The following is a 576,716-nucleotide window of genomic DNA, read 5'->3' as shown; positions in this document are numbered from 1 at the left end:
GCCGCCTCGCCGATGAGACACCCACTCCCGTACGTGATCTACCTCATGAGAACCTGACTCGTGTCTGATAATCAGTAGCCGACCCCGCTACTGAAAGGATTACATTCAAGAATTATATTAAAAGACGTTGACACATTTGTAAGGCTTACGCGAAGGCTCTCAAGCTGTCAACCATGACCCCCCTATCTGTGTGCACCTGTCCAAGCGATCAACACGCTGTGGGATTCAAGGGGTTGTGTAGCGCAATATATAGCTTCTCCAACCCAATTGTCAACCTCACCTTCGAGCGGCGAATCCCGTTTCACTAACAGACGAGGCTCTGGCGACCCCAAGCTCCTCATGGAACTTGGGGGTGGGGAGGGAGGAATGGCCTGAAGGTTCAATGTGGCCATATAAATCGTTGCCGAGATGGTCGGGCCAGCACCTTAATGGTGCTGTGTTACCGGAGCGTATCGGATCTGTATCCGACAAAGGACCATCACATCGATAACACTCCCCAAAGCCTTCGGGGAGTAACCTAATCGCTACAACAACAACAACAACATCAACACGCTGTGAATGAGGACAGCTGTTATAAAATATGAATTTTGTGGTAGCCCCACTTTCGGGGAACCACGTTGGGCGCCATTCTCATTGTTACCCCCCAATTCTGGAAGTGCGGTATTAATCACCTTGTGATGGAAGAATAAGGTCTGATGACAAGCTGGGTACGCTTGCATTGGCTTAGCTCGCCGGATAGGGGGGTTCTCAAATCATCAGTGACGTTGACCTAAACCGCAGAAACAATAAGAAAAAAATACGTACCCGTGTGCTGTTGCTGTTGCTTCCCCCTTTTGTACGTCCTCCTCCACAACATGCCATCGCCGTCTTCGCAGTTCCCCTCCATAAACTCAAGGCCGGCCCTTCTGCTTCATTACTCACCCTACCGATGCCAACCAAAGCTTGAATCGGTTGACCCAACACTTACCTCTGTACCTGTGTCCATCTGTCTAACCCTGAAAGGTCACCCCATAACCCCCATTCATCACACGTCTTGTTATCTTTAGCAATTCATTTAATGTGACATTTCATCTTAAATCTTATTATAATATTAACGATAAATCTTCATGAGTGCCCGCGCACTTACTTGTACTTATTTCACTTGTCTATATTGGGTTATTCAACCCACTACTAGCTAATACTATATTCTAATTTTCAGCTCAATTCGAACGGGAACATCCCCCACCCTAATGTTCATGCGCGTACACATATATCCAAAACATGGATGTAAACATACATCTAAATATGTAAATATATGATCAATAAATCTTAATATACTCAACGGCACGTTTGTATTCATGTAAGAATATTAGTGGTAACAATCTTACTAATGTTATTGTGAGCATTTCACTTCATACAAATCTACATTTACGAATCTACGTGCATACATATGTATCTATTATGACGACAGCCAAATCTCCTCAGGTCAATATATACATAAATGTGCATATATGCTCGTGTGTACATGACTGCAATGTCTGTGATTAATTCCCAATTTACTTTCCAAGATTGGTTTCCTAAACACATGTCCCTATGTGCTAATGAACACGAGCACGCGTCTATGTTTATTCGATAATGAAATTACATTGAAAAGAGACTGTTCCTCCTGATCCAACTCAAAGCATCACAAGACAGAATCGCTCCGCTGTAATCAATATTAGATCAACGCGAATCCAATAAAATATGATGGGAAATGCAGATTGCTGTTTGCGACTGCAGTGTGATTTCAACCACGATTAACTAATAGTGCTATGGTTCGGTCTTGTCGCTTTGAGTTGCATCAGAATGCCGAACATGTCTGTTGTTTTAGCAGCGAGCGATTCCATCCTACAAATATAAGTGCGCATGCATCGTAAGCGCTGCAAAGAAAAATTTTGGTCGATATTAACCTACATATGCACTTGGCACGCGGCGGAATGGTGAAGGTTACTTGTCGCTACTCAACTCTCACCATCCTTTAGTAAACTAACCACTCTACCAGCTCACTGCCGTTGCCTCACGCTGACAAACGATTATACATGAAAGCATAAACATCACTACTACAATCCTATACTTAACAACTATGCCTACATATACGCTCAATTGTGATATTCAGCGCTTCTCTCTATCGCTCTCTGATGATAACGTGGACGCTCAAGCGTGTAGGCTCTTCATGCCAACCGAATTTCTATGTGTTCTCTTTCCATGTCAGTAACGACTTTGTGCGCACCCCCAAGCACAATTATTGTTATATTATTCTATTCTACACACACGTACTTATCTTTTCACAACAATAGGATATGGAAATGTTTCGCTCACTCTGTCTCTGCTCCAAACCTGTTTCACTATTTTTGCAGGCAATGCCGCCAGTAACCTGAGTGTGTTTTGCTGCTCCTATACCGCATGGATTCTTTGCTTGCCTCTCCACTTTTGTAGGAGTATGCTTCAATTACCCAACACGTGAACTCCGTACAATTGAGAGTATTTGTGGTGCTCAAACTTCTGCAGCCTGCTTCCCGTGCTGCGCCAATGGTTCTGCAGCGCCGCGCTGTTGTGCCAACAAAATGTGCACACGTACTAGCCGGTCCTTTAACGGCCTCTAGCCGCTAATGTTGGTGCGCTCTCGTGGACGCTGCGCTTGAAGAAACTTGCTCGTTATTGCCGTGTTCTGGCTGCTTTTGGAGTGAACGCTTATTATTGAGCACTTATTCGATGTTCGCGCGGACATTGGCGCGTGCTCACCCAGCTTTTAATTTTGATGTTGCTCAATAAGATTGCTAGCTCTAATGCAAAATTGTATATTTTAAACATGTTTCTAGCAAGGAAAGCCACAATCGTCGGAATTCTTACCTGGATGTTTTCCGATAAGTTTTTTTTCCCAGCTTTATGTTTAATCCCATGTGATGAAAAAGCCGGATGCAGGAAAAACGGCAAATTGGCTGCGTTGGCCACTTACCCTAGTTTGACGTTAAGCAAGGTTGCCTGATTTGTCAACCACGCATGGTTGGTCGTTAGCTCGCTTTGCTAAAGCCCAGGTCACATCTTCCGTAACAAACCTTTCTCTATCGTTTTCTATCGTGTTAATTAATTCTTTATATTCCTTCGATTCGAACTCAACTGTGTCCATATTTGCTATTGGGGATTCTGTGATCTCTGCTATACAACGCGAGAGCGTATCGGCGCTATATTGTCTACACCTTTACGGTGTTCTATTTCAAAATTAAAAGCTTTTAGTTGTAATGACCACCTAGCAAGTCTGCCGTTTAAATCTTTTAAAGACATTAGGCATATAAGGCTAACGTGGTCAGTCACTATCGTAAAGGGCATTAAATCGATATATGGTCGAAATCTCTTGACGGCCATCACCGCCGCAAGGCATTCCTTCTCCGTTGTACTATATTTTCTTTGACATTCGTTGAACTTTTGTGAAAAGTATGCGATTGGCTTTCCTGCATCATCACTTTCTTTTTGATAGAGTACTGCCCCCAGACCATAATCAGATGCATCGCATTGTATGAAAAATCTTTTTGAAAAAATAGGGTGTTTGAGAACCGGAACACTTGTGAGTGCTTTCTTCAAACTATTGAATGCTTCCACTGCTTCTTCAGACATTTCGAACTTTCTCCCCTTCTTCAACAAATCTGTCAAAGGTGCTGCCATTGTGGCGAAATCTTTTATAAATCTCCTATACCATCCTGCAGTTCCGAGAAAACTGCGCACCTGTTTTACCGTTTTCGGAACAGGGATTTCCTGTATTGCTTTGATCTTTTCAGGATCTGTTTTTAACATCCCGCCTCCTACTATATAACCTAAATATGGCAATTCCTTGAAACAAAATTTCGATTTTTTTAACCCAATTGTAAGATTCGCATCTCGTAAGCAGATGACGACTTCCTGTAAAATCCGAAGATGAGAGTCAAAATCAGGGGCGATGATTAGTAGATCATCCAAATAGATAAAAAAGTTTGACTTTAGCCTCTGAGGAATGACACAGTGCATTAGACGACATAGTCTTTGGGCTGCAATGCATAATCCAAACGGCATTGTAACGAATTGGTAGAGTGGGCGACCAGGCACGGTGAAAGCAGTGTAGGGTTTACTAGCTTCGTCTAGCTCGATCTCCCAAAATGCATATTTTAGATCAACGCTACTTATAAAGTGTGTGTTGTCAATGTGACTAAGTATACCCTCTATATTTTGTGAAGGGTATGCATCTTTTACCGTGACGGCGTTGAGTTTGCGCGCATCTAAACAGAAGCGATTCTTCCCTGGCTTTCTTACCACTGTTGTTCGGTTGCTCCAAGGACTCTCACTCTCCTCTATTACGCCGAAATCCAACATTTTGTCGACCTCCTCATATACGATGGCTTGCATTTCCGGCGAAAGAGGATAATGTCGCTCCTTAATAGGTACTGCTTCATCGACCAATTTTATCGTATGTTTTTCCAAGCTTGTTCGCTCCAACCCGTGCTCTTCATATGTTTTAAATCCCTTTACTACTTTTTCTAAACGTTCTTTCTGCTCTGGCGTTAAACAGAGTAAAACGCGACGTTCGTTCCTGTTTTCTTCAGACCCCATCTCTTGCACTATTTTTGTTAAATCGATTTCATCTACGGTAATAGCTCCAGGTGTCAAATCAAACGCCCTCCAAAAGTCGATCCCGAGGTTGATATTTTGCTCGAGATATGGGCATAAAAATGTGATTTTGTGTTGTACTGTATTGAACCTTACCGGTAAAGTTATTTTGCCTAAGACATTATGTCTGTGGCCGCCTGCAGTTTTGACAGACGACACATACCGTTCAATAGGAACTCCTAATTCTTCTGCAAACTCCCGACAGCCACGGCCCAGAATGCTGTCGGAGGCGCCAGTATCTACTAAGGTGCGTGTTTGTATGCCCATTATATCTATATCCGCATACACATGCGGGTCTGTGGTACTTATTTTCTTAATAGATGCCACTACCTTCTGTCGGAGTTTTTTCCTCTTTTTAAATCGTTCCCTTACCTTCTGAAATTTACGCGAAACTGCCCGACGTCCCATAATAACGCTTTCTGCAAAAATTCTCTCCCGAGTTTCAAGGTATTCTCTAAGTCGCCCTTCATGGGATATCGTACTTTCCTTCCTGGTGTTTGATGTGCTTCTGGTTTGTGGGTTTTTCTTAAAAATGCACATGTCAGTAGTAACTTCGGATTCAATGTCCGGTTCGGTATTTCTTGATGCGTCTACTTTGACGGGGTTTGTGTAGAGCGCGATTCCCTCTTCACAATCGCGTTCCTCGAAGCGTTTCCCGCTGAGTTACATGTTGGACATTTAGGGGTAATAACATCGTGTTTTCCACATTTGTAACAAAAAATGCGTCGCTGATGCGACATACATTAAGTGAAAAAGTGGCCGTCAGCGCCACAATTCCAGCACGAAACGTTTCTACGAACGCCTGCCTGCTTGTTTGAAGCCTGATGGCGTATTTCCTCCACGATGACATGACCCTCATCACCGGGAGTGAAACGCTCATCACCTTCAGATTGATAAATTTCGTTTACTTGTTGTGTGCGTGCCGTAAAACACTCAACGGCGTGCGGTCCCGGCGCGGGAAGAATCGCTCGACCTCCATGCATTCCATTCTAATTTGGTCTAGGGAATATGCCGAAATAGGGTAACCCATTTTAGCTGACGACTCGCGCAAGTTCCCTTTTACTAATCGTACTATCTCATATTCGGGTATTGGATTTTTAAGTCGCGATCGTAAAATACCAACTGCGTGGAAATACTCGTCGATATTTTCCCCCGGCCTTTGCTTCCTCTCTGTCATTTCCTTAAGGATCTCAAAATCTGTACGTTGTGATGAAAATTGCCGTAGCAGGGCGAGCTGCAAAGTCGGCCAATCGACTCTGCCGTGCGACTTTATATAAAGCCAGTACCACTCGCGTGCTTCGCTGCTCAGCAATCGATGGAAATTGCGTATTATTTCACCCCATGTACACCCATATTGATCTTTATTCTAATCGAAACATAAAATCTTCGACCGGCATCTCGCCGCGGTGCCCTTTAAAACTTATTCCCCATTTTTCTACCTTGCTCTCAGGCCTGGCAATTTCTCTATTCCTTAGCCCCGACGCATCTTGGCGTCCTGCAGAGATAGCTGCAAATACTCCTTCCTCGACAATTTGGGGTTGACGAACTGGTGGTGGGTTATGGCGCGTGTAGGCTGCTGCACTGATCATGTGGTGATTGTTGTTTCTATTACCGTTGCCATTAATTATGTCGGCATTCGTAGCTAAATCGAGGGAACGCCTAGAATTACGAGATTCAATACCCGAATTGTGTTTTCGTCGTTTATTATTTCGATTCCGCGTATAATAATTTCCCCTAAAGGCTCGAACGCTGCCTCTGTATTTGGATCTGCCCTAGTTAACTCCGGTAAACTACGGCGAATTTCGGTTATAATCGCTTGCTTCGCCTCAACCATTAATTCTTTTAAAATTGGTGCTAATTCATCCCTAAGCCCACGAGGGTTACTTACAGAAGCGCGATTTGGCTCAACAGTATTGGTAGCAGTAGGTTGTGGGAAATTCAAGTCAGACGGTGGAGCTGGTAATGGTTGCGATTGCTCTTTCGGCGCTTTCGAAATCGTACCGGTGTTCTTCTTTGGCTCTGTTGAAAGGTTATTAGTATTCGCTTGCCTATTCTCTACGCCTGCGGCCGCGGCTGTGCTACCGCCTCCGAATCGATCAGAAAGATCTATAAAGGTAGTGTCATGGGAGTTCGCCATACTGGAAGATTTTAGCTTATTTATTTGTATAGTCTTGTATCGGGTGTTGTAAGGTTCGAAGCGACCCATACGATTCGTGTTTTAACCCTCTCCCAGAGTCTATTTTGAACTTTGTTCCGCAAAAAAAAAAAGAGGCAATTCAAATCTGATCGCAAAATTGTTTTCAAAAAAAATGTTTATAACAAAAAAAAATGTATAATTTAAATTCGCTCGTTTTCGAAAATCAATTTCAAATATTTAATTTCAATGTTTCCTCAAAGAAAATTATTTATAATTTAAATTCAATTGATATTAGGCAAATAAACTACATACAGAGTGTATGTGCCTACATGGTGATCAAAAGGAATATAAACAAAAAGGCAACTCTTAGAGACCAATTGTACAGCGAACAACGGGACATTCATATGGCTTAGCAGCTAAAAGGCTTGCACTGATATGAATGTTGGGGATTCGAGTTCAACGCTCAGCTACCGAAAAGCTAGTTGATGAAGAAGTGAAATTCAGAAACATGTCCTAGTAACCATCGCCGTTTGTAAACTTACAATTTTTCTGTAATATCATTTACAAAAACCATTGTATAAAGCAATATGAGCAAAGCTCGCTAATTAAATACATATGATCATATTTAAATTCAATATCAAAATATTTGACTTCAACTTGTTTTCAAAAGAAAATATTAATAATTTAAAATTTCACATATATAGGTTTGGGGGGGGGGCGTACATATGACGTTCAGGCCTATCACAAAAAAAAATTTTGATGCTAATAGTCATTGGAGCAAACTCTTGCGTTCTTACGAGGGTGTATGCACTTCAGTATTTCAAAAAAAAAAAAATTAATATGTGGATATGTTTCAAAATTTGTATACCTTATGCAACACAAGCTTTATGTAGATAATCTACCGCTTGAGGTCATAATGTATAAATTCCAAAATTTTAGAGCAACTTATTAACAAAACAAACTTAATAAGGACTTCCCTTTTATCTGAAGCTATAAAAAAAAAGATTGATTGTATTGTAATGAATCAAAAAGAAGAAAAAATTTTAGAAATTAGAAAGATGCAAATAGCCGGCCACCCTAATGCGGCTATGCCATCTATGGGCTATTGCTAGAGTCCGCCATCTGCTTCCAACTCCTGTCTTGGTGTAATTAAATTTTCGGATCAAACACCATTGATAAGTCACGGAGACAGGGTGTTGGTCGCATCCGGCAGGACCCGTTTAACCCGATGCTTGTATACGCCAAAATATATATGTATATTTTAATGATTGAAATGTATTTGTATTTGATAAATGAGTATTAGCAATTTTATGTCGACTGATGTTATTATCGGAAGTTAAATTTACTCATTGGTGGGCGCCAATTTCAATCAGCGGCGCTGCTGTAAAATCCTCACGATTACATTTCTTTTGATCACTTTATGTATATGGTATTTACAAAAAATGTCCTGTGGTTGGGCGCTATAATAAATGTAGCGGCCCCGCTGTATGCTTTCGCTTGGGCGCCATAACTCCTTTATTTCTTTTTGTAATTTAATTTTTTCTTCCCTATCTGTACTCAAATTTATTTTTTCGTATAGTTTTGCTATAGGTCTCCTATGGTTAACCTGTTTTTCTCCTCTTTTTCTTTTTAGTTTGACTGGCTTTGGGACTTAAGATTCCTCAATTTTTTAAACTCTATTTCTCTTCCTGTATTCCTCGATTGTCAGTGGCTTAGGGCCTTGTTTGACTTTCTCGGGTTTTTCGTTTTTACTGTCTTGTAAATCTAAACTTAATTTAATCAATTTATTAAAAATTTGGTCAAACTGATTTTAACTTTGTATGTCCTCTTCGGGGAACATGACTCAATAATTAGTAAAAAAGTTTTTACAGCAAAAAATTGAATTGTTGCTTGTCAATAGGCAGCCGTTAGGTTGCCGGAATATTGTTAGTCTTACCTACTTAAAAATAATTATTATTTTTTTTATGCTTCAAACCGCCTCTTTTAATTATTCCAATTCGTATGCATCGCATTGGCCTTTCTGGATGGCTATGGTCGTAGATTTGTGTTTAGCACCAACTTCCCTTACTGTGATTCCTTTTGTATACCAATTCGTTATATATGATGCCTTTGGCTGGAATATTGCTGCTGCTATTCTCAAACCGTCTTTCTTAAATATTATTCCACTTCGCATGCTTCGCATTGGACATTTCTGACTGGCTAAGTACGTAGATTTGCGTTTTTGTACCAACTTCCTTTGCTGTGATTCGTTACTGTTGCTCGCACTGTTCCGTTTACTTTTATTCATGAATAATCCACCAGTAATTACAAAAAAAAAAAAAACTATTGTTCAATGTCTTTTCTTTATAGTGTTTAGGCTGAATAATCAGCCAGTTTTATCCTTGTTATTGAACTTAGGCTGAATAGTCAGCCAACAGAATCATTAGCAGGATCGCCATATAGTATGGAAAAGTAAAACTATTGTTTTCGGTTTGGTGTCAAAACAATTATTGTCCTTATTTGGGAAATTACCTTATTATTTATACAAAATTATTCTAACCAATTATTATGAGTTACCTGCATACATATTTACATTATTACATATGTACTTACATACTAATGCCCGTATTATGTATGTCACCGTAAATGTTTGCGTCGCATTCACTCACATTCGCTTTCACCCAGAATTCGTATTTTATAACTTCTTACGTATTCGCGTTTGCCCTCTTACGTAGTCACTACGTATTCACTGAGACTGTCAAACCCAATACGTAGCCAGTATAGCCACTTATTACTTTTGTTATTTCGGAAAATTTTGCAGTGCAATTTTTTCGGGATGACATCGTTTCAACAAGCTGGCAATATTACAGCGAAACACCAGAAAATTGTAAAAAAAGAAAACAGTGTAAATTGCAATATTGATCGTCTGATTATTAATGTTTTTAAAACCAGTTGCTTGTTTATTTTAAATTGCGATTGAATTTTGTATGTTTATTTATTTATCTTTTTCTCAAGCTTCCCTAGTCGTTGCAGTTATTAACGCTACATTGTTTGTAACGTTGACTTGTTCTTTCTCATAATATAAAAGCTGAAATTTTTTACGAAAAACAAAATATCTGGTAAAAGTCCAAAACAAGGGTCGACTGCTAATACGCGCCCAAAAATATAGAGAGAGGTGTCAAAAGACGCGTATTGACGTCGACAACAAGAAACCCGAAGGCGGAAAATATAAATTGTATCTCTATCCGTAGATATTTGCAGTTGAAGTTGGCAATTTTATGTGGTTGTTGTAATGTTGTGCACTGAAAAAAATTTTGTGTAAAAAGGGATTTTGCAGCGCACCCCATTGGTGGGTCGGCCAGAGTAATTTTTTATAAGCGCGGCCGAAGACCTCCAACGCAAAAAGGTGTTCTGCGCAAAAATACTATGGATGCCAACCCCGGTTTCGGAGGGACCCGGGTCATTTTTCGGTTTTTTGTTAATAAATTTTGAACGAGTTAATATTTATATTTTCGTTTGACACCTATCACGATATTTTTCGCCGCGTATTAGTAGTCGACCCCTGTTCTAGAGTATTACCAAATTTCTAAATTTTATTTCAATATTTTGTGTTCGGATTTTACTTTAACCTGTTACAGTACCCAGATCGAAGTTTAGCTAGAGTGACGCGCATTTCCCTAGGGATATTGAGTTCCTCCTCTGTTAGTTCTGGGAATTTTTCTTTGAGTACCGGATTTGTCGGGCAATTCCTTGCATAGAGGTCCGACTCTTGTTTGTGAGTATCACGATCTTTTTGTGCTTTTTTGCTTCATACGGGTGTGTTCTCAGGCGCTATATTTCCTCATAATGTTTACGGAGATTACCCCTTAAGCCCCTGGGCGGTGTAGCCTCATCAATCAGATGTCTGTTGGGATGCCCAGGTTTCTGGGTATTCAACAGAAACTAGTTGGTTAGCATTTCATTTCATTGTTGTTGTAGCGATAAAGAAACTCCCCGAAAGTTTCGGGGATTGTTATCGATGTTGATGGTCCTCTACCGGATATATATCCGGTATGTTCCGGTAACAAGTACCATTAAGGAACAAGCTCGACCATCTCGGGAACGATTTAATATGACCACATTGAACCTTCTAGGCCATACCACCAATAAATTTTTCTGAAGGACTTTTATTACAGAAGGAATAACAGTTTGGGTCCCTGGCTAGAATTTTTATAGGTTTCGCTTTTTTTTATTCCTGTAAAATTTAACGAAATATGCATCCACATTAAACGAAGCTCTAAATATAACCTTTATCGGCTGTCTATGGAATATTTCAATAGTTTTTCTCACGAAATGTTAAGATTCTTCAGTTTTTACTCAAAAATAATAAAAAAAATCGACAATAAAAAAGCGAAGTGAATGAAGTAAACGCGACCCAGAAGCAAGTGAATATTTTGACAGCAAAAATGAGTGTTCGTGACACTTTTCGTCGCTAAATAATACGAAAAAACGTAAGACAATCACCTGCAGTCATCGATATTCACCGAGAGTCACTGAAGTGAATGAATGCTCTTATATGGTTTCAGTTGGGTGAAAGTGACTCCTCGCGTCTCTTTGCGTTATACATAATAACGCCGTAAGTGTACAAGATATAAAGTACATATATTCGGCGTGGTGGGAAATGCGTAGTAAGCAAAATCGGAATAGAGTATGAGAAATGCAGGTTAAGCGTGTGGCTAGTCGTGGCAATAAATTGTGTGTGAGGAATTTAAAATAGAAGAAGCCTTAAGCGGGAGTCATTGGTTCCGTATGTCGTATCGCTGTAGTCGTATCCCTAACGTAATCAGCTGTTTATCGTTACGACGGTAAACCAAAAAGCTGGAGACATTGGTGCTTTATCGGTAACCGTATCGGTAACCTTATAACAGCTGATTCGAGCCATCTTATGAGAATCAACGCAATCGATTATTGGTGCCGCTAAGGTCGTAACCGTATCGTAGCCAACCAATTGGGTTTTGGTTTACCGTCGTAACTATAAACAGCTGATTACGTTAGGGATACGACTACAGCGATACGACAAACGGCACCAATGTCTCCATCTAAAACCAATTGGTTGGCTACGATACGGTTACGACCTTAGCGGCACCAATAATCGATTGCATTGATTGTCATAAGGTTGGTCGAATCAGCTGTTATAAGGTTACCGATAAAGCACCAATGTCTGCAGCTTTAAGTTACGAGACGTAGACGTAGACTGTATGTATGTACAAAATGGATGAATATGTATGTAACTGTCAATGCGTCTCAAGAAAAACGAAAATATGTGTTTGTTCACATGACTGAATGAATGAATGCTATAGCTTCAAAATTTTAAATAAATAAAAAAATTCCTTAAACATTTTTTCATACATTAAAAGTAAATAGCAAATAAGTTTAATTGATTAATAGTGTTCCTCTTCTTTTATTTTTTTTTTTTAATATTTAATTTTGAACCAAAATGAAATCCTCTTTTCATGAGAAAGTACAGTCTTCTTTAGGCGTTATAAATCTCAATGATCTCATTCCAGAGAAAATGGACATTTTATTACCTGGTAGATCCCGTGGGCTACATTTAGAAATGGTGTTTAATACGCTAACAACAATTTCCCCTACCATTGTGAAGTCTTTCAGATGATACTTTAAAGCAGTTTACATTTATCGATTTTCCAATCAATTTCAGAAAATTGAATGGTGTAAACGTGCATGCGATAATTGCAAGCAACATAGTTGGTAGGCAACCTACTTTTGCATCAATTCAATTTCTGATTTCGTCCCACCCTGCATTTTTTACATTTGGACATTCGTAAACACAATTTCATTTATCGAATCCAAACTAATGCCATTTTTCAAAATTTCGATCTAAGTTCTCTATAATAGAATTTAAAAATTTAAAAATTTGGATTTAATCTTTGTTTTGCTTCTTTAAAAAATCTTTCGCAAAAATTATTATTTTCCACATTTAAAGCTTGTGAATCGCCATACCCATATTGTGTATGTATGCATTACAAGGCGCAATTTCTGTTGTATCATATAAGTAATTGGATCAGTTTTCCCAAGGTCGCATAAAATCTTTGGCATGCACTTCTTTGCCTTGTTTTTATAAACATCCCAGCAATGCTGCCCCTGGAGAACTTTTCACACTTTATCCTTGGCATTGAGTGACGTGGCAGCCTTTACTACATTTGCCGCTGAAGCCATAGAACGATTTGTTCCTCCGTTTGCCACAGTAACCCGAAACCTTACAAATTTTCTTCTAAATTTTATTTAAAATTTAATTTTGTTATTTCCTTTGTAGTGAAATTTCATTATTTCAAATAATTTTCAAAAAAATCGATCAATGTAAACGGATGATTATAAAACTGAGAAATGTCAATAGAAGCGTGAAAATTTGTTAAATATTTATTAAATTATTAAGGAAGTGTGCCAGTACTGCGGATGGATGTAAAATAGACTGTCAAAATTAATTAAAAACAAGAAATTTTTTGTATGTTTGTTTAATGGTGTGTTCAGTTTATACTTATATTTAAGAATTTATGAGCTTAACACGGGCTTATAATAATTTAATTTCAATTATTATGTTTTCTAAGAGAAACTGAAAAGAAAGTAACATTTACTGGCATATTGCGATGGAACCATTTCGAAAACCGCCAACGTAATCATCATTAGGCAATTTTGTAATGTTATCAAAGGTTTCACCGGGATTCGAAATTTTTTGTTTGCAAACTGTGTACATCTTCGACAGAGAGATAATTGGAGGTAAAAAGCTTAGAAGTATAAAAGGTGAGATTCCTTATATTTCGGTAGATTTTTAATGCTTAAGAAATAAGCACGTCTAATCTTTTTGTCTCGGACGGGAAGTATCCTCTCATCTTTATTGTGCAGTCTAGCCAACCTTAACACTACATATTTGCGATACCAATATTAACACCATGGTACAGTTAACAGATAAAAGCATCTGAGTTGCATTTTACATGTTATTTCATTCGAGGCTGGTGATAGATTGTCAAACTTTGTTTATGTTAACATTTTTTGTTTATTTACAATTTTTGTGAAAATTTAATATTTCGCAGTTTTTTAAAACATTTTACAAATTAATACAATAGAATTTCTTTTTACATGGAAATAAGTTTTAGTCTCATGAAAACATTTTGTGTGGAAGCTCCAATTTGATTAAACAAACAAATCCGAAGCAATGACTAAAACAAGGAAGAATTCACTGCTGCTTACCATGTACGCAAATCTTTATAATTGGAATTAACCGATTTTGAGGATAATACTGCATTTGCTGCGCATCATTTGGAGCAACTACGTCGTTATAGTTGTTGTAGCGATAAGTACACTCCCCGAAGGCCTTGGGGAGTGTTATTGATTTTGATGGTGCTTTGCCGGATGCAGATCCAGTAAGTTCCGGCAACATGCATCATAAAGATACTATCCCGAACATCTCGAGAACGATTTTGTATGACAACATGAAACCTTCTAGGCCATAACGCCGTCCCACCCCTAGATCTATCAGGAGTTCGGGGTCGCCAGGGCCTCGGCTGTTAATGAAACAGGATTCGCCAAGGGTAGGTGAGGTTGACAATTGGGTTGGAGAAGCTATATATTGCGTAGAGCAAACCCTCACAGCCCCTTGAATCTCGGGCAACTACGTCGTTTGCCTACTGCGTATTATTATATCGGTTTCTACGTGTACAAGGAGAATAAAGAACCCTTTGTTGCGTCACGAGCAGCGGTGGTTCCTAACGCGTGATCATTAATTACATATATCTCGTCTTCTCTTAAAAGAAACTTTCAGACTTTTTTTTAAACACTCTCCATATTTTCATTGTTATGAATGCAGGCCAAAAGTCAGAGGAAAAATAATTGAAAGGAAAACATACCCTGCTACATAATTAGCTTGAATTTTTATTAATATTCATACTACATGCATATTATACATATGTATCTATTTTTGATACATTAAAATACATCAAACAATATTTAAAAGGTCGTTCATTTAACAGATGTATATGTATATATATATATATATATATATATATATATGTATACTAAAATAATTAAATGATTAGTTTTTTAAAAAGTCATCCCTAAAATATTAAAAAACAAAAAACATTAAGCGTTTACATAATCTTCCTACATGCTTCATGTTAACCCTCCTTGGCCGGATATAGATCCGGTAACAAGCACCATTTAGGTACTAGCCCAACAAGAACGATTAATATGACCACATTAAACCTTCTAGGCCACTCAGACTCCCTACCCATAGTCCTCTGAAGCTATAAATCTTTGTATTGCGTTTATCAACGCCTTGAATACCTTTTTGAGTTGATCGCTGGTTTGATCTGCGTATGAGATATGAGGTATTCTTCTATCTCATCACACCTTTCCTCTGTAAACAATTTGGGGCCGCCATATTCTTCTCAAGGTTGATGATTGGGTTGTGGAAGCCATAAATTGCGCTTTCAATCCCTTGAAGGACTTGTGCTACATAACCCTTTGGCCCTTTTCTCATTAAATGTCATCCTTGAAGCACCGGTACGACTATACAATGGCCATAGAGACTTTGAGTCGTCGCAATCATGTCTGTTCGTCTCTACCAAAATAACTACAGGTGCTTAGTATGCATATAAACAGATTAAGCAGGTTTCAGCTCTGAAGTGCTAACCATCCCAACTTTTGAACATTCGCTTTCTGTAAATACTCATAACTTTTCAATTAAAAATTTTAACGTATTATCGAAGCATAATTCAATCACAATAGGTTTGCTCGGCTGACAAATATTTTGACAATTGCAGCCTTTTTCCTCCCAAATCGAGTTGATATCCGTTAACTGTGTTGTTTCTTTGCGATTTTTCGAAAAATATTAGTAGTAGAAATAGGAAGCAAATAAATTACAAATATCCGATAAGTACTGAACTGTATAATTCCTTAGAACAATTTTTTTAATTTTATGATGAACTAGACATTGTTCTGCCCTAAATTTGGCCTATCTGCATTTTTTAATAAGCTTTTTCCGTCTAACTCTGCCCTCCCCCACCCCTCTTCACTTTTTCCTGATCCTTTTATTCACTCCTCCTTCCGTCTTTTTCGCTTCATCTATCTCCATATTCGTCTCATTCTATTTCTTTCTCAGTATCCTTCTACTTCTCTCTTTTCTCTTCTCTCACCTTCTCATTCTTCTTCATCCCTTATTGCGTGTCCCAGAGGGTGGTATGTATTTTGTTCCAGTCCCAGTCCCAGTCCCTCTCCGGGTCTCAGTCCCGGTCCTAGTTCTAATCCCAGTCCGTCTCTGGTTAACTTCCCGGAAAAAAGGATCGTAAATACTAATATAGGCAAATTTAAATACCAAATTTTAAAATTTTGAATTTTTTCTAAAAAAATAAAATCTTAACTCAAGAATGGCTAAACCGATTTGGGATTTCAAAATCAACTAACCATCATCTCTCCTTTCTGTATCTTTCCAAAAATTTCATGGCAATCTTTCTATCCGTTCTCGAGTTATGGAGTGACAATCAATATGTACACTTCTTTTTATATATATGATGATTTATTAACCATGGCATAATCTATTAGTGTGGCTGAACATACATAGGTAATTTTATGAAAAGTGAGGACGCCAAGAAATCGTGTACTTTCGTAAACCTATGAATATACGAAACCTAAACTAATTTAAAATTCATCGTTCAACGGCAAAAACTCGACTAGTTAATCGATTCACGTAAAATGTAATTAGTAAATAATGGGATGCCATAAAGAAATGTAATCATTGAGCGTGTTACCTTATTCATATGTTCGGAACATTCGGAATTTGGGAGTGTCAAATCTCCGTCATCATTGGAGAACAAACCTGTAGTAATTGCATTATGTTATCGAAGTATGTATCAGCAAGTTGCGTCCTGTCCTTTCACACCGGCAATAACTTCAAGTACTTGGCTATGAAAATTTCACATATTATTTGTAAGATTTAAAGTAGCTACTTAACAAACTCACCTAGTTTGACATGGTTCACAAGGTCCATCCACTAAAGTATCTCTTTTTCTTGACCGCTTCAAACCATTTAAGCCAATGGAAAGTGTATCGTTTGTATTAACTTTGCCCGCATCTTCTATAGTACCATCAAAACACTACACCAACCCCACAATTCAAAAGCATATCCCGATTACGTTAAAGTATTTCAATAAAATCTCTATGCGCATTGCGACAATGTAGAAATAGTGGCAAGCGAAATTCGGCAGCCAAACTTAATAGTTTCTCGAAATATGCTTTTTGTGTTTCATTATCGCAGAAATGCAATATATTGTGGCGAATTTTCACATCACTAAATAAAGGCACAACACCAAAAACATTAAAGCAAGCTACATAAACACATTAATCATCTAGTATTTTGGGGTATTTCGGTCAATTTTAATACTTTGTTGTTAGGCTATTTGACCTGTTGTGGGTTTCCAGTAGGAAATAAAAAGGTGGTGATTAATATGTGAAAAATACAATAACCGTGTTTTTTAACACGCGTATATCCGTTTACGCTTAAACTTTATATGGACTGCTAAGCGACAAGCTTTAAATACACCTCTGAAATTTCTGCGCATAAATTTTGTCCTACTAAATTTCTATACGCATTATACTCAGATGTAACTGAAAAATGTGTTTATGTTTCACCCTCTACACTAATTCTATGTATTCTATGTGCGTCCACACTTCATTGCAACTGATTCAGCTATATGTTTTACCCTATGACCATCGGAGCGTTGTGTCTCCGCTTTTCGGTACACCCTGTTGCTGTAGCTAGTTGTTTAACCACAACCGCTAGATGGGTCTCCTAAGCATTATCTAAGCGAAGATAGGCATTTTTTTTCACGCGCAAACGAAACGTATACGCGTGTAAAAAAAAAACACGGCTAATATAAAGAACGCGTTTGATTTAAAAGAGAGGCTTCGTGGCATTAGTGTCGCCGAAGTTTTAGTGTCTTTTGATGTCATATCCCTTTTTACTAACATTCCACCTTATCTCGCTATCAACATTATTATGAAAAATGGGAGAAAATACAAAACAACAACTATTTCATGTGTAACAGCAAAATATATACCCAAATGTTTGTAATGCCCATGGGCAACCCCCTCTCCCCAACCATAGCAGATATAATTATGGATGATTTACTCGAGAACTCTTTCGCAACATTAAAGCAACAACAGAATACGAAAATAAAATTTCTGGTCAAATATGTACACGACATATTGGCAATCGTCACCCGCAACGATTTCGAACTAATTTTAAATACGCTCAACAGCTACCACAACAAGTTACAATTCACCTTGGAAGTAGATCAAAACAACAGCATCCCCTCTCTTGACGTCAAGATCCACAAAAATAATGGATCTCTTGTATTCGATTGGTATACCAAACCTTCTTACGGATGATCAATTTCCTTTCATCGCAGCCCTTTAAATATAAATTAAACACATCGAGAAATTTTGTAAACAAAGTTCTGTCTATAAGCCACGAACAATTTCACAATGCCAATATCGGAAAAATATATCAAATATTAAGAAACAACAACTACCCACATAACGTGATACAAAGTCTTATACAGCAAAAACACTAAGAACTGAAACGAAACATACCAAAGCACCAACATCGGAAACAACAAATTCAACCAAACAATACTACAGTGTTACATATATCCCCAAACTTACGGAAACTGTTCGCAAAAGCATGAATATTAAGCCGAACATTACAATAGCACACAAATCCAACTGCACCCTTTCCAGCATATTTACAAACACAAAGAGCCCCATCGAGACCCTACAACAAAATAATGTGTGGTATGAAATCAGTTGCATGGGAAATAAAAAAGTCAACGAAAATTGCAACCGGGTATATATTGGAACCACAAAACGAAAGTGAGCAGAGGGCATTAAACGCCATCGGTACAACGGTAGTACTTGGGGAACCAGGCGTACCAATTATTGGTGCAGAGGTACGGCTTTACTCCCATAAAATGTATATGTATAAAAAACTAACATTCTTCCTTGATTTTTTTGGACTGAAATGGTAATTACATGCGACCCTCTCAGTCCACCGGTTCAGTTCCATGAACCCTTTATTGAGACCCCGTCCCCATCATCTGACCCTTTTAGTCCACCGGGTGAAGTAGAGAGATGTTTTCTAAGATGATGGAAAGTATTCAACAAAGAAATGAAGCGGAACAACTATTTCGGCAAGAGTCAGTGAACTGCATGACAGAGTTTTGCGCTGCCAAGAACAACATGGCCAATGCAGTATTGTCTCTTACGCCATCCCAAATCAACAACTAGGGATGAAGTGAAATGGATTGACGGTAATAAAACTGAAACGAAAATACCAACCGGCCACACCAATACGTACAAAATAGAAAATTATGTTCTTCGTAAAATACTATGTGTACAGTGCCGAAAATAAATATTGGCACACCTTATTTTTGCCATTTTGACTAATTTCTTCCTCAGTAAAATTATTTTGAATAATTTTGTCAAAAACTATATATTAAGATTCATTGCAAAAACTATAAACTTTGTTTAAAAAATGTTTGCAAAATTCCCCAAATTTTTTGGGTATGCAGTTTTGTAACCCATTAAATTCTAGTATAATAAGACACAAAAAAATTAAATGGGCTGCAAAACTACATACTCCAAAAAATTCTGAAAATTCTGAGAAAACAATTGTTTTTGTTTTTATCGGCCTATTGATAAATGATTCAAGGTTCGATTCGAGCTGAAGGCCAGAACAATAATTTTTTTCTAATGATAATTATTGTTATTTTTTAATTTTTCTAAATTTGAAAAATTGTATTTTGTTTTTGGAATAGTAAGTAGAAAATTTTTCAGACAACCTGCCATAGCTGCGCAAATAGATCCATTTCAAAGGGTGCTAAGCCTTCATCATCAGTATGATTTAGGCATGCTGCGCTAACCATTTAGCTATACAGCGGTGGTTTGTTTGACTGGCAAATTTGCTACTTCTATTCCTTTTTACCAATTATTTATTCAGTGTTGCGCCATCTGGTGCAAATCACTGATAATGCTGCATTTTTGTTTATTGTCAATTACTTTGTTTGACATTCCCAAGTGCTCATGGTTTATTTACAATTCTTTTTGTTTTTATCGGTTTATTGATAAATGATTCAAGGTTCGATTCGAGCTCAAGGCCAGAACAATAATTTTTTCTAATGATAATTATTGTTATTTTTTAATTTTTGTAAATTTGAAAAATTGTAAAAACAATTGTTAATAAACCATGAGCACTTGGGAATGTCAAACAAAGTAATTGACAATAAACAAAAATCCAGCATTATCAGTGATTTGCACCAGATGGCGCAACACTGAATAAATATAGTTGGTAAAAAGGAATAGAAGTAGCAAATTTGCCAGTCAAACAAACCACCGCTGTATAGCTAAATGGTTAGCGCAGCATGCCTAAAGCGTACTGATGATGAAGGCTTAGCACCCTTCGAAATGGATCTATCTGCGCAGCTATGGAAGGTTGTCTGAAAAATTTTCTACTTACTAATCCAAAAACAAAATACAATTTTTCAAATTTAGAAAAATTAAAAAATAACAATAATTATCACTAGGAAAAAATTATTGTTCTGGCCTTGAGCTCGAATCGAACCTTGAATCATTTATCAATAGGCCGATTAAAACAAAAACTATTGTTAATAAACCATGAGCACTTGGGAATGTCAAACAAAGTAATTGACAATAAACTAAAATCCAGCTTTTTCAGTGATTACCCTTCGAAATGGATCTATCTGCGCAGCTATGGCAGGTTTTCTGACAAATTTTCTACTTACTATTCCAAAAACAAAATACAATTTTTCAAATTTAGAAAAATTAAAAAATAACAATAATTATTTTTAGAAAAAAATTATTGTTCTGGCCTTGAGCTCGAATCGAACCTTGAATTCTGAGAAAAAAGTTTAAGAAAGTCTGAGAAAAAAGTTTGGCAAACATTTTCACAACAAAGTTTATAGTTTTTGTATTGAACCTTAATACATAGTTTTTAAAAAAATTATTTAAAATAATTTTACTGAAGAAGAAATTAGTGAAAATTGCAAAAATAAGGTGTGCCAATATTTATTTTTGGTAATTACTTTTGTTAAATCACCAAAAATTACTTCTTTTTAAATAATTTCGCAAAATTGTTTATGAAAATGTACCTGAAAATACAATACAAGTAGATTTGTAGCTCATTGAATTCTAGTACAATAAAATACTATTCTTACGCCGCTAACCAAATTACCTGAAGCTTAAATTTTTTATTTATTTATTATTTAATTTATTGTATTTATTTATAATGTATTTTTACATACATTTTCATAAAAAAATAGCGAAATATTCAAGCGAATTAGATTTTCGTGATATGCTGTATGTTACGAATAAAATAATTTTCAATTTTGTACTTAATCACATGAGCACTCTTGCACATGCATATTAAATATAAACTGCTTAGTACCTCTTATTATTATTATTTTTTTTTTAATGATCGTAAGGCTTGAAGCCATTTCTGTTTTTATACGTAATATTTCTATACGCCATTACATAATTATAAGGTCACTCGTATTTTTTTAATTTTGCTTATACTTCCGTTTCAATTTTCATTTTTGTCTTAATTAATTTCAAGTTAATATCCGTGTAAATTTACGCCCAAAATGTTTTTTAAATTGAAAAAAAAATATCGAGCGTAGATTTATACGGCTATTAACTTGCAATTAATTTAGGCAAAAATGAAAATTGAAACGGAAGTACACTCAAGAAAAAAGTATCACTATCATTTTAATACACGATGTGCAAAAATGAAACTATAAACGGTATCATTTTCGTGGTATCAATGCAACGATAAATATTATAAAAAGTATAATTGAAAGTATCAATTTTGTATCTTGACTATTGATTTGCCCATGGAAAATATTTGTTTCGCCCTTAAAATGTATCAAAATGATAACTGTATAAATTTCCTAGTTTCATAACATTTATTACTAGATGGATTATAAAACGCATTACATTTGTATGTAGTCTATTAACTTGACAAATACAAGTATCAAACTAATATTTCGAAAATGTCAATAATATAAGATCATTGATGACAAAAAAAAGATAAGAAAAAATTGCACATTGATGCCTAGATGATAACTTTTTTTGAGTGTATAAACAAAATTACAACATGTCAATACGGGTATACATATATTGATAGTACAATATACTTGCAGTGTTTTGAATTCGAAGTTAAAGCGAGACGCCTACATCAAATTTTGAGTTTGTACTACATTCAATATTGGAAGCGACTGTCAGTTTTTTAAATCAGCGGATTCATATAAGCGTAGAACAGCCTTGTAAAGCTTATAAACAATATAAAGTGTGTAAACTTCTATGAAGTGACTTTTATAAGTTGAAATGAATCCCCTGAATATTTTTTTATTTATTTAGGTGTTTTTGATATCATATGTATGCAATTTTTTTTCATCAAGGATTTTTTAAAAACTGTCATTTTATATACCGGTTGTGAATTTGTTATTGTATTGTTTTCTATTTCTGTACTTTGATAATGGGGATTATACTATGTGCTTTTTAGCAATATAAAAGAAGTATTACATACATCTACGCTCAAAATAATAGTAGATGAATCCGGTGTTTCTTTTATCAAAATAAAATGTTTAAAGGCTTGAAGCCATTTGTTTTCTTTATGTAGTTAAGATATTACTATTGAATTGAAATAAACTGTTGAGTTTTTGTTGAGCTTTAGGCCAATATTTTGAAACAAAAACTTAGTTAAGTTTTATATTCTAATTTTATTCGGTCAATATTTCGGCTTCAGTGTGAGACCATCTTCGGAACCTGGATAAGCAATAAGACAATTAAAACAATAAGTTAATAATATAATATTTATTTATTATATAATATAGTATGTATCAAAAATGGATTTGAAATGTTTAAACTTTAAAGCTATGAATAATAAAGCTGTTTTCAAAAACATTTAATTTTAGCGTCCCCGATATGGTCGCCAAGCCTATAGACTACTCACTGGAAGAAGCTACAGGCCTGCCAAAATACTGCCCTCAGAACCACCACGGGTTGTCTTCTTATGTCCTAAGAACACCATCTACATTATGAGACGAGAATACTCCCCATTAGGGAGAGAACTTAAATCCTAACCAAACAGTTCCTGTTGAATGCCCAGAAACCTGGGCACACCAACAGACATCTGATTGATTAGCCTGTACCGCCCAGGGGCTTAAGGAGTCATCTCCGTAGGCATTATGAGGAAATACGGCACCTGAGAACACAGCCGTATGAAGCTAAAACACAAGCAGGTCCTTAGTGAACTTCTCAAACAGGCATCGGACCTCTATGCCAGAAATTGCCTGGTGAATCCTGTACTCAAAAAACAATACCCAAAACTAGCAGAGAGGAACGCACTCTCCCTAGGGAAACGCGAGTCACTCCAGCTCAACTTCCATTTGGATACTGTAACAAGTTAAACTCTTACATATCTAGAATCAACCCCGACATAGAAAACATATATATGCACATTACAAGTGTCCCCACATGACACCAACCATCTCTTTAACTGTATTGGGGAAGCAGCGCCTCTAACACTCCTCTCATTATGGTTCACCATTGTTGAAACAGCAAGTTTCCTTGGAATTACGTTAGTGGATATTGATGAAAATTTGTGATCGGTCGCGCCTATTGGATGGGGCGAAGCACTGCTACAACAACAACAGCTTATTACCCAAAATAATGCAGGAACAACCAAGTAAGCCCCTTCCAACCTTTGATTCGGGAAGGTGGTATAATGGTTGGAAGATGGAAGTGGTTCCAAACCTCTAAAGGCAAGGCACGAAAGCGCGGTTTGAGGTGAGATCTCAACGGTACGAAAAGTTAAAGTATGGTTACCATGTGTGATGAAGTCGGAGGATAAGCTGCGACCTCTGCAGATTCACAATCCAAATATACCGGCATAGGATGGGAAGGCAGTTACTGTATCTCGGCCTGCGGAGGAAGGTCAGTTCTACATCTTCCAAATAAACAATCAGGTGGAGGATACATTGTAAACAGCTTGGAGATATGTCCTGGTGTACAGGCAAAATTTACATGCGACTGAGGAAAAGAAGTCCCTAGAAGTGGGCGAAGTCGAAAAAGACCTCAAAAGCCTTAGAGAAAAGGGACAGGTGGCGGACGTCACCACGAAGGTGTTAGAAGAGGACCTACAGCCAAATAGCACTGAGAGTTCCACAGAGGAACGCCCAGCACAACATTTATGACCCTGGAAAAGAAGTCACGAGGAAAACAATCGTAGTTTGCAAGAAGTGGGAGAGGCTGAAGAGGGCCTCGAAAGCCCTAAAACAAAAGGGCAAGAGGAGGACGAAGACGTCGCGACAAAGGTGTTGGAGAGGGACAAACAGCCCCTATGGTGCTGCGAGTCTAACTTATACACCTCCAACACAGTAAAGTGGCTTCGAATGAACTCTGCCTAACCCTTGAGCAGGCTTCGTTTGACGTGGCGCTGATCCAGAAGCCGTGACTTTCATAGGGAGAATAGGTTTCTTGGCTCAGCACGCGCGGATTTGGCGTTTACTATACGCAAACGGAAGGAAGGGTGCGAGCTACAGTCATTGAGTCGTTGAGCAAGAGCATAATCAGGCATTTTGCTACATGGCCCATATTGCGGAGGCTCCAGCGGTGGAGTGCAAGAGGTTAAGGGCGCAAAGGGCAGTTGGGCATAGGAACGGATGCAAATGCGCACCAGAATGCGTTGGGAGGAGGAAATACGAATGAGAGAGGCGAATCTCTATTTTGTTACATCCTGCAAGCCAATTTGCAGATAGTTAACAGGGGAAGTGTCCCTACATATTGTAACGAATTTTGCGAAATTCCTTATTATTTTGCAGCTTCTGTTAACTTTAGATCTCTGAACTGTCGAATAAGTAACTCAAATATTCAGTGGAACAAAATTTTCTTTATTTAGACTACTTTGGGAGTAGTACTTCACAATTATCGCGCACTTCACTAAAGAGTGTTAAAATCCCACTGATCGATTATCGCTTGTACCGCGCTGTTTTTATACTATCAGTAAGACTTGTTCACCTATTTCTCTTAATGTCTAGTTTTTTCACGAACATGCCTTGCATCTCATATTTGGTGTGAGTAACAGCTTCTGCTCTTAGCTGATGATAACGTGATATGTTATTGTTTCTCTTTCTTCTTTGCTCTTATATGCTGACTACATTTGGTTATGTGAAATAATCTCTTTGTTTCAAGCTGCTGGTGTGTGTGAAATATTCTTCGTTGCCTTTTATGTATGTAAATGGCTTACAGTCGTTGTGTTTATTTACAAACAGCATATTGATGTTAGAAATGCTAATATTCGCCACACTGATCTCCACCTAAGTCTGATCGTCCCGATGAGACAAATTTTTCGATCTAAACGGTGACAGCCTTTCCAAATCAACAACCTTCATTTTTTTCGTGGTTTGTTAATGGTTTGTATGCGGTAAACAACATCGTTGATCCGACATACAACTTTGTATAGGCCGCGATTGCTAGTAGGTAATATACCTGCTACATCGATGGCGATCCTTTCAAATGGTGCACCTGGAATATATTGCTTCATCTGGCCCTGACCGGGTTTTGGACCCTTTTACTCTGCTGCAAACGTCGCAGTTGGCAATCCACTCAGTGACCGACTGACGGCAACAAACCCAGTAAAATCTTTGCATTTTCGTGATTCCAAGATGAGCTACACTTTGACCGTCATGCAGGTCACTGAGAACATCAGGAATCCTCTTCCTTGGAACAACTACGAATTTTCTCTTACATTGACCATCCTCACGCTCCTATATTCGATGCAGACAACCGGATATCAATTGAAAACTGTTCCACTGTGCCCAATATAATTTCGAAATAGGACTCTCTTCTGGTATCTCTTTTCTCTTTGGTCTTTCGTTTCGTTCGAGCCCTTGCATAACATGTCACAGATCTGTATCTGACCTCCTTAGTTGTTGCATGTCCCATTCATCCGTACATGTTATAGTCTTCAGTCGGATATCTATGATGTCTTCCTTAGCCTCAGCTTTAGGATAGTGTTTGCATTCCAAATTACCTGGTCTTTGTGACATTGCATCAGCATCCGTATGGGTACTACCTTTTCGATGCTGACTGGAGAAGTCGTAGCTTTGTAGTCGCTCGATCCACCGTGCCAATTGACCTTTTGGATTACGGTACTGCAGGATCCATTTCAACGCTGCGTGGTCTGTCCTGATGCGGAATCGCTGCCCGTAGAGGTACTTGTGGAAATGTTTAATGCACTCTACCAATGCCAGCAGCTCTCTCCGTGTAACGCAATAGTTTCTCTCTGGTTTTCCAATTGATCGGCAGTAATAGGCAACTACTTTCTCCTGTTCATCGAACAGCTGTGACAAAACGCATCCTAAAGCATACCCACTCGCATCCGTATCTAGAATAAACGTTGCTCCTGGAATCGGATATGCCAACATTGGGGCAGTGTACAAACGCTATTTCATTGTTTGAAAAGCCACTTCTTGCTCCTTCTTCCATTCAAAAGTTTTATTTCTCTTTGTAAGCTCATGGAGGCATGGTAGAAATCGGCGGCAAAATGTGCAAGCCCAAGGAAACTTCTTCCTTTATGCAGGTTCAGTGATCTTAGCCAATCCTTTACAGCTTCTATCTATTCATTCGCAGTGCAGATGCCGTCCGTCGTTACCTTGTGACCTAAATAACATACTTCCTTTTCAAACAGTGGACACTTTTTGGGACCTAGTTTCAGACCAGCACCAGCTATTCTTTGGAAAACCTCCTCCAAGTCCTTAACATGTTCTTTCTCAATACGATGATATCGTCTAGGTACAACAAGCATGTTTTCCAATGTAGTCCTTTGAGTACCTGATCCATAAGTCCTTCAAAATAGCCGGTGCATTACATAGTCTAAGGGGCATTACTGTAAACTGCCAAAGACCATTTCTGACGCTGAAGGCAGTTTTTTGCTTGTCTTCTTGCTTCGCCTCCACTTGCCAATAGCCACTTTTCAAGTCCAGTGTGGAAAACCATTTTGTACCAGATAGGAAGTCCAGAGCGTCGGCAATTCTTGGCAATGGGTAGCTATCCTAGTCCACGCAAAACCTTATTTTTCCATCCTTTTTCCTCACAAGTACCACCGGTGAGCTACATGGAATATCTGATGGTTCGATTACGCCACTGTCGCTCATTTGTTGTGTGATTTGACTTCCCGTTTGGCCAGTGGAACACTACGAGGAGCTTGACGGATCAGCCTCGCATCTCCAATGACAATCTGATGCTTCACAAGGTTGGTACGGAAGTAAATAGTTTAAAAAGTGATACTTTTCGAATGGACCGTCAATATACATATTCCTACACAAACTCTCAATATTTACCAAACGGCGAGTGAACTTTTTAGCTCAGAGTTAACCTGATATGGGGGTTTAAACTCATACATTTTTGAAACAGTTTTTAAATTAACTCTGAGCAAAAACAATAACTTGCCGTTCTGCAAGTAGGCCTAAGTGTTATTCTTTAATTTGATTTTTAATTTATTTAACTCCCCGGCTGCGCGGTACACGTGCATTTGAAACAAATTCTTTATAACTCGACTATTTACAACAATCTGTTGCGAAAAGTGTTTGATAACCGAACAATCTTACCTCCAAAACAAGACCTTTTTTCCTGATAAATCCGCTACTACATAAACAAAAAAGAAACATTTGTTTGCCCTAAGGTCCGATACTATTCGTTCCAGTTTTTTATTTCCTAATTTACCTATCAAAAATCGCTCAATCACTAAAATATGACAGAAGAAAATCAAGTCATCGTCGATCTTCTTTGACTTGATGTTTGTTTTATTTGCCGAGGTCTTATTTCGTCGATCTGTCCTGCTGTAAATCGTATCGCCTTCTTTGTAGTTGATAATATTTCGATTTTTATTATGGTATCTTAAAAGCTGGTGCTGCTTCTGTTGTTTCACGAATGTCAGGATATTTTTCGCGATTAAAAACACGTCCTCAGGTTTATATCCTGTACTTGACTGAATAGTTTTGTTGTATTAGCGAACTGCGTTGCATAATTCGTCAGCGGGAGCTGTTTTATTCTCTGCAACTAAAGTTTGACAGAGTTCGATAAGTGTGCTATGTAACCGTTCAACTTGAGCGTTTGATGTTGAATGATGTACAGCGTGACGGAGTGCGTTATTTGTTGTCTACTGTATACTGGTTTGGCATATTTCCTATTAATATGCTCTCGTTATCGGTCATAAGATAATTTGCTTTGGAACAGACCTTTGCGCGAACTTCCTCAATATACTCGTGGCAATGTAATTTATTTTATAGTTTTCGAATAAAACATTATTTCGAGTATCTATCTATTGAACTGAGATACATACTAGCTGCGTTTTTTTTACATCTATAGACGTTTACGCTTAAACTTTATATGGACTGCTAAGCACCAAATTTTATCTACTCTTCTGAAATTTCTGCTCATAAAATTAGTGCTACTAAATTTCAATACGCATTATACTCAAATGCAAGTGAACTATGTGTCGATGTTTCACCTCTACACTAATTATATGTATCACCTTTAAAAATGGTGTGTGTCCACTATTCATCGCAACCGATTCAGCTAAATATAGTGTGTGCAGTGTTGGTACACGTAGGGAAAATTCCCTATTCGTGGGGGTTTTAGTAGGAAAAAAAATACCGTGGGGAATAAAAGACAGATTTTTATATATTTGGTAAATGTAGGGATTTTTCGGCAAAATGAAGCAAAACGTGCAAATATATTTGTCTGTTTACATATTAAATTTGTTTTGCCCGAAACACAAATACGTTTATTTGGCAACTTTCTATTAAAAAATATGGTTAAGTGGCATTATAATAACAACTCCTACTTTACGTTATTATTGGCAACACTGTAATCAGCTGATTCAATGAAAACACAATTTTTCAAGCAAACGTTCGATTCGTATATTTCGTTTGGCGCCTTTCGCTGCTGATTTTATAAAGGTACATTTAAAGAAAAATTAAAAGCATTGGTATTTATTTTCCATATTAATTTTGAACCGAAATGAGGTCTTCAGAAGAATCAAACAAAAGTTTTGAAAAGAGCAAAAATTATCGCAAGCAAAGGTTTACCAATAAGTGGCTCCAAGACGAGAAGTTTAAGGGTTGGTTAGAAGCTGTGGCTGGGGAGGAGTTCAAAAGCAAATGTTTTGCCTGCAACAAAATTTTAAATTGCAGCAAGTCGGATTTGTTGAGACACGCCGAAACGAAATCGCACCAGAATAATGTAAAGGCTATAGCCAAATAAAGCAATTTGAATAATTAAAAAAAAAACACGTTGAATAGAGAAAGGGAAAAAGATAAAAAGAATTTTGAAATACGACTGAGTATGTTTTTTGCTGAACACAACGTAGCATTGACAGTGGTGGATCACCTTATTCCTCTTTTAAAAGAAATAGTGCCGGATTCTGAAATTATAAAAAATGTTGACCTTGGGAGGAAAATGTGTACTAGCATACTAAAAAATTTAATAGCAAAAGAAGAAAAAAACAACTTGGTAAATAAATTAAAAACAAAAATGTTGTCCGTAATGATCGACGAGAGCACAGATATCGGGCTCAATAAGAATATGTGCATCCTGGCCAGGTTTTACGACGAAGAAAAAGGACGAGTCGTAGTTAAGCTGTTGGATCTTCTACCATTAGGAACTGATTGCACTGCTGATGCTCTATACAAAGCTTTTAAGGAATTAATTTTAACTCTTGGGATTCCATTTAATAACATAATTGGTAAATAAAACCTAATATCCATACGTATGAATATACATCTTAAAGTAGTTTTATTACGTGTATATTTTAGGCATGTGCAGTGATGGCGCAAGTGTTATGGTCGGAAAATGTAACTCATTCGCTTCCAGATTGCATTACACTTATTATTTCTATGTCTGTACATGTGCATACATAAAACGCAATATTTTGTTTGTATATAGAAATAATATATATAATTTTTTTTTTTTAATAATTGCATTTTTAATTAAACATTTTTGGGTTTGTTTTCGGAAATAGCTGAAAAAATAGCAGGGAATTTCATAGGGGAAATTTTAAAGCGCGTAGGGAAAAATGGGGATCTTTTTGTAGTCAAGTAGAGATTTGCCAAAAAATTATGTACCATCACTGGGTGTGTGTCCATTATTCATCGCAACCGATTCAGCTATTTTTATACACAGACATACAACGAAGGTTTTGTGCCTCGGATTTACGGTACAACATGTTGTGTAGCTAGTTGCCGCTAGATGGGTCTCCTAAGCATTAGGGGGACTCATGAAAGCATATAAACTTATAAGGTGTAAAATTATATCCATTTACACACGCGGTTATATGAACACACCTAGTAATACTCTTGATAAACTTGATTGTTTATCAGCTGTATTATTGCCAAACAAAATTTTTTTGATTGTTATACAAATAAAAAAATGCCAAGATTAAGTGAAAAATTAAAACTAAAACCCCTTTACTTGCTGATGTTGGAGATTTCTGATGAAAATACCTGCTGTAATGTCTGCAAGGTTGCATTCCTTTGAGTTTACCGCGTTTACACAATAGGGGGACTCATGTAACCTTATAAATGCCTTATAAAGTGTGCAAACGTATAAATTTATCTAGTGCGTAAACGAGCTGTCAAATTTTGTATGAAAAATCATTTACACAATTTGTATAAATTTACGCGCACATTTCATTGTGTAAACGCGGTAAACTCAAAAGAATGCAACCTTGCAGACATTACAGCAGGCATTTTCATCAGAAATCTCCAACATCAGCAAGTAAAGACGTTTTAGTTTTAATTTTTCACTTAATCTTGGCATTTTTGAATTTGTATAACAATCAAAAAAAATTTGTTTGGCAATAATACAGCTGATAAACAATCAAGTTTATCAAGAATTTTACTAGGTGCGTTCATATAACAGTGTGTGTAAATGGATATAATTTTACACCTTATAAGTTTATATGCTTTCATGAGTCCCCCTAATGAAATGTGCGCGTAAATTTATACAAATTTGGGGGACTCATGTAACCGAATAAATGCCTTATAAAGTGTGTAAACCTATAAATTTATCTAGTGCGTAAACGAGCTGTCAAATTTTGTATGAAAAATCATTTACACAATTTGTATAAATTTACGCGCACATTTCATTGTGTAAACGCGGTAAACTCAAAGGAATGCAACCTTTTCATCAGAAATCTCCAACATCAGCAAGTAAAGGCGTTTTAGTTTTGATTTTTCACTTAATCTTGGCATTTTTTAGTTTGTATAACAATCAAAAAAATTTTGTTTGGCAATAATACAGCTGATAAACAATTAAGTTTATCAAGGGTATTACTAGGTGCGTTCATATAACAGCGTGTGTAAATGGATATAATTTTACACCTTATAAGTTTATATGCTTTCATGAGTCCCCCTATTGTGTAAATGATTTTTCATACAAAATTTGACAGCTCGTTTACGCACCAGATAAATTTATACGTGTACCCACTTTATAAGGCATTTATACGGTTACATGAGTCCCCCTATTATCTAAGTGACGATAAGCATTTTTTTACGCGTAAAAGTAGACGTATATAAGTACGTGTAAAAAAAATACGGCTTTGTTGTTCGTATGAAATATGTCCATTTGTATATATTCCCCTACTTTTGTTGGTATTGGTGTTATTCCTATAGAAAGTCTGTTCGGTTGACGTTCGTATTTATGTACCAGGCATATTTATTTATTTATTTATTTATTTATTTATTTATTTATTATTTAAAGTCGACGACAAACTATGGTCGACTGCATAGTATAAAAGATATATAAATATACAACGCAAAAGATAAAATTTAAGATATATCGAGATTTTAACAATGTTATATTACAAACAAAGAAATATTAATGAACATTGCTATTTAATTTCAGAATATAATAATAATAAGAAATATTAGCAGAAATAAGATCTTATGCCAAAATCTTATACTGGCGGAATGCATCAGATTCCGCTCAGCATGATTTCGGAATGCAGTGGATTCCAATCTCCCTGTTGGAATGCAACAAGATTCCAATCAGCATGTCATGGGAATCCGGCAGTGCTAAGAGTAGTGTAATGAGGATACGCCATCACAAGGCATAAACAAGTAACATGACCTGTGTTGTTGGAATGCACCAGATTCCAATCAGCTCGATGCCTGACCCATAAGATTATACTGCCGGAATGCATACGATTCCGGTCAGTGACTCATGAAAAAGCATGTTTTTTACGTTGTTGGAATGCACCAGATTCCAATCAACACAGTATTGTCTTGTTCCTTCTTAATGATACATGTTGATAAATGTTCCTCCATCCTTAAGCGAGATAGTTCCTATTTTTTATGGAAGGAATAAAATGCCGGCAAATTAAATTAGTTTGTATCTCTTAAATTAGATAGGCAAGTATTGCATTACGTATAGTGGCAAAAGTACATTCAAGACTGATGCAGCTATACAAGTCATTGTAGTGCGCGCACCAGATAAGAAGAGGATTATTTTTAGCAAAGTTTCGTCGACAAAGGGGTAAATAGAAAGGAACGTAGTGTCTGGATACTCTAGGGGGAACCGCAAAAAACAAGCGGCTGAGGAGGTCCGCAGAATCAATTTCTCCAATAACGAGCTTATGGATGAACAATACCCCAGTAATATTCTCCGATTTTCCAGAGTGGTAAGTTAATAAGAAGAAGTCTACTTCTATATGGAGGAAGGTGGAGACTTGAGTCCCAAATAAGGCCGCGCAATGCACATTGCTTTTCGCATGTATTTGTCTCCGCACTGTACATTTTTTTTAGGTTTGGCTAGTAGTAGTTTAAAAGTACCTCTTGAGCCTTGTTTTTGTAATTTCTGTGAACTCTTCTGTGAGTTTGAATAACAATCCCTTTTTGTCTATCGATATTTGTAATATCAGTAAGGAGTGTTTGTGCTTATCCAAACGTACAATTTGGAAATGCACGAATAATACCTTTCTAAAGTGAAATATTTCTTCATTTTCTACCCTTAAAGTGTTTGTAACGTTTATTCTGACTACCTCTTTCAACTTGTTGCATACAATTTGTGAATCGTTGTAATATATCAAGCGTCTAAAATGGTCGGCAAATATTGTCTGAGATATGGTTTCTTTCTCTTCATTAGTTTTTATAACAATTATTTGGTTTTTGAACGAGTTGAATGGCTGTTTCACTTTTTTCATTATTTCCGTTGGTGAGCTTTGTGCGGAATGGGCTGAGCAATCCGTTGAGGTGTTTATTTGTTGTCGAGAAGGTCCATGTGCTACAACATTTGGATGACAAGGTTTTTAAACTAATTTTGCTCCGCATTCCTCTAATAAATTTCTCCATCTTTTTAATTTACTATTTGGATTTTTTTCCGATATAGAATAAATTAATGATTGTTGGTCTGTATAAATTGTCAAATCGGCTCCGTATAAGTAATTTCGTAATTTTTGTAGTGCCCATTCTATTGCTAAAAGTTCTTTTTCATTGGTACTTTAACTTTGTTCGGTATCGCTAAGAATTATGGAAATAAAAGCGATGGGTTTTCCACTTTGGGCAAGCACAGCTCCTATAGCGAAATTGCGTCATTGGAACGTTATTTCCCTGCAAAAATTGTGTGACCAAAAACGCGCACAGTCACACGAATTTTTGACAGGGGTAACGATTTGGAATGAAAAATTCTCCAAATGAAATAGCATGCTGACAAATTTTGCTTTCCCACAATGTATTGTGCTCTCTCGCACCTATTATTTTCATAGGGATAGCAAAATGCGTCATTTTTGCGTGGCAGCACAGCTTTGTAATGTCATCAATAAAATATATACATATATATGTGCATGTTGCTACAAAAGCTCGATTGATTTAATAAAACATTTATAATATCTAAAAACAATGTAAAAATGAAATGTGAAATATACAAAAATGCAATTTAAGTTTATCGTTGCCAATTTATATAGATATGTATGTGGATTAAGGTTTTGAAAGATGTGTAAATTGTAATTTAAAGTGCTATAGAAATTTGCTAACTTTGCAAGCTTTAACAACAAATAAATTTTTAATTATAAGTTTGTGCACTTTAAAATATATATATCGGGAGAACTCCCTCTTTCATTTGATACCAAGTTTTACCTCGAACTCGGGGGGTGCTATTCTAAAATTTTCCCAAAGTCTTTAATATACAATGATTTTTGCTGTTTATTTCGACAACTATTTTTGATTTGATTTTTGTGCTCATCGAAAGAATTCACAATTATATAGCACCATGCCGCGAATTATGATAAAATGTGGTGTGTGGAGAAACACTGAGGTAAGCATTTGACGCGACTGGTTACTCTTGGCCGTGTATTAACTAAATTGATAACTTTCAGAATGAAATCCTCAAAGCAGCTGTAATGAAATATGGCAATAACCAGTGGTCACGTATTGCATCACTGCTGCACCGCAAATCTGCCAAGCAATGTAAGGCACGCTGGTACGAATGGCTTGATCCTAGCATAAAGAAGACAGAATGGTCACGGGAGGAGGATGAAAAGCTTTTGCATTTGGCCAAATTAATGCCAACACAATGGCGTACAATTGCTCCGATTATTGGACGCACGGCGGCACAATGTTTAGAACGTTATGAATATTTACTGTAAGTTATGCAGAGAAGTGCAAATAACATCATTTTTTTATATTTATGTATATATTTTACTTTGATCAATAAAGTGATCAAGCACAACGTAAGGAAGATGGAGAGGGTGGCGGTGATGATCCGTGTAAGCTGAAACCAGGAGAAGTTGATCCAAATCCCGAGACGAAGCCTGCACATCCCGATCCCAAAGATATGGATGAAGTTGGTATGCAAATTAAAAAATTTTGTTTCGCTGTAATTTAAAATATTTAAATGTAAATAGAACTGGAAATGCTGTCTGAGGCACGTGCTCGTCTTGCCAATACACAGGGCAAAAAAGCAAAGCGTAAAGCACGCGAAAAACAATTGGAAGAAGTACGTCGATTGGCCGCACTGCAAAAGCGTAGAGAATTGCGTGCTGCCGGTATTGGTAGTGGTAATCGCAGACGTGTTAAAGGCATCGACTACAATGCAGAGATACCATTTGAAAAGCGACCCGCTATTGGTTTCTATGACACCTCAGAAGAAAATGTTGAAAAACTAGAACCAGACTTTAATAAAATGCGCCAACAGGACCTGGATGATGAACTGCGTTCAGAGAAAGAAGAACGCGAACGCAAGAAAGATAAACAAAAGCTCAAGCAACGTAAAGAAAATGATATGCCCCTAGCTATGTTGCAAAATTTAGAACCCGATAGAAAGCGCTCCAAACTGGTGTTACCGCAACCACAAATATCCGATCGCGAGTTGCAGCAAGTGGTCAAATTGGGACGTGCTAGTGAAATAGCTAAAGAAGTGGCAGGGAAAAGTGGTGTTGAAACAACAGATGCGCTGTTAGCCGATTACTCTATTACACCACAAGTTGCAGCAACTCCACGTACACCTGCACCTTTCACCGATCGCATAATGCAGGAAGCACAGAATATGATGGCGCTTACACATGTGGAAACACCGTTGAAGGGTGGCGTTAACACGTCATTACATGAATCAGATTTTTCAGGAGTGTTACCTAAGGTGCAATCAATTGCTATACCTAACACTGTTATTGCCACACCATTTATGTGAGTATACATTCATAAGTTTTATTGTTTATTTTTTTCTGCGCGCATTTAGTTTTGATCCCAAACCGGACCCACCCAGGGTAATTTTTTATAAGCGCGGCCGAAGGCCGCCATCGCAGAAAGGTGTTCTATTCAAAAAAAAAAACTATGGATAGAGCCCCATTTTTCGGACCCTATCTGTGTCATTTTACGGTTTTTTGTAAATAGCTTTCGACATAAATAAAATGTTTGATTTCCGCTGTCGGATTCTTAAAACGGAGGTCGAGACGCGTCTTTTCATACTACCTTTGATAATTTTTGATTAAAATTAAGTGGTGCACCGATTTGTAAAACGTTACCGAATATTTTTGCGACAAGGCAAGCCATGTAAGAGGCAACTTAAATCCACAGGACAAAAGCTCGAGAGATTTAAAAAAAATCCTTCGTTCGGTAGTCAGGCTAGTGCCAGATTGTACCGGATTCATAACCAACAAAGAACTACCAACGTCCGTAATACTCCCAAAAATGTTCCATAGTTGTTGTTATTGTTGTTGTAGCAGTGAACTTTCCATAGTTGTTCTTACCGTTAAAACAACCAACAATTCTGAAAGTACGTATTTCCCTTTTTCCCCAATGCTAGGTGAAAAACTATATGTCATAATTTTATTGCTAATATATGAAGTAATCCTCTGGTATACACGAAGAATCTCGTGCGCGTGTTCCAATTAGTTTGGGTGAATTAACAATTACTGCAAAAATTTCTGAATACCTATTTCAGAAGTCCAATATCCTCAAACAAGCGACGAATATTAAGAAACTTAGGAAAAATAATTGTGTTTTTATTCACTAAGCAAACTTTTACTAATCCCCTCATACATAAATAAAAATTGCTTATTTTTTAAGCCGTTCCATTTTCGCAGACTTCAGAAAGTTATCTGGTCTCCTACTGGCTATGATGGTGCACACACTAACGGTCTCATTGTAGGCGGTTGCGAAGGTGGTCATGTTATGATTTATTCAGCTGCTAAAATGCTCGGCAACGTAGAAGGTCTCATAGCAAGTCAAGATAAGCATACCGGTCCTGTCAGCGGTCTTGATGTTAATCCTTTTCAAACAAACTTGTTAGCTTCGTGTGCCTCTGAATCTGAAATATTTATATGGGATCTCAACAATACCACAACACACATGAATCCGGGAACTAAAACACAACCACTCGAGGATGTACAAAATGCTGCCTGGAATCGTCAGGTACTACACATATTGGCATCGGTCTTTAGCTCACGTTGTGTTATTTGGGATTTACGTAAAAGCGAACAAATTATTAAACTCTCCGATACACAATCTCGTGTACGTTGGTATGCCATACAATGGCATCCGGATGTGGCCACACAAGTTTGGCTAGCTTCAGAAGATGATCAAGCGCCTGTGGTACAATTATGGGATTTACGTTATGCCACTGCGCCTGCAAAAACGATGCAAATACATCAACGTGGTGTTTTGGGTATGTCATGGTGCCCGAGTGATGTTGATTTAATGGTATCTTGTGGTAAAGATAATCACATTTATTGTTGGAATCCAAATACAGAAATACCTGAGGGCGAAATACTTTCTGCAGTAGCAACAACGGGTACATGGTATTCTAATGTGCAGTGGTGTCCACGCAATCCTGCCCTGGTCGCAAGCTCTAGCCTTGATGGTAATGTTTCTATTTATTCTCTATTTGGTGGCACCCAACAGCAAGTACAAACATCGAACAAGATAGCAGATTCATTTCCTGGTATGGATCAAATAGCTCAAGCACCCATACCACAACAATCGACACAAATAGTATATCACGATTTAAAACGTGCACCCAAATGGATTAAAAGACCATGTGGCGTGTCTTTCGGGGTATGCTAATATTGTAAAATACTTATAGAATGCACATCTAAGTTTTTATATTTGTTTCAATGACAGTTTGGTGGTAAATTGGTATACTTTAATGGCAAATCGAAGCAAGTGGTGGCCGAACCAGATTTGGTGCAACGCGCTAACGCATTGGAACGCTCGCTCGCTGATGCAAATTATATTGATTACTGTCGCGAACGAGCCGATCAAACGCATGATCAGAATGGACGCTATTTATGGTATTTTATAAAAGCAAATTTCGAATCCAAAGGAGGAAATGTTGAATTTACTCGTTAATGATAGTCTTATGTAAACCTGTATGTATGTTAGTGGCGTATTAAAAGTGTTAATTTTGTTATTTAGGTTTCAATAAGGAAGATATCGATAATAAATTTGCAATATTTGTTAAAGATAATGAAAAACCAAAAAGCGAGGTCGATCAAATGACAAATCTTTTGGCTAATCTAACGCATGTAAGTGAAATTAATTAAAACGAAATTCGTTGAAATGAAGTTTTAGGATTTGTGGAAATACACATATTGGCCTATAACTTAAACGATATGCTTACATACTATATATGCACACATTTTAAGGGTCGAATTCGTATTATAATTATTTGTATTTATATACAACCCTCTAACTTTATTACAAATACTTCTACAGCAGTTCGCTACAGAATGCCACTTCCAAAATATTTTCCTCATCTATCAACACTAGTTTACTGTGTGCTCAATTCTTCTCATCTTAATTTGGTCCAGTGTTCTGACATATTTTGTTCAAGTAGCAACATTTATGTTAAAATTATTATCTGTTCAAAAATTAATCTCAAGTTTTTCCAAACTTATTTAAATTTTATATATGTATTCTTTTTGTAGTGGACTCAGTTCTGAATCCAACATCAAGTGCGTCCGCAAAACCCCCGAATTATTTGCACTACGATCTTTGTAGGTAATTCTTTGTTATATTTATATTTTAATTACTTGTCCTTTGAATCGCAATTAATGTATTAAACATTTTTAGCAACCGATTGATAATAGCACAATATTCGATGGCATTGCGGAAAATCACAAACAGCAGCATCTCCATAATGAAAATTCCGCACAATCAACAAAACCATTTGATATTCCTAAAGGAGAACGTCAGTAGAAATAATTTCTGTATATTGTATTTAAAATTGGTTTAATTATATCTTTACAGATCCCGAAAGTCTCATCACTGAGGCCATTCTCACTGGAAATTTTGAAGCTGCCGTCGAACTCTGCTACGAATCGCAACGCATTCCAGAGGCTTAATTTATCGCCTCCACAGCTGGCATTGATTTTCTTACCAAAATACATAACCGTTACTTACAAAAACATCAAAATAGCTATGCCAGGTTATAAGCGCCTTAATTACACGTGATTGGTTAGATATTGTCAATCGTTGTACTATATAATCATGGAAAGAAGCTTTAGTAGCCGCACTCAATCATAATGATCGTAAAGTGGTTGATATTTGTGAACGTTTAGGTGATCGGATATTGCAAGAGCGCTCGCAAAGCATTGAATATACCCGTCATGCCATGTTATGTTATGTGTGTGCGGGTAGTATTGACAAATTGGTCACCGCTTGGCATCAACTAAAAGCGTTGGAGCATCAAAATAACAATTACAAGCCCAATACTGTTGAGTTGCAAGAATTGGCGGAAATTATGATGTTAATGAGTAAGTCGCTACAACAGCAAGGCATTGCTTTGGAATTAAATGGTCACTTTGCCGATTTTATAAAAGAGTATGGTGGTGTATTAGTGTCACAAGGTGCGCTCACAGCCGCCTTAGCTTATATATTTGGATTGGGTTCGGGTACTAATGAAGAAAATATGGAATTGGTGGAATTACGCGAACGCATATATAATGCGGTAAATTATAGAAAAAGAATCAATGGTTACTAATGGCCGTCTGTCGTATCATTCAAGACAGCAGCAGCAAACACAAAACACGTTGCTCTTTTTCACACGATTTACCCCAAACACAACACGGCGGTTATGGGACTATGAATAGCGCCAGCCAGTTTGGTAGTACACCAACTGGTAACTGGAATGCTACAGGTATGCCAGCAGCACCTGGCGGTACCGCACCTTTAACACAACAGCCAACAGTTCAACATTTTTAAATCCATCTGCAACACCGGTGCAGACACCAGTTACAGCAGCCAAACCACCACTTTCAGGCGTTGCTATGCCCGGACATATCTCAAATGAAACATTTTCCACACAGCCACCACGACCGGCTAGTAATGCCAGTTCGCAGGGTGGTGGTATTTGCTTGACCCATCTGTTACTTCTGCTGGGCCCATGGGTAGTTATGGTGCAGGTGGCGGTTATCAACCAATGGCGCCAGCGCCAATGGCCGCTACAACCACAGTGCCCACTTTTAATGCAACTCCATTTAATGCACCGTTTGTGCCAACAGCAACGCAGTGAAATCCCATGCAACCTGCTGTGCCCATTGGTTTAGCTGGCAGCAATAACTACACTGGTGGTATGCCGGCAGATTCTGGTAATCAACAACAAGCGTTGTCTCCACCGCCGCCACCAGGGCAGAACTTGCAGCGCAACCCAACACCGCCTCCAGGCTGGAATGATCCACCAGCATTGAAGTCATCACGTGCCGTAAGTTGAGAAATATGTAGTTTGTAATACATATAAAAATATGAAAGAAAATTTTGCAGTTAATAATAAATAAATAAATGTACGCGATAACCTCCGATGAGATTTTAGGCTAAGCTTATCTTCCAATTTGCGTCGTGCTCCTTTAAATTTTTCCTACAAATTGGCAGAGAAGTTTTCACTAAGATTCTTTTCATGGCAGCAATACACTCGTAGTGCTTGCCAAATCACTGCCGAGAGGCGACCCCGCTTAGAAAGACTTTCTTCTAATGGAATAAACTTGTTTCTAAAGTGTTTATGTTTTCCGGGGCGTAAACCCATGATCTTCGGTGTGGTAGGCGAAGAGCGCTACCACCACACCACGACGGCCGCCGGGCAATCTAATATCTATCTGAAATTTTTTTTTTAATATTATTTTAATATTCGATAAACCATGAAATATACTGTAAACGGATTTTTTCATTTAAAATCCATTGAATATCAAAGCAGGTATAACTGACAGCTGAAATCAGCATCATCTCATGTCTACAAATTTGATAGATGATTTCGGTTTTCTAAATCTAAGCTAAGGTAAAAAAAAAACCACCAAATGAATATAGCTCACAGATAGAGATAATTAACTCTTATGTACATTGAGCAAATAATATAACACTGTATTTCGGCAACTTATTTTTTATAATTGTGATCTGTCCAGGACCTGCTCACTAATTAGTGACCTTTTTTTGGAGATGTGTGAAGTTTACTAAATAGCAAATTGTCTCAAAATTCATTCTCACCTCAAAGTGTCTCTAATAGTGATTAGAGACAGCTTACTTACTCAGATGTAAATTAACAGATATTCTTGGTATCTGGGGTATAATATAATTTTGCCAAATTGTTGTGCTGGGAAAATAAATACAAATACAATAACCGTATATACTAGTTTTTGTATGTCAAGACGTAGGGCTAAGTTTATGGGCTCACCATGGCCAGAGCATTCCCACATTAAATCACTCAAGCCAAGTGAACTGCTAAAATTCATCAAGGAAGTTGGCTTAGATGAGGTGCTGTGAAGAAGATGAGTGCACAAAAGACCAATTGTCGCAGTGCAATCCTCAATTAAATTATCTATCTATCGGTAATATCAAAGTCAGATCATAAAAGTTTCCGAACTTTACACGTATCTTTATCAAAATTTTATTCATTTTACGCTGGCAGAAAATTATTAATCACGAAAGGGATCCAAGTTTGCTCTTGAGGGCACCGCCACAATTCACCTTTGAGTTTTTTAACTCAAAAAGAGGTTATACGAGTGAATTCTCTACACAAAATTGCTGGCAGGTATCGAATGCATGCATATATGTTCCCCGTTTTTTTACTTGCAATGAGTTAGCGTTTTGCCTGCTGGCATAAATTAAGCGTTTAATTTTCCCTATAACTAGGAACTAACAGTTTTTATCTTGATTTTTAATATATGTAACTATACCAGCATGCCACGTATGCATTTCATCTGCCAAATTAAAAAAATAAAAAACTCACCTTCTTACCAAGCAGCCCAAAAAGCCGGATCCTGCACCCGCTTCCGCACCCATAACTCATCCCCTCTTTGGCGTTGATCCAAATCAAAATCAAAATGTTTATACTGATCAATATGGACAATATTGTAGTATCCTTTTTTATTATTTATATTTTTATTAAGAATATTCACATATAAAGAGTATAACTTCTTGAAGGTAAAAATTGAATCCAACTGAAAATTTTTGAAAATTAAAATATCAAAATTGAAAATTAAAATATTGATGGAACATATTAAAATACAAATTTCAAAGTAACTTAAACACAAAGTTAAATAAAAATAAGAACCCTACATTACGTACAATAAATATTTAAAATATCACATTCTTTTTTGTTTAAAAATTGATGTTTAGTTAAATCCTCCTGGCAGTGATCGCCAATTGCAGTATCCTTTTTTATTATTTATACTCTTTATATGTGAATATTCTTAATAAAAATATAAATAATAAAAAAGGATACTACAATTGGCGATCCTGCCAGGAGGATTTAACGAAACATCAATTTTTAAACAAAAAAGAATGTGATATTTTAAATTTTTATGCGTACAATAAATATTTAAAAGATGACATTCTTTTTTGTTTAAAAATTGATGTTTAGTTAAATCCTCCTGGCAGGATCGCCAATTGTAGTATCCTTTTTTATTATTTATATTTTTATTAAGAATATTCACATATAAAGAGTATAACTTCTTGAAGGTAAAAATTGAATCCAACTGAAAATTTTTGAAAATTAAAATATCAAAATTGAAAATTAAAATATTGATGGAACATATTAAAATACAAATTTCAAAGTAACTTAAACACAAAGTTAAATAAAAATAAAAAATAAAATAAATAAATGTAAGGCGCGATAACCTCCGAAGAGATCTAAGGCCGAGCTTCTCTTCCAATTTGCGTCGTGCTCCTCTTGATTTTTCCCTACAAATTGGACGGACGGGACCTACATGTTTTATGCCGACTCCGAACGGCATCTGCAAGGCAGATGAGTTTTCACTGAGAGCTTTTCATGGCAGAAATACAATCGGAGCGCTTGCCAGACACTGCCGAGGGGCGACCCCGCTTAGAAAAATTTTCTTCTAATTGAAAAATCTTATTTCTAAAATTTTTGATGTTGCTTTGCCCGGGAGTTGAACTCAGGGCATACGGTGTGATAGGCGGAGCACAAATATCAGGTAAAATGCAACTAACGACAAGTATATAAGAAAGTATAGGTAACCTTTTCGGTGTTATTTTATTGCTTTTTCAGCCACCACCACCTACCGCCAACAGTAATATGTCAATCCAAACGCAAACTACAGCACCGGTAAATTACTATAATCCAAATATGCAGCAAAATAACAACGTAACAACACAGCAATTTCCACAACAAATGAACTTCCAAACTTCAGCTATATCACAGCAGTCGCAGCAACAACAGTCATGGAATACGCAACCACCAAATGTTGGTTAAACAGAGCAGCCTGCACCAGTGCAAAGACAACAAGAGCCACCTAAAGAGAAGCCACCACTACCAGAGGAGTACATTTATCTACAAACTGTGCTGGAAGAGTTAAAGAGTCAATGTTTGACTGTTACCGCTGATCCGGTATGTATTGCCAATTATTCTGAATTGTTGTTGTTGTTGTAGCAGTGCTTCGCCCCATCCAATAGGTGCGACCGATCACAAATTGTCATCAATATCCTCTAACGGGAGTCCAAAGAAACTTGCAGTTTCCACATTACAATTAAAGAGATGGTTGGTGTCATGTGTGGACACATTGCAAGCGGGCATACATTTTGTATGTCGGGTTTGATTCTGGATAGGTAAGAGTTTAACCTGTTACAGTATCCAGATCGAAGTTGAGCTAGAGTGACTCGCTTTTCCCTGGGGAGTATGCGGTCCTCTTCCGCAAGTTTTAGGTACTGTTCTTTGAGTACTGGATTCACCGGGCAATTCCTAGCATAAAGGTCCGACGCCTGTTTGTGGAGTTCACTGAGGACCTGCTTGTGTTTTTTTGCTTCATACGGCTGAGTTCTCAGGTGCCGTATTTCCTCATAATGCTTACGGAGATGACTCCTTAAGCCCCAAAGCGGTGTTGGATCATCAATCAGAGGTCTGTTGGGATGCCCAGGTTTCAGGGTATTCTACAGAAACTGTTCGGTTAGCATTTCATTTCTTTCCCTTATTGGGAGTTTTCTCGGTTCATTGTGTAGGTGGTGTTTCGAGGACATAAGAAGGCAGCATTTTGGCAGGCCTGTATTTTCTTCCAGTGAGTGACCTTTAGGCTTGGAGACCATATCGGAGACGCGTACCATGCAAACGTCTATTTATATTTACCCAAAGTACTGCCGATTTATCGAATTATATTAAATATTTGTTACAGCTCTGGGTTTTCCTTACAATTGCTAGTGCATGCTCTCCAAAATGTAGATCATGATCGAAAGTCACACCCAAGATTTTAGGGTGTAAGACAGTCGGTAGGGTAATGTCATATGGTCGACATTTGGCGCGGCCATGTTTTAAATAAGGTCACCGATGATTTGGTTGGTGACAATATCAGGTTTCGCGAGGCGACAAAACTCGTCTTTGGGGAGATAGCTGTTTATTTTATTACAAAGCTCATCGATGTAGGAAACAATAGCATAGGCGTAGAAGCAAAAGTGACTCCTGGTGGAAGAGGTAGCTATTGATATCTAGAAGTTAAACAGAAGTTTGAATATGAGTTTTTTTTTAAGTTATTGCAAAAAAAGCGTTGAGGATTTTTAATATCTTACCAGGTACCTTCGTACATGTTTCTAAGAATGAAAAATAAAACCTATTCAAACTCAATTTTCACCAGGACAAAGCCGCTGAGACTTCGCTATACTTTAACATACAATACTTGGTCGAGCGTTTCTTCAATAGCTCTCTAGATGTGATGGTGACAGCAGAGAAGCCCAACTGTTTACAAATGTTACACTAAAAAAAGAATCAAAATATCTGCCATTGCGTGTACGGCTCAAATACCCACAGTATATGAATGAATCGAACGCACCTAATTATCTGCCTAACGGATAGTATACATATTCATCAAATCGAAAATATTGCACCAAACGAACTGGGTCTGAATACTGAAACAGTACACATATTCAAAATCGATGAGAAGGGTGTGATGATGGTATAGGGTGAGTTGTTGAATACCATACGAAAACCACTTTAACCCATCCATATATTTGCATTACAGCTAAAGCTTTACAAACAGCAAAAATTGCTGGCGCCAAGCAATTGGAAAAAGCAGTGAAGCATTCATCCCACTGTACGGATGGTACAAAGTTAGAAACTGCTGTTGTAACTGCGGCCACAGACACAACGGTCATCTCTACATCCCCGAGTAGCGGCTCGTCCGACTATCTATCGAAGACAGTATAATCATTGTTGTGGAATCGCATTTACAGTGGAAGCAGTAAGGAAGGCGGTCGGCATGATGTGTTGGTGCACAGTGGCTAGTCATTGTCGGCTGGGGCGGGTCCTTGCCAACCTTACTGTTCCTGCGCCATAAACTGAAAAAAAGTTCCTATCATGCCTATTAAAACTAGCTGTCAAAAAGCGCAGAGACTACTCAAAACGCCTATAATTCAAAATAAAACAACATCCGCCCGAACCGGATGTCACGGACAGACCGTTAACATTCAAAAAAATTCAAATTCAAAAAAAACTCAAAAAAATCTAACGCAAAAAAAAATTTACCGAACCGGACATGGCCGGTTACTAACTCTGAAAATCAAAAAAAAAAATACTGAAAATAAATACAAAAGGGTATAAACAAAAAGGGCCGAATATAACTTGGGGGCGCCGCGGGTGTTGTTGCGACGCCCGGTGCTTATACCCACCCTCACAATCCATGGCCACCGACGCACCTAATCTTTCGGTGGCCCCTTTACCTGTATGCCTACCTAGTGCCTTCTAAATAACGTAGACGCCAGCATTCCCATTTAGATTACAAAATTTATTCACAAGTCATTATTAAGACAGAGGTATACTAGAAATACACAAATGTTGAAATATTTTCTATTATTTATAAGTTACCCTAACTACTGATTTTACATTTTGGTGCTTTACGCACTTTTATTAAAGGAAAAGAAAAAAATCTCAAAATAATTAAATAAAATTGAAAAATTTCCTCAAAATTGCTGGTATGTATAAATATGCAAAAGGCTCCAAAGAAATAAAATACCATATCAGAAGTTTAGGTTAACTACCGAACGCAAAACTATTAGAGCCAAAAAAAAAATTTACTTTGAATTCCTTTCTTTTCTTTTCCTAACCTGTTCTTAGTTATTTAGTTTAAGTTTAGCTAGTTGTTTTACCCTTTCCAATTGCTATTCATTTATAATTGCCTTTTGGTTTTGTTAATAATTCATTTTATTTATGAGGTTTTATCTTATTTTATTTTATTGATTTATTGTATTTATTTACGTATTAAGGTATTTATTGTCTTATTTATTTACTCTATTTATTTATTTCGCTTTAACTGATTTTAATGTAGTTTTATTCTAATTTACTTTAACCTGATTTTATTTTAAATTATATTCGTTATTTCGTTTATATACGCGCGCTGATTTTAGGTTTATAATTTATTTCCTTTTTCTTTTATATGTATGTATATATATATGCATTTCGTTTGCTCATATACTAGTAGACATACTTATATTCTATATTTCTTAAATTTATGTATAGGTAGGTATGTCTTATAATATACTATTTCCGTGTATTAATAAAGTCATTTTAGTATCTGTTGTAAAGTTAGCATATTTTTAACTTTATCTTCTTTATTTAGTTGTGTTCTTTTAATAATTTGTTACCGCTTTTGAATATATATATAATAATATAGTTAGATTTACAACAAATTCAACTCCTACGCACCTTTTTTATTTTTGTATGTATGTTTGTATATTTTAATTACGTTACGCCTTCACTTATTGATTTCTGAACTTATTTGATCTAATGCAAATTGATGCAATTGATTTAACTCAAATTTCCGTAAATACTTATTTACTCTGGTTGTTGTATGTTATCTTTATATATGCATATTAGTTGCATTTGCTACTATATATGTATGTATGTATGTATAGATTTTTGTTTGCTTACATTTGCACACTTAAACGCTAGAATATTGTTTTCGAACTGTCGCTATACTTGTGCTTTTGCTTTGCCATTTCATTGTACAATTATGCATGTTTATGCTATATACTACACATTTTCTTACTGCTCCTCCTATTCCTGCTCCCTACAGTTGTATGTATTATATATTAATGTAATTACTAGCATTATTTAATTAGATTGTGCTCAATTAAGTTAAGTATAATTTTCTTCTTTTTGCCAACTTCTAAGCTTTCTAATTCAAAAATTCCATTTTCTGTTTATTATTATTACTTGTGTTTTGGAACGAACTCACCCAAGTCAGGTTGCAGGCCATTGGTGTTGGCTCTGCCGTTGTCGCTGTCGTTGCAGGTTGGTGTTGGTACTGTTCGTGGTTGTTGCGCTCTGGTCCGAGGTGATGAAATGAACCTGGTGGCAATATAACTTCGTGTTGACCTTTACGATCTCGATGACTTGGTGCTAATTTTGGGCGTTCGTGGTGTTACGCTGCCGCGTACTGCTGCCGTTTCTTAACTGTCCTTATGTTACTACGAAAAACAATTGCGTGGTTGCGGTTGACTAAGATTGGTCCTTTGGTGTGGATTAGTTGCTTTGCTTTATATACGTGTGTTTTTATGCTTGGTGACGATGATTTGATACTGTCACCGGAGACTGATCATTTCAAGTAATTTTAATAAAACTTTGCAGATTTAAACAAAGCCAGGTGTTGAGCGTGCAATCGTCAGAATGTTTTATAGGTATAAGTATGTAACTTTTTCACAAAATTTGGATGGACATCCCCACAGTAATAATGTATGTTTGTTAAGGTTTATCACACAACGATTAAGCTATTTTATTAAATTGCTCCACTTTCAGTCCAAACAGAAGTCAATGATCAATGAAATTCTATACATTAGTTCCTTTCAAATAACCATAATACGTAATTCTTCCAACTGCAATTCCAGTCCGGTTATAGCATTTATTGTACACCGATGAGAATAAACTGTCTGTATGCGCTTCGCGTTCAACCGTCCCTTTTGTTGCTTTTTCTTCAAATACCTTTCAACGAATTTATCGAAATTGTAGTAATAGTATTTTTAAAATAATACTTCCATTATTTTTATAATTTTGCGCCCGAATTGTAATAAAATCTGTAATTTTCTTTTTTTTTGGAGTTTTTCTCGTTTTTTTTCCTCCGTGTGTATCGGGCGGAAACTCATGGTAGTCAGCAAAAATTTTCTTAGTGATGGCCGGTCTGTCTGTTCCCTTCCTTTCGATATTTTTCTTTTTTTATCGCCACTTTCACCACATCGCTAGGTGTGTTCGCGTGAACACGCTCCCAAGGGGATCATGGCCGTAGACCGCAGCAGCAGACCATAACAGACCTGCTTCGCTTTGAAGACCTGACGATGAAGCGAACAGGAAACCGGATCCTCTGTGGGAAGCTACTGCCAGGGATCTCCGACGACAAGCAACGTGGGGCACGACTCACCCCTGAGATAAGAGTCTCAAAGTCCTACTACGAAGCTAGCCGGGCAACATAGGTCTATCAAAAAAAAATTAAGTCAAGTTGGGAATAATTTCTGTTTCCTAGTTATAAGGGCTTTGCGGCAATTAGACATTTGTTATGGAGAACTCGTCAAAACTCCGAAAGATGATTCCTAGAGGTTATCGCTCCCACCGGAATGCAAAACAAAAAAAAAGGTGTAGACATTTTGATCTGGAGAACTCGTCCAAACTCCGAAAGGCTAGTCCGACCTAAGCGTGGACTGCCAGGGTGTTCACGGTCCTCGGTGAGTACGCGTGTGAACATCCTATGAGGTCAGTGCTCGGGGAGAATACTGGGCGAGATGTCCCCGACCGCCAAAACGCCCAGACAAAAAAAGGTCCAATTGGTGGGTATATATAAAAAAAAAATCAAATTGTAATTTAGCAAGGAGACGTTTGCTGGTTCATTGTGGACGAATGTTCGAAGCGTGAAAGCGACCTATCAATTTCCCGTTTAGGTCCTCGAGATCATACAATGCGTTGCCTATTTTTCGAAGCACGCGACACTTCAGGTATTTGGGTAGGAATTTGGCATTAATGCCCTGTTTAAAATTACTTAAGGCAAAGTTTCTCCGAAAAACTTCCTGACCTTCCTTATAGTTGACGTGTCTAGAGCGCTTGTTATAGGTGGTTACTCCCCTATCTTTGGCCTGATCTAAATTTCTGCGGATCTGCTCACGAATATTAGTCAACTTGTCAGCTCGGCTTACTACCGTAACCTGGTCTTCTCGAAGGCTGCCGAGTTTCCCTAAAATGTTGTACGTTGAGGCATGCTGGACCATGTTTTGGCCATATAATGCAAAGTATGGAGAACACTGAATCGCCGTATGAAAATCACTTCTCAAAACTGATAAAATTTCGGGTATATGCTTATCCCAATTAGTGTGGTCAGGTTTATCCTTCAGGAAAATCCTAATCTTAGAAACAATTTCTCTATTGACGCGTTCGGATGCGTTCGCTTGGGGAGAATATAGCCCCGTCCTCACGTGCGTCACCCCGTAATTTACTAAAAATTGGTTCATTTCCTTCGAGACAAACTGTTTACCATTGTCACTGTGAATAAACTCAGGGACCCCTACAGCCGGAAAAATTTCTGACGCGAAGTAATTTATAACGTTAACAGTGGTAGCTCTCTGCATGGGCTTTAGCCAAACGTATTTTGAAAAATGGTCTAGTACTATGAAAAGAAATTGATTTCGCCGTTTAGATCTCGGATACGGCCCTAGAAAGTCGCAATACAACCGCTGAAATGGCCTTTCGGATTCAAAGGTACTCCCTATAGGTGGTCTCGACTGCTGATTGGTGGGTTTTACCGTTTTGCAGGTGTCACAACGCTGGACGTAGTCCCTGACGTCCTTAGCCTGCTGCGGCCAGAAGTACTTCTGCCTAACACGTTCTAAGGTTTTCTGCCATCCGCCATGGTAACTCCGGTTAGCGTCATGTGCTAATCTCACTGCTTCCTCAGTCAGCCCTTTTGGCAACCATAAACGCCACAGCGAGTCTTCTTCCCCTTCCATCCCCTTACGAAACTTAACTCTTTTGAAAATTACACCGTCCACCACTCGTAAATCCGGAAGTGATTCCTCGTTTTCGGTGACGGTCCGAATTAAGTCTAAATACTCATTGCTGGTAAATTCGGGAGAGACTAAGTCTATTTCTCCGGGTGTGGTAGTGAAAGTTAACTCGTCAACGTCAAAACGCGACAGCGCGTCTGGTACTACATTCAGGGTGCCCTTACGATGTTCCATTTTAAAATCGTATCTTTGCAGTAAGAGTGACCATCTCGCCAACCTCCCGCTCAAGTCTTTTTGTGTCATCAACCACTTGAGACTGGAGTGGTCCGTAATAATCCGAAAAGGTAATCCTTCGACATATGGTCGGAAACGCTTCACGCTAATTATGGCTGCAAGACATTCCAGCTCGGTTACTGTATAATTGCGTTGAGCATTATTCAGCTTTTTCGATACGAACGCGATTGGATGCTCAGCGCCCTCATCATCGACCTGGAACAACACTCCGCCAACACCTATTTTGGAAGCGTCGCATTTTATTACGAACTCTTTGGAAAAGTCTGGTTGGGCCAAGACAGGCGCCGAACTCAAGGCTACTTTTAGTTTTTCGAATGCCTCTATAGCTTCAGGAGTAAGCTTGAACGGGCCTGCTGACTTGCGGAGACAGTCGGTCAAGGGACCTGCCAAGTCAGCAAAATTGGTAATAAACGCTCGGTACCAATTCGCCATGCCCACAAACCTACGCACTTGCCGAGGGGATTTAGGGATCGGGAAGTTTTGTATTGCTTCTACTTTTCCCGGATCCACTTTCAGACACCCGCTGCCTATCAGGTACCCTAAATAGCGTATTTCTTTCTGACAAAATTTACTTTTTTCCACGTTTATTGTCAGACCTGCGTCTCTCAAACATTTGGCCACTTCCGGTAGCAATTCCAGGTGGTCTTCAAAGTTAGTACTACACACCATCAGATCGTCCAGGTAGACAAAGACGTTCTGTCGCAGCCGCGAAGGGATTGCCTTGTCCATCAGCCTACTCATGGTCTGCGGTCCATTGCACAGACCAAATGGCATCACCCTGAAGTGGTACAGAGGCCTCCCCGGAACTGCGAATGCTGTTTTTTCCTTAGAGGACTCTGTCAATTTGATCTGGAAGAACGCGTCTTTCAGATCAATGCCACTAATAAAATGCGTGTCCTTGAGTCTGCTCAATAAGCCGTTGATATGAGGTAGGGGGTACGAATCCTTCTTAGTCACCGTGTTGACCTTTCTCGAATCTATGCACAGCCTGACTTTGCCTGGTTTCCGGACCAGTACTACAGGACTACACCACGGGGAGTTGGATTCTTCTATAACTCCTAATTCGAGTAACCTGTCTAGTTCTCTAAAAGCTTCGGCTTGCCTCGGTGGCGAAAGAGGGAAGTGTTTGCTTTTTATAGGTACAGCATCACCGGTGTCGATGTGATGCTCCACTAATTTCGTTTGCCCTAGGCCTAATTTTTCGTACGAAGGAAACGTCTCGATGACCTTTTGCAATTCTAATTTTTGCGTTGGCGACAATTCGTGCAGGTTAAGTTCTTCTTCCTTCTCAAGTCTAACCTCTAAACACTCTACGCTTGGGAATATTTCGGGAGCTAACGCAAATGCTCTCCAAAAATCTACCCCGAAGTATGCTTCTTGGAGCAATGAGGGAACAAGGTAAAAACGGATAATCTTTGTGGTATTTTTAAAAGTGACCGGCAGAGATACTGAGCCTAAAATTTTTTGCTTGTTGCCGCCCGCGGTATATACGAACGCATGTAAGGGCTGATATTCGAAGCCATTATCCTTTAGGAATTCTAATCCATTTTTCCCTAAGATGAAGACGTTGGCTCCCGAGTCCAACAACCCTACAAGAAAACTATTTTTAACTCTAGCCTTTACTAAAGGTCTTTCGTCCTCTGTAAGCGTTAACGTGGTGGCTTGCAGCAGTCTACGCTCCTGTACTCTCTTGTGGTATCTCTTCCTACACTTCAAAATATTTTCCGATACCGGGTAGTGTTCAAAAATGGTATGTCTTATGTGTTCGTACCTAAGTTCCCTTTCTTCTAGGTCTGGTGAAAGTTGCGTTTGGCAAGCGACATCCCTATGCTGGCGTCGCAGAATTCTAATCGGCTCGCTCTTCGCGGATGAAGACGTTTGACTCTCGGCTTCAGAACTGTCTGTACTGTCAGGGTAAGTTATTATTACTTTTGCGGGCTCTTCTGCCAGGGTACTACTGCACCTCGGAAGCTCACCACCTCCATGCAGAGATTTGCCCTCTGATTCAGCGCACGGGACGACGCCTCGAGCACTGGCTGATGTGGGAGCTATGAAGCCGAACGAGGTTCCCCCGCCTTCTCGCTCGGGTACTGGTTTCCCTGCCTGCGATGGTCCCTAGGGCATTTGGGAGTAAATACACCCTTATACCCACATTTAAAGCAAAATGGATTCCTAATGGGTTCCTCGCAATATATATAGGAGTGGCCCATTCCTTGGCAATTCCAGCATTGAATTCCCGAGTAGTCTGGTCTTCTGCTGCGTCTATATTCCAGCGCCTCTATCTGTGGATCTATCTCGCCGTTCTCGCCTTCTATCGTCATGTCCGGGGTTGTCACGCGTGCCTCGCTTACATGCCGTCCTGAGTAAATGGCTCCCAGCAGCTTGCTCTCTTTCAGCACTTGTTCACCTCTGCGTGCTACATCGCGTAGATCATGGAGGTTCCTTACGTCCGCATTAAAAAGCATTAGCTTAAGGCTACTGTTGACGTTCCTTTTTATTATGTCAATCAGTAGAAGCTCTGACATTGGCTCCCTTAAGCGCGCGTTCAAGGAGATTATGTCCGCGTGAAACACGTCATAACACTCACTTGCCTTTTGCTTCCGCATGGAGATCTCCATCATGATCTCGTGGTCCGTTTTCAAAGTGCCAAACTCTCTTTTTAACGAGTAGCACAAAAAGGCATAAGTCGCATTTGGGTTTTGTTTGGTAAATAGCCAGTACCATTCTTCGGCTCGTCCAGAAAGGAACAAGTGGAAACTGGCCATTATTTGTTCATCCGGGCATTGTGTGCGCTCACACAAGGTGTTTAGTTTAAATAGAAAATCGGCTACGCTGCCAGTGCCGTCGAACGCGATTTTCCACTCCTGCGGTTTGACTGCTATATTGCTTGGAGTCGGGTACATTGGCGGTACTCCCGATGGCAATGGGTTACGGTCCATCCTACTTGCGTTCCTGTGTTGCTGGTTTGCTTGCTGCGTGGATTCGAGAGCGGCGTTGAGCTGGGCCATGTTGGCTCTAATTGAGCCCATCTCTCTCCGCATTTCCTCCTGCGAAGCCTGAAACAGTTGGTGTAGCACGTCCACCCACGAGCCTCCACGGTTGGCTTCGTCCTGCATTCCTAAGATCCGATCGCTTGTAGCGTCTCCGAAATTTCCTATGTCCTGGTTTGGGGGTAAGGCACCAGCTCCTTCGGGTGCGTAGATCGCCGCATTGGGCATTAGCCCCGAGATATCGTGCACGTTCACCTGACTGGTGCTTACGGGTATGTCCAGTTTTTCGCGAGGGCCATTCAGGTCCGAGCCCACGTTTAATAACGCGGGGTCTCCGTATTGTCCGCCCACTGGGGTGTGCACCACCAAGGGACGCCTGGCCTGAGAGAAGGCCCCTCTATTTATACTACCGCCCCGGTTCTGGTTTCTCCGGGGATTCCCTGCACTCCCAAACGGAGTATTCCGGCCCGGATGCCCGAATGACTGGTCGCGCGACATGTTCAGGGGGGAAAAAAAAATTGGTCAAGCAAAAAAACTTATGCCCGTAAGGCGCTTAAAAAAAAATTATATGAAAAAAAAATTGAGCGCGAATAATTACTGCTATTTCTCTATTTCTGCTTGATAGTCAAAAACCGCAAAAAAAAATTTTCAGTTAAATATGTCTTAATAACTCATGGGAATGCTGACATCCCCTTCCGAAGGCACTCGGGATACAGGCAAAACAAAAAAAAATTACATAAATCCGTTCATACTTGTCCCTAGTGCTCCCAACCGCAGTGCGAGGGGGTCTTAAGGCCCCCCTCCGAGACTGGTTGGGGTCACTAGGGTCACTCCAGGCACACACGGGTCGGTCTCAACACGCCCAGCCGCAACGCAGGGGCAGTCTCCAGGGGGCTTGCCCCTGGGACTGGTTGGGGGTGTTGAGGCCGCCCGTCCATTCTCACTGGACACCCCTCCTGCCTCCGCCGCACTGCCTCATCGGGTGAAAATAAAAAAAAATCCCGGAGACTGACGTGAAGTCCCGTGACCCCTTTGGCCACTGCCCCCGATGACCAGCCCGGACAACCTGATCCGTCCAACCATCCCACCGCAACGTAGGTGGCAGCTTCCGTGGCTGCTCACTCGGACTGGTGGGATGGTCAACTTCACAGGTTGACCCGACTGACCCTCGCGGCCAGCGCCTCAGGCGCCACGTTGGGCGCCATCTGTTATGGCGCCCTCAGCAACTGTCATCGCGACAGTGCCTCGGACGCCAGATCGTTGGGCGCCATCTGTTATGGAATCGCATTTACAGTGGAAGCAGTAAGGAAGGCGGTCGGCATGATGTGTTGGTGCACAGTGGCTAGTCATTGTCGGCTGGGGCGGGTCCTTGCCAACCTTACTGTTCCTGCGCCATAAACTGAAAAAAAGTTCCTATCATGCCTATTAAAACTAGCTGTCAAAAAGCGCAGAGACTACTCAAAACGCCTATAATTCAAAATAAAACAACATCCGCCCGAACCGGATGTCACGGACAGACCGTTAACATTCAAAAAATTCAAATTCAAAAAAAACTCAAAAAAATCTAACGCAAAAAAAAATTTACCGAACCGGACATGGCCGGTTACTAACTCTGAAAATCAAAAAAAAAATACTGAAAATAAATACAAAAGGGTATAAACAAAAAGGGCCGAATATAACTTGGGGGCGCCGCGGGTGTTGTTGCGACGCCCGGTGCTTATACCCACCCTCACAATCCATGGCCACCGACGCACCTAATCTTTCGGTGGCCCCTTTACCTGTATGCCTACCTAGTGCCTTCTAAATAACGTAGACGCCAGCATTCCCATTTAGATTACAAAATTTATTCACAAGTCATTATTAAGACAGAGGTATACTAGAAATACACAAATGTTGAAATATTTTCTATTATTTATAAGTTACCCTAACTACTGATTTTACATTTTGGTGCTTTACGCACTTTTATTAAAGGAAAAGAAAAAAATCTCAAAATAATTAAATAAAATTGAAAAATTTCCTCAAAATTGCTGGTATGTATAAATATGCAAAAGGCTCCAAAGAAATAAAATACCATATCAGAAGTTTAGGTTAACTACCGAACGCAAAACTATTAGAGCCCAGGGATGCACCTTAACGTTAAGCTAATCGTTTATCAAAAAATTTCCACCGTTTCCGTTGAAACACTTCGAAATATTATCGATAAAGAAATTATCAAGATAAATTGTATCTCGTTTTTAACCGAAACGAAAAGCTTTCGTTAACGTTAAAAACGTTAACGAAAACTTGATACTTTATGTTTGAATTATGCTGGCAATGCTATAGCCATGGTGAAGCCGTAAGGTGGCAACAACGAGCGCACATACACACACAAACTCTATGTAATTTGTTTGTGTAATTCGTTGGTGGTAATGTCAAAAATACTCTGAGAAATGTTCGTACTGTCAAAATTCATGAGAAAAGTTGCAATCAGCTTGGATAATGCTTTCACCTTTAATGACTCCGCCATCAATCAGCTTTGCCAGCATAGTTTGAAATTAATAATCAACATAAACGGTTTGATTTCGTTTTGATATGGCAGAAAACGAAACGAAATCATTTCGTTAATTTGACGATCTTAACGTTAATAAACGAAACGAAATGACTTCGTTTCGTTTATTAACGTTGATTATCGTAACGAAATGATATCGTTTCGTTGGTTAAGCATGCCTGTTAGAGCCAAAAAAAAATTTACTTTGAATTCCTTTCTTTTCTTTTCCTAACCTGTTCTTAGTTATTTAGTTTAAGTTTAGCTAGTTGTTTTACCCTTTCCAATTGCTATTCATTTATAATTGCCTTTTGGTTTTGTTAATAATTCATTTTATTTATGAGGTTTTATCTTATTTTATTTTATTGATTTATTGTATTTATTTACGTATTAAGGTATTTATTGTCTTATTTATTTACTCTATTTATTTATTTCGCTTTAACTGATTTTAATGTAGTTTTATTCTAATTTACTTTAACCTGATTTTATTTTAAATTATATTCGTTATTTCGTTTATATACGCGCGCTGATTTTAGGTTTATAATTTATTTCCTTTTTCTTTTATATGTATGTATATATATATGCATTTCGTTTGCTCATATACTAGTAGACATACTTATATTCTATATTTCTTAAATTTATGTATAGGTAGGTATGTCTTATAATATACTATTTCCGTGTATTAATAAAGTCATTTTAGTATCTGTTGTAAAGTTAGCATATTTTTAACTTTATCTTCTTTATTTAGTTGTGTTCTTTTAATAATTTGTTACCGCTTTTGAATATATATATAATAATATAGTTAGATTTACAACAAATTCAACTCCTACGCACCTTTTTTATTTTTGTATGTATGTTTGTATATTTTAATTACGTTACGCCTTCACTTATTGATTTCTGAACTTATTTGATCTAATGCAAATTGATGCAATTGATTTAACTCAAATTTCCGTAAATACTTATTTACTCTGGTTGTTGTATGTTATCTTTATATATGCATATTAGTTGCATTTGCTACTATATATGTATGTATGTATGTATAGATTTTTGTTTGCTTACATTTGCACACTTAAACGCTAGAATATTGTTTTCGAACTGTCGCTATACTTGTGCTTTTGCTTTGCCATTTCATTGTACAATTATGCATGTTTATGCTATATACTACACATTTTCTTACTGCTCCTCCTATTCCTGCTCCCTACAGTTGTATGTATTATATATTAATGTAATTACTAGCATTATTTAATTAGATTGTGTTCAATTAAGTTAAGTATAATTTTCTTCTTTTTGCCAACTTCTAAGCTTTCTAATTCAAAAATTCCATTTTCTGTTTATTATTATTACTTGTGTTTTGGAACGAACTCACCCAAGTCAGGTTGCAGGCCATTGGTGTTGGCTCTGCCGTTGTCGCTGTCGTTGCAGGTTGGTGTTGGTACTGTTCGTGGTTGTTGCGCTCTGGTCCGAGGTGATGAAATGAACCTGGTGGCAATATTACTTCGTGTTGACCTTTACGATCTCGATGACTTGGTGCTAATTTTGGGCGTTCGTGGTGTTACGCTGCCGCGTACTGCTGCCGTTTCTTAACTGTCCTTATGTTACTACGAAAAACAATTGCGTGGTTGCGGTTGACTAAGATTGGTCCTTTGGTGTGGATTAGTTGCTTTGCTTTATATACGTGTGTTTTTATGCTTGGTGACGATGATTTGATACTGTCACCGGAGACTGATCATTTCAAGTAATTTTAATAAAACTTTGCAGATGTAAACAAAGCCAGGTGTTGAGCGTGCAATCGTCAGAATGTTTTATAGGTATAAGTATGTAACTTTTTCACAAAATTTGGATGGACATCCTCACAGTAATAATGTATGTTTGTTAAGGTTTATCACACAACGATTAAGCTATTTTATTAAGTTGCTCCACTTTCAGTCCAAACAGAAGTCAATGATCAATGAAATTCTATACATTAGTTCCTTCCAAATAACCATAATACGTAATTCTTCCAACTGCAATTCCAGTCATTTTATAGCATTTATTGTACACCGATGAGAATAAACTGTCTGTATGCGCTTCGCGTTCAACCGTCCCTTTTGTTGCTTTTTCTTCAAATACCTTTCAACGAATTTATCGAAATTGTAGTAATAGTATTTTTAAAATAATACTTCCATTATTTTTAAAATTTTGCGCCCGAATTGTAATAAAATCTGTAATTTTCTTTTTTTTTGGAGTTTTTCTCGTTTTTTTTCCTCCGTGTAGTGATGGCTCGATATTTCGCTATTGGTGATTGCATCGCCGCTATTGACAAATCGCTAATAGCTATAGCTATTGCAATCCAAATATATCAGTGATTGGCTATTTTCCTTCATTCGATTCTTTTGAATGACAATCACCTCTGGCAGAATATCGCCAATAGCTATTATAGCGATTGGCGATTTTCCTTCAGCATGAAATTCTAATACTAATAGCAGCGATGCAATCATCGATAGTGAGATATCGTTCATCATTGCTCATCTGTGTGCTTTACTTTGCGAAACAGCGAAAGGAACAAAGCAAACTTGTGCAACAACTAGAACGACGACATTGTGAAGTCGGCTAGAAAAGCAGCCACGTGGTTTGGGTAATTTTTACAGACAAGCGAAAGATCGAACTCAAAAATAATCAACGCAAAGATCAAAGAGACCGCAAGGCACAACTCATTCAAGAGCAATTATCGAAGTGCAGAGGTATATAGAAGAAACTGTAATTGCACGAAAAGCTGATCCTTTTTATGGTGGCAGAAAAACAATTACAAGTATCCCAATCTATCTCCTATAGCTCGCGAAAAGTTGGGGTGTTTAGGAACATCGGTTCCCTGTGAAAGACTTTTTTCTCAAGCCGGCCTTATTTTAAGCGAGAGAAGAATGCGCTTAGATGATGAAAAGGCTAAAATGCTTATCTTTTTAAACGCCAATCATAAAATATAAAATTCGTTATATTTTGATTTTTTATTTAAGTATTTATAATAAAATAATTAATATTTGTCAAAATATTAAACAAGCAATATAAGTTAATTTTAAAACTTTAATTTCATGAAATGTATAAAAGAAATGGAATGACTGAATTTTTTTGTTTTTAATTACACTATGTGACGCCAAATAGACATGGGTCTTTAGACTTGGCCTAAGATTGATTGCCTGTGTTATTCATAAGTTCATACTTCTAGGCAGTAGCCGTTAACAGTTTTATAAAATTTGTGTTTTTGATGGTAAAATAAAACAATTATAGAAACATATATCACTCGTCTTATTGTAAACAGATTAACTCAAAATTTAAGGTTTTTGGGAGAATGCAATTCAAGATTTGTCATATGGTTTGTATATGGTTGAATTTTCCGGCTAATTTCTAGGGAACTGCAGTGGGTGGCTAATTTTCTGCTAAAGAATATTTTTTATAATAGTTTGAAGAATTTGCTATATTTTTCCTCTGTATTTTTCATTAAAAATTGATTCACTTTACTGTACAAATTTATGCAGCCAAATACAACTTTCAGAATAAATTCATACGGAGTATTTCTGAATACATCGGTGTAGTATAATATAGTAAATAAATCATGTTTTTATGGTGTTACATATACAGATTTATTTCGGGTTGATTCATCTTACATTTAAAAATCAAAGCATTTTCAATTAACAAAATTTATAAAACAAAGATGCATATACATTTATTTCAGCTAGTTTCATCTCATTGAGTGTAATACGAGTCTGAACATATTGTCGTCAGCCAGTTAATAATATATATAATAACATCTCAGAAAATTAGAATTTCACATTACATTAGTTTACAATTAAAGGTACATACTTTTTTCTTTTTATTCCAATTTTGGTTCATATATTCTAATAAAATTTAATTTAGTATAAATTAATGTATAACATTCAATCTACTCTGGTAAAAAGACTTAAACATTCATTTTTTATATACAAGTATACAAATAATTGCAGATTCGCTTATTAAAGATAAATTAAAACGATCGCCATAGCTGTAAAAAATAGTCATAGCTATAAAAAATAGCCATACCTATATTCACTGATAGCTCAAAATCGCTCTTCTGTATGGAATCGCTTGTTGAAATAAAGCGATCGCTATAGCTATAAAAAATAGCCGATATTCAAAAATAGCCATATCTATTTTCACTGATAGCTCAAAATCGCCATATCGTCCATCACTACCTCCGTGTGTATCGGGCGGAAACTCATGGTAGTCAGCAAAAATTTTCTTAGTGATGGCCGGTCTGTCTGTTCCCTTCCTTTCGATATTTTTCTTTTTTTATCGCCACTTTCACCACATCGCTAGGTGTGTTCGCGTGAACACGCTCCCAAGGGGATCATGGCCGTAGACCGCAGCAGCAGACCGTAACATCATATCTTTTGCCAACACAGGTTAGCGATGTGCTTGCACAGGAAAAGATTTCAATTGGAAAACAAAAACCACTTAAGAGAGTTTATTTATTATTAAAGTACTTACTTTTCTTTATATAAACAGTACTAATTTAAGTTGCAATTTCATGTAATAATAAGGGATGTCGTGATACGATTGCTGTCAGAACTAGATTTGAAACCAATCAATACTCCTGCTAAGGGTTGCAGAATTATTGCTCCAATGATTAGATTTAGAACAGTAATAAGTCTGACTCAATTACTAGTCGTACATTTTTAAGTTCCTCAATTACGACAGCAATCGGATTCCACGACACCTTTGAATATTCTTGATCTGAAAAAAGAGTAAACCTAATCTGAATTTCTACTAAGCTTTAAGTTGTAGATTATTCAAATAATTGAAGTTTTTTCTAAAGCTTAATACTATTTTTTTGCTCGCTTAGAAATGATTTCAATTGGAAAACAAAAACCAATTAAGCGAGTTTATTTATTATTAAAGTACTTCTTTTTTATATGTACTGTATTAATATAAGTTCCAATTTCATGTACATATATAATAATATTGAAAATAATAAGTATTGAAATTCAATTTTTTTGGTTCATATTTAATTCATATGGCTGCTCCAGTTAAAGTAAATCTGCAGGTAAAATTCACGTTATATGGCGGTTATATAAATAGTAAAACCGCAGTAAAATTGATTGTCAAATGACTCAAAAATGTAGAGTGAAATGACGGAGAATATGACCGCCATTTGATGAGCATTGTGAGTGAGCAGCACAGTACTATGCTCACATCCTATAGGTGAGAGCGGAATGCACGATCACATTAATAGGAACGAAACGGAAAATTTGGTCACAAAACCTAATCCGCCCATGCAAATGTGATTATGAATATAACCGCTGGGAAAAGTTACAATGGCCGTAAAATAGCTAGTCAAATGACGTGGAGCGCTTTTGCAGGGTTATGACCACACCTCGTGTTCCAATGGTACATGAACCAGTGGACAGAGATTTAACAAGCAAATGCAACAACAATGAGAACCATATGGATAGATATCCGTCTCCGCTATTCGGATCAACCCGTTTTATAGCGAGTTACCCTGCAAAAATTGTTGGATTACGTGTTCCATTTTCTTCACGTTGGAGTACTCTAACAATACTCCTTTGCAATGCGTTTGCGGACCACCATCAGGCGATCATTGCTCGTTTTTCACCGATCGTGGTCACGACACGATGGCGATCAAACAGAGTTGCCAAGAATAAAATATTGCATAAAAATAACTGATAATAAAATTTTACTATGGCAACTCTGATAAAATGCGTACTGGTTTTATGTATACATACTATAGTACAGAGAAATATTAGTTTCTTTAGTCACGCAAATGCTAAATAACATAAGAATATTCGTAGTAAAAAATATAAAAGTTGTATTGCCCCTCTTCATTTTCATTTTAAATAAAATTCCCTCCGGTAATTCTTTCCGACACAATTCCTCTTTAGTACTTTGGCATATGATCCTCTGTGGGTGCTCCATGGAGTACAACAGTGAAAGTACTTTGGAAAGTACGCTCACGTATGTACTCTATGGAATACTCACAAACAAAGCGAGAGTGGGATCACCTACTCCTCTCCTATGACATCGCAATGTTAATTGGAGCACATTTTTTGTATGAATACAGATTAGTTTTGGAACACTCCTATACTCCAAAAGGAGTATTCCTTACATTATTTATGGAGTACTCGCGTTTTTTGAAGGGTATTTCCCACTGCCGCGAGTCTTCAATAATTGCCGCTGGATAGATCTCCTAAAAATTATCGAAGTGATGATTAGCGGTGTCTTTTTACCCGCAAATGTAGATGCATCAAAACAAACACGACTAGTATACCGGTTTTTGTGTGAGTTTAAACTACAGTTAAAGTTGACACTTTGGCCGCTTAATCTGACCTCCCCTTCAAAAAACGCGAGTACTCCATAAATAATGTAAGGAATACTCCTTTGGGAGTATAGGAGTATTCCAAAATTAATCTGTATTCATACAAAAAATGTGCTCCAATTAACATTGTGATGTCCTAGGAGAGGAGTAAGTGATCCCACTCTTGCTTTGCTTGTGAGTATTCCATCGAGTACATACGTGAGAGTACTTTCACTGTTGTACTCCATGGAGCACCCACAGAGGATCATATGCCAAAGTACTAAAGAGGAATTGTGTCGGAAAGAATTATCGGAGTGAATTTAATTTAAAATGAAGGTAAATGAAGAGGGGCAATACAACTTTTATATTTTTACTACGAATATTCTTATGTTATTTAGCATTTGTGTGAATAAAGAAACTAATATTTCTCTATACTATAGTATGTATGCATAAAACCAGTGCGCGGTTGCATTTTATCAGAGTTGCCATAGTAAAATTTTATTATCAGTTATTTTTATGCAATATTTTACTTTTGGCAACTCTGTTCGATCGTCATCGTGTCGTGATCACAGTCGATGAAAAACGAGCAATGATCGGCTGATGGTGGTCTGCAAACGCGTTGGAAAGGAGTATTGTTAGAGTACTCCAACATGAAGAAAATGGAAAACGTAATCCAACAATTTTTGCAGGGTCGTGAACCATATGGATCACATTGTTGGTGCATTTGCATGTTAAATCTGAATCCGTATCTGGTTCATGTAACATAGGAACACTAGGTGAGATGTCCTACAAGGCAGGTACCCGTTACCTAACCGATTACTTAATCGTCACCAATAACTTGGTCACCAACAGCCCTACAAGACAGGTACCCGTTACCTAATCGATTACTTAATTGTTACCAATAACTTGGTCACCAATTATCGCCTTAATGACTTTTACATTGCTGTCGTGAAAAAGGTAACGCATGCGCTCTCTCAAAATAGTGTACGTGGGACTCGCTTTCTCGCTCTTGCCTATTGTGTTTTCTACATTCCTTCTCGCTCAATGTTATTTACATTTTTAAGTTACTTTATTAGGTATGTTTTCGGTATCGCTAACCAAAACATATGCAACAACAACAACACGGGTAACTGGCCTATCGGTTACCCGTACCGGTTACCTTCTGTCAATTCGCTTTTTATATGAATGAAACGCGTCCCTTTTGTTTAGATAATATTTAATTAAGAATTAATTATGTATACAATGGGTTTTACAAATAATTTCCTTAATTTTCTAGTAAACCTTACATATGTGCATATTTATATGTACAAACTACATATGTAAAGACATAAACTCATTCGTAGTCGTGCCCTTTCTGAAACCATTTTGAGTTTCGAAGCTCACACTGATGGTGCTCAATTTTTCCTGCGCGGGTGGTGTTGTTAGTATCAGTTTGCATAGCTATGAGTGTTGTAGATATAATACCGGAATATATGCAGCCCCATTTCGTGCTATCAAAGTCGATTGCAGGTGATGTTGAGCCTTTGAACTTGACTCTTTCCCATAATATGCGTGGTAGGGCCTTATATGTGATACTAAAAAGGCCGAGGGACAGTTGTCGCAGTTTTCTTGTAGTTTGAGCAAATGTACGTTCTTCTTACAGCCACAGCTGCAATATTGCTATGCCCACATCGTCAAATCGAATTACCTAGAATGAAAAAGAAACGAATATCAGTAAGGATAGATAATAAGTTTTTAATATAACCGGAAGTGCTTAATAAATACAAGATACTCAAGGGGATTTCAGATAACCAGAATCAGGACCTGTAAAGTAAATTCAAGTGAACCTCCACCATGCCAAGGCATCTTCCGGTAGCGGGGGTACCCGAAGATTATAACAAGGGATAATTGATAGATGTTGGGGTAATAGATAGTAAATTAGGCGTGCTACAAAAACAAAAACGAATAAATGCAGATTATTGTTTAATCCATTATGCGAAGTTCTTTGAATGGATGTGCAAATTGCAACGGGCAAAGTACTGCTATAACTGCTTTCCCCGAGTAACCCGGGAACGAATTGATATGACTACGTCTATTCTTCTTTAGCAGCAGTGCCGAGCACCAATTCCCTTTTGGACAGGAAAGTAAACGTTTGGTTGTCTGCAAGTTTATCATATGCCAGTACAGAACATACTCGTTCGCTGGATCTGAGCAGTACATCTAATTTTCCCAGATTTTCTGGGCTCAGCGAGGGTATCCTCCTGAATGGTGCATGTGTACCCTGCTGCCTTGCCTGGCCGCTCACCCAACAACACCAGGCACGACGTAACTTGCCTTGCGACACCCAAAGTGCACTCACGCTTCTCATGTCTCCAGCGGGTTAGTGGGCTTAGAGTATACACGTGGTAGCTATGCCTGTCGTAAGAGGCGACTAAAATACCAAATTGATTCAAGGGGTTTTGTAGCGCAATCCTTTTAATGGGTTGCCAGCGCAATATATAGCCTCTCCAAACCAATTGTCAACGTCACCTACCCGTGGCGAATCCTGTTTCTTTAACAGCCGAGGCTCTGGCGACCTCATGTTCCTTATGGATCTACATTTGAAGGCGCTTAGTTAGCTGACATCGCTTACTTAACCGGTAGATTCTAAAGTAAAAACCAAAACACAAAATATAGGTTAGGTTGAAATGGCCGGTTCATGAGGATCTCACATAGACTGAATGAGTCCGTAGTGTTACCAGAAGTTTGTTTTAACGACCAAGCTGAAAACCCTATCAAGAACCAGGACCTATGTTATAAAAAAACTCAATCCTCTTGACAAATACTAGAAGCTTCCTAGGACTTAAGCCACTTGCTGCTTCTAGTTCTGACAGCTTTATCACTCCTAATAGCTGGAGCCTTAGCCTGGCAAGCGCAGGGCACGATATTTCTCAGGGGGCCCGGTATTTCTCGGGGGGCCTGCGATTTAGAGGTACTAAGACATTTTTTTAATTCAGGAGAGTCTTTAGTTGTTCCATGTGGAAATTTTAAGCCGAATTTCAAAAGCAACGAATATTGATAATGATTTTTTACCTGGTCCCTCGAACTGTGAGGAGACAATAAAAACATCAAACAAAAATATATGTTTACATGAATCCGAAATCGTAAAGTTTTCGTGGTAACACTGATGAAGGTTCATCTTCAAAAAGCCTTCCAACAATACCACCAACTCTGTATCAAAGTCTAGATTATTTAAACGACTTCGATATCGGTACCGTGAATAATGAATTTTTGCGATCTGAAGAAGTCAACGAAATAATTCGTCGAGGTCATCAAAAGTGCCCTGCTATTTTTCCACGTGATTGTCATGACGAGGCATTTCCTACCTCGTTGTTAAACAGAATCTTGCCAAATGGAGAGAAAGTGGAGCGTCACTGGTTGGTGTGGAGTGCCAGTAGCAATGCTTTTTATTGCCTACCATGTCGTTTGTTAAGCGCCAATACTTTAAATCGACCCAAAATTTGTTGTCCTGGCGAATATTCGAAATTCCAGGTATGGAAGAAGCTATACGCTAAACTGTCATCACACGAAAATACTGAAGATCACATTAAATGTTATATTCAATGGCGATCTCTACAAAACCTAATTCGAAAGGAGGCTACAATTGATACACTTATCAATGACCAGCTAGTCACTGAAACTCAAAAGTGGAAAGAAATTTTATATAGAATTTTGGACACTATTTTTTTTTTTCAAAAAGCGAAAGGATGGAAATTTTTTGGGCATCTAAGATCTCATAAGCCATTATGATCCGATACTTAGAGATCATTTGGAGAAAGTTAGGATTTCACAATAGCAGCACAAACGTTTACAAGTTCACTATCTTTCCCCAGACATTCAGAACGAGTTTATAGAAATTTGTGCAAAGCATGTGAGGGAAACTATATTAGATCAAGGCAAGAAAGCTAAGTATTTTGCTATTATCGTTGATGCTATGCTTGATGTTAGTCACGTTGACTGCGTTCATTTTGCGCTCAGTCCATTTCAATTCGAAAGCAACAAATTTACAATTCCAGAACAGATTTTGGCTTTCGTGAATTGTAACCAAAAAACTGCTCAGAAAATAGCTGATCTAATTTGCCATACATTATTGAAGATTGTCGTGCACAAGGGTACGATAACGGCGCCAATATGAAAGGAGCTTACAACGGAGCACTACGTCACGTTCTCGACAAAAACTCGAATGCTGATTACTCGCCTTATGCAACCCGCAGCTATGATAGCGTTTTCTTTTCTGGATAAAGTGTTACGCAAGCGTTGTTGTTCTATTCTAAAAAACAGGCAACGCCTTTACGGGGTATTTCGTTCTTTTGTGAAAATTCTTGCCTGCTCGCAACGCAAAAGCGTTACACTTTTACCCTGTATAAAATGGCGGTGTGGCAGTGCAACTTTGCGAAACTCTCAATTCGCTCTTAAGTTCCACATATACTCTGTTAATATGAGTGAATTTGGTGAGTTGAAATGTTCTTTGTATGCACTATAAATGTTGAATATTTTCTGGGGTAGGAGTAACTCTATTGTTGTTGTTGTTGTAGCGATAAGGTTGCTCCCCGGAGGCTTTGAGGAGTATTATCGATGTGATGGTCCTTTGCCGGATACAGATCCGGTACGCTCCGGTACCACAGCACCATTAAGGTGCTAGCCCGACCATCTCGGAAACGATTTATGTGACCACATTAAACCTTCAGGCCACCCCTCCCTCCCCATCCCAAATTCCATGAGGAGCTTGGTGTCGCCATAGCCGTGTCTGTTAGTGAAACAGGATTCGCCGCGGATAGGTGAGATTGACAATTAGATTTGGGGAAGCTATATATTGCGCTGGCAACCTGCAGGGTTGCGCTACAAAGCCCCTGGAATCTGATATTTTAGTCCCCTCTTACGCATACGACAGGCATACGGCGATGTTACCGGCATTCTCAATTACATCAACAAGTTCGAATGTATCTTGCTGTCCTCAATTTGGTTCAAAACCCTACCATTAATGAAAGAAGTGTGGTCCTCCAAGCGAGAGACGCCACCACAGATGTTGAGGTCCGACATCTAGATGCCTTATTAGCTGATTTGAAGTTGATCAGGAACCAATGGGAAACAATTTTAAACGAATGCAAAACAGTTGCTATTCAATTGAACATCTCGCCAAAGTTTCCGGACATTCGAAAGAGAAAACCCAAAAGGCGTTCTGAAGATAATTTAAATGAGATGATTACGGATGATTCAGAGTCTGATTTCAAAAACAATACATTCTTGGTGATCGTTGATTCGGTAATCACTGGCATTACTGAACGATTTGCAGCTATGAGAAATTTGAACGAAAAGTTTTCCTTTTTGTGGCAATTTAAGACATGGATGAAACTACGGTTCGGGCGAGCGCAGCAAAATTTGTCGAAAAATACAAGTCGGATATTTCTCAAAGCTTAGAATGTGAAATTGTTCACTTGAAACACATTTACGAAGCAAATTTTGATAAAGGTCTGTCACCATTGGAATTGCTAAATGCCGTCTATTTTCAAAATATGTATACAATTTTCCCCCAAATTTTGTATTGGTATACGTACCTTTTGCACTTTACCTGTCACTGTATCTAGTGCAGAACGTTCCTTCAGCGTCCTTTCAAGAATGAAAGACTTTCATAGATCGTGTTCATCTAAAGAGCGAGTTTTAGGACTTGCCACGCTTTGTGTTGCATCCGTTTTGGCAAGACAGTTAAATTTTGATATTATTATAAAAAATTTTGTAGCGAAAAAAGCAAGTAAAGCCACTCTTTGATATCCGAACATTCTATATTGAATAACTAAAATTTATAATCATCATTAAATTTATCAGAAATGTATGAAAATGTTACCAAATAACTAGAAAAGATTATTTGAAATAATATGTGGCTGTTAAAAGAGAATTTTATTTCTACGTTACAATAAAATAAAACAAATAATAAATATTCTGTGTTAATTTTATTGTCAGCTCTTAGCCAAAAATCATTTAGTTGATGTGGCAAACATTTTTTTTTTTATGTAATCCATCAATAATGATTTATGAATGAAACGTCATTAATTCACGTTAATCAAATGTATTAGTGGATTTTTTATAGGGGGCCCGTAAATTTTTAGTCCCGGGCCCGGAGTTTCTCTCTACGGCCCTGGTTCTAAGACGCCAGAGGGGATTGAAGCCAGAGTCTCCGGACCCAGAGCCAAAATATCAGTACCTCTAAAAGCACATACGAGCAGCTTTCAAGCGGAAGTATTCGCCATACGTTGGTGCGCTAAGCTGAACCTTCAGCGCTGATACTCCAATGAAACAATTGCCATACTCATTCAGACAGTCAGGCCCCACTAAAGGCAATTGTGGCGTTCGAAATAAAGTCAGCACTGGTCCTTGGGTGCACAACGTAGTACTGCTGCACTGGGTCCCAGGCCACAGGGGAGTACAGGGTAATGAGCAAGCGGACTCTAGTGTTTCGTTTGTTGCGTCCCTCCCACAAATTATCATCCTCCCAGCAGATCCATGCAGCGGGTCTGCGCCATACTCTCCTCCTCCGGGAAGGTATCGAACCCAATACGTGCCCTTCTCCTGACCCTGGTCATGAGAAATGGTTTTGCTGCGTTTGCCGGAAAAGAATCTTTTTAGGACGGTCATACTCTTGTCAGTGTGTCACGTGCAAGGGATGGTTGCATCGGACAGGTTGCTCTGGGCTTGATCCCAAAACCCGACGTCCTCGTAACTTTTACAAATCTTTTATGGCTTTTTTTTTTTCACGCCCTTATTACATTAAGAGAAAATACGGCACCTGAGAACACAGCCGTATGAAGCTGAAAAACACAAGCAGGTCCTGAGTGAACTCCACAAACAGGCGTCGGACCTCTATGCCAGGAATTGCCCGGTGAATCCTGTACTCAAAGAAAAAAACTAGCAGAGTAGGAACGCACTCTCCCTAAGGAAACGGGAGTCACTCTAGCCCAACTTCGATCTGGATACTGTAACAGGTTAAACTCTTACCTATCCAGAATCAACCCCGACATACAAAACATATGTCCTGCTTATAATGTGTCCCCACATGACACCAACCATCTCTTTAGCTGTATTGTGGAATCAACGCCTCTAAAACTCCTCTCATTATGGTCCACCCCTGTTGAAACTTTCTGTTTCCTTGGACTCCCGTTAGAGGACATTGATGACAATTTGTGATCTGTAGCACCTATTGGATGGGGCGAAGCACTGCTACAACAAGCCTGCTCTTGGACAACCCGGAAAGAGAGGCAGGAACTGCATGACCCATCGATCCCGAGCCGTTCCTGTCAGTTGGCTCACAGGGGCATTTATTAGGAGAAGGGGGGGGGGGGGGGGGGGGGAGAAGAACACTGGAGCAATGCGCCAGGTTTGAGACAATCTAAGTTACTGTTAGGAAGTTATAGCACAAGTCGCTACAGGGCAATAATAGACCTATCGAAAGATAACCGAAGAATCCCAAGAGATATTCTTACAGGGCATTATAGACTGAGCAGCCGTATGCAGAAAGTGGGCATACTATCGAATAACACATGCCGATTTTGTGATCGATCAGCAGACGGCGGACCATATCCTCCAAGAATACGAAGCAATCTCAAAAAGTAGGGCTAAGGTTATGGGCTCACCATGGCCAGTGCATTCCCACATTTAATCCCTCAAGCCAAGAACTCTGCTAGGGTTCATCAAAGAAGTCGGCTACGATGAGGTGCTGTGAAGGAGATGTGCAAGTCACTGTGCAACCCTCAATAAATTATCTATCTACGTTCCGGTAACAAGCACCATTGAGGTACTAACCCGACCATCTCCGGAACTATTGATATGACTACATTGAACCTTCTAGGGATTGAATATTAATAATGAACGCAATGCAAAAGTCTGCTAAAATTTACCATTCTCCATGGAATGCTACATATATAACTTCCCACGTTTTGAATCAGTAATGAAAAGAGCAAAATTTACTAAAATTTTAACTGGTTGTGGGTAAGGTGTTGATGTCCTCTCTTAACGCAATGTAATGGCAACGGCGACGCAGGGAAAATAATAAAAATCCTATAAATCTACTGATCATAATTAATTAATCTCTCCCTTTCTATGCAGTTGTATGCATACATACATATGGGTTTTGTTCTCCAAGCGCTATTTAAAGAAATCAATTGGTATTTACATGAACTCTTTGGTATTTGCCTTCTTCAGTTGATTATCAACAAAAGCATGACAAATTATCACTAACAAATTCATACATGTTGTTTATATATTTAATATGGTAGGCAATTTACTTACCCTTTCTGGTGCGATGATCCTGGACAATCGGGCCTGACTAGACGAGATTTATTTTGCTTTAACATAGCGTGCTTAACGCGAACCATATCATGTTAGGGCACAATTTCGATTATGCAACCAATCAAAGAAATGTCGTGCTTGTAATACTGCTATGATAGCAGCAGCAGCTCCCGGTGGCGGCACATAAACAACAGTTGCATGCGTATCAGTTGCATTCTTTGCCTCGGCTACCTATTCAATTTTAATTCACATTACATTATCTACTATTGCAATTTTTAATCAATACAAATCAATATAAATTACCGAAGCAAATACTGGCAAACCAAGATGCGTAGTTCCACCCTTTTTTGGGAAAATACATAAAACCAATTTTTTACCGTATTCTAAAGCATGTTGGTTGTGGAAAGTACCTTGTTTACCGGTAAATCCTTGGCAAATGAACGTGAATCTGCATTTAATTGTTGGTTTCTTGTTGTTTTGGCATATCCTGAGCTGAATCGCACCCCGGCAGAGATGATATATATTAGAATAATAAAACATTTTTTTATTATTTAAAAATACACATACGTATGAATGAAAAGTAGAGAGTAAATAATGTTGCTTTGGTTGTAGCGATGAGGACATCCCCCGGGAGCGATTTAGTATGACCACCTGAAACCTTCTAGACCATCCCGTCGATTCTATACAACTTTCAGATTCTAAAAACGGATCTCGACACGCGTCTTTTGATATCACCTTTGTTTAGGTTGTGCACTGTCTTGAAAACGTTACCTTTTTTGGTTTTGGAAATCGAATCTTCCAATTCCAATTGGTGGTAAGAGGACTTGGCTGCCTCTAGTTAATGCGCCAGGTTAATTTAGAAGTGCCTAAACAGCTAACACACGTCACACCTAAAAGCCCGTAGCTCAAGCACTTTTTTAGTTTTTTAGTTTAATTACCACAATTATAGTTTTTCATCGTTTTAAAATGTTCCCGGAATAATTAATAAATTGTCGTATTAAGATGACGCTGTCATTTCGATGACAGCAAGAAACGTCGATGTGTTAGTGGAGAGCGAAAAAAGCTTTGAATGTGTGGGTGAACTAGTTACCTCCGTCTTGTAGGGAGGCATGCTTAACCAACGAACCGATATCATTTCGTTACGATTATTAACGTTAATAAACGAAACAAAGTCATTTCGTTTCGTTTATTAACGTTAAGAACGTCAAATTAACGAAATGATTTTGTTTCGTTTTGTGCCATAACAAAACAAAATCAAATCGTTTATGTTGATTATTAATTTCAAAGTATGCTGGCAAAGCTGATTGATGGCGGAGTCATTAAAGGTGAAAGCATTAGCCAAGCTGATTGCAACTTTTCTCATGAATTTTGACAGTACGAACATTTCTCAGAGAATTTTTGACATTACCACCATCGAATTACACAAACAAATTACATGGAGTTTGTGTGTATGTGCGCTCGCTGTTACCACCTTACGGCTTCACCATGGCTATAGCATTGCCAGCATAATTCAAACATAAAGTATCACGTTTTTGTTAACGTTTTTAACGTTAACGAAAGCTTTTCGTTTCGGTTAAAAACGAGATACAATTTATCTTGATAATTTCTTTATCGATAATATTTCGAAGTGTTTTAACGGAAACGGTGGAAATTTTTTGATAAACGATTAGCTTAACGTTAAGTTGCATCCCTGGTCACCAATTATCGTCTTAATGACTTTAATATTGCTGTCGTGAAAAAGGTAACGCACGCGCTCTCTCAAAATAGTGTCCGTGCGACTCGCTTTCTCGCTCTTACCTATTGTGTTTTCGACATTCCTTCTCGCTCTATGTTATTTACATTTTTAAGTTAGGCAAGGTGCACACGAGGCTACGCGTCATAGACGCGTACAAGATATTTCACATAGCTACAATTTCTCTACGCCTTAAGATCTGCACACGAAGCAAACAATTATTGAAAAAAATAAAAAATTTAATTTCTTCAGCTATATCCGTCCCCGAAACCAAAGGAAAATAGGTATTAAACGTTGTTTGCATCCCCGTGCCTTTGTGAATTATGAAAGACAATTTTATACCACCGCGGACTAGAGAAAAGGGTGATTTCTAGTTTCGAACACTTTTTAGCCTTTTAAACGCTTCAACAATGTCTAGCCACGCTGTTGTGGTATTTAATACTCTTTTTCGCTTTGGTAATATACCTTTCACGCACTTTTGTTAACTAAAGTAACATTTTTTAACCAATTACACAAATTTGCATACAAAAAAATGTAAACAAACATCTTGTTCTTCCTTTTTTTCAAGCGTACGTACGTTCAGCGACCAACATTGCTGTACGCTTGGCTACACGAGAATTTCATGATTTGTCGCTTTCATGCAGCTGACGCCTCGTATGCAGCTCTCCATTCAAATACATGTGTTCGGCATCAAAGCGTACAAATTTCGACTGCAGCGTCTATGACGCGTAGCCTCGTGTGCACCTTGCCTTACCAAAACATATGCAACAACAACAACACGGGTAACTGGCCTATCGTTTACCCGTACCGGTTACCTTCTGTCAAATCGCTTTTTGGATGACCCTGCAAAAATTGTTGGATTACGTGTTCCATTTTCTTCATGTTGGAGTACTCTAACAATACTCCTTAGCAATGCGTTTGCCGATCACCATCAGCCGATCATAGCTCGTTTTTTAACGACAGAGATCACGACACGATGATGATCGAACAGAGTTGTAAATGTAAAGTAAAATATTGCATGCAAATAACTAATAATAAAATTTTACTTTGGGTACTCTGATAAAATGCAACAGCGCACTGGTTATATGTATACATACTATAGTATAGAAATATTAGTTTCTTTATTCACGCAAATGCTAAATAACATAAGAATACTCGTAGTATAAAATATAAAAGTTGTATTGCCCCTCTTCATTTACTTTCATTTTAAATTAAATTCACGTCGATAATTCTTTCCGACACAATTCTTCTTTAGTACTTTGGCATATGTCCTCTGTGGGTGCTCCATGGATTACTACACTGAAAGTACTTTGGAAAGTACTCTCACGTATGTACTCTATGGAATACTCACAAACAAAGCGAGAGTGGGATCACCTACTCCTCTCCTAGGACATCGCAATGTTAATTGGAGCACATTTTTTGTATGAATACAGATTTATAGTCGTGCCATTTTTGAAACCTTTTTTCGAAGCTCAGAGTGATGCTGCTCAATTTTCCCTGCGCTGGTGGTGTCATTCAACATCAGTTTGCAGAGAGTTTTGTAGGTATAATACCGGCGATGTTGAGCCTTTGGTCTTGACCCTTTCCCATAATATACTTGTTAGGGTCTTAAGCTGAAACCAGGAGAAGTTGATCCAAATCCCGAGACGAAGCCTGCACATCCCGATCCCAAAGATATGGATGAAGATGGTATGCAAATTAAAAATTTTTTTTTCGCTGTAATTTAAAATATTTAAATGTAAATAGAACTGGAAATGCTGTCTGAGGCACGTGCTCGTCTTGCCAATACACAGGGCAAAAAAGCAAAGCGTAAAGCACGCGAAAAACAATTGGAAGAAGTACGTCGATTGGCCGCACTGCAAAAGCGTAGAGAATTGCGTGCTGCCGGTATTGGTAGTGGTAATCGCAGACGTGTTAAAGGCATCGACTACAGTGCAGAGATACCATTTGAAAAGCGACCCGCTATTGGTTTCTATGACACCTCAGAAGAAAATGTTGAAAAACTAGAACCAGACTTTAATAAAATGCGCCAACAGCACCTGGATGATGAACTGCGTTCAGAGAAAGAAGAACGCGAACGCAAGAAAGATAAACAAAAGCTCAAGCAACGTAAAGAAAATGATATGCCCCTAGCTATGTTGCAAAATTTAGAACCCGATAGAAAGCGCTCCACCGCAACCACAAATATCCGATCGCGAGTTGCAGCAAGTGGTCAAATTGGGACGTGCTAGTGAAATAGCTAAAGAAGTGGCAGGGAAAAGTGGTGTTGAAACAACAGATGCGCTGTTAGCCGATTACTCTATTACACCACAAGTTGCAGCAACTCCACGTACACCTGCACCTTTCACCGATCGCATAATGCAGGAAGCACAGAATATGTTGGCGCTTACACATGTGGAAACACCGTTGAAGGGTGGCGTTAACACGTCATTACATGAATCAGATTTTTCAGGAGTGTTACCTAAGGTGCAATCAATTGCTATACCTAACACTGTTATTGCCACACCATTTAGGTGAGTATACATTCATAAGTTTTATTGTTTATTTTTTTCTGCGCGCATTTAGTTTTGATCCCAAACCGGACCCACCCAGGGTAATTTTTTATAAGCGCGGCCGAAGGCCGCCATCGCAGAAAGGTGTTCTATTCAAAAAAAAAACTATGGATAGAGCCCCATTTTTCGGACCCTCTCTGTGTCATTTTACGGTTTTTTGTAAATAGCTTTCGACATAAATAAAATGTTTGATTTCCGCTGTCGGATTCTTAAAACGGAGGTCGAGACGCGTCTTTTCATACTACCTTTGATAATTTTTGATTAAAATTAAGTGGTGCACCGATTTGTAAAACGTTACCGAATATTTTTGCGACAAGGCAAGCCATGTAAGATGCAACTTAAATCCACAGAACAAAAGCTCGAGAGATTTAAAAAAAATCCTTCGTTCGGTAGTCAGGCTAGTGCCAGATTGTACCGGATTCATAACCAACAAAGAACTACCAACGTCCGTAATACTCCCAAAAATTTTCCATAGTTGTTGTTATTGTTGTTGTAGCAGTGAACTTTCCATAGTTGTTCTTACCGTTAAAACAACCAACAATTCTGAAAGTACGTATTTCCCTTTTTCCCCAATGCTAGGTGAAAAACTATGTCATAATTTTATTGCTAATATATGAAGTAATCCTCTGGTATACACGAAGAATCTCGTGCGCGTGTTCCAATTAGTTTGGGTGAATTAACAATTACTGCAAAAATTTCTGAATACCTATTTCAGAAGTCCAGTATCCTCAAACAAGCGACGAATATTAAGAAACTTAGGAAAAATAATTGTGTTTTTATTCACTAAGCAAACTTTTACTAATCCCCTCATACATAAATAAAAATTGCTTATTTTTTAAGCCGTTCCATTTTCGCAGACTTCAGAAAGTTATCTGGTCTCCTACTGGCTATGATGGTGCACACACTAACGGTCTCATTGTAGGCGGTTGCGAAGGTGGTCATGTTATGATTTATTCAGCTGCTAAAATGCTCGGCAACGTAGAAGGTCTCATAGCAAGTCAAGATAAGCATACCGGTCCTGTCAGCGGTCTTGATGTTAATCCTTTTCAAACAAACTTGTTAGCTTCGTGTGCCTCTGAATCTGAAATATTTATATGGGATCTCAACAATACCACAACACACATGAATCCGGGAACTAAAACACAACCACTCGAGGATGTACAAAATGCTGCCTGGAATCGTCAGGTACTACACATATTGGCATCGGTCTTTAGCTCACGTTGTGTTATTTGGGATTTACGTAAAAGCGAACAAATTAGTAAACTCTCCGATACACAATCTCGTGTACGTTGGCATGCCATACAATGGCACCCGGATGTGGCCACACAAGTTTGGCTAGCTTCAGAAGATGATCAAGCGCCTGCGGTATAATTATGGGATATACGTTATGCCACTGCGCCTGCAAAAACGACGCAAATACATCAACGTGGTGTTTTGGGTATGTCATGGTGCCCGAGTGATGTTGATTTAATGGTATCTTGTGGTAAAGATAATCACATTTATTGTTGGAATCCAAATACAGAAATACCTGAGGGCGAAATACTTTCTGAAGTAGCAACAACGGGTACATGGTATTCTAATGTGCAGTGGTGTCCACGCAATCCTACCCTGGTCGCAAGCTCTAGCCTTGATGGTAATGTTTCTATTTATTCTCTATTTGGTGGCACCCAACACCAAGTACAAACATCGAACAAGATAGCAGATTCATTTCCTGGTATGGATCAAAAGCTCAAGCACCCATACCACAACAATCGACACAAATAGTATATCACGATTTAAAACGTGCACCCAAATGGATTAAAAGACCATGTGGCGTGTCTTTCGGGGTATGCTAATATTGTAAAATACTTATAGAATGCACATCTAAGTTTTTATATTTGTTTCAATGACAGTTTGGTGGTAAATTGGTATACTTTAATGGCAAATCGAAGCAGGTGCAGGTGTCGCAAGTGGTGACCGAACCAGATTTGGTGCAACGCGCTAACGCATTGGAACGCTCGCTCGCTGATGCAAATTATATTGATTACTGTCGCGAACGAGCCGATCAAACGCATGATCAGAATGGACGCTATTTATGGTATTTTATAAAAGCAAATTTCGAATCCAAAGGAGGAAATGTTGAATTTACTCGTTAATGATAGTCTTATGTAAACATGTATGTATGTTAGTGGCGTATTAAAAGTGTTAATTTTGTTATTTAGGTTTCAATAAGGAAGATATCGATAATAAATTTGCAATATTTGTTAAAGATGATGAAAAACCAAAAAGCGAGGTCGATCAAATGACAAATCTTTTGGCTAATCTAACGCATGTAAGTGAAATTAATTAAAACGAAATTCGTTGAAATGAAGTTTTAGGATTTGTGGAAATACACATATTGGCCTATAACTTAAACGATATGCTTACATACTATATATGCACACATTTTAAGGGTCGAATTCGTATTATAATTATTTGTATTTATATACAACCCTCTAACTTTATTACAAATACTTCTACAGCAGTTCGCTACAGAATGCCACTTCCAAAATATTTTCCTCATCTATCAACACTAGTTTACTGTGTGCTCAATTCTTCTCATCTTAATTTGGTCCAGTGTTCTGACATATTTTGTTCAAGTAGCAACATTTATGTTAAAATTATTATCTGTTCAAAAATTAATCTCAAGTTTTTCCAAACTTATTTAAATTTTATATATGTATTCTTTTTGTAGTGGACTCAGTTCTGAATCCAACATCAAGTGCGTCCGCAAAACCCCCGAATTATTTGCACTACGATCTTTGTAGGTAATTCTTTGTTATATTTATATTTTAATTACTTGTCCTTTGAATCGCAATTAATGTATTAAACATTTTTAGCAACCGATTGATAATAGCACAATATTCGATGGCATTGCGGAAAATCACAAACAGCAGCATCTCCATAATGAAAATTCCGCACAATCAACAAAACCATTTGATATTCCTAAAGGAGAACGTCAGTAGAAATAATTTCTGTATATTGTATTTAAAATTGGTTTAATTATATCTTTACAGATCCCGACAGTCTCATCACTGAGGCCATTCTCACTGGAAATTTTGAAGCTGCCGTCGAACTCTGCTACGAATCGCAACGCATTCCAGAGGCTTAATTTATCGCCTCCACAGCTGGCATTGATTTTCTTACCAAAATACATAACCGTTACTTACAAAAACAGCAAAATGAGCTATGCCAGGTTATAAGCGCCTTAATTACACGTGATTGGTTAGATATTGTCAATCGTTGTACTATATAATCATGGAAAGAAGCTTTAGTAGCCGCACTCAATCATAATGATCGTAAAGTGGTTGATATTTGTGAACGTTTAGGTGATCGGATATTGCAAGAGCGCTCGCAAAGCATTGAATATACCCGTCATGCCATGTTATGTTATGTGTGTGCGGGTAGTATTGACAAATTGGTCACCGCTTGGCATCAACTAAAAGCGTTGGAGCATCAAAATAACAATTACAAGCCCAATACTGTTGAGTTGCAAGAATTGGCGGAAATTATGATGTTAATGAGTAAGTCGCTACAACAGCAAGGCATTGCTTTGGAATTAAATGGTCACTTTGCCGATTTTATAAAAGAGTATGGTGGTGTATTAGTGTCACAAGGTGCGCTCACAGCCGCCTTAGCTTATATATTTGGATTGGGTTCGGGTAATAATGAAGAAAATATGGAATTGGTGGAATTACGCGAACGCATATATAATGCGGTAAATTATAGAAAAGAATCAATGGTTACTAATGGCCGTCTGTCGTATCATTCAAGACAGCAGCAGCAAACACAAAACACGTTGCTCTTTTTCACACGATTTACCCCAAACACAACACGGCGATTATGGGACTATGAATAGCGCCAGCCAGTTTGGTAGTACACCAACTGGTAACTGGAATGCTACAGGTATGCCAGCAGCACCTGGCGGTACCGCACCTTTAACACAACAGCCAACAGTTCAACATTTTTAAATCCATCTGCAACACCGGTGCAGACACCAGTTACAGCAGCCAAACCACCACTTTCAGGCGTTGCTATGCCCGGACATATCTCAAATGAAACATTTTCCACACAGCCACCACGACCGGCTAGTAATGCCAGTTCGCAGGGTGGTGGTATTTGCTTGACCCATCTGTTACTTCTGCTGGGCCCATGGGTAGTTATGGTGCAGGTGGCGGTTATCAACCAATGGCGCCAGCGCCAATGGCCGCTACAACCACAGTGCCCACTTTTAATGCAACTCCATTTAATGCACCGTTTGTGCCAACAGCAACGCAGTGAAATCCCATGCAACCTGCTGTGCCCATTGGTTTAGCTGGCAGCAATAACTACACTGGTGGTATGCCGGCAGATTCTGGTAATCAACAACAAGCGTTGTCTCCACCGCCGCCACCAGGGCAGAACTTGCAGCGCAACCCAACACCGCCTCCAGGCTGGAATGATCCACCAGCATTGAAGTCATCACGTGCCGTAAGTTGAGAAATATGTAGTTTGTAATACATATAAAAATATGAAAGAAAATTTTGCAGTTAATAATAAATAAATAAATGTACGCGATAACCTCCGATGAGATTTTAGGCTAAGCTTATCTTCCAATTTGCGTCGTGCTCCTTTAAATTTTTCCTACAAATTGGCAGAGAAGTTTTCACTAAGATTCTTTTCATGGCAGCAATACACTCGTAGTGCTTGCCAAATCACTGCCGAGAGGCGACCCCGCTTAGAAAGACTTTCTTCTAATGGAATAAACTTGTTTCTAAAGTGTTTATGTTTTCCGGGTCGTGAACCCATGATCTTCGGTGTGGTAGGCGAAGAACGCTACCACCACACCACGACGGCCGCCGGGCAATCTAATATCTATCTGAAATTTTTTTTTTTAATATTATTTTAATATTCGATAAACCATGAAATATACTGTAAACGGATTTTTTCATTTAAAATCCATTGAATATCAAAGCAGGTATAACTGACAGCTGAAATCAGCATCATCTCATGTCTACAAATTTGATAGATGATTTCGGTTTTCTAAATCTAAGCTAGGGTAAAAAAAAACACCACCAAATGAATATAGCTCACAGATAGAGATAATTAACTCTTATGTACATTGAGCAAATAATATAACACTGTATTTCGGCAACTTATTTTTTATAATTGTGATCTGTCCAGGACCTGCTCACTAATTACTGACCTATTTTTTGAGATGTGTGAAGTTTACTAAATAGCAAATTGTCTCAAAATATATTCTCACCTCAAAGTGTCTCTAATAGTGATTAGAGGCAGCTTACTTACTCAGATGTAAATTAACAGATATTCTTGGTATCTGGGGTATAATATAATTTTGCCAAACTGTTGTGCTGGGAAAATAAATACAAATACAATAACCGTATATACTAGTTTTTGTATGTCAAGACGTAGGGCTAAGTTTATGGGCTCACCATGGCCAGAGCATTCCCACATTAAATCACTCAAGCCAAGTGAACTGCTAAAATTCATCAAGGAAGTTGGCTTAGATGAGGTGCTGTGAAGAAGATGAGTGCACAAAAGACCAATTGTCGCAGTGCAATCCTCAATTAAATTATCTATCTATCGGTAATATCAAAGTCAGATCATAAAAGTTTCCGAACTTTACACGTATCTTTATCAAAATTTTATTCATTTTACGCTGGCAGAAAATTATTAATCACGAAAGGGATCCAAGTTTGCTCTTGAGGGCACCGCCACAATTCACCTTTGAGTTTTTTAACTCAAAAAGAGGTTATACGAGTGAATTCTCTACACAAAATTGCTGGCAGGTATCGAATGCATGCATATATGTTCCCCGTTTTTTTACTTGCAATGAGTTAGCGTTTTGCCTGCTGGCATAAATTAAGCGTTTAATTTTCCCTATAACTAGGAACTAACAGTTTTTATCTTGATTTTTAATATATGTAACTATACCAGCATGCCACGTATGCATTTCATCTGCCAAATTAAAAAAATTAAAAACTCACCTTCTTACCAAGCAGCCCAAAAAGCCGGATCCTGCACCCGCTTCCGCACCCATAACTCATCCCCTCTTTGGCGTTGATCCATATCAAAATGTTTATACTGATCAATATGGACAATATTGTAGTATCCTTTTTTATTATTTATATTTTTATTAAGAATATTCACATATAAAGAGTATAACTTCTTGAAGGTAAAAATTGAATCCAACTGAAAATTTTTGAAAATTAAAATATCAAAATTGAAAATTAAAATATTGATGGAACATATTAAAATACAAATTTCAAAGTAACTTAAACACAAAGTTAAATAAAAATAAGAACCCTACATTACGTACAATAAATATTTAAAATATCACATTCTTTTTTGTTTAAAAATTGATGTTTAGTTAAATCCTCCTGGCAGTGATCGCCAATTGTAGTATCCTTATTTATTATTTATACTCTTTATATGTGAATATTCTTAATAAAAATATAAATAATAAAAAAGGATACTACAATTGGCGATCCTGCCAGGAGGATTTAACGAAACATCAATTTTTAAACAAAAAAGAATGTGATATTTTAAATTTTTATGCGTACAATAAATATTTAAAAGATCACATTCTTTTTTGTTTAAAAATTGATGTTTAGTTAAATCCTCCTGGCAGGATCGCCAATTGTAGTATCCTTTTTTATTATTTATATTTTTATTAAGAATATTCACATATAAAGAGTATAACTTCTTGAAGGTAAAAATTGAATCCAACTGAAAATTTTTGAAAATTAAAATATCAAAATTGAAAACTAAAATATTGATGGAACATATTAAAATACAAATTTCAAAGTAACTTAAACACAAAGTTAAATAAAAATAAGAACCCTACAAATATCAGGTAAAATGCAACTAACGACAAGTATATAAGAGAATTTGTAGGTAACCTTTTCGGTGTTATTTTATTGCTTTTTCAGCCACCACCACCTACCGCCAACAGTAATATGTCAATCCAAACGCAAACTACAGCACCGGTAAATTACTATAATCCAAATATGCAGCAAAATAACAACGTAACAACACAGCAATTTCCACAACAAATGAACTTCCAAACTTCAGCTATATCACAGCAGTCGCAGCAACAACAGTCATGGAATACGCAACCACCAAATGTTGGTTAAACAGAGCAGCCTGCACCAGTGCAAAGACAACAAGAGCCACCTAAAGAGAAGCCACCACTACCAGAGGAGTACATTTATCTACAAACTGTGCTGGAAGAGTTAAAGAGTCAATGTTTGACTGTTACCGCTGATCCGGTATGTATTGCCAATTATTCTGAATTGTTGTTGTTGTTGTAGCAGTGCTTCGCCCCATCCAATAGGTGCGACCGATCACAAATTGTCATCAATATCCTCTAACGGGAGTCCAAAGAAACTTGCAGTTTCCACATTACAATTAAAGAGATGGTTGGTGTCATGTGTGGACACATTGCAAGCGGGCATACATTTTGTATGTCGGGTTTGATTCTGGATAGGTAAGAGTTTAACCTGTTACAGTATCCAGATCGAAGTTGAGCTAGAGTGACTCGCTTTTCCCTGGGGAGTATGCGGTCCTCTTCCGCAAGTTTTAGGTACTGTTCTTTGAGTACTGGATTCACCGGGCAATTCCTAGCATAAAGGTCCGACGCCTGTTTGTGGAGTTCACTGAGGACCTGCTTGTGTTTTTTTGCTTCATACGGCTGAGTTCTCAGGTGCCGTATTTCCTCATAATGCTTACGGAGATGACTCCTTAAGCCCCAAAGCGGTGTTGGATCATCAATCAGAGGTCTGTTGGGATGCCCAGGTTTCAGGGTATTCTACAGAAACTGTTCGGTTAGCATTTCATTTCTTTCCCTTATTAGGAGTTTTCTCGGTTCATTGTGTAGGTGGTGTTCCGAGGACATAAGAAGGCAGCATTTTGGCAGGCCTGTATTTTCTTCCAGTGAGTGACCTTTAGGCTTGGAGACCATATCGGAGACGCGTACCATGCAAACGTCTATTTATATTTACCCAAAGTACTGCCGATTTATCGAATTATATTAAATATTTGTTACAGCTCTGGGTTTTCCTTACAATTTCTAGTGCATGCTCTCCAAAATGTAGATCATGATCGAAAGTCACACCCAAGATTTTAGGGTGTAAGACAGTCGGTAGGGTAATGTCATATGGTCGACATTTGGCGCGGCCATGTTTTAAATAAGGTCACCGATGATTTGGTTGGTGACAATATCAGGTTTCGCGAGGCGACAAAACTCGTCTTTGGGGAGATAGCTGTTTATTTTATTACAAAGCTCATCGATGTAGGAAACAATAGCATAGGCGTAGAAGCAAAAGTGACTCCTGGTGGAAGAGGTAGCTATTGATATCTAGAAGTTAAACAGAAGTTTGAATATGAGTTTTTTTTTAAGTTATTGCAAAAAAAGCGTTGAGGATTTTTAATATCTTACCAGGTACCTTCGTACATGTTTCTAAGACTGAAAAATAAAACCTATTCAAACTCAATTTTCACCAGGACAAAGCCGCTGAGACTTCGCTATACTTTAACATACAATACTTGGTCGAGCGTTTCTTCAATAGCTCTCTAGATGTGATGGTGACAGCAGAGAAGCCCAAATGTTTACAAATGTTACACTAAAAAAAGAATCAAAATATCTGCCATTGCGTGTACGGCTCAAATACCCACAGTATATGAATGAATCGAACGCACCTAATTATCTGCCTAACGGATAGTATACATATTCATCAAATCGAAAATATTGCACCAAACGAACTGGGTCTGAATACTGAAACAGTACACATATTCAAAATCGATGAGAAGGGTGTGATGATGGTATAGGGTGAGTTGTTGAATACCATACGAAAACCACTTTAACCCATCCATATATTTGCATTACAGCTAAAGCTTTACAAACAGCAAAAATTGCTGGCGCCAAGCAATTGGAAAAAGCAGTGAAGCATTCATCCCACTGTACGGATGGTGCAAAGTTAGAAACTGCTGTTGTAACTGCGGCCACAGACACAACGGTCATCTCTACATCCCCGAGTAGCGGCTCGTCCGACTATCTATCGAAGACAGTATAATCATATCTTTTGCCAACACAGGTTAGCGATGTGCTTGCACAGGAAAAGATTTCAATTGGAAAACAAAAACCACTTAAGAGAGTTTATTTATTATTAAAGTACTTACTTTTCTTTATATAAACAGTACTAATTTAAGTTGTAATTTCATGTAATAATAAGGGATGTCGTGATACGATTGCTGTCAGAACTAGATTTGAAACCAATCAATACTCCTGCTAAGGGTTGCAGAATTATTGCTTCAATGATTAGATTTAGAACAGTAATAAGTCTGACTCAATTACTAGTCGTACATTTTTAAGTTCCTCAATTACGACAGCAATCGGATTCCACGACACCTTTGAATATTCTTGATCTGAAAAAAGAGTAAACCTAATCTGAATTTCTACTAAGCTTTAAGTTGTAGATTATTCAAATAATTGGAGTTTTTTCTAAAGCTTAATACTATTTTTTTGCTCGCTTAGAAATGATTTCAATTGGAAAACAAAAACCAATTAAGCGAGTTTATTTATTATTAAAGTACTTCTTTTTTATATGTACTGTATTAATATAAGTTCCAATTTCATGTACATATATAATAATATTGAAAATAATAAGTATTGAAATTCAATTTTTTTGGTTCATATTTAATTCATATGGCTGCTCCAGTTAAAGTAAATCTGCAGGTAAAATTCACGTTATATGGCGGTTATATAAATAGTAAAACCGCAGTAAAATTGATTGTCAAATGACTCAAAAATGTAGAGTGAAATGACGGAGAATATGACCGCCATTTGATGAGCATTGTGAGTGAGCAGCACAGTACTATGCTCACATCCTATAGGTGAGAGCGGAATGCACGATCACATTAATAGGAACGAAACGGAAAATTTGGTCACAAAACCTAATCCGCCCATGCAAATGTGATTATGAATATAACCGCTGGGAAAAGTCACAATGGCCGTAAAATGGCTAGTCAAATGACGTGGAGCGCTTTTGCAGGGTTATGACCACACCTCGTGTTCCAATGGTACATGAACCAGAGGACAGAGATTTAACAAGCAAATGCAACAACAATGAGAACCATATGGATAGATATCCGTCTCCGCTATTCGGATCAACCCGTTTTATAGCGAGTTACCCTGCAAAAATTGTTGGATTACGTGTTCCATTTTCTTCACGTTGGAGTACTCTAACAATACTCCTTTGCAATGCGTTTGCGGACCACCATCAGGCGATCATTGCTCGTTTTTCACCGATCGTGGTCACGACACGATGGCGATCAAACAGAGTTGCCAAAAATAAAATATTGCATAAAAATAACTGATAATAAAATTTTACTATGGCAACTCTGATAAAATGCGTACTGGTTTTATGTATACATACTATAGTACAGAGAAATATTAGTTTCTTTAGTCACGCAAATGCTAAATAACATAAGAATATTCGTAGTAAAAAATATAAAAGTTGTATTGCCCCTCTTCATTTTCATTTTAAATTAAATTCCCTCCGGTAATTCTTTCCGACACAATTCCTCTTTAGTACTTTGGCATATGATCCTCTGTGGGTGCTCCATAGAGTACAACAGTGAAAGTACTTTGGAAAGTACGCTCACGTATGTACTCTATGGAATACTCACAAACCAAGCGAGAGTGGGATCACCTACTCCTCTCCTATGACATCGCAATGTTAATTGGAGCACATTTTTTGCATGAATACAGATTAGTTTTGGAACACTCCTATACTCCAAAAGGAGTATTCCTTACATTATTTATGGAGTACTCGCGTTTTTTGAAGGGTATTTCCCACTGCCGCGAGTCTTCAATAATTGCCGCTGGATAGATCTCCTAAAAATTATCGAAGTGATGATTAGCGGTGTCTTTTTACCCGCAAATGTAGATGCATCAAAACAAACACGACTAGTATACCGGTTTTTGTGTGAGTTTAAACTACAGTTAAAGTTGACACTTTGGCCGCTTAATCTGACCTCCCCTTCAAAAAACGCGAGTACTCCATAAATAATGTAAGGAATACTCCTTTGGGAGTATAGGAGTATTCCAAAGTTAATCTGTATTCATACAAAAAATGTGCTCCAATTAACATTGTGATGTCCTAGGAGAGGAGTAAGTGATCCCACTCTTGCTTTGCTTGTGAGTATTCCATCGAGTACATACGTGAGAGTACTTTCCAAAGTACTTTCACTGTAGTACTCCATGGAGCACCCACAGAGGATCATATGCCAAAGTACTAAAGAGGAATTGTGTCGGAAAGAATTATCGGAGTGAATTTAATTTAAAATGAAGGTAAATGAAGAGGGGCAATACAACTTTTATATTTTTACTACGAATATTCTTATGTTATTTAGCATTTGTGTGAATAAAGAAACTAATATTTCTCTATACTATAGTATGTATGCATAAAACCAGTGCGCGGTTGCATTTTATCAGAGTTGCCATAGTAAAATTTTATTATCAGTTATTTGTATGCAATATTTTACTTTTGGCAACTCTGTTCGATCGTCATCGTGTCGTGATCACAGTCGTTGAAAAACGAGCAATGATCGGCTGATGGTGGTCTGCAAACGCGTTGGAAAGGAGTATTGTTAGAGTACTCCAACATGAAGAAAATGGAAAATGTAATCCAACAATTTTTGCAGGGTCGTGAACCATATGGATCACATTGTTGGTGCATTTGCATGTTAAATCTGAATCCGTATCTGGTTCATGTACCATAGGAACACTAGGTGAGATGTCCTACAAGGCAGGTACCCGTTACCTAACCGACTACTTAATCGTCACCAATAACTTGGTCACCAACAGCCCTACAAGACAGGTACCCGTTACCTAATCGATTACTTAATCGTTACCAATAACTTGGTCACCAATTATCGCCTTAATGACTTTTACATTGCTGTCGTGAAAAAGGTAACGCATGCGCTCTCTCAAAATAGTGTACGTGGGACTCGCTTTCTCGCTCTTGCCTATTGTGTTTTCTACATTCCTTCTCGCTCAATGTTATTTACATTTTTAAGTTACTTTATTAGGTATGTTTTCGGTATCGCTAACCAAAACATATGCAACAACAACAACACGGGTAACTGGCCTATCGGTTACCCGTACCGGTTACCTTCTGTCAATTCGCTTTTTATATGAATGAAACGCGTCCCTTTTGTTTAGATAATATTTAATTAAGAATTAATTATGTATACAATGGGTTTTACAAATAATTTCCTTAATTTTCTAGTAAACCTTACATATGTGCATATTTATATGTACAAACTACATATGTAAAGACATAAACTCATTCGTAGTCGTGCCCTTTCTGAAACCATTTTGAGTTTCGAAGCTCACACTGATGGTGCTCAATTTTTCCTGCGCGGGTGGTGTTGTTAGTATCAGTTTGCATAGCTATGAGTGTTGTAGATATAATACCGGAATATATGCAGCCCCATTTCGTGCTATCAAAGTCGATTGCAGGTGATGTTGAGCCTTTGAACTTGACTCTTTCCCATAATATGCGTGGTAGGGCCTTATATGTGATACTAAAAAGGCCGAGGGACAGTTGTCGCAGTTTTCTTGTAGTTTGAGCAAATGTACGTTCTTCTTACAGCCACAGCTGGAATATTGCTATGCCCACATCGTCAAATCGAATTACCTAGAATAAAAAGAAACGAATATCAGTAAGGATAGATAATAAGTTTTTAATATAACCGGAAGTGCTTAATAAATACAAGATACTCAAGGGGATTTCAGATAACCAGAATCAGGTCCTGTAAAGTAAATTCAAGTGAACCTCCACCATGCCAAGGCATCTTCCGGTAGCGGGGGTACCCGAAGATTATAACAAGGGATAATTGATAGATGTTGGGGTAATAGATAGTAAATTAGGCGTGCTACAAAAACAAAAACGAATAAATGCAGATGATTGTTTAATCCATTATGCGAAGTTCTTTGAATGGATGTGCAAATTGCAACGGGCAAAGTACTGCTATAACTGCTTTCCCCGAGTAACCCGGGAACGAATTGATATGACTACGTCTATTCTTCTTTAGCAGCAGTGCCGAGCACCAATTCCCTTTTGGACAGGAAAGTAAACGTTTGGTTGTCTGCAAGTTTATCATATGCCAGTACAGAACATACTCGTTCGCTGGATCTGAGCAGTACATCTAATTTTCCCAGATTTTCTGGGCTCAGCGAGGGTATCCTCCTGAATGGTGCATGTGTACCCTGCTGCCTTGCCTGGCCGCTCACCCAACAACACCAGGCACGACGTAACTTGCCTTGCGACACCCAAAGTGCACTCACGCTTCTCATGTCTCCAGCGGGTTAGTGGGCTTAGAGTATACACGTGGTAGCTATGCCTGTCGTAAGAGGCGACTAAAATACCAAATTGATTCAAAGGGTTTTGTAGCGCAATCCTTTTAATGGGTTGCCAGCGCAATATATAGCCTCTCCAAACCAATTGTCAACGTCACCTACCCGTGGCGAATCCTGTTTCTTTAACAGCCGAGGCTCTGGCGACCTCATGTTCCTTATGGATCTACATTTGAAGGCGCTTAGTTAGCTGACATCGCTTACTTAACCGGTAGATTCTAAAGTAAAAACCAAAACACAAAATATAGGTTAGGTTGAAATGGCCGGTTCATGAGGATCTCACATAGACTGAATGAGTCCGTAGTGTTACCAAAAGTTTGTTTTAACGACCAAGCTGAAAACCCTATCAAGAACCAGGACCTATGTTATAAAAAAACTCAATCCTCTTGACAAATACTAGAAGCTTCCTAGGACTTAAGCCACTTGCTGCTTCTAGTTCTGACAGCTTTATCACTCCTAATAGCTGGAGCCTTAGCCTGGCAAGCGCAGGGCACGATATTTCTCAGGGGGCCCGGTATTTCTCGGGGGGCCTGCGATTTAGAGGTACTAAGACATTTTTTTAATTCAGGAGAGTCTTTAGTTGTTCCATGTGGAAATTTTAAGCCGAATTTCAAAAGCAACGAATATTGATAATGATTTTTTACCTGGTCCCTCGAACAGTGAGGAGACAATAAAAACATCAAACAAAAATATATGTTTACATGAATCCGAAATCGTAAAGTTTTCGTGGTAACACTGATGAAGGTTCATCTTCAAAAAGCCTTCCAACAATACCACCAACTCTGTATCAAAGTCTAGATTATTTAAACGACTTCGATATCGGTACCGTGAATAATGAATTTTTGCGATCTGAAGAAGTCAACGAAATAATTCGTCGAGGTCATCAAAAGTGCCCTGCTATTTTTCCACGTGATTGTCATGACGAGGCATTTCCTACCTCGTTGTTAAACAGAATCTTGCCAAATGGAGAGAAAGTGGAGCGTCACTGGTTGGTGTGGAGTGCCAGTAGCAATGCTTTTTATTGCCTACCATGTCGTTTGTTAAGCGCCAATACTTTAAATCGACCCAAAATTTGTTGTCCTGGCGAATATTCGAAATTCCAGGTATGGAAGAAGCTATACGCTAAACTGTCATCACACGAAAATACTGAAGATCACATTAAATGTTATATTCAATGGCGATCTCTACAAAACCTAATTCGAAAGGAGGCTACAATTGATACACTTATCAATGACCAGCTAATCACTGAAACTCAAAAGTGGAAAGAAATTTTATATAGAATTTTGGACACTATTTTTTTTTTTCAAAAAGCGAAAGGATGGAAATTTTTTGGGCATCTAAGATCTCATAAGCCATTATGATCCGATACTTAGAGATCATTTGGAGAAAGTTAGGATTTCACAATAGCAGCACAAACGTTTACAAGTTCACTATCTTTCCCCAGACATTCAGAACGAGTTTATAGAAATTTGTGCAAAGCATGTGAGGGAAACTATATTAGATCAAGGCAAGAAAGCTAAGTATTTTGCTATTATCGTTGATGCTATGCTTGATGCTAGTCACGTTGACTGCGTTCATTTTGCGCTCAGTCCATTTCAATTCGAAAGCAACAAATTTACAATTCCAGAACAGATTTTGGCTTTCGTGAATTGTAACCAAAAAACTGCTCAGAAAATAGCTGATCTAATTTGCCATACATTATTGAAGATTGTCGTGCACAAGGGTACGATAACGGCGCCAATATGAAAGGAGCTTACAACGGAGCACTACGTCACATTCTCGACAAAAACTCGAATGCTGATTACTCGCCTTATGCAACCCGCAGCTATGATAGCGTTTTCTTTTCTGGATAAAGTGTTACGCAAGCGTTGTTGTTCTATTCTAAAAAACAGGCAACGCCTTTACGGGGTATTTCGTTCTTTTGTGAAAATTCTTGCCTGCTCGCAACGCAAAAGCGTTACACTTTTACCCTGTATAAAATGGCGGTGTGGCAGTGCAACTTTGCGAAACTCTCAATTCGCTCTTAAGTTCCACATATACTCTGTTAATATGAGTGAATTTGGTGAGTTGAAATGTTCTTTGTATGCACTATAAATGTTGAATATTTTCTGGGGTAGGAGTAACTCTATTGTTGTTGTTGTTGTAGCGATAAGGTTGCTCCCCGGAGGCTTTGAGGAGTATTATCGATGTGATGGTCCTTTGCCGGATACAGATCCGGTACGCTCCGGTACCACAGCACCATTAAGGTGCTAGCCCGACCATCTCGGAAACGATTTATGTGACCACATTAAACCTTCAGGCCACCCCTCCCTCCCCATCCCAAATTCCATGAGGAGCTTGGTGTCGCCAGAGCCGTGTCTGTTAGTGAAACAGGATTCGCCGCGGATAGGTGAGATTGACAATTAGGTTTGGGGAAGCTATATATTGCGCTGGCAACCTGCAGGGTTGCGCTACAAAGCCCCTGGAATCTGATATTTTAGTCCCCTCTTACGCATACGACAGGCATACGGCGATGTTACCGGCATTCTCAATTACATCAACAAGTTCGAATGTATCTTGCTGTCCTCAATTTGGTTCAAAACCCTACCATTAATGAAAGAAGTGTGGTCCTCCAAGCGAGAGACGCCACCACAGATGTTGAGGTCCGACATCTAGATGCCTTATTAGCTGATTTGAAGTTGATCAGGAACCAATGGGAAACAATTTTAAACGAATGCAAAACAGTTGCTATTCAATTGAACATCTCGCCAAAGTTTCCGGACATTCGAAAGAGAAAACCCAAAAGGCGTTCTGAAGATAATTTAAATGAGATGATTACGGATGATTCAGAGTCTGATTTCAAAAACAATACATTCTTGGTGATCGTTGATTCGGTAATCACTGGCATTACTGAACGATTTGCAGCTATGAGAAATTTGAACGAAAAGTTTTCCTTTTTGTGGCAATTTAAGACATGGATGAAACTACGGTTCGGGCGAGCGCAGCAAAATTTGTCGAAAAATACAAGTCGGATATTTCTCAAAGCTTAGAATGTGAAATTGTTCACTTGAAACACATTTACGAAGCAAATTTTGATAAAGGTCTGTCACCATTGGAATTGCTAAATGCCGTCTATTTTCAAAATATGTATACAATTTTCCCCCAAATTTTGTATTGGTATACGTACCTTTTGCACTTTACCTGTCACTGTATCTAGTGCAGAACGTTCCTTCAGCGTCCTTTCAAGAATGAAAGACTTTCATAGATCGTGTTCATCTAAAGAGCGAGTTTTAGGACTTGCCACGCTTTGTGTTGCATCCGTTTTGGCAAGACAGTTAAATTTTGATATTATTATAAAAAATTTTGTAGCGAAAAAAGCAAGTAAAGCCACTCTTTGATATCCGAACATTCTATATTGAATAACTAAAATTTATAATCATCATTAAATTTATCAGAAATGTATGAAAATGTTACCAAATAACTAGAAAAGATTATTTGAAATAATATGTGGCTGTTAAAAGAGAATTTTATTTCTACGTTACAATAAAATAAAACAAATAATAAATATTCTGTGTTAATTTTATTGTCAGCTCTTAGCCAAAAATCATTTAGTTGATGTGGCAAACATTTTTTTTTTTATGTAATCCATCAATAATGATTTATGAATGAAACGTCATTAATTCACGTTAATCAAATGTATTAGTGGATTTTTTATAGGGGGCCCGTAAATTTTTAGTCCCGGGCCCGGAGTTTCTCTCTACGGCCCTGGTTCTAAGACGCCAGAGGGGATTGAAGCCAGAGTCTCCGGACCCAGAGCCAAAATATCAGTACCTCTAAAAGCACATACGAGCAGCTTTCAAGCGGAAGTATTCGCCATACGTTGGTGCGCTAAGCTGAACCTTCAGCGCTGATACTCCAATGAAACAATTGCCATACTCATTCAGACAGTCAGGCCCCACTAAAGGCAATTGTGGCGTTCGAAATAAAGTCAGCACTGGTCCTTGGGTGCACAACGTAGTACTGCTGCACTGGGTCCCAGGCCACAGGGGAGTACAGGGTAATGAGCAAGCGGACTCTAGTGTTTCGTTTGTTGCGTCCCTCCCACAAATTATCATCCTCCCAGCAGATCCATGCAGCGGGTCTGCGCCATACTCTCCTCCTCCGGGAAGGTATCGAACCCAATACGTGCCCTTCTCCTGACCCCGGTCATGAGAAATGGTTTTGCTGCGTTTGCCGGAAAAGAATCTTTTTAGGACGGTCATACTCTTGTCAGTGTGTCACGTGCAAGGGATGGTTGCATCGGACAGGTTGCTCTGGGCTTGATCCCAAAACCCGACGTCCTCGTAACTTTTACAAATCTTTTATGGCTTTTTTTTGTTCACGCCCTTATTACATTAAGAGAAAATACGGCACCTGAGAACACAGCCGTATGAAGCTGAAAAACACAAGCAGGTCCTGAGTGAACTCCACAAACAGGCGTCGGACCTCTATGCCAGGAATTGCCCGGTGAATCCTGTACTCAAAGAAAAAAACTAGCAGAGTAGGAACGCACTATCCCTAAGGAAACGGGAGTCACTCTAGCCCAACTTCGATCTGGATACTGTAACAGGTTAAACTCTTACCTATCCAGAATCAACCCCGACATACAAAACATATGTCCTGCTTATAATGTGTCCCCACATGACACCAACCATCTCTTTAGCTGTATTGTGGAATCAACGCCTCTAAAACTCCTCTCATTATGGTCCACCCCTGTTGAAACTTTCTGTTTCCTTGGACTCCCGTTAGAGGACATTGATGACAATTTGTGATCTGTAGCACCTATTGGATGGGGCGAAGCACTGCTACAACAAGCCTGCTCTTGGACAACCCGGAAAGAGAGGCAGGAACTGCATGACCCATCGATCCCGAGCCGTTCCTGTCAGTTGGCTCACAGGGGCATTTATTAGGAGAAGTGGGGGGGGGGGGGGGGAGAGAAGAACACTGGAGCAATGCGCCAGGTTTGAGACAATCTAAGTTACTGTTAGGAAGTTATAGCACAAGTCGCTACAGGGCAATAATAGACCTATCGAAAGATAACCGAAGAATCCCAAGAGATATTCTTACAGGGCATTATAGACTGAGCAGCCGTATGCAGAAAGTGGGCATACTATCGAATAACACATGCCGATTTTGTGATCGATCAGCAGACGGCGGACCATATCCTCCAAGAATACGAAGCAATCTCAAAACGTAGGGCTAAGGTTATGGGCTCACCATGGCCAGTGCATTCCCACATTTAATCCCTCAAGCCAAGAACTCTGCTAGGGTTCATCAAAGAAGTCGGCTACGATGAAGTGCTGTGAAGGAGATGTGCAAGTCACTGTGCAACCCTCAATAAATTATCTATCTACGTTCCGGTAACAAGCACCATTGAGGTACTAACCCGACCATCTCCGGACCTATTGATATGACTACATTGAACCTTCTAGGGATTGAATATTAATAATGAACGCAATGCGAAAGTCTGCTAAAATTTACCATTCTCCATGGAATGCTACATATATAACTTCCCACGTTTTGAATCAGTAATGAAAAGAGCAAAATTTACTAAAATTTTAACTGGTTGTGGGTAAGGTGTTGATGTCCTCTCTTAACGCAATGTAATGGCAACGGCGACGCAGGGAAAATAATAAAAATCCTATAAATCTACTGATCATAATTAATTAATCTCTCCCTTTCTATGCAGTTGTATGCATACATACATATGGGTTTTGTTCTCCAAGCGCTATTTAAAGAAATCAATTGGTATTTACATGAACTCTTTGGTATTTGCCTTCTTCAGTTGATTATCAACAAAAGCATGACAAATTATCACTAACAAATTCATACATGTTGTTTATATATTTAATATGGTAGGCAATTTACTTACCCTTTCTGGTGCGATGATCCTGGACAATCGGGCCTGACTAGACGAGATTTATTTTGCTTTAACATAGCGTGCTTAACGCGAACCATATCATGTTAGGGCACAATTTCGATTATGCAACCAATCAAAGAAATGTCGTGCTTGTAATACTGCTATGATAGCAGCAGCAGCTCCCGGTGGCGGCACATAAACAACAGTTGCATGCGTATCAGTTGCATTCTTTGCCTCGGCTACCTATTCAATTTTAATTCACATTACATTATCTACTATTGCAATTTTTAATCAATACAAATCAATATAAATTACCGAAGCAAATACTGGCAAACCAAGATGCGTAGTTCCACCCTTTTTTGGGAAAATACATAAAACCAATTTTTTACCGTATTCTAAAGCATGTTGGTTGTGGAAAGTACTTTGTTTACCGGTAAATCCTTGGCAAATGAACGTGAATCTGCATTTAATTGTAGGTTTCTTGTTGTTTTGGCATATCCTGAGCTGAATCGCACCCCGGCAGAGATGATATATATTAGAATAATATAACATTTTTTTATTATTTAAAAATACACATACGTATGAATGAAAAGTAGAGAGTAAATAATGTTGCTTTGGTTGTAGCGATGAGGACATCCCCCGGGAGCGATTTAGTATGACCACCTGAAACCTTCTAGGCCATCCCGTCGATTCTATACAACTTTCAGATTCTAAAAACGGATCTCGACACGCGTCTTTTGATATCACCTTTGTTTAGGTTGTGCACTGTCTTGAAAACTTTACCTTTTTTGGTTTTGGAAATCGAATCTTCCAATTCCAATTGGTGGTAAGAGGACTTGGCTGCCTCTAGTTAATGCGCCAGGTTAATTTAGAAGTGCCTAAACAGCTAACACACGTCACACCTAAAAGCCCGTAGCTCAAGCACTTTTTTAGTTTTTTAGTTTAATTACCACAATTATAGTTTTTCATCGTTTTAAAATGTTCCCGGAATAATTAATAAATTGTCGTATTAAGATGACGCTGTCATTTCGATGACAGCAAGAAACGTCGATGTGTTAGTGGAGAGCGAAAAAAGCTTTGAATGTGTGGGTGAACTAGTTACCTCCGTCTTGTAGGGAGGCATGCTTAACCAACGAACCGATATCATTTCGTTACGATTATTAACGTTAATAAACGAAACAAAGTCATTTCGTTTCGTTTATTAACGTTAAGAACGTCAAATTAACGAAATGATTTTGTTTCGTTTTGTGCCATAACAAAACGAAATCAAATCGTTTATGTTGATTATTAATTTCAAAGTATGCTGGCAAAGCTGATTGATGGCGGAGTCATTAAAGGTGAAAGCATTAGCCAAGCTGATTGCAACTTTTCTCATGAATTTTGACAGTACGAACATTTCTCAGAGAATTTTTGACATTACCACCATCGAATTACACAAACAAATTACATGGAGTTTGTGTGTATGTGCGCTCGCTGTTACCACCTTACGGCTTCACCATGGCTATAGCATTGCCAGCACAATTCAAACATAAATTATCACGTTTTTGTTAACGTTTTTAACGTTAACGAAAGCTTTTCGTTTCGGTTAAAAACGAGATACAATTTATCTTGATAATTTCTTTATCGATAATATTTCGAAGTGTTTTAACGGAAACGGTGGAAATTTTTTGATAAACGATTAGCTTAACGTTAAGTTGCATCCCTGGTCACCAATTATCGTCTTAATGACTTTAACATTGCTGTCGTGAAAAAGGTAACGCACGCGCTCTCTCAAAATAGTGTCCGTGCGACTCGCTTTCTCGCTCTTACCTATTGTGTTTTCGACATTCCTTCTCGCTCTATGTTATTTACATTTTTAAGTTAGGCAAGGTGCACACGAGGCTACGCGTCATAGACGCGTACAAGATATTTCACATAGCTACAATTTCTCTACGCCTTAAGATCTGCACACGAAGCAAACAATTATTGAAAAAATAAAAAATTTAATTTCTTCAGCTATATCCGTCCCCGAAACCAAAGGAAAATAGGTATTAAACGTTGTTTGCATCCCCGTGCCTTTGTGAATTATGAAAGACAATTTTATACCACCGCGGACTAGAGAAAAGGGTGATTTCTAGTTTCGAACACTTTTTAGCCTTTTAAACGCTTCAACAATGTCTAGCCACGCTGTTGTGGTATTTAATACTCTTTTTCGCTTTGGTAATATACCTTTCACGCACTTTTGTTAACTAAAGTAACATTTTTTAACCAATTACACAAATTTGCATACAAAAAAATGTAAACAAACATCTTGTTCTTCCTTTTTTTCAAGCGTACGTACGTTCAGCGACCAACATTGCTGTACGCTTGGCTACACGAGAATTTCATGATTTGTCGCTTTCATGCAGCTGACGCCTCGTATGCAGCTCTCCATTCAAATACATGTGTTCGGCATAAAAGCGTACAAATTTCGACTGCAGCGTCTATGACGCGTGGCCTCGTGTGCACCTTGCCTTACCAAAACATATGCAACAACAACACGGGTAACTGGCCTATCGGTTACCCGTACCGGTTACCTTCTGTCAAATCGCTTTTTGGATGACCCTGCAAAAATTGTTGGATTACGTGTTCCATTTTCTTCATGTTGGAGTACTCTAACAATACTCCTTAGCATTGCGTTTGCGGATCACCATCAGCCGATCATAGCTCGTTTTTTAACGACAGAGATCACGACACGATGATGATCGAACAGAGTTGTAAATGTAAAGTAAAATATTGCATGCAAATAACTAATAATAAAATTTTACTTTGGGTACTCTGATAAAATGCAACAGCGCACTGGTTATATGTATACATACTATAGTATAGAAATATTAGTTACTTTATTCACGCAAATGCTAAATAACATAAGAATACTCGTAGTATAAAATATAAAAGTTGTATTGCCCCTCTTCATTTACTTTCATTTTAAATTAAATTCACGTCGATAATTCTTTCCGACACAATTCTTCTTTAGTACTTTGGCATATGTCCTCTGTGGGTGCTCCATGGATTACTACACTGAAAGTACTTTGGAAAGTACTCTCACGTATGTACTCTATGGAATACTCACAAACAAAGCGAGAGTGGGATCACCTACTCCTCTCCTAGGACATCGCAATGTTAATTGGAGCACATTTTTTGTATGAATACAGATTTATAGTCGTGCCATTTTTGAAACCTTTTTTCGAAGCTCAGAGTGATGCTGCTCAATTTTCCCTGCGCTGGTGGTGTCATTCAACATCAGTTTGCAGAGAGTTTTGTAGGTATAATACCGGCGATGTTGAGCCTTTGGTCTTGACCCTTTCCCATAATATACTTGTTAGGGTCTTATATGTGGTACTAAAAAATCTGATGGATAGTTGTCGCAGTTTTCGTGTAATTTGAGCAAATGTATGTTCTTCCTACAGCCACAGCTTGAATATTTGGAATATTGGTATGCGCACATCGTCAAAATCAAATTAACTAGAATGAGAAAGAAACTAATATCAGGATAGATTAAAAGTTTTTAATATACATATGTAACCCCAAAAGTTTTCTATAAATACGGCTCCACAATTAGGTATTTGCTGAGAGGCCAATGGCACAAGGTACTCAAGGAGATTTCAGATAACCAGAATCAGGGGTACCCGAAGATACTTCACTATTGCATTTATAGAGAACATAAAATTATAACAAGGGATAATTGATTGATGTTACGAAGTAAATTAGACGTGCTATAAAAACAAATATTCTTCTTAGCAGCAGGGTTGAGCACCAGTTCCGTGTTGGACATGAAAATAAACGTGTGATTGTCTCCAAGTTGATCATATGCTAGTACAGAATATACTTGTTTGATGCACCACCGAAAGGGTTCATGGGCTGCTAGCGCAATTTATAGCTTATCTTTTCTGTTTCTTTAGTAGACCAGGCTCTGGCGACCCCAGGTTCCTGATGGAACTAGGGGGTGGTCGGGATGGCCAAGAAAGTTCAATGTGGCCATGTTAAATCGCTCTAGAGATGATCGGGATTGCTTCTAAATGGTCCTTGTTAATGGAACGGACCAGATCTATATCTGGCAAAGGATTATCAACATCGATAAAACTTGAACCTTCTATATTATCCCACCATTACCATTACCATTATATCCCGTCTCCCATTACCACCATCGGCAAAGAGGTTGAAAAAACCATCAAACTTGCTAACCATCTAAAAAATATTGGCCAAAGGGGATCCAGTTGTTGTTGTTCAGGACTGTTGTTGTGGTGCTGGTCTACCTTCCGATATTAAAAGTCGTTGATTATTGTAATCTCCACGTAGTTAGTTACTCCCACGACTACGCCCGCATCTAGTGCCACGATTACTCAAATCAGCGAGTTGTAACTATTACATTTGAAACGCTCATTACCACATACAAAGCAATTGGCCAGCCGTTTGTGTGCTACGCGTCCCCTATATGGTCGCCAAGCCTAAAAACTACCCACTGGAAGAATCTACAGGACTGCCAAAATACTGCGCTCAGAACTGCCACGGGCTGTCTTCTTATGTCCCCAGAACACCATCTACATAATGAGGCGAGAATACTCCCCATCAGGGAGAGAAATGAGATGCTAACCAAACAGTTCCTGTTGAATACCCAGAAACCTGGGCATCCCAAAAGACATCTGATTGATGAGCCAACACCGCCTAGGGACTTAAGGAGTCATCTCCGCAAGCATTTTGAGGAAATACGGCACCTGAGAACTCAGTCATATGAAGCAAAAAAACACAAGCAGGTCCTTGGTGAACTCCACAAACAGGCGTCGGACCTTTATGCTGGGAATTGCCCGGTGAATCCAGTACTCAGGGAACAGTACCCAAAACTTGCGGAAGAGGAACGCATACTCCCCAGGGAAACGCGAGTCAGTCTGGCTCAACTTCGTTCTGGATAATGTAACAGGTTAAACTCTTACATATCCAGAATCAACCCCGACATACCAAATGTATGCCCCGCTTGCAATGTGTCCCCACATGACACCAACCATCTCTTTAATTGTAATGTGGAACCAACGCGTCTAACACCCCTTTCATTATGGTCCACCCCTGTCGAAACAGCAAGTTTCCTTGGACTCCCGTTAGAGGATAAAAAAAATAAATGTAAGGCGCGATAACCTCCGAAGAGATCTAAGGCCGAGCTTCTCTTCCAATTTGCGTCGTGCTCCTCTTGATTTTCCCTACAAATCGGCCGGACGGGACCTACATGTTTTATGCCGACTCCGAACGGCATCTGCAAGGCAGATGAGTTTTCACTGAGAGCTTTTCATGGCAGAAATACACCCGGAGTGCTTGCCAAACACTGCCGAGGGGCGACCCCGCTTAGAAAAATTTTCTTCTAATTGAAAAATCTTATTTCTAAAATTTTGATGTTGCTTTGCCCGGGAGTTGAACCCAGGGCATACGGTGTGATAGGCGGAGCACGCTACCATCACACCACGGTGGCCGCCCATTAGAGGATATTGATGACAATTTGTGATCGGTCGCAGCTATTAGGTGGGGCGAAACATTGCTACAACAACAACAACAAGGCGCTTAAGTTACATTTTTCAAGCGGAGAGCCACAAGTCAGTGCGCTGAGCTAAACCTTCAGCGCGTATACTCCAATAAACCAATTGTCAAACTCAGTCAGACAGTCAGGCCCCACTAAAACCAATTGCAGCGTTCGAAATAAATTCAGCACTGGTCTTTGAGTGCATAGAAAAGCTGAATCAATTAGGAGCACACAACGTAGTAATGTTGCCCTGGGTCCCAGGCCATAGGGGAACAGAGGGTAAGGAGCAGGCGGACAACCTGGACAGAGAGGCAGCAACTGCACGACCCATCGATTCCGGGCCGTTCCTACCTGTTGGCTCACATGTGTATTTATTAGTAGAAGAGAGGGAAAGAGAAAAGAACACTGGCGCAATACTGTTAGGAGGAGATAGCACAGGTCGTTACAGGGAAAAAATAGGCCTCTCGAAGGAAAACGAAAGAATCCTAACAGTTATTTTACAGGACATTGTAGAACTGAACGTATGCAGAAACTGGGCATACTATCGAATAGTGCATGCTGAATTTGTGATCCATATCCTCCTGGAATGCGACGCAATCTCAAGACATAGGGCTAAGTTTATGGGCCCACCATGGCCAGATCATTTCCACATTCAATCCCTCAAGCCAAGAGAACTTCTAGGGTCCATCAAGGAAGTAGGCTTGGATGAGGTACTGTTAAGGGGATGAGGGCTTAATAGACGAGTTGTTGTTGTTGTTGTAAAGTGCAAATTGCCAAAATGTAGTAAAAAATCATAAAATTTTTGTTTACACAGCTATAACTCATAAACGGAATAATGGATTTGAAAAACTCTACCTTTCTGTAAAACTTTGAAATATTTACCTTCGTTCTGCATCAAAAAAAATACTTGATTATTTTCTTATATCAGCCAAATTGTTTAAACAAAAGTAACATTTTTACAAAAAAAATTCGTGTGTGTGATTGTTCGGTGTCAACTGTGCGAGCAAATTACTTTTGAGTGAAGCATGATGTGACACATACGTATATACATATCATTCGCTGCGTTATTTAACTTCGGGAGTACATTTATATGTATGGATGTATGTATGTATTTTCATATCATATCAGCTTGACATATTTATGCGTTGTTGCCAAGTTAATGCAACATAAATGGTTAAGAATGCATACATCTCTTGAAAAATACTCTTTCGTTAAAAATATTGAACATTTCCTTAAAATTCTTAAACAAAAGTTTAATTTGTCGGTATTTTTGCATGTATAACTATCACTTTCACTATCAGTACATAGTATAAAACAAAGTCGCTTTTTCTGTCCCTATGTCCCTTTGAATGCTTAAACCTTTAAAACTACGCAACGGATTTTGGTGCGCCCTTTTTTTAATAGATAGAGTGATTGAAGGGGAAGGTTTGTATGTACAATAACATCCATTAAATAGTGGGGAAATACTGTTATTTTTGAAGTTTCTAATGTGATGTAAGTATAAATATAACTCAAGACCGGATGAACAGATTTAGCAGAAAATTGGTGGAGGGGTAGCTTAGAACCAGGAGACAGACATAGGATACTTTTTATCCCGTTCTGGCTAGGGTCTTGAGATCAAAACGTGGACCTGGGTAATCTTGGGATATGTTTGTACAATATGGGTATCAAATGGAAGCTGTTTATGAGTACTTTGATACGGGGTATTTTTCGTACCCGTAGGTGACTAGGGTCTCGAGATATAGGCCAAAACGTGGACCAGGGTAACACTAGAATGAGTTTTTACATTATGGATATCAAATTGAAGCTGTTGATGTGTGCTTTAGTACAGAGTAAATTTTATACCGCTGGGTGACTAGGGTCTCGAGATATAGGCCAAAACGTGGACCCGGATACCCCTAGAATGTGTGTGTAATATGGATATCAAATGAAAGCTGTTGCTGAGAGCTTTAAAGTAATTTTCATTGTGATATTCAATTTAGTCGCATCAACCTAGCAAAACTGATAAATATGCATGCGAAGCCGAAATAAAAACATAATACCAACATACCTTTTTACATACGTCCTATTCGATTTGCCTGAAATTTGGTATATAAATTTGCCTATACATGTTAGTATTTACGATCTTTTTTTCCGGGAAGTAGACCAGAGCCGGGCTGGGAATGGGATTAGGACTAGGACTGGGACTGAGACTCGGAATGGGACTGGAACAAAATGCATACCACCCTCTGGGACTGACAATAAGGGATTAAGAAGAGTGGGAAAAACTTGAGAGAAGGGAAAAGAGGGAAGGAGAAGGAGACTAGATAGAGAAGAGATAGGGTGAGACGAAGATAGAGATAGATGAAGCGAAAAAGACGGAGGGAGGAGTGAATAAAAGGATAAAGAAAAAGTGAAGAGGGGTGAGGGCAGAGTTAGACGGAAAAAGCTTATTAAAATGTATGCAGATAGATCAAATTTAGGGCAGAACAACGTCCGACGGGTCTGCTTTGTCATTACAATGTTAGAATTTGCGGCGATTATAAGATCACCATAAACCCAAACCCAGAAATTATTCGTATATTTTGCTTTACGCAGCTTAGGCTTCTCTGAACCCATTCCGACTTATGAAGCTAGATGCGTATTGATTAATTTAAAGTCACTGCAGAAAAGGAGACTAATTTTGTCGCTGTCGTTTATTTTTGACGTTTTTCGCGGTGCGACTGACTGCCCAATGCTTCTTGAGAGGATTTTCATCAACATTCCTGTCAGAGCGCTTAGGAACTCTGAATTCTTCAATGTTCGTCTTTTAAAAGCTCTTTATGCAATCAATGCTCCAATTACTAGAACCTTGATTGAGTTTAATAGAATTTTAAATTATTTGGAAATAGAATTTTCTTGCTCAAAAGAGCGCTTTTTAAGTACAATAAACCCTTTTTATAAGTAAGCCATTTATTTATACTAGTAATTTGCCTACTGTTACCAGATATTTGTACTTAGCCTGTAAGATTTTGTATTCTAATTGGCTTAATAAATAAATACTAAATACTGAGGAAAGCTGTGCTTGAGGAACTACATCAAGCATATTTTGGTACATCAAAAATGAAAACACTGGAACGTAGCTACATTTGGTGGCCTGGGTTAGATGCGGATGTTAAAAACATCACTCTAAACTGTAGCTCATGCCAACAAAATCGGAAAAATCATAGCAAAATTTCAACACACGTTTGGGATCCACCATCAAGTGTCTTTGAAAGAGTTCACATCGATTTTGCAGGACCGTTTATGGGGAAGTATTTCTTCATTCTGGTAGACGCATACAGCAAATGGCCACAAATACATATTTTTTATTTATTTATTTATTATTTAAAGTCGACGACAAACTATGGTCGACTGCATAATATAAAAGATATATAAATATACAACTCAAAAGATAAAATTTAAGATATATCTAGATTTCAACAATGTTATATTACAAACAAAGATATATTAATGATCATTACTCTTTAATTTCAGAATATAATAACAATAAGAAATATGAGCATAAATAAGATCTTATACCGAAATCTTATACTGGCGGAATGCATCAGATTCCGCTCAGCATGATTTCGGAATGCAGTGGATTCCAATCTTCCTGTTGGAATGCAACAAGATTCCAATCAGCATGTCATGGGAATCCGGCCGTTAAAAGTGTAGTGTAATGAGGATACTCCATCACAAGGCATAAAAAAGTAACATGACCTGTGTTGTTGGAATGCACCGGATTCCAATCAGCTCGATGCCTGACCCATAAGATTATACTGCCGGAATGCATACGATTCCGGTCAGTGACTCATGAAAAAGCATGTGTTTTACGTTGTTGGAATGCACCAGATTCCAATCAACACAGTACTGTCTTGTTCCTTCTTAATGATACATGTTGATAAATGTTCCTCCATCCTTAAACGAGATAGTTCCTGTTTTTTATGGAAGAAATAAAATGCCGGCAAATTAAATTAGCTTGTATCTCTTAAATTAGATAGGCAAGTATTGCATTACGTATAGTGGCAAAAGTACATTCAAGACTGATACAGCTATACAAGTCATTGTAGTACGCGCACCAGATAAGAAGAGGATTATTTTTAGCAAAGTTTCGTCGACAAAGGGGTAAATAGAAAGGAACGTAGTGTGTAGGGGGAACCGCAAAAAACAAGCGGCTGAGAAGGTCCGCAGAATCAATTTCTCCAATAATGAGCTTATGGATGAACAATACCCCCAGTAATATTCTCCGATTTTCCAGAGTGGGTAAGTTAATAAGAAGAAGTCTACTTCTCTATGGAGGAAGGTGGAGACTTGAGTCCCAATTAAGGCCGCGCAATGCAAATATCAAAAATTGCTTTTGGACTGACTCAAGACGCTTTATATGCTTTTGAGAAACAGGGGACCAAACGCATGAGCAATACTCAAGTATTGGACGAAGCAGCGATGTCTAAAGAACCTTAGTGAGGTACGGATCATCGAACTCTTTAGCCCATCTTTTAACAAATCCAAGTAAACTCAACGCTTTGTTGGCAATAGATGAAATATGCATGTTAAAATTCAATTTCGGATCAAAAAGGACACCTAGATCATTTGCAATAGATATACGCTCCAAAGGCGTACCATCTATTACATAAGGTTTCAATGATGCTGGCTTCACTCGGTGAAATGTCATATGCTTACATTTAGAGCAATTTAAAGCTAGTAAATTTGTTGTGCACCAACATTGGAACGAGTCCAAGTCGGCCTGAAGAAGATCCAAGGAACTCAAATCGGCAGCACAGTAAGTGTAGCAAAGTTTTACATCATCCGCATACATTATAGTATGGGAATATAATATTGTCTGTGGCAAGTCATTAATGAAAAGGGCAAAAGCAAAGGGACAAGATGACTTCCCTGGGGTACGCCGGAGGAAACTCCGAACGATTCCGACAGATTGCACTTGAACAGGACTTTTTGGGTCCGGTTAGAAAGATAGCTTTTCAGCCACATTAATAGGTGAAACGGAAAGCCCAGTAAATCAAGCTTATGAATAAGTAACTCATGGTTGACGGTATCAAATGCTTTGCTGAAGTGCGTGTAGATGACATCCGTTTGCTTGTTCGCTAAAAATATAATGAATAATATCACAAAACAGTCGACAATCAAAGTTTGCCGCCAAATTTTCGCAACGTTTGGAATTCCAAAAGTATTAGTCAGCGACAACGGGACACAACTCACGTCGAATGAGTTTAGGCAATTTTTGCGAAGCAATGGTATTACACATAAATGAAGTGCACCATTTCATCCGGCGACAAACGGACAGGCCGAAAGGTATGTGCAGACGCTGAAAGATAAGCTCAAAGCTATGCACAGCAGTAAGAAAGACATAGACACAAAATTGGCACAAAGTTTAATGTGTTACCGTCGAATGTTAAATACACCCACGGGCGTATCATCAGCACAGCGAATATTTAACAGGCAGATTCGTTCAAGATTGGATTTGCTATTGCCAGCAGCACAAGAAGACCGAGAAAAACAAATTAAACCGGCGAGTCGGAAGTTGTACGAAGGGGAACGTGTATCATTGCGAGATTACTACGATAAAAAGTATCAATTCGGTCGTATTCTCAGAGAACTTGGGGAATTGCACTACAACGTCCTCTTGGATGATGGCAGAATATGGAAACGACACATCAACCAAATTCATCGAATCGGCGACAGTATTCCCGAACACAGAAATGATCATTGTGGTGAGCTACCAGATGAAGAAATCGCAGCTCAAAGACCATCGTTTTCACCCACGGCTCAAGACACCAATACTCAAGCTGAGGTAGAAGAACCAGCGACATCGTCAGAAAATGGAAGTACTACTGAGGAGCAGATAGTATCGGAGCCCAGACGGTCACAACGCCGGCGCGTTCCAAAACAACGTCTAACGTACGATGAAAATTTTCAGCCCTACGAAGAATAGACAAACTGAAAACTACATTCATCTCAACGTAATTTCGAAGTTTCTTCTCTGAGGGGGGAAAGTTGTAATAAATACACCAACATACTAGCCTTAAGCGCCAAATACACGACACGAACATTTCCGCGAACATTCCGCAATCTTGTTCGCAGCTTTGGCCATACACCATACGAACTTTTGGCCGAACATTAGTTCTCTTTCAGACAGCGATGAATACGGGCAACAATTGTGCTGCAGCAATATTTCTCGCTGTGGCAATTAAGCGTAAAAAAAATTTATACGTTTCAATAAATTCACTCAGAAATTTTTTGTTGTCCATTTTACTTTTCCGCGCACGTCTGTTCCGTTCAGAAATTACTACGATTATGAGCTATTTCGCCATACACGCACGAACAGTTCGCGCAAATGTTCGCCAAAAATTAAAATATTTTGATTTTTGGCGAACATTTGCGCGAACTGGCAAACACCACCATACACGACAGAAAAGGTCGCAGAAACATGACATAATGGTAATGTTCGCGGAAATGTTCGTGTCGTGTATTTGTCGCTTTAAGTATTAAACTCGATACTATTAATAAGCATAATAATCGATACTAGTATTGAACTGTTATCTCTATTATTGAAGCAAACCCTTCAAAAACGCGAGTACTCCATAAATAATGTAAGGAATAATCCTTTGGGAGTATAGGACTGCTCCAAATCTAATCTGTATTCATACAAAAAATATGCTCCAATTAAAATTGCGATGTCCTAGGAGAGGAGTAGGTGATCCCACCCTCTCTTTGTTTGTGAGTATTCTATAGAGTACATACGTAAGAGTACATTCCAAAGTACTTTCACTGTAGTGCTCCATGGAGCACCCACAGACGTTCATATGCCAAAGTACTAAAGAGGAATTTGGTCGGAAAGAATTATCGGAGTGAATGTAATTTAAAATGAAAGTTAATGAAGAGGGGAAATACAACTTTTATATTTTATACTACGAATATTCTTATGTTATTTAGCATTTGCGTAAATAAAGAAACTAATATTTCTCTATACTATATAGTATGTATACATAAAACCAGTGCCCGGTTGCATTTTATCAGAGTTGCCATAGTAAAATTTTATTATCAGTTATTTGTATGCAATATTTTACTTTTGGCAACTCTGTTCGATCGTCATCGTGTCGTGATCACGGTCGTTAAAAAACGAGCAATGATCGGCTGATGGTGGTCCGCAAACGCATTGCAAAGGAGTATTGTTAGAGTACTCCAACATGAATAAAATGGAACACGTAATCCAACAATTTTATGCAGGGTGATTCTACAGCATTACAACAGTTGAACTGGCCGGTCCGCGAGGACCTCACATAGACTGAATGAGTCCGTAGTGTTACCAGAAGTTTGTATCAAAAACCAGGACCTATGTTATAAAATAACTCCGTCCTCTTAGCAAATACTGGACGCTTCCTAGGATTTAAGACACTTGTTGCTTCTAGATCTGACAGCTGTGTCACTCCTAATAGCTGGAACCTTAAGGGCCCATTACTGATACTTAGAATAGACTTGACTTGGCTTGAGAACTGTCACTTACAGTTCTGTTAAATGACATTGCATGTTACTGATTACTCAAAACTTAGCAACACTTAACTTGACTTAGAAGTCTGTTGAATTTTGATTTTCTATGTAAGTTTTAAGTGACGTTTACATTTTGAGATGCCATTTGTTTGTTTCCATTTCATTTTAACATTTTGTCATACAAATTGACATTTATTTAAAAATAAATTTCACCATTTGGAGGGTGGGGCCGTGTGTAGAAGTCCACGAAAGTGGGGAAAGCTTCTGACCGCCATTCACCTGGGAATGGCCAGAGCGATTATTTTGCATGTGGTTCAACAGCTCACTACTGCCGGTCGCTTGCGGACAAGTATCCTCTGGGTAGCCGCTAAACATCCGTTTAGCGGTGAGCTAATGTGAGAAGGCGACAAACTGCCTAGGCCACTCTGACATAATCGGCTTAAGGGCTAGCCGGGGGAGATCTCATCGGCAGCGTCTGTACACCTCTAGGTGCGGCTGCAAGCGGGCGTCTGTCTTGGAGCAAGCGGCTCGCTATATAAACGTGCCAAGTAATATTTTCACCCCCGCTGAGCGGATTGTGCGCTGGGCTTGGGACCCGCCACGTAAAACCATACTCCAATGAAATATAACAACAAGCCTCGGATAAATACACTCTCTATTGATGACGACCATGGCAAACGTTTGAAGGACAATGAATTGAGGGCATGCACCTGGAACATCCGCTCCCTGAATGGGATTGGTGCAGATGCCCGGCTGGTTGATGTCCTCGGCAAAATCTGACATCACCGCCATCCAAGAAATGCGTTGGACGAAGCAAGGAAGAAAGAAGATCAAAAATTGTGACATATATTGGAGTGGCTATACGAATAAGCGCAGTTTCGGTGTCGGATTCGTGGTGGGAGAGAGACTTTGTCGCCAAGTACTGGCGTTCACGCCTGTGGACGAGCGTCTCGCCGCTATCCGAATAAAAGCAAATTTTTTTAATATATCATTCATCTGCGCCCATGCGCCGACAGAGGACAAAGACGATGAGGTGAAAGAAACTTTTTATGAACAATTAGAACGCACATTCGAGCGCTGCCCCCGTCATGATATAAAAGTCGTGCTTGGCTACTTTAACGCCAGGTTGGGCAAAGAAGGCGTTTTTGGCCCTACAGTCGGAAAGTTCAGCCTACACAATGAAACTTCTCCTAACGGACTGAGGCTGATTGACTTTGCCGGTGCTCGAAACATGGTCATATCCAGCACGAGGTTCATGCATAAAAAGATACATCAAGCTACATGGCTGTCTCCTGATCGAAATACTCGAAATCAGATCGATCACGTTGTGATAGACGGACGGCATGCCTCCAGTGTTTTAGATGCGGGCACGATCCAAGGACCTAACATCGACTCGGACCATTATCTCGTTGCAGCCAAATACGCACCCGCCTCAACGCGGCTAAAACCAAGGAAAAAAACACAAGGAAAGCTAGACGTCAAAAAGCTTCAATCACAACAGACTGCCAATGATTTCGCAACTCTACTCTCACACCTGCTCTCTGAGAGCACAACTCGTCCTGAAGGAATACAGGAGCAGTGGGAACATATCTCCAAAGCACTTCGTACTGCCGCCGAGGAAAAAATTGGTTACCGGCGGCCACGAAAATACAACTGGTACGATGAAGAATGCCGCGTTGCAACCGAAAGAAAAGACGCTGCCTACAGGGCTACGTTAAAAGCGAGCGCGACAAGAGGAGTGTGTGAACGCTATCGTGAGTTGAAAAGGGAAGCGAGACGCCTTTTCAGGAAGAAAAAAGCAGAAGCAGAAAGGCGTGAGTGCGAGGAGCTTGAGCTGCTAGCCACCAGGAATAACGCCCGAAAATTCTACCAAAAAATACGGCGACAGACGGAAGGTTTTAAGACCGGGGCAAACTCCTGTAGGAATGAAAACGGCGACCTTGTAACTGATGTCCAGAGAGTGCTTAGATTATGGAGGGAATACTTCTCTGCTCTCCTAAGTGGAGGCAGCAATTCACCGTGCAGAGATGAAGAACCCGATCCCGCAGTCGATGATGATGGAATATATGTCCCCCGCCCGATTATGACGAAGTTAGAATAGCAATAACCAGATTGAAAAACAACGAGGCAGTGGGCGCTGATGGATTGCCTGCGGAGCTATTCATGCATGCAGCAGCTTTTTAGCAAAATATGGGCGGACGAAAGCATGCCCGACGGTTGGAATCTAAGTGTTCTTTGCCCAGTCCACAAGAAGGGGGATACTTCAAAATGCACCACAATACCTTCTTAATATCGCATATAAGGTCCTTTCAAGTGTATTGTGCGAAAGATTGAAGCCCACCATGAACCGGCTGATTGGACCCTATCAGTGCGGCTTCAGACCTGGTAAATCTACCATCGACCAGATTTTCACAATGCGCCAAATCTTGGAAAAAAACCGTGAAAAAAGAATCGACACACATCACCTCTTCATCGACTTTAAAGCCGCCTTCGACAGCACGAAAAGGAGCTGCCTATATGCCGCTATGTCTGAATTTGGTTTCCCCACAAAACTTATACGGCTGTGCAAAATGACGTTGAGCAACACCATCAGCTCAGTCAGAATTGGGAAGGACCTCTCCGAGCCGTTCGAAACTAAACTAGGTTTCAGACAGGGTGACCCCCTATCGTGCGATTTCTTTAATTTGATGCTGGAGAAAATTATACTAGCTGCAGAACTTAACCGCACTGGAACAATATACTATAAAAGCGTGCAATTACTGGCATATGCTGATGACATTGATATCATCGGCCTAAACACCCGCGCTGTTAGTTCTGCTTACTCCAAACTGGAAAAAGAAGCGGTAAAGATGGGTTTGATGGTGAATGAGGACAAACCGAAGTACCTGCTGTCATCGAGCAAAGAGTCAGCGCATATGCGCCTTGGCAACCACGCTACTGTTGGCAGCCATAATTTCGAAATAGTAAAAGACTTCGTTTATTTGGGCACCAGCATCAACACTAGCAACAACATCAGCACTGAAATCCAGCGAAGAATCAATCTTGCCAATAAATGCTACTTTGGACTAGGTAGGCAATTGAAAAGTAAAGTCCTCTATCGACGAACGAAAATCATACTCTACAAGTCACTTATCGTACCCGTCCTGCTATATGGGACAGAAGCATGGACCATGACAACAGCAGATGAAGCGGCTTTGGGAGTGTTCGAGAGAACAGTTCTTCGAAAGATTTATGGACCTGTACGCGTTGGCGATGGCGAGTACCGAAGAAGATTTAATGATGAGCTGTACGAGCTATACGCAGACATCAACATAGTCCAGCAAATTAAAACGCAGCGGCTGCGATGGCTAGGCCATGTTATGCGAATGAAAGATGATGCTCCGGCCAAGAAAGTGTTTCTATCGGAACCCGCCTATGGAAGCAGAGGAAGAGGGCGGCCCCCACTCCGTTGGAAGGACCAGGTGGAAACCGATTTAAACTCCCTTGGTGTGACCAATTGGCGCCGGTTGGCGGAGCGAAGGAGCGACTGGCGCGCCTTGTTGGACCGTCATAACCGTTTAGACGGTTAAACGCTAATTAAGTAAGTAAGAAGTAAGTAAATTTCACCGCTGATTATGATGCCAGATTGTATGCGCCAAGTGGAGTATAATCGTGGCTAAGTTGCCAAGTTTACGCCAAGTCAAGTCAAGTCTATGCTAAGTACCAGTAATTGGGGCTTTATCCTGGCAAGCGCAGGGGCGAAAGAACGTGCTCGATCGCTTCATCCTCCAACCCGCACACATCTGCTATCACTGGCCAAGCCTAATTTAAAGACATGTGACGCCAGAAGACAATGTCCAGTCAGAATACCCGTCATGAGTCTACAGTAATCTCTTTTTAATGATGGAAGCAACTTTATTAGTCTAAGGTTGTAAGAGCTACACATAATCATCATGTGCACCTCTCGCCTTCGCTCAATCTCGCCCAGTAAAATTGGGACGTCTACGGAGCAAGCTTCAAGGGATGCGCCCTTTTTAGATAGTTCATCCGCTTTTTCATTCCCATATGCCCTGAGACCCAATATAGATGCATACATCTCCATGTCCCGATTCTCTCCAGAGACTGCTTACACTCTAACACGCATTCAGATGCTGTGCTATGCGAGATTATTGCCTTAACTGCTGCTTGACTGTCAATATAAAAGTTAACACGGTTGCAGTTTAAGCTATTCTCTTCCAGTATTTCTACTGCTTTGGTTACGGCTAATATTTCCGCTTGGAAAACGCGAAAGTAATCCGGCAGCCTGTAGGATCTGTTTATTTCCGGATCAGCACAGATACCGCAGACCCCACTCCTTCCACTACTTTGGAAACATCTGTGTACACATGTATCGCCTCGTCCGCCATTTGAGCACCCTTGCGTCAACCGTCCACCTCTATTGTGGCCTTAATATCTCCCTCGAAGGGCAGATTGGATTCGGACGCTTAATTTAGATGTAAAAACACGCGGTTGATAAAGTTAGAAGGCGGGCCAATAGATGCGCTTATAAACATTAATACAGCGCGTCCCTAGTTACTATCATCTCCAAAGAGGTCGGGCTAAACCATCTTAAGCAGTGGGCCCAGACGGCATAGTCATGATGATGCTTAAAAACCTAGGTAAAGAGGGATTTAAATATCTAGCACATATCTTCAACCTGTCCCTTTCCACCTTTGTCATCCCCGAAAAATGGAAAATGGGCAAGGTGGTCCCGCTACTAAAGCCAGGGAAATCAGGTAACATAGGAGATTCTTATCGTCCGATATCACTCCTATCGCTGCATACGAGGCGTCAGCTGCATGAAAGCGACAAAGCATGCAATTTTCGTGTAGCTAAGCGTACGTACGCTCAGCGGCCAACATTGCTGTACGCTTAGCTACACGAAAATTTCATGCTTTGGCGCTTTCATGCAGCTGACGCCTCGTATGCAGCTCTCCATTCAAATACATGTGTTCGGCATCAAAGCGTAAAAATTTCGCCTGGAGCGTCTGACGCGTAGCCTCGTGTGCACTTTGCCTAACGGGAGTCCAAGGAAACTTGCTGTTTAAAAAGGGGCGGGCCATAATGAGAGAGGTATTAAACGTTGGTTTCACAGTACAGTTAAACAGATGGTTGGTGTCACGTGGGGACACATTGCAAGCAGGACATATGTTTTGTATGTCGGGGTTGTTTCTGGATAGGTAAGAGTTTAACCTGTTACAGTACCCAGGTCGAAGTTGAGCTAGAAGGACGCGCGTTTCCCTAGAGAGAGTGCGCTCGTAGTCTCCTAGTTTTGGGTATTGTTCTTTGAGTACAGGATCCACCGGGCAATTCCTGGCATAGAGGTCCGACGCCTGTTTATGGATTTCACTGAAGACCTGCTTGTGCTTTTTAGCTTCATACGGCTGTGTTCTCAGATGCCGTATTTCCTCATAATGCTTACGGAGATGACCCCTTAAGCCCCTGGGCGGTGTAAGCTCATCAATCAGATGTCTATTTGGATTGCCAAGGTTTCTGGGTATTCGACAGAAACTGTTTGGTTAGCATTTGATTTCTCTCCCTAATGGGGAGTAATCTCGCCTCATTATGTGGATGGTGTTCTGGGGACATAAGAATACAACCAGTATCGGTTCTGAGGGCGGTATTTTGGCAGGTCTGCAGCTTTTCCCAGTGAGTAGTCTTTAGACTTGGCGATTATATCGGGGACGCGTAGCATGCACTCGGCTTGCCAATTGCTTTGTAAGTGGTAATGGGCGTTTCTTTATCTTTATCCCAGATGCTGCCAGCAAAAGATTTTAGGATTTTATTGCGGCTCTGGACTTTCGGTACAATTGCGGCTGCATGCTCACCAAAAGGTAGATCCTTATCGAACGTCACGAAAGTCGGTCGCGTGGTGCCATTGACGCGGATGTTCAAAATGTTCGACATTTGGGACGTCCATGTTGTAAATAAGGTCGCCGATGATTTAGTCGGTGACAATGTCTGGTTTCGCGAGGCGAAGAAAGTGGAGAGATCAGGGAGATAGTTGTTTATTTTATTACAAAGCTCATAGATCTGTGGGCCTGTGCCTGTGGCCATTATAGTGCAGTCATCGGCGTAGGAAACCATAGTTCCTCCTTCTGGTGGTGAAGGTAGCTTTGATATGTAGAACTTAAACAAAAGTGGGGATAGGACACCATCCTGTGACACCTCTTGTTTAATTCTCCTTGGTATGGATGTTGCGTTCCTGAATTGCACCGATGCTTGCCGACCTGACAGATAATTTGCAGTCCACCTTTTAAGACTTGGGGGAAGGGGAGACCCTTCCGGGTCTTGCAGTAACGTGCCATGGTTGACCGTATCAAAAGCTTTTGACAGGTCTAACGCAATGAGTACTGCCCTATGGTGGGGGCTTTGATTTAATCCGCAATTTATCTGAGTACTTGTCGTTGGCCTGGATGAGCAAATTTAACGTTCCACACCTTCCAAATAATAAGCAATATGTTTATTAATAAGACAGTATATTCTTTAGAATTCAAATATAGCTTGTTGTGCGTTGTGCAGCGAGTTGTGTGTGTGTGTGTGTGATTATTTTGCTGTTTTTCCTCGGTTTGCTGGCCAACGACTGAATCGTGTTTCAGGAAGCAAAACGGAACAACGCGCTTAATGGCAAATTAATACATGGAATTCAATTTCACAGTTAAAGTACATATGTATATGTACATACAAATTCATTCCAGTTTAGTACATGTGGAATATGATGAGTAGGCAATAAAGATAAAGAAGTAAACAAATGAAATCAAATACAAATATGAAAATGTGCCTTATGGGGTTTAGGCGTTCTGCGACTTTCCCACCCCCGTAAATTAATCCGATTCACCAACAACTACATGCAGAATGGCCAATTTGGACACAGCTCTCCGCTTCACTCCTTGAACAGTTCGCACGTCAACTTGACGAATTTCACCATCTTGGGCAGGGTAAATTTCCTCCACTACACACCGACACCATTATCTTCGCGGAACGTTGGGATCGCATAGGAGTACTAGATCTCCCTTTTTTACTGGCTGCGTACGTTGGCACCACTTTTTCCGACGTGTTAAAGTAGGGAGGTACTCCGCTATCCAGCGTTTCCAAAAATTATCACGAATTTGCCGAGCAATACGCCATTGTTGGCGGATAGCGAGTGTATCAGTTACGACTTCGGATGAGCCTGGTGTTTGTGCAGTATTAGCCGATCCCAATAAGAAGCCATTTGGTGTTAACGGCTGTTCCTGTTTCGCGTCAATTGGCAAATGTGTAAGAGAACGGTAGTCGACGTTATTCTCGGCCTCAATCAAAAAACAATTAAATGTATGTTCCCTCGGCTTGACTTCTTTGATCGTCTGTTGTAATACCCTCTTTATGGACCGCACCATGCGTTCCCATGCTCCTCCTTCGGCTGGATTAAGCGGCGAATTGAAGATCCACTCGATGCCACGTTTTGACAATTCGTCCTGTATTTGGGTGCAGTCGAACACTTCGTCAAAACGCTTGGCGTCGTTGTTGGTTCCGACGAAGTTTTTTCCGTTATCAGATCTCAGGCGTTTTGGCACACCTCGGCGATTTATGAAGTTTCGGATGCAAGAGTCCGTGCTGAGGTCGTGGTCTACCTCCAAGTGCACTGCACGTATGGTAAGGCATGTGAACAGAGCCACCCATCTTTTCTCTGTACTGCGTCGCACCGTTACGTATACAGGACCGAAATAATCGAGGCCCGTGTATGTGAACGGTCTTACGTATGGTGTCAACCTGTCAATGGTGAGTGGTCCCATGAGTGGTGGAACTGGTATAGCCTTGCGAAGGCGGCACACTGGACAGCTGGCTATAACGCTGCGTAGAAGGCTTCGTAGGCATGGTACCCAAAATAAACGACGTTTGGAACATATTGTTGCTTCGGTATTTTGATGACCCATAAGTTTGTGGTGATACAATGTTACTAGTAGGGGTGTCTCACGTCCATTGGCAACCAGCTAGCAGCATCTATGCACCCACGTACACGCAGAGTTCCTTCTTCATCAAGATACGGCGATAGTTTTTGCAAAGAGCTTTGGCGTGATATACTTTGCACTGTGCTTATTTGTTGTATTTCGGCGTTGAAGGACTCATTTTGGACGTAACGAATAGAAGGCATATTGCTGTTTCCAAATCACTGGCTGTCAATCCGTAGCAACTACTTAAGATTTCAACTTGGCGTCGGCATATTTTAGTAAACGAGATTACCCAGGCTGTAGTTCTTATCAACCTGTTGAGAGATGAGAAGCGATTAAAATTTATAAAGTCATAACTTACGATGTTTAAAGCATATTGCGGTCGTAATTCTTCATTGCAGTCATCCAGATCAGTGGGAAGAACTTCTTCAGAAGGCCTGGTGTTTTCTGACTGACGCAAAAATGCATAATACCTGGACCCAACGGCTGGTTGGGCAAACGCAACTTTGTTGTTGATGCGTGTAGCTTCATCGGCGATATTTTCGGTTGTAGGTATCCACTCCCAATCGGATACTTTAGTGGCGGCTAAAATTTCTGCCATTCTGTGTTATACGAATGGCTTGTATCTGCGGTGCTTGCTTGGTATCTAATTCACGACGGACTTTGAATCACTACAGAGGACGTACTTGTCGATGGCTACGTTGTGCTCCTCCCTCACCCATTGCATAAGTCGTGTTGGGGGCTTCAGTGGTGCGCACTTGGACTTAGCGCAGACGAAGGTGACTTCGATTTCTCCACGAGCATTTGTGGACCGCCAATAGGCAAAAGCGGCAAATGCGTTTTCGCTGGCGTCCGCGAAAATGTGCAATTGTAGCTCTTCTGGCTTACCTCAATGGAAATAGTACTGAGGAATGGCATATTTGGTGACTGATGGCAATTGATTACGCCACTTTTCCCACAACTCGGATACATAGCCGGGCAACGGCTCATCCCAGCTGGCCTCTTGTCACCACGCCTCGCGCATAAGGAGTTTCGCGTCGATGACAAAGTGCGTAATAAATCCCAGTGGGACGAACACCAACATGACCACACTTAGGAGCTCCCTCTTAGTAGGGCGTCGTTCACCTGCAAATACGGCTTCACTGACGTTATGGAATTTCAGGGTAAAGTTGAAGCAAATCTATATTTGGCTGCCAGTATAGGCCAAGTACTTTTTCCAGCCTTATACCTTCTTTGTTAACAAGAGATTTTGTGACGTCGACTCCACCCAATGCGGTGATAACCCCCGAGGAACTAGACGTAAAGTTACGGAGTTCGAAGCCGGCATCCATGTGAATGGACTTCACTTGGTTGGCAACTGTGATAGCTTCTTCTGACGTGTCGAAGCAGTCCACGAAATCGTCGATATAATGATGATCCAAAATGGCTTTTACTGCACGGGCTGTGCATGGGTTTTCACTTTGGTGCTAAAGGACGTTTCGTGTTTTAATGTAATGTGCGATGCAGGGCGAGCAGGCAGCTCCGAATGTCATCACGCACATCTCATATGTATCTGGTTGTCGTTCGCCTTCACCATCCCTCCACAGAAATCTCTGTGCTTTTCTATCTTCTGGGCGTATCAGCACCTGGTGAAATATCTCCTTTATATTACCGCATACGCCCACTGCTCCTTTTCACAGAAGTGAAAGAGGATTGACGGCAAAGGCCTGTATTCCTGGGGACCTTTCAATAAATAGCGATTCAATGAAACACCTTTGATCTCGGCTGCGGCGTCGAAACCTATTCGTAGTTTATTCTGGTTCGTCATGGAAAGTGCGGTAAGTACCAGGTGAATGGCGTTATGGAGTCCACATCACGCTGTTAAAGTTTACGAGCATAACCTTTTTCGACATAAGATGAAATCATCAGCTTGTATGCGGCAGCAAAGCTGGTGTCACCATTCATCTATTTCTCTACACTCGCTAATCTTTTGAGTGTCATATCGTAGCTGTCTGGCAGATGCACGTTGTCTTCTTTCCATAACAGTCCAGTTTCGAATCTTGGACCGATACGGCGGGTCGCCGCTTCCAACATGGTTCTGGCATGGACGTCCAAACCTTAATCCACATACATATCTTCATAAATTGGCAACGATAAACTTAAATTGTATTTTTGTATATTTCACATTTAATTTTTGCATTGTTTTTACTTATTAAAAATGCTTTTATTAAAGCAATCGCGCTTTTGTAGCAACATGTACATTTATATATATATATATTAGCCGTGTTTTTAACACGCGTATATCCGTTTACGCTTAAGACTGCTAAGAGACAAGTTTTTTTGTCGCTTATGAAATAGTAGAATATAAAATCAGTACTTCCAAGTTTCAATAAGTAGTTTTTATCGACTTTTTTAGTCTGTTTTACCATCCCTAATTAAAAAACAAAATGTCATCAGGAGAAATGTAAGTATTTTTGTGTAAATATTATAAAAAATTCTAAATAATTCATATTTACTAAATTTTTTCAGAAAAGAATCAAGGAAACGTTGGACGAGGGAGGAGACGCTTCTTTTGTTGCAGTACTATAGTGCCCGAAAGGACGAGTTTAAGCATAGCAGGAAAAAGAAGTATGCTTACGTGAACGTGTTGAAAGATATGTTTGCACGAGGCTTTTTGGTATGTTTATTTTACTAAATTTTGTATTCAAGAGGTTGATTATGTTTTATATTGATTTTGCAGGATACCACTGTAAAAATAAAGGCGTTGGAGGCGAAGATGCGCACGCTTTTGATCGCTTCTACAATCACCTTCAGGTGTTGTATGACTGTGATATTTATCACAAGTATTGAAGTGTAAGTGTGACATACGTACAAGTTGATTACTAATATATTTAAGCAAATGAATTTGATTCAATGTATTTCAGCATTTTTCAGGTGCTTCACAACACGTTAGGCTCACGCTATCCCAAGTTTCTACAACAGATGCACTGAGTACACAAAAGCGTAAATACCACGATCGAAAAAATAATTGCGTCTTCGTAAGATTTCTGAAACTTCATATAAATTTTCTTAAAGAAAAATTCAAGTAGGAGGTCGGAAGTCTTAAGCTGAAGCAATTGATCAATTTTTATTAAGATGGAAATGAATTTTAAAATAAAAAAAAAAAAACAATGAATTTAAAATGTGATAAGCAATGAATTTAAAAACTTAGTGGTAGTCTATTTATTTCGAAGGGCTAAGAGTAAATTAAGTATTAAAAAAATAATCGTTAGTATTTTAGGCAAGTAAGCGAATTTATAAACTGAATTATGTGATGAATGTGTGTAAAGATGTATGTTAATTTAAAATGATTGAATTGAGGAATTTAATTTTGTGATACTTATACAAATATATTTTGAATTTGATAATTTACTTTTGTTACAAAAAACAAGACTATATATAGACTACTGAGTGGAATACCTCGACTGCTAGTTCGAAAACGTCCTGTTTAAGAATTTGTTTGGAAGATGCTATGCTTCTGAAATAGGGCGCTTTGGAACTGGCAGCCGATGTATTCCACTCAGCAGTCGATATACTAATAAATAAATGTATATACATGAAGTCAGCAAATTTAAATGAATTATATGAATTAATTTAAATTTTTGTCAATCGTGTAACACAGTACCTGTTTTAAGACAGCATACAAAACAGTTAATTTAATAAAGTATACAAGTTTAATTTTTTTTCTGTTATAGTATTCAGCGTTGTATCAATGTTACCGGGGCCATTGGGAAACCATTCTATTTTGCGATAGGTCGTTTTTGGGCCTTAATACCAAGATCTATCAGCTAAAAATGACTACATTAGGAATGGTATTTTCGAATGAAGTTAAAGACAATTGTGGATAGGGTAGATGTGTTTGTTCAATATTACAGCTTTTGTTTCTAGATGGCGACCGCATCGGAAATTCGCCAGGCCTGCTTTTGAATCCGTAATAGGGAATATCCTACCCTGACGTTAATATTTTCTGTCTCCCTCCATCACACTAATGTCTTCTTACCCTTTTCCTTTCTAAGTTTGCCTCTGTTTCTACTGTTGCCCTTACCATCTACCTCTACCTTTAATCTCGACCCCAGTTTAGGCCAATACCTCCGGAGCAGAATAAGATATTGAAATAAAAACCATCATTTGTTCATATCTTTCGTTTGAAACCCATATCGTTAAAACAAAACAAAAATCCTTGGTGGAACCTCTGGTTTGTATAAAGCTTTCTATCTCCAGAGCAGAGCAAGGGTATATAAACCCTCGCTGTATGGTCTCCGGGGTCCATATTTAGGTAGATATCGCCAGGCCCTGGTTCAGTATTTTCTGAAGGAGTTGTTCCAGTAAAACCATGACACGAGATTATTATATATAATAAATACATTTTAATTCTGATTTTCAATCATACATTAAGCCAGCAATTTATATTATTTATGGCATTCAAAGGATTTTAGTGTAGTAAGGAAGTCTCATGTTGGGACTTTTGTTCTCTAAAACTCCAGGCAGTGGAATAATTGTGTCCTTAGCGATTAGCTTATATTCGATTCCTGGATGAACTTTCCTTCGAGATTCCCTACAAGGATATTTATTGCTTTCATCATATCCTTGTCGCTTCAACGTACTGGTAGGGGATATACGTATTGAATTATAACTATTGTTACGGTGATGCCGTAATAGAAAAAAAAACTTATTAAAATAACAATATTGTAATGAGTGGTAGTTTTGACTTTAGGGCACTGTTAACTTTGTCGTCTTCAACATCAATAAAAACAAGGAAGGACGGGACATACCTTTCATGAACGGAGCTGAACTAAGAAAGGGAATGTTTAGATAAAAATTAAATTAAAAAGTAGGTAATTTGTGTGAGAATACAAAGTTTCACGTTTATTGTGGTCTGCATGACATAGCTATGAATCACTTATCTGAACAACATATGACGTATACGTAAGTATTTGATGAAATTTTAAACTTGTAGCTTTTAAAATGGGGCAGAAATGACGAAAAGCTTCTTATCTGAACCATCGGTTTGTATGGGGCATAGACTATATCACCATCACAGGACGGTTCTCGCGCCACTTGACTTGTCAAAAGCTTTTGACACAGTCAAACACAGCACGCTACTCCAAGACATACATATATATTAGGCTCACACATGCCCCCTTTCTAAACAGATGGACTGCTAATTATCTGAATGGTTAGCAAGCGTCGGTTCAATTTAGGGACGAAATATCAAAGCTAAGGAAAATTAAAAAGAGGGTTGTTGTTGTTGTAGAGATAGGGTTGCTCCCCGAAGGGTTTGTGGAGTGTTATCGATGTGATGGTCCATTGCCGGATACAGATTCGGTACGCTCCGGTAACACAGCACCATGGAGGTGCTAGCCCGATCATCTCGGGAACGATTTATGTGGCCACGTTAAACCATCAGGCCATCCCTCCCTCCCCACCCTAAGTTCCATGAGGAGCTTGGGGTCGCCAGAGCCTCGTCTGTTAGTGAAACAGGAATCGCCGCGGGTAGGTGAGGTTGACAATTGGGTTTGGAGAAGCTATATATTGCGCTGGAAACCTGAAGGGTTGCGCTGTACAGCCCCTTGAATCTGGTATTTTAGTCGCCTCTTACGACAGGCATACCTACCGCGGGTATATTCTGACCCCCTGGGGGTCCCGCTGGGAGATGTTGTTGTTGTTGTTGTAGCAATGCTCGCCCCACCTAATAGCCGCGGCCGATCACAAATTGTCATCAATATCCTCTAACGGGAGTCCAAGGAAACTTGCCGTTTCAACAGGGGTGGACCAAAAGGAAAGGGGTGTTAGAGGCGTTGGTTCCACATTACAATTAAAGAGATGGTTGGTGTCATGTGGGGACACATTGCAAGCGGGGCATACATTTTGTATGTCGGGGTTGATTCTGGATAGGTAAGAGTTTAACCTGTTACAGTATCCAGAACGAAGTTGAGCAAGAGTGACACGCGTTTCCCTGGGGAGTATGCGTTCCTCTTCTGCGAGTTCTGGATATTTTTCTTCAAGTACTGGATTCACCGGGCAATTCCCGACATAAAGGTCCGACGCCTGTCTATGGAGTTCACCAAGGACCTGCTTGTGTTTTTTCGCTTCATACGGCTGGGTTCTCAGGTGCCGTATTTCCTCAAAATGCTTACGGAGATGACTCCTTAGGCCCCTAGGAGGTGCTGGTTCGTCAATCAGATGTCTGTTGGGATGCCCAGGTTTCTGGGTATTCAACAGAAACTGTTTGGTCAGCATCTCATTTCTCTCCCTGATGGGGAGTATTCTCGCCTCATTATGCAGATCGTGTTGTGGGGACATAAGAAGACAGCCCGTGGCGATTCTGAGAGCAGTATTTTGGCAGGCCTGTAGTTTCTTCCAGTGGGGGATCCCACAGGATGGTGTTCAATCCCCACCTAATCTCATTTCTACATATCAAGGTTCCCTTCCCACCAGAAGGAGTTACAATCATTTCCTATGCCGGCGACTTCACGATTATGGCAATGGGACCTGGCCCTTCAATGGATGAATTAGTTTCTGAGGTAGATCTCCTCGATCTTTCTAGTTTCGATCAGGATCTACATTTTGGTGAGCATGCAGCCGTAATTGTAACGAAAATACAGAGCCGCAATAAAACGTCAAATACCTTGCTGGTAGTACTTGGGGAAAATACAAAGAAACGCTCATTACCATATACAAAGCAATTGGACAGCCGATTGCATGCTACGCGTCCCCTATATGGTCGCCAAGCCTAAAAACTACTCACTGGAAGAAGCTACAGGCCTGCCAAAATACTGCTCTCAGAACCGCAACGGGCTGTCTTCTTATGTCCCCAGAACACCATCTACATAATGAGGCGAGAATACTCCCCATTAGAGAGAGAAATGAAATGCTAACCAAGTAAATCCAGAAACCTGGGAATCCCAACAGACATCTGATTGATGAGCCTACGCCGCCAAGGGGCTTAAGGAGGCATCTCCGTAAGCACTTTGAGGAAATACGGCACCTGAGAACTCAGCCGTATGAAACAAAAAAACACAAGCAGGTCCTTGGTGAACTCCACAAACAGGCGTCGGACCTTTATGCCAGGAATTGCCCGGTGAATCCAGTACCCAAAGAACAGTACCCAAAACTTGCGGAAGAGGAACGCATACTCCCCAGGGAAACACGAGTCACTCTTGCTCAACTTCGTTCTGGATACTGTAACAGGCTAAACTTTCAACTATCCAGAATCAACCCCGACATACAAAATGTATGCCCCGCTTGCAATGTGTCCCCACATGAAACCAACCATCTTTTTAATTGTAATTTGGAACCAACGCCTCTAGCACCCTTTTCATTATGGTCCACGCCTGTTGAAACAGCAAGTTTCCTTGGACTCACGTTAGAGGATATTGATGACAATTTGTGATCGGTCACATCTATCGGATGCGGTGAAGCACTGCTACAACAACAACAACAGAGGCAGCAACTGCATCACCCATCGATCCCGAGGCGTTCCTGCCAGTTGGCTTACAGGGGCATTTATTAGTAGAAGGGAGGGAAAAGAGAGAACACTAGAGCAATACGTCAGGTTTCAGAAAATCTAAGATACTGTTTGGAGTTTATAGCACAAGTCGCTACAGGGCAATAATAGACCTGTCGCAAGATAACCTAAGAATCCCAAGAGCTGTTCTTACAGGGCATTATAGACTGAACAGCCGTATGCAGAACCTGGGCATACTATCGAATAACACATGCCGATTTTGTAATCGATCAGCAAACAGCCATATCCTCCAAGAATGCGACGCAATATCAAGACGTAGGGGTGAGTTCATGGGCTCACCATGGCCAGAGTATTCCCAGATTTAATCCCTCAAGCCAAGAACACTGCTAGGGTCCATCAAGGAAGTCGACTAGGATGAGGTGCTGTGAAGCGCTTCCCAAGGTAGTCGGTTCTATGTACCGGAGCGACTCGGGATTTTTCCCGACCAAGGACTGTCATTTCAGTGTAACCCCATTTAATTTGTTTCGTCCCTCCCACAAATTGTCATCCTCCCAGCAGCTCCTTGCAGCAGGACTGCTCCATATTCTCTTGCTCCGGGAAGGTATCGAATCCAATCCGGGTCCGTCTCCTGACCCCGGTCCTGAGAAATGGTTTTGCTGCATCTGCCGGAAAAGAATCTTTTCAGGACGGTCATACTCTGTTCAGTGTGTCTCGTGTAAGGGATGGTTGCATCGGACAGGTTGTTCTGGGCTTGATCCCAAAACCCGACGTCCACGTAACTTTTATAAATCTTTTGTGGCTCCTTGCTGTTCATGCCCAAGGGCGCCTCGTAGTCTACGTCTAAGCGCCCCCCCATTACCTTCCAGCAGCCCCGCTGCTCAGCAAGCCACAACAAGTACCCGCTGCTGCTCGCGCCTTACGGCGCTAACAACTCAAACAGCTGCTACCACTCATAACTACAATCTTCGTAGTAGAGTCGGAAGCAATGCTGAGCAACAGCCCCTGCCCCCGTCTTCTCCCCCCCCCCCCCTCTTTTCCGGCAGCAATCGTGTAGGTCAGGGAACCAGACTCTTAGTCCCTACCTCCGTTTGCACCGTTTGCCAGCACAGAATATATATGTTTGCGACATCCGCCCAATGCAGCTCCTGCCTTGGGTGGTGCCACTTTCCTAGATGTTCTGGTCTCCGCGACGGCAACCCCTCGACGGGTTTCATCGCGCCATGTTGCCAGGTCGCAAACCCAAATCATCCGGGTACCCCAATGCTTGCCCAAGGACGCCCAGTCCCAGGGCCACAACAGCAATTGCGTCCTGGCCTTCCTCAACCCAGGCGTAGTCACCCGTCACTTACCCCCAGAGTGGCGACGTCTCCCCTCATGCCCTTCAGAATTCTGCAGTTAAACTGTAATGGACTAACTGGGAAGATTACGGAGATAGTCAATTTCATGAAGCGGCACAACATCCGCATTGCTGCGATTCAAGAGACTAAACTCACAGCACGATCTGCATTGCAGACCTGCTCTGGGTATAATGTCCACAGAAAAGATCGCGAGAGCGGAAATGGAGGCGGCCTCGGGTTTATAATACACCACTCTGTGCAATATCACATATTTGATCCTGGCATCGACCGCAGGGACAACGTCTTAGAACGTCAAGGCCTATCTGTCCGGTCAGGCGATGCAAACCTAGAAATCATCAACATCTACATCCCCCTGCCACCTGTTGCCCCGGTGGATACCGCCCTAATATCAGAGCCTTACTCACTGGAATCGCATTATTTTAGGCGACTTCAATGCCCATCATGATCTATGGCATTCAAATTTGCGGGCGGACAGTAGGGGCGAGATGTTGGCGGATAAAATAGAAGAAACGACGTTCTGCACAATAAACGGAGACGCCCCCACACGTATGGTAGGAAGCTGTCACAGTTCGCCAGATATCTCAATCGTGAGCGCAGAACTCGTAAACTGCGTCAACTGGCAGCCGATGGTATCATTGGCATCCGACCACCTGCCTATACTTGTTTCGCTCGAGCGTACCGCCGACTTCATCGTCACCGAAAAACGCACTTTCATAAACTTTAAAAAAGGAAAGTGGGAAGAATATAAATCCTTTACAGACAACCTCTTTGCTGCCCTCCCTATCCCGACTGATGCCCGCCAAGGGGAGCGTGCCTTCCGCAAGGTCATTGAATCCGCCTCGGCACGTTTCATTCCCGCCGGGGGAATTCCCGAAATCCGGCCCCACTTCCCGGCGGAGGCCGCAAACTTAGCGAGAGAACGTGACCTTATAAGGCAGCTTGATCCAGGCGACCCCCAAATAAGGGATATAAACCAACGCATCAGATTGCTTGTGGATGAACACAAGCGGGCGAAATGGGAGGAGCACCTAAGAGGTTGTAACCTCTCTACCGGTGTGGGTAAACTTTGGTCCACCGTAAAGTCCCTATCGAATCCGACTAAGCACAAAGACAAAGTTTCCATCGCCTTTGGCGACAAAGTGCTGTCGGATGCGAAAAAATGCGCGAGCGCTTTCTGCCGACAATATATAATGCATTCTACGGTCGACAAAGTTAGACGGAGGGCCAACAGACACGCACATAAACACAAATTCAGCGCGTCACCAATCACCATCACCGCTAAAGAGGTTGAGGACGCCATTGGTCGCGCTAAACCATCCAAAGCAGTGGGCCCAGACGGCATAGCCATGCCGATGCTTAAAAGCCTAGAGAAAGAGGGTTTCAAATATTTAGCGCAGGTCTTCAACCTGTCTCTTTCCACCTTTGTCATACCCGAGAAATGGAGAATGGCCAAGGTGGTCCCGCTACTAAAGCCTGGTAAACCAGCTAACATAGGAGAGTCGTATCGTCCGATATCTCTCCTATCGCCAGTAGCAAAGACGCTCGAAGCCATTTTGCTCCCTTATTTCCAAGCAAATTTGCAACTAGCCTCCCATCAGCATGGCTTCAGAAAACTCCATAGCACTACCTCCGCGCTAAATGCCATCAGCACCCAGATAAATTGCGGTTTAAATCAAAACCCCCACCATAGAACAGTACTCGTAGCGCTAGACCTATCAAAAGCTTTTGATACGGTCAACCATGGCTCGTTACTGCAAGACCTGGAATGGTCTACCCTTCCCCCATGTCTTAAAAGGTGGACCGCAAATTATCTGGGTGGTCGGCAGGCATCGGTGCTATTTAGAAACGAAACATCAAAGCCAAGGAGAATTAAACAAGGGGTGCCACAGGGTGGTGTCCTATCCCCACTTTTGTTTAATTTCTACATATCTAAGCTACCTTCACCACCGGAAGGAGTCACAATCGTTTCCTACGCCGATGACTGCACAGTAATGGCCACAGGCCCAGGCCCACAGATCGATGAGCTATGCAATAAAATAAACGGCTCCCTCCCTGATCTCTCCAGTTTTTTCGCCTCGCGAAACCTGGCATTATCACCGACTAAATCTTCCGCGACCTTATTTACAACATGGACGTCCCAAATGTCGACCATTTTGAACATCCACGTCGATGGCTCTACGCTGCCGACTGTCCTACACCCCAAAATCTTGGGTGTGACGTTTGATCAGGATCTACATTTTGGTGAGCACGCAGCCGCAATTGTTCCGAGAATTCAGAGCCGTAACAAAATCCTCAAATCCCTTGCTGGCAGTACCTGGGGAAAAGATAAAGAAACGCTCATGACTACATACAAAGCAATTAGCCAGCCGTTTGTGAAAAAATGTGAAAAACGGTAAAACGGTACGGTTGTGTTTATTTCTGCTCCTTGAATTTTACATTTTAAAATGGTAAAACTATATTCAAATACTTTTTAAGAATAAATAATGTGTGAGACAGAGACTCAAAAAGCGGAAGCAGAAGTTGGTTTCAAGAATATTATACCAAATAAAGTTTGATTTTTTAAATTTAATATATTTGCGAGAAAGTGACTCTAAATAAAGAAAGCAAAACGCATACACTTACAAAGTTTGATACATATATATACATATATTCATTCTGTATAAAAAATGGAGAGTAAATGCGACAAGTGCAAAAGTACAATACGTGGAGAAGTGTCAAAAATTCGTTGCGAAGGGGTATGTGGGAGATATTATCATTTAGCACCAAAATGCTCTGGCATAGACCAATACAGTGTTAATAAATTAGACGAATGTGAAATGCTTAGATTTATGTGTAATGATTGTGTGCAGTATGTGCATAACGTAGATGACATTCTAAAAGACATGCAGATGGTAGTGAGCAAAAATGGCAAACAACTATCTGAGTACAGGAATGAATTTGATAATGCTCTCAAGAAACATGAAAAAGAAATAAAGCAAGTTTTAAAAGCAGTGGAAGTTGCATTTAGCGACAGAATTAAGGCAATGCAAAAAGCGCAAGAATCATGCGAAAAGAGTGTTGTAGAAGTAAACAAAATACGGGAAATTGCTGAAGGCTTCAAGCGAAGCAGCGAGCAGGTCTGTGATGAGTTGAAAACAAACAAGGATGACAATAAGAAAATGATTGAAGAAATAAGTAAAGAGAATAAAAAAATGTGCAATGAAATAAAGAAAAATGTTAATAGTGTTGAAGCCAAAGTGTCATACGCAGCGATAACAAAAAATGATGGACAAAAAAAAGAAGTGTTACCAGACATTAGAAAGAATCATCCCCTAATTGTCAAGCCGAATAAAAAGCAAAATATAGAAATAACCAAAACTGACCTAAACTCGAAAGTTGATCCTAAAGGGCTGCAAATAACTAATATAGTAGCAAGGCAAAGCGGAGTTGTTATTGTTGAAAGCGAAAATGACCATGAGCGTGACAAAATAAAAAATGCCATTGAGAACAATCTGGGAAATAACTATGAGGTTAAGATTCCCAAAAAAGTGAAACCAGCAGTCATGGTGACTGGTATAAATTTTAAATATAGCGACGAGGAACTGGTGCAAAGAATTAAACGACAAAACATTTGTTTAAGTGAAACGGACATCAAAATTGTTAAGCAATATGAAGTGAAAAAGAACGCGAAAAACTATTATAATGCTGTGATAGAAATGAATGTTGAAGCGTTCACAAATGTACTAGCTGGAGAGAGGCTTAATGTAGGTTGGGAACGTTGCCGAATATATGATGCAGTGCAGGTATTGTGTTGTTTTAAATGCAAAGGCTTCAATCACAAAGCGGCTGACTGCAAGGAAAAGGAAGTATGCACAAAATGCTTGGGTGAGCATAAACATACACAATGCATAAAGGATGCAGTAAACAAGTGCATTAACTGCATACGAGCAAACAAGGAGCTGAATCTAGGACTTGACGAAAACCATGATACTCTGGATAGAACTTGTCCCGTATACCAACAAAAACTAGATGCAAGGAAAAGGAAAGTTGTTTATTAGCAACCAAAGAAAATCCTTACAGCAGCGCAAAAGTCAAAATATTATTTAAATCGAGATAGCAATATATACAACTTGGAATGCATTTATCTTAATATTAGTAGTATCATAGCTAATAAAATCGAGCTGGAACGTCTTATTGAAATAAGAAGACCAAGTATTGTGTTATGTACGGAAACGTGTACAACAGAACATATCTTGGATTCTGAACTTAGTATTCCGACATACAAATGCATTCGTTGCGACTCTCAAAGTAGGCACACTGGCGGTGTTGTCATGTATGTGAATGAAAATATACAATTTAGCATAGTTTGTAATAAAGCTATCAACATGAATGTGTGGTGCATTATTGTAAAAATAAACAAATGCGCGTTAAAATGGAAAATCGGTGTACTATATCACTCACCAAGTAGCAGTGACTCCACCTTTATTACTTATCTAAATGAAATCATCACTGAACATCTCAAGGAGGCGGATAATAATTTAATAATTGGAGATTTTAATATCAATGTAAATGTATCGTCAACATACTCAAACCAGCTAACAAGTTTATTTGCACAAATGGCAATGATACAAAGGATAAACTTCGACACAAGGATAACAGAGTACTCGTCTACAAGAATTGATTTGCTATTCAGTAACAATGATAAAGTTAAAGCAGTAAATATAGGTGAACATCGCATTTCTGACCATGAGACAATCCACTTCGAAGTGCCAACAACAAAGCTTTGTAAAATGAGAAGGTATGCTACTGGTACATGTTGGGAGTACTATAGTGCTGAAAATCTTTTAACTTTGCTACGAACATGCGATTTCAGCTTTATGTCAATTTCCGGAGTAGAAACTAAAACTAAAGCCCTAAACGAAGTTGTAACTGTGGCTATGCAAGCACTGACTTATATAAAGAGGACCCAAATACAGATAAGAAATAAGTGGTACGACCGAGAATTAACAAACCTGCATAAAAGAAAAATCGAATCTTATAAAACTGCTCGAAATACTGGATTTTGGGACGAATATAACGTCATTAAGAAAATATATAAAAGAACCATAATTTATAAAAAAAAGAAATACATGGAAGATAGAGTAAATCATAACAATGGCGATATGAAACGTATGTGGAAGTGTCTAAAAGACCTCGTCGAGCTTAATGATGTTAAAAAACATATCACTAAAATTGTAATTAACGGTGAATGCCTGGAAAATGAATATGATATAGCTAATGCCCTAAATAACTTTTTTATACAAAGTATTGTTGAAATTAATGATAGCATCGAAGAAATTGTAAATGGGGATGAAATAAGCGCAAATCATAGTAATCCATTTGAAACATTTAAATTTACTGACATTGTAGTGGACGATATTATTATTATCACAAAATCACTTAAAAACAAATATGGCGGCGACAAGCTTTTATCGGAGGGTGTCGTTAAAGATGCCATGACATATACTGCTAATTTCTACAAAGACATAATTAACGAATCCTTAAACAGCGGTATTGTACCTAGTTACTGGAAAATTTCAACAATAATACCTGTTGAAAAAGTAAAAAATACAATGAAACCTGAGGAACTACGTCCAATTAACACGTTACCTACAGATGAAAAAATTATGGAGACAGTGGTGAAGGATCAACTTGTGGCATACTTAGAGAAGCACAATGTGATTATCCCAGAACAATCGGGATTCAGGAAGAGCCATTCTTGTGAAACAGCGTTGAATATGGTAATTGCAGATTGGAAAGAAGACATGGCGGACAAAAAATTTACGGTGTCTGTCTTCTTGGATTTAAAACGGGCTTTTGAAACTGTCGATAGATCTGAGCTATTGGACGTTATGTTTAAAATTGGTATAAGAGGAAAGGCTTTGGAATGGTTCCGGAGTTATTTGGGTGACAGAAAACAGAGAACGATAATTGGAAAGGAGGTTTCATCAGTGGTGGATGTTAACATTGGTTTACCACAAGGCTCGGTCTTGGCGCCAATATTGTTTACATTGTATATCAATGATATCAAAAGATGCTTAAAATATTGTAAAATACGACTATTTGCGGATGATGCATTGCTTATCATAAGTGAAAAATATGCAGAATGTGCCATGCTGAAAGTACAAGAAGACCTGGACTCGCTATACAAATGGTTATGCCTTAGAAAACTGAAATTAAATGTCGAAAAAACTAAGTTCATGATATTTTGTAAAAACACCAATATCATAAGTAACAATAGTTTAAATAATATTACGCTGAAGGTAAAAAACATGGAAATCCAAAGAGTAGACAAAATTAAGTATTTAGGAGTTTTGATTGATGATAATCTAAATTTTGGAGAGCATGTAACTTATCTGGAAAGGAAAATTGCACAGAAAATAGGCTTCATGTATAGAACATGTAAACATATCAGTCAAAGTCATAAAATATTGGTATATCGTTCAATTATTGAACCACACTTTATTTATTGTCCTACTATTCTGCTATTAAGTAATGATATATATATTAAGAAACTTCAAATACAGCAAAACAAGGCAATGCGATTTATTTTAAAATGTCCTCCAAGAACGCCAAAAATTGTAATGCTCAATAGATTAAACTGGCTTAGTATTAAACAGTCAGTTAGTTATTTCACATTGAAATTTATACACCAACTTAGGTTAGGAATGTTACCGAATTACCTGAGTAGTAAAATACATTATAATCATGAAATCCACAATTATGGAACAAGAAATTGCAATAATATAAGACTGCCTAGAATAAGAACTGAGTTCGCCAAAAGGTCTCTTGAATATTTAGGGTATAAAATGTATAATGAGTTACCTTCTGATTTGAAAGACTGTGAAAATATTAGTAAGTTCAAAGAAAAATTGTTTTTATATTGTACGTCACTAAATGTGACATGAGTAGTTATGTTTAATTTCTTATTTTAACCTAAACTAGGTCTTAAAGACCGTAATAATAAATAAATAAAAAATAAAATAATAAATAAACACCTTTGGTGAGGCAAACAATCAAAGAAATTTCTGCTTCTAATGCTTCTAGGATAGCAGCAGCAGCTCCCGGTGGCGGCACATAAATAACAGTTGCATGCGGATCAGTTGCCTTTCTTGCTTCAGCTACCTATTCAATTTAATTCACATTACATTATCTACAATTCAATTTTTAATCAATACAAATATAAATTACCGAAGCAAATACTGGCAAACCAAGATGCGTAGTTCCACCCTTTTTTGTGGAAATACATCCAACCAGTTTGGTACCGCATTCCAAAGCATGGTGGTTGTAGAAAGTATCTTGTTTACAGGTAAATCCTTGGCAAATGAAACGTGAATCTGCACTTAATTATAGGTTTCCTCTTATTTTGGCATATTCAGAACTGAATCGCACCCCGGCAGAGATGTTATCTATTAAATTAATATAACACTTTTTTTATTCTTTAAAAATGCACATACGTATGAATGTAAAGCCAAAGAGTATATATTTGTTAAGAGGCGTCACTCGATACTTTTGTTGTTGCCAAAGCAAATTACTCGATGTTTTCTCAAGGTAGTCGTTGGTTTTTTTTGCCAGATGTATTTATAAAAACGCCTTCTATACATTTTCGTGCGGTATTTGTGTTTATTTTATTGATTGTATTAAATTAATTAATTAATTCTCTTTCCAAAAATCGTAATTATGCAAAGTCACTTTACCGCATAAATATATAGGATTCAATTAAAAAAAACTAAACAAAACTTCCTTGAGAATCACATTCGACATGACAGGGTTGCTTTGGCAACAACAAAGTATCGAGTGACGCCTCTTAACAAATATATACTCTTTGGTAAAGCAGAAAATAAAAAATGTTGTTTTTGTTGTACCGATGACACTCCCCGTTATGGACTTTGTTGGTCCTTTGCCGGATGCAGATCGGGTACGTTCCGGGAACAAGCACCATTAAAGTACTAGCCCGACCAAAGAGTATATATTTGTTAAGAGGCGTCACTCGATACTTTTGTTGTTGCCAAAGCAAATTACTCGATGTTTTCTCAAGGTAGTCGTTGGTTTTTTTTGCCAGATGTATTTATAAAAACGCCTTCTATACATTTTCGTGCGGTATTTGTGTTTATTTTATTGATTGTATTAAATTAATTAATTAATTCTCTTTCCAAAAATCGTAATTATGCAAAGTCACTTTACCGCATAAATATATAGGATTCAATTAAAAAAAACTAAACAAAACTTCCTTGAGAATCACATTCGACATGACAGGGTTGCTTTGGCAACAACAAAGTATCGAGTGACGCCTCTTAACAAATATATACTCTTTGGCCCGACCATCTCGGGAGCGATTTAGTATGACCACATGAAACCTTCTAGGCCATCCCGTTGATTCTATATAACTTAATATTATTTTGGGCGAAAGCCGCCAACGCAGAAAGTGTTCTGTCATTTAGAAGTGCCTAAACAAAGCACAAGAATTTTTCCTTTTTACACACCAGGTTAAGCGGGAGCTTGTAAGAATTTTATTAACATCTCAGTAATTATATTTTTTCTGCGTTTTAAAGTTTACCGGAATAATTAATGAACTGTCATAAATTAGAGTTGGGTCGTTTCGTTCTGAACTTGTTCAATTGAACGGGTCTCTCAACTGAACAAGTGAACTAGATCTTCGATTTCGGTTCTATTTGTTCTTTTAGTTCATTTGTTCTTTTAGTTCATTTTATCTAATGTTATTCTTTCTCTCTTCTCGTTCGCGAACATTGTAAATTCATACATACGTACGCAGAAATTCACAATGAGCACGAATTTGGATGATGCCACTTACACTAAAGATATGTGTGGTCATCTTTGTGTGTGGCCCTGCTACAACAATATATGTATGGACTATTTATGAAAAACATCTTTTGTAAGAGACAAATTATTACATTTATTAAACTTGAAAAGTTCATTTTTACAATTTGTGTCTGTACTCTTTCAATTTCCTGGATCTTCCGAAATTTGTAACTTTTTTGAAGTTAATAATACACAAATATATTAACTTATTTATTCATAACACATTTAAATATACCTACACAAAGCATTGCTGCATACACACCCCCATTGTAAATTTTACCAAGTAGCGCAACTAACAGCTGATCGGCGAAAATTCGCACATTCACACGCACAGTTCTCGACTCAGTTTCAAAACAAAACTTTAGATTATTTAATTCAAATTTTAAAGTGAGATAATCCTTACAAATTTATGCATACAGAATATATATGGCGTTTTTGTTGTTATTAAAATAATAGTTTTATTTATATTAAAGCTTTTATCATTTTTTTTTTAACTTTGAAAAATCTCCGAACACCATTCCTTCATTATATGACATTCGACTGCCTAGTCCACTGCCTTCCACTCTATTCGCAACATAACCTCTACTTAAGCTGCCAAACTATATAGTAAACAATGCACACCCCCATCTATACTTGTTGGCTTTTTCCGCGGGTGCAAGCAGCAGTGAACAAATTTGCTTGAAAAAAGAGAACAGATGAACAAAAAGAACAACTTGTTCGTTCATCAGAAAAAGAACGAAAGATTCGAATCTCTGAAATGAACGAAAAAGCACAACTCTATCATAAATAAACCAAAAAAAATATGTATACGTATACAGTTCTGCCAGGTTTTTGTGGCATTTTGACATTTGCGGGGCAGCGCTGGCAAATATTTTATATGGCTATGCGCAACTGTCGATGGCCGTTTTGTTTACCCGTAAACGTAAACGTATATACGCGTGTTAAAAGACACGGCTATTATTGACGACTTTACATAGCTGTGCTGCCACATAAACAAAAAAAAAACAAATATAAATATTACCTTACAACCTTTCAGTTAATAAAGAAAAAGGAAAATATATATTTTTACTACTCACTTTGAAAAGTTGAAACACCTTTCCGCCTAGGCGGCCTTCGGCCGAGCTTATAAAAAATAACCCTGGGCTACGCCATGCCAAGTCCGGATGTGTGGTATAACCGCGGCTACCGCCACGGTGATGTTTTCTGTGTAGTACACCCTTCTGGGTTAGGGGATCAGAATATACCCGCGGTAGGTATGCCTGTCGTAAGAGGCGACTAAAATACCAGATTCAAGGGGCTGTGTAGCGTAACCCTTCAGGTTGCCAGCGCAATATATAGCTTCTCCAAACCCAATTGTCAACCTCACCTATCCGCGGCGAATCCTGTTTCACTAACAGACGAGGCTCTGGCGACCCCAAGCTCCTCATGGAACTTGGGGGTAGGGAGGGAGGGAATGGCCTGAAGGTTTAATGTGGCCACATAAATCGTTCCCGAGATGGTCGGGCTAGCACCTTAATGGTGCTATGGTACCGGAGCATACCGGTTTTGTATCCGGCAAAGGACCATCACATCGATAACACTCCCCAAAGCCTTCGGGTAGTAACCTTATCGCTACAACAACAACAAAAACAAGGCCGCCTATGCAGAAAGGTGTTCTACGCAGAATTACTGTGCATGGCGCAGCCGGTGTTGGATCGGCTAACATAACAATAAACATAAGAGGTATAAGGTAATATCAGCTCGTTCACGAATGCAAAAAAGAGCTTTTTCAAATTTTTGTAAATAAAGACTAGAAAAGTTAAAGATATATATACATCAGATGAAAGGTATTTTTATAAGTTATTTTTCGATTCTACACTTGTTCCGTTTTTTAGATGTGGCAGCACAGATTTGTAATGTCATATAATATATATACGTATACACATATAAAAGTTGTATAGAAATTTGCAAACTTTAACAGCAAATAACTTTTAAATTATAAGTTTGCGCACTTTAATATATATATTTGTGATCGGGAGAACTCCCTCTTTCATTTGATACCAAGTTAAACCCCGAACTCGGGGGGTGCTAAACTAAATCGCTGCCAGAATGTTTTCATTTGTATATTTTGCAATCAAAACAAACGAGAGCGGAAATAACTGATAGGCTAACTGCAGTTTAATCCTACCATATCGTCGGTGTAAGCTCAGCTTAATCTTCAGAAAAACTGCATAATAAGTTAAAGCGCTGTTTAACTGACAACCTAATTTCAACTTGCACTGAAAACCTACCCTTAGATTTTTTGTACGGGGTTATTGGGGCAGCATTGCTGAACTAATTTCTTGTGCGCCTTCTTGTCAGAAAATAACATACATGATAATAATAAATACTTGGTAGCTCTGTTCTCTTTGTTTATATTCTATTAAGTGGTGTTGGCTTCGTAAAATCAGCTGTACATAATAACAAATTTTTTCAAACGTATATTGATTATGCATATATAGTTATATATATTTAAAGATTACCGATTTAAGTCGCAAATGATTTGGGGGATTGTGTAACTAGTTTAGGCGCCAGTAAACCTTTTTTAACAAAATCGATGGGTGAGTTAAATCGTTTTTTTCGTAATATATATAATGAAAAATTATAAGAGAACCCATACCACTAGTGGGCAATGACGAATAAATAAATTTAAGGTAAAAGTCTAGTTGAGGGGTCGACTGCTAATACGTTACCAAAAATATCGACAGAGGTGTCAAAAGACGCGTATTAATCTCGAGAACAATAATCCGAAGGCGGAAAAGAAAAATTTTATCTCTGTCCGGAGATATTTGCAGTTAAGTTGGCGATTTTCATGTGGTTTTTATTGTGTTGTACCCACAAAAAAAATTTGCATCACGGTGGCGGTAGCCAAAATATCGAGAGTGGTGTCAAACGACGCGTCTTGACATCAGTATTAATAATCCAAAGGCGGAAAATAAAAATTTTAACGCGTTCAAAAGATATTAACGAAAACCCGAAAAAAGACCCGCGGGTACCTCCGAAACCGGGGGTCGGATCCAAAGTATTTTTGGGCAGAACACCTTTCTGTGTTGGCGGCCTTCAGCCGCGCTTATAAAAAATAACCCTGGGCTATGCCATGCCAAGTCCGGGTGTGTGGTATAACCGTGGCTACCGCCACGGTGATGCACAATTTTTTTTTGTGGGTACAAACACAACAACAACCACATGGAAATCGCCAACTTCAACTGCAAATATCTCCCGACAGAGACTAGACTATTACCTAATAGTGCAGTTTACGGTACCCACCCAAATTTGGGCCAAAATTTTCGAGGGAGGTACAAAAGACGCGTATTCACGTCTAGATCAAGAATCCGAAAGCGGAAGTTAACTTTTTTACCCGTTCAAAAGATATTAACGAAAATCCGAAAGAAGACCCGCGGGTCCCTCCGAAACCGGGGGTGGGATCCATAGTATTTTTGCGCAGAACACCTTTCTGCGTTGGCGGCCTTCGGCCGCGCTTATAAAAAATAACCCTGAGCTACGCCATGCCAAGTCTGGGTGTGTGGTATAACCGTGGCTACCGCCACGGTGATGCACAATTTTTTTTATGGGTACAAACACAACAACAACCACATTAAAATCGCCAACTTCAACTGCAAATATCTCCGGATTATTGTTCTCGAAATTAATACGCGTCTTTTGATCTTCACCCGAAAATCTTGGCCCAACTTTAGGGTGGGGCCCCTAAACTGCACTACCCTGCAAAAATCGTTGGATCATGTTGTCCACTGGAGTACTTACCATTATACTCCACTGTAATGCAGCAATGGACCAACTCATGTATCTACACGAACATATTGTAAGCCGATCATTGCTCGTTTTTAACGATTGTAATCACTACACGATGTTTATTGGACTGTGGGTACTCTACTTACTCTGATGTAATGCGGACCTGGAGTATATGGTCCAGTCCTAGGACATCGCAATGTTAATTGGACCATATTTTTTGTATGAGTTGTGGTTAATTTTGGAGCACTCGGTTGGTCCATAGCGAGTACGCCATACATGCATGCATGGAGTACTCGCGATTTTTGCAGGGTACTACCAAAATTTTAACTCGTTCAAAAGATATTGACGAAAAACCGAAAGAAGACCCGCAGGTCCCTCCGAAACCGGGGGTGGAATCCATAGTATTTTTGCGCAGAACACCTTTCTACGTTGGCAGCCTTCGGCCACGCTTATAAAAAATAACCCTGGGCTACGCCATGCCAAGTCCGGGTGATGCACAATTTTTTTTTGGTGGGTACCAACACAACAACAACCACATGAAAATCGCCAACTTCAACCTTCGGTAACCTCTCAATATTTTTCGTAGCGTATTAGCAGTCGACCCCTCAACTAGACTATTACCTTATTTTTATAAGCGCGGCCGAAGGCCGCCAACGGCGAAAGGTGTTCTGCTCAAAAATACTATGGATGGCACCCCCGGTTTCGGAGGTACCCGCTGGTCTTTTTTCGGTATTTCGTTAATATCTTTTGAACGAGTTAACATTTTTAATTTCCCTCTTCGGCTTATTAATACTGATGTCAAGACGCGTTTGACACCTCTCTCGATATTTTTGGTAGCGTCGACCCCTCAACTAGACTATTACCTCTATTTGCGGTTCGGTAATTCTTTACTTTAGTTCTACAACTGCTCCGCTTTCGAAGTCGTGGTTCAGTGTTCATATCGCGTCCTTTGACACCTCTCGCGATATTTTTGGATGAGTTTGGATGAGTAGTTCAAGTTGGCAATTTTCAAATGGTTGTTGTGCACTGAAAAAAATGTTTGTACAAAAGGATGTTGTTGTTGTTGTAGCAATGCTCGCCCCACCTAATAGCCGCGACCGATCACAGATTGTCATCAATATTCTCTAACGGGAGTCCAAGGAAACTTGCCGTTTCAACAGGGGTGGACCATAGGGAAAGGGGTGTTTGAGGCGTTGGTTCCACATTACAATGGAAGAGATGGTTGGTGTGGGATTCAAGGGGTTGTGTAGCGCAATATATAGCTTCTCCAACCCAATTGTCAACCTCACCTTCGAGCGGCGAATCCCGTTTCACTAACAGACGAGGCTCTGGCGACCCCAAGCTCTTCATGGAACTTGGGGTGGGGAGGGAGGGATGGCCTGAAGGTTCAATGTGGCCATATAAATCGTTCCCGAGATGGTCGGGTCAGCACCTTAATGGTGCTGTGTTACCGGAGCGTATCGGATCTGTATCCGACAAAGGACCACCACATCGATAACACTCCCCAAAGCCTTCGGGGAGTAACCTAATCGCTATAACAACAACAACAACAGATGGTTGGTGTCATGTGGGGACACATTGCAAGCGGGGCATACATTTTGTATGTCGGGGTTGATTCTGGATAGGTAAGAGTTTAACCTGTTACAGTATCCAGAACGAAGTTGAGCAAGAGTGACACGCGTTTCCCTGGGGAGTATGCGTTCCTTTCCGCGAGTTTTGGATAATTTTCGTTAAGTACTGGATTCACCGGGCAATTCCCGGCATAAAGGTCCGACGCCTGTTTATGGAGCTCACCAAGGGCCTGCTTGTGTTTTTTCACTTCATACGGCTGTGTTCTCAGGTGCCGTATTTCCTCAAAATGCTTACGGAGATGACTCCTTAAGCCCCTAGACGGTGCTGGTTCATCAATCAGATGTCTGTTGGGATGCCCAGGTTTCTGGGTATTCAACAGGAACTGTTTGGTCAGCATCTCATTTCTCTCCCTGATGGGGAGTATTCTCGCCTCATTATGCAGATGGTGTTCTGGGGACATAAGAAGACAGCCCGTGGCGATTCTGAGAGCAGTATTTTGGCAGGCCTGTAGTTTCTTCCAGTGGGTGATTTTTAGGCTTGGCGACCATATGGGTGACGCATAGCACGTAATCGGCTGGCTAATTGCTTTGTATGTAGTCATGAGCGTTTCTTTATCTTTTCCCCAAGTACTGCCAGCGCGGGATTTAAGGATTTTGTTACGGCTCTGAATTCTCGGAACAATTGCGGCTGCGTGCTCACCAAAATGTAGATCCTGATCAAACGTCACAATCAGGATTTTGGGGTGTAGGACAGTCGGTAGCGTAGTGCCATCGACGTGGATGTTCAAAATGGTCGACATTTGGGACGTCCATGTTGTAAATAAGGTGGCGGAAGATTTAGTCGGTGATAATGCCAGGTTTCGCGAGGCGAAAAAACTGGAGAGATCAGGGAGGTAGCCGTTTATTTTGTTGCATAGCGCATCGACCTTAGGGCCTGGGCCTGTGGCCATTATTGTGCAGTCATCGGCGTAGGAAACGATTGTGACTCCTTCCGGTTGTTGTTGTTGTTGTTAAACAAAAGTGGGGATAGGACACCACCCTGTGGCACCCCTTGTTTAATTCTCCTTGGTTTTGATGTTTCGTTTCTAAATTGCACCGATGCCTGCTGACCACCCAGATAATTTGCGGTCCACCTTTTAAGACATGGGGGAAGGGTAGACCCTTCCAGGTCTTGCAGTAACGAGCCATGGTTGACCGTATCAAAAGCTTTTGATAGGTCTAGCGCTACGAGTACTGTTCTATGGTGGGGGTATTGATTTAAACCGCAATTTATCTGGGTGCTAATGGCATTTAGCGCGGTGGTAGTGCTATGGAGTATTCTGAAGCCATGCTGATGAGGGGCTAGCTGCAAATTTGCTTGGAAATAAGGGAGCAAAATGGCTTCAAGCGTCTTTGCCACTGGCGATAGGAGAGATATCGGACGATACGACCCACCTATGTTAGCTGGTTTCCCAGGCTTTAGTAGCGGGACCACCTTGGCCATTTTCTATTTCTCAGGTATGACAAAGGTGGAAAGAGACAGGTTGAAGACATGCGCTAAATATTTGAAACCCTCTTTCCCTAGGTTTTTAAGCATCGGCATGGCTATGCCGTCTGGGCCCACTGCTTTGGATGGTTTAGCGCGACCAATGGCGTCCTCAACCCTTCTAGCGGTGATGGTAATTGGTGACGCGCTGAATTTGTGTTTATGTGCGTGTCTATTGGCTCTCCGTCTATCTTTGTCGACCGTAGGATGCATTATATATTGTCGGCAGAAAGCGCTCGCGCATTTTTTCGCGTCCGACAGCACTTTGTCGCCAAAGGCGATGGAAACTTTGTCTTTGTGCTTAGTCGGATTCGATTAGGACTTTACGGTGGACCAAGGTTTACCCACACTGGTAGAGAGGTTACAACCTCGTAGGTGCTCCTCCCATTTCGCCCGCTTGTGTTCATCCACAAGCAATCTGATGCGTTGGTTTATATCCCTTATTTGGGGGTCGCCTGGATCAAGCTGTCTTATAAGGCAGGCATGCTTAACGAACGAAACGATATCATTTCGTTACGATAATCAACGTTAATAAACGAAACGAAGTCATTTCGTTTCTTTTATTAACGTTAAGAACGACAAATTAACGTTAATTTGACGATCTTAACGTTAATAAACGAAACGAAGTGACTTCGTTTCGTTTATTAGCGTTGATTATCGTAACGAAATGATATCGTTTCGTTCGTTAAGCATGCCTGTTATAAGGTCACGTTCTCTCGCTAAGTTTGCGGCCTCCGCCGGCAAGTGGGACCGGATTTCGGGAATTCTCCCGGCGGAAATGAGATGTGCCGAGGCGGATTCAATGACCTTGCGGAAGGCACAACAACAACAACCTTGCGGAAGGCACGCTCCCCTTGGAGGGCATCAGTCGGGATAGGGAGGGCAGCAAAGCGGTTGTCTGTAAAGGATTTATATTCTTCCCACTTTCCTTTTTTGAAGTTTATGAAAGTGCGTCCCTCAGTGACGATTTAGTCGGCGGTACGCTCAAGCGAAGTAAGTATGGGCAGGTGGTCGGATGCCAATGTTACCATCGGCTGCCAGTTGACGCAGTTTACGAGTTCTGCGCTCACGATTGAGATATCTGGCGAGCTGTGACAGCTTCCTACCATACGTGTGGGGGCGTCTCCGTTTATTGTGCAGAACGTCGTTTCTTCTATTTGATCTGCCAACATCTCACCCCTACTGTCCGCCCGCAAGTTTCAATGCCATAGATCATGATGGGCATTGAAATCGCCTAAGATAATGCGATTGTTGCCAGTGAGTAAGGCCCTGATATTAGGGCGGTATCCACTGGGGCAACAGGTGGCAGGAGGGATGTAGATGTTAATGATTTCTAAGTTTGCATCGCCTGACCGGACAGATAGGCCTTGACGTTCTAAGACATTGTCCCTGTGGTCGATGCCAGGATCAAATATATAATATTGCACAGAGTGGTGTATGATAAACGCGAGACCGCCTCCATTTCCGCTCTCGCGGTCTTTCCTGTGGACATTATACCCAGAGCAGGTCTGCAATGCAGATCTTGCTGTGAGTTTAGTCTGTTGAATCGCAGCAATGAGGATGTTGTGCCGCTTCATGAAATCGACTATCTCCGTAATCTTCCCAGTTAGTCCATTACAGTTTAACTGCAGAATTCTGAAGGGCATAAGGGGAGACCCCGCCACTCTGGGGGTTAATGACGGGTGACTACGCCTGGGTTGTGGAAGGCCAGGACGCAATTGCTGTTGTGGGCCTGGGACTGGGCGTCCTTGGGCAAGCATTGGGGTACCCCGATGATTTGGGTTTGCGACCTGGCAACATGGCGCGATGAAACCCGTCGGGGGGTTGCCTTCGCGGAGACCAGAACATCTAGGAACGTGGCACCACCCAAGGCAGGAGCTGCATTGGGCGGATGTCGCAAACCTATATATTCTGTGCTGGCAGACGGTGCAAACGGAGGTAGGGACTAAGAGTCTGTTTCCCTGACCTGCACGATTGCTGCCGGAAAAGAGGGGGGGGGGGGGGGGGGGGGGAGAAGACGGGGGCAGGGGCTGATGCTCAGCATTGCTACCAACTCTACTACGAAGGTAGTAGTTATGAGTGGTATCAGCTGTTTGAGTTGTTGGCGCCGTGGGGCGCGAGCAGCAGCGGGTACTTGTGGCTTGCTGAGCAGCGGGGCTGCTGGGAGGTTGTGAGGGGGCGCTTAGGCGTAGAGTATGGGACGCCCTTGGGCGTGAACAGCAAGGAGCCACAAAAGATTTATAAAAGTTACGTGGACGTCGGGTTTTGGGATCAAGCCCAGAACCAGCTGTCCGATGCAACCATCCCTTGCACGAGACACACTGAACAGAGTATGACCGTCCTAAAAAGATTCTTTTCCGGCAGATGCAGCAAAACCATTTCTCAGGACCGGGGTCAGGAGACGGACCCGGATTGGATTCGATGCCTTCCCGGAGTAAGAGAATATGGAGCAGTCCTGCTGCAAGGAGCTGCTGGGAGGATGACAATTTGTGGGAGGGACGAAACATTAGATGGCGTCACACTGAAATGACAGTCCTTGGTCGGGAAAAATCCCGAGTCGCTCCGGTACATAGAACCGACTGCCTTGGGAAGCGTGTACAAAAGGATCTTGGGTAATTGTTTACTTTATGGTACAACTGCTAAAACTCGTCGGGAGAGGTGTGAAAAGACGCGCTTTGGACCCAGGATCACGGATCCGAAAGCGGAAATTGAAAATTTTATTTCTTTTCGGAGATATTTGCAAACAAAATTGAAAATTTTCATGTGGTTGTTGTAATTTTGATGATTTTGTCGTACCCACAAGAAAAACTGGGAAAAAGTGTTTTGCGCGGATATAGATTTTGTCTCCAAACCGGTGTTGTACCCACCCAGGGTAATTTTTTATAAGCGCGCCCGAAGGCCAAAACTAGGAGACTACGAACGCACTCTCCCTAGGGAAACGCGCGTCACTCTAGCTCAACTTCGATCTGGGTACTGTAACATGTTAAACTCTTACCTATCCAGAAACAACCCCGACATACAAAACATTTGTCCTGCTTGCAATGTGTCCCCACATGACACCAACCATCTGTTTAACTGTATTGTGGTTTTGATTTCAATGCCCATCACGATCTATGGCATTCAAACTTGCAGGCAGGCAGTAGGAGTGAGATGTTGGCGGATCAAATAGAAGAAACGACGTTCTGCACAATAAACGGAGACGCCCCCAAACGTATGGTATGAAGCTGTCACAGTTCGCCGGATATATCAATCGTGAGCGCAGGACTCTTAAACTGCGTCAACTGGCAGCCGATGGTAACATTGGCATCCGACCACCTGCCTATACTTATTTCACTCAAGCGTACCGCTGACTTTATCGTCACAGAAAAACGCACTTTCATAATCTTTAAAAAAAGAAAGTGGTACGAATACAAATCCTTTACAGACAACCGCTTTGCTGCCCTCCCTATCCCGACTGATGCTCGCCAAGGGGAACGTGCTTTCCGCAAGGTCATTGAATCTGCCTAGGCTCGCTTCATTCCCGCCGGTAGAACTCCCGAAATTCGGCCTCACTTTCCGAACAGCTTGATCGCGGCGACCCCCAAATAAGGGATATAAACCAATGCATCAGATTGCTTGTGGATGGACACAAGCGGGCGAAATGGGAGGAGAACCTAAGCGGTTGTAACCTCTCTGCCGGTGTAGGTAAGCTTTGGTCCACCGTAAAGTCCCTATCGAATCCGTTTAAGCACAATCACAAAATTTCCATCGCCTTTGGCGGAAGAGACATGTAAACTTATTAGTAAGAAATATAAGTTGAAAGTTTATAGATCCATCATAGAACCGCACTTCTTATATTGCCCTACAATATTCTTTATTGCCAATGAAACACAAGTAGACAGGTTACAAATTATGCAAAACAAAGCAATGAGATTTATATTGAAAGTGAGGTACGACACTTCCATAAAGAGTATGCTTGATGCACTAAACTGGTTGAGTGTGAACAGTCAATATTTTTCCATAGTATGAAATTAGTATTTTATATTTTAACGAACCCCGTTATTCGGGTTTATAGTTGGGGTATAACTCAGCGAATGGGTTCGCCTATACAATAAAATATGTTAGTTAACGTTATAAAACGATGATTTATTTCAATCAATAATAAAATCTATATACATATATATATAAGTATGTGGTTATAATACGTTTAGTCACCGAGTGTTTTACACGCCTCGGTGGTATGCCTGGTGAATATACGTAATCGGTGAGCGTTTCACACAACTCACCGGATCCCTAGTAAAATACGTAATCGGTGAGCGTTTTACACAACTCACCGGATCCCTAGTAAAATACGTAGTCGTCGAGCGTTTTACACGACTCGGCGGTATACCTGGCATAAACAGCTGAAGTTTGACACCACCAGCTGCGATAAAAGCTTTCATATCCTATATATAATTTAACATGTATTATAATTATATATGTTTTAAAATGTATGTATGATTGTACAAAGTATATTTAATTCAAAATGTATGTACATATATGTATAAGTGAAATCATTTCATGCCATATACTATATATAAATTATTATAATTTAGTTTATAATTTTAATATGCAATTGTATTATCTATAATGAAAAATCAAAATTTGTGGAGGCCCATAAAGCCTGTAATTTTGGGGTCTTCACATCCCTCCCTTACTTCCGGCTCGTGATTGTTACCTGGCCGCCACTGTTGATCCATCGTATGGAAGCTGTAAATTTTGTCCAAAACCATCTATACATAGCCCGAACCGTGTTGGTATTTCCTTTTTTAAATTTCCAAAGGTTTCCCATTTCGCAAAATTTCGTATGTCTATGTGTATTAGGGTGGGCCAAAAAAAAATCGATTTTCGTTTTTTTCAAAGGGTACACAGATTTTCGAATTCCTGACCATAAATGGAGTATGAGTTTTTTATGTTAATGGGAAAGCGTGCCTCAACGACGTTTTTTGTTTTCGTGAAAATCTTTTACATAAATGAATATATCTTCTCACCCAAATATCGTACAGTCAACTTTTACCCCAGTTTTTGCAGGGAATTGAACGCTCTACAAAAGAGGTCTTATAAATTTTTTTCATTAATTTGACCATTACAAAGTTCTTCGAGGTCGAAAATTGACTAATTTCTGAAACCCATAAGGTTTTGTTAAAAGTTGTGTAGCTCAAAAACAGCAAAATATTATGTAACGAATTTTATATATTTAAATGGAAAATTTCACGGTCTACAAAAAAGGTAAAATGCATTTTTTTTTCATTTACCAAACCATAAAAAGATATTCACGGTTAACTACTGAACATTTAAAATCGGCATTAAAATTGCAGAATTTGGATGTTAACATTTTGTAGTTGCCTACATTGCTGCCCATATGTGGTTTGCAAAAACAACAAGAACCGAAAATAACCAGTTTTGCAAGTGTCCTAGAGAAGATTTAATGTATTTACGCCTGCCTGAGATTCTTTACGAATACATAAATGTGCCACCGCACATGCATACATTCATACACGTACCTAACGCTCGTTAATAGCGATTCAAGTAGATCTTCTTAAATAAAGGATTAGGTAGTTAACAGGTAGCTCCATCTTTTCTTTTCATTTTACTCAACACAATTGAAAATATACATATGTATGCCACAGAACTCATGCATATTGAGTGTATTTTGTGATAAAATTATTCATTTCAGAAAAAATAAGTTTTTGTTAAGTAAATTTTATATTTTATTTATTAAAACCATTATACGAAATTTCATTTCTTAATACAGTATTAATACCTAAATATTAAATTGAAAAACATTATTTCTAAGCCCTTAGTTATAAAAATCTTGTTTTATTGCAGTCAGGATATTTTGCTCGATGTTCTTTAACAACTTGCATTAAACATTGAAATTGTTCTTCGTTTTTTGTCAAGCATTGATTGTATTCTGATACCAAAGCCACTCCACGCTCTGCTACGTCTTTTACAGCTTTTAATTGACTAAAGTATTCTTGATTTTCCTTATAACTGTCATCCGAAGGCCATGCTTCAACGTCAACATCAAGGAAATCAGATGGCAGGTTAAAGATTTCAAACAGTTTTTTGGATTTCAGCGACGCAAAGTCACTCAAATCCTTTTGCATTATAGAATTTATGCGGTTTTGATCGATCTCAAATCTTTTAGCTTTGGAATTCGTACCAACTCGATTTTTTACAGCTTCGCCACTTGTAATAACATCGAACAATTCTTCTCTCTATATTTTGACGTTTGGTAGTAGGAATACCATATTTTTTCCAAAGCTCTATAACCTGAGCTGCTGCATTTTTAGCACTTTTTGAGACAGAAGCTTTAAGATTATTTAACTGGAAAAAAATACGCACATAACTTCTTTCATGGTTGGCAATTTCAGCTCGAGAATTTTCGGCATTGGGATGCCTATTAAAGTAATTTCGTTATTCATCTTATACGGTTAACAGATTGATAACGACTACTTACTTAAGATTTTTTTTTTTTAAATATGAGGTGCAACTATTTTCTTTTGTGTTGTATAAAGTGAAAAGAAATGCTGTAGCTACCTGCTAGTGGGCTAAAAGATTTAAATATATACCTAATCCTTTCTTTAAATGACCTTTTTGAATCACTGTTAACAAGCGTTAGGTACGTGTATGAATGTATGCATGTGCGGTGGCACATTTATGTATTCGTAAAGAATCTCAGGCAGGCGTAAATAGATTATAATATTAAATACATTAAATCTTCTCTAGGACACTTGCAAACTGGTTATTTTAGGTTCTTGTTGTGTTTGCAAACCAGATATGGGCAGCAATGTAGGCAACTAGAAAATGTTAACATCCAAATTCTGCAATTTTAATGCCGATTTTAAATGTTCAGTTGTTAACCGTGAATATCTTTTTTATGGTTTGGTAAATGAAAAAAATGCATTTTACCTTTTTTGTAGACCGTGAAATTTCCCATTCAAATATCTAAAATTCGTTACTTAACATTTTGCTGTTTTTGAGCTACACAACTTTTAACAAAACCTTATGGGTTTCAGAAATTAGTCAATTTTCGACCTCGAAGAACTTTGTAATGGTCAAATTAATTAAAAAAATGTATAAGACCTTTTTTGTAGAGCGTTCAATTCCCTGCAAAAACTGTGGTAAAAGTTGGCTGTACGATATTTGGGTGAGAAGATATATTCATTTACATAAAAGCTTTTCACGAAAACAAAAAACGTCGATGAGGCACGCTTTCCCATTAACATAAAAAACTCATATTTGGTCATTATACTCAATTTATGGTCAGGAATTCGAAAATCTGTGTACCCTTTGAAAAAAACGAAAATCGATTTTTTTGGCCCACCCTAATGTGTATGAATGTGCGTGTGAGTTTGCTAATTTCTTACTTGTTGTTGTTGTCACCAAATAATTATTCCTTCTTAAGTTACGTTGACCTTTATTGTTGTACTACTGTAGCTTTAATACCTTGCAAATCTTATGTTAGTTGCTGTCGGTATCCTCGTGTGTTTGCCCTTTCTTGTATTGCTTGTGTTTGTTGTTGTTGTACCACTGTATCTTTTCATTTCGTGCTTGCTTGCGTTGTTGTTGTACCACGTAGCTGTGATATTTTCTATTACTTTTGTTAGTTACTGTTGGTATGCGCGTGCATTTGCCCTTTATTGTATTGCTTGTGTTTGTTGTTGTTGTACCACTGCATTTATATTTCGTGTTTGCACGTGTTGTTTGTTGTTGTACCATTGCATTTCTTTGTTCCTTGTTATTGTTAGTCGGCTGTGATTTGTTTGGGGATGCTGTTTGTGGTAGACGGAGTAGATAAGCGTTGTTTTGGCGTGTACCAAATTAGGGTTGCCGAAAAATTTTTTACCGGTAATATAAATGTGATGGTTACTATTATTGTGATTATTACTATGATCATAAATAGTGCTATTATGATTATTAGAGCATTATTATTAAAACTAATAATAATATTATAGAAAATAAAATTAATGTAATTGTAATAATTATTAGGGCAATGATTGAAATTTATGAAACTTGTTCATATTGTGATTTACCGTCGTGCTACGCCTTCCTTTGTAGTTTTCGGTGATTTTACTCTTCGGTTGTGTTTGCAAAGATGTAGATGGGCATCTGTGGAGGGTTTTGTTGCGCTTTCGCTTCTCCCGTTGATTAACTTGTTTTCGTAAAATGGTTAAACGTTTCGACGATGACTGGCGAAATAAAATTCGTGATTCTATGGGGCCCGCTGAATTTTAGTGCTAGTTTGGCCGCAAAGTTGTCTGTTGCCTTTGACAGATGGTGTTCCTTTAACAAAACTCTGTCTCCTATCGCCGGATTCCATTTTCTTCTCCGCAAATTATAATGTCGTGCCTGTTCTGCCGACGCACGTTGCTGGTTTCTCCGTACCATTTGAACTATCTCCTTCATTTTCGCTACTTTTTCAGTTGCCGTTGTTGTGGCCTCGTCTGTGCCAAATGTTCGCTCGTCGTATAGGGCGTTAGGGATCCGTGGCTCTCGTCCTTGTACCAAGAATGCCGGGCTGTACCCTGTTGCCTCGCACACACTCGAATTTAGTGCTAGCATTATCTCTGATAATAACTCGTCCCAGTTGCGTTGTTCTTTTCCCGTGAATTGTGCCAACATCCGTTTGATGTTACGGTTTGCCCTCTCCGTTGGGTTCTCTTGTGGTGTATAGGGTGCTGTTAATTGGTGCTTTACTCCATAGTCCTGAAGGAGTCTCTTGAATTGTCTGCTCGTGAACCGGGCGCCGTTGTCTGTAATGACCTTCGGAACTCCAAATCGTGATAATATACGCTCTCTAAATGCTTTGATGAGGCTATCCGCTGTTGCCTTACGTAATGGTACGATCTCTACCCACTTGGTGAAACGATCTAGAAATACTAGAACCATGGTATTGCCGTGCTTTGAACGTGGTAATGGTCCAACGAAATCTGCGCTCACCGTTGCCCACGGTTCTTCTGGAATTTGGGTTAACATTTTCCCCACTGCTTTCTGTTGATTAGGCTTGTAAATTTGACAGGTTGGGCATTGTTGTACATACCGTTTTATGTCGCGAAACATTCCTGGCCAGTAGTACCTAGTGGCTGCTCGAGCTATAGTCTTCCGGATACCCATGTGTCCGGCGCTTGGACTGTCGTGCACTTCCTGTAATACTTTACCGCGTTGTGGTTTCGCTACACATAGCTTCCACGGGATCGCGTCTTGATCGTCGGTCTGAACTGCTATGTGCCGATATAACTCACCGTTTTCAATTACATAGTCTGGAAACTTCTCCGGGTTTCCTTTAACTTCCTCCTTCCTTTTTTCAAGCCATTTACACGATGTTTCGTTTTCGTGTTCCAGTCTGTTGAGTTGTGCGTCTTGCGGCTGTCGTGACAGTACATCCGCTACTACGTGTAGCTTACCTTTCCTGTACTGTACATCGAACGAGTATTGTTGTAACTCCAACGCCCATCTCGCAATACGTCCCGAAGGACTTTCGATGGCGTTCAACCATTTCAATGATAAGTGGTCCGTAATTACCGTGAATTCGTAGCCCTCCAGATATGGTCGCATTTTGCGTATAGCCCATACAATGGCTAAGCACTCTTTCTCCGTGGGTGAATAATTAATTTCTGCTTTGTTGAGGCGGCGGCTAGCGTACGCGATTACTCGCTCTCCGTCGTCTAGCTCCTGTGTGAGGACTGCTCCTAGTCCAAAATCGCTCGCGTCTGTTTGTAAAGTGAATCTTCGTGTAAAACCTGGGCACGCCAGTACTGGTGCTTCGGTGAGTGAATACTTCAGTGTCTGAAATTCTGTTTCTTGTGTTTCGGTCCATTTCCATCTGTTACCCTTTTTTAACATGGTTGTCAGCAGATGCGATGAAAACTCTGGTACGAATCGCCGGTACCAAGATGCTATACCTAAAAATCGTCTTAATTCTCTTACGTTTGTTGGTGATTGCAATTTCTTAATCGCTGCTACTTTATCTGGGTCCGTTTGTATACCCTTTTCGTATACGACATGTCCCAGATACTTCAGTTGCTTCTTGAAAAATTCGCACTTTTCGGCGTTGATTCTTAAATTTGGTTTTCGTAGGCGTTTAAACACTTCCGTTAGATGTTTAATATGCTCCTCTAGCGTTGAACTTGTAATTATGCAGCCCAATTCTAAACGAAAATTCCTTGCGAGTTTTTTCCCTTCTCCCATTCCTCGTATTCTAAATAAAAATTCCTTGTGAGTTTTTTCACTTCTCCCTTTCCTCGTATTCTGAACAATGTTCGAAAAAGCGGAAACCCGTTATGGGATAAAAGTAGGTATTATGAATGTGAGGGAGAGGGAGAATTCTCTGCCATTTCATAGGAGTTTTTTCACTAGTTAAATTAAAGGGAATGTATAAAAATAGTTAAACGAAATTGGTTCTTTTAAGAAAGAACACTTATTTGTACAAATTTGTGCTAAAATATGTATTTACATTCTACCACAATATTCTCACTGTTAATACAACAACAACCACAATATTCTTTATTTTAAGTCGAAAAGTATATCATAAGCAACGGAAGAGCTCTTCGTATATTTGATGCAGCCATCCAGAAATTGCGCAAGGATTTTTAAGAAGGCTTAAATAGATTTTGGCATATGATGAAAGACTAATTCAACTCGACTTGGCCGCCAGAAAATAGTTTTGCTGAACAAAAGCAGGCAACTCCGGCGGATTTGTGTTATCCCGCCGTCTTCTTCTACTTATGCTCCTCTGTTGATGTTGCTGTGGCACCAATTCATTACTCATTTCAGTGAATACCACATGAAATTCAATACTATGCATTGTTTATATTTTATTTCTTAATTTCAAACAAATTCGCAACAATAATTAAACTTTTCTATTTTTTAAACAAAATAAGAAATGCGCAACGAAATTTCAATTGACAAAACAGCTGACTTCGAAAATTCGAAATTCCTATTCCCCAATTATTCTTCTCCCTGGGAGAAAAGAATTGGAGGAATTTTTCCGCGGGATTAAAAAAATCCGCGAGAACAAAATTCCGCGAGAATATTTATAATTGGTGTGATGATGTCATCTAGGTATGCGAATGCGTTCGGTTCTAATTCGGGGCCGATTACTTGATCTAATGCCCGTTGAAATGTTGCGGGTGCTGAATGAAGCCCAAATGGCATCACGCGCCATTGAAACAGCCCACGTCCAGGTACAGTAAACGCCGTATATTGCTTACTTCCTTCCTCCATAGGGATCTGCCAGTAGCCGTTTTTCAGATCCAGGCTACTAATGTACTTCGCGTTTCTTAGCCGGTCTACTATGTGTTGGATCTGCGGTAGTGGGTATGCATCGGGGACTGAGCGTGCGTTGAGCTGGCGATAGTCTATACATAACCTCCACTTACCATTCTTCTTCCTTACGAGTATGATCGGTGCACTATGCGTGCTTCGCGATGGCTCGATGCACCCCTTCTCCAATAGCTCGTTTATCTCCATATTAATGGTTTCCTGCATCTTCGGGTTCCGTGGAAAGCATCTTTGTTTTATCGGCCGACCATCACGCATGATTATTTTATGCTCCGCGATATTTGAGGTACCAGTCATATTTTCGAAGCTAAGAATCTGTTCGTCTAGGAAATCCTTAACTCTTGTGGTGTTTTCAGATGGGCTTTGTTGGTCCGTAGTTAGTCCTTCCGTATCGTTTACATCGGGCTCGCCTGCCTCAGTTATTGTCCTGCACATAACCGTGTCTTTGATTGCCTCTTCTGCTTGTAGCGTTACCGTGTGACTGCCGAAACTTAATGATGTGTTTGCCCTGGCAAGTATGCCCATGCCGATGACAACTTCTTCTATTAGCCCTGGAAGACCGAGTATTTCGCTGTTGTACTTCTCTTTCTCGATCTCTACGTCTGCCACCATTGCTTCTCTTATCGTGCTGACTCTACCATCGCCCAATACCACTCGGCTTCGTACCTGTTTCAAAATCGCCTTACCTAACCTCCTCGAACATGTCTCACTCATAAAACTCCTTGTCGCTCCTGTATCTACGGTTGCTGTTACTTTGCAGCCATTTATCTTTACGTCGGCCAGAATACGCCCTCCTGTTTGCTTCAAAATAGTTAAACCTCCCGAATTTGTACTGCTGGAGACCCCACCCCTCTGGTCTGATCGAGTCTCCGGTCGTTTCCCGATGATGCGCGGCAACAATTTTTTGTGAGAATGTCGAACCGACCACATTCCCAACAAAAGTCTCGACGTTCATTGCGGCACGCATAGGCACGATATTCACACCATCGCCTGCACGCGGTCCTGGGATTCGTATACGGTTGTCTTGTTGGTGGATTGCTTCGCTGTGTATTGCCATTGCCAATCCTGCTACTTGGCTCTACATCTGGTAATTCTTGTATGAAAAAATGCCAGTCATCTGGACGCCTTGCTGGAAGTGCTCTTGCCACTACTCTCTGTGCATATCTGCCATTCGTGATATTTTCGAAGTCCTCTGCCAGACTCACAAAAGCCTTCGAGCGTCTGAAATTCAGTTCGCTTTATATAAAATTGATACTCACTGCGGCAGTTTCGGTATATTCTTTGCAGTCTTTGTTCCTCGGTGAGGTTAGCGTGCCTCATGAGGTTCTGTAGTTCCAAAACGTAATCCTTGAACGACTCTCGTAGTCGTTGTGTTCGCTGACGTATCTCGTCTTCCAGCCTTTCAAAGAATGATGCGCTCAAGAAGAAGCGTAAAAAGTCGTGTTTAAAACTGTTCCATTCGCTCCAGTGACGATTATTGTTCCGCAGCCATACCAGGGTTCGGTCCTTGAATAATTCTGGTAGCGCTCGCGGGAGTGAATTAAGGTCCACTTCATATCCCTCCGCCAGCTCTTCTACTCTCTCGACGAAACTCAGTGGGTCACTTTTGCCATCGTACTTAATTCCCCATTTTCGTGCTCGGTCCATTACGCAGACGGTAGACGGAGGTTGGGTCAGTTGTCCTGCAAATTGATATGACATATTAGGTATCGTAGGTATGCATACGCTTTCAATGTTGTTGACCGGGGTCGCTGGTCGACTTCCGGAAGCGGTTCCACTGTTTCCTTGACCTTCTTGATTGGTGGTTAATGTTGTTTTGGAATGCTTTGTTTCCAACTCTGCGAAACGTGTTTCGTAGCTCGGATTTTGGTTAACAAATTGGGCGAAATCCTTCCTCAACTCATCGACGGTTCCGCTGTTGTTGAATCCAAACTCGGCCGCGTATGTCAAAAGATCTTCCTTCTTTAGGTAATAAATCCAATTTACCTTGACCATGTTGTCTTGTTATATGTTTCCGATGAAATAAAATATATGTCCCCTTATATGTAAAGGGTCCCTGCTCGGGCGCCAATTGTAACGAACCCCGTTAGTCGGGTTTATAGCTGGGGTATAACTCAGCGAATGGGTTCGCCTATACAATAAAAGATGTTAGTTAATGTTATAAAACGATGATTTATTTCAATCAATAATAAAATATATATACATATATATATACGTATGCGGTTATAATACTGTAAATTTGTTTTTTGGTTTCGGGTTTACAGTCCAATGAATCAGAAAAACGCCTTTTTTATTTTCTCGCCAACGTTTCGACCTTTTATTTTGGTCTTCTTCAGGGCTCAAAACAACTGGACAAGGAAGAACGCAGTAATTTTGAGCCCTGAAGAAGACCAAAATAAAAGGTCGAAACGTTGGCGAGAAAATAAAAAAGGCGTTTTTCTGATTCATTGGACTGTAAACCCGAAACCAAAAACAAATTTACAATAAATAAAGAAAACAGTCGGTAGTACAAAAATAAAAAATGTGGTTATAATACGTTTAGTCACCGAGTGTTTTACACGCCTCGGTGGTATGCCTGGTGAATATACGTAATCGGTGAGCGTTTCACACAACTCACCGGATCCCTAGTAGAATACGTAATCGGTGAGCGTTTCACACAACTCACCGGATCCCTAGTAAAATACGTAGTCGTCGAGCGTTTTACACGACTCGGCGGTATACCTAGCATAAACAGCTGAAGTTTGACACCACCAGCTGCTCCGTAGTGGATGTTTAACACAGCCCACTATATAGCTCACTCTACGACTTCTAAGCCAAGAGTGCCTTGTTCATGAATTTGCCGCTCCTTTTATACCATTTTTGAGTCGGCTTTCGTTGATTTACAATAAAAGTTCTTATAACTAAGCTAAGATTACTAAATATATATTTGTACGCATGTGTGTTCGCTATCGTTTGACAATTCCATTTCTCCTTGTTCGCTTATACATAAGTATGTATGCTTGTGCATAATTATGTGTTCTCTCTTACACTCTGCGATAAAAGCTTCATATCCTATATATAATTTAATATGTATTATAATTATATATGTTTTAAAATGTGTGTATGATTGTACAAAGTATATTTAATTCAAAATGTATGTACATATATGTATAAGTGAATTCATTTCATGCCATATATATATAAATTATTATAACTCAGTTTATAACTTTAATATGCAATTGTATTATCTATAATGAAAAATCAAAATTTGTGGAGCCCCCGAAAGCCTGTGATTTTAGGGTCTTCACAATATTAAGCATGGTAAATTACCAGCCTACATAAGTGAAAAACTTGTTTATGTGAATGAAACCTATTCTTACATAATCAGGGAAAATAATAATTTTAGATTACCCTTCTCAAAACAGAAATGGACAAGCAAAATATATTTTACAAAGGCCTGAAATGTTTTAATGAACTACCTAATCTTGTTAAAAATTGTGAAAACTTAAACACCTTCAAAAAAAGTTTATTAGAATATTGCAAAACCCTTCCAATAAGATAAAATATTTTGTATCTGTATTTCATGTTACTGATCCTTGACCGCACATGGCAATCCAAATAGACACAGAGGAACCTTATGCATCAGGCCAAATACATATATCGCTCACAATCAAATTGGGAAAGAATTCCTGAAAATATTGTCCCAGACAAACAGTTGGAGTGTTCATGTGAATCACGTATAATCCTACAACAATGACATATTATATTTAATTATATTTACAAAAAAGCTGGTACAGGGAGGGTTGGAAACACGTCCTTTCCAACCGTCCGATAAGAGTGGTTCATTCTGCTGAGCTGCCTTTTGGGTTGACCGGAATCAAATGCATTCCGACAGCATAAATAATAAAACTGTGTAATCATACGTCTTGGAGTAGGGCAGGATTGAGAACACGTCCTTCCAACCTCCCAATGAGATGACTCTAAGACTCGCCCGTTGGGACCACCAGTTCCCGTGCTGATCGGAATCTCATGCATTCCGACACCCCAAACGCTAGAAATCCTATTATTATTAAAATGTATTTATAATTTGTAGTAATCTAAGTTTTAGGCTTAAAACGTCGTAATAATAAATAAATAATAATAATAATAAAGTGTTGTCGGATGCATAATGCATTCTACGGTCGACAAAGATAGACGGAGGGACAACAGACACGCACATAAACATAAATCCAGCGCATTTCCAATTACCATCACCGCCAAAGAGGTTGAGGATGCCATCGGTCATGCTAAACCATTCAAAGCAGTGGGCCCAGATGGAATTGCCATGCCGATGCTTAAAAGCCTAGGGAAAGAGGATTTCAAATATTTAGCGCATGCCTTCAACCTGTCTCTTTCCACCTTCGTCATTCCCGAAAAATGGAAAATGGCCAAGGTGGTCCCGCTTTTAAAGCCTGGGAAACCAGCTAACTTAGGAGAGTCATATCGCCCGATATCTCTCCTATCGCCAGTAGCCAAGACGCTTGAAGCCATTTTGCTCCCCTACTTCAAAGCAAATTTGCAGCTAGCCTCTCATCAGCATGGCTTCAGAAAACTCCATAGCACCACCACCGCGCTAAATGCCATTAGTACCCAGATAAATTGCGGTTTAAATCAAAACCCTCACAATAGAACAGTACTCGTTGCGCTAGACCTATCGAAAGCTTTTGATACGGTGTACCATGGCACGTTACTGCAAGACCTGGAAGGGTCTTCCCTTCCCCCATGTCTTAAAAGGTGGACCGCAAATTATCTGGGTGGTCTGCAGGCATCGGTGCAATTTAGAAACGAAACATCAAAACCAGGAAGAATTAAACAAGGGGTGCCACAGGGTGGTGTCCTATCCCCACTATTGTTTAACTTCTACACATCAAAGCTACCTTCGCCACCAGAAGGAGTTACTATCGTTTCCTACGCCGGTGACTGCACAATAATGGCCACAGGCCCACGCCCACAGATCGATGAGCTTTGAACAGAATAAACGGCTACCTCACTGATCTCTCCAATTTTTTCGCCTCGCGAAACCTTGCATTATCACCGACTAAACCCTCCACGACCTTATTTACAACACAGACGTCCCAAATTTCGACCATTTTAAACATCCACGTCGATGGCACTACGCTGCCGACTGTCCCATACCCCAAAATTTTGGGTGTGACGTTTGATCAGGATCTACATTTGAGCATGCAGCCGCAATTGTACTGAAAATCCAGAGCCGTAATAAAATCCTCAAATCTCCGACACCCCAAACGCTAGAAATCCTATTATTATTAAAATGTATTTATAATTTGTAATAATCTAAGTTTTAGGCTTAAAACGCCGTAATAATAAATAAATAATAATAATAATAAAGTGTTGTCGGATGCATAATGCATTCTACGGTCGACAAAGATAGACGGAGGGACAACAGACACGCACATAAACATAAATCCAGCGCGTTTCCAATTACCATCACCGCCAAAGAGGTTGAGGATGCCATCGGTCATGCTAAACCATTCAAAGCAGAGGGCCCAGATGGAATTGCCATGCCGATGCTTAAAAGCCTAGGGAAAGACGGTTTCAAATATTTAGCGCATGCTTTCAACCTGTCTCTTTCCACCTTCGTCATTCCCGAAAAATGGCCAAGGTGGTCCCGCTTTTAAAGCCTGGGAAACCAGCTAACTTAGGAAAGTCATATCGCCCGATATCTCTCCTATCGCCAGTAGCCAAGACGCTTGAAGCCATTTTGCTCCCCTACTTCAAAGCAAATTTGCACCCCTACTTCAAAGCAAATTTGCAGCTAGCCTCTCATCAGCATGGCTTCAGAAAACTCCATAGCACCACCACCGCGCTAAATGCCATTAGCACCCAGATAAACTGCGGTTTAAATCAAAATCCCCACCATAGAACAGTACTCGTTGCGCTAGACCTATCGAAAGCTTTTGATACGGTGTACCATGGCACGTTACTGCAAGACATGGAAGGGTCTTCCCTTCCCCCATGTCTTAAAAGGTGGACCGCAAATTATCTGGGTGGTCTGCAGGCATCGGTGCAATTTAGAAAGGAAACATCAAAACCAAGAAGAACTAAAAAAGGGGTGTCCTATCCCCACTATTGTTTAACTTCTACATATCAAAGCTACCTTCGCCACCAGAAGGAGTTACTATCGTTTCCTACGCCGGTGACTGCACAATAATGGCCACAGGCTCACGCCCACAGATCGATGAGCTTTGAACAGAATAAACGGCTACCTCACTGATCTCTCCAGTTTTTTCGCCTCGCGAAACCTGGCATTATCATCGACTAAATCCTCCACGACCTTATTTAGAACTCGGACGTCCCAAATTTCGACCATTTTAAACATCCACGTCGATGGCACTACGCTGCCGACTGTCCCATACCCCAAAATTTTGGGTGTGACGTTTGATCAGGATCTAAATTTGAGCATGCAGCCGCAATTGTACCGAAAATCCAGAGCCGTAATAAAATCCTCAAATCTCTTGCTGGCAGTACTTTGGGAAAAGACAAAGAAACGCTCATTACCACTTACAAAGCAATTGGCCAGCCGATTGCATGCTACGCGTCCCCTATATGGTCGGCCAGCCTAAAAACTACACACTGGAAGAAGCTACAGGCCTGCCAAAATACTGCTCTTAGAACCGCCACGGGTTGTCTTTTTATGTCCCCAGAACACCATCTACATAATGAGGCGAGAATACTCCCCATCAGGGAGAGAAATGAGATGCTAACCAAACAGTTCCTGTTGAACACCCATAAACCTGGGCATACCAACAGACATCTGCTTGATGAGCCAACACCGTCCAGGGGCTTTAGGAGTTGTTGTTGTTGTAGCGATAAGGTTTATCCCCGAAGGCTTTGGGTAGTGTTATCGATGTGATGGTCCTTTGCCGGATACAGATCCGGTACGCTCCGGTAACAGCCACATTAAGGTGCTAGCCCGACCATCTCGGGAACGATTTATATGACCACATTAAACCTTCAGGCCATTCCTCCCTCCCCACCCCCAAGTTCCATGAGGAGCTTGGGGTCGCCAGAGCCTCGTCTATTAGTGAAACAGGATTCGCCGCGGATAGGTGAGGTTGACTATTGGGTTTGGAGAAGCTGTATATTGCGCTGGCAACCTGAAAGGGTTGCGCTACACAGCCCCTTGAATCTGGCATTTTAGTCGCCTCTTACGACAGGCATACCTACCGCGGATATATTCTGACCCCCTAACCCGCTGGGGGTGGGCTTAAGGATTCATCTCCGTAAGCATTATGAGGAAATACGCCACCTGAGAACTCAGCCGTATGAAGCAAAAAAACACAAGCAGGTCCTCAGTGAACTCCGCAAACAGGCGTCGGACCTTTATGCCAGGAATTGCCCGGTGAGTCCACTACTCAAAGAACAGCACCCAAAACTTGCGGAAGAGGAACGCACCGCCCCAGGGAAACGCGAGTCACTCTAGCTCAACTTCGATCTGGATACTGTAACAGGTTAAACTCTTACCTATCCAGAATCAACCCAGACATACAAATTGTATGCCCTACTTGGAATGTGTCCCCACATGACACCAACCATCTCTTTAATTGTAATGTGGAACCAACGATTTTAACACCCCTCACATTATGGTCCACCTCTGTTGAAACAGCAAGTTTCCTTGGACTGCCGTTAGAGGATATTGATGACAATTTGTGATCGGTCGCACCTATTGGGTGGGGCGAAGCACTGCTACAACAACAACAACAACAGTACTTGTAATAATGAGTCACTAAATGAACTAAATAGAATGAGAAATCCTAGGCAATTAAATAAAGACTAAACAATTTAAAATAAAATAATTAAAAAAAATGTTTTAAGTTAAACGGTTTTATTGAAAACAATACTTACATTTATAATTCCGGTTTATTTATAATAATAATGCCAAGGTTGGGTTTTTTTTATGTATATCCGTTCACATTCAGTGCTCTATTCTCAATCAATCTTTTTTTTTTTTCGTGTCTCCATCATTGCCATATTTTCACATTTTTTTTAGACATCTTTCTTATAATAAGTTACCGATGTTTTCCTACAGAGGGCTGCGTCAGCTAAGCAAGAATACAAGCGAGCACCTGATTGGCTGATCGCCAGATTCTTGCCTAAAAGACAGCGCTGCCATACTTATATTTTTCACATAACACCTTCTGTTCGTGCAACCGATCTGACTGTTAGATGGCGTTGGCTGCAATCCATCCAGTGACTATTAGGGCTCGCACACAATTATTACTAACGACGAGTGTCAGTACCTTCATTTCTGATGGATTACAGCTTCGGCCAATCTGACACTATAATCGACCACGATTATTAAGTAACTTATTTCTATTTGTAACTATAAGCTAAATTGTTCTTACTTAAAATAAACACAATATACTTGAAATACATGGAGTGTCGCCTAAACGGGAGTTGAGTGGCATTCAGATGCATCGGCAGACCACATTCTAATGCGCGATGCTTCTATAATACCATCATAGGGTAACTGGGTTAACTGGCAATTTTCTATGTCTCTTATTACGTATCGGTCATGTGGTAATACCTTATGAATTACGTATGGGCCTCTATATTTTGGTATAAACTTTTTATTAGAACCGGCCGATGTATCTACATTACGTATGACAACAAAGTCACCGACACTGTATGACTCAGGAGGCTTGGTGCGATTGGAAAAGTATTTTGAGTTATATTCTTGTGACTTTTCTATAGCAGCTAAGGCAGACGCACGGGTAGCCTCAAGGTCACGAGGCGCACTGTAATGGTTTTTATCCTCTAGGTGTTCTGTCAATTCATCGATTATCGCTCCTCTCTGTTCCACACCGAACAGCAACATACTTGGTGCGTAACCAGTGGTGGAGTGTATGGTATTATTAAGACCGTATTCTACTTGACCTAACTTGGCTGACCAGTTGGCATGGTTAATCGGCTCGGAGATTTTACTCAACATGGCCTTGATTATTCTATTCACCCTTTCTACCTGTCCGTTTGCTTGTGGGGAAGCCGTGGCTACTTTCACGTGACATATGTTGTTTTTTAACAAATACGCGTCGAATTCGAGAGAAGTGAAACAAGAGCCGCGGTCAGATATCAGCCTCTTGGGTCTGCTGTAATAACTGAAGTATTTGTCTAGGGAAGCTATAACTTCTTTCGTACTCGTTGAATTTACTGGATACAAACGAACGAACTTCGTGAATGCATCAACAACCACTAAAATATATTTGCGCTTCGAGTTAATGGAGGGCAGAGGGCCAAAGTGATCGACATGTATGGTGTCGAATGGTATCGGTATTTTAGCAATGCTATGCATATTTCGCTTGTTCACGCGGGCTGGGGCTGAGTACATGATGCATTTAATGCGATTTCGAACAAAGTTTTCTACTTTATCTTTCATCTTGGGTAGCCAATCGCACGTCTTATCGACGCCTAAGTGACCAATTTTCTCATGAACCAGTCTAATAATGTTATTCTCCATCTCATTCGGGACGTACAACTGTAGCCTCCCCTCCCCCTCTTTCCTAAAGACGAGACCGTCTACTAATTCAAAGTTCGGCACGGGACCTGTCTCTAGCTTTTCTCGTAATTGTTTTATGTTATTGTCGCGGTATTGTGTCGCTTGGATGTGAAAATCTGCTTCGTCAGCATCCGCGGCGAAGACCATTTCGCAAAGTTTTGTTATTCCCGCAGGCTTCTTGTCGATAGTAGTGACGATTGATTCGGATTTTTCGGCAGTTCCGGCTTCAGGGCAGCGGCTAAGCGCATCAACGTGTCCCTTGTTAACTCCACCTCTGTGTTGAATTGTATAGTTATAATTTTCAAGCTCTAGAGCCCATCAGGCTATCCGCGGGTTAAGTTGTTTTTTACTTAAAGTCATCGTAAGGGAGTTGCAATCTGTGATTATCTTGAACGGAATTCCTTCCAAATAAACTCTAAACCGGCGTAGAGCGTATATGATGGACAGGGTTTCCAGTTCGAAGCTGTGGTATCTTGCTTCCGCGGGTGAGGTGGCTTTTGAAAATTACATAATCGGGTGCAAGCGACAGTCCGTTTGTCTTTGGAGTATGACCGAACCGAAACCTGCTGAACTTGCATCGCAGTGCAACTCAGTTTGTTTCTTCGGATCGTATATTGCAAGCACTGGGGCGGACGACAGTTTTATTTTAAGTTCCTTAAAGGCTCGTAAACAGTCTTCTGACAGTTGGAATTTCACACCATCTCGTGTCAGTTTTTGTAATGGTCCAGCTATTTTAGCAAAATTCGGCATAAACCTTCTGAAGTATGAGAAGAGGCCTAAGCAGGTCTTAAGTTCTTTACAATTTTTCGGGAGCCTATATTTTTTGATTGCTTCTATATGGGCATCGCTGGGGCGAATGCCATCCGAACTGACTGAATAGCCTAAATATTCGAGAGTACTAAACCCGAACATACATTTATTTAGCCTAAGTTCTAAATTCGTTTCCTTGATTCTTCTAAGTACTTTGACGAGGATCTTAACGTGGGTTTGGAATTCTACCGTGGCTACAATTAAATCATCCATATATATCATTATCGATCCATCGTCAACCAAATCTTTGAAAATGTTGTGGACATATCGCTGGAATACAGCGGGGGCGTTTTTTAACCCAAACGGCATACGCATATATTCAAATTGACCGTAAGGCGTTACAAAAGATGTATATTTAATGGAATCTGGGGCCATTTTAACATGGAAGAACCCGTTTTTTAGGTCTAGTGTTGAGAAAAATTTTTTTCCGCCTAGATAGTCGAGGCAGTCTTCGATCAAGGGGAGCGGGAAATTGTCCCGAACTGTTAATTTATTCAGCGGTCGGTAATCAACACATTTACGAATTTCGCCATTCTTTTTTTTTACTAATACAACCGCAGAGGCATATGGTGAATCGCTTGGCCTAATGATACTCTTTTCCAATAATTCATCCGTTATCTTTCTAAGTTCAGCTTTTTCATAATGAGAAAGTCGCCTTGGCAACGCATGGAATGGTTTATCCTCAACTAGCCTTATTTTCATCTCGTAATCATACGGTTTAGATTCGATATTTCTTGGCCTCAAATAGTTATCTTCTAAGGTCTTTCTCAATACATCAGTACTATTTTCTTCTAATTCTTGATTTATATTAATTTCAGATATGCAGGCGGCCTGTTTATTAAAAATATTCTCACTAAAATTTTGATCAAGTGGGCATAACCCATCGCTGCAAGCCTCATGAGACACTACGTTTATTTCTTCGAGCTCAACATCTACCCGTATACTGCTATTTGGTACAGAGATTTGTAATTCTGAATGCCTCTTTTCACCCTTAAGACTAGGTATATTATTCAAGTTAAGCGCACAGAAATAAGAAGTGTTATCTGGCATATCATTATTTTCTTGTTTTGTATGTTTAATTGTCGCATCACCTAATAAGCATAAGCAAATATGAAATCTTTTTAAAAAATCTCTGCCTAAAATTAGAGGAATCTCCATAGTGTCATCAGGCACCACATTTAAAACAAATTCATCTATTTTATTTTTAAATTTTATTTCGCATTTAATTTTTCCAAAAATCATTAATTTGTTATTTCCCAATCCTCGATATTTTGACTGCTTGGCGACTCCGCTCACATCAAATGGCACGGCGGACTTGCGAACAAAGCTAGTTGGACTGCCAGTATCAAAGAGAGACAAACAATCCATAAATCTTTTGCACTTAACTTGTTTTGTTACATAGGCGACACTTACCATATTCATAGATCCTAACATTCGGTAGCAACGTTCTTCATCCCCATCTTCAGTGTCGGTCCCGACTGCAGCAACGGTTTTCTTCAAGTTTAGTACCTTTTTTGAGTTAGTACAACTGCGGTGGTCATGGCCCATCGTCCAGCAACGGAAACAACTTCCCACCGGCCTTTTTTCGTATGGACATTTGCTCTGAAAGTGTCCCATATGGGTGCAATTGAAGCAGCGTATTTCTGCTGCATCAGTTTCATCGTTCTTTGGCGTATTTGGTTTTGATGACATCGGTTTTTGAACGTTGTCGTATATAGATGGGCGAGATGAGCGACGACGCTCGTATAGGTCAAGCGATTGTTTGAATTCTTTCATCGTCCTTGCGTTTATTAGGATATATATTTCCGGGGACCTGTCTTGGAGGCCATCAACTATAAAGTTGATCAGTTCAAATTCGTCGACATAGTCACAACGAGCAGCGATGTTTTCCATTTCCAACACATATCGGCGAATGCTGCTTTTTTTTATCCCATTTATGAGTGGCCAACGCTTTGTATACTTCGTGACGGCTCACCACCCGACCAAATTCTCTAACCAAAAGCGATTTTAAATCTTCGTAATTTAGAACGTCTCTATACAGTAAAAGTTTAGCGTCACCGCAAAGAGAATTGCACAAGCAAGTGTACTTAAAAATGTCGTCTGCATTTACCATCTGCATGACTATCAAAATTGCGAAGAAAGTCGTGCACGCTATATGTTTTATTTTCACCGTCAAATTTTGTGATGGTATGTTCGATGTCCCGAAAAGTTAAACGATTTGGGATTTGTAGCCTACCGTTACCAATGGGGGTGTCGTTTCACGTTTTAAGTCCGCAACGGATTTTTCCAACGTCAGGATTTCTTTTTCCTTTCTTAGGATTTCTATCCTTTTGTTCAGTTCATCTTTTATATGTTGTGGACTGTTAGGCATTTCCCCGTATAATATGCCTGCAGCTTCTTCAGTGAACTCGGTTGTGGTATTGGCCATAGTGGCAGCGGTGGAGATGGCGTCGGTATTGGCAATGATAGCGGCGGTGGTGATGGCGTCGGTAGTGGCAGTGGCAGCGGTGGTAGTAGCAGTGGCAGCGGTGGTAGTAATGGCGGCGGTTTCAGCGTCGGGAATGGCGATGACAGCGGCGGTGGTGATGGCGTCTGTAGTGACAGGGACATCGGTGACAGCGGCATCGGTTACGGCAGCATCAGCAGTGCCGGAAGCACCAGAAATAATAACATCATTGGTAATGTTTTGGTTATCCGCGGAAAATGAATCATTTGTATTAATAGCTGAAGGAACGCGTACTGCAATATTGGTGGAAGGGATTTGGCCAGTCCCAACCACGTTTTTTTAACAATTTCCGCAACTGCGTTGTTGTAGCTGCTTGTGGAAATTCCACCCCAGCATCAGCCAAGATATTGGCCATTTCCTCACGAATGTTTATTTTTCAATTGTTTTTGTGGTACGTAAGTTCTTTTTTTCACACCTGAGCTATAATTCCGGTTTATTTGTAATAATAATGCCAAGGTTGGGTTTTTTTTATGTATATCCGTTCACATTCAGTGCTCTATTCTCAATCAATCTTCTTTTTTTTCGTGTCTCCATCATTGCCATATTTACACATTTTTTTTTAGACATCTTTCTTATAATAAGTTACCGATGTTTTCCTACAGAGGGCTGCGTCAGCTTAGCAAGAATCAAAGCGAGCACCTGATTGGCTGATCGCCAGATTCTTGCCTAAAAGACAGCGCTGCCATACTTATATTTTTCACATTACACCTTCTGTTCGTGCAACCGATATGACTGTTAGATGGCGTTGGCTGCAATCCATCAAGTGACTATTAGGGCTGGCACACAATTATTACTAACGACGAGTGTCAGTACCTTCATTTCTGATGGATTACACATTAAGTAATAATAATACTAAAAGGTAGAAAATAATTAGGTAAGTCCGAGGTACTAGTAACCACACTCCTCATCAATCTAGGGCGTTGATCAGACAATTGAATAAAAGCGCTGGGCGCGTGAAATTTCTAAAAATGTGAGGCGTAGCATCACCTGATTAAGGTTTAGTTGGTCTTACTTATGACTCAATGTGAGGCGTAGCATCACCTGATTCAGGTTCAGTTGGTCTTACTTATTTAGAAATTTGACGCGTCCAACGCTTTTATATAATTGTCTTATCAACGCCCTAGATTGATGAGGAGTTTGGTTACTAGTACCTAGGATCTATCTAATTATTTTATACCTTTTAGTATTATTATTACTTAGTGTAAGTATTGTTTTAAATAAAACTGTTTAACTTAAAATTTCTTTTCAATTATTTTATTTCATCATATTAACCTATCAGAACAGCACTAAAATACGTCAGGCGACAAATGACGCCCATCTACTGCAGGGTATTTATTAATTTGCATACATGTATACAGATATATTTTTATATTTGTATCATACATATGCACATATGTATATTTCATAATGTACAATCGGTTTTTAGACTAGGAATGGACATGTGACTAAATAAATATTCAATATGGATTCCACCCACCCGCACACGAACTTGCCGATGGTCCTCAGATATGTACCTACTTCCAGTAGAGATAGCAACGTGAATTTTTGGTCACGTCTTAACAAATATGTGAGAATTATTTTTTCATAAAATTGGTGCGGGTGATACCTTCATACCGACCCACAAACACCCACGTTCACCGCATGTATATACATGCGCGATAGTTCGCATTGGTAAGATGTGTCTATCACAAATACAATGTTTAATAGGATTAAATGAAGAAATTAAGGTTATTAAAAGATCTTGTATACATAACAATAACAAAACAACAAACACACACAAAAGTTTACATTTGCATATCGTCGACTGTATGTTTCGTGTTCTTGCCTAGCTTTAATCAAGTCAGAAGCGTTATTACGAATTTGTACCAAGTCTCGGTCCTCATCCGGAGATATTTTTCTTTGGAAAAATTCGGTGAATTCGTCTATTATTACACCTCTCTTCTCGACACCGAGAAGAAGTCGACTTGGTGTATCCTGACAAGTGCTATGTTTTGAGTTATTTATGGCATATTCCACCTCAAGTAGCTTTTTTGTCCAGTCGTCATGGCTCACTTCGTCAGTCAGTTTACCTAGCATAGCCTTTAATACTTTAATTCACTCTCTCCACTTGTCCGTTGCTTGTGGAGAGCAGACAGCAACTTTTATATGACCTATATTTTGCTTTAATAAGAAAGCACCAAACTCTAAGGAGGTAAAGCAGGTTCCCCTATCACTAATAATTCTTTTCGGTCTACTATAGCAGCTAAAGTATTTTTCTAAAACGGCAATGACCTCTCGAGTAATTGTAGAATTGGTGGGATAGAATGATTTTGTTAGTTGGGCCAAACTCTTTGTAAAATGTTTGCTGGGTAGGAGCTGCTTCGGTCGATAGATTAATAAGCAAAAAACCAAGAGTTTTCACTTTTTCCCTCTATGCATTTCGGCGCTTTCGCGTCATCATCAGGAATGTCTACATTTGTTTTAAAAAACAGAAACATGAAAACACAAAATGAAATGTAAGAATACAGGACAATCATTAGACAAAATTTAACATTTAGAACTTTACTCACATTAATTTGATAAATTTGATACATTTATTTTAAAAAACAGAAACATGAAAACACAATGAAATGTAAGAATACAGGACAATCATTAGACATAAAATTTAACATTTAGAACTTTACTCACATTAATTTGATAAATTTTTTAATTACAAAAACATCACAGATTAACGTTAAACATATTGTTATTATATTATTATTTGTTTACATGTTTAATCACAGCTGTGTAAGCGCTATTTGTGTTGTCCACGTCTTCTTTAAAATTCATTACGTTTGTGAGTTGCTGTTGAATCCGGAGACCTTCAAGTGGCATCCATCTTTTTTCTCTTCTCTCAACATCCAAAATCCTAGCGTTCGCAAAATCAGCTGTATGTTCGTTTTAATAATAATAATACCCAACGGATTAAACCCTCCAAAGCCCGCCCGACCGGCGCGAGGGGCGCATCCGCATGACGCACGGATTTGTTATTGCCGAGTTGTTGATAGGCGGAGGTTTGTTAAGCGTTGAGATCTAAAACTGCTCAGCTACAGAATAAAAATCATCAGCTGAGTACTATACATAACAGTTAGAAATTACATAGAAATTATACATATATATACTACATTGTTAAATAAGTGAACATTTTTAATTTATTTGATTTTTTTTTTTTTTTGTGTTAAGAGTTAAGATAGGATAAGACAGTTTTCTTTATGGTAAAAAGTGAATCCGTTATATCAAATGAATTAGAATGAGTGTTAAAATCATGACACAAACACCGAAAAGATTCATTTAATTCGAAATTAGTTCTACACTGCCTCAAAAGAAGAGGTTTGTAATGTCTTGACACCCGTGATGGGACGTTGAAATTTACTTCGTTCAAAAGAATTGGACTAGAAATCAGTCCATTCAGGAGTTTAGCCATAAATATAACGCCTAGCATTTCTCTACGACTTGCAAGAGTTGGAAGATTGATAAGCTTTAACCGACTAGTATAAGGTGGAAGATTATACGCAGAGTCCCACTGAAAATTCCTTAAAGAGAAAAGTAGAAATTGCTTTTGTATTGATTCAAGTCTATCTGCATGAACTCGATATTGTGGATTCCAGACTATTGATCCATATTCTAGTATCGGTCTAACTAAGGTGATGAAAAGGGCTTTAGTTACATAAGGGTCACTAAATTCTTTGGACCACCGTTTCACGTATGAAAGAACACCTCTAGCCTTATTGACAGTAGCATTAATATGAAGGTTGAAACTAAGTTTAGCATCTATCGTGACTCCCAAGTCCTCAAAATAGTTTACTGATAGAAGACAAAAATTATTAATTACGTAAGAGGCTGCTGGCAAAGATCTTCGAGATAGGCACATGAATTTGCATTTATTGAGGTTCAGCGGCATTGAATTTACGTTGCACCAAGTAACTAGGCAGTTTAAATCCCCTTGAAGCAAGGGACGTTCTTCGATAGACGCATAAGACCTAAAAAGTTTTACATCATCAGCATACATTAAGATTTTGGAATATTTTATAGTGGTACAGATATCATTAATAAATAGCAAGAACAGAATTGGACCAAGGTGGCTGCCTTGTGGGACGCCAGAGGGAACATCGATGACATTTGAAAAAGTATTTTTAAAAATAACTTTTTGCGTTCGACCGCAGAGATACGACGAGATCCACTGTGTGAGACCAGGTTGGAAGCCAAGCCGATCCAGCTTGTAGATAAGTAAGGAGTGGGATACTTTGTCAAATGCTTTACTGAAATCAGTATAAATAACATCTGTGTGAAGATTTTCTCTAAATCCCTTAGAAACATGAGTTGTGAATTCAAGTAGATTAGTAATGGTAGATTTGCCTTTACAGAATCCGTGTTGCGGTTCTGCAATCAAAGTAGAAATGGAAAATGTTAGCTGATTGGTAACGATAGCTTCAAACAACTTTGGGATGGCCGACAACTTTGCTATTCCTCGATAGTTCTCTACACACGACCTACTACCACTTTTGTGAAGGGGTATGAGAAAAGATTCCTTCCAAGCAGAAGGAAAGACTCCACTTTTTAGGGACATATTGAATAAATCAGTTAGTGGCTGATAAATGTGCTCAGCGCATTTTTTAAGAAAACAAGTGGGAATTAAATCAGGACCGTACTTGTAAGATTCTTTCAAAGACGTTAAATATGAAAAAACTTCATCCGGATATATTTCTGGAATATTAATGGTGTTAAGTGAGTTAAGCTGAAATGGATATTCATTTGAAAAAGTATTAAATTCATTGGAATAGTTGGACTTGATTTTCGATCAGGTGTTGAGAAAGCTGTTGTTGTTTTGTTGTTTTTCACGTCCGTTTGATGTTCATATAGTCTCGATACTAATGCCCTTTTGTTGTGCCTATGTAACACTTATTGCAGCTATTGTTGTTGTTGCCTTTGCATTGGATTTCGTAGACTACGTTGCTTTGCTGTTCCTTGTCTATTCTGTCTTTTGTTTTTGTATTGTGCGGTTTATAGGCAAAATTTATGTCATTTTTCATGATTTTTCTTAGCGCTTGATTGCCGGTTAGGCCAGGCACATCTGTAACGCCAATGTATTTTTTGTTGGTATTTGCTTCGGTTAGCTCATTTGCAATAGTAGGGTGGCAAATTTTTTCCGTAGTATTATTTAGTAGATTTTCTATTAACTTATTGGGGTAGTTATTTTTAAATAGAATACTTCTTATTTTCTTCAGTGAATTCATTATCGCTTAGAAGGTATATTTTTCTTATTAGGCTGGTTGCCGTGTTTATTTTTTGTTTCCATGGGTGATTTGAATGGAAATTAATAATTGTACCCGACGATACTATCTTTGCATACCAGTTAAGAATCAAGTTCTTATTTCTTCGATGTATTTCCACGTCTAGGAAGGCAATTTTGTTGTTTTGTTCTATTTCCTTTGTAAATTGTATTTTGGTATGATGTGCGTTAAAAATTGTCAATATGTTTTCCACGTCTTTGGTTTTTACAATAGCGAATATGTCATCTACATATTTGGCTATGTATTTCACATATATATCTCTATTTTTTAATTCAGCGAGGCTGTCGTCCAAAATTTTATCCAGTACGATATCTGCAATGGTTGGAGATAGTGGGTTGCCCATTGACATTCCGTAAATTTGTTGATATAAAGTTTTATTGTATGTGAAATAAATATTATCATGCAAGCAGAAATCAAGTATCGCCTGGAATTGTTTCTTATCTAGTTTCGTAAATTTCTCCAACTTATCCCATTTTTGCATTATAATACGTATTGCGAAATGTATTGGTATTGTAACGAATTTAGTGCACTCCTGCTTATTTGCAACCATCTACTAACGTTCGAATCACTAAACTGTTGAATAAATAACTCCACTATTCAATAATGTAAAATGGCCTTTATTAGACTACAGTCGGGCCTCGATTATCCGTGATGGTCGGGACCAAAAGCATTACGGATAATCGATTTTCACGGTTAATGGAATAACAATTTTGATTATATGAGCTTAACACCGGGTTATAATAATTGAATTTCAATTCTTATTTTTTCTAAGAGAAACTGAAAAGAAGGAAACATTTACTGGAATATTGCGATGGAACCATTTCGAAAACCGCCAACGTAATCATCATTCGAAATGGGTCCATCGCAATATGCCAGTAAATGTTTCCTTCTTTTCAGTTTCTGTTAGAAAAAATAATAATTGAAATTCAATTATTATAAGCCGGTGTTAAGCTCATGAATTCTTAAATATAAGTATAAACTAAACACACCATTAAAAAAACATACATAAATTTTGATTATAGTTTTTTTTTTAATATTTTTATTATTTAACAAGTGAACATTGGTACATTTACATATTTACATTAAAAAAAATTAATTCAAGAAAATTATGTACATTTTTATATTAAATACAATGTATGTATACATGAAATTTTCCACTGAAAACATGAGGCAAAAAAATGACTTCAAGCAAAAAAAGAATAAAATTTCTTAAAAAAAATCTTGTAATGTTGTTCTTTTATAAGTTTTTCTTGTATGCGATAAACTTGAATTTTATCCTGGTATGTAATTCCGGGACAACCAGGGCTATCCAGGAAATTCAGCAATGTGCTTGATGCCTCTATCGCTTCTTTTAAAGTGGTTTCTGAAATAATTACATCGTCCTCTTCAGTGTCTTCCAATCCATTGTCTCGCTCAGGTTCATCTGAGTTACTGTTTGCCATGCTTATAATTTCTTCATCTGACAAAACAGCAAATTGGGAGGCATTTTCAGCACATTTCAGCCATGTATCTATATCCTCTGTGGTAAAGTCATCCGTAATATTGATCATTTGTGCCACATTCACGTGCGTATTCGATATGTCCATACCTATCACAAAAATCAATGAATTTTTGCATGAAAATATTTTATAAAATTATAAAAATATGCCTACGCACCTTCATTATCTGGGAATAACAAATTATTCCAAGCGTTCTTCAAAACTTCAGAAGTAACAGCGTCCCAAGCATTATCAATGGACCACAGGGCTTTCTTTATATTAAATTCTTTCTAAAAATCTTCTCTATTATTTGACGAGACTAGTTTTTGCACTATAGTTTTACGATAATGGCATTTAAAACTCCATATTACACCCTGATCCATCGGTTGGATCAAGGCCGTACAATTCGGTGGCAAATATTTTACAATAACGTTTAGCCTTAAAATCGTGAACGTCTGGATGTACCGGGCAGTTGTCCAATAACAGAAGGATTTTGCTGTCATCCGTAAGACCGATTTTCTTAAGATGCTCTTTTACCTCTGGCACAAAGTTTTTGGTAAACCATTCTAAAAATATTGTTTGCGTTACCCATGCTTTTGAATTGGCCTTATAAATTACGGGAAGGTCGTATACATTTTTTTGGGCTCTTGGACGAGCACTTTTACCAATAACTAAAGCTTTGCACTTGTGTGTACCAGCAGCATTAGCGCAAACTGAAGTGGTTAGTCTTTTGACACCTTATGTCCATCTATGAATCTTTCATTATGACAAACAAAACTGCTTTCGGGCAAACACTTCCAAAAAAGGCCTGTCTCGTCCGCATTATAAATTTGCTCACTGGTAAGATTTTCCGTTAATATCAATTCATTTAATTGTTCTACAAACATTGTGACACTTACATAGTCTGCTGAAGATTTTTCTCCTTCAGCATGAAGTCTTTTTATTCCATGTCTATTCTTAAAATTTTGCAACCACCCGTTGGAGTATTCACACTCAGAATCAATGTTTAGATTTTGTGGTATATTTTAGCATTTTCTCTTATCATCAGTCCTGTAATTGGAGTGCCTTTAAAACGCTCTTGTCTGAACCATTCGTAAAGTGCCAAATCTACTTTTGGTTCTTCAGCTGTTTTTAAAGTTTTTCGGTTACGAAATCCAACCACCGAATCACTCTCTGCACAAAACTTTAAAAGCTTGTCTTTGCTTTTTAAAGTGTCATAAACGGTCTGCATCCAAACTTCGTATTTTTGAGCTATCATTTTAACACTCACATTACTTTTCAAATGCTCGTTAATTTTATCTTCAATATTTAAAACGTTTCTTTTTCTTTTTACCACTGGTAACAGTGCCATACTAAATATATTTAGATCTAACCACTCGCACTTCTCAAATTTCAAAATTAAACTACAATAATAACTTGTAAATGCTTCTGGCTCATCGTCAAACAAGGGAATTCCCCGTTTTCATGTTTATTATACATACATATGTACATATTCACCTACAGTGACGTGCTATTAACACAAACACAATTTTCGCTGCCATCACGGATAATAGAGGTAATCACGGTTAATCGAAGTAAACAATTTGAAAACACTGCAATGAAAAAAAAATAGACTGATCTTTGGCCATCACGGTTAATCGGGGTTACCGGTTAACCGGATCACGGATAATCGAGGCCCGACTGTACTTGAAAATAACACTTATACTTCGCAACAAGTGATAGCTTGCTTAAATCAAACTGATTTTCGCGCCTTAACTGTTGCTGCTTTTATACTGTTTGATTTCCTCGTTGACATATTTCTAGGCGCTCCTATTTCTAGAATTTACTAGATAGTTATCAGCTATAAAATTACCAGCTATAACTACGTTTATAGCTTCTCATATGCGCGTGTATATGTGAGTGATACTTGCACAAATTATTGCCTACTTTTGGGAGTATCTCAGATATATGCATGTGTTTGTGTGTTGCTCTCCGCTGTTTGTGTTAACATATGTATAGACATAATGATTGATTTATTGATATGCATACAAGTCACTGCTTAGTATTGGCTTAGAGATGATATTATCCCTTAGTGTTGCTAATATTCGTCACACTGCCGTTCACCTAAGTCTGATCGTCCCGATCAGACAAATCTCTCTATCTAAACGCTGCCAGCCTTTCAAATGAACCGCTTTCATTTTGGTTGGTGGTTTGCCAATGGTTTGTATGCGGAACACTACATCGTTGATCCGTTTTACAACTTTGTATGGGCCTTCCCAATTACACTGCAATTTCGGGGACAAACCTTTTTTTCTTTGTGGGTTGTATAACAGCACCAAATCTCCTTCCTGAAACCCTTCCGAATTAATTGCTTTATCGTATCTGGCTTTCATCTTGTCACTCATAATCTTTGCGTGTTGCCTTACCAGATCGTGTATCTCTCTCAGCTCTTCTTCCAAGACACTAGTGGTTTTCTTGACATTTCTCTCCGCATCGGCATCTATCCCAAACTTCAAATCAGCTGGCAGTCGAAAGTCATTGCCAAAAATTACTTTTGCGGAAGTTTGGCCCGTTGTCTCATGCACTGCCGATCGGTAAGAATAATGATATGTGTGTATCCCACTCCTTATGGTACTTGTCTACTACTTTCTTTAAATGCTCCTCCAATGTTCTATTGAAACGTTCCACCATACCACCGGACTGAGGATGCAATGCAGTTGTCCGTGTTTTTCGAATGCCCAACTTCTTACACATTTCTTGGAACAGAGCTGATTAAAAATTCCTGCCTTGGTCAGAATGTAACTCAGAATGTACACCATACCTTGCAACCCAATCGTTTGTAACTACTTCTGCTACTGTTTCCGCTTATTGGTTTGGGATTGGGTATACCTCTGGCCATTTACTGAAATAATCCATAACCACCAGTACGTATTTGTTTCCGCGGTTGCTAGTAGGAAATGGACCTGCGACATCCATGGCGATCCTTTCAAATGGTGCACCTGAAATATACTGCTTCCTCTGGCCATGACTTCGTGTTTTGGGCCCCTTCGCTCTGCTGCAAACCTCGCAGTTGGCAATCCACTCGGTGCCCGACTGGCGGCAACCAACCCAATAGAATCTCTGCTTAATCTTCTCAAGCGTCTTCGTGATTCCAAGATGACCTCCACTTGGACCATTATGCAGCTCGCTGAGCACGTCAGGAATCCTCTCTCTGGGAACAACTTCTTCAGTTTCTTCTTGCATTGACCATCCTCAATCTCCCATACTCGATGCAATCAACCGGATATCAATTTTAAACTTTTCCACTGTGCCCAATATGACTTCGCAATGGGACTCTCTGCTGACATCTCCTCTCTGTTTGGCCTTTCGTTTCGTTCGAGCCCTTGCATAACATGTGACAGATCTGTATCTTATAGCTGACACTTTCTTAGTTGTTCCTTCTCCCATTCATCCGTACACGTTATAGTCATTAGCCGGACATCTATAATGTCTTCTTTAGCATCGGCCTTTGAACAGTGCTTGCATTCCAAACTACATGGTCTTCGTGACATTGCATCAGCATTTCCATGGGTACTACCTTTTCGATGCTCAATGGAAAAGTCATAGCTTTGTAGTCGCTCGATCCACCGTGCCAATTGTCCTTCCGGATTGCGGAACTGCAGAAGCCATCTTAACGCTGCGTGATCTGTCCTGACGCGGAATCGCTGGCCGTAGAGGTATTTGTGAAAATGTTTAATGCACTTTACAAATGCCAACAGCTCTTTCCGTGTAACGCAATAGTTCCTCTATGGTTTTCCAATCGAACGGCTATAATATGCAACTACCTTCTCCTGTCCATCGACCAGTTGTGATAAAACTTTTCCTATAGCATATCCACTCGCATCTGTATCTAGAATAAATGTTGCTCCTGGAATCGGATATGTCAACTTTGGGGCAGTGCACAAACGCTCCTTCTATGTTTGGAAAGCCACTTCTTGCTCCTTCTTCCATTTAAAAGCGTTAGTTTTTCTTGTAAGCTCATGGAGGCTATGGGATACGCTGGAAAAGTTTGGTACAAATCGGCGTTAATATGTGCACAGCCCAAGGAAACTTCTTAATTCATGCAAGTTCTGTGGTCTTGGCCAATCCTTTACTGCCTCTATTTTTTCATTCGCTGTACAGATACCTTCCTTCTGTCGTTACCTTGTGACCCAAATAATTTACTTCCTTTTTAAACAGCGAACACTTTTTGGGACTTAGTTTCAGACCAGCGCCAGTTATTCTCAGGAAAACTTCCTCCAAGTTCCTAAGATGTTCATCAAAGTTCTTGCCTAATACGATGATGTCGTCCAGGTACACCAAGCATGTTTTCCAATGTAGTCCTTTCAGTACCTGGTCCATGAGTCTCTTAAAAGTAGCTGGTGCATTACAAAGTCCAAAAGGCATCACTGTAAATTGCCAAATACCATCACCGACACTGAAGGCTGTTTTCCTTTATCTTTCTCCTTCACCTCAACTTGCCAGTAGCCGATTTTCAAGTCCAGTGTGGAAAACTATTTCATACTAGATAGCGAGTCCAGAGTATCGTCAATTCTTGGCAATGGGTAGCTATCCTTTTTCGTGACGTCGTCCAACTTACGGCAGTCCACGCAAAACCTCATTTTCCCATCCTTCTTCTTCACAAGTACTACCGGTGAGCTCCATGGACTAGCGGATAGTTCGATGACGCCGCTGTCGCTCATTTCTTGTACGATTTGACTCACAACTTCCCGCTTCGCCAGTGGAACACTACGAGGAGCTTGACGTATCGGGCTCTCGTCTCCAGTGTCAATTTGATGTTTCACAACATTGGTGCGACCTGGTTTGGAACCATCCTGGTCAAATATGTTTGCGTACTTTAGGAGCAGTTGCTTTGCCTTACCCTGATAATCTTGATCTAGTCCCTCCGTCCATGCCGTGATGTCATTAGAAAGATCAGTCTTGCGAGTTGAAACGTGTTCCTGGAGCTGTTCACAGTTAATAACTATTTCAGCCTCTTGACATCTTCCCAATATAGCTCCTTTTGTCAGTTTGAGTGGTGACTTGAACTCATTGAGTACTCTTACCGGAAAACGTCCATCCTGTTTTGTCATAGCCAGGGTTTTTCCTACAAGTATGTTCGGTGTTGATTTGTTTGCTGCCTCGACAACCCACAATTCGGTTGTCCCACAACATCCATCAACCTTTGCCCAGATGACTGCTTCGGATTTTGGTGGTACACCTATCCCCCGATTTACACGGAAGATCGGTTGCAGACAAAACCGTGAAAAGTGAAATCTTCGTTTTCCTATACAAAAACCGTGTAAAGCGAAAAAACTACCCAATTCAGTCATTTATTTAAATAAAACAAAACTAAAACATCTTAATGAAGGTTCACGAAAAGATAATTCAATCGATAACTTACCAGTTCAAACCAAAAAACCTCGCAATAATAGTAAAAATTATGGCTTTTTGTTCAAATTTTCATCAAACGATTTTCCTTCCACATGAACTACATATGAACTCTGCGTTTGGTTATGTACATACATACATATTCACAATAAGGGGAATCCATCAATATTGCAATCAGTGTTGCCAAGGGGACTCAAAAAGGTTTTTAATGATTTGTGAATCTTCGAAGTTTTTCAAAATTTGCTGATTTATGAAGCGTGTAAAAGCGAAATCGTGTAAAACAAGTACCGTGTGAATCGGGGGATAGGTGTATTTGCTGACTCTCTTCCACCAGCACTCATTTACTGCTGTAGCCTCTCTCGTAGCCGAAATTAAGTATTGTAAGTAAGTATAGTATTGTAAGTGGCACATCGATGTTCTTATATCGCATCGTCTTGCTTTGCATATCGATCTTGATGCCTTGGTCGATTAAGAAGTCCACTCCAATTATGATTTCATCAACAATCTCTGCCACTATAAAATTGTGTAGTACCGTGACGTTCCCAATTGCTACTTCTCCAATTACCTGGGTCTCCTCTCCCGTGGCTGTACGTAATCTTGCTGTTGTTGTTGTTGTTATAGCGGTGCTTCGCCCCACTTAACAGCCGCGACCGATCACAAATTGTCATCAATATCCTCTAACGGGAGTCCAAGGAAACTTGCTGTTTCAACAGGGGTGGACCATAATGAAAGGGGTGTTAGAGGCGTTGGTTCCACATTACAATTAAAGAGATGGTTGGCGTCATGTGGGGACACATTGCAAGCAGGGCATACATTTTGTATGTCGGGGTTGATTCTGGATAGGTAAGAGTTTAACCTGTTACAGTATCCAGAACGAAGTTGAGCAAGAGTGACACGCGTTTCCCTGGCGAGTATGCGTTCCTCTTCCACAAGTTTTGGGTACTTTTCTTTGAGTACTGGATTCACCGGGCAATTCCCGGCATAAAGGTCCGACGCCTGTTTGTGGAGTTCACCAAGGACCTGCTTGTGTTTTTTTGCTTCATACGGCTGGGTTCTCAGGTGCCGTATTTCCTTAAAATGCTTACGGAGATGACTCCATAAGCCCTTAGGCGGTGCTGGCTCATTAATCAGATGTCTGTTTGGATGCCCAGGTTTCTGGGTATTCAACAGGAACTGTTTGGTTAGCATCTCATTTCTCTCTCTGCTGGGGAGTATTCTCGCCTCAATATGTAGATGGTGTTCTGGGGACATAAGCATACAGCCCGTGGCGATTCTGAGAGCAGTATTTTGGCAGGCCTGTAGCTTCTTCCAGTGGGTAATTTTTAGGCTTGGCGACCATATGGGTGACGCGTAGCACGTAAACGGCTGGCCAATTGCTTTGTATGTAGTAATGAGCGTTTCTTTATCTGTTCCCCAGGTACTGCCAGCAAGGGATTTGAGGATTTTATTACGGCCGTGGATTTTCGGAACAATTGCGGCTGCGTGCTCACCAAAATGTAGATCCTGATCAAACGTCACACCCAAGATTTTGGGGTGGGTGTAGGACAGTCAGTAGCGTAGTGCCATTGACGTGGATGTTCAAAATGGTCGACATTTGGGACGTCCATGTTGTAAATAAGGTCGGGGAAGATTTAGTCGGTGATAATGCCAGGTTTCGCGAGGCGAAAAAACTGGAGAGATCAGGGAGGTAGCAGAGCTCATCGATCTGTGGGCCTGGGCCTGTGGCCATTATTGTGCAGTCATCGGCGTATGAAACGATAGTGACTCCTGGGGGTAAGGTAGCTTAGATATGCAGAAATTAAACAAAAGTGGGGATAGGACACCACCCTGTGGCACACTTTATTCAATTCTTCTTGGTTTTGATGTTTCGTTTCTAAATTGCACCGATCCCTGCCGACCATGCAGATAATTTGCGGTCCACCTTTTAAGACATGGGGGAAGGGTAGACCCTTCCAGGTCTTGCAGTAACGTGCCATGGTTGACCGTATCAAAAGCTTTTGATAGGTCTAGCGCTACGAGTACTGTTCTATGGTGGGGTTTTGATTTAAACCGCAATTTATCTGGGTGCTGATGGCATTTAGCGTGGTGGTGGTGCTATGGAGTGTTCTGAAGCCATGCTGATGACAGGCTAGCTGCAAATTTGCTTGGAAGTAGGGCAGCAAAATGGCTTCAGGCGTCTTTGCTACTGGCGATAGGAGAGATATCGGACGATAAGACTCCTATGTTAGCTGGTTTCCCAGGCTTTAGTAGCGGGACCACCTTGGCCATTTTCCATTTTTCAGGTATGACAAAGGTGGAAAGAGACAGGTTGAAGGCATGTGCTAAGTATTTGAAACCCTCTTTCCCTAGGCTTTTAAGCATCGGCATGGTTATGCCGTCTGGGCCTACTGCTTTGGATGGTTTAGCGTGACCAATGGCATCTTCAACCTCTCTGGCGGGGATGGTAATTGGTGACGCGCTGAATTTATGTTTATGTGCGTGTCTGTTGGCCCTCCGTCTATCTTTGTCGACCGTAGAATGTATTACATATTGACGGCAGAAAGCGCTCGCGCATTTTTTCGAATCCGACAGCACTTTATCGCCGAAGGCGATGGAAACTTTGTCATTGTGCTTAGACGGATTCGATAGGGACTTTAGCGTGGATCAAAGTTTACCCACACCGGCAGAGAGGTTACAACCTCTTAGGTGCTCCTCCCATTTCGCCCGCTTGTCTTCATCCACAAGCAATCTGATGCGTTGGTTTATATCCCTTATTTGGGGGTCGCCTGGGTCGAGCTGTCTTATAAGGTCACGTTCTCTCGCTAAATTTGCGGCCTCCGCCGGGAAGTGGGGCCGAATTTCGGGAATTCTTCCGGCGGGAATGAAACGTGCCGAGGCGGATTCAATGACCTTGCGGAAAGCACGCTCCCCTTGGTGTGCATCAGTCGGGATAGGGAGGGCAGCAAAGAGGTTGTCTGTAAAAGATTTGTATTCGTCCCACTTTCCTTTTTTAAAGTTTATGAAAGTGCGTTTTTCTGTAACGATGAAGTCGGCGGTACGCTCGAACGAAATAAGTATAGACAGGTGGTCGGATGCCAATGTTACCATCGGCTGCCAGTTGACGCAGTGTACGAGTTCTGCGCTCACGATTGAGATATCCGGCGAACTGCGACAGCTTCCTACCATACGTGTGGGGGCGTATCCGTTTATTGTGCAGAACGCCGTTTCTTCTATTTGATCCGCCAACATCTCACCCCTACTGTCCGCCCGCAAGTTTGAATGCCATAGATCGTGATGGGCATTAAAGTCGCCTAAGATAATGCGATTGTTGCCAGTGAGTAAGGCGCTAATATTAGGGCGGTATCCACTGGGGCAACAGGTGGCAGGAAGGATATAGATGTTGATGATTTCTAGGTTTGCATCGTCTGACCGGACAGATAGGCATTGACGTTCTAAGACATTGTCCCTGCGGTCTATGCCAGGATCAAATATATGATATTGCACAGAGTGGTGTATGATAAACGCGAGGCAGCCTCCATTTCCGCTCATGCGATCTTTTCTGTGGACATTATACGCAGAACATGTTTGCAGTGCAGATCTTGCTGTGAGTTTAGTCTCTTGAATCGCAGCAATGCGGATGTTGTGCCGTTTCATGAAATCGACTATCTCCGTGATCTTCCCAGCTAGTCCATTACAGTTTAACTGCAGAATTCTGAAGTGCATAGGGGGAGACGTCGCCACTGTGGGAGTAAGTGACGGGTGACTACGCCTGGGTTGAGGAAGGCCAGGACGCAACTGCTGCTGTGGCCCTAGGACTGGGCGTCCTGGGGCAAGCATTGGGGTACCCGGTAGATTGGGGTTTGTGACCTGGCAGCATGGCGCAATGAAACCCGTCGGGGGGGTTGCCGTCGCGGAAACCAGAACATCTAGGAAAGTGGCACCGCCCAAGGCAGGAGCTGCATTGGGCGGATGTCGCAAACATATATATTCTGTGCAAACGGGGTTAGGGACTAAGAGTCTGTTTTCCTGACCTACACGATTGCTAGCGGAAAAGAGGGGAGAGAAGACGGGGACAGGGGCTGATGCTCATCATTGCTACCGACTCTACTACGGAGATAGTAGTTATGAGTGGTAGCAGCTGTTTGAGTTGTTGGCGCCGCGGGGCGCGAGCAGCAGCGGGTACTAGTTGTGGCTTGCTGAGCAGTTGGGCTGCTGAAAGGTAGTGGGGGCGCTAAGGCGTAGACTACGGGACGCCCTTGGACGTGAACAGCAAGGAGCCACAAAAGATTTATAAAAGTTACGTGGACGTCAGGTTTTGGGATCAAGCCCAGAACAACCTGTCCGATGCAACCATCCCTTACACGAGACACACTGAACAGAGTATGACCGTCCTAAAAAGATTCTTTTCCGGCAGATGCAGCAAAACCATTTCTCAGGACCGGGGTCAGGAGACGGACCCTGATTGGATTCTATACCTTCCCGGAGCATGAGAATATGGAGCAGTCCCGCTGCAAGGAGCTGCTGGGAGGAACGCAACAAATTAAATGGGGTTACACTGAAATGACAGTCCTTGGTCGGGAAAAATCCCGAGTCGCTCCGGTACATAGAACCATCTGCCTTGGGAAGCGACGTAATCTTGCTCAAGCAATGGTCTTATCTTCTTGTTGACTAAATCTGATCGAATGATGGAATGGGATGCACCCGTATTTACAGTCAGTAAACGTTCCTTTCCAGTTCAAACCAAAAAGACTCGCAATAATAGTAAAAATTATGACTTTTTGTTCAAATTTTCATCAAACGATTTTCCTTCCACATGAACTACATATGAACTCTGCGTTTGGTTATGTACATACATACATATTCACAATAAGGAGAATCCCTCAATATTGCAATCAGTGTTGCCAAGGGGACTCAAAAAGGTTTTTAATGATTTGTGAATATTCGAAGTTTTTCAAATTTTGCTGATTTATGAACCGTGTAAAAGCGAAATCGTGTAAAACAAGTACCGTGTAAATCGGGGGATAGGTGTATTTGCTGACTCTCTTCCACCAGCACTCATGTACTGCTGTAGCCTCTCTCGTAACCGAAATTAAGTATTGTAAGTAAGTATAGTATTGTAAGTGGCACATCCATGTTCTTATATCGCATCGTCTTGCTTTGCATATCGATCTTGATGCCTTGGTCGATTAAGAAGTCCACTCCAATTATGATTTCATCAACAATCTCTGCCACTATAAAATTGTGTAGTACCGTGTCGTTCCCAATTGCTACTTCACATGCTACTTCTCCAATTACCTGGGTGTCCTCTCCCGTGGCTGTACGTAATCTTGTTGTTTTTATTGTTGTTATAGCAGTGCTTCGCCCCACCTAACAGCCGCGAGCGATCACAAAATGTCATTAATATCCTCTAACGGGAGTCCAAGGAAACTTGCTGTTTCAACAGGGGTGGAGCATAATGAAAGGGGTGTTAGAGACGTTGGTTCCACATTATAATTAAAGAGATGGTTGGAGACCATATGGGTGACGCGTAGCACGTAAACGGCTGGCCAATTGCTTTGTATGTAGTAATGAGCGTTTCTTTATATTTTCCCCAGGTACTGCCAGCAAGGGATTTGAGGATTTTATTACGGCTCTGGATTTTCGGAACATTTGCGGCTGCGTGCTCACCAAAATGTATATCCTGATCAAACGTCACACCCAAGATTTTGGGGTGTAGGACAGTCAGTAGCGTAGTGCCATCGACGTGGATGTTCAAAATGGTCGACATTTGGGACGTCCATGTTGTGAATAAGGTCGGGGAAGATTTAGTCGGTGATAATGCCAGGTTTCGCGAGGCGAAAAAACTGGAGAGATCAGGGAGGTATCCGTTTATTCTGTTGCAGAGCTCATCGATCTGTGGGCCTGGGCCTGTGGCCATTATTGTGCAGTCATCGGCGTATGAAACGATAGTGACCCCTGGTGGTGAAGGTAGCTTAGATATGTAGAAATTAAACAAAAGTGGGGATAGGACACCACCCTGTGGCACCCCTTATTCAATTCTTCTTGGTTTTGATGTTTCGTTTCTAAATTGCACCGATGCCTGCCGACCACCCAGATAATTTGCGGTCCACCTTTTAAGACATGGGGGAAGGGTAGACCCTTCCAGGTCTTGCAGTAACGTGCCATGGTTGACCGTATCAAAAGCTTTTGATAGGTCTAGCGCTACGAGTACTGTTCTATGGTGGGGGTTTTGATTTAAACTTTGCTACTGGCGGTAGGAGAGATATCGGACGATACGACTCTCCTATGTTAGCTGGTTTCCCAGGCTTTAGTAGCGGGACCACCCTGGCCATTTTCCATTTTTCAGGTATGACAAAGGTGGAAAGAGACAGGTTGAAGACATGTGCTAAGTGTTTGAAACCCTCTTTCCCTAGGCTTTTAAGCATCGGCATGGCTATGCCGTCTGGGCCCACTGCTTTGGATGGTTTAGCGTGACCAATGGCATCTTCAACCTCTCTGGCGGAGATGGTAATTGGTGACGCGCTGAATTTATGTTTATGTGCGTGTCTGTTGGCCCTCCGTGTATTTTTTTCGACCGTAGAACGCATCGCCTGTGTCGATCTGTCTTATAAGGTTACGTTCTCTCGCTAAATTTGCGGTCTCCGCCGGGAAGTGGGCCGAATTTCGGGAATTCTTCCGGCGGGAATGAAACGTGCCGAGACGTATTCAATGACCTTGCGAAAAGCACGCTCCCCTTGGCGGGAATCAGTCGGGATAGGGAGGGCAGCAAAGAGGTTGTCTGTAAAAGATTTGTATTCGTCCCACTTTTTCTTTTTTAAAGTTTATGAAAGTGTGTTTTTCTGTAACGATGAAGTCGGCGGTACGCTCGAACGAAATAAGTATAGGCAGGTGGTCGGATGCCAATGTTACCATCGGCTGCCAGTTGACGCAGTTTATGAGTTCTGCGCTCACGATTGAGATATCCGGCGAACTGTGACAGCTTCCTACCATACGTGTGGGGGTGTCTCCGTTTATTGTGCAGAACGTCGTTTCTTCTATTTGATCCGCCAACATCTCACCCCTACTGTCCGCCCGCAAGTTTGAATGCCATAGATCGTGATGGGCATTAAAGTCGCCTAAGATAATGCGATTGTTGCCAGTGAGTAAGGCGGTAATATTAGGGCGGTATCCACTGGGACAACAGGTGGCAGGAGGGATATAGATGTTGATGATTTCTAGGTTTGCATCGTCTGACCGGACAGATAGGCCTTGACGTTCTAAGACATTGTCCCTGCGGTCTATGCCAGGATCAAATATATGATATTGCACAGAGTGGTGTATGATAAACGCGAGGCCGCCTCCATTTCCGCTCATGCGATCTTTTCTGTGGAAATTATACCCAGAACAGGTTTGCAGTGCAGATCTTGCTGTGAGTTTAGTCTCTTGAATCGCAGCAATGCGGATGTTGTGCCGCTTTATGAAATCGACTATCTCCGTGATCTTCCCAGTTAGTCCATTACAGTTTAACTGCAGAATTCTGAAGAGCATAGGGGGAGACGTCGCCACTCTGGGAGTAAGTGACGGGTGACTACGCCTGGGTTGAGGAAGGCCAGGTGGCCCTGGGACTGGGCGTCCTTGGGCAAGCATTGGGTACCCGGTATATTGGGGTTTGCGACCTGGCAACATGGCGCAATGAAACCCGTCGGGGGGGTTGCCGTCGCGGAGACCAGAACATCTAGGAAAGTGGCGCAAACATATATATTCTGTGCTGGCAAACTGTGCAAACGGGGTTAGGGACTAAGAGTCTGTTTTCCTGACCTACAAGATTGCTACCGGAAAAGAGGGGGGAGAAGACGGGGGCAGGGGATGATGCTCAGCATTGCTACCGACTCTACTACGGAGATAGTAGTTATGAGTGGTAGCAGCTGTTTGAGTTGTTGGCGCCGCGGGGCGCGAGCAGCAGCGGGTACTAGTTGTGGCTTGCTGAGCAGTTGGGCTGCTGGAAGGTAGTGGGGGGGGGGGGGGGAGCGCTAAGGCGTAGACTACGGGACGCCCTTGGACGTGAACAGCAAGGAGCCACAAAAGATTTATAAAAGTTACGTGGACGTCGGGTTTTGGGATTAAGCCCAGAACAACCTGTCCGATGCAACCATCCCTTACACGAGACACACTGAACAGAGTATGACCGTCCTAAAAAGATTCTTTTCCGGCAGATGCAGCAAAACCATTTATCAGGACCGGGGTCAGGAGACGGACCCTGATTGGATTCGATACCTTCCCGGAGCAAGAGAATATGGAGCAGTCCCGCTGCAAGGAGCTGCTGGGAGGATGACAATTTGTGGGAGGAACGCAACAAATTAAATGGGGTTACACTGAAATGACAGTCCTTGGTCGGGAAAAATCCCGAGTCGCTCCGGCACATAGAACCATCTGCCTTGGGAAGCGACGTAATCTTGCTCAAGCAATGGTGTTGTTGTTGTTGTTGTAGCGATTAGGTTACTCCCCGAAGGCTTTGGGGAGTGTTATCGATGTGATGGTCCTTTGTCGGATACAGATCCGATACGCTCCGGTAACACAGCACCATTAAGGTGCTGGCCCGACCATCTCGGGAACGATTTATATGGCCACATTGAACCTTCAGGCCATCCCTCCCTCCCCACCCCCAAGTTCCATGAGGAGTTTGGGGTCGTCAGAGCCTCGTCTGTTAGTGAAACGGGATTCGCCGCTCGAAGGTGAGGTTGACAATTGGGTTGGAGAAGCTATATATTGCGCTACACAACCCCTTGAATCCCCTCAAGCAATGGTCTTATCTTCTTGTTGACTAAATCTGATCGAATGATGGAATGGGATGCACCCGTATCTACAGTCAGTAAACGTCCCTTTCCATCCACATGTCCTCCGACAGTAAGGTTGCTTAACCTTCCTCCAATTTGCGAGATAAAGGGCATTCAATTGAGAGCCAGCTGTCGCCCCTTTGGAGATTTGCTCATCTCCTTCAGCTCTGCGTTTACGGCCACCCACATTGCTGGAACTGTTAGGATTGGTACTGCAATAACGTGCAATTTGCCCTGGCTTTCCACATTTAAAGCATTTGACGGCACCATCGTTTTTCTGCTGCGTTCCTTTTAATGCTTCCAAAATTGTGTCTACCCAGTCTGGCCTTTCCACTTCCACGCGATGAGCTTTGTATGTGGGCGTACTCAAAAGTGACGCTGTGTCCTGAGTCAGTGCATGGGATACAGTTTCTGCGAATGTGGGTTTTGGGTTTGTATATGTCGCTCGCTTCGTTTCTATGTCCCGTATGCCATTTATAAAACTCTGGATTTTTACCCTCTCGGTGTACTCCACTGGTGCGTCCGCATTTGCAAATGAGCCAACCTTTCAACATCCGAAGAAAACTCTTGCAAAGTCTCATTAGCTTTTTGGTAACGGTTTTGCAATTCTATTTGATATATCTGTTTCCTGTGTTCGCTTCTGTACCTTCGTTCTACAGCAGCCATCAATGCGTCATAACTGTTCCGTTCGTACTCTGGAATAGTCTGTAAGATTTCGGCAGCTGGTCCTTTCAATGATACGAAGAGTGCAGCAACTTTATCTTCAGCATTCCAGTTGTTCACTGTTGCGGTCTTCTCAAATTGTAGCTTAAAGACCTGGAAAGGAACAGAACCGTCAAAGGATGGTGTTTTTACCTTTGGATTACTCGTTGAAACTGCTGGGCGATTTAGTTGCAACTGCTCGATACGTCCTCTCAAAGCATCAACCTCGGCCTCGATTTTTTCTTCAAACTGTAAAATTTTTGTATCCTGGCCCTCCATATTCGATGATACCCTTATCTCCTGTGCCTCCAGCTGCGAGGATATGGGGGCCTCCTGTGCTTTCAACTGCTCAGCCAACATATATGTCTTCTGTTCTTCCAGTTGAGATGACATTTGTCTTTCCTGGGCTTCAATCTTGGATGTTATACGTGTCTCCTGTGATTCCAGTTGGGATGCTATACTTGTCTTATGTTCTGCCAATTGAGATGTTATATTTGTCTTTTGTTCTTCCAGTTTAGATGACCTTTCGGTTGATATTTGTTTCAAAACTGCTAGTATCGCGTTAGTGTCAACACTTGCCAATGGATTCGGAGTCTCTATCTTCTCCTCCATTTTAGTCGCTGGCTCTTCCCCATCAGGATAAAAGACATACTCGTCTACATCAATTCCTTCCAACTCCATTACCTCGAGTCTGTTCTGTTTGTAGAGGTCATTTATAATGGCGTTGTTCTTCCTCAGTAATTTTTGTGTGGGATCGTTCCTAATAGTTTTGTACGTGTTCTTGTCATTTAGCAGCTCTTTCATTTTTTGTTCATATTCGTCCTTCTACATTAAACCGTCTTATTTCCTTTGTCCGAATTGGTTATTACAATTTCGTCTCTGTATTTACTTAGAAAACTTTTGGTATCTGCAGAGGTTTTTAGTATGAACTTTTCTTTGGCACTGTTGCTTATTTTTTGCAGAAAAGTGTTGATTTTGGCTGCAATTTCACTTCTTACTGAATTTTTGTCCCTCTCGTCCTCAAAGCTTTGTAGGGCTTGTTCCAAATCTGCAACAATTTGGATTGGACAAAATGTTTTTCTTTATATTGGCAAAGCGAATTTTTGCCCAAGCTATATTAGCCAACGTTACTCTTGCGGGACTTCGATGCTTGTCTTGTTCACAACCATTCTTCATTAAGTCTCATGCCAAACTTGACCGTATTCTTAAATATCTGTGCCTTTAGTTTTCTGTTGTGTGTGTCTTGTGTGTTTGTAGCGATTTTTGTCGAGAAATGTCTGTGGTTTTCTATACTGTTTTCGTAATTTTTTGAGTATGTTTTGTAACGTTTCCTGTATGTATTTCACGGTAGCTGTGATGGTTTTTGTGTTAATGTTGGATTCTTTTATTTCTAAATTCACGACTTTTAGAAGAAAGCACTGTTCCAATTTATTTAGGTCTCGTCGAGTGGTGTCTAGCTTGAAGCAATGTTGTATTGTTTTAGTTTTACCTTGCAGATGAGGTGGTGTGATGCCATATTCTTTGCAAAGTCCCTTCCCCCGCGCGTGGTGGCATGGTATACGCTATACATTTCAGACAATTTCTGATAAACTTCTCTATTTTTGCCCGCATGTTTGGGAACCAATAATACAAGCATAGTTTGCTCAGTGTTTTGTCCACTGACAGATGACCTATCTTTTCATGTGTCAAACGTATAACATTCTCTTCCATCACTTAAGGTAGCCTTTTGGATTTTTCTTATAAACAAGTCCATCTACTAAGTCATAATCTTCTTCTTGCTCCAAATGGTTTCGAAATCGCGCTCCTCGGGCACCTGTACATGGAATTGAATATCATCCGTGTTTATGATCGAAGCAATCTGTCTTCTACTTAGGGCGTCGACGTGGCCCATGTAGGCTCCTTTCCTGTGCTGTATTTTGTAATTGTAACTTTGGAGCTCAAGAGCCCACCTACCTATGCGCGGATTTAGTTGTTTCTTCTCAAGGGTCATCGTTAGTGAATTACAGTCAGTTACTATTGTAGGCGATATACCTTCTAAATACGGTCTGAACTTTCTTAATGCATATATTATTGACAATGTTTCAAGTTCGAAACTATGGTATTTTGATTCAGCACTTGGAGCAGTCTTGGCAAAATACAAAACTGGGTGAGATTTCCTGTCATCTTGACGCTGCAGTAATATTGATCCAAAGGCTATGCTGTTGGCATCACCATTTAATTCCGTTTCCCGTTCGGGACTATATGTAGCAAAGACTGGACTTTTTACCAACCTAGACTGTAATTCCTTGAAGGCGTCAAGGCAATTTTCATGAAATACAAATAGCAAATCTCTCTTCAGTAGATTCTGAAGCGCTTAAACTATTTGGGAAAACGATGGTACGAAACGAAGAAAGTATGAGAAAAGGCCAATACAAGCTCCCGCTTCCCAAGGCCGTCGGTTCTATGTACCGGAGCGACTCGGGATTTTTCCCGACCAAGGACTGCCATTTCAGTGTAACCCCATTTAATTTGTTGCATCCCTGCCACAAATTTTCATCCTCCCAGCAGCTCCTTACAGCGGGACTGCTCCATATTCTCTTGCTCCGGGAAGGTATCGAACCCAATCCGGGTCCGTCTCCTGAGAAATGGTTTTGCTGCATCTGCCGGAAAAGAATCTTTTTAGGACGGTCATACTCTTGTCAGTGTGTCTCGTGTAAGGGATAGTTGCATCGGACAGGTTGTTCTGGGCTAGATCCGAAAACCAGACGTCCACGTAACTTCTATAAATCGTTTGTGGCTCCTTGCTGTTCACGCAAGCCACACCAAGTACCCGCTGTTGCTCGCGCCCCACGGCGCCACCAACTCTTACGGCTGCTCCCACTCATACCTACAATCTCCGTAGTAGAGTCGGGAACAATGGTGATCATCAACCCCTGTCACCGTATTCTCCCCCCTCTTTTCCGGCAGCAATTGTGTAGGTCAGGGAAACAGACTCTTAGTCCCCTCCTCCCTTTACACCGTTTGCCAGCACAGAATATATATGTTCGCGACATCCGCCCAATGCAGCGCCTGCAATGGACGGTGCCACTTTCCTAGATGTTCTGGTCTCCGCGATGGCAACCCCTCGACGGGTTTCATTGCGCTGTTGCCAAGCCGCATAACCAAATACACCGGGTACACCAATGCTTACCCAAGGACGTCCAGTCCCAGGGCCACAACAGCAGTTGCGTCCTAGCCTTCCACAACTCAGGCGTAGTCACCCGTCACTTACTCCCAGATTGGCGACGTCTCCACCTATGCACTTCAGACTTCTGCAGTTAAACTGTACTGGAATAACAGGGATGATCACGGAGATAGTCGTGTTCATGAAGCGGTACAACATCCGCATTGCTGCGATTCAAGACACTAAACTCACTGCAAGATCTGCACTGCAGACCTGTTCTGTGCATAATGTCCACAGAAAAGATCGCGAGAGTGTTTATCATACACCACTGTGTGCAATATCATATATTTGATCCCGGCATCGATCGCAGGGACAGTGTCTTAGAGCGTCAAGGCTTATCTGTCCGGTCAGGCGATGCAAACCTAGAAATCATCCACATTTACATCCCTCCTGCCACCTGTTGCCCCAGTGGATAACGTCCTAATATTAGCGCCTTACTCACTGGCAACAATCAAATTATCTTAGGCGATTTCAATGCCCATCACGATCTATGGCATTCAAACTTGCGGGCGGACAGTAGGGGTGAGGTGTTGGCGGATCAAATAGAAGAAACGACGTTCTGCACAATAAACGGAGATGCCCCCACACGTATGGTAGGAAGCTGTCACAGTTCACCGGATATTTCAATCGTGAGCGCAGAACTCGTAAACTGCGTCAACTGGCAGCCGATGGTAACATTGGCATCTGACCACCTGCCTATACTTATTTCCCTCGAGCGTACCACCGACTTCAACGTCACAGAAAAACGCACTTTCATAAACTTTAAAAAAGGAAAGTGGGACGAATACAAATCCTTTACAGACAACCACTTTGCTGCCCTCCCTATACCGGCTGATGCCCGCCAAGGGGAGCGTGCTTTCCGCAAGGTCATTGAATCCGCCTCGGCACGTTTCATTCCCGCCGGTAAAATTCCCGAAATTCGGACCCACTTCGCGGCGGATGCCGCAAATTTAGCGAGAAAAAGTGACCTTATAAGACAGCTTGATCCCGGCGACCCCCAAATAAGGGATATAAACCAACGCATCAGATTGCTTGTGGATGAACACAAGCGGGCGAAATGGGAGGAGCACCTAGGAGGTTGTAACCTCTCTGCCGGTGTAGGTAAACTTTGGTCCACCGTAAAGTCCCTATCGAATCCGTTTAGGCACAATGACAAAGTTTCCATCGCCTTTGGCGATAAAGTGCTGTCGGATGCGAAAAAATTCGCGAGCGCTCTGCCGACAATATATAATGCATTCTACGGTCGACAAAGATAGACGGAGGTCCAACAGACACGCACATAAACATAAATACAGCGCGTCACCAATTACCATCACCGCCAAAGAGGTTGAGGATGCCATCGGTCATGCTAAACCATCCAAAGCAGTGGACCCAGACGGCATAGCCATGCCGATGCTTAAAAGCCTATGGAAAGGCGGTCCCGTTACTAAAGCCTGGGAAACCAGCTAACATAGGAGAGTCGTATCGCCCGATATCTCTCCTATCGCCAGTAGCCAAGACGCTTGAGCCATTTTGCTCCCCTACTTCAAAGCAAGTTTGCAGCTAGCCTGTCATCAGCATGGCTTCATAAAACTCCATAGCACCACCACCGCGCTAAATGCCATTAACACCCAGATAAATTGCGGTTTAAATCAAAACCCCCACCATAGAACAGTACTCGTTGCGCTAGACCTACCAAAAGCTTTTGATACGGTCAACCATGGCACGTTACTGCAAGACCTGGAAGGGTCTACCCTTCCACCATGTCTTAAAAGGTGGACCGCAAATTATCTGGGTGGTCGGCAGGCATCGTTGCAATTTAGAAATTAAACATCAAAACCAAGAAGGATTAAACAAGGGGTGCCACAGGGTGGTGTCCTATCCCCACTTTTGTTTAATTTCTACATATCTAAGCTACCTTTGCCACCACCAGAAGGAGTTACCGTTTCTTACGCCGATGACTGCACAATAATGGCCACAGGTCCAGGCCCACAGATCGATGAACTTTGCAACAGAATAAGCGGCTACCTCCCTGATCTCTCCAGTTTTTTCGCCTCGCGAATCCTGGCATTATCACCGACTAAATCCTCCGCGACCTTATTTACAACATGGACGTCCCAAATGTCGACCATTTTGAACATCCACCTCGATGGCACTACGCTACCGACTGTCCTACACCCCACAATCTTGTGTGTGACGTTTGATCAGGATCTACATTTTGGTGAGCTCGCAGCCGCAATTGTTCCGAAAATCCAGAGCCCTAATGAAATCCTCAAATACCTTGCTGGAAGTACCTGGGGAAAAGACAAAGAAACGCTCATTACCACATACAAAGCAATTGGCCAGCCGATTACGTGCTACGCGTCCCCCAAAATGTCGCCAAGCCTAAAAACTACCCACTGGAAGAAGCTACAGGCCTGCCAAAATACTGCTCTCAGAATCGCCACGGGCTGTCTTCTTATGTCCCCAGAACACCATCTACATAATTAGACGAGAATACTCCCCATCATGGAGAGAAATGAGATGCTAACCAAACAGTTCCTGTTGAATACCCAGAAAACTGGGCATCCCAGCAAACATCTGATTGATGAGCCAACACCGCTTAGGGGCTTAAGGAGTCATCTCCGTAAGCATTTTGAGGAAATACGGCACTGGAGAACTCAGCCGTATGAAGCAAAAAAACACAAGCAGGTCCTTGGTGAACTCCACAAACAGGCGTCGGACCTTTATGCCAGGAATTGCCCGGGGAATCCAGTACTCAAAGAACAGTAGCCAAATCTTGCGGAAGAGGAACGCATACTCCCCAGGGAAACGCGAGTCACTCTAGCTCAACTTCGTTCTGGATACTGTAACAGGTTAAACTCTTACGTATCCAGAATTAACCCCGACATACAAAATGTATGCCCCGCTTGCAATGTGTCCCCACATGACACCAACCATCTCTTTAACTGTAATGTGGAACCAACGCCTCTAGCACCCTTTTCATTATGGTCCACCCCTGTTGAAACAGCAAGTTTCCTTGGACTGCCGTTAGAGGATATTGATGACAATTTGTGATCGGTCGCAGCTGTTAGGTGGGGCGAAGCGCTGCTACAACAACAACAACAACAGCCAATACAAGGCACAGGAAAGTTCTGTATGCTTTTAATATGTGAGTCGTTCGGCCGTATTCCCAAACGGGTAACGGAATATTCTAAGTACTCGAATTCCTCACATCCAACTCTACATTTATCCAAGTTAAGCTTCAAACCTCGTAAATTAAGTCGTTCTAAAACCTCGTTTAACAGTTGATCGTGTTCTTTAAACGTGTTGAGTCCGTATTTGCATATTCACAACTTGTATATATGTTAGTGTCGAAAGGGTTAATACTCAATTACAATCTATCAAATAGTTTTGACATTTGTTCTATATTGCCATTCTTTGTTGTTTTTCTCATCATCATCATTCTTCTTGCTGCATATTCGACCGCCCGCTTTATTTAGTGATTAATAATTAACTTAGTTGTAGTGGTTATATTGTAATAATTGAACTCATAATTAAAGTCATATTTGATTTAACCACCCGCGTATTATTTCACACGTGAGTTATCGTCAATTGGTAAACCGCTCTTTCAAAGCAATCTGCAGCAGTGCATCGTGATTAGATGGTCCGCATACAGTCCACAACCAGGTAATCCGCTACAACATTTTTTGATCCTTACGACCCGAATCTGCTAAGCTGTGCAAGTATATATAAAGAAAAATATTCGCATTTAAATATATTTGCAATCCACATACGGGTCGTCGCATCGGAGATTTAAGTAGGTGTCACAATCTTACATTGGAAATCCGCCGTGACATTCATTTGACCGCTACTACAGATTTCGATCTACGTTTTTTTTTCATCTTTTAATCCTGTAATTCGTATCGCCTTTGAGTTGCCCCCTGCAAGCAGCAGCAAACAAACCGGCGGAGAAATATATACATACATAAATTACATACGTAAATTAGACCCTTCCATTTTTATAATTTTTTTTTGATGCGAAGTACAATGTCTACTTTCGTCAAAACGCGTGATTCTGCCCTTAACGCCATTAAGCGGTATATGACGAAAAGTAAGGACGACGCTTTTATTTTGGATGTCGAGAATGTTGAGAGTTATCTTACATTGTTGGGTGAGCAATGGGCTCGTTTTAACACCGCGCAAGATGCAGTAGAAGTTTCGTGTGGAGCCGACAATATTGAGGTGGAGGAAAATGCTCGCATACAGGCCGACACCTGGTTTTGCACGGCGTTAGCCAATTTTAAGCGCGTGCAGAAATGTAGAGCTGAATCCGTATCGCAACCAATGTCATCGTCAGCAACCGTATCTGCATCCATACGACTCCCCAAAATGGACCTTCCATCATTCGCTGGTGATTCCACGGAATGGATCGCTTTTTACGATGCTTTTTGTTCGTTAGTGGACAACAATTCTACTTTGTCAGGCGGACAAACGCTACATTATCTGCGTAGTTGTTTAAAGGGAGAAGCACATAGCTTAATTAATGGGTTCAAGATAAGCGACGCTAATTATACAGAGGCGTGGAACTTTCTTAAGTCGAGCTACAAAGTTGTGCGCGTCATTGTCGAAGCGCATCTTCGGGCAATAGCTGACGTCAAAAAAGCCACAGGTGATACTGCTGATGCTATAAAGGGCGTTCTTAACTCATATCACCAGCATATACGGGAGCTCAAGGCGTTAGGAAGGCCGGTCGATTTTTGGGACGATTGGTTGGTTCACGAGATAGTCAGCAAATTAGAGTTCGATACCCAAAAGCAGTGAGAGTTGTCCCTAGTTACGGAAGAACCACCAACACTTGAGCAGCTTACTACGTTTTTGGAAATAAGATGTCGTTCGTTAGCGATGCTTACTACGCCCGTTGCCCAAGTTCCTATAGGGAAAGCAGCATCGTCAAAGCCAGCTGGAAAATCAGCAAAAGTTTTTCACGCAATTTCTGAACGCGCAAACACACGTTGTATGTATTGTAAAGCAGCTCACAAGATTTATACTTGTGACAAATTCCGCATTCCAAGTTTCTTAAAGATTCTAAAGCTTGTTTAAACTGTTTGAGTCCAGGGCACTTCAAAGATCGCTGCAATAGCACATCCACTTGCCGAATATGTCATCAACGACATCATACGCTGCTCCCTGGTATAGGAGCGTGTACCGCTAACACTACATCCGCTCATTACATCGCTGAGGCCCCCCGCACCATTTCGGTTGCTCCGTCTACCATGGTCCAGCCAACTGCTTTAACCAATCCTGAATCCTCTTTCATTAGTTCTCTGTCGAATACCGCTGCCAATTCTGCTCATCGTGTCTGAGTTCCGAAACCGACCCGCTACCTGTGAGGCAACACACCGTCTTGCTGGCCACCGCTTCTGTGAAGGTTCGCGATTACTCCGATCGATGGCAGACAGCACGCCTATTATTTGATTCAGGTTCACATGCCACGTTTGTAACCGAGGCTTGTGTTCAACGCTTGGGACTATCCCGCACATCGTCTTCCGTATTCGTCACTGGGATTGGTTCATCTCAGGGAGGTAAATGCAGAGGTGAGACATCACTTCTACTGTCGCCGCGTTTTTCGGGTGACCGCTACTCTGTAGACGCCTTAATTCTGCCTAAAATCACAGGTTACTTGCCGTCACAAACGCTAGACATTCCTGAATGGCCTCGTATTCGGGGATTGGTTCTGGCGGACCCGCAGTTCATGAAACCAGGTCGCATAGACATTCTGGTCGGAATGGATTTTATGTCTTCTCTCATCTGTGCCGAGCTTCGTAAAGGACCACCTGGCACACCCATTGAACAAAAAACCGTGTTTGGATGGACCTTGTGTGGAAGTGTCAATACTTCGTCGTCAAGGTATAAAGTACAGTCGTTGTGAGTTACCGCTGAAAGTTGATGTACCATTGGGTGATTCGCGCGATTTTGCAGTCCGCAGTCTGCTACGCATCGAGCAAAGGCTTGCTCGTGATAACGACTTGCAATGCCGCTATAATGAATTCATGCAAGAGCTTTTAGATATGGGCCATATGGAACCTGTATCCGAATCAACGAGCAAGGGTGTCTACTATATGCCCCATCATCCATTCTTGAAAGAGTCTAGCGTTACAACGAAGCTAAGGGTCGTTTTTAACGCTTCAGCTAAAACAACATCCGGAAAGTCCCTAAACGACGCGTTGTTTGTTGGCCCCCAGCTGCAACAAGATCTTTATTTAATATTGCTGCGTTTTCCAGTTTATCGTTTCGCTGTAACGGCTGATTTAGCGAAGATGTACCGCCAGGTCTGCGTCTCGCCAAAGCACGTTGACTTGCATCGTATAGTTTGGCGTAATCATCCGTCTTCGCCAATTCAAGATTACCGCATGCTACGCGTAACATATGGTGTCGCAGCTGTGTCTCATTTAGCTGTAAAGGCCTTACAACAAACCGCAAAGGATTCTTCGAACAGCTGCGAAAAGGCCACTTCCGTCATCCTAAACGACTTCTACATGGATGATCTTCTTACTGGTGCATCTTGCCACGCTGAACTGCAGTCGCTACAAAAGAGTGTATCTGAGATTTTAGAGGAAGGTGGCTTCGAAATTAGAAAATGGGCATCAAACTGTAAGGAGTTGAACGAAAATATCGCCGAAGTCGCTAGAAGCGTAGCGCATTACGTAGTCGATGGCAAGGATGTTCATGCTTTGGGTTTATTGTGGGACACCGAGGGAGATATATTCACTCTTGAAGTTAACCTTAAGAAAGAACCTGCGAATTTGACCAAGAGATCATTTCTTTCAGATGCCAGCACGATTTTTAACCCTCTAGGTCTGCTCGCTCCTGTGACAATTAACTCCAAAATCTGGTTCCAAGACGTTTGGCGCTCTGCAGTTGGATGGGACGACAAGATACCTGACGCAATCTCAAAGTCATGGCTGAATCATCGTTATTAGCTGCATAAACTGAAGGAGTTGAAGGTTAAACGCTGGCTAGGATGCGGATCGGTTGGTTCGTTTACGGAACTTCATGTCTTCGCTGACGCGTCCGAGCGCGCTTATGCTGCTGCTGTCTACGCCCGTACCTTGCAACAGGACGGCGCAATCGCTGTTTCTCTCATCTCGGCGAAAACCAAGGTGGCACCGCTTAAGACAACAACTCTGCCTCGTCTCGAACTTTGTGCAGCGCGTCTGGCTTCGAAATTAGTGAGAAGCATTTTGACCAGTTGGTGTAATCTCCGTTATCCGCTGTATGGTTGGACTGATTCAACGATTACCTTAGCCTGGCTACAAGCACATCCCAGCAGATGGACGACCTTTATTGCTAATCGCGTTGCCGACATTCAAGAGATCTTGCCTCCAGAATGTTGGAATCATGTGCGATCTGAATTGAACCCAGCTGATTGTGCTTCTAGGGGAATATCTCCATACGAACTACTGCGTCATAATCTGTGGTGGAACGGGCCCGATTTTTTGAAGGGTACACATCAGTCCTGGAAAGAAACCTCTATGAAGCAACACATAACAGATTTGGGCATTCGTAACAAAGTTATAGCCCATGTGACGAGCTCAGACGAATACTGGCCAGTCATCACAAAATATTCATCGCTTTTAACCCTCAAACGGGCAAACTCGTAATACTGTTCAAATCAAGTTCATATTTTGCGGGCATGTAAATGTTGGCTATGTGTGCTTATAAATAAGTTTTCAGTAAAAAATAATGTCTGGAAAAATATTTATGGGAGAAATAGTGAACACCGTTTCCAGACGGTCTTGCCGGTTCACGTGTGTATAAAATTACAAAAAAGTATTTCTATTATGAAAAGATCGTAATTCAAACGATTTTCTTTAAATAAAGCTTACAAAAACATAAAGTAATAATGCACTAAAGCTTGGCCTTAACAACGAAAAGTAACACAACATAGATATTTTTAATTCATTTTGAAATATTATGGGGGATGGGCACGACTAGTCTCATCTTAAAATTTATTTATTTTTGTGGTCGTAGTCCCAAAAACAATTTCTGTCTGTTTGCAATATAAATGCAGATTACATTTGGAACAAATGGCTGGTTATGCGACTGTTTGCAATGTTTGTAGCGTTTTTTTCCGTTTCTATCCATCCACTTTAGGAAGTGATCATGGCCGTCAAATCGCGCATCATCGAGAGGATGAAGAGCCCTTTTCCTACCATTGTGAGACCAGCCTGTTCAGATAGTGAGCGATCAATACTTTGCCCCGATGTCTGTCTACCAACTGTCCGCTTTTCTTTAAAAAGGACAAGACCAGCAGCTATTTCCTCACGGAATTGCGGAGGATTGTACTGGTTTTTTCCTTCGGACATATTGCTCAAATCGTTTGCTTTCTCAGAGCGCATACGATTATACAAAACATAAGCATTTGTTGGTGCCATGTCCACAAAGTGATAAAAAATCCTAGTCATAATATTTCGGCTTTTAGTCTGAATATGATAACGACCGATAAGACTTGTCCATCAGATCGATTCGGCCCATGTGAGCATTGTATTTTCTAATGATCTGGGGAAAGTTTCCTTGCATGAAAAGCTTTTGTTTTCTATCATATCTTGATACTTTCGCTGGTTGAATATCAGTATTCGCTCTCAAAAATGGTTCAATACCAACATATGTAGTTGTCAGATGTACACATTTATTATTCTTCCATAACACCGTGGTCACACCGGCTCCTTGAAATAAGGTCACATAATCGACAGAAAATCCTCTGCTTTCTTTGCTCCAGTTGGCAGCTTGCAACCAGGAATGCGATTGACCAAGAAATCCCTTACCTCTCACTGTACCCAAACTATTTATTGCACGAGCTCGCAAGTATACTAACAGAGGTAATGAAAATTATCAAAATATAATATGTGATGTACAAGATCGGGAATCGTGAGCGAATGACAATATTTGACGTGGCTCCAAGATCTCGTGTGATAGGCAAGACAACATTATCGCCGGCACCATTGTATATAATTTTCCACCTCATTTGTGCGGCTTATTTAGCATATATTGTAAAACTAGGTTGAACTGGCGGTCCAGTAGGAGATAATGGAGATCGAGGCGTTTTGGACGATCTTAACGATCTTTTTGCTATGGGTGTAGACGATGTGTATGGGGTTTGTGAACCAATCGATTCGTCGAAAATCAGTGTTGAACTAGCTACTGGTTGTTTGATTGAACTTTATACGGCGATGAATTTACAGTCTCGTATCCTGAGCCTCATTCATTTTATTTATACATTTTACAATTATCTGTTCAGCTGAGTCATTACCCTCACCGTTATCAGCGACATAGTCAGGGTTATCGATACTGTCATCACTGCTGAAAGTTTCGTCTTCGACTTCCACGGAATCGATGAAGTCTATCAATTCTTCATCGGATAATGCTTCCGAATTTATTTTTCTGTTTTTAAGAACGTCCAGAGCGATCCATATTTACCACAAAACTATATATTCCCCTGCAATGAAAGCACATCTTTATGTAAGTATGGAATAATTTTTTACCCACAAACCGCTAAGACCGCCTTGAGACGGCCTTGCTTTTTTCGAATCCCAACCCCACTATAAATTACTTTTTCACTTCAAACCATTTTCAAAACTCAAAAAGAATATGTAAGGTACTTACCATAAAATTATGAACTTGATTGTTTTATTCTAAATTTATCTCTTAAAATGAAAAATGCAAAACTGGATAACCAATTTTTTGACGCTCCTTCACTCGTTCCCGCACTTCACTGAGAATAACTTTGAAATGCGTTGTCACAATACATTAAATAATGCATTAAAATACTACTAAAAGTAATTTGCTCTTATTTACCGTAATTTTTGCAGACAAAAATGTGTATTCTGGACTCTGAAGGCAAAAAGAAGAAGACTGTCTTGAGACGGTCTTACCCGTTTGAGGGTTAAAGTTGCGCCGAATCATAGCTTACACCTTAAGGTTTATTTTCAACGCTCGCGCTGCTATCCAACGTCTCGCTGAACGACGATATGGATCTCTAAGTGGTTTGGAATTAGTAGAAGCGGAACGCAGCTTAATTAAGTATAATCAAAATGTTTACTTTTCTAACGAAATATCTCGTTGTAGCGCAAAAAGACCGATCCCGTTGCGAAGTAGCATTTTGCGCTTACAGCCGTTTCTCGACTCAAATGGAATTCTTCGCGTAGGTGGGCGACTGAAATCCGCAGAAGTCGCGCAGGATGTCAGGCATCCAATAATTTTACCCAAAAACTCGCCGCTATCACGTCTCATTATTTGCGACATTCATCGTTTCACTTTACACGCTGGACCACGTATAATGCAGGTGGTTTTGCAACGTCGCTATTGGGTTATTGGTGCTCGTAACCTAATTCGTAGCATTTATCACAAGTGCGTAAAATGTACCTGCCTCAATCGTCGCACGTCTACGCAGTCAATGGGTGATCTTCCTGCCGCTCGTATTAGCTTTGTTCGCTGCTTCACACGCACCGCCGTAGACTTCGCTGGCCCCTATTCGTACAATTTCACGCATGGAAGAGGGGCAAAATCTACGAAAGGATACATCTGCTCATTTATTTGTATGTGCACTGGTGCAATGCACCTAGAATTCGTCGGAGACCTATCCACACCCGCGTTCTTAAACGCTTTCAAACGATTCATCAATCGTAGAGGTTTTTGCAAAACAATGTTCTCCGAAAATGGCACGAATTTCGTCGGAGCTGAGAAAGAGCTGCGTGCAATGTACGACAAGTGCTTGGCAGACAATACGCTGCAGTAATTTTTTGCGGAGTCCAATATAGAATGGCGCTTCAATCCACCAACCGCGCCACACATGGGTGGATACTGGGAGACTGGTATAAAACGTATAAAATACCATTTAAAACGCGTTTTGGGAGAAACCCTATTATCCTACGAAGAATTCAACACTTTATTGACGGAAGTGGAAGCTTGTGTGAACTCACGCCCATTATGCGAAGTTTCGACAAGTGCGACCGATCTCGAAGCGCTTACGCCAGGGCATTTTATCATCGGTGAACCGATTAAGTCTATCCCGGAACCTGAGGGTCAAGGGTTCCGGGGAAGTCTCCACGAACGGTGGCAGCTAATTTCAAACTTGAGACGACACTTCTGGCGCCGTTGGAGAGACGAATATCTCGTCAGCTTACAACGTCGTAGCAAGTGGTTTCGGCCGTCCCGAAACTTTGAAGAAGGTGATGTTGTAGCTATTTTTAACGAAGCTACCCCTCCGACAAAGTGGACACTCGCAAGGGTAATTCGAAGTCATCCCGGAACTGACGGTCGCGTGCGAGTCGTGACAGTGAAGACGGCCAATGGAGAGTACGTGCGACCAGTTGCTAAACTATGTCTACTACCAACGAAGGCTGATCTTTTTTGCGACGAATAGTCATAAGTCAAATTGTAGTCCTTTCTTTGCGTTTCAATATTTTTCTATTGTAAATTTTTTCAATAATTTATTGTCATCTTAAATTTTGAACCTATTCGTTTGCATACACTTAGATAGTTCAAGGGCGGCGGTATGTTGAGTCCGTATTTGCATATTCACAACTTTTATATATGTTAGTGTCGAAAGGGTTAATATTCAAGCACAATATATCAAATAGTTTTGACATTTGTTCTATATTGCCATTCTTTGTTGTTTTTCTCATCATCATTCTTCTTGCTGCATATTCGACCGCCCGATTTATTTAGTGTTTAATAATTAACTTAGTTTTAGTGGTTATATTGTAATAATTGAACTCATAATTAAAGTCATATTTGATTTAACCACCCGCGTATTATTTCACACGTGAGTTATCGTCAATTGGTAAACCGCTCTTTCAAAGCAATCTGCAGCAGTGCATCGTGATTAGATGGTCCGCATACAGTCCACAACCAGGTAATCCGCAACAACAAAACGTCTCAGTAACAATAAGAATATCGTCCATATAGACAATAATCTTCCTATCATCAATCATATCCCGAAAAATACTATTAATAAAGCGTTGGAAAACGGCAGGTGCGTTCTTCAGTCCGAAACGAATTTTTAAGTACTCATACTGACCAAACGGGGTCACAAAGGCAGTAAGTTTGGTTGACTCAGGAGCCATCTGTACTTGCTTTAGGCAGGCTGGGATCTATGTTAACGTCGCTTTTGTCGTGAGAAATATTAATACTAAAAATGTCATGTAAATTGGTAGCAGGGGAGTCAGGAGGCTAGACAGTTATCGGCAATAGCTTCATTCTGGTTATATTTACCAGCAGGTTTGTTCAGCTTTGTGATGGCAGAATGTGCGTCGGATCCAGTTACAAATCGATTAATATTATGTATGATGGGTTCAACACTGCCTCTGATTTTTAATAATTCCTTCTTAGAGGATATCGTTTTGTTGTATTTCTTAATTTAATATTAAATAAATGGAGAAAGTCTCGTCCCAAAATAAGTGGTATAGTCATGCATTCATCTGATATTACATTTAATTCAATTTCATTTATTTTATTTATGAATTCCATTTTACATTTTATTTTTCTAATTATAAATAAAAGTTTAGCTCCAATGCCTTCAAACCTCGATATCGTACCAGCATGCCCCTTTACCAGCTGTTTTGGGACCAGTGACTCCTTTACAAAACTATCCGGACTACCGGTATCAAAAAGAGAAAGCACTATATCAGATATTGATTCTAAATCTACTTTAAACGTTATAATCACGATGAGTTTATCGTAGATGTTCTCTTGATAGTCTGCGTCATCAGTTACAAAGACTACATCATCCCGTGGTTTCAGGATCTTCGCTGGATTCGGGCAAGAACGATAGTCGTGGCCCATTCGCCAGGAACATGAGCAATCTGGGCGTAATGGATATGGGCAAATGGGCTTTGTGTACTCGCTTCGCGAGCAATTATAGCACATAATCACGTTCGTCTTCGGCTTAGTTGACCCTGCTGTTGTGTGTTGTCTTGCGCTTGTTGTTGATGGCTGCTTTATATTTGTTGTTGTTGGCTGTTTTATATTTGTTGTTGCTGGTTGTTGCCTGGTATTTATATTATACCGAAATATTTGCGCTGGTAACGGCTTATAATAGATTTAAGTTCGTTAAGAGTGCGTGCGGTCAACAAAATTTGCATATTTGGCACATTTCCGATACTATCAATAATGAAATCGATTACTTCAGTTTCATGAATATTGGCACGCTTTGCCAAAGCCTGCATAGTCAGTACGTAGAGATGCATCGACTCCTCTTTTTTCTTCCAACGGCGTTCCGACAACGTTCGCTATATATCTTGTCGACTGCTTACGTTGTTCTTTTTGTTGTTGTAGCAGTGCTTCGCCCCACCTAACAGCTGCGACCGATCACACATTGTCATCAATATCATCTAACGGGAGTCCAAGGAAACTTGCTGTTTCAACAGGGGTGGACCATAACGAAAGGGGTGTTAGAGGCGTTGGTTCCACATTACAATTAAAGAGATGGTTGGTGTCATGTGGGGACACATTGCAAGCGGGGCATACATTTTGTATGCCGGGGTTGATTCTGGATAGGTAAGAGTTTAACCTGTTACAGTATCCAGAACGAAGTTGAGCAAGAGTGACACGCGTTTCCCTGGGGAGTATTCGTTCCTCCTCCGCAAGTTTTGGGTACTTTTCTTTGAGTACTGGATTCGCCGGCAATTCCCGGCATAAAGGTCCGACGCCTGTTTGTGGAGTTCACCAAGGACCTGCTTGTGTATTTTTGCTTCATACGGCTGGGTTCTCAGGTGCCGTATTTCCTCAAAATGCTTACGGAGATGACTCCTTAAGCTCCTAGGCGGTGTTGGCTCATCAATCAGATGTCTGTTGGGGTGCTCAGGTTTCTGGGTATTCAACAGGAACTGTTTGGTTAGCATCTCATTTCTCTCCCTGATGGGGAGTATTCTCGCCTCATTATGTAGATGGTGTTCTGAGGACACAAGAAGACAGCTCGTGGCGATTCTGAGAGCAGTATTTTGGCAGGCCTGTAGCTTCTTCCAGTGGGTAATATTTAGGCTTGGCGACCATATGGCTTACGTCGTCAAACTTGGCCATCAGTGCATTCTTCAAAGCGGCATAGCGCTGGCGTTGTCGATAAAAACACACGAGCTGTTGTATCAATGAGCGACGGAGAGCAAGTAGCTTGAAATTATCGTCAGCCCCTGTGGAGTCCATAATTTTCTCCAAATCTCTTTAAAAATCGCGTACTTTATGTGACACATCATCCCCACTAAATTTGGGGAGAGCGTGCTCAATATCACCAAAATCCAAACGTCTTGTACCCCTAATTGGAGTTCGGTTTTTAAGCCTACAACTTCCTCGTCTAAATCAGCAAATGTTGGCGTTATTTGTTTGCCTTTATTTGGTTCGTCGGCGGTAGTATGGCTGTGGTGGTAGAATAGCCAGGCCACGGTGGAAGAATAGCCAGCGGTGTTAACGGCAGCGGCAGTTTTAGAATTATCGGCAATATCTATGGGAGCGGTAGAGCAGAGGTTTGATCCAACTCCGACGATATCTTATTTATTTATTTCAGTCTACTGATTTATAAATCTTACTTACTAGACAGTTTATCACATAAGTATAAATATAACAAATTTAATTAAATAGTAGAAGCTTGCGTAGCTGTTGAGTGGTGGCTGATGGTGGAAATTCCGCTCCTGCTTTGATGAGAGCATTTGCAAGCTCGATTCGTGGATTTTTTTGGTAATTAAATAAATTTGGCCTTATTTATTTACTAAGGGCTATCGCCCCAGACCTCAGATTTAAACTTCGAGATATAGTGGCGGATGGAATAATACTTTTTAGATTAATTTCCAATAGATTGAAACACGTCTTATTCTTTGGTTGCCTAACCGGAAGTCCCCCATTTCGTCTTGATTCATTATTCTTCATGCATACATGGTTGCATATACATGGATGTGTTCATTGTATTTACTTAAGAACTAGGCAATGTTGCATTTACAGCTTTACAAATCAAACTTCAAATGGAAGACCTTGTTTCATCTTTCGTTGTGAATTTTGAATGAGTATTCATTTGGTTAATGAGTAAATTGAAATGGCAGAAAATTTATTGGCATTAAAATCCCTTAAAGGCAGTAAGTGCGTTTTTTAAAGCTGTTTTTTTTATTTATTTGGATTGGAAATCTAAAAATTTTATAAACACGTTAGAATTAAGATTATTATTTAACCCTTGCAGGACCGAAAAAAACTACAAGTAAATTTTGTTGTACAACTGTTTTATTTAGTTGATTTGAAAGCAAAATACATAAAAAACAATTCGACTTTTAAATTTATTTCACAGTTTTTTTGTAATTTCGTGCGAAAAATATTTCCCAATGAACCTCAATGGGAATTTCGCAACAGCAGGAAACATTTTGTTTTCTAATAATGCAAACTTTAAAAATTTGTTGGGAAAATATATAGATTTTGGAAAATAAATCATTTATGAAAATCTGCAAAGCAGTTTCTTTTGCTAGTATAGCAGAGGAGAACGTTGCACATTACACATATGTTATGCGTCCTATTTTCAATCCGCTTCTTAGCGCAATTTACCCACCTCTTCATGTTATTTACTTTTTGCTTATTATGCATTGGTAAACTTCGCTTCACACCGACTTGACTCTTCGGTTTATTCAATACGGACTGGCTCTTTGCCTACATGAAAATTCATTTATAAGACTTCGAGCAATATTTTGACGAAATTCTAGACTGCTCAAAACTGGTCCCTCTACAAGTTTCTTCTCATGTAACTTTTTATACACCAAATATGAGTTGTTCATAGCAATATCCATTATATCGAATGAAAGGCGTAAGTAGTATTTTATCTTTGCTTTGCGATCAACTTCATAGCAGACTTTTCGCTGGTCCATTGGGTCAACACCACCCATATATGTATTATATTTAATTATCATCTCTGGGCACGTAATATTTACTTTTTCGGCCGACCCAGCCCTTCGCCTCTTTACGAAGTCTGTTTCGATGGGTGAAATGAAATGGACAATATATGAACGGATTTTGTGTCCATCCATTTGACAAACGATATGCCCTGAAAACTTTCCCAATGGATTTCCCCCCTGGACATATGTTTGTCCAACGGCAATGTTTTGGCACGTTTTTCCTGTTTATTCTTACAATTCCACACGCTTTAGTATTATTAATTCTTAGTTTATATTGCAAAAGAGGCGAATAGAAAAAATTATTAAAAAATACTTCACAGCCAAGACCATTTAACTGTTGGGTCAGATTCAAAATAACTGATTCACCCAAACCATTTTCGGTATTGTTTTGTTTTTGCCCGTATATAAATCAAATTTAAACAGATATCCTGTAGTTGATTCAGCTCTGCACCACATTTTGAATCCCCATTTTATGGGTTTGTTTTTTAGGTACTGTTTCATAACCTGGCCTTTAAACTTTATCATATGCTCGTCTATTGATTGTTGCTTTGAATTATTAATTGTCTTTTGAAAACATTCATTAAAATGCTCCATTACAGGTCTTATTTTATAAGATCTATCAGTAACTTGTGACTGATCATCGTTATTACAGAAATGTAAGTTTTCACGTATGTGTTCAAACCTTACTCGTGGCATGACATTGGCTACAAAAGGAACGCCCATATCTTCATCAGTCGACCAGTAGCTTCTCATAGTGGGTAATACGTGGTAGCTCATCACGTAGTTCATACCCAAAAATGCCTTCACCTCCAACTCGTCAACGGTGAAAACTCTACCATGTTGTTCTGCATAACGAATACTTTCTGGAACCAATATGTTGTTTATTAACTTATCCAGCTGTGTGACTTCCGTAAAAATTTCAAATGGGGTCACACTTTCACGCTTATCACAGAATATATTTATGCGACCGAACTCATAGTTACTTTCTCGAAAGATACTCGGCGCATATGAGTCCTTTCTCCATCTGAAAACAGGAGCTTCTTCATCAGAGGTATGGACAGGATTCTCATCCGATTTATCTTCTTGAACTTCCTGGACTGAACTTTTTATTTCTAGCACACCTACACCATTTTCCATATCCTGAGCAAGATAGTCTTGATCTTCTTCGTCTAGTTGTAGTTCATCTTCTCCATCACTATTGTCAGCCATGAGTAATTGTAAAATCTCATCTTCATTCAGATGAATTTCCCTGCATCTTTTTCCAGCCATTTTGTCTGCAGTGAATTCGAAAAACATGAATAAATGAGTAAATCGCATCATAAAATAATAAAAAAATAGTACCTAAAAATTTCCTTTGTGGTTCACAGAGAAACATGTTCCCCTTGTAATAATTCTTTATTTTTAGATACTTTTTCCCATTTAATTACATAAAATTGATCATTGTTTAGTTTCGTACTTACCATTCAACAAATGAAAAGATTTTAAAAACAATTTGAAACACGAAATTCTGAATAATATAAATAAATATGAACACACTTCACTCCTCGAAAGTTTGCCGACTTTACTTACACTTTTAATAAAGAATATTTTAAAATACTGTCAATCTGCTTAACTTGATTACGGGGACTCCCCTTTTTATATTTAAACACACTCGCTTGAACAGAGTTACCATATAAGAAAATATAAAAATTCCCTAATTTATTCATGGGAAATATATTTCCCATAGATATGAAAGTGTTAACCTCAAATCAACGAAACCTAGTTATTTATATCAACATTTTGCAGGGCTGCAAACCTGTACGCACCGACCCGGTTGAAAAATCATTATGTACATACATGAATGCGTACAAGGAAATATCGTAGATGTAGTAAAAGTAAACTCAAATAAGAATATTGCTGACACATTTACTAAATCTTTGTGTCGAGAAAATTTTTAAAAGTTCAGAAATGATATGTATATATTGACTTGAAAATAATATAAATTTAAGGAGGCGTGTAAAGTTGTAAAATTATATTGTCTGCAGTGTGCAGGATGCCTTCTGTTTGTAAAGCATACATTCAACATATAATGTTATCGCTGATCTCTTTAACAAATCTGAATTTAACAAGCACTTCGTAAATGCGAAATAAACGTAAATTAATACTATAAACAAAAGTTCCTGTTTTATTTAAATTGGCCTTCGAATCTTTACAAAAACACTATGGAAACAGGCTACAATAAAAACATTGAATAAATACAATCTTTTGCAACCTACTTAAATATTTCGTTATTAGAAATTTCATTTCAACATAGTAGTTTAAATATTATACTATTGTAACGAATTTAGGGAATTCCGATTAATTATACACCGTCTGCTAACGTTCGAATCACTAAACTGTTGAATAAATCACTCCATTTGGGTCCATTTGGGCCCAGTTAGGAATTCAGAGACTGCTCCCATAACGTGACTGTACTTACAGGGAGTTTAAACGTCACGAGATAAATAAGTATGGGGTCCCAGTTATCTGTGGATACTTGATGCGTAGCGAGAATTTGTAGGCAATTATTTACCGACGATTGCAACCTTTGTATATCCTCACTGTTTTCGGTAGTGATAGTTTTTAGGTTCATCAGGGCCCGTATTTGGTTATCTACGAGAACTCGTCTGTTCTCGTATCGGGACTTTAGGGCCTCCCACGCTAAGGCAAAGTTGTCATCAGTCAAGGGAATTCGGTTGACTATTTCAGCTGCCTTTCCTTGGGTTTTGTATCTGAGGTGATACAATTATTGCGCTTGGGAGAGTTTCGGGTGGTTAATGTAAACGGATGTGAACATGTCACGAAATGAGGGCCATTTTTCATAACCACCATAAAATATTTCGGTATCGCAAGGAGGGATTTTTAGCGAAATACCGGAGTTGTATGATGGACCTGGTGTTACCGTAGGGGGCGTGGGTGCATTTGCTTGTTTAAGCAACTGAAGCTGGTCTTCGATCTGGGCTTTCGTGTCTTCATACGCTATGAGACAGGACCTGTATTTGCTATTAGCAGATGTTGGAAAATCTTCGGGCAGGTCCTGATCTGGGGTTTCGACAATTTTATCGTAGACGTGTTGGACTCTATTCCAGAATTTTTCTATATTCGAGTTTTTTTTGTTGAGAGCAGACTCAGTGTTGCCTTGAAGGGACATCGACCTAAACCGAGCACAATATTCCATGAAATTGTCCGTTTCGGATATAAATTTTTTGGGGGCAGACGAGGCTTTAAATCTTTTAACTCCTTGAGTTTTGGAGCCACTTTGTCTGGTTTCATCGTCACTCATATTTGAGCTTATTTTATGACGCTTACAAATGAGAATTAACAAAAATTTAACTTCAGAGAGAAAACTTTTTTTTTTTAATAGAGTATTTGCTTTTAACTATGTGAGGGAGTTACGTTTAAATATTCACGTTAAATAGCAAGAGAGAATAATTTTCAAAACCAAAAAAAGTTTTTAAGTTAAATTTATTTGAGGGTGAGACTGAGCAAATTTGACCACTGTGCTGCGTTTGTACTATATTTAATATACTTATTTTGTTTAAAGCTGGCTTCAGGTCAAATTGAGTAAAACACAATATGTTTAAGTTTTACTACCAATATATTTCGGCTACTCTTCCGGTAACCGTCTTCAGGGCGTAACTATTGACAAAATCAAAACAAAATAAAATAAAACATTGACAATTGCACATATTAAAAATTATAAAATTGATCAAAATATATGTACATACATTGCATTTATTGACACGTCTGCTCTGTCTGACGTGGAGCTGTGTACTGTCTTGTTGTTAAGTAAATATTTGTTGCTGTGCGCGCAGTTCGCTATATCTGTCTTATAATTGAGCCTAATGTTTGTATCTTTGTCGACGATATGTAACATTTCTAGAGTGAAACGTTTGCTATAATGTTGTTCTTGCTGGAGAATCTTTGTTTCTTCAAAATTTGGTGTATGTGCTCTCATTTTACAGTGCATCATGAGTGCTGTTTTTTGATTCATAACATTATGGCAATTCAATTTTTGTTTGCTTGTTCCTACATAAACACTATGGCAAGGCTCATTCTTTTTACCTCCTTTGCATGGAATTTCATAAACTATGTTACTTTTTTCCATTTCGGGTATTTTAGATTTTGTTTTGTTGAAAAAGTTTTTCGAGGTATTTATAGGTTTGTGTGCTATTTTAATATTTTCTTTATTGTAACAACCTGACGTCGCGAGTCGTTCAGAGAGTTGAGGTACATAAATAACTGATTTGAAAATTACTGGGTTTTCGGATTTTTGCTTTTGGTTTTGATGTTTTGATTTATTTAATAAGCTTTTAATAGTTTTATCGGGGAAATCGTTATTCCTTAGTAATACAAATATTTCTTTTTCTATTTGGTTGTGGTACATCTCATCTGAACTTTGTAACATCCTTCGAATACAGCCCATTGCTGTATTTCGTATCATCGCCTTTGGGTGTTTAGAAAAAAAGTTGACGATTCGTCCTGATGCCGTCGGTTTATTGTACCACTTTAATTTGAGTACATTTCCATACTTGTTTATCACTGAATCCAGATAAAGCAATTTTCCGTCTTGTTCTAGTTCTATGGTGAATTGTATACTTTTGTTGAAAGAGTTTAGCGCGTTTAAAGTGTTTTGTACCTCCTTTTCACTTACTATTGCAAACAAGTCATCGACATACTTTGTAAGCAATTTTGGTTTGCATCCCAATTTTTCCAATGTGTTTTCCAAAAGTTTTTCCATTATTATGTCTGCAATCACTGGCGAAGCAAGTGATCCCATTGGCATGCCTTTTATTGCGTATATATAGTGTCGTTGTATTTAAAATATCTACTTTCTTGAATACAGAATTTTACTATTTCTATAAATAATTGCTTTGGTGTGTTGCATTTGTGTGTTCTTGTATTGTTGTCCATATTTCTAAAATACCGCTATGTGTAAAACCTCATTTCACCCCCTTATAAGTTGCTTCAAATTTAAGAAGCTGCCGACCTCTGATCGCAGAAGGTTTGTGAGAGAAAACAATATGTGTTTCAATTGCCTCTCTCAGTCACACATATTGAAAGACTGTTCCAGTACTCAAATTTGCAATCAATGTCAAGATCGGCACAACTCAGTTCTTCACGAAGACACGTCTCAAGTGCCGAAAAGATATCCCTCCCGATTGCAAAAGACAGTCTCACAAACCACGATCACGAACTCCGCAACCTCCTCCGGTAACACTCCCGATCAAGCCAATGCCCTGGATGAAAGCCCTTCATGCTCGCAGAAAAGCCAAGTCCAATCGTTTTATTCCGAAAACGATTGTGAAATAACTTTACCCACGGCTATCGTATCCGTAGAGCATAAAGGAGAAATTTTTAAACTAAGAGCTCTTGTAGATCAGGGATCTGAACGAACCTTTATCTCTACCAGAGCCCAAGATAGACTCAAACTCCCATTCAAACCCTCTAGATTTGAAATATCAGGGATGGGCGGCAAGGTAGTTCAGACCTCAAACAAATTGTGCTTTCTGACACTGGTATCCCCCGATTTTAAAACCAGAATAAGTGCAGAGGCAATAGTATTACCCCGGCTAACAAAAATGCTCCCCTCGCTTAAGCTCACTAGCGAGCTTCAAGCAAAATGGGCACACCTCAACCTCGCTGACTCGAACTGTCACTCCCCCTCGCAAATAGATCTCGTCCTGGGCAGTGATGTAATACCGCAAATCATCCAAAATGGCGTTGAGAAACTTCCCCCCCCCCCCCCCCCCCCCCCCCCCCCATCTTCTAGTGCAGAAAACCATTTTTGGATGGATTCTGAGCGGTAGAGCCCCTGTGAGGGTCAACTCTTTCTGCATGCAAGTGTCAGAAGGGACGAACGAAGATCTTAACTCTCTATTGCAAAAATTCAGGGAATTGGATGGAGTTCCCACCAAACCCCAAATAACCCCAGAAGACGAGTTTTGCGAGAATTTCTACGCAGCCGCAACCTCACGCGATGATAACGGTCGTTACATCGTAAGGCTGCCGTTTAAACCCAGCTCCCCAGAGTCAATCTCATTATCCCACTTCACCGCTTCAGCTCTAAGCCAGTTTCTTGGAATGGAGAGAAGTCTCCAGAGGAAAGGGGATTTAAATACTCAATATGATAGTGTCCTAGAAGAATACCTCACCCTCGATCATATGGAGGAAACCGGCTCCTATGAAAAATTTAACGTAGGTAAATGCGTCTCATTTTATCTTCCCCATCACGCAGTTATTAAGCCCGAGAAAAAGACATCAAAGGTGCGGGTCGTGTTTAACGCCTCAAAGAAGTCGGCATCTGGACATGCGCTCAACGACGTTCTTTATACCGGCCCTACCCTCCAACCCGATCTGATGCTTCTGATGCTTCTGATTCTCAAGTGGCGGACATACCAGTTTGTTTTCAACGGAGACGTAAAAAAAATGTATCGTCAAATTATAATGCACGAAGACGACAGAGACTATCAGAGGATCGTCTTTCGCTCATCTCGGAGCGACCCCATAGAAAACTATCGTCTGAAAACAGTCACATTTGGTGTGAACTGTGCCCCCTACCTCGCCATACGTACTCTTCACCAACTGGCAAAAGATGTAGAATAAACTTTCCCCAAAGCCGTCCCTGTTTTGACGAAAGAAACATATGTAGATGACATTCTCTCTGGCAGCCATGAAATTCTCTCTGCTGAAACATCTCTCTCCCAAGTCGTCCAAGTGTTAGCGTCAGCAGGATTTCCATTACGGAATATAACGGCCAATCACCCCAGTATAATAAAAAACATCAAAGAAGAGGACTTGCTAGACACCAATCTTTTGGAATTCGAGAAAGCAAGCAACACCAAAACTCTCGGCATACAGTGGAACGCCCTGACCGACACGTTTTCGTATACAGTGGACTCAATACCGCTCTCGTTCGCTAGTACAAAACGACATATTCTCTCCTCGGTCGCAAAACTTTTTGACCCCGCAGGGTGGCTTACGCCGATTATGATTCAGGCCAAGATTTTACTCCAAGAGTTATGGATAGACGGAACCGGCTGGGACGAACCAGTGAAGCCCCTTCGCTTCATTAAAAGGGCGCAGTTCGCAAACAATTTACCCAACATCTCAAATATAAAGATACCTCGATAGGTTGACTATATTCTGAACCAGCAGGTTGAATTGCATGGTTTATGTGATGCGTCAGAAAAGGCATATTGCGCCACTATATATCTGCGAACAACCCACGTTGCCACCACGTCGTCCCACCTTCTGGTCGCTAAAGGCAAGGTTGCTCCTCTTCGCACTACCAGTCTTCCAATACTAGAACTATGTGCAGCTCTACTCCTTGCCCGACTAATCGCCGTCGTACAATCCCATCTCGAGCTCTCTCTTAAAACTCTTTACATGTGGTCTGACTCGGAAATTTTGTTAGCATGGCTCGAAAAGCCTCCCCACGCTTGGAAAACTTTCGTATCCAATCGAACAGCTGAAATTATGGATCTCGTCGGAAGCGCCTCCTGGAAGCATGTAGGTAGTCGCGACAATCCAGTAGATATGGGCACAAGAGGATGCAAACCCATGGACTTGGCAAATTCTTCGCTGTGGTGGAATGGCCCTGCGTGGCTGACCCAGCCCCCCGAAGCCTGGCGAAATGTGATACTTTATACTCGGTACAAGCACACACCAAATTGGCAATTTATACCATTTGGGCAATTTATTACGCAATTTATCATATAATAAATTGTAATAATAAATTGCCAATTTAAATAAAATTGCGTAATAAATTGTTTCAAACTGCAAATGCCACCTTGTAAAGTGTGTTTATTGAGTAGATTTAAACGTCAGTTTTACGCATAGCTCAACCATATGGTTGGCCCATTTCATCACCTGATTTTATTTTTTTCATTTCACTGGATTAGGAATTGTCAAAAGAAGATGGCAAACTCAAAATGAAACCAAAACTTTGAACACATTTTCTTACAACACAAAAAAATTTCAAAGTTTTATGTTTTCATTCCATTCCATTCGCCTAATACCAACACGCATATTCTGACAGTCTGAACAAAGGTATATTGTTGCTGTAGTGATGAGCCAACCAGCTATCAAAATACTATTGTGTAAGATAAATTGAGTTGTATGAACACCACTCAATTTAAATCGAAGTTGCCTCAGTTTATTTTTCTGTTTGAACATAGTATTAGACAAGTGGGACACCTAATTTATCGGAGCTAAAGCAAATTATTATTGAATAATTTATATCTACATGCCTACATTGTAGTTTTATTCGGCGTTTGATTTTTTCATTTTGAAAAAATAATGAAGTGGGGCCACATGCACAGTTTAAATTTTTATGACATTTTTCAGCGACAAAAAAAAAATCTACATTTTTTAATAAAACACATATATTTTCACATGTTCCCTAGTGCAAACACATATCTGAATATTCTATTTTGAAAATTTTTTTATATTACTCACGTTTGGCAGTAAAAATCTTAACGTGAAAATCTTCAAAAATATCTGTCATCCATGATTTTAAAAATTGGTTCTACCTTAAAATATTTTCCTATCAAAAATTTACATGACACATGAATTGTAGGTTGCCATACCTGAAATATTGTAATTATTGAACAAATTATAGAAGATTTAATGGAGAAAAATTTGCGTTTCGAGATTTAATTTTGTATGACAAAACTTGCAAGATTTAACGTTAAATCCTTTGAGGTGCCTAAGTCTGCAATAAAGCTCAAAGTAGAGATATGCTATAACGCAATTATTACAATTAGCAATTTTAAATATGGCAACGCCTTAGAAAATCGCTATTGTGAATGTCGAAGTATTTTTAAATTTTAAAATACATTAACATTGCACAACAAAAAAATTTTGAATATTAGAAAATTCTTAGTTTTTGATTAACATTTTTGCATTTATATGCGTCTGATACTATGTATGTATTACAGATGGTGCCATGATAAAATCTACGTGTCCTTTGAACAAGTAAGAAGAAAGCTTTTTAACTATGGGACCGCAGAATTGAGAACGAAATACATGGTCATTGTGGTGCTGTTGGTATGGTCTTCGTAACATAGACACAACGACTTACAGCAGTGCTACTTAGCTGAATTACTCCTACCATCACGTCTGCTTCCGGCTTCATTCCTAGCGGCTGCTATACAAAGCCTTTATTTAAGTAGCAAGGCTTCAACTTTACGGAGCTAAGTATACTAAACAGCTAGATTTTCTCGCCAGTACCCGCATTTTTTCCCACAACTCAACAAATATGTTTTCCAAGATCTGCAGGTTCTGGCCTCAAGGCATTGCCCGAGAGCGATTCTCGACTATTCCCCCTTCACATATTCATATTCATTAAGCTGGGTTGATTTGCATGGACGAAAGTTAACCCATATCGCGCCATCGATTTTTCGATAGGTTTTGGGCTCAGGAAAAAAGAGTTGCACTAAGCATACCCAAAAAAAAATTTTTGAGCCTGCAAAATTTGAGTTTTTTTGACTTTTTTTCTTTGATTTTTAAGGTTTTTTTTTTAAATCAAATGAAAATTTTTTAAGTAGGTCATAAAAAAACCTTTAAAATTAAAGAAAAAAAGTCAAAAAACTCAAATTTTGCTGGCTCGAAAATTGTTTTTTTTTGGGTATGCTTAGTGGAACTTTTTTTCCTGAGCCCAAAACCTATCGAAAAATCGATGGCGCGATATAGGTTAATAAATCGACCCAGCTTAATATACAGAAGTGCATATTTCTGCTCCGGATTGATGCGTCTGTTACAGTTTGACACCAAACCAGTGTCGCTGGCTAGCGGACACCAAAAACTTCAAAAATGAAAATTTTAAATAAATTCCACATTATTGTCGTCTGTCAGGGTGAAATTTTAATTTGCATTTTAAGATTTTAAAGCAAATTAAATATGCCCGTTTGTCTATAGTATAAGTGACATTGAATATAAATTGCTTGCCATTGTGTATTTATTATTGTGAATTCATACAAGTGGCCTGGCAAGTGCAGGGCACGAGCACAGAACGTGCTCGATCGTTTCCTCCTTCAACCCGCACCTCCTACATCTGCTATCACTGACCAAGTTTAATTTAAAGGCATGTGACGCCAGAAGGCAGTGTCAAGTCAGAATACCCGTCATGAGTCTACAGTCCTCTCTTTTTAATGATAGAAGCAACTTTGTTAGTCTAAGGTTGTAAGACCTACACATAATCTTCGACACTTTACAGCCCCGCGCTTGAACCCACGTCTTTCCCGCTTGGTCGATCATGTGCACCTCTCGCCTTCGCTTAATCTCGCCCAGTCTAATTGGGACGTCTATGGAGCAAGCTTCAAGGGATGCGCTCTTTTCAGCTAGTTCATCCGCTTTTTCATTCACATCAATTCCCATATGCCCTCGGACCCAATGTAGATGTATGCTTCTCCCTGTCCCGATTCTCTCCAGGGACTGCTTAAACTCTAACATGCATTTAGATGCTGTGCTATGCGAGATTATTGCCTTAATTGCTGCTTGACTGTCAATATAAAAGTTAACACGGTTGCAGGGTTTCTACTGCTTTGGTTACGGCTACTATTTCCGTTTGGAAAACGCTACAGTAATCTGACAGCCTGTATGTATGTATGTATGTATTTATGTGTTTATTTCCGGATCAGCACAGTATACCGCAGAACCTACTCCTTCCATTACTTTGGAACCATCACATTCACATTGTTGCTTGCCATTGAATTGAATTTGAATAAAAGGAAACTACTAAAATACAAAGAAAATTACGATATTTCCATTATAGACCTCTCTTTGGCTCTTTTGAAAAATTATGATTCCGTCATTTAAAATATTATTTACGATAACTCTAAGGGCCGTTCCTTATATGAACTTTAAAAACTATCCGCCCCATAAACATAATTTTAGCTGGGAAAATAAATTTTCATCGGGAAGATAAACTTTAAAGTTTAAAGGGCCCTAAACGTTGTAGTTAAAATTCAATTGTTCCTATAATTTTTAATGTTTCTATGAAAACTGTGCTATGAAAATGTAAAATTTATAAATTCTGCTCACTTTCTGAGTATAAAAACTCCTAGAAACCCTGAAAAAATGCGATTAGGCTAGGATGAATCCGGGATGAGTCGTAAAATAGTATGCGGCTATTGCCAATTTTGATGTGTTTGTATTGGTTGTAGTGATTGCTGGAACTTATTCGATAAGTTATTATATAGACATGCGTTTATATATTTGCAAATGAACAACTTTGTATGCTAATTTATTTGGATCATAATAAGCATTGTTTCAACATGTTATAAAAAGTTCTGAATAAAATATTATTCATTTAATAATTTGGGAAAAATTTAAACAACGTGACATCAGGACGGACAAGGCGACAGCTGTTTCAATTATACCTTGTAAATCTCTTCAAAGCCTTTTCTCCCGGGGGTGGGAGTCGAACCCGCACTCCTACGATAGTTGAAATGGTTACAAACGCATTCAGCTACGTCATGCCTTAGTTGTTGTAAAGTTTTTCCCAATTGCCTTCTTTTTGCATATTTTAATCTTTTACACATTGCATACTTCGTATGCAATTATGTGTTAAAGCTATGCTTGGTACGGCGGTTTTCAAAGAAACTTTGGCTTTGTTGCTGTTTTTGTTCTATTTATAGAACTACAACGAATTAAACAATTTTGTCTGTTTGTATGATTTTAATCGGGGATTGCCCGTATTGCTTTTTTAAATGTATGAAAACATTTATTTGAAGCAATTTTTTTAATTTTATAATTTATTTAATAATTTGGGAAAATTTTAAACAACGTGACATCAGGACGGACAAGGCGACAGCTGTTTCGATTATACCTTGTAAATCTCTTCAAAGCCTTTTCTCCCGGGAGTGGGAGTCGAACCCGCACTCCTACGATAGTTGAAATGGTTACGAACGCATTCAGCTACGTCATGGCCTTAGTTGTTGTAAAGTTTTTCCCAATTGCCTTCTTTTGGCATATTTTAATCTTTTACACATTGCATACTTCGTAAGCAATTATGTGTTAAAGCTATGCTTGGTACGGCGGTTTTTAAAGAAACTTTGGTTTTGTTGCTGTTTTTGTTCTATTTATAGAACTACAACGAATTAACCAATTTTGTCTGTTTGTATGATTTTAATCGGGGACTGCCCGTATTGCTTTTTTAAAGGCATGAAAACATTTATTTGAAGGAATTTTTTAAATTTTATAATTTATTTAATAATTTGGGAAAAATTTAAACAACGTGACATCAGGACGGACAAGGCGACAGCTGTTTCGATTATACTTGTAAAATCTCTTCAAAGCCATTTCTCCCGGGAGTGGGAGTCGAACCCGCACTCCTACGATAGCTGAAATGGTTACAAACGCATTCAGCTACGTCATGCCTTAGTTGTTGTAAAGTTTTTCTCAATTGCCTTCTTTTTGCATATTGTAATCTTTTACATCTTTCAATCTTTTTCCGTCCTGCTGTCACGTTGTTTAAATTTTTCCCAAATTATTAAATAAATTATAAAATTAAAAAAATTGCTTCAAATAAATGTTTTCATACATTTAAAAAAGCAATACGGGCGATCCCCGATTAAAATCATACAAACAGACAAAATTGGTTAATTCCTTGTAGTTCTATAAATAGAACAAAAACAGCAACAGAACCAAAGTTTCTTTGAAACCGCCGTACCAAGCATAGCTTTAACACATAATTGCATACGAAGTATGCAATGTGTAAAAGATTAAAATATGCAAAAAGAAGGCAATTGAGAAAAACTTTACAACAACTAAGGCATGACGTAGCTGAATGCGTTTGTAACCATTTCAACTATCGTAGGAGTGCGGGTTCGACTCCCACTCCCGGGAGAAAAGGCCTTGAAGAGATTTACAAGGTATAATCGAAACAGCTGTCACCTTGTCCGTCCTGATGTAACGTTGTTTACATTTTTCCCAAATTATTAAATAAATTATAAAATTAAAAAAATTGCTTCAAATAAATGTTTTCATACATTTAAAAAAGCAATACGGGCAATCCCCGATTAAAAGCATAAAATATTATTCGTCTAACACACTTTAAACCTACAGTTTATGGGCCCAGTAAAATAGCAAAAATAAGGTAATAGTCTAGTTGAGCGGTCGACTGTTAATACGCTACCAAAAACCTCGAGAGAGGTGTCAATCGACGCGTCTTGGCATCAGTATTAATAATCCGAAGGCGGAAAATAAAAATTATAACTCGTTCAAAAGATATTAACGAAAAACCGAAAACGGGGGTGGTATCCATAGTATTTTTGTGCAGAACACCTTTCTGCTTTGGCGGCCTTTGGCCGCGCTTATAAAAAATTACCCTGGGTGGGTCCAACGCCGGTTTGGAGTACAAGACTATATCCGGGCAAAACACTTATGTTCACAATTTTAAACGGTTATGGCCGTCCAACAAGGCGCACCAGTCGCTTCTTCGCTCTTTAACTGGCGCCAATTGGTCACCACCTGGTTCTTCCATAGGCGGGTTCCGATAAAAAACTTTATTAGCCAGATCGTTATCTTTTATTCATGGCCTATCCAGCATAGCCGCTGCGGTTTAATTCGCTAGACTATGTTGATGTCTGCCTATAGCTCGTACAGCTCATCAATTAATCTACTTCGGTATTCGCCATCGCCAACGAATAGACGTCCATAAATCTTTCGAAGAACTTTTCTCTCGAACACTCCCAGAGCCGCTTCATCTGATGTTGTCATGGTCCATGCTTCTGCACCATATTTCAGGACAGGTACGATAAGTGACTTGTAGAGCATGATTTTCGTTTGCCGAGAGAATACTTTACTTTTCAATTGCCTACCTAGTCCAAAGTAGCATTTATTGGCAAGATGAATCGGATATATATGTAACATATCAGGGACCCAAACTGTTATTGCTTTTATAATAAAAGTCCTTCAGAAAAACTTATTTTGGAACTTTTTATTTTTTAGTCCGAAATAAATTATTAAATCCGGACTTTATTTTATAAGTCCGAAAATAAAAGTGAAATTCGGACTTTAATTTTTTAAGGAGGCAAGGGTAGGACTTTCCACCCTATAACTATGGAACGGCTCATCTTACCATGGGTGGGTCCAACGCCGGTTTGGAGAACAAGACTATATCCGCGCAAAACACTTATGTTCACAATTTTTTGGTGCGTACTACAACATTACAACAATATATATCTGCATATAGTGAATGAAAAATAAAATTTTTTTTCGACGCTGATGATGGCACAACGCCGAAACCGGGTTGTCTCAAAACCAAATTTGACAAGGGATGACGGAAAATCGTTCCAATATACATCATTTATCCACCCTGTCGGAAAATCAACAAAACAAAATAAGTCAAATGTTTTTTCCTTATCATGTAAAATCCTAAATTTTTTGGTAAGGGCCTTTGTGAATTTAGCTAGCGATACGTAATAGTCTGGTAAAATTTAAAGATTCTAGTTGTTAAAATGAGTAGTGGCGAAAAACCACATATCTGAACAATCGATTGTATCGGATAATACTTACCTATCACTTTGGCACTTAACCGTTTAAACGGTTATGGCCATCCAACAAGGCGCACCAGTTGCTTCTTCGCTCCTTAACTGGCGCCAATTGGTCACCACCTGGTTCTTCCATAGGCGGGTTCCGATAAAAAACTTTATTATCCGGATCGTTATCTTTTATTCATGGCCTACCCAGCGTGGCCGCTGCGTTTTAATTCGCTAGACTATGTTGATGTCTGCCTATAGCTCGTACAGCTCACAATTAATCTACTTCGGTATTCGCCATCGCCAACGAATAGACGTCCATAAATCTTTCGAAGAACTTTTCTCTCGAACACTCCCAGAGCCGCTTCATCTGATGTTGTCATGGTCCATGCTTCTGCACCATATTTCAGGACAGGTACGATAAGTGACTTGTAGAGCATGATTTTCGTTTGCCGAGAGAATAATTTACTTTTCAATTGCCTACCTAGTCCAAAGTAGCATTTATTGGCAAGATGAATCGGATATATATGTAACATATCAGGGACCCAAACTGTTATTCCTTTTATAATAAAAGTCCTTCAGAAAAACTTATTTTGGAACTTTTTATTTTTTAGTCCGAAATAAATTATTAAATCCGGACTTTATTTTATAAATCCGAAAATAAAATTGAAATTCGGACTTTAATTTTTTAAGGAGGCAATGGTAGAACTTTTCACCCTATAACTATGGAACGGCTCATCTTAATGAGATGATTTTTTTCATACAGAATCCTTCATGTTTCAACAGAATGCGGTGTATCAAATTTCAACACAATATCGCAATTGGATCAAACTTTATGGCGAAAAAGCAGTTGTAATTTTATGGAATAGTATAAATAAGTATAGTACTCTGAGAGTTGGTTTTAGTTTTTCTATGAAAAACTTCTGGTATTAGTTACAAAAACTTTCAAATGCCATAAAGGTTTCACATCTAGACATTTGGAATAATCTATTGTTGAAAAATTTGTTTCAGTTAGATTAGCCGTTCCATAGTTATAGGGCCGGACTTACTACTTTACTACTTTAATAAATAGATGTCCGGGTTTTACTATTATGTGTAGATTTTGTTGAAAAAAGTCCGAAAAATAAAAAGGCTGCATTTTTTGTCATGAAATGCATTTATTTAAATAAAAATTTAGTACAATGGAATTTAACATCTTTTATAGTACAACAAAAAACAAAATTGGTATGTATATTCCCAGGATCTCATAAAATTTCACCAAAGAAAATTTTTTGACTAAAAAAAGAAAATAATTATTAACTATGACGATGTATGCTATACATGTAACTGTCTGGAAAAATCTCAATTTTTGTAGCTATTAAAGTGAGGAAGGAGCTTATCAAAAAAAAAAAAATCGATTGTATCGGATATATAATATTTATATGACCGATTTTGACAAATTTTTTAGGCAATAATGTATGCTATATATGTGCGCATCTGAAAAAAATTCAACTTTAAGCTGCTCAAATGAAGAAGAAATTGTTAAAAACCTGAACAATTGGTTGTATTTCATATATAATATATACATATGGACAATTATTTCAGACAACAATGCATACCATATAAGTATTCATTTGCTAAGATTTCAATCTTCCAGCTTGGCTGTGGAAGAAATTATGAAAACCCTCTTTTCTGAAAAATTGGCGGTATAGGATATATATTATATATGATTGATCTTAACAATTTTTTCAGGTGACAATGTATGCCGGATGCTTAGATAATCCTGTGAAATTTTAAGTTTCTAGCTGTTAAATAACATATACCCTCTTATTCGAAATATTCGTTTGCCGGTTCCGAAAAATGATTAATCGGACACCCAAATAACCTGCTCACTAAATTCTCATCAAATCAACATATTTCAAAAACTAAGGGACTATTTTGCGTTATACAGATCGACATACATGGCTAAATCAAATCAGCCTGTCATCCTGATCATTACGGTATAATTTTTGGTAGGACTACATATTATCCTTTAAGGACAATTTGAGGATTTAAACCAAACCTTAATAAATTTCATGAAAGGTATAAAAAGTTAGAGATAATGGAAGCGAATACGCTGAAAAAAAACTAAAAAAAACACTCATTTATAGTCAACAGAACTAAAAAAGAGAGATTAGCTTTAAAGTAAAAAGAGTTAATATTACAGGAGTGGAACAATCGAACAATCAATCATAATGAAGCACCTCAATATAAAATCATAATAAAATCTATTTTATTAACAGAATAATTAAAGTACAAACAGCGCTTTTGTTAAGTACAATATATTAAGGCTTATACAGTGTTGTTTTATTTTTATACATTACATTATTCATTCTACCTAAGACAGCATGAAAAATGTGTGCTGGATGTACAATGAACAATTTGCCGGGTCGCTTCGCTTTAAAATTTTGATTGCGCCAAAAGTTAACGATATCTAAATCTTTTGCTCCGCTTTACATTGCAAGAACTATATGTAGCAAGATATAGTTGCGATCATACCTTGAACTAATCTGCTAAAGCTATGTCTGTTTTTACGGTAATATTCCCAGCGTTCCAACGGGCAGTGATCGAGATCCCGATTGAGATTTATGCCTGGTTTTTCAGTGATAGTTTAAACTCTAGTTAAAGTTGACTAGAGTTTAACCTTGCCACTTTCTTCGATAACATAAAATTTTGCTGCTCAACTCAGCTTAAGCGGCCGAAGTTGCAGGGTTAAACTCTAGTTAACTTTAACTGGAGTTTAAACTCGCACTGAAAAACCCGGCCTTAATATGCAAATGTGATCCATATGGATACATTTTTTGTTACATGTTAAATTTGTATCGGGATCTGGATCACAGTCCATTGGAACGCGGGGGCTATTTGCAATGAAGTAAGCGCCCCGACACATAAGCAGATTTTCATATAGATGCGTTCTACTCAATGTTATGCATTATGAGTAGATTGCGCGTTTTTTTTATGGAGAAGGTAGATTGGGCGACACTGGCGCCATTTGACATGGAAAAGTAGCCAACTCCCAAATTTTGTTACAAACAAAGCATAAGAAGAAGAATTTGACATTTGCTTTGGCTAAGAGTGTTGGTACACTTTGCAAGTTAAATTATTTTTCCCACTCGTTGGTAACTTTTATAACATTTTTCGCAAGTACTCGTAAAAACTGCAATATAACAAATGAATACGACACAAAATATGTTAGAAAATATTTTTGTTGTATAGGGAAAATGTTTCTACCAGTGCTTCGCGAAATTTTGTATATGAATGGGCAAGGCGAAATAAACTTCAATTGTCAACTCTGAAGTTACTTCATATTTACAAACGCAACACCTTGGTTGATTGTGGCGATGTTATTGGAATGCATAAGCTTGTGTTAAACGCATCTATATGAAAAATGTCATTGTGCCGCGGCCTTTAAACACTTCTGTACGTATTTGAAAGAGAAGCTGATACGGTATGACGTGTTGCTCATTTTCGAATGCGAAGTTTGTTCCTTCATATGCAAGTTCGACATTACGCTCCGCTTAACTACTTTTCTGTAATTACTTTTATTGTGCAAAAAAAGTGAAATTTACGCCCCGATTCTAGTGTGGCAACAGCATTCTTCACGGTAACGAAATAATGCGGCAACTTTTACACCCTTTTGGTATTCTACCTTCGAAAATAGCCGGATAATTTTTTACCCACAAAAGTAGGTGGTTACATCGAAATAACCACACAACAGCTGTTGTTTAGAAAAAGGCAAAACTGAAAAATAAAGAATTGTAAGCGCAAATAAGTAAAGATAATAGTAAAAAAGTGTTGCCTCTTGCTATACATATTTGTTTACATTATGTACTTTCACAGAATAAATTACAATATACATATGTAGAAACTTATCATGCATAATATGCATTTTCGGTAAAGCGAACACGGTTGTCACACCATGTTTACATTTGGGTCCAAAATCCATCGAAAAAAACGACCAAATTTTTATTTTAAATTATTAGTATAAAATACAAAATTGTATGATGTTTATATATAAAATTTTACTAAACATAGTGAAGACTTTCCTTTAATTCAAGCAGAGCAAAAAAATATATACACATGCAACCAAAAATGGTACTATATTTTGACATAGGATAAGTCTATGTCTTTCACCAACCAAACGTTGTGAACCTAGTTTTGGTCACAAAGCTCTTGGTTCGAGAATTATGTTGTTGATTGCAATGAAATAAAATATATAGTGCAGTTGGGTTTTAGTAAGAAACGGTTCAAAATTTGCGTTCTAGTGTGACCGAACTATGTATGTGGAAAACTCAGTAAATCATAAATGAAACTTGGCAATTTTGTTAGCGCTATTTTTATAGATGCTTACTTTTTCCCTTAACGTTTAAACTTCATATCAGAGCCTAGATTCAATAAGTGTGAGTTTTGATCCCAGGTCTCAGGGGTTCTGCTAGCAGGTATAGGAATAATTTTGTACAAAACATTTGTTCCGAAATCAAATCTTTTTTGCATTTGCGTCTTTCTGTCTTCGAGTTAAAATATTTCTTGTGCCATGATATTTAATTTTGAATTACTTAGCGTGGCTTAACACCACAATAGTCCTGGAATTCCTTGAACTAATTGAGCTGGGTGAGAAAGATTTAAATATCAACGTGCCAAACGAGAAGTAATGCATAGAATTTCCTTGTATAAGTTTTGAAAGTGTTAGGCTCACGGTAGAGTGCTCGCTATGAGCTATGCTAGGTGAGAAGCAATTTTTATTTTCATATATTTTACATATTATATTATAAAACAAGAGTTTTTTTTGATTAGTCGGTTATTTCATCAACAATTAACGACAATGTGTTTGCCAACATTTTTCTTTTTATAGCCAGGCATAAATTATATCCTAGGTGAAATGTTATTTTTCTGGTACATTTTATAGACTGAGCAATTTTTTACAGGGGGGCTGACGAAAGTGAGGCGAATTTTTGGGCAATATTGTGAATTTTTACTGAGTGAAAAAGAAAGAAAAGTACCAATCGTGTATACTGCATAAAAAGCACAAAAATTGAAGAGAAGGGGCCAATGGACCAAATGGGGTTGGAAGGGACCATTTTTGGTCCAAATGGACCAAAGTGGCAACCGTGAAAGCGAAGAAAACTACCTTTCCAATTTCTCCACAGACACTGGTGAGTTTTTCGGTGATGAAAGCGTTACCACTTGGGCCAGAATCGCGGATAAAAGAACTGGTAACGATATTCGGTTACATAATGTTCTGCGTACTATTTTACCGGTAACGCTCAGAATCGGGGCGTTAATTTACATGTCATTGTTACACATCACGAACTATTAATTGGCTTGATCACACTTTGTTGTTGTAGGAAAAAATTATCGACTTATAGGTATAGGAGTTGACAGATTCTTAATGAATTTAAAAAAAATTATCGTTGCTTATAGGTGTGTTTTACGTTGATACCTACTTATAATAACCCATCCTATTATTTGACATCAAAGCTTAAACAGATTAACGTACGTACAGTTTAGTGGAACCCTGTATTTTTATCTAGATTTTTAAACTCATCAATACAAAGCCCATTGTCCCGTAAACCTTCCCGATTTAATTCTATATTGTAATAAGCTTGAAGGTCTTTCAAGATAGCGTAAATTTTTTGAAAACCATGGCCAGTATGCCTTAGGAAACTGCACTTTATGTTGTATTCGTTAAATGTAAGGCAGTTTAATAATCTTTGCACCTTTAATGCTAGTTGTCTCATTATATGTTTAGTAATAGTTTCTGTCATCGCATATATGTTGTACACTCTTTCCAAACCAGCATTTGAAGCACAGTGGTAAATATAAGCAGACCTCTTTAGCAAAAACTCAAAACATTGATTGTAACACCAGTCATCAAATTTGTAACATGAATGTAATAAAATTCTCTTTTGTGTATCTGTATAGCCATCAAACGCGGTTTGTATTATCTGTAACGTCTGTACAATATATTCCAGTCCTTCATCAACTGTTTCGGAAAACATAACATTGAAAATATCCATATCAGCAAAAAAAGTAGTGAGCAGCGATTTTATGCGTGTAGGTATTCTTTTTTTACATGCTTTTTTTACATACCGTCTTAGCTTAAACAAAATTTCAATGCTTTCATTTTTGGTAACTTGCAAAAAGTGTTCAGATGCAAACGCGAACTCCATTAAATAAACTGAAGCTATTTCAAAAAAAGCAATGTGATTTTTTATTTTCTGCCTCTTTTGGTGCGATTTTTCGGTGCTGTTTCCGGGTAATTGTAGGATAGCTGAAGAAGAGAAATTTTGTTGCAAATTTTCTAAGAAGCTTTGAAAAGTAGATTGTAACTTTGATTTGGCACTCTCAGCATCAGATGCGGACTTCAAAAACAAAAATGAAATGTTTTCATCAGGAACTAAACCTTTCGGAGCCGGCCGATCCATTGTGTGCTGATTACCCGTAGAAATTTCTACAACCATAGCCACAAAAACTATAAACTTAATGATAAAACGATGCATTTTTTTATATACATATGTACATAAGTATGTATGAACCTTGCGATGAAGTGACTACAAAATGTCAGCACGACTGCCTCTCATACACTAAGTTAAGGCTGATTCATCGTTTATTTTTGGACATATTTTTGTTTACATTCTATTAGTATCTTTCCAACTATATATGCAATACTCCTATATTGCTAATACAAAGTGCTCGCAATGAGTTTTGAATTCGAAATCAAAACAAGACAGCCTACACAATTTTTGTGATTGTAGCAGCACAAGTGTGACAAGAAACAATTTAAATTTAGGTACATTCGATTATTGAACACAAAAACATTTAAACGACAATAAATGTATCGGCACTCTGATGTTTGTGAGTGTACCAGCCTGTAGCAGCAATATAGGAGTACTACATATATGGGTCATTATTTTACAAATAGTACGGATTTGTAGAAAAAAAATTTCACTTTTTTTAAAAGTCACCAAATTTTTTTCTGGGAATCTTTTCGTAATTTGAGTTAACACCTATATCAGGATTTTGTGAAAAAATTCTTTTTCCAGCGATCTGCATGTGTTCAAATTCGATGGTTAAGCAAATTGAGGCAAATTTGCCCACACTCAAAATTCCATATCTTTGGTTGCACTCATCGTATCTAATTCATTTTTATTTCATTTTGAAGGCAACAATATTTACTTTATAACTGCGTTTAAAAAATATTAAATTTTACAAAACGAATTTTTTTTTTAAGTAAAATTTTTTTAACAATTATTACAAACATGTCCAACGAATATTTTAATATATACAATATGCGCTGAACTTTCATCTAAAAGAATAATTTTTTTCCAGGATGGAGACTTTTGTAGTTAAAAAAATATTACCTCATTTCTGATGTGACATCGAGTAGCTTGCCTATACTTGTAGCAAGCAATACTTTCATCACACACATCCATTAATGGTAGGTATACAGCCAACGCGTGCCTACGTATGCATGTTAGTTAACTGAAATATACATACATATGTTAATGTAATTAAACCTACAAAGGCATAGTAGGTAGGTAGTAGAGGCCTGCATGAAGCCACTCACATGTGAATACACAATCAGACATGATGAATGAACTGTAGTTATTTTAGTTTGCATTGCCTACCTATTTTCATACAAAATTTCCAAAAATAACAAGGCTTACAAATATATCTACATATGTTGCGCCGTCATCCCTAATCAACATCAACTTGTATAATATATGGATATACCCCAGGCTGAAGGTCATTTATTGTGCGGAAAACCCTAAACTGTATTTACCTAGAATGCATACAAATTCTTAATAAATCCGCATACATTAGTTACATTAAACAACCCAAGACAGCGATCCGAAACAATGGTAAGCATTCTCAATTCACGTAGGAGTTTCCCATTAGTATGTATGCCGCTGATTTATCGCTAACGAATGATGGTAGAGGCACGCCTTGTTGTAGCAACAATCCTTTATCTATTTCTAAGCCTATTGATACAATTAAATATACTTATACATACTTATGAATAGCATGTATGCGTTACAAAAAAATAAATAAAAGTGCGGAATAGGAATATATAAATAGAGATTTTAACTGAAAAAAGATCATACCAAAGGAAAATTACATTGAAGTATCACCAGCACCACAATTAATCTTTTTGCGAGTTTTAAAAGAACTGCTTGTATATTTTCTAAATTGGATAAATAGGATTAGAAAAATGCCGAAGCCTATGCAGCGTAAATATTCCCAAAATTACGATGCTTTAATCCACTTCATTTGTCTCCGCACCCAAATACAAAAAATTGCTCTCTCAGAAGAGTAACAAAAAACCATTTATTGACATTAAATATTCCTATATTGAAAGAACGATGGAACAACGAATTTGCAACACATGCCGACTTAAGCTAACTAAACTCAAGGAAGATAATGAGGTTTGTATATACATACATTGATATACGTATAAAAATTGAATATAATTTAGAAACAATAAAATATTTATGGTACTCATGGTTAAGACATTGGCTGCTGCCCTAATGTACATATATTGTTTTCTATATTTTAACTTGTATCTTATTAAATTCGTGAAATATTAGGTACTTATAACAAATTTTATTCGTTTTTCTAGAGGAAAGAATCAGATGATATTCAATTCAATTAAGCACGTACTGAAACTCATAGCAAAGAGAACTATAATCCACAATGATCTACATCTGTATCATTTGAGAAAGACAGAGAAGCAATGTGTGAGGCGACTGATTTTATTACCATAGGCTTAGAAATAATCGGAGTTTTACCAATTCAGAAATAAAGATTCATCAAAAACACTATTTGGCAGAAAAAATTCAGAACGTTTCTGAAGCAATTTAAGGAAAAATGTTTGGCATACCTAATAATGACATTGTTTGCTTCGAAGAAAATTATGGGAATGAAATATTGCAAACTCTAAAAGACGCATTTACTGCAACCAGTGATCGAGCAAAATAACTAAAAATTTTGACTATTTGTAAAGATTGGACTTTTCGAAAAATTCTGCATCATTTTCCTATTGCTACAGTTCATATGATAACTGTTGCTAAGAAAATTGCTAAAGAAAAGGAATTTTGGCCGAAGCGAACCCCAAGAGTCATCCGTTCGTTAGAAAAAGAAGTTGTTCATTTGATACAATTTTATGAGCTCGATGAAAATAGTCGCATGCAAAAGAGGCTATTGTTAATAAACTTACGCGAGCTGTATAAAATTTTTAAGGAAAAGTACCCTAACGTTAAGTGTGGTTTTTTAAAATTTGCAACCTTGCGACGAAAACATTGTGTTTTAGCCGGTTCAAGTGGTACCCATTCAGTATGTGTTTGCACTATACAAGAAAACGTCAAATTATTAGTAGAAGGACCTAACATCAGGCATCTGACTGCTGAGTCTATGCACCCAATAAAAAGCTATCAAGACGGTTTACAACGTATGATATGTCTTGAAGCATCAACAAATTGTTATTTCGGAAAATGTTCCCAGTGCCCCGGTGCAACAAATTTGATCGACGAAATAAGAACAATTTTGGAAGATAGATAGAGATATGTGGTGCTGGTCTGGTGGATAGCATTGGACACGGCGAGCACCTCCAAAATGTTAGTGTCAGTGCAACGGACGGCGCTTATCGGTATCAGTGGCGCTATGAGAACAACACCTACCTTGGCCCTGAATGTCATGCTGAATATACATCCAGTAGATATTGAGGGAAAGGCAGCCGCGGCCCGGTCGTTGGTCAGGCTTCGTGATATGGGTTATATGCTTTCTGATTTCGGACACTCTAGCCTTCTTACTAGTTTCGACTTTATCCCGGACAGGACGGACTATTGCATGCCGGTGGCCGCTCCCTATACAACCTTCACCACAGTCATTCCCCCGAGGGAGGAGTGGAGAAGAGGAATTATCTGGGGCATGGGACCGGTTAACTTGTTCACGGATGGGTCGAAGTTGGACGGAAAGGTTGGCGGGGGGTCTTTTGTCAAGAGCTAAATGTAAGCCGCAAGTTTAAGTTGGCTGATCACTGCAGTGTATTCCAAGCGGAAGTTGCTGCGATTAAGGATACGGTGGATGAAATGCTATCCAGCGCTACTACGGTTAGGGAATTTAACATCTGCTCTGATAGCCAAGCGGCTATAAAGGCCTTGAGCTCAACTACAGTGCGATCGAGGGTGGTCTGGGAGTGCCTGACCTCACTTGCGATTGCATCGAATTATTATTCAATTAAGATTATCTGGGTCCCGGGCCATAGTGATATTCCGGGTAACTGTCAAGCGGATCTCTTAGCCCGAATCGGTACAGCTGAACCGGATGAAGATGCCTGTAGGGATTTCGGGATTCCGCTAGCCACCTGTGGATTGCTCTTCCATAGCTGGGCCTCGAGTCAGCTCAGCAAACGTTGGGCGGACACTACGTCTTGCAGGATATCAAGATCTTTCTGGCCGAAAGTGGATAGCAGGAGGTCTGCTGAAATAATTGGGTTCACTAAGGCTCACCTATCAATGGTCATTGGGGTTTTGACAGGGCACTGTCCCATGGGTATCCATGCGGTACGTCTCAATATATTGGAAACTCCATCCTGCTGCAGCTGTATGGAGGATGATGAGGTGGAATCACCAAATCACTTTATGTTTGACTGCCCAGCTTTTGCCAGAACTAGGCGAAAGTATTTCGGTCGTGACTCACTTGGATCTCCCGAGGAGCTATCCAAGGTTGAGATCGGGATCATTCGGAACTTTATCGTTGCTACCCAACGATTCTCTAAGTAGTTATATATACGTCACCGTTAGTTTAGTTTATTATATGTGGTATCACAACGGACCGTCATGTTGTCCAAGTGAGCTTCCCCTATCAGGGAAGCTACCACCCAACCTAACCTAACCTAACCTAGAGATATGATATCTCCAGTTAATGAATACTTACAAAAATTGGAGTCCGGTTTGCAAAATTTATTGTTGCATTCATACCTAGTTAAAAGTCAAAACGAGTTTATAAACGGCAAAAAGAATCCTTACCAGAAGATGAATGCATCGTTATCTGTGATTTTTCCGAAAACTATGCATTTGTCGTACAAAATGCTGCTCAAGGTGTTCACTGGAATAACAATCAGGCAACAATTCATCCATTTGTCATTTATTACAGGCATTCAAGCAGAGAAACTCGTATAAAAAGCTTTGTTGTCATTTCTGACTGCTTACATCACAACACAATTGCCGTGCATTTATTTCAAAAATACTTAATGGAATATGTTAAAAATAACTTCGAAAATATTTCCAAAATTACATATTTCTCTGTTGGGGCAAGTGCACAATATAAAAACAAACAGAATTTTGTTAATCTTACCCATCATCAAAAAGATTTTGGTTTGACTGCGGAGTGGCACTTTTTCCCCACTTCACATAGAAAAAATGCATGCGACGGCTTGGGAGGGACTTTGAAAAGATTGGCTGCTAGAGCAAGTCTTCAGAGAGTGAATAATCCAATTCAAACGCCAAAAGAATTATTTGATTGGGCAAAAGGGGCCATACCTAATATTTCATTTAAATATGTGCAAAACGAGGAGTACTACGAAGAATAAAAGAACCTTGAAGATAGCTTGAAAAAAGCTGTAACAGTGAAAGCGACGCTGACATACCACTGCATGATTCCAGTGGCAGAAGGAAGAGTAAGAGCAAAGCACTTATCTTTGGATGAACATTCAATTGAAGTTCAAGTTATGAAATAATTTGTATGAGATATAAATTTAAATTATAAAAAATAAAAAAATATTTTGTATTTGATGTATTTTACTTGAATTACAAATGTATCTGCGGCCCTATTATATTTGTCAATAAAAATAAAATTTATGAAATCACTAAAAGAATAGAAAACATTTATTTATTTTTATCCTTATATCTATGTACATATATATGTATGTAAATACATTCGTTAAGAAAAAAAAAATTGTTGTGCCTTGCGGAATATGATGCATTTTGGTTTAGCCTAACCTATGGCATACTTTCATGTTTTGTTTCGGATCGCTGACTTCGGTTGTCTAATGTAAATAATTTTATGCATGTATGCGGATTTATTAAGAATTTGTATGCATTCTAGGTAAATACAGTTTAGGGTTTTCCGCACAATAAATGACCTTCAGCCTGGGGTATATCCATATATTATACAAGTTGATGGTGATTAGGGATAACGGCGCAACATATGTACATAGATATATTTGTAAGCCTTTTTATTTTTGGAAATTTTGTATGAAAACAGTTAGGCAATGCAAACTAAAAATTTTCCCGAATTATTAAATAAATAACTACAGTTCATTCATCATGTCTCATTGTGTATTCACATGTGAATGGCTTCATGCAGGCCTCTACTACCTTACTATGTCTTTGTAGGTTTAATTACATAAACATATGTATGTATATTCCAGTTAACTAACATGCATACGCAGGCACGCGTTGGTTGTATACCTATCCTTAATGGATGTGTGTGACGCACGTATTGCTTGCTACAAGTATAGGTAAGCTGCTCGATGTCACATCAGAAATGAGTTAATATTTTTTTAACTACAAAAGTCTCCATCCTGGAAAATGATTATTCTTTTAGATGTAATAATTGTTAAAAAAATTAATTAATTAATTAATAATTGTTAATTAAAATTATTTCTTAAACGCAGTTATAAAGTAAATATTGTTGCCTTCAAAATAAAACGAAAATTAGTAAGATACGACTAGTACAACCAAAGTTATAGAATTTTGAATGTGGACAAGTTTGCTTAAATTTGCTTAACCGTCGTATCTAAAAACATGCATATCTCTGAAAGAAAATTTTTTTCGACGAAATCCTGATATACGTGTTTACTAATTTCGTGCAAACAAATTAGAAAAAAAGTTTGAGCTAAATCAAAATTATGAAATCCTAAAAGATGTAAGATTTGTAAAATAATGACCCTTATGTTTCCAACATTGTCGCAGTGAGCTTAAAAAAAATTTATCGAACACTTTTTGTTCGGATCAAACTGATAAAATTTATTTTATAGGGGTCTTACGTAACAACTTTGATAATTTTTTCAATATATTTTAACAATGCAAAGAACTATTTGTTCAAAAGTATTTTCCCTCACCATCGCTATTGTGACTGTCTCGTAGCAAATCAAAGCCTAGTTAATTAATTAATAATAATAATAAATAAGCGTGATGGATAAATTTTTGCTGAGAAATCCCTTCGAAGTGCTTGCCAAACAACCGCCAATGGGCCACCCAGTTTTTAAATTGTCTAAAGTATTTTGATGTTAGTTGCCCTACCCCCAAGACTCGTGACCTTCGCCAAGTGAAGCCATATATCCGGAGCCGCAACTTAGCTTTGTTATTTGTCGCTCAAAGTTGTCTTTGTATTTCAACTAGGTGATAAAATTTTTCACTTCAAATTCCGAACAAATACATACGTTATTTTCTTATTTGTGGGAAAAAATGCATATATGTACGTGTTATTTTTCTTACTCTTTTTGTAATTTTTTTCTTTGTTTTATTACCTTAGAGTTGGCATTTTTTTTTGTTTGTTGCCAATAAGAAAAAATTATTCGTTCGGAATTTTCTTACTAATAGCCACTTCTGTTTAGAAAATGTCAATTGGATTTTGAAAATTATCAATTTGATTTTAGAAAATGTCCTGCTACTCGGTACACGCAATTGCTATTACTGTTGAAATTTAGTTATATGTATTTGGTAATTTTATAATAAAATTAATAATGAATATCAAGTTTTATCTAAACTGAGCAGTGATGAAGAAATGAACAACTTTCATTAAAATAAAAAAATAAATGTAAGGCGCGATAACCTCCGAAGAGATTTTAGGCCGAGCTTCTCTTCCAATTTGCGGCGTGCTCGTATTTAATTTTTCCTACAAATTGGCCAGGCGGGACCTACTTGTTTTATGCCGAACGGCATCTGCGTTTTCACTGAGAGCTTTTCAAAATTTTGATGTTGCTTTGCCCGGGGTGTGAACCCAGAGCATTCGGTGTGGTAGGCGGAGCACGCTACCATCACACCACGGTGGCCGCCAACTTTCATTACTTTTGTCTAAAGGTTTCGAGCTCTGTTGCTTGCTATTAAAATAGGCAACTTGTTGGTTAACATTATATAATAAGTAAATCATTTATACTCACGGGCGAGGTACTATATGAGCTCTTAAAAACTGCAGGCTTTCTAACAGTGCCCACTGCCTTCCGTTAGACGCACCTCTTCCTGATGTGTTCTTCGTCCGGCGAATTTCTTTCGAAAAGCGTTCCCTCAAATTCCCCATCGCTTTATTGCTACGGATGCTTGACATAAGCATTGATATTGTGTATAAACATATATAATTTCAAAATTGAATAATAAATACTTACAATCGACTCCTAATTCCGCGGAAAGTTCTTTCCACACGGTATTCTTTTTTCCTTGGTCCTTGAAATCTTTATTCGCCTTACCATAAAGGCACGGCAATTCGCGCAACAACACTATTAACTTAAAATCATCCATATCTTATTGTTTCAAAATAAATAAAAACAGTTAAATAAAATATATAAATGTATATAATGTAATATATATATACAAACAAAAATTATAGCTCGAACAAAATTACAAAAAAATTGCGAATCAGCAATCAGCTGTTTATGGATATGGCAGAAAACCAAAATCCATTTGTTGGCTAAAGGGCCAGTTAATCGTGGCTTAATCATAACCAGATAAAACAGTTGATCGAACCAACCTTATGGGAATCTATGTAATCGATTAATGGTGCCATACCATAACCCATAACGCTAAAGCCATAACCATATTATAGCCAACCAATTGGTTTTTGGTTTTTCGCCATATCCATAACCTAAAAGTGATTTGAGTTGGAGAATTTATAAATTTTTGTAGATTTTATATATTGTTTTGGATACGTTGTGACTAAGAGACTAATTTTTTTTGTATATGTTTGTAATTTTTTGCGTTTTCATTTTTATGAAATTTTCACGATTTTTAGGTTAAGGCACCGATAACTGATGCCAATTTGATATGGATAAGTAAAAATATGGTTATGGTTATAGAGTTGGTGTCGAAATTCTGTATGTACAAAATTCTAAAAACAAAATTCTGCTTTTTTAAAATTCTGCTTTCTAAAATTCTGCTTTCAAAATTCTGTATTAAAATATAATGTTAACAATGTTAAAGAGGTCATGTAGTTATTTTGAAAAAGTGCGCCATGCACAGTAATTCTGCGTAGAACACCTTTCTGCATAGGCGGCCTTCGGCCGCGCTGATAAAAAATAACCCTGGGCTACGTCATGCCAAGTCCGGGTGTGTGGCTACCGCCACGGCGACGTCCTTCTGCGTAGTATACCCTTCTGCGTAGGCGTGCTTCGGCCGCTCTTTAAAAAAATAACCCTTAGCCGATCCAACACCGGCTACGCCATGCCATGATTCCGGAATTTTGACTTCCAGAATTAAACATCCAGAATTAAACATGCAGAATTTTGAAAAAGCAGAATTTTAAAAAGCAGAATTTTAGAAAGCAGAATTTAAAAAAAACAGAATTTTGTTCAAGCAGAATTTTTTTGCAATTTACAGAATTTTGTCACCCAGAATTTTGTAATACAGAATAATGACACGCTCCCTGATTATAACGTTGTGATTATGTCAACTTTAACTCGGGCTTATCGCATGGTTATGACAAGGCCGTTATGGTATGGCACCATTGACCAGTTACATTGATTTCCATGAGGTTGGTTGGATCAGCTGTTTTATATGGATATGGATACGTCAACTTTACCAAGCTCTTAAGCTATCAAAAAATTCCATTCCTGTAGATCCGAAATTGATCCGGATAGTTAGAGATAGCATTGTTAATGTATTTCATGTTAAATTTTAATCGGTATCTGCATCAGGGTTCATTGGAACGCCACTGTTGGCGAAAACCAGGGCTCCCTATTTACTGAAAAACCTTTACAACAGGTAGCAGAAAGCGCATGGGTTTTCTTTAGTGGTGGTTAATACTTGACAAACGATATTTATCTTGTGCATTTCCTGAGCGCTTTTTTGTATCTAAACTTTCATTTCTTGCGAAGTGTATACCGCTTAAAATTTAGTAAATATGACCACTTAGTACCGATGAAAACATTAAAAATAAAAACATCACATATCTAATAAGATTTTTCCCTAGTAGCAAAGTTTCGAATTTGACAGGTTCACAATTCATGCACAAAACGGTATTAGCCTGCTTGTAAGAGAAGAAAAGAGAAGAGAACAGAGGAGAAGAGAAGAGGAGAAAGGAGAAGAGGAGATAAGTTAAGATAAGCACTGCTACAACAACAACAACAACAACAACACATAAGATAAGATAAGATAAGATATGTAAGATAAGAGAAGCGAAGAGAAGAGAAGTGAAGTGAAGAGAAGTGAAGAGAATCGACGTGAAACGAAGAGAAGAGAAAAGAAGAGAAGAGAAGAGAAGAGAAAAGAAGAGAAGAGAAGAGAAAAGAAGAGAAGAGAAGAGAAAAGAAGAGAAGGAAAGAGAAAAGAAGAGAAGAGAAGAAAGAGAAGAGAAAACAGAACGGAAGAGAAGAGAACAGAAGAGAAAAGAAGATAAGAGAAAAGAAGAGGAGAGAAGAGAGGAGAAGAGAAGAGAGGAGAAGAGAAAGAAGCGAAGAGAAGAGAATAAAAGATAAGAAAAGAAAAGAAAAGAAAAGAAAAGAAAAGAAAAGAAAAGAAAAGAAAAGAAAAGAAAAGAAAAGAAGAGAAAAGAAAAGTGTACGAGCAAGGAGCTTTTCCTTGCTATTAAATTGCAAAAATGGTACGAAAAATTGTGGGGGTGTATACGCGAAAATATTATATTCCAATAAATAACGAACGACCGAACCGCTTAATGTGAGCGACAATGTTACAATAATTTATTTAGGCAACTTCAAATATGTACAAAGCATGAAAAGTAAAGAAGAGTGTGAGTGCAAAATTAAGTATGATTGCGAATATGTATGTGGGTGTGTATATTCATGTTTGCAATAAGTAGGTAGTGTTCTGTTGTACGTGTGTAACTAGTTATATTTTTTGATTATTTGAGTAGTAATATTAGTACAGTGTCTTAGAATATTATTCGACCACAGTGTGTCGCAAGTTTGATCCAACATTCCGGCCCCGTTGGAAGTATCCACTTTCAAGAAACCGGTAGTATATCAAATTTATGTATAGGACGGCAGCAGGTACCATTGGCAGTGCGAAGGTGCACCACTCGAACGTGACCGTCACGTCCTTGGGCAGTGGACTCTACACGGCCAAGCCTCCAACGCTGTGGTGGCAGGTTGTCGTCATGTATGATAACTAGAGTTGTCAAGGAAGCATTGGGTACGGAAGTTATCCACTTTACGCGCGTGCGAGTTCATTAATATAATCTGATGACCAGCGGCGCCAAAGGTGTTGCTTAATAGAAGTGATCATATCGTATCGATCTAAATTTGTAAAATTTCTATCTTCGAGAGATCGCTCGGGTAAGGCGCGTAGAGGAGAACCAACCTGAAAGTGTGCTGAAGTGAGTGCGCCAAAGTCGTTTGGATCTGATGACATCGGGCAAAGTGGGCGAGAGCTTAGAATAGCTTCCACTTCCACGGCAACCTTGCGCAGTTCTTCAAATGTCAATCTTGTGTTGGCTAAATTTCGATTTAGATGTCCCTTTGCGCTTTTCACCGCAGCTTCCCAAAGACCGCCAAAGTGAGGTGCCCTGGGAGGAATAAAATGAAAATTAATAAATTCGGAAGAACAAAATTTATAAATTTCTTTTTGTGTATTAGTTCCTTTAACTGGTTGGACACCCTGACAAAATTTGTGGCGTTATCGCAAAATATGTCGCATGGCAGTTTTCTGCGACCACCCATGCGCTTCAGAGCATTTAGAAATGAGTTTGGTATTGCATAGAAAAAATTATTTTAATTATTTTGGTCTTCGCAGGATAATCGGGGTTTTGTCATACAGGGGTCACATTTTCAAATTTTGTATGTGATATGTGTGTATCTTAAACCTTAAGTTCCTTATCTAATAAAAAAAATAAAGAATATTAAAGAACATAATTTATGCTTATAGATTTTGAAATAACTTACAAATGGTAACACATGATTTGATAAATGCTTGCCCATTATCTTTAGCATAACAAAAGAAACTTAGGGAAAAGGAGTCCAGAGTGTTCATCGACGAATCGTTCCTTTCGGCTTTCTTTCACAATACCGAAAGCGAAGTCTGAACTTTAACTACCCCATTTCAACACGCCTCAACTATTTCTAATCGCGACCTATTTTAAAATTGTATCGTATATTGAGGTACCTCCATAATGTAGATAACCTAAGTTTGAAGATAATAGCCCCATTAGCTACTGAAATATCAATGAATTCTAATAATGGGAAATATTTTAGATATAAAAAGTGGGCGTGGCTATTAACCGATTGCGCTCATTTTCGGTAGAAGCGTTTCTAGCGACGAGAAGAAGTAGTGTTTCGAAGATCGGTACGACACTCATATCTAGACAGAAGAAGAAGAAGCTGCAAAAAAAACATAAGGGAATTAGCCTTCAGACATTTAGGAGGACGGAGCTATCGATAGCCCTTAAAGATTTCGAAATTACCCGCGAAGAGTTCCCGAAATCACCTCCAAAAACCCCCGAAGGAACCCGAGGCTGTTCTCGAAATATCCCCGGGACCCGAAGAAAGTCACCGAAATGATCCTGCTAGGACTCCGAGGGAGTTTTAACAATTATCCAAAATTACCTCCAAACGGTCCCGAAATGACCCCGAGAGGACACGGAGGAAGTCCCCAAAATCATCAGAAATTATCTCCAAACGACCCCGAAGTGATCCCCAAATGACCCCGAAGTGATCTCCAAATGACCCCGAGAGAGTCCCCAAATCGACCTCTAATTGACCCCGGGAGGACCCGGAGAGAGCCCAACCCAAAATCATGCCGAAACTACCAACAAATGAATCCGTGAAGATCCCGAGGGAGAAACCAAAATAATACCGAAAGGTCCCCCAAATTACCCCTAGGAAGTCCTCCTGGCAGCACTTAGGGAAAAAGATAAAATAATGTTCATAATCATAACAACTTACAAACCACAGCCATGCTCCTACCCAGTCTGCAATTTTAAATTATTGAGCCAAGGTTTACTAAATAAATAAATTAAAAAAATTAAAATACCAATTGGTGTGGCGCCTAACTTATAAAACAAACACTGAAAAAGGCAACTGGTTCGAACTTATGACCCCTAGGCATCTTTTACGTAGCAAAACAAAAAGGCTCAATGTATTAATTAAGCGGGGATTGTCCTCATTGCTTTTAAATGCCTGAAAACATTTATTTGAAGCAATTTTTAATTTGTAATTTATTTAATAATTTCTGAAAAATTTAAACGTGACATCAGAACGGACAAGGCGACAGCTGTTTCGATTATACCTTGTAAATCTCTTCAAAGCCTTTTCTCCCTGAGTGGGATTTGAATCTGCACTCCTACGATGGTTGAAGTGTTACAAACGCATTCAGCCACTTAGTTGTTGTAAACTTTATCCCAATTGCCTTCCTTGCATATTTTATTATTTTGAACAGTACATACTTTGTATGTAATCATGTGTTAAAGTTATGCTTTTTGTTGGCGGTTTCAACGAAACTGGTAGTTTTGCTTTTGTTCTATTTATAGAACTACAAAGAATTAGCCAATGTTGTCTATTTGTATTAATTAAGCGGGGAATGCCGTCATGCTGTTAAAAGTCTGAAAACATTTATTTGAAGCAATATTTAATTTATAATTTACTTAATAATTTGGGAAAAATTTAAACAACGTGCCAACAGCACACAGAGAAAAATTTCACTAGAAAGTTCTCCAAAATAACAAAAAAAAAATCAACGTTATGGCTTGACACTCGCAGTGAATACTACGTAAGAGGACGAACGCGAATACGTTAGAGGTTATAAAACCCGAACTTCGGGGTGAAAGTGAGTGACTGCGACGTGTGATACATAATATGGGCCTTAAGTTCAGATGACTCATCCAAATTATACTCGTTAGAACTTGCCAGTTTGAATATTCAACAGAGCCAAACAAGTTTTTTAGTTTAACGCAAAGCAATTTATTATTGGTTAATAAAATTAACTAAAAAGTAAAAGATAAATTGACTATAAAGAAAGATAACATCCATTGTAACCTTTAACGATAATTAGGCTTTTTCGTCTGCGACAAAAAAATTCCGAACTGTATATAATTATATATTTTTAACATTAAAACTTTACACCTAAATTATCAAATCTTACAGTTTATATCACAGTCCTAATTGTTCTAATAAAAGCGTGTTACATTGTGATAGCAAGAAAAGGAGGTCCTAAATGTTCTTAATTATACCATCAAAATTTAACACGCTTTTTATTAGAACAATAGAAGACCCGGCAGACGTAGTCGTGCCCTAAATTTGGCCTATCAGCATACATTTTAATAAGCTTTTTCCGTCTAACTCTGCCCTCCCCCCTCTTCACTTTTTCCTAATCCTTTTATTCACTCCTCCCTCCGTCTTTTTCGCTTCATCTATCTCCATCTTCGTCTCATTCTATATCTTTCTCAATCTCCTTCTCTCTTTTCTCTTCTCTCAATTTCTTCTCATTCTTCTGCATCCCTTATTGCCTGTCCCAGAGGGTGGTATGTATTTTATTCCAGTCCCAGTCCCAGTCCCACTCCGAGTCTCAGTCCCAGTCCTAGTCCTAATCCCAGTCCCAGTCCGTCTCTGGATAATATATTACTCTGTACTAAAGCACTCATCAACAGCTTTCATTTGATATCCATATTGTATAAACACTGTCTAGGCATTCACTGGCCCACGTTTTGGCCTATATCTCGAGACCCTAGTCACCCAGGGGTATGAAAATTACCCTTTACACAACTAAAGACTCTCCTGAATTAAAATGTCATAGTACCTCTAAATCGCGGGCCCCCTCATAAACCCCACCCTATCGGCGGCCCTGGTGATGTGCTATACTTGATATCATTCGCTATAATACTTTTTATTGATAAGCAGGTTGTTTCATTAAACACCAAGCAATTACACGGAAGTATATCCGCACCACCTGAAAATATGAGTGCTACTGCGTATACGTAACATTTTATTATTACGTATAAACAAATTAAAAAATTCACAATAAAATAATATTGCGACTATAAACTGAGATATAACCTATCCTATCTCTCAAGTTAGATCAAACTACACACGGGGTGCAAAACAAATTCAAAATCGGTTCAGTAGTTTAGGAGTCCATCGCGCCCGAAAATGTTGTGACGCGTGTTTTTTATATACATATTAAGATTAGGACTGTGATACAAACTGTAAGGTTTAATAATTTAGGTGTAAAGTGTTAATGTTAGGAACAGTTAAAATGTAATTATTATATTTTGTCGTCATTGTGACTGAATCACTCCAGAACGGCTACACGGATTTTGATGAAATTTGGGACACAGGCAATAGTCTACTAGCGACATTTTTTTCGAACATAGAAAGGGGGGTCGGGGTCCCACGACCCCTTCGAAAAATTACTTTTTAATAATTTTTACACTTTATAACTTTACCTTTACTGACCTTCACCAATATTATAAACTCAATAGGTCAAATAAGTCGAGGGCTTACAAAATGAGCAGTGACTTACTCCGTCCGACTCCCCCTTCTCTGGCTCATACAGATCGAGATCTAAACAATTTTGGAAAAACGATCGGTGGTGCTCTCCGTCTCCTCCCACCATCCGCCCTCCTTCAATTGATTTTATTAGCACGCTTTTGTTAGCTTTACCTGTATGTTTCCTTGTAACTTCTCATTCGCTCCAACGCGCCTGCTGCCTTATTAACATGGTTTTATAATTAGCTTCACCTTACTTGTAATCCCGTTAGGGTCATATCGAGACCCTTCCAGGATCATTTCTGGATGGTTTTCGGGATCCGTCCGGGATCCCGCCGGGTTCATTTCGGGACTATTTCGGGATCATTTTGGGCCCCTTCCGGCATCATTTCTGGATGGGTTTGGGGATCCGTCCGGCATCTCGTCGGGGTATTTTCGGGATCAGTTGCGTACCTTAAAATTCTTGATGGTTTCCGGGATCATTACGGGACGTTTTCATGGTCATTTTGGGGGTCATTGGGATCCCGTCGGGGTAATTTCGGGACTTTTTCTCGACTAATACGGGGTCAATTGGCGACCCTTTCGGCATCATTTCTGGATGGTTTTCGGGGTCCGTCCGGGATCCCGTCAGGGTAATTTCCGGACTATTAGGGGATCATTTGAGGACCTTTCCGGCATCATTTCTGGATAGTTTGAGGGATCCGTCCGGGATCCCGACTGGTCATTTCGGGACTATTTCGGGATCATTTGGGGTACCTATCGCATCATTTCTGGATCTAAGACTGGGGTAACGCTCAGTCAATCCAGAGTCGAGTAAAGGTCCCACAAACCCTACTGAATAAATACACAATATTTATATGTTACAAACACACGTACACATGGCTGGAGGTCTTAGGCGGGCAGCAGCTTTCCGTCGCAAGATGGGGGGGGGGGGGGGGGCGGAGCGGTGGCTAACGGTCGTTGGAGCAGAGGAGGTTAGGTGGGACGGTTGAACGGTCGGGTAACGGACGGATTGGTACGTCAGTACGTAGGCAGCGGAGGGATAGAAGCAGCGGCTGAACGGCGGTAGGATGGCGGACGGCCAACGGTCGTCGTAGGAGCGGCGGGACGGATGCAGCGGCTTAAAGGCGGTAGGATGGCAAGTGGCCAGTGGTCGTCGTAGCAGCGGCGGCACCAGAGGGGCGACGGCAGCGGCGGTGGGCTATGGAGCGCGTACCAGGGCCTGTGTGAGGGGGAAGCAGGCTGGCGATGGTGTTTACCTGGACAGCGGGGGCTCGTTCCGGGCGGAGTCGGTTTGCGGTATCGGATTGATCGGTAGTCTTCGGCCGGATCGGTAGAGACTGCGAGGACTCGTTAGTGCTGGTTTCACCGCTGGACACCCCCGCCTGACTACTTCCACACTAGTAGAAGGTGCGTAAGGGGGGCGGGGTTGTACCAGCCGAGACCGCGTGGGTCGACCCGTGGGCGGAGGGGAAGTGCACCTTAACGGCACAGCGGTAGCCCCTGTGCGTACGCATCGGCTCACGGCCGAAACCAGAGCTGAGGGGAAGGGGTCGAACAGTCATGAAGGCGTCGGGACGCTCAACACCTAGGAGGGCGTAGGGGGCAAAGTAGCACAAGGCATCCTCCCCGTCGTCCTTACCTAAGGGAAGGGTGACCCGCGCCATGACGGCGCCCTGGCACTCAGCCAGCCGAAGCTAGGACTGAGGGGGAGGGGTTGTATGGTCATTAAGGCATCGGGCCGCACAACACCTAGGAGGGCGCGGAGGGCAAAGTAGCACAAGGCATCCTCCCCGTCGTCCTTACCCTAGTGAAGGGTGACCCGCGCCATGACAGTGCCCCTTCCACTCAGCCAGCCTAAGCTAGAACTGAGGGGAAGGGGTTAAATGGCCATGAAGGCGTCCGGCCACTCAACACCTAGGAGGGCGCGGGGGGAAAAGTAGCACAAGGCATCCTCTCCGTCGTCCTTACCTAAGTGAAGGGTGACCCGTGCCATGACGGCGCCTCTTCCACTCAGCTAGCTAGCAGGAGGGAAAAGTATGTCTTTAAAAAGACATCCACTCCCGCTGGCTCATCTGCTAGGACTGAATTGCAAAAATGCAAATTCGCTGTTTACATGGGTCGTGCCGCAAACTGGTTGAGAAACCAATACACCATTATTGTGATTTTCTTGTGTTGACGGAACACGCCATTGGTTTGCTATCAGTCGTTGGTAGCGTGTGGTTATTTACCATAGTGGTTGTTGGCTATGCTATAGAGAAATAAGTACAGGGGGTTCAGGTTTAAGTGAATAAGGAAATATAGGAGGGTGATGTTATTGTAACGCTACGTTACAGTTCCCCTCCCACTTCGGTTGACGGAAAGCTGCGGTGGGGAAAGATGGATCTCCAGGCATGGCCTAGGTCTTATGCCGGTGTGCATGTGGGCGAAGCACTTAATTAATTATTTTTTTCTTTTCTCTCAAAAATATACAGAGTCATTCCACTTATATCTAACAGAGTTTATGTTTATATGTCACGTAAGAATAATTACATTTCATTGTTCTTAAGACTAACAGAGTATATTTCATACAATTCATTATAATACATAATATTCTTCTTCTTCGTTTCCATCTTCCTCGGGTTGGGATTTCATCATGGCCATCAGGTATTCGGTAAAATGTTACCCGGAAAAAATTGGTCCCCTTTGTGTTGTTGCGCGGTTGGTTGGCAACTGGTACTGCTCCATCCGTGTGCACCCGCTCTGACGTCGTTTTATTTCGCCGCAGGGTATGCCTGCTGCAGATGCTTTTGTACCCTCTTTTCTGACCATTTTTATTGCAAGTGCCATTTGTGGAATCTCCTAATCCCATGTGCGATGGCCGCTCAGGAACGGTGCTAACGCTTTTCCGCCGAACTGTTTCCCATTGTCGGTGAGGAAGGTTTTCGGACAACCAAGTGGGTATATGACCTTTTCTTGTAGCGCTTTCAGCACGCTTGCCGTTTTTGCTTGGCGCGCCGGGATTAACTCCACCCACTTGTATAATTTGTAGATCATGGCGAGGAGGTAATTGCTTCTTTGCTTGGAACGTGGTGGTGGTGGCACGAAGTCGGTGGTTACTATTTCCCATAGCTGCGGATATTGCAGGGTTGCCAATAATCTCACCGAGCCCTTCTCTGTCGCTTTTTATTGTTTAAAATATGTCTGGTTCGGTGTTTTGTAACGGGCGGCGGGAGAACGCATTGCATATCGCATTCGGCGCTCTTTTTCGGTACTCTTTATTGAAGTTGTATTTTTGTATAGCCGGGTAACGGGGGTAGGAGCGTTGCTGCAGCGGTCGGTTATGTTTACGGATGGTCGAATGTTCGGCTGCGGTAATTGGGCTAACGGTTTTGCTCGATCGCTTCTGGTGGTGCGCTGAAAAAGTTTCCTGCTCCGAATTTTGACCACTGTTCGCGTGTTCCCGGCTGGCCATTGCTCATAGTGTGTCTAACTCGGCTGATCTTCTGGTCAAAGTGACTTGTAACGGCTGGTCATCTAGCGTGAGGGTGATTCTCCTTTCCCGTAGAAAGTCCATTCCTAAGATCATCCGTTCTGCTAGGTTTGGAATGACGGACATCATTGTTTTAGTCGTTCGTCCTTGGTACGTAATCCTTGCTGGGTAGGAATTCGAACTATAGATACACGTCTTTGATGTTGTTTGATGTTGTTCCTCTCCAGGTGGTTTCGTATTGACTCATCGACTTATGAGAGGGTGGCGCCGCTGTCCACTAGCGCGCGCACGCCCATGCCCTCGATGGTTATCGGTATGTAGAAACGGTCATCTGCTTGCATTTCGGTAGTGGGATCGCAGCTTGGTGGTTCCATTGGCTTCTCTGGCCGAACAAATAATGCTTGGCGGCTTCCTCTCACATGGTTTGACGGTGTCCTGGACGTAATGTTGTCGGTGGATTTGTTGTTCGAAGGGTATAGGCAGTCCCTGGAGTGGATGTTGTCTTGTCCACACCTGGAGAAGAATATTCTCCAGTGGTCCCTGCATTGGAAGCGGCGGTGTCCGCGTTCCTTGCAGCGCCAGCAGCACTCCTTGCTATCGTACTCCGTTTGAAGATGATACAGGCTGTGGATCGCCACCTTGCCCTGTTTCGCTTCCTCGATTTTTAGCAGCTCGTATTCCTCCGTTATTTCCAGGAGCTCATCGATCGTCTTAAACTCGCTGCGCTTGACGAAGAGGCGGTATTCAAATCGTATATTCCCTCGAGGTGGGTTTCCTTGCACATTGTCGGATGCTGGCGGATCAGCGTTCCCAATGCGAGGACGAAGTCCTTGGCTTTTTCTCGACCTTGTTGCCTGCGTTTTCGGATGGCGTCTTCTAAATGTTGAAGATGACGCTTAGGCAGAAAAAAGTTTTCCACCTCCCTTCGAAAATCGCTCCAGTGGTTGAATTGTTGCTTACGGATGCGGTACCATTGGAGTGCTTTGCCACGCAGCAGTTCCGGCAGCGTTAGGAGGAGCCAGTCGACGGGGATGCGGTAACATTCGGCGAGCTCCTCTTCTCTCCAGAAATTCGTGCAGCGACTCCTTTCCCGAAAAATGCAGATCCCAGTGGCGGACGGTATTCATTAGCTCACCGGTGCTCATTTCGTCTCGTTTCGGTGGTGCGCGTTCTCTCTCATGCGCATGCGGTTGGGGACTATGAATCGGGATAGTGGGGATTGACTTGGTCGGTGGTGTGGGGGAGATGTTTAGTGTCGGTGTCGGTAGTTTAACTGGTTTTCCTTCGTCCTCTTCTACTTCCTTCTCCAACTCCTTCAGTAGGTCTTCGCTTGATTCCTCGTGCGATTTGTTTGTACGTACGTGCTCAGTACGCGGCGCAGATCGGCCACGGTTTGGCCCTCCACGTGAATCTTATGCTTCTTGCACTCCTCTAACAGCCTCTCCCTTTTCAGTAAGTAGATCCAATTGAGTGAGTCGGTATTCAGCATCGTAACTTCGGGGACCGGTGTGTTTGTTGTTTCTAGTGGTGTGTTCGTCGAACCCGCCCCGGCAGTGTTGGTGGTTGTTGTATTTGTTTTTCCACGGTCATCCGCGGAGAAGGATCCCTTCACGGGCGCCATTTATAAGGTGGGTTTTGTCTAAGGCTGGGGTAACGCTCAGTCAATCCAGAGTCGAGTAAAGGTCCCACAAACCCCTACTGAATAAATACACAATATTTATGTGTTACGAACACACGCACACACGGCTGGATATTAGGCGGGCAGCAGCTTTCCGTCACAAGATGGGGGGGGGGGGGGGGGGCGGAGCGGCGGCTAACGGTCGTTGGAGCAGAGGAGGTTAGGCGGGACAGTTGAACGGTCGGGTAACGGACGGATTGGTACGTCAGTACGTAGGCAGCGGAGGGATAGAAGCAGCGGCTGAACGGCGGTAGGATGGCGGACGGCCAACAGTCGTCGTAGGAGCGGCGGGACGGATGCAGCGGCTTAAAGGCGGTAGGATGGCAAGCGGCCAGTGGTCGTCGTAGCAGCGGCGTGACGGATGCAGCGGTGGCACCAGAGGGGCGACGATGCGACGGCAGCGGCAGTGGGCTACGGAGCGCGTACCATGGCCGGGGTGAGAGGGGAAGCAGGCTGGCGATGGTGTTTACCTGGACGGCGGCGGCTCGTTCCGGGCGGAGTCGGTTGGCGGTATCGGATTGATCGGTAGTCTTCGGCAGGATCGGTAGTTCGCGGGGTCGGTCACCAGGGAAAGAGACTACGAGGACTCGTTAGTGCTGGTTTCACCGCTGGACACCCCCGCCTCCCTACTTGCACATTAGTAGAAGGTGCGTAAGGGGAGCGGGGTTGTACCAACCGAGACACCGTGGGCGGAGGGGAAGTGCACCTTAACGTCACAACGGTAGCCCCTGTGCGCACGCATCGGCTCACGGCCGAAACCAGAGCTGAGGGGAAGGGGTCGAACGGTCATGAAGGCGTCGGGCCGCTCAACACCTAGGAGGGCGCGGGGGGCAAAGTAGCACAAGGCATCCTCCCCGTCGTCCTTACCTAAGTGAAGGGTGACCCGCGCCATGACGGCGCCCTGCCACTCAGCCAGCCGAAGCTAGGACTGAGGGGGAGGGGTTGTATGGTCATTAAGGCATCGGGCCGCCCAACACCTAGGAGGGCGCGGGGGGGGGCAAAGTAGCACAAAGCATCCTCGCCGTCGTCCTTACCCAAGCGAAGGCTGACCCGCGCCATGACTGCGTCCCTTTCACGGAGCCAGCCTAAGCTAGAACTGAGGGGAAGGGGTTAAATGGCCATGAAGGCGTCAGGCCACTCAACACCTCGGATGGCGCGGGGGACAAATTAGCACAAGGCATCCTCCCCGTCGTCCTTACCTAAGTGAAGGGTGACCCGTGCTATGACGGCGCCCCTTCCACTCAGCTAGCTAGCAGGAGGGAAAAGTATGTCTTTAAAAAGACATCGACTCCCGCAGGCTCACCTGCGAGGACTGTATTGCAAAAATGCAAATTCGCTGTTTATATGGGTGGTGCCGCAAACTTGTTGAGAAACCAATACACCATTATTGTGTTATTCTTGTGATTTCTTGTGTTGACGGAACACACCATTGGTGTGCTATCAATCGTTGGTACCGTGTGGTTATTTACCATAGTGGTTGTTGGATATGCTATAGAGAAATAAGTACAGGGGGGTTAAGGTTTAAGTGAATAAGGAAATACAGGGGGGTGATGTTATTGTGACGCTACGTTACATGGTTTTCGAGATCCGTCCGGGATCCCGTCGGGGTAATTGCGGGACTTTTTCTCGACTAATACGGGATCATTTGAGGACCTTTGCGGCATCATTTCTGGATAGTTTTCGGGATCCGTCCGGGATCCGAACGGGGTCATTTCGGGACTATTTAGGGATCATTTGGGTTACCTTCCGGCATCATTTCTAGATGGTTTTCGCGATCCGTCCGGGATCCCATCGGGACATTTCGGAACTTTTTCTCGACTAATACGGGATCATTAGGGAACCCTTTGGGTATCATTTCTGGATGGTTTTCGTGATCCGTCCGGGATCCCGTCAGGGTCTTTCCGGAACTATTAGGGGATCATTTGGGGACTTTGCCGGCATCATTTCTGGATAGTTTTCGGCATCCGTCCGGGATCCCGTCGGGGTCATTTCGGGACTAATTCGGGATCATTTGGGTTACCTTCCGGCATCATTTCTAGATGGTTTTCGGGATCCGTACGGGATCCCATCGGGTCATTTCGGGACTTGTTCTCGACTAATACGGGATCATTTGGGGACCCTATCGGCATCATTTCTGGATGGTTTTCGCGATCCGTCCGGGATCTCGTAAGGGTCATTTCGGGATTATTAGGTGGATCATTTGAGAACCTTTCCGGCATCATTTCTGGACAGTTTTCGGGATCTGTGCGGGAACCCATCGGGGTAATTTCGGGACTATTTCGGGATCATTTGGGGCCCCTTCGGGCATCATTTCTTTATGGTTTGCCGGATTCGTCAGGGTCATTTCGGGACCATTTTGGGATCATTTGTGGGTGATGCCGTAGTAGTAATTTCGAGATTTTTTGTTACTCTTTCGGGATAGTTTTGGTACCCTTCAGGGATCATTTCTGGATCCGTGCGGCATCCCCTCGGTGTCATTTCCGGACTATTTCGGGATCATTTTGCGACCCTTCCGGAATCATTTCTGTACAGTTTTCGCGATCCGTCGTGGATCACCTCGGAATCATTTCGGATCTTTTTCTGGACTATGTCGGGATAATTTAGGAACCCTTCCTTCTCTGGATGGTTTTTGAGATCCGTCCGGGAGCCCTTCAGGGTCATTTCGGAACTTTTTCGGGATAATTTTGGTACACTTCAGGGATCATTTCTGTGTGGTTCTCTGCATAAGTCTAGAATCGTGTCGTTGTCATTTCGGGTTTTTTTTTGGGACTATTCCGGGAACTTTTGGAGACCCTTCCGGGGCATTTTTGAATGGTTTTCGGGATCCGTCCGCAATATCGTCGGGATCATTTCGTGGCTTTTTCTGGATAGTTTCGGGATCATTTGGTTATCCTATCAGATAATCAGCTCATTTAGTTCTTTTTTTACTGTATTAAAAAAATAAAATACATTGACAGAAACAATTTTTAAACAGATAACTTGATAAGCAGGCTAACGTGAATAGCACATATATTTTATTTTCTCCTTGCGGACCGCGGGTAAAGGCTAGTTCGTAAATATGCCATACAAATACCATTTTACTGCTTGAGTTTAACGAAAAATTGTTAACATTAAACCACGAAATATGCTCGCATGAGCGTTTGTTTGTAAAATGTCTTTTCGGAAATGCGCAAATAAACAAAAGCCTTCTCCGATATTGGTACTCTGCTCTGTTCAGCGACGACTAAACGAAAGAGAATAATATGTGTGAATAATTATTTCAATAGCCGACGACCACTGTAGTAAAGGCATAATTTACGATGTGCATAAGGAGAAGCAAAATTATGGCAATACATTTTAATAAATTTGATTAGAATGCCGTCCTCACCGGCCGGTATTTCATATTTCTGTAAACACTGCCGAAGGATACTGTGGGAGAAGACAGCCGGTCCAGTTCACAAATGAGAGCGTTAAAAGAGGCTACTGACATCTAAAAAACGATAGTCCAATGAGTTGAAACAGGCGGTATCTTCGCGGCAAACCATTTATTTTTCTACTCCTATTTTTTTCAAAGCGAGTAAAAATTTTAGCACTTTATGGACGTTAAAAATACACACGTACCGTTTCAGATATTTGGCGTACATCTTCTATCATTTTCTATTTATTTCACCTGGTGGTTCCACCATGCTCGTAGTCATTTTATCATAATTTTAGAAAGAAGTAATTATAACATGATGTAATCCATCTTATTTATTTATTATAGAAATGATTTCAAGCACAGACACTAACTACCAATCTCTAAATGAGGGTAATCCATTTCGAAAAGAAAATGAAGAGTTCCATATACAAGATCATGACGATACCCCAGGACATAGTGGAATTATGTTACATGTTGTTCCCGAAACCAATAAAGGTATGTAATATCAGGATGTGTAGTAGTGAGCTTTTCTATTCGCCACTTTGCACTTGGTACAATTTTCTCTGCTTTCTAAGAATATTTGTTAAATGTATAAGCAACTAGTGTACGGCTACGCTTATAGCTCCGTCACATAAGTAGTTTTTCATATAGATGAGTTTAACACAAACTTTCTAACATTTTTCGCAATTAAAAACTGCAATATAACAATCGAATACGACACAAAATATGTTAGCAAGTATTTTTGTTGTATAGGGAGAATGTTTATAACAGTGCTTCGTGAAATTTTGTATGTGAATGGGCAAGGCGTAATAAACTTCAATCGCCAAGTCTGAAGTTCCTTCATATTTACAAACGCAACATCTTGGTTGATTGTGGCGATGTCATTTGAATGCATAAGCTTGTGTTAAACGCATCTATATGAAAAATGTTATTGTGGCGGCCTTTACTTTGCCACCATTTTGATCGGCCGATGCCATTAAAGGCCCGTCACATAAGATTTTTGAAGCAACGTCGTGCGTTAACAGATAAGTACAATGCCTGTGTTTGCATGGGGAGCGACAAATAGCATATCACCAGAGCCTGATATGCATAACAAGCCAACTTTCAACTTCTAATATAAATAGCGAGACAAAATATTGTAACGAATTTTGGGAAATTCTGTAGTTTTGTTACCGGAAATGTTTATAACAGTGCTACGAAATTTTTTTATGTGAATGGGCAGGCCGAAATAAGTTTCAACTGCCAAGTCTGAAGTTCTTTTGTATTTACAAATACACCACCTTCCGCGATTGGGACGATCTTCGCTTTTGCATCAAAACTCATGAACATTAGAAATGTCATTGTGACGTGGACATTAAACACATGGATTCAATGAGCGTGTGTATATTTCAAATGAACACCGCTGTCTGCCGTTATTGTCCGACACTGCCAATAAATTCGTGCGTGTTCTATTTGTCGCTAGATTTGCTCGTATATTGTTTATATATTATAAATTTGTAAAATATGTAAAAAAACAAGCATGGTAAGCATGTTCCTTAAAAAATTAATAACAGCTGTAATTAAACAATAAATTTACGAAAAATAATATTGTGGCGAATATTAGCATCACTATGCTGTTAGTAAATAATCACAACAACAAAAACAGCAAGCAGACACACTTATGTGCATACATACATGTACATACTAAAGCAAGCAGCCACGCTTATGTACAAGGCAACGAAGAATATTCCACGCACATAACCAGCAGCTCGAACTGAAGAGATATCTCACATATACACATGTAGTAATCAGCTATGAGCAGAAGTTGTTACTCGCACATACACACGTATATAGTTAAATAACCAAGTATGCGATACAACTGTTCCATGTTCGTGAAACGGCTAGACCTTAGGAGAAATATGCGAACGAGGCAACAGAGAGTATAAAACAGCGCAAGCTGAGGAATAACTAATCAGTTTTGATTTAAACACGCTATTAGTTATGAAGTATAATTGTGAAGTACTACTCCCAAAGCAGTCTAAATAAAGACCATGTGGCAATACTGAATATTGGAGTTATTTATTCGACAATTCAGAGATTCGAACGTGAGCAGAGGGGGTATAACTATCGGAATTTCCCAGAATTCGTTACAATATTTTATAAGCTGTTGAAGGAAAAAAGTAGCTTCCCGAAAGTTGGATTTAATTTGAACACGAGATCGGATGATTATTACGGCCGACTACATTTATTCGGCCTGCCGGTGGCAATGTAAGCGGTGCCTTGTGGGGTATGGTTGTACCGCTGGCCAAGCGGATCCAGTGGTACAGCCATACTCAATCCGGCTCTTACGTCCTCGTTCTGGGCGACCATCGAGGGAACGATTAAATATGACCAAATTGAACTTCTAATCCATCCCGTCCCCCACAATCTAGTCCCTCGCTTGCAAAAGAAACAGGATTCGCCACAAATAGGTGAGGTTAACAATTGGGTTAGGGAAGTTAACATTTGCGCAGGCAACCCCTTGAAAGGGTTGCGCTACACAACCCCTTGGATAATTTGGGTATTTTAGTCGCCTCTTACATACCTGCTTCGGGTATATTCTAAGCTCTCTAACCCGCTGGGAGGATAAATCCGTCGTCTTGGCAAGTACTAGACGTTTTTTAAGGTTTTTTCAGCCCTTTCTACAACTGGGTTATTGACGAGGCCTAGTTTACAAGCATGTGAAGGCAGTGTGCCCTGTTACTATGCTCAATTAATCCCTCTAGATAGGAGTAACTTTGTTTGTGCAATGTCGGCAGACTTCCATATAATCTTAGAGGCTTTTTCAGCCTCGCGCTTCAGTCCAGGCTTTGCTGCTTAATCGAGCGTGATAATATAACCTCAAAGAGTGTTTAAATCCATTTATTCTACAATCGTTCCCCTTGCCATCTGCAGCAAATAAGAAATATTGGAATATTGAGATATTTTTGGACCCGGCGATTTTAAAGCGGCAAAAGTTATTATCCCCCATTGAATTTTTGTATTTGTCATCAACCCTGGTACGTAAAAAGTGTTTCACAACTCTTCAGCATTATCTTTCAACGGGAAATGTGTAGAGACATTAGTGACCTTTCACTACCATTCGATCATTCCCTGTTATCTATCTTTATCAGTCCCTCGACTAATCTTCCCTAGATAGGACTTTCCTCAACCTCGTATTTTCGCCTCCGGTTAGAATACTCTTCTTTTTTGGGGTAAAATTTGACGTCATGTCCGTGGCTGATTGATATAATCGTCAATGCAAAGTCTGACATTGCCGCTAGATAGGAAATGCGTGAATGCAGCAAGGCATGAAGACAATTGGCCGTACGACATCTACTACAGTCGTAAGAAAAATAAAAGCTAAAGGCATAGTCTTGGTGTTGCTTTTGTTGTGTGAATGTATGGTAACCGTCAAAAACTGGAGTCTCGCAGTGAAGCGAAGTTCTTAAAGATGATATTTTAGTATCCTCGTTTAATGATAAACTACAAAATTCATAAAAACGCTTTCCTCATCAAGATATCAAATTCTTAGGTGGCGACTTTAACGAAAGAGTGTTCCTATGATCATCTGTAGTAAATGTGTGCCAAGTTCCAGCACAGAAATATTCACAATGCAACTTGGCTGTATACTATCAAAGGACTCCAAACCAAATAGGTTATTTACGATCTGTGCCAGCCCAAAAAAAAAAAGAATAAAAAGTTCAGAAACTACTTTTGCCGAAACCCTAATGTTCCACCATAGGAAGTGGGAACGAATTTAAAAGCAACAAAAAAAGCAGCAAGCAGAGAAAATTCAAATATATATATATATATATATATTAATTTATGTAGTAATAAAACGTGGCTGATATCAGGCTTATTTAAAATTTACTTAAAATATTACATTCATATTTGTTTAGCACGGTGGAATCACATTGAGGACTTGGATTCGTTCTTTACTCGGATGTATAATTATCACCAAAAGCACGGATTATCTGTTATAGCGTTAGATGAGATGTTTCAGCTTTTCAAATTTGCCTTTGTTGTTTGGCTCCTAACTTTTACAATACACTGCATCGATCATCCAGTTCTATTTGGGTAATTTAATTTATTTTTTATATAAAAAAAGAAAAACATGTCACTCAAGCTCGCAAATGCCTCGTACACCTTTATTTTGCTAAGTTTCCATGTTTACGAGACATTTTCGAATTTGAATGAGTTTCCACATTAAAAACGTTTTGCTCTTACAGAAGTTATATCAACAGCGAATTATTTTTTTCAATATTTAACTTAAATGATGCTCACTTTGGCTAATTCCCAGACGAAACTGATCTCTATATGAAGTCTATCTAGAGCACTGATGGAATATTTTTTATTTTATTTTCATCTCTGTTTGCCGGGCCCCGATGGTATATATCCAACTATGCTACAAGCTTCAAGTAGAGCGGTCGTGGAATGGCTTAGAATAATATTCGATGGGTGCATAAGACTGAATCATATACCGCAGTCTTGGAGCTTTCGTTCCATGTAGCTTTCGTACCAAAGGCGGGAAGATCTAAAATCCAGAGCCGTAATAAAATCCTCAAATCTCTTGCCGGAAGCACTTGAGGTGAAGACAAAGAAACGTTCATTACCACTTACAAAGCAATTGGCCGGCCGCTTGCATACTACGCGTCCCCGATATGGTCGCTAAGCCTAAAGGTTACTCACTGGAAGAAAATACAGGCCTCCCAAAACAATGCTCTCAGGATCGCTACGGGCTGTCTTCTTATGTCCCCAGAACACCACCTACACATTAGGGAGAAAAATGAAATGCTGAACAAACAGTTTCTGTTGAAAACGCAGAAAACTGTGCATCCCAACAGGCATCTTATTGAAGCGGCCCAACTGCCAGGTGCTTACCAAGTCATCTCCGCAAGCGCTACGAAGTCATAAGACACCTGAGGACATAGCCGTATGTAAAATAAAAACACAAACAGGTCGTCATTGATATCCACAAAAAGGCGTCGGACCTCTATGCTAGGAACTGGAACCTCGTTCTAAAAGATAAATACCTTGAACTCGCAGAAGGGGAAAGCATTTTCAACTTCGATCTGGGTACTGTAACTGTTCAAACTCTAACCTATCCAGAATCAAACCCGACATACATAATGTATGTCCTGCTTACAATGTGTCCCCACAGGACACAAACCATCTCTTTAACTGTAATGTGGAACCAACGCCTCTAACACCCCTCTCATTATGGTGCAGCCCTGTTGAAACAGCAAGTTTCCTTGCACTCCCGTTAGAGTATATTGATGACAATTTGTGAGTGTTCGCACCTATTGGAAGGGGCGGAAATTTAGAGGGGTTATGCAGGCTATCAATGCCTAGCATTACGGGAGTCCTGAAAACAACCCCGACGGCTGTAATGTATGCCATTCTGCATATTCCATCTGTAGACCAGGTTGCAAAGAACATAGCGTTAACAACTACAACGAGGCTCAGTGCCCCGGAGCAGCTTGAGCGCGGGCCATATGGTCATAACAGTATGGCGGCATCAATAACAGGACAAACAGACTACCTGATTCCGTATCTGCACTTACCACAATAAAGGTGGATGCCATCCACCGAAGCTTTCTCCGTGAAGTCCCAATTAGATTGGGTGATATGAAGGGAAGACAAGAGTTGCAAATGATCGCTGGTCTGTAAAGTGTCGATCATGTGTAGGTCTTACAACCTCAGACTAACAAAGTTAATTCTATCATTGAAAAGAGAGGATTGTAGATTCATAACGGGTATTCTGACTGAACACTGCTTTCTGGCGTCATATGTTTTTTAATCAGGCCTTTGCAGTGCTCCACCTTTATAAATTTGGTTTTGATAAGTTTTTGTTGTGTTAGCAGTGCTTCGTCCCATCCAATGGGTGCGACCACGCACAACTTGTCATCAAAGTCCTCTAACGGAAGTCCAAGGAAACTGGCAGTTTCAAAATATGGTGATTGGTGTTAGAGGCTTTATTGCAATTGAAAAGATGGTGGGTGTCATGTGGGGACACATAGTATGCAGTACATACATTACGTATGTCGGGGTTGTTTCCTGACAAGTTAGAGTTTAATGGTTACAGTATCCAGAACGAAGTTGGGCCAGGAAAACAATGAATTTCTAGACGGAATGGCCGAACTTTGCCTTCACCAGATCAACATCCAATCGAATAAAATCGGAAAAGTATTACATTTAGCCTTTGTGGATGATGACTGATTTTTTCATTAGTAGATACGATCCCATTATTAAACCTGAAGATGCTTACCACCCTTCCCTCAAAATAGTTTACGAAGTGGTAAGTCATGCTTGTAACCGCGTCAATATACGATACAACTCCAGTTATCGCTTTGACTTTGCGAAGGCCAATTTCAAAAAATTTAATCGCGATCTATCTCTATCTAAATTTAAACAAATTAAAATCCTCGGTCTGTCAAGTTGTTCAAAAAGACGGGGTTACATAACCATTACTTACTTTTATATATGAGTGTTTATTTAATTAATGAAATGAGTTAATTGTTACATTTTAAAGTTAATGCGTCAAAGTATATCAATTGAAAGATAAAAAAGTAATAAAGAAGAATATAAAGAATGTTCTGGCAACACAGTTGCCAGATGTATACATAAATAATTTATTGTCGTGGCGCTGCCATCTCGTTTCATACATAACATTTTTCCCTCCTCTGCAAGGGCTAAGGTGGGTATCCGACATGTGCCCTTCTCTGTCTGGTTGATCGCCGTGGAATTTGAGGTATCCTACTTGTTTCGGGTGTTGTATGCGGTGTCGATGTAGGATTTTGCCCTATTGTACTATTGGCCGAAGCAAAGCCTTCAAAATTTTCCGATCCCCACGATTCGTTTTGCGCCGTTTCAGTAACCACCGGTTGCTTTATTGCTTCAGTGCTATCTACTTCAGCTGATGCCTCGGTTTCATTAGTGTTGTCTTCGGTTGACAGCCTCGCCTTGTAATAATCAACTTCCCGAGCTGTTTTATCAGGTCCAACCGGGGCTTTGCGTATTTGGTCCACATGCCGTTTTACACTTTTCCCATTGAAGAGTATTTCATAGTGCAGATCACCTAGACGTGCGTTTATGATTCCCCTGAGCCACCTACAAATTCGTAGATTTCCAGACAAAAAGTAAATATTTTGATTTGGTTCAAACTCTCTAATAGTTTTCTTGGACTTTACGCATTGCTTCTCTTCTACCTTCTTTGAAATTTCCTCTGGTCGAATCAGATTCAACTTTGTGCGCAACTGTCGCCCCATAAATAGTAGTGCTGGTGCTGACCCTGTGGTTGCATGCGGTGCATTTTTGTATTGCCTCAAAAATTCATTCAAATTTGTCTTTAATGAACTACTCGTAGTACCCATCGCTTTCAATGCATTCTTGACTGTTTGTACACTACGCTCTGGTTGTCCGTTAGATGCTGGGTGATACGGCGCTGAATATTTGTGATATTTAACACCAACTGCTGTCAGAAAGTTGTTAAATTCTGCAGAAGTGAAATTTGTTCCATTATCAGAAACGACAGTTAGCGACACGCCGTAAGCCGCAAACACTTCGTCCAACAACGCAATTGTCGCCGTTGCTGTTATAGATTTAGTAACTCTCACTTCTAACCACTTACTATATGCGTCCGAGATTACCAGCAACATCGCTCCCTCGAAAGGTCCCGCATAGTCGATACGAATACGTTCCCATGGTCCCTTGGGGTATTCCCAATGATGATCCCCACTTTTTGCCGGTTTGTTTGCTTGTCTTGCACATGCATCACATTGGTTCGCAATATTCTCGATATCATTGTCTATGCCCGGCCAGTATATGAATGAGCGAGCAATCCCTTTCATCTTAACAATTCCTATATGCCCCATGTGTAAATTGTCAAGCAGTTTGTTTCGATATTTTGGTGGAATAACAACACGATGTTCGAACGTCAAACATCCGGAGGACAACTTATAATTGACTTCTGGGGATTTGTACCCTGCCCTTTTCAAGCACTGGCCACTTTCCAGTAGTTTAATTATTTTACCCATTCGTTCATCTTTTCTAGACTCTCTTGCTATGGGTTCTGAACTTAGTGGTAATTGGTTGATTTGGCGAATCATGAAGTCGTCGAACTCATCATATTCGTCTAGATTGGTCATGGCTGTCTGTTGCAACTGCTTAATTTGTAAAGATTTCGGTGGCTGAAAGTGGGCGCGTGAAAAATAGTCGGCATTCGCGTTCGCCTTTGAGCTCTTGTACACTACCTCGAAATCAAATCTGCTTAAAAAGTCTGCGTAGTTCGCCATTCTACTTATGCATAATACTGGAAGCGATTTGTCAGGTTGTAATATCTGTGACAATGGCTTATGATGGGTGATTAGTGTCCAATGACGCGCGTATAAATATTTTAAAAATTTCTGAACCGCCCACACAATTGCCAATGTCTCTTTGTCAATCTGTGGATAGCGTTGTTCTGTAGCATTCAATGTTCGACTTGCGTATGCAATTGGTCGTTCGGTCCCGTTCTCTAAACGGTGTGAAAGCACGGCTCCTAGTCCTGTTGGACTCGCGTCTTGTGCCAGTAGTACAGGTAGTGTTGGGTCGTATGGCATCAACACTTGAGGTGAAACCAACGTCTCTTTCAATAGGGCAAACGCTGCGTTTGCCTCCTTGGTCCAGTAAAATTTCTCTCTTTTCAGCATATCCCGCAATGGCCGTGCACTTGTGGCCAAATCTGGAATAAATGCGCTATAATACGTGGTTTTTCCTAAAAACAGCTGTAACTCTTCGAAAGTCGTTGGCTTGGGAGCGTTTATTCCGCTTCAATGTGTTTTTCGGATTTATGTATGCCCTGCTCGTCGATGCGGTGGCCAAGAAACTCCACCGATGGTGTCGCAAAGAAACACTTTGACTTGTTCAAATGCAAACCATGTGATTTAATGCGATTTAGTGTCGTTTCCAAAACTATCAGTAGCTGCTCGAAGTTTTCAGCAAACACCAAGATATCATCAAAAAAATTTAAAACATTTGGGACTCCCTGTAACACAGTCTCCATTTTTCTTTGCCAGATAGCTGGAATATTTGCTGCTCCATATACCGCACGAGTAGGTCGTATTAACCCATGCGTCACTGTATTTAATGTCAATACATGCGCAAACTCATCTTCAATTGTTAAATGCGTATATGCATCTGTTATATCTAAGTGACAAAATATTGTAGCGTTTTTCATTTTATTAAACAAATCTTCTGCTTTTGGAATCGGGTGTTCGTCGATGATCATTTTTGGATTGACAGTTGGCTTATAATTACCGGTAATGCGAATACCCCCATTCTTTTTTGCTACTACGTGTGTTGTTGAGGCCCATTCTGAATGCTCCACTCTCTTGTAAAAACCTGACTGAATTTTACGATCTATTTCCTGGGCATACTCCTCTCTCAGTGCCATCAGTACATCTCGCGCTCGTGCGAAAAGTGGTGTTGCTCCAGCTTTGAGCTTTACTTTTGCAGGTGGCCCACTCAACTTCCCAGCTGTCGTACTGAAGATGTCCTCAAAATGTGTAATGAGATGTTGCAGTCGGGTTTGTTGGTTTATTGATTGTTTTGGTGCTGTTGAATTTATAGTATTGATTCGGTTAGACGATGAAAACAGTTCAGTGAAGTTTCTTTCTCGTGCGAATTGCGATACCCATTCTCGGCCGCAAAGTGTATCACAATCTCTTTGAACGACATACAAATTAAGTCGTCGTGAAGTTTTCCCCATTGTTACAGTTACTACGACCCGTCCAATGCAGTTCATCTTGTGGCCCGTGTAGCTTGTAAATCGTCGATCTGTCTTTAACAACCTAAAATTTGGTTTAATCGAACGCAACGTTTTGCAATTCATTACTGCACATGGTGCACCCGTATCTAATTCCATCTGATTTTGTTTCCCATCTATATATATAGGAACATTTTTTCTATCTACTGCATTGCATGATTCACATTCATCCTCTGAAATCTGATCTAATTTGGTTTTACACACTTTGGCGATTTGGCCCACTCTTCCACATGCAAAGCATTTGGAATTGTTAAATTTGCAGTCTTTTCTAAGGTGCTGCCTGTAGGGTTCTTATTTTTATTTAACTTTGTGTTTAAGTTACTTTGAAATTTGTATTTTAATATGTTTCATCAATATTTTAATTTTCAGTTTTGATATTTTAATTTTCAAAAATTGTCAGTTGGATTCAATTTTTACCTTCAAGAAGTTATACTCTTTATATGTGAATATTCTTAATAAAAATATAAATAATAAAACAGGATACTACAATTGGCAAACCTGCCAGGAGGATTTAACTAAACATCAACCTTTAAACAAAAAAGAATGTGATATTTTAAATATTTATTGTACGCATAAAAATTTACTACCCCAAACAAACATAATTTATTAGTGCGCCTAAAATCAGGCAGAAATTCGAACAAACCAAAGATTAGTGTGACCATCAGTTCAAATTCAGTTCTAAAATTTTTGAATTTACAATATATAATTTTTATCAGTTACACCATATTGTTGAACGACAATTGGCAATAAACATTTAAACTAGAATTACAAAACAAAAGCAATTTCAAAGCAGAAATTATAGAAGAAAGGAATATTTAAAAAAAAAATATTGGTTTTGGCGTAAAACTACATAAATCCGAAAATTTCAACAATAGCAGCTCAAAATTAAACAACAACAAGTACAAACAAATAGCCCAGCAGCACCGACAACAACACATCAATTCAAGAAGAGCTTTCAACAACTCATGTTTTAATTAAAAGTACATGAATTGCAATAGACCAAATGCAAATTCGTTCAAATCCAGAAATAGATTTCCAAAAGTGACTTACCGATAACTTAAAAAAACCGAAAAGTGCGCTGAGTTTAACACAACACCGTCAGCCGTCAACACAGCTCCATAAAGAGAACGTAAGTTACAACAATAACAACAATAACGATAGATATAACAAGCAACAACAAATCAAAATAAGGAAGAAATGGTGAGCTGTTATTCAGAACTATGTATATAAATTTTGATATATTTTAAATATATATATAACTATATTAGTTAAGGTTTATCTGAAATTAAAATTTAATACATTTTAAATAATTGTAAACTCTTTCTTCTGGAGATTTAAAAGAATATTTTGCATTTAATAACGTTGAGTTTTGAACGTTATTTTAAAAAATTAATTTTTTGATTTTTGAGATTCCATTTCAATTATGCTTCGCACGCCACCAAACGACAGAAACACGTCTACCAACACATCGGGTTAACGATTCACTTATTGATTTAGAAGGTGTTTCTTCGCAAAATGATCTAATAAATCCATATGCGAACGAAAACAATAACGAAATTTTTTCCACTTCAGTGAAACTTCCTCAGTTTTGGACAAGTTGTCCTGAGGCATGGTTCATACATGCTGAAATGCAGTTCAATACTAAAAAAATTACTCAAGAAACGACCAAATATGAGTATATTATTACTGCATTACCTCAGGATGTCATAATGACGATTTTGGATTTTATTCAAAATCCACCGGAAATAAATAAATATTCTGCATTAAAACAAACTTTGATCGAAAGACATTCCTTAAGTGAGAATGCAAAATTAGATAAAGTGTTGTCTGATTCTGAAATGGGTGATCGCAAGCCTTCAGAATTTTACCGATCTTTAGTTCTACTTTCTGGTTCTAATTTTAGCCAAGAAATGTTAAAGAAACTTTGGATGCGAAAATTACCCAAAAACTTGAATGTAATTTTAACAAGTTCGAATTTCAATGACATAAATGATCTAACTAAATTAGCTGATAACGTTTGGGAAGTTATCAGTAAAAATGAAATTGCTTTGATAAACAGTTCTCAAAATTCTAAAGGCGAAAATTCTATTATTACTAATTTGGTTAAGACAACATCTTTAATTTGTGAAAATTTTCAAAAATTATCTTTGGAATTAAGTGAAATTAAAAAAGAAATTAGTCAGAATTATTCAAGATCACGTTCAACAAGTAGAAATAGTTTTAGAAGTCCTGTTAGATATCGTTCGAAATCTCGTGATAATCCCAACTGGTTATGTAGATATCATTACAAATTCGGAAATAAAGCTAGGAGATGTGAGGAACCATGCGCGTTTGTAAAAAATAGTAATCCAACAAACTAAAATGTTCCGTTGTTGCAGCGACAAATAACGGAATTTCAGAAATATCAACTCGTCGCTTATTTATATTTGACAAAGAAAACAGGTTAAAATTTTTGATTGATAGTGGGGCAGAAATTTCTGTGCTTCCAGCTTCGAAATTCTCGTGTACAAAAAAAAAATCATCAGATATTATTTTAACAGCAGCCAATGGTTCAACGATTTTTACATATGGAAAAAAACTTGTAAATGTTAATTTAGGTTTAAGACGGGAATTTCCTTTTGTGTTTTTGATAGCTGATATAGCAAAGCCGATTATAGGTGCAGATTTTTTATGCAAATATGGACTACTTATTGATATTAAAAACAAATGTTTAATAGATCCATTAACAAATTTATCAGTTAACACAATTTCGTACTATTGTAACATCTCTCTTCCAAAAATGTTTTCAGTAGAAAATCAATACACAAAATTGTTGAAAGAATTTTCTTCTCTTATAGAAGAGCCAAACTATTCAAAACCAGTTAAACACGCCACAGTTCATAGACTTGTTACAGAAGGCAATCTTCCTTTCTCAAAGCCCAGACGTCTAGACCCAATCAAATTTAAGGTAGCTAAAGCTGAATTTGATTTTCTTGTAAAAACTGGAATTTGTAGATCATAAAATTCTTCTGTAGCTTCACCACTTCATTTAGTACCAAAAAAGGAAAGTAATGATTGGCGTCCCTGTGGTGATTTTAGACGACTTAATACTGTTACTGTTCCTGACCGCTATCCTTTACCACATATTCAGGATTTTAATATTAATCTAAGAAATAAAAAGATATTTTCAAAATTAGATCTTGTTAGAGCGTGTCATCAAATTCCAATGGCAGAAGAAGATATTTATAAAACGGCGATTACTACTCCTTTTGGCATGTTTGAGTTCATTCGAATGCCTTTTGGTTTGAGGAACTCAGCACAAACTTTTCAAAGATTCATCAATGAAGTTGTAAATGAATTAGATTTTGTTTACGCGTACATTGATGATATTTTAGTTGCTAGCGAGAGTGAAGAGCAACATATTAAAGATCTCCGTATACTTTTTGAACGTTTGTGTGAATATGGTTTGAATGTGAAACCAAATAAATGCATTTTTGGTGTTACTAGAATTGATTTTCTAGGACATAGTATTTCTGAATTAGGAATGCGGCCATCGGAAAATAGAATAAAAGCTATTCGAGATTTTGAACTACCAAAATCCATTAAACAAACTCAAAAGTTTATTGGTATGGTTAACTATTACCATAGATATATTTCACAATTAGCCGAATTTACTGGAGTTATATATGATTTAATTAATAAAACAAGTAAAAACCGAGACAAAACTCTAGTTTGGGATGATAAATCTATTAAAGCGTTTGAATGCATTAAAGACAAGTTTGCATCTAAGGTCTTGTTAAATCATTTTAGCAAAGATGCAAAATTAACTTTAACTGTAGATGCATCCAATACGGCAGTCGGTGGTGTTCTACAACAAAATTTCAACAATAAGTCTGAACCTCTCGCATTCTATTCGAAGAAACTTTCACCATCTGAAATGAAATATAGTGCTTTTGATAGAGAGCTATTAGCAATTTATCTTAATATTAAACATTTTCGATATCTATTAGAAGGAAGAGAATTCACTGTATTTACTGATCACAAGCCCTTAGTTTTTGCTCTAAATTCAAAAACTGAACGTAGTCTACGACAAACCAGACATCTTGAATTTATTGCACAATTTACAAATGATATTCAGCATATTACTGGACAAGCAAATGTAGTAGCCGATACTTTATCTAGGGCATTTGAAATAGAAGCAATTCAAAATTCAGAACTTAATTTTAAAATTTTAGAAAAGGAACAGCAACAAGATGATGAGCTAAACAATCTTGTATCTCAACAATCATTTCAAAATTTAAAATTAGTTAAAATTCCTGTTTTAAATTTCAATATATGGTGTGAATCATCCGGAGATTGTCCTAGACCGTTCGTTCCAAATAATTTACGCAAAACAGTATTTGATAAGTTATATGGGATAGTGCATCCGGGTACTAAAGCCACTCGCCGTCTAATTATAAAAAAATATTTTTGGCCAAACATGAATAAAGAAATTAATAGATGGTCCAAGGAATGTATTAGTTGTCAAAAATCTAAAGTTTATCGACATACGAAGTCACCAGTTAGTAAAATTTCAATACCGAACAAAAGATTCGAACATATTCATTTAGATATTGTAGGACCTTTACCTATTTCAAAGGGACATCGCTATATTTTGACTATTATCGATAGATTCACACGTTGGCCAGAAGCATACGGATTAAGGGAAATTTCTGCAGAAACAATTGCAAATAAATTTTTATGTGAATATATATCTCGGTTTGGTGTACCTCTAGAAATAACTACTGATCAGGGTGCTCAATTTACTTCAAAATTGTTTACAGAATTAACAAAGTTATTAGGTAGTCATCAAATTACAACGTCAGCTTATCATCCTCAAGCGAATGGCATGGTAGAGCGATTTCATAGGCAATTGAAATCTTCTTTAATGGCTACAAATGGAACCAGAAATTGGTATGGAGAGCTACCTCTAATACTGTTAGGTTTGCGATCAACATTTAAAGAAGATATTTCGGCTACACCGGCTGAAATGGTTCTTGAACAAAATTTAAGATTACCCGGTGAACTTATTGTTCCAACATCTGAAAATTCATCATCAAATGAAATTTTGGGTAAATTACGTGAAAAATTTAGAAATGTTCATTCGAGTTTAAATCATCATAAGTGTAATGTTGGTTTTTATGTTCCGAAAGATTTGCAAACATGTAAATTTGTTTTTGTTCGTTTAATTAATAAGCGTTCTTTACAACAACCGTATGAAGGTCCATACAAGATACTTGAAAAAAACAAGAAGTATTTTAAAATAGAAATTGATAATGAGATCAAAACTATCCCGATTGACAGGCTAAAACCAGCGATTATTGAAAGGTTACCTAACAACTCTAACACTCATCACAATAACATTAAAACAAAGAAGAAAGTCACATTTAATTTATTTAATGTTAATTCTCTGGAAGGGGGAGTAATGTAGGGTTCTTATTTTTATTTAACTTTGTGTTTAAGTTACTTTGAAATTTGTATTTTAATATGTTTCATCAATATTTTAATTTTCAGTTTTGATATTTTAATTTTCAAAAATTGTCAGTTGGATTCAATTTTTACCTTCAAGAAGTTATACTCTTTATATGTGAATATTCTTAATAAAAATATAAATAATAAAAAAGGATACTACACTGCCCCCCACATCCGTAACAATTTGACCCTTTCTTTTTGCCCTCTGCGTCGGTTCTTCGCAACTCGGGTTTTTCGAATTTGTATTTCTTTTTGTTTTAACTGGTGCGTATCCCAGTTTATACGTTGGCTCGCTTGTTTGTATCACTTCTGTGCACTTTAGGTCTGTTGTGGTGTTTTGTGTTAATTCGATTGTATGCGCAATTTCGTATGCTTAAGCAAAATTTTTTGGGGTCTTTGCAATAACTTCATTACAAATAACTCGTGATTCTACGCCATACAACAATTGCTCTAGTAGCATTATATCTAAGAATTCTCCATACTCACAGTGTACAGCCGCTTTTCTTAACCGAAGTGCGAACTTGCAAATCGGCTCTCCATTTTCTTGTTTTTTTGCCGGAACTTGATACTTTCTGCATACTTATTCCTACAGCCATCGAAATCGCGAATCAAGATATTTTTTATTTCGCTGTAGTTGAGCGAGTCTGGTGTTTTTGGGCTAACAAGAATTTTTAGCGCTGTATTAAGCTCTGCCCCCATGTGTACACGTACGAATTTGTGCTGTTCCGCTTCTGGAACCTTGCTCAACTGTAATGCCCAATCTACACGTGTGTAATAATCCTGTACTGAGGATTTATCTTCCGATTGGTATTCCGTAATACTAAACGGTGGCGGTTTGGGTGACAACGAACGATTTACATTTGTATTTGCCGCAGCATTCTGTGCAGCCTCCTCCACAGCTCCTCGGATTGCTCCTGCCAGCGCATCCAACACTGTTTTTAAATCCTCCGGTGTAAGGCTCATTTTTAAATACACTTCTGACACCACTTTTATATATGAGTGTTTATTTAATTAATGAAATGGGTTAATTGTTACATTTTAAAGTTAATGCGTCAAAGTATATCAATTGAAAGATAAAAAGTAATAAAGAAGAAGATAAAGAATGTTCTGGCAACACAGTTGCCAGATGTATATATAAATAATTTTTGTCTTGGCGCTGCCATCTCGTTTCATACATAACACTTACAGTACTTGATTCTTCGTCATAAGTATTTTCAATTGAACAAAAAGTGTTACAAAGCTTATCTTTGCAAAATGAAAAGAAATATAATTTGCAATCCGAAGGCATTTTACGGATTCGTAAACTCTAAACGCGGGGTGAAAGGATTTCCATCACACATGAAGTTCCAGGATAATATTTCCAGCGTTGATTAAGCCGGCGATGCTTCTCAAATCAACTATCACCAATTTACTGGAATTTACCACTCACGTTTCTCATGGATTTAGAAAAAGCCTTCACACCGATGTAATTGACACCGATTCTAGCAAAGGTGTCGACAAAGTGTCACATCCATTACTTATTTATAAGCTCGGTCAACTTGGTTTTCAACCCCGTCTAAAATGTGGATTTCTTCGTATCTTGGTAATCGTACGCAAAAAGTAATCTTTAAAAATACACTTTCTGACGATGTAAAACTTTTCAAATCATACGCGTCTATTGAGGAACATTCCTTGCTTGAGACGTATTTAAATCACTTGGTGACCTGGTGCAATGCATATTATAATCCGCTCAATCTTAAAAAAATGTAAGGTCATGTGTTTTATCTCGGAGAATTTCGCCACCAGCTTCGTATACAATTAACAACTATAGTCTAGAAATTGTAAATAATTTTGTTGACTTAGGAGGCACGATGGATTCCAAACATAGTTTCAACCGTTATATCAATGCTGCAGTGAAGAATTTAACGACCCTTACGTAACTAAAGCACTTTTTACAAAATTCGTTAGGTCAATATTAGAATTTGGCTCAGTAATCTGGAATCCGCGTAATCAGACAGACAGACTCTTTATATAATCTTCCACCTTATACTGATCGATTACAGCTTATCAATCTTCCAACTCTTGCTAGTCGAAGGGAAATGATTGGAGTAATATTTATGACAAAACTATTAAATGGATCAATCTCCAGCCCATTCCTTCTGAACGAAATGAGCTTTTGTGTTCCCTCTCGGACTTCGAGACACTTAAAACTTCTTCTGCTGAAACAATTTAGAACGAATTTCGAACTAAATGAACCTTTTCGGTGTTTATGCCAAGATTATAACTCTCACCCAAACACATTTGATAGCTCGGACTCCCTGTTTTCTATAAAAAAGACTGTTCTCACCACTCTTAAAAATTAATGTATAAAACGCTTGCTTCTGTTGTCTTTAAGCCTTACGCTTGCCTGATGATATCTCTTCTGTTGCTGAGCAGTCTCAGATCGTCGCTTGACAAACCGCTGTCCATCAAAGATTCGGCAAAAAACAAAGAAAAAAGTTATATATATATTGTGGAGATTTAAACCACGTTTTAATTTATAAAAACTTTAAAATATATTTATTAATACGCCTTAATGTATGCGTCTATTTTATTTTTCACAACCATGAAAATTTTTGAAAATTGAAAAATCAATATTGAAAATTAAAATATTGACAATACATTTAAAAATTACAAAGTTCAAAGTAACTAAAATACAAAGTTAAATAAAAATAATAAGAACCCTACATTACTCCCCCTTCAAGAAAATTTAACATTAAACAAATTGAACGTAACTCTCTTTTTATGTAAATTCTTGGTGTTGTTTGTGTCTGTCGTTTCAATTATTGCAGGTTTTAATCTATCAATATGAATAGTTTTAATATTATTATCTATTTCAAGTTTAAAACATTTTTGGTCTTTTTCCACAATTTTGTAAGGTCCTTCATATGGTTGTTGTAATGAATGTTTATTAATGACTCTAACAAATGCAAATTTACAACTTTGAACATCTTTTGAAACGTAAATTCCAGTATCAGAATCTTTATGATGACTTAAATTTGATCTAACATTTCGAAAATGTTCACGTAAATTAGTTAAAATTTCAGTTGATGAGAAATTTTTAGCTGATGGCACAACAAGTTCCCCTGCCAAACGTAAATTCTGACCGAAAACCATTTCCGCTGGTGTAGCCGAAATATCTTCTTTGTAAATAGATCGCAAACCAAGTAATATGACCGGTTACTCGTCATACCAATTATTTGTGTCCTCTCTAGCTATTAAAGCAGTATTTAATTGTCTATGAAACCTTTCAACCATACCATTCCCTTGAGGGTGATATGCGGATGTTGTAATTTGGTGACTACCAAGTAATTTAGTTAACTCTGAAAACAATTTCGATGTAAATTGGCTTCCTTGATCAGTTGTTATCTTTACCGAGAAATATATTCTCTAAAAAACTTATTTGCAATTATAGTTGCTGAAATATGTTTTAATGCATATGCCTCAGGCCAACGGGTAAATCTTTCAATAATCGTTAAAATATAGCGATGTCCTTTTGAAATAGGTAATGGTCCAACTATATCTAAATGGATGTGTTCAAATCTATTCTTGGGAATTTGAATTTTGACAAGAGGGGATTTTGTATGACGATAAACTTTAGATTTTTGACAATTAAGACACTCTTTTGACCAAATATTAATATCCTTATTCATATTAGGCCAATAATATTTTTTAACTATGAGCCGTCGTGTAGCTCTTGTACCCGGATATCCTATTCCATGTAAAATATCAAATACTGTGTTTCGCAAATTACTCGGTACAAATGGCCTAGGAGTTTCTCCTGAAATTTCACACCAAATATTAAAATTTAAAATGGGAATACTAATTAGTTTTAAATTTAGATATTGAGAATCAGATACAAGTTGATTTAAGTCATCATCTTTTTGTTGTTAAGTTTGTAAAATTTTAAAATTCAGTTCTGTATTATATATTGCATTGACCTCAGAAGCTTAAGATAGCGTATCTGCTACAACATTGGATTCTCCTTTAATTTATTGTATGTCATCAGTAAATTGTGCTATAAATTCCTAGTGTCTCGTTTGTCTAGGACTTCGTTCTGTTTTTGAATTTAAAGCAGTAGTCAAAGGCTTATGGTCCGTATAAACTGTAAATTGTCGTCCTTCCAAAAGATATCTAAAAATTTTTATATTTAAGTAAATCGCCAATAACTCCCTATCAAAAGCACTATATTTAATTTCAGTTGGAGAAAGTTTTTTAGAAAAGAATGCAATGTGCTCAATTTTATTATTGTAATTTTGTTGTATAACGCCCCCAATCGCTGTGTTAGAAGCATCTACTGTTAAAGATAATTTAGCATCTTTGTTAAAATGATTTAACAATATCGTAGATGCAAATTTATCTTTAATGCATTCAAAAGCTTCATTCGTATTCTCGTCCATTACACAAGTTTTGTCACGTTTCTTACTTACTTTGTTAATTAGATCATAAATTTGGTTTGTAAATTCTGCTAGTTTTGGAATGTATCTATGATAATAATTTACCATACCAATAAATTTCTGTGCCTGCTTAACTGATTTTGGACGTTCGAAATTGCGAATAGCTGATACCTTTTCATCAGAAGGTCGAATACCTGTTCCAGAAATGTTATGTCCTAAAAAATCTACATTTTTTACACCAAAAGTACATTTACTTGGTTTAATGTTTAAACCGTACTCTGTAAGGCGTTGAAAAATGATACGTAAATCTTTTAAATGTTGTTCTTCGTCTTTACTTGCAATAAGTAAGTCGTCAAAGTAAACATATACAAAATCTAAGTCACCTACTACCTCATTTATGAATCTTTGAAAGGTTTGTGCAGAATTTCTAAGTCCGAAAGGCATTCTCATGAATTCAAACATACCGAAAGGAGTTGTAATAGCAGTTTTATAAATATCTTCTTCAGCCATAGGAATTTGGTGATATGCCCTAACTAAATCTAATTTTGAAAATATATTTTTATTATGAAGGTTTATATTAAAATCCTGAATGTGAGGTAAGGGATAACGATCGGGAACAGTTACAATATTTAATCTTCTAAAATCACCACATGGACGCCAATCATTCAACTCTTTTTTAGGTACAAGGTGAAGTGGCGATGCTACTGAAGAATTTGAAGGCCGACAAATGCCTGTTTTAACTAAGAAATCAAACTCCGTTTTGTATTTTACCGGATCTAAGCGCATGGGCTTAGAAAATGGAAGACTACCTTCTGTTACAAGTCGATGTACTGTTGTATGTTTAACAGGTTTATTATAATCTGGCTCTGAAATAAGTGACGGAAACTCTTTTAATAATTTTGTAAATTTATTGTCATCCACAAATAATTTAGGTAATGGAATATCACAAAAGTAGGATACTGTATTAACTGAGAGATTGGTTAATGGATCTACTAAACGTTTATGTTTAATGTCTATAAGAAGACCATATTTACAAAGAAAATCAGCACCAATTATTGGCTTGGCTATATCCGCAATCAAAAATGTAAAGGGAAATTCACGCCTTAAACCTAAATTTACGTTTAAAAGCCCTTTCACGTAAGTGGCAATTGGTGAGCCATTAGCTGCAGTGAGAATTATGTCAACGTTTCGTATGAGGAAATTTGGACGCGGGTAATACCGAAATTTCTGCTCCACTATCAATTAAACAATTTTGTTTGTTTTCTCTATCAAAAATAAATAAGCGACGCGTCGGAAATTCTAAATTTCCATTGTTCGTCGCTGCAACAAGGGAAGAATTTAGTTTGTTGAATCTTTGTCTTTTGTTATAAGAACAACGTTATTCACAACTTCTAGCATTATTTCCAAATTTGTAGTGAAATCTGCACAACCAATTTGGATTATTATGCGAGTTAGAACGACGCCTAAAAGAATTTCTAAAATTGTTCCTAGAAGTAGAACGGGACCTATATTGGTTCCGATACATTTCTGTTTTAATTTCAGCTAACTCCAAAGAAAGTTTCTGAAAATTTTCACACATCAAAGAGGTGGTTTTAACTAGATTTTTAACAACAGAATTTTGAACTTTTGTATCTGAATTTGTATTTACTGAGAAAACTTCGTTTTTATTCATAACTTCAAAAATGTTTTCTGCTAATTTTGTTAACTCATTAATATTATCACAACTTGAGCTAGCCAAAATGACATTTAAATTTTTGGGAAGTTTTCTCAACCAAATTCTCTTTAAAATATTTTCACTAAAATTTGAACCCGCTAACAAAATTAATGACCGATAAAACTCAGAGGGCTTTCGATCACCCATTTCTGAATCACTCAAAATTTGGTCTAGCTTTGAATTTTCACTAAGCGAATGTCTTTCTATCAAAACTTTTTTAAGTCACTAAACTTGTTAGTAAGGGGAGGATTTTGAATAAAATCTAAAATTGTTATTATTACTTCTTGTGGAAGTGCTGTTATAATGTGTTCGTATTTGGTATTCTCTTGGGTTATATTTTTGGTGCTAAATTGTGTTTCCGCATGTATAAACCACGCTTCTGGACAACTAGTCCAAAATTGTGGAAGTTTGACTGATATTGCTGAAATTTCGTTTTGATTGTAATTATCATACGGATTTGTAATATTTTCTTGTAAAGTGTCATTTGGTATATTTATAAATGAATCATTTAGATTATTAGAAAGTGTAGATGTTTGTGTATTCTGTTTTGGTAAACGAAACATGTTGAAAAACTTGAAAAAGAGAGTTCACAAACAAAACCGTAAAATAAACCAGTAATTATGTTATGAATTTCGAAAAATGTATCAAATAAATAATTTAACGAGAGAGTTTACAATAAATATAAAATATATCTATATATCAGTATACTTACATATATAAAATATATTCACACACAAAAACAAAATAGATATGACTCCTCACCAAAATTATTGTTACAATGCAGGAAAATGACGTCGTTTTTAAAAAATACTTGATTCGGATATTCTTTCTGCTGCTGCAACCGATGTTTATGCAATAGCTTTTGCTTGTTTTGCTGCTCAATCGTTGAAGTCAATTTCAGCTGTGTTTATGCACTGGCTTTGATGAAGGGGTAGATGGGTGTAATATGGATAAGAACTATTATAGACGCCGCTTAAATGTGGCTCCAAACAAATATGTATAGTATACGTTCATAAATTGTATACCAAAGGATTTCAAGTTTGATAGTAGTTTTTCATTAGCTCGTTATTGCTGTTACTGTACATTTGTGGTTTAACCCAAAAGTGCCGCTGCGTTTTAGCAAGCACATGCACGTTTCGCTAGTTGACAGCCTGGAATTTTTAATTAGTGCTCATTAAGCTTTGGTAATAAAATTTACGCAATCACTGCTTCTTTAAGTTGCCGCGCCTCCTTCGATGTTCTATGACGATCTTAAGCAATTAGGGGTTTTGAACTGATTTCCTTTCGACAAATCGCCGCCAAATTGAGGTCGCTATTGTCGTCATCATACGCCAAACAGCTTGTGGTTGGCGTGATTGGAGACGCGCAGAGTATGCTACGTTTCGCAGAATATGAACACTTTTGTTGGTGTGCTTTGCTGTTAGCTATTGTTTATCTAGAAAGGGACGCCCACTCACACAATTTGGGTGCTATTAACTTTTTAAGAACTTGTGCACTTGAGAATTTTTTTTGTAATAAGTTTTCTATCGATAAAACAAGCTTTTAAAACTCGTATGTTCTTTTTAAGCTGCATTTTTCTACACCCCTTAAAGATATGTGCCTTTCTTAATTTCTTATTGTAAAGGCATTCAGTTTCTTTATATTCTGTTCATTTCACAGCTTCCTTGTGCACTTCACTGCGTAAGCACATTCTATTCGCTTGATTTTCTTATTATTTTTACAGACAATCTTATAAACTAAATATATCAAGCGACATTATTGTTGTTGAGTTTGTGCATCGCTAAGATGTTTTGTCTTGTCGAAATTTACATTGATGTTAGTGGCTTGCGTTTCTCTTCGCGTTCACGTTGCTTCTCTAATTGAGCTAATTTTAATTACTCTTCTTTTTACCTTTCAAGTTGCACACAAACCAATTTTTTAAATAGGCAGAGATCGCCAATGTGGAGATTTAAAACACGTTTTAATTTGAAAAAACTTTAAACTATATTTATTAATACGCCTTAATGTATGCGTCTATTTTATTTTTTTATTTTTCACAACGATGAAAATTTTTGAAAATTGAAAAATCAATATTGAAAAATAAAATATTGATATTACATTTAAAAATTACAAAGTTCACAGTAACTAAAATACAAAGTTAAATAAAAATAATAAGAACCCTACATATATATATATGTAAATCGATCGCGTGAACAGGATTAGCCTGGTTCCATTTGGCCACTTGAGGGCAGCGACCTGCCACAACGTCCATTAAAAAAATACTCGTGTCTCCCTTGTAATGTGCTTTCTTCTGCAAGAGTAGGATATTGTATATTGATAGCCGGGTTCATCGGGCGCGTTCTGGCAAAGGCGTTTGCCGATTCTGTGTGGATAAAACGGCTGTATTGGCAGGGGACGGATCTCATCATAGTGCTTATGGAGGTGTTCCCTTAATTCTCTTAGAGGCGGGGCTAGATCAAGCAGTTGTTTGCTAAGGTGTTTTGTCCCCGGATTCCAACATTGGCTAACGCTAAAGCTCCTTCGCTAAAAATATCTAAAACACTAACAAGTGCAGAAAAGTTATGAAACATGTAGTATCATATAGTCGAAAGAAATAACAGCCAAACTCCTACACCTTTTAATAGCACTTAGTTTTAGCGTTAGCCAATGTTGGAATTCGGGGGCTGATTTGTGACAACAAATGACAACCAAATGGATCGGCTGCATGTTAACTTGCAGGAAGATTATATCACAATGGGGATTGTAAGAGGCCACGAAATCAGTGGACAGGGGCACGCCGCAGGGAGGGGTGCTATCACCTCTGCTGTGGACGCTGGTCATCAACCAACTGCTCAGGCGATTCGATGAGGGACCCGTAAACCTTACGGCTTACGCAGATGACGTTGCAATCGTCATAAGTAGAAAGTGCCTTCCAACGATTAGCTCTTTGATGGATCAGGCGCTTCGGGGTATTCATACCTGGGCATCTAATGTCGGGTTGAAAGTCAACGCGGATAAGACGGATATGGTCTTGTTTACAAACAGGGACAAGGTCGCAAATTGGGCCAGGCCTAAGGTAGTAGGGGTGACTCTACAGGAGAAACCTTGCACAAAATATCTAGGAATCATCCTAGACAGTAAGCTGTCATGGAAGCTCAACGTGGAGGAGAGGGTGAAGAAGGCTTCAACGGCACTTTATGCATATAAAAGAATGCTGGGGTGTACGTAGGGCTTATCGCCATATCTTTCTCATTGGGTTTTTACAGCGATTGTAAGTCCTATTCTATACTATGGAGTTCTTGTTTGGTGGAAAGCCACACAAAAAACAACCTACCTAAAAAAATTAGAGGGGTATGCAGATTATCAATGCTTAGCATTACGAGAGCCCTGAAAACAACCCCGACGGCTGCCCTGTATGCCATTCTGCACATTCCACCTGTAGGGCTGGTAGCAAAGAACATAGCGTTAACAACTGCAACCAGGCTCAGTGCCTCGGGGAGCTTGACCTCCGAGCATACGGCCATAGTAGTATAGCGTCATCAATCACAAGTCGAACATACTACCTGATTCCCTATCTGCGCTTCGAGGGAGATCATAAGGCCACAATAGAGGTGGGCGGTTGGTGCAAGGGTGCTCAAATGGCGGACGAGGCGATACATGTGTACACAGATGGTTCCAAAGTAGTGGAAGGATTAGGGTCTGCGGTATACTGTGCTGATCCGGAAATAAACAGATCCTACAGGTTGCCGGATTACTGTAGCGTTTTCCAAGGTGAAATATTAGCCGTAACCAAAGCAGTAGGAAACCTGGAAGATAATAGCTTAAGCTGCAACCGTGTTAACTTTTATATTGACAGTCAAGCAGCAATTAAGGCAATAATCTCGCATAGCACAGCATCTAAATGGGGAAATCGGGACAGGGAGAAGCATACAGCTATATTTGGTCCCAGGGCATATGGGAACGAAAGAGCGGATGAACTAGCTAAAAAGGGCGCATCCCTTGAAGCTTGCTCCGTAGACGTCCCAATTAGACTGAGCTAGATTAAGCGAAGACGAGAGGTGCACATGATCGACCAAGCGCGGGGCTGTAAAGTGTCGAAGATTATGTGTAGGTCTTACAACCTTAGACTAACAAAGTTGCTTCTATCATTAAAAAGAGAGGACTGTAGACTCATGACGGGTATTCTGACTGGACAATGTCTTTTGGCGTCACATGCCTTTAAATTAGGCTTGGTCAGTGATAGCAGATGTAGGAAGTGCGGGTTGGAGGAGGAAACGATGGAGCACGTTCTGTGCTCGTGCCCTGCGCGTCCCCGGCTAAAACTCCAGCTATTAGGAGTGATACAGCTGTCAGATCTAGAAGCAGCAATTGGCTTAAGTCTTAGCAAGCTTCTAGTATTCGCCACGAGGACGGAGTTATTTTATGACATAGGTCCTGGTTTTTGATATGGTTTTTCAGTTTGGTCTTTAAAACAAACTTCCGGTAACACCGCGGGCTCATTCAGTGTATTTGAAGTCCTCATGGACCGGCCAGTTCAACCTAACCTAACACCGTAACGGCATAAACTAATTGAGAGAGTTATAGACTTCTATATATCAAAATGATCTGGGCGAAAAAAGAAATTCATTTAGCCATGTCCGTCTGTCCGTAAACACGATAATTTGAGTAAATTTTGAGGTACCTTAATGATATTTGGTATGTAAGCTCCTGGGCACTCATCTCAGATCGCTATTTAAAATGAACGAAATCGCCCACTTTTTCGATAACGAAAATTTCGAAAAACCGAAAAAGTGCGATAATTCATTATGACGCAGAATAGAAAATTAGTAAAATTTTGGACAATAGGCGTTGCACCGCCCACTTTTACAAGAAGGTAATTTAAAAGTTTTGCAAGCTGTAATTTGGCAGTCGTTGAAGATATCATGATAAAATTTAGCAGGAACGTTACTCCTATTACTATATATGTATGTTCTAAATAAAAATTAGCAAAATCGGATGACGAACACGCTCACTTAAAAAAAAATTTTGTTTAAGTCAAATTTTAACAAAAAATTGAATATCTTTACAGTATATAAGTAAATTATGTCAACATTCAACTCCAGTAATGATATGGTGCAACAAAATACAAAAATAGAAGAAAATTTCAAAATGGACGTGGCTCCGTCCTTTTTCGTTTAATTTGTCTAGAATACTTTTAATGCCATAAGTCGAAAAAAATTTACCATTCCTTGTGAAATTTGGTAAGGGCATACCTTCTATGACGACAACCGTTTTCTGTGAAAATGGGCGAAATCGGTTGAACCCACGCCCAGTTTTTATACACAGTCGACAGTCTGTATTTCCGCTCGGCCGTTAACACGATAACTTGAGCAAAAATCGATATACATATGTTTAGTAAACCTAGTTCACGTACTTATCTGAACTCACTTTATCTTGGTATTAAAAATGGGCGAAATCCGACTATGACCACGCCCACTTTATCGATATCGAAAATTTCGAAAAATGAAAAAAATTCCATAATTCTATATCAAATACGAAAAAAGGATAAAATATGGTGAATTGGTTTTTTGACGGAAAATATAACTTTAGAATAAATATGGAATACTGTTCGTGGCATTATATATATAAATAAATTAGCGGTACCCGACAGATGATGTTCTGGGTATCCCTGGTCCACATTTTGGTCGATATCTCGAAAATGCCTTCAAATATACAACTAAGGGCCATTCCCTTTTAAAATCCTGATTAATATCTTTAATTCGATACCCATATCGTACAGACACATTCTAGAGTCACCCCTGGTCCACCTTTATGGCGATATCTCGAAAAGGCGTCCACCTATAGAACTAAGGCCCACTCTCTTCTAAAATACTCGGTAATACTTTTCATTTGATACCCATGTCATACAAACACATTTCAGAGTTACCCTAAGTTAATTTTCCTACATGGTGATTTTCCCCTATTTGACAAAGGATGAAGGAAAATCGTTCCAAAAACGTCACCCTTGGTCTACAATTTGGTCGATATTTCCCAAACGTAAAAACCCTCTACGAAACCCTACGAAACCAACGCAGCTAATCTTTCATCTGAGCATGTAATGTTCGGTTACACCCGAACGTAGCGTTCCTTACTTCTTTTTATTTTAAACCAAAAATAAAAATTACAAAATACGTATTTCTTTTAGAACAATTATAAAAGTTAGTTATTTAACTTTTATCTTACAAGCGAATTCCTAAATTATTAAGCAAGAGCTATTCCTAGAACAAAAATTTAAAATAAAAAAATTAAATGAAGACCGTTTCAAATTGGTCAGGGTTCTTAGAACTTATCATTTACACATACTACACCTTATTTGTATGAAAATTACTTTTTAGAACAATGCAAAAATGTAAATCCCTATCAGTTGCTTAAAAATTCTCATTAGAATGCTAACAACTTTATTGCTTTAATATGTATTTATACAATATATGTACATAATAAACTATATTTTGATTTGTTTAATTTCAGAAATGACCCACCACTCACTAATCGTACGAAAGTTACTTTAAGAGACGTTGTCATCCCAATGAGAGAATGCATTGATAATTTTAACGGCTTAACATATTTGATACTTCTTTTATCAATACTCTATTTTGTTGTGCGCTTTCTGAGGGTTATATATTTAATAACACAATATTTGGATATGAAGACATTTTATCTAAACGCTCTGCACATGGACGACGTATGTAACTAAACGCTCTTGTAAAGGTCTAATGTCGTAAATATAAGCTAGATTTGCATTAAGGATGACACGCCGAAATTTAAGAAATTAAGATTCTAAATTGTCAAGCAGTTCTATAAAGTACTTGTGGGTAAAATTTTATATTGATCTTATCTACATTGACCAGATAAAACATGTCTTATATAATACGAACAATTTCCCCCCTCCATGATGTGCAGGTCTTTGCAAAAAAGCGTAACTAGTAATTTTGTTTCCATGAAAATACGTAACGCATCTCTCTGCATAGTTTTAAGCGAAATATAAAAACTTCTTTAAAAATTATTTATCACAATTAGCAATAAAGACCAATTCCCGTATAGCAACAATAACAGGCATGAAGAATGTGCCTACAACAATGCAAAGCTTTCGTACATGTATATATACGAAGTTACATGTATTCTATTCGAAAGTATAAATATATACAGCAGACATCCAATGGGTGAACAATTGTACAACAAAAAGACTTGGCTTTGATCGAGTCTGTTTGTCAACGGATTGATCATGGCAGGAGTGCAAGTTCGAATACCACCCCCGATCCAATGAAAAAAAGTCATAATGAAATAAAAGCTGTATTGGAAGCAGTAGAGAGTCGTTACACTCAACGGGCTGCGATGATAAAAAAATCGCAAAAGCAATTTAAAACGAAAATTGGGGGTATGAAGTGTTTATATACCATGGTTGAATAGGTAAAAAATAAAACTGATATGATTAGCAAAAACAGTGGAAAGGTACAGAATATACATAGTTGAAAAAGTAAAAAACAGGCAGAGATGATTGGTAGAGGCAATGGAAGAGTGCATACTGAAATAAAAAAATAAGCAGCAATAACGATGAAAAGGTGTCATGTGCAGATGCCATTAAAATTAATAATAAAAAGAGTGAAGTACCACAGCTAAAAAAAAACGTTGCAAACGTAGTGGTACCGAAAGCAAACCAAACTAGTCAAAAAACAGGTAAAGATCTGAACAACAAGGTGGATCCGAAAAATCTTAAGATTTCGTGGCAAAAGTATTGGGGTGATGGTAATCAATAGTTAAAATACAGATAAGCGCGAAAAAACAAAAGTAGCAATTGGAAGCAATATTGGTAGAGAATATGAAGTAAAAGTGGCTGATTTGATTCGTCTAAGCACTGTAGTCACGGGCATAAATTCTAAATTTGAGAACGATGTGTATAAGCAAGGCTGAGAGAAAACTAGGTAACACGACGGTTCAAGATATAATTAATAAAAATGATAATGAATGCTTTTCCAAAATTCTTGAAGCTGAGCAAATAAAGGTTTCAATCATGGAGCTCGGATTGTAAAAGCGATGAAGCCTACCATAGGTGACATGGGAAACATAGTTCGAAAACGTGTGGAGAAACCCCGATAAACAAATGCCCAAATTCTTTTCAGGCTAAAGAAAAGTTGTATTTACAAAAAGACATTAATCATGACGCATTTGATAATTAGTGTCCATGCTATGTCAATAAGTTGCAAATAAAAAAACAAAAGAGCGGGTATTAGCAATTAAGAGACAATTAAGGTGCCAATACAAAAGTACGAAATAAGAAAAAAGCACACATGAAGTGTATAGGTACACCTCATTACTTACGTGAAACAAAACCGAAGTCCAAAGAATGATCGATTAAGAAAAACGTAATATTATTTTATGTGCCGAGACCGACAGAATTAAATATTGTTGGCAATAATCACGTTAGATGTGATTCACATAGCCGATATATAGGTGGTGTCCTAATATATATTAAAAAATCGTTCGAATTAAAAGTAGCATATAACAGTATATTTAATAATTTATAGTGTATTGTGGTAAATACTCTAAAAAATACGATTAAAAGGAAAGTTTTATAGTATACTACTCACCAAACACATCGGATGTTGAATATGTAAACCATATGGCAGAGGTGCTGGAAGAATATTTTAGTGAAAATGAAAACAATATCATTATAGGCGACTTTAACATAAATGTGAATGTGCAGTCAACTACTCAAACCAGCTTAATCATGCATTCGCGATAGCGTCAGTGCACCAATTAATACAGTTTAATACAAGAATAAAAGAAATGTCACAAACAAAAATAGACCTTCTTTATAGTAATGATGATAAAATTTAAATAAAAAGTGTAAAACCAGATATTATCAGACCACGAAACGATGTGTTTCAAACGGCCCATACAAGAAACACATAAAATGAGAAATATGAAAGTCGCCTATGCTGGGATAAATATACAAAGGAAAATCTGATTGCTCTCCTTAGGAGTTACAATATCTCGGAACTGAATAATTGTGTTATAGGACTCAAAATTCAAATTATAAATACTATCTTGGGTGATATAAAGGCAACGCTTATCTATGAATAATGGAGAAGAGCTTACGGAATTAAACAGATTAAAATATGAGCTTCACAAGATCGCAAAGAGTAGAAATGAGTGGGATAGTTATAATTATACAAAACGTCATTATTAAAATAAAAAAGAAGCCATAATGGAATAAAAAATAGCGGTTAGTTGCAATAATCAAACACTAAAGTGGAAATGTCTTAAAAATGCCATAGATTTGAGTAATCGATCATGAGACGATGAGTAATGAATCAGTTCTTTGTCTAAAGCATCACAACAATATATAATACCCTCGAACAAATTACAACAGATGAGGCCATATGGGATATTAGGAGAAGTGTTTTTGAACTCAAACAAATAAATTTGGAACAGCTCATGCGAACAACTGCTAACTTAAAAAATAAGTATGAAAAAAACTGGAATCGGGAGTTGTATATAAAGACTGTATGGAATATTTGGGATACGCTTATACATGCATTGTCCATGAGAGCTTTAGCAAAGGTGTATTCCCAGCATGGTGGAAAACATCCACAGTAGTACCAGTCGGAGCTAGAAGCTATGTACATATATGATGTAGGCAGACTTGAATTATGTATATACATAAGTAGCTGTGTCAAAATAAGCCTAAAATAAATATTGATAAAACGAAATGGATGATCATGAGGAGAAAACATGCCAAAGAACGTAATGTAGCCTTAAAAATAGCAAATTGTACCTTACAAAAATTCAATAAAATAAAATACCGACGAATTATAAATGATGAGAAACTTTAGGTCAATGATCATCTCAAATATGCAGAGGCACAAATATCACAAAAAATTGGATTTATGTCCCGAACGTGCAAGCACGTCAGCAAATACTATAAAACAGTAGTTTATAATCCATTATAGAACCTCATTTCATATACTGACCTACGATTTTGTTCATGTTAGCCGACTCGAACATTGTAACAAGCTACAAGTGAAACAAAATAAAGGAATGCGGTTTATATATATTTATACCGATACCATACCCCAATACCAAAAATGCACAATATCAAAATATCAATCAATTATATAATTATTGCAAACCACTAACATTTAGATAATGATCTCATACATGTACCTAATATTGTGTGGTGAATATTATCATCACTAAGCTGTTAGTAAACAATCACAACAACAAAAAAAAAACATGAAGCAACCACTCTTACCCAGCGGACCAAATGCTCACAAATGATACCCCATTAGAGCGATTTACGATATTTAACCGGATAAAACTCTCGCAAACGCATATGAAAACGATAGCAATATGATCCAGTCGGAAACAATATTAAAAAAAAAAAAATGTAAGGCGCGATAACCTCCGAAGAGATCTAAGGCCGAGCTTCTCTTCCAATTTGCGTCGTGCTCCTCTTGATTTTTCCCTACAAATTGGCCGGACGGGACCTACATGTTTTATGCCGACTCCGAACGGCATCTGCAAAGCAGATGAGTTTTCACTGAGAGCTTTTCATGGCAGAAATACAATCGGAGCGCTTGCCAGACACTGCCGAGGGGCGACCCCGCTTAGAAAAATTGTCTTCTAATTGAAAAATCTTATTTCTAAAATTTTGATGTTGCTTTTCCCGTGAGTTGAACCCAGGGCATACGGTGTGATAGGCGGAGCACGCTGCCATCACACCACGGTGGCCGCCAATATTATATAAGTATAAAAAGGATGTTGCAAAATGATCACAAGGAATAGGATGAGCGAATTTTTCAGTTGTTCCGTTTCCCGTTGTGTTCCCCTATATTAAATACATTGCCGCGCATTTGAGGCGTTTATACTTACTTTGTACTGTATTTATTTGCGTATAATAAACACAAAACTAAACACAGCACTGAAGTATTCACTTCCACGGATATCATAGAACTAAAAAATTGTTTTATTTCTTATTTGCGCTGCGATTCGATAGAAGAAGTAACGCTATATACGAAATGAACCATTATTTTGTCTGCATTTTGGTTTTTGTCACAAAACACATGTTACAAAGCTCATAAGAAAGTGTTCTGCGCCACAAAAATGAGCATCGTTCTTTGCTCACTTGCGAGAATTCCTGCAAACATTAAGCGAGTGATATGCGGTAAATAAAATTTCTGTCGCTCTTTGTTCGCGTAGGAGCTTGTTTAAAGTTTTTTGCGATAAAAATAAAGTTTCTACCTTCTTTTGTTCACATATGAGCTCACTTCTGAGCATTTTGCGAAAGTCTCGCAAATTAATCAAACTTGGTATGTACATGTTCACATTGAAGCTAGCAACACTTATATACAAGGCAACGAAGAGATATCTCACACACACAGTTGTAGTCATCAGCCGAAGTAGTTACACATACACACGCATATGCATAAACTACAAATATACATGTATATAGCTGGTACCCAAGCATGAGATAAATTGTTCTCGAACTGTTCACGAAATGACTAGACCTTAGGAGAAATGGGTGAACGAGACACACGCTATTAATTGCGAAGTGAAGTATAATTGTGAAGTATAATGGTACTACTTCCAAAGTAGGCTTATAAAGACCATTTTGCAATACAGAATATTGGAGTTATTTGTTCGACAGTTCAGCGATTCGAACGTTGGCAAAAGGTGTATAAATATCAGAAATCCCCAGAATTCGTTACAATTGGTGTCAGAAGAGGAATTGTTGAATAAATTCCAGAGGACTACAAGGACGTGGCCAAGTTAAGTGATTTGAAGGTCTAGCAGCTCAAAAAGGAGTTGGAGAACCGTGGGTTGAATACAACCGGCAATAAATCCGAACTACAAAACGACTACGAGAGGCAATGGAAACAGAAGGAATTAACGTGGAAGAGTATGTGTTTCATCTTTAGGGCGATGAGACAACAAAATTGGAGGAGAAAAACGGAACACCGCAGACGACGGCGAATACAAACTTGAACATGATTTTGGCTGCAATATCTGCACAAACGTCGACAATGGCATCTCAACTGGAAGAACAGAAAACATATATGGCATCACAACTGGAAGAATAGAAGACATATAAGACATATCAGTTGGCTGAGCAGTTGAAAGCACAGCAGGCCCGCATATCCTCGCAGCTGGAGGCACAGGAGATAAGGGTATCATCGAAGCTGGAGGCGCAGGATACAAACATTTTACAACTCGAGGGCAAAATCGATGCCGACATTGAAACATTGATAGGTCGTATACAGGAGTTGCAACTAAATCGCAGCGAATAATCCAAAGGTAAAAACACCATCCTTTGACGGCTCTGTTCCTTTCCAGGGGGTCGATTCCGGTTGTGCTTTATCGTAAAGTGAAAAGTATTAACACCAATTCACCACGATTATTGATTCTCGTTTTGCGTTAAAACTTCGAATTGAAGTGAAGCGAAAACAAAGTTAACGCCGATACAAATTTTGTGTTAGCGTTTGAATTAAAAAAAAAATTGTCAAACAAACAACATCAAACAAAAACAAAAGAAATCTGTCATAATTTATCATTCAGCAAAGAAAACTTCACTCATAGTAAATTCAAATGTTATTCAGCTAACAGTATTCACAGCAGTTATAAGAATCGCATTTTCGAACTCAGTGAAGTGAAAAAATGAAAACAGTAAGTGATAACCAAAGTGATACATTTTTTTTCACTTCACTATAACACTCAACCGGAATCGACCCCCAGGTATTTAACCTACAGTCGAGAGACGTTACGGAAGCGAGCATAGGAAACAGATATACCAAATCGAGTTGCAAAACCGCTACCAAAAAGCGAATGAGACTTTGCAGGAGTTTCCGTTGGATGTCGAAAGGCTGGCCCATCTGGCAAACGCGGACGCACCCACGGAATACACCGAGAGGGTAAAAATCTAGAGCTTTTTAAATGGCATACGGGACGTGGAAACGAAGCGAGCTACATACGCAAACCCAAAGCCAACATTTGCTGAAACGGTATCCCATGTATTGGCTGAGGAAACTGCCTCACTCCTGTCTAAGCCAGCTTTCAAAGCACGCCGTGTGGAAATAGAAAGGCCATACTGGGTGAACACAATAAGGGAGGCACTGAAAGGATCGCAAAAGCGGTGTGAAAGAGTTATCAAATGCTTCAAATGTGGGAAGCCAGGTCACATTGCACGTCATTTCGGTCTTGACCTTAGTGGTTCCAACAGGTGGTCTTAAATACAAAGCTGGAGGAGATGAGCAAGAGTAAGCCAGATGTAAAGATAGAGAACTTGCTCCAGCTACTGAATGTCCTGTGATATCTGTATCACAAATCGGAAGAAAATCGAACAGTCTTACCGTCAGAGGAAACGTGGATGGCAAGGAGCATGTACTGACTGTAGATACGGGCGCATCCTATTCCTTAATCCGATCTGATTTGGTCAACAGGAGAGTAAAACCATTACCTGGAGCAAGTTTGCGTACGGTCACTGGCGCGTACAACCAAGTCCAGGGAGAAGCGGTTGTGAAGTCTTAATTGGGAAGGTCATGGTTCTACACAAATTCGTTGCGACAGAGATCGTTGATGAAGTCATATTGGGAGTGGATTTCTTACTTGACCATGGCATCAGGATCTATATGCAGAGAAGGATTATGCGATATAAGAACAAGGATGTACCACTTAACTACAGTTTTGAGAAAGGGTTCAGCAGTAAGCGAGTGCTGGTGGAGGAGACTCGACAAAGACCACGAAAGTCAAAGACAGTAGACCGGTCAAAGATTAGTGGAACGAATGGAATACACAAATCAATACCGAATGTATCTGCGGAAGAATACTGGAATTGAGAAACCGAAATAGACGCACTAAAACGAAGAAAAAAATTCCTCAGAAAGAATGCAAAGGCGGTTTCAAGCCAGGGCGCACTACTGTTGTGAAACGTCAGAACGATACTGATTATGCAAAGCCAATCTGTCAAGCTCAAGCTCTTCGAAGTAGTCCAGTGGCCAAGCAACAGTGTGAGGCAAGGAACTAGGGTAATGTGTAGTAAGATGAAACACAGATACGATAACGCAATTAATTCAGAAGGTCTTCGGGAAGGAGATTTGGTACTGTTATACAACCCTCACCGGCGGAAAGGTGTTCCATCAAAATTTCAATGTAGCTGGGAAGGCACGTACAAAGTTGTGAAGCGGATCAGTGATGTCATCTATTGCATACAAACAATTGCGAAATAGAAGGGAGTTCATTCGGAGAGCCTAGCAGCGGTTAGATCGAAAAATTTGTCTGATCGGGACGATTAGACTTATGTGGAGGGCAGTGTTACGAATATTAGCATCACTAAGCTCTTAGTAAACAATCACAACAACAAAAAAACATGAAGCAGCCACTCTTATGTACAGGTGCACATTAAAGCTAGCAACACTTGCACAAGGCAACGAAGAGATATCTCACACACACAGTTGTAGTCATCAGCCGAAGTAGTTACTCACACATATACACGCTTATGCATAAACTACAAATATACATGTATATAGCTGGTAACCAAGCATGAGATACATTTGTTCTCGAACTGTGTGCGAAATGACTAGACCTTAGGAGAAATGGGTGAACGAGAAAATCGAGAGTATAAAAGCATTGCAAGCTGAGGAATCAGTAATCAGTTTGATTTAAACACGCTATTAGTTGCGAAGTGATGTATAATTGTACTACTCCTAAAGTAGGCTAATAAATACCATTTTACAATACAGAATATTGGAATTATTTATTCTACAGTTCAGCGATTCGAACGTTAGCAGAATATTGGAGTTATTTATTCTACAGTTCAGCGATTCGAATGTTAGCAGAAGGTGTATAAATATCAGAAATCCCCAGAATTCGTTACAATAGGTATACAAGACCATAAATAAATAAATAAATAAAATAAAAAAGAAGTGTACCATTCGTTGTTTCCTTTTAAATTCAGCAGAAAATCGGTCCTAGAAAAAGCCACGACAGTGGGCCGAGAAGTTGCCAAAGTTCTTTGGTGAGGTTTTACACAGTAATGATTATTTGTTCTATCTCACAAATTGAGAATTTTTAAAATGATATCAAAGTAAAAGTTATATTGAGAAGAAATGAATATATGATGAATTTTGTCTGCGAATTTTGTTTTGTTCGACCGACTCTCATTTTGAGACTTAATTAATGAAAGAAGCTGACTTTATTAATGTAAAACAATTATTTTTAATTATGTTTTTTGCCTGTAAATTGCAGTTCTACCCGCACTGGTTACACAATTTCAATAATACTTTACATTTTATTTATTGCAAAATACACAAAATTAACTTAAATCCTCTTTATTTGTAATTTCCAGAGATCGAAAGTATCTAAATATTTTAGAAAATTTAAAAATAAATTCTTGGAAAAATATTCAATGTTCGTGGAAAACAAACATTTTAAGAAAAAAAAAATTTTTTGTTTTATGAATTCCTGAACTTACCACCGCTTATAACAATTGAACATTCAATTATTATGTTTTTTTAAGAGAACAGAAAGAAAAATGTAATGGTATTTTGCGATAGTACCATTTCTAAAACCGCCGCGTAATCATCATCAGGCAATTTCGTAAGGTTTCACCGAGATTCGAACCGCGAATTACTGCAGTAGCCTTAACTACTAGGCTATTCTGCTTGGTTAAGGCTAGTGCAGTTTCGCCGTGAATACACCATTAAATAAACAAAAAGAATTTTGTTTTAATGTCAAAAAGACCTTAATATTTCTTCAGTTGTATGCATAAAATTTCGTTGATGTTTTTCAAAACCGTATATCGTTAAATTGCAAAGCCACCACTGGTGCAAACTTGCGATTTCTTAGTCCTGAGCTCTATACATCTAGCTCCATCCAAAAAAAAATTATACATTTCATATTTGAATATCAATTTTGAAAAACAACGGTTAAATTAAATTTCTTATCCGAAATTGCATTTAAGAACTTTCAATTATATAAAGCGCCTAAAGGCAAAAAGAATAACATTTTTAAGAACATATAAACTAAATGCTCTAATACTATGGACTCGTCCGGTCTATGTGATGACATATTTACAAAAAAAAAAATACTTTAACTTGTCATGGAAAAAAGTCCCGAAGAAGAAAAAACTATGTACATATAATAAGTTTTTCTACTCTCCTTTAAAATTTAAATACCACTAGATATACGGTTTTGCAATATGTCGATATTCGCTTATGCAAAGGCATCGACGAATATAAGTTAAATACTCTAAAATATACTGACGAAGGAGTGTGCAGCCTCGATAAAAGTACTGCAACATACTCTTAAGATGCAAATAAAAAATTAAAAAATGCAACGCTTGATAACCTCCGAAGAGATTTTATGCTTTGCTTCTCTTCCAATTTGCGTCGTGCTCCTTTTAATTTTTACTACAAATTGGCAGGACGGGACCTACATGTTTTATGCCGACTCCGAACGGCATCTGCAAGGCAGATACAATTTTACTGAGAAGTTTTTCATGGCATGAATACCCTCGGAGTATTTGCCAAATCACTGCCATGGGACGATCCGGTATTCATTTATTATATTGCCGTTTTTAATTGTGAAAGATGGTAGAAAAATTACCACCGAAGGGGAAAAATAATTACACTTGCAAAGTGTGCCAACACCCTTAGCCAAAGCAAATGTCAAATTCTTCTTCTTATGATTTGCTTGGAACAAAATTGGGGAGTTGGCTACTTTTCAATATCAGATGGCGCCAGTGTCGCTCATTCTCCCGTTCTCCATAAAAATACATGTAATCTACTCATAATGCATAAGCTTGTGTTAAACTCATCTATATGAAAAACTGCTATGTGTCGGAGCTATTAGACTACGCAGTGCATTGCATTGCAGTGCATGGAAGTCTGTTGCATTTTGATTTCCATGTATACCCTATGCGTGCGATTCTCACCCTTCGTGCTTTAACATTGTTATTGCAAAGAGTGGAAAAATGAGCATCACCTCAGATAAACACATATTGTTTGCTTGTGTTTGTGTATAAGTGCTAACTTTATTTGTGTGTATGTTTGTTTGTATGCATGTCACCCTGCTGCCACGCTATTATTTTTGTTTATCTGCACATTCGTATGTACATTTCATTCGGTCGTTCACAATAGTGACCTTTTTTTTGGTACTGTTGCTTAAGCGATTTCATCTCAAACCGGTTACCAAACTCAACTAGCTTACTTTGTGTTGTTGCTTTATATGCAATTCGCTAATCTATGTACGTAGGGTTTTATTTCTACTAGCTTGCAAAAAAAGCGGGTGATATGAAAATAAGTCGCTGAATTTGTTGCTAAGCGCAAATGTCGAGAACGGTTGTCCCGATTTCGCAAATTTTTTTTTAGAATATTCCTTGAAGTACGAGGATGGTTCTTACGAGAAAATTATAAAAATTATCTGAAAAGCCTAAAAATAACAATTTTGCAATAACCCAGCTATAAATTCAAAACGGATGGATCGATTGGAATACTCCTTCGTTGCAGTTAAACTTTGAAATATTTGCCTTTGCTCTGCATTAAAAAAAAACATTGATTCCTTTTTTAAAATGTATCATTTTAACCAAAAAATGCGTGTGTTTTGTCGCTGTCAACATACATAGCATTGGCTAGCGTTATTTATCTTCAGAAATATGGATTTATGTACATATGTTCATTTCATATCAGCTTGACATATGTACATATGTATGTGCATATTTATGCGCGTTGCCAAGGTTATGAAACATAAATGGTTAAGAATGCAAACATCTCTTGAAAAATACTGTTTCTTTAAAAAATTTAAACATTTCGTTAAAATTCTTAAACAAATGTTCTATTTTTTGGTATGTTTGTTTGTATATGCTAATGTTTGTGCACTAAGGAGATTTAATCCTTTAATATATTTTTCATGCTCATTTGTATGCTGGATCGCCAAAATAACTGGGTACCCATTTTTAATATTTTTAATGGCAGCTACACATGTGTTCTAAGCTCAGAATCACGGAAATTTCAAGTGTCCATTGTGGACAAGACCCACTGGAAAACAGGGAATCCCTATAATGACCCTGACTCAGAGGTGAATAAAAGGATAGAGAAAACGGGAAAAGAGGGGGGGGGGGGGGAGAGCTAGAGGTAGGCCAAACTTAGGGCAGAACAACGTCTGCTAGTATTATTGATAGTAATATTACTATTGACTTTAAGTTGCTCGCAAAAAAAACCCTTGCATTTATTTTACCAAATACTGATGGATCGCACGTTAGTGAACTACTTGCCCTTGTCAGTACTGCAATCCATATTGATTAGTTTGAAAATTTCTACATATTTTGCGAACTGGATCATGATCCATCCATATTTCACACTAAACGTTCAATAAATATCGTGAAAAATATTGACATCATTTACCTAACTTGTAACACTTGCACACCATATTCAAAAATGTATTTATTTTATGAATAAAAAACTTCGAAAAAATTCCAACTGCATGTGGTACTTCATAATTTTTTCAATGTAAAAAATTAAAACGTCAAATAAAACTGCAGTGGAGGTTCAAATGTGATATTTAGTATATCTTAACCGTTGATGCTCTAAATTAAGTTATAGTATTATTAAAGTCAATATTCCAAAAAATACTATTTATTTGTCAAACTATTTCTAACGGTTCTAATCTGGACGCTTTCGGCGGATGGTGCGCAGACAATAATTTATTTTTAAATTCAAACAAATGCGGTGTTGTGTCTTACTCCAAAAAAAAACTTCCACATACTTTATCTACAAACTAAATGCTAAATCTCTTAATCGTTGTCAAGAGAGTAAACACTTGGGTGTAATTTTTGACTCCAAACTCTCTTTTTCTAGTCACATTGACTTCATTGTTTCAAAATGTGTTGCAATGGTTGGGTTCAGTAGACGTAACACCAGGACCCTATGACGTTGAAACCACCACTACCATGAAACATGAAAATTTCAAAATGCGATATCTCAGCGAAAGAAAATGATATTTGAGCAAACTGGACGCCATTTGAAAGAAGAAGACTTGTACTTGAAGATGTCATCCTTTAATTTTGGTGAAAGAAAACTTCTGCAAGGCTACATAACCTCAAATATGGGCAAAACCGGTGTTTTTTGCACTTTTAGGTTAGGATATCTCAAAAACCAGAGCTGATAGAGCAAGGCCAGATTTGGATTCAGCGCATCACAAACCTTCGGAAATATATAGTATGGTTTCTGAATAATGGTTGAATTTTGTCGGCCTGTTTTATTTATCGAAATAACTTATAAAACGAATTATGCCAATTGTCAACCTCACCTACCCGTGGCGAATCATGTTTCATTGACAGCCGAGGCTCTGGCGACCCCAAGTTCCTCATGGAGCTAGAGGGTGGGGAGGGCGGAATGACCTGAAAGGTTTAAAGTGGTCATATAAATCGTTCCCGAGATAGTCGGGATAGTACCTTAATAGTGCTTCGTTACCGGAACGTACCGGATCTATATCCGGCAAAGGACCATCAACATCGGCCCAAAGCCTTCGGGTAGTGCCTTTATCGTTAATACAACAACAACAACAACAAAGCATGTACTTTTAGACAGAATTAATTAAGTAAATAAAATGCGCGCACAAAGAAATGGCTAGTAATTCAGATTGATATTATTGACTGGTTGACTTAGCACATTTTTTTTGAACAGCTGACGACTTAGCACATTTACACATCATTGCCCACAGCACGTAAAAATTAAAATATTTTTTTTTGTGATCGTTGTATGTTGCATTAAAATACAATTTTTCAAAAAAAGTGACTTAGCACATTTTCACATTAAGCTAACGATATGTATTTATCGTCTATCACCAAGAAGTAACTAATTCTATACGTTTTGTAGCTACTAAGGCGATACAAATTTATTTCACAAACAAAAAAAATAGAATTTTTTCCTCCAAGCAGCTATTAAAGCGATAAATAACGGTAACGTCTTGCATTTCCCTTTATTTCAATAATTTTTGACAACTCTTTTTTCCAATTAAATGTTTCGTGCACTTGGAAAAATGTATTGTGGTGAACATTCCGAGCAGAGATTTTTTTGCTAATATTAAAAAGGTTGAGCAAAACCCTAAACCTCTCTCTGATCTATTTATTCGCAAAAATATACTTTCGCAATTTTATTTATGGAGCACAAATTCATTCGCATTTTTGGATTACTTGAGACGCTTCCTGTAAACCCTGCTTCGACAAGACATTGGCGAAGGTACCACTTCTGCCGAAAGATTTGCTCACATTAGTATGAATCCTCTTCGCCAATTTGAACTTCCGAAAATATTATATCGAGATGGTTACTTTTGCGAAACAAAAATATTATCTTCCTTGGCACTTTTTGTCTTATCGCTTTTGAAACTTCCATAATATAAATAGTTTTTAAATGCTTCGTCGCTTTCCTATCTCAATGTCGTTTCGCTTTGTGGGCACATTTCTTCCCGAAGGCTGATAAGAATTCGAAACAACGGCGATATCCCCGTCTATCAGTTCTTCAGATATGTCGTATCAAATTAGTTACTTGCGAAAGAGAAAATGCTGGCAGGGCTATTTTCTCAGCACTTGTAGCAAAACATACAAACAGTTTTTAAATAATAAGTACATATTTGATTAGGTGCAACATCTATGAATAGTTGCGCATGCATTTTTTTTGACTGTCTTTTAAGCTAAGGAGGAAACGGCTGAACAAACCTTTATAAAGTACTACCAAAAGTGAGTTTATTTTTAATATTATTAGTTGGGCTAAAATTTCACCTGGTTTACTATATCCAAGATTCAGGTGAATTTTTGCGGTTCTGTTAGGTTAGGTTAGGTTTGGTAATAGGGGAAGCTCACTTGGACAACATGGAGGTCCGTTGTGATACCACATACAGTAAAATAACGGTGACGTAGATATAGCTACTTAGAGAATCGTTGGGTAGCAATGTAGCATTAGCAAAAATATAATAAAGCATCCTATGTGGTTGGGGCTTTAGTTGTACTTGACAGGCGCACGCAGTGGCAACACGCATGGTAAGTGCTACTGCAGCCAACGTCACACAAAGAAAAGAAAAAGAGAAATAAAAAAATACGAGCGTCCATTACATTTTTGACCAACATCGTGGAGAGTTGAATTTAGTGAATAAATTAAAAACTGCTAAAATAAACACTTAAGTTCTTTCGTTTTTTTTATTGAAAATAATAAATACGTCTGATGTTCTGGCGGAGAAGGCCCCCTCGAACAATATAATGATTGGCACCCTGAAAGCGGCAACAATTTGGAGGCGGCGCCCTCCAAAAACAAGCAGCATTTAAGAAGGTAACGCCGCATGGCGGCACACGAAGAAGGCTTTCATTTTTGGAACGCCACATGGCGACCGTGAGGCTGGACGGTGAGTAGAGTGAAAGAAAGTGGTGGTACAGTGAACAAGATAGCTAACAAAATAATTTCAACTTGATAACAATACAGAGTTAATAAAATTTTTCTAATAAAATAACTTAAATTTATTTAACAAAAACGGAAGTAATAAAAAGGTTTCTAACAAAATATTTTCAAATTATAACAAAAACAGAGGTAACAATTATTCTAATAGAACATTTTCAAAATTTATAACAAAACGGTGGTAATAAAATTTTTCTAATAAAATAATTTCGAATCTAATAAAAAACGGAATTAATACAATTTTTCTAACAAATATTTTCAACTATATAACACAAAAGAAAATACAACATTTTAAAATTTATAACAAAACGGAAATAATAAAAATTTCTAATAAAATATCTTCGAATTTATAACAAAATACAGACGTAATAAAATTGGCTAACGAAATACTTTCAAAGATATACAGAGAAATAATAATAAAATTTTAGAACTAAATCTACGACTGCAAATACACATTAAAAGAAGCAGAGATAATACAAATTAAAGAAACGGAAATAATAAGATCTATAATTCGGAAAACTTATTTCGCCTACTTAAGGGCAACTGTACCACCAAGCATCGACATTAACAACGGCATTCCTCTACTCACCTAACGGCAGAAAACCACGCCATATATCTACATATATGCAGCAGCAGCAACAACACCAGCAGAGCATAATACTGGCAGCGCAGTAGCAGCAGCAGGACCAACATCGGGGCAGCAGCGCAGCAGAAAAAGCAGCGACGGCTAGGCAGAACCTCGGAAGCAGCATTTAAGTATATTACTTACATATGTATATGTAGTTTTTGTGTAAATTTTTTTCTTTCTACATACACACATTTACGTACATACATAAATTTTTTTGGATTTTGATTAACACGGTGGTACCCTAGAACAACCAAATACATTTTTGATTAAAGCGGTGCGTCCGTATAAACTTATCAATTAATACTTTTTTCAGTTTTCAACAATTCTAAAATTTTCGAACCATTTTATAAAATTCAACATTTGCAAATTTATATTTAAATTTTTTTCTCAAGTTTCAACTCATTTTACGAATCCACATTTTCTTCAAATTTTTATTATTTTCAAATTTCTAATTTAAAAGCTTCTCAACTCATTTTACAAATTCCCATACTCTCAAGCTTCAATTTTAATTTCAAATTTTCAAATCATTTCACACATCTTTCACTCAAAGTTTCACATGTCTGTATTTCCATTTCTCAAATTTTCATTATACTTCAGTTTTTTTAATACTTACATTCTCCAAAAAAAATCATTTTTCACTATATAAGTGAACTAGATAAGCAGTTCACGTGTAATATATAAATTTTGGAATTTTGATGTAAACGTTGGTTTGTGGAAAACAAATTCAGATTTTTTTGATATAAACGGTGGTTCCGTGAAAAACCAAATGAGATTTTTTTTTAAACAAAGCGGTGCGTCCGTGATTACCACATTACTGAGATTTTTGCCATTCATACTTTTAAATTTTTGAGCCCATTCTAAATTCAATTTCTTCTTTCAGCTTTCTAGTATCAATATTTTTGTTTGAATTAGATTCTCCAGTAAATTACAAATACTTCGTTAGCGACAATTCACTGTAAACCAGTTCCCTTTCCAATTTTTTCCTTTCACCATTTCAGCTTCAAGTATACATTCAAATAAGTGCTTCATTAATTTCATAGTAGTTTAAAATTAATTTTTTTGCTCTTCTTATAACTACATGTACAACCTTAGAGATAGGAAGCGAGTTCACAAAACTTCAGATTCAGAACCAGATTCCAATAAATTAACGTCAAGCTAGGAAAGTTTAACTTCATCGTCGACCGAAAAAGTCACAAAACAGGAAAATAAATTATCTTTGTCAGCAGATTTCCCAGGCTTCGAAGATTGTTCTAGCAAAAATTTAACTTCTAATTTGGAGTCAAATCTCAACGATTCCAATAGTGCAAAATTAACTTCAACTTCTTCTAACTTAAACCCAGACCTTAACGATCCAATTAGTCCAAACATTGCCTCAACTTCTTCTAATTCAGCTTCAGATCTTAACGATCAAATCATGGCAACACTCGAGCAAAAGAGATCTTTCATTACCATGTGTGCTACTTCTATTAGAGAAAACTACAGCGGCGATCCGTTAGCACTTGAGTCCTTTATAGACAAAATTGACTTACTTGAAGAGTTCGCCGATGAAAATTTAACTGGTACTTTCATATCGTTTCTAAAATCGAAACTCGAGGGTAAAGCACGCGAAGCAATTCCAACTGAGGTAAATTCCGTTAGTCAAATTAAAGCCGCGTTACGAAGTAGAATTAAACCCGACAATTCAAAAGTTGTCGCGGGTAAAATCGCGTCTTTACATGTGGTAAACAATAACTACTCGGAATTTGCCAAGCGTGTTGAAGAATTGTCAGACTCATTAGAGCGTTCCCTGATCATTGAAGGTATGACGCAAGCGAAAGCTCACGAAATGGCTGTAGAGCAAACAGTTAACGTATGTAGGCTGAACACTCGTTCAGAATTAGTAAAGTCAATTTTAGCATCAACTACTTTCAGCGACTCAAAGGACGTAGTTGCAAAAATGATAGTAGAGCGTAATAATGAGGTTAAAGAACGTCAATTGCTAGCGTTTCAGTCGCGTGTTAATAGGCCAAATAGTTTTCGAGGCGGATTTAGGGGACATAATTACAGTAATAAGTTCAATAACAATAGCAGTCGTTTCAATAACAATAACAGCCGTTTCAATAACAATAACAGCAGATACAATAATAATGGAAACAGTTATAGGTTTAATAACAATAGTAGAAGAGGCCACAGTAATAATTCTAATAACAATAATTCGGGCAATCGGTCTAGTTCTCGGGGAAACAATAGTAACAGACGTGGAAATGCGAGTAATAATGTTAATGTGCGTGCTTTAAACGCGGATGCCCCTCAGGAGCGAACACTGGGGGAGCAAGAGCTAGAATACTAGATGAAAACTTTCCTAAAAACGCTGTTTACTGTTTGAATCTCAACTATTCCGATTTCATCGAATTAAAATGTAGTGATTCTTATAAGCCATGCACTTTTCTCGTAGATTCTCAAGCTGATATTTCCTTAATTAAATTTTCAAGTTTAACAGATAGAGTTCAAATTAATGGTAAAGATATTATTAACATAACAGGTGTAACAACAGATTCGGTTTCAACGTTAGGTACAGTAAATACAAATTTAATTGCATAAAATTTTTTCATTCCGCATAAATTACACGTAGTAAGTGACGATTTTAACATACCTTCGGACGGCATACTCGGCAAGGATTTTCTAAAAACATATTAGTGCATAATCGACTATGCAAACAATAGCATAACAATTAGCATTGTTACAGAAACTCATAGTATAAAAATTTTACATGGAATGACCACAGACACTTTAGTGATTCCTCCAAGATGTGAAGTTTATCGGCTGTTTAATTTGAAAAAATATAAAAATCCTGTTTTTTAGACGCGCAAGAAATTTGTAGTGGTGTTTTTACCGCAAAGTGCATTGTTGACACAAATAACCCAATTATAAAAGTCTTAAATATAACCGATGAGGTAAAATATGTCAACAAATGCAATATAGTAACCGAAGAAATTACCAACTTCAACGTATACAAAATCAGTGAAACTTCAGAAAATACAAAACGTCTGGAAGAATTAAAAAGTGTTCTACAAAAACAAAAGCCAAAATATGACCAATGTCAATTGCTTGATTTATGCCTAAAATATGCCGATGTATTTGCTTTAAAAACGGACCGTATGACTCTTAACAACTTTTACGAACAGAAATTAGATTGACTGACAAAAATCCGGTTTACATTAAAAACTATCGTTTGCCTTATTCACAACGGGAAGAAATAAATAGACAGGTTGATAATTTACTGCAGAACGATTTAATAGAGCCAAGTGTTCAAATTACAATAGCCCACTAATTTTAGTTCCAAAAAAAGATCCCACAGGTCAAAAGGCATATCGTATGTGCGCAGATTTTAGAGCGGTTAATAAAAAGCTTATCGCTGACAAATTTCCGTTAGCACGCGTGGACGATATACTTGACAACCTTGGTAGGGCAAAATATTTTTCAACTTTAGATCTTTTTTCTGGTTTCCATCAAATTCCATTGCATCCTAACTCCAGGGACGTAACATCTTTTAGTACTGATAGAGGAGTTTTTAGGTAGAAAGTCTTACCTTTTGGTTTAAATGTAGCACCCAATTCATTTTCGCGTATGATGTCACTAGCATTTTCAGGCATCGCGCCTAATCAAGCATTCATGTATATCGACGATATTATCGTCATAGGGTGTAGCGAGACACATCATTGTAAAAATTTAGAGAAAATTTTTGAAACTTGTAGAAAATTCAACTTAAAGCTGAATCCCAACAAATGTAATTTCCTTCGTTCCGAGGTAACTTTCCTAGGACACAAATGTTCCTCGAAAGGATTTCTGCCAGACGATTCTAAAATAAATGCGATTAAAAAATATACAAAGCCTACTGACAAAGGTGCCGTTCGGCGCTTTGTCGCCTTTCGCATTGCTGGCAGCACCTCTCAATCGTTTAAGTAGAAAAAAGTGGACTTTGTTTGGGACGAAGCTTATGAAGTTGCTTTTTCGAAATTAAAATTAGCTCTAATGTCTCCTCAAATTTTACAGTATCCTGACTTTAGTAAAGAGTTCATAGTTGATGCTTCAAAAGTTGGATGCGGTGCTATATTAAGTCAAAAGCATGAAAATGCTGACTTACCAATCTGTTTTGCTTCAAAATCTTTTAACAAATCAGAACAGAAAAAATCTATCATTGAGTTAGAACTTATAGCAATATATTTCGCAATTAAACAATTTCGTCCGTACGTTTACGGTACACATTTTATAGTAAAGTCTGACCATCGACCATTAGTTTATCTTTTTAATATGAAGGATCCGTCATCCAAACTTACAAGAATAAGATTAGAACTTGCAGAATATAATTTTACAATAGAATACGTTAAAGGCAAATCGAACGTTGTGGCTGACGCGCTTTCACAAATAACGATAGACGACATAAAAGAGTCGACGAAACATGTTTTAGCAGTTACAAAAAGGTCAAAGTCAAGACAGACAAAACCACAAAATGACGACAAATCCAAGACAGACGAAACTAGTGAAATACAGGCAGTACAGGTTTACGACAAATTTTCGTATGACTTCTCTAAGAAAATACCGCGAGTTAAAACACAAATAACCTACGATAAAAGCGACCAAATTTCAAATTTTCAACTATGTGCACATTTAAAACACAAAAAAATCGAGTTACTTAATTTTGCGAATGCCAACGAAATAACGAATTTAGATGAGTTACTTTTGAGGCTTGAAAAAGTAGCCGACATTCACAAGATTAAGCAGTTAGAATGGCCAAAAAATGATATATTTTTCAAATATTTCACGATCACAAATTTAAAAGATAGAGGAAATCAAATTTTAAAAAGTTTACAAGTTATACTAACAGACCCAGTAGAAACGGTAACAGAGAACGACAAAAAACAGAAACTGATGACAATTTTTCACGATGACCCACTTCTAGGCGGACACTGCGGTACGAAAAAACTATATGCAAAATTGAGAACTAAATACTATTGGAAATATATGAGTCGTGATATAGCTAAATTCGTTAAAAATTGTAATAAGTGTCTTTTAAATAAACCGAAACCTAAAACAAAAGAACAATTAGTTATTACACCTACACCTTGCAAACCGTTTGATATTTTAATAATAGATACAATAGGACCTTTACCAGAATTAAAATATGGTAACAGGTTCGCAGTTACCATGATTTGTGATTTAACTAAATATCTGGTAACAGTTGCAATACCAGATAAATCAGCTAAAACAGTAGCATCAGCAATTTTTGACAGTTTCATTTTAAATTACGGAATAATGAAATCCATTAGATCTGATTTAGGAACAGAGTTTAAAAATGAAGTATTTTTCGAATTAACCAAACTTTTAAATATTAAACATGATTTTTCAACGGCCTACCACCATGAAACGGTTGGTTCAGTTGAAAGAAATTATAGAGTTTTTAATTAATATTTAAGGGCATACCTAGATGAAACACTTTCCGATTGGGACACATACCTGAAATACTTCACATTTTTCCATAACACAACAACACATACAGCTTTCAATAACCAATTTACTCCCTTTGAGTTAGTATTTGGGAAAAAGGCTACATTGCCACACGAATTAAAAAAAGAACAAATAGATCCCATTTATAACGTGGAAAACTATAGTAAAGAAGTCAAATTTAGAATGCAAAAATCACATGAATTGGCAAAACATTTAATAAATAAGCATAAAATTCAGGCTAAAACACATTTTGATAACACGGCACGTCCGTTATCTATCCAAGTAGGCAACAAGGTTCTTTTACAAAAAGAGCCTCATCAAAAACACGAAAATATATACCAAGGTCCATTTACGGTAACTAAAATAGACGGGTCTAATGCAACAATTTTTGATGAAACAAATAAAAAGGAAAAGAAGTACACAAAAAGCGACTTATAAAAATAAAGTAATATTTTATAAAAAAAAAAAAAATCGAAAATATTCTAATAATTTAATTGTGAGGTAAATAAGCACTGTTAAATAGCCAAGAAGGCACAAAAAAAAATCTTGAATAAAAAAATAAATTAAAATGTATATACTTATATTTTTCTAATGTAAAAGCAAAAAAATGAAAATTCAAAGTTAAATTGTATTATCAAAAATGACAGAACCAAAAAAATAATCACTAATGTATAATGTAATGGTAACTATTTAAATAGTATCTAAGAAATTTATTTTCCTATGAAAATGAAAAAATTTAATATAAACCAAATCGTTATACTAAATTGAATATGCACAATTTGTAAAATTTTTCTTAATATATATGTTAATATAAATGTAAGAAGAGGAAATTCATACAATCTGAATTATATATGTACATAAAAGAGAAAAAAAAAAAACAAAACGCAAATTCAAAACCCTAATGTAAAGTTTAGATAACAATAAAAATTTAAAATTGCTTCTAATAAACGAATTCAAAAGGAAGGTACACCCTAATATATTCGTTCATTCGAACCAATTAATTATATAGAATGCAAAAAAGAAGAATGTGGCAAAAATGATCAATTTGTCAAATTCTTATTTTTTCAAAGGAAGGATGATTTAGCATTAGCAAAAATATAATAAAGCATCCTATGTGGTTGGGGCTTTAGTTGTACTTGACAGGCGCACGCAGTGGCAACACGCATGGCAAGTGCAACTGCAGCCAACGTCACACAAAGAAAAGAAAAAGAGAAATAAAAAATACGAGCGGCCATTACATTTTTGACCAACATCGTGGAGAGTTGAATTTAGTGAATAAATAAAAACTGCTAAAATAAACACTTAAGGTCTTTCGTTTTTTTTATTGAAAATAATAAATACGTCTGATATTCTGGCGGAGAAGGCCCCCTCGAACAATATAATGATTGGCACCCTGAAAGCGGCAACAATTTGGAGGCGGCGCCCTCCAAAAACAAGCAGCATTTAAGAAGGTAACGCCACATGGCGGCACACGAAGAAGGCTTCCATTTTTGGAACGCCACAGCAACAATAAAGTTCCCAATGATACCGATCTCAACCTTGGATAAATCCTCGGGAGATCCAAGTGAGTCGCGACCGAAGTACTTTCCCCTAGTTCTGGCAAAAGCTGGGCAATCAAGCAGAAAGTGATTTGATGATTCCACCTCATCATCCTCCATACAGATGCAGCAGGATGGAGTTTCCAGTGTATTGAGACGTACCGCATGGATACCCATGGGACAGTGCCCTGTGAAAACCCCAATGACCATTGATAGGTGAGCCTTAGTGAACCAGACCTGCTGCCATCCACTTTCGGCCAGAAAGATCTTGCTACCCTGCAAGAGGTGGTGTCCGCCCAACGTTTGCTGAGCTGACTCGAGGCCCAGCTATGGAGGAGCAAACCACAGGTGGCCAGCGGAATCCCGACATCCCAGCCATCTTCACCCGGTTCAGATGCGGGCTAAGAGATCCGCTTGACAGTTGCCCGGGACCCAGATAATCTTAATTGTAAAATAGTTCAATCGCAAGCGAGGTTCAACCGCCCTCGATCGCACTGTAGTTGAACTCAAGGCCTTGGTAGCCGCTTGGCTATTAGAGTAGATGTCGAATTCCCTAACCGTAGTAGCACTGGATAGCATTTCATCCACCGTATCCTTAATCGTAGCAACTTCCGCTTGGAATACACTGCAGTTATCAGCCAACTTAAACTTGCGGCTTACATTTAGCTTTTGACAAAAGACCCCCCCACCAACCTTTCCGTCCAACTTCGACCCATCCGTGAACAAGGTAACTGGTCCCCTGCCCCAGATGAATCCTCTGCCCCACTCCTCTCTCGGGGGAATGGCTGGGGTGAAGGTTGTATAGGGAGCAGTTAGCGGCATACAATAGTCCGTCCTGTCCGGGATAAAGCCGAACGTAGTAAGACGGCTAGAGTGTCCGAAGTCAGAAAGCTCATTTCCACCAGACCAGCACCCCATAGAGCAGAATTGACCACCATCTCATAAAGCCAGTGTACTCTACTCCTGGCGAGAGTCCCCATCTCTTTCCGATAGCTCCTCCTGCAGCAGTACAATGCAACCGCGGCCTTCCTGGCCCTATATTCTACATTGGGTCTCCAGGACAATTTCTTGTCCAAAACAATCCCCAAATATTTTTCCCTCTCAGAAGGTACCAACGGTACCCTTCCAATCCACATGATTCAGCCCACCTAGCCACAGTATCCAGGTAGCCCCGCAGAACACAGCGCAGAGTGCGCAGATGTTGCAGGGTTGCATAGGCAACCACCCGACAGCCATTGGCCTCCAGCTCCAGAAGAAGCTCGTTTACTACCACAACCCAGAGCAGATGAGATAGGACACCCCCTGTGGCGTGCCCCTGCATACCCTCGCAATTATGGTCCCTCCCCACTCCGCTGCAACAATTCTGCTGCATAGAAGTTTGTTAATAAATTCAACCAGAGCTCTTTCGATTGCCCCCGGTAAGACATTGTTGAAAGCTCCCTCGATATCTAGGAAGGCACCCACAGCAAACTATTTGTGTACTAGGGACCACTCTATTTGCTTTACAATCGGATGGAGAGCCCTTTCTGTCGATATGCCTTTGCAGTACGCATGCTGTGAAGCCGACAGCAACCCCCGAGGAATCCTTTCCCGTAGGTACAGGTCAATTAACCGCTCAAGCGTCTTAAGAAGAAACGACTAGAGACTGATTGGTATGAAATCCTTAGGTGATACATGAGAGCTTCTGCCGGCCTTTGGAATAAAGATGACCTTGTGCCAAGACTTCGGGATATAGTTAAGCCTGAGGCAGTTAGTGTAGATGATGGCCAACCAGCGACAGGAAATCCCCAAAGACTTTTGAAGTTGCGGAGAAATGATGCCATCTGGGCCCGGAGACTTATAGGGCTTGAATGAAGTTTTAGCCCAGGTTATTTGACTTTCCCGTAGTGGAATGGCAGGAATTCCTGCATGGCCAACGACCGCTGACCATGCAGGCGAAGATCCCTGCGCAACTGGGACATCGGGAAAATGATTGTCCAATAGAAGCTTTAGGGATTCCTCGCTACTCATCGTCCAGTCCCCACCATCATCTCCCAGAAAACCCAGAGGGGCGGGATTCCTAGACAGTATTTTTCTAAGCGAATTCATTGCAGCCTTCTAAGTTTTCGCAGAAGCTTCGCCATGAATCTCGCTTGGCTATCCTTATTTCATATTTATAAATCCTCAGACTCACCTTATAGAGCTCCCAATCCGAGGGTAATTTACTCCTCCTGGCTCTGTTGAAGAGCCGCCTACTGGACGCTCTTAGGTCGTCAAGAGAATCAGACCACCAGGGCTGCTTGCCCTTCCCCCTGTAAATTTTCAACGGACAGGACAGTTGAAAGGCGCTATTGATTGCCGAGGTGAATTTTTCCACCAGAACCACTATCCCAGATTCGGACAGGTCCACACTAACGGCAGGCGGTGCAGGCAATAGCTCTCCCAACTTCCTACAATACAAGTCCCAGTTAGTACTTTTAGGGTTCCAAAAAGATATTTTACCGGGACGTTCTTCGTTCGAGGAGTGTGATGACTAGTACCTAGGACCTACCTAATTATTTTCTAGCTTTTAGTATTATGATTACTTAATGTGAGTATTGTTTTCAATAAAACCGTTTAATTTAATTTTTTTTATATTATTTTATTTGAGTTTCGATTTGCCTGTGCTTACATTTGATAAACTCACGCTAATATAAAAATTTTAAAATTCGATCTACATGTACTGAAGAAATGTGGATGAAAATGTGTAGCTAACGAAAATATGAAACCATTTCCTTAATGCAAATCGCTTATATCTCCGAAAAATCGTCCTATTTATCGGTCAACGCTTAACTCGTATTTTATTTTAGAAAGAATTAGACAATACGACATGGCATGAAGTCAAAATGAAAATTAGAGAAGTCCAATCGGAACAGCATATGTGCATTGATAAAGAACAATTAACGGAGCTAGATATATATCATCGTATCTTGAGGTATGTGTTACCTTTGTAAGAAACCATTTTTCCTTCTTACTTAATTGGCGCTTATCCCTCTAAATGGTTTTTTTTCAGTGCCATTTTAAACTATAGTTAAAGTTGACTAGAGTATAACCCTGTCATTTGAAACTATGACAACTAAGTTATTATACTCTGCTAAGTATAAAAGCTTTTAAAAATCTGTTTTCATTGATATGAAAGATTCGGTAAGAAATACAGGTTAACAATCAGAAAATCTCACAACGAAACGGATCCAAAAATGTCTGATCCGAAAATTTATCGCATAAAAAAATAATAAGAAAATTGTTTTTTTTTTTTTACTACCAACCTTAATGTTGTTGCTTATTAAAAACTTTTGTTCGAGCTCTTGGCTACACAAATATATACAACAATTCTTTGTTTAATTAGCAATTCCAGGAATGAGAAAAGATTGGTTCCGTGGTGCCACACTTCGTGACACAGCGACATATGTATAGTTGACCGTGAGAAGGTCTTCGCCAGCATAGTTAAACGTTTGTGCTTGTGGCCTAGTTTTGTAATTGGTCTCGTTTGAAAGTAAAAGGTACATCGGTGGGTATCATTGGTATCCGCTTAATCATTGTTGCTTCGCCTACTGCAGAGCCCGTTAAAATGATCGCGTGTTGGATATTAGATATCAATTTCGTGATTTTTAGGCGAGTACCATTAAAAATTTGGCAACCTTGAGATTTCGCAGAAGTATTATTGGTGATGCTTTGGAGAGGCTGAGAGAGTTAAGAAGCTCCATTGGATAGTGAACAACGTCTTCTTTTTCTGCCACTTCGTCAAAGGATTATAAATTTGGCAATCTGTTACTATTCTTTCACAAATAGCTTTATTAATTTCGTTTGCGGCTGAGTTCGTTGACATTGTGCACGCGTCCCACATTATAAACGATGCTTTCTGAAGAACATCAGCGTGCTTACAAAGCAGAGTATATTAACTTCGGTAACATAACGGTTGATCGTAATGGCATAAATGAATCGAGAAAAATATAGACTTCAATATATCAGAATGATCAGGATGAAAAAAGGAATTGATTTAGCCATGTTCGTCCGTCCGGCTGTCTGTGCACATGATAACTTGAGTAAATATTGTGATATCTGAAATTTGGTACATGGATTCCTTGACACTCATCTCCCATCGCTATTTAAAATGAGCGAAATTGGATGATAACCATGCCCCCTTTTTATTTAGACATATAACATTTTGGAAAACACAATAAATCTGACTATTTAGTAAATAATAAACCTGGAATCTTGAAATTTGATGTGTGGACTGATATTGAGACTCTTGATCAAATTTGTAAAAATGTTTGAAAATGGGCGTGGCACCGCCCACTTGTGATAAAATCAATTTTAAAAATATTAAATAAATAAGTGTTTATATTAAATTAAATAAATAAATACCTCCGAAGAGACTTTAGGTCGAGCTTCTGTTCCAATTTGCGTCGTGCTCGTGTTAATTTTTCCTACAAATTGGCGTGTAGATGAATTTTCAATGAGAAGCTTTTCATGGCAGAAATACACTCGGAGTGTTTGCCAAATCACTGCCGAGGGACGACCCCGCTTAGAAAAACTTTTTTATGAATTTTCGATGTGCTTTGACCGGAAGTTGAACCCACCATCTTCATTGTGGTAGGCGGAGCACGCTACTACCACACCACGGCAGCCACATGATTTTACAAATATTACTAATCATAAATCGAAACTCGTTAAACCTATCATAACAACGGCAGAGAAGTTGCCTTTATTCTAAGCAATGCTACGAAGAACAAGTAAGGAAGGCTAAGTTCGAGTGTAACCGAATATTCCATACTCAGCTTAGAGCTTTGGAGACAAAATTGTCTTTTTCATGGATACATACAAATGGTAATACTAAAAAGTGGAGCAACTTGCCTTTTGCTATCTTTCTTCAGCTATCAATTCGTTTTATTTGAATTTTTTTTTTAAATATGAAAATTTGGTTAAATTTGAAACGCATTTCTTTATCATTTTTTTTTAAATCACCCCTGAAATATTTTCGAAGCGCTCTTAATTATGAGTCCGATAAGAGTCCGAAATTGTAGACCAAGGGTGACGTTTTTTGGAACGATTTTCCTTCAGCCTTTGTCAAATAAGGGAAAATCACCATGTAGGAAAATGAACCTAGGGTAACCCTGCAATGTGTTTGTATGACATGGTTATCAAATGAAAGGTATTAAAGAGTATTTTAAAAGGGGGTGGGCCTTAGTTCTATAGGTAGACGCCTTTTCGAGATATCGCCATAAAGGTGGACCGGGGGTGGCTCTAGAATGTGTTCGTGCGATATGGGTATCAAATGAAAGGTGTTAATGAGTATTTTAAAAGGGAGTGGGCCGTTCTAAAGGTTGGCCCTTTTCGAGATATCGCCATAAAGATGGACCAAAGGTGACTCTATAATGTGTTTGTACGATATGGGTATCAAATTAAATGTATTAATGAGGGTTTTAAAAGGGAGTGGCCCTTAGTTGTATATGTGAAGGCGTTTTCGAGATATCGACCAAAATGTGGACCATGGTGACCCAGAACATCATCTGTCGGGTACCGCTAATTTATTTATGTAATACCACGAACAGTATTCCTGCCATGATTCCAAGGGCATTTGATTTCGCCCTGCAGACTTTTTTCTTTTTCTTCTACTTAATATGGTAGGTGTCACACCCAGTTTACAAAGTTTTTTCTAAAGTTATATTTTGCGTCAAAAAACCAATTCAATCACCATGTTGCATCCCTTTTTTCGTATTTGGTATAGAATTATGAAATTTTTTTAATTTTTCGAAATTTTCGGTATGGAAAAAGTGGGCGTGGTCATAGTCGGATTTCGCCCATTTTTAATACCAAGACAAAGTGAGTTCAGATAAGTACGTGAACTAAGTTTAGTAAAGATATATCGATTTTTGCTCAAGTTGTCGTGTTAACGGCCGAGCGGAAGGACAGACTGTCGACTGTGTATAAAAACTGGGCGTGGCTTTAACCGATTACGCTCATTTTCACAGAAAACAGTTGTCGTCATAGAAGCTATGCCCTTACCAAACTTCACAAGGATTGGTAAATTTTTGTTCGACTTATGGCATTAAAAGTACTCTAGACAAATTAGATGAAAAAGGGCGGAGCCACGCCCATTTTGAGATTTTCTTTTATTTTTGTATTTTGTTGCACCATATCATTACTGGAGTTGAATGTTGACATAATTTACTTATATGCTGTAAAGATATTAAATTTTTTGTTAAAATTTGACTTTAAACTTTTTTTTTAAGTTGGCGTGTTCGTCATCTGCTTTTGCTAATTTTTATTTAGAACACATATAGTAATAGGAGTAACGTTCCTGCCTAATTTCATCATGATATCTTAAACGACTGCCAAATTACAGCGTGCAAATCTTTTAAATAAACTTTTTTTAAAGTGGGCGGTGCCACGCCCATAGTCCAAAATTTTACTAATTTTCTATTCTGCGTCATAAGGTCAACCCACCTAGTGACGTGATTATAGTCCGATTTCGTTCATTTTAAGTAGGGATCTGAGATGAGTGCACAGGAGCTTACATACTAAATTTCATTAAGATACCTCAAAATTTACTCAAGTTATCGTGTTCACAGACCGACGGACGGACGGACATGGCTAAATGAATTTCTTTTTTCACCCAGATCATTTTGATATATAGAAGTCTATATATATCTCGATTAGTTTATGCCGTTACGTACCCCGTTATGCGAACACAATTAATATACTCTGTGAGCTCTGCTCAGCTGAGTAAAAAAGAGACCGAAGGATGCGTTCATTAAATTCTTAAACTACATACATATCTGTGGACATTTGACAAAATAACCTGTTTCAAAAATGCAAACTTTTCATGAGAGCAAAAAAACGTTGTTAGGGCCTTCCACTATAAAGAACACTTACTTTTAAAGGATAAAATCACTTAAAACTGAATAGTGGTAATTAGCGAAGTGTTCTTCAATCAGTTTTTTCTTTATTAAACCTTTCACTACATAAGTTGTTTTGTCAAATGCCTTTCCTTAAAGAAAATCATCCCACCTCATACAAGCTGTTTTTTTCAAATTTCATTTTTGTAAAATAGGACATGGTTTTTTTGTCCTATGGTGACACAAGTTTTTTTAACGAAAGCCAATTAAAAAAAAAAAAGCCAAAACAAGCTTTTTTTTAAACGACATTTATCTTTGAATTAATTTTATTAATGAATTTGTTTTAAAATAAAGAAAATATTCCATTTATTTTTAATTAGAGAATTTAAAAACATCGTGTATAATATTAAATTACTATTTGCATATACATACGTATAGAAAAGAATTATAATTATTATTATTAAGTATGCTCTTTATCATCTAGGTCCGAATCAGCGTCGACTTCGCATTGACCTTCTGCTGGTAAATGTCTATAAAAGTTATGAAAATCGGTGTTGATCAGGGGCAGCATATCCAATAAATCTTGCTTTTTGTTTTTTGTTATAGTCAACAAAGACGTGTAGCTCGTCGGCAATAGAGGAATCGACTGAAGCTTGTCACCTGAAATTGAGAAGATTAAATAAATAGACTAAATATGTACATATCCATACATAAGTATCGTTATATGTTTTATAATGAAAAAGTTTGAAATTTATAAGTTGTATTTGTATTAATTAAGCGGGATTGCCGTCATTGCTTTTAAATGTCTGAAAATATTTATTTGAAGCAATTTTTAATTTATAATTTATTTAACAATTTCGGAAAATTTTAAAATATTAAATACATTTATAAGTTATAATTTGAAAATTACCTTTTGAGTTTGTCGTTCTCCAAGTGTAGTTCATTTTAAGAAGGGCACTGAAGTCGGTTTTATTTTTTTGGCTAAAGCCACAAATTTTTTACGTCCTCCCTTTTTTTCAATAAAACTTGTTTTATTTTCGAAAAGCAACTTAAATTTGACTATTTTACTTTTATAAGTTTGGCCAAAGCACTTCTCTGCAAATAAAGTTTCACTTTGTGCACTTTTTTCGCAATAAATAGCCTATATTGATACAAGATGTTCTGTCACAATTTCATTTATTCAATACTATCTATGAAAGAACATTTCTTACAGACTAATAACAATGGTGTAGTAAATAAAGCATACCTACTTAAAATTAGAGATTAAAATATTAAAAAAAGCTTGTTTTCCCATGGAAAAATCAAGGGAAATACTCTGAGATAGAATATTAAATTCTCGCATAGATCTTGCAACTGCCAAATTTAGGTGACGCGAAGATTTCGCCTTCGAATGTTAAAAGTAATCCTTTCCAGAAGATAAGGACAATCTATGGTGCAATGAATAACATTAAACATGAAAGTCAATGATAAGATTAACCTACGGGTTTCGAGAGATTGTAGGTCAAGTACCATAATACGGGATGCATAGGGTGGAATGGGAGTATCAAATTTGAGGGGCCGTAAAGCGAAATTAATGAACACCTTTTGAATGCCTTCTATTCTTGTTATTGATATCTGTTTATACGGCCTCCAGATAAAAACTGCATATTCAACGTGTGAGCGAACAAAAGTTATATACAACATTTTAAGAGTATAAGGGTCTGAGAGCCTGGTGCAGTTCCGACGAATAAAACCTAGAACAGAGTTGGCCTTCGCAATGATGAAATCCACATGTTTGTTGGCATGATTTTAGTTTATTGTTGTCGATATTCAGTTTGAAGTCATCTTCAGGACTGAAAATTAGGACTCAGGACTAAAATTAGAATAAGCATTGGTAGAAACTGAAGTCGAAGTATCGTCAACAATAAATCCAAATATTCTATAAAACGAAACCGTTTTTTGACCTTATTTATATGTATATTTGCGCGGCCTAGAGCTCGAATAAAAAATATTAGTTATAATGTAATGAGAAACAATTTGTTTAAACGCAGTGAATGAATTATATTGACTGAAAAAATCTTATAAATTTTGTACCATGGCGGAACGATACAAGGTGGCAGCATGGGGCAGCTGATTATAATATAAACTTTTTTATTTGATTTGATACATCAACTTCCGGCGCAGTATGATTTTGACATTTGTTCATAGAATTTACAAAAACAAAGTACATGGAAATTTCATTTATGTTTGTAGGTATGTCACCATGCTGCCACCTTGTATCGTTCCGCCATGCTTTGCACAAAAATAATTCAGGAAAAACATTACTTACTAAGTTGTAATTATAGTACTGTAATTCAAGTAGGCAAGTACAAAGAATATAGGTACATTTTTTAACACCCTTCCTCAATAAAATAATTATTTTAAATTTAATGATTGTACAAATTTTAAATGTTTTCCTGTTGACAGTTTTTTTCTGAAAATATCTGCTAACATAGAATCAGTCGAAAGATAGTTCAAAGAAACATCGCCTTTCTTTATGATTTCTCTATTGAAATGATATCTGATATCTATGTGCTTGCTACGTGCGTGATGTACTGGATTCTTTGCTAGTTGCTGAGCGCTAAGATTATCATTCAAAATTGTTGTTGGTGTACTTTCTTCGCCACATCCGATTTCTATGATTAATCTCCTCAAATGAATCGCTTCTTTGACTGCTGATGATAGCGCCATATACTCCACTTCCGTACTACTAAGAGCGACACTGTGCTGCTTTTCTGACTTCCATGAAATTGGGCCATTTGCTAAACAAAAAACGTAACCCGTATTTGACTTGGGATCGGACTGATCACCACCCCAGTCAGCATCCACATAACCTATCAAAGCCTTTCCAGTAGCTTCATAGGTTAACTTTTTGTCGATTGTTGTGGCCAAATATCTCAATACATGTTTCACTCCTGCCACATGTTCAATATGTGGATTTGTACTACGCTGTACAAGCTTCGCGACTGAATGCAAAATATCAGGTCTTGTTGTAAGTCCTAGCCCCATCAACGCACCCACCCAACATTGATAAGTCTTTAAATCCACCTTCTTACATGTATCGTTATTACACACAACTCGATATCCAGCGTCAAGCGGTGTTGCTTCATGTCTACAGCTCTCAATACCATGCTCTTTTAATAGTTCCCTTATATAATATGTCTGGCATACCGTTATATTACCACGCTCACCTTCACATTGAATGTCCATTCCCAAAAACGAACGGCTCATTGTTACAAGGAATAAAGCCGATCTCACGCAGAGTGGTGTCCAGTTTCGCATTCCACTCCCTTCCTGACTGGTTCAAACCGTATATGGCCTTATTCAGTTTCAACACCTTATGAGGATTATCGCCGCAAACGAAACCTTCCGGTTGTTTGATAAAAACAGTATCTCGTACGTCGCTATTAATATACGCCGTGTCACGTCAAGTTGATGCATATATAATTTTAGCTCTACAGCGAGAGCAAAAATCTATCGAATGGTTTCAAATCTACATACAGGCGCAAATGTTTCATTATAATTTACATCCCATTTTTGAGAACATCCTTTGGCTACCAAGCGCGCCTTATATCTTACAATATTGCAGTCCTTATCTCGCTTAATGGTGTACACAAAGTTAGAACCAATTACTGACTCCCCTGGTGGCAACTTGTGTTCATGGTCCATTTTTTTCAAGTGCCGCTAATTCAACTTGCATTGCTTGCTTCCATTCTTCACATTTTGTGCTGGAAATAGCCTCTGCATAGGTCTGTGGAATATCTTCATTTACTGCACACTCAGAATATTATACTGTTTCTTGGGACGACCTCTATTACCACGAATAAGTAGTCTTGGTCTACCTGGACCAATTTTTGGAGTACCACCACTTTCTTCAATGCAGTTGTCAGCACATACGTCACTTTCTTCGTCTTCTTCCGCTGTGTCAAAATTTTCTTCTTGGACATTTTCACAATCACTTTCACCAACACCAGAAATACCTTCACCTTGGCTCTCTTCTTTTTGATTCGGACTTTGAAATTCGGCGTTCTCAATATAAAATTGGAAACTGTCATTAGCTGCCTCTTTTTGCATATTCTCATTAAATAGAACATCTCGACTCTCAATTACATTCTGCGTTTTAGCATTATACAGTCGATACGCCATTAACAAATTCTCACCTTTAGCATCAAATTTTCCCTTACGGACTTTGTTCAAAGCAACTGCCTTTGAGCCAAATATGCGGAAATGACCAATATAAGGTTTTCTTCCGTTCCAACGGGGTTCATACGGAGTTTTGTTACCAATAGCTTTTGATGGACACCTGTTTCTAATATATCCTGCAGTCGCAATTGCTTTCACCCACAACTTCGAGCTGAGGCCAGCATGAACCAGCATTGAACGCGCCATTTCAACTAAAGTGCGATTCGCACGCTCGCCGACACCATTTTGTTGCGGTGTATATGGAACCGACAACTTCCGACGAATACCGTGTTGCTGCAAATAATCTGTAAACTCTCGATTCACATATTCGCGGCCATTATCACTGCGTAACACCTTAATGTTATGTCCAGTTTGTCGTTCCACCTGTTGCTTGAAAATTTTGAACTTGTCAAAAACTTCTGACTTAGCCTTCAAAAAATATACAAATATCTGCCTTGAATTATCATCGATAAAAGTAAGGAAATATCTGGAGCCACCTAGTGAGCTTACATTGATAGGGCCGCATACGTCGCTATGAATCAGCTCCAACAACTCTGTAGCACGACTCTCAGAACCTGAGAATGGCAAAGTATGTATTGTTCTTACCATGCATGTTTCGCAATGAACTTTTTCACTGCTTTTAATTGATGGCATTCCACAAACCATATCATGCTGAACTAACTGACTTAAACTTTTATAGTTTAAATGACCGTATCTGCCATATTTCTCGCTCACCCGCAATGGTGAACAAACGCTTTGTTTCACTTGAGATCACAAACAAATTTTCATGTCTCATAGCTTTGAGTATAACCGCATTTGCTGCATTCTTCAGAACTGCATGATCGGACGAAAAAAATGCTATCAAACCATGCAGAACCGCTTTACTCACCGATATGAAATTTGCCTTGAGCTAATAAAGAACATTTTTCAAAACTATCTCTTTGCTTGTAAAACAATTTCACTTCGCCTTTGCCCCGAGTCTCTATGTACGCATCCCCTGCTAGCATTATTTTTTCCTTATGATCTCTTAACTTAGAAAATAAGGTTTTGTTATTGCACATACTATCAAGATACCATGACGTCTTATGAAGAAGTTTTGTTTCTGCAACACCAACCATAGAAAATGAGGATTGCCCCCTTTCTTACATTTCTCACATTTGCTCACATAGTGGCCTTTTTTGCCACACTTAAAGCATTTACCAGTAAAATGGAAATTTCGCCGATTTCTGATGTTTCTTTGCTGCATTGCTAGCACCAAACGCCTGCTGACTATTTTCAACTTGAATATCAGCATGTTGACCTCCTCTTTTCGCTTCTTCCAAAAGTTTAACCTCAAGCACGTTATACTTAGGAAGTTCATCGCGCGTTTCGATGGCAATTGCAAAATTTTCAAACTCCCTTGGTAGACTAGCTAGCAAAGTGATCGTTTGAAGCTCTTCTTGTAAGTCAATACCAGTTTCGGACAATTTCCCTGTAACCTCCGCAAAAGAATTCAACTTGAATTTTCCCGCATACGTAGGTTCAGCAACTTCTTCCCACGCCTGTGCCGATGTCTTCGCTTCCTTTAAAGGTAGCAACTGATTAGATTTCACGCTTAAAACAATTGTTGCCAATGCTTTCTCGTCCAGCAACTCCCACGCCGTTTTCTCATCAGCAGTATTTGAAGTTTCTAATTTGGTCTGTCCATTGACCACTCTCCAAAAACCGCAATGTACCAAAACGCTGCGCATCTGAACGCACCAGGAGTCATAATTCGAGTCATCCAATTTGTCGATCGAATAAAGCCATTATAAAAATCGCGATTTTATTTGCAACCGTACATATAAAAACTAGCACAATTCAGATTGCGGGTCTGGGCCCATAACCTAATGAGAAACGATTTGTTTAAACGCAGTGAATGAATTTTATTGACTGAAAAAATCTTATTAATTTTGTACAAAAATCATTCAGGAAAAACATTGCTAACTAAGTTGTAATTATAGTATTGTAATTCAAGTACGCAAGTACAAAGTATATAGGTACATTTTTTAACATAATGTTTAATTTTTTTTAGCCTTTTTTTGTAATTTTACCGGCATACGTTTCGTTCGCACACTTCAGTAGGAAAGCGGTTTAAAAATGTATCTACTGCCGAGGGCAATATCACCCTATCTAGGCTGCCGTTATTTCAAAATTTGTTTCAAGAACGCCCTATATGAGCTAAAATTTAGTAAATCTTGACATTGACTAGGGCGTTCCCTGGAGCCGTCGTTATATATGCATGTATATTAGTAATGAACACCAAATTCTTTTTTCTTTCAGATTTAAGAATTATATGGTTGCATTGATGAATAAAAACCTCCTGCCAGTAAAATTTCACTTGCCTTTTATCGGAGAAGTTGTCACTTTGAGTCGTGGACTAATGTTCAATATACATTTCATACTATTCAGTGAGTTTATCAATAAATTGTAAATGTAGTTTAAGTGATAATTGAGCCGTTAACTTCACAAATCGACTAAGGCAAAGTCCACACGAGGCTACGCGTCATAGACGCGTATTAGACGCTGCAGGCGAAATCTGTACGCTTTGATGTCAAACACATTTACGTGAATGGAGAGCTGCACACGAGGCGTAAGCTGCATGAAAGCGACAAAGCATGAAAGCTTCATGTAGCTAAGTGTACAGCAATGTTGGTCGCTGAGCGTACGTACGCTTGAAAAACAGGAAGAACAAGATGTTTGTTTACATTTTTTTGTATGCAAATTTGTGTAATTAGTTAGAAAATGTTATTTTAGAGCGAAAAAGAGTATTCAACACCATAAAAGCTTGGTTAGACATTGTTGAAGAGATTAAAAGGCCAAAAAGTGTTGGAAACTAGAAATCACTTTTTTCTCTAGTCCGCGGTGGTGTAAAGTTGCCTTTCATAATTTACAAAGGCACGGGGATGCAAACAACTTTTACTTAATACCTATTTTCCTTTGGTTTCGGGGCGGATATATATGAAGAAATTTAATTTCTTATTTTTTTCAATAATTTTTTGCTTTTTGCAGCGACGCTCGAAAGTAGCTTCGTATGCAGATCTTGAGGCGTAGAGAAATCGTAGCTACATGTCATATCTTGCACGCGTCTATGAAGCTACGCCTCGTGTGCATCTTGCCTAACTCCACTTTTTGAAAAATCTTAAATTTAAGTGTAAAAGTACTTGGTATAGTCATAACTTTTTATATTTATAAACACTTTTCCAATCAATAAAGTTTAGCACCACAAAACGACAAACATTTTTTAGCTACTGAATAATAAATAATTTATCTCAGAGGCCACTTTGATTAACTCCGTACTGTAATGGAAATCGTTTCAATAATGCAACTTAAATTCACTAGCAAACGTTAAAAGATAACGGTGAATTTTTTAGTGCCGTCTTATCAGAATGTTATATATTATTTCTAATTGCGGTTTTTTCGCTCTTAATTGGAATTCAAATCAATAAATAAAGTTTTGGTTGTATAGATGGGGATTCGTGATATTAGCGAGCTTTGACTTTATTAGTCGTAGTGCTTTTGTTTAGCTATATTTTATTAAAATAATTTGTTAAAAACAATTGATTATGAGCACACAAAAAAATCTATTTGTACTATCGCACTATTGTATTTGACTAAAGTTAAAACTGCATTACCGTCAGTTGCTAACAATAATATATTATAACAGAACTGTTAATATTAATTTTCAGGAAAAATGTGTAATAAAAATATCTAATACTTAACTTTTTCTGTGAGAAGAAACTTAAAAATTTAAACACTGAATTTAAATTTACTTTTTTTTAATTTTACTTTTTCACTTGCCAATTCGATTAACTCCACCAGTCACATTAAAATTGTAAGATTTCTGACGATAGTTTTTTGGATAGTCTTTCGTATTAGTTTTAAATACTTTTAGATGAAAGCTACATCTTCATGCATTATACAATATTTATTTGAATTTATATTATTAAGGGAATTTTAAAAAACAATGCAGATTTTTTTCTTTATTAATTGTGTATACGTATAATATAATACATATCCATACTCAAAAAAATTACATTTATATGCGAGAATCTACTTCACCTAATTTACAGTTTCCGCGTATACAGTTGTGCTGATAAGCTTATCAAAGATATTAAAAGAATAATACATTAATTATAATAAATAAAAATAATTGAATTAAAAATTAAGAGAGAAAAAAAAGAAAGGATCTTATATGTGGCGCGAAACGCATAACAGAAATTTCCTTTAAGTAATATTTCCAGTCCGTAGAAAAGGAATTTATTAAAATTGTATTCTATTAAAATTGGGATTTCTTAAAATTTATTCCAGTTTTTTTTTTAATTTATTAAAATTGGTCGATTCCGAAATCATAGCTTTGAGGTAAGAGCATTATCACATTTTTCTTAAAGGCATTAATATTTAGACATTATTTCATCGCATTTCTCTACTTTCTGTTTTATGGGGTAAATCCTTTTGTGCATTGAAGGGCTCAATTATAAACATTATGCTTTATTCAAATACTAGCAGACCTGGCAGACGTTGTTCTGCCCTAAATTTGGCCTATCTGCATTTTTTAATAAGCTTTTTCAGTCTAACTCTGCCCTCCTCCACCCCTCTTCACTTTTTCCTGATCCTTTTATTCACTCCTCCTTCCGTCTTTTCCGCTTCATCTATCTGCATATTCATCTCATTCTATTCTTTCTCAGTATCCTTCTACTTCTCTCTTTTCTCTCCTCTCACCTTCTCATTCTTCTTCATCCGTTATTGCCTGTCCCAGAGGGTGGTATGTATTTTGTTCCAGTCCCAGTCCCAGTCCCACTCCGAGTCTCAGTCCCGGTCCTAGTTCTAGTCCCAGTCCCAGTCCGTCTCTGGTTAACTTCCCGGAAAAAAGGATCGTAAATACTAATATAGGCAAATTTCTATACCAAATTTTCAAATTTTGAATTTTTTCTAAAAAAAAATCATGACTCAAGAATGGCTAAACCGATTTGGGATTTCAAAATCAACTAACCATCATCTCTCCTTCCTGTATCTTTCCTAAAAATTTAATGGCAATCTTTCTATCCGTTCTCGAGTTATGGAGTGACAATCAAAATGTACACTTCTTTTTATATATATGGATTATATTAAAGCCTGTTGGAATGAAAATATCCTATATCGTACCAGATGCTCCCACCTCCTTGATGTTTGTAGCGGCTTTCACATATAAAAACATTAGAATTATACATATCGTCGGCTTAGAGTGCAAACCTGCTACGTTAGGTTACGTTGACCTGGCCGGTCGATAAAGGCCTCAATAGACTAAATGTGTCCATAGTGTTGGAAGAATTTGCTTGACGACCAAACGGAAGAACCCCAATCAGGTGCCAGGACTTATGTTATAGAATGAGTCCGTCCTTTTGGAAAATACTAGAAGTTTTCTAGGACCTAGCTAAGCTGCTGTCTCGAGATCTGGCAACCCTACCGCCCCCGAAATCTGGAGGCATAACCTGGCGGGCGCAGGACATGAACACAGAACGCGCTCAACCGTTTCTTTCTGCAGCTCGCTCTTCCTACTCCTGCTGTTACTGGCGAGGCCTAACTTATAAGCATGTGGCGCCAGAAGGCAGTATCCAGTTAGTATGCCCATTGTGAGCCTTAAGTCTTCTCTCTTCAGAGATATGAGTCTAATATCGTAGGCTCTGCGCCTGATCTAAGAAATTTTGCAGCCCCGGCGCTTCTGTCAACGCCTTTCCTGCTTGATGGGCCATATGCAACTCCCATCGTCTTTTGATTTCTCCCAAACGGATTGGGACGTTTACCGTCAATTCAGCGAGTGCTGCACCCACCTTCGCCAACTGATCGGCCTTTTGTTACCTTCTTTCTCTTTATGACCGGGAACCCAGAATAGATGTATGATTCATCCTGAGCAAAGTTTTTCCAATTCTTTGCATTCCAGAACACTTCTTGATGAAGTCCTGTGTGAGATTCTTACCTTAGTCGCCGCCTGCCTATCAATATGTATATTGACGCGACTGCAGCTTAAGCACGCTTCCTCCAGAATTTCTTCGGCTTTCTTCATGGCTATAATTTCTGCCTGAAAGGCGCTGCTATAATCTGGCAGCCTGTAGGATTTACTTATTTCTGGATCGACACAGTAAATAGAAAACTCGACCCCTTCCATTAATTTGGAACCATCCGTATACACGTGTATAGTATGTTCTGCCATTTGTACACAGTCCCACTAACCCTCCGGCTCAATTGTGGCGCCAAGATCTCTTCCCAAGGTGAGGCATGGGACCATATATTCCACTTGCCTGATATTATATGGTGCTATACTGCCATGGCCCAATGCAGCTCCTGCCTTGGACGGTTCCACTTTCCTAGACGATCTGGTCTCCATGACGGCAACCCCCTGACGTGTTTCATAGCGCCATGTTGCCAGGCCACAAACCCAAATACAGCGGGTACCCCAATGCTTACCCAAGGACGTCCAGCCCTAGGGCCACAACAGCAGGTGCGTCCTAGTCTTTCACAACCCAGGCGTAGTCACCCGTCACTTACTCCGAGAGTGACGACGTCTCCCCCGTTGCACTTCAGAATTCTGCAGTTAAACTGTAATGGAATAACTGGGAAGATCACGGAGATAGTCGATTTCATGAAGCGGCACAACATCCGCATTGCTGCGATTCAAGAGACTAAACTCACAGCAAGATCTGCTCTTCAGACTTGTTCTGGGTATAATGTCCACAGAAAAGATCGCGTGAGCGCAAATGGAGGTGGCCTCGCGTTTATCATACACCACTCTGTGCAATATCATATATTTGATCCCGACATCGGCCGCAGGGACAGTGTCTTAGAACGTCAAGGCTTATCTGTCCGGTCAGGCGATGCAAACCTAGAAATCATCAACATCTACATCCCTCCTGCCACCTGTTTCCCCAGTGGATACCGTCCTAATATCAGCGACTTACTCACTGGCAATATTCGCATTATCTTAGGCGATTTCAAGGCCCATCACGATCTATGGCATTCAAACTTGCAGGCAGACAGTAGGGATGAGATGTTGGCGGATCAAATAGAAGAAACGACGTTCTGCACAATAAACGGAGACGCCCCCACACGTATGGTGGGAAGCTGTCACAGTTCGCCGGATATATCAATCGTGAGCGCAGGACTCGTAAACTGCGTCAACTATCAGCCGATGGCAACATTGACATCCGACCACTTGCCTATACTTATTTCGCTCGATCGTACCGCCGACTTCATCGTCACAGAAAAACGCACTTTCATAAACTTTAAAAAAGGAAAGCGGGATGAATATAAATCCTTTACAGACAACCGCTTTGCTGCTCTCCCTATCTCGACTGATGCTCACCAAGGGGAGCGTTCCGCAAGGTCATTGAATCCGCCTCGGCTCGCTTCATTCCCGCCGGTAGAATTCCCGAAATTCGGCCTCATATTCCGGCGGAGGCCGCAAATTTAGCGAGAGAACGTGACCTTATAAGACAGCTCGATCCCGGCGACCCCCAAATAAGGGATATAAACCAGCGCATCAGATTGCTTGTGGATCGCTTCCCAAGGCAGTCGGTTCTATGTACCGGAGCGACTCGGGATTTTTCCCGACCAAGGACTGTCATTTCAGTGTGACCCCATTTAATTTGTTTCGTCCCTCCCACAAATTGTCATCCTCCCAGCAGCTCCTTGCAGCAGGACTGCTACATATTCTCTTACTCCGGGAAGGTATCGAACCCAATCCGGGTCCGTCTCCTGGCCCCGGTCATGAGAAATGGTTTTGCTGCATTTGCCAGAAAAGAATCTTTTTAGGACGGTCATACTCTGTTCAGTGTGTCTCGTGCAAGGGATGGTTGCATCGGACAGGTTGTTCTGGGCTTGATCCCAAAACCCGACGTCCACGTAACTTTTATAAATCTTTTGTGGCTCCTTGCTGCTCACGCCCAAGGGCGTCCCGTAGTCTACGCCTAAGCGTATCCCCACTACCTTCCAGCAGCTTCGCTGCTCAGCAAGCCACAACAAGTACCCGCTGCTGCTCGCGCCCCACGGCGCCAACAACTCAAACAGCTGATACCACTCATAACTACTACCTTCGTAGTAGAGCTGGTAGCAATGCTGAGCATCAGCCCCTGCCCCCGTCTTCTTCTCCCCCCCTCTTTTCTGGCAGCAATCGTGCAGGTCAGGGAAACAGACTCTTAGTCCCTGCCTCCGTTTGCACCGTCTGCCAACACAGAATATATAGGTTTGCGACATCCGCTCAATGCAGCTCCTGCCTTGGGTGGTGCCACTTTCCTAGATGTTCTGGTCTCCGCGACGGCAACCCCCCGACGGGTTTCATCGCGCCATGTTGCCAGGTCGCAAACCCAAATCATCCGGGTACCCCAATGCTTGCCCAAGGGCGCCCAGTCCCAAGGCCACAACAGCAATTGCGTCCTGGCCTTCCACAACCTAGGCGTAGTCACCCCTCACTTACCCCTAGAGTGGCGGCGTCACCCCTCATGCACTTCAGAATTCTGCAGTTCAACTGTAATGGACTAACTGGGAAGATTACGGAGATAGTCGATTTCATGAAGCGGCACAACATCCGCATTGCTGCGATTCAAGAGACTAAACTCACAGCGAGATCTGCATTGCAGACCTGCTCTGGTTATAATGTCCACAGGAAAGACCGCGAGAGCGGAAATGGAGGCGGCCTCGCGTTTATTATACACCACTCTGTGCAATATCATATATTTGATCCTGGCATCGACCGCAGTGACAATGTCTTAGAACGTCAAGGCCTATCTGTCCGGTCAGGCGATGCAAATCTAGAAATCATCAACATCTACATCCCTCCTGTCACCTGTTGCCCCAGTGGATACCGCCCTAATATCGAGGCCTTACTCACTGGCAACAATCGCATTATCTTAGGCGATTTAAATGCCCATAACGACCTATGGCATTCAAACTTGCGGGCGGACAGTAGGGGTGAGATGTTGGCGGATCAAATAGACGAAACGACGTTCTGCACAATAAACGGAGACGCCCCCACACGTATGGTAGGAAGCTGTCATAGCTCGCCAGATATCTCAATCGTGAGCGCAGAACTCGTAAACTGCGTCAACTGGCAGCCGATGGTAACATTGGCATCCGACCACCTGCCCATACTTATTTCGTTCGAGCGTACTGCCGACTTCATCGTCACCGAAAAACGCACTTTCATAAACTTCAAAAAAGGAAAGTGGGAAGAATATAAATCTGCAACAGACAGCAGCTTTGCTGCCCTCCCTATCCCGACTGATGCCCGCCAAGGGGAGCGTGCCTTCCGTAAGGTCATTGAATCCGCCTCGGCACATTTCATTCCCGCCGGGAGAATTCCCGAAATCCGGCCCCACTTCCCGGCGGAGGCCGCGAGCTTAGCGAGGGAACGCGACCTTATAAGACAGCTTGATCCAGGCGACCCCCAAATAAGGGATATAAACCAACACATCAGATTGCTTGTGGACGAACACAAGCGGGCGAAATGGGAAGAGCACCTAAGAGGTTGTAACCTCTCTACCGGTGTAGGTAAACTTTGGTCCACCGTAAAGTCCCTATCGAATCCGACTAAGCACAAAGACAAAGTTTCCATCGCCTTTGGCGATAAGGTGCTGTCGGATGCGAAAAAATGCGCGAGCGCTTTCTGCCGACAATATATAATGCATCCTACGGTCGACAAAGATAGACGGAGAGCCAATAGACACGCACATAAACACAAACTCAGCGCGTCTCCAATTACCATCACCGCTAGAGAGGTTGAGGACGCCATTGGTCGCGCTAAAGCATCCAAAGCAGTGGGCCCAGACGGCATAGCCATGCCGATGCTTAAAAACCTAGGGAAAGAGGGTTTCAAATACTTAGCGCATGTCTTCAACCTGTCTCTTTCCACCTTTGTCATACCCGAGAAATGGAAAATGGCCAAGGTGGTCCCGCTACTAAAGCCTGGGAAACCAGCTAATGTAGGTGAGTCATATCGTCCGATATCTCTCCTATCGCCAGTGGCAAAGACGCTTGAAGCCATTTTGCTCCCTTATTTCCAAGCACATTTGCAACTAGCCCCTCATCAGCATGGCTTCAGAAAACTCCATAGCACTACCTCCGCGCTAAATGTCATTAGCACCCAGATAAATTGCGGTTTGAATCAATATCCCCACCATAGAACAGTACTCGTAGCGTTAGACCTATCAAAAGCTTTTGATACGGTCAACCATGGCTCGTTACTGCAAGACCTGGAAGGGTCCACCCTCCCCCATGTCTTAAAAGGTGGACCGCAAATTATCTGGGTGGTCGGCAGGCATCGGTGCAATTCAGAAACGAAACATCAAAACAAAGGAGAATTAAACAAGGGGTGCCACAGGGTGGTGTCCTATCCCCGCTTTTGTTTAATTTCTACATATCTAAGCTACCTTCACCACCGGAAGGAGTCACAATCGTTTCCTACGCCGATGACTGCACAATAATGGCCACAGGCCCAGGCCCAAAGATCGATGAGCTATGCAATAAAATAAACGGCTATCTCCCTGATCTCTCCAGTTTTTTCGCCTCGCGAAACCTGGCATTGTCACCGACTAAATCTTCCGCGACCTTATTTACAACATGGACGCCCCAAATGTCGACCATACTGAACATCCACGTCGATGGCACTACGCTACCGACTGTCCTACACCCCAAAATCTTGGGTGTGACGTTTGATCAGGATCTACATTTTGGTGCGCACGCAACCGCAATTGTTCCAAGAATTCAGAGCCGTAATAAAATCCTCAAATCCCTTGCTGGCAGTACCTGGGGAAAAGATAAAGAAACGCTCTTGACCACATACAAAGCAATTAGCCAGCCGATTACGTGCTACGCGTCACCCATATGGTCGCCAAGCCTAAAAACCACCCACTGGAAGAAACTACAGGCCTGCCAAAATACTGCTCTCAGAATCGCCACGGGCTGTCTTCTTATGTCCCCAGAACACCATCTGCATAATGAGGCGAGAATACTCCCCATCAGGGAGAGAAATGAGATGCTGACTAAACAGTTTCTGTTGAATACCCAGAAACCTGGGCATCCCAACAGACATCTGATTGACGAACCAGCACCGCCTAGGGGCCTAAGGAGTCATCTCCGTAAGCATTTTGAGGAAGTACGGCACCTGAGAACCCAGCCGTATGAAGCGGAAAAACACAAGCAGGTCCTTGGTGAACTCCATAGACAGGCGTCGGACCTTTATGTCGGGAATTGCCCGGTGAATCCAGTACTTGAAGAAAAATATCCAGAACTCGCAGAAGAGGAACGCATACTCCCCAGGGAAACGCGTGTCACTCTTGCTCAACTTCGTTCTGGATACTGTAACAGGTTAAACTCTTACCTATCCAGAATCAACCCCGACATACAAAATGTATGCCCTGCTTGCAATGTGTCCCCACATGACACCAACCATCTCTTTAATTGTAATGTGGAACCAACGCCTCTAACACCCCTTTCCTTATGGTCCACCCCTGTTGAAACGGCGTGTTTCCTTGGACTCCCGTTAGAGGATATTGATGATAATTTGTGATCGGTCGCGCCTATTGGGTGGGGCGAGCATTGCTACAACAACAACAACAACATTGCTTGTGGATAACACAAGCGGGCGAAATGGGAGGAGCACCTAAGCGGTTGTAACCTCTCTGCCAGTGTAGGTAAGTTTTGGTCCACCGTAAAGTCCCTATCGAGTCCGTCTAGGCACAATGACCAAATTTCCATCGCCTTTGGCGATAAAGTGCTGTTGGATGCGAAAATATGCACAAGTGCTTTCTGCCGACAATATATAATGCATTCTACGGTCGACAAAGATAGACGGAGGGCCAACAAGCACGCACATGAACATAAATTCAGCGCGTCTCCAATTACAATCACCGCCAAAGAGGTTGAGGATGCCATCGGTCATGCTAAACCATCCAAAGCAGTGGGCCCATACGGCATAACCATGCCGATGCTTAAAAGCCTAGGGAAAGAGGGTTTCAAATATTTAGCGCATGTCTTCAACCTGTCTCTTTCCACCTTTGCCATTCTCGAAATATGGAAAATGGCTAAGGTGGTCCCGCTACTATAGCCGGGGAAACCAGCTAACATAGGAGAGTCATATCGCCCGATATCTCTCCTGTCGCCAGTAGCCAAGACGCTTGAAGCCATTTTGCTCCCCTACTTCAAAGAAAATTTGCAGCTAGCCTGTCATCAGCATAGCTTTAGAAAACTCCATAGCACCACCACCGCGCTAAACGCCATTAGCACCCAGATAAATTGCGGTTTAAATCAAAAACCCCACCATAGAACAGTACTCGTTGCGCTAGACCTATCAAAAGCCTTTTATACGGTCAACCATGGCACATTACTGCAAGACCTGGAAGGGTACACACTTCCCCCATGTCTTAAAAGGTGGACCGCAAATTATGTGGGTGGTCGGCAGGCATCGGTGCAATTTAGAAACGAAAAATCAAAACCAAGAAGAATTAAACAAGGGGTGCCACCGGGTGGTGTCCTATCCCCACTTTTGTTTAACTTCCACATATCAAAGCTACCTTCGCCACCAGAAGAAGTTACTATCGTTTTCTACGCCGATGACTGCACAATAATGGCCACAAGCACAGGCCCACAGATCGATGAGCTTTGCAACAGAATAAACGGCTACCTCCCTGACCTCTCCAGTTTTTGCGGCTCGCGAAACCCGGCATTATCACCGACTATATCCTCCGAGACCTTATTTACAACATGGACGTCCCAAATGTCGACCACTTTGAACATCCACGTCGATGGCACTACGCTGCCGACTGTCCCACACCCCAAAATCTTGGGTGTGACGTTTGATCAGGATCTACATTTTGGTAAGCATGCAATCGCAATTGTACCGAAAATCCAGAGCCGTAATAAAATCCTCAAATCTCTTGCAGGCAGTACTTGGGGGAAAGACAAAGAAACGCTCATTACCACTTACAAAGCAATTGGCCAGCCAGGGAGAGAAATGAGATGCTAACCAAACAGTTCCTGTTGAACACCCAGAAACCTGGGCATCCCAACAGACATCTGATTGATGAGCCAACACCACCCAGGGGCTTAAGGAGTCATCTCCGTAAGGATTATGAGGAACTACGGCACCTGAGAACTCAGCCATATGAAGCAAAAAAGCACAAGCAGGTCCTCAGTGAACTCCACAAATAGGCCTCGGACCGTTATGCCAGGAATTGCCCGGTGAATCCAGTCCTCAAAGAACAGTATCCAAAACTTGCGGAAGAGGAACGCACACTTCCCAGGGAAACGCGAGTCACTCTAGCTCAACTTCGATCTGGATACTGTAACAGGTTAAACTCTTACCTATCCAGAATCAACCCCGACATACAAAATGTATGCCCTGCTTGCAATGTGTCCCCACATGACACCAACCATCTCTTTAATTGTAATGTGGAACCAACGCCTCTAACACTCACCACATTATGGTCCACCCCTGTTGAAACAGCAAGTTTCCTTGGACTCCCGTTAGAGGATATTGATGTCAATTTGTGATCGGTCGCAACTATTGGATGGGGCGAAGCACTGCTACAACAACAACAACAGATATTCAAAAAACTCTTGTTTGGGGTCCGATTTGGCTCATATTTAGAACACATATTACATACAGGAATAGAAATCGTATTTGTGGTCCGATTTGGCTCATATATGGAAAAAATATTACACACAGTCCGGTAGAAATGACATTAAAATACTTTGGAGTTCGAGGAGTGACAAGCATACGTGGCACTTAGTCGAGTAAAGTCTTTGGAAGGAGTATGTATTTAGGTGTTAGGTTAGGTTAGGTTTGGCGGTAGCTACCCTGATAGGGGAAGCTCACTTGGAAAACGTGAAGGTCCGTTGTGATACCATACAATAAAATAAAATAACGGTGACGTAGATATAGCTACTTAGAGAATCGTTGGGTAGCAACGATAAAGTTCCGAATGATACCGATCTCAACCCCATATGGTCTGCATTGGGTATCGGTTTCGACCCTCTCCACTACCCCAACTACCCGCACCTACGGGGTTTGAACCCAAACCCCTGCGCTAATCCTTCTGATCAACCCTTTTGATCCGCCGGGAATTTTCCCGGCTGCCAGCGACCTGCTTCGGAGCGCTCTCCGCGCCTGTCGCGTTCCTCGCACCACGACGACCTTCGCCGTCACTCCTACCATCCTTTTTATTTTTATTGGTCGTGTCCATTCAAGTCCCCCCTCAAGGCCGCTATCCGGAGCCGATTGTATAGTCGCCCTTCAACGGTCCCGTCGTTATCTTATGGGTAATGCGTTCAGAGCCAGACCGGACGCAAAGCGGGAAAATTTTCAACCGCACCTACACCACCAACTTAACGGCGACGGAGCCGAAACGTACCTTGAGGTCCGCCACGGTTTTAGCGGGACGTTGGCAGGTGCGGCATTAATCTACCAGCCGTTTCGATAGGGTTTCACCCCGACTAAGGTGGCAGCATACCGCACCTGCCAGCCCAAAGTCATCAAGTAAAAAAACAAAGTCAAAATCAAAAGCCCTTACAATCCAGTTCGTCACCGTTGTGTACCGATCTTGACACTTAACAGAGTCCTCCCTCCCCTGAGCTCTGCACAATGACTCAGGGGTGCGGGTTTAATCGAGTTGTCCTCTCTAGATCCGCTATTATCAGTAGAAGCTGGGGCACCTCGTGCAGAATGTGATAACTAATCACGCGTGACAATTCGTCACGATGGCCGGTCTAAGACTGATAACAGTCCCTGATCCAGTGCCTGGAACCACGTATGATATCCAAGCCAAATATCTTAACCTCCTTTGAGGCGATACACGCTTTTATTTATTTGTCTGATCAACGCCCTAGATAGACGAGGAGTGTAATGACTAGTACCTAGGACCTACCTAATTATTTTCTAGCTTTTAGTATTATTATTACTGAATGTAAGTATTGTTTCCAATAAAACCGTCGGTCTTTAATTTCATAATTGTTATATAAATATATCCAAGAATTCAGTTTTGACTTCTTTGAAGTTGCTTTGAATTATTCAACAAAGAAGTATATCCCATCCCTGCAAGTATTCAGAAACAGCTCTAAAAAATGAGTAGGCATTTCTAATATGCCTTATAATTAGGGCTGTCAACTCTCTGGTTTTTGCCCGAGTACTCGGGTTTTGGCGCGGCTTCTCCGTTGCAAGTCGGATGACGAAAAATTGGTCGAATATTAACCTAAAAATCTAAATATTTTGCGTAAATCCCTTATAATAGCAACACTCAACCGCTCGTTAGAGATACAAAATGAAATTTTCGGTAGTTCTCAAATTTAGAAATTTGAAAGAATTGTAATGGTATTTCAATACTCTTTTAAAATGATTCTCACTTCATACTAAACTTTAAGATATAGCTACGAAAAGACCGTGAAAATCGTTTGGTGTCCCGCCTCCCACACCGTAGGTTCTGGGATCAAGTCCTGGGCAAATCAACATCAAATATTAGAAAAAAGTTTTTTCAAGAAACAGGTTTTTCTAAGCGAAGTCCCTTCTAGGCAGTGATTTAGCAATCACTCCGACTGTATTCCTGCCATTAAAAGCTTACCTTGCAGCTGCTGTTCGGAGTCGGCATAAAGTAATTTGTAGGAAAAATTAGAAGGGCGACGCAATAAGATGACGAGCTCGGCCCAAATCACCTCAGAGGTAAATCGCGCCAAATGTTTTTTTTTTATTTATATTGAAAAAATTGACACTTATGTGCTTCTAGAGCCTTTGTAAATTTCTTTCTTTTGTTTATTTGTGAAACTATAAAATGACATCTGAAACGTAAGTTTATGGCGTTTTCTTTTCTGAAAAAATTTTACCCTCATGTAATTCTCTTATAGCGTTTTCTTTTCTGGCTAAAGTGTTACGCTTTTTGTACGCCGCGCAAGGGTACGGGGTATTTCGTTCTTTTGTGAAAATTGTTGCCTGCTCGCAACGCAAAAGCGTTACACTTTTACCCTGTATAAAATGGCGGCGTGGCAGTGCAACTCTGTGAAACTCTCAATTCGCTCTTAAGTTCCACATATACTTTGTTCATATGGTGAGTTGGAATGTTCTTTGTATGCACTATAAATGTTGAAAATTTTCTGGGGTAGGAGTAACTCTATTAAGGCTTTACCATTTACTTAAGGCTTGGTTTCCTCGGAAAGCGGTGCCGCTTTATTACGACCGCTACAGAACGGCCGGTATACTCACCGTTTTCAGCGGCACCGCTTTGTTGGAAGATATGAACACTTACGGCAGACGATCCACAGCTTTTATTTTACATTTTTCCTTTTTTTTAGTTTTTCGTCATATTTTTTTAACTGCACATAAAAAATAAAACATGTTCAAAAATATTTCAATTCAAAACTATTGTTTATTTTATAAATATTTGACAAAATGTTCACCGCTTTGACAAAGCGGTGGCAAAAAACGGTGATGAATGAGTTTCTACCGTCATGACGACCGTAATATTTTATGCCCTACCGCTATATTACGTTAGGGTGAACTTCATCGTCTTTTTAGTTTACACATAATTACTTTTACACTGCAATTTTTTTGACAACATACTCTACCGCTATGTAACGGCCGCTAAATAGCGGCACCGCTTTCGAGGAAACCAAGCCTTTAGGCAAAAATTTATTTCAGAAAAGAAAACGCTATTAAATTCTAACTTTGGAAATAGTTTACCTGGTGGTTTGCGAAATAACTCAATTTGTAGGTAGTGGTACGCCTTTTTTAATTCAGTGAAAAATATTCTGTGAATTCACCTTTAAACATATTAAAAGAATAGCATATCTCCATTTAGAGCTTTATTCGAGATTTAGACATCTGAAAGGATTTAACGTTAAATCTTGCACGTTTTATCATACAAAATTAAATCTCGAAACTCAGAAGATTTCAGTTAAATCTTTTATCTCTTCGTTTGGTCAATCATTACAATATTTTCATATGTCATGTAATTTTTTGATATGAAAATATTTTTTAAATTCATGGATGACGGATTTTTTTAAAGATTTTCAGGTTAAGATTTTATTTGGAAAACGTGAGTTAAATAAAAAAAAAGTGTCAATATAGAATATTCAGAAAATATCTATAGGGTTATCTTCTTTAGTTATACATACTTTGTTTTTATAAATTATTTTTAAATCATTTTAGTTTGTATAATATTTCAAAATGAAAATATTGGAAGTATCAAAAAAACATCTTTTAAAAAAATAAAGTTAAATATTTTCTAAATTCAAAATTAAAAAATAAATATTTAAATATTTGGTTAACCACCAAATATAAATGGCGATCCCACCAACGATCCTGCAAACAATCTGGAAATTCCAACTGTATATATATATATAAATTTATATCAAGCATCAAAATGAAAGAAAGAAATTAAAGGAAAATAAACAAGTATTAATAACGCAGAAAGTTTACATCTTACCGAAAATCCAGTTCTAAAAATTCGTTTAACAATTAGCCCAACCACTATAATTTTTAATCAATCAACGCATTGTTTATATTGAATTAACAAGAAGTATATTTCAAAAAACCAATTCGAATGAAGAGTTAACGTTAACTACAATCACTAAAACAAACAACAACATATTTCATTCTATATCAAAGAGCAATTTTACATACATATAAACAACAATTTAAGATTGACATCAGTGAAAAAGTATTAAATGGTGCAATTTTAAAAATAAAACCAATGAAAGATCAATAATTTCACTACTAGTCAACCATTTTCTTTTTATGAATTTATCATCTACAAAAATATATATATTTTTTAATGGATTCTATAACTTTAGATAAAAATTTTATTTAAAAATATTACATTTCACAAAATCGTGAAATATAAAATAATAAAATAGTTTAATTATTAGATTGTTATACTTTATAATTACATTAAAGATATTTTAATTATATACACTTTTCCTCCAGTTCAAAAATATATATCATTTGCACATGAAAGTAAATTTACAGCAACAGACATATAAACTCAAATTCATATTTTACCAATCTCATTTCCAATTAAAAGTAACAAACAACTTAAAACTTTTTAAATCAAACTAATTACCATAATCAATTTTAAAAATCTCAAAAGATTTCTTAAAATAATTTTTATTGACACATCAATTCTTTCATATTGAAATTAAAATCATATAAAACACTCAATTTATGCGCACTAACATAATATAAATCAATAACAATTTCACCCTCAAACAATTAAAGGAATCATCTTTTCATTCCTTATCAACAACTTGGACATACATTACAATTATATATTGAACATATATTCTGCATAATACAAGTTTTAATTTTTGAGTAATTGTGCACACACAGTTGCAATCTACTATTATTCAACCTCATCCTAGGTTCCTCAATTACATCACAATAAATAACAATATTTCTCAAATAACATAGAAATAACACAACCAAATATTAATATACATAAAATATTAATACAGCAAGTAAACAATAACAACAACTAAGATCAGTTATCAAGTACATCAAATTATCAAAAGATTGGGTACTTACATCAATACTAACATAAACTTTTAACGCAATTAACACACAATTCAAATGTTTTTCAAGCTACAACACAAAATTCGTACAGTAAGTAATATACACTGTAAATTAATATTTAAAAAATAAAGTTTTCATTTCACTGGAGGGGGAGTAAATATAGGGTCATCTACTTTAGTTATATATACTTTTGTTTTTATAAATTATTTTTAAATCATTTTATTTTGTATAATATTTCAAAATGAAAATATTGGAAGTATCAAAAAAACATCTTTTAAAAAAATAAAGTTAAATATTTTCTCAATTCAAAATTAAAAAATAAATATTTAAATATTTGGTTAACCACCAAAATATCAACTTTTTTGTGGCTCATAAACATCACGAAATTGAAACTGTGCATATAGCCATAGTTATTTCAATATGAAGAAATCAAACGCCAAATAAAACTGCAGTGAAGACAGTGCAGGTTAAAATATGAGATTCAATAAATCAGTAAAGGCTCTAAGTTCAGGTATGTTATAAAGTCTTTTTTCTATAGCAATAAGTTCGAATTTGGAGCTAATTGAAAATTGGTTTCATTACCGTACAGCCCTTCATTGTATTGCCATATATTCATGTGTAACCCTACTACATTGTAGAAGAAATATAATAAATAAAAACTTACCATCAATAAATGTGTATCTGTAAACTTATTAATTATATTTTTGTTTTTGTGTACATGTGTAATTTTTAGGAGGTCCTGGTTCACCTTTCCAGAACAATTGGCAACTACGTGACGATTTTAATTTCCGTAGCAACCAAGTTGAACTAGCCCAACGATTGTCAAAACTTATAATGTGGGTTGCAATTGCGAATTTGATTTTGGCACCAGTTATTTTCATATGGCAGTGCTTATATTTCTCATTTTCATATGCGAATGTAAGTATAAATAAACTAGATATTTTTGCGTTTACATTTTTATACACATTATTATACCAGTTTCACACAGAGACTTAATGAAATAATTAGTCAAGTTGTCTACATTAAAGCCCTAATTGAACTCAATCTTCCATACAAAATACATATTCTTAATTATCTCATTATTGCTTTATTGAATGCCTAATCGAGTGAAAAATCCAGCCGGTTTGCTTGGTGCTTCGATATTTATTGCAAGCAAAGTTTATTTCATTTCATTTATTAGTTATTAGTTTTAATACATTAGCACATTAAAATTAAAATCTTTTATTGCGCAATACAAACATACAACTTATGTGTATGAAAATACTTATATAAAAACTAAAAATATGAGATAGACAAATTTATAAAACCGTGTTATGCAATTTAATCACGAAAATAGTCAAATATAAGATTTTTAAAATTATTTTCTCTCATTGAGTGTCTTAAAGACTGTGGAATGGAGTTCCATAGCCTAACACCTTTAACAAAGAAAAGCCTGGGAGAGGTTAAATACTTAAACTTTGTAAGAATAAAATTAGAGGAGCGTGTGTTTTTGGAAAACGTAAGCTTATCGTACAAATAACCCGGCTTTTTGTAAACTAGCAATTTAAACATAAAAATGCAATTACGCGCTTTGATAAAATTTATTAGGTCACATCCAAGAATTGAGTTTCTCAACGTAGATAAGTGAGCAAATTTCTTCAAACCGTGCACATATCTAGTGGCGTGGTTTAAAGCAACACTGAGTTTATGAAGGGAGACAGCATCTAAATTGCTGTAAACGACCTCAAAGCAGCTTATGTAAGGTACAATAAGACACAGAATAAGCTTTTTCTTTGTATCAGAAGGTACGAAAATTGATGACACTCTAAGGCACCGCAATGTATAATAGATTTTACCCACAACTTGATTGACGTGGTCTTCGCTTAGAGTTGATTACAAAGCCTAGTGTTAGGTCACCCTGTGACATTTCATGATTTTTGTATTCTTTGTTTATATTGTATTCGTTCATTTACTTTACATTGTATTTGTCCATATAATTTACGCTGTATTTGACCATATACTTTACTGTATAACTTGATATATATTTAACTAACGGAATCTTAGCATAAGATTGGAAAATATAAAAGGCACAATATAGGGATAACGTGTCATTAGATTTGCAGACGTGCCAAGCATCACAATTATAAAACAAACATTCTAGAAGTTGTATTAAAGTTAATTGCACCAAAAAGTCTCGTTTCATTTTTTAATATAATAGCCATAACAGTTTTTATAATTTTTTGGCACGTCTTGCTTGTTCGTATACGGTGATATATGTATTGTTGAAATTTTGCGGGAATTTATTGCAAACACGATTGTCTGATCGTACGTACATGATTTAAAATTATTAAGCGCATGTCGCAGTCCGACAAATATTTTTTAGAAGCCGTGCGCCTGAAATATTAAACAATAGTGAAAACGAATCATCTTTTGAAAGTACGGAAATGGAAGAGTCAAGTCAAGTGGATGCTGCCGAAGATGGTCAAATTCAATCTATAATCGCCACGTTAAACGCCTTGAGAGCATCAGTTGAGCAATTGAGGAACAGCACTGTCGAAAGTCAAAGGGATATTGTAAGATTGCGCGAGAATATTCGTACCCAGGATATGGGTGAGCAAAGCGTAGCAACACAGCCAGTACAACGTGAATCAAGCCTAGTCACAACGCCGTCGACCGATTCTACAATAAAACTCTACGACTTGCCAACCTTTTCCGGAAATGCGGAAGAATGGCTGCTGTTTTTTGCCAATCTTAACGATACCACGGAGTCATTTGGATACAGCCATCGCCAAAACTTAATGCGGCTGCAAAAGTGTCTTGTAGGACCCGCAAAGGAAGCAGTGGCTGCTATGCTGATATACCCAAACGACGTGCCCAATGTTCTAAGCGAGTTGGAGTTTAGATTTGGTCGGCCAGATATTCTGGTCAAACATCAGCTTCAAAAACTACAGCAGTTCCCGCCAATTCCAGATCAAAAACTTGAGCAGGTGGTGCCGTTTTCTTCCAGAGTGCCCAACGTAGTCGCATTTCTGAAATCTGCCAATTGCCACCAACAGCTAGCAAACGTGTTTTTGGTAGAACAAGCAGTAAGCAAACTACCACAAAACAAGCAGTTTGAGTGGGCAAAACATGCAGTAACCATTTCACCGTTCGCCACAATAGAAGATTTCAGTAAATGGCTAAGCGAGTTGGCCAGAATTGTGTGTTTGATGCCGACAAGTTCACACAGCATCAGAGGTAATGTCACATCTTCCAATCCCCGACGTATAATGCACATACAAGAAGAAATATCATCAGAAACACCAACGTACCTTCGTTGCAGCGGTGATCATATGGTCACCAAGTGCGATTCATTCCAATCCGATGATGTACAAACCAGGTGGGACTATGTAAAGAATAATAAGTTATGTTTTTCTTGCCTGAAAAAAGGTCACATTACAGGTAAATGCCGATCAAAGAAGATGTGTGGTATAGACGGGTGTCAGTGTGCAACCGATGTTAAACTGCCGCCTCGCCAATGAATCGCCTAAGCAACTGTTTAAGATGCTACCTATCGACATTTACGGGCCAAATGGTAAATACGAAATCCTAGCAATGTTCGATGAAGGCTCTGCAATTACTATTTTGGAGGAGGATATCGCTAGAAAGATTGGGGTTCGAGGTCAAAGTCACCCGCTGACTCTTCAGTGGTACGATGACCGTAGAAATTGGAAGCCGTTTTGACGACAAGAAGTTCACGCTTAAGGATGTGTACACCGTGAATCACCTGAATCTGCCTGAACAGTCATTCACGAAAGAAAACTTCGAACACTTCGGGCATGTACCCTTACAAAATTATAGTAGCACGAAGCCTAGTCTGTTAATTGGTTTAAATCAAGCGTATCTAGGTGTCACTAAAACTTGGATACAAGCTGATAACGACAGCCCCATTGCCGCCAAAACATCACTGGGTTGGGTTGCCTATGGCCCAACTAAATGGTCAACAAGGTCAAGTCCTCGAGTTATGGTCATAAAAGAACGAAATTTACATAAGATGGTCTCAGATTATTTTGAAGCTGATAGTTTTGGCGTAAATCCAACGTCGGAACAATTGGAGTCGGACGAAGATAAACAAGCACGTCATATACTAGAAACAACAACAATACTCCGACCCGATAAACATTGTGAAGTAGGACTGCTTTGGAAAAAGTTTCCGCCGCAACTTTCAAGCAGCAAAGAAATGGCAGAACGACGTTTGTTATCGATCGAGAAGCGTATGCATAAAGACGAGAAGTTCGCCGAACGCTACAAAGAGGAAATGGCTAAGTACGTGGAAAAGGGGTATGCAAGAAAAGTAACGCAAGAAGAAAGCACCGAGAGGTATGCTCAAACTTGGTACCTGCCCCATTTTGCTGTCTGCAACCCACACAAGCCCAGCAAACTTCGTATCGTTTTCGACGCAGCAGCTACTGCAAGTAGTACATCTCTAAACTCATCGCTACTGAAGGGTCCCGAACAGGAACTGCCTTTAATGCGAATTTTGCTACAATTTCGACAAGGTCGTATTGGAGTTGCAGCGGATATACGGGAAATGTTTTCGCAAATTAAAGTACGTCCAATCGATCAACATGCCCAGCGTTATCTTTGGAGAAATGGTGACATCAGCCAACCCATTCAAGAGTATATGATGACCTCGATGATCTTCGGCGCCGTTTGTTCGCCCTCTATTGCTGAGTATGTGAAAAACAAAAACGCAGATCTCTTTAAGTTGGAGTATCCTGAAGCGTCATCAATCATAATGAATAAACACTACGTCGATGATATGGTTGCTAGTTTTAATTCGCCAGAGCAAGCCAAAGAAGTCAGCCGGCAAATTGTGAAAATTCATCAGGAAGCAGGGTTCCAACTTAGGAATTTCGTGTCCAACTGCCGTGAAGTACAGATTGAGCTAAATAAATCGTCATCATTAGAACATGAAACGATCAACATGGAGCGTAGCGGAACGACAGATAAAGTTCTAGGTCTATACTGGAATACCTGCGACGACACATTTGAATTCCACACTAAGTTCCATGGAGTTCCCAAGGATGTATTGGAGGGAACACGGGCACCTACAAAGCGGGAGTTGTTACAAATAGTGATGGCGGTGTTCGACCCGTTCGGTATGTTGCTTGATTTTCTGATATTTTCTAAACTTCTCATTCAAGATATGTGGAGATTTGATATCGGGTGGGATGAAGCGATGCCAGCGGAACTGAACAGAAAGTGGTTACATTGGTGGAAAGAATTCAGTCAAGTAAGCCTGTTCAAGATGCCACGATGCTACTCTACACATATCTCGAACAACAGTAAAATTGAACTTCACATATTTGTCGATGCGAGTCAGGTTGCGTTTGCCGCAGTTGGGTACATAAGAGTAGCTCACAAAGATGTAGTTGATATCAGTTTTGTCATGGGAAAAACGCGTACGGCGCCTATTAAACTCTTGTCCATCCCGAGACTAGAGTTACAAGCGGCAGTATTAGGTACTAGGTTGTGTAAATTGGTGGTAACGCCCATGAGTTCACAGCTGAACGGGTAGTTTTTTGGAGCGATTCACAGACAGTGTTGAGTTGGTTGAATTCGGCCGAACGAAAGTACAAGCCATTTGTAGGTCATCGAATCGCTGAAATACTCGACTCAACTTCACAAAATCAGTGGCGATGGGTGCCAACATGCCAAAACCCCGCAGACGCTGCGACACGCCCGTCTAGTCCACCGAAATTTAATTGTGATAGTAGATGGGCTAAGGGCCCTGATTTTTTAAAGCTGGACGAACAATACTGGCCTGTCATGACAATTAAGCCGTCACCGTCACTACTTGAGGAAGAGGTTCCGAATCGCATATTACACATACAGCCGGCCAGCAAAATCATACAGTTTGAAAGATTTAGTTCTTATTGCAAGTTACAACGCACTGTAGCCTGGGTTCTTAGAGCAATGAAGCAAGTATGGAAAGAGTGCGTTTACCAACACAGCTTACAACAGCAGAAATCGAAAAGGCCGAATATACAATATGTAAGGCGGTACAACATGAACATTTTGGAAATGAAATTGCCGAGCTGTCCGCGTCACGTAAGCTTAAAAAACAAAGTCCACTGTACAAATTATCACCGCACTTGGATCATAGTGGCATCTTGCGCCTGAGTGGTCGCATTGATGAGGCAGCGTATTTACCAATTCAAGCACGTCGTCCTATTTTATTGCCACACCAACATATTGTTTCAAAGCTTATCGTCCAACATTATCATGAGAAGAATCATAATCAAAATGTGGCAGTAACTATCAATGCTATTAGACAAAAATTTTGGATACCAAAACTGAAGTCGCTTCACAAGAAAATTCAAAGTAGCTGTCTTGTATGCTATATCGATAAAGCGAAACCGAAAGCTCCCCTAACGGGTCAGCTGCCTCCCGACCGGGTAACGCCGTTTGTACGTCCGTTTACTTACTCTAGCGTTGATTTGTTTGGGCCGTTTGATGTCTCAATCGGTAGACGCAGAGAAAAGAGATGGGGCGTCATATTTACATGCCTAACAATACGAGCCGTACACATCGAGCTGGCGGAAAATCTATCCACCGACGCTTTCATTTTGTGCCTACGTAATTTTGTGAATCGACGTGGTAAGGCTGAGAAGCGACAACGGCACCAATTTCATAGGGGCACAACGAGAGCTGGCATCCGCTGAACAGCTGTTAGACACAGACCGCATCCGAGACGAAGCCACTAAGCACCAAATCGAGTGGATATTTAACTGCCCTGCAAATCCTAGTTCTGGGGGCTGTTGGGAACGCTTAATACGTGTTGTTAAATCGCTGCTTAATAAAACCCTCCGGCAAGTAGCCCCAAAGGAACATACGTTGCAAAGTGTTTTAATTGAAGCAGAAAATATTGTTAATTCACGCCCGCTGACAGACCTCCCTATATCACACGAAGAGGATGAACCACTTACCCCGAATCACTTTATGATAGGTTGTGTCAGTTCAACTCAAAGGCCTCATCCCGTTGATGAGAAGATATGCCTTAACAAACAATGGAGAATTGCGCAGAGCTTAAAAGATCGCCTTTGGAAACGTTGGACCAGAGAGTATTTACCTCAGTTGATTTGCCGAACAAAGTGGCAGGAAGCAGTACCTCCTCTTCAAGTCGGAGACTTGGTTATTTTCATCGACTCGGCATTACCTCGCAGATTGTGGCAACGAGGCCGCATTACTCAAGTTTTCCCAGCTAAAGATGGCCAGGTACGAGTGGTGGAAGTGAATACAATTAACGGAAGTCTACGCAGACCAGCCTCTCGCCTTGCCAGGCTTATGGTTGATGGTGAATCTTCGAGCGATCCACGGGGGGTGGGGTGTTAGGTCACCCTGTGACATTTCATGATTTTTGTATTTTTTGTTTATATTGTATTCGTTCATTTACTTTACATTGTATTTGTGCATATAATTTACGCTGTATTTGACCATATACTGTACTGTATAACTTGATATATATTTAACTAACGGAATCTTAGCATAAGATTGGAAAATATAAAAGGCACAATATAGGGATAACGTGTCATTAGATTTGCAGACGTGCCAAGCAACACAATTATAAAACAAACATTCTAGAAGTTGTATTAAAGTTAATTGCACCAAAAAGTCTCGTTTCATTTTTTAATATAATAGCCATAACACCTAGATTTCGTTCTTTATCGACTAACTGAATTCTTGCAGATCCAATGTAAAGGTGTGGGATGTCAGAAATCTGGATCTTATCTTTATAGATTGCAAGAACATATGATTTTTGAGCATTAAGGCACAGAAGGTTTGACCTAGACCACTCCATAATCGAGCATTCAGCTTATCTGTAAGATCCTGAACCAGGCTGATATGGCTTGAAATGTATAATTGCACATCATCCGCATAAGCATGCCGTCGAGCATAAGAGCAGACATTAAAAATGTCATTTATAAAGATACTGAAAAGAAGGGGACCCAAGACAGAGCCCTGTGGTACTCCAGACCTGGTAAACCCATTTGCAGAGAAACTATTCCCGACTTTAACCTTTTGAGTTCGGTTGCTAAGATAGCTCTTTACCAGCTAAACCGAAACATTTGTATAGCCTATCACAGAGAAGGCTGTGGTTGACAGAGTCAAATGCCTAGGAGAAATCCAAAAGACACAGAAGCGTCAAGTGACCCTGGTCAAACTCCTGACGGATGTCATCGAGAACTTTCGTGACAGCAGTCGAGCAAGAGTGAGCTTCTCTAAAACCCGATTGAAATGGTCAATGTATCAAATGACAATCAAAAATAAATTATTTTCAATAATTTACGAAAAATAGTAAAAGAAGAAAAAATTCAAAATTAAATTTTCGCTGCATTTGCTGTCTTTTCGAAAATAGCCACATATTTGGTTAGGTACCATATCTATGGGTACTTGCGCATGCATTTTATCTTGATTGTATTTATTTATAGTTAAGAAGGAAACGGCTGCTCTCCATTTTAACTATTTTTTGTAAAAACGAAATATTTTTTTGGGGCTGCTGACAGATGTTGGCTTTATGAAGAAAAGGCCCTGTATCAAAAGGGAAACTTAATTATTTCATTAAATAGAATTTTTATTCGATTAAGTTTATGTGTGAAAACGGTATTATACTATTATATAAAATCGACAACTAAGTCGAATATCACCCTATCGAGTACAGGGCTGTAATAATCAGTTGTTGTTGTCATGTTAACAGTGCTTCGCTCCATTCAATAGGCGCGAACACAAACATTGTCATCAAGGGCCTCTAACAGCAGTTCAAGGAAACTTGCAGTCTCAACAGGGTCGACTGCTGTCGAGACGTTGGTTTCACATGGTTGGTGCCATGTGGGGGTCTCAAATTATATGCATAAAAACGAAATTTCTGCCAGCTTAATTTTCTAAGGGATCCCCAAATGACCCCGGAGGGATCCCGAGTGAGTCCACAAAATCATCCCGAAATTACTCAAGGGGGATCCCGAATGGAGTCCCCGAAGTCATCCCGAAATGTCCCCGGAAAGATCTCGAGGAGTCAAAAAATAATCCAGAAATGACCCCGAGATAGTAATTATCATCTCGAAATGGCCCGTTAGGACGCCGATATAGTCCCCAAAATGGGATTCAAGGGGTTGCTAAACGCAATTCATGGCTACCGCAATCCGATTGTCAACCTCACATACACGAGGCTAACCCTGTTACAAATATGCATGTATCATACACATATTTAGCCGCCGAGGCTCCGGCGAACCCAAGTTCTTCATTTAACTAGGGGTGGGGGTGGCATGGCCTTGAAGATACAATGTGGTCATATTAATCGTTGCCGAGAATGTCGGGCTAGTACCTAATGGTGCCAAATACCGAAACGTACCGGATCTATATCTGGAAAATTACCATCAACATCGTCAACACTCCTCAAAACCTTCGGGGATTTTCCTTATCGCTACAACAACAATAACAGAGCCCCAAAATGACCCCAAATGACTCACAAATGATCCCGTTTGGACCCTGCCGTAACGCAGGATCGAGTGGGAAGAGAATCGCGGGGAAGTGTAGCCACGCATGAAACCGATTTTACGTGCGCCTATAGATGTATCACATCAAAAAATTTATTTAAGCGTGGTCGCCCCTTGGTAGTCGTTTGGCAAACACCCCGAGTGTATTTCTGCAATCAAAAGCTTCTCAGTGAAAATTCATCACCCTTGCAGCTGTTGTTCGGAGTCCGCATAAAACATGTAGGTCCCGTCCCGCCAGTTTTTAGGAAAACTTATTGTATTAGATTCGCAAGCATGTGAAACTATGCATGGTCCTCATAACAAGTAGTATTCACTTCTTAAATTACGGGTTCATCGGGTTGATAAGCGTAATACAAAGTATTATAGTTTGACAGCTTCCGCAATCCAATTGTAAACCTCACCTTCCAGAGCGGAATCTTCTTACTAACATGAATGTATCATATACATATTTAGCAGGCGAGACTTTGTCGACTCCAAGTTCTTCATGAAACTAAAGAGTAGGGGATCGCCGAATGCTAAGTCGTTCCTGAGATGGTTGGGGCCGTACCTTAATGGTGGTTGTTACGGTAACGTACCAGATCTATATCTGGTAAAGTACCATCAACATCGATAACACTTCTCCACCCCAGCGGGTTAGGGGCTTAGATATACCCGCGGCAGGTACGCTGGTCGTGAGGCGACTAAAATACCAAATTGATTTAAAGGTGTTGCCAGCGCAAAATATAGCTTCTCCAACCCAATTCTCAACCTCACCTACCCGTGGCGAATCCTGTTACTTTTACAGCCGAGACTCTGGCGACTCCAAGTTCCTCATGGATCTAGGGGTGGGAGGGCGATATGACATTAAAGGTTTCATATGGTCATACTGAGTCGTTTCCAAAATGGTCGGGGTGATGCCTTAATGGTGCTTGTTACCGGAACGTACCGGATCTCCACCGGCAAAGGACCATCAACATCGATAACACTCCCCAAGACCTTTGGGGAGTGTCCTTATCGCTATATATATTACAGCTATATTATTCGATCACGGAACATTGTTAAGCGACTATACAGACCAAGGCATAATGATTTTAAAATATATGATTTTAGTTTTTCGGATCTCTGACCTATGCATTTATCACCCACACGACCATAATTTTACTTTAAAAAAAGTCGGGTTTTCCTTATTAATTAGTAGTTTATTAAATCCTTATTTTTGGCTGTAGGTATACATATTTCCTAGTGTTTTTTGTCATCTAATATTAATTTCAATACTCCCTTTCTTTCACTGTACAGGTATTGAGAAAAGACCCAGGAACGTTAGGAATGCGGACATGGTCTAATTACGGCCGCTTATATTTACGACATTTTAATGAACTCGAACACGAATTGGACGCACGGCTGAACCGCGCTTATGACTATGCAGACAGGTACCTAGGGTCATTTTCATCTCCTTTAATGGCAGTAGTAGCAAGGTTTGTACGTTTGAGAAAAAACGGCTGAGCTGATATGGAGATTTGCCTAGCAATAAAAATAAAATATAATTTTCAGAAATATATTATTTATATCTGGTGGAATTCTGGTGCTAATCCTGGCCCTGGGCATATACGATGAATATGTTTTTCAAGTGGAACACGTTTTAACAATAATTACAATACTCTCTGTAATCGGATTGATATGCAGGTAAGACAGATATTTATCCGAACCCATTGAATTATTTATATATAAACTAGAGTACCTGCCGACTCGGAATCAGCAAGTATCAGAGTTGTTGAGGAATGCATTCCATTTGGAATAATTACTCCTTTGATTGCAGCTCCAGGGGATTGCAATAATTTTTTGTTTGTCTGAAATAATGAATAAAAAATGTTAGCCATTATTCCTTTTTGTATTCCCGACTTATTGTATTGCATTAATTGGACTGCAATTCTCTCACAGGGTGGTGTTTATCCCCGCTTCTGCTTAATTTCTACATATCAAAGCCCCCCAAAAGGAGGCAATCATTTCCGTGGTCTCATCCTGTATCTCCTTCTATCATCCGCTGCAGATAGCCGACCGTAAGCGTCGTCATTGCACATCCTGTCAAAACGCTCAAAATTAGCCAGACAGTTGACGGATAAGATATCACACTTGCTTTGTACACAATGCTTGATACACTCAGTATCTGTAGATGTTTGCAATATTATCAGTGTCCGTTTTGTAATTCATTCTTATACTCAGCATGAGGCGGAACCAGGAACAGGTGACCGCCAGAAATCAGCTAATTAGTACTTTTTTAGTTCATCAACTTCCGGCGAGGTACGAATTTGACATTAGTCCATCGATCTACAAAAACAAAGTACATGCAATTTGTATTTTTATTTGTGCGCTTCTCAAGGCAGTCGGTTCTATGTACCGGAGCGACTCGGGATTTTTCCCGACCAGGGACTGTCATTTCAGTGTAACCCCATTTAATTTGTTGCGTCCCTCCACAAATTGTCATCCTCCCAGCAGCTCCTTGCAGCAGGACTGCTCCGTATTCTCTTACTCCGGGAAGGCATCGAATCCAATCGGGGTCCGTCTCCTGACCCCGGTCCTGAGAAATGGTTTTGCTGCATCTGCCGGAAAAGAATCTTTTTAGGACGGTCATACTCTGTTCAGTGTGTCTCGTGTAAGGGATGGTTGCATCGGACAGGTTGTTCTGGGCTTGATCCCAAAACCCGACGTCCACGTAACTTTTATAAATCTTTTGTAGCTCCTTGCTGTTCACGCCCAAGGGCGTCCCGTAGTCTACGCCTAAGCGCGCCCCCCCCCACTATCTTCCAGCAGCCCCGCTGCTCAGCAAGCCACAACAAGTACCCGCTGCTGCTCGCGCCCCACGGCGCCAACAACTCAAACAGCTGCTACCACTCATAACTACTACCTTCGTAGTAGAGTCGGTAGCAATGCTGAGCATCAGCCCCTGCCCCCGTCTTCTCCCCCCCCGCCCCCCCCCCCCCCCCCCCCCCCCCCCTCTTCTCCGGCAACAATCGTTCAGATCAGGGAAACACACTCTTGGTCCCTCCGTTTGCACCGTTTGCCAGCACAGAATATATATGTTTGCGACATCCGCCCAATGCAGCTCCTGCCTTGGGTTGGTGCCACTTTCCTAGATGTTCTGGTCTCCGCGACGGCAACCCCCCGACGGGTTTCATCGAGCCATGTTGCCAGGTCGCAAAGCCAAATCATCCGGGTACCCCAATGCTTGCCCAAGGACGCCCAGTCCCAGGGCCACAACAGCAATTGCCTCCTGGCCTTCCACAACCCAGGCGTAGTCACCCGTCACTTACCCCCAGAGTGGCGGCGTCTCCCCTTATGCACTTCAGAATTCTGCAGTTAAACTGTAATGGACTAACTGGGAAGATTACGGAGATAGTCGATTTCATGTAGCGGCACAACCTCCACATTGCTGCGATTCAAGAGACTAAACTCACAGCAAGATCTGCATTGCAGACCTGCTCTGGGTATAATGTCCACAGGAAAGACTGCGAGAGCGGAAATGGAGGTGGCCTCGCGCTTATCATACAACACTCTGTGCAATATTATATATTTGATCCTGGCATCGACCGCAGGGACAATGTCTTAGAACGTCAAGGCCTATCTGTCCGGTCAGGCGATGCATCCCTCCTGCCACTTGTTGCCCCAGTGGATACCGCCCTAATATCAGAGCCTTACTCACTGGCGACAATCGCATTATCTTACGCGATTTCAATGCCCACCACGATCTATGGCACTCAAACTTGCGGGATGACAGTATTGGTGAGATGTTGGCGGATCAAATAGAAGAAACGACGTTCTGCACAATAAACGGAGACGCCCCCACACGTATGGTAGGAAGCTGTCACAGTTCGCCAGATATCTCAATCGTGAGCGCAGAACTCGTAAACTGCGTCAACTGGCAGCCGATGGTAACATTGGCATCCGACCACCTGCCTATACTTATTTCACTCGAGAGTACCGACGACTTCATCGTCACCGAAAAACGCACTTTCATAAACTTCAAAAAAGGAAAGTGGGAAGAATATAAATCTTATACAGACAACCTCTTTGCTGCCCTCCCTATCCCGACTGATGCCCGCCAAGGGGAGCGTGCCTTCCGTAAGGTCATTGAATCCGCCTCGGCACGTTTCATTCCCGCCGGGAGAATTCCCGAAATCCGGCCCCACTTCCCGGCGGAGGCCGCAAACTTAGCCAGAGAACGTGACCTTATAAGACAGCTTGATCCAGGCGACCCCCAAATAAGGGATATAAACAAAGGCATCAGATTGCTTGTGGACGAACACAAGCGGGCAAAATAGGAGGAGCACCTAAGAGGTTGTAACCTCTCTACCGGTGTGGGTAAACTTTGGTTCACCGTAAAGTCCATATCGAATCCGACTAAGCACAAAGACAAAGCTTCCATCGCCTTTGGCGACAAAGTGCTGTCGGATGCGAAAAAATGCGCGAGCGCTTTCTGCCGACAATATATAATGCATTCTACGGTCGACAAAGACATACGGAGGGCCAATAGACACGCACATAAACACAAATTCAGCGCGTCACCAATCACCATCACCGCTAAAGAGGTTGAGGACGCCATTGGTCGCGCTAAACCATCCAAAGCAGTGGGCCGATGCTTAAAAGCCTAGGGAAAGAGGGTGTCAAATATTTAGCGCATGTCTTCAACCTGTCTCTTTCCACCTTTGTTATACCTGAGAAATGGAAAATGGCCAAGGTGGTCCCGCTACTAAAGCCTGGGAAACCAGCTAACATAGGAGAGTCCTATCGTCCGATATCTCTCCTATCGCCAGTAGCAAAGACGCTTGAAGCCATTTTGCTCCCTTATTTCCAAGCAAATTTGCAGCTAGCCTCTCATCAGCATGGCTTCAGAAAACTCCATAGCACTACCACCGCGCTAAATGCCACTAGCCCCAGATAAATTGCGGTTTAAATCAATACCCCCACCATAGAACAGTACTCGTAGCGCTAGACCTATCAAAAGCTTTTGATACGGTCAGCCATGGCTCGCTACTGCAAGACCTGGAAGGGTCTACCCTTCCCCCATGTCTTAGAAGGTGGACCGCAAATTATCTGGGTGGTCGGCAGGCATCGGTGCAATTTAGAAACGAAACATCAAAACCAAGGAGAATTAAACAAGGGGTGCTACAGGATGGTGTCCTATCCCCACTTTCGTTTAATTTCTACATATCTAAGATACCTTCACCACCGGAAGGAGTCACAATCGTTTCCTACGCCGATGACTGCACAATAATGGCCACAGGCCCAGGCCCAAAGATCGATGAGCTATGCAATAAAATAAACGGCTACCTCCCTGATCTCTCCAGTTTTTTCGCCTCGCGAAACCTGGCATTATCACCGACTAAATCTTCCGCGATCTTATTTACAACATGGACGTCCCAAATGTCGACCATTTTGAAGATCCACGTCGATGGCACTACGCTACCGACTGTCCTACACCCCAAAATCTTGGGTGTGACGTTCGATCAGGATCTACATTTTGGTGAGCACGCAGCGGCAATTGTTCCGAGAATTCAGAGCCGTAACAAAATCCTCAAATCCCTCGCTGGCAGTACCTGGGGAAAAGATAAAGAAACGCTCATGACTACATACAAAGCAATTAGCCAGCCGATTACGTGCTACGCGTCACCCATATGGTCGCCAAGCCTAAAAACTACCCACTTGAAGAAGCTACAGGCCTACCAAAATACTGCTCTCAGAATGGCCACGGGCTGTCTTCTTATGTCCCCAGAACACCATCTGCATAATGAGGCGAAAATACTTCCCATCAGGGAGAGAAATGAGATGCTGACCGAACAGTTCCTGTTGAATACCCAGAAACCTGGGCATCCCAACAGACATCTGATTGATGAGCCAACACCACCCAGGGGCTTAAGGAGTCATCTCCGTAAGCATTTTGAGGAAATACGGCACCTGAGAACCCAGCCGTATGAAGCGAAAAAACACAAGCAGGTCCTTGCTGAACTCCATAAACAGGCGTCGGACCTTTATGCCGGGAATTGCCCGGTGAATCCAGTACTCAAAGAAAAGTATCCAAAACTCGCGGAAGAGGAACGCATACTCCCCAGGGAAACGCGTGTCACTCTTGCTCAACTCCGTTCTGGATACTGTAACAGGTTAAGCTCTTACCTATCCAGAATCAACCCCGACATACAAAATGTATGCCCTCCGTGCAATGTGTCCCCACATGACACCAACCATCTCTTTAATTGTAATGTGGAACCAACGCTTCTAACACCCCTTTCCTTATGGTCCACCCCTGTTGAAACAGCAAGTTTCTTCGGACTCCCGTTAGAGGATATTGATGACAATTTGTGATCGGTCGCGGCTGTTAGGTGGGGCGAAGCATTGCTACAACAACAACAACAACATTTTTATTTCTGTGGATGTCACCGTGCTGCAACCGTGTGAATAAGTAATATGTCGATGACATTTACAAGTACAATTATACGCGAAGATGAGATACAATACACACTGCGCTGCATTTGTTCAACAAACACATCAAATTTACAATAGAATTAGAATTGATTCTATTGTAATCAGACGAGGAAATATATTGAAACTGCGGTGGTATAAAAGCCAACAGCGTCAGGACGAGACATAAATTTTCATTTGAAAAATGGGCCGCACACGGCGTATGTTGAAAATATCGTACCAAATTTACCACAAGGAAATAGAAAATGAGGTATTGTGCCTATTAATACAAAATGACTTTCCGTATTCAAAGCCTTACTAAGACGAGCAAAAACTACGAACAATCAGCAGGGACTTGTAGCAAAGACTTGTTTAAAGAATACAAAATGTTTTTTTTAAAGCATTAAAATATGAATTTGTTAATCCAAAATAAATTGATTCTACAAAAATTGTTTTTAATATAAAGTTTTGAATTTAATTTTTAAAGCAACTGAAACGGCGGCCACCGTGGTGTGATGGTAGCGTGCTCCGCCTACCACACCGGATGCCCTGGGTTCAAACCCCGGGCAAAGCAACATCAAAAATTTTAGAAATAAGGTTTTTCAATTAGAAGAAAATTTTTCTAAGCGGGGTCGCCCCTCGGCAGCGTTTGGCAAGCGCTCCGGGTGTATTTCTGCCATGAAAAGCTCTCAGTGAAAACTCATCTGCCTTGCAGATGCCGTTCGGAGTCGGCATAAAAATCATGTAGGTCCCGTCCGGCCAATTTGTAGGGAAAATCAAGAGGAGCACGACGAAAATTGGAAGAGAAGCTCGGCCTTAGATCTCTTCGGAGGTTATCGCGCCTTACATTTATTTTTTTTTTAACTGAAACGACTGAAAAATATTTATTTATCTGGCATTTTGTTTTGTGCTTGTTCGTGATTGTTTGGGTTTTTTATTACCCAACACTGATTTAATGCAGCAAATTTTGTTGAACATGTCATGCAGCTCGCTGCTTAGCATGCAGTGAAACATGTGTTTCCCACACTGCCGCCACCGATAAAGTGATCGGTGTAAACCTTACGTTTATTTAAGCTTTGGTAGCTATAAAATTCAAAAATTACTTCCAAAGCACATTCTCACGCCATGGAAAATGTATTTCCAAAGCATTGGTTGTCATTGATTTACCTACGCCAGAAGGACCAACAAATGCTATTAAACGAAAATGTATTTGATTAGGTACTACCATCTCTAATTGCTGCAACGCTTGTTGCTGGTGTAATATTTAATGCTCGGACGCTCAAAACTGTGTGTTTTTTTATTTTTTGTTCCTTTTTCATGAAAAATGCAATAAAATTCCATTTTCATGAATTCCAACAAAAGAGAAATTTCGTTTCCTTCCATCACTTTGACATAATTTTGACACGACAAAGTGAATAACAATTGAAATTTTTTTCGACGACAGGCAACAACAAAATATACATCAGGGTTGCATTTTTATCTCTGCTTTTACCTGATAATTGTACCATGAAATTAATAAAACCGATACTTATAAACATATCTGTAAAAGTGCGGTAAACAAAAAGAAACGTTAATAAAGGCTGCACTTATTTTTCCCTTAAAACATGAACACATCGGTTCATACAATAAAACATGGACTTATTGTTTTTTCTCATAAAAGCAATTTATTTTAATTTTTGAATTTCCAATTCCTAGAACTATGATACCAGATGAGAACTTAATATGGTGCCCGGAGCAATTGATGACTGCCATATTAGCACATGTTCATTATCTGCCATCGCATTGGAAAAACAAGGCACATACAGCTGCTGTTAGAAAAGAATTTGAAAATTTATTCCAGTTTAAGGCGGTAAGTATGATGTCTGAAATGAACATACTAGGCAGAAAATACCCGACTAGCATGGTTGCGTATGTATATAGAAATTTGATTCTAATCATAAACAAAATTTGATTTAAAACGTAGGTTTCACAAGTGTTTACTGGGTTACCATTAATGGTCAAATACCTATATGACACTACTTTATTTTCTTGTATTTTTTCTTAAATTTTTTGTCGCCCTTCCCTTCTAATACGGTTTCAGCAAGTATATAAACTATATTCCAAAAACTTACGAAATACAGAAAAATACAATCAAAATTGTTAAAAACAAACAAGCTAGCATAGTACAGGTTTACAATTAGGATATGTTTGTTTACTTCTCTTTCTAACACACTGCCGTTTGACACTGACCGAATTGTCAAACTAGCGTGGAACATGATCTTGACACTGAACGAAGTGTCAAAATTACGGGGGTTGCTGTCATCGACATCGACGCAGGGCAACAAAAGAAGTGCGGAATATCAGATATGGGTTGTTTTGATGGTAACTTTTTTTGAAAAAATTTAGTATGAAAAGGTAAAGTGCATCTATATGGGGCCTACAGAAAATTTTACAAAAGTCTTCGAATGGGGTATCTGAAGAAGCGTACTTATGCCAACATTAAGAATAAAAACACAGGTGCTAAATTTTTCTACACGTTCAACAGCTCTCCGCGAAAAACAGTTTAAAACAGTGACCGGCTGCCAAAACATTTCCAAAAATGTGGAAAGAGGTATGAAAAGGCGCGCTTTGTCCCGGTATCAATAATCCAAAGGCGAAAACGTGTTCGCCGCGCCTTTTAATGCGCCCCCACGTATTTGGTCGTGTTTTAGCATTTTGAAACTAAATAAGGGTATTTCTATGTAATTTTACAATTAAATTTTTACGCAGTTTTCGATAGCAGCTACTACAATTTTTTTGGACCTAAGAAGTACAACAGTGCCACATAGCATCCATAAAAAAACGAACAAGAACAAGCATTTTGATCAAGTGAGCGTAGCTGTGAACGCACAGCTGACACCATGGCTCAATTATAAGGTTGGCTCATCTCATCAGCTGATTTTATTTTTTTCATTGCATGGTTTTTATTTAGTTTTCGTGGATCCACTCAGGGTTTTATTTTTGAAAGAGCGGTCGAAGGCCGCTAGCGTAGAAAGATGTTCTGCGTAAAAATTTATTTATTTATTTCTTTGTCGACTACAATGTTGCAATGCTTGACGTTTCTATTACATTCGCCTAAGATCAATACACAGATTTTGACTATCTGAACTAACATATTTTCTTGTTGTACAGATGAGTCGAACCATGGCTGATACATATCCTACTTGTAAACCTTTACAATGCGAGCTAGTTTATATTTCGCTAGGGTTTCTTGACATTCGGCGGTTTTTTTTGACAATTGAAAATTTGTTTTTAGTTTGAAAATTTTTTGTGAAATAAGTGAACCAAAAGAGCGTGAAATAATTTTTCGGTGTTATTGTTTTTATTGTGAAAATCGATACTTAAAATGAAATAAAATTAACAACATTTCAAACTCAATTATTTTGGAGGAATAGTGGCCTCTTCTTCTCATGTTGGAAATTGTTTTTGTATTTTGATAAAGTTTCGTCAGTATTTCTAGCTTGGAATCCAAGCCAAAATAAAGTAGTGTCATATAGGTAAAAGCAAACCTAGAAACGTGTATTTGAAAATTCTTGATTAATTGAAAGTGATCTTCTTTAGTGATTCGTTTTGTTTTGTGACTTTCCGACAAGGTGGATAATTTATGTATATTGGAACGATTTTCATTCATCCCTTTTCAAATTTGTTTTGGAGGCAAACCGTACGAAATTGGACGAAAAATGACAGTGATGATGGCGCAACACCGAAACCGGTTTGTCTCTATGTATCCCAGAGCATGTTCACTTAACTCTGAGACTTGCAATTTGCATTGGAAACTCAACCAAAAAGTCGCAATCAGTATCTGCTCAGTTTCTATCGGGTTTGGCTTCGATCTGTTGTTCGTGAGCAGCTGCTAATATTGCATACAAATTACGCTTAATTTTGAGGAAATGATTTTTGGGACGTATCTGTACCAGTAGGGTTTTAAAAGGGTCGTATATATCCCAGCAGTATATTGTTTCAAGTTTCAAGTTTATTTCATTCATTTTGCACATGTGAGACTATTGTCTCTTAAAGTACATCAACTTATGGAAATCTAACATCTAAGATGAATATTAATTATCGCCTTAAATTTAAGAAACAAATACATATTAATGATAAGTAAATAAATAAATATATATGTATGTTTGGTTTGATTGGTCTTTTGATCACAAAATAAATTGCACCGGATCACAAATTCCAATTTTTTTTCTGCACCAGAGACGCCATTATGAAATTCCTATGTAAAAGCACCCCCTGATTTCGAAAATCAAGGTTATTTTTAATTCTATGGTAACGTTTTTGAGATATTTACGAATAACGGTATTTTCAAAAAAAAAAAAAAAACAAACAATTGGGTCCACTTAATCATATATATCTCAAGAACGAATTGAGCAATTCCAAAACGGTTTGAAGCTTTTAAAAGGTAATAACTGATATGCGAATACTAACATATATGTACCAGTAAGTGTACTTAAGTATTAAATGGATATATTTACTTGAATGCTTATAAATTTTGTCCATCGTTTTTTTTTTTTTGAATGAAAGCTTATATTTTTTGCAATAAAACAAAGCTTAGAGAGAAAGAAACAAATCTGCAAAAAAATAAAAAGTTTTCCAGATCCTTCTTCGCAAATTACAAATTTTTTTATATTCTTACAAAAAAAATTCAAAAAAATCCGTATTGATTGTTCGTTATCTTTGAATCTGTGCCTAGTAAAAAGTGTTGTATGCACAGTTTATAGCAAATTATTATTTTATTACCTTTTAAAAGCTTCAAACCGTTTTTCAAACCGAATTGCTCAATTCGTTCTTGAGATATATATGATTAAGTGGACCCATTTTTTTTTTTTTTGGAAAAAACCGTTATTTGTAAATATCTCAAAAACGTTACCATAGAATTAAAAATAACCTTGATTTTCGAAATCAGGGCTGATTTTACATTTCAATGGTGTCTCTGGTGCATTTTGGCTGTAAACCAGTGTTGCCAGTGTAAGTGGAAACAACCAATATATATGTAAATAGATGTAATAGGGAATAGAAAAAGAAGGTAATGAGGGTATTACTGAAGTTGTAAGAACCAATTAATTTTTATTGTACAACGAATCACACAGTTAATTTATTCCTTTCGCAACGCCATAGACCATTGTTTGGCAGGAGCTTAAATTGAGGTTATGTTGCGAGTGGAAGGCAGTCGAATGGAGTTGAATGAAGAACAGCAGCAATATTAAAGATAAATGTAGAAAAAAAATAACTATGTAAATACTTAAATGTAGGCAAACATTTTCTCTTAATTACTAAAAATAAGGTGTCCTTAATGCTATATATTCCAAAATTATCACAGTTTTTGTCTATTTAAATATTTAACTTAAATTTTCTAAAAGATTTTCGTAATATAGCCATTAGTGATGCTTGTGTGTGTGTGCTAATTTTGAGCGATCAGCTGCCAAATCACTGTTGCGACTCTGCTTAGAAAACTTGTTTATAATTGAAAAAACTTATTTCTAAATTTTGATGTTGCTTTGCTCGGGCTTGATCCCAGGATCTTCGATTTGGTAGGCGATGCACGCTACCACCACACCACTGCAGCCATTAGAACAGTGATGCGTCCCATGGCCAAAGTTGAGAAAAACCCAAAATTATTTGCGGTACTGTACTTTTCCTTTTTATATACAATGTCAACTGTCATCATTTATAAGACAAATAAAATTAAAATAATATGTTTAATCAAAGAAGCTGTTCTGCTTCCTATGTGTAGTTTGTACCCTATGGGGACAAATATGTCCCATTCTGAAACATTGTTGTTATTTTCATAAGTTACAAGCTTTATCGAGTTTCTAAAGCAAATCACCTGCAGAAGCCTTAGTGAAAATGTTAAAAAGGTGTACCCAAAGTGGTCCATATTGGTAATATTTTTTTTGAACCGGTTTGCTTCTATTTTGAAACTCATTAACATTGTTAAGATTCATAAGTGTCATAAATCTTATAAAATAAAGTAGCTAAATACCGTTGAAATTCCATAACTTCACACAGAATGCTCCGATTTTAAACGGCTTCCATTTTGAGCGCATAAAATTTCCAAAATGTAAAAAATCATAAAATTTTTGGTTACATTTTAAATAAATAAAATAATAAAAAAAAATTTAAGTTCAAACGGTTTTATTGAAAACAATACTTACATCAAGTAATAATAATACAAAAAACTAGAAAACAGTTAGGTAGATCCTAGGTACTAGTCATCACAATCCTCATCAATCTAGGGCGTTGATCAGACAATTAAAAGAGTTGGACACGTCAAATTTCTATTGATTGTCCTATATAAGAACAACTGAACCTCAGATTATGCTACGCCTCACATTTTTAGAAATTTCACGCGCCCAACGCTTTTATTTAATTTTCTGATCAACGCCCTAGATTGATGAGGAGTGTGATGACTAGTACCTAGGACCTACCTAATTATTTTCTAGCTTTTAGTATTATTATTACTTAATGTAAGTATTGCTTTCAATTGACATTTTTTTTAATTATTTTATTTTCAAATTTTTATTCTTTATTTAATTGCCTATTATTTCTCATTCTTTTTAGTTAATGTAGTGACTAATTTTGCAAGGACCCTTTCCTGTTACAATCTATAATCCTTCCAAAGACTTTACTCGACTCAGCGCCACGTGTGCGTGTCCCTCCTCGAACTCCAAAGTATTTTGATGTCACTTCTACCGGACTGTATGTAATATTTGTTCTAAATATGAGCCAAATCGCACCACAAATACGATTTCTTGCAATATTTCGATCCATGCGCCACCTATCGGAGTTTTTTTCTTATTATTGCATTGTCATCGGGTTCTGAACTATATTCCAAGTTTCAAGCTTGTAGCTTATCGGGATGTTACTTAAATTTCAATTACAAAATTAAAAATAAAACCCTTTAACAAACTTTTCATTTGTCAAAAAAAAAAACCAGCCGAATGTCAAAAACCCTATCCAAATACAAACTGGTTCGTAGTATTAGGAGGGAGGGCGACAAAATATTTAAGAAAAATACAAAAAAACACAAGGAAATAAAATAGTGTCACATATGTGGTATACAATCAAAATCTATATACATACATACATATATAAAAATTTAGGCTATTTCAGGCACTTTCCATGTAAAGGGGTGGAGCCGAAGCTGGTGAGGGGATATTGACAAAACTTACACACGTGTTATCATGGACATATATTGTTTTGGTTCTTTAATTTTTAAAATCAGATACCGAACAACCCCATGTTTTCCCTTTTTTGCTCACTTTTTTCATTCGATATTGCATTAATCTATATCATCTATATCTATATCTAATCTAATCTAATCTAATTCTAATATATATTATAAAAGGCAAAGTTTGGATGTGAAGATGTTTGGATGTTTGTCCAGACGTTTGTCTTTGTGACTCAATCATGCAAGAACGGCTGGACCGATTTGGATGAAATTTTGCACACATATAGCCAATAGTCTAGAAGGATCTACTAGCTATATATATTTCAAAAGGGGGGAGGTCCCCGCCCCCTAGGAACAGTTATAATTTAATTATTATATTTTTTTATTCTTTGCGACTGAATCACGCCAGAACGGCTACACGGATTTTGATGAAATTTGGGACACAGACAGTAGTCTACTAGCCAAATTTTTTTCGAAAATGGAAAGGGGGGTGGGGGTCCCACGACCCCTTCGAGCAATTACTTTTTAATAATTTTTACACAATATAACTTTACGTATACTGGCCTTCACCAATATCACAGACTCATGGTGTCAAATAAGTAGAGGGCTTACAAAGTGAGCAGTGACACCCTCCGTCTCCCTCCCCCCTTCTGTTGTTGTTGTTGTTGTAGCAATGCCGCCCCACCTAATAGCCGCGACCTATCACAAATTGTCATCAATATCCTCTAACGGGAGTCCCAGGAAACTTGCCGTTTCAACAGGGGTGGACCATAAGGAAAGGGGTGTTAGAGGCGTTGGTTCCACATTACAATTAAAGAGATGGTTGGTGTCATGTGGGGACACATTGCAAGCGGGGCATACATTTTGTATGTCGGGGTTGATTCTGGATAGGTAAGAGTTTAACCTGTTACAGTATACAGAACGAAGTTGAGCAAGAGTGACACGCGTTTCCCCGGGGAGTATGCGTTCCTCTTCCGCGAGTTCTGGATATTTTTCTTCAAGTACTGGATTCACCGGGCAATTCCCGACATAAAGGCCCGACGCCTGTCTATGGAGTTCACCAAGGACCTGCTTGTGTTTTTTCGCTTCATACGGCTGGGTTCTCAGGTGCCGTATTTCCTCAAAATGCTTACGGAGATGACTCCTTAGGCCCCTAGGCGGTGCTGGTTCGTCAATCAGATGTCTGTTGGGATGCCCAGGTTTCTGGGTATTCAACAGAAACTGTTTGGTCAGCATCTCATTTCTCTCCCTGATGGGGAGTATTCTCGCCTCATTATGCAGATGGTGTTCTGGGGACATAAGAAGACAGCCCGTGGCGATTCTGAGTTTCTTCCAGTGGGTAGTTTTTATGCTTGGCGACCATATGGGTGACGCGTAGCACGTAATCGGCTGGCTAATTGCTTTGTATGTGGTCATGAGCGTTTCTTTATCTTTTCCCCAGGTACTGCCATCAAGGGATTTGAGGATTTTATTACGGCTCTGAATTCTCGGAACAATTGCGGTTGCGTGCGCACCAAAATGTAGATCCTGATCAAACGTCACACCCAAGATTTTGGGGTGTAGGACAGTCGGTAGCGTAGTGCCATCGACGTGGATGTTCAATATGGTCGACATTTGGGGCGTCCATGTTGTAAATAAGGTCGCGGAAGATTTAGTCGGTGACAATGCCAGGTTTCGCGAGGCGAAAAAACTGGAGAGATCAGGGAGATAGCCGTTTATTTCGATCTCTGGGCCTGGGCCTGTGGCCATTATTGTGCAGTCATCGGCGTAGGAAACGATTGTGACTCCTTCCGGTGGTGAAGGTAGCTTAGATATGTAGAAATTAAACAAAGGTGGGGATAGGACACCACCTTGTGGCACCCCTTGTTTAATTCTCCTTGGTTTTGATGTTTCGTTTCTAAATTGCACCGATGCCTGCCGACCACCCAGATAATTTGCGGTCCACCTTTTAAGACATGGGGGAAAGGTAGACCCTTCCAGGTCTTGCAGTAATGAGCCATGGTTGACCGTATCAAAGGCTTTTGATAGTTCTAGCGCTACGAGTACTGTTCTATGGTGGGGGTATTGACTCAAACCGCAATTTATCTGGGTGCCAATGACATTTAGCGCGGAGGTGGTGTTCTATGGTGGAGGTGTTCTATGGTGGGGGTATTGATTCAAACCGCAATTTATCTGGGTGCCAATGACATTTAGCGCGGAGGTAGTGCTATGGAGTTTTCTGAAGCCATGCTGATGAGGGGCTAGCTGCAAATGTGCTTGGAAATAAGGGAGCAAAATGGCTTCAAGCGTCTTTGCCACTGGCGATAGGAGAGATATCGGACGATATGACTCACCTACGTTAGCTGGTTTCCCAGGCCTTAGTAGCGGGACCACCTTGGCCATTTTCCATTTCTCGGGTATGGCAAAGGTGGAAAGAGACAGGTTGAAGACATGCGCTAAATATTTGAAACCCTCTTTCCCTAGGTTTTTAAGCATCGGCATGGCTATGCCGTCTGGGCCCACTGCTTTGGATGGTTTAGCGCGACCAATGGCGTCCTCAACCTCTCTAGCGGTGATGGTGATTGATGACGCGCTGAATTTGTGTTTATGTGCGTGTCTATTGGCTCTCCGTCTACCTTTGTCGACCGTAGGATGCATCATATATTGTCGGCAGAAAGCGCTCGCGCATTTTTTCGCATCCGACAGCACCTTATCGCCAAAGGCGATGGAAACTTTGTCTTTGTGCTTAGTCGGATTCGATAGGGACTTTACGGTGGACCAAAGTTTACCTACACCGGTAGAGAGGTTACAACCTCTTAGGTGCTCTTCCCATTTCGCCCGCTTGTGTTCGTCCACAAGCAATCTGATGCGTTGGTTTATATCCTCCCCCCTTCTCTCCACCTCTGGTGTAAACTCTATAAATTGTTATAACTCAAAATAAATTTTCTCCAAAATCAAGAGTTTTTGGTATCTGGCACATACAGATCGAGATCTAAACAATTTTGGAAAAACGATCAGTGGTCCTCTCCTTCTCCTCCCGCCATCCGCCCTCCTTCAGTTGTTTTTATTAGCACGCTTTTATTAGCTTTACCTGTATGTTTCAATGTAACTCTTCATTCGCTCCAACGCGCCTGCTGCCTTAAGCGCCAAGTACACGACACGAACATTTCCGCGAATATTCCCGTTATGTCATGTTTCTGTGACCTTTTCTGTTGTTGTTGTTGTTGTTGTAGCGATTAGGTTACTCCCCGAAGGCTTTGGGGAGTGTTATCGATGTGATGGTCCTTTGTCGGATACAGATCCGATACGCTCCGGTAACACAGCACCATTGAGGTGCTGGCCCGACCATCTCGGGAACGATTTATATGTCCACATTGAACCTTCAGGCCATCCCTCACTCCCCACCCCCAAGTTCCATGAGGAGCTTGGGGTCGCCAGAGCCTCGTCTGTTAGTGAAACGGGATTCGCCGCTCGGAGGTGAGGTTGACAATTGGGTTGGAGAGGCTATATGTTGCGCTACACAACCCCTTGAATCCCACCTTTTCTGTCGTGTATGGTGGTGTTTGTCAGTTCGCGCAAATGTTGGCCAAAAATCAAAATATTTGGCGCTTTATTAACATGGTTTTATAATTAGATTCACCTTATTTGTAATCCCGTAAGGGTCATATCGAGACCCTTCCGGGATCATTTCTGGATGGTTTTCGGGATCGGGGTGATTTCGGGACTTTTTCGGGAATATTTCGGGATCATTTTGGGACCCTTCCGGGATTATTTCTGTATAGTTTTCGGGATCCCGTCGGGGTTATTTTGGGACATTTTCGGGACTATTCCGGAATCATTTCGGGACTATTTCGCGATCATTTGGGGACCCTTCCGGCATCATTTATGGATGGTTTTTGGGAGCCGTTCGGGATCCCGTCGGGGTACTTTCGGGATCATTTGCGTACCTTCGAGAGATAAATTCTTGATGGTTTCCGGGATCATTACGGGACTTTTTCGGGGTTATTTTGGGTCCCTTTAGGCATCATTTCTGGATTGTCTTCGGGATTCGTCCGGCATCTCGTCGGGTCATTTCGGGACTTTTTCGCGACTAATACGGGATCATTTGGGGATCCTTTCGGCATCATTTCTGGATGGTTTTAGGGGTCCGTCCGGGATCTCGTCGGGGTAATTTGGGGACTTTTTCGGGATCATTTGGGGGCTCTTCCGGCATCATTTCTGGATGGTTTTCGGGATCCGTCCGGGATCTCGTCGGGGTCATTTGAGGACTTTTTCGGGATCATTTGGGGGCTCTTCCAGCATCATTTCTGGATGGTTTTCGGGATCCGTCACGGATCCCGTCGGGGTCATTTCGGGACTTTTTCGCGACTAATACGGGATCATTTGGGGACCCTTTCGGCATCATTTCTGGATGGTTTCCGGGATCTCGTCGGGGTCATTTGGGGACTTTTTCGGGATCATTTGGGGACTCTTCCGGCATCATTTCTGGATGGCTTTCGGGATCCGTCCGGGATCTTGTCGGGGTCATTTGGGGACTTTTTCGGGATCATTTGGGGGCTCTTCCGGCATCATTTCTGGTTGGTTTTCGGGATCCGTCCGGGATCCCGTCGGGGTCATTTCGGGACTTTTTCGCGACTAATACGGGATCATTTGGGAACCCTTTCGGCATCATTTCTGGATGGTTTTGAGGATCCGTCCGGGATCCCGTCGGGGTAATTTCGGGACTTTTTCGCGACTAATACGGGATCATTTGGGAACCCTTTCGGCATCATTTCTGGATGGTTTTCGTGATCCGTCCGGGATCCCATCAGGGTAATTTCGGGACTATTAGGGGATCATTTGGAGACCTTTCCGGCATCATTTATGGATAATTTTGGGATCCGTCCGGGATGCCGACGAGGTCATTTCGGGATCATTTGGGATACCTACCGGCATCATTTCTGGATGGTTTTTGGGATTCGTCCGGCATCCCGTCGGGGTCATTTCGCGACTCTTTCTCGACTAATACGGGATCCCTTCGGGGCCCTTTCGGTATCATTTCTGGATAGTTGTCGGGATCCGTTCGGGATCCCGTCAGGGTCTTTTCGGAACTATTAGGAGATCATTTGAGGACCTTTCCTGCATCACTTCTGGATGGTTTTCGGTATCCGTTCAAGATCCCGTCGGAATCATTACGGGACTTTTTCGGGATTATTTGGGGTCCCTCCCAAGATCATTTCTGGATGGATTTTGGGATCTGTCCGGGATCCCGTCATGGTCATTTAGGGATGCTTTCGAGAACCCGTCAGGGTCATTTCGGGACTTCTTCGGGACTATATCGGGATCATTTCTGCATGGTTTACGGGATCCGTCCAGGATCCCTTAAGGGTCATTTCGTTCATATCCGTTCGGGATCCCGTCGGAATCATTGCGGGACTTTTTCGGAATCATTTGGGATCCCTTCCGGCATCATTTCTGGATGGTTTTCGGGATTTGTCCGGGATCCCGTCGGGGTTATTTCGAGACTTTTCGGGGCTAATACGGGATCATTTGGGGATCCTCTAGGGATCGTTTCGTTACTTTTTCTGTATTATTTCGGGATCATTTGGGAACCCTTCCGGCATAATTTCTTGATGGTTTGCCGGATCCATCAGGGTCATTTCGGGACCATTTTGGGATCATTTGGGGACCCTTCCGAGATCATTTCTGGATCCGTCCGGGATGCCGTAGGAGCCATTTCGGGATTTTTTGTTACTTTTCCGGGATAGTTTTTTGACCCTTCCGGAATCATTTCTGGATCTGTGCGGGATCCCATCTGGGTCATTTCCGGACTATTTCGATATCATTTTGGGATCCTTCCGGAATCATTTCTGTATCGTTTTCGCGATCCGTCGTGGATCCCCCCGGAGCCATTTCGGAACTTTTTCTGGAGTATGTCGGGGTCATTTGGGGACTTTTTCGGGATCATTTGGGGTACCTACCGGCATCATTTCTGGATGGTTTTCGGTATCCGTCCGGGATCTCGTCGGGGTCATTTGGGGACCTTTTCGGGATCATTTGGGGGCTCTTCCGGCATCATTCTGTCCGGGATGCCGTCAGGGTAATTTTGGGACTATTAGGTGATCATTTGAGGACCTTTCCGGCATCACTTCTGGATGGTTTTCGGTATCCGTTCAAGATCCCGTCGGAATAATTGGGGGCTTTTTCGGGATAATTTGGGGTCTCTTCCGGAATCATTTCTGGATAGTTTTTGGGATCTGTCCGTGATCCCGTCAGAGTCATTTAGGGATGCGTTCGAGATCCCGTCAGGGTCATTTCGGGACATCTTCGGGACTATATCAGGATCATTTCTGGATGGTTTAGGGGATCCGTCCAGGACCCCTTAATGGTCATTTCGGGACTATTAGGTGATCATTTGAGGACCTTTCCGGCATCACTTCTGCATGATTTTCGGTATCCGTTCGGGATCCCGTCGGAATCATTGCGGGACTCCTTCGGAATCATTTGGGATCCCTTCCGGCATCATTTCTGGATGGTTTTCGGGATTTGTCCGGGATCTCGGCGGGGTTATTTCGGAACCGTTTCGGGGCTAATAAGGAATCATTTGGGGATCCTCTAGGGGTCGTTTCGTGACTTTTTCTGTATTATTTCGGGATCATTTGGGGACCCTTCCGGTATAATTTCTTGATGGTTTGCCTGATCCATCAGGGTCATTTCGGGACCATTTTGGGATCATTTGGGGACCCTTCCGAGATCATTTCTGGATTCGTCCGGGATGCCGTAGGAGCCATTTCGGGATTTTTTGTTACTTTTCCGGGATAGTTTTTGGACCCTTCCGGGATCATTTCTGGATCTGTGCGGGATCCCATCTGGGTCATTTCCGGACTATTTCGGGATCATTTTGGGATCCTTCCGGAATCATTTCTGTATGGTTTTCGCGATCCGTCGTGGATCCCCTTGGAGCCATTTCGGAACTTTTTCTGGAGTATGTCGGGATAATTTAAGGATCCTTCCTGTATATTTTCTAGATGTTTTTTGAGATCCGGACAGGAGCCCGTTAGGGTCATTTCGGAACATTTTCGGGATCATTTTGGAACACCTTCAGGGATCATTTCTGTGTGGTGCTCTGGATACGTCTAGAATCGTGTCGTTGTCATTTCGGGTTTTTTGGGACTATTCCGGGAACTTTTGGAGACTCTTCCGAGGCATTTCTGGATAGTTTTCGGGATCCGTCCGCGATAGCGTGGGGATCATTTCGTAGCTTTTTCTGGATAATTTCGGGATCATTTGGGATCCTATCAGGTTATCAGCTCATTTAGTTCTTTTTTTTACTCAATTACAAAAATAAAATGCATTAGACAGAAAACAAAATTTTAAACAGATAACTTGATAAGCAGGCTAACGCGAATAGCCCATATATTTAAATTTCTCCTTGCGGACGGGGCCGCGGGTAAAGGCTAGTTATATATAAAAATGAGTCGTGGTTTGTTCAAAACCTTAAAGTTTAAAAACGACTTAACCAAATTAAATACTTCCTTTTGAGGGTTTGGCTGTCATTGCCCCGCGAAGGTTTTAGAAAAATAAAAATTGAGTGTTGTCACCTTAAAAACAAACTAAGTTCAATTAAAGAAGCGAATTTGATCTGATAATACTAAAATGCTTTGAGGGCATTAGGAAAGTTATTAAAAAAATTAAAAAAATAGAGTTGCCACCTTTTTGAAATAATCTTAATTAGTTATTGATAAAACCCAGAAACATATGTGTGATAGGAAAGCTGTTCACAACTTCTATCAACCTTTGATCTGTAAGTTTATTGAAGATATCTTTGAGATATCAAATTCTATTTAATATCTATCTTGTCTACATGTATTTATAAAAATGAGTCGTAAATTGATCATTTGGAAAGAGTGTACCATGGCACTTAAACGATCCTTGGAAGTACTTGATCGAACGTTAAAAGATTTGCGCAACAATAGCCGAACTTTGGTGGCGTGATGAAGTTGTTGGCGCGCGACTTTCGACAAACACTTGCGGTTCAACTGGATGAGTTAACTGCATGTCTCAAGTCATCGTTTTTGTCGCAGTACAGGACAACCATTCCGTTAAGCACGAATATGAAAGGATACAACGGCAGAAGTTTTCTCAAAAGAAAAAAAACGAATAGGAAATGGATAGATTCCGGTAGATACTTCCATTGGTTCAATATAGATTACCCAAAATATTTGCCAACTTAGCTCTAACAAAGACGAACCCATCAGTAATGTATATCCGAATATTAGCAGCTAAAAACAATGACGTCAATGACTTAAATTGGACGATCCAAAACCAAATTCCAAATCAATAGATCATATAGATAACGAGGACGAAATAGTGAATTATCCTGTAAAATTTTTAAATTCTTTATATTTACCTGAAATGCCGTCTCATCATTTGCATCTCAATGTGGCATCAGTCATCATTATGCTTCGAAATCTTCATGCCCCGAAACTGTGTAATGGAACAAAATTGATTGTGACGATGCTTATGAGTAACTTGATAGTGGCAAAGATTTGAAAAGGGTCACTCAAGGGGGAGGTATGCTTAATTCCGAGGATTCCTTTGGCTTCAACCGATTTGCCCTTTCAATAAAGCGCATAAAGTTTCCAGCGAAACTTGCTTATACGATGACCATTAACATGTAACATGAGCAGTCATTGGAAGTCTGCTTGCATTAATTTGGAAACACCAGAGTTGGCAAACTATCCACGTTTTTTATTTACGCTCCAGGCGTGGAATTCTCTAACTGTGAAAAACTAAAAAAGTACAATGATTGAAAACTCATTTGTATGCACAAAATTATCACTTTAAAAATTCATACGGTTCTGTAAGGTAGGGGACGGAGGCACAGCAGCTAGCGTGCTGGAGGAAGGGGCGACAAACTTTAAGTCGAAGGGTAAGCAATATCATTGTACATATATTTTTCACTTCTCTATAATATATGAATCTAAATAAGAGAATAAAACTTCGCCGTGATCACAGTTGCCAGATGTAGTACGATTTCTAAGCAAGTCTAACTAATACAAACAAAAAAAACATGTAAGGCGCGATAACCTCCGAAGAGATCTAAGGCCGAGCTTCTCTTCCAATTTGCGTCGTGCTCCTCTTGATTTTCCCTACAAATTGGCCGGACGGGACCTACATGTTTTATGCCGACTCCGAACGGCATCTGCAAGGCAGATGAGTTTTCACTGAGAGCTTTTCATGGCAGAAATACACTCGGAGCGCTTGCCAAACACTGCTGAGGGGCGATCCCACTTAGAAAAATTTTCTTCTAATTGAAAAACCTTATCTCTAAAATGTTTGGTGTTACTTTGCCCGGGGTGTGAACCTAGTGCATACGGTGTGGTAGGCGGAGCACGCTACCATCACACCACGGTGGCCGCATGTCTAAGTAATAGCGGATTATTTTACGGGATCCCAGAAAATAATTTATTTCTAGTTTACCACGCAAATATGGCAATTAGCGGAAAAATATCAAACGAAACTAATATTAAGGAATTAAAAAAGTAACAATTAGAAGTAAAATTATGCAACGTTACATAGGCAACTATCGTAGTATTTGAGAAATCGGAAAAAAATCAAACCGAAATAATTTGTATTCAAAAAATAGTTTGTCAAAAAAAGGTTTATATAAGAAAATTTTAGTCGTCTTACGTTTTTTACTTCTTTTTTATATATCAATTGTTAGACTTTAAAAACTTCTAAAAAATTGGGGGAAAAGACGAACTTCCTTGTAGTTATCTTCTGGTGTTTTAAACGTAACAGAAACTTTTTTTGAGAAGATACCATGGAAATTGGAGGAATTCTTGTTAAACAAATTTGCGGAATGATTTTGTAAAATTGGGAATTTTTTTGAAGTACTTTCTTGCTCTAATATAAGAATGTGCACAGTACGTTTAAAATATTTCTAACTTAGCGTCAACAGTTTTGTATTATTTCGAAATAAATTTGTTTTGTGTGTGGTATCAAAAATAAACGAGTACAAACATATCGTTAGCTTAATGTGAAAATGTGCTAAGTCACTTTTTTTGAAAAATTTTATTTTAATGCAGTTTTAAAATTGAATTCAAAATACATCGATCACAAAAAAAATATTTAAATTTTTCATTTGCTTCATTTTTTGCTGTGTGCTAAGTCGTCAGCTCTTAAAAAATGTTTAGGCCATACCGCCCTCCCCACCTCCTAGTTCCATGAGGAACTTGGGGTCTCCAGAGCCTCGGCTGTCAATGAAACAGGATTCGCCACGGTTAGGTGAGTTGACAATTGGGTTGGAGAAGCTATATATTGTGCTGGCAACCCCTTGAAATTGGATTTACCCAATTGAGACATGCCTTTGGTGTATGATAAATGCTTTGCGCTGACTATAATCTACTTCAATTCTTACATGTCGATTACTACATGCTTTCTTACAGACTAGTTAAAAATAGAAAACAATTCAAGCTTAAACTTATACAATTATTATTAAAATTAATAACACTACTGAATCGATTTGCTAGATTTATAGTCCTAGTTATAGGTTCAGTCATAGCATAACTCTACTGAACCCAACCATTGCAACAAATTTTAAAACAGCGAAACTAGAAAAAGAGAGTTTGGAGTCAAAAATTACAACCAAGTCTTTACTCTCTTGACAACGATTAAGAGATTTAGCATTTAGTTTGTAGAAAAAGTATGTGGCAGTTGTCATTATGGAATAAGACACAACACAGCATTTGTTTGAATTTAAAAATAAGTTATTGTCTGCGCATCATCCGGCAAAAGAGTCCAGATCAGAACCGTTAGATATAAATTAAATAAAAAAATGTAAGGCGCGATAACCTCATAAAAGAAAGTCATAAAATAGCTGCTGGGTTAGCATACCTGATTTTTATTTATCTTTTTCAAAGCTTCTACACTCAAAAGTATTGCAACTAAGGTATCCTCATTCACAGTTTTGAAAAAAAAGGTTATTTCAAAAATAATTCAGTCTTTTTCGTCTCCTATAAAATTCGTAAAACGTGACTAAGCACATTTTCACATTAAGCTAACGATATGTATATATTACATCTAAAAAAAATACAGTATGTGGAATAATTATTGTTTAGTAGGAATAACGAAGAAAAGATTATTAAATTGGCATGTTTAATTACAAAGCGGTACCTGAGGAAAGCCCAAACAGTATATTAATTTATAACGGTTCTCCGTAACGTCATAAACTAATAGAGATAAATATATGCCCCTATTACGGTTTATAACTCAATTTAGTTGGGTTGTAATTAAAACAACTCAACTTTAAGACAACTCAATTCCTGTTTGGTATTACGAATTAGAACTTATTTCAGTTGAAATTGAATTGTTGTTGCCAACCTAAAAAAGTGATGATTTGACAGATAAATGAACAACTGATCAATTTGTGGCGGAAGTTCAAGCATTTGTAAAAGTGATTTTTTATTAATAGCAAAATGGATATCAATTAAATAATATAACCGCATTTTACTCTAAAACAGGATTCCCAGGAATAGTGGGTAGTATCGATGGGACTCACGTTCGCATAATTTCACCTATTTTGGCTGCATCCGAACTGCGCTTTGCCTCTTCCAACTTCGGGATGTCGCTCCAGAAGGTCAAAAAGTTGTTCAATGTAATCCTTGGTTGAAAACTTGTTTTTCCTATAAATGTGTACAAAATTGCTGATTATAAAGTTTGTTCAAATTAATTTAAAAAAGTTTAATTACTCGCTTTCCATTTTTTTTTTTAATTTTTTTCCGGCAACGTTTTACAAGAAGATGCCCCATCTAATTGTTTTCAAAAAGTATCAAAGGTGGTATCAAAAGACACGTTTCGACATCCGTTTTAAGAATCCGAAAGCGGAAATTAAAAATTTTATTTCTATCGAAAGATATTTACAAAAACCCATGAAATGGCCCGGAGAGGGTCCGAAATATGAGGTCCGATTCATAGTTTTTTTTGCACAGCACACCTTTTTGCGTTGGCGGCCTTTGGCCGCGATTTGTATAAATAACCCTGCGTGGGTCCAACACCTTTCTGTATTAGTGTGTACAAAAAATCTGGCAAAATAAAACATTCACATGATTATTTTAACCGAAATGATATGGTAGAAATGAAATTTTTAATTTTTGCTTTCGGATTCTAAAAATAGAGGTCGAAACGTGTCTTTTGATATCAACTTTGAAAATTTTTGTTAAAAATTAGGTGGTGAACCGTCTTGTAAAACGTTATTTTATTTATTTATTTATTTATTACAGCTTAATTAAGCCTAGCTTATATCTATTTATAATGTATATATATAATTATCTTAGCTAGACTAACATATTCTAACCTAGTTATATCTATGAACTACCATAAAGTGCTGACCTGTGGCAGACCTTCGAATCATGCCAACAATATATTGATGCCAATTATCTCTGGTATGAAGGCCATTTACGCATAAGCACGAAGGCGACATCCGAACGGCGATGCACTGATATGATCAAGTGATGCGTTGCAGTATGTGCTTCGGCGACTTTTACGCATGTTCGTTAAGCGCAAAGGCAACATCCGAACGGCGATGCACTGATATGATCGAGCGATACGCTGCAGTATGTGCTTCGGCGACTTTTATTGTATGCGCCCGAGAGCTTGGAAGGTGCTTCATATCAGAATATTTAGCAGCCAAACATTTGTATTGATGTTATGTAAGCCTGCCTAAACAGTACTAAGTTGGTAGTGTTTACAATGCATATACAATATTTTTTGCGCCTACTGCCATTACATGATTTGATATTATTAGGTAGCTCGTTATAGCATTTTAATACCTTATAATATAAGTTACATTTATCTGCTTCGGTTTTATAAGCAGGTAGATTGAAGTTATTTTTGCTTCGAGTATTTACAGAATGCATATCTTTTACATATTTGATGTTACTCTTTAAGTACGCAGGCAAATTACCGTCTATTATATTCTTAATAAATTTCACAGTAAAATAAAAAAGTTGCTGTCTTATGCTTAGCCAATTTAGAGCAGAGAGCATGCATCTGATAGGTATGTCATAGCGTTTTTTAAGAATGAATCTCATAGCTCGGTTCTGTTACTTCTGTAGCATGTATATCTGACTATCTCGCAATATGAAAAATATAGTCAGGCAGTAAATAAAATGTGGTTCGATTATTGATCTGTAAACCATTACCTTGTATTTCTTATTTAAATACTTGCAGGTTCTTTGTGTAGAATATATTTGTTTAGCTATTTTTCCTACTATATAACCAACGTGCTCATTGGAATTAAGTTTATCATCTATTTTGATTCCCAAATATTTGATGGTGTTGACTTTTTCGATTAGTGCGTGGTTAATATTTAAATTTTGCAGGTCGCTATTACGGAAATTTCGTCTGGAAATTACCATAAATTTGTTTTGTTGACATTCAATTTAAGTCTGTTCACGCATAACCAATCTTAAACACTATTTAGATCTTCTTGCATCTTAGCATATATTTCAGTTAGTATATTGTCTCCACGCATCAGTAGTGTATCATCCGCGAAGAGTTGAATATCACAATACTTTATGGATTTAGTTATATCATTGATATAAATATTGAACAGTATTGGTGCCAGCACTGATCCTTGCGGAAGGCCAACTAGTACCTCTCTTTTTTCGGATAAGGATTTTCCAACTATTGTTCTTTGATTTCTGTCAATGAGGAAGTCTTCAAACCATTTTGATTCATTACCAGTGACACCTATGTTGGCTAGCTTTTTTATTAGTAGATTTTGGTCTATCGCCTCAAATGCACGTTTTATATCTAAAAATACAGCTATTATATGTTTATTCCTACTTAAATCTTCTTTTCAGTTCGCTATAACTAAATTCAAAGCACTTTCACTGGAATGTTTCTTTCGGAAACCAGATTGCTGGGGTATAATAATTTCTTTATCTTCTAAGTATTTTACAAGCTGGTTTTTTACGACTGTTTCTATAATTTTTTCGTCACATTGTAACGTATTAATTCGTCTGATCTCATCCGCTCTAATGGTTTTTTTTTATTTTCAATTTGAGCATAAAAAACCCCTGTATAGGTTAGGGGGTCTTTAATAACTCCTTCCGAAATGAGCTTTTTCCCTCCATTTCTGGGTTTGAACCTGCTTACTATTTCAAGTACGTCAGTTGTAGAAACTTTTTGAAACATAAAACATTGGTGCCATTTTGCACACTTAGAATACTATTATAATTAACGGAAATAAACGGGATATGCAGGCTGATCTGCAATATACTGTCAATAAAGTGATCATTTAAAGACTGCGCTATTTCACTTTCCTGATTATAAAGTTGGTCGTTTATTATTATTTTTTTAATGCCATTATTTTCTTTAGCCATGCTAATGCAATTCTTTAAGCTTTTCCATATGGCCTTGCTATCACCAACATTACAATCGATTTTGTATTCCATATACTTCGCTTTTTTAATATTAATTAGCCGTTTATATTTACGTTCTATAGCGATATATTCATTCCATTCTCCAGTAGTTATAGCGACTCTGTAAAGATCTAGTTTATGCTTGTTCAAATTTGAAAGTTCAAAATCATACCACTTCTTCATAAGCTTAACACTGACTTCTTTGGAGTATGTCAGTGTGGCCATTGCATTAGACGGGGTATTATGTAGCAGGGTTATTTTCGATACTCAAGCTTTCAAAGTCAGTGAAGTTGAACTGTCGTAATTGGTTAATAAGACTGTCACATGTATAATTTTCCCAAGAAATTATCGTTTTCCTAGCTCTCATTTGAAGTAGTGCATCTAACTTGATTTTAAATTGAATAGTTTCATGATCTGAAATCTGATATTCTTCCAGTTATGCACATGATATTGCGCTACTATCTGTAAATAATAGGTCTATCAATGTTTCGGTGTTATCGCCCTTTCGTGTGTAAAAATCTATTTTTTGTTCCATAGCAAACGACCGACTTAAGTCAACTAACTGTTTAGTTTAGGTAGTGCTCTTAAAGAGGTTTATGTTGAAATCGCCGACAACGATAATATTATACTGTGATAATATTATCCTGTGTTATTATTTAAAATATCCTGCAAATACGTAATAAAGTCCCCATCACTCGAGCTTGGTGAGTGATAGATCACAGCTATTTTATATTGGCGAAAAATATTTTTTACTTTTAGAATAATACACCAGATATTTTTGCTCAATGCTTTGTTGTAGCCTATTGTGCATTCAAATGAGTCTTTTGCATATATTAGAACTCCACCCGTGTGCCTACTGTGTGAATCGCACCGTACAAGTTTATATGATTGTATTTCCAACACTTGATTTGTGATTTCATCAGTGGAACAAGTTCGCTACAATTAACACATTTGGTTATGTTTGAGGTGCATTCTTTGCTGTCATGGGGTCCAGCACATTTGTTGCACGCTAATTTCTTTGTACACACAATGGCTTTGTGCTTATATCTTGAGCATTTAAAACATCTCAAAACGCTTACATGCTCGCAAGCGACACAAGTGTCCCACTCTGTATAAAATTTGTTTTCTGGTAAAACATGTTCAGAGTTTACTGCATCTGTTTCTACCAACGCAATATAACTTTCTTCTCTACGATTTGTGTTTTCATAGAGCTTTAAAACTTTAAAACCTTTCCCAGCGCATGCATCGTTATGCTTAACTAAACATTCTACCAAACGTTCATTGCTAATTTTGTCTGTGATCCCAAATATTTTAATAATTATATGATTTAATCGCGGATTGCCCGTATTGCTTTAAATGTATGAAAACATTTATTTGAAGCAATTTTTAATTTTATAAGTTATTTAATAATTTGGGAAAAAATTAAACAACGTGACATCAGGACGGACAAGGCGACAGCTGTTTCGATTATACCTTGTAAATCTATTCAAAGCCTTTTCTCCCGGGAGTGGGATTTGAACCCTCACTCCTACGATAGTTGAACGTGTTACAAACGCATTCAGCCACGTCATGCCTTAGTTGTTGTAAAGTTATTCCGAATTGCCTTCTTTTTTGCATATTTAATCTTTTACACATTGCATACTTCGTATGCAATTATGTGTTAAAGCTATGCTTGGTACGGCGGTTTTCAAAGAAACTTTGGTTTTGTTGCTGTTTTTGTTCTATTTATAGAACTACAACGAGTTAACCAATTTTGTCTGTTTGTATGATTTTAATCGGGGATTGCCCGTATTGCTTTTTTAAATGTATGAAAACATTTATTTGAAGCAATTTTTTTAATTTTATAATTTATTTAATAATTTGGGAAAAATTTAAACAACGTGACATCAGGACGGACAAGGCGACAGCTGTTTCGATTATACATTGTAAATCTCTTCAAAGCCTTTTCTCCCGGGAGTGGGAGTCGAACCCGCACTCCTACGATAGTTGAAATGGTGACAAACGCATTCAGCTACGTCATGCCTTAGTTGTTGTAAAGTTTATCCCAATTTCCTTCTTTTTGCATATTTTAATCTTTTACACATTTCATACTTCGTATGCAATTATGTGTTAAAGCTATGCTTGGTACGGCGGTTTTCAAAGAAACTTTGGTTTTGTTGCTGTTTTGGTTCTATTTATAGAACTACAACGAATTAACCAATTTTGTCTGTTTGTATGATTTTAATCGGGGATTGCCCGTATTGTTTTTTTAAATGTATGAAAACATTTATTTGAAGCAATTTTTTTAATTTTATAATTTATTTAATAATTTGGGAAAAAGTTAAACAACGTGACATCAGGACGGACAAGGCGACAGCTGTTTCGATTATACCTTGTAAATCTCTTCAAAGCCTTTTCTCCCGGGAGTAGGATTTGCACCCGCACTCCCACGATAGTTGAACGTGTTACAAACGCTTTCAGCCACGTCATGCCTTAGTTGTTGTAAAATTGGTCAATTCTTTGTAGTTCTATAAATGAACAAAAACAGCAACAATACCAAAGTTCCTTTGAAAACCGCCTTTCCAACAAGCATAGCTTTAACACATAATTACATACGAAGTATGCAATGTGTAAAAGATTAAATATACAAAAAAGAAGGCAATTGGGAAAAACTTTACAACAACTAAGGCATGACGTGGCGGAATGCGTTTGTAACATATTCAACTATCGTAGGAGTGCGGGATCAAATCCCACTCCAGGGAGAAAAGGCTTTGAAGAGATTTACAAGGTATAATCGAAACAGCTGTCGCCTTGTCCGTCCTGATGTCACGTTGTTTAAATTTTTCCCAAATTATTAAATAATAAAATTAAAAATTGCTTCAAATAAATGTTTTCATACATTTAAAGCAATACGGGCAATCCCCGATTAAATCATACAAACAGACAAAATTGGTTAATTCGTTGTAGTTCTATAAATAGAACAAAAGAAGCAACAATACCAAAGTTTCTTTGAAAACCGCCTTACCAACAAGCATAGCTTTAACACATAATTACATACGAAGTATGCAATGTGTAAAAGATTAAATATGCAAAAAAGAAGGCAATTGGGAAAAACTTTACAACAACTAAGGCATGACGTGGCTGAATGCGTTTGTAACACGTTCAACTATCGTAGGAGTGCGGGTTCAAATCCCACTCCCGAGAGAAAAGGCTTTGAAGGGATTTACAAGGCATAATCGAAACAGCTGTCGCCTTGTCCGTCCTGATGTCACGTTGTTTAAATTTTTCCTAAATTATTAAATAAATTATAAAATTAAAAATTGCTTCAAATAAATGTTTTCATACATTTAAAGCAATACGGGCAATCCACGTTTAAATCATACAAACAGACAAAATTTGTTAATTCGTTGTAGTTCTATAAATAGAACAAAAACAGCAACAATACCAAAGTTTCTTTGAAAACCGCCTTACCTACAAGCATAGCTTTAACACATAATTACATACGAAGTATGCAATGTGTAAAAGATTAAATATGCAAAAATGAAGGCAATTAGCAAAAACTTTACAACAACTAAGGCATGACGTGGATGAATGCGTTTGTAACACGTTCAACTATCGTAGGAGTGCGGGTTAAAATCCCACTCCCGGGAGAAAATGCTTTGAAGAGATTTACAAGGTATAATCGAAACAGCTGTCGCCTTGTCCGTCCTGATGTCACGTTGTTTAAATTTTTCTCAAATTATTTAATAAATTTTAATAATTTTTTTTATTTCATTCTTTTCTTATTTTTAGTCTTCTCAGTATCATAATCATTTCCAATCGCTTCCCTTACTTTTAATTGAATTTTCTCACAAGCATCTTTATTTCTACATTCTACTATTATGGCTCCACTATTTATTTCTTTAACATTTCTTACTAGGCCATCAGTAGGCTCAACCACTTTTTTCAGAGCTACCTTAGTTTCCTTAGCTTTCTTACCTTTCTTTTTCGGCTTGATGACAATTTTATTCTCATTTACGGCGGCGACCTGAGCATAAGATTGTTTGGAAAATAGCTGCTCATTTGTTACGCGTAAGGTGTCTAACAACTCATTGTTCTTTTTGAATTCATTCGACAAATCCCTTACGATTTCATTTTTCATTGCATTCATTTTTACATCAATATTGTGTTCCAAGAGGGAGTTAAAGTCCGTGATAATGCTAGTTTTTATTTGAGAGCATCTATTACTAAATATCTGCTCAACTATTTGCTTAATATCACTTGATTTAATTTTTGTTTCTTCACATCTACTAATCAAATGTTTAATTTCGACAAACTTTGTATTTGTATCTGATAACGCACACTGGTTACAGAACCATTTCAAATTAATATTATCGGTTATTATTCTGATTTCGTTTCTTTTGATGTTACTGCACTTCAAGCAGAAGCTATAGCCACACCCACCAGAGCAAGCTATCATCTCATCTACTTAAAGCACCTTTGCAGTACATTCTTTGCACTATGCTGGCATTATTAATTGTATATCTTTTCAGTATATGACAAAGATATGCAATAATATTATATTAAAAAACTAACTAGAATAGTAAAGGTGATACATATAATTTTACATAGCAGTTTTAGTTTCAGTGGGTTAATAAATATAAAAACCTATTCTACCGTGGTGGCAGCACTGATACGTAACTTATTTTTATAACCTTTTTTCTAAACAACAGATTTTGATGTCTTTGGCAACTACACCAACACAAGGTTGTAAACGGTAATGCCACAAAAACTTGTTAGACCAGGGAACTTCAACCGACATTGTTTTTGACAGGTTGAGTTGTAATCTGTAATACCAAATTGCAAAATTTCAACTGAAACAGAGTTGAGTTGTAAACGGTAATAGGGGCAATAGACTCCCATGTTTCAAAATGATCAGCGTAAAAAAGAAATTCATTAAGCCATGTCGGTGCATTTTCAGCCGATGTTAAGGTGATTTCGGATAAAATTATGCAACTTTTTTTGATCCTTCGAAAAACAGCCGAAATAGTTGTTTTGTTCTAACTTGGTTGTTTTTACATCCGATTTTTTAAATTTATACGTCAATATTTTGTCTGCATATTTGCTCTTTATGGCCTTTTGAGCTGTGAGTCATATTCACATGATTGGGTTAGCTGACAGAATTTTACCCTACCTAAAGTATCCTTTTTATTTTACCACACGAAAGTACTTCAAAATTCATGATATTGTTGCTTTTGAGCCATTTCACTAAATAATTAAACAAGGAATTTATAGCAATTTTATTATTATTTATAGCGAAAAATATTTTTTTTCGTTATGAGACCAAAGGTTTCTTAATAAAACTAGTAAGCGATTTAAAAAAAAATTGTTGGGATAGATCCTGACGCGACTCAAGCCCTTTGTACTGTTCGCGGCTCCCTAGTTTTGCCAAAATATGACCCATGCGCTTCGCTTCAGTGACATCGCTGACAGACTCACTCACAACGTGAACAAACCGTTCAGTGTTCTGAGAATGTCACGGGAACTCTGAAAATTTATTTCAGTGTATTAATAGAAGCTTGAGCTTTTTTGGCGCATCCAGAAAATATATTTGAAAACACGCCTACTTCCATGAATTGCTTCTGGCTGACTCTCAATAGGAAAACAGAATGGCGCATAAAGTCTAACAACAAACTGTACGATGTTTCGAAGCACTGTTGGCGGGTTTTCTTTATAAACATATAACCGAACACTGTTGTAAGCCATCGTGCTGTACTGACAGGCCCGGAATTCTTACTAGCTATATGTTCATCGCATGTAATAATTGCCGAAACCATATAAAGGAAATAAATCTATTTTATAAATAGGCAAGTTTAAATTTTCGATAGGTCTTCTCAGTGCAGGACATTACAAAAATATCAATTTAAAAATTTTACCAATATACAAGCCAACACAGATGATATGCGTGTGACTACATCGTTACGCTGTGTGTCTAATCTCAAACGCAATACCTTTGTTGTATGCATAAAAAAATAATTTTAAAAAAATTTTTAAGTTAAACGGTTTTTTGAAAACAATACTTACATGAAGTAATAATAATACTAAAAGCTAGAAAAGAATTAAGTAGGTCCTAAGTACTAGTCATCACACTCTACATCACTCTATGGCGTTGGTCAGACAATTAAATAAAAGCGTTGGCCGCGTGAAATTTATAAAAATGTGAGGCGTAGCATAACCTAATTAAGGTTCAGTTGGTCTTGCTTATGACTATCAATAGAAATTTGACGCGTCCAACACTTTTATTTAATTGTCTCATCAACGCCCTAGATTGAAGAGTGTGATGACTAGTACCTAGGACCTACATAATTATTTTCTAGCTTTTAGTATTATTATTACTTTATGTAAGTATTGTTTTCAATAAAACCGTTTAACTTAAAAATTTGTTTTTTTAATTATTTTATTTTCAAGTTTTTAGTCTTTATTTAATTGCCTATTATTTCTCATTCTATATTCTATTTAGTTCATTTAGTGACTCATTATTATAAGGACTCTTTCCTGACAATTTGTTACAATCTAAGTCCTCAATACATAATCCTTCCAAAGACTTTACTCGACTCTGCGCCACGTATGCTTGTCCCTCCTCGAACTCCAAAATATTTTGATGTCACGTCTACCAGACTGTATGTAATATTTGTTCCAAATATGAGCCAAATCGATATATATTGTATATATTATGTGTTCCCAATATGAAAAAAATCGGACCACAAATACGATTTTTTGAAATATTTCGATCCATGCGCCACCTATCGGAGTTTTTTTCTTATTATTGCATTCTCATCGGGTTTTGAACTATATTCCAAGTTTCAAGCTTGTAGCTTATCGGGAAGTTACTTAAATTTCAATTACAAAGTTCGTGCCAGCCATCCAACCAGCCAGCCTGTCGAGTCAAGCTAAATAAAATCTCTTAAAAAGAAAAGGTGAGTGTTTTGCTTTTGTAGTAAACACAAACGCCCCACATATAACTTGAAGTGTCATTAAGTAAACCTTTGGTCTCATAACGAAATCAAATTATAATACTAAATAATATTAAAAGTGCTGTAAATATTAAAAGTACTATAAATTCTTTGTTTATTAATTTAGTGAAATGGTTCAAAAGCAACAATGTCATAAATTTTGAAGTAATTTCGCATGGTAAAATAAAAAACATACTTTAGGTGGGGTAAAATTCTGTCAGCTGACCTAATTATGGGAAAACGACTTTTTAATTAAGACTTCATCATGTTTTCCAGGTTCAGGGCGGCGCCGGTATGGCCGGAACCAAAGGCAGGGACGCTCGACTGATATGTTCATTGGCATACAGTGCAGAATATATTTGGGAGGCCAGCATATGGGGTTCTTATTTCATACATATTTATGTAATGGGGAGTAATAGCAGTGAGGGAATCTTTATAAGATCTTGTTTCAAATTGTAGCTATGCATGTGGAACAGTCGAAGAGATCCTGTGACGGACTTTTCCTTGACTTTGCCGGGGTTGGTCTCAGTCCGTCCAGGGTTCCTGGAAGTAGAAATTCCTAACGGTCCTTCTGAAAGAATAACTCTGTTTTGTTCGATACAAAACGTTATAAAAAATTATTTATTTGATAAAATTCTACTTTTCTACTCCTAGGCTGATTTCCTTGCTCTATAAGAGGTGACGGAGGTGATAAAGCCCTCGGCCAACCTCTGCGGTCGAATGGAGTGATAAAGCCTCCAGACGAGTATACTCTAAGTACAAATGAAGTGAAAAAGCCTTCAGGTGTACTCTTGGTCGGTAGTGATAAAGCCTACCGACTCGTATGCCTGTCTCCTAATCTCTGAATTTCAATGCGAACTCGTCGCCCTTATATACTAATTTTTGCACGCAGGCAAACGGTTATTTTATAATAACAACTTTCAACTAATAGTATTAACAATATAAAACAACTGTTGTTCCGGTAAATATTTCCTTCCCATGAATTTCCATGCACCATAATGCTCCTTATTGAATACAATGCCTTTGTACTTGCTCATACTGTGCTTTCCAGGCTTTGGTTTATATATTGTGTGTTTGTATATTTGTTTGTGGTCACCTGATTCTAATGTTGTGTTTTGCTTTGCCCAATGCTTCTGCCTTCTGTTGTATGGCGTGCGTTGGTGTGTTGTATGCTAGTGCGTAAATATGTATAACGAAATTTCAATTAGTAGCGGCGCTTATTTTGACGACTTGCTGCTGATCTCCGTTCACTTAAGTTATTATGTATGTTGTATTTGTAACTGGGTACATTGGATTTTGAGTGTGCAAAGGGTTGATCGACCGCTACATTTTTATGTTTTGTGCGTATCTACTTTCCAAATATTTAATGCATGTTAGGGTGATCCTATATTCAAAGTTTATGTTTGCGAAAATGTAAATATTTGGCTTGCGTGCAAAAGTGCGCAAGTGTAATTTGTTCTTCATTTTAATAATTATCAATTCAACGTACAACCGAATATATGTATTTAGAGTATAATTCATAAAGGTATACATATGTATATTTCATAAAAAATGTATAAGTGGTAAATTCAAATATAAACTCCAAGTTATTTCAAAACGTATCTTCTTTAGAAAAATGTATGGATATGTGTATGTTGTGAGGATACAAAGTCCTCGACTTTGGGGTCCTCACACTCCCCCCTCACCTTCCGCAATGAGACTCACCGTCACCAGGTCGGTGCGCGTGATCCGTACGCGGAAGTGGTGTTTGCCCATGCTGTTCGTCGTCGCTGCAGTCGCTGGCCATCAGGCTCAATATGTCGCTGTTTTTGTCGTTGAAGCTGCCGTTGACCCCGCTGGCCTTACGGCTTAATATTTCGCTGTCGTCGTTGGTTTTTGGCGTTTCGCTGCCCTTCCCGTCGGCGGTATGTGTGATGCCAGTCTATAAATGAAAAACTGGTGGATTTTCCTTAGGGTGTTCCCGCCATGTATGGTGGATTTTAAAAAAAACGTGGTATATCATGCGCATAGCTAAAGAGTATATTTATGGTATATTTATGTAATTGTGGTTAGAGTTTACCGAGCTTTTAGTGGCTGATTCGACTTCCGGGTAATTCTTGATATGAAATTTCTTCGTGTATAATTTGACACTGTCTAGGTTGGGCGTGTCCGTTACTACCGATTTCATTCGGATTGAAGTAGAATCTTACAAAATAGTCTGTAATTCCGCAGTTGTCTCGGGGTGTGTGTTCGTTTAAGGCCACCATAGCGAGCTGCCTTCCCATACGCCGGTTCCATGCGCCGGTTCTCTGGCGATCTGTAATTTATTTTCTGGAAATATTCGTACCTGATTCTCCGCAATGTTTTGTACTTGACCGTCTCTGTATGCTATCAGCTGTTGACTTGTACCTTGGTTCTCTCCGTGTTGTCTCTCGGTCTCTTCGCTGACTCGTGTGAGCGTACCGCAAATGGCTACCTCGCTGTTATTTTTCTGTTGTTGTACCTCGGGCTTGCGTATGCTATTACTCGCTCTTCGTCGCCTGAACCTTGCGTAAGTACTGCACCAAGACCAAAATCACTTGCATCCGTCTGTAAACTAAACTTCCTTGAGAAATCTGGACAAGCGAGTACCGGTGCCTGCGTTAGTGCTGCCTTAAGTGCTTCGAATGCTGATTGCTGCTCTTCAGACCACCTCCACTTACTGCCTTTCTTAAGCATAGATGTTAACGGATGTGATACTTGTGAAAAATCCGGAACGAATCTTCTATACCATGACACGACTCCTAGAAAACGTCGTAACTCTCGTATATTCTTCGGTGGTTCCAGTTCTTTGATGGCTGCTATCTTGTCTGGGTCGGTATGGATGCCTTCCTCGCTAACGACATGACCTAGATATTTTAACCTTTTCTTAAAAAACTCACATTTTTCCGGGTTTATCCTCAGGTTCGCTCTATGCAGCCTTCGAAATACTTCTGTTACATGTGCAATGTGCTCTTCCAATGTTTTGCTTGTAATGATAATATCGTCGAGGTATGCAAACGCGTATGGCTCCAGTTCTGGTCCTATGACACGATCAAGTGCTCTCTGAAAAGTTGATGGGGCTGAGTGCAAGCCAAATGGCATCACCCTCCATTGGTATAGTCCACGCCCAGGTACTCTGAATGCGGTGTATTGCTTGCTGCTTGCTTCCATAGGGATTTGCCAATATCCATTTTTCAAGTCGAGGCTACTAATAAATCTCGCGCTTCTTAATTTGTCCAAGATATGTTGTATACGTGGTAAAGGGTATGCGTCTGGTACTGATCTTGCGTTTAGTTGGCGGTAATCTACGCAGAGTCTCCATTTTCCATTCTTCTTCTTTGCCAAAACTATGGGTGCGCTGTGCGGGCTATTCGATGGTTCGATGAAACCTTTTTCGATCAGCTCGTCGACTTCCTTGTTGATAATTTCTTGCATTTTCGGATTCTTCGGATAGTACCTTTGCTTAGTTGGACGGTCGTCCCTCATAACTATTTTGTGTGTGGCCACGTTGGATACTCCTGACATCTTTGCAAATACCTGTAATTTTTGGCTCAGAAATTTACTCACCGCATCTTCTGTCTTGCTAGTTGCTATCGCCGCCATTGGGTTGTGTGCCTTGAAATCTTCGCCATTTGTTTCGACCATAGTTGTACATGTCACTACCTCTTGCTTCCGTTCGTCTACTCTCAACGTTATTTCTTGACCACCACATCTCATCTCAAAGTTTACCTTCGCCAGATAGTCCGTGCCAATTACCACCTCATTGCCCAGTCCCGGTAGGATTAGCATCTCGTTCCTCTGTACTTTATCACCCATTCTTAATTCTACATCTACCGTTTCTTTGATTATTATTGCTCTGCCATCGCCCATTCTTACTCGCGTCTTTACTTCCTTGAATTTGCCAGTTTTTAATCTTCTCGCCATTGCATCACTTATAAAGCTCCTCGTCGCTCCCGTGTCAATCGCTGCTACTGCTTCTTCTCCGTTCACATACGTTGTTACCAATATGCGGCCCTTTGTGTATTTGAACATGCTTAATTTCTCCGAGGTTGCACTTCCGAAGACCCCATCCCCCGGTTCCAATGTGGTCTCTGGTCGTTTCCCTGTGGCTTCCTACAACAATCACGAGTGAGCACGCCTATCTTACCACAAATCCAGCAAAATTCTCTTCTTATGCCTCGGCACCCGTATGCGAAGTGACCACCTCTTCCGCATCGTCTGCAGGCCGTTCTTGTATCCACATATTCTTGTTGTGGCTCTGACCTCTGCTGTTGTTGGATCTCTGCTCGCTCTTCCTGTCTTTGTTCTGCCTGGAGACACTGGTACTGACCTTCTTGCCGCCGTGGTATGAATGGCCTTGTGGTTGGTCGGATTGGTTCCCTGTCAGGAATAATATTTTCATAGTCTTGAGCTAAACTTACCAGCTCCTCAAGATTGCTGACCTCGCTTCGCTTTATGTATAGTTGGTACTCTCTGCGCGAGTTTCTGTAGATGCGGGTTAATTTCTGCTCCTCGGTGTAGCCCGCGTGACGCATGATTCCTTGTAGTGCCAAGACATAATCTTTAAATAGCTCACCTTGTCGTTGTACGCGCGTACGAATTTCATCTTCCAATTGCTCTAAGTATCGGGAGCTTAGGAAGAACTTCAGGAAGTCCTTCTTGAAGGCGTCCCACTCCTGCCAATGCCGGTTGTTATTCCTGTACCATACCAATGCTTTGTCCTTCAATAACTCCGGCAGCGCTTTTGGAATTGTGTTGCGGTTGATTTCATACCCATCTGCTAGCTCCTCCACTCTTTCGATGAATCCTAGGGGATCTTTGCCTCCGTCGTACTTTAATCCCCACTTCCTTACTCTGTCCATGGTCGTTGCATATGTGCCAGGCTGTTGAATATAATTTGTCGTTGCGTACATACCAGGCTGCTGAATAAAATGTACCGGCGGTTGTCCGACCTCCAATTGATTGGGTGCACCATTTGCCTGTTTATCATTTCTTGGTGAATTTAGTTCCTTGCTTGTCTTTGACGCTTGTGGATTTGTTAGCCGCGCGTGCCGAATCGCCAACTCTGTGAATCGATCCCGTAAATTCTCGTTATCCTTCTCCTCTTGGATGAATGCCGCCAATCGTTTTCTTAGCTCGTCAACCGTTCCGCCATCCTCTAGCCCAAATTCCGTGCTGTAGGCTACCAGATCCTCTCGAGTGAGATAGTATACCCACGATACCTTTACCATTGTTATGCTTTATATCCTCGTCGTATTAACCCAGAAGTGTGTGGATCTTGTTTCCCTCTTCGTTTCTGATGCTCTGAAAGTATATCTTAAAATTTGATTTGTTTAACCTGCTCCCTGCTCGGGCGCCAAAATGTGACGGACTTTTCCTTGACTTTGCCGGGGTTGGTCTCAGTCCGTCCAGGGTTCCTGGAAGTAGAAATTCCTAACGGCCCTTCTGAAAGAATAACTCTGTTTTGTTCGATACAAAACGTTATAAAAAATTATTTATTTGATAAAATTCTACTTTTCTACTCCTAGGCTGATTTCCTTGCTCTATAAGAGGTGACGGAGGTGATAAAGCCCTCGGCCAACCTCTGCGGTCGAATGGAGTGATAAAGCCTCCAGACGAGTATACTCTAAGTACAAATGAAGTGAAAAAGCCTTCAGGTGTACTCTTGGTCGGTAGTGATAAAGCCTACCGACTCGTATGCCTGTCTCCTAATCTCTGAATTTCAATGCGAACTCGTCGCCCTTATATACTAATTTTTGCACGCAGGCAAACGGTTATTTTATAATAACAACTTTCAACTAATAGTATTAACAATATAAAACAACTGTTGTTCCGGTAAATATTTCCTTCCCATGAATTTCCATGCACCATAATGCTCCTTATTGAATACAATGCCTTTGTACTTGCTCATACTGTGCTTTCCAGGCTTTGGTTTATATATTGTGTGTTTGTATATTTGTTTGTGGTCACCTGATTCTAATGTTGTGTTTTGCTTTGCCCAATGCTTCTGCCTTCTGTTGTATGCGTGCGTTGGTGTGTTGTATGCTAGTGCGTAAATATGTATAACGAAATTTCAATTAGTAGCGGCGCTTATTTTGACGACTTGCTGCTGATCTCCGTTCACTTAAGTTATTATGTATGTTGTATTTGTAACTGGGTACATTGGATTTTGAGTGTGCAAAGGGTTGATCGACCGCTGCATTTTTATGTTTTGTGCGTATCTACTTTCCAAATATTTAATGCATGTTAGGGTGATCCTATATTCAAAGTTTATGTTTGCGAAAATGTAAATATTTGGCTTGCGTGCAAAAGTGCGCAAGTGTAATTTGTTCTTCATTTTAATAATTATCAATTCAACGTCCAACCGAATATATGTATTTAGAGTATAATTCATAAAGGTATACATATGTATATTTCATAAAAAATGTATAAGTGGTAAATTCAAATATAAACTCCAAGTTATTTCAAAACGTATCTTCTTTAGAAAAATGTATGGATATGTGTATGTTGTGAGGATACAAAGTCCTCGACTTTGGGGTCCTCACAATCCTTATAACTAATAAGCGGGAGAAAATGCATGAGTAGTGTGAGGTCTACTGTATAGTGCTGTTTATGTGCCACAAAGTTAGCAGCGACTGATCACATGTTCACGGAGATGTTTTCCGTGTCCCAGCCAATTCCGCATTTGTATTGTGGCGAATATTAGCATCACTATGCTATGCACTATGTTAGTAAATAACCACAACAACAAAAACATTAAAGCAAGTCAAACTTGTGTACATGAACACATCAATCATCATTTACACACATACATACATACATACAGGGCAACGAAGAGATATTACACACACACACACATGTAGATCAGCCGAAGTGGTTACTCACACATACACATGCATATGGCTATAAGAAAAGCATAAACTAAAAATATACATGTACATTAGGCCGGGTCGATTTGTGGGGAGGCAAAAAAATCGCCCATTGCTCTGTGAAAATCATATTCTAGGGATCAAAATAAGAAACTTTGCCGAAGGAACCATACCTCTAAAACGAATTCTGATGTCCCCCAATTTGGGTCGAATTTTTGGGTAGGGGCAAATTTTGAAAAATCCCACTTTGACCCATTTAGAGTGCTCCAATGTTGTTGTTGTTGTTGTAGCGATTAGGTTACTCCCCGAAGGCTTTGGGGAGTGTTATCGATGTGATGGTCCTTTGTCGGATACAGATCCGATACGCTCCGGTAACAGCACCATTAAGGTGCTGGCCCGACCATCTCGGGAACGATTTATATGGCCACATTAAACCTTCAGGCCATCCCTCCCTCCCCACCCCCAAGTACCCTGAGGAGTTTGGGGTCGCCAGAGCCTCGTCTGTTTGTGAAACGGGATTCGCCGCTCGAAGGTGAGGTTGACAATTGGGTTGGAGAAGCTATATATTGCGCTAGACAACCCCTTGAATACCGAGTGCTCCAATCGATTCCAAATGTATGACCGACCCCCACTAACTTTGGAGGCCCGACCCACCGATGCCAGTGGCACACCCCCTGGAACCCCCCTGGGGGTTCACCATACAAACATTTCAAAAAATCGCCGGTTTTGCACTTTACATGAAAAAATCAGCTAAATGGCTATGTTTTTTTCTTTATTTTTATTTATTTATTTATAATAATATTTATTTATAATAATATCTATTTTTTCTCTTAAGAAATTTATTTAGTCAGAACATATGTAAATGAAAAAATTAATTTAAGTGAGTTATAGAAAAGAAACTAAAAAAAATTATTGTTTGAAGTCTTTTTTACTTTCAAAGTCTGGGCAATTTCGCACGGCTCTCTAATGTCGTCGCCATAACAGCCTCTACATTTTCCCGTACAACCCGTTTGGAAACGCTAACAAGCAATTAAACATGTCGTTCCGTTCCTTGTATGTGTGATGGAATTTTTTGATCATTAAACGGTGGATCATCTTGATTTAAATATTCTTTCAATGTATCGTACGGAATGCTTCGCGTGAATGGTGGTTCAAATACGATATTTATATCATTCAAATTGATCATTTCCGTATAACTTGTGCAATTAAAGTTTATATCTGGTTTTTTATAAACTCTAAGAGTTCCATTGGCTCGTCAACATCGATTCGATAGCGTAGAATTTTCTTGATGGCACAGTCGCGCTTTTCTTTGCTATCATCAAACAACATTGACAACAAGATATTTTCCGAATGCGCATAATATGAATTATCTTTAATTACTTGATTGACAATTTTGCGTAAACGAGGTTCTAGAAATCGTGACCAACCAATGAACTTGAAAAATAATGCACTGCCGTACACGACAGAGCTGCAATACTTGATATTGAAGTACATTGGCACATAACATTTAATTATAAATTCAACCGGAATTCTTAAATTTGCATCTGGATTTCCGTTGTCACATATAATCGCAATAATCTAGCGGCTTTGGTGAGCCACCGAGAATGTACAATTTTCCCTGGTTTGATGTTAGGCAGATCAACCGAAACCACGCCGCTAGAAATTGCATGGGCCATGTCGTATAAGTACTTCGAATCGGTGGAAAATTCAATTTTTTGTGGAGCAGGGGGCATATTTTGCAACTCAATTTTCTGGAAGCCGTCCACCACCTGAAAATATATAATAATAAAATAATTAAAAATGGTTGACAATTATAATAAATGAGTGATAGCAATAACTTACCGGAAGAGTTTCACAAGTTTAGATTTGGCGGCTCAGTTTTCCGGTTGCCGATCTTGGTCCAGTGCTGGTTAATTTATCCAAAGCTTCAAACAACTGCCGAAACGGAAGTTCGTTGAAGTGTAGAAGGCAAACGAACCAATGCAATGGTCTTTTTAACAGCAATTCGAATCGTCGTATAATTCCACCGTGTGGGCCAGTGTTTGTTGGCTCGCCGTCAGTGCATATTCCAATTAATGCATCCAGTGATATATTTTTATCGTTAAAAAACCCATTTAATTTGGTTGTTTTGTATTCAGCGGTTTCATGTTCCAGTTTTACGTAACCAATCAATTCAGAATTGGGTTCTCTCAAAATAACAAGATGAGGTTCTTTTACCATCCTAGTATGATACTTCTCATCAATTTTATCTATCGTTAAAGTATCATCTTTTCTGCCATCGAATGAAAACGCTAACAAATTGGTACCATCTAACGGTTTGCGAAGCACTTCTTGTCTGCATTTCTCTTTTTCTCTGCGAACTTTCGATTTATCCATGATGAGAGGTTTCCCATGCTTATCTTTAATTTTAAAATCTTACAAAAGAGCGGTTCCCAATGCTGATGCTACTCTGTCAGGCACACCAAATCTGTCACATACCAAGGCAAAGTTAAACAATCGTATCTCTCTGTGTATTGTGAACTTGTGTTTCTATCCATATCTTCTTGAACCGATGGCGGTGCGTATGTTGAATCATCGGGATCTTGGTATGGTGGCATTGATGACATAGACGTTGCTCCTTGCTCTTCAGTTTCCATCATAAATACATCCATTGTTAGTCTTCTCTGATTATGGTGATCGTGCATGAACTCTTTGAGGCGTTCGGGAACCCAGCCGCATGCACATGGAACTGCCTTCAAATCGCATTTACATGTTCCAATGTAAAAAATTGTTCCAGAAATTTTACATACTCTGTAAATTGTTGGGTGTTGTTTCTTCTCTTGATTTGCTCTTGTTACTTGTCAAGCAATTTATTCACTTTATTAAATAAACTTTTTTTCAGCATTATTTCCATACCAAGTTTTTCCCAAATTCCAATCAACTTATCTTGTATTTGAATAGTGAATGATTTATGGGAAAACTTTTTTTGTTCTGTTTTAGCACGTTCGCTTAAGTAAAAATAATATCTCAAGATATCCAGATGGGTTGGTAAATTAAGATCAGTTAAATCAGTAGACACACCAAAAACAGTAACATCATGCTTGTGTATATGACTCATTGGGTTTTCGATAGTTGTTGATGTAGTTGCTTCATCTTGCGGTGTAGAGGATGGTGGATTAATTGTAAACTTTTTGATTTGGAATGGTCACTTCACTTATTATTTTTTTGAAATATTTTTTTATCTGAAATTAGCACTTCACACTTTGAGTTCTTCACAACTACTTAATGCATTCACAAAAACTGTTGCGTTATATATGGTCTACGAGACGAGGTAATTAGAATGAAATGGTAATTTCAATTCTACCTGCTGTGTCTTGTGGTGGCTTAAAAAAAACAACACAAGCAATTTTACGACCTGCAATTGTGTCACAGTGATACCTTCATTTTTTAAAACGGTTGAATAAAAAACCCACACAACTATGTTTACGACATGCAAATGCATCATTGGTTTTAAAAGGGTTGTAAAATCCCTAATTTCTAATAATTTTTTTTAATTTATTTTCTATTACTAAGTTAAATTCATTTTTTCATTTACATATGTTCTGACTAAATAAATTTCTAAAGAGAAAAATAAACTCCAAAAAGAGAAAACATAGGAATTTCGCTGATTTTTTCATGTAAAGTGCAAAACCGGCGATTTTTTGAAATGTTTGTATGGTGAACCCCCAGGGGGGTTCCAGGGGGTGTGCCACTGGCATCGGTGGGTCGGGCCTACAAAGTTAGTGGGGTTCGGTCATACATTTGGACTCGATTGGAGCACTCTAAATGGGTCAAAGTGGGATTTTTCAAAACTTGCCCCAACCCAAAAGTTCGACGAATTGGGGGACATCAGAATTCGTTTTAGAGGTATGGTTCCTTCGGCAAAGTTTCTTATTTTGATCCCTAGAATACGATTTGCACAGAGCAATGAGCGATTTTTAAATCGACCCTCCCTAATGTACATATATAGCTGGTACCAAGCATGAGATACAACTGTACTAGAACAGATTTTTGCGAAACGACTAGATCTTAGGAGAAATGGGTGAACGAGAAACCCGAGAGTATAAAAGCAGCGCAAGCTGAAGAATCAGTAATCAGCTTAATTTGAGCACGCTATTAGTTGCGAAGTGAATTATATTTGTGAAGTATAATTGTATAACACCAAAGTAGTCTAATAAAGAAAATTTTTATTTATTCGACAGTTCAGCGATTCGAACGTTAGCAGAAGGTTTCAAATAAGTGGAATTTCCCAAAATTCGTTACAGTATATTTATCAATGAAAATTAATTAATGAAATGAATTTATGAGAGAAAAACAATTTTTTTTATATATCTATTCCTCCATTGCCATACCTACCTGTCAAATAATTTCTGACAGGGAGAACGGCTGTCGCGAATGGCCAGAGAATTGAAGAAGTGTTTGTTTTTTGCTCGCGGTTAATAAATTGAAGTGCCATGAACTGCCCATTCGAGTTTCAAACCACATTTTCTTTTAAATATGTCTACAGAAACTGAGACTACAAATTAATATTGATTTTTAAAATCTAGTTAATAGAGAGCATCCAGTTTAGCAAATATTTTAAAATATGTAAGTACCTGCCGTCTACAAAAATATGTGAAAAAGACTATTGAGCAAATTTTTTAAGTAATCGAACAGCGATTCAACAGGCTGTTTACTATTGTGAACTTTTTTTAAACATTCGCCTTTTGTATGAATTCACAATGATTTTCGATTTTAAAAATTTTATTTTAACAAGATTTTTGTTTTCACGATAACACAAACCTAACAAGGTAGAATTGACAACTGAGATATTTTGCTTTTGCCGAAATTCTTATACATTGTGAATTCATACAAGTGGCGAATATTTGATAAAAACGTTCACAATAGTAAACAGCCTCCATTACCTGTTTAATCGCTCTTCGATTACTTAAATCATTTGCTTAATAGTCTTTTTCAAACATTTTTATAAACGACTGGTACATTGCATTATTTACATATTTTAAAATGTTCGCTTAACTGGCTGCTCACATTTAATCTGTTAACTAGATTTTAGAAATGAATAATAATATGTAGTCTGATTTTCTATAGACACATTTAAAAGTAAAGCTGATTTTAAACACAAATGGGCAATTCATGGCACTTCAATTTAATAACCGCGAGCAAAAAACAAGCCTTTCTTCCATTCTCTGGCCATTCGCGGCAGCCGTTCTCCCTGTCAGCAATTATTTGACAGGTAGGTATGGCAATGGAGGAATAGAAACATTTCTCACTTGTATGAATTCACAATGTTCTTATATAAAAAATTTCAAACAAGCGCATTAACCCTTTGTGGATTTTATATATGAGTGTTTATTTAATTAATGAAATAAGTTAATTGTTACATTTTAAAGTTAATGCGTAAAAGTATATCAATTGAAAGATAAAAAAGTAATAAAGAAGAAAATAAAGAATGTTCTGGCAACACAGTTGCCAGATGTATATATAAATAACTTATTGTCGTGGCGCTGCCATCTCGTTTCATACATAACAGTGGACTAATGATATAATTTGGATGGTACGAAAATTATTTGTTATGGCCTTAAAAGGAATAAAAATATATTTTTTTGGAGGGGAAATTGTTTGAAAGTTTTATGGACTTTTGCATCCTTCAAACCGAGAGTACGATTTTTCGGCATCCGCCAGTGGTTTTCTTAGTATAACTGGATTTCACAGGCACGATGATCTTCAGTATGGTTGTCCTAAGAGGCGTGTAAAATAAGCAGACCCAAAAGCTCCAGAGGCCAGACAAAATTATTTCCGCTGTATTCTGACTAGTTCCAGAAGGTTTTAAGCCTTCCATGTTTTCCAGTTATAACCCAAAAATCTGTGTGCGTACAATCCACTACAATAGTGGACAGAACATCAGCACACTTATGAAATAGCAAAAGTAACAGAAATTGCATACCGTGTCTAGCACTAACGCCCTGAAAGGTCAGGGTCCAGCAACCCGCCGAAGGTCATCGATACTTTTACTTTATTGAGCCCGATGCATGCGCGAACTTATTTAGCTGCCAATTCATTCTGCACTCTAGAAGGGATATATATTAGTTATTAATTTTGATTTGCAAGAACTACTGTAGACACAACAGAACTGTCAATTTCATTATTACTTTGTTTGATATATTTTCGATAGCACACATATGTACATACATATGTCTAACGTATTACGGTTTCTTGCTAATTATGCATGGCCCCCAGTAAAGTAGATTTATAAAGCTCTTCTAATCGGAATCTTGTTTCTAAATGACATTTAAAAAATTTGTTTGGGTTTTTAAGTTTATTTGTTTTTTTTTTCGGCTGCCAAGCGGTGTGAGTGCGGTAGCGTGCTCGGGCTACTATACCGAAGATCCTGTGTTCACGCCCCGGGCAAAGCGACATCAAAATTTTAGAAATAAGGTTTTTCAATTAGAAGAAAATTCTTATAAGCGGGTCGCCCTCGGCAGTGTTTGGCAAGCACTCCGAATGTAGTTCTGCGATGAAAGGCTCTCAGTAAAAACTTATCTGCCTTGCAGATGCCGTTCGGAGTCGGCATAAAACAAGTAGGTCCCGTCCCGCCTATTTGTAGGGAAAATTAAAAAGGAGCACGACGCAAATTGGAAGAGACGCTAGGCCTAAAATCTCTTCGGAGGTTTCCGCGCCTTAAATTTTTGTTTAATTAATTTAAAGAGGAATATGGTGCACTTTATATAATATGAAAACTGAATTATACTTCCTATACAACCCTACAGTCAAACCAACTAGTTGTATACTAGAAGAATACTAGTTTGCCAAAAATTCCAACTAGTATGAGTTCTGTCTTTTTTCCTATTAGCAACTGGTATTTTTAACACGGCGTTGTCCTACGAAATATCAATTGCCAGTCTCTGCATCAGCATCATACCAATTGACAAACTAGTCATTATATACACCAACATCATACCAGTTGACATACTAGTCATTATATACACCAACATCATACGAGATGACATACTAGTCCGCATACCCATCAGGGTCATACCAATTGACACACTAGTCAGCCTTTGCGCCAGCATTATACCAGATGACATACTAGTTATTATAACACCAATATCATACCAATTGACATACTAGTCATTGTATTCAACATAAACATACCAGTTGCCATACTACTCAGTCTATGCATCATTGTAATACCAGTTGACATACTAGTCGATATTTGCATCAGCATCCTACTAGTTAATACACTAGTCCTAGATGGGTTGAAAAATTACTTGAAAATTGATAAATTAGCTCAAATTCATTTTATTCATTATATTTCATATATATAAAAAGTATGTATATTAGACTGGGTCGATTTATCAACCGATATCGCGCCATTGATTTTTACAACAGTTTTTTGAAAAAAAAAAAATATTTTTTGGGTTTTGGGGAGTGTTTTGGTCGAAAAATTTACCCTTTCGCCATTATTTTTTTTTCGCAGGCTCGAAAATTATTTCTTTGGGTATGCGTAGTGGAGCTTTTTTTTCTTAAGTCCAAATCCTATTGAAAAATCGATGGCGCGATATTGGTTAACTTTCGTCCATACAAATTGACCCAAGTAAATATACATACATATATCACTTTAAAATTTACCAATTCAATACATTATACTTCGGAATAAATTTTGATAAAAATACGTACATATATATAAAACCTAAAAAATAACGGAATAACACATGCCGATTTTGTGATCGATCAGCGGAGCCGGCGGACCATCTCCTGTGACGCAATCTCAAGACACAGGGCTAAGTTTACGGGCTCATCATGGCCAGAACATTCCCATATTAAATCCCTCAAGCCAAGAGAACGGCTAGGGTTCATCAAGGAAGTCGGCTTGAATGATGTGCTGTGAAGGAGGTGAGGGCACAATAGACCAATGGTCGCAGTGCAATCTTCAATAAATTATCTATCTATCTAACGGAGAAGGACGAACCAGTCGTGGTTGACTACGTCAAAACAGGCCAAGCTGCACTAGCACCGTCCTATGATTAGTGTTAATGGAGTTCAGAACGGTGGTAGTGATATGCACTTTACGGAAGTCATGCTGATGGCTGGATAACCGAAAAATTTCATTTAGTTGAGGGAATCGTAACAGCTTCAAATGTTTTCGTTACTGACCAAAGGCATAATATCGTTATGTACTGGCTGGGTTTCCGGTCTTTGGTAGTGGTTTTATCCTTGCCATTCTCCGTTATTCTGGAATGGTAAAGGCTTTTAACGCCAAGTAGAAAAAATGTGCTAGGCTGCTGATGCCCTCATGGCGAAGGTGTTTTGGCATCGGCATAGGATATCCGTCTGGGACTATTGATATGGAAGGCTTAGCGTTTTCGATATCTTCTTTAACCTCTGTTGAGGTAACGGTGAGGGTCGACTTGTCATGCTTATGTTTATGTGCCCGTTGATTTGGACGATATCTAGCATTGTCAATTGAAGTATGGATTGCAAAGTGGCACTCGCGCATTTCCTCGACTCCGACAGACGAAATTCTAGTCGAATAAATTATTCAAATACTAACTACTATGAATAACACCGCAAAATCATAGTCAATGAACCATTCTAAAACTGTCTAGTATGATGAACGCCACAAAATTCTAGTCAAATAACTACTCATGCACTAACTAGTATGAATAACCCCACAAAATTCTAGTCAATGAACTAGAATGTTTGCTGACTACTTTGGCTTTTGACTGCAGGGATACATCTCTATTCCTGAGAACAGAATTGAGGTGTCACTACAAGCTTTGTTAAACCACACAGCAAAGAGAATTGTTGAATTGCAGAAGGATCCCTGCAGTCAAACCAACTAGATGTATACTAGATGAATACTAGTTTTCGAAAATCCCAACTAGTATGAGTTTTGTAATTTTTTCATATTAGCAACGGGTATTTTTAACATGGCGATGTCCTACGAAATATCAATTGCCAGTCACTGCATCATCATCATACCAATTGACAAACTAGTCATTATATACACCAACATCGTACCAGATGCCATACTAGTCAGCATACTCATCAGGGTCATACCAATTAACATACTAGTCAGCCTTTGCGCCAGCATTATACGAGATGGCATACTAGTTATTATATACATCAATATCATACCAACTGACATACTAGTTAGTGTATTCAACATCAATATACCAGTTGGCATACTACTCAGTCTGTGCATCATTGTAATACCAGTTGACATACTATTCGATATTTGCATCAGCATCCTACTAGTTAATACACTAGTCCTAGTTGGGTTGAAAAATTACTTGAAAATTGATAAATTAGCTCAAATTCATTTTATTTATTATATTTCATATATATAAAAAGTATGTATATTAGACTGGGTCGATTTATCAACCGATATCGCGCCATTGATTTTTACAACAATTTAAAAAAAAAAAAAAAATATTTTTTTGGTTTTGGGGAGTGTTTTGGTCAAAAAATTTACCCTTTCGCCATTATTTTTTTCGCAGGCTCGAAAATAATTTTTTTGGGTATGCGTAGTGGAACTTTTTTTCTTGAGCCCAAATCCTATCGAAAAATCGATGGCGCGATATTGGTTAACTTTCGTCCATACAAATCGACCCAAGTTAATATTCATACATATATCACTTTAAAATTTATCACTTCAATACATTATTCTTTGGAATAAATTTTGATAAAAATACGTACATATATATAAAACCTAAAAAGTAACGGAATAACACATGCCGAATTTTGTGATCGATCAGCGGAGCCGGCGGACCATATCCTGTGACGCAATCTCAAGACACCGGGCTAAGTTTATGGGCTCACCAATGGCCAGAACATTCCCACATTAAATCCCTCAAACCAAGAGAACGGCTAGGGTTAATCAAGGAAGTCGGCTTGGATGATGTGCTGTGAAGGAGGTGAGGGCACAATAGACCAATGGTCGCAGTGCAATCTTCAATAAATTATCTATCTATCTAACGGAGAAGGACGAACCAGTCGTGGTTGACTACGTCAAAACAGGCCAAGCTGCACTAGCACCGTCCTATGATTAGTGTTAATGGAGTTCAGAATGGTGGTAGTGATATGTACTTTACGGAAGTCATGCTGATGGCTGGATAACCGAAGAATTTCATTTAATTGAGGGAATCGTAACGGCTTCAAATGTTTTCGTTACTGACCAAAGGCATAATATCGTTAGGTACTGGCTGGGTTTCCGGTCTTTTGTAGTGGTTTTATCCTTGCCATTCTCCGTTATTCTGGAATGGCAAGGGCTTTTAACGCCAAGTAGAAAACATGTGCTAGGCTGCTGATGCCCTCATGGCCAAGGTGTTTTGGCATCGGTATAGGTTATCCGTCTGGGACTATTGATATGGAAGGCTTGGCGTTTTCGATATCTTCTTTAACCTCTGTTGAGGTAACGGTGAAGGTCGACTTGTCATGCTTGTGTTTATGTGCCCGTTGATTTGGAAGATATCTAGCATTGTCAATTGAAGTATTGCAAACTGGCACTCGCGAATTTCCTCGACTCCGACAGACGAAATTCTAGTCGAATAAATTATTCAAATACTAACTACTATGAATAACACCGCAAAATCATAGTCAATGAACCATTCTAAAACTGACTAGTATGATGAACGCCACAAAATTCTAGTCAAATAACTACTCATACACTAACTAGTATGAATAACCCCACAAAATTCTAGTCAATGAACTAGAATGTTTGTTGACTACTTTGGCTTTTGACTGCAGGGAAGTTAAGCAGTTCGTATTATCCTATGTGCTGATATCGTATGTGATGATGTCGCCATGGTAAGTGCAAGCACGATTAGTTGTTGTGCCGTTGTGATGGCAAACCCACGCCGGTGACGTTGCTATGCTGTGATCATGTGTATTCGGTTCTATGTTCTATGGCAAACCACACTCGAAATCACTGCCGAGGTCCGAATTCTAGTTGAGAAAACGTGTTTCTAAATTTTTGATGTTGCTATGCTCGGGACTTGAAGCCAGGACTTTCGATGTGGTAGGCGGAAGAAGTTACTCTATATAGTAGGAACTCAAAATTTGGAAACTGAATCTCACACGTGTCCCGTAAAAACAATTTATTTTTAACTAAAATTAGTTTTCGAAAAAACTTATTTAAATTCTATTGTTATTCTAACTAACCTGGACACAAGTACTACCAACGGTAATATTTATTATTATTATTTTGTTTTAATATTAATAGATTCGATAAAGTTTCACTTGACTGACTGTGTCTCGTACAAACGGACGCTTTTTTGCGATTTTTCACACACATAGTCAAATATTTTAAGAGTAGGTTTCTATTTTTATTAAGATATGTACCACACAATGCTAATACACCTAATACTTTGTGTGAAAATGTTATAGGTTTTCTTAAGTCAAAAAAATTTCTAAAAATTAAAAAAATGTGTTCGATTTGTCCCATGCCAACCGTGGAATGCTCCAGTAGCAATTATTGTGAAGATCGGGTGGAACTTTATCACCTTCGTTGGGTGCTTTTAAGCTGCCGAAGTTTAAGATGAAGTTAACGACTTCCCTCTAGAATCTAAGCTCTCTCTGAAGATTGGTTACCAAAAGGCCTACTCTGTATTGCGATGCGAAAGGCAGTGCGATGCGAAAATAAATTGCGATGCGAAAGGTAATTGGAATCCTGTAGCGCTATCGCATCGCTAACAATGTCGCTTTTTTATTTTTCGCTAATTTTTTGCTTGAGTATGCATCACTGACCAAACTCAAAGAAAGAGAACAAAAGAAACAAGGCGAGTACAATTTCGGCAAACGATTAATTTTTGTTGAACAAATTAAAAAAAGGATTCTGTAGCATTATGGAACGATTTAAATGAAGAAAGGATTGATTTAAATGAAGAAATCCTCCCAGTTCAGAAATTGAACTGGAAGAAGTGAACGTGATAAATACAGAAAACGTGGAAAATCATAGAATGGGAAATATTGCTAGTTGTATCAGAGAACAAATAAAAAATGACATGATTTCCAATAGAAATGCTTTATAAAAAAGTGGTTTCGATTTAATTGTTATTTATTTATGTATTTTAAGTCCACTAGGATTACAAATTGTTGCTTTTGTGTTTGTTTTGTTTTTTGAGTTGTCCTATATATTTTTAAATGAATATAAAGATATCAATTTATAAAATCATCAATTAATACTTACATATTTGAACAATGCGAATGCCTATTACTTGTAGCAAGAAAAATGCGAAAATGAATGCTGTTTGACATTCGCTTTCGCTTTACAGAGTGACGGCAATGCGAAAAGGGAGAAAAATTGCGAATGGGCAAAATGTGAATGCGAAAGTCAAAATATACATGCGAATGTCAAGATACAGAGTACCGATTTTGCGATTTCGCGTATTTTTTCTTTCGCATCGCAATACAGAGTAGGCCCCCAGGTCGCCCTTTTCGTTTTGACAAAAATTTTACCCGGGCTTGAAACCTTCCGTCTTTCGCCGAATTAGTAACATTTTAAATTTTTCCTATACTCTGTACCGAACTTTTCGATCGGGTGACAGTGATGTAGCTTTATGGGTCTTTTAACGTTTAAACTTTGAGCTGGATATGAAAACATTTCGGGAAACAGCGAAGTCGATCGTCCTAATCAATATCTGAAATTGCTGGGTAAATGTTTTTTATGAGCAGTTTATGTATTTAGGAAAAGGCCGCTGAGAAATATCGATACGCAAATACAATAGATTAAATGTACACATATGATTTGTTAATTGTTAAGAGAAGATAGAACCGTTTTTAAACGGTTTCATTTAGCTTGACAGGCTGGCTGGTTGGTTGGTTGGCTGGTTGGCACGAATTTTGTAATTGAAATTTAAGTAACTTCCCGTTAAGCTACGAGCTTATATAGTTCAAAACCCGATGACAATGCAATAATAAGAAAAAAACTCCGATAGGTGGCGCATGGATCGAAATATTTCAAAAAATCGTATTTTTGGTCCGATTTTTTTTCACATTTGGAACACATAATACATACATGAATAGAAAGCGACCTATGATGTCGGATTTGGCTCGTATTTGGAACAAATATTACATACAGTCCGGTAGAAGTGACATCAAAATATTTTGGAGTTCGAGGAGGGACAAGCATACGTAGCGCAGAGTCGAGTAAAATCTTTGGAAGGATTATGTATTGAGGACTTAGCTTGTAACAAATTGTCAGGAAAGAGTCCTTGTAATAATGAGTCACTAAATGAACTAAATAGAATGAGTAATAATAGGCAATTAAATAAAGACTAAAAACTTGAAAAAAATAATTAAAAACAATTTTAAAGTTAAACGGTTTTATTGAAAACAATACTTACAGGAAGTAATAATAACACTAAAAGCTAGAAAATAATTAGGTAGGTCCTAGGTACTAGTCATCACACTCTTCATCAATCTAGGGCGTTGATCAGACAATTAAATAAAAGCGTTGGACGCGTCAAATTTCTATTGATATTCATAAGTAAGACCAACTGAACTTTAATTAGGTTATGCTACGCCTCACATTTTTAGCATCAGCATCCTACTAGATAATACACTAGTCCTAGTTTGGTTGAAAAATTACTTGAAAATTGATAAATTAGCTCAAATTCATTTTATTTATTATATTTCATATATATAAAAAGTATGTATATTAGACTGGGTCGATTTATCAACCGATATCCCGCTATTGATTTTTACAACAATTTAAAAAAAAAAAAAAATATTTTTTCGGTTTTGGGGAGTGTTTTGGTCAAAAAATTTACCCTTTCGCCATTATTTTTTTCGCAGGCTCGAAAATTATTTTTTTGGGTATGCGTAGTGGAACTTTTTTTCTTGAGCCCAAATCCTATCGAAAAATCGATGGCGCGATATTGGTTAACTTTCGTCCATACAAATCGACCCAAGTTAATATTCATACATATAGCACTTTAAAATTTATGACTTCAATACATTATTCTTTGGAATAAATTTTGATAAAAATACGTACATATATATAAAACCTAAAAAGTAACAGAATAACACATGCCGAATTTTGTGATCGATCAGCGGAGCCGGCGGACCATATCCTGTGACGCAATCTCAAGACACCGGGCTAAGTTTATGGGCTCACCATGGCCAGAACATTCCCACATTAAATCCCTCAAACCAAGAGAACGGCTAGGGTTAATCAAGGAAGTCGGCTTGGATGATGTGCTGTGAAGGAGGTGAGGGCACGATAGACCAATGGTCGCAGTGCAATCTTCAATAAATTATCTATCTATCTAACGGAGAAGGACGAACCAGTCGTGGTTGACTACGTCAAAACAGGCCAAGCTGTACTAGCACCGTCCTATGATTAGTGTTAATGGAGTTCAGAATGGTGGTAGTGATATGTACTTTACGGAAGTCATGCTGATGGCTGGATTACCGAAGAATGTCATTTAATTGAGGGAATCGTAACGGCTTCAAATGTTTTCGTTACTGACCAAAGGCATAATATCGTTAGGTACTGGCTGGGTTTCCGGTCTTTTGTAGTGGTTTTATCCTTGCCATTCTCCGTTATTCTGGAATGGCAAGGGCTTTTAACGCCAAGTAGAAAAAATGTGCTAGGCTGCTGATGCCCTCATGGCCAAGGTGTTTTGGCATCGGCATAGGTTATCCGTCTGGGACTGTTGATATGGAAGGCTTGGCGTTTTCGATATCTTCTTTAACCTCTGTTGAGGTAACGGTGATGGTCGACTTGTCATGCTTGTGTTTATGTGCCCGTTGATTTGGACGATATCTAGCATTGTCAATTGAAGTATTGCAAACTGGCACTCGCGAATTTCCTCGACTCCGACAGACGAAATTCTAGTCGAATAAATTATTCAAATACTAACTACTATGAATAACACCGCAAAATCATAGTCAATGAACCATTCTAAAACTGACTAGTATGATGAACGCCACAAAATTCTAGTCAAATAACTACTCATACACTAACTAGTATGAATAACCCCACAAAATTCTAGTCAATGAACTGGCTTTTTTTTTTTGGCTTTTGACTGCAGGGAAGTTAAGCAGTTCGTATTATCATATGTGCTGATATCGTATGTGATGATGTCGCCATGGTAAGTGCAAGCACGATTAGTTGTTGTGCCGTTGTGATGCCAAACCCACGCCGGTGACGTTGCTATGCTGTGATCATGTGCATTCGGTTCTATGTTCTATGGCAAACCACACTCGAAATCACTGCCGAGGTCCGAATTCTAGTTGAGAAAACGTGTTTCTAAATTTTTGATGTTGCTATGCTCGGGACTTGAAGCCAGGACTTTCGATGTGGTAGGCGGAAGAAGTTACTCTATATAGTAGGAACTCAAAATTTGGAAACTGAATCTCACACGTGTCCCGTAAAAACAATTTATTTTTAACTAAAATTAGTTTTCGAAAAAACTTATTTAAATTCTATTGTTATTCTAACTAACCTGGGCACAAGTACTGCCAATGGTAATATTTATTATTATTATTTTGTTTTAATATTAATAGATTCGATAAAGTTTCACTTGACTGACTGTGTCGTACAAACGGACGCTTTTTTGCGATTTTTCACACACATACTCAAATATTTTAAGAGTAGGTTTCTATTTTTATTAAGATATGTACCACACAATGCTAATAAACCTAATACTTTGTCTGAAAATGTTATAGGTATTGAGGATTAGCTTGTAACAAATTGTCAGGAAAGAGTCCTTGTAATAATGAGTCACTAAATGAACTAAATAGAATGAGAAATAATAGGCAATTAAATAAAGACTAAAAACTTGAAAAAAAATAATTAAAAACAATTTTTAAGTTAAACGGTTTTATTGAAAACAATACTTACAGGAAGTAATAATAACACTAAAAGCTAGAAAATAATTAGGTAGGTCCTAGGTACTAGTCATCACACTCTTCATCAATCTAGGGCGTTGATCAGACAATTAAATAAAAGCGTTGGACGCGTCAAATTTCTATTGATATTCATAAGTAAGACCAACTGAACTTTAATTAGGTTATGCTACGCCTCACATTTTTAGAAATTTCACGCGGCCAACGCTTTTATTTAATTGTCTGATCAACGCCCTAGATTGATGAAGAGTATGATGACTAGTACCTAGTACCTACCTAATTATTTTCTAGCTTTTAGTATTATTATTACTTCATGTAAGTATTGTTTTCAATAAAACCGTTTAACAAAATTTTTTTTTTTAATTATTATTTTTTTTTCATGGCAAAGAGCGAGTCCGAAACATCAATAATTCTCGAGTGAGAGTTATAACCTTCACATATACACAGAAAATGTTCGTTTAGTTGGAAATTGGTTCTGCTTTGTTTAAGAATTATAGGTCTATAATGCCTCGGCATGGAACATTAAAGTTTACTTCGTTCAAAAGAAATGGGCTTGAAATCGACCCATTTAATAGTTTAGCCATAAATATTACTCCTAGCATTTCTCTACGACTTGCAAGGGTAGGAATATTTATTAGTTTTAACCATTTAGTGTAAGAAGGAAGATTATACGAACAGTCCCATTGAAGATTTCTCAAGGCGAAAAGTAAAAACTGTTTTTGAATTGATTCTAGCCTATCCACATAAACTTGAAAACGTGGATTCAAAGTTATCGCACACAGATATCAATTCTACACTCAAACGAATTTTTTTTTTCAAAATGGCAATGATTTTTCTCCATAACAATTTCTTTTCAAAACAAAAACATTTCTTATATGCTTCGAAATTTTCTTCATTATTATAAAAGTTAATATAATAAATTGAGGAAAATTTCTTTACCTATTGCATATAACCCCTCCAATGTTTATCTTCTGAGAAAGTTTTTTTTTTAGTGTTTATTTCATATTTTGCACATTGTTTACGTGTGGCGAATAAAAATCTGGCTTTGAAGTACAATGACAAAGTCTATAGTACCAGCATTCCATGGAAAATCGTTAATTTTCGCCGATTTATTATTTACTATCAACTTGAGAAAAAACAAGTTAAAAAATTTCGTATAGAAAAATCAAATAATTCTCAAAAATTCCTTAGCAACCACTTTTTATTAAAATAAAAATAAATAAATGTCAGGACCTACTTGTTTTATGCCGACTCCGAACGGCATCTGCAAGGCAGATGTTGCTTTTCCCGGGGCGTGAACCCATCTTCGGTGTGGATGACGCTACCATCACACCTCGACGGCCGCTGAAAAAATACAAAATGTTCATATCTGTATATAGTGTGTATGTGAATATAAGACAAACTGGATTAAATTTCCAGAAGAGAATTAAGGCCTAGCTTTTCTTCCAATTAACATCGTGCTCCTTTTAATTTGTAGAAAAAGTTTTCTAAATGAAAAAACTTGTTTCTAAATTTTTGACGTTGCTTGCTGGGGCTTGAACCCAGGATTTCTGGAGGAGGTGGAGCACGCTACGATATATAAAAACAAAAAAAAAATTTAATTGTAAACACAATTTTTTTTTTCGAATAAACGTCTTTTAAATTTTGTTTTTTATTTTAACAAACCTTGATACAACTACTACCAAATGTATTTGAATTTTTTTTTTTTGTTTTAATTATTAATAGTTTCGCTGAAGTTTCAACTGACTGACTATCCTGTACAAACGGATGCTTTCTTGCAATTTTTCATATACAAATATTTCAAGAGCAGGTTTCTATTTTTATTTACACATGTACCATAAAATCCTAATGTACTTAAAACTTTGTCTGAAAAAGTTAAAGTTTTTCTTAAGTGGAGGGCTAAAAATGAAAAAAATGTGTACGATTTGTCCCGTACCAACCGTGAAATGCTCCAGTAGCAATTATTGTGAAGAGCGGGTTTAACATTATCAACATCGCTGGGTGCTTCAATTCTGTCTCCGTTTAAGAAGACGTAGGAGACATCCCTCTAGGATCTGAGCACTCCCTGAAGTAACCAGATCGACCTATTCGTTCTGGCAGAAATTTGACCCGGGTTGGAAACCGTCTGTCTTTCGCCGAAATTAATATTTAAAAATTTTCCTATACTCTGTGCCGTGTTCTTGGATCGGGTGACAGGCTTTAGCTTTATGGATCTTTAAATGTTTGAACTTTGAGGTGAAAATATTTCGGGAAATAGCGAAGTCGATAGTCCATTTATTATTATCTGAATTTTCTCTGTAAATATATTTTTCTGAACAATATACATTTTTTCGTCGCCAAATACATGGAAAGGAGCGGTAGAGACGAATTTTTATGAGTGTTCTGTATGTGTATTTTTCATTTTTATATAGAAAGTTGGCATCGTAATCAACTGATTTTGTGATTCTTGTCTAGGGCAATTCTATTTTGAAAAGAAAAGATGGTTATAAATAATATTCAACAATTTTTGAAGTCGATGTAAAGACTTTCAAAAGATTCGATCGGCCTTAGTAGGCATCACCAAGATAGACAAATACAGATTTAAGTCAACCTTACGAACATTGTAAAAGTTTACAAGTAGGATATGTAGCAGCACGCACACACACACACAACCACGCTCACCTGATCAAAATGCTTGTTCTTGTTCGTTTTTTTGTGGATGCTTTTTGGCCCTGTTGTACTTTTTAGGTCCAAAAAGTGTAGTAGCTACTAACGGAAAGTGCGTAAAAATTTTATTGTAAAATTACAAAGAAATACCCTTATTTACTTTCAAACAAGCACTTAATTACATCTCTCTTTAAAATCCATATGTTTTGGACAATTTTAGTTATCAAATTGTGATACTTTATTACCGCGACGATTGCTAAAACACGACCAAAACCGTCGGGGGAGGCATTAATAGACGCGTTTTCGCCACGGTTTCATTAATCCGAACACGTTTTCGCCTTTGGATTATTGAAACCAGGACAAAACGCATATTTTCATACCTCTTGCCACATTTTTGGAAATGTTTTGGCAGCCGATCAGGGTATAAAACTGTTTTTCGCGGAGAGCTATTGAACGGGTAGAAAAATTTACCACTCGTGTTTTTTTCTTCAGATACCCTATTCGAATACTTTTGTATAATTTTCTGTAGGACCCATATAGGTGCACTTTACATTTTCATACTAAATTCGTTAAAAAAAATACCATCACAGCAACCCATGTCTGATATTCCGCTCCGTTTTTTGTTTCCCTGCGTCGGTTTCGAAAACAGAAACCCCGGTAATTTTGGCACTTCGATCAGTGTCAAACTAGCGTGGAACCCAGTGGAATCTGCGTGGACCATGAGTTTGACAGTGATCGAAGTGTCAAACGGCAGTGTGTAGGAAAGAGAAAGCAATTGTTTCCTTCTCATACATATCCTACTTGTAAACCTGTACTATGCTTACGAAGTTGATCATATAAATTGTTAGCATTGTATCCTTTAACTGACGGAAATATCTCGTAAGGTAATGCATTATCACAGAATTATATTTCATTATTAAATAATATTTATTTTTTAAAAGAGTATTAGTCGCGGGCAGAAGAAGTAGTGTGTTGAATTTCATTACAAACATTTCTTTAAATGACAGTTATTGCAAAAAAAAAAAAAAAACGCGTGATGATGTGATAGACCAATGAATGGATGAGCATGGCTAACATAAACTTTTTTTTCAGTTGACTTAAGTAGGATATAAAACAAATCGTTGGACTCTACCACCAATTAAGTCGATTGTGGATACCGACACAAATTGATTTAGTTTATCTTATGTTTTATTGATTTCAGTAAAGAAGTAAGTACTCAATTATAAGTTTTTTTCACCCTGGTATCAACGAAAGAAAGCTTCTTAAAGTTATTAGCAAATGAAAAAGAAGAAAATATGTTTATATTTTTGCTTTTTGATGAAAGTAACGTTATGGTTAGCTAGCCTAGTGTTTTCTTGCCAGTCATTAATTAAACATTAGATACCCATATATTTCTTTCTCATACTTATATTTCCAGGGTTACTTATTAAATGAAATTCTTAGCCCACTTGTAACGCCATTTATACTAATTTTTGTATTTCGGCCGAAAGCATTGGAGTTGGTAAAATTTTTCAGAAGTTTTACAGTGAGTGTGAAGGGCGTCGGAAATGTGTGTTCATTTGCACAAATGGACGTTCGAAAATACGGAAATCCGGACTGGCAAATACCAAAGCCTTCCTTAAAACAAAAGGGAAACCTAGAAGACAATGGCTTAGCTGCTAAAAATGAAGACGATAATGGAAAAATTGAGCTTTCATTAATTCGGTTTACCTTAACCAATCCCGAATGGAAGGTGCCACTAGAAGCTGCAAATTTTTTAAATGAAATACGTGAACATGCTGCTGAAGACCTGAAAAATACTATGACAACTGACACGGATACAAAACCCAATCCTATAACAGAAAGTTTAATATCTTTTGGAACTATCGATGCCGAGGTATAAGAAATTATTATTTAAAATAATATTTTATGTATATTATCTTAATTTTGCATTTCAGTATTCTTCCTTGGCAACATCCGTTTTTAATGCTTATAACGTTCAAAGAGCTGAATTATTAACCTCGTCTTTTAAGCAATCATATATACCATATAAAGCTCAGAATAGAAAAATGGATAATACTCAAATTATTCCACAAACGAGTGGCTTTGAGCAAATGCTTCAACAAAGCCTTGGTAATCAAGAGACAAATATCCTTAAATTGCAGACATCAAATGTTAGTTCATTAGAAAACATGCGCAAACTACGCATTAACAAAGTAGAGGGGCGATTACAAGGACCATCTGAAGCACTTTTATATAAGTAAGTACAATTCTTAAATGTACATAAATCGTTGTCAAATGTGAGGAATTCCATGTTCCTATGTAAATAAAATATTGAAGTATTATCCGTAAAAAATTTCATGGGTCGTTTTGTATGCGGTTTAAATCAACACCCCCACCATAGAACAGTACTCGTAGCGCTAGACCTATCAAAAGCTTTTGATGCGGTCAACCATGGCTCGTTACTGCAAGACCTGGAAGGGTCTACCCTTCCCCCATGTCTTAAAAGGTGGACTGCAAATTATCTGGGTGGTCGGCAGGCATCGGTGCAATTTAGAAACGAAACATAAAAACCAAGGAGAATTAAACAACTTCTGTTTAATTTCTACATATCTAAGCTACCTTCACCACCGGAAGGAGTCACAATCGTTTCCTACGCCGATGACTGCACAATAATGGCCACAGGCCCAGGCCCAAAGATCGATGCGCTATGCAATAAAATAAACGGCTACCTCCCTGATCTCTCCAGTTGTTTCGCCTCGCGAAACCTGGCATTATCACCGACTAAATCTTCCGCGACCTTATTTACAACATGGACGTCCCAAATGTCGACCATTTTGAACATCCACGTCGATGGCACTACGCTACCGACTGTCCTACACCCCAAAATCTTGGGTGTGACGTTTGATCAGGATCTACATTTTGGTGAGCACGCAGCCGCAGTTGTTCCGAGAATTCAGAGCCGTAAAAAAATCCTCAAATCCCTCGCTGGCAGTACCTGGGGAAAAGATAAAGAAACGCTCATGACTACATACAAAGCAATTAGCCAGCCGATTACGTGCTACGCGTCACCCATATGGTCGCCAAGCCTAAAAATCACCCACTGGAAGAAACTAGAGGGCTGCCAAAATACTGCTATCAGAATCGCCACGGTCTGTCTTCTTATGTCCCCAGAACACCATCTGCATAATGAGGCGAGAATACTCCCCATCAGGGAGAGAAATGAGATGCTGACCAAACAGTTCCTGTTGAATACCCAGAAACCTGGGCATCCCAACAGACATCTGATTGATGAACCAGCACCGCCTAGGGGCTTAAGGAGTCATCTCCGTAAGCATTTTGAGGAAATACGGCACCTGAGAACCCAGCCGTATGAAGTGAAAAAACACAAGCAGGTCCTTGGTGAACTCCATAAACAGGCGTCGGACCTTTATGCCGGAAATTGCCCGGGGAGTCCAGTACTTAAAGAAAATTATCCAAAACTCGCGGAAGAGGAACGCATACTCCCCAGGGAAACGCGTGTCACTCTTGCTCAACTTCGTTCTGGATACTGTAACAGGTTAAACTCTTACCTATCCAGTATCAACCCCGACATACAAAATGTATGCCCCGCTTGCAATGTGTCCCCACATGACACCAACCATCTCTTGAATTGTAATGTGGAACCAACGCCTCTAACACCCCTTTCCTTATGGCCCACCCCTGTTGAATCGGCAAGTTTCCTTGGACTCCCGTTAGAGGATATTGATGACAATTTGTGATCGGTCGCGGCTATAAGGTGGGGCGAACATTGCTACAACAACAACAACAACGTATGGCCGCGTCACAATGAAACTTCTCATGTTCATGAGTTTTGATGCAAAAGTGAACATCGTCACAATCGCTCGTGATGTTGCGTTAATAAATATAAAAGAACTCCAGACTTAGCGATTGAAGTCTTTTTCGACTTGTCCATTCACATAAAAAATTTCTCGAATCACTGATATAAATATTCTCACTGTATTAGAAAACAAGTAAGGAAGGTTAAGTTCGGGTGTAACCGAACATTACATACTCAGTTGAGAGCTATGGTGACAACATAAAGGAAAATAACCATGTAGGAAAATGAACCGAGGGAAACCCTGGAATGTGTTTGTATGACATGTGTATCAAATGAAAGGCATTAAAGAGTATTTTATGAGGGAGTGGGCCATAGTTCTATAGGTGGACGCCATTTAGGGTTATAGCCATAAAGGTGGATCAGGTTGACTCTAGAATGCGTTTGTACGATATGGGTATCAAATGAAAGGTGTTAATGAGTATTTTAAAAGGGAGTAACCCTTAGTTCCATAGGTGGACGCCGTTTCGAGATATCACCATAAAGGTGGACCAGGGGTGACCCTAGAATTTGTTTGTACAATATGGGTATCAAGAGAAAGGTGTTAATGAGTATTTTAAAAGGGAGTCATGCTTAGTTCCACAGGTGGACGCCGTTTCGAGATATCGCCATAAAGGTGGACCAGGTGTGACCCTACAATTTGTTTGTACGATATGGGTATCAAATTAAAGGTATTAATGAGGGTTTTAAAAGAGAGTGGTGGTAGTTGTATAAGTGGTCGCCTTTTTGAGATATAGCCATAAAGGTGGATCAGGTTGACTCTAGAATGCGCTTGTACGATATGGGTATCAAATGAAAGGTGTTAATGAGTATTTTAAAAGGGAGTAATCCTTAGTTCCATAGGTGGACGCCGTTTCGAGATACCGCCATAAAGGTGGACCAGGGGTGACCCTAGAATTTGTTTGTACAATATGGGTATCAAAAGAAAGGTGTTAATGAGTATTTTAAAAGGGAGTAATCCTTAGTTCCATAGGTGGACGCCGTTTCGAGATATCGCCACAAAGGTGGACCAGGGGTGACCCTAGAATTTGTTTGTACAATATGGGCATCAAACGAATGGTGTTAATGAGTATTTTAAAAGGGAGTGGGCCTTAGTTCTATAGGTGGACGCCGTTTCGAAATATCGCCATAAAGGTGGACCAGGGGTGACTCTAGAATGTGTTTGTACGATATGGGTATCAAATTAAAGGTATTAATGAGGGTTTTAAAAGGGAGTGGTGGTTGTTGTATAGGTGGACGCCGTTTCGAAATATCGCCATAAAGGTAGACCAGGGTGACTCTAGAATGTGTTTGTACGATATGGGTATCAAATTAAAGGTATTAATGAGAGTTTTAAAAGGGAGTGGTGGTAGTTGTATATGTGAAGGCGTTTTCCAGATCGCGACCAAAATGTGGACCAGGGTGACTCTAGAATGTGTTTGTACGATATGGGTATCAAATTAAAGGTATTAATGAGAGTTTTAAAAGGGAGTGGTGGTAGTTGTATATGTGAAGGCGTTTTCCAGATCGCGACCAAAATGTGGACCAGGGTGACACAGAACATCATCTGTTGGATACCGCTAATTTATTTATATATGTAATACCTGCCAAGATTTTAAGGGTTTTTTTATTTCGCCCTGCGGAACTTTTTCATTTTCTTCTACTTAATATGGTAGGTGTCACAACCATTTTATAAAGTTTTTTCTAAAGTTATATTTCGCATCAATAAACCAATCCAATTACCTCACCATGTTTCATCCCTTTTTTCGTATTTGGTATAGAATTATGGCATTTTTTTCATTTTTCGTAATTTTCGATATCGAAAAAGTGGGCGTGGTCATTGTCGGATTTCGTTCATTTTTCATATCAAAATAAAGTGAGTTCAAGTAAGTACGTGAACTAAGTTCATTAAAGATATGTCGATTTTTGCTCAAGTTATCGTGTTAACGGCCATGCGGAAGGACAGACGAAAGACTGTGTATAAAAACTGGGCGTGGCATCAACCGATTTCGCCCGTTTTCACAGAGAACAGTTAACATCATAAAATCTATACCCCTACCAAATTTCAAAAGGATTGGTTAATTTTTGTTCGACTTATGGCGTTAAAAGTATCCTAGACAAATTAAATGAAAAAGGGCGGAGCCACGCCTATTTTGAAATTTTCTTTTATTTTTGTATTTTGTTGCACCATGTCATTACTGGAGTTGAATGTTGACATAATTTACTTATATACTGTAAATATATTAAATTTTTTGTTAAAATTTTACTTTAAAAAAATTTTTTTTTAAAGTGGGCTTGGTCCTTCTCCGATTTTGCTAATTTTTATTAGGCGTACATATAGTAATAGGAGTAACGTCCCTGCCAAATTTCATCATGATATCTTCAACGACTGACAAATTACAGCTTGCAAAATTTTTAAATTACCTTCTTTTAAAAGTGGGCGGTGCCACGCCCATTGTCCAAAATTTTACTAATTTTCCATTCTGCGTCATAAATTCAACTCATCTACCAAGTTTCGTCGCTTTATCTGTCTTTGGTGATGAATTATCGCACTTTTTCGGTTTTATGAAATTTTCGATATCGAAAAAGTGGGCGTGGTTATAGTCCGATATTATTCATTTTAAATAGTGATCTGAGATGAGTGCTCAGGAACCTACATACCAAATTTCATCAAGATACTTCAAAATTAACTCAAGTTATCGTGTTAACGGCCATGCGGAAGGACAGACGGACGACTGTGTATAAAAACTGGGCGTGGCATCAACCGATTTCGCCCATTTTCACAGAGAACAGTTAACATCATAAAATCTATACCCCTACCAAATTTCAAAAGGATTGGTTAATTTTTGTTCGACTTATGGCGTTAAAAGTATCCTAGACAAATTAAATGAAAAAGGGCGGAGCCACGCCCATTTTGAAATTTTATTTTATTTTTGTATTTTGTTGCACCATGTCATTACTGGAGTTGAATGTTGACATAATTTACTTATATACTGTAAAGATATTAAATTTTTTGTTAAAATTTTACTTTAAAAAAAATTTTTTTTTAAAAGTGGGCGTGGTCCTTGTCCGATTTTGCTAATTTTTATTAGGCGTACATATAGTAATAGAAGTAACGTTCCTGCCAAATTTCATCATGATATCTTCAACGACTGACAAATTACAGCTTGCAAAAATTATAAATTACCTTCTTTTAAAAGTGGGCGGTGCCACGCCCATTGTCCAAAATTTTACTAATTTTCTATTCTGCGTCATAAATTCAACTCATCTACCAAGTTTCGTCGCTTTATCTGTCTTTGGTAATGAATTATCGCACTTTTTCGGTTTTACGAAATTTTCGATATCGAAAAAGTGGGCGTGGTTATAGTCCGATATCGTTCATTTTAAATAGCGATCTGAGATGAGTGCTCAGGAACCTACGTACCAAATTTCATCAAGTTACCTCAAAATTTACTCAAGTTATCGTGTTAACGGACGGACGGACGGACGGACGGACATGGCTCAATCAAATTTTTTTTTCGATCCTGATTATTTTGATATATGGAAGTCTATATCTATCTCGATTCCTTTATATATGTACAACCAACCGTTATCCAATCAAACTTAATATACTCTGTGAGCTCTGCTCAACTGAGTATAAAAAATACTTGCTAACATATTTCGTCTCCTATGCATTTTTTAAAATGCAGTTTTTAATTGTGGAAAATGTTAGAAAAGTACGAACGAGTTTGAAATATAATTACGTTTTCAAAGTCTGAAAGCACTCATAGCCAAAATGCAAGTCAAATTTTTTTCTTATGCTTTGCTGCAACCAAAGTTGGAAGCTGGCTACTTTTTCATGTCAGATGGCGCTGGTGATGCGCTATTTGTCTCTCTCCATGCAAATACATGCAATCTACACATTTGTCAGCGCACGATGCTGCAACAAAAATCTTATGTGACCGGGCTTTAGGGCATACAATAAAATGTTTGGAAAAAAATCCTAAGACTCGGTTCATTCAAGTTCAACTCAGATTTTCAGTTAAACCACGCTTAAACTTATTGTTCTGTTTTCAGTCTACTTTATCTTAAGCTGACCTTAAGCGGCCGATCCGTCAGGGCTAAACTCCAGCTAACCTATAGCCATCATCCAGTGAGTTTTCTAGCTCCGTATCACGCTCAATTCTCACGAGAATTCTCTGGATCATTGGGAGCATTGAGATGCAGATCGTAATATTTTTATTTGTACACATCATTTGTGATAGATATATTTCGCTGTTGTGTTTCATTTAAAAGATAAGGCTAGAGGCCAAGCAGCGACATCTATTTTTGAAAAAGTAGGGCAGTGAGCCAAACCAAAGACAAGAACTTCACAAATTATCTGGCTCACAAATTGAACCAGACTTCCATCATGATCTTTGCGGCTCGATGATGCCTTATCAGTTAATTGCGATCATTCGCAATGGCGCCGAATATACCCAACAAGCATATTTCGGTTACCATACATCTAAAATCTCAAGCGTTTTTCGATACACTGGCTCATACTTGAGAATGATATCATCAGCCAAACAGGGAATTTTTTTATAAACGCTGTTAGCTAAGTCGAAAAAAATATTGTTCTCAACTCGTACTCACGTGTGGTTCTCTAATTGGACTCAAATGAAAGATTCCAATACTATTTTCACGAAAATAAAATAAAACATGTATAGTTTTTTTATAAATTATAACGCTTCGTTACTGCTACCAGCCGTATTATTTATTTCTCACAATAAACAGCTGTTGGCTTTGGTGCTACCACGTTGGAGAAGATTTTCTTAACTCCACCTCCACTCGATGTCCAATATAGGATATCTACTGATGAAATGTGCTGGACGTTCATTTGAGAACTATAAATATCTCAAAATCTCTCAAAGGCTGGATACTAATTTGAGAATCACGTTGGAGATCAACTCGAGAACGTTCAATTTTAAAAAATTTCTCAAAGTTGGGATAGTGATTGGACAATTTTGTTGGATATCAACTTCAGAACTGGATATATATTTCTCGAAGGGTGAGAAATAGTTTTCGTATGTTTATTGGGTAAACAAAACCCAGCTGGTGCGTACCTACAAATTATATAGATAATAAAAATCGAATCCTGCCGCACAAAAAAACCAACCCCAAAGGCGGTCTTAACCTTTGACTGAAAAACTGCTATGTTGTTTAATTGGAGTTTGAATTTGACTAGAGTTCAAGAAAACTTAGTGTAAGCTTAGCTTAACCAACTACTGAAAAACCGGTCCACCTTTTACTCAAAACGGCCTTTTGATGCTGATGATAAGGAAACGATTTCTGCACATAATGGTAAAAGAAAGCTGGAAGTTCATTGTCAAGAATCTCTAAAAGTTACTAAAAATTAAAGCTGCTAACTCCGAAAATTTTCAATACATTTTACAATTCAAATTGTTGAATGAGGTTTCAATCAGGGACGGAAAATAATATTTTTTTTTCGGAGTCGAAAAAGTCGGGGCGAAAAAATTGTCCTAGCTGAAAATGTTTGAGTTCTCAGGTATCCCTATAGCAATATTATGTCGAATCATGCATCCTTTTTATTTTTTGAACTTTTTCCATAAAAGTCCACATATAAAAGTAAAATCTGTATTTTTATTTATTGAGTCCGATAGAACTAGTTAAACTCGGACTTTTAAAAATAAAAGTCCGGAAATAAAAGTTAAATCCGGACTTTTATTTTTTAAGGCCAAAATAAAAGTCCGGCTTGATAAAGAAACAGGTTATCCGAATTAAAAAAAAAATTGTTTTATCTTCAAAAATTAAAATCCGGATTTAACTTTTATTTCCGGACTTTTATTTTTAAAAGTCCGAGTTTAACCAGTTCTATCGGACTCAGGTAATAAAAATCGGAAAATAATTTTATCTTGATACAAATATATTAAAAGTCCAAAATTAATAGTTTTGCAAGGAATTATATTATAAAAGGAATAATAGTTTCCGTACCTGGTTTCAATGTAATTGAGTTTTTTCGTTTCACTCATGATACACATTAGACTGGGTTGGTCCCCATACCAAAAAAAACAAAGAAGTGGCTAATGTCCGCCCCTAATGTTGAGAGGGTTTCGGAATTTTTTTTTTTTTGATCCTTCGAAATACAGCCGGAAAGGTTTTTTCGTTGTAACTTTGTTATTTGACGTCCGATTTTTAAAGTTGATATGTCATTATTTTGGCCTTGAGAAGCTTCACATTTCCGTTTAATGTCCTTTTAAGCTATGAAGTCGTTTTCACATAATTAGGTCAGCTAACAAAATTTTACCCCCCCCCCCCCCCCCCCCCTAATGTACGTTTCCTTACCAAACGAAAGTACTTAAAAATGCAAGAAAATGTTGCTTTGAAACCATATTACTAAAACAATAAACAAAGAAGTTATAGCACTTTCAATATTTATTGCAACTGTTATTTTACCTGATTCTTATTATACTTAGACCTGAAACTCATGATATTTTTGGAGGAAAAATTGCAGGGTTTGCATTGAAAAGTTAATAAAGATATGCCAAATATCATGAATGGGGGAAGTCAAAGTAAATAAGTGAGTCAAACCTGTTGTTTCGTATTTATAATAATAACGCTATGCGACAAAATCAACTTTTTTTCTGGGTATTGCACAAAACCCACTTCTTTGTAGAGATTGAGGGTTAAGTAAACAAAGTACTATCTCCGTTTTTCGAACTTAGCCTCCAAAAAATAGATATCAGCTTACGAAGTTCGAAATTCTACATTTCAAAATTTTAGTTTTTTGTTAACGCGTTCAGCAAATTGAAATTAGGGGCGGATATTAGCAACTTTTTTGTTCCACTTATTCTTTTTCCGCCATTGTCCCCCTTTGACATAAACTGTGTTTTGGCATACTCTTTGGAACAGTGATACCATATTACTTACTTACTTAATTGGCGCTTAACCGTCTAAACGGTTATGGCCGTCCAACAAGGCGCGCCAGTCGCTCCTTCGCTCCGCCAACCGGCGCCAATTGGTCACACCAAGGGAGTTTAAATCGTTTTCCACCTGGTCCTTCCAACGGAGTGGGGGCCGCCCTCTACCTCTGCTTCCATAGGAGGGTTCCGATAGAAACACTTTCTTGGCCGGAGCATCATCTTTCATTCGCATAACATGGCCTAGCCAGCGCAGCCGCTGCGTTTTAATTCGCTGGACTATGTTGATGTCTGCGTATAGCTCGTACAGCTCATCATTAAATCTTCTTCGGTACTCGCCATCGCCAACGCGTAGAGGTCCATAAATCTTTCGAAGAACTTTTCTCTCGAACACTCCCAAAGCCGCTTCAGCTGCTGTTGTCATGGTCCATGCTTCTGCCCCATATAGCAGGACGGGTACGATAAGTGACTTGTAGAGTATGATTTTCGTTCGCCGAGAGAGGACTTTACTTTTCAATTGCCTACCTAGTCCAAAGTAGCATTTATTGGCAAGATTGATTCTTCGCTGGATTTCAGTGCTGATGTTGTTGCTAGTGTTGATACTGGTTCCCAAATAAACGAAGTCTTTTACTATTTCGAAATTATGGCTGCCAACAGTAGCGTGGTTGCCAAGGCGCATATGCGCTGACTCTTTGCTCGATGACAGCAGGTACTTCGTTTTGCCCTCATTCACCATCAAACCCATCTTTACCGCTTCTTTTTCCAGCTTGGAATAAGCAGAACTAACAGCGCGGGTGTTTAAGCCGATTTTGAAGTTGAATAAGCTGTTTTGGGTAAGTATTGAACCAAACACCTGTTCAAGAATATACAAAACTTTATCTGCCGGAAAGTATGTATCTCGATCGTTCATATTCGGTTCAACTTAACTGTTGATCCGAACTTGATTATTCCAAATCCTTTGCTATGGTAGCTTGTTACTGGTGTGTGGGCTTAGCCGAACTCCAGAGCGCTGTACTATGTATCTGAACGGCTAGAAGGCGTGCATTCCGCCTTATTAAACAGAGCCTTCCCCTCACTCACCATTCAAGGGGCGCTGCTGCCAAGAAGTCATTCATAAAATAAAGGAAGGTAACAAAGATACTCCGGTATACCCATAGATTCTAACAGAAGCAAACGCTTGCTGATTGGATGTCACCAAAACGATTAACGAAGCAGTTCCTCAGCTAGTCACTGTGGCGCTAATAGATCGTGGTTATTCCTATTGGCAGATACCTGCCGAAACTTGATATATGAAGAAAGTTCAGAATCTTGCAGGACACACGAATTAAACCGATACAACTCTTCGATAAAGCAGGTAAAATTGAGTTAAGTTGATTGGGGAGAGCACTATTCGCACTTTGGAAGAGTTAAATTGAGTTTTTCCAAACTTCCAAAGGTATAGCCTTAATCCCATGTGTAGTATACCGACACGGGATGAAGAGGTGCTTCGCATACATTCCGGATCCAAGTAAGCACGGAGGCGGAGTGTTTGTTGTACCCAAAAAGAAGACGTAGTCGCTGTGCCCGTAATGTTGGAGGGGGACAAACAAATCAATGTTGCGGCGAGTCTTATGGATTAACCTCCAGCACAGCAAAGTGGCGTCAACCGAACTTCTCTTTGCCATTTAGGATATTCGGTGTGGTTGTATAACACTAGCCATGGCTCTGATCTGAAGGAAAGGTTTCTGGAAAATTTTTAGAATGTATTAGTACAGTTATTGAAACAATGCTGAATTCTACTAGTAAAAATAATAAAATTTGTAAAAATACCTTATAAAAAATTAAATATTTACAAAACATAATTTTATTGAAGCAGTAGTGCTTTTTCAGCATTTGACAAATTGTATTTCTGACAACTTACATAGTTTATGTCAAATACGTAAAAGTATAACTACCTTTTTTCTTGTATCATGGTTCTACTGTTAAATTTTGATAAATAGAGGTAGCAGGTTTCACCACGGCGTTGACGTTATGTTCCAACAGTTTTAGAATGATGTTATATTGGGTGTGTTCGAACCGCGAAATAATAACAGCAGTACTGCTAAAGTGGTCAGTGAAAATTTTTGTGTTGCATTTCATTTGCTAGTAATGATTGATAGATTGCCAACAATTAAGCCAACGAACGCGCGATCTTGCCATAGCTGTTCAAACTTTGCCGAAGGACGTGGTGCTCTGTCATAATAAAAGTAATAATTTATAATACACGTTCAATAATGTCGGGAGATCTGTCTGAAGGCTGAAAAGAAAATTTTGCGTCGTTCAAAAGATATTCAGGAAAAACCGAAAAATAACCACGGACTTCCCCGAAAACGTAAGATGCCAAAATTAAAAAACAAAACTTCTGCGAAAATTATTTTCTTCCAGTACGTCATGTAAAAATGTCCAAATTTTACGAAAGTGTACTAAAAATTTATCAAAACAATAGTTTTGAGAAAGATAACCGTTTAAAAACACAAGCCGTTACGTCAATTAAATTATTTTATTTTGTTATCCGAATATCGCTATGAAGTTTATCAAAAGATATCATATTGTAAAGAATTTAGTGCAATTCCTCTTATTTTCAACCTTCTACTAACGCTCGAATCACTTAACTGTTGAATAAATAACTCCACTATTCAATAGTGCAAAATAGCCTTTATTCAAGTACTTCACAATACTACTACTTCTCGACAGATAGCGTGCTCAAATCAAACTCATCCGTCGTGTCTCAGCTGTACTGCTTTTATACTGTGCGGTTTCCTCGTTGACATATTTCTAGGCGCTTCTATTTCCAGAACTTACTAGTTAGTTATCAGCTATAAAATTACCAGCTATAACTACGTTTATAGCTTCTCATATGCGCGTGTATATTTGAGTGATACTTGCATAAATTATTGCCTACTTTTGGGAGCATGTGTTTGTGCGTTGCTCTCCGCTATGGACATATGTATAGACACAATGATTGATTCGTTTATGTAGATACAAGTGACTGCCTGCTTTATTGTTGTTGTGGCTTCATTTACTTAGCATCAGACTAGTGATGTGAGTATCACTTGGTGTCACTTATATTCGTCACACTGCCCTCCACCTAAATCTGATCGTCTCAATCAGACAAATCTCTCTATCTAAACGCTGCCAGCATTTCCAAATGAACCACTTTCATTTTGGTTCCTGGTTTGCCAATGGTTTGTATGGGGTACACTACATCGTTGATCCGTTTTACAACTTTGTATGGGCCTTCCCAATTACACTGCAATTTCGGGGACAAACCTTTTTTTCGTTGTGGGTTGTATAACAGCACCAAATCTCCTTTCTGAAAATCTTCCGAATTAATTGCTTTATCGTATCTGGCTTTCATCTTGTCACTCATAACCTTTGCTCGTTGCCTTACCACACCTGGGAGTTTGGCCCGTTGTCTCATGCACTGCCGATCGGCAAGCCATCAAGAATAATGATATGTGTGTATCCCACTCCTTTGTCTACTACTTTCCTTAAATGCTCCTGCAAGATTCTGTTGAAACGTTCGACCATACCATCGGACTGAGGATGTAATGCAATTGTCCGTGTTTTTCGAATGCCCAATGATTTACATATTTCCTGGAACACAGCTGATTCGAAATTCCTGCCTTGGTCAGAATGTAACTCCATTGGTACACCATACCTTACAACCCAATTGTTTATAAACACTTCTGCTACTGTTTCCGCTTCTTGATTTGGGATTGGGTATACCTCTGGCCATTTGCTGAAATATCCATAGCCGCCAGTACATATTTCAAATGGCGCACCTGAGTTATATTGCTTCATCTGGCCATGACTTCGGGTTTTGGGCCCTTTCGCTCTGTTGCAAACCTCGCAGTTCGCGCTCCACTCAGTGACCGACTGACGGCAACCAACCCAATAGAATCTCTGTTTAATCTTCTCGAGCGTCTTCGTGATTCCAAGATGACCTCCGCTTGGATCATTATGCAGCTCGCTGAGCACGTCAGGAATCCTCTTTCTGGGAACAAATATCAGTTTCTTCTTGCATTGACCATCCTCACTCTCCCATACTCGATGCAAGCAACCGGATATCAATTCTAAACTGTTCCACTGTGCCCAATATGATTTCGCAATGGGACTCTCTGCTGACATCTTCTCTATTTGGTCTTTCGTTTCGTTCGAGCCCTTGCATAACATGTGACAGATCAGTGTCTTCTAGCTGACACTTCCTTAGTTGTTCCTTGTCCCATTCATCCGTACACGTTATAGTCAGTAGCCGGACATCTATAATGTCTTCTTTAGCCTCGGCCTTTGAACAGTGCTTGCATTCCAAACTACATGGTCTTCGTGACATTGCATCAGCATTTCCATGTTTACTACCTTTTCGATGCTCAATGGAAAAGTCATAGCCTTGTAGTCGCTCGATCCACCGTGCCAATCGTCCTTCCGGATTATGGAACTGCAGAAGCCATTTCAACGCTGCGTGATCTGTTCTGACGCGGAATCGCTGGCCGTAGAGGTATTTGTGAAAATGTTTAATGCACTCTACCAATGCCAACAGCTCTCTCCGTGTAAAGCAGTGGTTCCTCTCTGGTTGTCCAATTGAGCGGCTGTAATATGCAACTACCTTCTCCTGTCCATCAACCAGTTGTGACAAAACGCCTCCTATAGCATATGCACTCGCATCTGTATCTAGAATAAATGTTGCTCCTGGAATCGGATATGTCACCCTTGGGGCAGTGCACAAACGCTCCTTCAATGTTTGGAAAGCCACCTCTTGCTCCTTTTTCCATTCAAACGCTTTACTTTTTTCTTGTAAGCTCATGGAGGCTATGGGCTACGCTGAAAAAGTTTGGTACAAATCGGCGGTAATATGTACACAACCCAAGGACACTTCTCAATTCATGCAGGTTCAGTGGTCTTGGTCAATCCTTTACTGCCTCTATCTTCTCATTCGCAGTACAGATGTCTCTGTCGTTACCTTGTGACCCAAATAATTTATTTCCTTTTTAAACAGCGAACACTTTTTTTTACTTAGTTTCAGACCAGCACCAGCTATTCTTTGGAAAACCTCCTCCAAGTTCTTGAGATGTTCTTCGAAGTTCTTTCCCAATACGATGATGTCGTCTAGGTACACTAAGCATATTTTCCAATGTAGTCCTTTCCGTACCTGATCCATGAGTCTTTCAAAAGTAGCTGGTGCATTACATAGTCCAAAAGGCATCACTGTAAATTGCCAAAGACCATCACCGACACTGAAGACTGTTTTCTCTTTGTTTTGCTCCTTCACTTCCACTTGCCAGTACCCGCTTTTCAAGTCCAGTGTGGAAAACCATTTCGTACCAGAGAGCGAGTCCAGAGTGTCGACAATTCTTGGCAATGGGTAGCTATTCTTTTTCGTAACGTCATTCAACTTCCGGTAGTCCACGCAAAACCTCATTTTTCCATCCTTCTTATTTACAAGTATTACCGGTGAGCTCCATGGACTAGCTGATGGTTCGATGACGCCGCTGTCGCTCATTTCTTGTACGATTTGATTCACAACTTCCCGCTTCGCCAATGGAACACTACGCGGAGCTTGGCGTATCGGCCTCGTGTCTCCAGTGTCAATTCGATGTTTCACAACATTGGTGCGGCCTGGTTTGGAACCATCCTGGTCAAATATGTTTGCGTACTTTAGGAGCAGTTGCTTTGCCTTACTCTGATTATCTTCCTCTAGCCCCTCCGTCCATGTCGTGAAAGATCAGTATTACTAGATGAAACGTGTTCCTGGAGCTGTTCACAGTTAATAACTAATTCAGCCTCTTGGCATCTTCCCAAAATAGCTCCTTTGTTCAGTTTGAGTGGTGACTTGAACTCATTGAGTACTCTTACCGGAATACGTCCATCTTGTTTTGTCATAGCAAGGGTTTTTCCTACAAGTATGTTGGGTGCTGATTTGTTTGATGCTTCGACAACCCACAATTTGTTTCTCCCACAATCTCCACCAATCTTTGCCCAAATGACTGCTTCTGATTTTGGTGGTATGTGCTGACTTTCTTCCACCAACACTCGTTTACTGCTGTAGCCTCTCTCGTAGCCGAAATTAAGTGGTACATCCATGTTCTTATATCGCATCGTCTTGCTTTGCATGTCGATCTTGATGCCTTGGTCGATTAAGAAGTCCACTCCAATTATGATTTTATCAACAATCTCTGCCACTATAAAATTGTGTACTACTGAGACATTCCCAATTGCGACTTCACATGATACTTCTCCTAGAACCGTGGTGTCTTCTCCAGTGGCTGTACGCAATCTTGCTCCATGCAATGGTCTTATTTTCTTGTTGACTAAATCCGCTCGAATGGTGGAATGAGATGCACCCGTATCTACAGTCAGTGAACGTTCCTTTCCATCCACATGTCCTCCGACAGTAAGATTGTTTGACCTTCTTCCAATTTGCGAGATAGAGATTATGGGGCATTCCATTGAGGGAGCCAGCTGTCGCCCCTTGCGGCTGACTCGCTTTAGTTTATCGATTGAGTGGACTTGGAGATTTGCTCATCTCCTTCAGCTCTGCGTTTACGTCCACCCACATTGTTGGAACTATTAGGACCGGTGCTTCAATGACGTGCAATGTGGCCTGGGTTGCCGCACTTGAAAAATTTCATAACTCCGTCATTTTTCTGTTCTGACCCCTTCAGTGCTTCCAAATTGTGTCTACCCAGTCTGGCCTTTCCACTTCCACGCGATGAGCTTTGTACGCTGGCTTACTCAAAAGTGAGGCTGTTTCCTGAGTCAGTGCATGCGATACCGTTTCAGCAAATGTCAGTTTTGGATTCGCATATGTAGCTCTTTTCGTTTCCACATCTCGTATGCCATTTATGACGCTCTGGAGTTTTAACCTCTCGGTGTATTCCACGGGTTCGTCCTCATTTGCTAAATGGGTCATCCTTTCGACACCCGACGCAAACTCCTGCAAAGTCTCGTTAGATTTTTGGTAGCGGTTATGCAATTCTATTTGGTAGATCTATTTTCTGTGTTCCTGTTTCTTGTGCGGCCGCCGTGGTGGGATGGTAGCGTGCTCAGCCCACCACACCGTATGCCCTGGGTTCAAACCCCGGGCAAAGCAACATCAAAATTTTAGAAATAAGGTTTTTCAATTAGAAGAACATTTTTTCTAAGCGGGGTCGCCCCTCGGCAGTGTCTGGCAAGCGCTCCGGGTGTATTTCTGCCATGAAAAGCTCTCAGTGAAAACTCATCTGCCTTGCAGATGCCGTTCGGAGTCGGCATAAAACATGTAGGTCCCGTCCGGCCAATTTGTAGGGAAAATCAAGAGGAGCACGAAGCAAATTGGAAGAGAAGCTCGGCCTTAGATCTCTTCGGAGGTTATCGCGCCTTGCATTTATTTTATTTTTTTTATTTCCTGTGTTCGCTTCCGTACCGTCGTTCTACAGCAGCCATCAATGCTTCATAACTGTTACTTTCGTACTCTGGGATGGTCTGTAAGATCTCATCAGCTGGTCCTTTTAAAGCCACGAACAGTGCAGCAACTTTATCTTCGGCGTTCCAGTTGTTCACTGCTGACGTCTTCTCAAATTGGAGCTTAAATACATTGAAAGGAACAAAACCATAAAACGTTGGGATTTTACCTTCAGAGTAGACGTTGAAGTTATTGGACGGTTCAATTGTAACTCCTGAATACGATCTTTTAAGGATCTATCTCGGCCTCCATTTTATCTTGGCGACCACTGAACCCTTCCTGAAACTGCGTTAGTTTCTCTTCCATACGCGCTTCCAGTTGTGCAGAGATCTGCTATGATACCTGTGCTGAAATTTGTGTCGACATATCTGATATACGTGCCTCTTGTGCTTCAATTTTAGATGTTATTTCTGACGACATTTCTGAGATACGTGTCTCGTGTGATTCCAGTTAGGATGCCATATATGTATTTTGCTCTTCCAGTTGTGATGACATATTTGTGGATATTTGTGACGACATTTCTGAAATGCGTGCCTCCTATGCTTCCATCTTGGATGGTAAACGTGTCTCCTGTGATTCTAGTTGAGATGCCATACTTTCAGTTATACGTGTTTCCTGGGTTTCCATCTTTGTCGATATCTGTGATAACAAAACTAATATCGCATTATTCTCGCCGCTTGCGACTGGACTCGGACTTCCGTTCTTCTCTTCCATTTTTGTTGTTGATTCTTCCACATCAAAATAAAAGACATACTCGTCCACATCAATTCCTTGCGACTCCATTACCTTTCTTAGCCCTGCTTGAAGTTCGATCTTATTGCCGGTTGTATTCAATCCAAGGTTCTACAACTCCTTTTTCAATTGCTTGATCTTTAATTCACTCAACTTTGCCATGTCCAAGTTGTATTCCCAATCTAAGGAATTTATTCAACAATTCCTCTTCTGACACCAATTGTAACGAATTTAGTGCAATTCCTTTACTTGCAACCTTCTACTAACGTTCGAATTACTAAACTGTGGAATAAATAACTCCACTATTCAATAATGCAAAATGGCCTTTATTCAAGTACTTCACAATACTACTACTTCTCGACAGATAGCGTGCTTAAATCAAACTCATCCGTCGTGCCTCAGCTGTACTGCTTTTGTATTGTGCGGTTTTCTCGTAGACATACTTCTAGGCGCTTCTATTTCCAGAACTTACTAGTTAGTTATCAGCTATAAAATTACCAGCTATAACTACGTTTATAGCTTCTCATATGCGCTTGTATATGTGAGTGATACTTGCACAAATTGTTGCCTACTTTGGGGAGTATCTCAGATATATGCATGTGTTTGTGCGTTGCTCTCCACTGCTTATATGGACATATGTATAGACATAATAATTGATTCGTTTATGTAGATACAAGTGACTGCCTGCTTTATTGTTGGTGTGGCTTCATTTACTTAGCATCAGACTAGTGATGTGAGTATCACTTGGTGTCACTAATATCCGTCACAATATGAATAACTGTCAATTTTATAAAAATCAGTCTTTACTGATTAAATCTCAACAATTTATGGCGGTCGCCGTGGTGTGATGGTAGCGTGCTCCGCCTACCACACCGGAGATCTTGGGTTCACGCCCCGGACAAAGCTACATCAAACATTTTAGAAACAACTTTTTTCAATTAGAAGAAAATTTTTCTAATCGGGGTCGCCCCTCGGCAGTGTTTGGCAAGCACTCCGAGTGTATTTCTGCCATGAAAAGCTCTCAGTGAAAACTCATCTGCCTTGCAGATGCCGTTCGGAGTCGGCATAAAACAAGTAGGTCCCATCCAGCCAATTTGTATGTAAAAATAAGAGGAGCACGACGCAAATTGGAAGAGAAGCTCTGCCTTAAATCTCTTCGGAGGTTATCACGCCAGTTATGTATAATGCCAATAACCCCCCAATTACCTATAAATCGTCAACTTATGTAAGTGCAGACTCAGCACAAGACGATATCGACAAATTCATATTAAGCATAACAAAATAAATAAAAGTAACTTCCAGCCCAATTCAAAATTATAGTCATTGCAAAATTTAAGTAAACAATTCCGGTTAATTAGTAGTAAGCATTTTCACCATTGCTTTAAATAAACAATTCAGGCTAATTAGTAGTAAGCATTTTAACCATTGTACATTTACGCTTTCTTTTAATTTGAATAAAGAAAAGAATTTAGTCTGGTTTTGAAGTCTCTCGAGTTAAAGTCTAGTTCTCGGTTGTTATTTTATTTAAGCCGTTGCCTTTGGCATTTTTTAAAAAAATCCGCTTGGCGCAACTGCGACGAAATTGGCGCAGTCGGTAATCCTTTATATATATATAAAAGGATCGTGATACGCACAATTAAAAAGTGGCAGTGCAGTTACATACAGTAGTATAGTGACCACCCACAAAAGAACACAAAAAAAAAAGTGGCAGTGTAGTGACATACAGTCGTATAGTGACCACCCACAAAAGAACACAACTAAAAAAAGTGGTAGTGTAGTGTACATATAAGTAAATATAGCCACCACCCACGGCTAAATAGTAACAAAAGATAGAACAAAAAGTGGTAGTGCAGTGTGCATATAATACATATAGCCACCACCCACAAATCAGCAGCAAAGCGGCAACAAATTGGCTTCAGGAAGACAAAGAGAACACGACGAACGAAGAAATATGACGGAAAATCAGGCTCAGATGGCACCAGTAGATCTGGTCGAGGAACTGGCCAGACGGGAACAACAGTTGGAGGCGCTGAGGGCAGCATACCTGGAGCTGCAACACAGAGCGGACCATAAGAGGACGGACCGGGTGTCGAAGAACATCGCCCAGATACCAATTTTCACCGGGCGAGGCGATGTATCGGTAACTCTTTCTTCTCGAGCACAGAATACCTGCTGTCAACAATAGACAACGAAAACGAGAAGAAGGAGGCGACGAGGATGATCTTCTACCGGACCATACAGGGCGAAGCGAAAAACGTAGTAATAAATATCCCTCGCCAAGACGACTGGCAACTGATAAAAGAAGAGTTAAGGATGAGATTCAAAACCTCACGAGATATATAAACGGATTACAGCCCTGAAAGTGAAGTCGGTAAGTGAACTGGCTGTTGAAATCCAAAATATTAAGTATAAAACCGATGAGCTTATAGTATACTATAGGGGAGGACAGGGAATAGATCTCACTAACATAGATAGTCTCCTAGTAAACACAACCAAGGAGATGACACAGGGCACGTTGCTAGACAAAATATATCAATGTAGGGAATTAGGCCCAATTATATCCATAATGAGTCAAAGAAGATTCGAGGATACGTGTATCCGACCCGAATATAGAAAAATATATAGAAGGGAAGAAAGGTATAGAGAGTGGCCAAAGAAAAACTATAACCAAACGCCACAAGTTCCAAATAAAAACACAGGCCAAGGCGAGAGAAGCTCTGGTAATTTTAGAAATAATCAAGGAAACTCAGCACAAGTAAGACAAAATCAGCAAGGGTCATACCAAAATAGGGAAAATGTGTCATTACAAAGAAGTCAGAGTCCTCAAAATTATTACCAAAATAATAACTACAGAAGTAGTTCAGATCAACTTCAGAGGTACCCAAAGGTAGGTAACCCTTGGCCAAATTCCGGTCAAAATCGCGGTAATCAACCTAGGCAAGACCGAGCGGAACCGATGGAGATTGATAATTTAGAAAAAATTAGGGCAAACCAAGAAGAATTAAATAATTGTGAATATTATAGGACCCAATTTAATGAAAATCAAGATGAAGAGGAGCAAAATTTTTTCGAGGGACCAGCTCGGACTGTTGCCACCATAACGCTTACATTGCGGAACAAGAAATATTTTGCTCTGATTGATACTGGAGCAAGTATAAGTTTAATCGATAGTGATATAAACGATTACAAAAAAATGTTGCTGAAGAATCCAATCGCATTTAGTACAATAACTAAAAATGATATAATTAAATACGAAGTATTTACGGAAGCCCCAACGGAGTTTAATCTTCCGAATTATGCAAGAGTTAAGTGGAAAGTAACTCCATTAAAAGGCAGAAAATATAATTTTATAATAGGCATCGATCTACTCAATTGTTTTAACACAACAATCAATTTAGTGGATGGATGTATAACACTGAAAAAACAACTTATTTTGAAAGTAACCCATATAAAAATCTTGAAATTCATACGTTAGAAGCAAACAAGTTTGACTGGAGCAGAATAAGACTTGACCACTTAAACAAGGAAGAAAGAGAGGAGGTTGAAAAAATAATAAAAGGTTTAAAAAATTATTTTTTAAAGAAGGTGACCAACTAACAAGCACGACGAAGGTTGTACATGAAATTAGGACGACGACCGACGGACAGATTAACAGCAAATTATATCGATATCCCCCACAACATGAGGCAGAGGTGAGAAAACAAATAAAAGAAATGGAAGAACAAGGAATTATAAGAAAAAGTAGCTCACGATATTCTAGCCCATTAATTGTTGTGAAAGACACTTTTTATGAACAATTAGAACGCACATACGAGCGCTGCCCCCGTCATGATATAAAAGTCGTGCTTGGCGACTTTAACGCCAGGGTGGGCAAAGAAGGTGTTTTTGGCCCTACAGTCGGAAAGTTCAGCCTACACAATGAAACTTCTCCTAACGGACTGAGGCTGATTGACTTTGCCGGTGCTCGAAACATGGTCATATCAAGCACGAGGTTCATGCATAAAAAGATACATCAAGCTACATGGCTGTCTCCTGATCGAAATACTCGCAATCAGATCGATCACGTTGTGATAGACGGACGGCATGCCTCCAGTGTTTTAGATGTGCGCACGATCCGAGGACCTAACATCGATTCGGACCATTATCTCGTTGCAGCCAAAATACGCACCCGCCTCAACGCTGCTAAAAACAAGGAACAAAAAACACAAGGAAAGCTAGACGTCGAAAAGCTTCAATCACAACAGACTGCCAATGATTTCGCAACTCGACTCTCACACCTGCTCTCTGAGGGCACAACTCATCCTGGAGGAATACAGGAGCAGTGGGAGCATATCTCCAAAGCACTTCGTAATGCCGCCGAGGAAAAAATTGGTTACCGGCGGCCACGAAAAAACAACTGGTATGATGAAGAATGCCGCGTTGCAACCGAAAGAAAAGACGCTGCCTACAGGGCTACGTTAAAAGCGAGCGCGACAAGAGGAGTGTGTGAACGCTATCGTGAGTTGAAAAGGGAAGCGAGACGCCTTTTCAGGAAGAAAAAAGCAGTAGCAGAAAGGCGTGAGTGCGAGGAGCTTAAGCTGCTAGCCACCAGGAATAACGCCCGAAAATTCTACAAAAAAAACGGCGACAGACGGAAGGTTTTAAGACCGGGGCAAACTCCTGTAGGAATGAAAACGGCGACCTTGTAACTGATGTCCAGAGAGTGCTTAGGTTATGGAGGGAACACTTCTCTGCTCTCCTAAATGGAGGCAGCAATTCACCGCGCAGAGATGAAGAACCCGATCCCGCAATCGATGATGATGGAATATATGTCCCCCGCATAGAATAGAATAGCAATAACCAGATTGAAAAACAACAAGGCCGTGGGCGCTGATGGATTGCCTGCGGAGCTATTCAAGTTCGGCGGCGAGGAGTTGGTAAGGCGCATGCAGCAGCTTCTTAGCAAAATATGGGTGGACGAAAGCATGCCCGACGGTTGGAATCTAAGTGTTCTTTGCAAATCTTGGAAAAAAACCCGTGAAAAGAGAATCGACACACATCACCTCTTCTTCGACTTTAAAGCCGCCTTCGACAGCACGAAAAGGAGCTGCCTATATGCCGCTATGTCTGAATTTGGTTTCCCCGCAAAACTTATACGGCTGTGCAAAATGACGTTGAGCAACACCATCAGCTCAGTCAGAATTGGGAAGGACCTCTCCGAGCCGTTCGAAACTAAACAAGGTTTCAGACAGGGTGACCCCCTATCGTGCGATTTCTTTAATTTGATGCTGGAGAAAATTATACTAGCTGCAGAACTTAACCGCACTGGAACAATATACTATAAAAGCGTGCAATTACTGGCATATGCTGATGACATTGATATCATCGGCCTAAACACCGGCGCTGTTAGTTCTGCTTACTCCAAGCTGAAAAAAGAAGCGGTAAAGATGGGTTTGATGGTGAATGAGGACCAAACGAAGTACCTGCTGTCATCGAGCAAATAGTCAGCGCATATGCGCCTTGACAACCACGCTACTGTTGGCAGCCATAATTTCGAAATAGTAAAATAATTCGTTTATTTGGGAACCAGCATCAACACTAGCAACAACATCAGCACTGAAATCCAGCGAAGAATCAATCTTGCCAATAAATGCTACTTTGGACTAGGTAGGCAATTGAAAATAAAGTCCTCTCTCGGCGAACGAAAATCATACTCTACAAGTCACTTATCTTACCCGTCCTGCTATATGGAGCAGAAGCATGGACCATGACAACAGCAGATGAAGCGGCTTTGGGAGTGTTCGAGAGAAAAGTTCTTCGAAAGATTTATGGACCTCTACGCGTTGGCGATGGCGAGTACCGAAGAAGATTTAATGATGAGCTGTACGAGCTATACGCAGACATCAACATAGTCCAGCGAATTAAAACGTAGCGGCTGCGCTGGCTAGGCCATGTTATGCGAATGAAAGATGATGCTCCGGCCAAGAAAGTGTTTCTACCGGAACCCGCCTATGGAAGCAGAGGTAGAGGGCGGCCCCCACTCCGTTGGAAGGACCGGGTGGAAAACGATTTAAACTCCCTTGGTGTGACCAAATGGCGCCGGTTGGCGGAAAGAAGGAGCGACTGGCGCGCCTTGTTGGACGGCCATAACCGTTTAGACGGTTAAGCGCCAATTCAGTAACTAAGTAAGTAATTGTTGTATCCAAAAAAAAGGATAATTCTGGAGAAAGAAAATACAGGATAGTTATAGACTACAGAAAACTGAATGAGGTGACAATAGACGATAAATACCCCCTACCAAATATAGACTCTATTTTGGATAAGCTAGGAAAAGCTCAATACTTTACAACACTTGATCTAGCCAATGGGTATCACCAAATTCTAATTAGAGAACAGGATAGGGAAAAGACGGCATTCGCCACACCTCATGGCTTATACAAATTTATAAGAATGCCATTTGGACTAAAAAATACACCGGCTACATTTCAACGGTTAATGAACGAAACATTACGGGACTTTATTAATAAAACATGTGTAGTGTATCTTGACGATATTTTAATATTTAGTACATCCCTTCAAGAGCACGTAAAAACAATAATAGAAATATTCAAAGTGTTAGAAAAAGCAAAATTAAAGATCCAAACCGATAAATGTAACTTTATGAAGAAGGAGACAGAGTTCTTGGGTCATATCTTAACAGAGGAAGGATTAAAACCAAATCCCGATAAAATTAAAGTGATAGAATCATTAAAATTGCCCAGAACAGAAAAACAAATAAAAAGTTTTTTAGGCATTACAGGTTATTACCGCAAGTTCATAAAGGACTACGCGAAGATAGCTCAGCCAATAACAAAATATTTCAAAAAGAATGTTAAAATTAACTTAAAGGATCCAACCTACATAGAAGCATTTGAAAAATTAAAAACATCAATAAGTACGCATCCAGTTTTAAGGTATCCTAATTTTGACAAGCCATTCACACTAACAACTGACGCATCTAATTATGCAATTGGTGCTGTCCTATCACAAGAAGGACACCCTGTGTGCTTCATATCTAGAACACTGAATAACCATGAGAAAAATTATTCTGCTACAGATAAAAAAAGTTTAAAATTTTTACAGATCACCAACCAATTAAATTCCTTCACATCAAATACAAAGGTAAGGACATGTCACCTAGACATCAGAGATAGCTTCTCAAACTAGGAGAATATGATTTCAATATAAAATATTTGAAAGGAAAGGAAAACCAGGTAGCAGATTTTCTGAGTAGATTGGAATATAGTGCAGATGATGTGGAAGAGGAAAAAGTAGATAAAAATGTTAACGAAAGTAGTGGATTGGATTTTGATTTACAGTCAAGCCAATATGAAGCAAATAACATAGAAGACATTGAAACGTTAGCAACAATGCACTCAGCAGAAGAAAATTTGCAGGACCATTTCTTTATTAAGGAAGAAATTGTTAATAAGTATAAAATGCAAATAATTTTGACTAACAATAAAGTTGAAGAAGCAAAATTTTTGCATGGGAAAACAATAATTTTCATAGCAGAAAGTGATTTTGATATAATGGGCGAAATATTTCGGAAATACATTACAAAAGGCAATGTAGGTATATACTCAGAGCTATCAGACTCAAGTTATAACATAGTTCAACAAAAATTGAGAGAATTGTTTTCTAATAATAGGCAGTTAAAATTTACAAAATGTACAATAAGGGCACAAGACATAGAAACCGAAGTCGAGGCAATAAAACAAATTTCTCTTTACCATGTAAGGGAAAGCATGCATTCGGGCATAGGGGAAACATACAATAAAATAAGAATTAAAATCTATTACTCAAAGCTAATGGAATTAGTGCAAATGGTAATCAATCAATGCGATATATGTAAAGGAGTAAAATATGACCGGTGTCCTATTAAAAACCAATTTCATTACACCGAGACACCATCGGACATAAATGAAATAATACACATAGATACATACGTTATGAAAAGGTTTAATTTTTTAACGGTAATAGACAAGTTCTCTAAATTTGGGGCAGCGTATTCCCTGAATGACAGAAACCACATATCGATAATCGAACAATGAGAAAACCATTTTTCGAAAATAGGAAAATCAAACAAAATAATTGCGGATAATGAATTCAGGACAACACATCTTAAAGAATTTTTAGACCAAGAAGGAGTCCAAATTCATCTAACCAAACCAAACAGTCATACAGGTAATGCAGATATAGAAAGAATGCATAACTCTATCGCGGAAATTTTTAGAGTTATATATTCTTCAAATAAAAATGTGCCAATCAAACAAATAATGCAAAGAGCTGTTAGAAGTTTCAATAATAGGTATCACTCTACTATTAAAAGTACGCCCATAGATGTACAAAGTGGAAAAGTTAGTAAAATAAAAATATGGAGCAAAATAAAAAAAAGAGTTATAGAAAAACTAAATAAAAGAAGGGAGGTTTATACCGAAAACAGGAAAGAAGGATTTATAAAGAATTACAAGGCAGTGAGGCATAAGGAGCAGCCAAAATATAGAAAGAAGAACTTAGAAGGCATACACCCATGCAATATTAAAAGACCGCTTAAATTTTCAGATGATGATAATTTTATTGATAATACAATGGACATGCCACATTAACGGACAAATTACTGTAACACAAATAAGGGACGGAACAGGATTCACAGATATACAAATGAGAGACCAAGAAATAGTTAAGGACACAGAAATAATTCTTCAGATGATTAACATTAGCAAAATAGAGGACATTCTAGACAAAATAACGGACAATGTAGTGCTAATGAAAGTAAAATACAAGGAATTACTTCATTTAGAAATAATAGATACGAGAAATAAACTATTAACACTACGACCAAAGGTCATGAGACACAAACGGGGACTAGTTAATGGCGTTGGTAGCCTATCGAAATGGATATTCGGCACCATGTATGATGAAGATAGACAGGACATAAAAAACCATCTCTTACAGACAGGAGAAAAAATCAATAAACAGGTAGAAGTAATTATTAGATAGTAATTATTTCGAAATAGCATTAGAACAGTTAAATAATGTTATTAATAGCGACAGTATAATATTAGAAAAAGAATTTAATACCATACAAAAAATTATGGATGAGGAATATGAGCGAAGTTTATATTTAGAACAATTAACAAAGATACAATTGTTAAAGGCTAGAATCGAACAAATACTAAATAGCGTAGTAGCATCCAAATATAATATTATGCATCCCAGCATATTAACAAGCGATGAGATAGTTAGATATGATATTGATTACAATAAATTAAAATATTTACAATCCGGAACAGCATATTTCAATAACACATATTTAGTTCTTAGTATAAAAATTCCCATTACTTTTGTAAATGTTAAAATTAGATATCTCATGCCAATACCTAACAAAGATTATAACGAAATAGATAGTGAAATTGAAAAAAATTTTAAATACGACAATCAAATTTTTAAATTTGAAGAAAATAAGCAATTGAAAAAATGAAAACAAGCTCACATTGTACATTAACCTCAAACTGTCAATTCTCTAAAAATAAAGAGCTAGAAATAATAGAAATAGATTTAGATACAATTCTAGTTAAAAATGCACAAAATTTGTTAATTAATCAAACATGCTCAAAAAATGAAGTTATACTTAACAAAAATAATCTAATACAATACAGAAATTGTTCAATTAAAATTAATGACTACTATTTCTCTAATTCAGAAGAAATCTTCGAAGAAAAAATTGTTTACTATCAATATGAAAAAAGACATAACTTTACACAAAAAATTAAGCTAAGCGATGTAATAAAATTAAATAAATCAAATTTGAGTAGTATTGTAAACTTATATTACCATAGTAAAATTTCATACGTATGTATTGCAGTAATAACTTCTTTAATAATATCAATTTTCGTAATTTCAATGATTAAGCATAAACGAGCAATATTAAAACTAAATAGTAGAATTCAGGAGAATCCTAATCTAAAAGTGGGAGTAGTTATGTATAATGCCAACAACCCCCCAATTACCAATAAATCGTCAACTTATGTAAGTGCAGACTCAGCACAAGACGATATCGACAAATTCATATTAAGCATAACAAAATAAATAAAAGTAACTTCCGACCCAATTCAAAATTATAGTCATTGCAAAATTTAAGTAAACAATTCCGGTTAATTAGTAGTAAGCATTTTCACCATTGCTTTAAATAAACAATTCAGGCTAATTAGTAGTAAGCATTTTAACCATTGTACATTTACGCTTTCTTTTAATTTAAATAAAGAAAGAATTCAGTCTGGTTTTGAAGTCTCTCGAGTTAAAGTCTAGTTCTCGGTTGTTATTTTATTTAAGCCGTTGCCTTTGGCATTTTTTAAAAAATCCGCTTGCCGCAACTACGACGAAATTCGCCTTACATTTATTTTTTATTTAATTTATCACCTCAGGGGTAAGTTACAGGATTATAAGGATGTTATTATAGATACAAATCCGTTATATTAGTTAATATTATTTTCGATATTGTGACGAATATTAGCTAGACTAAGGCATACTATCATCTCTAAACCGATACTAAGCAGTCACTTGTATCTACATAAACGAATCAATCATTATGTCTACACATATGTACATCCAGCAGCGGAGAGATACTCACAAAAGTATGCAATCTTCAGCGAACTAGTAAATTCGGGAAGGAGAAACGCCTAAAAATATGCGAACGAGGAAACCGAAGAGTATAAAAGCAGCACCAGCTGAGGCATGAGCAATCAGTTTGATTTAATCACGCTATTGGTTGTGAAGTGTTATTGTGAAGTACTTTCAAGTAGTCTAATAAAGACCATTTTTGCATTATTAAATAATGGATTTATTTATTCGACAGTTCAGCGATTCGAACGTTAGCAAAAGGTGTATAAATATCAGAAATCCCTAGAATTCGTTACAATTGGTGTCAGAAGAGGAATTGTTGAATAAATTCCCGAGGACTACAAGGACGTGGCCAAGTTAAGTGATTTGAAGGTCCAGCAGCTCAAAAAGGAGTTGGAGAACCGTGGGTTGAATACAACCGGCAATAAATCCGAACTACAAACACGACTACGAGAGGCAATGGAATCAGAAGGAATTAACGTGGAAGAGTATGTCTTTCATCTTGATGGCGATGAGAGAACAAAATTGGAGGAGAAAAACGAAACACCGCAGACAATGGCGAACACAGACTTGAACACGATTTTGGCTGCAATATCTGCTCAAACATCGACAGCATCATATCAACTGGCAGAACAGAAGACAAGTATAGCATCCCAACTAGAAACATGGGAGACACGTATAACATCCAAGATTGAAGCCCAGGAAAGACAAATGTCTTCTCAACTGGTAGAACAGAAAACATATATGGCATCTCAACTGGAATCGCAGGACACATGCATAACATCTAGGATTGAAGCACAAGAAACGCGTATTTCAGAAATGTCGACACAGATTACATCAAAGATGGAAACACAACTGGAAGAAAAAGAGGCACGCATAACAGTACAACTTGAAGCGCAGGAGGGGCGGATATCATCACAACTCGAAGCGCGTATGGACGAGAAAATAACGCAGTTTGAGGAAAAAATCGAAGCCGAGGTGGATGCTTTGAGAGGTTGTATACAGGAGTTGCAATTAAATCGCCCAGCTGTTTCAACAAGCAATATGAAGGTAAAAACTCCATCTTTTGACGGTTCTGTTTCGTTACAGGTCCTTAAGCTACAGTTGGAGAAGACGGCAGCAGTGAACAACTGGAATGCGGAAGATAAAGTTGCTACACTGTTCGTGGCATTGAAAGGGCCTGCAGCTGAAATATTACGGACTATTCCTATTCCAGCTGAAATATTACAGACTATTCCTTTTCAGGAAGAAAAAAGCAGAAGCAGAAAGGCGTGAGTGCGGGGAGCTTGAGTTGCTAGCCACCAGGAATAACGCCCGAAAATTTTACCAAAAAATACGGCGACAGACGGAAGGTTTTAAGACCGGGGCAAACTCCTGTAGGAACGAAAACGGCGACCTTGTAACTGATGTCCAGAGAGTGCTTAGATTATGGAGGGAACACTTCTCTGCTGTTTTAAATGGAGGCAGTGGTTCACCGCGCAGAGATGACGAACGCGATCCCGCAATCGATGATGATGGAATATATTTTTCCCCCCGCCCGATTATGACGAAGTTAGAATAGCAATAACCAGATTGAAAAATAACAAGGCCGTGGGCGCTGATGGATTGTCTGCGGAGCTATTCAAGTACGGCGGCGAGCAGTTGGTAAGGCGTATGCAGCAGCTTCTTCGCAAAATATGGGCGGACGAGTGCATGCCAGACGATTGGAATCTAAGTGCTCTTTGCCCAGTCCACAAGAAGGGGGATACTGCAAAATGCACCAACTATCGTGGAATCAGCCTTCTTAATATCGCATATAAGGCCCTTTCAAGTGTATTGTGCGAAATATTGAAGCCCACCGTGAACCGGCTGATTGGACCTTATCAGTGCGGCTTCAGACCTGGTAAATCTACCATCGACCAGATTTTCACAATGCGCCAAATCCGTGAAAAGAGAATCGACACCCATCACCTCTTCGTCGATTTTAAAGCCGCCTTCGACAGCACGAAAAGGAGCTGCCTATATGCCGCTATGTCTGAATTTGGTTTCCCCGCAAAACTTATACGGCTGTGCAAAATGACGTTGAGCAACACCATCAGCTCAGTCAGAATTGGGAAGGACCTCTCCGAGCCGTTCGAAACTAAACGAGGTTTCAGACAGGGTGACCCCCTATCGTGCAATTTCTTTTATTTGATGCTGGAGAAAATTATACTAGCTGCAGAACTTAACGGCACTGAAACAATATTATATAAAGCGTGTAATTGCTGGCATATGCTGATGACATTGATATCATCGGCCTAAACACCCGCGCTGTTAGTTCTGCTTACCCCAAACTGGAAAAAGAAGCGGTAAAGATGGGTTTGATGGTGAATGAGGACAAAACGAAGTACCTGCTGTCATCGAGCAAAGAGTCAGCGCATAGGCGCCTTGGCAATCACGCTACTGTTGGCAGCCATAATTTCGAAATAGTAAAATACTTCGTTTATTTGGGAACCAGCATCAACATTAGCAACAACATCAGCACTGAAATCCAGCGAAGAATCAATCTTGCCAATAAATGCTACTTTGGACTAGGTAGGCAATTGAAAAGTAAATTCCTCTCTCGGCGAACGAAAATCATACTCTACAAGTCACTTATCGTACCCGTCCTGATATATGGGGCAGAGGCATGGACCATGACAACAGCAGATGAGGCGGCTTTGGGAGTGTTCGAGAGAAAAGTTCTTCGAAAGATTTTTGGACCTCTACGCGTTGGCGATGGCGAGTACCGAAGAAGATTTAATGATGAGCTGTACGAGCTCTACGCAGACATCCACATAGTCCAGCGAATTAAAACGCAGCGGCTGCGCTGGCTAGGCCATGTTATGAAATGAAAGATGATGTTCCGGCCAAGAAAGTGTTTCTATCGGAACCCGCCTATGGAAGCAGACGTAGAGGGCGGCCCCCACTCCGTCGGAAGGACCAGGTGGAAAACGATTTAAAGTCCCTTGGTGTGACCAATTGGCGCCGGTTGGCGGAGCGACTGGCGCGCCTTGTTGGACGGCTATAACCGTTTAGACGGTTAAGCGCCAATTAAGTAAGTAAGTAAGTAAGTATTCCAGAGTACGAGCGGAACAGTTATAAAGCATTGATGGCCGCTGTCGAGAGGCGATACGGAATCGAGCATAGGAGACAGATATGCCAAATGGGGTTACTGAACCGCTTCCAGAGGCCTGGTGAAACATTGCAAGAGTTTGCTTCGAATGTTGAAAGGTTGGCTCATTTGGCAAATGCGGATGCACCCGTGGAATACACCGAGAGTGTAAAAATCCAGAGCTTCATAAATGGCATACGAGATGTGGAAACGAAACGAGCTAAATATGCGAATCCAAAACTAACATTTGCTGGAACGGTATCGCATGCACTAACTCAGGAAACAGCCTCACTTTTGAGTAAGTCAGCGTATAATGCTCATCGCGTGGAAGTGGAAAGGCCAGACTGGGTAGACACAATTTTGGAAGCACTAAAGGGGTCAGTGTTTCAAGTGCGGCAACCTAGGTAACATTGCACGTCATTTCAGCACCGGTCCTGGTAGTTCCAAATTGGCTGGTCGTAAACGTAAAGCTGGAGGAGATAAGCAAGAGCGATTCAGATGTAAAGATCGAAAACTTGCCCCAGCTATTGAATGTCCTGTGATATCTGTGTCGCAAATTGGAAGAAAATCAAGCAGTATTACCGTCAGACGGAATGTGGATGGCAAAGAACGTGTACTGACTGTAAATACGGGCACATCTCATTCCTTGATCCCATCTGATTTGGTCAACAAGAGAGTAAAGCCATTACCTGAAGCAAGTTTGCGTAGGGTCACAGGCGAGTATAACCAAGTCCAGGCAGAAGTGATATGTGAAGTCTTAATTGGTAATGTCTTAATTGGTAAGGTCACGGTTCTACACAAATTCGTAGTGGCAAAGATCGTTGGTGAAGTCATATTGGGAGTGGACTTCTTAGTTGACCATGACATCAGTATCGATATGCAGAGAAGGGTTATGCGTTATAAGAACCAGGATGTACCACTCAACTTCAGTTTTGAGAAAGGGTTCAGCAGTAAGCGAGTGCTGGTGGAGGCGATTAGACAAAGACCACCAAAGTCAATGGCAGTAGATCGGGCAAAGGTTGATAGATCGAATGGGCCAAATAAAGCGAAATCAAAGGCACCTGCGAGAGAAACCAAATGCACCCACAAAAACGAAGGAAAGAATTTCCCAGAAAGAATGCGAGGGTAGTTTCAAGCCAGGGCGAACTACTGTTGTGAAACGTGGGAACGATACTGGTTATGCAAAGCAAATCCGTCAAGCGCAAGCTCTACGAGGTAGTTCATTGGCCAAACAACAGAGTGTGAGGGAACGAATCAGAATAATGAGTACTAGGATGAAACACAGGTACGACAAGAACAATAATTCGGAAGGTTTCCGGGAGGGAGATTTGGTACTGCTATACAACCCTCGGCGGAAAGGTGTTCCATCCAAATTTTGGTGCAGTTGGGAAGGCCCGTACAAAGTTGTGAAGAAGATCAGTGATACCATCTACCGCTTACAAACCATTGGGAAACCACGAAATAGAAGGGTGGTTCATTTGGAGATGCTATCAGCGTTTAGGTCAGGAAATTTGTCTGATCGGGACGATCAGGCTTAGGTGGAGGGCAGTGCGACGACTATTAGTAACACTAAGGCATACTATCATCTCTAAGCCGATACTAAGCAGTCACTTGTATCTACATAAACAAATCAATCATTATGTCTACACATATGTACATACAGCAGAGGAGAGATACTCACAAAAGTATGCAATCATCAGCAAAGTAGTTCTCACACATACACATGCATATTTCTGAGATACTCACAAAAGTATGCAATCTTCAGCGAACTAGTAAATTCTAAAAGGAGGAACGCCTAGAAATATGCGAACGAGGAAACCGAAGAGTATAAAAGCAGCCACAGCTGAGGCATGAGCAATCAGTTTGATTTAATCATGCTATTGGTTGTGAAGTGTTATTGTGAAGTACTTTCAAGTAGTCTAATAAAGACCATTTTTGCCTTATTGAATATTGGAGTTATTTATTCAACAGTTTAGTGATTCGAACGTTAGCAGAAGATTTGGAATAAGCGGAATTTCCCTAAATTCGTTTCAATATTTTACTGTGAAAAACTATTATTGGTCCGCCCAGCTCCGTCCATTCTTTAATAGCGAAACGACCTTTAGGATTCTGTATATCAGATACTGGAATAAATTTTTGCTACGATTTGCTACCATAACTTTAAAAGAAATTTACATGACGATACTATGAAAAGAATTTTTTGAAGTTTGTCCGAAGAGCTCAACAGAAAAACCCCGTGATACGGTGTTGGAGAAAATTTTAGCAGTGACCGGAAGAGACGTAGATACAAAAAAGTTAGGAGAGCGTGCAAAAATTTGTGCTTCAAGTTTTCTTGAAAATGGGAGGGGACTTGCTGAGTTAAGACCCGTGTTCTAGCACGTAATTATAGTTGGTTTTCCAAGAACGAAGACTTTGGAAAATACCTCCTTGGTGTGGACCATCAACTTCCTACAATAATTATGATTGAAAATTTAAACTTTAAAGTTACTAGTACACTAATCATACACACAGTATGATTGGCGGTAAAGTATGTAATGCACTTTCATATAAAGCGAAGGAAATGAATAATTACAGCGCTGTGCCCGTACGGAATGTTGACTGAAACATGCTAATTCACCACTTCAATCATTGATGCGGTGCATGGAATGTATGTTGCACATTGCATATCGATAAGAACTAAAGACATGGTGTGTAAGAGGCGATGTTAAGAAAGAAAAACTTAAACATATGAAGAAAAGAAGTCAAAGCAGATTAAAAAAAAACTGGGCTTTTGCCAAAAGAAGGAATACAAATGACGGTAACACAGCACGACGTTTTTTTAGTAATCCAGAAGTTATTGCAAACATTACAGGCATTATCTCATATCTCTTGAAAATGCTTTACCCTATATTGTCTTGCTTAGGATGTAAATATCAGATAAATACTGAGGCCTTTGAGGAAATATGAGTGGTACAATATGCCAGTTAGTCTACATAAAATATAGCTCCATTCAAGAGATATAATATCGCCATGCCGCAGCAATAAACTTAAAATATTCAACAGCAACGTGAAGTCGGTGCTACTATACGGCGCTGAAACGTGGAAAGTGACGGAACTTATCAGCAGTAAACTACAGGTGTTCGTAAACAAATGCTTGCGCACAATATGCCGTATATTCCGGCCCAACATTATTTCAAATGAAGATCTTTTAAGACTGACGAACACTGAGCTGATTCAAACAACCATAAAGAGAAGAAAATGGCAATGGATCGGGCATATACTAAGAAAAATCGAAGCATGTATAGCAAAAAGGGTGCTTGACTGGAACCCACAAGGAACTCGGCGGAGGGGACGACCCCGGACGACATGGATTAGAACTGTTCACGCCGAATGTCGGTCGGAAGGGTCGTGGAGAGAGGTCAAGCGACTAGGCCATAACAGAACTCGGTGGAGAGAACTCGTTTTTGCTATGCTCCTAAATGAGCGATATCTGTTTTTGTAATTTACTTAACAGAAATATCAAAGATAGGTATCAAGGAAATAAAAAAATGGTCCCTATTGGTGAACTTTCTGAATAAACTCAAGAGTCGAGAAATAAGGATATCAGAAATTATCACGAATGGTATACAATGGAAAGTTTACGAACTCAAACAAATGCGGATTTATTACACAGGCTCATGCAACCGGCACATTTGCAATTTACGTAAGCCACAGAAATCCAAGCGCGGAACTTTGCCTCAAGATGTAATTGCATTGCTTACCCACGAAGACGTGCTATGAATAATTGCTTTCGAATAAGTGTTTACGTTTTGTTATGTTCAACCTTTAGAAACTGGTTTACTATTAATAAAATGAAGATAAGTGACATATTTATCAATGAAACATAAAAAGCAACACTGCTGTACCAACTGCAGGAACACACTCATTGTTCCCACGTCCATAAGTTTGCTTCTTATACAAAGAAGGCACTACCAATGAAATATTTAAGGCTTTATCAATATTTTATTACATGAAATTCGTCGGCATCAAAACCGAAATTGACACAGCAGCCAAGTCATTTCCCTCAATTTTTCAATATCTACACAATAGTTCGTAAAATATGTAAAGATAATAGGTCTGACATACATATATAAAATTACAATTAAAAAATGATTATCAAAGGTATCACAAACATTTTTAAGCAAAATCGTTTTTTCTGTGAAATATTTTAGTAATGCTTTTAATTTTCAAAGGCAAAATAGTAGTAATGTAGAGAGAAATAGTGGAGACACGAACTTTTCGGTTAAGTGTATAATGCATACCAAAATCAAAAGTGGAGAATAGTGGAGACACACACTTTTTAGTACTTATTTTATGCGCAAAAATTCCGTGAGTGCAGATAAAGTTATGCACTTAGGAGTCCATATAAGGTTTAAATGCATATGTATGCGGGTAAAAAATCACGGCTATTATTAATACTAAATCCTAGTTTGTCGACATTTTTTTGGTGGTTGTTTATGCTGAGATGTATCCTTCAACACAAATTTTGAGCTAAATACTACTAGAAAATTGGTTAGGTTAGGTTAGAAAAGGTTGAACCGGCCGGTCAATAAAGACCTCAAATAGACTGAATGTGTCCATAGTGTTACCAGACTTTGTTTGACGACCAAACGTAAGAGCCCTGAACCGGCCGGTCAATAAAGACCTCAAATAGACTGAATGTGTCCATAGTGTTACCAGAATTTGTTTGACGACCAAACGTAAGAGCCCTAATCAGGTATCAAGACTTATGTTATAGAATAAATTACTTCCTCGAGACCTGGCACCTCCACCGCCCTAATATCTGGAGCCTTGACCTGGAAAGCGCAGGACATGAACACATAAGGTGGTCAACCGTTTCTTCCTGCAGCTCGCACTTCCCACATCTGCTGTTACTGACGAGGCCTACCTTATTAGCATGTGACGTTTTCTCTCTTCAGTGATATGGGCTACGTTGTGAGTCTAGTATCGTAGGATTTGCACATGATCTTAGAAATTTTGCAGACCCGCGCTTCTGTCCACGTCTTTCCTGCTTGATGGACCATATGCAACTCCTGTCTTCTTTTGATTTCTCCCGAATGGATTGGGACGTTTACTATTGCTTCAGCGAGTGCTGCGCTCTCCTTTGCCAACTCATAGGCATTTTCGTTACCTTCTTTCTCTTTATGACCAGGAACCCAATATAGATGTATGGTTCGGCCAGAGCGAAGTTCTTCCAATTCTTTGCATACCAGTACACTTATTGATGAAGTACTGTGTGAAATTATTGCTTTAATCGCTGCCTGACAATCAATATATATATTGATGCGACTGCAGCTTTAGAACGCATTATCCAACATTTCTGCTGCTTTCTTCACGGTTTTAATTTCCGCCTGAAAGACGCTGCAGTAATCTGGCAGCCTGCAGGGTATTTTTATTTTTTGATCGACACAGTAAACGGCAGATCCGACCCCTTCCGTTAATTTGGTACTATCGGTATACACGTGTATAGTATGTTCTGCTATTTCTGCACCCTGGCGCCAACCTGCCGTCTCGATGTGGCCCCAAGTATGCAGACGGGATGTGTAGGATGGTATGTAATGCTGCTGTCGGTGTTATTGTTGTGGTTGTTGTAGCAGTGCTTTGCCCCATACAATAGGTGCGACCGATCACAAATTGTCATCAATATCCTCTAACGGGAGTCCAAGGAAAATTGCTGTTTCAACAGAGGTGGACGATAATGAGAGGGGTGTTAGAGGCGTTGGTTCCTCAATACAGTTAAAGAGATGGTTGGTGTCATGTGGGAACACATTACAAGCAGGACATATGTTTTGTATGTCGGGGTTGATTCTGGATAGATAAGAGTTTAATCTGTTACAGTATCCAGATCGAAGTTGAGCTAGAGTGACTCGCGTTTACCTAGGGAGAGTGCTAGTTTTCGGTATTGTTCTTTGAGTACAGGATTCACCGGGCATAGAGGTCCGACGCCTGTTCGTGGAGTTCACTGAGGGCCTGCTTGTGTTTTTTAGCTTTATACAGCTGTGTTATCAGGTGCCGTATTTCCTAGTAATGCCTTAAGCCCCTGAGCGGTGTTGGCTCATCAATGAGATGTATGGGAGGTAGCCGTTTATTTTGTTGCAAAGCTCATCGATCTGTGGGCCCGGGCCTGTGGCCATTATTGTGCAGTCATTGGCGTGGGAAACTACCTAGGGTAGTTTCTAGGGCTCCCGTTATGCTAATCATTGATAATCTGCATACCCCCTCTAGTTTTTTTTGGTATACGTACTTTTTTGTGTGGCCGTTCACCAAACAAGGACCCCATAGTAAATTATGGGTTTGACAATTGCCGTTAATACCCAATGAGAGAGTTTGGGTGCATCCTAGCTTCCTCTTGCATGCATACAGCGCCGCGGAGTCTTTCTTCAGTCCGTCGAACCGCCTAGCAATTGGTTAATAACCAGCGTCATTGGTGATAAAATCCCACCCTGCGGCTTTCCTCTGTCATTGTGCAACTTAACATGGACCCGATCCAATTAGTTAAGGCAGGATGAATTTCAATCGAGTTGAGGCTGTCCATGATTGCTAGTTTCGAGACATTGTCGTAAGCTCCGGCAATGTCTAGAAAAACATTAGGGCATATGCCTGGTGTTCCAGGGCTTTCTGCCCACCCTATGCAATGCAGTGTCGACTGACTTGCCTTTGGTGTAAGCATGTTGTGCTGAAGAGAATAGTTCCTCATTCATATTTTATTTTATATACACACCTATTAATCTCTCTAGGGTTTGGCTTGAAGTCTCTCGGATGCAGATGACTGGTTTTCCCGATTTCGGTATGCAGACTTGTAGTATGTCTTCAAATTCATTAATTTCTACATACATATGTTTTGACTCGTGCTATTGGACTCAGTACATTGCCTCGTAACTTGAGGCTTCTTTTATTTTAGTTAAGTTGAGTAATTGCTTATAATTTGCTACACACTTTTGTTTCTGTCCATATTATTTTGTTTATGGTTAAGGCCCCGGCACAATTAAATTTTTCATATAGATGCGTTTAACACAAGCGTATGCATTGCAGTAACATCGCCACAATCAACCAAGATGTTGCGTTTATAAATATGAAGGAACTTCAAACTTGGCAATTGAAGTTTTTTTTCGCCTGGCCCGTTCACATACAAAATTTCGCGAAGCACTGTTATAAAAATTCTCCCTATACAACAAAAATTCTTCCCAACATATTTTGTGTCGTATTCATTTGTTTTATTCCAGTTTTTAATTGCGAAAAATTTTAGTGCTTCATTATGTATTGCGAACGATTCGCCTCCAAACGATTTCGTCTAGTAATGGTATTCTCTATTATTTTCGTTCGGCCTTTACGTTACTTACTTTATGTCAAACAGAAAGGCGAAAGCAAGTGACAAATGATATGTTGCCATCGTTTAACATAGTGCAAACGCACTAGCGATTCATATCTGAGGCGAAACGAACGTTCGTTTCGAAATAGAGAATGAGGCCCTTAGAAAAGTTACCAACGAGTAGGAAAAATAATTTCACTTGCAAAGTGTGCCAGCACCCTTAGCCAAAGCAAATATCAAATTCTTCTTCCTATGCTTTGCTTGCAACAAAAGTTGCAAGTTTGCTACTTTTTCATGTCAGATGGCGCCAGTGTCGCTCAATCTACCGTTCTCTATAAAAATACGTGCAATCTACTCATAATGCTTAAGATTGAGTAAAACGCATCTATGTAGTTATATGAAAAGCTTATGTGACGGGGCTTTTAGATTGCATTTCCCAGCGAACTAAGTATATATGTACTTATACAATTCACTGGCACATGCACATGCATACATACATTTAGTATGTAAGAATTAGTGTAAATATGTATTGTAATACATAAGAATTCTTTAGAATAATTTTGTATAAATAAGAATCACATTTTTCAATAAAATGAATAAATGAATGTCCGATCGCTCTTAGAGCTACACGAAATAAGTTGTTTTAAATAATTACAGACTACTCGAGCCGTTCTCCAAGATTGCGGGACGTGGCTCGGTTTAATGCAACCCTCAAAAATTATTCTAAGCTATTCTACAACCGGTTCACCGGCCATCTGCAGCATAGCAGGGATAACCCAGCTGGACCCGGCGTTTTGAGGTTAGCAAAAGTTGTTATTGCCTCTTCAATTTTGGTATTTTTCACCAATCCTGGTACCTCTCGCTCCGTAGTAGGAGTGAAGACGTTGCTACATAGCTCTTCCGCATCATCTGATGGGACTCTTCACTACTGTGTGACCATTCCCCGTCGTCCTTTTTTATCAGTTTCTGGACCGCGTCTCCCTTGGATAAAACATTCTTTAGTCTCGCCGTTTCGTTGGAGGATTCCATGTCCGCACAGACATTTTTCATGAAACGCTCATCGACCTGTTGATTTCACGCTTATAGATCTTCCAGAGATTTATATATTTGTCTCAGCACTCCTAGCTTTCCGCAAATTTCGCCTACTTAAAAATATCGTTTACGTGCCCTCTAAGAAAACTCAACTCCTTACTTCTCCATGGTTGTTCTCAGAGGAGAAGCTGTGTTGTACGCTGTTGTCAGCGCTTTTGATAAGAAGTTGTTGCATTCTCAACTCCTCTACGTTGTTAACCCCTTTAGGCTGCCCCAGTCTTCCTGGTACACATTTCTTAAATTTGTACCAATCCGTTACCCTAGGGTTTCTAAAGGATTTCTCCTTCTCTACCCTCTTTAGGGGGATGCTGAAGCTGATGCATGGTCTGAGATGGATGGCCTGTCAAGGACCTATACCCCGATATTTCCTGCTCAGAGCTCAATTTGATATCAAACACATTGCTTGACGTTGACCCATCATATTTAGGAACGCTTCCCCTGTTAGCCACCGGTAGACTACTCTATAGTGTATAACAAAAAAGGGACTCATCTGTATCGCTAATATTATCCGCTCCCCATACGCTGTGATGTGCATTCGCATCCGGGCCTATGATAAGCCGTATCCTGCACCCTTCTTGTTTCACCATATTTTTTAATTCTTTTTGTGGGGCTTCCACGTTATGGGCCATGTAGCAGGATGCCAGGATAAGGGAGAGGTCTTGTTGTTGTTTTTGTATCAGTGAGGTAGAGGTCTTCCTTCCCCTCTATTGCGATCACCGCTTCGGTGCTGAAGTTAGATAGGATACACGAGTATAGGTGCTTTCTAACCATGACTGCAGCTCTAAGCCTGCTTTCCGTCTTTGCGTAATAAACGCTGAATCCGCGAACAAGTCCAGAAACCTTTCATCGATATGAGGGCAATGACTTCTGTATCAGCGCCATATCAAACGAACCCTCCTCAAGAGTTAGGAGGAGCTCGCTCGATGACACTTCACTGTGTTGGAGGTTTACCTGTAGGACTCGCAGCACCATGGAATTATCTGCAACTGCGCTCATGCCATGGATTTTTCCGCTGTTTTCAGATTTTGGAGGTTCGTTTCTCTCTTCCCTGCTCGAAGCATCTTTGTTACTCACAGCATCATTGAAATGTTTGCCCACTTCTAACACCTCCGCCTCTACTCCTTTACGTTTGTCCTTTCCTGCTACTTCCAGGTCCTCGAGGTCCCTTTTCTAAGGAAATTGGTTAAGTCTATATAATTATAATTTATATTTGTTTTCATATATAGACATTGTTGATAATTTATATACTTAAGTACATATAGAAGGCGATATTAAACGATAGTATGCTATTTTTTATCATTCTAGCTTATACGGAATCGATAGTAAAGTAAAGAACCCTATAGATATCACTGTCGCAGATATGTGCCTAAGTACTCTGTACTTGCATGAGCTACACAAACAAAATGTAAGTTAAATTAATTGATTTTCATAAATACTGTTACGAATATTAGCAACACTAAGGGGTACTGCCATCATTATGTCTACACATATGTACGTACACGCAGCGGAGAAGCAACGCACAAACACATACAGATATCTTATCTGAGATATGCAATTATAATTGTGGAAGTGTCGCTCACAAACACACGCGCATATGAGAGCTATACACGTACATCTGTAGTTATAATTATAGCTGATAACCAACTAGTAGATTCTACAACAGAAGCGCCTAGAAGATGCAACGAGGAAATCAAAGAGTATAAAAGGCATCAACAGTAGAGGCGCTAGAGTCAGTTTTGATTGAGCACGCTATCTGTCGAGCAATAGTAGAGTTATTTATTGTGAAGTACTTTTGTATTTTGTATTTGTTAGGCAATTCATCCCAGCACAACAATTTGACAAAAATTATTTTATAGTGCTAATCGGCAAAAGGCATAAAATAGGAACAATTTAAACTTGAAACTTAAAGCTAATGACTATGGCTAAGAAAAGGTTACAATAAATAATATATTTAATAAATAAATAAATAAACGAATGATAGAGTACATTTGCTTAGAAGAAATCAGTATTTTAATTGTCTAGGTTATTATAGAAACTTGTTAATTCTTTATTGAAGAGCAGAGCATTGCTTATAAGCCTAAGTCTAGAAGGGAGTGAGTTCCAAAGACGTATGGAAGTAATGAAGAACTGGCGATCAGATATTAGCATACGATGTCTGAAGTGGGTAAGGAGAATAGATCTAGACGACTGGAGAAAATTTAGCCTCCGATACAGATAGTCAGGTTCCTTCATGTATATTAATTTATGTAGCGTAGTGAGCGTTTTAAGTTTAATAAGGTTATCGAAAGAAATGTTTAGCAATCTGTAAGCATGATGAGAGACGTGGTCAAGTCTTTTCAACCCATATACGTATCTAGCAATGTTGTTATAAACAACATTAAGTTTCCTATTACATACATAGTCACAATTAGAGTAAATCTCACAACCATAAAGGAGCGTAGGTATTAAGTACACTTTTGCTATTAGTAGACGAATATGTAACGGAGTAAAATATTGTGTAAGCCAGAGTGTACGAAGCATCCCATACACTTTTCCCACTGTGCGGAAGATGTGATCTTTCCATGTCAAGGTTTTGTTAAAAACTACACCTAGATTTTTTGCCGTGTCAACGTATTCTATAATAGTGTTGTCTAAAATTAAATTTTCCATTCCACTTTTATCTAGTGACCTTCTATGAATGACTATACATTTCGACTTCTTAGGGTTAAGACAGAAGCCCACGTACCAATTTGACACAAATCGTAATTTAAGTTATTAATACACGAACTGGTACGATCACTAGGACAGCACATATACAATTGTACATCGTCAGCATAAATGTGAATATTACAATACTTGAGAACACCAGGCAAATCGTTTATATACAAAACAAATAACAGGGGACCAAGGATTGATCCATGTGGGATGCCTCTTAAAACACTGACGAAGTCAGACTTTCTGCTACCAACACTTACTGCCTGAGTTTGGTCGGCAAAATACGATCTGATTAGGGCTGTTGCACAGTTGGAGAAATTAAATAGGTTGTCCAGCTTCTTGCAGAGAACGGTGTGGTCGACCGAGTCAAACGCTTTTGAATGGTCGAGAAGAGTTAGGAAAGCAGTAAAATTTTTGTCAACTTGTTCTCGAATATCCTCTATCACCGAAAAGAGCGCCGTTTTACAGCTACGATTTGACCTGAATACAGACTGGGAATCTGTGAGAAGGTTATTATCCTGCACATAAGTATTTATCTGGCAGTGCAAAATTCGTTCGGCGACCTTGGAAAGGAAAGACAGAATAGCTATAGGTCTTTAATCCTTGTTTTTCTTGGGGATTGGGATTACCTTAGCAACTTTCCAACATTTGGGAAATACACATGACGTCAGTACAGAGTTAACCAAGTAGGTTAAGCGACGAAGGATTTTAGGAAGAATTATTTTTAAAAATTTCGGACATATACCATCGAACCCCATAGCATTAAACTTTACTGAAAGAATGGCTTGAACGACATCACAATCATCGACACTAGCAAACTCAAGAAGACCAAAATCAGCATTAGCGCGAATACAATAATTGTCAGCACATATATTGTCAGTTGAGATTGGCAGATTTACAAAATTTATATTTATCTCGTTAATGTCTACATCAGGGAGGACAGAAATATCACATTTGGATTTTCCGATACCAATATCTTTAATCGACTTCCAGGTTTCCTTCGAACACAAAGCATCACTAAACTTGTTATTATAAAATTTCTGCTTAGCTGACCTAATGGCTTTGTTTGCAGCGATCCTAGCTGCTTTGAAGCAGTTGTGAGCCTCCAGGGTTTTGTATCTTTTCCATCGTGAGTAAGCAAGATTACGCTGGTGAATTAAGTGTTTTAGATTGGCACTAAATCAAGGGGTATTATTGTGTGTAGCATCTTTGAGTTTCACTGGCACATGGTTGTCGAAAAGCCTAATAATATGGTTCTGTAGGAATGATGCGTGATCATCGACCGATGTCAGCGTACGAATCAAGCTCTATTCGACCGACTCCACCGCTGAATTAAGGGAACTGTAATCTATGCTTCTAAAATCACGATACGTAAAGGAACATTGGATGTGTGACGTTTGAAAGTTGTAACTAAGAAATATCAGATCGTGTTTTGAAAAGCAAGATGCAGACAATTGATCGTAGTGGAGCAATTTCAGAGGATCATTCACAAAAAATAAATCCAGCAAAGAAGAATTTGAGTCAGAAAAGTGTGTAGGTGAAGTTAAGTTGGTCGGAAAAAGTCCAAGAGACTCCATGCTTAGCTTTGGAGTTGAGTCGACGAGAAGGTTGGAGTTGAAATCCCCAGCGATGATTATATTATCATAGCTTATAAGTAGAGGCTCGAGAAATTCAATAAAGCCAGAGAAGTCAACTCCACGATTAGGTCTGTATGCACAGCCGATAAGAAGCCTTTCATTATTTAAAGAGAACACGTCTACGAACACATATTCGACAGAATCACTTGGACTAGCACTGCAGCAAAGTATACAGGATAAACTACTTTTAACATATATAGCAACACCACCACCATGACCACGTCTATCAGCCCTGAAAAGTTGATATCCATTTAGTTGCACCAAATCATTTTTGTGACATGAAGAAAACCAGGTTTCGGAAATACATATAACATCTATATCAGAACCTTCAGATATGAATCTCAATTCATCCAGCTTTTTATATAGGCTTTGCGCATTGAGATGGGTGACTTTGAGCCCTTTAGTACGTTTGCTGAATACGCGCAACAGTGCATGTAAGCAGTCTTTGGAACTAGACAACCTATAGTCTAGGACCATCACTATCTATGGGATATAAAGAATCCTCTGCGATGCGTAACAATAAAGACAACATAAATGAATGTTTACAAGTATGATAGGGAGAGATAAAGACGGAAACGAAGAGACGCAAGAACTTAAGTAATATGCCATACATAGAAATTAATTTATTGATCATTATTCGTTGGCGCATCATCATCTCGAAAGGAACTAGCGCTTTCTTCGCCGGTATTCTCAAGACGCTCTAGAAAATCCAAGCTATGTATTGCTTCAGGGCTGGCGTTGGCTATTCGTCTGATATGTACCAGACCCTTCTTAGAAAAAACCGCTACTACCTTCCTTTTCTTCTTTAGACGGATCGCTGCCTTGAAGATCGCATAGTTTTGCCTGGACAGCGAAGCATTTGCATAAATCGGAGCATTTGAATTTATGCCCACATGAACTAATTGCAGACCCTTGATGTTTGGATTGTTTTGCCGCCTAAAGGTGCCTATACTTTTTAGCAATTTGTTTCTGTCTGTCGGCTACTGAAATTTGATTACTACGGCCGGATCTGTCACACTGTTGTCTAGTTTCCGTAGCCGAAAAATGCTCATTATAGGAATTGGTTGCAATCTAAGAGTGGAACAGAGGTGATGAAAGACACTTGTTAAGTTTTCTCCTTCCTTAAAGGGAATTCCGTGTACACGGACTTCACTTGCGGCAATATGGCTCTCTTGCTTAGACGCATTGTTTTTGAGTGTTTTTACTTCCTGTTCGAGATAACCAACGCGCTCGAACACGCTCCCCAGCTGTGTAACTCTTGCATTAAGCTCACTGACCTCTTTTTTCAGCACGACCTTTAATAAAGGCCATTTTGCATTATTAAATATTGGAGTTTTTAAATATAAACGAGCTCTAGGCCAAATATTTGTATATTCTTAATAAAACACAATACGTGAATTTTTGATATACAATTATATTATTTAATTTGTCGATATTTCGACTTCAGTCTGAAGTGATCATCAGGACTAGGTACGAAAAGAACAAACATACATATTAAAATCATAAAAATACACATTTGCACAAGTACAGAACTTACATTTTTGAATGCAATATGTCGACTAGTGTAACAAAAATATAAGTTTACGAACAGTGCAAAGCAAATAACAATAAAATGTAAATAACACACAGCCGTTATCATAAACAAAAAATGAACATAAGCAGAAAGTTATCTAAATGAGTAGTGAGCGCCGCTCAAGTGATATCAGCTGCAGCCTGCAGGTGAACTCTTTGGTAAACAGTGGGAGATGCTCTTATCTATTATTGTTGTTGTTGTTGATCAGCTGCCTAAAGGCAGAGGCAATACCAATTGTATCAGATTTGAAGTTCATGCGTTTGTCGCTGGGTGTATTTATTATGTGCAGCATCTCTAATATGTAGCGTTTGTTGTAATTCCTCTCTTGCTGTAGAATTTCTACATTTTCTAAATTGGGAGAGTGTCCAGTTTCTCTGCAATGCTGTGTTAGCGCCGTTTTGCCATCATTAGGGTTGTTGCGATTTTTAATATTCGTTTTATGCCCGGAAATCCTCGTTTTTAGTTTCGATTTAGTAGTCCCCACATATACTTTGTCGCATACGTGGGACCCGTCACCATTACATAGAATTTTATATATCAAGTCCGATTTCTCATATTTATCTATTCTACTCTTGGTATTACTGAAAATTTGTCGCAACGTATTATTGTAGGTAAAGGCTAAATTACATTTCTCTTTGTCTCTTTTGTGGTAAATGACATTTCGGCATACCGGGTATTGAAACGCGATCCCACTAATAAATTACAAGAAAAAAATAACGAGATTGTAGAAAAATTGTTTAAAAACAAAGTTATAGATTTAAAAGAGAAATACAAACTAATAAGCAAAACGTCCAATGCACCTAGATTATATGGCCTGCCCAAAATTCATAAAGCGGATACCCCATTGAGACCTATTTGTTCGTCTGTCAACTCCCCTTCGTACAATTTATGCAAGTATGTGGTTAATATTCTCACGAACATAACCAAATCGTCCAAATATAACGTAAATGACTCAATTGAATTTAAAAACAAAATAAAAGATACATACATATATGATGAAGAGAGTCTCGTGTCATTTGATGTCATCTAACTTTTTCCCAGCATTCCCGTAGATCATGCCTTAGAAATCATAGCATCTAAGTGGAACCAGATAAAGAGCCACACCACACTCACAAAAGAACTTTTTCTAGAAGTTGTTCGTTTCTGCATTAGAGATAATAGATATTTTAAATTAAACAATAAAATTTATGAGCAACGCTGCGGTATGCCCATGGGTTCCCCAGCATCCCCCGTCATAGCAGACATTGTAATGGAAGAATTACTGGAGAAATTTGAAGATGACTCCCCTTATAAGCCACGTTTGCTTACCAAATACGTCGATGACCTTTTCGCAATTGTGAAAACTGATACGGTGGAAGAATTGCTAAATATTCTAAATGGATACAACAGGAGTATTAAATTTACAATTGAGGTGGAGAAGGACGGAAAACTACCGTTTCTCGATACTCTTATTATAAAAAAGAATAACCAATTATGTTTTGATTGGTATAAAAAACGTACCGCGTCAGGTAGATTAATTAACTTTAATTCTAAACATGACAAATCTACAATAGTCAATACGGCCAGAAATTTTATCAACAGAGTTCTCTCGATCAGCGATGAAGTTTATCATAAAGAAAACATTAAAATAATAATAAATGTTCTAGAAAATAACCTACACGCATAATAAAAAACTTTATAAGAAACCCACTGCGAGAAAAATGCCGAAAATAATAAAATATATAAATCGACTACATATGTGTCAGGCCTGTCTAACAGAATAAAATATTCAAATATTTATGACAAAGAGAAATGTAATTTAGCCTTTACCTACAATAGTACGTTGCGACAAATTTTCAGTAATACCAAGAGTAGAATAGATAAATATGAGATATCGGACTTGATATATAAAATTCTATGTAATGGTGACGGGTCCCACGTATGCGACAAAGTATATGTGGGGACTACTAAATCGAAACTAAAAACGAGGATTTCCGGGCATAAAACGAATATTAAAAATCGCAACAACCCTAATGATGGCAAAACGGCGCTAACACAGCATTGCAGAGAAACTGGACACTCTCCCAATTTAGAAAATGTAGAAATTCTACAGCAAGAGAGGAATTACAACAAACGCTACATATTAGAGATGATGCACATAATAAATACACCCAGCGACAAACGCATGAACTTCAAATCTGATACAATTGGTATTGCCTCTGCCTTTAGGCAGCTGATCAACAACAACAACAATAATAGATAAGAGCATCTCCCACTGTTTACCAAAGAGTTCACCTGCAGGCTGCAGCTGATATCACTTGAGCGGCGCTCACTACTCATTTAGATAACTTTCTGCTTATGTTCATTTTTTATTTATGATAACGGCTGTGTGTTATTTACATTTTATTGTTATTTGCTTTGCACTGTTCGTAAACTTATATTTTTGTTACACTAGTCGACATATTGCATTCAAAGATGTAAGTTCTGTACTTGTGCAAATGTGTATTTTTATGATTTTAATATGTATGTTTGTTCTTTTCGTACCTAGTCCTGATGATGACTTCAGACTGAAGTCGAAATATCGACAAATTAAATAATATAATTGTATATCAAAAATTCACGTATTGTATTTTATTAAGAATATACAAATATTTGGCCTAGAGCTCGTTTATATTTAAAAAGCTTTAATTCAAAGGCCGTAAACAACATAAATATTGGAGTTATTTATTAAACAGTTTAGTGATTCAAACTTAGCAGAAGGTTGCAAATAAGAGGATTTGCAGTAAATTCGTTACAATTGGTGTCAGAAGAGGAATTGTTGAATAAATTCCGAAGATTGGGAATACAACTCGGACATGGCAAAGTTGAGTGAATTGACGATCCAGCAACTGAAGGAGGAGTTGGAAGTCCATGGATTGGCTACTTTTGGCGATAAATCCCATCTACAAAAACGACTAAGTGTAGCTATGGTATTTGAAGTAATTAACGTGGAAGAGTATGTCTTTCATCTCGATGTTGACGAGACAACAACAAAAATTGAAGAGAAAAATGAAACATCGCAGACAGTTACGAGCACAGACTTGAACGTGATATTAGCTGCAATATCTGCACAAACGTCGACAGTGACATCCAAGATGGAAACTCAACTGGAAGAACAGAAAACATATATGGCATCTGAACTGGAATCGCAGGAGACACGCATAACATCCAAGATTGAAGCCCAGGAAAGACAGATGTCATCCCAACTGGAAGAACAAGGCATATATGGCATCACAACTGGAAGATCAGAAGACATATATGACATCTCAGTTGGCTGAGCAGTTGAAAGCACAAGAGGATCGCATATCCTCGCAGCTAGAGGCACAGGAAACAAAATTCTCATCGCTGCTGGAGGTTTTTGGTGAAAGACAAGATAAAATGGAGGCCGAGATGGATGTTTTGGAAGATCGGATTCAGGAGTTACAATTGAACCGTCCAATCACTGCAACGTCTACTCTGAAGGTAAAATCCCCAACGTTTGATGGTTCTGTTCCTTTCCAGGTATTTAAGCTCCAATTTGAGAAGACGTCAGCAGCTAACAACTAGAATGTCGATGATAAAGTTGCTGCATTGTTCGTGGCTTTAAAATGACCAGCTGCTGAGATCTTACAGACCATCCCAGTGTACGAACGTAACAGCTATGAAGCATTGATGGCTGCTGTAGAACGACGGTATGGAAGCGAACATAGGAAACGGATATATCAAATTGAGTTGCGAAATTTCTACCAAAAAGTGAATAAGACTTTACAGGAGTTTGCGTCGGATGTAGAAAGGCTGGCCCATTTAGCAAATGCGGACGCACCCGTAGAATACACTGAGAGGATAAAAATCCAGATTTTTATAAATGGCATACGGAACGTGGAAACGAAGCGAGCTACATACGCAAACCCAAAGCTGACATTTTCTGAAACGGTATCACATACATTGACTCAGGAAACTGCCTCCCTATTGAGTAAATCAGCATATAAGGCTCATCGTGTGGAAGTAGAAAGGCCAGAGTGGGTAGACACAATTTTGGAAGCATTGAAGGGTACGCAGCAGAAGAATAATGCTTTAAGTGTTGAAAGCCAGGGCACATTGCACGTTATTGCAACACCAACCCTAACAGTTACAACAATGTGGGTGGTCGTAAACGCAGAGCTGAAGGAGATGATCAGATCTCCAAGACCAATCAATCGTTAAACTTAAACGAGTCAGCCGCAAGGGGCGACAGCTGGCTCCCTCAATTGAATGCCCCATAATCTCTATCTCCCAAATTGGAAGAAGGTCAATCAATCTTACTGTCGGAGGACATGTGGATGGAAAGGAACGTTTACTGACTGTAAATACGGATGCATCCCATTCCATCATTCGATCAGATTTAGATAACAAGAAGATAAGACCATTGCTTGGAGCAAGATTACGTACAGCCACGGGAGAGGACACCCAGGTAATTGGAGAAGTAGCATGTGAAGTAGCAATTGGGAACGTCACGGTACTACACAATTTTATAGTGGCAGAGATTGTTGATGAAATCATAATTGAAGTGGACTTCTTAATCGACCAAGGCATCAATATGGATATGCAAAGCAAGACCATGCGATATAAGAACATGGATGTGCCACTTAATTTCGGCTACGAGAGGCTACAGCAGTAAACGAGTGCTGGTGGAAGAGAGTCAGCAAATACCACCAAAATCCGAAGCAGTCATCTGGGCAAAGGTTGATGGAGATTGTGGGACAAACAAATTGTGGGTTCTCGAAGCAGCAAACAAATCAGAACTGAACATACTTGTAGGAAAAACCCTGGCTATGACAAAACAAGATGGACGTATTCCGGTAAGAGTACTCAATGAGTTCAAGTCACCACTCAAACTGACCAAAGGAGCTATTTTGGGAAGATGCCAAGAGGCTGAAGAATTTATTATTAACTGTGAACAGCTCCAGGAACACGTTTCATCTAGTAATACTGATCTTTCAAATGACATCACGGCATGGACACAGGGGTTAGAGGAAGCCTATCAGAGTAAGGCAAAACAACTGCTCCTAAAGTACGCGAACATATTTGACCAGGATGGTTCCAAACCAGGCCGCACTAACGTTGTGAAACATCAAATTGACACTGGAGATGCGAGGCCGATCCGTCAAGTTCCACGTAGTGTTCCACTGGCGAAGTGAGAAGTTGTGAGTCAAATCATACAAGAAATGAGCGACAGTGGCGTCATCGAACCATCAGCTAGTCCATGGAGCTCACCGGTAGTACTTGTAAAGAAGAAGGATAGAAAAATGAGGTTTTGCGTGGACTACCTGAAGTTGAATGACGTTACGAAAAAGGATAGCTACCCATTGCCAAGAATTGACGACACTCTGGACTCGCTATCCGGTACGAAATGGTTTTCCACACTGGACTTGAAAAGCGGCTACTGGCAAGTTGAGGTGAAGGAGGAAGATAAAGAGACATCAGCCTTCAGTGTCGGTGATGGTCTTTGGCAATTTACAGTGATGCCTCTTGGACTATGTAATGCACCAGCTACTTTTGAAAGACTCATGGATCAGGTACGGAAAGGACTACATTGGAAAATATGCTTAGTGTACCTAGACGACATCATCGTATTGGGAAAGAACTTCGAAGAACATCTGAAGAACTTGGAGGAGCTTTTCCAAAGAATAGCTGGTGCTGGTCTGAAGCTAAGTCCAAAAAAGTGTTCGCTGTTTAAAAATGAAATAAATTATTTGGGTCACAAGGTAACGACAGAAGGCATCTGTACTGCGAATGAGAAGATAAAGGCAGTAAAGGATTGGCCAAGACCACCGAATCTGCATGAATTGAGAAGTGTCCTTCGGTTGTGCACATATTACCGCCGATTTGTACCACACTTTTCCAGCGTAGCCCATAGCCTCCATAAGCTTACAAGAAAAAATAAAGAGTTTGAATGGAAAAAGGAGCAAGAGGTGGCTTTCCAAACATTGAAGGAGCGGTTGTGCACTGCCCTAATGGTGGCATATCCGATTCCAGGAGCAACATTTATTCTAGATACAGATGCGAGTGCATATGCTATAGGAGGCGTTTTGTCACAACTGGTTGATGGACAGGAGAAAGTAGTTGCATATTACAGCCGCTCAATTGGAAAACCAGAGAGGAACCACTGCGTTACACGGAGAGAGCTGTTGGCATTGGAAGAGTGCATTAAACACTTTCACAAATACCTCTACGGCCAGCGATTCCGCGTCAGAACAGATCACGCAGCGTTGAAATGGCTTCTGCACTTCCGTAATCCGGAAGGACAATTGGCACGGTGGATCGAGCGACTACATAGCTATGACTTTTCCATTGAGCATCGAAAAGGTAGTAAACATGGAAATGCTGATGCAATGTCACGAAGACCATGTAGTTTGGAATGCAAGCACTGTTCAAAGGCCGAGGCTAAAGAAGACATTATAGATGTCCGGCTACTGACTATAACGTGTACGGATGAATGGGACAAAGAACAACTAAGGAAGTGTCAGCTAGAAGACACTGATCTGTCACATGTTATGCAAGGGCTCGAACGAAACGAAATACCAAATAGGGATAAGATGTCAGCAGAGAGTCCCATTGCGAAATCGTATTGGGCACAGTGGAACAGTTTAGAATTGATATCCGGTTGCTTGCATCGAGTATGGGAGAGTGAGGATGGTCAATGCAAGAAGAAACTGATAGTTGTTCCCAGAAAGAGGATTCCTGACGTGCTCAGCGAGCTAATGGTCCAAGCGGAGGTCATCTTGGAATCACGAAGACGCTCGACAAGAATAAACAGAGATTCTATTGGGTTGGTTGCCGTCAGTCGGTCACTGAGTGGATTGCGAACTGCGACGTTTGCAGCAGAGCGAAAGGGCCCAAAACCCGAAGTCATGGCGAGATGAGGAACATGTGATAATCGAAGAAGCATTATCACATGTTCCTGAAGATGGCTTCAGGTTGAAGCCGAAATATCGTCAAATTAAAAACCCATGCAATTTTAAATATTGTGTTTTATTTTGCCAACGGGCTTTAAGCTCATAAAATTAACACAACAGAAAACTTTTATCATAGCTTCAGTTACAAAATTCATAGAAGTGTATACATAAAATATCGGAAATAATTGACGAAATTTAATCCAAATCGAAACTATTATTTTCTGTTCGCAGTTATATCTACCTATCCTAATAGCACTGTCGTAACTTTAAAGTTTTCTAAAAGGCCGTTACTAGGGGAATTATGCTTAGAAATAAATGTATGTGCGAAGTTTTTAACCAACTTTTTAGTTACGACTGCTCTTTTAGGAAATGTGGATATAGATAATGCTATATATAATATAGAACATACATCAGCAATGGCAGTTTTTATAAAATTTAGTAAACAAAATTTCTTTTTAATGGTAATTTCCGATCAGTTTGATTAATTTATATGTAGTTTTTCAGCTTTACTGATCTATTAGGGTCAAGTGCAAATAAAATAGTTTTTAGTTTGACAAGTTTACCATACAGTGATGGTAGCATTATAATGTTTTAGTAAAGTAATAATAAAATCGTTTTTAAATACCAATGTGAGTGAATATAAATAATTGTTTGTGGAGTAATATTTCATGTAAAATTTAGATTTATAATTATGCATTATTTTGTTTGTAACTACGTATTTTAAATCGTGTAATTTTATTTCTATTGTTGTTTTTGTTTTTTGTATTCTGTTATAAACAAATACAGACCGCCCCTGAAGAAGATAAGGATAATTATCGAAACGTTGGGCTAAATGGTGGAAAAAATCGTATTTTATTTGCACTTGACCCTAATAGATCAGTAAAGCTGAAAAACTACATAAAAATTTCTTTTTGTTTTAGATAATTTAAGAAATCCCTTCGATGAATTTTGCAACTGAAACTATGCAAACCGATCCCAAAAAATGATAAAAATTAATTAAACTATAAGCCCTTCGTATGGAGGAAAATAAATTATCAAGAATCAATACTAATTTTGATAGACCTATAACTTATAGTTTGTAAGACAAAAATTGATTGGACTTTAATACTAAAAAAAATTCCGAAAACTATAAATAAAAAGTTCAAAATTTAAGTGAAATTTTCTCGAAATTTTGAATTGTTGGTTTTTGGGGTTGGTTTGCATTGTTTCAGTTACAAAATTCCTGGCATGTTTTTCGTAAATTATCAAAAAAAAAAATAATTTACTTTACAAAATTTGATTAAAATTGTCACTGCTATTGTCATGTTCGCTGCTGTAAACATAATATAATAGAGCTATTGATATAAACATTGAACATAGCCATCTTGACGTGTCTTGAAACGTAGATGTCTTGATGAATTCGCTTTGGCCATTGCACCACCAACAGTGGAAACGTAGCTGCGTTCAGGTGTTAACACTTTTACAATATTGGGATAGAGCGCAGCATAGAGTAGAGACATTAGTAGACGATTATTGTTGCCATTTACATTTAAGTCAGTGCCTGTAATATACGAGAGAAAAAAATAGAAGTGGTGTTGATATGTATTACATAGTTAAATATGCTTACTTGTAAGTTCAAGTATATTATCGCCACAATTCTTACGGTTTCGCGGTATATTAACAGGCACATGTCGTTTTGAGGTACTTAGATGAATCATGCTTCATAAGGATATTCGGTAATAGGTGGGAAACGTATCTCCAGAAAGAACCAGTTATCTTCTTCGTTATCATTTAGGAAACCTAAAAATAAATTATTTAATAAGTGGGTGGGGTTGAAATTATTATCATTGTATAGCACCTTCTTATTTTTTACGTACCTCATCGTTGTCAGTCTTTGATGGAGCCAAAAGTGCAAAACGACATTTTGGACCAAATCTACAAGTGCCATCACGATCAAAATTACGACAACATGCTTTACCAATAACTTTTGGTTTTGTTGCCTCAGCTGCCAAATTCGTCGATCCGCTGGGCTGTGTATGAATAAATAATCAATTTTAAATTTCATACTCCAGACCATATTTTTCTCCTTTTCCTCGAAAACTTTATCATAAATAGACTCCAATGCTGATTTTTCATCATTACGTATCTCCAGCATTACGCATCTTCTTTACTGATGTCATTATTTAACAATTCAACATGGAGTCCATAGGTATTCGCATATATTTGCGATACAGCAGTAATAAGGCTGCATCTGTATCACCACCGCAATGATCGTAAGCCTCAACACAATGTTCGCACCTATGCATTGTGTTGAGGCTTCCAATTTCCAATTTTAACAAAGCGAACGTCTAAGTCGATCTTCCCGATTTTTATCACTTCCTTTGCTCGCTGAGAAATTTTTAACACTTTGTACAACCAACGTGCCCAATCTTCCCAATAAGCTTTGTTCGTCTGTCCACCACGATCGCTATAAATGGATGCATCGTTTAGGCAAAAATCTGGGCCAGGTATTGCACGCAGAGTCTCCATTGTCAGCTTTTGCGATGCTTCGGTGAGGAGCAACTCTTGCAACTCAGTCTTACCGCAACGGGGGCGATTTGCACAGGAGCATTACTTGAGGAAGAAGCACCAAGTGAAATCTCTAAGCATAAAATGAAAAAAGTGCACTCACGTTGTCCTTGGGTCGCTTAGAGGACGCAAATACCATTCTTCGTCTTTTTCAGGGTCCATGTTGCAGTCGTTTTTATCACAAGTATCGGCTTCAGTATGTATTACAAATTAAGTGTTATGTACATATTTCCGGTGCTGGTGAAGTAAATGAAAAATAAATAAATTTTGTGAAAGCGTCCAAATATGCAATAAACGTTTTAATTTGTCAAATGACATGTTTTTTGGCTTGTTCGTTCTTCTTCTTCGTTCGGTAAGAAATGTCAAAAGAAAGAGGAACACAAGAAAAATTTATGGGAGTGTGTTAGTGATGTCAAAAATTCTGTTAATGTGTTGGAGTTTCCGTCAACTCTGTCTAGCAGGGAAGCTTTTGAAAAATAGCTACGAGCATGCCAAGGCCAATTGAGTACCCGGTGTTGTTCTCCCAACAGCTGATTGCTTCTCTTGATTGTTTTCCATACAACGCCTTTTACAACAATATGCCAATTAGTAGAAATCAATGAATATTTTCTTTTGATTGAACATTATTCCGCACGGCGATTTGGTTGAATTCGTTCTACCATCACCTTTTATGGATTCGCCTTGCAGCATACTTTAATAGTGTGGCGAATATTAGCACGGCACTATGTTGCTAGTAAATAAATGCACAACAGCAAATATGAGAGTAATTTAATTGCGAAGTACTACTATACGAGTGTTGTGAATAGACAGTTCAGCGATTAAAACGATAACAACAAGGCAGAATTATCAAGAATTTCGCAGAATTCGTTGCAATTGGTGTCCGAAGAGGAATTTTTGAATAAATTCCTAAGATTTCGAAGACAACTGGGACATGGCAAAGTTAAAAGTTGATTAAAGATCCAGCAGCTAAAAAGAGCTGCAAGCAGATTGAAAACTACTTGCAATAAATCCGAGCTATAATCACGACAACGGGAAGCTATGGAATCGGAAAGAGTCCACGTTGATGAACACACTTTTCATCCTGTTGTTGTTGTTGTAGCAGTGCTTCGCCCCACCTAATAGCTGCGACCGATCACAAATTGTCATCAATATCCTCTAACGGGAGTCCAAGGAAACTTGCTGTTTCAACAGGGGTGGACTATAATGAAAGGGATGTTAGAAGCGTTGGTTCCACATTACAGTTAAAGAGATGGTTGGTGTCATGTGGGGACACATTGCAAGCGGGGCATACATTTTGTATGTCGGGGTTGATTCTGGATAGGTAAGAGTTTAGCCTGTTACAGTATCCAGAACGAAGTTGAGCCAGAGTGACTCGCGTTTCCCTGGGGAGTATGAGTTCCTCTTCCGCAGGTTTTGGGTACTGTTCTTCAAGTACTGGATTCACCGGGCAATTCCTGGCATAAAGGTCAGACGCCTGTTTGTGGAGTTCACCAAGGACCTGCTTGTGTTTTTTTGCTTCATATGGCTGAGTTCTCAGGTGCCGTGTTTCCTCAAAATGCTTACGGAGATGACTCCTTAAGTCCTTAGGCGGTGTTGGCTCATCAATCAGATGTCTGTTGGGATGCCCAGTTTTCTGGGTATTCAACAGGAACTGTTTGGTTAGCATCTCATTCCTCTCCCGGATGGAGAGTTTTCTCGCCGCATTATGTAGATGGTGTTCTGGGGACATAAGAAGACAGCCCGTGGCGGTTCTGAGAGCAGTATTTTGGCAGGCCTGTAGCTTATTCCAGTGGGTAATTTTTAGGCTTAGCGACCATACAGGGGACGCGTAGCATGCAATCGGCTGGACAATTGGTTTGTATGTGGTAATGAGCATTTCTTTGTCTTTTCCCCAAGTACTGCCAGCAAGGGATTTGATTTGAGGATTTCATTACGGCTCTGGATTTTCGGTACAATTACGGCTGCGTGCTCACCAAAATGTAGATCCTGATCAAATGTCATACCCAAGATTTTGGGGTGTAGGACAGTCGGTAGCGTAGTGCCATCGACGTGGATGTTCAAAATGGTCGACATTTGGGACGTCCATGTTGTAAATAAGGTCGCGGAGGATTTAGTCGGTGATAATGCCAGGTTTCGCGTGGCGAAAAAACAGGAGAGAACAGGGAGGTAGCCGTTTATTCTGTTGCAAAGCTCATCGATCTTTGAGCCTGGGCCTGTGGCCATTATTGTGCAGTCATCGGCGTAGGAAACGATAGTAATCCTTCTGGTGGCGAAGGTAGCTTAGATATGTAGAAATTAAACAAAATTGGGGATAGGACACCACCCTGTGGCACCCCCTGTTTATCTCTTCTTGGTGTGGATGTTTCATTTCTAAATTGCACCGATGCCTGCCGACCACCCAGATAATTTGTGGTCCACCTTTTAAGACATGGGGGAAGGGTAGACCCTTCCAGGTCTTGCAGTAACGTGCCATGGTTGACCGTATCAAAAGCTTTTGATAGGTCTAGCGCAACGAGTACTGTTCTGTGGTGGGGCTTTTGATTTAAACCGCAATTTATCTGGGTGCTTATGGCATTTAGCGCGGTGGTAGTGCTATGGAGTTTTCTGCATCCATGCTGCTGGCAGGCTAGCTGCTAATTTGCTTTGAAGTAGGGGAGCAAAATGGCTTCAAGCGTCTTGGCTACTGGCGATAGGGGAGATATCGGGCGATATGACTCTCCTATGTTAGCTGGTTTCCCAGGCTTTAGTAGCGGGACCACCTTGGCCATTTTCCATTTTTCGGGTATGACAAAGGTGGAAAGAGACAGGTTGAAGGCATGTGCTAAATATTTGAAACCCTCTTTACCTAGGCTTTTAAGCATCGGCATGGCTATGCCGTCTGGGCCCACTGCTTTGGATTGTTTAGCATGACCGATGGCATCCTCAACCTCTTTGGCGGTGATGGTAATTGGTGACACGCTGAATTTATGTTTATGTGCGTGTCTGTTGGCCCTCCGTCTATCTTTGTCGACCGTAGAATGCATTATATATTGTCGGCAAAAAGCGCTCGCGCATTTTTCCGCATCTGACAGAACTTTATGGCCAAAGGCGATGGAAACTTTGTCATTGTGCCTAGATGGATTCGATAGGGACTTTACGGTGGACCAAAGTTTACCTACACCGGCAGAGAGGTTACAACCGCTTAGGTGCTCCTCCCATTTCGCCCGCTTGTGTTCATCCACAAGCAATCTGATGCGTTGGTTTATATCACTTATTTGGGGGTCGCCAGGATCGAGCTGTCCTATAAGGTCACGTTCTCTCGCTAAACTTGCGGCCTCCGCCGGGAAGTGGACCGAATTTCGGGAATTCTACGCGCGAATAAAACGAGCCGAGGCGGATTCAATGACCTTGCGGAAAGCACGCTCCCCTTGGCGGGCATCAGTCGGGATAGCGAGGGCAGCAAAGCGGTTGTATGTAAAGGATTTGAATTAGTCCCACTTTCCTTTTTTAAATGTAATGAAAGTGCGTTTTTCTGTGACGATGAAGTCGGCGGAACCCTCGAGCGAAATAAGTATAGGCAGATGGTCGGATGCCAATGTTACCATCGGCTGCCAGTTGACGCAGTTTACGAGTTCTGCACTCACGATTGAAATATCCGGCGAACTGTGACAGCTTCCTTCCATACGTGTGGGGCATCTCCGTTTATTGTGTTTGTTCTATTTGATCCGCCAACATATCACCCCTACTGTCCACCCGCAAGTTTGAATGCCATAGATCGTGATGGGCATTGAAATCGCCTAAGGTAATGCGATTGTTGCCAGTGAGTAAGGCGCTGATATTAGGGCGGTATCCACTGGGGCAACAGGTGGCAGGAGGGATGTAGATGTTGATTATTTCTAGGTTTGCATCGCCTGACCGGACAGATAAGCCTTGACGTTGTAAGACACTGTCCCTGCGGTCAATATCGGGATCAAATATATGATATTGCACAGAGTGGTGTATGATAAACGCAAGGCCGCCTCCATTTCCGCTATCGCGATCTTTTCTGTGGACATTATACCCAGAACAGGTCTGCAATGCAGATCTTGCTGTGAGTTTAGTCTCTTGAATCGCAGCAATGCGGATGTTGTGCCGCTTCATGAAATCTACTATCTCCGTGATCTTCCCAGTTAATCCATTATAGTTTAACTGCAGAATTCTGAAGTGAATAGGGGGATACGTCGTCACTCTGGGAGTAAGTGACGGGTGACTATGCCTGGGTTGTGGAAGGCCAGGATGAGACTTATGTCGTGGCCCTGGGACTGGACGTCCTTGGGTAAGCATTGGGATACCCGGTGTATTTGGGTACGCGGCTTGGCAACATGGCGCAATGAAACCCGTCGGGAAGTTGCCGTCACGGAGACCAGAACATCTAAGAAAGTGGCGCCGTCCATGGCAGGAGCTGCATTGGGCGGATGTCGCAAAGATATATATTCTGCGCTGGCAGACGGTTTAAAGGGAGGTAGGGACTAAGTGTCTGTTTCCCTGACCTACACACTTGCTGTCGGAAAAGAGGGGGGGGGGGGGGGATAAGACGGGGGCAGGGGCTGATGCTCGGCATTGCTCCCGACTCCCCTACGGAGATTGTAGGTATGAGTGGGAGCAGCATCGGGTACTTGTTGTGGCTTGCTGAGCAGCGGATGTAGCGTGGTAGCTGCTGGAAGGAAGGGGGGGGGGCGCTAAGGCGCAGACTACGGGACGTCCTAGGGCGTGAACAGCAATTAGCCACAAAAGATTTATAGAAGTTACGTGGACGTCTGGTTTTGGGATCTAGCCCAGAACAACCTGTCCGATGCAACCATCCCTTACACGAGACACACTGACAAGAGTATGACCGTCCTAAAAAGATTGTTTTCCGGAAGATGCAGCAAAACCATTTCTCAGGACCGGGGTCAGGAGACGGACCCGGATTGGGTTCGATACCTTCCCGGAGCAAGAGAATATGGAGCAGTCCCGCTGCAAGGAGATGCTGGGAGGATGACAATTTGTGGGAGGGACGCAACAAATTAAATGGGGTTACACTGAAATGGCAGTCCTTGATCGGGAAAAATTCCGAGTCGCTCCGGTACATAGAACCGACGGCCTTGGGAAGCACACTCATGTGTGAGTTGACACTTTTCATCCTGATGTGAAAGATTCAACAACAAAAATGGAAGAGAAAAACGAAACATCCCAGACAATGGCGCACATAGACTTGAGCATGATATTGGCTGCAATATTTGCTCAAACGTCCACAGTGTCTTCACAAATGGGAGAACAAAAGACATACATATGTGCAGGGGCGTAACGGTTATAAAAGAAAGGAAAAAAGGGTTTATTTAACCATTAAGAATGATATATTGAGATATTGGTTGTGAGGAATAATTATAAAGAGAACTATTTTGTTTAAGTTTTGATAACCAATAAACATGACAAAAAAATTATTTTGGTTACAAATAACAACCATGTTTTATTGTGGCTATAGATAACATTTATGGTAACCAAAATGTGTATTTTTGTTATAAATAATCATTATTATTACGACATGACATGACATATGTGGTTATCAGTGACAAAAAACCAAATTATTCTTTTTTTTTTTGTTATTAAAATTTAAACAATGTTTATGAGTACTTAAAGCTTATACCTTGACTTCAAGAATGCCTTAATTTGAAGATAATCAGCCTAGTTCTAAATATTCCCTCGGAATTTCGTTCCCGAGGATTTTTTTATACTCCGGCGGAAAAATTTTTCCCATTATTTTCTCCCAGAGAGAACAATAATTAGGCAATAGGAATTTCAAATTTTCGAAGACAGCTGTTTTGCAAATTGAAATTTTGTACCAATTAGTGTAAAGAAACGAGTCTACTTAAAATATTTATTATATTTCCCTTTAATTTAAAAAGTGAAAAAAAATGGCAGAGAAATTTCCCATTCAATCATATTCATAACATCTACTTTTCTCCATTAACCGGCTTTTCCCTTTTCGAACATTGTTCAGAATAAGAAGAAAGGAAAGAAGTGAAAAATATCACAAGGATTCTTTATTTAGAATACGAGGAATGAGGGAAGGGAAGAAACTCGCAGGGAATTTTTGTTTAGAATTTGGTTGAATATATTTTTTACGTTAAAAATTAAAGGCAGCTAAGAGAGGTCTAAATATTTTCCTAGCTTGTATACTTCATATTTTTTAATATTCGTTAAGAAATTTGTTTTGCAGTAGTCATCTAGGGCAAGCCTTTGGAATCAATCTTTGAGAGTGTTGGACGGAAAACGCTGTTACAAGGGCTAGGTTAAAACTTCGAAAATGTGTCCTGATTTCAGGATCGGAGTTAAGAAACTAGGAAAGTGTTGATATATGCTGCTATCTCTGAACAACAGATCCCTGAAAGGCGTATACGTATTTGTTCAATGATTGACGAGCACCTTTCCGAGTCATTTGGCTTAGATGAAGAAGCAGAAAAAGGGGGTCTTACGACGAATGAGGGCAAAAAGGAGTTGATACTGCTATCTGCACATTTACTACTTGGCAACTATGCCAGTGTTGGTGGATATAAATTCGAAACTGTGGAGGACATCTGTTTAAGAGCCATAATTAACAGGGAAAACAATAGACCAGCAATTCGAGTAAAAACTGGGTATTTATTTATGTATGTAGCAAAACCATTGCTCGTTTTTATGTATAGACCCCAATGTCACCTAAGAAATCGAAGAATCACTAGTGTCATTTGAGTGATAGATCTTCCACGATCTAAAGGTACTGCGATTGATAGATAATAGTTGAAGTAACCGGGACCCTTCGGAGAACAGATTCGCAGGCACTGAACTGTGCTGAACCTGTATCTGGTTTCCTCTATTAAGGGTGCGGTGGGTGGAATTCCATCAAAGCACCAAGCTCTGGACACGCAGTAAGGAATCACCCAGTGCTCGAGGTTAGGTAAGGTTAAACTGGCCGGTCAATAAAGACCTCACATAGACTGAATGTGTCCACCAGAATTTGTGTGCTACCAGAATTTGTTTGCAACCAAATGAATGCAGTTCCTGTCTTAGACGGTGCCACTTTCCTAGATGTTCTGGTCTCAGCGACGGCAACCCCGCGACATGTTTCGTCGCGCCATGCTGACAGGCCGAAAACCCAACTATACCGGGTACTCCAATGCTTGCCCAGGCACGTCCAGACCCAGGGCCACAACAGCACTTGCGTCCTGGCCTCCCTCAACTCAGGCATAGTCTCCCGTCACTTACCCCAAGAGCGACGACGCCTTCCCCGTTGCACTTCATAATACTGCATTTAAACTGTAATGGGATAACTGGGAAAATCACGAAGATAGTTGATTATTTTAAGCGGCACAACATCCGCATTGCTGTGATCCAAGAGACTAAACTCATGGCAAGATCTACTTTGCAGACCTGCTCTGGGTATGACGTCCACAGAAAAGACCACGATAGCGGAAATGGAGGTGGTCTCGCTTTTATCATCTACCACTCAGTGCAATATAATCAATTTGATCCCGACATCGACCGCAGGGACATGACGTGAAGGATATCTGTCCGGCCAGGTGATGTAAATTTAGAAATCATCAATATCTACATCCCTCCTGCCACCTCTTGCCCCAGTGAATACTGCCCTGGCATCAGCGCACTACTCACTGGCGATAATCGCATTATCTTTGGCGCATTATGGCATTCTAACCTACAGGCGGATAGCAGGGGCGAAATGTTGGCGGGCTAAATAGAAGAAACGAAGTTCTGTACGATAAACGGAGACGACCCCACTTATATGGTAGGAAGCTGTCACAGATATATCATTCGCGAGCGCAGGACTCGTAAACTTTTGTTACGATTTTCGATTTGTTTGGAAGTTAATATTTGCGTATAAGTATTTTTTTACTTTTGTGAAAGTTTATGTAGCGAATGTGTGTGCATTTGAAAAATAACTTAAAATAATTAAAATCAGTGAAAGTTAGTTTTTACGAATTGAAAAATGCCGAAAGTGCGAACGAGACCATCCCGGAAAACACCGCACAATACGTTAACGGCTGCTTCATATCGTGTAGAAGAACGGGTGCGGGCTTATTTATTTTGCAATAAATGCGCGTTTGATTACTATGCAAATATAGATTATCCTAATTCAAAAGACCTTCAAATAGGAAGAATGAATGTAGTTTGTGTACATTGCTGTGCGAAAAAGTGGAGTAGCGAGGCGTTAGGTCTTTGTTGTGCGGGAGGTAAAGTTATTATTTCTAATCTTCAGGAGCCACCGGAATCGCTAAATTCCCTAATTCTTGGTAATCATCCATTATCAAAGCATTTTCTAAATAATGCAGAAAGTACAATAGCTTATTTCAAATGGCGTCTTTTGGTACACATGAGATAAGAGAAGGCAATTTCATGCCGACATACAAAATTCAAGGACAGGTATACCATTGGATCATTATTGCCAGAACCGGATGTACTTGCTAAATACTTACAAATTTATTTTATTTCTGAAGCTGACCAAACATCTATTCCCTCAAACATGAATTCTTCGTTAAATGTGGAATTTACTGAAATGCTTCAAAATTTATTGCACATGTATAATTCAGCAATTTCAAGCTTTAAGTGTAATATGGAACGTATGTCCACGCCCGAGTCTGCGAAAAATTTTCGGTTATACACGCGGACAAATTACCGGCTAATGATCACAGAGGACAATATAATGCACCTTTAGTAAATGAAGTAGCCGTCCTTTTGATAAACGAAGACAAGGGGCCTAGAGATATTGTATTGCACTGGCGCACAGGGCAACTCCAACGAGTCTCTGAGCTACATCGAGCGTATGATCCTCTTCAATATCCGACCATATTTGTAAGAGGAGAAGTCGGATACTGTTTGAACATGCCAAATTGTGACCGAACAAAATATATATCTTGCATGCAGTTCTATGCCACTGTTTAAATCACCTTCATTATTTCAAAAATTTATTGAATCAATACTCCGTGGACATGATGGCAAAGATGATTTCCGAAAGATTGAATTTCATACGCAGAAATCAGCGCTGAAGAATATGTACACTTACGTGATGCTATCAATGAAGATTCTAATATTAATGTTTCTCCTATAGGCGAAAAAGTTATACTTCCATCGTAATTTACTGCCTCAGCGCGTTATATGCAGGAAAAAACACAAGACGCGATGACATATGTATGTACGTCATTATGGACGCCCTGATTTATTTATAACATTCACATGTAAACCTGAATGGCCAGAAATAACTCAAGATCTTTTTGATTCACAAAAGTCATATGATCGACATGATATTGTAGCTAGAGTTTTTCATTTAAAAATGAGAAAGCTAATGTTTATTTTAACCAAAAAAATATATATTTGGAGAAGTTAGGTGCCACATGGTTTCATTAGGATGGGAAAAACTTGGGTTACCGCATTGTCATATATTGCCTTGCCTGCAGAGGAAAATTCAACCACACCAGATAGATAGCATTATTTGTGCTGAAATAGCCAGCCAACGCGATGACCCACTCCTGTAGGAAATTGTGTGGAAAAATATGATACATGGACCATGTGGACAACATAATATATTTTCCCGATGCATGGCAGATGGTAAGTGTGTGAAGAGATTTCCCCGCAAGTATAGCGCTGAGACGCAGTCTGGCAAAGACGGTGTCCTGAAAACGGAGGTAATACTGCCGATCTTGATGTACGTGGAACTAAGACCAGGATAGACAATAGATGGGTTGTTCCTTATTGCCCTGTACTCCTGCGATGTTTTTCGGCACATATTAACGTTGAATACTGTCATTCCGTTAAAGCTATTAAATACATTTGCAAATATGTTAATAAGGGCACAGATCAAGCTACATTTTCTTTTCAAAATACTTCGGATGACATTCAAAAATATCTCAGCGGTCGGCATATAAGCACTTCAGAGTCTTTCTGGCGTTTTTTCGGGCAACGAGTGTACTTCTCGGAAGATAATGTACCCCGAGTTCTGGAAAACCCCCGTAAAACCACGTTGATGGCATTTTTGAGCTATGAGCTACCGATTCTTTTGCGAAAAACTTCTTTATCCTGAACTGCCGTCTTATTATACGAGGAGCAATAATACATTTTCCAGAATGAAGCGCGGAATATCTATTGAAGGCAACCCAGGGATTAAAAAGGGTTCGGTGCTTGGTAGAGTTTACAATGTACACCCTAATCAAACGGAATGTTTTTATATACGTTTATTGCTTCGCAATATTCGAGGTCCTACGCCTTTTGAAAGCTTGAGGACTGTAAATGGTGTGGTTTTCCGAACTTTTCAATCCGCTTGCAGAGAACTACAACTTTTGGAAAACGACGACCATTGGAAAAATGCCATAGCTGAGACAGCTCTTTTGCATTTGCCGCCAAGGCTAAGAGAGTTATTTTCCATTTTAATAGTTTTTTTTGTCAGCCGTCAAACGCTGAGTTATTATGGAACACGGTCAAGGACTTCTGTGAAGACTTCCTTTTCAGTGAACGCAAAAGCCGTAACGATCCCGATTTACAAATTTCTGAAGATTTAATAAATCAAGGTTTGAAAAAATTTTACAACTATTATGATAATGATTGAATAAGTAGTTAACATTTCTTTTAAGGTTTGATTGACATCGAGGACAAAGTAATAGGCCTTTGCGAAAAAGATTTATCCAGTTTTGGGTTTCCTTCCCCAAGTCATGATATGCGGAATGCCCTTTTGAGATAATCCTGAGGCGCCCATGTGACTTAAATTATTTAAATGGCTACCTTCAAGCTAATATATCGAAAATGGTTTCGGATCAACAGCTGACATATGATAAAGTCGTTGGCAGCATTGAAAACAAAAGAGGTCAAGCATTTTTCTTAGATGCTCCTGGTGTTTGTGGAAAAACCTTTTTACTTAATCTTCTTCTCGCATATGCCAGATGTAAAGGTCACGTGGCGCTGGCTGTAGCATCATCAGGAATTGCAGCGACTCTTTTATCTGGTGGTCGAACAGCTCACTCCACTTTTAAATTACCCTTAAACGTGTCCCTCCAAGAAGAACTGGGTCACTGACTAAAATAATACAAGAGGCAATTTTTATAGTGTGGGATGAGTGTACAATGACTAACCGAGCACATATTGAAGCAGTAGATCGTACATTAAAAGACCTAAGATCAAACGACAAACCCTTTGGTGGGATAACAATCCTTTTTGCAGGGGATTATCGTCGAGACTTTGCCAGTAGTGGCGAAAGGAACTCTAGCTGATATTGGGAAATCGTGCTTCAAATCATCGTTATTATGGATTCACCTCGAAAAATTGTGTCTGCGAACAAACATGAGAGCGCATCTTAACGGAACTATAAGTACATTTCCCCAGGATTTATTAGGTATTGGAGATGGTAAAATTTTCGCTGAGAACGGCTACTTTATGGTAGATTCAAAGCTTGGGAATGTGGTACATAACGTGAGCGAATTAATATCAGAAGTATGCAATGGATCGATATTACAAATAAAACAAATGCATAATAGGGTGGAGTGATACCCTATGGATTTTTTTTTTTAGTATTTTTTTTTTGTAATGGCCTAGCAATGAATAGTTGTCTTTATAGGTGTTAACCAAAACCACCAAATATTATTTTCGTAGGATGGCGTTTTTACGTGCCCCCAGCCCCAAGAAGTTGAGCAAAATAATCCCGATTTTACAAAGTTCATTATTTACATATTTATTTTATTTCTTTTTTAATATACATAACTTTAGTAAAATTACATACTATAACTAAAAACGACAAATATTAAATGGTGTTATACAGTTTTTGTTGATAATAGTATGTTTCTAATCAAGTGTATAAGTAATAAGTAAACGTTTTACTGGCACATACTAGGCCATGAAAATCAGTAGGCTTTGAAATCAATGAGCATAATAATAACAAGCGAAAGTTAATCAATGACAAAAAAAAAAAAAAAAGTTTGCACCTACCGTCTTTTTCAAAGTTTAGTTGCGTTGGGGCACCTCTAAACATACGATGAGTGAAATAAAAATGTTCAACCTTATTTCTGGTATAGAAAGGCAACTTTCTGGAGGTCAGCCAAAAGCGATTTCGAAAAAAAATTAATTCACTCCACCCTAATGCATAACGATATCCTCGAGGTAATGATCCTCACGGGTCCTGCAGCCAGAGATATCGTTCATACCCCGCATACCTATGATTCCAACGGATATGCTTTTCCAATATAAACGGTTACAATTTCCTGTGAAGGTTTCCTTTGCATTGACAATCAACAAATCACAAGGCCAAACTTTTCACAATGGTATTGACTTGCGTGCAGAATATTTCACCCATGGGCAGTTGTATGTTGCAATATCGAGAACTGGGAACCCTCAGAATCAAACTATACTGCTACCTTCAGATAATAAAACTAAAAATGTAGTGTATTCGGAAGTACTTTAAGTTATAGAATTAAATAAATACCACATATGTATATTTAGAGTAATTTTCTTTTCTAATATCAATAACATATCTCTCGTATAATTTGTTATTATTTTGTACAACAATAAACATCCGTTTTGCGAGCAACGTCGCACACGGGCTGCTAGTTTTTGTATATTTGTCGTAGTCGATGCCTTTTCCAAATTTGTCTGGCTGTATCCGACTCGCAACATAGGGGCAGATGAAGTCATCGACAGATTGAAGAAACAGTCGTATTTATTCAAAATCCTATACGCATTATTTCAGATATTCACAATAATTTTTTTATTAAATTATTGTATTTTTATTATGATGAACTGGAAGGAGTTTAATATACTGGCTGATATTATAGCTATTTTAACTCTGCCAAAGATCCCTTCAGATATCCTTGCATTTTTAAATTAGAAATTATATTCTCCCCGAGTGGGATTTGAACTCGTGTTGTCATATTTCTTACACCACAGGCCTACCATTAGGCTACCACTTCGTCTGTATGTATGTGGCTTAACTCCAGTTTTTCCCGTTTGCTGTTTTTTGTTATTTTTATTTAATTTTATTTGCTTGATGTAGTAGAGCTGAATCATTCTATTTGTAACTATGTGCACAAGGCTTTTTGTGTTGTTGCTTTTGGTTAAGCACCTATAACTCATTAATTTTACGAATGTAATTTTTTATCTTCTTTTTATTTTCTCTTTTGTTGCATTGTCACAAATATAGGGCTTCATGTTTCAAGCTCAATAAAAATCGATCACGAAATTCCACAATTCTAAACTGACTTTTAAATACCTATAAATAATACCTATCTACGCAATGCTGTGTTTTTCAGCTTTATAGGTCGGAGTTCTCTGACCTGTATACACCTAAATTGCTTTACAATTTGTACGATCTTATCTTGAATATACCACTATCATTTGTCGACCGTTCTAACAGTGTGCAATCAACAGGATTGAGCGAGTTCAAAAAGTATTTCTTAAGTACTGTTTGCGATCACTTAGATTTATTTGCCCTCTTCCCTCATATAATGCACGTTTTCTTCTTTTAAATATTAAACCCTCAAACCCTTCTTTGACTTTTTTATATAGCTTCCTCCACGGGGATACAGATTGTGCTGCTCTTCTTGAGAAAATAAATTCTAATGTTCGAAGAAGGGAACTTAGAAACTTTTGCTCTTTTTATGGCATTAATAGTAGAATGACTTATGCGAGAAATGCCCCATTTGCGCGCGCTATGAGTGAATTTAATCAGATCGCATATACTACCGAGCTTGATTTTTCGTTGTCCAAGAACGTTTTTTTCTATACTTCTTTATTAGTCTGTAAGTGCTAGCCCTCATAAGAATGACTAACCGATTTCACACAGAAACTTAATCGAGTCGCAATTATGTTTAACGAAATAAATAAGTTTTCATCTGACACATGGTGGTGACTTGCTTCATTAAGCGAACCTCTGTCAGCAGACCCAAAAAATATTACGCTTTTAGAAAAAGTGGTTAAAATTGGTAGCAGTCGTGCCCATCTGAACTATTAAGGCAATCAAAATTAAATTCATGCGGCTCATAGACGTTGCACCTAACCAAATATGTGCCTATTTTTGAAAAAAACCATGCAGCGAAAATTAATTTTTAATTTTTTTGGTGTCTTAATATTTTTCGTAAATTATTGAAAATAATTTCTTTTTGATTGTCGTTTGCTACATTGACCGGATCTCATTGTCAACCCATCAAGCAAAACGTACTATATTTTTAATTCGATAAGCCATTCAATAAACCAATAATTATATACTTAGCAATTTGTATTTGGTATGGAAAACTGAGTTCAATAAGGACTTTAATATAGAAAAAATTACTAATTATTTCATTAACCCTTTGACTGAAATTGGCATTATTCATTTATTTAGTATGTTTCTTAATTGTTGTCTGTTTTTTAGTTGTACGCAGACCTGTTAAATAATGATTACTAATGGTAATGATTAGCCGTTCCATTGATTATTTTCTTGAAACGCCATTTAATGATTACTTGCCATTATTTTCAATTTTTAATCATTACTTTTCAATTGATTAAAAAAATAATCAAAAAAATCATGATTTTTTCCGATTATTGAAAAAAATAAAAAAAACCAGAAATAAAAAAAAAATAAAAAATCAGAAAAAAATCAAAAATAATCAGAAGTAGTGATTATTTTTGATTTTATTTATTTTATTTTTTTTTTGATTATTTTTCCGCTTTGTTGAAAGAAAAATTTTCGTTTGTTGCATGCATACAAGTACATTTTAGGATGCAATAGTAAATCGTAAGCGCTTATCGAGGCGAATATATACATGCATCATATAGGGCGAATGGTATATGAGCGTTGATCTAAACATATTCGGTAAGTATATACACATGCGCATTATTACATTCAATATATAAAATAATAATGGTTTCATCATTAAGTCAAGCTAATTTTGTTTTGTATCTAAAATTAATATATCCGCTATTTTGGATTAAGTTATGGCTACGCACTGATTGTTTTGTAATCAAAGTTTATCATATCGTTCTCTTTATTTTAGTAATATTGGTTTCATATCATCGCCACTATGTGAGTGTTCTTCGTCCCATTTAGAGAGCTTTATCATATATAAGCATTTTTCTTCGTTAATATATTTTGAACGACTCAAAATTTTTGTTTTCCGCCTTCCGATTATTAATACTGAGGTCAATCTAAGTCTTTTAGGGCACGTATTAGCAGTCGACCGCTGATATAGACTTTTAAAATGTATAAATACATATATATTCGTGCAAAATATCCAACCACGTCGAAAAAAATAATGTATGATAGGCAAACAAATGTGTTTGGAATTTCCATTGTTAGTAATAACAAGTAAGGACGGGACTGCCGAAGACTTCATACCAATAATCTTATCCCGTTCGTAATCTCCAAATAATCGGATGTATAACATAAGAAATATATAGTGAACAGATGTACATACCTAAACGATTTTTAAGATAAATATAAAATATAAAATGGCAAAAAACCCCCTTATCTGAACGATCGGTTGTATGGGATATATATTATATATAGCTCCGATCGAAATGATTTTTACAGGAAATCTTCTATGATATATTAGAATATATATCACCAAGTTTCACGTTTTTATATTAGAGACTAAGGGAGAAATGGCCAAAAATCTTTCTTTCTGAACGATCGGTTGTATGGGATAGGTATATACTAGGGCGGGTCGATTTAAAAATCGCTCATTGCTCTGTGTATTCTAGAGATCAAAATAAGAAACTTTGCCGAAGGAACCATACCTCTAAAACGAATTCTGATGTCCCCCAATTCGTCGAACTTTTGGGTATGGGCAAGTTTTGAAAAATCCCACTTTGACCCATTTAGAGTACTTCAATCGAGTCCAAATGTATGACCGACCCCCACTAACTTTGGAGGCCCGACCCACCGATGCCAGTGGCACACCCCCTGGAACCCCCCTGGGGGTTCACCATACAAACATTTCAAAAAATCGCCGTTTTGCACTGTACATGAAAAAATCAGCGAAATGCCTATGTTTTTTCTTTTTGGAGTTTATTTTTCTCTATAGAAATTTATTTAGTCAGAACATATGTAAATGAAAAAATGAATTTAACTTAGTAATAGAAAAGAAATTAAAAAAATTATTAGAAATTAGCGTTTTACAACCCTTTTAAAACCAAGGCATCACTGTGTGTGGGTTTTTTATTCAACCGTTTCAAAAAATGAAGGTATCACTGTGACACAATTGCAGATCGTAAAATTGCTTGTGTTGTTTTTTTAAGCCACCACAAGACACAGCAGGTAGAATTGAAATTACCATTTCATTCTTATTACCTCGTCTCGTAGACCATATATAACGCAACAGTTTTTGTGAATGCATTAAGTCGTTGTGAAGAACTCAAAGTGTGAAGTGCTAAAAATAAAAAAATATTTCAAAAAAATAATAAGTGAAGTGACCATTCCTAATCAAAAAGTTTACAATGAATCCACCATCCTCTACACCGCAATATGAAGCAACTACATCAACAACTATCGAAAACCCAATGAGTCATATACCCAAGCATGATGTTACTGTTTTTGGTGTGTCTACTGATTTAACTGATCTTAATTTACCAACCCATCTGGATATCTTGAGATATTATTTTTACTTAAGCGAACGTGCTAAAACAGAACAAAAAAGTTTTCCCATAAATCATTCACTATTCAAGTACAAGATAAGTTGATTGGAATTTGGGAAAAACTTGGTATGGAAATAATGCTGAAAAAAAGTGTATTTAATAAATTGAATAAATTGCTTGACAAATAACAAGAGCAAATCAAGAGAAGAAACAACACCCAACAATTTACAGAGTATGTAAAATCTCTGGAACAATTTTTTACATTGGAACATGTAAATGCGATTTGAAGGCAGCTCCATGTGCATGTGGCTGGGTTCCCAAACGCCTCAAAGAGTTCATGCACGATCAACATAATCAGAGAAGACTAACAATGGATGTATTTATGATGGAAACTGAAGAGCAAAGAGCAACGTCTATGTTATCAATGCCAACATACCAAGTTCCCGATGATTCAACATACACACCGCCACGGGTTCAAGAAGATATGGATAGAAGCACAAGTTCACAATACACAGAGAGATACGATTGTTTTAACTTTGCCTTGGTATGTGACAGATTTGGTGTGCCTGACAGAGTAGCATCAGCATTGGGAACCACTCTTTTGCAAGATTTTAAAATTAAAGATAAGCATGGGAAACCTCTCATCATGGATAAATCGAAAGTTCGCAGAGAAAAAGAGAAATGCAGACAAAAAGTGCTTCGCAAACGGTTAGATGATACCAATTTGTTAGCGTTTTCATTCGATGGCAGAAAAGATGATACTTTAACGATAGATAAAATTGGCGAAGTATCATACTAGGATGGTAAAAGAACCTCATCTTGTTATTTTGAGAGAACCCAATTCTGAATTGATTGGTTACGTAAGACTGGAACATGAAACCGCTGAATACAAAACAATCAAATTAAATGGTTTTTTCAACGATAAAAATATATCACAGGATGCGTTAATTGGAATATGCACTGACGGTGAGCCAACAAACACTGGCCCACACGGTGAAATTATACGACGATTCGAATTGCTGTTAAAAAGACCATTGCATTGGTTCGTTTGCCTTCTACACTTCAACGAACTTCCGTTTCGGCATTTGTTTGAAGCTTTGGATAAACCAACCAGCACTGGACCAAGATCGGCAACCGGAAAACTGAGCCGTCAAATCGAAACTTGTGAAACTCTTCCGGTAAGTTATTGCTATCACTCATTTATTATAATTGTAAACCATTTTTAATTATTTTATTATTATATATTTTCAGGTGGTGGACGGCTTCCAGAAAATTGAGTTGCAAAATATGCCCCCTGCTCCAGAAAAAATTGAATTTTCCACCGATTCGAAGTACTTATACGACATGGCCCATGCAATTTCTAGCGGCGTGGTTCCGGTGGATCTGGCTAACATCAAACCAGGGAAAATTGTACATTCTCGGTGGCTCACCAAGGCCGTTAGATTATTGAGATTATATGTGACAACGGAAAATCCAGATGCAAATTTAAGAATTCCGGTTGAATTTATAATTAAATGTTATGTGCCAATGTACTTCAATATCAAGTATTGCAGCTCTGTTTTTGTTGTTGTTGTAGCAATGCTCGCCCCACCTAATAGCCGCGACCGATCACAAATTGTCATCAATATCCTCTAACGGGAGTCCAAGGAAACTTGCCGTTTCAACAGGGGTGGACCATAAGGAAAGGGGTGTTAGAGGCGTTGGTTCCACATTACAATTAAAGAGATGGTTGGTGTCATGTGGGGACACATTGCAAGCAGGGCATACATTTTGTATGTCGGGGTTGATTCTGGATAGGTAAGAGTTTAACCTGTTACAGTATCCAGAACGAAGTTGAGCAAGAGTGACACGCGTTTCCCTGGGGAGTATGCGTTTCTCTTCTGCGAGTTCTGGATATTTTTCTTCAAGTACTGGATTCACCGGGCAATTCCCGACATAAAGGTCCGACGCCTGTCTATGGAGTTCACCAAGGACCTGCTTGTGTTTTTCCGCTTCATACGGCTGGGTTCTCAGGTGCCGTATTTCCTCAAATTGCTTACGGAGATGACTCCTTAGGCCCCTAGGCGGTGCTGGTTCGTCAATCAGATGTCTGTTGGGATGCCCAGGTTTCTGGGTATTCAACAGAAACTGTTTGGTCAGCATCTCATTTCTCTCCCTGATGGGGAGTATTCTCGCCTCATTATGCAGATGGTGTTCTGGGGACATAAGAAGACAGCCCGTGGCGATCCTGAGAGCAGTATTTTGGCAGGCCTGTAGTTTCTTCCAGTGGGTGGTTTTTAGGCTTGGCGACCATATGGGTGACGCGTAGCACGTAATCAGCTGGCTAATTGCTTTGTATGTGGTCAAGAGCGTTTCTTTATCTTTTCCCCAGGTACTGCCAGCAAGTGATTTGAGGATTTTATTACGGCTCTGAATTCTTGGAACAATTGCGGTTGCGTGCGCACCAAAATGTAGATCCTGATCAAACGTCACACCCAAGATTTTGGGGTGTAGGACAGTCGGTAGCGTAGTGCCATCGACGTGGATGTTCAATATGGTCGACATTTGGGGCGTCCATGTTGTAAATAAGGTCGCGGAAGATTTAGTCGGTGACAATGCCAGGTTTCGCGAGGCGAAAAAACTGGAGAGATCAGGGAGATAGCCGTTTATTTTATTGCATAGCTCATCGATCTTTGGGCCTGGGCCTGTGGCCATTATTGTGCAGTCATCGGCGTAGGAAACGATTGTGACTCCTTCCGGTGGTGAAGGTAGCTTAGATATGTAGAAATTAAACAAAAGCGGGGATAGGACACCACCCTGTGGCACCCCTTGTTTAATTCTCCTTTGTTTTGATGTTTCGTTTCTGAATTGCACCGATGCCTGCCGACCACCCAGATAATTTGCGGTCCACCTTTTAAGACATGGGGGAAGGGTGGACCCTTCCAGGTCTTGCAGTAACGAGCCATGGTTGACCGTATCAAAAGCTTTTGATAGGTCTAGCGCAACGAGTACTGTTCTGTGGTGGGGCTTTTGATTTAAACCGCAATTTATCTGGGTGCTTATGGCATTTAGCGCGGTGGTAGTGCTATGGAGTTTTCTGCATCCATGCTGCTGGCAGGCTAGCTGCTAATTTGCTTTGAAGTAGGGGAGCAAAATGGCTTCAAGCGTCTTGGCTACTGGCGATAGGAGAGATATCGGACGATATGACTCACCTACGTTAGCTGGTTACCCAGGCTTTAGTAGCGGGACCACCTTGGCCATTTTCCATTTCTCGGGTATGACAAAGGTGGAAAGAGACAGGTTGAAGACATGCGCTAAGTATTTGAAACCCTCTTTCCCTGATGCGGTGATGGTAATTGGTGACGCGCTGATTTTGTGTTTATGTGCGTGTCTATTGGCTCTCCGTCTATCTTTGTCGACCGTAGGATGCATTATATATTGTCGGCAGAAAGCGCTCGCGCATTTTTTCGCATCCGACAGCACCTTATCGCCAAAGGCGATGGAAACTTTGTCTTTGTGCTTAGTCGGATTCGATAGGGACTTTACGGTGGACCAAAGTTTACCTACACCGGTAGAGAGGTTACAACCTCTTAGGTGCTCTTCCCATTTCGCCCGCTTGTGTTCGTCCACAAGCAATCTGATGCGTTGGTTTATATCCCTTATTTGGGGGTCGCCTGGATCAAGCTGTCTTATAAGGTCGCGTTCCCTCGCTAAGCTCGCGGCCTCCGCCGGGAAGTGGGCCGGATTTCGGGAATTCTCCCGGCGGGAATGAAATGTGCCGAGGCGGATTCAATGACCTTACGGAAGGCACGCTCCCCTTGGCGGGCATCAGTCGGGATAAGGAGGGCAGCAAAGCTGCTGTCTGTTGCAGATTTATATTCTTCCCACTTTCCTTTTTTGAAGTTTATGAAAGTGCGTTTTTCGGGGACGATGAAGTCGGCGGTACGCTCGAACGAAATAAGTATGGGCAGGTGGTCGGATGCCAATGTTACCATCGGCTGCCAGTTGACGCAGTTTACGAGTTCTGCGCTCACGATTGAGATATCTGGCGAGCTATGACAGCTTCCTACCATACGTGTGGGGGCGTATCCGTTTATTGTGCAGAACGTCGTTTCGTCTATTTGATCCGCCAACATCTCACCCCTACTGTCCGCCCGCAAGTTTGAATGCCATAGGTCGTGATTGGCATTGAAATCGCCTAAGATAATGCGATTGTTGCCAGTGAGTAAGGCCTCGATATTAGGGCGGTATCCACTGGGGCAACAGGTGACAGGAGGGATGTAGATGTTGATGATTTCTAGATTTGCATCGCCTGACCGGACAGATAGGCCTTGACGTTCTAAGACATTGTCACTGCGGTCGATGCCAGGATCAAATATATGATATTGCACAGAGTGGTGTATAATAAACGCGAGGCCGCCTCCATTTCCGCTCTCGCGGTCTTTCCTGTGGACATTATAACCAGAGCAGGTCTGCAATGCAGATCTTGCTGTGAGTTTAGTCTCTTGAATCGCAGCAATGCGGATGTTGTGCCGCTTCATGAAATCGACTATCTCCGTAATCTTCCCAGTTAGTCCATTACAGTTGAACTGCAGAATTCTGAAGTGCATGAGGGGTGACGCCGCCACTCTAGGGGTAAGTGAGGGGTGACTACGCCTAGGTTGTGGAAGGCCAGGACGCAATTGCTGTTGTGGCCTTGGGACTGGGCGCCCTTGGGCAAGCATTGGGGTACCCGGATGATTTGGGTTTGCTATCTGGCAACATGGCGCGATGAAACCCGTCGGGGGGTTGCCGTCGCGGAGACCAGAACATCTAGGAAAGTGGCACCACCCAAGGCAGGAGCTGCATTGAGCGGATGTCGCAAACCTATATATTCTGTGCTGGCAGACGGTGCAAACGGAGGCAGGGACTAAGAGTCTGTTTCCCTGACCTGCACGATTGCCGCCAGAAAAGAGGGGGGAGAAGAAGACGGGGGCAGGGGCTGATGCTCAGCATTGCAACCAGCTCTACTACGAAGGTAGTAGTTATGAGTGGTATCAGCTGTTTGAGTTGTTGGCGCCGTGGGGCGCGAGCAGCAGCGGGTACTTGTTGTGGCTTGCTGAGCAGCGAAGCTGCTGGAAGGTAGTGGGGATACGCTTAGGCGTAGACTACGGGACGCCCTTGGGCGTGAGCAGCAATGAGCTACAAAAGATTTATAAAAGTTACGTGGAATTCGGGTTTTGGGATCAAGCCCAGAACAACCTGTCCGATGCAACCATCCCTTGCACGAGACACACTGAACAGAGTATGACCGTCCTAAAAAGATTCTTTTCTGGCAAATGCAGCAAAACCATTTCTCATGACCGGGGTCAGGAGACGGACCCGGATTGGGTTCGATACCTTCCCGGAGTAAGAGAATATGTAGCAGTCCTGCTGCAAGGAGCTGCTGGGAGGATGACAATTTGTGGGAGGGACGAAACAAATTAAATGGGGTCACACTGAAATGACAGTCCTTGGTCGGGAAAAATCCCGAGTCGCTCCGGTACATAGAACCGACTGCCTTGGGAAGCGATTGCAGCTCTGTCGTGTACGGCAGTGCATTATTTTTCAAGTTCATTGATTGGTCACGATTTCTAGAACCTCGTTTACACAAAATTGTCAATCAAGTAATTAAAGATAATTCATATTATGCGCATTCGGAAAATATCTTGTTATCAATGTTGTTTGATGATAACAAAGAAAAGCGCGACTGTGCCATCAAGAAAATTCTACGCTATCGAACCGATGTTGACGAGCCAATGGAACTTAGAGTTTATAAAAAACCAGATATAAACTTTAATTGCACAAGTTATACGGAAATGATCAATTTGAATGATATAAATATCGTATTTGAACCACCATTCACGCCAAGCATTCCGTACGATACATTGAAAGAATATTTAAATCAAGATGATCCACCGTTTAATGATCCAAAAATTCCATCACACATACAAGGAACGGAACGACATGTTCAATTGCTAGCTAGCGTTTCCAAACGGGTTATACCGGAAAATGTAGAGGCTGTTATGGCGACGACATTAGAGAGCCGTGCGAAATTGCCCAGACTTGAAAGTAAAAAAGACTTCAAACAATAATTTTTTTTAGTTTCTTTTCTATAACTCACTTAAATTAATTTTTTCATTTACATATGTTCTGACTAAATAAATTTCTTAAGAGAAAAAATAGATATTATTATAAATAAATAATAAATATTATTATAAATAAATAAATAAAAATAAAGAAAAAACATAGCCATTTAGCTAATTTTTTCATGTAAAGTGCAAAACCGGCGATTTTTTGAAATGTTTGTATGGTGAACCCCCAGGGGGGTTCCAGGGGGTGTGCCATTAGCATCGTTGGGTCGGGCCTCCAAAGTTAGTGGGGGTCGGTCATACATTTGTACTCGATTGGAGCACTCTAAATGGGTCAAAGTGGGATTTTTCAAAATTTGCCCCTACCCAAAAGTTCGACCCAAATTGGTGACATCAGAATTCGTTTTAGAGGTATGGTTCCTTCGGCAAAGTTTCTTATTTTGATCCCTAGAATATGATTTTCACAGAGCAATGGGCGATTTTTTTGCCTCCCCACAAATCGACCCGGCCTAAGTATATACTATATACATATTGCTCCGATCGAAATAATTTTTTTATGAAATCTTCTATGATATATTAAAATATATATCACCGAGTTTCACGTTATACTTTCTAAATTGCGGCAGGAATGACCAAAATCGTCTTATATGAACGATCGGTTGTATGGGAGATATATGTTATAGTGGTCCGATCCTACCGGAACCGACAAATGTCTAATATAATACAAAAATACATCCTTTGGCCAAATTTCATTGAGATATCTCAAAATTTGAGGAACTAGTTTGCGTTCAAACAGATAGACGGACGGACGGACAGACGGACATGGCTATATCAACTCAGTTCGTCGCCCTGATCAATTCGGTATACTTAATGGTGAGTCTATATTCTATATTTCTCAACGTTACAAACATCGGACCAAAGTTAATATACCATTTCATGTTCATGAAAGGTATAAAAATGTGGCTCAGACGTAATCATAAGGAAAGAAGTTTCAATCTAATGTACATGGACATATGTTAATAATTTTATTTGGGATATAACAAAGTGAAATATAAAGAAGTGAAGGAAGGGAAGCTATCAACCTAAGTAGTATTACACATACATATTGTTTGAGCATATTGTTTTGTCGTAAAACAATACGCACTCCCCCGCAAGGTATTCGTCGGATACATCTATAAACACGATAATTTGTAGGTGGGTATGTATGTACCCATATTCCTAGATAAGCGCTCACGATATACCGTTACATCCAGCAATGAACTTGTATGTACAAAATAATCAGTGCTTGCCATAACGTTACCCAAAATAGTGGAGATGTTTAGTTTGGATATAACAAAATTTGCTAGACTTAAGGATGACACCATAAAGAATCGTTGCTAAATGAAAGCTTTTGGATGCCAACCTATGAATCCAATTTTTTTTTACATATTGTCGGGCAATTAGAAAAACAGCCGTTTTCGATCCCACATTATTTTATATAATGAGTGTAGTAAAATATGCACATGTGTGTATGCTTACCGGAGAATATGTTTAGATCAACGCTCATATACCATTCGCCCTATATGTTACATGTATATATTCGCCTCGGTAAGCGCTTACGATTAACTATTGCATCTTAAAATGTACTTTTATGTAGAAATTATCCCGTGCGTGCAACAAACGTGAATTTTTCTTTCAACAAAGCGGAAAAAAAATCAAAAATAATCAAAAAAATCATAAACAATAAAAAAAATTTAAAATAATCAAAAAAAAATCAAAAATAATCAAAAGTAATCAAAATAATTAATTTTGATTTTTTTTCAATAATCGGAAAAAATCATGATTTTTTTTAATTTTTGTCTAATGGTAATCAATTAGTAATTGCTTTTTTCGGGAAACAATTGAAATAATCATTGGCCATTAAAATAGGCATCTATTAATTGATTACTAATGCTAATTCAAATTTAACAGGTCTGGTTGTACGGGAATTGGTAGTAGCCTGTAAGAATTTATTGTAATAGTATGTTGTATAATTTTTTACCCTTTCCTTATCATTGGAAGTCTGTAAGAACTTGTGTTCATCGGAAAAAATCATGATTTTTTTTTTAATTTTTTTCTAGTGGTAATCAATTAGTAATTGCTTTTTTCGGAAAACAATTGAAATAATCATTGATCATTAAAATAGGCATCTAATTAATTGATTACTAATGCTAATTCAAATTTAACAGGTCTGGTTGTACGGGAATTGGTAGTAGCCTGTAAGAATTTATTGTAATAGTATGTTGTATAATTTTTTACCTTTTTCCTTATCATTGGAAGTCTGTAAGAACTTGTGTTCATAGACTGAAAAATTTACAAGTTAGGACGATGTTTTGAATTTTCATGATTCCTGGACCACCTAGAGTAATTTTTCCCCTCATGTTGCATTTTCATGGGGTCTGAATGATGATCTTAGTTTCAAGAATCTAGCTCTGCGAGAAGCTACCCAAATAGAGGTCTCAAGATTAGACATGTTGTAAATGGAATTTCTAAATAACTCTGAATATTTCGATCCCTGTCCCATCTAGAAAAATCTCTTTTATCCTAAATATTAGAACCCAATAGAGCCCAAAATTTCGTTCAAAGTACCAGGTCTCTGGATTATCGGGAAGTTCCTTAAAACTCGTAAGCAAAATTTCCAAATTTTCCCTCATGTTAAATTGTCATCGGGTTTCGATGTTTGTTCCAAATTTCAAGACTCTAGCTATTCGGAAAGTTACTCATATATGGATTGCAAGATTGAAACGGAGCTAATATAAAGGAAGTAAAAAAAACAATACAATTAGTGTCTGCGATTAAATGCAAAGGTGACGAAAACAATAGCTGCGACAAAATTTTTATTGGCACCACAAAACGAGCATAAGGAACTAGAATATACGAACCTGAAAGACCAACAAGAGGACTGGTACAACATCTAACTGTCAAAAACTATATAGCTGAATTTTCGAACGCAAGAACTTCGGATGCTGAAAGAAAGAGACAGAGAAGATAATTATCGGAAAGTCACCGCATTCAGCAACAGCTGACGAATGTTGTGAACTTTAAGGAAGACGTTGACGGCACGAACTATGCTTATACACCTATAATCAAACATCAAAGAAAGTGAGCCTAGAGGAAGAAAAAAATATTATGAAGACAATTGGGTTGACATTTCATATAATGAAGGCTTTAATACTTTTGCGTTTGTATTATATAAATTAATGTTGTTGTAGCAGCGCTTCGACTCATCCAATATGTGCGACTAGTCAATTATTACAATTGTCATCAATATCCTTTAATGGGAGTCCAAGGAAAAATGCAGTTTCAGCAGGGGTGGACCAGGGAGAAAGTGGAGTTAGAAGCGTTGGTCCCATATTGCAATTGAAAAGATGGTTGGTGTCATAAAGGGACACGTTGCAAGCAGGACATACATTATGTATGTCGGGGTTGGTTCTGGATAGGTTGAAGTTTAACCTGTTACAATATCCAGTTCGAAGTTGAGGTAGAGTGACGCGCGTCTCCCTGGGGAGGTTGCTTTCCTCTACTGCGAGTTCAGGGTATTTGACTTTATGAACTGGGTTCGTCGGGTGATTTCTGGCATAGAGCTCCGACGCTTTTTTGGGGATATCACTGAGTATCTCTTTGTGCTTCTCTTCTTCTACATACGGCGGAAATGATTTCTTAAACCCCTGGGAGGCGGGGCCTCTTCAATCAGATATCTGTTGGAATGCCCAGGTTTCGGGGCAAAAACTCATATCTAGTTGGTACTGTATTTTATGTTCATTATTTAAAATGAATTAATACTTCCCTATGAAGACGCGAAGGCGTCGAAATGTTTAAGAGAAAAAAGTCAAAGCTTTTGGGTTTTACTTTCAAATGCGTCGGTCGAAACAGTTCCAACCCAAATCAACTGTAAACAAAATTTATGTATAGCGTTCTGCCGGCCTGCATGCAAAGTTAAATGTACATAGATATTAAAAAGTATAAAGTTGTATAATTTACTCAACTAATTATACGTGTTTTTGCTTAAATCTTCCAGACAACGCCCAAATCGGAAACTACTATTCATACGGAGGCAGGACCTAGTACGTCAAAGAAATCAGTTATTGTTACAAAAGCAGCAGAGGATACTCCACTTCTTGGTAACATATGTTCATAGCAGGAAGAACATTGGATTTAATAAAATCTTAAATATATACAATTATTTTAAAATATTTATTTTTATATATTAATTAAATTATGAGGGTACAATTTCTGTAAATAGAGATTTGATATGTTTAAATAAGAGATGTATATTTTTCAATAAATAAAACTTTTTTCTTTTAAACAAATTTATTTGTTTTTCCGAAGCTTCCACTTCATTTGACCAAAGCATCTTATAAGTTAACAGGAACTAAGTAAGGCTGCGAAGTAATGTTATGTATTAACATCGAACAAATTTAAACATTTTCGTTTTCACATATGTTTTTCAATAACCGTGGCTGGTATTATAACTGGTGAAGCAAATGCAATTTTACGGAGTTTAGATTTTTTTTAATTTTTTTGGATAATGAGCATCGAGCGTTCAGCAAATTCGCTATAACAAGGCGACCAAGTATCGAAAATACTTTTTTATTACCACTGCCAAAGGAAATCTATAAAGGATCGATTGCCCCTCCTTATTACGCGAAATCATGAAAATGTTTACTTCTCCTCTCTCTCTCTAGTTATGCAGTGTCTTGAATTGCGTTGAACACCGTAGCCACCGCGACGATAATTATGGCATTCGGTGAATTAACTTCGGAGCTATTCAAATACAGCGGCGAGGCGCATGCATCAACTTCTTTGGAAAATATGGTCGAACGAGTGCATGCCCGATGATTCGAATCTAAGTGTTCTTTGTCCAGTCCACAAGAAAGCGGACACCGCAAACTGCGCCAACTATCGTGGAATCATATCGCATATAAGGTCCTGTCAACTGTATTGTGTGAAAGATTGAAGCCCACCGTGAATCGGCTGATTGGAACTCATCAGTCCGGCTTCAGACCTGGTAAATCTACCATCAACCAGATTTTCACAACGCGCCAAATCTTGGAAAAAACCCGCGAAAAAAGAATCGACACACATCACCTCTTCGTCGACGATTGTGCAAAATGACGTTGAGCAACACCATCAGCTCAGTCATAATTGGGAAGGACCTCTCCCCTGCCCCAGCGGGTTAGAGGATCAGAATATTCCCGCGGTAGTTATGCCTGTCGTAAGAGGCGACTAAAATACCAGATTCAAGGGGCTGTGTAGCGCAACTCTTCAGGTTTCCAGCGCAATATACATCTTCTCCAAACCTAATTGTCAACCTCACCTATCCGCGGCGAATCCTGTTTCACTAACAGACGAGGCTCTGGCGATCCCACGCTCCTCATGGAACTTGGGGGTGGGGAGGGAGGGATGGCCTGAAGGTTTAATGTGGCCATATAAATCGTTCCCGAGATGGTGGGGCTAGCACCTCAATGGTGCTGTGTTACCGGAGCGTACCGGATCTGTATCCGGCAAAGGACCATCACATCGATAACACTCCCCAACGCCTTCGGGGAGCAACCTTATCGCTACAACAACAACAACAACCTCTCCGAGCCGTTCGAAACTAAACGAGATTTCAGACAGGGTGACCCCCTACCGTGCGATTTCTTTAATTTGATGCTAGAGAATGTTATACTAGCTGCATAACTTAACCGCTCTGGAACAATATTCTATAAAAGCGTGCAATTACTGGCGTATGCTGATGTAATTGATATCATCGGTCCGAACACCCGCGCGGTAAGTTCTGCTTAATCCAAACTGGAAAAAGACGCGGAAAAGATGGATTTGATGGTGAATGAAGGCAAAACAAATTACCTGCTCTTATCGAGCTAAGAGTCATATGCACCTTGTCAATCACGCTACTGATGGCAGCCATAATTTTAAAATAGTAAAAGACTTCGTTTATTTGGGAACCAGCATTAACACTAACAACAACATCAGCTCTGAAATCCATCGAAGAATCAGTCTTGCCAATAAATGCTTCTTTGGAAATTGAAAAGTAAAGTCCTCTCTCGGCAAACGAAAATCATGCTCTACAAGTCACTTATCGTACCCGTTCTGCTATATGCTGCGGAAGCATGGACCATGGACCGTTTCAACAGTCAAGCGTCAATTAAGTAAGTAAGTAAATTGTTAAAGGTAAGGTAAAAGTCTAGAACAAATGCGTTTCCCAAGGTAATGGCTTGCTGGGAAGATCACGGAGATAGTCGATTTTATGAAGCGGCACAACATCCGCATTGCTGTGATCCAAGATACTAAACTTACGGCAAGACCAGCCCTGGGTATAACGTCCACATTAAAGATCGCGAGAGTGGAGAGGCATAGTCGCATTTATCACCCCCACTCGACGAATAAGAATAGATACAAGAATATAGATAAGGGTAGAAAAAGTGTAGAAACAGGGAGAGGAAGAAGGCATAGGAGAAGCGAAAGGAAACGGAAACGAAAATTAAAAAGTATAGGGAAAAGGAAATGGAGAAGAGTAAGAGATCGGGAGGGCAAACGAGAGAGACTGAGAAGGAGAGGGATAAAAAGATGGAAGAGAAGGAGAGTGTACGGAGATGTTAAGGAGAAGAAAGGGAAAAGGAGAAGGAAAAGGAAAAGGGGAAGGAAAAAGGACACGAAAAGAAGAGGAAGGTAAGGAGTAGAAAAACGGAACGGAAAAGGAAAAGGGGAAGGAAGAGGGAAAATAAAGAAAGAGGAGAGGAAAGGCGGTGGGAGAGGGGGAGACCGAGGGGAAGAAGAATGAGAGGGAGGGATATAAAAATATGGAGAAGAGGAAGAGCCAATAGAATGAGGCTAAAGAGATGCTAAATGCCCAAAAAGAATCAAATAATAAATTAGACGCACTAATTGCCAAAATTCTTTAAAAAGTTGTGTATTATTTACTAGGGGATCAACTGATATGGGCTATGGGCTTTCTGACTTTGGACACTCTAGCCTTCGACATTATCCCTGACAGGACGGACTATTGTATACCGATAACTGCCCCCTGTGCAACCTTCACCCCAGTCGTTCCCCGGTAGAGGAATGGGGAAGAGGAACCATCCATGGATTGGAGCTATGCGAACATGGGCGAGGGCGGCAATAGAGGTGCTGCTTATGTTAACGCCTCTACACATAATAATTGAGCAGTCAGCCAGGAGTACTTTAGTAAACATAGCTAAAGAGGGATGTGGAAGAGACAAAGTGATACAGTCACGGAACATGGAGAAGCTGAAGGAGCTGATTCCAATCATCCAACTTCCCAGTGATGAGACGAGGAAGCTAATTACGTTTGAGAAGCGCTTCAAAATAGAGCTGGGGAACAAGTGTACATAGGACACCTCCAGAATCGAAGCGCTCACCAGGAACACACTATAATATGGTACACCGATGGCTCGAAGACTCCGGAGGGCATAGGAGCGGGTATCTTCGGCCCCCTAACCAAAATGTCCCTACCAATCGGAAAATGTCCGAACATCTTCGAAGCCGAAGTTTTCGCCACGAGCCGGTGTGCAGAGATAAATTTACAGCGGGGATATATAAACGAGGGAATCGCTATACTCAGTGACAGTTAAGTTGCGCTCAAAGCACTAACTTCAGTTGAGATTAAATCATCAACAGTCCTTGAGTGCGTAGAGAGGTTAAGAAGTATAGGGGCCAATAACGCCATCCGTTTAGCCTGGGTACCTGCACACGGAGGAGTGGATGATAACGAGCTTGCCAGGTTGGCGGCGGCGGAAAAGCCAATAGGCCATCATACCGATAGTGTCACACACAATAAGAGAAGAGTTCAAGCAAAAATAAGCGTGCCTCAGAGAACAAAACTGGAGTGAAAGTCCAGGATAGGAGGATAAGCGACATAAAGCCATGATTAAATTTCCAAAAAGCAGCCATAGAATTTTAACAGGCATACTCATAGGTCGCTGCATGCTAAAGAGCCACATGGATGAACTAGGTACATATATCGTCTAGTAGCCTCTGTCGATTCTGTGATCGCGAAGATGAGACTGCAGAACACATCCTGATGGAATGCGATGCAGTCGCGAGAGGGAGATGAGAACTCAAAGAAATCAAAAGGCAAATGTTGGGCATTTTCTTCTTTTCTTATTGAAAAGTTGAAAATATTTACTACTTTCATTAATTAAATCTTTTTTTTTTTTTTGACAGAAAATATCATTTGTTTTACTCACCACAGTGCTCGTTATTAGATTTTCACAACGAGTGTTGTAAAGAACACGAATCGCCTAATATGAAAAAGTGATGTGATAAAATGAAAAAATTTATTTCTCAGCGAGCAAGAATTTTTTGTTTTCACTTCATCACTTCATAGAACGTGAATTGACCTGACCCCCTGGATTGCTGATCGTATACTACAGTGTATCTAAAACTGCTTGTTCAGTATTGCTTCTTTGTGCTAATACGCTTTTTGCCTTGTCTATAACTTTTATTATTTAGCACATTCTTAATCCACTTGATTCGTGTACGCCTATCTAGTTTCAACTATATTTTCTAACTGCTAACTTCTGCTTTACCAATATGTCGTGCATATACGAAAACTGCCAGACAAAAAGCGAAACTCAGGCCTACGTGGCGCTTATTTTGACGACTTGCTACTGATCTCCGTTCACTTAAGTTATTATGTATCTTGTATTTGTAACTGGGTACATTGGATTTTGAGTGTGCAAAGGGTTGATCGACCGCTGCATTTTTATGTTTTGTGCGTATCTACCTTCCAAATATTTAATGCATGTTAGGGTGATCCTATATTTAAAATTTATGTTCGCGAAAATGTAAATATTTGGCTTGCGTGCAAAAGTGCGCAAGTCTAATTTGTTCTTTAATTTAATAATTATCAATTCAATCTACAACCGAATATATGTATTTAGAGTACAATTCATAAAGGTATACATTTGTATATTTCATATAAAATGTATAAGTGATAAATTCAAATATTATTATAAGTTTCCAGTTATTTCAAAACGTATGTTCTTTAGAAAAATGTATGGATATGTGTATGTTGTGAGGATACAAAGTCCTCGACTTTGGGGTCCTCACACTCCCCCCTCACCTGCCGCAATGAGACTCACCGTCACCAGGTCGGTGCGCGTGATCCGTACGCGGAAGTGGTGTTCGCCCATGCTGCTTCGTCGTCGCTGCAGTCGCTGGCCATCAGGCTCAATATGTCGCTGTTTTTGTCGTTGAAGTTGCCGTTGACCCCGCTGGCCTTACGGCTTAATATTTCGCTGTCGTCGTTGGTTGTTGTCGTTTCGCTGCCCTTCCCGTCGGCGGTATGTGTGATGCCAGTCTATAAAATAAATGAAAAACTGGTGGATTTTCCTTAGGGTGTTCCCACCGTGTATGGTGGATTAAAAAAAAAAAACGTGGTATATCATGCGTATAGTTAAAGAGTATATTTATGGGATATTTGTGTAATTGTGGTTAGAGTTTACCGAGCTTTTAGTGGTTGATTCGACTTCCGGGTACTTCTTGATATGAAATTTCTTCGTGTATGATTTGACACTGTCTCGGTTGGGTGTGTACGTTACTACCGATTTCATCCGGATTGAAGTAGAATCTTACAAAATAGTCTGTAATTCCGCAGTTGTCTCGGGGTTTGTGTTCGTTTAAGGCTGCCATAGCGAACTGCCTTCCCAGGTGCAATCTTGATCCATGCGCCGGTTCTCTGGCGATCTGTAATTTATATTCTGGAAATATTCGTACCTGATTCTCCGCAATGTTTTGTAATTGACCGTCTCTGTATGCTATCAGTTGTTGACTTGTACCTTGGTTCTCTCCGTGTTGTCTCTCAGTCTCTTCGCTGACTCGTGTGAGCGTACCGCAAATGGCTACCTCGCTGTTCTTTCTCTTTTGTTGTTCCTCGGGATTGTTGTTTACTGTTTGATTTGACGATGTTGACGCGGTTTGATCTTCACTAGCGTCCTTCTTGTATCTCTGTTTATGACTTTGCCTCCTGGATTCGTTGTTGTCGGCGGCGTCGGCGGCGTCGGCTGCGTGGTTGCTTTCAGCTCACTTAGGTGGGCTGTCCTCCTCCTTCCTCTTAAGACTTTGTCTAGCTCTACGATCACTGGTGACACAAAGTTCGTTACCCGGTGAGGTCCACTGTACCTGGGCGCTAGTTTGGCTGCAAAGTTATCCGCCACTTTTGACAGCTGATGTTCCTTTACCAGCACTAGGTCGCCTATTGCCGGTCGCCATTGCCTTCGTCTTAAGTTGTAATACTTCGCTTGCTCTATAGATGCTCTCTCTTGCTTACGTCGTACCATCTCGAATATTTCTTTCGTCCTCGTTGACTTCTCTCTTGGGTTCGCTAATTTCTCACCTGTACCAAATGTGTGCTCATCGTAAAGGCTGTTGGGGATTCTCGGTTCCCTCCCTTGTACTATGTATGCTGGACTGTAACCTGTCGATTCACATACACTTGTATTCAATTATCTCTACAACTCATCCCATGTCTTCTGCTCTTTTCCCGTAAATTGTGCTATCATCCTCTTGATGTTCCTGTTTGCCCTCTCTGTCGGGTTCTCCTGCGGTGTGTACGGTGCCGTTAATTGGTGTTTCACACCAAGTTCCTCTAAAAATCTCTTAAAACGTCTGCTGATAAACTGCGCTCCGTTGTCCGTAATAAATACTTTTGGAACGCCGAACCGTGCCAAAATCCTCTCTCGAAATCCTCTTATTAAACATTCTGTCGTTGCCTTTCTGATTGGTACTACCTCTACCCATTTTGAAAATTTGTCTAGGAAGATTAATGCCATCGTGTTGTCATGCTTCGATCGGGGCATTGGACCAACAAAGTCTGCACAGACTGTTGCCCAAAGCTCCTCTGAAATTTTCGTTAGCATCTTACCCGCGGCTGGCTGTTGACTCGGTTTATATATTTGACATGTGTGACACTGCTGTACGGACTTCCTTATATCCCTGAACATTCCTGGCCAGTAATAACGTGTTGTTACTCTTGCTATCGATTTTCGGATGCCCATATACCCTGCGCTCGGTGTGTCGTGAATCTCCTCTAGCACACTGCATCTCTGTGGAGTCGGCACAAATAGCTTCCATGACACTGCATCTTCGCCATCAAACTGACTTCCTATGCGTCTGTACAACTTTCCATCCTCGATAACGTACTCTGGGAATTTCTCCGGGGCCTTTCTTACATCTTCCATCTTTGCTTTAAGCCACTTACACTCGGCTTTTCCGTCATCCATCGTCAACGTACCCAACTGCTCGTCCATCGGTTGCCTTGATAATGCATCTGCCACAACGTTTAACTTTCCTTTTCGATACTGTGCGTCAAAAGAGTATTGCTGTAGTTCCAGCGCCCATCTCGCAATCCGACCAGTCGGACTCTATCGCATTCAACCATTTCAACGCTAGGTGATCTGTTATTACTGTAAACGTGTATCCTTCTACGTATGGCCTCATCTTTCGTATTGCCCAGACTATTGCCAAACACTCCTTTTCTGTCGGTGAGTAGTTCATCTCTGCCTTGTTTAACCTGCGGCTTGCGTATGCTATTACTCGTTCTTCGTCGCCTGATCCTTGCGTAAGTACTGCACTAACACCAAAGTCACTTGCATCCGTCTGTAAACTAAACTTCCTTGAGAAATCTGGACAAGCGAGTACCGGTTCCTGCGTCAGTGCTGCCTTAAGTGCTTCGAATGCTGATTGCTGCTCTTCAAACCACCTCCACTTACTACCTTTACTAAGCTTCGATGTTAACGGGTGTGCGACCTGTGAGAAATCCGGCACGAATCTTCTATACCATGATACGACTCCTAGAAAACGTCGTAACTCTCGTATATTCTTCGGTGGTTGCAGTTCTTTGATGGCTACTATCTTGTCTGGGTCGGTATGGATGCCTTCCTCGCTAACGACATGACCTAGATATTTTAACCTTTTCTTAAAAAAACTCACATTTTTCCGGGTTTATCCTCAGGTTTGCTCTATGCAGTCTTCGAAATACTTCTGTTAAATGTGCAATATGCTCTTCCAATGTTTTGCTTGTAATGATAATATCGTCAAGATAAGCAAACGCGTGTGGTTCCAATTCTCGTCCTACGACACGATCAAGTACTCTCTGGAAAGTTGCTGGGGCTGAGTGCAAGCCAAATGGCATTACCATCCATTGGTATAGTCCTCGCCCAGGTACTGTGAATGCGGTGTATTGCTTGCTGCTTGCTTCCATAGGGATTTGCCAATATCCATTTTTCAAGTCCAAGCTACTGATAAATCTCGCCCTTCTTAATTTGTCGAAGATATGTTGTATACGAGGTAAAGGGTATGCGTCTGGTACTGATCTTGCGTTTAGTTGACGGTAGTCTACGCAGAGTCTCCATTTGCCATTATTCTTCTTTGCCAGAACTATGGGTGCGCTGTGCGGGCTATTCGATGGTTCGATGCAACCTTTTTCGATCAGCTCGTCGACTTCCTTGTTGATAATTTCTTGCATTTTCGGATTCTTCGGATAGTACCTTTGCTTAATTAGACGGTCGTCCCTCATAACTATTTTGTGTGTGGCCACGTTGGATACTCCTGACATCTTTGCAAATACCTGTAATTCTTGGCTCAGAAATTTACTCACCGCATCTTCTGTCTTGCTACTTGCTATCGCCGCCATTGGGTTGTGTTCCTTGAAATCTTCGTTATTCGTTTCGACCTTAGTTGTACATGCCACTACCTCTTGCTTCCGTTCGTCTACTCACAACGTTATTTCTTGACCACCACATCTCATCTCCAAGTTTACCTTCTCCAGATCGTCCGTGCCGATTACCACCTCATCGCCCAGTCCCGGTAGGATTAGCATCTCGTTCCTCTGTACTTTATCACCCATTCTTAATTCTGCATCTACCGCTTCTTTGACTATTATTTCTCTGCCGTCGCCCATTCTTCTCGTGTCTTTACTTCCTTGAATTTGCCAGTTTTTAATCTTCTCGCCATTGCATCACTTATAAAGCTCCTCGTCGCTCCCGTGTCAATCGCTGCTACCGCTTCTTCTCCGTTCACATACGTTGTTACCAATGTACGGCCCATTGTGTATTTGAACATGTCTAATCTCTCCGAGGTTGCACTTCCGAAGACCCCACCCCTCGGTTCCAATGTGGTCTCTGGTCGTTTCCCTGTGGCTTCGTACAACAATCACGCGTGAGCACGCCTATCTTACCACATGTCCAGCAAAATTCTCTTCTTATGCCTCGGCACCCGTATGAAAAGTGACCGCCTCTTCCGCATCTTGTTGTGACTCTGATCTCTGCTGTTGTTGGACTTCTACTCGCTCCTCCCGTCTTTGTTCTGCCTGGAGACACTGGTACTGACCTTCTTGACGCCGTGGTGTGAATGGCCTTGTGCTAGGTCGCATTGGTTCCCTGTCAGGAGTAATATTTTCATAGTCTTGAGCTAAACTTACCAGCTCCTCAAGATTGCTGACCTCGCTTCGCTTTATATATAGTTGGTATTCTCTGCGCGAGTTTCTGTAGATACGGGTTAGTTTCTGCTCCTTGGTGTAGCCCGCGTGACGCATGAGTCCTTGTAATACTAACACATAATCTTTAAATAGCTCACCTTGTCGTTGTACGCGCATTCGAATTTCATCTCCCAATTGCTCTAAGTATCGGGAGCTTAGAAAGAACTTCAGGAAGTCCTTCTTGAAGGCGTCCCACTCCTGCCAATGCCGGTTGTTATTCCTGTACCATACCAACGCTTTGTCCTTCAATAACTCCGGCAGCGCTTTCGGAATTGTGTTGCGGTTGATTTCATACCCATCTGCTAGCTCCTCCACTCTTTCGATGAATCCTAGGGGATCTTTGCCTCCGTCGTACTTTAATCCCCACTTCCTTACTCTGTCCATGGTCGTTGGATATGTGCCAGGCTGTTGAATATAATTTGTCGTTGCGTACGTACCAGGCTGCTGAATAAAATGTACCGGTGGTTGTCCGACCTCCAATTGATTGGGTGCACCATTTGCCTGCCTATCATTTCTTGGTGAATTTAGTTCGCTGCTTGTCTTTGATGCTTGTGGATTTGTTAACCGCGCATGCCGAATCGCCAACTCTGTGAATCGATCCCGTAAGTTCTCGCTATCCTTCTCCTCTTGGATGAATGTAGCCAATAGTTTTCTTAGTTCGTCAACCGTTCCGCCATCCTGTAGCCCAAATTCCGTGATGTAGGCTACCAGATCCTCTCGAGTGAGATAGTATATCCACGATACCTTTACCATTGTTATGCTTTATATCCTCGTCGTATTAACCCAGAAGTGTGTGAATCTTGTTTCCCTCTTCGTTTCTGATGCTCTGAAAGTATATCTTAAAATTTGATTTGTTTAACCTGCTCGTGCGCCAAAATGTGACGGACATTTCCTTTGACTTTGCCGGGGTTAGCCTCAGTCCGTCCAGGGTTTCTGAAAGTAGAAATTCCTACCGATCCTTCTAAAAGAATAACCCTGTTTATTCTTATAAAACGTTACAAAAGTATTTATTTAATAAAAATTCTTTTTCTACTCCTAGCTGATTCCCTTACTTTGTAAGAGGTGACTGAGGTGATAAAGCCCTCGGCCAACCTCTGCAGTCGAATGGAGTGATAAAGCCTCCAGACGAGTATACTTTTAGTACAAATGAAGTGAAAAAGCCTTCAGGCGTACTCTTGGTCGGTAGTGATAAAACCTACCGACTCGTATGCCTGTCTCCTAATCTCTGAATCTTAATGCGAACTCGTCGCCCTTATATATTAATTTTTGCACGCAGGCAAACGGTTATTTTATAATAACAACTTTCAACTAATAGTATTAACAATATAAAACAACAGTTATTCCGGTAAATATTTCCTTCCCATGAATTTTCATGCACCATAATGCTCCTTATTGAATACAATGCCTTTGTACTTGCTCATACCGTGCTTTCCAGGCTTTGGTTTATATATTGTGTGTTTGTATATTTGTTTGTGGTCACCTGATTCTAATGTTGTGTTTTGCTTTGCCCAATGCTTCTGCCTTCTGTTGTATGACGTGCGTTGGTGTGTTGTATGCTAGTGCGTAAATATGTATAGCGAAATGGCAATTAGTAGCGGCGCTTATTTTGACGACTTGCTACTGATCTCCGTTCACTTAAGTTATTATGTATGTTGTATTTGTAACTGGGTACATTGGATTTTGAGTGTGCAAAGGGTTGATCGACCGCTGCATTTTTATGTTTTGTGCGTATCTACCTTCCAAATATTTAATGCATGTTAGGGTGATCCTATATTTAAAATTTATGTTTGCGAAAATGTAAATATTTGGCTTGCGTGCAAAAGTGCGCAAGTCTAATTTGTTCTTTAATTTAATAATTATCAATTCAATGTACAACCGAATATATGTATTTAGAGTATAATTCATAAAGGTATACATATACATATTTCATATAAAATGTATAAGTAATAAATTCAAATATTATTATAAGTTTCCAGTTATTTCAAAACGTATGTTCTTTAGAAAAATGTATGGATATGTGTATGTTGTGAGGATACAAAGTCCTCGACTTTGGGGTCCTCACAACCTTTTTTGTAAATCATGTTTTTTTTCATATAAACAATTTTTTTTAATTTTTTTTTTATTGTTTATAACTAAATTCTACATACAAAAATAATTTGTTCAATTTTTAAAATTTTTTTTTTGCTGGAATTTTCTTAAGACTATTATAAAAAAGTTTAAAAATTATTGTTGTTGAGCGTGTACTTCTTGTCCCCCGCCCTGTGCGCAAGTGTTGCAGCGATGTAAAAGTGTGTTATGTTCTCCGCAAACAGCGTTGCCGCAGCCGAAGCAGTATGCACGCGTTTTCCGCTGCCGCCCGTACTCAGAACGGCAAAGGCGACATGACGGTCTACTTGACCTAGCCGCAAACGAAGGTGCATTGCCTTCCATCGGTCTTGGTAATACCTGAAATGAAAAGAAAAATAAAAAACAAATAAATATATATTCTATTCTTGAATTTGAAGATGTTTTTCTTACCCTGACATCGAATGCTTCCATCGCATTGCGTATCCTTGGATATGAGGTTATATGGTTGTTCAGGGCACGTTCTTCGATATTTGGTGTGGCCAATTGTTTCGTTACCAGTAACAACAACGACCGCCGTCTGTCACTCCCTTTTATAGGCTTCATTTAGTTGTAAATCGTAAAAGCAGCCAATGCAGCAACGTCCAGCATATTATAAAACATGGCCAACGGCCATCGTTGTGTTGCTCTTTTGCAGCTGTAAGTGCCTAGCATTTGATCCATGGTATCAACGCCGCATTTGTTGGCGTTGTAATCTAATATGGCATAGGGCTTCCGATTCTCAGTTTGCTTGTCAACGCGGCAGGTGTAGTGCATTGTGGAGAGCACGTTCACTACTTTATTTTTTTTCGGCACGTATGAGCATAACGCTATATCCCCTTCGTTGAACCCAAATAATGTGCTATTGATGGTGCGCTTCGGGTTCTTCTTGAACTCCTGTGGAATGAATGTTTTGTTGTAGCGCACTGTACCAACATATGCGGTCTTCCTCCTCATCAAAATACGCGCCAAGTCAAGAGTGGCAAAGAAATTATCCGCGTATATAGTACGGCCAGCATCTAAATATTTTTCCACAAGATCCTGCACTACGTTCTGCCTTTGGTTTATCTCCCGCTGTTGGCTTGGCAGTTTTCCAGAATATATCATTCCCTTCACAGGATAATAACTCTGTGAGTCGCATAACCACCATACTTAGCTGGCTTTGACGGAATATATTGTGTGAAGCGGGTGCGGCCTCTGTAAGGGAACAACTGCTCATCAACTGTTAGTGCTTCATGAGGAGTGTAAGCTGCTGCCAAGTTATCATTTCATTTCATTTATTAGTTATTAGTTTTAATACATTAGCACATTAAGATTAAAATCTTGTATTGCGCAATACAAACATAAAAATTATGTATATGAAAATACTTATATAAATATTAAAAATATGAGATAGACAAATCTATAAAAACGGTGTTAGTTTTAATACATTAGTACATTAAGATTAAAATCTTTTATTGCGCAATACAAACATAAAACTTATGTATATGAAAATACTTATATAAAAATTAAAAATATGAAATAGGCAAATTTATAAAAACTGTGTAAGTTTTAAAATATTAGCACACCAAGATTAAAATCCTTTATTGCGCAATGCAAACATAAAACTTATGTATATGAAAATACTTATATAAAAATTAAAAATATAAGATACACAAATTTATAAAAATCGTGTTATGCAGTTTGATCACTAAAATAGTCAAATATAAGAGTTTTAAAATTATTTTCTCTCATTGAGTTCCTTAAAGACTGTGGAATGGAGTTCCATAGCCTAACGCCGTTAACAAAGAAAAGCCTGGAAGAGGTTAAATAATTAAACTTTGGAAGAAAAAAATTAGAGGAGCGTGTGCTTTTGGAAAACGTAAGCTTATCGTACAAATAACCCGGCTTTTTGTAAACTAGCAATTTAAACATAAAAATGCAATTACGCGCTTTGATAAAATTTATTAGGTCACATCCAAGAATTGAGTTTCTCAACGTAGATAAGTGAGCAAATTTCTTTAAACCGTGCACATATCTTTTAGCGTGGTTGAAAGCAACACTGAGTTTATGAAGGGAGACAGCATCTAAATTGCTATAAACGACCTCAAAGTAGGTTATGTAAGGTACAATAAGACACAGAATAAGCTTTTTCTTTGTGTCAGAAGGTACGAAAATTGATGACACCCTAAGGTACCGCAATGTATAATAGATTTTACCCACAACTTGATTGACGTGGTCTTCGCAGGACAACTTAGAGTTGATTACAAAGCCTAGATTTCGTACTTTATCGACTAACTGAATTCGTGCAGATCCGATATAAAGGTGTGGGATATCAGAAAACGGGATCTTATCCTTAGAGATTGGAAGAAAACATATGATTTTCGAGCATTAAGGCACAGAAGGTTTGACCTAGACCACTCCATAATCGAGCGTAAGTCCGCATTCAGCCTATCTATAAGATCCTGAAACAGGCTGATATGGCTTGAAATGTATAATTGCACATCATCCGCATAGGCATGCCGTCGAGCAAAAGAGCAGACATTAAAAATGTTATTTATAAAGATACTGAAAAGAAGGAAACCCAAGACAGAGCCCTGTGGTACTCCAGACCTGGTAAACCCAGCTGCAGAGAAACTATTCCCGACTTTAACCTTTTGAGTTCGGTTGCTAAGATAGCTCTTTACCAGCTTAACTGCGTTTTCATCAAAACCGAAACATTTATATAGCTTATCACAGAGTAGGATATGGTTGGCAGAGTCAAATGCCTTGGAGAAATCCAAAAGACACAGAAACGTCAAGTGACCCTTGTACTTTGTTTTTTTTTTTATATTTTTTTATTAGACGATTTGTTTTTTTTTGGTTCACCGCATTAAAATTAATTTTTAATTTGTTCATTTTTTATTCAAGTTGATCTTGAGAATTTTTTTTTGTAAATAATTTTTGTATCGCCATAATTTTGATAGGTAGCTTTTAGTTTGTTCGACATATCACCTTTTTTGTTTTTTTTTTTTCATATACCAACCTATGTACATATACATATACGTACATAGATACACATACGTATGGTACCTGGCCCTAAGCCCTATTGGCCCGCATTTTATTTTTTGGGTAACAGTTTCCTTTTTTTGTTTTGCCAAAATCACCGCTCTAAAATTTTCTTTCTATGTATTTTTTTTCGTTCGCCTTTCGCAGTTACTTCTATATTTTTTGTTTTCTTCTGCTTTTTCGTTTGTGCTTTTTTTTACTAGGCGAATGAACTTTTTTTTCCTTTTTTTCTGCGCAATCGCCACCTTTTTATTTAGTTTTTTTCTAATCATTTGGTTCTTTCCATTTAAATATTTTTTTATAAGATATCACAAATTGCATTATTTTTTTGTTTTCACAGTCTTAATAACTAATAAATAAATAATAAGTTAAAAGAAAAATAAATAGGGGGGAAGTTCTTTTACTGTGATTCGGACCGCGACCGCGTGAGTTACATCTTTATACCCACCCACTCTATTCTATTCATCTATATTTACTCTTATTGCTAGATATGTTAACTTGCCTACATAATTTCTCTTTTAGGCTATTATTCGCATAAACAAATTTAACCTTTTCTCTTTGTTCTAAGTATTAGTACATTATTAGTGATAAACTTTAGTAAGTAAGATCAATGAAGTATATATACAAATGCATTTCTCTTTTGAGCTCTGTTTTTGATATATCGTCAATAAAGCGAGATCATCGAAGTTAATTGTTTTTACTTGATACTTATTAAAGTAAGTATGTTTGTGGCGCAGTCGGTAGGATAACTAACAGAAATTTAAATTCCAAAAAAATAAAAAAAAAAACGTAAATGAACTCTTTTAAAAGATTTGTTTATTAAAACCAAGAAAAATACGAAAATTAATACTGTTATAAAAAGTGAAGTGTGAAAATTCAATTCGCGAACGAACTCTATATATGTATATATCAGACATTAATTAAAAACCAAATATGGAGTAAGAGTTTTGGTCTAAAATTTCTCAACAAAAAAAAAAAAAAAAAAAAAAACAAAAATCATATATCATTTATAAAAAAAAATTAATTTAATTTACCGAAGAAAATAAATTTGGAAAAAAATTATAACAGAACCTATGAGTACCGTTATGACGCTCATAAATCAGTTACAAAAGTGGTGAAAAATAAATCATACGAGAAATTTTGGTAATGGCGCCACTTTTTACAGTTTGAAAACTTTTACATAAAACAATTAGGAATATTAAAGAAAAAAAATAGTTACGCACATACATATATAACTATATGTATGTACATGATAAACAAAAACAATATTCAAGTTTTGAATTAACAAGCAAAGAGCGAATGAGAGAACAATTGGAGAGTGAAAAGCAATTAACTAGTGTACATTCATATATGCAATAAAGAAACAAACAACCAAACGATTTTAAGAAAGAACAAGCAATATAATTTTAAATTGAAGCAAGTGCAAAACGAATTGGCATATAGAAGTGAAAAATAAAATAAAAGAGAAATAACGATTGATGTAAAGAATAGACGTCAAAATATATTTGACTCAAATAAACCGTTGATGAATATGGAGAACCTAGAAGCACTCAAACAAAGAATCGCTGAGTTGGAGCAAGTTTTGCAACAACAAAATGAAGCTCTGGTGATGCAGCAACAACAAAATCAACAACTGCAGCAACAACAAAACCAACAACAGCAACAGCAAACAAATCAACTACAGCAGCAAATAGCAACAAACATGTCTCTTAACTTAAGTCCAAAAGATGTGTTAAGCCAGTTTCGGTATATACGTCCATTGGATGACAGCCAGAATGTTGGCGCTTTTTTCAGGTCAGTAGAAAAAACGTTTGAGCTTTGTGAGGCAAACATTCAATTAAAAGAATTCGGACTTCAAATAATAAAAAATGAAAAAGTTATAGGAGATGCTGGAAAAACCATACAAGAGCTAGGAGAAAACGCTGGTTGGGAGGAAATTAAAATTAGTTTGAAGCAGTATTTTAGACCTCGTCACACTTATGGTGAAATATTTAATTTTTGTAGAATGGTTAAGGTGTCTACCCTACGAGAATTTTTTTTTTTTTTTTTTTTTTTTCAATTTGTGAGAAGGCAAAGTTCGATTTAAATGAACTATATGAATTTGATAGTAGACAGTCTTCACTTTATTCTCCTAAAAGCGTAAATAGAGATTTAGTAGATATTTTGTTAGAGAAAATAGATGGCCCGATTCGAGCTCATATTGAAACGAATAGTACATTAAATGACATAATTTTAAGATACTCTAATTTAAAACTACTTGATGATTTAAGATGTATAGATTTTAGACATAGAAAGCAAGCAAACATATTTAAACCAAATGAGATTAACTACAAAATATTTGCTCAAACTAGCACTAGTAATAATAATAAGATACCTTTATCCCGAAATAGCAATCAGGCGTTAACAAATAATAGTTACCAAGAATATTCTAAATATTTTAATGGACGAGAAGATGAGTATTTTAAAAATTTGCAACCATCTTCTAGACAAGCTGTAAGCAATCATCAGCCAAACAATAGATATAATTATTCAGCTCAGCTAGTAAAACTATTACTCCACTCCCTGAAGAATTTAAATCTCAAGGGACTATATCATGGAAAGTTGTTACTTTAAGAAATGAGAATTACAATGCCATTATTGGGCAAAACGTTTTAAAACCTTTCAAGGCGAAAATAGATTTCGAAAATGACTTCCTCGAGATAAATGGCAACAAGCTATTTTTCCATCAATATCCATTCGATATTCAAAATATTTCGACATTAAATTCGGTTCCAACGAATATAATAAAACAATTAAATTTGGAACATCTAAACACCGAAGAACGTATTAAAATTGAAAAATTACTTTTAGCTTATGAAGATTTATTTTATAAGGAAGGAGAAAAGCTTACAGCTACCCAAAACATTCAACATGAAATTGTAACGACAACAAATAATCCAATTTTTTCAAGAATTTATCGTTATCCTCAGGTCCATAAACAAGAGATAAATCGACAAATAAACGAAATGTTAGAACAAAATATTATTACACCATCTTGTTCGCCCTATAATAGTCCACTGTGGATTGTTCCCAAGAAAATAGACAGCACAGGATCAAAACAGTGGCGGATAGTGATAGACTATAGGAAATTGAATGAAAGCACAATTTCAGACAAGTTCCCAATTCCCAATATCGACGGGATATTAGACAAATTGGGTAAAGCAATGTACTTTACCACACTTGACCTTGCAAAAGGTTTCCATCAGATTGTGGTAAAGCAGGAAGATCGTAGAAAAACCGCGTTTTCAACCCCACATGAGCACTTTGAGTTTGTTAGAATGCCGTTTGGACTCAAAAACGCACCATCAACCTTCCAAAGGCTCATGAACTCAGTGCTTCAAAAGTATATTAATAGAATTTGTGTCGTTTATCTGGACGACATATTAGTGTTTAGCACCTCTTTAGAGGAACATTTAGTTAACTTAAAATTAATTTTTGAAACACTACGAAAAGCTCAACTTAAAATAGAAATCAATAAGTGCAATTTCTTAGTTAAGGAAACCGAATATTTGGGTCATATCCTAACTCCCGAAGGAGTCAAACCAAATAGAAGTAAAGTTGATGTAATTCAAAAATTAAAATTACCAACAACGGATAAGCAAATAAGGTCTTTCTTAGGAATGACGGGATATTACCGGACGTTTATAAGAGATTACGCAAAAATCGCCTATCCCATGATTTCTTATTTGAAAAAAGATAAAGTAGTGAATGTAAATGATCCAAAATATATATCAGCATTTGAAAAATTAAAGTCATTAATAACCGATCATCCTATTTTGCGATATCCCAACTTTAATAAAAGATTCAAATTGACAACGGATGCTAGTAATTTTGCTTTAGGTGCTGTACTATCTCAAGATGGTCACCCTATATGCTTTGTTTCCAGAACACTGAACGACCATGAAAAAAACTATGCAACGGTCGAAAAAGAGCTTTTGGCCATTGTTTGGGCTGTTCATTATTTTAGGCCATATCTATACGGTACAGAATTCGATTTGCATACTGATCACCAACCACTTAAGTGGTTACAAGCAAAGTACAATGGGAAAAATATTAATCCCCGTCTTCAAAGATGGCTGATACAACTAGGGGAATACGAAGCCAAAATTTACTATATCCAGGGGAAGGATAATAAAATTGCCGACTTCCTAAGCCGAATCAATTCATATACGAACGAAATCAATGTGTTAGAAGATCAGGATTGTAATATGTCAACTATGGCTACAATACATTCACAGAAAGAAGAATTCAATGACCATTTTCCAATATTAGATACTGTTGTTAATCGATTTAGGTCGCAAATATTTATTGTAGAGGTAAAAGTAAGAGAGAAGGAGAATGTATTAGGAAATCAAAGAATATATATTGAATGGAACGACATTCCTGATAACATAGCTGATATAGTAAGAAGAAACATTAAACCTGGTAAGACCGCTATTTATTCCGAATTGAGTAAATCACTTTATAATACCGTCCAAGAATCGATAATAAAACTATTTCAAAATAGCAAAAACATTAAATTTATTAAATGTGCTTATTTGGCCAAAGATTTGGCAAGCGAAGAAGTAGCCATCAAACAAATTTCTTTGTTTCACACTAGGGAATCTGGTCACTCCGGTATTATACCCAACTACCAACACCTTAAGCACAAAATTTATTATCCTAACCTTAAACAGATAATCAATAAAGTAATTAATAATTGCGATGTTTGCAGTGCAGCAAAATACGACAGGAACCCTATTAAAAAGATGTTTTCAATCACAGAAACACCATCCGATACAAATGAGATAGTTCACATTGATAATATTTTTAGATAAATTTTCAAAGCATGATGCGGCGCTCTATTTAGAAGATAGAAATAGTAAGACATTAATTGAAAAACTCAGATTGTATATCTCACTGTTTGGCAAAATGAAGAAAATAGTATGTGACAACGAGTTCAACTCTATTAATGTTAAAGAATTTTGTCGAGAGGAAGATATACACATTCACTTTTCAAAGCCAAATAGCCATACTGGCAACTCCGACGTGGAGAGATTAAACAATACAATAACTGAAAAAGTAAGAGCTTTAAATATAGAAAATAGGATACCTATTAGAGATCAAATTAGTAAAGCTATAGAGTTATATAATAAGTCGTACCATTCAACAATTGAAAGTACGCCAAACAACGTTCACAATCATATAGTTGATAAAAAATTAATTAAAAATAGAATTGAATTAAAAAAATTTAAAAGCATAGACAAAGCGAACGCAAATAGAGAAAATTATATCGAAAATAGATATGAAGGTTTTATTAAGAACTATCTAAATGTAAGGCACAAAGAAAAACCCAAGTTTCGGAAAGCGAAACTGAATAACGTTCATGAATCTAATATTAAACGTCCATTAAAATTTTACAACATTAAAGATCAAAAATAATTAAAATAAAAAAAAAAAAAGATTTAAATAAAAAAAAAATATTCATATACCGATTAATAAAAATACAAATATTTTGTAGTTATTGCAATATAAAAGCAAAACTGATGTATTTACTAGTAAAATAAATCTTAATTCAAAAACTAATCTTTGTATACTTCTTTTTTTTTACTTTTAATCCATACTTTTAATCGTAATTTATATTACTTAGTACATTAAGACAATTTGAATTAAAAAAAAAAAAAATACAAAAAAAAATATATTTTTTTGAAGTATTTGGAATAACAACACATATACATACATAAGTCTAATTACACTAAATTTTAACCAATTAAATTTAAAATCCAGGAGTATTTTAAAAACCAGCGGTGGAGGAGTTACATCTTTATACCCACCCACTCTATTCTATTCATCTATATTTACTCTTATTGCTAGATATGTTAACTTGCCTACATAATTTCTCTTTTAGGCTACTATTCGCATAAACAAATTTAACCTTTTCTCTTTGTTCTAAGTATTAGTACATTATTAGTGATAAACTTTAGTAAGTAAGATCAATGAAGTATATATACAAATGCATTTCTCTTTTGAGCTCTGTTTTTGATATATCGTCAATAAAGCGAGATCATCGAAGTTAATTGTTTTTACTTGATAATTATTAAAGTATGTTTGTCGTGTCCGAATGACAATAAAAGTGCCAACAGCAGGTTGGAAAAAAAAGGTTCCAATAGAGAATCCTCTTGTAGGTATATGTTCCCTTATGTATGCGCTCTTAATTTTTCAGCTATCTCTCTCTTCGACGCCAGCGCCTTCGTTGCTGGATTGATCGGTAAGTGCCAATATATGTCACCTTTTTTGTTACATTACGTAAACATAAATACACGTATATCGAACAATTGAATTTTGCTTTGAAGTCAGTGAGAAACAATAAGAGTTAAAAATACAGTGGGGGGTCGATAATCCCTACCCTTAGATTTAAATTTTGATATCCGAATTTTAAACGTAACCTTTTTTTGTTGAGAAGTTGATTTAATTTCCCTGATCCACGGTATTTATGTCCATACATATACATATCTATTTGCATATATATATATACTTAATTGAATTCATAGTATCAGAATAGTTCGATATTTTTTTGTTGTAGGATTTCTTTTTTTATGGTAGATATAAGGTCATTTATTAAATACCCTCTGTATTTAAAATTTTCTTTTGAATTTTTCTGTCACTCTTAAGTTTAAGTAGTTTTAGTTTATTTTTGAATAAAAGTTTTGTTAAACCTTCCGTGGAAAAATACCCACTTTTCTGTTCATCTGATTTTATGGGTTGAAATTCTAACAACATGATAGGCTAGGTGGGAGTTAATTTGGTGTTGGTGATGCACGGGTGCATAAGAGGGGACGTAGATGTGAGGTTAGCATGACAGACAAGACGGGTTAGGACATAAGACATTAACGGACGGACATGTGTCAGGCCAAGGGGGCGTTGCTGTAATGTAGGAGTCAGTGCAACGCCCAAGGCTGCGTCGAGGCTTTACGCAGAAGGGGAGCGGTGACTCCACCTGACATGGACAGACCTTCAGTTTCAGCTTTCCTCTTCCTTGTTTTTTTCATAACATAGAATTCAGGCATGAACCTTTTTTTTTTGTTTATATAACTGGTGAGCAAAAACTCACCCCACCCGACGAGCTAGCAGGGGCTTGCCAGCATGCCACATGCCACCTCCGCCTTACTCTAACAGTCAGTTATATAACACGCACGATCACGCGCACCCCACAAGGCCTGCCAACGACGTAATATAGCCAGTCGCGCCTCAAATTCCACCATCCGCGCCTTGCAGGAACTGCAGAAGGTGCTTACAAGCACCTCCCTGCAGGGCGGGCAGGATGTTTAAGCCGCCTCCAACAATATTCAGACGGCGGCGAAATTCCTATGCGCAGCCGTGCGCGGCGAGTGGAAAGGCGCCAACACGCATTCACAACCATCGTCCCCGATCCGAGCGCAGTCAAATCAGTCAAGTACTAACACGCGGTAATCGCGGACGAGCTCCTTTGCATTTAATTGTACTTTTATATCTATTTGCATACTTTGTAAAAATTAAAAGTTAAACTGTGAAGTTTGATTAGAAGAGATTTGGAAATTGCTTTATAATCATTAATAAATAGAAAGTGAATTGTAAAGAAATATGAAATTAAGCAAGTGACTTAAAGTTTAGAAATTAATGTTGAATTATTAAATCATATTAAAGAGAATTATAACGTTTTTTCAAGCAAAAACAAAAAACTTTAAACCTTTTTATTTAGTGCAGAGTGAAGCGAAGAAAGACCAGGTGAGTTTGTTCATGGTCCCTCGAGCCCGGCCTTTGAGGCGATGCAGCCACCGCAGCGTGCTACAGTGGCCAGGGCACAGGACTACTGCTTCAATTGCCTGGCACTCACCCACACCACGGGGAATGCGACTCCCGAGGTCGTGCAAAATTTGCGGCCTGGCACATCACACCCTTCTGCACGAGGGGCCGAAACTTCGACGTGAGCAGCACAAAGCCCCTCCACGGAAAATCGCCCAAGCATCCCGCAAGCTGAAACCCAAGCCGAAGAGAGGACACCGACCTGCGCCTGCAGGGCCCAAAAGGCGCGGCCTGGAAATAAAACAGCGGCAACCCCCAAACTTGCGAAGACGGCCAAGCGCACGATCGCGCGCACACCTCAAGGCCTACAAACGGCGCAATGCCAACGGCGCAATACGAGTCGCGCCTTAGATACGACCATCCGCGCCCTGCAGGGGTGCAGAAGGTGCTTACTAGCACCTCCCTGCAGGGCGGGCAGGATGTTTAAGCCGCCTACCAGGGATGGGCGTTATCAACAAATGTGAATAACGATTCACGAAAAAATAAAAAATTAAAAATTATTCACCATTTTAAATTTTTTGTTTGATGAATAAAAAGTTATTCGTTATTCAAAATATCCTGATTGATGATAATCGGTCATTCTTAATTTTGTAAATTTGAGTAAAGAGTTGAGTTATTATTCCTTATTTAAAAAATTTGGAATAACAATAAAATTTCAATTTTTATTCAGTTATTCAATAATAAAAAAATAAACCCTCGAGATACCCTGAAAATATACCCATATGCGTAACAAGTTAACTTGTAGTTCTGATGCTTCTTATGGTAATATTGAGATGATTTTGGGGAGTATTCCCAGGGTTTTTGGGGTAATTTCGGGGACACCCTCTGGATCCTCCCGGGATCTTTCGGGGTCCATTTTGGGGTCATTTCGGGACTACCTCGGGGTCATTTGGGGGTCGTTCTGGGATGGTTTTGGGGACTCCATCGGAGTCATTTGTGGGTCATTCAGGGATCTTTTTGGGGACTCACTCGGGGTCATTGGGGGTCATTCCGGGACGGTTTTCGGCACTCCCTTGTGATTAATTGGGGGGGGGGGGGGGGGGGGGCATTCCGGGACAGTTTTGGGGACTTCCTGGGGGTCAATTGGGGTCATTCCGGGATGGTTTTGTGGATTCCTTTGGGGTCATTTGAGGGTCATTCCGGAATGGTTTTGAGGACTACCTGGGGGTCATTTGGAGTCATTCCGGTATAGTTTTGGGGACTCCCTCGGGTTCATTTCAGGGTGATTCCGGAATGGTTTTGTAGACTTCCTGGGGGTCATTTGGGATCATTCCGGCATGGTTTTGGGGACTCCTCCAGGGTCATTTGGGGTCGTTCCGGTATGGTTTTGGGACTCCTCCGGGTTCATTTGGGGGTCATTCCGGGTCTTTTTGAAGACTTCCTGCGGGTTTTTTAGGGTCATTCCGGGATGGTTTTGGGGACTCCTCCGGGGTCATTTGGGGGTCATTCCGGGATGGTTTTGCGGACTCCTCCGGAGTCATTTGGGGGTCAATCCGAGATGGTTTTGGAGACTCCTCCAGGGTCATTTGGGGGTCGCTCCTGGATGGTTCTGGCCACTCCCTCGGGGTCATTCCGGGATGGTTTTGGGGACTCCCTCGGGTTCATTTCAGGGTCATTCCGGAATGGTTTTTAAGACTTCTTGGGGGTCATTTGGAGTCATTCCAGGATGGTTTTGGGGACTGCTCCAGGCTCATATGGGGATCGTTCCGGGATGGTTTTGGGGACTCCTCCAGGGTCATTTGGGGGTCATTCCGGGATAGTTTTGGGGACTCCCTGGGGTTCATTTCAGGGTCATCCCGGGATTTGTTTTGTAGATTTCCTGGGGGTCATTTAGGGTCATTCCGGGATGGTTTTGGGGACTGCTCTAGGGTCATTTGGGGGTAATTCCGGGATCTTTTTGAAGACTTCCAGGGTATGGGACTTAGGGACTCCCTCGGTTTTGGGGACTCCCTCTGGGTCATTTGGGGGTCGTTCCGGGATGGTTTTGGGGACTCCTTCGGGGTCATTTGGGGTTCATTCCGGGATGGTTTGGGGACTCCTCAAGGTTCATTTGGCGGTCGTTCCGGGATAGTTTTGGGGACTCCCTCTGGGTCATTTCAGGGTCATTCCGGAATGATTTTGAAGATTTCCCCGGGGTAATTTGGGGTCATTCCGGGATGGTTTTGGGGACTCCTCCAGGGTCATTTGGGGGTCGCTCCGGGATAGTTTTAGGTTGAGAACTACGCCCACTTTTTATAGCTCAGATATTGAACGATGACTAGAAAGAGTGAACAAGTTTTTTGTTAACTTGGTTTGCCAACATTTTTTATTTTAGCCTTAATTCAGAATTCGATTGAAGAACGCCTTGGCTCAGAAGTTTTTTCGTAAACGCCCTATTTCTTCTAAAAATGTTTTGAATTTATTCCCACAAAGGGCAGTTTTGAAAAACATTTCGGGATAGGAACTTTTATAATGAAAGACTGATTTAAGACATTCTTCGAACAAAGTTTTGAAAAGGGTGTGTTACAAAAGTTTTCTGGGATGTGGCGCATTCGAATCGGCAGCCGAGATTGGTTGATCTTCCATTCGGCCATTCGATATATTAAGCTACCGCAGTACACTTTTAACATTGCAATAGTTTTTGAGCGGTAAAACAAGACTCAAAACCTTTACATCTCATACGCTAAAAAACATGTCATTTGATTTGAAAAAGGGTTTATTTGATTTGAAAAATGTTTCTTTTGGCCTGTAAATGAAGTAGTTTTGGATGTGTGGGTGCTCAGTTAAAAATGTCTTCGAAAGTAATCAGCAAATTTATGACTTGGAAACACCGTATTCCACCGTTTAACATGTAGGCACGCTAGAAAAAACAACAAAACGTTTTCCTATAAGCAAACCTGCTCGTCAAATTCAAACGGCTTTCGGATGTTAAATAGTTATGTGTACTTTAAAAAAAATAAAATTTTTTTTTCTGAAAAATTCAAGTAAGATGGCTAAAATTTGTCGGATCCGTAACCCCGCTTTCATAGGTTGATTCAAATATTGGCCTATAACTTTATATCGGTTTAGTGTACGCACAAAACTTAGATTTTTTTCATTTTGTATAACGGGTTTCTTCACTTTTTGTTTACGTATGCAAAGGATTACTTGAGGAAAATTTTCAATCAGTTCTAATTCCAACCAGATAAGAATTTTAAAGATTAATTCATGATTAATTTTATATTCATGGATAGCATATGCACACACAAAAGGAAACAGTACAAACAACCTTGTATTTTTTCTTGAGTTTTATCTGCTTTTGAAAGCGTTCGGTGCAGTACAAATATTTGTCAGATAGAAATAGCTAAATTTGAATATAGCAGACACAATTTAGTGGATTTAACTTATTTGTGAGTTTTTGAACACAAAATTGTTAATGCAGTCTTTGTGATACTCTTCCGTATATAGGGCATGAAAATTAGTAAAGAAAAAGGCTACTCATGATGCTGAATTTCAAGTTTTTTGTTTATTTTGTACTTTTTCTCAGTTATTCCTTTCAATAAAACTAAAATTTGTTCATTTTTAGAAGCAAATAAAAAGAAAATAAAAAAATTTTAACATATCCTTTACATAAATGGACAAAATCAGCGGAAAATGTGTCCTTATATAAAGACATATTCTTGCCGGTTCCCACTCCGGTAAAAGAACATTAGAAGTTCCCCAGTAAAAGTACCATATCCTTTCCCTTTTGCCCTCTTGTTTGTTCCATTGCATATAAGACAAGTGTGACAAAGTAAGCATACACGACAAAATAACAAATATACTCGATCACCTGATTTTAAAGATACTATAACGGTCTCATCCTGCGTCTCTATCACCTGCTAAAGATAGCTGGCCGTATGATACGACCTACATAACCATAAAAAAGTCTCAAGTGACATAACTTCGATATCTGCGTAATACGAAAAAATTTTGTTTTAACTTACATGTTTCCTTCCAGAGAGTGCACGCAGATGCTTATGAAAATCGATATAAGCCATATGTGCAGAAAAAACAGGAAAAGGTGGAGGACAGTACATCTGGCGCTATGAAAAATTTGAACCGTTCGAACCGTCAGAAAACATATGAAGACAATGTTGTTAGCTATGTGCTCGAAAGCATGAGTCCCCTTCCCACAGTTGAAATGCCGTTATTCAGAAAATTAATAAATGGTGAACAACTTTAATTCACTTATATTGAGCGGCAAATACTTTTTATTTAAATATTGTTCACAGATATTTTATCAAAAGATGAAAGTGCACATATGAACTACGTACCATCTTAAAAAATGTTGATTACGTTTGTACAACGGCTGATATTTGGTCGAGTTTTGGGAGTTACTGCTCATTGGGTAAATTTTCAAAAACTTAAGCGATTTCAACAACTTTGATGCTATGTATATATGAAATTCCCTTTTCGATTGATTCTAAAATTTTGACAATGAAAACAGCTGCTATTACGTGTCGAAGATTTTCAGGAACTCATACATACGACAGAATTGCTGAGCTTTTTCACGAAATTCATTTGCCATTTGGCTTGGACAGCAAAAAGTTAGTTTCAACAGTAACGGACAACGGGTCGAATTTTGAAATGAAATGAAGGGTTTTAATGAGTTTGGAATTAAAATTCCTCTTCTTACGCATGACGGGGTAAATATTTTCAAAGTGAAAATAGAAAGGAACGTGTGTATGTATGTGTGTATGTTTTTTTATAAGCGTTCTTGTGATCACTCGATACACTATAGGCTGAATTATATTTTGAAAAACTAGGCCAAAGTCACGCCCTCCCCCAGGAAAAGGCTGAATTCGCTTCAAGCAGCTGTAGTACAATATTTGGTGTAAGGGAAAGGGGGTGTGAGAAAGAAATCGAGATATAGTACGAGATAGAAAAATGTGAGAACGACAAAAAGTAAAAAAGGGTAAAAGTATCGTTCTATAGTTTTGGGAGGACAACGTCTGCTGTATATAATAGTATTGAATAAACCCTACACATTGAACTGAACTGTTTGCGTTTGTTCTAATCATGGTTCTAATAAATAAAATAATTGATGTTTCGTTTTTATAAAAAAAATTTTACCGAATCTTCATGTAGATAGTTTTTGCCTATATATATGTGGTTTTATGCAATAACCGTTTAAGTCGACATAAACAAATGAGTTGGCATAAGAAACAGTAGTTGTAAATGCCACCGTTTGCGTTATTTGATCTGCACAAGATTGTACAATAGATATCGTTCCATGCAAATTTTGAAAACAATAAAACATAAGAGTGTGCTCGGATTTTTAGCTTTTTTCTGTAAAAGTTAGGAAATTTGGCCCTCTACTAGACCGTTATCATTTGTATAGGTACACGGCTGTATATACATATGTATCCCGGTAATCTTTTATCGTTTGTAAACTATTACTTAGAGATCATATTTTTAAGAACTCGCTGCTCCAAAGTTCCAAATTCGTAGAAGTTTCGTATCGTTAGTTGTTTAATTGGAAAGAGTGTTACCACAAATGCGTGACAGGGGAGCAAGAGATCCAAACTGAAGGGTGTGTGTTTAATTTCACGTAGGATCTACACATGATGAGAGCCCGACAAAAGCCTTTTTTTAGCTAACTGAAATGAGCATGCATTGCAAAAATATTCAAAGTTTATGCAATAAGCTGCCCGTTAAAAACATTTCGTTTTGCGGGGCGGATGGCTTCAATCTTTTGCACAAAACTTTTCCAGCGCTGCCAATTGATTTGCAATTTCCCAAAATTTATCCAAAGAATTGCAGAGACTGCGAACTAATTTTTCACCCATTTCTTTGATTAACTCATCTCGATCTTGTAAGATATGTTTATGTCGTTCCCTTAATACATCCGCAAATTCATCTAAGTGTGACGGTCTATCGAGAGTAAATAGAGTTTTGTAATAAAATAAACAGCTATCTCCCTGTTTTTACGCCTCGCGAATTCCCACCAAATCATCGGCGACGTTATTTACAACATGGCTGTCCCAAATGTCGAACATATTGGACACCCACGTCGATGGCATTACGTTACCGACTGTCTTACACCCAAAAATCTTGGGTGTGACGTTTGATCAGAACCTACATTTTGGAGAGCATGCAGCCGCAATTGTACCGAAAATCCAGAGCCGTAATAAAAATCTCAAATCTCTTGTCGACGTGGGGTAAAGATAAAGAAACGCTCATTACCACTTACAAAGCAAACGCTTCCCAAGGCAGTCGGTTCTATGTACCGGAGCGACTCGGGATTTTTCCCGACCAAGGACTGTCATTTCAGTGTAACCCCATTTAATTTGTTGTGTCCCTCCCACAAATTGTCATCCTCCCAGCAGCTCCTTGCAGCGGGACTGCGCCACACTCTCCTGCTCCGGGAGGGTATCGAACCTAATCCGGGTCCGTCTCCTGACGCCGGTCCTGAGAAATGCTTTTACTGCGTTTGCCGGAAAATAATCTTTTTAGGACGGTCATACTCTTGTCAGTGCGTCACGTGCAAGGGATGGTTGCATCGGACAGGTTGTTCTGGGCTAGATCCCAAAACCCGACGTCCTCGTAACTTTTATAAATCGTTTGTGGCTCCTTGCTGTTCACGCCCAAGGGCGTTCCGTAGTCTACGCCTTAGCGCCCCCCCCCCCCCCCCACACTACCTTCCAGCAGCTCTGCTGCTCAGCAAGCCAGAAAAAGTACCCGCTGCTGCTCGCGCCCTACGGCGCCACCAGCTCATACGACCGCTCCCACTCATAACTACAATATCCGTAGTAGAGTGGAGAGCAACGCCGAGCATCAGTCCCCGCCCCGTCTTCTTCACCCCCCCCCCCCCCTGTTGTTGTTGTTGTTGTAGCAGTGCTTCGCCCCATCCAATAGGTGCGACCGATCACAAATTGTCATCAATATCCTCTAACGGGAGTCTAAGGAAACTTGCTGTTTCAACAGGGGTGGACCATAATGAGAGGGGTGTTAGAGGTGTTGGTTCCACAATACAGTTAATAAGATGGTTGGTGTCATGTGGGGACACATTGCAAGCAGGACATATGTTTTGTATATCGGGTTTGATTCTGGATAGGTAAGAATTTAACTTGTTACAGTATCCAGATCGAAGTTGAGCTAGAGTGACTCGCGTTTCCCTGGGGAGTGTGCGTTCCTCTTCCGCAAGTTTTGGGTATTGTTCTTTGAGTACTGGATTCACCGGGCACTTCCTGGCATAAAGGTCCGAACTTTATTTATTATTTCCATCATCCTCGATTTCGGGATCGGTTTGGTCATCCCTGTACGGTAAATTGCATGACCCCCAGGAAGTCTTCAAAAAGATGCCGGAATGACCCCAAATGACCCCCGGGAAGTCTTCAAAACCATTTCGGAATGACCCTGAAATGATCCCAAGGGAGTCCCAAAACCATCCCGGAATGACCCAAAATGACCCCCGGGATGTCTTCAAAACCATTGCGGAATGACCCCCAAATGACCCTGGAGGAGTCCCCAAAACCATCCAGGAATGACCCCAAATGACCCTGGAGGAGTCCCTAAAACCATCCCGGAATAACCCCCCAATGACCCGGAAGGAGTCCCCAAAACAATTCCGGAACGACCCCCAAATGACCCTGGAGGAGTCACCAAAACCTTCCCGGAATGACCCCAAATGACCCCAGGAAGTCTACAAAACCATTCCGGAATGACCCTGAAATGAACCCGAGGGAGTCCCCAAAACTATGACCCCCAAATGACCCCGGAAGAGTCCCCAAAACCATCCCGGAACGACCCCCAAATGACCCTGGAGGAGTCCCCAAAACCATCCAGGAATGACCCCAAATGACCCTGGAGGAGTCCCTAAAACCATCCCGGAATAACCCCCCAATGACCCGGAAGGAGTCCCCAAAACAATTCCGGAACGACCCCCAAATGACCCTGGAGGAGTCACCAAAACCTTCCCGGAATGACCCCAAATGACCCCAGGAAGTCTACAAAACCATTCCGGAATGACCCTGAAATGAACCCGAGGGAGTCCCCAAAACTATGACCCCCAAATGACCCCGGAAGAGTCCCCAAAACCATCCCGGAACGACCCCCAAATGACCCTGGAGGAGTCCCCAAAACCATCCCGGAGGAGTCCCAAAAAAGATTCCGGAACGACCCCAATGACCCTGGAGGAGTCCCCAAAACCATCCCGGATTGACCCCAAATGACCCCCAGGAAGTCTACAAAACCACTCCGAAATGACCCTGAAATGAACCCGAGGGAGTCGTCAAAACCATCCCGGAACGACCCCCAAAAGACCCTGGAGGAGTCCCCAAAACCAACCCGCAATGACCACAGGAAGTCTTCGAAAAGATCACGGAATGACCCCCAAATGACCCTGGAGGAGTCCCCAAAACCATCCCCGAATGGTCCCCAAATGACCCCGGAGGTGTCCCCATAACCATCCCGGATGATCCCCATATGACCCTGGAGCAGTCCCAAAAACCATCCCGGAATGACCCCAGGAAGTCTTCAAAACCATTCCGGAATGACCCTGAAATGAACCCGAGGGAGTCCCAAAACCATCCTAGAACGATCCCGAGGGACCCCGGGAGGAATAAAAATTGAAATTTTATTGTTATTCCAAATTTTTTAAATAAGGAATAATAATTCAACTCTTTACTCAAATTTACAAAAATAAGAATGACCGATTATCATCAATCAAGATATTTTGAATAACGAATAACTTTTTATTCATTAATCAAAAAATTTAAAATGAAGAATAATTTTTTATTTTTTATTTTGATTTGTTTTATTTCAAAATGACTCAACCCTGCTTTCAATAATGTTTCTAAATGGGTGATTATGGATGGTCTTAATTACATTAAAGTACATCCCGCCTTAATCAGGTGGATGGGCTGCATGTTAAATTGCAGGAAGATTACATGACAATAGGGATTGTACGAGGCCACGAAGTCAGTAGACAGGGGCACGCCGCAGAGAGGGATGCTATCACCTCTGCTGTGGACGCTGGTCATCAACCAACTGCTCAGGCGATTCGATGAGGGGCCCCGTAAAACTTAAATGACTCTGGAGGAGTCCCTAAAACCATCCCGGAATGACACCAAATAACCCTCAGGAAGTCTTCAAAAAGATCCCGGAACGACCCCCAAATGACCCTGGAGGAGTCGCCAAAACCATCCAGGAATGACCCCAAATGACCCTGTAGGAGTCCCTAAAACCATCCCGGATTGACACCAAATGACCCCCAGGAAATCTTCAAAAAGATACCGGAACGACCCCCAAATGACCCTGGAGGAGTCCCCAAAACCATCCCGGAATAACCCCCAAATGACCCGGAAGGAGTCCCCAAAACAATTCCGGAACGACCCCCAAATGACCCTGGAGGATTCACCAAAACCATCCCGGAATGACCCCTAATGACCCCCAGGAAGTCTACAAAACCATTCCGAAATGACCCTGAAATGAACCCGAGGGAGTTCTCAAAACCATCCCGGAACGACCCCCAAAAGACCCTGGAGGAGTCCCCAAAACCATCCCGGAACGACCCCCAAATGACCCTGGAGGAGTCCCCAAAACCATCCCGGAATGACACCAAATGACCCTGGAGGAGTCCCCAAAACCATCCCGGAGGAGTCCCCAAAACGATGACGGAACGACCCCCAATGACCCTGGAGGAGTCCCCAAACCATCCCGGATGGACCCCAAATGACCCCCAGGAAGTCTACAAAACCATTCCGAAATGACCCTGAAATGAACTCGAGGGAGTCACCAAAACCATCCCGGAATGACCCCAAATGACCCCCAGGAAGTCTACAAAACCATTCCGAAATGACCCTGAAATGAACCCGAGGGAGTCCTCAAAACCATCCCGGAACGACCCCCAAAAGACCCTGGAGGAGTCGCCAAAACCATCCAGGAATGACCCCAAATGACCCTGGAGGAGTCCCCAAAACCATCCCGCAATGACCCCAAATGACCCCAGGAAGTCTTCAAAAAGATCACGGAATGACCCCCAAATGACCCTGGAGGAGTCCTCAAAACCATCCCGGAATGGCTCCCAAATGACCCCGGAGGTGTCCCCATAACCATCCCGGAATGACCCCCAGGAAGTCTTCAAAACCATTCCGGAATGACCCTGAAATGAACCCGAGGGAGTCCCCAAAACCATCCTAGAACGACCCCGAGGGAGTCCCGAAATGACCCCAAAATGAACCCCGAAGGACCCCGGGAGGAATAAAAATTTAAATTTTATTGTTATTCCAAATTTACAAAAATAAGAATGACCGATTATCATCAATCAAGATATTTTGAATAACGAATAACTTTTTATTCATCAATAAAAAAATTTAAAATGATGAATAATTTTTTATTTTTTATTTTGATTTGTTTTATTTCAAAATGACTCAACCCTGCTTTCAATAATGTTTCTAAATGGGCGATTATGGATGGTCTTAATTACATTAAAGTACATCCCGCCTTAATCAGGTGAATGGGCTGCATGTTAAATTGCAGGAAGATTACATGACAATGGGGATTGTACGAGGCCACGAAGTCAGTAGACAAGGGCACATGCCGTTCTGCCCATTCCACCTGTAGACCTGGTAGCAAAGAGCATAGCATTAACAACCGCAACCAGGCTCGGTGCCTCGGGGCAGCTTGAGCGCCGACCATATGGCCATAGTAGTATAGCGTCATCAATCGCAAGACGAACAGACTACCTGATTCCCTATCTGCGCTTCGAGGGAGATCTTAAGGCCACAATAGAGGTGGACGGTTGGGGCAAGGGTGCACAAATGGCGGACGAGGCGATACATGTGTACACAGATGGCTCCAAAGTCTTGGAAGGAGTAGGGTCTGCGGTATACTGTGCTGATCTGGAAATAAGGAGATCCCACAGGCTGCCGGATTACTGTAGAGTTTTCCAAGCGGAAATATTAGCCTTAGCCAAAGCAATAGAAACCCTGGAAGAGAATAGCTTAAGCTGCAACCGTGTTAACTTTTATATTGACAGTCAAGCAGCAATTAAGGAAATAATCTCGCATAGCACAGCATATAAATGCATGTTACAGTGTAAGCAGTCTCTGAAGAGAATCGGGACAGGGAGAAGCTGAGTTCAGGCCAAGCGGGTCACTGCCGGCAAACAGTGAACGGCCTATTAATTTAGGTTAGCTGCGAATACTCAAATAAGCAGCCCCTGACAAAGAGCGGCTGGCGAGGAGGGTTTGGCTTAAAAGGCCTCATGCACCCTGTGAACCCCCAGTGAAGGGGCGAGTAGATGCCGCCCGTAATTTAAGCATCCACAACCCACATCGAGGCTGCACCGAAGGAATATAACTACCCAAGATAGGGAGGCAACTACGCGGTGAGGGATACACTTTCAGGAAGGAAAAAATCTCAATTCTTAATTATTAAAAAAGCTTTTATTTGATAGCATATTAAGACTGAGCCCAGTAAGGTCTTAATTAAGGTATACTGGAATAACGATTTGGATATGTTTGCTAAGGGCTGGCGAGTGTGACATACGGAAATCTTAGTACACGGCTTAACACCCCGTCAAAACGACTTTCCGGCTAATGTGACATTCGTATCCGTCCGTTAAAACCTTGGCAGGCCTTGGGGTACGTTCGAAGTCCGTCACCATTAAGTTGGTGGTGCAGGTTCGGTTGAGATTCTCCCGATTAACGCCGATCTGGCTCTGAACGCAGTTTTCATAAGGAACTGCGTCAACCTTCACGTGGCCTCCCTGCCTTCGCATAGATAACCACGGGATCATTCAAGGTGACTGTACATCCGGACTAAGATAGCGGCCCCAAGTGGGGACCCAATCACATAAATGAGTAACCAAAATAAAAATAAAAATCAAGATAGGGAAGGTACGTTCAACACATTTATGGAACGAAAGCTAGGTAGCTTCTAAGAAGGACCTGGTCTATCGGCCGTAGGTTAAAATGTTTCGTCGCACACGGGGACAAAATCAAAAGGAGCGGAAGCCAACGGCAGGAAATAAGCTTCTCCGGCTGTTACTCCAAGGGCAAGACAGGATAAGGCTAAAACAGGCACTCCTTCATTAAGTGACCTCATTAAGAAGACTGCAGAAGATCTTCAAAATACTCAGGCCTCAGGAGGGATCGAAAACAAGATGGCCAAGCTAGGGAGATCAATTGATGATCTGTTTGAGTTTTTTAAAGGGCGTAATAATATACACGCTGAAATTAAGCGCTTAGCCTTCATAATCAAGGCATTGTACATAGAGTCCGCGCTGGAGGTAAAGGACCTAAAGAAGAAAATAATTTTGGATGATACGGCTAAGGATGGAAGCTCGTCACCCCCAGGAAAGAGACCGAGGAAGAATTCGACAAGGGAAAATCAAGTAGCCAATCCCACGATCTCAGCCAAGGACATTACGCCAAGACATGAGGAGAATCACAGCGAGTAAAATCGCAAGCGTCACTGAACTAGAAAAAGGTCGAAAGGACAGAAGACGCCACAACTCAAAAGTCGGGAGAGTGGCAGGTAGCCAAACCCAAAAAGGCGATTAGGAAGAAAATGATTAAAGCCAGGCCGGATGCAATCATAATTTCGAAGGCTGGAGATGCTACGTATGCTGACATACTGCGAAAAGTGAGGAGTTGCGATGAACTAAAAGCCATACGGGGTGATGTCAAAACTACTAAAAGAACGGCAAAAGGAGATTTGTTGCTGCAGCTTAAAAGAGCCCAAGAGGGAAAAACAAGCACGTACCAAGCCGAGATTGAAGCAGTGCTAAAGGAGTCAGGGAATGTCAAATGATAACGCTACAGTTAAGAGACCTCGATGAAATAACTACACCGGATGAGATTTGTGAGGCGATCCGTCAGCAATGTGGGATAGAACGGCCTGATTCAACTGCCATAAAAAGTTTACGTACAGGGTACAGCGGTACAAAATCGGCACTTGTAATCCTTACAGCGGATGATGCTAAAGTTGTTCTAAAGGCGCAAAGAATAAGAGTAGGATGGGTATCTTGTCGAATTAGAGAGGTGAAACAGGAGAGATACTGTTATAGGTGCTGGGCCTATGGACATATAGCCCAGAAGTGCAAAGAGACTATAGATAGGTCAAAACTTTGCAGGAAATGCGGTCAAGAGGGAAACAAGGCCGCGAACTACTCCAACGTACCGAAATGTGCGTTATGTGGGGGAGAACATTCGGCAGGCAGTTTTAGATGCCCACAACGGGAAGGAAGCAACCAGATTGCCCTATGAGATTGTTGCAACTCAATTTAACCATTGTGAAGCGGCACAAGACCTCTTATCCCAAACAATGTTTGAAGGAGGATTTGACTTAGCGGTACTCTCTGAGCCATACAAAAATAAGCAGGAGCAAGGTTGGCTCACGGACTCGGTTGGGAAAGCCTCAATCTGGATACCAGGCAGACTTCTTCCGCAGGAAAAGATGGCACCAACAGGGTCAGGATTCACGTGGGCAAAAATCAAAGGAATAAACATTTTTAGTTGCAATGAACCTCCGAGCATGAGTAGCACAGAGTTTGAGAACATGATTCTTGGGATGACTATAGAAGCACAGGGTAAACACCCGCTTATAATATGTGGAGACTTTAATACATGGTCAACTGTATGGGGTAGTAATAGAACTACCCATAGAGGTAGAGTTCTTCTCGAAAGCCTTACACCCCTGAGGCTAGAACTTCTAAATGAGGCAGGGAAATATACATTCGACACTGGCAATAGACGCTCCATTATAGATCTCACGTTTGCTAGTAGCGAAATAGCGAGACGAGCAAAATGGTCCATCAGTAACGTCTGTACTGTAAGGGACCTAGTCTACTGAATCAGGAATGCGTCAGGTGTTACCCTAATTCTCCTATGTAGGACCTAGTCCAAGATGAAGTGTGGATTTGAGTATTATCTTAGCTCAGGCTGAGCTCAGGCCAAGGGGGTCACTGCTGGCGGACAGTGAACGGCCTATTAATTAGGTTAGCTGCGAATATCAAATAAGCAGCCCTCGACCAAGAGCGGATGGTGAGGAGGGTTTGGTTTAAAAGGCCTAAAGCACCCTGAGAACCTCCAGTGGCAGGGCGAGTAGATGCCGCCCTGAATTAAGCATCCACAGCCTAGTACGGGGTTGCTTCGAGGGAATAACTACCCAAGATAGGGAGGCAACTATACGACGTGGGATACACACTCAGGAAGGTAAAGAGGTAAATTATTTGTAAATTTAAGGTGATTGTCACATTAAGGCTGAGCCCAGTAAGGTCTTAATTAAGGTATACTGGAATCAACGACTCGGATATGTTTGTTAAGGGCTGGCGAATGTGGCATTCGGAAATCTCAGTACACGGTTTGACACACCGTCGAAATGACTTTCCGGTTAATGTTCCCTTCGTCTCCGTCCCATTAAAACCTTGGCAGGCCTTGGGGTACGTTCAAGGTCCGTCATCATTAAGTTGGTGGTGCAGGTTCGGTTGAGATCCTCCCGATTAATACTGATCTGGCTCTGAACGCAGTCTTCATGAGGGATTGCGTCAACCTTCACGTGGCCTCCCTGCCTTCGCATAGACAACCACGGGATCTATATAGGTAACTGCACACTCGGACCAAGATAGCGGCCTCAAGTGGGGACCCAATTAAATAAATGATGCGCAACAACAATACAAAAATAAAAAACCAAACACAGGAGAGTGAAATGGCGTTCAATCCATTTGTAGGAAGGAAGCTAGCTCGCTCTCCAGAAGGGCGTGGCCCATCGGCTGGGGGCCTTAACAATTCGTCGCCAGTGGTAATGAAACCCAAAGGAACGGAGGCCGAAAGCAAGCAAGGAGCGTTGTCGCCGGGTGCTACACCGAAGCTTTGCAAAAAGAACTCCGACAGCAAGGCTCAAACGGGCACACCATTATTAAGTGAGCTAATTAAGCAGGCGTCAGCTGCGTTAAATCAGCAAAACCCCCCTGGAGAAAAAAAGATGACCAAGCTAGGAAAGGCGATTGAGGACTTGATGCAGTTCTTCATAGGGCGTAATAATATACACGCGGAAATCAAGCGCTTGGCCTCCGTAATAAAAGTGCTGTATTTCGAGTCGGCCCTAGAGGTAAAGAATTTAGAACATAAATTGCGTGCAAGCGAATGTGCCAAGGATAGAAGTCCATCACCTCCAGGAAAGCGACCGAGGAATAATTCGTACTCGACCAAGGAGAACAACGTGGTAAAACCTACTACTACACTAAAAGACGTCTTGCCAGGGCACCTGGGTGGTCACAAACGACGGCAAGAAACGCAAGAGAAGACGGAGCGGAAAGAGGAAACTGCAGCCCAAAAGACGGGAGAGTGGCAGTTAGCTAAAAAGAAGAGCAAGAAAAAAGCACTTAAGGCTAGGCCGGATGCAATCATCATTTCCAAGGCGGGGGATGCGACGTACGCCGACATATTGCGTAAAGTGAGAAGATGCGACGAATTAAAATCCCTGGGTGATGACGTCAAAACGATTAGAAGAACGGCGAAAGGAGAGCTGTTACTAGAGCTGAAAAAATCGCAAGATGGGAAAACAAGCGCGTACCAAGCAGAAATTGAAGCGGTACTTAAGGACTCGGCTAAAGTTATAACAAAGTCCCAAATGGTCACACTACAGTGCAGAGACCTCGATGAGATTACTACGCCCTGCCGAATTAGAGAGCTCAAGCAAGAGAAACGCTGTTATAGGTGCTGGGGCTACGGGCATATAGCTCAGAAATGTAAGGAGACTGTAGATAGGTCTAGCCTATGCAGGAAATGCGGCCAGGAAGGTCATAAGGCTGCAAGTTGCGAAAACGCACCGAAATGCGCGCTATGTGGGGGACAACATTCAGCAGGCAGTTTTAAATGCCCGCAACGAGAGGGCAGCAAAATGACTGTCTCATGAGGATATTGCAGCTCAATTTAAACCATTGCGAGGCAGCCCAAGAGCTATTATCCCAAACAGTCTATGAAGGAGGATATGACATAGTGGTACTCTCTGAACAATACAAAAATCGCCAGGAGCAGGGTTGGCACTCAAATTCAGCAGGGAAAGCCTCAATTTGGGCACCAGGGAAATTTCTCCCACAGAAAAATATGACGCCAACGGTAGCAGGATTCACGTGGGCAAAAATCAACGGTATATACGTCTTCAGTTGCTATGCCCCTCCGAGCATGGCCATCGCCGAGTTCGAAGATATGATATACGGGATGACCATTGAAGCACGAGGTAAACACCCGCTTTTAGTGTGTGGAGACTTCAATGCATGGTCATCTGTGTGGGGAAGTAGACGAACCAACGAAAGAGGGAGAGTTCTTCTCGAAAGCCTTACTTCTTTGAGGCTAGAACTCCGAAATGAGCCAGGGATATATACCTTTGATACAGGTACCAGACGATCCATTATAGATCTCATCATCGCTAGCAGCGAAATAGCAAGACGAGCAAAATGGTCCATAAGCAACGTCTACACACACAGTGACCATAAAGCTATTAGCGTAGAGCTTCTCGAAACTCCACGAACGGTAGCAGCAAGACATCGGCAAAGTAGGAAATGGAAACAGCATCTTTTCGACCCACAAATATTTGACATTATCTGGAAGGACGCCATATTACGAGAATCACATGCGGAAGACCAGTCGGTTCAAATCACTAAGTTGCTATGTATGGCATGTGATGCTGCCATGCCCAGAAGTCGCGAAAAAGCACAGCGCACTCCGGTATATTGGTGGAATGACGAAATTGCGGAAGAGCATAGAAAATGTCACAAAGCACGAAGAATAGCGCAGAGAGCACGCTCATCACCACGATATGCGGAGTTACACAGTACCTATGTCGCACAAAGAAAGGCACTTAAAAATGCCATAAAAAAGAGCAAGAAGCTATGCTTTAGGGAACTGCTGGATAATGTCGACCTAGATCCTCGGGGATCAGCCTACAGAACTGTGATGGCCAAAGTTAAAGGACCGATATCACAGCAACCTACGTGCCCGATACTGATGATTATTATTGTTGAAACACTTTTCCCGGGGCAAGATCGCTGGAACTATCCAAGCGAGGATCTAGAAAGTACGGAAATTTCGCAAATTACAGAGCAAGAGGTGCTGGACGCTGCAAAAAGAGTTGCTGATAACAAACCCCCAGGACCCGACGAAGTATCAAACATAGCCCTTAAAACCGCGATCACAACTAGGGCTATACTATTTACTGATCTTTTTAATGCCTGTATGCAAGAAGGCGTGTTCCCTCGCCCGTGGAAACGACAAAGACTTGTCCTATTGCTGAAACGTGGTAAACAGCCGGACCAACCATCCTCATATAGGCCACTTTGTATGCTAGATTCCCTAGGGAAGATTTTCGAGCGTATAATTAGTGAGCGCCTACAGCTGACTCTAGAAAGACCAGGTGGCTTATCGAATAGTCAATATGGATTTCGCAAATCAAGATCCACCGTAGATGCAATACAAACAGTCGTCAATATAGCTAGACAAGCTATCTCTGGAGGCCAAAATAAAAGGAAGTTCTGTACACTGATTATGTTGGACATCAAGAATGCTTTTAACACTGCGAACTGGATGCAGATAATGGCAGCGCTGCAAAACTTCGGCACTCCAGCTTACCTACGCAGAATAATAGGTAGCTATCTTAAAGACAGAGTACTTCTCTTTGACACGGATCAAGGAGCAAAAGAGTACAAAATCACAGGAGGCGTCCCGCAGGGGTCTGTTCTCGGTCCAACGCTTTGGAATGTAATGTATGACGGGGTGCTAAAGATTGATCTACCAGAAAACACGCAAATTGTGGGATATGCTGATGATATTGCAGTGGTAGTAGTGGCCAAGAAACTGGACCTGCTTCAAGCATTATGTAATGACGCCGTAGCAAGAATAAAGGAATGGCTGACCAATACGGGACTGGAGTTGGCTAGCCAAAAGACGGTATTATTAGTAAGCTCCAAACGGTCGGCGAACGAGTTAGTCTTAACTGTCGGGGATCATCAAATCACCTCAAAGGATTCCTTAAAATACTTAGGGGTGCACATTGACTCTAAGTTAACTTTCAAAGAGCACTTCAGAGCGGTGGGGGAGAAAATTACCAAAGTTAATGGATCACTTATGCGAATAATGCCTAACATTGGTGGTCCGAGCGAAGCTACACGTCAGCTATTGTCCACAGTAACCAGCTCAATAATACTATACGCAGCACCAGTGTTGTATGGATCTAAACAGACCCATCAAAAATATATTAGCAGCGTATCGACTTGCTTCTTTAAGAATTGCAAGTGCTTATCGGATGGTGTCCGACGACGCGATCCTGGTTCTAACCCGGAAAATCCCAGTGGACTTACTAGCAAGCGAAATGGGTGATCTGTATAACACTAATATCGAGCGACCATCTGAAGAAGACAAGAAAAGAGCAAGGACACAAACAATAGCTAAGTGGCAAGAACGGTGGGAGGCCTCGAGTAAAGGGCGTTGGACTTTCACACTAGTTTGGAACGTAGCTCAATGGAATGAGCGAAAGCACGGCGAACTGAACTACCATCTCACGCAGATAATGAGTGGACATGGCGGTTTTAAAGAGTATTTATGGAAGCGTAGGATAGAGGAAGATCCTCATTGCCCAATGTGTACTACGGAGTTAGAAAACGCAGAACACGTCATGTTCTACTGCCCCCGTTTCCACGAAGAAAGACTCACCTTGCATGGAGTCTTTGGGGAGGAACCTACCACGAGAAATTTAGTATCACATATGTGCAATAGGAAAGAGTGCTGGACTGCAGTGAGCAAAATGGCATTTATAGTAATGACACGCCTGATGGATGCTGAGAGGGAGCGCAGAGAAATGCGCATGCGAAGCAGTGGCGATTAAATGGACACTCAGAGCAAATAGCGAGAACCTGGACGCAGGGACAACAGTAGGCTCTTAAAAAATGAGAAATATGGAACGCCACCCTGAAGTAATGCGAAAGTGGTGCCGGGGTGGGCGACGGTTCCAGAACGGGGCTGTTTTTTAGTCTACGGACACACGGTTGCTGCGAAGGCAGCAATTATGGTGCATTAGGCATTTTTCAGCCTCCCCGCAAAAAAAAAAAAAACAAAAAAGTATTATCTTAGCTCTCCAGCCGCATTTGTCCGAGCATTAAAATGCACGCTTTGCTTCCTGAATAAAGACAACCACCTGGATTAAGTCTGTAGTCAATAATAATTTATTTTGGCTCATCGCCAGCTTTTATATGTTTGCAGTGAAGTTCTTAATTCTACTCATGCATACAAAATTGCTTAATTGCTAAATTGAACTTTGGAGTATTTTTCATATTCGATTTCCGCTTGAAATACATACAAATGCTTAATTGCTAATTGTTTCTGTAATAAGTGTGCCACTTGTAATGCGATCATACATTGCTAAGCTATGCAATGCGATCACACATTGTTAAGCAATGTGTCACAGGTGGCTCATAAGTAAAGCTATGCAATCGAAACATCAAACATGTTGACTCAGCAATATGTATCGCGTGCATTAGTGTGGTCAGGCACACTACACCCTACCCCTTAAGAAAAATGTAAATTAATTGTAGTTTCTTAAAATATAAATTAATTTATATTCGGTTATATCTTAGTGGGTGTTTATATGGTAAATCATTTATGTAAATATATAGAAAATGCTAGGTAAATTATTTATGTAAATATATGGTAAATTATTTATGTAAATATATAGAGGAAAATTATTTATGTAAATATATGTTCATTATTTATGTAAATAATAAAAAAAAAATTTTTTTTACTTACTCCTATCTTTATTGGCCCATTTTGTATAATTATTTTATAGGGTCCCTCAAATGGTACTTCTAATTTTCTTTTGTTGCCTACTTTCAAGTAAACATAATCATTCAATGTAAATTTTGTTTTTTTTACTTTAGTTTGTTTTTCTTTAGCTCTTACTTTGCTTTCTTGGAAATTTTTAGCAGCATTGTCATGCGCATATCTAAGCTTTAGCTTTAATTCATTCAAGTAATTGTCTATGTGGTACACTTTTCCTTTGGTGCTTACTATTTCATTCGGTAATGCACATAGTTTACCAAATACAAGCTCAACGGGGGAATACTTCGTTGACGTGTGTGGTGTCCAATTGTAAGGGTACATATAGTATGGGATGAGCTCGTCCCAATTATCCATGCTTTTCAGTGTCATGAAATACTCATTCAATACTCTATGGTTTTGTTCAATTGAACCTAACGTCTCATGATGAAATGGAGTTGAATGCACTTTATTTATTTTTAACTGTTTGCATATATTCTTTAGCAACTCATTTGTGAATTCTGTGCCTTTGTCAGTTTTTATTTTTCGCATAAACCCATACCTCAAAATAAACTGTTCGACAGTTGCCTTTGCAACCGTTATTGCGTATTTTGTTTCAAGGGGAATTATGACGACAAAGTTTGTAAGCTCACACTGTAATGTCAGCATATAACGGAAATTTGTGGATGGTCGAAGCGGTCCGACCGTGTCAATCACGATTTCCTCAAAAGACGTTGTTGGTGTGTCAGTGACATTGTATTCTTCTTTTGTGTATCGTGTTACTTTTGATTTTGCACATTTTTTGCAGTTATTTACGTGTTTTATTATCATTTGCCTTATGTTTTTCCACACGTATTTTTGCTTAATTTTTGTTAGCATTCTTCTTATGCCGCTGTGGCCACCATGAATTGAGTTGTGGTAGTCCCTTATTATTTTGTGCATTAGTTTTTGTAACTCAATTCTTTTTGGCGGTTCGTATAGGATTATATCCAAGCATTGATTTCTCTCTCCATGTTTCTGTAGCTCATTGAACATGGTTTTGAATTCAGTTATGCTTATTTTGTCAAATATCTGACTATTCTTTGTAAGCGATAACTTCTTTAAGCCTTTATTGCTGGCTTTGTTTAATAGCTTCCTCAGAATCGCTTCAACATTCGATACTGAGTTGTCACTATATTCTATTACTATGTTTATACGCATGAATAAGTCGCTTTGAATATATATGGGTTCACTCAAAACGCATGCATAAACTAAATTTCAATTCGCTTTAAAAGTACAAAGTGTTTTGACTTACACTCGTTTTAAAATCGGTCGTTATTATCTCCAGACGCATGCACAGAGCGTATAAACACATCTAGTATTTAAGGCGAATTGAAAAACAGCTGATTTTGAGTTCGTGGTTTACTTGTATATTTGCAAATTAATTAAATTACAGATTTCTTGCAAAATAAAATGGAAAATAAAAAGAAAAGAAATATATGGAGAGAAAGGGATGTTGTTGAAATGATATCCATTATTAAAGAACGACACATCCTTAAATTGCTGGACAGTAAGGTTAAGAGGAACCGCTGTATCTTTGAGGAGGTGGCTAGAGAGTTAAATTCCAAAGGAATAAATAAATATGCCATCCAGATTAGGGCAAAATTTAAAACTTTGAAGTGTGATTATTACAAAGCTTAGCGTCATAATAATAAAAGTGGTGCTGGGAGACAAACATGTGAGTATTTTGAGCTGCTGGACGAAGTTCTTGGTAATCGCCCTGCAGTAGCGGCAGAAGGTGAGGACACTTCACAAGTCGAAGTGAATTCCAATAACATGAACACGTCACAGTGTAACTTTATGGAAGTGAATTTGGACGATCCTCTAGGCAGCGAGTCTGAAAATACTTCAGAACCCAACGTCGCAGGCAGCACTCCCCGAAATAAAGGAACTTTCAAAAATCAAAGTAAGTCCATACGTGAGGGGTTACACACCAAATTGCAATAAGGGCCCGATTAATGTCGTGGGAATGCGAGTCTTATTTTACATGATCTATAGTTCTTAGGTGCAGTGTACCTCTCTGGGTTGATGACAGTTGGGAGTGATTTAAAAGATAACCCGTGTTTTACCTGTAAGATACTAATGTCAAGTATTACCCTTGGTACGAGTGACTCACTGCAATTTGGTATGGAACTTATAACCGTATAATGATTTCGACATGATTCCGGTTGGATATCTGTCCAACCAGTTTAACTTTGATTTTTAAGTAAAAGTGTACACATTTTTTTATACATATTTTCAGAAAAGGCTTCTTATTCGAAAGTTATGGAATCTTTTACAAATGAGTGGAAGAACACGCAAAATAATTTAGTTGACGCTATGAAAAAACAAGATGAAACCCATTTCAGCAACGTCGAGCTTTTATTAGAAAAAAATCGCAAAGAAACTCAGAAAATGCTAGAAGATGAGCGTCGCGAAACACTTAAAATGTTCAATTCTCTACTATGCACAATGCAGACACCACAGTCACATAATATTCCTCTTTACGTACCGCGTCATTTCCTTTCTCCTTCAATTTCTTTGACTTCGGAAGTAGTATCGGGTTCTCATAACGATGTTGATATTTTTGGATCGTTTGCGGAATCGCAGGAATAAGCTACATCTGGCTGAAACATCGGTGCCCGAATTTAATTCATGCAAACACAAATACATATAATCAAACTATGTACAAAATTTATAAAAAAGCAAAGAGTTTTGTATAAGTTTTACACCCGTATTCTGAGCAGTGACAGCGCTTTTTTTTTACATTTTTTGTATCATAAACTTGGGCCATGAAGCTCTTTACTGGAAAAAAATCTGCACTAAAGGTCAGAATAAAGCTAAAAGTCACGATTAAATTAATATGACAAGCGCTGTCACAGCTCAAGAATACGGACGTTATAAATTGTATACGGACGTTGTAATTGTATACTTAAACACGCCTGTGGGGACAGTGTTTAGTTTTTAGAGCTTTTACTAAATTTTTGAAACTTTCTCCATACAAATTTATTTCAAATTTTTTAAATCTAGAGAAAAAGCAACTGCTTACTTTTTATTAATATGGCCCAATGCTGCGAAAAACTATAAGCTCAAATAAGATTTTTTGTTTCAAAAACTGCGAATACCTACTTATACCCCAAAGAAATTTTTTCAAACTTATATTTAAAAGAACAACCAGGGTTCGAAAATTCTCATTTTTGAATATTCAAATACATTCTTTCACACTCACATTCGCGAATAAGAATAATAAAAAATATTCCCATCACTCGCATTCGCGAATAAGAATATTAAAAAATATCCATATCACTCGCAATGCAGCTCGTGTAAAGCAGCCTTTATTCATAAAACAGAGAAAAGGTTTATAAGGTCTTATAAAGACGTTTCCAATTATAAGAGTTTTACTTTATTTTTTATGAATAAGGTGTAAGTGTACATTTCAATGTTCAACAAAACTTTAATTTTTAATAATAATAACAAAGAACTTAAATAAAAATTCAAAATGTTTTCAAAACATACTACACATTTCCTTACGGAATCACGCTTAAAAGTTTTAGAGCCGAAATATGTATCTCAGAATATGAGCCATATTCCTATTATCGATACATTAAAATGTGAATAAAAAAATGCGAAAAATAATTTGTTTATTACTACGTTAATAATAAACTTGAAAATTTTTAAATGAAATTTTAATTGATTTCTCAGCCATAAAATAGATTTTCTTTGAATCAGTTAGATACTTTATTTACTTAAATTTAATGTAAATGTAACTGATTCAAAGAAAATAAATTTTTTAGCCGAGAAGTCAATTCAATTGTCATTTAAAACTTTTAAAGTTAGCTATTAATATTATAATAAAAAAAATATTCAAGCGTATAATTTAGAAGTTATACAAATCGGAATAAAAAATGGTCTGTGTTGTTGGTACGGGGAACCCTATCCTTAATGGCTCATATTATCAGATTTCTTTTTTGGCATCTAATCGAAACACACAAAATAATTTTTTGATAGCTCTGGTATACAGTTAATTGAATAAATTTTTATTTTTTTTTTATTTATATTATTACTAATTAAAGATTAAATGCATACAGTGGCTCTAATACTGTTATCAAATCGTTTGACACGTGTAGTTTTGTTATGCTGTGAATAGAAAGCAATATGCTTTTAAATGCTTAAGAAACTGAATGCAAACATTGACTGATCAATTGAATTGATTTTGTATTTAACATACCATTACTTTTATTTTATTATATTATTACATTTTACTTAAAGTTTATACGTTATATATAAAATACATATACAGATCAATTTGTAATAATTAATGAATTTAAACGAAGGAATGAACAAAACGCTAACAAAATTTGTATTACTGACATTTTCGACGATACCGCTCCTTGTTAAAATTAAAATTAATGATTATAGTGACTTGTCCTCAAAGGAAAATTATCTTTTAAATAATTTTTTAAATTGTTTCTTAAATCTTTTGGATGCATACTTTTTCTGAAATTATTTCAGTTGAAAAGGTGTCTTGAGGCTGTGGATATTCTTGTAGGTTTTGAGACGATTGTGACCAAATTTCCAGATATGTTTCCTTTTTTTGCTCAACAAAGTTATGTAATACAGCGCAAGCTAGAACAACTTTTGGAACGAAACTGGGATTGACATCAAGCCTTTTGGCAAGGCATCTCCATCGCCCTTTAAAACGGCCAAACGCATTTTCCGCTACAATTCGAGCAGTGTTCAAATGACAATTAAAAGATTCTTCTTCTGCATTTAAATTACCAGTATATGGATTCATCAGCCAAGGAAGCAATGGATAGGCTGGGTCTCCAACAAAAAATAATGGAGTTTCTACATTGTTAATTAGTTTTGTGGATCTTGGAATGAGTTTCGAAGAGTTTGTAAAAAACCCTGACTCTTTCAATACGGTTGCGTCATGAGTGCTTCCAGGTAACTTAACGCTGACATCAGTAAACCTGTTAAAATGAAAATTGTATCGAACTCGTTTTTACATAATAAGGGTGCTCACAATCTTGGGCAAAGGTTTAACATCATCGTAAAAAAATTATACAAGTGCAATGATGATACACCATTGCACAAGATTCAATACTATTGAAAGGCCCAACGAGAATTATCAACGAAGATTGCCGATAGCTTAGGGCTACCGAATTTAAATTCCCTAAAATCTTGAGTGGGGCTCTTATCAATAGCCTTGTTTCACTCCCAGGCCTTTAACGGCTATCTCCGTATGCATCACTTCGAAATAAGGCAGTACAAATTAACATCTACTGTGCCCTTTGAATCGGACCTTCTGGAGGGAGACAGATACACTACCCACGAATTGGCGGTAAAGTGTTTCGTAGATAAACGCACAGTCAATCCCGTTATAAACGCTTAAGCACCACCTGTACCAATATATGTATCGCATGTGGAGAACCTCCACGATACAATTCGTCTTTTCTAGTGTTAAGTAGAATCCACTCTCTAACACTTTGGTCTACTTCCAATTTGTACTTTTAATTCGAGGTACGAAGAGCAATATCCCGATTAAAAAACAATAAAGCCGCGGGAGTTGATGGGTTGCCGGCTGAGCTAATCAAGTTCGGCGGCGAGGAGCTCATAAAGCGAATGCCTGCCGATTGGAATCTATGTGTTCTCTGCCCAATCCACAAGAAAGAAGATCCTGTAATCTGCAAATCTTGGAAAAAAACCGTGAAAAGAAAATCTACACAAATCACCTTTGTAGATTTTAAATCCTCCTTCGACAGCATGAAAAGGAGTTGCCTATATGCCGCTATATCCGAATATCCCTGCAAAACTAATACGGCTATGCAAAATCACGTTGAGTAACACCATCAGCTCAGTCAGAATTGGAAAGGACCTCTCCGAGCCGTTCGAAACTAAACGAGGTTTCAGACAGGATGACTCACTATCGTGCGATTTATTTAATTTATACTGGAGAAAATATTACGAGCCGCAGAACTTCACCACCCTGGAACAATTTTCTACAGGATTGTACAGCTTTATACAGCCATCACAAAGAGCATCGGCGAGGCTTATTAACTTAAGAAGGGAGGATCTATGAACTATCACTGGTTATTATACAGGGCATTGCAGCCTACGTTATCACCTCAGTAAGCTAAATCTATCGGATGCACCAATCTGTCGATTTTGCGAGCTGGACGATGAAACTCGGGTTCATATACTCTGCGAATGCGTTGCGTTAGCAAGATAGAGACTCTCCCACCTAGGTGGTGTGACTCTAAATCATTTTGTGATTTGGGATAAAAAGCCTGCGAAGGTGGTTGCAGGAGAAATCACCAGCAATTTTCTTTTCTATGGCGTTTATGTAAATTTCTGATCCGATGTATATTTGTAGAAAAAAGTATGTTTGGTAGACTGGCCTGGGACAGAAGCAAAGCTCTTATATTCTTTCTTCTTTCATTCAAGCACTTCTCAACGCAGGAGTTAGTATTTACAAGATGATTTGTGACTATCAATCTTTTGCTTTGCAACGATTTTATTAATCCAAATACAAGTATTTTATTGTTAAATTCCATCGCTGTTTCACAATTTTATTATTAAAATAACCCTTAAAGCAATAAAAAAAACCTGTAGAAATTTAACTTATAGCATCTGCTTTTTGGAGTGCTCCAATGACCACAACAACTTACTTTTACTTTTATGTACTTGTTTGCGTGAGTCCCGTACACGGAAAATTATTGATTTATGTAATAGTTACTGCTTTACTTCAAAAAATATGTTGATAAAAATATAATTTTGTTAAATTAATATATTTTCACAAAACTTCCAAATTAGCATTTCCACGAAATTCACAGCTGTCACGTACTGTCAATTCAAGGCGGTTGTTTTGATATCGATATAGGGATGAGAGTATAAACACTTGATAAAAATGTGTGCTCAGTCAACTCGGTTTGTTTTCAGAACGGTTTTCTTGCAGGTATAAACAAGGTATATAATTATGTCACCATTTTCTGCAATTGTGATATTGTTAAGCTTCGTGCTTTCATCATTTCTATGTCTAAACTCAAGACGTTTTATGCCCCTTATATCAGAAATTGATGTGCATTCCCAAATATGTAGGTGATCAGTCTGCAAATTTGTGTTCGAAGCTCCCATATTCTGTGACCTTTTTGAATCTTCTTCTTTTTTCTTTGAAGTTTGCAGATTCTTCTTCATTGCCCTGGTTACAATGTTTATTCTGTGCTTGGGAATCATCTCTTTCAGCTTTTCTGTGTTAAGCTGAATTCGTGAGAGTGCATCAGCATTAGTGTTCATTTTGCCTTGCTTATATACAATGTCAAAGTCGTAGTCCATCAAATCAACTCGTATTTTCGTCATTTTGGATGAAGGCTTATTGTGTGTGAACAAGCTTACCAATGGCCGGTGGTCTGTGTAACTTTGTGCCGTACAGATAAGGCCTAAAATGATTTATACCCCAATGAATTGCCAATAATTCCTTTTCTATTACTGACTTGTTTAATTCATGTTTGTTTAGGGATCTACTTGCATATGCAATAGGTCTATCTTTCCCAACTTCACCTTGTGATAGTACCGCTCCTAGGGCAAAGTTGGAAGCATCAGTAGTTAGTATAAATCGTTTTGAGAGGTCAGAATACGAAAGAATCGGTGGAGAGAGCAGTTTGTCTTTCAACTTGTGTAAGGATTTCTCTTGTTCGCTGTTCCAGCAGAATGGTTGGTTCTTCTTTAGCAATTGATTCAGTGGGCGTGCTATTTCTGCAAAATTCTTTATAAATCGTCTGTAGTAATTACAGAATGCTACAAAACTTCTTACTTCATCGGCATTTCTTGGTTTAGGATAGTTTTCAACTACACTTTGTTTGCTGTGGTCAGTTGTTACGCCTTTATTTGTGATTAGATGGCCCAAGTATGTGACTTTTGGTTTCAAAAATTTGAATTTTGCAGGATTGACTTTCAGGTTATATTTACTCAATCTGGCTAACACTTTTTCCAAATTTTTGTTGTGCTCATGCAGGTCCTTCCCAAATATTATTACGTCATCTACATAGAGAAATGCCGCGTCAGTAAGTCCGCTGAGCGCAATCGACAACATTCTCTGGAAACTATTTGTCGAGATTTTCAACCCGAATGGCAACCTTTTGAATTGGTAGTGTCCTTTGCTTGTCGAAAATGCGGTTAGCTTTTTTGAAACATTGTCCAATGGAATTTGGTGAAATGAACTTGTCATGGCTAATGTGCTGAAGTTTTGTGCTCTTTTGAGCTTGTCCAGAACGTCCCCCAAGCGGGTTATTGGAAATTTATCATCCACGATCTTTTTGTTCAATAATCTAAAATCCACCACTAATCGCCATTTTTTATCTTCAGAGCTACCCTTTTTTGGAACGACTAGCAGAGGTGAGTTATAAGGGCTAGTAGAATGCTCGATAACATCATCCTTTAATAGTTTGTTAACTTCTTGTTCGATCACCTGTTACTGAACTTGAGGCATTCTGTAGTTTTTAATATATACAGGTGTTCTATCTGCGAGCTCAATGTGTTGCTTGTAGAAGTTATTGGTAGTTAAGTTTTCTTCCTCTAAGTGAAACACATGTTGATATTTTTTGCATATTTGCAATATTGCATTGTTGTCACTATTCGACTCGTTGTCTAATGCTAGTTAATCCCTCACCGTCATGAACCTCTTGTCATTTTCCGTATGGCAGTTTCGTTTTCCATAATTGTAATAATTTATTGTTCTATGTTGGTTCCACTCTGGTTTAGAATCTTCTAACCGCATGTACATTGGTAATGTGATTTAGCTTTCCTAGCATTAGAGCATTAGGAAGTCTCTACCTAGAATTCCATCTGCCTCTAATTTGTCTATGTGATGCAGAATGTAGAATTTGTTTTTTATTTTATGATCTTGACAATTGATATCAATTTCAACTGCCTTACTTGCAGTCATTGTGCAATTTGCGATGCCTTTTATTTTGCAAAGTGAGTTTATTGTGGCGACATTCTTTGGAACAAATTTCCCTTTTATCACAGAGATAGCAGCTCCTGAATCAACCAGCAGTGCTACTATCTTCGCATTTATCGTGGCTTTTATGAAGTTTGTCGTGCTGCCTTCCCCTAGGCATCCTATGGTTTTTGGTTTTGTGGCTTCGAGTCCTGAAGACTCGGGATATGTGCATTTTCCTTGCCCAAACCGGCTGTTTTTATTTTTGCCACTGTAGTTTCTATTGTTCAAGCTATTGTTCTTAGGTTTGAACATGTTCTTATTCGTCGAGCTAGGGGTTATTTCACTTGCGATGTGGATTGCTTCTATCAGCTTTTTTGGTCTCGCCGCTGCCACTATTGTCTTGTGCGGCTCTGCCAGCCCGTTTTTGAAGGCCATTAGACCAATTTGGTCGTTTAATTTAACGATTATTTCCCTGTGTTCGCTTCCCTGCTCAGATATTTGAATTTCATTCAAGGAAGCTATCAGATTCTGTATACGAGAAGCAAGTGTGGGGATTGTTCGAGAACCCTGTAGAGTTCTATTGATTTCTGCATGCAACCCAGAGGCGGTCTTGTTTGATCGGAATGCATCTTTAAGAGTTGCTTTCAACGTTTGCAAGTTGTGAGGTGTTACTTCCGTCAAGATTTTATTTTTGACCTGTTCCGCCAATTTTGTGGCTAGTACGAATTTGATAAGGATCGTTTTTTGAGCTTGATCCGCAAGGATATCATGGTAGAATTCAATCAGCCCTAAGAAATTTTTGAGCTCTTTAAAGTCCACATTGAATGTTGGGATGACTTTAGTGGCTGTTACCAGATCAAAATTTGACATCGTGGCTGAAGTCGCTAGTGTTTTATCAATCGGTTTTATTACTTCTTTTGATGGTAAATCCCGAACGTATTCTTCGTCAAGGAGAATTTCCCTCCTTGAGCTTTTCATTACTCATTCAAAATGACAATTCTAACTAAAAACTTTCAAGAAGTTTCTCTACTTAATTTTCATTTGCCGGATGTCTGAACGTCCTTAAAAGTTTCGATTCCTAGTTTTCGTTTCGCAGGATCTCCATGTAGGGGACCTAGTCTACTGAATCAGGATTGAGTCAGGTGTTACCCTAATTCTCCTATGTAGGACCTAGTCCAAGATGAAGTGTGGATTTGAGTATTATCTTAGCTCTCCAGCCGCATTTGTCCGAGCATTAAAATGCACGCTTTGATTCCTGAATAAAGACAACCACCTGGATTAAGTCTGTATTCAAGAATAAAATATTTTGGCTCATCGCCAGATTTTATATGTTTGCAGTGAAGTTCTTAATTCCACTCATGCATACAAAATTGCTTAATTGCTAAATTGAACTTTGGAGTATTTTTCATATTCGATTTCCGCTTGAAATACATACAAATGCTTAATTGCTAATTGTTTTTGGAATAAGTGTGCCACTTGTAATGCGATCATACATTGCTAAGCTATGCAATGCGATCACACATTGTTAAGCTATGTGTCACAGGTGGCTCATAAGTAAAGCTATGCAATCGCGACATCAAACCTGTTGACTCAGCAATATGTATCGCGTGCATTAGTGTGGTCAGGCACACTACAACACACACAGCGACCACAAAGCTATTAGCCTAGAGCTAGTGGAAACTGCGCCAAGGAACGCCTCCAACCAACTGCAAAGAAGAAGATGGAAACAACACCTTTTTGAACCAGAAGTATTTGATGTTGTATGGAACGATGCCGCAATACGAAGGACACATGCGGAAGATCTTTCGGTTCAAATATCTAAGTCATTAGGTATGGCGTGTGATGCTGCCATGCCCAGTAAAAGTAAATCGGACTCCGGTATATTTGTGGAACTTGGAAATAGCGGAGGAGCGTAGAAAATGCCACAAGGCACGGCGAAGGGCACATAGGGCACGCTCGTCGCTACGATATGATGACCTACACAATACCTACATAGCCCAAAGAACGACGCTTAAAAATACTATAAAAAGGAGCAAGAGAGCCTGCTTCAAGGAACTGATGGATAGTGCTGATCTTGATCCTTGGGGATTGGCTTACAGAACGGTGATGGCGAAAATTAAAGGGCGGAAATCAGAGCAGCCTACATGCCCGATACTAATGAGAAGAATCGCATAAACTCTTTTTCCGACACAAGATTACGGGACCTGTCAAATTGAGGTTCTCGAAGGAATGGAAATCCCAGAAATAACAGAGCAGGAGGTACTAGATGCAACACAAAGAGTTGCGGACAGTGTCTCCAGGACCTGATGGAGTGCCAAATATAGCTCTTAAATCAGCGATAAGGTCTAGAACATCGGTATTTACGGATCTCTTCAACGCCTGTTTCCAAGAAGGCGTCTTCCCCCGCTCATGGAAACGTCAAAGACTGGTTCTATTGCTGAAAACTGGTAAGATGCCCGACCAGCCATCTTCATACAGGCCATTTTGTATGTTGGATTCAATAGGAAAGATTCTCGAACGTATTATTAGTGGGCGTCTGCAGCAGACCCTGGAAAGCCCAGGCGGCTTGTCAAATAGTCAGTTTGGATTTCGAAAATCGAGATCCACGATAGATGCAATACAAACAGTTGTCAATATAGCCCGCGGAGCCATAACCGGAGGCCAAAGTAAAAGGAAGCTCTGTGCACTGATAACTTTGGATATTAGAAATGCTTTTAACACCGCTAACTGGATGCAGATAATAAAAGGCTACGAAACTTTGGCACACCTACTTACCTGCTCCGAATAATTTGTAGCTATCTAAGCGACAGAGTACTCCTTTTTGATACGGATGAGGGACCAAGAGAGCACAACATCACGGGCGGTGTCCCTCAGGGATCTGTTCTAGGCCCAGCTCTTTGGAATGCGATGTATGACGGGGTGCTACAAATCGACCTTCCCGGAGGCACGGAAATTGTCGGATATGCAGATGATATTGTCGTAGTAGCAGTGGCCAAGAAACTTGATCTTCTCCAAGCCTTATGTAATGACTTATATGAGTTAACCGGGGATTGCCCGTATCGCTTTAAATGTATGAAAACATTTATTTAAAGCAATTTTTAATTTTATAATTTATTTGATAATTTGGGAAAAATTTAAACAACGTGACATCACGACGGACAAGGCGACAGCTGTTTCGATTATACCTTGTAAATCTCTTCAAAGCCTTTTCTCCCGGGAGTGGGAGTCGAACCCGCACTCCTACGATAGTTGAAATGGTTATAAACGCGTTCAGCTACGACATGCCTTAGTTGTTGTAAAGTTTTTCTCAATTGCCTTCTTCGCATATATTATCTTCCACACACTACATAATTCGTATGTAGTTATGTGACGAAGTTATGCCTGTTCGTAAGGCGGTTTTCAGAGAAACTTGGTATTTGTTGTTGTTTTCGTTCTATTTATAGAACTGCACCGAATTAACCAAATGTTGTTTACTTATAAGAGTTAACCGGGGATTGCCCGTATCGCTTTAAATGTACGAAAACATTTATTTCAAGCAATTTTTAATTTTATAATTTATTTAATAATTTGGGAAAAAATTAAACAACGTGACATCAGGACGGGCAAGGCGACAGCTGTTTCGATTATACCTTGTTAATCTCTTCAAAGCCTTTTCTCCCGGGAGTGGGAGTCGAACCCGCACTCCTACGATAGTAGAAATTGTTATAAACGCATTCAGCTACGTCATGCCTTAGTTGTTGTAAAGTTTTTCCCAATTGCCTTCTTCGCATATATTATCTTCCACACATTACATAATTCGTATGTAGTTATGTGTTGAAGTTATGCCTGTTTGTAAGGCGGTTTTCAGAGAAACTTGGTATTTGTTGTTGTTTTTGTTCTATTTATAGAACTACAACGAATTAACCAAAAGTTGTCTACTTATATGAGTTAACCGGGGATTGCCCGTATCGCTTTAAATGTGTGAAAACATTTATTTCAAGCAATTTTTAATTTTTTAATTTATTTAATAACCTGGGAAAAATTTAAACATCGTGACATCAGGACGGACAAGGCGACAGCTGTTTCGATTATACCTTGTAAATCTCTTAAAAGCCTTTTCTCCCGGGAGTGGGAGTAGAACCTGCACTCCTACGATAGTTGAAATGGTTATAAACGCATTCAGCTACGTCATGCCTCAGTTGTTGTAAAGTTTTTCCTAATTGCCTTCTTCGCATAAATTATCTTCCACACATTACATAATTCGTATGTAGTTATGTGTTGAAGTTATGCCTGTTTGTAAGGCGGGTTTCAGAGAAACTTGGTATTTGTTGTTGTTTTTGCTCTATTTATAGAACTACAACGAATTAACCAAATGTTGTCTACTTATATGAGTTAACCGGGGATTGCCCGTATCGCTTTAAATGTATGAAAACATTTATTTCAAGCAATTTTATAATTTATTTAATAATTTGGGAAAAATTTAAACAACGTGACATCAGGACGGACAAGGCGACAGCTGTTTCGATTATACCTTGTAAATCTCTTAAAAGCCTTTTCTCACGGGAGTGGGAGTCGAACCTGCACTCCTACGATAGTTGGAATGGTTATAAACGCATTCAGCTACGTCATGCCTTAGTTGTTGTAAAGTTTTTCCCAATTGCCTTCTTTGCATATATTATCTTCCACACATTACATAATTCGTATGTAGTTATGTGTTGAAGTTATGCCTGTTTGTAAGCCGGTTTTCAGAAAAACTTGGTATTTGTTGTTGTTTTTGTTCTATTTATAGAACTACAACGAATTAACCAAATGTTGTCTACTTATATGAGTTAACCGGGGATTGCCCGTATCGCTTTAAATGTATGAAAACATTTATTTCAAGCAATTTTTAATTTTATAATTTATTTAATAATTTGGGAAAAATTTAAACAACGTGACATCAGGACGGACAAGGCGACAGCTGTTTCGATTATACCTTGTAAATCTCTTCAAAGCCTTTTCTCCCGGGAGTGGGAGTCGAACCCGCACTCCTACGATAGTTGAAATGGTTATAAACGCATTCAGCTACGTCATGCCTCAGTTGTTGTAAAGTTTTTCCCAATTGCCTTCTTCGCATATATTATCTTCCACACATTACATAATTCGTATGTAGTTATGTGTTGAAGTTATGCCTGTTTGTGAGGCGGTTTTCAGAGAAACTTTGTATTTGTTGTTGTTTTTGTTCTATTTATAGAACTACAACGAATTAACCAAATGTTGTCTACTTATATGAGTTAACCGGGGATTGTCCGCATCGCTTTAAATGTATGAAAACATTTATTTCAAGCAATTTTTAATTTTATAATTTATTTAATAATTTGGGAAAAATTTAAACAACGTGACATCAGGACGGACAAGGCGACAGCTGTTTCGATTATACCTTGTAAATCTCTTAAAAGCCTTTTCTCCCGGGAGTGGGAGTCGAACCTGCACTCCTACGATAGTTGGAATGGTTATAAACGGATTCAGCTACTTCATGCCTCAGTTGTTGTAAAGTTTTTCCCAATTGCCTTCTTTGCATATATTATCTTCCACACATTACATAATTCGTATGTAGTTATGTGTTGAAGTTATGCCTGTGTAAGGCGGTTTTCAGATAAACTTGGTATTTGTTGTTGTTTTTGTTCTATTTATAGAACTACAACGAATTAACCAAATGTTGTCTACTTATATGAGTTAACCGTGGATTGCCCGTATCGCTTTAAATGTATGAAAACATTTATTTCAAGCAATTTTTAATTTTATAATTTATTTAAAAATTTGGGAAAAATTTAAACAACGTGACATCAGGACGGACAAGGCGACAGCTGTTTCGATTATACCTTGTAAATCTTTTCAAAGCCTTTTCTCCCGGGAGTGGGAGTCGAACCCGCACTCCTTCGATAGTTGAAATCGTTATAAACGCATTGAGCTTCGTCATGCCTCAGTTGTTGTAAAGTTTTTCCCAATTGCCTTCTTCGCATTTATTATCTTCCACACATTACATAATTCGTATGTAGTTATGTGTTGAAGTTATGCCTGTTTATAAGGCGGTTTTCAGAGAAACTTTGTATTTGTTGTTGTTTTTGTTCTATTTATAGAACTGCAACGAGTTAACCAAATGTTGTCTACTTATATGAGTTAACCGGGGATTGCCCGCATCGCTTTAAATGTATGAAAACATTTATTTCAAGCAATTTTTAATTTCATAATTTATTTAATAATTTGGGAAAAATTTTAAACAACGTGACATCAGGACGGACAAGGCGACAGCTGTTTCGATTATACCTTGTAAATCTCTTCAAAGCCTTTTCTCCCGGGAGTGGGAGTCGAACCCGCACTCCTACGATAGTTGAAATGGTTATAAACGCATTCAGCTACGTCATGCCTCAGTTGTTGTAAAGTTTTTCCCAATTGCCTTCTTCGCATATATTATCTTCCACACATTACATAATTCGTATGTAGTTATTTGTTGAAGTTATGCCTGTTTGTAAGGCAGTTTTCAGAGAAACTTTGTATTTGTTGTTGTTTTTGTTCTATTTATAGAACTACAACGAATTAACCAAATGTTGTCTACTTATATGAGTTAACCGGGGATTGCCCGCATCGCTCTAAATGTATGAAAACATTTATTTCAAGCAATTTTTAATTTTATAATTTATTTAATAATTTGGGAAAAATTTAAACAACGTGACACCAGGACGGACAAGGCGACAGCTGTTTCGATTATACCTTGTAAATCTCTTAAAAGCCTTTTCTCCCGGGAGTGGGAGTCGAACCTGCACTCCTACGATAGTTGGAATGGTTATAAACTCATTCAGCTACGTCATGCCTCAGTTGTTGTAAAGTTTTTCCCAATTGCCTTCTTTGCATATATTATCTTCCACACATTACATAATTCGTATGTAGTTATGTGTTGAAGTTATGCCTGTTTGTAAGGCGGTTTTCAGAGAAACTTGGTATTTGTTGTTGTTTTTGTTCTATTTGTAGAACTACAACGAATTAACCAAATGTTGTCTACTTATATGAGTTAACCGGGGATTGCCCGTATCGCTTTAAATGTATGAAAACATTTATTTCAAGCAATTTTTAATTTTATAATTTATTTAATAATTTGGGAAAAATTTAAACAACGTGACATCAGGACGGACAGGGCGACAGCTGTTTCGATTATACCTTGTAAATCTGTAGGGATCTGTAGGGTCAAGAATATACAACTGTTTTTCCACAGAAAATTGTAGTTTACCAGGTAGAGCCGTTCAAAGTTGACCAATTTTCAACATTGGGAAAAATTTGAAAATTTTCTTCTTTTTCGTTGTATTTAAAATGGTTTTCTGAGTAAATAAGGCGGCCGGTTGTCGTTTTCTTGTATAACAATTAAAGATAATTTAATTTAGGATTGAATTTTTGTTAAAAGTTGGCGGATATACCTGTTTTTCGAAATGCCTATTTTAAGGCCCTTTTTAAAACTTTGATGGAAAAAAATGTTGAAATATGTGCTCCGTCAAATTAACAGTAGTTATTTGTGAAATATTCAGTTACCTAAATTCATAAAGTCTACCTGCGTCCAGCTGCAACTTCACTTTTTACATCAAATAAAGTTAAACAACCTTGGGCATAAATACGCGCCTGAGCAGGAATATATAATTCAGTACGGCCGTAAGGTCATTTTTGTTATTGGGACTTGTTAACAACATACATTTTTTGAGTTACGAATTTTATACCTGAAATTCATTTTAATAATTTGAGTAGGTATATAAAGCTATCCATCATACAATGCACATTATCATTCGTCTTTTCTAGATTAAGGAGATAAGTATTCTGTTTACTTAAAACAAGTGAATAGTATTTTTAAATATAGTTCACAGTTTAATATTTAGTCAGATACACTCGAAGCCAATTCTAATATGTATCTAGGAAACTCGAAACTGTTTGCGGTGTTTAAATCTACAAAGTCAAGACGGGACTTCGTTGAGGCTATTATGAGAGACTTAGCGAGTGAAACAAGCATTAAAGAAAAGGAAGGCCTGGAAGAAAAAATTTGTTTACAATACATTATGAGAGAAAGAAAATGGAAGGACGTCTATAACAATTCAAAATTTCTAAGTAAGCATGAAAAGTGGCTACCTGACAAAACTTTTTTGGACGAAGAAACGCCTAGCACGTCAACCAATCCAACTAGAGGGAGGGCAACAAAACCCATAGAAGAGTGTTCTAACTACACAAGGAAAAGGAAGCTGTCTGATACCACAAAAGCTATGGCCACGACTCGTCTTTCAGAAGTACTGGCTATTAATTATAAAAAAGACGAAGAAAACGTGAAGTCTCATATAACAAAAGCAGTTGCGGTAGCAAGTCCAGTGCGACTGATGAGGATCAAAAACAGCATTCCCACACCACCAAATGCGCTACCTAGGAAATACACTCCCGAAGAAGCTTTGGCGCCGTTTATAGATCTCGGCTTAACGAAGAAAAAATATATTATATTGCGTAAGTCATTATTGCAACGTAATGCCGATATTTTAGCTGGATACAAAAAAATTACTCAAGCCAAGAATTAAGCAGTTCCTCTAAGTCCCAAAATGACCGAAATATCAGCTGAAATTGAGCTACAAAACTTAATGGATCATACGTCTACACGACTCCTTCAAAGTTTTACTGAAGGAAAGTTGAAATCACTGCCAAAGGAGCTAGCATTGATAACTAAGTGGGGCTGTGATGGATCATCAGTACAAAGCGCATATAAAAGAATAAATGTAGACGATGAAACAATTACAGATAGTAATATGTTTATGGCTTCTATTGTTCCATTACGACTAAAAGATGAAGCTTCAGAATATTGGAAAAATCCACGTCCGTCATCAACAATATTGTGCCGCCCGATATTATTTAAATACGAGAAGGAGTCTTCGGAGCTCATAAAAGCTACAGTGAGTGATATAAAAAATCAAATTGCCAAATTAGAACCAACAATAATTGAAATTGAAGAGGGGAATGGCATTAAAATAAAGCATGATTTTCTTCTAACAATGGTCGATGGAAAAGTTTTGAACTTAATAACAAATACGACATCTACAATGAGAAATATCGAATTTGTAAGAGCCAAAAGAACTTTGAAAATCTTGATGATTCAATAACTGACGAACTAAATTATGAGTATGGAATATCTCCTTTGCATGCTAGGATAAGATGTATGGAATTTGTTTTGAAGCTGGCTTATACACTACCACAACAAGGAGAAGTTTTCGACGACAATACAACAACAAAACAGGAGAAAAAAATAATTCAGGATGCATTCTATAAAGAGATTGGCCTTAGAGTTGACTGTCCAAAGTATGGATAGGGAAATACAAATGATGGTAACTCTTCAAGAAGATTTTTTGAAAACGATGAACTGACTGGTCACATAACAGGAGATTGGGAGTAATTTTAAATATTTTAAACTGCCATGAACAAGTTAATGGACCCAAATTTGGAGAATATGCATCTAAAACTACAGAGTTGCTGCAGCAAAAGTATCCTGAGAAGAAGCTTACACCAACGGTACATAAAATTTTAGCACATGGAAAAAATTTAATAGAGTTCCAGTGCTTACTATTAGGAGAATTGTCTGAAGAGGCTCGAGAATCTAAGAACAAGGACTACAAAAGATATAGATGTATGAACACCTGCAAAGTATCACGAATTAGACAAAACGAAAACCTTTTCAACATGTTAGCTATCTCTTCTGATCCAGTCATATCATCTATGAGGTATGTAAGAACATAAAAAGATCTTACAGATGCATATAGCTCAGAGATGGTTGCTTTGTTAGATATATGTTCCAGTGACGATGACTATGTTAAGATAGAATAAGTTTCTTACTTCTTATCACAACAATGAAAAAGAGATTTACTAATCAATTTTGTTACTTTATTGAAAAATAAAATATCTATGTATAAGTTAATTTTTTATTTCAAATAAAAGAATTAATTAATTTAGTAATTTATAAATATATACTTTTCGTTATTGCATTTCTCTGAAGTTTATCAAATTTATTTTAAAGCTTAAGCATTTCGCCTTCAAACGAGTATTAAATTTTTATAGAAATCAATACGTCTATCGAGTTTGGTACAAATTTGTAAAGCGGTTACTAAGATCAAACTTTTAAGCATATATGGGCAGTGCCATCCCCATTTTCCAAAATTCGTTGGCTGTTTAATCTTTAGCTCAAATAATATTTCATTGAACCACTTTCAATAACTTTTAGTTATTAATAAAATACATATTTGGCTTGTAAATTTAAAAAAAAAAAACTTGTAAAATTTTACGATGAATTTTGAAGCACCTTGTTATTGTGGCACCAAAAACGGACATTTGAGTTTTATAAGAGTATTGCCATGACTTCAATTTAAGTAATGTCCACTGGTCTGAAAGTTCTTGTCGTTCATTTCTTTCGCCATCCAATGTAGCTTCCTCTCACGAGAGATACTTTATTGATTGTATGCTAAGTCTTAATCTTAAGCAAATCAATCTGTATTTTAACAAATTAAACAAAATCTTAGATCTCATTTTTGTCAGCGATAATATTAATTACAATATTTCGGAATGCTTGCTGCCTTTAAGTCAATGTGACAAGCATCATGTAGCTTTAAATATAAGTATTAATTGTTATGAATACATTTCTACTAGTCAAAATACTAGTGATGTGATTGCTTTCCAATACAATAATTGTGATTTTACTGTTTTAAATAACAGTACAAGACGTCAATTGGACTGCTCTTTTTTCATATTCAAATGTTAATAATTGCTTTTCTAATTTTAAAAATTTTTTGCATGACTTTTGTTTAGAAAATATAGGAGTTAAAAAGAAACGGCCACATAAAATTCCGTGGTACACTAAAGATTTAAAAAAGCTTAAAAATCTGAGAAATAAGTTTCACAAAAAATTTCAGACAACAAGGAATATTTATTTTTATAATAAATATAAGTACTTTGCTGGCAAATTTAACCGGTTAGATAAGTTTCTATACAAGAATTACATTCACTGTGCTGAGCGCAGCATTAAAAGTAATCCGAACTATTTCTGGACCTTTATCAAATCCAGACGGTCTCGTTCTTTTATTCCCACGTCAGTTTTTCTCGACGATAAAGCTGCTGAACGGCCCAATAAGGTAGCTAATCTGTTTGCTGATTTTTTTAAGTCAAACTTTTCTACTGATGAGAATTCCTCTTCTGCAAACTTTTCTTCGAACTTTAGCTCTTACCTAAATTTTGGTTCTCTTGTATTATCTGTTGAGGACATAGAGATGGGTCTGACTTCACTGAAGCCTTCGTCTGAGACCGACGTTGATGGCCTATCGGCGATTTTGCTAAAGAAATACCCAGCTCTCATCGAACCTCTTAAAATAATGTTTAATTTATCTCTTTCATCAGGTACTTTCATTAATGATTGGAAAGTAGCACACATAGTTCCGATTTTGAAATCTGGTAAAAAGAATGATGTTCGGAACTATAGACTCATCTCGAAGCTCTCTTCCGTTTCAAAACTTTTTGAGTGCATCGTAAAAGACAAATTGTTCTTTGCAACCATGTCGCTTATTTGTCATAATCAGCATGGCTTTGTACCAGGGCGGTCCACAGCCACGAACTTAGCTGTGTTCACCGACTACTGCAATACTGCCTTTTCGGCTGGATTCCAGGTTGACTGTGTATATACAGACTTTTCAAAAGCCTTTGATAAAGTTTCTCATATAGTACTACTTAAAAAACTAGCATTTATGGGCTTCCATTCCAACTTTTTGGAGTGGATAAAATCGTATCTCACTGATAGACGTTGTGTTGTTACCATTGATGGTGTGTTCTCACAACCTTTCATTGCCTCTTCTGGGGTACCGCAAGGGAGCGTCTTAGGCCCTCTACTATTTGTTCTGTTCATCAATGACATTAGTAGCTGCTTTTCCTTCGCATATTTTTTACTTTATGCCGATGACCTCAAAATATTCGCCAAAGTCCAAGATGCCTCTGATGAAGCAAAGCTTCAATGCGATATCAACGCTGTTCATTCATGGTGTCTTCGTTTTCTTCTCCCTTTAAACATAAAGAAATGTTTTAAAATGACATTTGCTAAAATTTTCGAAGTACGTCCTACCACATTTCTAATACTGTCCTTCAAAATGTTGTCGAAGTAAAGGACCTAGGAGTTTTTTTTTTACCCGAAACTGTCTTTTAACAAACATGTTGATTTCATCATTGCGAAGGCCTACTCTGTTCTAGACTTTATTCGTCGGAACTGCACCAAGTTCTCAGACCCTTATACTCTTAAAATGTTGTATATAAATTTTGTTCGCTCAAACCTTGAATATGCAGTTTTTGTCTGGAGGACGTATAACCAGATATCAATAAAAAGAATAGAACGTATTCACAAGGTGTTCATTAATTTCGCTTTACGGTCCCTCAAATTTGATACTCCCATTCCACCCTATGCATCCCGTATTATGCTACTTGACCTACAATCTCTCGAAACCCGTAGGTCAATCTTATCTTTGACTTTCACGTTTAATGTTATTCATGGTACGATAGATTGTCCTTATCTTCTGGAAAGGATTACTTTTAACATTCCAAGGCGAAATCTTCGCGTCACCTATCCTTTTTACTGGAAAAAAGTCAAAACTAAATTTGCCAGTAATGCTCCTCTTGCAAGATCTATGCGCGAATTTAATATTCTATCTCAGAGTATTTCCCTTAATTTTTCCTTGGGAAAACAAGCTTTTTTGAATATTTTACTCTCTTATTTTAAGCAGGTATGTTTCATTTTGTAACCAACACCATGGTTATTAGTCTGTAAGAAATGTTCTTTCATAGACAGTATTGAATAAATATAAATATAAAAGAAACAATACGTCTATCGATTTTGGTAGTTATTGATTACGTGACTACTTAGATAAAACTGTTGATCATAAGTGAGCAGTGCCACGCTATCTTATCAAAATCATTAGTTTATCTTATTTAATGCTTAAATACGTCATTATAAGACAAATCTCATTTTATTTTTTACTAAAAACATTTTGTTTTTGCATTTTTCAAAAATTTTCGAATTTGACGAATTTTTTTGAAGCACACTGTATCTGTGACATTCTGAGCTTTCACACAATAAAACTTCAAGTAATTAGCTTTCATTTGCATTTAAAATTTTTAAAATATCTTCATTGGTTCCAAAGTTATGATTTTTGCAAATAAAAAACTCAAAAGGCGCCACTGTGTGCTTTTTTGAAGCACCCTGTATCTGTGACATTCTGAGCTTTCAGACAATAAAACTTCAAGTAATTAGGTTTCATTTGCATTTTAAATTTTTAAAATATCTTCATTGGTTCAAAAGTTATGATTTTTGCAAATAAAAAACTCAAAAGGCGCCACTGTGGGTTGTTTAAATTTTTCCCAAATTATTAAATAAATAATAAAATTAAAAATTGCTTGAAATAAATGTTTTCATACAATTAAAGCGATACGGGCAATCCCCGGTTAACTCATATAAGTAGACAACATTTGGTTAATTCGTTGTAGTTCTATAAATAGAACAAAAACAACAACAAATACCAAGTTTCTCTGAAAACCGCCCTACAAACAGGCATAACTTCAACACATAACTACATACGAATTATGTAATGTGTGGAAGATAATATATGCGAAGAAGGAAATTGGGAAAAACTTTACAACAACTAAGGCGTGACGTAGCTGAATGCGTTTATAACCATTTCAACTATCGTAGGAGTGCGGGTTCGACTCCCACTCCCGGAAGAAAAGGTTTGAAGAGATTTACAAGTTATAATCGAAACAGCTGTCGCCTTGTCCATCCTGATGTCACGTTGTTTAAATTTTTCCCAAATTATTAAATAAATTATAAAATTAAAAATTGATTGAAATAAATGTTTTCATACAATTAAAGCGATACGGGCAATCCCCGGTTAACTCATATAAGTAGACAACATTTGGTTAATTCGTTGTAGTTCTATAAATAGAACAAAAACAACAACAAATACCAAGTTTCTCTGAAAACCGCCCTACAAACAGGCATAACTTCAACACATAACTACATACGAATTATGTAATGTGTGGAAGATAATATATGCGAAGAAGGCAATTGGGAAAACTTTACAACAACTAAGGCATGACATAGCTGAATGCGTTTATAACCATTTCAACTGTCGTAGGAGTGCGGGTTCGACTCCCACTCCCGGGAGAAAAGGCTTTGAAGAGACTTATGTAATGACGCCGTGGGAAGAATAGGGGAATGGTTGACGAACATGGGGATAGAGATGGCTAGCAATAAGACAGAAGTGGTTCTGGTGAGCTAAAAGCGGACTGTGGATGAGTTGGTCCTAACCATAGGAGATTATCAAATAAATTCAAAGCCCTCCGTGAAATATTTAGGAGTAATCATTGACTCAAACCTAACTTTTAGGGAGCACTTCAGGGCGGTGGGGGAGAAAGTTTCTAGAGTTAGTGGGGCCCTAACGGGAATAATGCCCAACATCGGCGGCCCAAGCGAAGCTATCCATCAGCTATTGTCCAACGTAACCAGCTCTATAATATTACATGCAGCACCAGTATGGCACGGATCTAAAATGGTACACCAAAACGATATACTAGCAGCCTACCACATTACTTCTATACGAATAGCATGTGCTTATCGGACGGTGTCCGACGACGCGATCCATGTTTTATCCAGGAAAATCCCAGTAGATCTACTCTCAGGTGAAATGGCCAATCTGTATGGAATTGGGATCAGCCGACCATCTGAAGATGCTAAGAAAAGCGCAAGGTCACGAACAATAGGTCGGTGGCAAGAAGGGTGGGAAGATTCGAGAAAAGGGCGCTGGGCCTTCATGCTGGTCCGGAATATAGCGGAATGGTACGAGCGAAAACACGGCGAACTAAATTACCACCTCACACAGATATTGAGCGGGCACGGCGGCTTCAAGGAATATCTACATAAGCGTGGGATAGAGGAGGATCCTTTCTGTCCAAGCTGTCCCTCCGAATTGGAAACCGCAGAACATGTTATGTTTCACTGCCCTCGTTTTCACGGCGAAAGACTGTCTGTAAACAGAGTTTTTGGAGAGGAGCCTTCCATTAGGAATTTAGTTCCACGAATGTGCGGACAAATAGATTGTTGGATTGCTGTGAGCAAGATGGCCTTTATAGTAATGACGAAATGTATGCATGCTGAAAGGGAGCGCAGAGAAATGCGCATACGAAGTAGTGGCGACTAAATCGCCTCCCCCCCCCCCCCCCCCTCCTCACATGCATGGATGTATGAGCTACTCGCTATGGACCAACCGAGTACTCCAAAATTGACCACAATTCATACAAAAAATATGGTCCAATTAACATAGCGATGTCCCCTAGAACTGGACGATATACTCCAGCTTCGCCACAGTCCAATAAACATCGTGTAGTGATTACAATTGTTAAAAACGAGCTTACAATATGTTCGTCTAGAAACATGAGTTGGTCCATTGCTGCATTACAGTGGAGTATAATGGTAAGTACTTTTGCAGGGAAGTATTCGTTAAATACTCGATGGTTTCGGTCGATTGAACCTAACGTTTCATCATGATACGCTGTGGAAAAATCGTGTTTGATTTTCAAAAGTTTTGTCAGCTCTGAAAACACTTCATTTTTATATTCCGTGCCTAGATCAGATTTGATAGAATTCATTGGACCATATGTTAAAATAAATGACTCGAATACCGCAAATGCTATGGTTTTCGCACTTTTATCCGGAACCGCTACTGTTACTAAGTACTTCGTTAAATCGCAAATTATGGTAACTGCGAACCTGTTACCATACTTCGATTCTGGCAACGGTCCTATTGTATCAATGACTACTATTTCAAATGGTTTACAAGGTGTTGGTGTTAATACTAGCTTTTCTTTAGTTTTTGGTTTAACTTTGTTTAATAAGCAGTGTTGGCAATGTCTCGGGTCATGTTTTTCCAATAAAATTTAGTACGAACTTTTGCGTACAGCTTTTTAGCACCGCAATGTCCACCTGAGATGGCATCTCTACCGGGTCGGTCAGTATTATCTCTAACGTCTTTAATATTTTGTTTCCACTTTGTTTTAACTTTAAAATAGTACAATATTTGAAAAATGAATCATCTTTAGGCCATTCTCTCTTATTAATACCGTGATTGTCGGCTTCGGATTGTAACCTCGAAAGTAACTCATCTAGATTTGTTATTTCGTTAGCAATCTCAGTATTAACTAGTTCAAATTTTTTATGTTTGATATGCGCGTGAATTTGTAATTTTGAAATTTTAGTTTTCTCATCATAGAAAATTGTGGATCTAATACGTGGAATTTTATTAGAAAATGTAAATGAAAATTTGTCATAAACCTTGACTGGCTGTATTGTATTGTCTGAGTCATTAGAAATAGTTGGTAAATTTGTATCAGATTGTTGTTTTGACATCGCCCGTGTTTTTACCGCAAGAATTTGTTTAGTCGAGTTCTTTATTTCGTCAAATGAGATGCGTGAGAGTGCGTCAGCACCAACATTACTTTTTCCTTTGACATACTCTATTGTGAAGTTGTACTCGGCTAGTTCGAGACGTATCCTTGCTAATTTTGACGTCGGATCCTTCATATTAAACAAATAAACCAAGGGTCTATGATCTGATTTTACTAGAAAGTTGGTTCCATAAATATATGGCCTGAATTGCTTTATCGCAAAATACATCGCTAATAACTCTAATTCAATAATTGGTTTCTTTTGCTCCGCCTTAGTGAATGATTTAGACGCAAAAAAAATGGGTAAATCGTTATCTTCATGAACCTGACCCAATATAGCACCACAACCTGCCTTGGATGCGTCTTCCGTAATTATGAACTGTTTTTTGAAATCAGGATACTGTAGTAACTGTGGTGACATTAAAGCGGATTTTAATGATTGAAAAGCGTTTTCACAAGCACTATCCCAAATAAAGTATACCTTTTTCCTATTCAAGTGGTTTAAAGGTGCTGCCAGAGAAGCAAAATTAGGTATAAACCTTCGATAATAATTCGCAAACGCTACAAAGCGAGGCACAGCGTCTTTGTCGGTTGGTTTTGTATATTTATTAATTGCTTCGATTTTCGACGGGTCTGGCAACAAGCCCTTTGCCGAAAATTTGTGACCCAAAAAGGTTACTTCTGGTCTACGGAAATGACATTTATTAGGATTTAATTTAAGGTTAAACTTTCTACATGTGCTGAATACTTGAGACAGATTTTTAATGTGATGCCTTTCGCTACATCCAATCCTATAATGCCATCCACATACAAAAAAGCTACGTTAGGCGGAATTCCTGCAAAAGCAATCGTCATCATTCTGGAAAAAGAGTTAGGTGCAACGTTTAACCCGAAAGGTAATACTTTCCATCTGAATGATCCACGGTCAGTGCTAAACGAGGTTATGTCGCGTGAGTCGAGGTGTAAAGGTATTTGGTGGAAACCCGAAAAGAGGTCAAGCGTTGAAAAATATTTTGCACGGCCAAGATTGTCAAGAATATCATCTACTCGAGCGAGCGGAAATTTGTCGGCTATTAGTTTTTTGTTTACTGCGCGAAAATCTACGCACATTCTATACGCTTTTTCGCCGTTTGTATCTTTCTTTGACACAATTATAAGTGGACTATTATAGTTTGAGAAGCTTTCTTCGATTAAATCATTTTGCAATAATTTACTAACTTGGTTGTTTATTTCTTCGCGCTGAGAGTGTGGAAGGCGATAATTTTTGATGTACACTGGCGTTGTATCTGAAAGTCGGAGTTTTTGTTCGTAGAAGTTGTTTTGTGTCATTATTTAACGCAAAAATGTCCGAATACTCTAAACATAACTCAAGCAAATTACTTTCTGCATATTTGGGTATTTGGTTTTGTAAAATTTGATTTAGTTCGCTAACACGATTGTTTCGATTGTCTGTTTTATTGATTTTGTAAACGTTATATTTAGATAGTTTTTCTGTACGAATGTTGCAACTTTTTATGCATTTAATTGTATTTGTGGTATTTATAACTTTTACTATCGGATTATCGGTATCGATGATGCATCTTGCTGTAAAGACGCCTTCGGCTATTTCTTGTGAGTCCACGAACAGTGGTTCTGGTCATTGTTTACTATATAGTTTGGCAGCTTAAATAGTGGTTATGTTGCGAATAGAGTGGAAGGCAGTGGACTAGGCAGTCGAATGTCATATAATGAAGGAATGGTGTTCGGAGTTTTTTCAAAGTTAAAAAAAAAATGATAAAGCTTTAATATAAATAAAACTATTGTTTTAATAACAACAAAAACGCCTTATATATTCTATAGACATACATTCGTAAGGATTATCTCACCTTAAAATTTGAGTTAAATAATCTGAAGTTTTGTTTAAAACTGAGTCGAGAACTGTGCGTGTGAATGTGCGAATTTTCACCGATCAGCTGTTAGTTGCGCTACTTGGTAAAATTTACAATGGTTCTGGTGACTTTCCTAAGTCAAAAATTCTGAAAACTTCGCATCTTGGCGAAATAACACAAGAGTCACTTTCCGTACCGTGTAGGATTGGAAGTGAGACTTTTTTGCCCTTTATCCAAAACGAAAAACTATTTGTCGCATAGTTGATTTCGCATTGGTTTTGTTTCAAAAAGTCTTTAGCTAATATTCCATCGGACGGAATATTGAAATCTTCATTCACCACGTGCAACGTATGCTTAATAAAAAAATTTGGAAAATGTAAATGTGTTGTGAACGTTCCCAAGGTAGGAACCACATCTGAGGTAACTCCCGTAATATTAATTATATCATTATCATTGATTGAAAAATTTTTGTTAATGCATGAGATTTTAATTAATAAAATGTCGGCTTGCATGTCGACTAAAAAGGTGCAACATTTGTTAGGTCCGGTTATGTTTAATTGGATAAAGTCTGAGAAATTAAGATTTAGACAATAAATGTTTTTGTAGAAAAATTTTTTGAAGAATCGGTTAATCGTAAGTCTTTCGCTCCCCCAGTGTTCGCTCCTGAGGGGCATGAGCGTTTAAAGCACGCACGTTTGCGTTGTTAGTACTCCTAGGAGTGGAAGTTCGTCGATTCGGATTATTCACGCGATCGTTATTATTACTATTGTTGCTGTTGTTGTTCTGATACCGGTTACCGTTTGAAAAACGAAAATTTTGACGTTGATTATCACGATTTGAATTGTGAAAGTTATTGAAATTTTGCCTATTTTGCCTGTAACCATTGAAGTTACTATTATTTTCATTGGAAAAATTACGACCACGATAGCCACCTTGAAAATTTCGAAAATTGCTGTTACCGCGAGACCTGAAAGCGAGTACTTGGCGTTCTTTAACTTCGTTAGACTGTTTACTATTAATTTTGCTACGAAAACTTTTGAGTCGGTGAATGAAGTAGAAGCGAGAATTAACTTAACGAGGCTTGACTTTGCATTCAACCGGCAAACGTTTACAGTTTGCTCAATCGCCATTTCATGCGCTTTAGCCTGGGTTATACCCTCAATAATTAACGAACGCTCCAATGAGTCCGACAATTCTTCAATACGTCTAGCAAAATCAGTTTAGTGTTATTTACTTGTAACGCCGCGATTCTTCCAGCCACGACCTTCGAGTTGTCTGGTTTTATCCTATTGCGTAGAGCAATTTTAATTTCGTTAACTGAAGTTACTTGCGTCGGTATTGCTTCACGAGCTTAGGAATGCTATAAAAGTACCAGTTAAAGTTTCATCGGCAAACTCTTCGAGTAATTCAATTTTATCTATAAAGGTCTCGAGTGCTAGAGGATCACCGCTGTAGTTTTCTCTAATCGAAGTAGCACACATGCTAATGAAAGTTTTCTTTTCCTCAAGTGTTGCTATGATTTGATCGTTAAGATCTGAAGCTGAATTAGAAGAAAGTGAGGCAACTTTTGTATTAATTGAATTGTCAGGATTTGACTTTAAATTAGAAAAAGGTGAAGTTAATTTTGCACTGCTTGTATCGTTAGGATTTGGATCTGCAGTAGAAGTTAAAATTTTACTAGAGGAATCTTCGAAGCCTGCGAAATCTGTCGACAAGGATAATTTATTTTTCTGGTTTGTGACGGTTTCGGTCGAAGATGACGTTAAACTTTCGTAGCTTGAAGCTGATTTATCGGAATCGGATTCTGAATCTGAAGTTTTTTGCACTTGCTTCCTATATCTAAGGTTGTACATATGTAGTTATCGGAATAGCAGAAAAGTTCAGTTCAAACTATTTATATTTGAAGTTGAAATGTTGAGCAGAATAAATTTGAAAAAAAGGAACTTATTTACAGTGAATTGTCGCTGACGAAATATTTAGAAATTCAGTGGAAAATTTGATTGACACTGCACTATTGGTATGAAAAATCTGTAGCAAATAACTGAATCCAAACTTTACCATATATACGTGGAAATAGGTCAAAATGCCCGAAAATTTGAAAAGAAAAATATTTGTAAAAGACTGTTTGAAAAATTTGTTTGAGAACACGTTAAGAGTTTAGCGAAATACCGTTTGTAAAAATCGCACTTTTGGATTCACTTTAAATCGCTTTATAACATACATAACCTGTAAAGTTCACATGCAAAAGAAAATATACGTGTGTAATAATAATTGTACACATGCAAGCAAAACAAGTGTAGTATGTTCGAATAGATGTGGCTAACTATACTGTGGACTTAATCACTTATTTAAACTAATCATAAAAATTGTGAAATGTGAAAATCAATGTGGTTATAAAAATTGAGGTTATTTTGGATGCTCCCGCGACGCAGTCAGAAAAATTGAGGTTATTTTACGTGCTCCCGCGCCGCAGTCAGAAAAATTGAGGTTATTTTAGGTGCTCCCGCGCCGCAGTCACAAAAATTGAGGTTATTTTAGATGCTTACCACAGTTTTCGTTATTCCCGTTATTAAACGTGAATATATTGTTTGTCAATGGCATGATGTATGCGATGCAGCCGGATAAAATTGCAAGCTTGAAAAAAATGAGAGGTGGTGGCGTACGCCACCATTTTGTCTCCACGCCCTTGTGTATGCCTTTAATTTTCATTCGCGGCTGGCCCGCGCGTCACGGTCGCCATTTAGCATATGCCTTTATTGAGAACTTTATTTTATCTTCAAAGTGGTACTAATACACAAATTGGCTTGTTAAAAATACTTCACTTTATTTAAAAGTTTATTTAAATATCTATCTTTAATGTTTTCCAACTTATATTGTAAAATTATCTTTTGGGCACCACCACTTGTAGCAAAGTCTCAAATTATCTTTGCCGAGCCAACCAAGCGCTGGGTTGCATTCGGTCAACTCGTACATGAACAGCTGATGCATGTTTGATGTGGTGTGTTCGAGTCAGGCATGCACGAACCGTTATCATTTCGTTACGATAATTAACGTTAATAAAGGAAACAAAGTCATTTCGTTTCGTTTATTAACGTTAAGAAAGTCAAATTAACGAAATGATTTTGTTTCGTTTTCTGCCCTATCAAAACGAAATCAAATCGTTTATGTTGATTATTAATTTCAAACTATGCTGGCAAAGCTGATTGATGGCGGAGTCATTAAGGGTGAAAGGATTAGCCAAGCTGATTGCAACTTTTCTCATGAATTTTGACAGTACGAATATTTCTCAGAGTATTTTTGACATTACCACCAACGAATTACACAAACAAATTGCATGGAGTTTGTGTGTGTATGTCCGCTCGCTGTTACCACCTTACGGCTTCACCATGGCTATAGCATTGCCAGCACAGTTTAAACATAAAGTATCACGTTTTTTAACGGTTTTAACGTTAACGAAAGCTTTTCGTTTCGGTTAAAAACGAGATGCAATTTATCTTGATAATTCCTTTATCGATAATATTTCGAAGTGTTTCAACAGAAACGGTGGAAATTTTTTGATAAACGATTAGCTTAACGTTAAGGTGCATCCCTGGTTTGAGTTTAGGGCGCCGTTATAGCCCTATTATGTATTCAACTATAATATCTGTACTGCGATTCACTAACTTCTATAACGATTTTCAGTATTGATATAATATCATAACGATAATTTTAACGAGTTTGCTATTCAGTAACTTATCTTTATTTATAACTCGATATAGAACAATCAGCTGTTTCCTATAACGATTTGACAAGAGACTTATATCGTCGGTTTTGTTTTTCACGCTATAGGTGGTTAAGATAATTTATTAACAAAATTTATTAATATTTTGGTGTTTTCGAGTTTCAAACAATAAAAATAATGGCATTTGAGTTTGTAGCGAATAATTTAACGCAAAATGTAACAGCGTCGAGTGCATCAAGAATAGATAGGCGCTTGCTCAGGGATATCGATGATCCTTTTGAGCTTGAGCATGCAGAATTCAAAAAACTGTACCGCGTATCTCTGGATATTGTGATGGGACTTGCTGATCGGCTACACGAAAATCTAAGAGGACAGAGGATCTCAGCAATATCGGAAGAGAAACAGGTAAAGCTACTAAAATCATTGAAAATTTGCAGTGTCCTTACTTACTAGATATCTTTGAAGGTTTTGTGTGCCTTACGTTTTTATGCCACTGGATGTTATCAACGGCCTGTAGGAGAACAGTGGGGAATTTCGATGAGCCAGTCTTCCATCAGCCGATGTATCCATAGGGTGACTGATGCAATAAATGAGAAAGTGCTTTTCGACGAAATCAAGTTTCCTATGACGCAGGAAGAACGACAAGCTGCCAAAGAGGTATTTTCGTCAGCACCTGCGCCCTTCGTTGGAGGAACGATAGGAGCGATTGACTGTACGCACGTTTCCATTTTAGCTCCAAAAGTTCATGAGGAAGCGTACGTTAATCATCATGGATATCATTCCATAAATGTGCAAATGGTAGGTTAACTAATTTAACTACTTAATAATAAAGTGCATTGCTACATAATTTTTACATTTTTGTAGATATGTGACCCAAATTTAAAAATTTTAAATGTGAATGCCAAGTTTCCGGGAGCACGTCATGACGCATATATTTGGAGTAGTTGTGCAGCTCGGCGAGCAATGCAGAGAGCCCATGAAAATGGGAATCGTCATATGTTTTTAATAGGTAATATCTATTGATTGTTCTTATTATTTTTCATAATTTGAAATATGCAACTTTCAGGTGATTCTGGGTACCCATTAGAGCCGTGGCTTATGACACCAATACAGAACCAGGCTGAGGGTACTCCCAAGTTTCGATATAACGAGGCTTTATGCAAAGCTCGAAATCCCATCGAGAGACTCTTTGGTGTTTTGAAAGGAACTTGGAGATGTCTTTCACGGCAAAGAGTTCTTTTGTATGAACCGGGCTTCGCCGGGAAAATTGTAAATGCTTGCTCAACATTACACAATATTCGTTTGCGTGAGCAGAGCTTTGAGATTGATGACATCGACCCAATTTTGGTGGAACATGCTGTGACCAACTCAGAAGAAACCTTTAACTCGATATCTTCAGCTGGAAAACGGGTCCAAGAGAGCCTCATAGCAAATGTTTTCTCCTGAACAATACTTATATATTTTTTTTTAATTTTTGAAATTTTCACCAAGTTTTGCTGAAGCTAAATTATGTTCGATTTTTTAAAAGTTTTGCGTTCGAAACTTTGTATAAAAAAATTCACGAGGTCCGCTGGAAAAAATTCCCAAATATCAGAAAGCCATTCAAGTGGATTAAGTTAAGACATTATTGTATGATGTGATCCATTATTCCGATTAAAAAGCACCTACCCCAAGCGGGTAAGGGGGTTAGAATATATCCGCGCTAGGTATGGCTGTTGTTGTTGTAGCAGTGCTTCGCCCCACCTAACAGCTGCGACCGATCACAAATTGTCATCAATATCCTCTAGCGGGAGTCCAATGAAACTTGCTGTTTCAACAGGGGTGGACCATAATGAAAGGGGTGCTAGAGGCGTTGGTTCCCCATTACAGTTAAAGAGATGGTTGGTGTCATGTGGGGACACATTGCAAGCGGGGCATGCATTTTGTATGTCGGGGTTAATTCTGGATAGGTAAGAGTTTAACCTGTTACAGTATCCATAACGAAGTTGAGCTAGAGTGACTCGCGGTTCCCTGGGGATTATGCGTTCCTCTTCCGCAAGTTTTGGGTACTGTTCTTTGAGTACTGGATTCACAGGGCAATTCCTGGCATAAAGGTCCGACGCCTGTTTGTGGAGTTCACCAATGACCTGCTTGTGTTTTTTTGCTTCATACGTCTGAGTTCTCAGGTGCCGTATTTCCTCAAATTGCTTACGGACATGACTCCTTAAGCCCCGAGGCGGTGTTGGCTCATCAATCAGATGTCTGTTGGGACGCTCCCCAAGGCCGTCGGTTCTATGTACCGCAGCGACTCAGGATTTTTCCCGACCAATGACTGCCATTTCAGTGTAACCCCATTTAATTTGTTGCGTCCCTCCCACAAATTGTCATCCTCCTAGCAGATCCTTGCAAGGACTGCTCCATATTCTCTTGCTCTGGGAAGGTATCGAACCCAATCCGGGTCCGTCTCCTGACCCCGGTCCTGAGAAATTGTTTTGCTGCATCTGCTGGAAAAGAGTCTTTTTAGGACGGTCATATTCTTGTCAGTGTGTCTCGTGTAAGGGATGGTTGCATCGGACAGGTTGTTCTGGGCTAGACCCCAAAACCAGACGTCCACGTAACTTCTATAAATCTTTTGTGGCCCCTTGCTGTTCACGCCCGAGGACGTCCCGTAGTCTGCGCCTTAGCGCTCCCGCTACCTTCCAGCAGCCCCGCTGCTCAGCAAGCCTCAACAAGTACCCGCTGCTGCTCGCGCCCCATGGAGCCACCAACTCACACGGCTGCTCCCACTCATACCTAGAATCTCCGTAGTAGAGTCGGGAGCAATGCCGAGCATCAGCCCCTGTCCCCGTCTTCTTCCCCCCTCCTTTCCGGCAGCAATTGTGTAGGTCAGGGAAACAGACTCTTAGTCCCTACCTCCCTTTGCACCGTTTGCCAGCAGAGAATATATACGTTTGCGACATCCGCCCAATGTAGCTCCTGCCATGGACGGTGCCACTTTCCTAGATGTTCTGGTCTCCGCGACGGAAACCCCCCGACGGGTTTCATTGCGCCATGTGGCCAGGTCGCATAACCAAATACACCGGGTACCCCAATGCTTACCAAAGGACGCCTAGTCCTAGGGCCACAACAGCAATCGCGTTCTGGCCTTCCACAACCCAGGCGTAGTCACCCGTCACTTACTCCCAGAGTGACGACGTCTCCCCCTATCCACTTCAGAATTCTGCAGTTAAACTGTATTGGATTAACCGGGAAGATCACGGAGATAGTCGATTTCATGAAGCGGCACAACATCCGCAATGCTGCGATTCAAGAAACTAAACTCACAGCAAGATCTGCATTGCAGACCTTTTCTGGGTATAATGTCCACAGAAAAAATCACGAGAGCGGAAATGGAGGCGGCCTCGCGTTTATCATACACCACACTGTGCAATATCATATATTTGATCCCGACATCGACCGCAGGGACAGTGTCTTAGATCGTCAAGGATTATCTGTCCGGTCGGGCGATGCAAACCTAGAAATCATCAACATCTACATCCCCCTGTCACCTGTTGCCCCAGTGGATACCGCCCTGATATCAGCGCCGTACTCACTGGAAACAATCGCATTATCTTAGGCGATTTCAATGCCCATCACGATCTATGGCATTCAAACTTGCGCGTGGACAGTAGTGAGATGTTAGTGGATCAAATACAAGAAAGGCCTTTCTGCACAATAAACGGAGACGCCCCCACACGTATGGTAGGAAGCTGTCACAGTTCGCGGGATATTTCAATCGTGAGCGCAGAACTCGTAAACTGCGTCAACTGGGAGCCGATGGTAACATTGGCATCCGACCACCTGCCTATACTTATTTCGCTCGAGCGTTCCGCCGACTTCATCGTCACAGAAACACGCACTTTCATTAACTTTAAAAAAGGAAAGTGGGACGAATACAAATCCTTTACAGACAACCGCTTTGCTGCCCTCCCTATCCCAACTGATGCCCGCCAAGGGGAGCGTGCTTTCCGCAAGGTCATTTAATCCGCCTCGGCTCGTTTCATTCCCGCCGGTAGAATTTCCGAAATTCGGCCCACTTCCCGGCAGAGGTCGCAAGTTTAGCGAAGGAACGTGACCTTATAAGACAGCTCGATCCCGGCACCCCCAAATAAGGGATATAAACCAATGCATCAGATTGCTTGTGGATGAACACAAGCGGGCGAAATGGGAGGAGCACCTAAGCAGTTGTAACCTCTCTGCCGGTGTAGGTAAACTTTGGTCCACTGTAAAGTTCCTATCGAATCCGTCTAGGTACAATGACAAAGTCTCCATCGCCTTTGGCGACAAAGTGCTGTCGGATTCGAAAAAATGCGCGAGCGCTTTCTGCCGACAATATATAATGCATTCTACGGTCGACAAAAATAGACTGAGGGCCAACAGACACGCACATAAACATAAGTTCAGCGCGTCACCAATTACCATCACCGCCAAAGAGGTTGAGGATGACATCGGTCATGCTAAACCATCCAAAGCAGTGGACCCAGACGGCATAGCCATGCCAATGCTTAAAAGCCTAGGGAAAGAGGGTTTCAAATATTTAGCACATGTTTTCAACCTGTCTCTTTCCACCTTTGTCATACCCGAAAAATGGAAAATGGCCAAGGTGGTCCCGCTACTAAAGCCTGGGAAACCAGCTAACATAGGAGAGTCATATCGCCCGATATCCCTCCTATCGCCAGTAGCCAAGACGCTTGAAGCCATTTGCTGCCCTACTTCAAAGCAAATTTGCAGCTAGCCTGCCATCAGCTTGGCTTCAGAAAACTCCATAGCACCACCACCGCGCTAAATGCCATCAGCACCCAGATAAATTGCGGTTTAAATCAAAACTCCCACCATAGAACAGTACTCGTAGCGCTAGACCTATCAAAAGCTTTTGATACGGTCAGTCATGACACGCTGCGCTTCCCAAGGCAGTCGGTTCTATGTACCGGAGCGACTCGGGATTTTTCCCGACCAAGGACTGTCATTTCAGTGTGACCCCATTTAATTTGTTTCGTCCCTCCCACAAATTGTCATCCTCCCAGCAGCTCCTTGCAGCAGGACTGCTACATATTCTCTTACTCCGGGAAGGTATCGAACCCAATCCGGGTCCGTCTCCTGACCCCGGTCATGAGAAATGGTTTTGCTGCATTTGCCAGAAAAGAATCTTTTTAGGACGGTCATACTCTGTTGAGTGTGCCTCGTGCAAGGGATGGTTGCATCGGACAGGTTGTTCTGGGCTTGATCCCAAAACCCGACGTCCACGTAACTTTTATAAATCTTTTGTGGCTCCTTGCTGCTCACGCCCAAGGGCGTCCCGTAGTCTACGCCTAAGCGTATCCCCACTACCTTCCAGCAGCTTCGCTGCTCAGCAAGCCACAACAAGTACCCGCTGCTGCTCGCGCCCCACGGCGCCAACAACTCAAACAGCTGATACCACTCATAACTACTACCTTCGTAGTAGAGCTGGTTGCAATGCTGAGCATCAGCCCCTGCCCCCGTCTTCTTCTCCCCCCCCCCCCCCCCTCTTTTCTGGCAGCAATCGTGCAGGTCAGGGAAACAGACTCTTAGTCCCTGCCTCCGTTTGCACCGTCTGCCTGCACAGAATATATAGGTTTGCAACATCCGCTCAATGCAGCTCCTGCCTTGGGTGGTGCCACTTTCCAAGATGTTCTGGTCTCCGCGACGGCAACCCCCCGACGGGTTTCATTGCGCCATGTTGCCAGGTCGCAAACCCAAATCATCCGGGTACCCCAATGCTTGCCCAAGGGCGCCCAGTCCCAAGGCCACAACAGCAATTGCGTCCTGGCCTTCCACAACCTAGGCGTAGTCACCCCTCACTTACCCCTAGAGTGGCGGCGTCACCCCTCATGCACTTCAGAATTCTGCAGTTCAACTGTAATGGACTAACTGGGAAGATTACGGAGATAGTCGATTTCATGAAGCGGCACGACATCCGCATTGCTGCGATTCAAGAGACTAAACTCACAGCAAGATCTGCATTGCAGACCTGCTCTGGTTATAATGTTCACAGGAAAGACCGCGAGAGCGGAAATGGAGGCGGCCTCGCGCTTATTATACACCACTCTGTGCAATATCATATATTTGATCCTGGCATCGACCGCAGTGACAATATCTTAGAACGTCAAGGCCTATCTGTCCGGTCAGGCGATGCAAATCTAGAAATCATCAACATCTACATCCCTCCTGTCACCTGTTGCCCCAGTGGATACCGCCCTAATATCAAGGCCTTACTCACTGGCAACAATCGCATTATCTTAGGCGATTTCAATGCCCATCATGACCTATGGCATTCAAACTTGCGGGCGGACAGTAAGGGTGAGATGTTGGCGGATCAAATAAACGAAACGACGTTCTGCACAATAAACGGAGACGCCCCCACACGTATGGTAGGAAGCTGTCATAGCTCGCCAGATATCTCAATCGTGAGCGCAGAACTCGTAAACTGCGTCAACTGGCAGCCGATGGTAACATTGGCATCCGACCACCTGCCCATACTTATTTCGTTCGAGCGTACCGCCGACTTCATCGTCACCGAAAAACGCACTTTCATAAACTTCAAAAGAGGAAAGTGGGAAGAATATAAATCTGCAACAGACAGCAGCTTTGCTGCCCTCCCTATCCCGTCTGATGCCCGCCAAGGGGAGCGTGCCTTCCGTAAGGTCATTGAATCCGCCTCGGCACATTTCATTCCCGCCGGGAGAATTCCCGAAATCCGGCCCCACTTCCCGGCGGAGGCCGCAAGCTTAGCGAGGGAACGCGACCTTATAAGACAGCTTGATCCGTCGACCCCCAAATAAGGGATATAAACCAACCCATCAGATTGCTTGTGGACGAACACAAGCGGGCGAAATGGGAAGAGCACCTAAGAGGTTGTAACCTCTCTACCGGTGTGGGTAAACTTTGGTCCACCGTAAAGTCCCTATCGAATCCGACTAAGCACAAAGACAAAGTTTCCATCGCCTTTGGCGATAAGGTGCTGTCGGATGCGAAAAAATGCGCGAGCGCTTTCTGCCGACAATATATAATGCATCCTACGGTCGACAAAGATAGACGGAGAGCCAATAGACACGCACATAAACACAAACTCAGCGCGTCACCAATTACCATCACCGCTAGAGAGGTTGAGGACGCCATTGGTCGCGCTAAACCATCCAAAGCAGTGGGCCCAGACGGCATAGCCATGCCGATGCTTAAAAACCTAGGGAAAGAGGGTTTCAAATATTTAGCGCATGTCTTCAACCTGTCTCTTTCCACCTTTGTCATACCCGAGAAATGGAAAATGGCCAAGGTGGTCCCGCTACTAAAGCCTGGGAAACCAGCTAACGTAGGTGAGTCATATCGTCCGATATCTCTCCTATCGCCAGTGGCAAAGACGCTTGAAGCCATTTTGCTCCCTTATTTCCAAGCACATTTGCAGCTAGCCCCTCACCAGCATGGCTTCAGAAAACTCCATAGCACTACCTCCGCGCTAAATGTCATTGGCACCCAGATAAATTGCGGTTTGAATCAATATCCCCACCATAGAACAGTACTCGTAGCGTTAGACCTATCAAAAGCTTTTGATACGGTCAACCATGGCTCGTTACTGCAAGACCTGGAAGGGTCCACCCTTCCCCCATGTCTTAAAAGGTGGACCGCAAATTATCTGGGTGGTCGGCAGGCATCGGTGCAATTCAGAAACGAAACATCAAAACAAAGGAGAATTAAACAAGGGGTGCCACAGGGTGTTGTCCTATCCCCGCTTTTGTTTAATTTCTACATATCTAAGCTACCTTCACCACCGGAAGGAGTCACAATCGTTTCCTACGCCGATGACTGCACAATAATGGCCACAGGCCCAGGCCCAAAGATCGATGAGCTATGCAATAAAATAAACGGCTATCTCCCTGATCTCTCCAGTTTTTTCGCCTCGCGAAACCTGGCATTGTCACCGACTAAATCTTCCGCGACCTTATTTACAACATGGACGCCCCAAATGTCGACCATATTGAACATCCACGTCGATGGCACTACGCTACCGACTGTCCTACACCCCAAAATCTTGGGTGTGACGTTTGATCAGGATCTACATTTTGGTGCGCACGCAACCGCAATTGTTCCAAGAATTCAGAGCCGTAATAAAATCCTCAAATCACTTGCTGGCAGTACCTGGGGAAAAGATAAAGAAACGCTCTTGACCACATACAAAGCAATTAGCCAGCTGATTACGTGCTACGCGTCACCCATATGGTCGCCAAGCCTAAAAACCACCCACTGGAAGAAACTACAGGCCTGCCAAAATACTGCTCTCAGAATCGCCACGGGCTGTCTTCTTATGTCCCCAGAACACCATCTGCATAATGAGGCGAGAATACTCCCCATCAGGGAGAGAAATGAGATGCTGACCAAACAGTTTCTGTTGAATACCCAGAAACCTGGGCATCCCAACAGACATCTGATTGACGAACCAGCACCGCCTAGGGGCCTAAGGAGTCATCTCCGTAAGCATTTTGAGGAAATACGGCACCTGAGAACCCAGCCGTATGAAGCGGAAAAACACAAGCAGGTCCTTGGTGAACTCCATAGACAGGCGTCGGACCTTTATGTCGGGAATTGCCCGGTGAATCCAGTACTTGAAGAAAAATATCCAGAACTCGCAGAAGAGGAACGCATACTCCCCAGGGAAACGCGTGTCACTCTTGCTCAACTTCGTTCTGGATACTGTAACTGGTTAAACTCTTACCTATCCAGAATCAACCCCGACATACAAAATGCATGCCCTGCTTGCAATGTGTCACCAACCATCCCTTTAATTGTAATGTGGAACCAACGCCTCTAACACCCCTTTCCTTATGGTCCACCCCTGTTGAAACGGCAAGTTTCCTTGGACTCCCGTTAGAGGATATTGATGACAATTTGTGATCGGTCGCGGCTATTTAGGTGGGGCGAGCATTGCTACAACAACAACAACACGCTACTACAAGACCTGGAAGGGTCTACCCTTCCCCCATGTCTTAAAAGGTGGACCGCAAATTATCTGGGTGGTCGGCAGGCGTCGGTGCAATTTAGAAATGAAACATCCAAACGAAGAAGAATTAAACAGGGGGTGCCACAGGGTGGTGTCCTAACCCCACTTTTGTTTAATTTCTACATATCTAAGCTACCTTCGCCACCAGAAGGAGTTACTATCGTTTCCTACGCCGATGACTCCACAATAATGGCCACAGGCCCGGGCCCAGGGATTGATGAGCTTTGCAACAGAATAAACGGTTACCTCCCTGATCTCTCCAGTTGTTTCGCCTAGCGAAACCTGGCCTTGTCACCGACTAAATCCTCCGCGACCTTATTCACAACATGGACGTCCCAAATGTCGACCATTTTGAACATCCACGGCGATGGCACTACGCTACCGACTGTCCTACACCCCAAAATCTTGGGTGTGACGTTTGATCAGGATCTACATTTTGGTGAGCACCCGGACGCAATTGTTCCGAAAATCCAGAGCCGTAATAAAATCTTCAAATCCCTTGCTGGCAGTACTTGGGGAAAAGACAAAGAGACGCTCATTACTACCTACAAAGTAATTGGCCACCCGTTTGCGTCTAAAACTAAAAACTACCCACTGAAAGAAGCTACAGGCCTGCCAAAATACTGCGCTCAGAACCGCCACGGGCTGTCTTCTTATGTCCCCAGAACACCATCTACATAATGAGGAGAGAATACTCCCCATCAGGGAGAGAAATGATATGCTAACCAAGCAGTTTCTGTTGAATACCCAAAAACCTGGGCATCCCAACAGACATCTGATTGATGAGCCCACACCGCCTAGGGACTTAAGGAGTCATCTCCGTAAGCATTTTGAGGAAATACGGCACCTGAGAACTCAGCCGTATGAAGCAAAAAAACACAAGCAGGTCCTTGGTGAACTCCACAAACAGGCGTCGGACCTTTATGCCGGGAATTGCCCGGTGAATCCAGTACTTAGGGAACAGTACCCAAAACTTGCGGAAGAGGAACGCATACTCCCCAAGGAAACGCGAGTCACTCTGGCTCAACTTCGTTCTGGATACTGTAACAGGTTAAACTCTTACATATCCAGAATCAACCCCGACATACAAAATGTATGCCCCGCTTGCAATGTGTCCCCACATGACACCATCTCACAGTGTTTCGTGTAGAACAAGCTAGCTGGACAAAATTATTTTATGAGATTTTCCGTTTCATATGCAGTCATTTATTACAACTACGTCATTTTTTTCAGCCATATGTTCTTTTTTTTACTTTTTTCCAAAATTTTACTTCATATGCATACATTTGCTTATTTCATATACAGTAACTCATGTAAATAAGTGACATAGATCCAAAAAAATTTAAAGGACTTAAGAATATTACTTTATTGTACTTAAATTGAATGGAATTCAAATCTCAATACTCTAAAAAATTCTAAAAATTCGGAAAAAAAAATTTTTATGAAAATTTGTCGAATTTTTTAAATATAATTTATGTTTTGTTATGGGAAATTGGTTAAAATAAATTTTCGAAAGCGAAAATTGTAAGAATTATCCAAAAAGGGGTGTCTACTTATTTATGTGAGTGACTGTACATATGTACATACATATTTTGTATTTGAGTATTTATCCTGGCACTACAATTTTTACAGAATTATTTTATAGTACCAGTCAGGAATGTAAAAGTGAATCACAATAATAATAATAAAAATGTAAATAATTAAATTAATTATGTGAAAATTACTTATTACAAAAACTTAAAAGTAAAGTATCATACAAAGTAGAAAAGACAATAGATTTAAATTGAATAAAACCTGATCCAACAAAAAGTTATAGGGTAGGTTATCTTTTATAATTATGTTATTATTCGCTATCATCACTTTCATTGTATGAGTCACTTGTGGAATAGTCAAGAACATCAGCAACACTACTGTGAAAGCTTGAAACAACTGGGGTATTTATTGACTCCTCAACATTATCGGGGGACAGTAAATTTAAGACTTCTGAAGTCAGACTTTTAAATTTTTTCTTAGATATCTCCCTAAAACTGTTAACTAAAGGATCCGATGTTATAAGCAACATATTCATAAGATCTCTATTCGTGGCTTCACGCGTCTGCTTTTGTGTGTTATAATCCCTGAATCGTCTCAAATCTTTGTTACGGGCTTCCTGTGCTTCCTCGGAAAGTTTACCAATAGGTAAAATTGCTGATTTTATAATATCAGTACTATGCACTAAGAATTTATGAACTGTAACAGGCATATAAAACTATGGATAGAGATCTATGTATAGTTTTTTAGTCTCGACCGCAAATTTTTAAAATCTTTGGATATTTATATTGTACCCAGATGCTAATGCGCGAAGGAGAGTGTCGAATCTTTTGATGAGCGTTAGATCCAATCCCGTGATCTCAGCACTAGCCTCAGAATTTTCGAAAAACCTACGAGCAGTGTTGCCGTCATTGGTATTGCCGAAACCTGGTTTTGGTTTATCTTCATCAATCCATTGTATGTACCTGTTTTTATGCCTTGGTGACTGGTGCGGTAGGTTGTGGCAGGTTGAAGTCAATGATCTTCGCCTTTTTACTTTTGGTATGCTCTTGTTGATCTTGCGCGTTTATTTTTGTATGTTTTATGGCTACGTGTTTGTTCCCTGTACCAGGGAATTGGTTTTGCCGTTTGTAGATCAGCTTTAAAGGTTCAAATATCTCGTCGGAGCTGGTACGTACATACATCCTATTTGATATGTAGAGATAACTAAATCTACAAAAAAAAAAATTAAAAATAGATGTGCAAAGAATTCGCAATGGTTTTTTCTTTCGACTATTAGAGAATACTTGCGACTATAACATATGTAAAATTAAGCGCGGATGTCCGCGGATGTATGTAACTTTTTTGTCCCTAAAGTTAAAAATATAGGGAAAAAATACCTTTTCTTCTTAATAACGGAATGTTAAATATATTGAAAATACTCTAATTGTGAAAGAATTACTATTAAAAAATTTTACTTACCTTCGAGCTTAGAATCGATCAAAAAAATTATGTAAAAGTGTTCACTTAAAAGAAATATGAATCTTAATATTCAACAAGAATTTGCAAATTAATCAATGCATTTTACGGCCACTCCTGCTTTCTTACTTCAATTACTCAATATATATGAGCAAAAATATCAAAAAAAAGGAAAAATCCCGTTATTTTGTTTGTTTTCTTTCATTTCTCATTACACTTATCTTGGAATAAGAACTTTGTTTTTGTCCAGCTAGCTTGTTCTACACGAAACACTGTGCATCTCTTTAATTTTAATGTGGAACCAACGCCTCTAACACCCCTTTCATTATGGCCCACCCCTGTCGAAACAGCAAGTTTCCTTGGACTCCCGTTAGAGGATATTGATGACAATTTGTGATCGGTCGCAGCTATTAGGTGGGGCGAAACATTGCTACAACAACAACATGTCTGTTGGGATGCACAGTTTTCTGGGTATTCAACAGGTCCTGTTTGGTTAGCATCTCATTTCTCTCCCTGATTGGGAGTATTCTCGCCCCATTATGTAGATGGTGTTCTGGCGACATTAGAAGACAGCCCGTGGCGATTCTCAGAGCAGTATTTTGACAGGCCTGTAACTTCTTCCAGTGGGTAGTTTTTAGGCCTGGCGACCATATAGGGGACGCGTAGCACGCAATCGGCTGGCCAATTGTTTTGTATGGGGTAATGAGCGTTTCTTTGTCTTTTCCCGAAATTCTGCCAGCAAGGGATTTGAGGATTTTATTACGGCTCTGGATTTTCGGAACAATTGCGGCTGCGTGCTTACCAAAATGTAGATCCTGATCAAACGTCACACCCAAGATTTTGGGGCGTAGGACAGTCGATAGCGTAGTGCCATCGGCGTGGATGTTCAAAATGGTCGACATTTGGGAAGTCCATGTTGTGAATAAGGTCGGGGAGATTTAGTCGGTGATAATGCCAGGTTTCGCGCGGTGAAAAAACTGAAGAGATCAGGGAGGTAGGCGTTTATTCTGTTGCAAAGCTCATCGATCTGTGGGCCTGGCCTGTGGGCATTATTGTGCAGTCATCGGCGTAGGAAACGATAGTAACTCCTAGTTGTTGTTGTTGTTCTAGCAATGCTCGCCCCACCTAATAGCCGCGACCGATCACAAATTGTCATCACAATCGTCATCCTCTAACGGGAGTCCAAGGAAACTTGCCGTTTCAACAGGGGTGGACCATAAGGAAAGGGGTGTTAGAGGCGTTGGTTCCACATTACAACTAAAGAGATGGTTGGTGTCATGTGGGGACACATTGCAAGCGGGGCATACATTTTGTATGTCGGCGTTGATTCTGGATAGGTAAGAGTTTAACCTGTTACAGTATCCAGACCGAAGTTGAGCAAGAGTGACACGCGTTTCCCTGGGGAGTATGCGTTCCTCTTCCGCGAGTTTTAGATACTTTTCTTTAAGTATTGGATTCACCGGGCAATTGCCGGCATAAAGGTCCGACGCCTGTTTATGGAGTTCACCAAGGACCTGCTTGTGTTTTTTCGCTTCATACGGCTGGGTTCTCAGGTGCCGTATTTCCTCAAAACGCTTACGGAGATGACTCCTTAAGCCCCTAGGCGGTGCTGGTTCATCAATCAGATGTCTGTTGGGATGCCCAGGTTTCTTGATATTCAACAGTAACTGTTTGGTTAGCATCTCATTTCTCTCCCTGATGGGGAGTATTCTCGCCTCATTATGCAGATGGTGTCCTGGGACATAAGAAGACAGCCCGTGGCGATTCTGAGAGCAGTATTTTGGCAGGCCTGTAGTTTCTTCCAGTGGGTAATTTTTAGGCTTGGCGACCATATGGGTGACGCGTAGCACGTAATCGGCTGGCTAATTGCTTTGTATGTAGTCATGAGCGTTTCTTTATCTTTTCCCCAGGTACTGCCAGCGAGCGATTTGAGGATTTTGTTACGGCTTTGAATTTTCGGAACAATTGCGGCTGCGTGCTCACCAAAACGTAGATCCTGATCAAACGTCGCACCCAAGATTTTGGGGTGTAGGACAGTCGGTAGCGTAGTGCCATCGACGTGGATGTTCAAAATGGTCGACATTTGGGACGTCCATGTTGTAAATAAGGTCGCGAAAGATTTAGTCGGTGATAATGCCAGGTTTTGCTAGGCGAAAAAACTGGAGAGATCAGGGAGGTAGCCGTTTATTTTATTGCATAGCGCATCGATCTTTGGGCCTGGGCCTGTGGCCATTATTGTGCAGTCATCGGCGTAGGAAACGATTGTGACTCCTTCCGGTGGTGAAGGTAGCTTAGATATGTAGAAATTAAACAAAAGTGCGGTCCACTTTTTAAGACATGGTGGAAGGGTAGACCCTTTCAGGTCTTGCAGTAACGTGCCATGGTTGACCGTATCAATAGCTTTTGATAGGTCTAGCGCAACGAGTACTGCTCTATGGTGGGGGTTTTGATTTAAACCGCAATTTATCTGGGTGTTGATGGCATTTAGCGCGGTGGTGGTGCTATGGAGTTTTCTGAAGCCATGCTGATAGCAGGCTAGCTGCAAATTTCCTTTGAAGGAGGGGGAGCAAAATGGCTTCAAGCGTCTTGGCTACTGGCGATAGGAGAGATATCGGGCGATACTACTCTCCTATGTTAGCTGGTTTCCCATGTTTTAGTAGCGGGACCACCTTGCCATTTTCCATTTTTGGGGTATGACAAAGGTGGAAAGAGACAGGTTGAAGACATGTGCTAAATATCTGAAACCCTCTTTCCCTAGGCTTTTAAGCATCGGCATCTGCCGTCAGGGCCCGCTGCTTTGGATGGTTTAGCATGACCGATGGCATCCTCACCCTTTTTGGCGGTGATGGTAATTGGCAGAGTTGCCAGGTTAGCCTTTTCGAGGCTAGATTTAGCCTTTTTTTTTTTTGCCTTTAGCCTCGAAATTTTGGGTTTAGCTTCGTGACTTTTTTCTAGCCTTTTTTACTCCGAATGTATTTTTAATAATTTCTAAAATAAAATAATTTCAATAGTTCCTGTGAACACCTAATACCTAATAATATGAGTTCTCTACAAAAGATTAATTCTTTTTCTGCTCAAAATTCGTTGAAAGTTTCAAAGCCAGATGTATTTTCTTACTTTGAAAAAGAGAAGTATAGTTATTCTTCAAGTCAAATAGCATTAATAGAGCTACAGTGGCGAAAACTTATAACAATACAATGGAAAAATGTACACTCCACCATGGAATTTTGGTCGGAAGTCCGAGAACATAAAAATGCATTAAACGAACCTCCTTTTTTAGAACTTGTCGAAATCATATTTAGTTTTTTAGTATTAGCACTCAGTAGCGCGGAGGTTGAAAGAATTTTTAGTGGCATCAAAATTCTGAAAACTAAATTAAGGAACAAACTAAAAATTAAAATGTTTAATGCGCTGCTTAATATTAGATGCTCGTTAAAACGCTTATCTAAATGTTGTAAGGATTTTGAAATTACCGATGATCTCATATTTATGGTAAATAGCCAAACTTTATACGCAGACTTAAGCTCTTTTGATTCTTCAGACGGGAAATATTTTATATAAATAATTAGTTTGTAATATTTTTTTATGTATATACACATATGCAATCATTTAAAGTAATTCCATATGCTAGTCAAGGAAAATGTGCCTGATATGTTTTGAAACAAGAAGTTATGTTTAAGTTATGGTTATTATAAGTTTTTATTTACAAATGTGTAAACTAAAATATAAAAAAAACAATTTAATGAATTAACCCAAAAAATTTCTGGCCGTTTTTTAGCTTCTTTTTTCTAAATTTAGCTTTTTCTAACCTTTTTTTTTTTTGCCAATCTAGCTTCTTGTTTTGTCATTACCTGGCAACACTGGTAATTGGTGACGCGCTGAATTTATGTTTATGTGCGTGTCTGTTGACCCTCCGTCTATCTTTTTCGACCGTAGAATGCATTATATATTGTCGGCAGAAAGCGCTCGCGCATTTTTTCGCATCCGACAGCACTTTATCATAGTGTACAAGAACAAGTGTGTTGAATTCTTTCTGACAGGCACTCGCTTAAGTGAGCATAACGGGAAAATCTGGGTTGCCATTGTTGTTTCAGTTGAAAACGGTCAATTAGGGTTCTGTACAAAGACGTAAAAGATTGAAACAGGGTTTAGTAGTCACAAAAGTTTTGCTCCTGTTCCACAGCATTTTAATTTTATATCATGGCGAAAAGTGTTCAGTTCAGAGTTATCGATTTTCATTAAAAGTTTAATTTATTACGGGAGGTTACTCCTTTAAGCGTGGTACGCAGATCACAAGAAAGTAAAAATTCCATATAAAAACGCTCAAGAAATGCTCAAGAAAATTCCTTGTGGTAAATTTTCTTGAAGTAGTACGCAGTTTACAAGAAATTTAGTACGATACTTTACTACTATTTTTCCATTAAATTTACATACGGCAACACCGGTTTCCGCAAGAAATATGTCAAGTGCCATATATTTCTTGAAGAAAAAAGGTAAACAACTGGAAAAATTAGGTAAGCAAATGGTTTTTTAATTTTTCCGCAATAAATAATTATTATTTTATTTCAGAAATGGAAATAAATATTGCTGCAGCACCAAAACGCAAAAAGCGCGTATTAAATTTCACGGCGGAGGAAAAACGGGCTCTGATAAGGGAAGTGAAAGAGTGGCCCAGGATATGGGATACTTCTGATCCATTGCATTGCAACAAAAATGCAATGGATCAGGCCTGGGTCCACTTAAGTAGCTCCCTTGGGAAAGAAGGTATGTTAATAAAACTTTTTGTATGTATATTTGTGGTTTGTTTACTTTAGCTCACAACTGCTAAAACTCGTCCAAAAATATCGGGAGAGGAGTAAAAAGACGCGCTTTGCATCCAGGATCATGAATCCGAAGGCGGAAATTCAAAATTTTATTTCGTTTCGGAGATATTTGGGTAATAGTCTAGTTGAGGGGTCGACTGCTAATACGCGTCAAAAAATATCGAGAGAAGTGTCAAAAGACGCGTATTAATCTCGAGAACAATAATCCGAAGGCGGAAAAATTTTGTCTCTGTCCGGAGATATTTGCAGTTGAAGTTGGCGATTTTCATGTGGTTGTTGTTGTGTTAGTACCCCCAAAATAGTTGTGCACCACCGTGGCGGTAGGTGTTCTGCGCAAAAATACTATGGATTCCACCCCCGGTTTCGGAGGTACCCGCGAGTCTTTTTTCGGTTTTTCGTTAATATCTTTTGAACGAGTGGAAATTTTTATTTTCCGCCTTCGGATTATTAATACTGATGTCAAGACGCGTCGTAGCGTATTAGCAGTCGACCCCTCAACTAGACTATTACCGATATTTGCAAACAAAATTGAAAATTTTCATGTGGTTGTTATTTTGATGATTTTGTAGTACCCACAAGAAAAACTGTGGGTAAAAGTGTGCTACGCGGATATAGTTTTGGTCTCCAAACCGGTGTTGGACCCACCCAGGGTAATTTTTTATAAGGGTGGGCGAAGGCCGCCAATGCAGAAAGGTGTTCTGCGCAAGAAAACTATTGATCCCACCCTCGGTTTCGGAGCGCTCCGGGGCCATTTTTCGGTTTTTTGGAAATAACTTTTGACAGAAATAAAATTTTGAGTTTCCCCTCTCGGAGTCGTGGTTCTGGGATCAAAACTCGTCTTTTGACACCTCTCCCGATATTTTTGGTCGGGTTTTTGCAGTTGTGAGCTAAAGTAAACAATTACCATATTTGTGTATTTTACTTTTTGGTAATTATTTACTTTAGCTCAAAACTGTTAAACCACGTTAAAATATATGGAGGAGTGTCGAAAGACGCGTTTTGTCTTTTATAAATAGGTATTTGCAAGCAAAGTTGGAAATTTTCTGTAATTTCCATTTGGTTCGTGTACGCACAAGTATTGCGTGTTCCGAAAACTGCAAGTGTGTTATTGGTACGGAAGTCAAAACGTATCTTTATATACCTCTCGCGACATTTTTGGACATGTTTTAACAATTGTGAGCAAATGCAAAGTATCACATTTAATTGTATGTGTTATTTACATTAGTGATTGGAAGCAAAGACGCGTGGACCAGCCTTCGGGAAAGCTATCGCTACCACGCCAGAGCATCCAAGCGGCGGCGCTGCGTTGGATGCGGCTATATTGGGAGTTTGCCGGGGAAATGGCATTCTTGCCAAACATTTCACAAAAACGAAGGTAATTTTGCAATCCACTTTTAATTAACTTCCCGATGACCTTCTCCCCCTCCCCACATTTTGTTTGTGTTGGGGATTGACCTCATATAACTCCTTACTGAATTTCAATGTTCTAGCATGAATATATTCAGAGTTATGTAGTACTAAATATTGATTTTGCATGGGAGGTGCCACGCCCCTTTTATATATCGATATTATTTTTAGCCTATGACCATCCTTGGAAGGTTTCTAGTGGGTTGTGCAAATTTGGTTGTGATCGGTCGATACGTTTAGGACGCAACTCGATCTATACCTACATACATACATACATAATTTGATTTTTATATATAGATAGATGTGTAAGTTAGAAGTACCTCATAAGTTTCCCCGAAATTTCAGATTTTTTTTTTTTTGTCGAGAGTGTTGAGTATTTTTTCCATATGTTTTGATTGAAAAATCCCTTTTTGTGCATGAGTTGTATGGATGAAAACAAGGCTGCACAACGAAATAAACAAATTTTTTTTTTCGACAACGAAGTCAAAAAAAATTTTTTTAAATTCGTTATGTTGGCATCAGAAACAAAATCAAAAACTTAGAATTTTTTAGTAATTTTTTGAGCGTTTTTTGTATGGAAAAACATACTCAAACTCTAAAAATCAATTTTTTTTTTACTTTGATATCAACGAAATGAAACTTTTGAATATCGAATAAAAAACGAAATATTTTTATTTTTTTTAAGAAAATAACCAACACTGTCTTCAAAAAAAGTTCTGAAAATTCGGGGCAACTTCTGAGAAACTTCTAACTTGGACATTACAAAACTGCATATTCGAAAAATTTTTTGAAATTCGGATAAAAAAATTCAAGTTTTGATAAAAAAAAGTTTTTGAAGTTTGATCCATTGTCATGAATTCTGTGTGTATACTTCAAAAATGTTAACATTGCACATGTACTCCCTTGCAGGACATTTACATCTTCATCGAATTTCAGTGAGGAATCAAACCAATCTCCCTTAGATCCCTCAGAGGACTTGAACAGCACGCAAATTAGTGACAACGATTCCCAATACGACTATGTGAGTATCGGTGCAGATGGTAATATCGACAGCAGTATTGCGCAGTTGCACCAGCATCACATTCTGCGTTGATGTCTGGCAATATGCGCAACAGCATGACGTTCTATAAATAATAAATAAACAAAATATATAAATAGACCTATTATTTTGTATTTACAGAATCCAAAGCGTTCGAAGCCGTATACGTTATCTCAAAGTCCAGATGAGAAGTGGGGGCGCTTCAAAAGAATTTTAAAAAAGCAAGAGGAGTTTTTGGAGGATCGTAAGAAATCCCCATACGCCCAGGCATTATCGACTTTTGACTGGCTGCTAAATAAGCTGCCACATTCTGTCGGAGATGACATGTGTCTTCACATAAACAGTATCCTTCTAAACAAAATCGTGGAACACAAATCCAGCCAGACCACAGAATAAATTGGTCTGTACGTCAGTGCACCACCTGTGATCACATATCGTCCTCATGAAAAATTGTTATAAATTATATTTAAGTAAGCAGGCTAGACCGCGCCGTCGAAATTATGATTCCTTATGTTGGTACGAACAAAAAATTGGTCTACAACATACACTCATTGCCAAATTAATAGGTATATAATTGATCGGTCAACTACACCTTTCAGAATAGTTAATTGAATTTCAAAATTTGTCATTTGGATTAAGAATAGTTATCTGGATTTCAGAATATGTTAATTTGATTTCGGAATAGGTAATTGGAATTCAGAATGTGTGAATTGGATTTCAGAAATCGTCAAGTGGATTTCAGAAAATACCTTTCGAACCATTTTACATTTAAATGAATTTATGAAATGCCTTGAACTTACAAATTATTTTCCAACTTTGCGTAATAAATTGTTTGATATCTGAAATCCAATTGATGCCTTCCGAAATTGAATTGTCTATTTTTGAAATCCACTTCACACATTCTGAATTTCAATTGCCTATTCTGAAATCCAATTACCTATTCTGAAATTCAGTTGACCTTTTCTGAATTCAAAATGGAAAAGATTTAGATTTGCGAATGATTCCTTTTAAGTTTTTAATTTTTTTTATAACAACATTAAATTTTTGGTTCGTACGAACATGAGGAACTATAATTTCGACGACACGGTATAAATTGCCAAATCGCCTCAGCCTAATACAGGCCCTTATTGAAAGTATACATTTAATGAATTTAATAAGCTCTTAAAGCGTCCAAATATTGAAGTCTATTAGCAAACTCTTTTGTTCATATTACCCAATATATTATTAGATAAAAAGAAATGTTATTTTATGTTTGTTATAAATTATACCCCTTATTCACAAAAAAAAAATAAAATAGGTTTATTAAGCTCTTATAATTGGAAATTTGTAAGGAAATGTCATTTTAAAAATCTTTATAAACCCTCATGATTTTTTATGTATAAGGGGGTATATTTATTTAATCCCATTATTCATATAAAATATTGAAGGTTTATAAAGCATTTTAAAATGACATTTCCATACAAATTTCCAATTATAAGAGCTTAATAAACCTATTTTATTTTTTTATGGATAAGAGGGGAAGTTTATAGGCGCTTATTGAAAGCATGCCTTTATTATTATTTATTGTATTGATTATTAATGAGCTCTCCAAGAGTAAATATTGAAGTCTGTTGGTGAAATTTATGATATATAGTGTGCGACATAAATAAAGCACCGAAATTCCTTTCAGAACATCTACATAGCTCAACAAAAGTCAAATTATAAGTTCTAGGATGTTAAGTCTCTTTTATTAAGGAAGAACATATACTCAATATAATATATAAATGTTTAGTATATCGACGGCTGAGTGGAAGATCACCTTGTTTCAAAACATTTTAAAAAAAATGCCCTTTCTCAGAAATTGTTTCAAGAACGCCTTAACTTAGAATTTTTTCCTAAAACGCCCTATTTTATAACTTAGTTCCAAAACGCCGTATCTTAGAATGAGTTTACAAAAGGTCATATTTGAACGAAAACTAAATACACTTGCAGCTGAGATAGGGCGTTTCTGAA

General features: G+C 39.2%; 4 protein-coding genes, 5 long non-coding RNA genes and 2 pseudogenes across 20 annotated transcripts; 6 read left to right on the top strand and 5 right to left on the bottom strand.

Annotated features, from left to right (window-relative positions):
• Window positions 1-22,810: 22,810 nt before the first annotated feature.
• On the top strand, window positions 22,811-45,978 carry LOC137248558 (protein transport protein Sec31A-like; annotated as a pseudogene).
• A 17,209-nt stretch (window positions 45,979-63,187) lies between these two features.
• LOC137249974 (uncharacterized) lies at window positions 63,188-70,684 on the bottom strand. Of its 3 annotated transcripts, XR_010952667.1 has the most exons (4): window positions 70,532-70,684; window positions 70,229-70,459; window positions 67,504-67,726; window positions 63,188-63,617 (listed from the first exon to the last, which is right to left on the bottom strand). It is a non-coding gene; the product is annotated as an uncharacterized lncRNA (long non-coding RNA). The 3 variants fall into 3 exon arrangements; XR_010952666.1 differs by having other exon boundaries at window positions 67,504-67,739; window positions 70,229-70,684; XR_010952665.1 differs by having other exon boundaries at window positions 70,229-70,684.
• A 3,487-nt stretch (window positions 70,685-74,171) lies between these two features.
• Window positions 74,172-84,173, top strand: LOC137249969 (protein transport protein Sec31A-like; annotated as a pseudogene).
• A 2,629-nt stretch (window positions 84,174-86,802) lies between these two features.
• On the bottom strand, window positions 86,803-94,814 carry LOC137249973 (uncharacterized). Of its 3 annotated transcripts, none has more exons than XR_010952664.1 (4): window positions 94,411-94,814; window positions 93,844-94,335; window positions 91,120-91,355; window positions 86,803-87,234 (listed from the first exon to the last, which is right to left on the bottom strand). It is a non-coding gene; the product is annotated as an uncharacterized lncRNA (long non-coding RNA). The 3 variants fall into 3 exon arrangements; XR_010952662.1 differs by having other exon boundaries at window positions 91,120-91,342; XR_010952663.1 differs by lacking the exon at window positions 91,120-91,355.
• An 18,846-nt stretch (window positions 94,815-113,660) lies between these two features.
• On the bottom strand, window positions 113,661-115,441 carry LOC137248009 (uncharacterized). Of its 2 annotated transcripts, none has more exons than XM_067778908.1 (2): window positions 115,169-115,441; window positions 113,661-115,112 (listed from the first exon to the last, which is right to left on the bottom strand). In XM_067778908.1, exon 2 carries the CDS (start codon window positions 114,790-114,792, stop codon window positions 113,848-113,850), a length of 945 nt encoding a protein of 314 aa, XP_067635009.1. In that variant the 5' UTR covers window positions 114,793-115,112; window positions 115,169-115,441; the 3' UTR covers window positions 113,661-113,847. The 2 variants fall into 2 exon arrangements, with proteins under 2 accessions (XP_067635009.1, XP_067635010.1); XM_067778909.1 differs by having other exon boundaries at window positions 113,661-115,121; window positions 115,281-115,441.
• Window positions 115,442-117,175: 1,734 nt separating this feature from the next.
• On the top strand, window positions 117,176-118,516 carry LOC137248008 (uncharacterized). 3 transcript variants are annotated; one of them, XM_067778906.1, is made up of 4 exons: window positions 117,176-117,250; window positions 117,316-117,463; window positions 117,527-117,639; window positions 117,721-118,516. In XM_067778906.1, exons 1-4 carry the CDS (start codon window positions 117,234-117,236, stop codon window positions 117,737-117,739), a joined length of 297 nt encoding a protein of 98 aa, XP_067635007.1. In that variant the 5' UTR covers window positions 117,176-117,233; the 3' UTR covers window positions 117,740-118,516. The 3 variants fall into 3 exon arrangements, with proteins under 3 accessions (XP_067635007.1, XP_067635006.1, XP_067635008.1); XM_067778905.1 differs by having other exon boundaries at window positions 117,711-118,516; XM_067778907.1 differs by having other exon boundaries at window positions 117,527-117,660.
• A 16,361-nt stretch (window positions 118,517-134,877) lies between these two features.
• Window positions 134,878-482,465, top strand: Atg9 (autophagy-related protein 9). 5 transcript variants are annotated; one of them, XM_067782080.1, is made up of 15 exons: window positions 134,879-135,068; window positions 161,821-162,003; window positions 249,324-249,473; window positions 252,878-253,055; window positions 276,889-277,102; window positions 302,336-302,460; window positions 312,866-312,993; window positions 329,842-330,026; window positions 339,899-340,077; window positions 340,154-340,285; window positions 346,748-346,901; window positions 400,408-400,866; window positions 400,928-401,229; window positions 441,393-441,492; window positions 482,174-482,465. In XM_067782080.1, the coding sequence occupies exons 3-15, from the start codon at window positions 249,326-249,328 to the stop codon at window positions 482,291-482,293; spliced, it is 2,424 nt and encodes an 807-aa protein (XP_067638181.1). In that variant the 5' UTR covers window positions 134,879-135,068; window positions 161,821-162,003; window positions 249,324-249,325; the 3' UTR covers window positions 482,294-482,465. The 5 variants fall into 5 exon arrangements, with proteins under 5 accessions (XP_067638182.1, XP_067638183.1, XP_067638181.1 ...); XM_067782079.1 differs by lacking the exon at window positions 161,821-162,003; XM_067782081.1 differs by lacking the exons at window positions 161,821-162,003; window positions 441,393-441,492 and having other exon boundaries at window positions 134,878-135,068.
• LOC137249966 (uncharacterized) lies at window positions 224,281-225,299 on the bottom strand. Its single transcript, XM_067782078.1, has one exon. The coding sequence runs from the start codon at window positions 225,280-225,282 to the stop codon at window positions 224,287-224,289; it is 996 nt and encodes a 331-aa protein (XP_067638179.1). The 5' UTR covers window positions 225,283-225,299; the 3' UTR covers window positions 224,281-224,286.
• LOC137249965 (uncharacterized) lies at window positions 231,383-233,536 on the bottom strand. Its single transcript, XR_010952657.1, has 3 exons — window positions 233,169-233,536; window positions 232,947-233,102; window positions 231,383-232,886 (listed from the first exon to the last, which is right to left on the bottom strand). It is a non-coding gene; the product is annotated as an uncharacterized lncRNA (long non-coding RNA).
• Window positions 482,466-555,778: 73,313 nt separating the features above from the next.
• LOC137248007 (uncharacterized) lies at window positions 555,779-556,546 on the top strand. Its single transcript, XR_010952000.1, has 4 exons — window positions 555,779-555,844; window positions 555,905-556,237; window positions 556,304-556,448; window positions 556,506-556,546. It is a non-coding gene; the product is annotated as an uncharacterized lncRNA (long non-coding RNA).
• Window positions 556,547-572,028: 15,482 nt separating this feature from the next.
• Window positions 572,029-576,111, top strand: LOC137248006 (uncharacterized). The gene is made up of 4 exons (XR_010951999.1): window positions 572,029-572,219; window positions 573,504-573,653; window positions 574,595-574,706; window positions 574,866-576,111. It is a non-coding gene; the product is annotated as an uncharacterized lncRNA (long non-coding RNA).
• Window positions 576,112-576,716: the final 605 nt, after the last annotated feature.

This window comes from Eurosta solidaginis, chromosome 4, assembly GCF_040869045.1.
Source record: "Eurosta solidaginis isolate ZX-2024a chromosome 4, ASM4086904v1, whole genome shotgun sequence".
Lineage (NCBI taxonomy): Eukaryota > Metazoa > Arthropoda > Insecta > Diptera > Tephritidae > Eurosta > Eurosta solidaginis.
Note: the sequence above shows the minus strand (reverse complement) of the source record. Positions and strands in the feature narration are given on the sequence as shown.

What these genes read in the sequence shown, in the direction of transcription:
- LOC137248009 (XM_067778908.1), bottom strand. Translation starts at nt 114,792, where the DNA reads ATGGGTCATCAAAATACCGAAGCAACAATATGTTCCAAACGTCGTTTA.
- Atg9 (XM_067782079.1), top strand. An exon ending in ATATATCATCGTATCTTGAG is followed by an intron (nt 302,461 to 312,865) that starts GTATGTGTTACC and finishes TTTTTCTTTCAG; the next exon opens with ATTTAAGAATTATATGGTTG. An exon ending in TCTGAAGCACTTTTATATAA is followed by an intron (nt 401,230 to 441,392) that starts GTAAGTACAATT and finishes TTATCATTCTAG; the next exon opens with CTTATACGGAATCGATAGTA.
- LOC137249966 (XM_067782078.1), bottom strand. Translation starts at nt 225,282, where the DNA reads ATGCATCGTTTTATCATTAAGTTTATAGTTTTTGTGGCTATGGTTGTA.
- LOC137248008 (XM_067778905.1), top strand. An exon ending in TGTTTGCACGAGGCTTTTTG is followed by an intron (nt 117,464 to 117,526) that starts GTATGTTTATTT and finishes TTGATTTTGCAG; the next exon opens with GATACCACTGTAAAAATAAA. An exon ending in TTTATCACAAGTATTGAAGT is followed by an intron (nt 117,640 to 117,710) that starts GTAAGTGTGACA and finishes AATGTATTTCAG; the next exon opens with CATTTTTCAGGTGCTTCACA.